Below are 576,716 nucleotides of genomic sequence, written 5' to 3' on the forward strand. Positions count from 1 at the left end.
AAAGGAGGACTTTTGGCACCTTAGAGACTAACCAATTTATTTGAGCATAAGCTTTCGTGAGCTACAGCTCACTTCATCGGATGCATTCAGTGGAAAATACAGTGAGGAGATTTATATACACACAGAACATGAAAAAATGGGTGTTACCATACACAATGTAAGGAGAGTGATCACTTAAGATGAGCTATTACCAGCTATTAACAGTGTGTATGATAACACCCATTTTTTCATGTTCTGTGTGTATATAAATCTCCTCACTGTATTTTCCACTGAATGCATCCGATGAAGTGAGCTGTAGCTCACGAAAGCTTATGCTCAAATAAATTTGGTTAGGCTCTAAGGTGCCAAAAGTAAATAGGATTTCTCTTTTGGATCTACCTTAACTAAGGCTGAGCAAACTCTTCTGAAAAAATTAAAACCTGTGTGAAGCATTCAGACTTGTATAACTTTTGAACATCCTGGGTTCAAGTTTTGGCAGACTGACATAAGAACATCTTATCACAATGTGTTTAGCAGAGCTAGTTCAACAGTTTAAAAATCCAAGAATCTGATCTGTGAATATCTTTGCAAAAAGAAAGGGTCAGATTTGGTCATTATGACTTGTCGCATCATGTTCATTATTTTTGAATATTTAAACAACTTCTGAGTATTAGTGAAAAAATTAATGAATCCTGAAAGTTTTGAGTCTTCATACGAACTGTTCTACATCTGAAAATTCAGATTAGAAGTGTTGTTCATTACTCTCCAGTTTAAAATATTTCCTCCTCCATTTGGAGAGTAGCAATAGTAACCTACTCTAAAGTGAAAAGGAGTACTTGTGGCACCTTAGAGACTAACCAATTTATTTAAGCATAAGCTCTTTCGTGAGCTACAGCTCACTTCATCGGATGCATCCGATGAAGTGAGCTGTAGCTCACGAAAGCTTATGCTCAAATAAATTGGTTAGTCTCTAAGGTGCCACAAGTCCTCCTTTTCTTTTTGCGAATACAGACTAACACGGCTGCTACTCTGAAACCTACTCTAAAGTGACTTTCACCCAACACAGATAGAATCATAGGACGAAGGGACCTTGAGAGGTCATCTAGTCCAGTCCCCTGCACTCAAGGAAAGACTAAGTATTATTTAGACCAGTGGTTCTCAGTGTGTGGGCTGCATGCAGCCCAATTAACACACAGCTGCAGCCCAGCTGTGTGCTAAAGGCCGCAGGGCCTGCGTGGCTGGGGTCCAGGCTGCCCTGCTTAATTAGACTGGGACTCTGAAGACTCTGGTTCAATTCCTGACTCTATTACAGTCTTTGTAGTATGACTTTGGGCAAGTCACTTAATCTGTGCCTCTCTCTGTGCTCCATCTATACAATGGAGATAATACTTTGCTGCTTCACAGATGTGTTGTCCGGACAAATTTATGAATGGTTGACATGCTTAGATCCTTCAGTGGGAGTTATGATCTATCCAACTTGGTTCTTATATGTTTCAACATCACCAGTTAAGAGCCTGGTGGGTGAGATTCTGTGCAGTGCCTCCAAGAGGTGTAGCACAGAACTCTCAGCCACAAGGGGTGGCAGGGGCCAGGGCTATGGTGGCTTAAAGCCATGTTTGCTTCCTCCAAAACCTGGCCTGCTTTTTGGGATGCAGTAGTGGCCAGAATCTCTCTGCTGTACTGCAGCATCATTCCTGAAACATCTCATTCATCCTCAGCCCTACCCTGGCATGCCTCTTACTCCAGGGCTTGAGACAGTGATATTCAGATAGTAGCCTTCTAGCTGTCACCTGCAGTACCTGTGTTGTCTTAAATCTCTTTTAGGGCCCCTGTATGCCACTTTTACCCAGTGTAAAAGGTAGGTTTAAGGATTTCACTCATGTTCCCAGAGAGTGAGCTGAAGTGGAAAGCCCCTTGCCATTGGCTGAGTGCAGCTACGTAGAGCCTCATTCACTAGTGTCTCATCTCTGAACTCAGGCTCATGAAAGGCTGTTGAAATCATAGCATGTGCAATGGGATTTTGCTCCATGGGGACTTGATGTTCAAGCAGTTACTTCTGCTACAAAGTCCTGTGAAGCTTGAACTCAAACACCAAGCCACAATCTGTTTGGATTTACATATAACTAATCTAAACCATCTAGACTTCTTGGTTGTTTTTTAAAAGATGTCATGACTTTTGACAGATTCTTGAATGTGGACATTTCAGAAGACAGTGAGTAGGAAATATTTGGAATGACACTTGTGGAACTTGGATGTGGTTCATGTGTCTGGTATGTTTTGTTTATATTAGTGTTTTGACTTCCAGGACCCGCTAGGGGGATGGTGGCTGCCTAGCTTTACAAGCTCCCTTCCCTATCAAATCTACAGCCATCAGCAATTGCATCGCTTTTTTATTTAATCTAATGCTCAGACATTATTCTACAATTCTTTTCTCCTAATTTGATGCCATTATGGATGTTCCTTCATCACCAGATTTCCCACAAACTCCTAAGAAAGAGATGCTGTCACAAAGCTCTCTGAGAATTTGCCCCTCTGAGACTAGAGTGAAATTATGGCTTAAAAAAAAAGTCTGCTCTCTGGAGTTTTATCTTGAGGAAAAATATCTGAAGATCCAACAAATTACTAGCATGCATCAAGACTAGAGGAAGCTGAGAATAGAATCTTCTTGCTAGAAGTCACAGTGAACACCTCAGAGTATCGGAGGTGTTCACTGTTCCTTCCTCGCTCCTTTCAAAGTTAAAAAGGAAGCCAAGATGTTTAGTTTTATGACCGCAGAGGAAGCTGAAAGGTATCTGATCCCACTACATCAATAGACCCCTGCAGAAGATGCAGATGGGATGCATTAAAACAACTTTACCAGGTCAGGGCTGGAATTCAGCTCTCCATTTAGCAACAATGGTCCAGGGCCAACCCACTATTTTGTCTCCTCTCTTCCGCTTGGTTTCCTTTCTTTGAACTTCCCCAACAGAGGGAGCCAGCTGAGGAGCAAAGGGGCGGGGAAGAGGATCTCCTCTTTTATTTGAGGTATGGCCCTCCATCTGGAAGCAGGAAATAGTTATGAGCTCCTGCAGGTGTGTTAGCAGGTTGGAGTGTTGCAAGCAAAGTAGCTGTTCCAATACTGTATCTGCTACCTTACCTCACCTCCCCATGATTCCAGCGCACAGAAAGCATCTATCCTACTCCCGTCCCCTCTTTCTCTCCCTCCCACCCCTGAATCTTCCTCCTCCCTACTCACCCTTGATGACTTTACTTCATTTCATCCCTACCTAATTTCCTAGAATTTGGGTTAACAGTATTCCTGGAAATAGTCAACTCATTTGCCCTAAATGCACACTTACAAGAGATACCAGATCTAACCGGAAATCTTCATTACGTTGTTTAATGATGAATCTGTTCAATTCCTCAACCATAAAGAAATCTGATTTCCTAAAATCCTGTCCAAGAATAAATATTATCGCTGGTTATACTTCACCAAATGACTGAGAATGTTTTACTATGAGACTCGCTTGTTTTTTCAATAATATTAGTTCAGGTTCTCTCCTTTTTTTTAGTTTTTATTTTTGTTAAAGGAGTTAAAATAACTGTTGTGTTGGTTTTACATTGCTGATGTTACTATTGGGCAATGGCGTTCACACTATAATCCAGCATGAGCAAGGCTTCAGGGGGAGGGTAACATTTAGGCATAGCTGTTCTCCAAATAATCCAATTAGGTTCGAATAAGATTATTTAAACAACTTTCTCCTATATCCACCATATACTTGTTCTTAAGTTTTGACCTCAATTTTCTCTGGCCCCTCCCCTTTTTTTGTGAATGGTGCAGAAACCCTCCATTGATATTGTACTATTTTTTCCTTATAAAGTTAAAGGGAATTCAGTGATAGGCCAAATGGATATTTGGGGTGGGGCGGAGGTGGAATGGGAGTGAGTGATGAGGCTACCCCCTTGTATATCTCCTGGACTTTGGTTCTATTTCAGTTTGGATAAGAGTTGTGTGCCTTTGAACGGTCGTTTTTGATCTCTTGATTTCCTTCCCTGTCTTTCTGGCTGTCTTCTATATTCTATCTATCTTTTCCCCTCACGGTCTGCTTTACCCTCTCACCTTTCCCCTCCCCTTCATGTCCCCCAGGCAGTGAGAAGGAACCCAGTAATATCTTTTCAGTGGTCCATCTAGCCCAGCATCCTGTCCTCTGATAGTGGCCAATGCCCGATGCCCCAAAAGCAATGAACAGAACAGGGCAATCATCAGTGATCCATCCTGTGTCATCCAGTCACAGCATCTGGCAGTCAGAGGCTCAACCCCAAAGCAATGGGTTGCATCCTGACCACCGTGGTTAATTGCCAATGATGAACCTATCCTCCATGAACTTATCTAATTCTTTTTTGAACTTAATTACAGTTTTGGCCTTCACAACATCCCCTGGCAAGGAGTTCCACAGGTAGAATATGCATTCTGTAAAGAAGTATTTCTTTTGTTCGTTTTCTGCTGCCTGTTAATTTCATTGGGTAATCCCTGGTTTTTGTGTTTATGTAAAGGGGTAAATAACACTTCTTATGCTTTCTCTACACAGTTCATCATTTTATAGACCTCTATCATATCCCTCCTTAGTCATCTCTTTTCCAAGATAAGTCCCAGTCTCTTTAATCTCTCCTCCTATGGAAGCTGTTCCATACTCTTAGTCATTTTTCTTGGCCTTTTCTGAACCATTTCCGTTTGTAATATATCCGTTTTGAGATTGGGTGATCAGAACTGCATGCAGTACTCAAGGTGTTGGCATACCGTGGATTTAGAGAGTGGCATTGTAATATTTACTGTCTTATTATCTATCCCTTTCCTAATGGCTCCTAACATTGTTAGCTTTTTTGACTGCTGCTGCAAAATGAGTGGATGTTTTCAGAGAACTATCCACAATGACTCCAAGATCTCTTTCTTGTGTGGTAACAGCTAATTTAGACACCTGAGTTTGTATGTATAGTTGGGATTATGTTTTCCAGTGTGCATTACTTTGCATTTATCAAAATGTGAATTTCATCTGCCATTTTGTTGCCTAGTCACCCAGTTTGATGGGATTCTGTGATGTACCGGGACACAATCCAGACTACTGAGGGGGCTGTCATCCCAGCCCTGCAACCTTGGATGCCTTACAATGCCTAGCTGAGTGGCTCCTTTTAGGGAAAAAGGGTTTCCCTCCCATCTAGGGTTGGGAGGGTAGCCTTCCCTGGACTTCTGCATTAGCCAAACAAACACAGAGTCAGGACTCTTAGATAAAATGAGGCACTTTAATGCTAGAAGGTACGACAGCTGAAGGGCTCACCAATTCCTACACAGAGGAATATGGCGAAGCCCAGAACAAAGAACAAGGTAGAGCTTTTATAGCTTGGTTCAACATACTTTGCGATATCTCTTCCAGTTCAAACCGGTCAACCCCTGTTGGTCTGAGTCCTGAGGTATGAACATGGAGGCCCATCTGTATAAGGAATTCTTTCCCCAAACAGGGAGTACAGGTTATACATAGTTCAAATTCTTTCTACTCATAAACATAGGGGAAGGACAGATAAGCATAGAAAAAAGACAGAAGCCTAGCCTGCCATGATTATAGGGTTGTTTTCTGGTTCTTTTCTTTATCACTCCCACGTGGGATACTCTCAAACAGCCTTCCAGCATGCAAGCCACAGCCTGAGTGTCTGTGTGTAACTGCAACCAACCTGGGTTTTATTGAAGGATGACCCCAACACACCTCCAGTCCCAGATCTTTCCCCAGAAATGTATGTACTCCGGAAGGGTACAGTATATTAAGTCTGTTGTTCCTTTAAGGGAATAATATTCTGGTTTATCACCCTAAATAATTGCCCAGAGACTTCGATTTAGACCTGCTGGATTCGATTAAACAGTAAAACAAGTTTATTAACTACAAAGGGAGATTTTTAAGTGAGTACAAGTAACGAGGCATAAAAGTCAGTGGTTACAAAAAAAAAGATAAAATACTTACTAGCATTTACTTAAACTATCTTAGTTGCAAAGCAGACTTTCCTTTCCAGACTTTCCAGTATCTTCTCTTTGCATCCAGACAAAGGAAAAGATCAGCCAACAGTTCAAGCCAGATGGTAGAGCTGGGTAAAATCTTGGGTTTTTTGGTTTTTTTTTATTTTTGTTTTTTAACTTATGCATTTTTAATGTCTGTCTGTAACGTATCCAGGAATCACTAGGATCTATAGTGCAAAACTTTATCAAGTTTTTGTGTCTTTTGCGTCAAAACTATTTATTCACATGAGGAATCCTTATATGGAAGGAGTCCCTCTGAAGTCAGTCAGGCTATTTACACATTTTGAGATTCCTTATGTGAATAATGCAGGGTCTACTGTACCAAATTAGCAGATAGACTAACTGAGATATAGCTTAGGGGACTCCAGACTCTAATGATGGTGTGATTTCTCATCATACTTTGAATGATGACATTTGGAGGTCCCTTAATCTCATTGTCTCATGGTCCTGTACACACTTAATATTGTGTGCCTCCCCCCTTCACCCTCCAAGGAGATACAGCACTGAAACCAATTGCAGGCTATTGTGAGAAGTTATGGAAATAACTGAAGAAGTCTAATTTACTAATCAATTACTATCACATGCTAATGTTTAACAGCCTAGTGGCAGCGGTTGCTCCAGTTCTGCTCCCTTACTACAAATCACTGAGATTCACAAATATGAAACACATGTTTTCTGTCTGACCGTTGTCTTTTATGGGATAGCGGGGATTGCAAACGCAGATGCTCCGGTTCATCTGATTTTTGGCAGATTGGGCTATGTATGGCCGCTTTGCTCTCTGAGCAGACATTACTGTTAACATAGCTTCACTGACTGGAGAACAGATATGGCCACAGGTAATAAGCTTGGCCGAGCATTTTAAAACATCTTTGCTCTCTGTAGGCCCCGTTCACCTAGGTCTGGACTTTGACCTTAGACATCTCCATGAGGAACAAGTGGCGCAGAGGCATCGTTCTGGTGCACAGCTCCTACCCTGCTTGCCTCTGCCCTGAGAGGGAAGTAAGTAACTTCTTGCTGGGATGTACCAACAGCAAATTACGACCCTCCCCTCCAATCCCCTCGTGCCATGTCTCTGTGTCATGGGTATGTTGGGTAGTCAAGTCTTGGCTCTGCTCGTTCCTAGCTCACCTGCTCCAGCAGGCACTCAGGAGTCTGTTTTCCTCTGTTCGCCTAGACTGAAGGTTTGGCCCATGAAGGGAGTGAGTGAGTGTGTGTGTGTGTGTGTGTGTGTAAATGTAATCAAGGTCCTAATATTTAACACTAACACTTGTTCTGGAGTTGCAGTCGTGACTCTGTATTTAAAGACCCAGCTCTGCTCCTAGTACAGTCAAAAGGAATTTTCCTCTATAGGTACTAAGTATTATCCACTGCTGTAAGCTTGGCTGTCTAGTTGTAACTCATTTTCTCTTTATGTAACCCAGTTCCCTCCCTCTTTCTTTAATTTCTGCCTGAAGTGTTTCCTGCTGGAGAGGAACTCTTTGTAACTGTGATATTGCAGTCACTCTGACAAAGGGATCTGGACATACGAATTTGAAAAATGCTTGTCTTCTCTCTTTGAAGTTTTTTTAAAAGTTTCTTCTAGGAATGTCCTTTCTGTGTCATAGCTTGGTCTAGAAACTCCAAATGTGATTTAGCCATCTGTCCAAATGAGTGGATTTGGGGGCTATTGAGAGGTTAAGTGGAATTATAGACTAGAAAGATTTTAACCTCAGAATTGTCTGAGGTGTTAAAATACAGAACTCCTTGCTTAAAGTTGTCCCAGTTAACGTTGTTTTTTTACGTTGCTGATCAATTAAGGAACATGCTCGTTTAAAGTTGAGCAATGCTCCACTCTTACGTTGTTTGGCTGCCTGCTTTCTCCACAGCAGGCAGCCTCCCTACGCTCCCCCCATCCCCCCTTCTCCCTCCTGCCCTTGGCAATCAGCTGGCTTGCCGGGTTGAGGGGATAGGAGCAAGGACTCAGCATGCAGGCTCCCCCTCCTTCCCCTGCCTCTTAGGAGGCAGGAGGGAGTGGGTAGGAGCAAGGAAGCAGCCTGTGAAGTAAAGGGGGATGAAGTGAGGGGAGGGGAAGAAGAGGCAGGTCAAGGGTGGGGGATTGGGGGAAGGGGTGGAGTGAGCGGGCTGAGGGTTGAGCTCCCCACCCCTGGTGCTTGCAGAGTAGGGGAAGCTGCCACTGCTGCTGCACAACATGCTTCTCCTGGCCTACAGCACCTTCAGCCTCCTTGCCTGCCTCATTATCTCCAGTGACTTAATAGGATTTAAAGATGCTGTCCCCACTATGAAGAAAAATATCCTTGGCTTGGCCAAGAAAGCAGGTTTTGATGAGGTTGAAGAAGCCAACGTTACACAACTTCTGCAATCACACGGAGAAGAGCTAACCAATGAAGATCTGATGCAACTGTAGGTGACGAGAGCAATGGAAGAAGGGGACCAAGAAGTAGAAGAAGAACCAACCCATCGAAATTTGACTGCCAAACGTCTTTCTGAAGCTTTCCAAATAATTGAAGCTGGCTTGCAAATCTTGAGTGATGACGATCCTGACAGGGAACGCAGCTCCAAAGTGATTAGGGGAGTTGGTCATCTAATGACTTGCTATAAAGAAATTTACCAAGTTAAAAAAAAAAGGAAGCAAAACAACAATCTCTAGATATATTTTTTTTCGAGTTCAGAAAGTTCAGCAAGAGAAGCAGCCAGACAATCCACCCTCTTTCACTCTCTGACTCCACAATGTCAACCAAGCTTCATACTCAGCAATGACTGTAGTATTAAATTGCTTGTTTAAAATTGTTTAAAACTTATACCTGTATTAAATATGTGTATAATGCCTTTTGTCTGGCAAAAAAAAATTTCCCTGGAACCTAACCTCCCCTATTTACATTAATTCTTATCGGGAAATTGGATTCGCTTAACATCGTTTCACTTAAAGTTGCATTTTTCAGGAACATAACTACAACGTTAAGTGAGGAGTTCCTGTACAGAGTTTTAAAATATTCAGTAGGTCCTTACTGAACTTATATGTTCCATGTGCCTAGCCTGTGCACTTACTGACATCCAGCGCTGAAGTGGATACGTTGAAAAATTTGGGGCCTGATCTTGATCTTGCTGAGGCCAAAAGCAAAAGGGCCACTGATTTCAGCAGGCACAGGATTGAACCCTTTGTGATTCGGTATAGTTCAGTACTGCAGCTTTAAAAGGGGGGGGAGCAGGAACACAGTAGACCTGCTTCTGTTGCTCTATAGTTCCTTGCTGCTGGCACTCCTGGGGAGCACAGCAGGTCTCCCCTCTACCCTGAGCCAGCCTGGCTTTGTTCCACTTCACTGCATTTGGAGTAAATGTGTTTTGGTAACTGCTGTGCACCTTGTATATCTAGTTTGCCTGGCTGCCATGTTTGTAGTAGTTAATGTTGCATTTGTATTTCTGTCTGCACCGTATCTTCTATTAGGACTTGTATTTCCCGCACACACCCCCAACCACATATTCTGCATCTGATCTCTGCCACAGGATGGCTGTTTCATAGGGCATCAATGTTTATGAAATCTTTAATCTCAGTGGCTTGGTTTCCTTGGAACAACAATGAATTGCACTGAGGTTTCTTGTAATACACATATGGTCACCTCTTGGAACAGCCTGTTGTCATAGCAAAAAGTCCTAGTCCATTTGTTTTTGCTGGTCTATTTTATATTCAATGGCTTTGAAACAAGGCAGTAGCCCACTTCTTTACAGTCTTCCCCCTCACTGCAACCTCTTGTGGTATGTGAAACGGATCCTGACGGCTAGAGTTCTTCTAAATTGACTCACCCATTAAGTAGTATGTCCTGAGACGAGGTTGGTTTGGTTTTTAAATAATTTGTTTCAAACATTTAAAAGTTTACTTGCATGTGAAATGTTACTCCAATTGCATAGAGTTAAGTATTTGCTTAAGTGTTTCTAGGTTTAGAGGCTAGGACTACACAGGAAAATTGTGTAATTGCCTCTACATAAAGTGTGTCAAGTGTATAAAGGAAACAAACCGGAACAATAGAAATTTTTTTTTCTGCAGGCTTCTCTCGTATTTAGTACTCTCAGGATGCTTGTTGTAAGACAGAACTGTTGCTTTTAATTTAAGGGTGTGTCTTTTAAACTAAGCTGAAATTTTCTTGGAATCAGGTGTTCAGCCCCCAAAACCCATGTTAAGTGTTTGAACTGTATTAGTTTAGGGAACATGCCTTAATGTCAGGTATAATACAGGCACTTATTGTAAATGTAGCTATTTTAACACCCTAGCTGCTATCCCTTGCCATAGTCTTTGTGGCAACAGAATGTGAAAATATCCTTTAATAAATTCAGCATCTTGAATCTCTGTAAGGTGTGAGAGACTTGGATCCTACTAACAATACACATACTCCTGCCTTTAAAGATAAAGGAGAATTAACTTTTGCCATAGGGCCTATGACTCATGATGGCCATTGGAGAGCAGCTGTACGCATATGCTAACCAACTTATTACATCATATATAAAGCTTCCCTACTACCTATAGAACATGGTTAGCGAACTTTATTCTCCAGAGCAGTTGGTTTCCATCACTGCAACCTCGCATTAAAATAGCTTTTATCTTCTGCATAAGGTCAACATAAAAACTGTTGGTAGTTACTCATGAAGACACCTAGCACACTAAACAGAGTGGAAGCTCGCATTGCTTCAACCTGATGCTCCTGTATGAACTGGCCTTATATGACAAACTCCTGTATTTCAACAGCAATTTTAACTTGGAAGGTAAAGAACCACCTTGTACTGCATTATGCTCTTTCAGGATGAATTTCCAGTTCTGTATTAAAGTAATAAAACTGAGTTTCAACTACAAGGGAAGAAATATTGACAGGGGTTGGAATTGAAAAGTAAAAGCCTCTAGAGCAGCATTTTTCAGTGGCGTCCAGCAGCAGTGATCTGCTGATGTGCAGGGAATTTCTAGAGAGACCTGAAATTAACTGCTTTCTGTGTTTTATCACACACCGTTAGCAGGTCAGCATTTAATGACCTGCACTCACGCAGCACAGCTCAGACAGACAACTTTATATTTTTCTTTGAGTTACAAGTTCAACAATTCTTCCACTTCTAGACCTTGCAAAGGTTGGCTTTGTAGATCTGCTCTGACATGGCAATGTTATTTTGAAGATAAAGAGCAGAATTTCTTATTTTTCTTAGTCAATTCTTCCTTGCAGCTGCAATGGTGCATGGTTTCCAGACCCTGAAATGCTGGCTGCCCTGTCACCCTAGCACATTCAGACTCAAAGATTTCCCCACTGTAATTTCTTCAGTGCTTTGTAACTCCCCAATAAAAGGTAGACCAGGTATGGCTGAAATGCAGGCAAGTGCCTCCAAGGACGAGGAACAGAATGTGGCACAGGCTGGGAGGAGGCTTGGTGCTTGCAGCGTCCTAATTCCTGGGGTAATTTTGGCCCTATGCATCTGTGCTGCATCCCTACCATTCTCCTGCTCCATCCAGGACTTCCGTGCATTTCTGCTTAGAGAGCCACAGCAAAGTTTGGCTAAACAGAGTGTAGGGAAAGAGAGTCTCTTGCATGGGCTCTCCACTTCCCAGCCTCCTAAAGGCAGAGTTCTTGCTCCTTACGCTGTACTTTGGACCTTGCATGTGCACAGAGAGGAATGGAGGATTTGACCCATAATCAGATGCATCTGTGGAGATTCTGCTGCTCTTGGAAAAACCAGCAAATGCCTGACTGTACCAGCTCCCAGTCACCACCACCGCTGGCCTTAACTGAATGCCTACTGTGCCAGGCAACAATGTGCTAGCGCTGACCTTGGATGCTGCCCTACCTGATTCCCATAAGCAGTGCTTGAACTTCCTCTAGCATCACAAGTCACTGATGCTAGTGCTACGTCATGGCTATTTTCTGAAGGTCTAACTTTATGGACAGCTGTATGGACACCCACAAACCAGCTCACATGGTTTGGTAGAGGGGGAAAAGAGACATGGATCAGTAGCAGCAAGGTACAAACCGTTCTCACAACCCCTAATCCAAGAAGATGGGACATAATATCAGGTAGAAAAGGGCAAGATGGGCTCTCGAGCCACCTCTGGAGTCTCTCCCAACCAGCTCACAGCACCACCCTTGGTGCTGTGCAGTTTGAAACAGACAAACTATGACCACCAGAAAGAGCTGGGAACCCCACATCTGTAAAATTCCTAAGCACTCGGCAAGTAATATTCTTGGCAAAGGGTGGCGCATCCTGAGTTGTTGGGTGTTTTTAATGAGGGGCAGAAACTTAAAAAAAAAAAAAAAAAAAAAAGATTCAGAAAAGAGCAAACGCTGCCGGCACACAGAAACAATGAAAGTATTCAAGCATATTATTAGTACAACAATTCTACAGCCCAATCTAAGTCCAAATCAAAGTAGCTTCCCCTTCTTTCCCCCTCCCCCAGTCTTTCTCCCCCCCCCCCACCCAAAACTAGCAAGGAGGCCTCTTTGACAAAAGGACAGTATCTTCCTGGGTCTGTACAGGGCCTAGCACAATGGATTCCCAGTCCTCACTGGGGGCCTTTTGGGTAGTACCAGAATACAAAAAAGTCGTGATTGGAATGCATCCAAAGGTATAAGGATCTCTCCCTCTTTCCTCCAGTCATCAGGGAATTGGGCTTGTGTTTTTGTTGTTTATGGCAAGAGAGGAGGAGATGTTGTGGGAAGTCTGACAAGTGGATTTTCTTTGGGAACCAATTGGGGAGCTGTGTGGGCCAGCCAAGTCTGTGACCTCATTGAGATTTTGTTTGAGCTCAAGAATCTGTCCACATAAATTTCTTTGCAAGACCAGGGCTGAAGACAGAAGGGAGATTCACAGATTCCAAGGTTAGAAGGGACCATTCATCTAGCTTGACATCCTGTATAACACAGGCCATTGAACTTTCCTAAAATAATTCTTAGACCGTATCTTTTAGAAAAAACATCTAGGCGTAGTTTAAGATGAGAGACCAGACAGATTGACCCACAGACAACTAGCCATTATAGGAATATGCAGTTGAGAATCTATCTTGATGAGGAAAACCAATATGTGCATTAATCATAAGAGAGATCTTACAAATCAGTGTTAAAAGTATCTCAATAAAACTGCGAATATTAATCCCCCGGCTATGCATTGGGGCTTCCCTGGATGACCTGGTGTATAGTTCACTAAGTGGCAGCTAAGTCTCTTCATAAAATATTAGTTTGTTTAGTCCCGTATATGTGACTTGTTCATATTTGGCAGTTTCCAATAAATTACTACTCCAGTGATTTATATCAGGAAGAGTTAAGTTTTTTTCCAAGCCATTACAATTAGCCTTTTATCCAGAAGGGTGGCTCTTAGGAGCCATAGCTTTTTGCACTGACTTAATAATAAGTCAAACAGTATTACTGAATAGGGCGAGTCCAAATCCCCTGCTGAGAGCCTGACTCAACCTTAATGCTGAAGAAGAGAACTGACTAAAAGGGCTGAACTCTGGACAATTCCATACTCAATTGTGGCAGCCACACACCTCAGCTCACACACATCAGGACAGCCAAGGTCGGACACAATATCAAAAGTGGAAGTCCAGGAAATCCATAAACAACCTTAATTCTAGCTCCCGATCAATATACTCTCAGCCTTTGCACCCAACCACAACCCCATGGTGCCTTTTCCACATTTCTGATATGGACCACACAACCTCATTTCTCAGATTGGAAAGGTAGGTATACAAGTTGCTTAAAACTCATATACAGTTCACTGATTCAAATACAACTTCAGCCATTCACCAGTTGGCAGCATAAGGCACCAACATCTCATCTCTTTTCCTCCCCATACATCCCAGAAACAACACTTAGATCCTCTACTGAACTATGAACCAGGCAGCTGAACTAAATCACCTATTACAACACCCCAAATAGACAGTGGCGGTGGTTGCCATCTGCATTGCCGCAGTGCCTAGGGTACCTAGCCTCATTGTGCCAGGCACGGTACAAACACAGAACAGAGTGATGGTCTGAACCCATAAGAGCTTATGACTTAGGTAAAAGACAAGAGGCCACAGGTGGGTACAACGAGGGTGACTAGGTGTCTGGTTTTTGATCAGAACACCCGGTCGAAAAGAGACCCTGGTGGCTCCGGTCAGCACTGCTGACTGTCCAGTTGGTGGTGCCATGCCGTGGGCCTGGCAGGCTCCCTGCTAGCCTCTCCACCACGCAGTTCCCAGGAAGCAACTGGCATGTCCGGCTCCTAGGCTTAGGAGCGGCGGCCAGGGGGGTCTGCATGCTGCCTCGCCTGCAGGTGCGGCTCCCGTTGGCTGGGGAAGAGCAAGGGACAAAGTAGCGCACCTAGTAGGTGGCTGTTGAGGGTTCCTGGCATGTGCCTCTCCCGCTGCTGCCGCCCACTCCTCCCGTGGCTGGGCTCAAGCCGTGGCGCATGCCCTGCAGCAAACCACAGTCTGTCACCCCATCTCCGGCACCCAGGAGTTCAAGGTATGTATCCCCGTCTCCAAGTGCTGGGAATAGGGCTGCACTTCTATCCCCTCACTGCATCCCTCCCTGTACCAACCCCCCCGCACTCCCATCCCCTCGTCGTTACATCCCTCCCCAGGTCATACAACAATGAGATGATTTTAAGTGTAATAATCTGTGGTCGCAGAACACTAATTACCTGGTCCTTCTCGAGAGAGGTTGTTTTTTAAGACACCACATCAGAGATGGATTTTAAGGTGATATCTGAAGGAGGAAAATGCAGACTTTTATGGGGAGCTACGTCCATGCATGGGGTGGGAGGAGGGAGAAAATGTTATGATGTGTTTCCAACATTTTGACCAATGAAGGCTGACCTCATTGCTGGAATGGAGGGCAGGGGTCATGGCTCGGTACCACCTAAAAGATAAGTAAGATGAGGCTAAGGACCTTCATGGTCTAAAAGCGAAAACAGGTAGTTTTGTTTTTGGCGTTGTGGAAAATCGTGATCCTGTGGCTGGATACAAAGAAGTGGGGTGACATGGTATAAACAACAAGCCAGGCAAATGATTTTTGCAACAGCTTTTTGAACAGAATGGGAGGACAGGACTCGGTAGTTGAGATGCAAGGGAATAAGGACTTGGATGAGTTTTAGATGTGTGGACGGAGGAAAGGCCAGATCTTGTATAGGAAGAAGTGGCAAGATTTAAACAGAGCCTGGGTGTGTGGTCATAGGGAGAAGGCTGAGTCTAAGATAATGCTCTGGTTCTGTGCCTGAGTGACTGTGGTGTCTACAGTGACTGAGAGATGGGAGAAATCAAGAGCTCAGTCTTGGCCAGGCTTAGTTTGGCTTGACAACTGAGCATCCACAAAGAAGTGTCAGAAAGAGAGGCTGAGATTCTAGTTTGGATTGAAAGAGGCAGATCCAGAGTGGAGAAAAGATTTGTGAGCCATCAGTGTGAAAATGTTGGCTAAAACTTTGTATGATCTCAGTCAAATGCAGAGACAATGTAGAGGAGGGGGCCAGGGATGATGCACCATCTCAATAGAAAGCTGGGTGGGGATGAACAGAATCCTCTGAAGGAGCAATTAGAGAGGTAGGAGGAGACCCAGCAGAAGACAGTCACAAAAGGCAAGGGAGAACAAGATTTCAAGAAGAGCTTGGCTGCCTTTGAAATAGCCAACCAGCAGGTTGAGATGAAGGAGGATGGTTCTGAGATTTAGCCAGGAAGAGACTTTTTGAGCAATTTCAGTAGAGCAGGGTTTTCAAACTTCATTGCACCGTGACCCACTAGGTGACCCCAGGAGAGGGCCGGAGCAATAAGGTGTTGCAGTTAACTTTTAACTTGAAGTTTAGCTTTGAAATTCCTGGCTTTCAACTTGCATGTGCTTGCGCTCTCTCTCTCTCTCTCTCTCTCTCTCTCTCTCACACGATGTTAATTCTTGCTCAGGTCATAGTTAATGGTGTTAAGTACTCTAGGCATCTTAAGGAAGGTTTTTTTGTTTGTTTGTACACAGAAATAATGAAGGACATATGGACCAAATTTTTAAGATCAGTTATGACCCTGTTGTGCCACTTAGGCAATCCAAAGGAGTTGTAATCCAGCCACAAATTCCCCTGGCAGAGAGGAACTGTTGGTGAGTCTGCACACCACTGATGGCCACGTGTAGGGTATATGTAGCTACACGTTGCAGTAAAAGGCTCTGGCAGTGGGGAGACAACAGGACGCTACGGTGCTGAGAATAGACAGGGGAGGCACTGCTTGGGCATGTAGAGAGCTGTGTAGGCTATGTACTGTAAGGAGTCAGCTGTATCTTTACTGGCCTAAACAGTGCGTACACTACTATTTATACCCTTGCTGGGGTGGAGGTGGGGAGGGGCATGCTGTGTGTACTCTACATGTCACCATAAGGAGTGTGCTGATGTACCCTGTGGCGCTGCTCCCCCTCACTGCTTCCAGGGTGGAGAGTGGGCACGATGCAGCTTGGCTCCACAACACTGGTCCACCATTGACATAGAATCTAACCTGTGGCATAATTTACAGCAATCTGGTGGAGCTCTTCATTGCACTCCGAAACTTCACTTAGCCACTTACAATAGCCAGAAGGAAATTCCACCCCTCACCCCCAACATATAGCGGGGCTGGTCAGAGGCATTTTGGAAGAGTTTGTCTTTTTCTGAAACCTTGCAGGTTGGTTACTATCCCTCAATCTCTTTTCCCTTAACCTGTCCTATGCCACCCTGCCCTAGGGGCTCCACTACCCAACTGTACACAGTAAGTTGGAGGTTCCCCATTCCTCTTCGTCACGCATCAGACTTCCTGGAGCCCTCCACCATGGATTCGTATGCTCAGATACCGTAGTGATGGGCATGGTAGAATGCTAACTAGATAGAACACCCCCCCACTCCCCCCGTGGTAGCCACATATTGCAGCTTCTCAGCCCCCTTCTCTATGCTCTTGGATGCCACCTGGTAGCCCTGTCCCCCATCTTAGGTTGTGTGGAGGGGACTGTAGCAAGCCTTCCCTCTCCTCCCCCTCTAGCTAGGCTGTGGAATCCATTCATGGTTCTGTCGCCCTTATTTCTGACTTGTGATGTCATTTTAATACTTGCTAAAAAGTCTGATCCTAGCAATGCACCCAGTCCTTCCCTTTCCTCCCCAATCCTTGTCCTGTGTGCATCTTTACCTGTGTGACTAAGAGAGAAAGGGCTGGCTGGTGTGTGCATTTGAACTAACAATAATCACCCCTGCCCGTTTTTCATTACAGAATGCTCCCAGCCAACAGCATGAGGTCCATGTGGGTGATTTAGTCCATTGGTTTTGGCTCTAGCTAGTGCTAATGGTCTGTGTTCACGTAAGCTGCTCACTGATCTGGTTTATTTTACTTGCTCTGAGTATGCCGTCTGTAAATAAATTAAGTACATGCCAATGATGAATACAAAGAGACTGGGTCACAGGAACACAATATCAGCACTGGGAATATTAATTTCCATACGCAGGTTACTGGGCCAGAAGTGTGGGTGTCTCTCCTTCGAATCCATGGAAAAACTCTTGGCAAAAAAAAGAGAGATTTGGTCTCATTTCTCTGAATAGCACTGTTTCTGCTAATCTCCTAGAAATCCCAGTAGTGAATTCAAGATCAGCTGGATGATATTTATGTAATCTCCAGCCTCCAATTAAACACACAAACAAAAAAACAAAAACTCCAGCAACCTCCCTGCCAGTCTTTTTATTGAATGAGGATTTTATACGTAGAAGCCAACAAACTTGCTGCTACTGTGAGCAAGTTCTTTCATTAACTGATCATTTTCTTTCCTTCCCTTTGTCCCATTGTCTAAATGTGCTAGAGAGAAGAGGGTCCTTCCCTCTCTGAAAAGTATCCTAAATTATAGACTTGATTTCTCCATTAAGACTATGCCTTCCTACTCTTTGAATTGAGTGAGATCAGCATATTCTTCCCTGGAGTCACAAATCTTCTGTTAGCAGAGTAATAAAGGGTGTTTTGTGTGAGTACCAGGGAGACTACACTGGTCCCCCAATGAGAGCTGCACAGATAGTTAAAAAGGATTCTATTCACAGTGGTTGCTTTGCTCATAATATAGCAAAGTTGAGGTCAAATGTCTGGTATGTTACTGTAGGAACTGGAGCAAAGGGTACTCGCTGTGTATGACTCACATAATTGCAGACTTCGTGTTTTCTTTAATTTTTCACCCTGCTTAATGGAATCAGCTGCTTGCGTGGGGCAATTTCTTTATGACTGTAGACCAAAGCTGTGAGGATAGTCCAACCTTCTATGACTCTGATTTGAACACTGCTGAAAAGCACAGGATTATATCCTTAGCACCTGATTAGGTGCTGAATGGTTGTATGGAGAGGTCTATGAGATAATGTGGTTAGCTTTAGCCAGTCTCTACTTTTCACTTGTTTTTAACTTTCATCCTGCCGTTGGTTAGAAGAGGATTTCTATGGCATTTCCCTTAGCAACTCTACACTTCACTGCTTGTTTCTCAAAGTGTTTTCTTTGGGATGAAACAAAAGCATTCTGCAAGCCACTGGCAGTCCCTGGAGAATAATTTGAGAACCACTGCCTTAAATTCCAGCAACAGATTTTGTTTAATAGTATTTTTAACAGGTACAGCTAACACGGAAGGCACTAAGAAAGGGTGTTGGAGTCTGAAAGCTTAATCAGTTGAGAAGCTGATTCATTTGCAATTAAGTTGGCTGGACAACAGTAGTCACTTTGGCCACTATAAAGCAAAGTGCCTGTTTTCAGGTGATTGTACATTTAATATTGTAACATTACACCTAGAGTGATTTGATTAAATGCTTTATCTAAACTAAGGGTCTGATCCTGGACCCTGTGCATACTGCTTCAGCCTGAACCAGCCAGTGAAAGATTAATGGTATAGAGCTAAAGCAGCAGCCCCTCGCTACCGTCCCCCATTATGGCTTGCAAATTGCAGAGTCTGATTTTTAGACTCCTAAGCTCAGAGGCTCATGGGAGTTTTGCCTGAGCAAGGCACGAGGGTTAGAGAGTTTGAAAAAAGAATGGCTATGAGTTCAAAAAGCCAGCGTGATACCACACCACAGTGCCTGACGTATCCCAGTAGTGGATCTTGTCTGCAGTAGTGTGGAAACTGCTGATTGATGCTGGCTGCTGAGTGCCAACCACTGTACTGTATTGACTTCTTAGTGTGGTCAATGTGCCACTGGCTTCTTGCTGGCCTGGCTGATCCTCAGGAAGGGGAGAGGACTGTGGGGGAGTTGGGTTATCAACCTCTGGAGCCCCAGAAGGGGTGGTAGGCTCCTGCAGAAAAGCTCCCTATCCCCAAGGGTCTCTGTGGAGATTGAGTCCTGTGTCTCCCAGTGCCTTGGGTTTGAAGTAGCCCACGCAGTGACTCCAATATGAGGGAGAGATGAGTCTATATAACAGGTACTAGTAGGCTCCTGAGTCTGGCTGGACTCCTTTGCTGGCTGATAGGCTTCCACCCAGCCCCTCAAACAAAGCCAGCCTGGCTCCTTTTAGAACAGAGAAGTGGTGAGATTCCAGCTATTTTGGTTCAGATGCTAGACCTAAATTCAGATCCAGCTGGCTGTAAGAATTCAGATGATAAATTAAATCGTGAATTATAACCTTGATGGCATCTGAATCATCCCTCTTCTATTTTGTATGTACAAGGGACCTGAGTTATTGCTCAGTTATTCCCATGGTTGCTTTGGGAATCCATGATTCTGAATTTTCTGGCCTTTTATGAACTAATTTCTCAATCTTATTGATGATCATTAAATTCAATGTGTTAAACATCTGTGAGTAAATTCCTTTTAACAATTTATACAATGTAGAAGTACATGACACTTTATAAACTATAAAAAGGACCAGATCTCTTCCTCCCCCAACCACATGAATGAGAATGAGAAATTCCTTGACAAGTCTTGAGTACAAATAGGATTTAAATACACTATCAAAAATGAATGGCAATGGAATGCCAGGAATTATTTCCATCTTCACATTCTGGTGGCATGTTATATTTAACTTCCAGGTGGGAAGCGAATGGACATCATATTCTTGTTCTGCAAACTGTCCCTCGTGTCTTCTGCCAACCTGGAAGGCTTCAGGACCTATCTGCAAGGGTTGTGCTCCCTGTCATTTGTGAATGTCTTTTAAAGAAAAACTGGAAGCTGTAGCAAAACTAACTAGCCTTAGACAGTTGGTTGCATTCATCTTTGGCAGAATTTTAGAAAACCTGAGCCAACCCTCCAGTTTGACTGACTCTTTATGGATAAATTTCTGTGAAATGCAGCTGAATCATATACTGAATGAATTCCAAGGGTCCTCAATCTGGCTTGATATGTTTCATAATTAATGAATAGGAAAATCAACAACAATGGTGAGCATTAATAGTGAGAAGCATCATATAATATACCATGATTTGACACACTTTTCTGCTGTTCGTGGATACAAATTCCCCCATAAAACTTGTACTGATTTTCTTTGTGTTGTTAATCTCTTCTGTCTATTCACCCATTTACCATTTTTTCTATTTTGCCTATTGCCATAGTATCTAAGTAACGACCTCTGCATGACTTTAGAGTAGTAAAACCATATGTTGCTGTGTTTACCTGTGTTGCCTAGACAATGAAAATACTAACCGAGAACTCACCAAACATCCACAACTGAGAGTAGTGAGAGAAGGCCATGTGAAGAAGGAAAGGTTGAGGGGTAGTTTGCTGTGTTTGTAGGGGATAGTTTGGTAAGGAGATGCTGGAAGACTGATATCCCTAGAGGGCAGAGTTAAGGTTGTGGTGTGTGGCCTATGTGGTGTGTGTACAATAGTTGTGGTGATGGTAAGATGTGTGCCCGTGGGTGAAGTAGTAGAGGGTACATACTATTAAATGACTATCACCATTGGGGAAACCTCATCTAATCTGCAACAAATAATGGAATTTTGCTTTTCTGGTGAGAATTTTTTTGAGAATTACTAGTGAATCAAAAAGGCAAATAGTGCTGCCTTACACACTTCTGGTGAGAATTTTTTTGAGAATTACTAGTGAATCAAAAAGGCAAATAGTGCTGCCTTACACACAGTTGCCCACAGGCAGAAACATGTTCTTTCAGAGCTGATATTGGACTTGCTTATTCAGAAACATTGAGCAGCTGAGTTGTTTGGTGACATGTCACATTTAGAGTACATGACGATATACAAATAACTGATAGAAGCAGGAAACACTGGGAAAGTAAATGGGATTCTTTCCTCCCATAAGAATGAGCAAAGGGAGTGTTTCTCCCACCTCCCTAAGGTGGATAATAATTTTGGTTTTACACATCAGGAATCAACATTAGATATACAGTTGTTTCTTGCCTTGTTTTTAATATCTAAATGTTATCTCCAGTGTTAATTTATTTTTCTTATAAAGCTAGTGTTCTTAAGAAGAAGATACTTTCTTAAGTAATATTTCCCCTTTCTGCTGAACTTCACTGATTTTTTTTTTTTTAATCAATTTATTTCTCCTTTCAAGTATTATGTTGGGCTGTGATCTCAAAGCATAGAACTCTACTTCATCCTCCAACTGAGCTATACTGAAAAATAAGAATATTAAATATGCTTTATGATGTCCTGAAAATATGAAGTATCACGATAAATCCATCACCTTTGGGTTAGGTGATTTTATGTATATATGTAAAATCTCTTAAAATATCTCCTTGTGCACTAATGGAATCGTAGCTGGGCTGACATGGGTCATGCTTAAAGTGATGATACAGGCTATTAAGCAGTCCATTGCAGTGTGTTTCATGCTGCAGGTATTCATAGCCTGAGATGAAAGGAAGAGATATGGAGCCTGCCTAGGCAAAACTTCTTTGAGTTCTGCAGTTGTTGTAAATATTAAAGTGCCAGCACTTTCCCCCCGACTTTGCAAAAAGGCAATCAAGTATGTGGTGTTGTGCTATGAAGAAATAAGAATGCTCCAGCATGGATACCTCATTCAGCATTAAAATGGCCGGTGCTTGCGTTCTGTGGGGTGAGTTCACAGCGAAGATGGCCTCTTCGCCACCTAGCATCACCCTCCTCAGAGGCGGGGGTGAATGCTAATGTGCGCCTGCCCCAGGAACGAGAGGGTGTTGGAACCTCATTTTGCTTCTGAACTTCAGGGGCAGAAATTAGTCTTTCCTGGTTTTTAGTCAGGTTGGATGCTAATGCTGGTGGGTTCAGGTGGAACTAGCGGTCCAGATGGTCACTGCCAACGCCTTTTAGAGGCAATGGGAGTGCCAGCTGGGGTTGCTGTAAAAGGTGGCTCTGGATAGAAGCAGGCTGCCTCTGTCCACCACCAAGTGCACCTTGTGTGCTCTTTAGGGTCACTGACCCTGTCCCACACCTGCTGCCGCTTGGAGACCGGTCAGCTGGGCTACATGTACAATCTTCCCCTCGCCCTCCTTTAGGCTGCGTGGTACTATTCAATAGCTGAGTTAGCTGGCATTTGTCCACAACCAACTTGGCCTCCCTCCCTTCCTTTCTTCCCTCTCCCTTCCATTGTTTTTGACTTAGATTCCTACCAAAGAAGGTTTGTCTTTTCCTTCCTTGTGGCTTTGGGTTGTTGAGGGGCCTGCCAGAAAGTAGCATTTCATGTTAGTGGGAACAGTTAGTTACTGCTGTGGCATTCTCGCTGCGCTTTGTCAGGTTCCCTGTCATGCCTTCCCCTTGGGGACTCCACCGCTCCCAACATGCTGTGGTTCTTGCAGCCTGGATAGGTAAGCTGTATTCATGGCACCAGCAGGTTGCTGAAAAGCCAGTTCACTCCCATAAACCTCCTCAAGTCCCCCTTCCAACTCACGTTCATGTTTCCAGTAGCCCTAGGCCTGCCCATTATCCTAAATTCTGCACCTCTGCGGTGAGTCCCTAGGGTTCTGACCCCCAAAAGGCTATGACTGAATCCATTAAGTGGAAAACCACCATTCCCCTCTCTCCCATGACCTGCCAGCATGGCCACATAGGTGCACACCTCCTTCTTCCCAGGCCAATGGGGCAAGAAAACAGAAACTCCAGAAACACCCTGGCCCAGGAAGGAACCTTTCTCTGAAAGCCCTGGCTGCATCATGAGCTAGGATCAGAGCAGCCAAGCTGGAAGCTGAGCAGGGGAGCAAGCTGCAGTAGGAGCTAGAGAACCATTGGCAGAGCAGACTGCAACTGGCTTCAGGTTCAGGTCACTGCAAGACTTGGAGAAGCAGCATGGAATGAGACTGGGGTGAGAACTGCAACCAGATTTAGTCCATGCTGAGCAGAGCATGGACTAAAGAGAACTCCAAGGGCACAAGGATTAGCCCAGACTCTTAAAGTGACATATTGCAGCCAAAGTGCCTTAGACCCTGTGCATTAATCTGGGAAATAGTGCGCTCTGACCCAAGAGAACAGGCTACTGTCCTAGTAATAGACAACTGTATGCGGCCAGGGACTGTGGGTGGGCTGCTTATAGCCTAGCTACCACTGTGGGCTGGAGAAGCTGCTCTAGAGAGTTGTGCAGGAGGTGCTGTCACACCACTGGTGAACCAATGTCCCTCAAATGGCCGGGGGAGGGAGTAGACGCACCACAGACGGTCCTAGCCAGAAAAGCCTTTATTAGAGGCCTGGCCAGAGAGGGCACCCTAGACACTAGATGTAGGGAAATCCAACCTTTTAATTGGACCATTGTGTGCAACCCTAACTGGTTAAGCCAGCGTATCTAGGGGATTTACAACCTTTCCTTTCTGCCAGCCCTAGTAAAATATCCCTTCACTTTAGCCACATAGCTGAATGGTTCCTTGGACCTGTCCAGGGCTTAGCAGCTGAAGTTCCTTCAGTGCTTGCCTCCAAGTCATGGCTCATCTGCTGCACTACTGTACCTTAAAAGGTTTGGTGTACCACAGACCTGAGCAGCCATAATAATTACACTGGTCCCATCACTGCCTGGAGTTGGTCAGGCCATCAAGTCCTTTCGTGTTTGACACAGCCCGTTCCAGCAGTGATTGTGCCCATAGGAGGGGAGGCGTGACTTCGGGTGTTTGCTGCAATTCAAACTCCCTCTTTCTTGCTTTATTTTGATTTCTAATGGATGCCAAATCCATACGCAAAACTTGGTGGGGGGGAGCGGGGGAGAAGCATGTTGAATGGTGGACAGTGCAATATCCTGAAAGTTTTCATGCTCTGCACTGAAGTTCTTGAGGTTTGTGAGCAGGAAGCAGATGTTTCAGTGACCCTAGAGTTGGTCAGCGTTCACTTACAGCTTGTCTAGCTGAACATAATGGTGCATTGGCGATCTGGGATGTGCATCTGCAGGGCATGAGCTTGTCTCACACGGACTGTCTCACATGGACCTGCTCCTGTGCACTAAAAGTTCCCAAGGGCATTTTGCTCTAACCCCATGTCAAAGCAGAGTAGATGAAAATGCCCCAGAGAACTTCTAGTGCACGGGAGCAGGGTCCACACATGGGACCCAGCACTGTGCTGTAGATTTACACGTCCCACACTAACTGTTCATCTAGACAAGGTGATAGTGTCTGGATTCACTGCATCTATTTCTGCACCCAGCTGACTTTTGGGGGAAAAAAAATGTACTGTACTGTGTGATAGTCATTTTTCCCCTCCCCAAAAGTCCCCCTGACTTCTGATGCAGCGGTGCAGTGTGTTTTCTCAGTAGAAATGGCTTTGAATTGCTATTCTGGCTCTGAACTTTGGATCTAGGGCCAAACTTCATGAACTGATATTGTTCCATTGCTGGCAGCCATCTGAATGCCATTTCTTCTTCCTTCTGTAAGCCCACGACAAGTCAGGCAGACTGATGGGGTCAGTGTTCTCCTCTAGTCATTTGGAACCAGACCAATAACACCAGTTTTCAGTTGGGAATAGTAGAAGTAGATACATAAAACCACAGGAATGACTATGGAGCTTGTCTAAAACAAACAGGAGAAATATGGCTTTCAAGTACTAAGAATGGGGTTTTTAATCAACATTATCTAATTGCAAGTCCAGCAGAGAACAACAAAGAAAATGTCTGGACTAACAAGGACGACAAAAACAGTCTGAAATGAATTTCACCTCCCAAGGAACAACCAATGGCTTTGTCATTCCATTTTGGGTGCCTGCAGTGGCAGCCTATTTGCTCTGGTACAGTTGCCAAAAACAATTACTGTGGTCTCTTTGATGCCTGTAAATTGAGTGTCTCCATGTTAAGACTGGAGCGCAGTTGCATCCTGGCTAGTTAAAACAATTTCTGTGACATTCATCCACCTTCTCAGCTAGAGCAAGATCTGTGACTACATTAGGGTTGGGTGGCTTGTGGAGATGGTGCAGTTTGAGAACTCTGTCGTAGGCTTACAGCAGCTTCTGAGAATACGATCGCTCCAAAACTCTCAGGGCAGTGGAAGGGATTTGGTAGTGTGAGGCAGTTGTAAAGGTAGTTTTTGCTATCTCAATGGTGCAGCCTCTGCTGCAAGGGGAAGAGAGAGCCCTACTGGTACAAATGTCATAGTTGTTGGCCAGCATGAGGAGGAGAAAGTGGGGTTGCATAATGCTTTGTTACATACTGCATAGGAGGATTTTGTCTTGTTAGTACATGTGTGAAGGGGGTTTAAACAATGTGTTTTCTTTAATATTTCCTCCTCCGTTGCACTGAGGTACAGAGATATTTATAAACCTTGCATTTTTCTGCGAGTTTGCATAAGACCATTGACTCTCCTACAGTTTTTGCCAGTGCCATATTTATTCCATAATATGAAGGAGCAAAAAACCAGTTTCCTGTGTACGAGATGATATGTCTCTGAAAATGTTGGTATTGTGTATTATGGATTAAGAATGAAAGCAGTGGTGGGCTCTGAATACATAACTAACCTTTTAAAACAAACAAACAAAATCTTTGAAATCCTGTAGGTACAGTGGTCACTATTAAGCATTTGCCCTCACTGACCACACTGTGATAGTTGGGCAATCGTCTTTCTTCTGTGCTTAGAATAAGAATGAACTCGAGCTATTCTAACATCTTTTGGCAGAAGCTGAATTCTTAATGGTGACCACTGTTCTTCCTGGGTCATTGACGATATCCGCTTGCATCACTGTCACATCACAAATTCAATGGATTGTACAGGTTACAGTGAGATTTTAGGTAGCGTATGCTGGGGATATCCTCAGTAAATCAGAAAATACCACAAAGTTTCCATTTAAAAAAAAAAAAATTCTAACTGCCAGGTTAGAGGAGATGTTTTAGCAATGAAGTCTGGGCCTCACCTTTAATTTTTTGCTTTGCAGTTCACCTTTAACTTCTACTGCTACCCTAAAACCAAAAGTCCACCAGCAGCCAGCTGGCTCATGAAGGGGCTGTGTTAGGCTTTGGTGCTGGGTCACTAATCAGTGTCCCTTCCAAGGCCATCTTTTACTGAAAGGCATTCTTTTCAAAAGAATGTAAATGGAAAGGAGTCAGCTGTGATGAGCAATTAATGTCTCACAGGAGGTCTCCTTTGTGTCTGAAAAGAAGAAGAATGATCTCCAAGGTCACCTTTGTCCTGATCTTACTCTGAGCACTTCATGCTAAAGCCTGCTCAGGTTTCAAGCTGAATATGCTGGTTTTTCAATAGCCGTGGCGGAGAGATGTTGCTGCAAATACACTGCGTTGGCCTGCAACATATTTAGAAACAAAGTCATCTGAAAAGGGTCATTAATAATTTACTGAGTTACATCACTCTTGTAGCCACAAAGCAGCATAATTTATTGTCTAATATAACAAGTGTGCTTTCCCCAAATGTATTGTTACAAGAGTTTGAAGAGCGTATCACTGTGAACACGCCGCATGTGTTCTGGCAGCTTCCTCGATCAGATTGTCTGTTCCCCTCTGAATATGAGGTAGTTGTCTGAAAAATAAATGAGCCACCAGAAGTATGAAGGTGGATAAAACCCCTGTGTGTTGTAATGAATTCGTGTACTGCAAATGAGACAATTATTACAGAAAACTCAGTTCTAGGCCTCGGACATAGACTACTCATGCCTCCCCGGGGTGGGGGTACACAATCTCTAAAGGGGAGGACACATGACCGCCCCATGTGTCTTCTCTGCCCAACGACACCCCACCCCTGCACCCAGCCCAGGGCTATTGCATTCTCCCTGCCCCATGTTACCTGGGAGCAGTGGGGAGGAGGCTCTTTCTCCCACTGTGCCTCTTCCCCCCGTGCCCCCCCCCCCCCCCCGGGGCATGTTCAGCCACTCTCCCTGGCAGCTGTGCTCGGCAGGGAGCCACTTCTCATGTGGCTGAAGCTGGCCACTTCAGAGCAGCCAGCAAGAAAAGAAGCAGGTCCTTCCCCTTCTGGTCCCTGCCCGGCCCGGCTCGCAGGGAGAGGGGGTAGGTGGAGTGGAAGAAGGGAACCCCTCCCCTCCTCCCTCAGCAGGCCAATCGGGGGGGGGGCACTTGACCCCACATGCCCCCCCATGCATTGCCTCTGCTAGACCCATAATTCTCTTTCAAAACAACCTCCACCTCTTGAGCCAAATCCTCTTATGCAGAATTCATACAAAGTTTTACATGCAAATGTAGCTGGAGTACACTGTACTCTGCTGAGCCCCAGCTTGTGTAATGGCCCCTAACGGGCTTTTACAAACCTGCATAATTTAGTGTAGCCTAGAGGCATCTCTAAACTACACCAAGTGGAGACAGCCAAGAATCAGCCATCTGAGGATGAGCCCATAGTGCAGAAGATAGATGGAGGAAGGCAAGATGCAGTGGGAGACCTAGAGTTATGAAGTTGGTTTAGATAACTTTTTATTTCTCACAGTTTGGTAATATTCAGATTTGTGGGTCCTTTCAGAAGGCTTTGACTGGAGAGGATGGTGGTGGATTGCGAGGACATTCCCAATACATAGAAGGTTGCAAGGAGGATGGCACCAAGACTGGAGCAGGAGAAAGAAATGAGAGGCAATTCATAAAGAATGTTGGTGATTTAGTTGTAGCCTGGAACATGAGTGTTTTTATACATGGCCGCTGCAATCCTCTAATGATTAGCTTTAAAATCCCCTTATTTTTATTTTTTGCAGGTGCTTTGCACACAGCTGTCCACCCTGTGAATTCAGCTGTTAAAACTTGTAGTAATATCCGCACAGGATAAAGATGTCTACAAAGCTATGCAAGAAGAAGAGAAATATTTGCAGTTCGTCTGGGAAATAAATGCATTTGGTTGACTAGCTGAATCCAATTCCATGCAGTTTGTTCATGCTGGTCAGTAACCTCCCAAACCATTAATTTCAAATTACCTCTCACACTGTTAAAAATATTATTTTCAAGCATAGCAGAAACCTCCTTAGAACGTCAATGTTTTTATCCAACTCATTTCCTGACTTGCTGTTCTCCCTTCACCTTAGTTCCTGTCCTCCTACAAGTCACTTAACATCCCCCTCCATATAATAACGTTCATCTAACCTCACAGCCACGCTGTTGGGTATCTTAATGGTTTTTAGATGAAAGGCACTTGCGAGATGATGAAATGTCTCACTCCTTAACCACGAAAGGACTAAATAAAAATTCTCTTAATTGAAATGGAAAAAGAATATGATGTAAAGAATCCCTGTCTGATTAGCCCTGATTTTAAGGAGTTCTAAACAACCTCCAGCACAAACACTGCTGGAGTGAAACTGTTTGTTTTTTTTCCTGTTCCCGGAGCGGGTGGAAAAATCCGATTTTATTTCCAAGAAAACTCTTGAACAAAACAGTTTTGTTCCAACTTTTTCACAGAAAACTTCACATTTTGATGAAAAATCTGAAATTTTAATTTCAAATTGAAATTATTTCATTTTGGCTTTTGAAAACAGAATTGTGTGTGTGTTTTGCCTTTCTCTGTTCTCTTCCCTCTCTACCCCCCTGAAAAACGGGGGGCAAAGTGAGTAGAAACGGGAGAGACCTTTCCTCACACATTGTCCCCATTTTGTAGTCTATCCTTTCCCCCTTTTCCTCCTTTTTCCAGTGGAAAAAGAAATGAGGAAGGCAAAGCAAAATGTAAGAGAGGGTAAAAAAAAAATCTGAAAAAATGCACATTTTTTGGACTTCAGAAACCCAACTGGCAACAAAAATGTCTGTTTGAAATGTCCGTATTTTCATCAAAAATTAAAATTTTGGATGAAAGTGACCTGATTTCATGAAACACTGACAAAACTACATCTTTTTTACTTAACCGAAAAGGTCAGTTGAAACATTGCCACCAGCTCTGCCTGTTACCTCCAGGAATACCCGAGTTCCACCAACCAGCGCTGTCACAATAATCCAAACAGGGCCCGAGCCAAATTCAAATCATGCTCCAAAACTGTATAAGAAGGGGCCTTTTCATATAGCCTGTTTTTCTGGCAGTCCAAAACATCTATCCAAATCCACATCCCCCTCTCACCTTCTCCATCAGAAAATCTCTCTCTCTTTTTCACTCTCCCAATCTCTTGGTGATTCTGTCCCTTCTTCCTTCAAGTCTCTGGTAGCTCGAGGCGACTCTTCTCCCTAAACGCCTGCTGAGTGGGCCCCTCGGGGTATGTCTACTTGGCATGGGCCAGCTACAGGTGTCTAATTGCAAGCTGAATTGGACTTGCAGGCCTCAGAGGCTGTTTAATTGTGGTCTAGATATTTGAGCTCTGGGACCCTCCCATCTCATGGGTTCCTAGAGCCCAGGCTCCAGCCCGAGCCTGGATGTCTGCACTGCAGTTAAACAGCCCCTTGGCCTGAGCCCTGCAACCCAAGTCAGTTGGCACATGCTAGCCATGGGTTTTCAATTGCAGTGTAGATGTATCCCCCTCTTGGGCCCCTGCCTAATTCCTAGTGCCTTTACCCTTCTCAGTTGCCCCTGCGCTCTAAGATGTTAGTTTTTACTTAAAAGGGAAAAAAGATAGAAAAGCAGTAAATAAGAGATGAGCAAAAATCCGCTAACATCCCTTAGAATGCCAGCGTAACCTACACACCTCCTGGGTGTGGTGTTCTATCCTATCTAGTGGCACGGAGACCACTTAGCTAAGGCTGTAGAGTAAACTAATTTTTTACCTCTTGCAAAGAGCCAGTTAGCTTTTTAAGCTCATGCGGTAGAGGTTCATGCACTAAGCTCCAGAGCTGCTGAGTGGGGGTCTGTCGGTGTTACACTGGCACACAGATTCCCCCTTTTTACATGAAAACATGTCCCTTGAATTTTTGCTTTGTCACCTCTGTTGATTAGATTAGTCACTTCAGGGCAGCGACTAGATCTTTGTATGGTTTTTGTACAGCACCTAGCACATGCATGAGGCCCTTATGCCAAATGGAGTCTTTGGGATAATACAAATAATAATTAAGCAACAATCCCTTTAGTAAAGCCTCATTCTTAAATTAGAACTCTCTGGAACCTGATTGCTACAGTAGGGTTTCTTGTTTACTCACCTGTATTTCACCAAGCCCATGTGTCTTAGGAAAGTAGAAACTTGGACCTTAAGTATAAAAAGCCTGATCAACTTTATCCATTAAAGGGAGATAAAAACTGCTAGGAAAACAGCTGAAGTATGCACCAATCTGACTGTTCCCCACCCCATCAAGCTTACTGCAGCCACCAGGTCCCGGCAGATAGGCAGCTCCACGCACTGCCCTCATGCCCACAGGCACCGTCCCCGCAGCTCCTATTGGTCGTGGTTCCTGGCCAATGAGAGTTGTGGAGCCGGCACTGGTGCAGGGGCAGCGTGAGAAGCCTCCCTGGCCGCCCATGTGCCTAGGGGCTGCAAGGAGCTTGCAGCTGCTTCCGGGAGCCACATGGAGCTAGGGCAATCAGGGAGCCTGCCTCAGCCCCGGGCCCTTGCTGCTCCACCCACCGGACTTTTAATGGCCTCGTCAGCACCAGGGTCCCTTTTCGAGCCGGCGTTCCAGTCAAAAACCGGATGCCTGGCAACCCTACTGTTAGTGCAGGGAGGCATCCCTGCTAGCACTGCTGATTTCACAAAGAAAAAGAGTTTTCAAGTTTGCCCTAAACGAACGTGTGGTAACTAGGTTCTACTTCACTTCAGGTACTTGAACTGCTCTGATAAAGCTGTTAGAAGGAATACGAGCTACTGCAGTTATTCGCTGGGAGAAGAAAAAAGCCACTGGCAAACAGGCAATACACCAAGCATACGAGAGAGGGGTCACGTCTTATGTTTTATACTAAGACAGAAAAAGCAAGAAAAATGAACAACGCTGCAGCTGTTTTTGTTGTTTTAACATGCTGAATGCTGACGAATAGCCAGTTTAGGGCTAATTTCTAGACATGCTTTGATTTAAAGTGTTTTCTTCTAAGTGTGCTGATTTAAATGTTGTCCTCAGAAGGTTAATGCATCCGTCCCAGCCTGGATCCTGACCATGGGGTTTTGTTTAAATCATACTGACAAAACAAGGCAGTTTTAAACTTGAAATTAAAACGGAGTAAAACTGAATTCAACTAAACTCATTTGCGCCCCTCCCCCCACCAGATAGCAGTAGAAATGAGACTAGTCTCAGCAGGTGATGCCCCCTTTCATATGTTCCAGTGGTCTGTATCATTACTAAGGCACTTAACGGGCCTCAGCTGACATCAGGGCCCATTGTGCCAGTACCGTACAAAGCTCAAGTAAGAGTGTAACAGGGTGGCTTGCCCTGGGAGCTGGAGGTTGAGCCAGCTTGATTGAGGGGAATCAGGCAAATTCCCCATAAAGAGCAGAAGGTGGCTGCAGTACTGGAAACGAGAGCCAGGATTAAGTGGTGGTAAAGCCCAGTTGGGAAAAGGGCTGGAGAGAGCCAGGCAGAAAGCAGAGAGAAAGGAAATTACTCCAAGCAGGGTCCTGGGAGAGACAGAGGGACCTAGACGAAGCACCCATGGAACACTACTGCCCCAGCTAAAAGGAGCAGCCCAGGGCCCTGAGCCCGAACCAAGAGTAGCAGGTGGCACTGGGCTCCCCTAATGGTCCCAAGGAAAGGCGTGCACAAGCCCAACATAAGGGCTGTAGGCTGAGCTGAAGCCAGGCTGAGAAAGAGCCGCAGAAAGGGGAATGACCGTTGGCGGGGCGCACCAGCCCAGAGAGCTCCTTCGCCACACTTGGCCACGAGGAGTTGCCGAGTGGTAAGTGGACTATAAAGAGACAATGCCCCTCATAGTTTACTGTCTAAACAACTGTGTACCCATTCCCTCTTAGTCTGCACAGGTGCCTTTTAGACTAGTATAGAGTGCCAAAAATTTAAAATGACTGAAATTGTGTGGGAACTTGGCAGCATGTCTCTTAACCATCTTTTCCCCACTAACCTTCCAAAATATGGCTGTTTGCAATAATAGGAAATCCATATTGAATTTATGGTCAGATCCTTGTACTGTTCAAAGTCAGTGGTTAAAGGTTCCATTGACTTGAAGGGTATGTCTACCCTGCAGCCTATAAGCACTGAAGTTTATAAGATGCAACGTTTAACAGTTTCTCTTATTTTTACCTAGCATCCACCTGCTTGAGATTTGAATTTCTTGCCTTGACCAAGAAAGCTCAGCACTTCAAGTTAGGGCTCCGTTTCCCCAAACTGTTGGCAGGCATGAGCTCTTTCACAAAACCATGCTATTGCCTAAGGCCTTTGTAGCTTGCGCTGGAGGCAGATGCACGGACATGGCTGAACTACGGAGTGCATGACAGGTCAGGTAGAAAGATTGTTTAGTCAATTAATGAAAAGGAAGGAGCCGTTTTGCAAGTCTAAAAGGCTGTCAAGTTCATTCTGCGACCAAGTTTTTCACCAGTAAATAAGAGCCTATTAAGGAGGGAGGAGAGACAACAGTGGTCAAAGTAGGCTGGTTGGCTGGTACATTTTGGAAGCGTTACACACCAGCCACATTTAACTCCCAGTACCTTATTCTTCAGTTTAGAAAAGGGGAACACACAGTATTGCCTCTGTTAGGTCAGCCAGTCCCGCTACTGGTTCTACAGTAACCCCTGCGTAGAGTCACATGATGGCCATGGTGTGAGGAAGAACTAGACTTTGAAGAGTAAATCACTCCACAGAGGAACGTTCAGCACAACCAGAAATCTTGCCAGCCTATAGAACAACTGCCACCTTTTCTTTACGGTGTATGAAGAAATCAAATAGCCTTCCAGTCACCAGTTGATTTTATTGTTACAATATAACAAAGCAGTTTATTTTCTTGTGCACTTCACAGTGTCCAAAATGTGCTGCTAGGGTATAGAATGGAACTGACATCACTTTCATGGAAGTACGGAATAAGACGGTAAGTGTGTTGTAATTTCAACTGTGCTGTTTTTATAAAGCCCTGCACTAAGATGTACCAATAAAGCTACAATTGTCCCTTTAGCTGAAAGTTACCTTGTATTTTTTGCCCTCTGGTAACTGACTACATCATTTATATAACAAATAGCAGCAGCTAACTGAAAGAATGTGATTGATTTGTCACTGACCTTAACTCCACTGTGAACAGCTTAACTAGATAAAGACGTTTCCCATTTAGTGTAAAGAGGAAGAAGAAAAAATACTTCTAAAATGACTTTGCATCATGTGCTTTATTTTAAGTCATTACTGAATCAAAACTACACAGTATAACCTTTTAACATACCCTACCCACTCAATTATTTTGTTTTTCAGAAATTGCATTTTTTTAAACATGGAATTAATCCTACATTGCAATCATAAATTTTCATGCTACAATGTTCTCTAATGAACCGTTTGTGTCACCAACCATAGTAATTTAAGAAAAGGCCATTTTTCAAGCTCATATGTTCTTCTATATTTGGGAACTTAAAAAACCCGTCTCGGATGTAAAAATGTAAATTGGAATATGTAAACATTTTTGTATACCTGAAACACTGGAAGGAGAATATCAGATAACAAAACCATTGCCTTAAATCATCAAAATGGGGGGGAGGGAGGGGAAGCATGTAATGGGAAGCACAGAGTAGCACACACTATTCAGTCTTCAAAGAGATATAAGAAGTGAAACAGCTCCTTAGTCGTTCAGTTGGCTTTTCTCTGTCTAAAGGAAAGCAGTAATTGTGGGAAGATGGCCCAGCAGAACACCCCAATATTTCACCATAATTCTTTAAGGTTTAAGGGCTAAAACCAAGTTTTTTTTCCTGAGAAAAGTCATTGATGTTTCCTGGAAATGTCTCCTGGGACTGTACAAATAAAATAAGGTAATTAAAGAGATTGTCACTTGTTTTCTTTTTGCTTACAGAGGGTTGTCCACAGAGTCTTCAGTACATCAAAACCTCTGCTTTTCTAAAAATGGATATGGCTAGCATTTCTTCAGCTCCCACTATAGCCTTTTGGCATGGTTGTCCTGAAGGCTAGTCAGATTCCCATTACTATATCTTCAAAGTCAGTGACGTACAACAGCATATTGCACAAACTGTATCGCTCCAGAAAAGGTCCAGTGAAGTCATCTGAGGGATCGTTTCTTTCTTTCCTTTTTCTTTAAGGGTAGAAATTTAATGTCTGGAAGATTAACTTACCCAGACAAGGATACAGAACATTTGGTTGATTAAATTACAAAGCAAGGTCCCCTGATTTTAGAGGAGTGGGCATTTTAAAAAAAAATCAAACCAATCTTCTTCACCATTAATCCTTAATTTGAAGGCAGCATGGACTCCTAAGGAAATAGCTTCCTAGACTCAATCAGTGAAAAATCATTGCTACCTAACTATAAAAGGCTTAGCTCTTATGAGAATATTGTGCTTTTTTAAAATTCAGATGAAGTCCTTTTGATTTGCAGTGTGACTCCAAAGGGATCAATTAGTTTTTTCCCTAGTCCATTTGATCATAGTCTCTGGTGAGCGGTACAGGAATATTAATTTGGCGTACAGGTCTTCCTCTAGTTCCAGTTCTCCAGTCTCTCTTACTAAGAAAATATCAGTACACAACTTCAAGATACGGTCCACGTTTGGTAGTTCTTCAAACATGATGGAGTGAGAGATCCCGCTGAAGAACTCACGGACAAACTTCCCTATCACCAGGACAACTGAGGCATACAGTCCCATGATACTGTAAAACAAGAGTTCAAAGAGGTTTTTCTAATCTGGTTATAAATTCAAATACAGGCAAATGCTGATAAAACTAAGGTGGTGATGGGTTTATGAAAGATGACCATTTCTACTGATTCAACTGTGTTACACATTAGGAATAATGTGTAATCTTCAAAACCTAAACATTTCTCATAAAATCATTTCTAAAAATCTTTTTAAAAATTGTATACTATTAAAATCATAAAGGGACAAAAACCCCACCCCATGTGGAAAACATGCTGAGGAGAGGAATCTTCTTGGGGATCTCCTACTGCAGGTTCCCCCAAATCATTCCTGTAGAGAGAGCCTCCAGCAGGTTTATCTTTCTGCTAAGGTTTCTTTACCAGAACTTGCAGATCCCTGAGATATGCTGGAGGCTAGGATTAACCATAATGCTCTACAAGGTCTGGGGCCTGTGAAGCTGGGCTGCTAATGCTTCCTCCATTGGCCGCTCCCTTTAAAACCCCATGAAGGAATATTCCACAAAGTGGGAGGGCATACGCAGAAAAGCCTCAGACAGTGTTAATTTCTCTGCAGGGTTATGGGAGAAGACAATGTATGTCCTCTCTTTGGCCTTGTCCCCCTCTCCCTCCCAGCTGTGGTTTCCTGAGCACGAAGAGGGTTCTTTGGCAGGGTAAGCGGCAGGATGGTGAAACAACCATCATGGTCCATCTCCCACTCCACATGGATCTTGTGTAGGGGGAGCAAATCCCCGATCCTGAGAATGGAAAAACACCAGGGGGCAGAACTCGGTCTCTATTTATAATTGAGAATGACAAACCTATTTAAAAAAATTGTTTAAAATCAGTTTGTTTATCCAGCTGCTAGGGTTTCTAGTGAAGGGTTCTTATTCCACCTAAGATAAGGAATACTGTGTCTCTGATACCATGATGTTATAGCTATGAAGGCCATTAGAGATTCTAAAAAAAGACCTTAATCGCCACAAAATCATGAAATTTACTCCCTTCTTAATGCACTTTTTTTTTTGGTGGGGCTAGGGCCAGTCCTGCACCTCTATGATTTATTTTAGGTATTTGTGATGCTGTCATCTGTTACATAAAACCCTGGTCAACAGGAGATACATTTCTCAGTTCACCTTAAATTATTTCTGATAGACAGTACTGTGGTTTTAAGTACAAGATTCTCTCTTACCCATAGCCCGCCAGGAATCCAAGGCTAGGAGGGCTAACTTTGTCACTGAATACAAAGAGTTCAAGACTTTCTTCCTGTCTGTATCTTTTTCCAAGCTGATTGAGAACCCACCATTCACGAACCCCATCTTTAGACTCATTTTTGACAAGAGAAACAGTGATGTTTTCCATCCTCCCCTCTATTGAAAGAGAAAACATTAACACAAAAACAAGCATGTTGTCAATAAGTCAAATTTGTTAGGATCAGATGCTTATTAATATGACACAGTGATGGTGCAACCTAAAAATAAGTCAATTAAAACAATCTTAGAACCCATTTTAAAATAGTTTATAGAACAGTACTACAATGGTTCTCTAGCCTTTTAAAGTTTGTGTTTTCCCTCCCAAAAATCCCTTTTGAATGGTCTTTTTAAAATTTTTCTCACATAACCAGATTTAAAACTTCATAGAAACCAATAGAAACCAATATGGCCAACATTTTCAAACTTGAGTGCAAATGTTGGCCACTATCCAAATTTAGGGACCTAAATAAATGAGGCCTGATTTTTCAGACATGCTGGGCACTCACAACTCCAAATGAAATTACTTCTGAAAACTAGTTGTGTCTAGGCCCTGCAAGGACTCATTCAAGAGCTTAACATTAACGCTGTTGACTTCAGTGGGACTACAAAGTGTGTAAAGTTAATTGTGTCTCCTCAAGATCCGATGCCCTAGATTGACAGTTCTCTATGGTAGACTTTGGGAACATGGGCGGCAGGTTTGTATAATTTTTGGTGGTGCCCAGAAAGGATCCAAGTCCCACCCACACCTGCCTTGTAAGCCGATATATATTTTAAAATAATGTAAAAATGGACTGGAAACAGTAAGCGTTTAACAGTTTCTCTATATTGCACAATATCACTATTGTAAGAAAAAATTATTTAACTAAGAATATCAACTTTATTAATACGCTTGAATACGGAAATAACCAAGCACGCTTGGATTAATAACCCTCAAAAGCAAATACTTTCCAAAATTAAAACAAATGTAGCCCCTTCTTTTGTGATGTTCTTCAGGAGGCAGCGAACACTTTTTGTCATTGTTCAGTTCTTGAAATGAAGTCATCCAGGAGACTTGCAATGTCCAATTCAGAGGTAGAGTTCTTACGAATGTGCAGAAATGCCAAGTAATTTAGATGTTCTTGGCCCATTGTCGTTCGCAAATAATTTTTTCAGTCTGCGCAGGCAACTGAATGATCACTCAGTAGTGCAGGTTGTAGTCGGACTTGTGTAGAATAATTTCAGGAGAATTGTAACTTCTGACAACATGTCACTCAAGCCTTCATTTTGTTTCAGATATAGCTTCACTTCGCTCACCGAATTAAGCTGACAATTTCTCAATCTGCAAATATCACTCAACATTTCTAAATGAAGAGATAGCCTCTCCGTGTTAATGTCACCATGGAAAGCTTCACTTACTGGGGCAATGTCCTGTTTCGAGCAATTTGCATCAGTTATATGCTTCTCCAATTTTACTGCAAATGTGAAGCTTTCTGTTGAAAACCTCTGTTCAATGGCAACTTTGCAAGCATCAATGATCCCAACATATATTTTATGAAAATATCCTTTGGGGTCACTGAAGGTGTGAGGAAGGCTTCCAGGGTTGAGCCATCTCAGTGGCTTCCGTTTTCTCGGGAGTGTAGGATCATCTAAATAAAAATTTCTTGCCTTCTCTACTGTTGTTTCCCAGAAGTGATTGTATGACGAGTCAGTGTGCATCCCACTCAATACCTCTTGCAACAAGCCAACTTTCTTCATAACGCTTGCCAATGACATGTTTGGGCTTTGAATTTTTGCATTAGCTTCTTCTACAGGACCCATGGCTTTCTCAAGAATCGTTAGTATAAAGTACGCTGAAAAAGATTGAAGTTCTTTGAGAGCTTCGAGAATCCACTACATTTTGAGCCAAATTCATCTGAAGAGTAACTAAATTCATCTGGGCAGTTCATCATAGCCTCTTAATCATGGAACAGTGATTTAATGCTACTGATCCTTAGTGTCCATCTTGTTGGGCACAGTAGTCGTAAAGAAGGCGCCCTTTCACTCTCTGAATGCTGCCATACCCTTTGGTGACTCCCTGAAGGCACTGATGAGATCTTTCACCATTGAAAACATATAATGAAATTCTGGAATATTATGCAGGGCAGCCTGCGTGGCAAGGATAAGGGAACATGCAGCACAGTGCACAAATTCTGCTCTCAGCTCTTGATCCTTCACTCTGGCTTGGACCCCAGTAAATTTGCTGGACACATTACTGGCTCCACTGTAACACTGCCCTCGGCAATCAGAAAAGTGGAAATCACACCTGAGAAGTGTATCTTATACAATTTGGAAAAGAGACGCAGCATCCATTGTGTCAGTTTGGTAAAACCCAATAAACTCCTCATAAATCTCCCAGTCTTCACTAGAAAAGAACCCTAAAGAAAAACTTACTTGTTCTTTTCTTGACAAATCAGTAGTCTCAGCCATTACAATGGCATAAAACTTTGAAGCCTTGATCTTTTGCACAATTTGTCTGAGCGCCATCATTTCGATTTCATTAATAACCTCATGTGACAATCAGTTGTATTTTGTGTGACTAAGCCACTGTCTCAGTTCCTCTGACTCTGTACTGCATAGCAACAAGAGCTGCATCCAATCTGAATCACTCTCATTATGTCCACGTAATGCTATGCCTTTGTGAGCTACGTACTGAACACAGTTAAAAAGCTTGTGCAGCGCATGGGATTCTTTTCTGTAACTGGCCGACACTAGTGCAGAAGCATTTACCTGTGGTTGCAGAGCAGCCTACTTCAGTATCGCTTCCTTGCGACAAGAGGATTTTTCGTGTGATGTAAAACCACGCACTGTGTGTCTCCAGTCTTGAAATCCAGATGAAATAAACATTGGTTCGACCTTGGTAGAAAATATTAAGATCTTCTTTGCAGACTGAGCAAAACGTTCTGTCTAATTTGCTATTGTACTCCAACCATGTAAATCTTGATTGCCAAGATTGCTGAAAAGTCCTTTTCTTATCTTGTGGATGTGCCATATATTTCTTTTGTATAACTTCAGTTTGAAAGCTGGGTGTTGAACTCAGGCAGTCACTTGATGAATTACCCTTTTCTTCTTTTTTTCTCTGGGTAACTTTATTAAGAATTTATCCATTGTTGATTATTACTGGTCCTACAAATCAAGAATTTGTTGCTGGGATAAAATGAAGCTGCAACGCGTCGGCGCCACAAGATTACAAGGGCCAATTAAAAGTGGAAAGTCAGAAGCAGCATTCACCTGCTTCAATACATTATATTTTGTTGTATGCGTATACAACCAATTATATACTTAAAGGGTGTAAAATAATCAAGCATGGTGCTAAACACGACCATACTCTCATGTAGCCCCAGGGCTAGGCCCAGAGAGGACTCCCCGCAACCCTCTCCCCGCTGGCAGCAGCAAGCTCTGGGGGAGGTGGCTCCCACTTCTCCCCAGCAGCCCACTCACCCTTCACCACTGTCACTGAATGTGCTCCTAGGGCCCCCCCTTGCCTCCCCTGTGCTGGGTGCCGGGAGGGGGCTGCCATCACATGGGACCGCCTCCCCTGTTGGTGCCCCTCACCGTAGCCTCACTGGGGGCTGCCTCTTGCCCAGCATGGGGCAGGAGCAGTGACTGCAGGCGGGGGTGGGGGGGTGGGTGGATCAGGGTGGTGCAACACTCACCCAAGCCCCAGCTGCTCAGGTCCAGGAAGCCTCCTCACCTCCCCTGTGGTGGGTGCCGGGGGTGGGGGCTGGCCTCCACTGCTGCAGCCTGCTGCCCCTCACCGTAGTCTCCCGGGGGATGGGGCTGCCCCTTGCCCAGCGTGGGGCGGGAGTGGTGGCTGCAGGCAGGGGTGTGGAGGGCATGGATCATACGGTCGGAAACTCACCCAAGCCCCAGCAGCTGCTCAGGTGAGGTCCAGACTCCGTCCCCCGGAAGCACCCTCAGCATTGCCTCCCGGGGGGTGCCGGGGGAGGGGAGGGCTGCCAGTCATGTGCTCGCCTCCTTCCCTCCTCCCGCCGCAGGTGCAGCAGCCACCTCAGCCTGCCGCCGGCGCCGCTCTTATGCAGTAGGCAGCAGCGGCCACCGGCGGTGGCGAGGGAGTGCAGTGCAGAGCGGCAGGGCAGCCGCCCACTTGAGGCAGGGACGCTCCGGGGGAGGCGTGCGGGGGTGGCAGGCAGGGCGGAGGGAGAGACCTGGCTCCGAACATTGGTGGAGCCAGGCCCCTGAGCCCTGAATATTCCTGGAGCCCAGGCACCACAGGCCCATACAACTCGCCACCTCTGTTTGGGAAAGGAAGGGAGAAGACCCATTAAGAGGAATGTGTCAGAGCTCTTGTGTCAGGTTGGCTTTGTTTCCATGGAGTGTTTGGATTCATATGAGAATTTCCCATTGGGTGGGCTACTCCCCACTTCCTATTCTGCAGAGGGTTGGACTCCTTCCCCCTATACTATCTGTGAAGAGGAATACAGAGCCTGGGGCTCCTCTCCAGTACCCTGGCTGCCTCCTGCTGGTAGATGTGCTCCTCACAGACCATTGGTTACCATCTTCCTTCCTTCCTCCAGCCTGACTGGGGACATGGAGAGGGACAGAGCTGGTAGCTGAGTTGCAGCCAAGTCTCCCCTCAGGTACTCCGCAGTCATGACCCCCTCATTACCATCAGCTCCTCAAAAAACAAGGGAAATTCTGACAATGTCAGTCAGTACAGAGTTCAAGCTGAGCAGCAATGCCTCATGCCCTTCCAGAATGTTGAGTGCACCAGTACTTAAACCTCTGAAAAACAGGAAATACAGAGTTAAGGTACACACCAGCGCCGCTTTGCAACTTTCGCTCTGCCCTCTGGCACTGGCAAAAGCCACTGCAGTTATACTGTAAGTGTGTTTTAGGAAGGCCTGCCCTATAATAAGCAGACATGAAGAATGACTTGGTAAATGTGTCATTGCATGTGTATTGTGTCCCACAGAATTGTATTCTCTTATTCGCCTGCATGCACTCGATCTGACCTTCGCTGTGTTAGGGACACTGTACTGACTGGTGCAAGGATTACTTGCAGCACATTGCCACAACTCACACTGTGACATGAGAGGAGCAAATGCACCCAAAAGGATCACAATCCCCTTGTTTCTGGGGTGAGTTATGTTGGTTGCAGAAGTAGAGGAGCAGAATAGTATATTCTTGCCCTGGGGATTTATAGTAGTTGGGTAGCATATGTGACAAGGCACTACAGAGGTAAGTGTAGGTGGTCGACCAGAGAAATCCTTAGTACAAAGGCCAAGAGATTGTAAGGGGTTATAACAGCCGGTTTCTCTGAGGTAGTCAGTGCATGTAGGAGTGGTTGAGTACAGGCTAAGTGTAGTCAGCTGGTGTTCTCTAAGCCTGCCATGGTCTGATGGTTTCTTCTGCTGTGCCCACATGCTGTGTCTCCACAGCATTCCATATTATCTGGAAGGATAGAGTGCTACAACATCTGTCAGGAGTGTATGGGGGCATCACTCAAAGAGGGCAGAGTTAAGGTTACAGGCTGGGGCTAGTGTGCACCTTAACTGTATAATTCCTGGTTTTCAGCGGTTTCTGTACAGGTGCACTTGTCACTCCAGAAGAGCATGAGGGTTCGGGTTAACCTTAACAAAGTTTTAACTGCATTAACAAAGTTTTTGGGCAGTTAATTCTTACTTGTTGGTACAAGGCCTAACACTATGGGGCCCTGATCCTTGGTTGGATCTACCATAATGCCTAATTATTATAATAATAATAAATGAAAGCCCATGAGGATGCCTAACTATGCAATTTGATGACTGACTTCAGGTATCGAAGTTTTAAAATGTTGCTATTAAATTCTCCGTGCCTCCACTTTCCCATCTCAAAAAATGGGGGTAAACAATGTTCACACACCTTTGGCAAAGTGCTTTCAGCCCCTCAGCTAAAACATTCTATATAAAGGGCTAAGTATTTAAACATAGCTTTGAGGGTTTTTCTTGTGTGAAAGGTGCTGGGTCGATAGCTCTAGAGCCCGATATCCTCCTTTTACCCACACAATAGCTACAACAGAGCAGAGCAGCAGCCCAACCTTCCTTGACACAGTCCCATTATTACCTAAACAGCCTTGTGTGTTGCACAATGAAAAAAAATATACACAGAGATAACCACAGCCTGGAGTACATACCTTTCCATAGTTGCTTTATGGGTTTTGCCAGAGAATCACTAGGTGCCTTGATGTAGTATGGAAACATCATTTCTAACGTCCTGCAAGAAAAATGTGACAGCAAATGATTCCATATTTTTGTATCTTTATAAATTCCCTTAGACGTCCCTCTTGGGGCAGCTGTAGAATATGATTCCAGTTTGAAGAAGGCGAGTACTTTGCTGTAATTTTTGGACTGGATTCTGAGCTCACATCAGCTTTGAACCAGTGTCACTCCATTGACTTTGATGGACTTACCAGTGATGTTCTGCCAATATTTTAACAAAAGCGTTCCATTCAAAATTTCCCCACTCACCGGTCATCAACCATGAATGCTGGGTATGTGTGTGCACAGGGAGCAATGAGGGCCTGGGGAACGCATTCCTTTGTTTTCCCACTTAAACAAAAATATTGTATCACACTATCAAAAAGGAGAGAGGCAACACACCACCACTTGCTAAATAAATGAAGTACATCTGATGGAAATGTTTATAATCTCAGAATAGTACAGTGTTCAGCTAGTGCTAAGCTTGGGGAAGACCATGTGGGAGTGGGTGTAGCTTTTATAAAATTACTGCCTTCTGAGAATGGGGCTTACAAATACATCATTTACTTCTTGAATCAAACAGATCCACACCCTCCAGGAAATGCCTTTATTTAAAAAGTATGAGAAATAAAATATTTAAAAGACACGCAAAGACATACAATATAGACCTATATGCAGCCATATATCTGTGCAATAGACCTACATATATTCTGAACAAAAAGAGCTCTCAACCATCCATGTAGCAGTATCTGTTGCTTTGCACTGACTCACCAGACATTTTAGGCTTCAGAGTGACGTTCCTGGAATCTTAGGGTAGGTCTATGTTAAAAACACTGAAGTGATACCGAGTGATCACTTTGTGAAAAGTATTCACCCACAGGTGACAGGGTGTTTTTGCCTTTTATTATTTTTCTGTGAGAGTTCATTTGAGACCATAGCAATTACCTGGTTTCACCCACATATTTGCTTTTGGGGCATTTAGTGATCACTCTATATCTGACCTATCAGTCCTCATCCTCAAAGGAAACCTGTACAACACTTTCAAAAGACAAGCCTGGGAATTTAAATTCATAACTTTGCTAGATGCTAAAAATCATAACACATTAACAACTCCCCCCCCCGCCCCCGGCTGCTTTCTCTCTCTCTCTCTGTCTCCTCACCCCGCTTTCCCTTCCTCCCTATGACTGCAGGGATGTTAAAGGGCCACTTCACCTCGAATGGTCCTTTGAAAGGTGTGTTAGCTACTTATGCTAAACAATCTGTTCCACCTTGTGTTTAGCTGTGACACTCTGATTAAGGCCTTGTCTATACTGCCACTTTACAGTGCTGCAACTTTCTCGCTCAGGGGTGTGAAAAAACACACCCCCCCTTAGCACTGCGAGTTTCAGCGCTGTGACGTGCCAGCGTAGACAGTACCCCAGCACCGGGAGCCATTCTCCCAGCGCTGGGAGCTACTCCCCTCGTGGGGGTGGTTTTTTTACAGCACTGGGAGAGCTCTCCACCAGTGCTGGTGCCGCAACGACATAGCCACGTTAAAGCACTGCTGCGGCATGCTAGTGAAGACATACCCTGAGTTTCCCAGACCAGAAGAAGGGCTCTGTGTGGCTGGAAAGCTTGTCTCGCTCACCAACAGAAGCTGGCCCAATAAAAGATATCACCTCACCCACCTTGTTTCTCTAATATCTTGGGACTGACACAGCTACAACACCGCTGCATATTACCTTTGAAGTAACATTTATTAGTATAGGGCTAGAATGGCCTTGGCCTTTGTGTAGGTGCTAGGAATTTTCACCCCTTTATAGTCTGTGCAAAAGCCAGGGGCTCTGCCAATCCTTGTTGCCAGGAAAGTGGAGTTGGCGAGGAGGACACAGTATGCTGCACCATCCATACATGCTCCCCGTCTCCCGGTGTGCTAGAGAACACAATTCCTCTCACAGCTGCCCCACTGATGGTGCAAGGTGTGGCCCTCACTCAGAGCTTTGAGTAATGTATTCACTTGGGTGGTGACTGTCCATTTTGCTGTACATTCAGTGAAGTATGTTTCAGTTTTATGGTATATGCTATGCTATGAGATTACATTATAGGTAACAACTGTGTACCTGTTAGTTATCTGCTTTAAGAGAAACATCTGTATGAACAAGTCAAGAACATAACTTACACCTTCTTTACCGTGTGATCCCCAGACATCATTGTAGCGATATTTTCTCTAGTTTTGTTCAGTAGGTTACAGGAAAGCTTATCCGATGCTATTTCTGCTTTTGCACCAAGAGAGAGGTTTCTATAACAATAAATGAAAATGAAAACAGAGAGTGAAGCTCAGTACCACACAATGCCCAGTTCTCTGAGCTGTGCTTAGCTGATGTGGGGTTGCTAGTCTATCTGCATGGTGCTGATGGCCCTTCCCCATATCCTGTCAAGCATCAGGCTACCAAGACAGTACGCGGAACCCGCAGCTGACGTTTAGTGGCCTAAATCCCCCTGCTATTATTGATCATGGCTTTATATGGTTCAGAGGCAATTTTTGATAGTACAATGTAACTGTGTCAAAGTCAAAATAGAAGCCGTACACAGAAACCTGCCTGACGGCTTGCTTTTGAACACAGAGGCCAGATGTTGGCCTTGGCAGATGGCACATGACACCTCGTTGCCTGAATAACCACAACTCCAACTACCAATGTTCTCCGAGTGATTCTAAAGACTTTCATTATCATCAGTGGGCTCATGTACAAATGAAATAAGAACATGGTATTCATCCCCTCATTCAAACACCACTTATAAATCAGGGTGTCTAGGCTGAGGGCTCCTGGGGCCCTTGAGACAAGACGAAAATGTGTATTTGATTATGAACAGAAAACATGTTTCCCCTGATGATTTTTAAATGGAAGTGCCTGAATCAGCCCTGTGCACCCTGGGGAGATGGATGGGGGCACTGCTTTCCCAGCTCCCTCCCACTACTTCCTTTGCAACCCCCTAGGGCACTGATGGGGTGAGCCAATAAGGTTCTGTTCAGCAGCTGCCCTGCTGATTGCATCACAGGACAGAGAGGAGGGTAGTTCTGGCTGCTCCTTTGCCTGCTTCCTTGCTAGGCTGTGGGAGCTCCAGGGAGAGTAGCAGAGAAGCTTAACTGGCTCTACATGAGCCTAGGGCAGCATCTAGCAAAGGCAGGCCACCCCCTCCATCTCTCCCACCCTGCCTCCCCCGTCCTCCCAGGTCCTCCCAGTCACTTAGGAGAGCTTAGGAGGGGGGGAAAGGAGAAGCTGAAAATCAACAGCCAATTACAACACAGTTCCCTGATTCTCTGTCCCAGCCCAAATTAGAGCAGCCCAGTGACTGTTCTAACCTCCATCAGCTGGTAACAGTCCTCGTTAGACCACATGGCAGCTGTAGGAAGCTGGAATGCAGTGAAAAAGTGCCACAGCCGCTCCTTTCCCTCCACATCCCACATGCCCTTTGTGACAGGGGCTGCAGGGAGCGAGTAGGAGCTGGCTGTGTCAGCTCTCTGCCTGCTGGAGGCTCCTTGACGCTGGGAGCATCCCCAACAGTGGACTTGCATGTGTCTTCTGCTCCCCTATGTTGCCAGAGGAGCAGAATATACCAGAGAATCTCTCACAGAGAACTAAGCGCGGTCCCCTGACATTTTTAAAATCGGATGATTGGCCTTCAGGCTGAACAAGCTTGGCCTCCACTGCTGTAAATGTTAACCATGTAATATTCAATCATACTTACTATATAGTCCACTGCTTCCCAAAGATAAACGATCCAATTCATTACTGTTTTTAATTAAACTAACATAACTGATAGATTAGTTGAGGAGTATTAAAAATGGACTGTAGCTCTGAATAAGGAAGCTATATTTCCACTGGATAACAGACTATCTTTTCACAGTAATAAAAAACGGTCTAATTAATTATTTTTTAATCTTAAATAAAGTATCTTTTTATTATGGGCCCAATATTTGTTTTTGATTTATGTACACAACTCCTAGTAATGTAGCTGTGAACAGACAGCTGTTATGATAGGAGCCCAGGTGTCCATCTACATGATTCTTTTATCAGGGTTAGATATTACAATTCCCAGAAGCTGGAAATGGACAACAGGGGCTGGATCACTGGATGATTGCCTGTTCTGTTCATTCCCTCTGGGGCACCTGGCATTGGCCACTGTAGGAAGACAGGATACTGGGCTAGATGGACCATAGGTCTGACCCAGTATGGCTGCTCTTATGTTCTTATTAATGTGCAATCTGTGCACACCACAGCATGGCTCTTACAGGAGTGTAGCAAAGCTTGAAGGGAAGACTGTACACCAGGGGGCAAATGAGCCCTAGAGTAAACGGGCGCATGCCCCAATGAAGGGAATGGGCATTGTCTCTACTTAGTTCAGGGTGGCTCTAGATCAAGGGCGGGGAATCTTTTTTCTATCTGGGCCACTGACCCACAGAAAAAAACAGTCGTGGGCCACACACACACACACACACAGTCGTGAGCCCCGCGTGGGGGTGTGGAGGATCAGGGTTTCCCCTAGGCTCTGGGGTGGGGCCAGAAATGAGGGGTTCAGGGAGTGGGAGGGGGCTCCGGGCTGGGGGTTGCGGTGTGGGAGGAGGTGAGGGGTCCGGCTGGGGGTGGGGATGAGGAGTTTGGAGTGTAAGAGGGGGCTCTGGGCTGGGGCCAAGCGGTTTGGAGTTTGGGAGGGGGTTCCGACCTGGGGCAGGGGGTTCTTGGTGCAGGCTCCGGCTAGGCAGTGCTTACCTCAGGCGGCTCCCGGTCGGTGGCACAGTGGGGCTAAGGCAGAGCCGGGCCTCAGTGCTGCTCCCAGAAGTGGCTGCCATGTCCGGCCCCTAGGTGGAGGGGCTGGAGGTTCTGTGCAGGGGCTGGGGGCAGTGCACAGAACTTCCCTGATTGCCCCTGCTCCTAGGGGCCACAGGGACATGCCAGTCGCTTCCGGGAGCTGCACGGAGCTGACCAGACTTTTAAAGGCCTGGCAACACTAGCTTCCCCCTACAGCGGGGCAAGCCAGTGCTAGTGACTCCAGCACTACAAGGGGGCACCAAGGCTTGGGGCTTTCGGCCCACGGCCTGGAGACTTGCTGCGGGCTGGATCTAGCCCTCAGGCCGTACTCCCCACCTCCCTCTAGATGTTCAGGTAGTTAACTGCTTTTCATCTTGTGTCTTGCTATTTAATTCCTTACAGCATAAAGGGTATGGCCAATAGCGCTTGAGGCTGTAAAGCCGGAGCAAGAGGACAGATTGTTTCTCTTTTGTACCTTAATTTCATTTCCCCATTAAATTATCTGCTTATACCAAATGATTTTCCAAAGGCCTCGTCCTTCAAAGTGTTTAATTTACATAACTATTGATGAGCATGTTGTCTGAAGCAGATTTCCTATTAGTCTGGTCATTGGTTTTTAAACCCTAAGGTTGGGATTTTCATATTTTTCTCTTAACCCACTTTGGGGCCCTCCAAATAAATGGTTGTTTTTGAAGATTGAGGTTAGGATTTCAGTTTCTGGGTGCCCAACCTGAGGCCGCTGAAAATGACTGGATTTTCAGAGGGCAGAAGCTCTGCATGGTCTGAAAATCAGGCATCTCCAAAGTGCAGCAGGTTGGGCACTCAAACCCTGAGGAAGCCACGACCTCGAGTCACTGTTGACAATCTTGGCCTACGCTGCGTCCACCTTGTTTTAAAAGTGTCTTTTGGTCACCAAAGCTACAGTATCAGCAGAGTCACAAATGAAGTTGTTAGGGTTTTTTTTTACTTTTTATACTACCCTTAGCTGTATTTTTATGGCAGACGTGCTCTTTAGCATACTGCATGTTCGAATAAGGTCTGCAGTAGGCTTGGTAACAATCTTTCACTGGTAGAAAAGCTCAAGCATCATAGTCCTATTCTAGAACTTGCTTTTCCCCTATAAAGAAAAGGAGGACTTGTGGCACCTTAGAGACTAACAAGGTGCCACAAGTCCTCCTTTTCTTTTTGCGAATACAGACTAACACGGCTGCTACTCTGAAATCTTTTCCCCTATGTTCTTCCATGCTGAATCTCAGATCATTTTACTCCTGCTTTCATAGTTTCCACCTTGGAGGTGCTAATGCCTGGCAAAGGGCATTCTTGCTCAGTAGTTCTAAGGCAAGCTCCCCTTTAAAATTCATGAATGTTATTTTTTGTTGCTAGGAGGGCTCATTGTTGAGCGACAAAGATCATTCCCTTCCCCATCTCCTCCCCAGCCACCCACTCTCAGCCTTCCTGACCTAGTGAATGAGAGAATTGGATGGGAAAATAAACACATCACACATACAGGGGCAATGCAAAACACTTCCATTAAACTAGCAGCCCTAGCCCAATAATCAATCTGTCAATATCATCATACTATTTACCTTTGAATACTCCATGAAAGAACTAGAGTGAACTCAGCAGAAAAATCCCGGAGACCTTGAATCATTTTCTTTCTACTGGGAGGGCTGATAGTCCACAATGAATTTGAATTCCCTTCTAGTTCTGCTACAGTTATATCTTCTTTTCCATAGCCTTCTAGAAACTGCAAAGCACCCTGTACATGCAAAAAGAGAAAGGAAAGTTTAACATACATGAAACACACAACTATTCTTACAGGTCAGCCAGAACTATAGGTGTACTACTAATTATGAGTCTAGTGATTTGCACTGATGGTTTTCCTCAGGCACCAGGTAAGGCATAAGAGGAGAGAGGTTTACCCAAAATACAGCCCAGACTAGAAGTCAATGATGTGAAAAAAAATTGCATTGCTAGTGAAACTGATTTAAAAAACAAAAAAAACCCACCTAACCTGGTAAAAAAAACATTTGCAAAAATGGGCCTGAATAAAATTAAGCATGTGGATTCTATGCTTTCGTTTCTGAGGTCCTCAATACACATTTAAGCTAGTGGAGCTAATGAGTTATCCAGAACAAATTTTAATTTGAGATAATATATGTTCTAGTCCCCACTTGTTTTGTGTGGCACCTCAAACTTACTTGAAGCAAGTTCACAAGGGTGCCACACAGCACAAGTGGCTACCATTATATGTAATTCGTCTGACAAATTCTATGTGACGTAGATTACCAGACATCGCACTGGACCACGTGGTAACTTGAGGCTTTCTCAAAGTGCAAGGTAGAATTCAGGAGGCGCAAGATACCACACAACATGGCTGGGGGTATCTTCTTTTGGCTTTGGCCTTGTTTCCCCTTCTACTCTGGGTGAGGTGAGTCAGGGAGAGTCCAAATTAATGAATTTTACATTTCTATCCCCAAACCCCGTCTGCTTATATAAGTAACACTTTTAGCAAAGTGAAAATGGGGAATTCTGCATAGAAGAATGGGGCCTGCAGACTCTTGTTACCAAAGGAGAAGGTGAGTATGGGACAAATATTTGTTCCAACTGCTGGCAAATAACATGGCATAAGATGCATCGTGCTTGTTTTAGGGTAAGGCATGTTGATGGTGTTTATACTTTTAGATAATGATATGATGCAAAGCGTGTTTGACATCTTTTAAATAGAGTCTACTGAAAAACTGGCTACCACGTGCATTTAAGGTCTGATTTTGAATGCTTTTCTCTTACCAAGGAAACCTAAAGTAGCTTTGCAGACACTATTAAGTGAAATGATTACTGACAAACACTCAGGGTTTGTCTTAGGGAGGGTCCTAGAGCCTGGGCTGGAGCCACAGCCCAAATGTATACACTGCAATCGTATAGCCTCAGGAGCCAAAGTCACCTGACCAGGGCCAGCTGTGGGTATTTTATTGTAGTGTAAACATATCCTTAAAGATCTCACCCTTGGAAGCTCTTATTCATGTAAGTAGTCCTTATTTCAGACAAATTCAATGGAACTAATCATCTTAATAAGGCCAGCACTATTGATCCCTTATTGTCACCCAAAGGAAATTAAACAGAATGATTTGGCCGATCAGAATACACTGGACATATACACACAAATTCTTAAAATGATGAAACACTCCACATTTTACTTACAGTATTACCCGAATATTCTCTTTGAAATGAATTGAACTCAGTTTGATTCAAATCCTTGAGCTGGTTCTGCTGAGCACTCATTGTAAAAATAGGCTGGAAAATAAAAGAACACATCCTTGTCAAATGTATTTCATTTTGTTTCTACATTAAAAATAAAACATTCTGTGAATTTCAGTCTAAGATTATGTCAGTCCTTGGTGCCATAGGGAGAGATTCTGAGGGATGGAGAAAAAGGTCACACATGAGATCCAAAAACTTCCAGAACTGAAGCTCTGAATTTCTTGTCAAATTTTCTTAAATGGTCCAATTTTGGGGAAAACAAACTACCCCTAAATCAAAACATTTCACCAAGTTTTGTTCCAAAATGATCCTAATGTTAAGGAATCCCATCCAGAAATGTGTGGAAATTCCATCATTTGAAATTTCTTTCAGGAAAACATCTATTTGCATTGGTCGGAGCAAACATGAATGAGAGAACAAATGGAGACTATTCTGTATATGCTATCGCACTTCTGAAAGCTGTCATTTTAGATTTACTCCTTCAGAGAAGTGAATTCCTGTGGCTGTTTGTGAATGTCCCAAGTTAATATTCACTTTGGAAATCTTTTGTGTTCATTTTTGTAAATGCTCTACAGCATATTTTAATCTGGAAATAACATTTTTTTAAAATTTCACAAAGGGCCATGAGACTCGCTCCTAAGAAAGGCAAAGTGAAAATGGCCTCTCTGATCATTCCTCTCCCCCATAACCCCTTTCCTGGGAAATGCATGTAAAATTTTAGTGCTTAAGGTACTTAGGAGTCTATGTCCCATTTTCAAAGGTGATTCAGACCCAGATTTTTAAAGATATTTAGGCATTGATTTGCTTAGCATTGCAATACCTCACTGATTTAGTAGCCGGGGGAAAAAGGGGGACAGGTTTGAAAAGGTATTTAGGCACCTAACTCCCACTGATTTCAATGGGAATTAGGTGCCTTAATTTCTTTAAAAATCTGTCTCCAAATCTCATTTTCAAAAGTGACCAAGGCACTCAGGTTTCTAAGTCCCAGTGACTTTCAGTGAGATAAATGAAGGCATCCCTACAAACTACATTGCTTGCTGGGCTCTTTCAAAATCTGATTGGACCCCGAAATTGGCCAGCTAGTACAAAAGTGGGCCCCAGTGAAAGAGATGAGATAAATATGGAATGATCACCCAAATATCTGACTCAGGTTTGTTTACATTCTTTTCATTTTCCAGATTGCACCAACACTTGACAGAGACTTAGGGCTTGGCTACACTTGCGAGTTAGAGTGCATTAAAGCAGTCCCGGGCGCCCTAGCTCACTACCCGTCCACACTGGCAAGGCACGTAGAGCGCTCTGACTCCACGGCTAGAGCGCTCCTGGTACCCCACCTCGGCGAGTAGATTAATGCTTGTTGCGCCTTGGCTGAAATGCCTGGGCATCAGTGTTAATGAAGTGTTGCATTACTGTGCTCTGATCAGCCTCTGGAAACATCCCATAATCCCCTTAAGTCAAGTGGCCACTTTTCTCATTGTTTTGAACTTGCTGTAGGAATGCAGATAAGCCCTTTGGAAGCTCCGTTTCTGACAGCCGGCTGCTTATCTGCTCCGAGACAAAGCAACCATTACTGTGGAATGCTGTGTGTGAGAGAGAGAGGCGGGGCGGAGGGGGAGTCTGCTGCTGCCGCTGTCTGAACTTACAAGACAGCATGCTGACAGGCTCTCAGCCCCCCCCCCCCACAACCCACTCTCTCTCCCCCCCACAACCCACACAACACACTCCCTGTCACACTCCACCCCACCCCCCAACATTTGAAAAACACGTTGCAGCCACTTGCATGCTGGGATAGCTACCATAATGCATGCTCTCTGTGGCCGTTTCAAGAGCTGCTAATGGGGTCACTCCAGTGTGCTTGTAGCTGTCAGTGTGGACAGACTGCAGCACTTTCCCTACTGCACTCTACGACAGCTGGTTTAACTCAAAGCACTCTACATCTGCAAGTGTAGCCATGCCCTAAATGTTAGACCATGTCTACACTAGCCAGCTTACAGATGGCTCATGCAGCCACTCTATGTCAACAGGAGAGCTCACCTAGTCTGACCTCCTGCATAACTCAGTTGGAACCCTTTCACCTGTAAAGGGTTAAGAAGCTAAGATAACCTCGCTGGCACCTGACCAAAATGATCAATGAGGAGACAAGATACTTTCAAAGCTGGAGTGGGGGGAAACAAAGGGTCCTCTCTGTCTGTGTGATGCTTTTGCTGGGACCAGAGCAGGAATGCAGGTCAGAACTCCTGTAAAAAGTCAGTAAGCAATCTAGTTAGATATGCGTTAAATTCTATTCTGGCTGATAAAATAAGTTGTGCTGAATGGAATGTATATTCCTGTTTTTGTGTCTTTTTGTAACTTAAGGTTTAGCCTAGAGGGATTCTCTATGTTTTGAATCTGATTACCCTGATTACAGAGGTGATTTTTTAACTTTTTCTTTAATTAGAAGAATTCTTTTAAGAACCTGATTGCTTTTTCATTGTTCTTAAGATCCAAGGGTTTGGGTCTGTGTTCACCTACGCAAATTGGTGAGGATTTTTATTAAGCCTTCCCCAGGAAAGGGGGTGTAGGGCTTGGGGGGATTTTGGGGAAAGACGTTTCCAAGTGGGCTCTTTCCCGGTTATATTTTGTTAGATGCTTGGTGGTGGCAGCAATAAAGTCCAGGGACAAAAGGTAAAATAGTTTGTACCTTGGAGAAGTTTTAACCTAAGCTGGTAAAAATAAGCTTAGGGGGTTTTTCATGCAGGTCCCCACATCTGTACCCTAGAGTTCAGAGTGGGGAAGGAACCTTGACAGCTCAATGTAAAGAACAGCACAAAGACATATAGGGCAATAATTGACTTTTCTTCTGTCATTTACCTGATAACCTCCGAGGGTTATTGTGATTGATACATCAAGAGGCCTGTTGGTGACGCCTGCAACAGATTTGACTAAAGACATGAAGAGCAGAGGGAACCAGACAATACAAATCAGCAAGACAACAATCATGCCACCCATTCCATACTTCACAACTTTCTTTTTCTTCTGGCCTCTTGGCTGTGGGTATCTCTGCAACAAAAAACAGTCACATGGTAAAGCAAACCATGTGTTCAGCAGTGGGACAGTTTTAATATGAACCCATGTATGAATAAATAATAACCTCTTTCATGGCTCACGACAAAACCTAGTTCAGGACAAGTTTCATGAACATTTTGAGTCAAAATTGGGCTGGGATTTGACTGAAACTTGGTTGAGTTTCAGGCAAACATGGAGGTAAGTTTCAAGTGAACCGGGGTCATTTTAGGGCTTGGGGTGAAAACCTTGCAAAACTCTGTGGGGTTCAGCATGTTCCCAATCCCAAATGAGATAACAATGGAGAGGTTCATTTGAACTTTCTTCTCAAACAGAAGGCATGAAACCGTATGAACCAAAACTAAAAAAAACCTGAAGGTCTGCTCAATTCTTTGCCAATTGAAGCCATCAACTTTCACCAAGCTGTGCTTCAAACACTGTTTTATCTCAGATCCCTTTTAGACAGAATTGAAACTTTTAGATCCTGAAAACATTGTAATTTTTCTTGCAGAGAAAGGTTGTATTTATTTTTCAGCAATAGACATATAAATGTCAGTCTTACACTGCACTAACTCCCCATACACTTCAGATATATTCAAAACTGTCCTCCTTGTTCTTAAACTCTCCGTGGGCTTGCCCCAGAGTGCTTCTCAGCCCACATCCCTTGTCTCTGATCCCCAATCCTGCTCCTTAATTTTGCCTAGCACCAGGATCTTTGCTCTCCCTTTCCACAATATGTCCACTATTGGAGTGAGAGCCTTCTCTTCTGCAGCTCCTGGGGTCTAGAACAACCTTCTTGCATCTCTTCTTCTCTTTTCCCATCACATCAGAAAACAAATCTTCCCTCCCCTGCCCCCCCCCCTGGCTATGATTCCTCTCCCCCTCTGTTACTGACCTCATGACTGAATGCTTTAATGGATTCACCAGCACGTACAATGTCTTTGCATCACTGTGATTTATTCTGCCTGCTCTCTTATAGGATTTAACTCTGTACAGAGACTAGGTGGGTGAGGTAATAGCTTTTATTGGACCAACTTCTGTTGGTGAGAGGGACAAGCTTTCGCACAGAGCTCTTCTTCATGTCTGGGAAAGGCAGAGTGTCCCAGCTAAATAGAAGGTGGAACAGATTTTTTAGCATAACTAGTTAACACATAGTCTAACCATTCAAGGTGAAGTTGCCAGTTAACACCTCTGCAGTCACAGGACAAAAAAGAGGGGCTAGTGGGTTACAGATTGTCCTGGGACCAACACAGCAAACATTAACTCTGTACAGCATTTTGAAATAAAATGTGTATGAAAGATGGCATATACAAAATAAAGTTGCATTGCACGCATACACTTGCCAGAAATCTGGCTTTCAGGAAATTGTTCTTGCTTTACAACATGAATCCATAAAGCCCTAAGAGAATATTACATTTGTAATACAACTCTATATTTAAAACAAATCAGTTACATTTTAAAAGTATTGTGTCAAACCATTTGTCTCACACTACAAGACACTGTTTTCATTAATATCATATTGAGCTCTCAAGGGACATATCATTTATCTGTAGAAGGTTATTTCAGGCACCTTTAATGCTATTACAAAGCAGCTCAGAGAGTTAGTAATAGCCAAGTTACTCAGGAATACCACTCAGAGACGTACCTTGAACTACTCTCAGTTATCATCAGTTATTTTGTTTTTAACATACAGATTTTTGAGATATGCAAAATCCATCAGCAAGTGTGGCAATGTGTGTCATTGGCACACACATCATGACTTAGACTTGGAAACTTATATATTCTAGAATTATTCCATAGCACAGTATAGAATGTTCCTATTATAGAAAAAAAAACACATAGAGCACGTAGATTACTCCCTGTATCTTTCCCTATTAATTTCTGAAATGTGTGATGTGATGCAATTCAATTCATGACAGGAATGTAAACAACTAAATGCCAGGTATGTGTGGATATCCGGTTAATTTACTTCTAACTAAGTGACACACCTTGAAATCAAGTAGGTAGGATTAAGAGGTAGGATTATAATAAAACTAGAAATATGTCAGTAAACACTCAAATATAAGGCCATTTTATTATTTTCTGAATGGTTGGGTTATTTCCTATTCCTAAAACAACACTTAATTTCTTTTTAAAATTGGCAAAACAACCAAGCATCTGGATGCTGTTTTTTACAAAGGTAACACTGAATCCAGGATCCCCGATTTTTATTCGAACTGAATCTTAACTCATTTAAACTGTCTGAGTCTAATGTTTTAAAAATTGACAAAAGAAAGACAAAGAAAGGCTACATCAAAGAGGTGGAAACAAATAAAAAGGTAAAAATAGGGGAATAGTGCAGAAAGGAGAACGAAGGACAAACTAGGAACAGGAAGGAAGCAGGAGAGGAATTCTTTGGACCTCCATTGTGGTCTAGGCGGAGGTGGGGGCTATGTATTCTCATCTGCACTCACCTCTGTTACAAGCTGCCAAGGTTGTTCTACTCCTGGCTACTCAACAAGGCCTTGTCCACACTAGAAAGTTAGGTCAACGTAAGGCACCTTGCGTGGATGTATTTGTGCACTTGTCTACACTCAAATTTGTCTCCCGCACACATAAGCATGCTGTTAAGGGATGCAATAAAACCACCTGCCGAAATAGCATTGAACCATGGTTGACCTACAGAAGTCAACACAGTGGGAGTGTAGACACTGTGACCTATTTGTCTCACACTGCAGAACCATTTGTCTCACACTACAGGACATTGTTATACCCTAACAGTCCTCCAGCAACTGTGCCAAAATGCCCCACAGTGACTGCTCTGGCCACAATTGTGAACTCCACTGCTCAGGGATCAGAGACCAGAACCCCTTTAAAACATCTTGCATATTTTTCAGACGCCTGTCCCTGATTGTCCAGGTTGACAAGCACACACAGCATCTCTCCCTTGTGGTGTGCAACTGCCCAACCGACCATGCCAGCTCCACACACTAGATGTGCTCCTGCCTAGAGCAGAGAAAAGATACTGGGTCTCCTGGGCCTGTGAGGAGAAGAGGCTGTGTTGGCACCGCCAGGGACCAGTCATAGCAATGTGGACATCTGTGAAAAGACTGCACAGGGGATGCAGACAAAGGGGTATGACAGGAATCAGCCTCTGTGCTGCATGGAAGCAAAGGAACTGAAGCAGGCGTAGCAGAGGCCAACAACTGATCTGGGACTGAGCTGCAGACCTGCTGCTTTTCTACCAAGCTGCATGCCGTACTTGGTGGAGACTCCACCAGCACCCTGCAAACCACTAGGGATACCCCCAAGGCGCTAGAGACCCCTGCTGTGAGCATCCAGGAGGAGGAAGGAGTGGAGGAGGAGGAGGAGGAGACCTGCTTTGAGGTGGGGTGGGGGTTTGTTTATGTACATAGGGCTGTCCCTTGTATCATCTTGAGAGATCTTGAATAAACTTTCACGGAGATACTCTGCAATCTTCTCTTGAAGGTTTCTAGGAATGGCAGCCTAATTTCTACCATGACACTCTGGGATGAGTACGCAATGGCACCAGCTGAAAACAGACCAGCAGCATATGGACCTGGGCAACTTCAGGATGCCAGCAGCAGCTGTACTCTGTGCCTTTGTTACCCTCAGGAGTAAGTTATCAGAAAAAAATCACCACCGCCTTGGAAAATAATGCCAATATACAGTGCCATTGCCTTATAGTCATACCCATGGAAACAGGCACTGAAATGTTATTGTTTCATGCAAGCAAAAATCTTAATGCCTTCCTCCTTTCCCCCCACACTTGCCCTTGGTGGGCCATGCTCACCATGGCTGAGGATGGAGAGTGGCTCTGTGCAGAAGCACTCCAAAAATGAATTGCCAATAAATATGCCTGGTTAAAAAGTTTTAAGGGAATAAGGGAAGGGAGTTTTGAAACTTAACTTTCACTTTCCATTGTGGCTGTAAATCCAATTATACATGCATCTATTTTATCTGCAGCTGCTGCTCTTGTGGCCTGAAGGGGTGCCACCCACAGAACACCTGACCATGAGGAGGAGAAAGAATAGGAGGAGGGAGGATATGTTCAACGAGACCCTGCAAGCCAGTGCTGCATTGGACTGCAAACAAAGGGCCTGGTGGATCAACATGGCAGACCGCCTGGAATGGCACAGAGAGGACAGCAGAAAATGGAGAAAAACCCAGGAATCTCAGCAGCAGCAGAAGAAGGAGATGCACCTGGACATTGTGGGGCTTCTCAGGCTGAGATACTGCAGACCCTAGTTGACCTACATGTCCAATAATCACAGACTCGCCACCCTTTGCAGTCCCTAGACAACTCCATGGCTGCAACTCCCTACACCCCTATCATAAATATAAAGGGAAGGGTAAAGACCTTTAAAATCTCTCCTGGCCAGAGGAAAAACCCTTTCACCTGTAAAGGGTTAAGAAGCTAGGATAACCTTGCTGGCACCTGACCAAAATGACCAATGAGGAGACAAGATACTTTCAAAGCTGGAGCGGGGGAGAAACAAAGGTTGTCTCTGTTCTCTCTGTTGTTTTTGCCCAGACCAGAGCAGGAATGCAGGTTAGAACTCCTGTAAAGGGCTAATAAGCAATCTAGTTAGATATGCATTAGATTCTGTTTTGTTTAAATGGCTGATAAAATAAGTTGTGCTGAATGGAACGTATATTCCTGTTTTTGTGTCTTTTTGTAACTTAAGGTTTTGTCTAGAGGGATTCTCTTATGTTTTGAATCTGATTACCCTGTAAGGTATTTACCATCCTGATTTTACAGAGGTGACTCTTTTACTTTTTCTTCAATTAAAATTCTTCTTTTAAGAACCTGATTGCTTTTTCATTGTTCTTAAGATCCAAGGGTTTGGGTCTGTGTTCACTTATGCAAATTGGTGAGGATTTTTATCAAGCCCTCCCCAGGAAAGGGGGTGTAGGGTTTGGGGAGGATTTTGGGGGGAAAGACGTTTCTAAGTGGGCTCTTTCCCTGTTATATATTTGTTAGACGCTTGGTGGTGGCAGCAATAAAGTCCAGGGACAAAAGGTAAAATAGTTTGTACCTTTGGGAAGTTTTAACCTAAGCTGGTAAAAATAAGCTTAAGGGGTTTTCATGCAGGTCCCCACATCTGTACCCTAGAGTTCAGAGTGGGGAAGGAACCTTGACAACCCCACAACATTCTGCATGGCACCAGAGGCCGCATCCCTACGCCTACCACTCCATGGTTACGGACAGTAAGGACAACCACAGCTTCACATATGCTTACCTGTGAGAGGCACAGTTGGTGTATGGATAGCCAGAATGGACTTCACTTGTGGACTAAAGTGGACAGAAATGTTTGCTGCCTTCCTAAATTTAAATTTCTGTTCTGTTATTTTATGTTAGAAGTTTGTATTGTATTGTACTTTTTTATTTGCAAGTTTTTCCCCACCGCTTTTGTTGGTCAGTAAAATTCTGTTTCTTGAAAATAAACCTTTATTAGTTCAATATACATAGTGCAGTGAGTATAGCAGCACTCCAAGCACCCAGTACCATAGGACTCAGAGATTCAACAAAACACCCAGTTGTATGTGTAAATGTGCAGCAAGCACCACCCAATTCATAGCTTCAGTGAAAAACAGTAACAATTATAAATGCACATCAAAGTCAGAATAATTCATACAGTCATTAAGAGAACAAAGTGTTACATATACTAATGTACACCAACCACTACACACAATTCCTAACAGCTCACAAACGTTCAGGGCCAGAATGAAGTGGTTTTCAACATGTGGTCTGAGGATGCGGACTTCTGGGGGTCCGCAGACTATGTCTAAGATTTCCAAAGGAGTCTGCACCTGCATTTGAAACTTTTTAAGGGCCAGCAAATGAAAGAAGATTGAAGACCACTGGCATGGCACATTAATGTAGCTGACTGTTAAACTGCTCTTTCAAAGTCTCTTGCAACCACATAGTTCCACATTGGGCTCTCCTAATAGCCCTGTGTCAGCCACTTTACCTCAGCCCTCTACCCCATGGCAAATTTTCATTCTTTGCCTCACAGATATTATGCAGGACACAGAAGGCAGTTATAACCATTGGGGTATTTTTCTTGCTGATATCCAATCTTGTGAGTAAACACCGCCAGCATCCCTTCAGTCTATCAAAAGCATATTCGACAGTCGTTCTGGACTTGCCGACCTGGTAGTTGAATCTTTTCTTGGTGCTGTCAAGGTGGCTAGTGTACATCTTCATGAGCCAGGAAAGCAAGGCATAGACTGGGTCCCCCAGGATCAACAATTGGCATTTCAATATCGCCCAGGGTACTCTGCTGATCAAAAAAGAATGTCCCTGCTTGCAGCTTTCTGAACAGCCCTGTGTTCTTAAAGATGTGAGCATCATGCACCTTCCTTGACCAGCCCATATTGATATCGGTGAAGCATCACTGGTGATCCAGCAACGCTTGCATAACCACAGAAAACCAGAAAAGCAGCCCTTTCTGTTGATGTTCTGTGTGTCAATGTGGGCTGATGCAAAAACAGGGATATGTGTGCTGTCTATCGCCCAACTGCAGTTTGGGAACCTCTGTGCTGCAGATCCATCCACTATGTTCTGCACATTGCCAGGAGTCACACTCCTGAGTGGAGGAGATGACTAGGCTGTACACACTTGCACGACAAAAAACTCCACTGTGGATTTCCCACTGACCCATACCAATCTGGGGTTGAAGAGCAAGTGGCCATCACACTCTGGAAGCTTGCAACTCTCAGTGCACCTTTTATTCTGGTGTCTCTGCGTTGGAGGGCCAGGATGAGCTCAGCACACAGACTCAGGAATTTGGCCTTTCTTATCCAAAAGTTCTGCGGTCACGGATTGTCAACCCAAGCCTGCATGATGATGCAGTCCTATGGGTCAGTGCTTGTTTCTCAAGCTCAGAAGCAGTGCTCCACCACCTGCAACTGCATGAATACCACCAGCAACCTTGAATTTTTTTTTGCTATCTCCCTTAGCAAACTGTCCTCAAAAATATTTATGTCCCCAACTGTTGAAGTTCTTCCTGTGACTCTGATAATAATTGACAATCATGTATCCTGTATTTGCAACATTCATGAGAATAGCACAGAGCTATTTGGGCTCCATGCTTCTGTCAGAGATGGCAGACACCAAACAGTGCCATGCAGGTTTGTAGGATTTTAAAAGAGGGAGCAAAAATTATGGGATATGAATGGCACTAAGGGACAAAGAAAGTTGCATGCTGGGAACTTGACCCCTAGCTCCTAGAGATCCCTGGGCAAATTATTTCTATCCCACAATACATTGTGAAAACTTCCCAGAAGGCATTGCACCAGACACTGGTACATAGCACACTGAGATACTTACCTGTGGTGCACCACTGTTTGAACTGACACAAATATCCCCGGTGAGTATGCACAGTGCTAATGCAAGCAGCCAAGTATGCATGTGTTTGAATGATACACTAACTGCGGTGGCTGTATTCCAACATAATTTGTAGTGTAGAGAGGGCCCCAGTTGTTTGGCTATTCCTCCACCAACTCTGGACAACCTGAGTTCATTTGCTTACCTTGTCTTATTCTTAAATCCACCCCCGAAATCTAGGTCTACAACTGAGTATCTATGTTGGCAGACACAAATTACCATGATTTTACATAGAACTTGTATGAATGAAAGGAAAATTAGTTAGGCACAAACGAGAAGTTAGATGCCGGAAAGCCATTCAAATTTTCATCTGCAGCAATTGCACACAGACACAGGCACATAATTGGATGAACATTTTTGCACATGAACCTTAGGCCTCTCTGATAGAAATCTGGCCTTCTGATATATTTTTTTAAATTTAGGAACTCATGAATTGGCAGCTTTTCTTCATTATTGCCACAATTAACTTTGGGTGTAAAAAAAGGTTTAAATCAGTTGCATAGCTTTCTTACCTTTTCAGACTCTCGCCAACATTTCAAGATAAATATATGAGCATAAATATCCTCAACGCAGATCCAGCTGGAAAGGCTCAGAGTGGTATCAGTCCAAACCCAGTCCATTACTGCTCTCAACTCCGTCAAAAATGGAACCAGACGGAATCTAAAAGGAGAGACAGTATAGTAGATGAACTATCTTACTGGGCGGTAGTGAGGTATAGCATTGTATCTAATTAAGGAACACAGATAATTTTTAGTGAGTCCTATCATTACACCATGTGTGGGAAAATTACACAAATGTTAAATATCAAAAAGCTTAATGGAGGGGTTCAGAATTGAAAATAGAAAACATGAATGTGAAAACAATTGCACTTAGTCATTTTCTGGGGTTGCTTGGGTATTACTGATGTTCACCATATTTTAATAACCCCGTAGAAAAGTCAAACATGCACTTATGTCACTTGTAATCAATAATCATGGGTGTGATGACAGCATCACAGGTGCAACTTTATGGGATAGATTCTCTCTTGGGCCAAAGCCCCTTCTTCCCTTCTGCCATAGCTCCTAAACTGGGAGGGGAAGGCAGAGACGGATATAAGAACCGATTGCATTTCACTTGGAAGGGAATTTTCTGCTGGTCATTTGCTTTGTGGTGCTTTTGCACTACCAGATTGGTGCAAGGGCTAAAACTGTGTAGAGAAGTCTGGCCTAATGACTTTACTGTAGGATCAACAGGAGAAGCTGGGCTGTGAGTACGCAAAGTAGCTTTTGCGCAACTTGAATAGTTTCTGAGGTTCAGATATTGTTTGGTTACCTTTTGCAAATATTTTAATTAAACTGACTTATTTAATATTTATCCACCTTTCCACTTTCTTCTTCCTAGTGCCAATCAAACCAGAAACACTGTTATAGTGTGAGGAAAGCTATTTCTGTGATTTTTCTAGCTGGACTGTAACCAGTACATACTAAAAATCTTGGAATAAAGCCTGGATTATTAGAACAAAGGGATTGTGATAAATTTGATTATGGTATGAACTGTTAGCTGGCAAGCACAGAACCCCAAAACTTTTCAGACTCACAGTCAGTAGTAATTAGCAGTAATGGTAAACAAAATATGAGAGACAACTATAATGTGAATGATTTAGGCAAGTTTAAATTTGAATTGCTCCAACATGAAAGTCCCTCTTTAATATGCTGAAGAGTGTGTATGTAGTCTTAAAATGTTATGATTCATCTCACCACACTTTTGACATTTAAAAAAATTATCACTTGTTTGACAGGGAAATCACGCGTGGCTCATGTTATAGCTATTTCATAGTATATATGTGATGGCAATATTTATGCACTGCGTTTAGAGTATCGTACTTTTATTTTCTTACCTGCATTCTGCCCACTGAGCCATCTCTCCAAGGGTAACTACTAATATTCCATATCCCTGAGCAACTTGAGAGACACTATTTTTTTTAAAAAAAGATCCTTTCTACTACAACAAATATTTCCTTAACCCTCCCATGTGTTATTTCCCACTCAAGACTCTTGGTGTTGGGTGCGACTCCAGTGACAGGTTTAAAGTCAAATATCTTGTTACTTTGCAGAGTTAGAAAGAGCATTTTAAACTTGGAAAAGTGGAGGGTCCAAACTTTCCAATAGGACACACAGCACTTGTTTCTGGACCTGGAAGATCCAGGGACATAGGACACTACAGTGATTTTTATGTAAACTATGTAAGGTAATTGTTAGAATTCTAAAAATGGATTAATTACATTTTTTCTCTCCCTTAGAGGTCTGTATAATTGGGCTCATGACAAGGAAGGCTTATAGATTTAAAGAACAGATAACATTTCTAAAATAGCTTTTGTCTTTAATTATGTGCAGCATATACTGTGGTGGTATGATATGATATGATATGCAATAAAGGTTTTATTAGCACTCATTTGCAATGACCTGCAGAACTAAGTCATGAATAATGAGGCCTTCTGAGTGACAATTAAACCTTCATACTACATATATACAAGGGTGGCTGAGAGAGCGTGGGATACACTTACCCTTGAAATAAGAAGAGGTTTACATAGTTGTAACTTTTGGTGAGGAAGTTGCCAAGAACACGGGTTGGGTAACCACAACGTATCTGATATGCTGATAACCCAAAATAAACACATTTCACAAAATACCAGAGCTGGGCAACTGTGTTTTGGCTAAATTTCCTGCAATTAAAAGGAGAGATAAAAAATTGATGAGTTTTATATCTATGTTCTACAGAATTAATCCAATATGCTCTGCACATCTCTCAGCTCCTCATTTATGAAAACCTGCAATCAATCCTTGGTTTCAGGTCCCCCTGTGGCTGTCACCCAGCTCTAGAGAAAAACTACAACTGAAAGTGTAGATATTTAATAACAAAAATCTATAGAATTGGGCTAAATCCTGACTCATGTTTGCAGGGCTGTAAGCAACACAGTAGCACTGTACAACTGTTTCACCTGCTGTTCATTGCGCTGAATCTCCCAGTGGCAGACTCACTGTGCTCATGGAGAGGCCCCACATCCATTCCTTGAGCAGCTTGACATGAAGCTGCAGCAGGATGGATGGGGTACACATGCAAATGTATTACTCACCCTTCGACAAGCAACACTGTGGATTTCTGGTCTTGCCTCTCTCCCAAAAGAGCCTGCAAGTATTACTGTACCTCTAGTGATGATAAGGGTCAGAGATGGGGGACCAGGGTCCCTGGAATGTGTGAGAAAGTCACTGATGGTTGGGATGCATCTCCGTTTCTCAATGACCAGGGATGCTGATTTAGACCACGTAAACTGGGAAGGAGCTATTTATGTGGGCATCTCAGAAGTGGAGTGGTCCCTAGCATGATTACAGCTCAGCAGCATGCTGTGAACTCCTCACCAAGGACAGTGTTTGGGGAGCAAGATATGAGCCAATGTTTTCAATGAGTTGTTTTGGAAAACTATTCTAGATAAGGAACTTTCATGGGTTTATAGAAATCAGTTTGATTTAAATTGACCCTGACAGGTTTCAAATGCAAATCCAAGATTAAGATTAGGAGATACATATTTCTTAAAGGCAGGGTAAAGATCAAGAGGGATTTTGTTGCCTTTTCTTTTAAACAATAAATTAAACTGACAATCCCAAACTTCATTTTTCTCTCCCTTTTCAATGCTCAGTAACTTTTGAGGTAGGAGGTCATTGGGAGAACAGCAGTTTTATTCAAGCATAGCTGTAATTACTATTGCACTTGGAAAAATATAATAAATACATTCAACGACTATTTTTAAGTGCAAAGGAGAGTCTTTTTGTCTTTTCTAATTAGTTTGTATTCTTCACATGCAATAAACCATTTTTCCCCCTCAGTAAACTATTCTATCACTATTTGCAAGGTACAATGCAATTCTCTTGGAATTTTAAGTTTGCACTTTTTCATTAGTTGCTGGGACAAATTATGACCTAATACTCAATAGCTGTATGATAGCTATAAAAAGGCGGTGTATTTAATGTTGAGGGGGGTGGAAAATAGAGCTATTACAGGAAACAGGAGGTTGTTAGGAAGCATTCATTAAAGCAGGGATGGCCCAAGAGTTTGCATTATGTCAGTTCTGACTACCTTAAACTCAACTTTGAATGTAGTACTTTGTGTCCAGATCTTCATGATACATTAACTACAAAATTATCGCCCTAAAGGCGGTTCTAATTCAGTATGGTTTTATATAGTTCAGTCTTTCCCCATTCAAGCAGTTCCATATTTGCAGCACTAATTATTCTGAAAAGGTACTTAAACAATCCATTGGTAATGAGATCAAGAAGAAACCTGTTTGTGATTCAGTCTTTAGCTGTAATTCACTCAAATTAAATTAGGAATAAACTTGAAAAATGATGTTATTCAACTCTTATGCTTTATTTTTAATGGATTTACCTTTCAGTTACTCCAGGCAAGATAAAGAACATCCAAAAGTGTATCCCAAAAACAAGAATGACCTGGAAGATGACTTTTCCCATGACAGTCTTTCTGAGGTACAGTGCTCGGTCTACCACCATGGTCCCAAACTGAATGAGCACCATCACCAAGAATGCCTCTGGTACCTGGTCCTCTGATAATGAAGAGGTGATATCTGCTGCCGCAGAATGTTTCTGGGAAGGAAAACATCACTATAACTTTGGGATAACAAATTCTACATGGTATTTCACAATTGGGCGAAGAGTCTGAAAGAGGATTTACAGAACAAGCCTCTCATAACATACCCCAAAAGCCCAAAACCCAAACACAATGATGATGAAGTCCACAGTATCTGCGAGGAACATCAGCACATAAACATCAGTCACAGCACTGTATTCCGGGTGAATGAGATTGTAGAAAAACTGTCTGATGGGCACATATATTTGAAGAGTCCTGAAACAACATACACCACAATCTGATTTAAGACAAGTTCCTTGAACTCAAGTTCCTAAGCTTACAAAAGGAAGGGACTGATATTATTAATTTGCTTAATCATACACTTCACTTTTGGGGTTCACGGTGTTTTACAGAAGCCAATTATTACCTGTTGTGTTGGCCATTTTTGTAATGTTCTGCAAACACCTGCCCACTAGGAAATTCACTTAGTCCACCAACTCATTCACAAAGGACAACAATTAGCCTTCAAATGGACTTTGACAGCCACTGTTGTTTTGTTTATATGTGAATTGGTGACCAAGAGTGAAAGATTCTGTATTCTATCACCAATCTACTGAATCATCCAGTCCCCTGATAAATTTATACATTTATAACTTATTTTTACTAAGAGTAGCATATTTTTAGTTACTTAAAAAGTTATTTCACTGTAATTTCCCCTATCCACCTCTCCAATCCCCTAGAGAAAATTTGCTCACTTTTTAATCGTAAATGCCTTTGCTTTGATCATTTGTTCTCGAAACTTTTCCATAAGAAGCTCTTTTCTAGATTTTTGCTTGATGCTTAATACACTGCTTCCTTTCTGACTGCTGTTTCGTGTACTGGTGCTCCCTGGAAGTGAGGATGGGAGGAAGAAAACAAGAAAGAAGGCATCCAATTAAAATCAAAGTTTAGATAAAAATACAGAAGGAATAAAATCACAGAGTATAACCCGTGTAAATAAGTCACACATTTAAGAAGTTTTTAAATGAAGCCAGGCACCTTTTTTTAATATAGACATATATAGTAAAGTCTGGACTGTTTGACACAGACTTGACAACTGGCTGAATCAAACCTTGACTTAATATGGCTATAAAGAGTTGGTACCAAAACTGATGTGACTGGCCTGCTTCAGTTGCCAGGGTGTGTGTATATATAGAGAGATTGATAGATTTGTCATATTGATTTGGATATCTATAATCTAATATCTATCTATCTATCTATATCTCTTTCCAAACTATATATATATATATATATGGTGTGTGTATATATAGAGAGATTGATAGATTTGTCATATTGATTTGGATATCTATAATCTAATATCTATCTATCTATCTACCTATCTATCTATATCTCTCTCTCCAAACTATAGTAAAGTCTTCCTCTTCAGGAGATAGGGAAGGTGATCTGTCACAATATCACAAAATCAATACTTTCCTCACTGCAGGTACCATATGACCTCAGATGGTAACAAAAAGAAGTTCACTATGAACTCCTGCTAACTAGAGATGGTGCTGAGCCATAAAGTTTGGATCTGGACCTTCCCAAAGATTTGGAATGTTCAGTGCCAGCAAATTATAGAGAAAGCACTGGCTGTAGTGCTTGGATCTGGATCTGAACTTCATCAAAGTTGAGGGTGTTCACTTCTGGGTGTTGGGTTGGGCCCATCTCTATAAGTATCCGGGATTTTGATTCGCATATTTCCCGGTCTCAAAAAGCAGCCGTTGTGTTAAATATTTTCTGAGCTCTCCACAGACATACATCAAAGGTCTCAACAGAATCATCTAATCAGAACTGAGCTACTGGTTTTCAAGGCCCAGTAGCGCTGTGACACATACCTCTCTTTGACCTGTGTGAGGACAAACTGGATCTGTGTGAAAGTTGTGACCCGCTGCTGGAACTTTTCCTCCTGACGGCAGTCTGCTGTTCTGGGAAGTGGACATGTATGGATTCTACAGAAGCCGCAAGGTTCACTGACTTTAAAGAGTCAGCAGAATCTCTCCTGCCTGCTGTCAGTGAGAGCTCATCGCCATATTCCTCTTTACTACTGCAGCTTTCACCTTCATCATCTTCATCCCATAACCCATGGCACTAGTGGAGAAAGGAGGAAAAGCGTGTCGCTCTTGTACTTCAGTTAGGGTGATATTTATTGTGCTGCAAAACAGACTATATAATTACGAGCATCTTCTGTCTCTCTATTCTGATATTTATAAGGCTCAGATCCCTTTTTTAATTTGAAGTCATCAAAGTTTGTTTGACTAAAGGGATATAATAAATATCTGAAAGTTACACAGCAATCAGTATGTGTTCTGGGACGCTAACAAGGCAAAGGAAGTGCCTACTTAATGTCCATTTTAGAATAAATCTAGTTAGAGATATTATTATATTTGTGTTGTAGTAGGTGCCAGTTTTAAATTCTGCAACAATATTATGTGTAGGGCAGTACTTTCCTTAGGTTTTTGGGGAAAAATTATGAATGAGCCACAGCCATAAAATCAGGGATTTCATCAAAATATACCCCTTCCATGATTTTTTCCTTGGTTCATTTCAACCGTACACCTCAATTCTCCCCTCCGCTTTCATCCCATTTCCAGAAAGAAAAAAAAGAAAAAGATCAATTGTCCATCCACACAAATGTCATTAAAGTATTTCAGTATGAAAGAAAACAATACTGCCTAAGCAGCCCCAAAAGACATGTGTTGAAGGCAAATCTCAGGTGTCATATCTATTGTTCACATATAAGAGTTTTAGTTGCTTGGTGTTGGACAATTAAGATTTGACTGTATTGATAATTCGAAAAATTCTTAAGGACGAATAAATGTTTCACTCATTGATATGGACACACCAAACATAAGAAATGGCCACTTTGCCTACCTTTGGGGACACACTATCTGCAAAGTCAGCAATGAGATCAGTATTTTTTTGTTGAGATGTCTTCAGGCTTTTAATGAGTTTCAAACATTTCCTTAGAAAATGGAGTCAACACAATTTAAATGGCAAAAACATTTTAAAATAAAGACAGGTTTCAGAGTAGCAGCCGTGTTAGTCTGTATCCGCAAAAAGAAAAGGAGTACTTGTGACACCTTAGAGACTAACAAATTTATTTGAGCATAAGCTTTCTTGAGCTACAGCTCACTTCATCGGATGCGCATGCGATGAAATGAGCTGTAGCTCACGAAAGCTTATGCTCAAATAAATTTGTTAGTCTCTAAGGTGCCACAAGTACTCCTTTTCATTTTAAAATAAAGTAACTTAATTAAAAAAGTTAAAGTAATGTTAACTCAACACCTGTAAATAAACCTGTAAAAACGCTGATTAACAAGGGACAGAGAGGGGGAATGGCCCTGCACAGTGGGACCAGAAGGTTTCCACTCTATTCCTTGTTCTGCCACAGCCAAATTGTATGATACTAGGCAAGCCACACAATCTCTCTGTTCTTTAGTTTCCCCGTCTGTACAATGGGCATAGTAATATTTTACCTCACAGGGGTACTGCGAAGACAAATTCATTGTGCTGAGTCGTAATAGGAATGACTATAAAAATTAAATAAAATAAAGACATGGCTTTTATCTCAGTTTACCTTTAAAATGGATCGATGGAAGAACAAAGCAAGGAGCTGAACAAGGTCATAGTGCACATAACCCTCTTTCTTTTCAATACCAATAATATTGGGCGGATGGTAAGGTTTATCTTTGGTGTAATCCACATGTTTATTCCAGGGAAAGAAGCCAAACTGGAAGAAGTACTTGATAACAATGGTCACCTGTACGGAAACATAATGTATCAAGAACAATTATCCAAACACCATTCAACTGACAGACAAGTAACCTCATGTCAGCAACATGAAATACCATGTGACTATTTCATGGTTTTTTTTAAATTAGATTAATTAGTGCATTTATTGTTCTGTGAAACTAATTATGTTTTCATACATTCCAATTAGAGGGGTCGCCATGAAAAGATCAGTGTTTACCAACAGGTGCTACCCAGTGGCATTTGAGATACTGCAGTTATTTTCCTATAAATACAAGAAATAGTAACTGCAGTATCTTGGATACCACTAGATGGTAGCTATTAGTAGATGTTGTCTTTTTAAAACTAGAAGGAGGTCAGCCAAGTGCAACACAGAAAAGTCAAACAATCACCTCTCACACCAATGCCCAAGGATGTTATTTTTAGTATATATTTGTATTATAATGCCCAAAGGAGAGATGTACAAGCACAGAAAAGAGACAATTCCTGCCCTGAGCGGCTTATTATTCACTTTTATTCGCAAAAAAGCATGTTATCTGTTCCCAATGTGTTTGACAAATAAGGATGTAGGAGTAATGGCATACCTCAGTGTAGACAATGGCTGTCATCCAGAAGCGTTTGCTCGGCCTGGGGACAGACAGCATGGCCCAAAGGAATATAAGGATGGGAAGCACAAGGGTAATCATGGAGGCAGAGATCATGTGATTAAGGATAATCACAAAATAACACACCATTTCTGACCGGGCCACCAGTGTATTATACAGGGCATAAACGAGAAGCAATAGTCGAGGCTGACCACTGTAGAATTTCTCTGATTCCTCCAGCTCTTCATCACGAAACATCCTGTGAGAAGAAGAGTTCTATGAATGACATCAATATGAAATTCACGAGAGCTGATTTTTATTATTACTGTTTTCTCCTTTATAATGGTTCCAGATTCTGTTGGAAAATCTGTAAACATGAACAGAATTTGGTATTCTAAACAAATATATGTAACATAGCCTGATGCTAAATACATTCATGTAACATTAAACTCCAGCGACAATTTACAGTAAACCATTTGGAAGTGCTAGTTTGGTATTTAATACATGAAAACAATCAGCTTGCCGATAAACACCTAATCACTGCACCTCATCTGCAAATCATGTTCTGGCAGTGAGACATTGGATCCAGTTCTGATCTACTTATACCAGGAATCAGGAATAACTCCATTAAAAGTCAGTACAGTTACACTGGTGTGAAATTAGTGTAAGTGAGATCAGAGTGAATGCCATTTTTATTTTAGCCACCAGATGTGCCTTGTCTCCTTTGTCTGTTAGGGTAAACCCGACTGCTAATAAAAAAAACAAGCTGATGTTAAAAACATAATAAAATTGTGACAAGTGTAAAATTATTACATGAACTCACATAGATTTAAATCTCTCTGCTTTTCATGAGTGTCATTTATTTATTATTATTTGTACTACAGTGGCGCCTAGGAGCTCTAGTCATGGGCCAGAACCTCGCTGTACTAGGCACTGCACAATCATAGCATAAAAGAAGAGCTTTTTTGTCTTGTCAACACTTTGAATGTTCCAGCCTTTGGAAAGATTTGGTTGAATACTTGAAAAACAAAGGAACATGGAAGCATAGACGAAAAAGCACTTGATTTGCTCAGGGAGTGTGGTGCCTTTTGGTCTAGTTCTAACTGAGCTGATGGGATCATTTCTGGGATTTGAGATTCTGCCTGGCCCTTATGCAAGTGCACTGTGGTAAAGGAAGGAATAAGGAGACTTTTCACATCTTATGTGGCCTGCATAAGGGCTGGGCAGAATTTCAGTGTCTGCAGGCAGGGGAGAACAGGGAAAGCTCCCTCCTTACTGTCCTTGGGAAGAATGATGTCACAAAGGAAGATGAGAAAGAAGAGCTATTGGCTCCAACTCCCAAGCACTGGTCAGGATAACTTGTTGGCTGCATGGTGGGGAGGGGAGTATGCTGCAGCCCATGAAGGAGTGCAGCATTGCCATTGGATTTCAACTGCAGAAATCCAATGGCAATGGGGGCTATTAACTAAGTGTGTGTTGGGGGAGAAGCATAGATTTTTTTCCATGTAATTTTAGAAGGAAGGACCTTTCCCAAATAAAATTAAAACAATTAGAGAGAAACAGCCCCACCCCAACAATTAAAACCAATTTTTGAGAGAAAAATCCTCACTAATATCAGCAGTAGTTAGACAGAAAACACCTCCTGAAACAGGAATTAAAGTATTTAGGAAAACTTCAAAGACTAAGTTTTTTCTTCTCTAAAGTTTCTTACTTGTTCAGAAGCAGCTCACTGGCAGTCAGGTCGTGTGTCAGTGGAGGGAGGATAGTATCATTTAGCTTGTCAATTTGACTGTCATCTGGGCTCACCATCATGAGATTCTTGCCAGCAGAGTCATCTTGGGAACTGAAGGAAAGATGATCAAAGCTGACAGCTTTGCTGTATGAAGGTGGGATTTCGGCATTGCCATCCGCAGCAGAGTATGATGGCATGTCAGTATCAGGAGTGTACGCAGCTCCTTCTGAATCCAAGCCATAATCATCCACCTCATCTTCTCGTCTTGATGTAGAACCTGCCCCTTCTTCTTCATGCTCCCCTTCTACTTCTTCAATGGTTTCTGTTGTGCCCTGACGAGAATACAGCATGGTGACCTGGGTAGGTTCACTGTCAGGAGGAAGAAAAAGGATTTCTCTCTTAACACAATTACTCGGAAAACTTTGCTAACTCTGTTTTGACATGGAAATATTGGCAAGCCCTCACTCTGCTCCCAAACTTTGAAAATGCACTGCAGTTGGTAGAAGATGCTGTCACCTCTTCCTTACACATAAAAAACACTGATCCATTTGCACGAGGAGTGATTGCATGTTGAGCTTGCAGTGATTCAATACAGTTCCAAACCAAGACAGGACAAATTAATGCTGACAAAGAGGGAAGTTGCACACAATTTTCTTAGAACAAACAAATTCTAAACACAATTAGAGCATATTTCTACATTTGTTTCAAGTGAGCTGGATGATGCTACAGTATAATATAGGAATGCATATATTTAATTGTAAATGTAACATTTCTAACAATCATAGCTTTATCATTTCAAAACTGCAGCTTGCAGGCAAAATTCAATTGGACACACAGAATCCATCCCCTCACGTTTCATGCTATATCTATATAAAAGGATAGGCCAACTGCAAACATGGAGTAATGCCATCCAGAGTAAATAACTGTTTGAGTAGCAGGGTATTATGGTATCTTACCTTCAGTTCACTCTACATTTTTCTTCTTCACTTCTTTGGCTTACCTGCCTCTTTCCTCTTCTTTGTGTACTTCCTCTCTTTTCACATTGTTCTTACTCACTTTTATCTGCTCACCTACCTCTCTGCTTCTCCACCTTGCTTGACAAAGCTCTACTCCGCTTTATGTGTTTTTCATCTCTCCTGACACCATTCTGTGTTTGCTCCTCTCTGCACCAGCTTCTCAGCTGGTGTAAATTGGTGCAGCTCATTGACTTAACTGAGAATCTGGCTATCCCCCTTCAGCTACTTTCCTGTCCTTGCTTTGCTTCTTGCCTTCTTTTGGCTATGCCCCACTCTTCCCCTATTCCTAGGTTCTTCTCTTTCTTCGCTCCCATATGCCCCTCTCCTGTTTGCCCCCATCCCAGCTCCAACAGTCAGATAATAAAAAGGAACAACATGGATTTTACATGCATCACATCCTTTTACAGCTCGCCAAAGAGACAAAGGATTGAAATACTGGCTGGTAATGGCAGAGCTCCCTTTGACTTCACTAGGATTTTACCCAATATATATATAATAAACTTGCTATTGTAAAAGCCAGTTGACAATACTATCTCCTGCCAAAATTCAAAATAGATTTCTATACCCTTTTCCTTTGAAACCACTTTCAAACTGTAGCTATGTTAGGTCACCTTTTAACTTCTAGTGAGAGTTTTCAGAAGTAAACTGATGGTAGCTGTTGCTTGAATGTACATTTTGATGATTCTTAATAGTAAATAGTTCCTTTGAAGAATGTAAAATGCTGAATTTCAAAATAAATCAACACCCAGAAGTTGCTAAAATAGTGTGCAATATGGAAATAGAATGACATAATATGCCATACAATTTTATTTTTGAAATGAAATTTGAAACGTTGCTTTTATATCTTGAAGCCATATAAAATTTAGGCAATTTTAGTCTTGAGTTGCAAAACTGAGTGAACAGTTCTGGAACAGTTCTCTAATATGTTTTTTCTTTCACTGTTTGTTTATATTGCTCGCTATCTTTTCTTAATAATTTCCCGTCTTAATTCCAAAACTTCAGAGTCTGTAAATCAGTGGAAGAGAATTTAAAACATATTTAATAATTCTTTCCTATGAAGAGAGTAACTAAAAATTAAAGGAGCGTGGCCAAAATTTGCAGACCTGGATGCCTAAAATTAGATTCCTAAATCCGTATTTAGGTACTGGATTATTTGAAGAGCTGACGTCCCATAAATTCCACTGAAGTCAATGGCAGCTGCTGGGGGTTCAGCACCTTTGAAAATCAGCCCCTTTTTTATTCAGGTTCCTATATACGGATGCAGGAGTCAACATTCAAAGGTCAAAATTACAGATCAAGTTATAATGAATAAAAGAATAGGGGACTTTTTTTTTTAAAAGCAAAATAACAAATACGTAACTGGTTTATGATACTGTCTTGTACATCACAGTCTTGTCACAATATACAAGGGAATGAAGCTTCCAATAAGCATGCAAATTGTTTTAAACACACACATCTTCACACGTATACAATGTCACATGTAGAATGGCCAGGGTAAATGAGTGAACAAAGCATGCATGAGTTAAGCACCTTGACACTATACTGCCACTGTCAGCTGATGAGGAGGACATATCCATGCTGTACATTTTACGAAGCCTAGGTCGAGCGCGCTCACTTGTTTTAGGAACAGTGTCTGGTCCATCTAAATCATCAAGGGTTGACTGCCTTGAGAACAGCATGGTTGCTTCAGTGTAGCAGCTAGCAGCGCAAACAGTTATAAACACAATGTTAAATACCAATGACATTACTTTATACACAGTTCAGTAAATGAATGTGCTCGCCATGCAGCAAAACACAGACACAAAGACAAAAAGTTCAGAGAGAAGATAAGGACCTGATTAGAGTCACCATAAATCCAAATTCTTATGTACAGCCAGTTTGTGGCTATAAAAATATAGAAGTCATAACTACTAATCATAAAATATAACCGCTATGCATATAGATATTGGAATCAATATAGTCTCAAAGTTCCCATACTGCCTAGAGATAACTTTGTACAAGTGAGAGTTTTTACTTTTGTTTGCTTTGAATACAAATTCCCAAAATTCAATTAAAACATTTTGGAAGCTGATCTTCTCTGTACAATATCTATTTTATTAAAAATAGATTCGGTGGAATTCTTTTATATGGGTGCAGGCCAATTTCCTAAAAGAGCTTTCAAAATTAAAAAAACCCTTATGTTCTACTAATAGAAAAAACAGAGCCGAATCAGTACTTACTTGATGAATGCCATGTATAATTACCATTGCTTTGGATTTTGTATCTAATATTATATTGTATAATATTGACATTGATAATTAATCATTTTAAGAAGATTTTATTTATTTTGAGTCATTTAAAAATATTTTCCCCATTATTTCAAAATTTGTAAAGCACACACAATATCAAAGAAAGGACATTTTCAGTTAAACCCTTATCTCCTTTCACTTGTCACTACAAGTGGGACAACAGAGGCATATATTATACATTCAGATGCTATTGGATAAAATGAGAAGTGGATGAGTAATGAAAAAGACAACACTAATGTAAATAGAAACATTAGCAATGGGAAGGAAGCAAATACATTAATGACATATGGTAGGTAAACACAATGTATTTTGCTGTAATTGTGAATGAAGTACACAGATGTGCATGAACTGAGTTGAGGGAACTGTTTGGAGTTTTAATCCATGCAGTCACCTCTCTGGGTCTCTAAGATTCATAAGTGAGAAAAGAAAGCACTAAACAATGAGGGGAGATCCACACTTAGGATCTGATCCTGCACCACTGAAATCAGTGGGACTTTTCCCACTGACTTCAGTGGGTGTAGGATTGAGCACCTGGAAGGTCCACACTATACATGGATCTATAGGGCACTCTAGTTCTAACTCTTTAAATGAGGTTTTTGGTATTGAATTATAGGGAGCTAACAGCAGATTGTGTAATTTTTTTATGATATTTAGTGTCCTTTTAAAACCCAAACTCCATCTCATCATCTATGTTGGGAGCTGGGTTTCTTTTCTGAAAGCACCGAGGGACAGATTTCCAAAGGTATTTAGGCATCTAAAGAGGCAATACGCACCTTGTGGGATTTTCAAAAGCACATAAAGCAGATTAGGCATCTAACAACCATTGAAATCAAGTACTTTTGAAAATGTGGCCCATTGCCCTTTTTCACTTTGGTGTTTAGTTAATCCACAATATAGTTATTACCTTGTAAAATTACAAGTTCCTCTCTAAATATATATATGTGTGTGTGTAGACGTGTTGTCTTGTAAATAACAGTGGGGAGATACAGGGAAGGGAAACGAAGTAACTCTGGCGCCTGGGGCCACAAGCAGAAGGTGACTCTTATATCATAAGAAGCGCCTCCACTGGTACATTTTCATTGAAAAAATGTATTCCAGTTTCCCTCAACTGCTCCCCACCTGGAGGACTTGATCTGGCACCTGTTGAAGTCAATGGCAAAACAATTACTGATTTAATTAGGGGCAAGATTAGAGTTAGTCTTTGCAATGATTTTGATTACAGCTCAGTGGCCAGAAGGAAAATCTGCATGTTCTGAGTAGCTGATGAGAATCCTCCAAGGTTTGGAAAGCGGCACAAGATTATACTGATAGCACAGTAAATGTGCTTCCGAATGCGTAGGAACCTGCAACACCAATAAGCTGTTAAGGAGGATATGATCTATACTGTGATGTACAACTGGCAAAGTTTGTGTTGACTCAGTCACTAACCAGCACAAACATTTATCCAGGCATATTCTTCCAGGTCACTTTTCAAATTGGCATCTCTAGAGACTTTGACAAGCCCTAGCTTCTTTAAAAAAACATTCAAAGAATAGGTATTTTAAATTGAAACGTGCATTAAAATCCCAAGTCAAAGTATTTGTAAATAAAGTTAATCAGCTATCCATTACAAATGGGTATATATTTAGCATAGATGTTTTTATTCTGAATGATAGGATGGGTAAGAAATTTCCCATTCTGCTAGCTGCATTTCCAACAATTCTACCTTCCCTGGATGACTTATTAGCCAAATTTTTATATCTACAGTTTGTGACCCAGTTAACCCTGTACATAGGCCACTGGTTGGCATTGAAGTTATTGTTACTAATCACATCCTAAGAGTTTTCACACAGCTTTGGAATAAATTGCCTGGTGGCAAACTGGAGAAGGTGGTGCGGCCAGCACAGGCTGCGTTACAATACTGAGCTGCCTACAGAACTGCAGAGCGGAAGGAAACAGAATTGTGGGAGACTCTGGGCTGAAGAAAAGCTTTGGTGAGAGCTTCTGAGCATCACACAGTTCCTACTAAAGTCAAAAGAGTTCAGTAGGTGCTAGGATTTGATCCTTGCTCTGACATCTAAAAACATGCAAGGTGAAATCCTGACTCTGCAGAAGTCAATCAGAGCTTTGCATTTGACTTTAATGGAGCTAGGGTTTTACTCTCTATTTCAGGGGTGGCCAAACTTACTGGCCCTCTGAGCTGCATCAGAAGTTTGAGAGCTGGGGCATACCTACCGCTCTCATCCCCGCTCCTGTTGAAGCCCTGAGACCCTGCTCCCCACTGAGCAGAAGCCCCTACCCCACCACCCCGCTTCAAGGCAGAGGTCCCGAGTTCCCCACTCCCCAAGTCTGGTAGGTGGACAATGGGTGTGTGTGTGTGTGGAGGGCTCTGCAAGCAGCACTTTAATGGTAAAAGAGCCGCATGTGGCTCGCGAGCCGCAGTTTGGCCATCCCTGCTCTATTCCTTTGTAAGCTTAGGCCACATTCCACAAAAGACAACTAATTGGACTTTATCAGCTCCCAGCCATTTTACCAAAATTGATAAGATATTTAGCTAATAAGTTAACTGGAAATAAAGGGCAATGAGCTCATTATAATGCTGGCTTGAAATATTTTCTGGCAGGGCATAGGAAACAACTAGTTATAACAGGGCAAAATTGTCTTCTCATCTCTTCTGTGCCAAACTCCACTGCCTACAATCACCACCCTCCCTCCCTAATTAGGTCACAAATATGCCGAGTGTTTAGCTATATCTGCTGTGGGCATTACGCTAGTCTCCCTGCGAAGGGGGGCTGGGAAGGAATTTTTCCCTTACCACCATATTGGCCGGGTGCAGTGAGGTTTTTTTCGCCTTCTTGCAGCAGGTTCAGGTAGGCTCTATTCATGCACAACATGACGGGCGGTAGGCCATATGTCACAACTCTTTATTTAACTGTATAGCGGATGTTCAGTGCAGGTACTCCATAAATGAAAGCACAAAAGAAGGGAAAAATGGCGTGGAAAAGGAATTAAGGAGAGGTGCTTGGTAATTAAGCAAGTCGGGGGCCAGTTGGGGACTCCTATGATTGGTACAGCAGGGAGTCACCCCCCCCTCCCCATGATCATAGTTCACCTTAACTCCTCCTGCGAGGGGGGTGGTAGGAAAGGTCCCTGTAAATTTTTTATCCGCCGGGGTAGTCCCAGACATCTATTTAATAATAAAGTTGCAGCCTGATTAAACCCATATCTAATGTCTCCTGTCATTCTTTCAGCCTAGCCAGATAATGTCCTCACTTTGCATTTAGGACATCCAGTGCCATCAAAAGTGCCTAAAGCATCAAATATACAATAGGGATCCACAAGGGACAGATCCACTGTTGATTAGAGAGAAGAATTTTCCCCTTAAAAATAAAAAAAAATGAATATGATAATTTTACTGACAGGACCTTTATAGAAGCCAGACAGATGTTTTGGCATGTGATATTTTACAGTATAACTGCCTAGTTTGCTTTTTCAGAAAATAGTCAAGCAGAGTCCTACAGAATTCATGGACATTTGCTTGAGTATAAACTGAGTTAAGATTTAATTATTTTAATTCAGAAATAAGCATCCAGTTTTTTCCCATCACTAAGCACCTTATGAGACCAACCACGTATATGCTAAATAAAATCCATAAACGTGGTTCACTGACTACCTAGAGTAGAGTCAGTTTGTGCTGGGACAAACTAAAGACCAAAACAACAACTTAATTATAGAGGAAACTGTCCCTCAGAGCATCCAGATACTGCTTAATCTTCAAGTGATGAAACAGGGATTAATCTCAGTCACTCTGAGGCTTGGAAATGAATTGGTATATAATGGTTAAAAAATTATTATTTGAATCACATTCCCCGGAAGTGAAAAGTACCAGTAGGAAAGACAATTTATAGGCTAATAGGGAAATAATATGAGTATAACAGTAGATTTCATAAAAATAATAGAACTGTGTATGAGAGCATGTTAAGTATAAAGCCCAAACTGACTCTTGATGATGTCAATTCGTGTTTTGCCATTAACTTCAACTGGAACAGAACTGGACTTACAATTAAGAAACACTGGCACATTTTAAAAAGTAATCTTGTTGTTGACAGGGCAAGCTCTATATTTAGCAAAGGAAAAAAATTAGCAAAGGAACTGGTGCAAAATTGATGAGCTTTTGGGTGAGGTTTTTGAGATGATAAAGTTCTCTCACTGTTGTTTGGGCAATGCAAAATGTCACTCACGTTGTATTGCTAAAACAGCTCATGAGACCTCTTCATAATCCCAGAAAGAGACAGGCAAGGATGCTTTTATAAACAGACAGAAGATCTATCATTAGATCTAAGTGACTGGTTATTGCTTCCTCCATTTAGAGGTCATTAGTGATGCAGCAGATGCACATACTCCACAAACACTACTGATACACAAACACGTAAATATCTATTTCCAGGAAAAGAGTTTGAGATTAGAAAATCAATTGTGACAATACTTCTGTTGTTCATTTATTAATGTGCCCTTGTGACATCTTATTTTGGGGAAACAAAGTTTTTTTCAAAGATTATATTAGTGGGTATACAACAACTGTTAAAATAGGCATTGTTATTTATCCTCTTGTCCAGTTTTGGTTCAGCATCACCATCAAAGTCTAAAGGTTTGAAAGAAGCAAGTGAGGTGTCACTCAAAAGCAGGGGGTGAGAGGAGGGGAAGAGGGAGGCAAAGAGGTTATTCCAAAAAGAATTGATTGAATTTCAACGGTGGATACAATTTTACTACAGAGACTGAATTCAAATATTGAATTTACAAGAATTATATAATTTTTTTGTAATTATGTTTGGCAACTGACTTCCTTTTATAAAACAAAATTACCCTCCCCAACATATGGCTTTCATTGTTGTCAGCACGCCAGCTAACACTGCCATATTGCTACTACACACTGCTAAACAGCTGATTTCAATTTCTGACTGTACACCAGTACAGTATATATTGGGTAATGTGACTGAAACATTATTTAATGAAAATGGTTTTGTACCTACAAGTATTGTCTCTTTAAATGATCAGATGAATCCCAAGAGCCAAATTCTACCTCTCAGATAGCCATGTGAGACTCAAAGTAAAGTCAATGGGTCTTGCATTCAGGTGAGAGCAGAATTTGGCTGAATGACATTTTTCCTATACAATCTGACTCCAGTGAATTTTCAGACAACTCATGCAGGTGCTATTTCTCCTGGTAGTTAGCCATGAGGAAATGTGTGCTAGCTTTATTACTGCATGAAATAAAGAATTTTGACAGTTAAACTTCAGTAAACTATTGAATGTCTTATGAGTGCCAGCATTGACCGTGGGGTTTTTTTTACAGCCTGTGGAAATGCTGCGTAATTTTGTGGGTATTTTGTTTATGCACATTGCTTACACATTTTTATTTCAGATAGGTGTTCAGAGACTCAGTTACATTTACTTTTGAATAAACTCCGAAAGGAAGACAAGCCCTGTACTATTTTTAGCCTGTTAACCTCTTACCATATGTCATTAGTAAAAGCTGAGCAGAGTTACTGTACATACAAGCAACTGAGTTTGCAGGGGAGTATCAAGTGTGAGCAGGTACTGCCACGCTTCAGAGAAGAAGAAACTGCAGAAAGCAACTATCAGATTATCAGAGGTCTCCCTGACACTGTAGAACAGCTTCTGCAGGCTCTCACAGGTCAAAAACGCATTGGACACAGAGAAAACAAAGGATGTTCTTGTAACACATGGAAGTGGATGAGTGAGAGTCTGTGCATGTGCGAAACAGCAAGGATGTGCTAAGCCTTTGGCACTGAACTCTGCAGCATCTCTCTCAGGGAAGTGTGGAAAAGGAAGGTGGATTTACTCCTGCGGGGATTCTGCATGACTGTGTGCCCACAGAAAATGCCGTTCCCGTCCCCACCCCCGCCAGTAGAATCCCTGTGCTTCCCTGTGGAAAATGGCAGGGAAGCAATGGGAAGCCAAGGGGATGGGGGGAAGAGGCAACCATTGGCGCAGTTTTTTTGGGGGTGGGGATTTCCCCCTCCAAACAGAGGTGAGGCATGGGAGAGCACATGGGGTTACGTGCCACTGCCCCCACCCCCCGCCCATTTCTGCAAGCGCAGAGCTTCCCAGCTGAAGGAGGCTGAATCTGGGCTCTGCTGACTCTGCAGCTGAATACCACCTCCTGGATCCAAGTGCCAGTCGTGCTCCTCCTGTGTGTGCTGGGAGCCTTCCTGTTTTTTGTGCAACAGTGAGTGCCTGTGGTGGGGCTGCATAATGGGAGGTGGGGGAAATGAGGGAAGGGGGGATGAGCAGGTGGGGAAAGAAGAAGGGTGGAATGGGGCTGGGAGAGGGAATGTGGGAGTGAGGGGAGGGGGATGAGGAATGGGGAAGTCAGGGAGGTGGATAAGACGAAGAACAAAAGGGAATAGGGGAATCATGGGGGGAAGCAGGCATCCCTCGGCAGCAGCTAGAGCTCCCCCATTAAGCAAGCCCATCGAACTCTCACCCTGACAAGCCCTACCGCCCATACACCTGGATCGCTATGATGAGCCCCCCACACCCAACCCCCACCCCACTGATCCCCAACCAGCTGCACCTGGACCTCCGCCCCATGAAGCCCCACTCCCCCAGCACCCAGAGCCCTCCCACTGAGTCCCCCCCACCCAGAGCCCACCGATGAGCCCCATTTCACCACACCCAAACCCCCCTGCTGAGCCCCAACCACCTTCACCCTGCAGAATCCCATTGCCCCTGCACCCAGAATCCCACAACAAGCCCCAGTGCATCCAGATCTCCCACTGAGCTGCTCGCACCCAGACCGCCTCACACAGAAATCTCTCACCCCACACCAAGTCCCTCCACACTTGGATCCTACTGGGATGAACCTGCCCACCCACATCTGGTGCACCTGGCGCAGAGGGGCAGAGCCCCAGGGTGTTTCTGAGGCAGACTCAGCCCTTGCACTGTGTCAGGGTCAGGTGCAGCCTCACTGCCAAGTCCCTGTACAAGGGGAGGTGTGGGCTTCAGTGTGATCTTCCACCTCAGTGCAGCCAGTGGCCTGTGATCCTCACTGCCATGCTGGAGCCACATTTAATTATTGACAAATAACATTTGCAGAATTTTGCAGAATTTTAAAATATTGTGCACATATTTTTTAATTTTTTGGTGCAGAATTTAACATTTTTGGGTGCAGAATTCCCTCAGGAGTAGGAGTTGGTCAGGTAAATGGTGGGGGCACAGACATGAGCCCATAAACTGCACTTATCTAGTGGACCATTCCAAGATGAATGGAAAAACGCAGCAGGGAGGCACTTCCAGGCCTCTGTGCCCTGCCTTTGTCTTGTGAGGGAAAATTATATTCCCTCAAACCCACGTAGTTTCCCAGTACAAAGTCCTTTTACTCAGGCTATGTGCAGGAGACCAGAATTTAACTGTCCAGAACAAAACATTTGTAATAAGGATGGAATTCCTTCATTCAGCATCTATTCTCACAATCAAAGTGAAATATCACGAGACTGTCTTCAGTGTATTAATCTCTATAAGACAGTTCAAAAACCCTCTAGAAGCTTGTCATTTGGTACTGACATGCAGAGGAAAATTAGTTCAGCCAGATGTTCCTCCCAGAGCTTGGTGACCGTGTCGCCTCTCTAAAATATCCATGCAGCCCCTCAGGAAAAGGATTGAGGTCAAGGGTAAGAGGGAGCTGCACTAAGGAGTATGGCCCTAACCCCCTTCAAAACTGCAGACAAATGGAGAGATAATGGCGCTTGAGGTAGCACTAACATGAGCGGCGTTCAGTGACTCACTCCCCTCTGCAGAGTCACAGACCATAATTGAGAGCACTGAGCCAATGACAGCATGGCAATTGCTCCTACTGTAGAGTGTAGACAGGAATCATCCATGCAGCTGCCCATGAGGTTAGGGACCAGGATCCCTTCAGATTCCTGGCTTTGTCTTCCTTTTGGGGCTCTGCTCCATGCTCCCTGCCTACTTTGAGCTCCAACCAGGTCTGGTGGACTAGTGGTGGGTTGGGGTGGGAGGTTGGTTGGTGAGTTGGGAGAATAAGAATTAATTCACTCCCTTTGTGCACTTTTGCACAGAGGGAAACACATGGGTCTGTCAATTTGATCATCTTTTATCTACTGTACAGTGACTGATAAATCTGATAAATCAAAGGGTTCTTCAGCCTCAGATGTGAAGTCCAACATTATGAAATAATTTCCTAAAATAATTTCTATCACATGATTTTTCTATCTGTACAAAAAACAAGCATTTTGTTTTTACAGTAAAATACCTGGAAATACTGTCATGAGAAGCAGCTGAATCTAAACTATCCATCCTCTCAGATGCCTGTAAACTAGAATCTTGACCAGGATTTTCATCAATTGTGTCCAGTCCTGATTCCTTAGAAAGCTTCATCATATGGTTCTGGTAATACATATGGATGCTCTCACGAGTTGGAACATTCCCCTGAGAAAGAGAGAAGAGCTATAGTAAGGCATTTGTGTTGTGTGAGATTTTGGTTTCTTCAGTCATTTGGCTGCATGAAATGAGTCTTTGCAAAGAACAAACTGGCAAAAGCCCAAATTTCCTCAAGCCCATTTCAGACAAAGTCAGATTATGATCTCACTTACAAAGGCATAAATATGGGGTAACTCCATTGGAGTTACTCCAGATTTACACAGTTGTAATTGAGATAAAAATTTGTTCATAAAACTGTCCATGTAGAAAGAGGCTTCACTATCTATTCGCTCAATGACTTCCTGGTCAAATTTGTCAACAAAAGGATGGTTTCATTCACTGTAAGCATAACCCCGTGCACAGGAGCCAAGCAGAGTTCCTTCTGTCTATCACAACTTTATTGATGTTTCCTAAGGCCAAACAGTATCCAACTCACTCCACCAATAGCTGTATTGACTTTGGAGCACGTATTGAGTAAGAAGTTTGCTATTTTGCAAAGTCATTTTTCTGAGTTTTATTGAGACTTCATGCACAGATTTCCTTAGTTCAGTAAAGTGATCAATTATAAACTACATGAAAATATGTTGGTCTGTCCCTTTGTTAGTATTGTTACTTCTTCAAATTTCAGTTCTCTCCCTCTAAATTAAATTTGATTCAAAACTTTCTAATTTGAAATTTTGACAAAAAAGAAATACATTTTAACCAAAAGTTTTGGGGAAATTTTTTTTTAATACTATTTACCCACTGCTTCTGCAGTGAAATTATAATCAAGTGTCTGTGACATTATAACCCTTTACCTTTTAAATATTTATAAGGGCACACATACAGCATTATAGCTTTTTTTGTAGGACCATAATAAAGAAGAATGACTGTGAAAGCAAAAGCACTCTATGTTTTAAATGTACATACAGGAGTGACTATATTAATTTATATGATAAGCCACACATGCCCAGTGTGAACTGCATTTCTAGGAGTCTGAGCAGATCCAGACTGAGTCGAATTCTTGAGCATTTATGTTGTGCCTTCCTCTCTCCTGATGTGATTTCTGAACGTCTACTATAAATCCCTCTCTTCAATGGGAGTTTCAGAATTAAATCCCCGAGAACATTTGTTTTTCCAATCAGCCGCTTTGGGCTCAGAGACAGAGTGCTGAAACTATTTTTATAGTGGGGCTGCTGAGACCCATTGAATCACACTGTAAACCATGTATATGATGGAAACCACTTCAAGGGAAGGGATGCTACAGCACCCTTAGTTCCAGCACATATTCTCAGAGTCACAGTTCTCAAGATTTATCTGTTTTTGTTTTTTTGAAATAGAACACAACGAGGATTACAGAATTCATACTATTTCTAAAATCTGTGTAAGTGAGACTTTTACAAATATCCATCTCTACTACACTGCCTCAAATTAAGTTGAAACGATAAACCTCTCATTTATCACTGCAATGCAAATGGTACGAGCAAAAGTAAAGCACAACGTATGTTACCTTTTTAATTTCCCTGGTCAGCATACATCTCTCGATTCTCAGCACAGTAGAGATATCAATGTGCTCTCTTGAAATGGAATTGAGCCAAGCTGTAAAACTATCTAGCGTTGCCAGGAAAAGGACCCAGGTGAACTTCAAAATATTAAATATTCTTTTGATGATATTATCTGAGAGGGGGGAAGAGTGACAGAGTTAATGAACGTAAGCTTATTTTATTCACATTATGATCCTGTTCTGACATTTCACAACAGCTTGTTCAATTTTTACTTTATTGAATATAATAATCCAGGCTGCAAGACCTTTCTATATCAGCAGCAGGAATGTTTGGAAATGGCTGAAAGCCATGTGGTTTGTTGGGGCTATTTTCCTACCTTTCTATGGCCATGACTAAATGTGAACACGCAGGAAACTTAAAGTGAATCAACTAAAGGTGTGAAGTCAATGTGCATAAGTTAATACATATTAATACCCCCACCTACCTCCCCAACGTGGCTGCTCTCATTCAGGAGTAAAATGGCCTTAATTTGCTGTAACTTATTCCTGGGGGTTTAACTTTGACTTCACACCTTTAGTCAATTTGCCTGAAGTTTCCTGAGTGTTCCTGTGTAGACATGGCCTGTCTGTCTGACTAGTGTTTGTAATCTTGGAATGCGTTTTTCCCCTCTAAAAGATTGATCCTGATAGTCACATAAGTAATTGTCACCAGCTTCAGAGGAACTCCTCAACTGTGGAAGCGTTTTACAGGGTAAAGCCCTAAGGGCTAAGCATCTCCTGAGAGGTGCAGACACCCTCAGTTCCATCAGCTTAATGGAAGTTGTGGGCGCTCAGCACCTTGTAGAACTGGGCACTTTATTCATCCATCCGGCACATTCATTTTCTTCTGTCCAGTGGAATTTCTCCTAGCCAGTTCTCCATTCATGCCTGGACCTTGTTAGCCTGAGCTGGTATCTTTGACCTGCCTACAGTTATTACTCTTGTATCTGGGCTACACTGCCTCATCTTATGAGCCCTCTCTTTCTCATATATTCTTGCAACGTGTAATCAGTTGACTTCTACTCTCAAGTCGCTTCACTAGCTGAGATCAATTCAATTCAGCAGACTTCGATTGAGGAGTACTTTCTGACTTGAATAGGGCTGTTGGCACTATCAGTGGTACTTCTCATATGGGTAGGTGCTCCTCTGGATATTTAGGGGTTTATAGAATACCCCATAAATAGGGGTTTATGCCACTATTTGCAACCCATCTCCATCCCTCCTGCTCATAGTTTGACAGTGCTTTATGTGCTGCTCTTTCCAAAGCAAAATCTAGCCCTATGTTGTGGTTTCCAAATCTGAAAGAACCAGATATATGTATCTAATGCTGACCAAGTGGAAGAATCTGCAATATGCAGCTAGAAGTTTACAGTATGTGTTACGGAACAGACCTATGTCAGCATTATAGCTCTGCTGTTGAGAAGCTTTTTAACAGTGTCAGTACCCACTGTCACCAGACTATGTTGCTCAGCACTTTGGGGTGTGAGTAGTTTGTGTTTTGAAAGGCATGCAAAAGTTGTACACTAACAAAGTAATATGCAATAGATATCTAGAAATGTTAAAAACAGATGAAATTTCTAATTCAGGGAGCCACCCCACTGCCAAATGATTCCATTGACCCTCCCTCCGTCTTCTCACTTTTTTTGCATTATCATTATCCAATTGCTGTTTTCACTTCCAGTGCTTTTCTGTAATATATGGGTTTGGAGGGATTTTATTATTTACTTACCGAAGCATTATTCCTACATACTTTTAGGTACTCATCTCTGGGCTAACCAAAATCTTGTCACTATAAGTTAAAGGTAAAGTTTAATTTTTGTTTCTGATGAGCACTGCAATTTGCCTAAACTTCAGACATAGACACCGACTCTGTGGGTGCTCCAGGGTTGGAAAAAAAATAGTGGGTGCTCAGCACCCACTGGCAGTCCCCCCAGTCAGCTCCTCCCCCTTCCCCCCAGACCTCCCCCGCCCACCAGAGATCAGCTGTTGAGCAGCATGCAGGAGTGCTGGGGGGGAGGAGCAAAGGTAGGGTGTGCTCAGGGGAGGGTGTGGAACTTGGCGGGGCAGGGGTGGGAAGAGGCGGGGTTGGGGTGGAGGTTTGGGGGAAGGGGTGGAGTGGATGGCAGGGCCTGGGGTGGAGCGGGGGTCGAGCACCCCCCGGCAACTCATAAAGATGGCGCCTAAGACTTCACATGTACTCATGCACAATTTAAAAGAAAATGTGATTCTCTATCTCTCACATACACACAGAGCATAAATGCAGACAGTATAAAATGTGTTGAAACACGCCCTCACAATTGTTGGGGTACCATTTGCACAATTGAGATTAATTGCGTGGCAGTCTCTGCTCACTTACAAACAAGAAGTCTATTTTACTATTCAGCTATTATAGGTATCCTATAGTCTCACTGAGATGCTTTGCCAATGACTTCCAATTTAATCTAGAAGGTCATTTTTCTCTCAGGGTTGGAGGCAATTTAGTATACATTTTTAATGAGTTTGTGGCTGTTCTGTTCTCTGTCACTTTTTAAAAAACAATCTTTTGGGGATCAATCACATGTAAACATCTTTAGAAAGGGAAAGATATTTATTTTCTTGAGAGACTGTAATACTTAAAGGGTCAAATACCGAGAGAGAATGAACACCTGCTGCCCCCATTGACTTCAATGGGAGAAGCAGGTGCCTAGCAATTTGGTTCAAAGCTGTTAACTAGAATAACCCTTTCTAATAATTTTTCCTTCCAGTTTTGGTAACACCTTCTTCAATGAATTTTATCTAGGGGATGTGTGAAACAGTTAAAAGCAAATATGAAAGATGCTACATGCTTGCTCCAATCAAACCCAATGATAATCCAATTAGCATCATATTTCCCTTTCCTCAACCCTCATCAGACCATCCACATTCACTGAAATTCATCTCAGTATGTTAGTTGACCAAGCTACGCCATGAGATAGTAAAAGCTGGAAGAAAGTAAGAACCTGTTCTTCTTTTGAGAAGTGCTGATCTTGTGGGAAAGGGACAAGGTATCTCATGCTTCTGACCTTTGCTGCCTTGTGGTTCACTCTGCGGCACAAGTTTTGCCGGAGAGTAGAGTGCCCTTTCCATTATAAATACAGGAGATAAATAGCTCTAGAAGAGAAGATCACACTGCAGCAGGTGAGAACTGGTCAAGGCTAGACTGAAGGAGAAGTCACCTTCTTCTATTCACACCACCTGAAGCCAAGGAGCCAGTCCTGAGGATCTGACCCATATAGTTAGTTTTAGGATGTGGCATAGCTGTACTAATTTCCTAAGCCAGAGAAGCCCCTTACCAGCTTATCGTTATTGGCCAAGTTGTTGACTGCCTCTTGTGAGGTGCTGAGCACTCTCAAGTTCCATTGGGAATTAGAATCAACGGGATTTAAGGGCATTTATTACCCTGCAGGAGACATTCAACATTTTGCAGTATTGGTCTCTAACTGAGCCAGAACAGGGTGCTCAGCAGTGCACAACACATAATAAATATAAGGTCCTGGCTCTACTGGCCTTAAAATTTGAATGTCAGATCCTGCACAATAAAAGTCAACAGAAGTTTTGGCACTGACTTGAACGGAAGCAGGACTGGATCCTAAGACAGGCATAATACAGTACACAAATGTATAACACAGATACATCCACCGGCCAGAAGACTATGCAAATGTTGATGTCTGTTTGTGTACATAGGTTGCGGAAGAGCTTGAGAGTATTTGCTTCTATTGTGAAAGACCTTTTGCTTGGGATTTTTAAAACTACTGGATAAAACATCTGAAAGTGAGAACACTTCTGTACTGTCAGGGAAGTGGACTGGATGATTTAGTAGTCATTATCTCTTCCTCTGTGATTCCATGAATGAACATATCTGTATTTGGTTAGACTAGAGTCAGTTGTGATTCTGACTAAAGAGATGAAAGCTGGAGAGAATCACGTTGCTTGTATGTTGCCCTTGGGTGACTCACACATTGACCAACGCCATTTATCCCTGCAATCACAATTACAATGCAATACTAGTGCAGCCTTTCTTCTGCCTGCATACCTGGCCCATCTGATTTCTTTTTGACAGGTTCATCGTCTCTCTCTTCATGTTCTACACCTGCAGCACCTGCCAAATTAAAATATAAGCAATGAGTAAAGCCTTTCCCCCAGAGGTTAACATGTAAATCCCACTACAATTGAAGTGAGATTTCATGCTTATTAAAAAGTACTTGGATCCATCCTGTCTTAGCAGAACAGGTTTCTCCAGATCTCACACGATCCAAGTGAGGGGAAACATTCTAACAACGCAGTTGGAGCTGGTCCATGAAAGATACTGGTTTATTTTTTGTAAGGACATTTTGTTTATCAATTACCTTAAAAGCCAGATCCTTAGATGGTGTAAATCACTGCAGTCACGTAGATTTCAACCAAGTTATGCCTGTTTACAGCTGCTGAAGATCTAGCCTTAAAAGTTTGCTTGTTAATCCTCTAGAAACTTTAATATGCTAGAATACTTTTTTTAACCTACTTTTGCCTTTAACTCATTGAACTCTAATACTGTCATGCTGATCGAGAATAAATGAATTGACAACAGCATGAAGATGGACCCGATTAGCTGAAACAAAGCAGAAGGGTTGTTTTGAATCCATCATGTGCTGTTTTATTTACGTATAAGTGGAACAGTCAGTATAGTGCAGATATTTGTCATTAAAAAAATCACAGACATGACTAAGTGGGTCAAAGAAGTGATCCAATAGTATCTGATCCCTGAACATAGCTGTTGTAGCTTCAGTGACAGAAGATAATTCAATAAATACCAGAGGAAGATACCAGATAGAGGGACTTCTAATGTAACTGCTTCAGGATGAATGTTTTTTTCTAACATACATTGGCAAGAATACTTCTGGTGAGTATTTCTGTTTTTTTAAATGTAGCAAAAACTCAAGAGTTGCCAATCACTTACAAACTGTTTATGTACTCTGAAATGTTTAGTTTTGAGACGCTAAGAAAAGAATGTTAAATTTGAATGTATTTTCTTTGCTGCCTGCCAAATGCATTGTGAATTTAACTGCTGCTGGAAAATGTGTGAATCTACCATAATGAAGTATTCGACATGAAAACTGAAAAATAATTCTTGATTTTTCATGCCTATATGCCAACTCAAGAACTTCTTTTCAGACAATGTGAAACTGGCCATTAAAATTGGTAAATACAGCAAAAATACTGTGTGACTATTCATTTGAATTTTTATATAGATTCATTTGAACTGTTTTAGCTCTTCTATTGTGTTTGCTTTACATATATACATATATTGTAAGGAACAAGTTTACCGGCAAGAACGTTGACAGAAACAATTTTTAAGGGAATATTAGCTAATGTTTGCATAATACAAATTTTGAATTGCAAATTCAAGTCGTTGCAATGGAAAAGTTATGCTCATCAATTTTGGTCTTCGGTGATAAGTGAATCCATTCTACATAAGCTCTTCTTTTAATACATATATTTTTCCGGGGGCATTCCTCGCTTACAAAATAACCTCCCAACTAGTCTCTAGCTTCCTAGATTATGCAGCTTCACACAAAAAGAGGCTTTTTCAAGAAAAAAGGATTCGGAGCATAGCTATCTGTGGTGAGTCAAAGCAATGTAGGGCTAGAAGGGACCTCTAGGGGTCATCAAGCACAGCCCCCTGCACTGAAGCAGGCCCAAGTCAATTCAGACCATCCCTGACAGGTGTTTGTCCAACTGGTTCTTAAAAACCTCCAATGACAGGGATTACACAGCCTCCCTTGGAAGCCTATTCCGGGGCTTAACCACACTTATAGTTAGAAAGATTTTTCAAATATCTAACCTAAATCTCTCTTTCTTCCGATTAAACCCATTATTTCTTGTCCTTCCTTCAGTGGACACAGAGAACAATTGATCCCCATCCTCTTTATAACAGACCTTTACATATTTGAAGACTTATCAGGTCTCCCCTCAAGCTTTTTTTTTTTCCCCCAAGCCGAAACATGGCCAATTTTTTTAAGGTCAGGTTTTTTAAACATTTTATCAGTTTTGTGGCTCTTCTCTCCAATTTGTCCACATCTTTTCTAAAGTGTGGCACCCAGAATTGGACACGCTATTCCAACAGAGGCCAAACCAGTGCTAAGTAGAGCAGGACAATTATCTCCCACATCTTACATAGGACATTTCTATTAAAACACCCCAGAACTATCCTAGCCTTTTTTGCAATTGCATCGCATTGTTTACTCATATTTAATTTGTGACCCACTATAATACCAGATCGTTTTTTAGCAGTAATACCACCTAGCCAGTTATTCCCTGTTTTGTAGTTGTGCACTTGATTCTTCCTTCGAAAGTGAAGTACTTTGCACTTAACTTTATTGGATTTCATCTTGTTTATTTCAGACCGACTCTCCAATTTGTCACGGCCATTTTGAATTCTAATACTGTCCTCCACAGTGCTTGCAACCTCTCCCAGCTTGGTGTCCTCTGCTAATTTTATTAAGCCTACTCTCAACTCCATTAATTAACCCAAGTCATTGATGAAAATATTGAATATTACTGAACCCAGGACTGACCCTGCTGGGATCTCACTCGATATAACCTCCCAGTTTGACAGTGAACCACTGATAACTACTCTTTGAGTATGGCTTTTCAACCAATTGTGTGCACCCACCTTAAAGTAATTTCATCTAGACCACATTTCCCTAGTTTGCCTATGAGAATGTCATGTGGGATTGTAACAAAAGCATTACTAAAATCAAGATATATCACATTTACTGCTTCCCAGCTATCCACTAGGCCAGTAACCCTGTCCAAGAAGAAAATTAGGTTGGCCTTACATGATTTGTTTTTGACAAATCCATGCTGGCTATTCCTTAAAATTTTATAATCTTCTAGGTGCTTATAAATTGCTTGTTTAATAATTTGTTCCGGTATCTTTCCAGGTATCAAAGTTAGGCTGGCCAATCTATAATTCCCTGGGTCCTCTTTGTTCCCCCTTTTAAAGATACGCACTATGTTTGTCCTTCTCCAGTCCTCTGGGACCTCACCCATCCTCCATGAGTGCTCAAAGATAATTGTTTCAGCTAGCTCTTTAAGTACATTAGGATGAATTTCATCAGGTCCTGCTGATTGGAATACATCTAAGATATATAAATATTCTTTAACTTGTTCTTTCCCTATTTAGGCTTGTGTTCCTTCCTCCTTGCTGTTACATGTTAAGTGACTGGTCACAATTCATCTTTTTAGTGAAGACTGAAGCAAAACAGGTCAGCACAGTATACAGAACATTATACAGTGTCTTCCAGGTAAAGACACAAGGCAAACTCAGTTCAGCACAAAGCACTCCTCCTATTCCCCTGGCAGAATTGAGAGCATTCTGTGATGGTATGGTTGCCTGCCACACCAGGGATTGAAAGAAGAATACGTTTTTGCTTCTTTGTTTGTTTAAAGGGGACTTCTGAAGACCATCCAAAAGCATACACACCATCCCCAGATCCTTTTCGCCTTCGCTTGTCTTCCTTCCCAAACTTTTTCTTCTCTTTGCGCCTCTGTCGAAGTGCAGTTTTAGGATCAGTAATCCAGGCCTGATACACAAACTGGAGGAAATAATTCATTTATTTCAAGGTTCTTCATGTTTTGAAACTAAACAGTAAAATAAACTACACACAGGAATACATATTTAGGGTAAACACAGGGGTAAGCAAACATTTTGAATCTCAATCCAAACACCTTCCCTGCAGATCTGCTGAATTTTCTTGAACTATTTTTGTCAACATGAAACCAAATGTGAAAATGTTTGTGGGTGAACCAAGTTTCATAAGAACCCACAAAAATTAATGTTCTGGGAATTAAATTTGGGGATTAACACAGTGTTGTACATAGGGCTCAATTCCCCCAAATCTTTCTAATTTATATTTCTACTTTATCAGCATTACAAGTAAGGTGCAATGAAATGGAAACTTTAACAGCAGGTGTTATAACCAATAATCTAAAACATCAAAAATTGCTATTAATATTTCAATGCTAGTATTTGTGTCAGCAAACTTCATACACTTTATGTGATTTTCTTTCTATCTGAGGATTACAGACAGAGGTCTAGTAGTCTGTGAACAGTCTACAACTAATAGCCAGGAAACTCCTGAGTTTTCATCCTCATTTTGACAATAAACTTCCTCTGTTGCTTTGGGTAAGTCACTTAACCTTTCTGCCTCAGTTTCTCTATCTGGAAAATGGAGATGATAATACTTACCTGCATCCATGGGATTTCATGGGGATGAATGAGCTAACAGGCCAAATCCTGCTCATCATACTCATATTAATCTGATTTCCGTGAGTGAGTAAGCAGGAGTTTGTCCAATGTTTATTAAATGCTGTAGCAGTGCTAAGTATTATTACCCTGTAGTAGTAGTTTGAATAGCTTTGCTGAGGGTGTGGGGGAAGGTTACTGAAAAAAGCAATTATATTTTATTTTTTTTCCAGCACAGTATAACATGAAACAAGAACTAAAGGCATTAAATACTATTTCCTAGCAATTTGAGACAAAAGATGTGTTTTTGTTTTTCTATGATTTTCATTCAAAAATGAAAATCATTTGCAACTGGCATTCTTCATTTCTAGTCAACAGAAGTTGTTAAGCAAGAAGCACATGATTTCATGCATGAGGGGAAAATAAAGCAAACCAATACAAGCATGCACACAACAACATGAGCACACCTGTGTCTCAGGGAAGCTGGAATTGTCCATTACAGGAAATAACATTGTAAATGTTCCTTTTGTTTATTTGTTTTTGCTATTTTATGAACAGAAATCACTCTGAGGTCTTCCAAACACAATCTTAAGAACTTTCACAAAATTGGCTTTTCGCTGAATTTACAGAAAAAGAAATCTTCTGACTGGTTCTGATTTGTGAATGTGCACTCAATAATTGCGAGGGGAAAATGATCTGGTACAGAAGGGAAGCTGGTCTCCTTCCTAGTCTCTCAAGGTCACCTATTTTCTTTTTCCTAGGCTGCTTTGTCCAATGCAAATGCCATGTGAAAAATGTCTTGGCATAGGAGGCATGGAATCCTCTTTGCTTTTTAAAGAGTGTTTGTTAATGGAGAGTGATCTAGAGGTATGTTTATCCAATTTTAATAATGACTTGACCTAACATACCACATTGGACACTATAGGTGAGGCACTGTCAAAGGCTACTACTGAACAGCTTGCAATCATACTGTAAACAGAGGAGAACATATTGATGATGGAACAGACTGAGATAATGGGGGAAAGGAAGACTGAAGGAAAGAAATGAAATTAATAAACTGACTATAACTCTAGTTACGTTAAACGACAGGGTATTTCAACTTCTGCCAGGGAAAACATATATCTTGCTTTAGAATTTCAGTAGTGGACAACACTTGACAAGCAAGAACTAATAGGCTTATGGTTTTGTGTGGTTAATCAATAATGCATTTAGTGCTTACTCTAAAGTAGTATCATGTTGTGTATATGGAGTGCATTACCATGAGCACTATAAAAGGCTGGAATGTGCTAAATTTATTTGAGGAAGACAAAAGAAAATGCTAAGGATGCACAGATCAGATTTATGATGACCTAGACCAGGAAAATAAAGTGCTAGGACAATGAGTTTGGGCCAGAATGTGTATTTTGTTAGTTTACTTTTAAGATCTTACTACACTGTCTAAAGATGCATGCAACTTGATGTGACCCTCTTACAATACCTTAGGCAGTAATATCAAAAGAAAACAAAAATTTGGATCTGCATTTTCTCTGAGGTCATAGTTAAAATAAGACAGACAACTTATTGTAGTTTGTGCACTTCAAATAGTTCAACTGATGACATTTAATATGTAAAAAGCTTTGGACTCTCACAGCTCCTCAGACAGCTCATACAAGAGGGAAAATGCAGGCAAGGGCAGTTGGGTACATTATACAGAATATTACGTAATGAGGGCACATATTGCACACTAGTGAAATGGCAAATACCTTTGCTGCTCTGATTAAATACTGGAGAATAGTTTTGGGCAGTTTAATGACAGACTTTGGCAAGGCTAAAATGGCTGAAGCAAATTTCCCAATAGCTCTCTACAAAGAAGGACAAAGGAAGAGCAATTAGTAGAAAAAAAGGAAAAGGATTAATAAAAAGTTACCTTTTGTATGATAGTAATTATATACTTGTTATTAAAGGGTTTACATTACTTGAAAACAATGTGATAAAAAGACATGTGCTATTTGCTGTAAACTTTCAGCTAGATAATTATTGAGCTTTTTGTATTATCCTAATAAATAAAATGCTTATATAAAACATTATCTTTAAATCCATAAATGTAAACCCTAGTGAATGGTCAAGCTGATAAGGATATCATTATAAGCCCATGACAGATGACTGTTAGAGGCAATTTACGGTAAAGGCAAATATAGCAGTTAAAAGTAAATATTTAGTAGGGTCTATAACAAACAGCAAGTTAAAGGTTAGTATTGTGCTAATAATGCTACACACATACACAGTGATGGAAGTTGTATGGAACGTGGAAAGCTGACCAAGCAGTTGACAAGCTACTCACAAGCTAACATACTATTCTGCCTCCTCAACTCCACTCTCTGGCAAAAATGCACAGTATTAAGAGCCTTATTCCACCCTCAGTTCTCATGTGCACAACTGGAGATGTGTGCATGGATCAAGAGCCTTATATGGTCACAGCTCCTAGGTACAGGTAGGATCCTCTAGTCTTAGAAATCAATGATTTCAGTCTCGAACGGTAATGTTTTAACAATATGAAAAACAAAGGACAATGTCAAGTATTTGAGAAATCAAATGTGGGTTTTGTTTAAAAGCTAAAACATCTGGCACCACCTAATATTAGCAACTATGGTCAACTTTAATGTATGAGAGTATGTTATGAGATGCTTATATCTTAACTCAAGCTCTCTCAGTAAGAACTTCAACTGACAAGCACATTATGTAAAATACCTGGAATGCGGATCTTCGCCGAGGTTCTTCATCATCTTTTTTTTCATCCTCCTCCTCTTCTTCGCTATCCGTCTCAAATAAATAATAATCTCCACTTCTGACCACTAAATGAAACAAAATATTTGCTTATTTCTTGTAAAAAAGGAGCTCTAGGCTGAGCTGAGCCAAAGATGTATAAATAACCAGCCACTCATTAATGGACTCCAAAGCAGGAGAAATGGAGATGAAACAAGAGATGAACAGGACTCAGTGTCAGACAGATTATTTGGTGTTAGAGTATGTGGTTCTTTGGCCATGACAGAGATAAGAATAAGCTAAGAAAACATCACCACAAAGAGGAACAGGGCTGGCAAAATGTAAAGAAAAAGCTTGAAGTAGACCAAGTTATTACATTAAAATATTTGACAGGAACTTGATACATAATTAAACCTAAATGTATCCAGGATTGAAGGTTGCTTTCATTTTGTTAGAGAGTAAAATAATCTCAGAAGGTAAATTAACGATTTTACGTAAATTGTACAACTGGACAAAGAGTACAGAACTGCTTTTTTAAATGCTGAGGTATCCTTTAAACTACATAATGGGACGTATGAGTTATTTTCTTCAAACTTTTAAGCTTTGATGAGGTAATGGAAAACCTTGGCTTGTTTAAAATGAATCACTTTAATATTATTAAACATGATCACAAATGAGGTTTTTGCCCATGGATTCAGAAAGGATCTGAAACCTCCATACATTAAAGATGCAGAATGAATGAACTGGGCCTTATATCCTTGAACAGAAGCATTATTTTGGTATGTAATAAGGTAACAGGCCTAACATGAATGAACAAGGAAAACAAAAGAAATGAAAAATAAGATGACGCGCAAGAGAAAAAACAAAGTCACGGTATTACGTTTGGCAGTGAAGAATGGTAAAGTAAAACCTGCATGTAAACGGAAAGATTTTAAAACAATAGTTACTTAGACTAAATATCACATAGTCACCCAAGACATATGGAACAATATATATTTATATAAAAAGTGTACATTTTACCCTCATTATAAACCTCTAGAAAAATCAAAATAGCTTCAACCCTTCTCAATCATATGTGGCAGTCTACATGTCTCTTTTGTGCTCAGATGGACACTAATAAATCATATTAAATCTTAAACCTGAGATGAAAGTTGCCAGTTCTCTATCCAAACACAGACATGGTACAAGTTGCCATTAAAAACAGAGGCAGTCATGTCTGCTCAGGTGGACCTCTGGGGCTGTGCAGATCTCCATTAACATCAATGGGACTCTGTGGGCTTAAGAGCCCACCTGAATGGATCCGATTGCAGAATTGGGGTCACAAATATTGAATAACAGAAAAATGTTGAAACAAGTAAAAATATTTCACACAGGCCTCTAAGAATGTCCCCAGAAGAGATGTTAAAAATGAAAGCTTTCAGAGACATTCATGATTTAAGGCCCCTAACCTGGAGCTGTTTTTCAGGAAAAATTCCAGTTGCTGATAACAGAAGTTGTCCCCACAGACAGGTCAGCAGGATGAGATCTACAGTCTGTGTGATACTTAGGGGTTAATATATTGTAGAGTATTACTGTCATACATTACGGTATGTACATGAGTGTTTGTACATTACAGGCACCCTTAAGCCTGGAGCCTCATTGTGCTGCAGTAATGTACAAACACTCATGTAAATTCTCTCTCTCAGCTGTGCACTCAAGTATTTCTGAAGAGACAGTAATATAACAAAACACGCCTCTAACAGCTAATAAGGAATGTTTTAATTGAAAAAGAAAGTATGACTGAACAACAACAACACGCTCTGGCAGATACACCTCAGGATGGAACAGAGAGTACATTAACCACCTATGGGCATTATTAAAACATTTAATAAGTAAAATAATTAATTAATGGCCAGATTTGTGTTCACTCACAGATCCCCTCCCCCCTTCCCATTGAGGAAGGGGATTTTGTGGCAACATTCCTCTTTTTTCCATGTGTCATGGAGAACTCTGCACAGATGTGGGGATTTGCAAGGGAGGAAGGGCAGGTCAAGGGAGGGGTAGGGCTTGAGGAGTGGGAACTGTAATATTTTCTCCTCCCCACTCATATCCCATAGTGGGAATCCCCATTTGGGAGCTATCGGAACAGCTGGGAGCTCTGTTTACATCACTCCATTAGAGCAGAACTGTTAAGGGTGGGGATACACAGCCAACAGAGAAGCAAAGAACCTCTATGCAGATGGCTCTGCCACCTGCTGATCCTTTTAGGGCTCAGGGGCCTGTTCCACAGGGACTGAAGGAGCACTGCTTCCCTCATTGGAACAATTTGGGAGACATCTCAATGAGGAAAATCTCACAGATGTTTCCCATCCCATTGTCATCATTATGATCAGAAGGTATCCGAGTACATAACTGTATAAACGGAATGAAAAGGAAACATGGTCCAATTAGCGAACACCAGAACTGGCATAAAACACTGAACTCCGGTAGTGCAGGCTCCTCAACAGAAGTAAACACACCTACAGCCACAAGCCAAAACACTAAAAAGGAAATGTCTTTAGCCTTTTACGGAAAGTGGTTATAGAAATACTATAAAGGATTTACAAATGGTGGTCCTTCCATGGAGAAGACCTTCCTTTCAGTCGGTATTCATGTCCAAATTGTGGGCCTGATCTTGCAAACACTTACTACAGTAAGTACTATTATGCTTCTACTCTGTGTAGTCCCCTTTATTTGAATGGACATGGTAGTGAGTCTGCATGGCAGGGCAGGCAATGTCTGTAGGCTCAGGCTACATGATGCTTTCCACAGGTTTTATTGCGATAAATAATTTAAATAAGGCTCACTGTTTAAACACCAAAATGCATGTTGTTCCCTAAGAAAATGATATAATGAGGGTGAAATGAACCAGAAATTGCTGAAATCAAGGCCTTGTTTGGGCAGTTCTTCTGTTTACTACAAAACCAGTGTGAGGATTAAGACAGACCATATCCAATTCCTTCCAAAAATACTGTAGTTTAAAATTGTAAGAAAACAGTTGCTAATTGTAGCTTGTGTTTATTTTGCTATTGTTGTTTTAAATGAAACTGAAATGACAAGAAGTAAGTTTTTGAAAAAGGATAGGTCTCTCTAAAGTAATATTATGCTCTTTACAAACAGAAAGACATAGGCACAGTTTACTTGTGACTTGACAGAAACAGGCATGTAATATACTATAAAATACTGTTGGCAAGAACACACATACACAAAAATACAGACATGGACACAAAGAGCATAAAAATATGTCTGGAAGGGAAAAATAAGCAACTCTAGAGGCGCAAGATCATTCATAAATGTTTCAGTTTAACTTTGCACTCTGATCAGTACCATTCACTTGTTAAATAGCCAATACTGACTATCGTGCAATAGATGACTTCTGTGAGCTAAGATCTAGTAACTGGACATATGAGTTTAGGCACTTAAGTGCCATACTCTTCTCTCTTCTGATTTATAAAGGGTGTAAATTAGGGTAGAACCATCCATGTATTATCAGGCTAACTGTACTGAGTTTTAGGGCTGTAAAGGAATTAAAAATATTATAAGGAGTCTGATGGCACCTCAAAGACTAACAGATTTATTTGGGCATAAGCTTTCGTGGGTAAAGAACCCACTTCTTCAGATGCAAGTTTTTTCCCAGAAAAACCTTTTATTTCCTGTCCCCCATTTAGTAAAAACAAGCACCACCGACTGAATATCAGCTGCACAGTGTAGGGGCAAATTTTGTTGCAACTGCAATGAAGTAATAAGGACAATTTTTTTGGCGGGGAGGGATCTATGGAAAGATTTGACTTGAGGAAGAAGTTGAAGATCAGAACTGTTCGCCAGTATTAATAGTATAAACTTTTTGCTGGAATGGCTCTCTCAAGTCTCACCAATAACGTCAGAGATTTTGGAAGAAGACCTTCACTGGCACCATCTGTTCCTATCTCAGAAGCATGAATACAGTTCTATACCTCACATTTAAATGCTTTGTATTTATAAAGGTGGGATTTTCTAGAGCTGTTAGCCTAACTCTACCCTCACTGAAGCCAACAGTAAATCTCCAATTGACTTAAGTGGAAACAGAGTTAGGCAAACTCTCAACACTTTTGAAAACATCACACCAATCAAGGTTCTCATGGTTACTGAGGGACCCATCCTACAGTTCTTATTCAGGTTAAGTTCTCATTGATATAACTGATTAATGCGATTTTTAAAGAAGAATATTTTCCATGCACATGGCTTGAGTCCATTCTCACTGAAGGCCATGGTGATCTGTGCATGAGATGACAACTGGTGAACCATCTAACTTTGAAAAATAAAACTAATAAGGACTAAGCTCCGGCCCCAAATGCATACAACTAATCAGTATTGGGGCAAAGCTTCTACTCTCAAATTTAAAACCATTTTATCATCTTTTTGGAGGCTTCCCCTTCTATGTGTGTGAGATAGATTATTTTGGTTCATGTTTTTCTTTGACTGGATATAACTGCAAATGGTCAGAAATACCAAAATCCGCATTACAGAAAATTGCTTATTTGTCCCCTGGAGGTTTAAAGTTGAAATCACTGGTTTATACAATCAAGCACTCTATCAAGTCACAATCATAAAACCATGCATAAAAACAAACAAGTTGTGGGAATGCTTTCATTCTGGTCAAGGATATAAGGGGTAAATCCATGTATTTGTAAGATGATTGAGAAAACCTACTGGAAGCATGATCAACCCAAGGCCGCCACCACAGCTTTTTTTTGCCCTTGGTTTTCTCTTTGTCTGCTTCTCCTAAAATAAAATATGGCCAAATATTAATTTTACAAAATGAAAAACACATTTTTACACTTTGTTTAATCACTTATTTTTTGTAATAGATCTAAACTGCATAAGCACATCAGATTTCAGCTCTATTCAATATACTCAGTATGAATGATATTTATGTTTTAAGAGGTAGCCCAGAATGCTAATGATCTATCTTACACAATAAATAAAAAACAATAGTATTCCACTCCAAGTACAACAAAAAAGTTCACAGTTTATATATATATATATACACACACACACATATATAAATAAAATAAATTATCACCATGCAGACGTGCATTACACACTGATGGATTTCATTGATTTTCCATAAAACTAATGGAAAATAAACAAAAAAAGGTTTATATAGATGTCCAGTGACATTTCATTTATTAAAATGTTATTGTCTAATAGGCATAAAACTTGCTTGTAAATGCTATAAACATGATTTGGAAACAGTTTCTATTAATCATCGATGAAGTTAAGTTCTGAAAAAATAATCCATTATTTGTTAACACTCTGAAAAATAAAATTCATTCATAAAAAACAAAGCTGTAAAAGTACATTTCAAATGCCAATAACTTTTTGATCCAAAATTCAACCCCAGTTAGGTATGATTGGAAACAATGGCACTTCATGATATTTTAATCTATACTGTTTCAAACAATAAAAGATGTTTGTGTATTTCAATGGTTTCAAAAAACTCATAGCAGCCAAGAAAAGGTTGCTGGAAAAATTGTAAATCTTTCTCTTTCTGAAACACTACAATTTTTTATAAATACAGCTGTTGCTCAAGTAAATGTCTGTTATTCAGTTCCTTGCTAAAAGACACAAATTTAACCAAAGGTATGTCTGTTTATCTCAAAGCAAATCATTTTCTTAAAATGGAAGTACAAAAGCCAGATATTTATCTGGATGAATCAAGGTTTAAAATGGTATTCCACTAATAATGCCCATCACATCAGTATTTCTCACACACACAGACTTAAGCCTACTGAGTTTCTATCACTGAGCTCCAACTTCTGATATGTTTATGGCATGGAAACATGCTAGAGGTACCTTCATCATCTTCTTCAGAAGCCTTTTGAATTTCTTGCCCTTCTGTTGATTCTTGGGTCATGCTCAGCATTCTCTCTTTACCCTTTTTGTATTTTTGTTGCCTAGCTTTGATGCGGTCCATCCTAGCAAATGAGATATCATATTCAATCCTTCACCCCTTTGGACCCACAAAGAAACATGACTTTTAAACATATACTACTTATGAGCATACATGTGCACGCGCACACACACACACAGAGGAAATTCTGGATGGGATTTTAAATGATTCTGCCATTTGCAAATAAGCCCTGGTCTACACTGGGGAGGAGGGGGTGGGAGGGGGTCGACGTAAGGTACGCAACTTCAGCTCGAGAATAGCGTAACTGAAGTTGACCTACCTACATCGACTTACTGTGGTGTCTTCAGGGTGACGAGTTGACTGCCGCCGCTCCCCTGTCGACTCTGCTTGCGCCTCTCGCGGCGCTGGAGTTGATGGGAGAGTACTCGGGGACCAATTTATCGCGTCTACACTAGATGCGATAAATCGACCCCCGATATATCGATTGCTACCCACCGATCCATCCTACACAGACATACATTAATCTCCCATTTAAAAAGTAGTTAGGGAGCCCTGAAGATGAGCTCTACATGGCCCTGTGAAATAGACCAGAGTTGAATCTGAGGCCCAGTGTCTCACTCCAGAGGATGGCAGGGCGTGAGAGTGCTGTGCAGACAGAGCACTCAGCCTGGAGACTGAGAGCACCAGTGATTTAAAAGGGCCTGGGGCTCTGGACACCGCTGCTGCGGTAGCAACGGTGGTGCCCGGAACCCCGGGCCCTTTAAATCGCTACTGGCGCCCTGGGCTGCATAGGCCAGGCAGCCTGGAAGGGCTGGCTGGGGGATGCTGACCCCCCCAGCCCCACCCCTTTTGCCCGAGGCCCCACCCCTTTTGGGGGCTAGAGCCGTCCCCATCCCGTTAAGTGTCCGGAGTTACTTTCACCCCTGTTTATAGTATAAAAATTCAGGCTCAGTCCTGCACTGGGGGCATTGGGGGCTATAGTACTGTAGAAGGAGCTCTGGGGGGAAAGCTGTCTCATGCAGAACTTCTCCTGAAGACTCCCACAACTCAGCAGGAGTTACATGTGCATGGTATTACACCCCTTCAAGGGGTGCAGCGTACTTCCTCCTATGCACTCGTGGCTATGACCCTAGCTCCTTTGGGAGTGCAGGGACTTCAGTTTTGTTCAAATGTAGCATGGGGTGCAGGGACTGGGGGTTGGGCATTTCTCATGCCCTCCCTCCTCTGAGCCTGAGAAGCCATCTCCACAATCTGGTGCTCAGTAAGAGACTGATCCAAAGGCCACTGAAGCCAGTGGAAGTTTTTTGATTCACTTCAATAGGGTTTTGGATCAGACCCTTAAGTACCCAAATTTTGCAATAACTTTTTGAATTTTTTGAACAACTTGTTTAGAATCATCAGGGTCAAAAATTCTAGTGACTAAAAAGTGTCAACATAATTTTCAGTTGATGGATCTGACCATTCGTTAGAAACAAATTATATTCTAGGTCTCTAACTACATTATAGTACATATTCAGTTATATATTTGTACTATAGTCCAATGGGTGATCAGATTTCTCTTTTTCCTTGTGTTCAACTACTGCTGGAATTTCTCTAAGTCAGTCAAACTGGTACAGTTGTTTTTGATTTCCTGCTGTGTAGGCAGTTCTCTACATTCTATTGATGTTTATTATTGAATAAAATCAAACAAAGTACGCTTTGGCTTTGTTTTTGTTGAAGTCAGATTTACTGCAAACCCAAAACAATGATTTTTGAATACAGTACATTGGATTTTTGTTTGTTTGTTTTTTTAAGTAACATATCACCTTGACCTCAAACATATCTATGCAGAATTAAAACAAGGATGACTTCCAGTACAGGCATATTGTCTTTTTTTACAGTTAGGATGAAATTCACCCTAATGCATAGCAGCACCCTCCACAGCACTTATACACCAAGGAAAAGATTTACATGAGGAGAATGGCCACAGAGGAAAGCTTTGTAATGACCTCAGTTGGGCAGGTGTGGACTTGACTGTTGGTAGTGGGTCAGGGGAAGGGTAACTGGATGTTTTGGCATGTGAGTAGCAGATAGATAGGACTTTTAGCACTTAGGGTGGCACGGAAGGCAGATTGGGAAATGAGACAAGAACATTAGCAATATGTGATAGAAGCTGAGTGGCTGGGTTGGCTTTACACAGGAAAGGGTTCTCCAGACCAGTCAGAGCAAAAGAAAATATTTTCAGTCAAGATAAAATAGATTCTCATCCTGGGCAAAAGCAGCACAAACTAAACAAAAGAACTTACCCACAACAAAGGTCACTATGAATAAAGACACAAGAGGTGAAATCCTGATCATACTGAAGTCAGTGGGGGTTTTGCCATTCGCTAGCCAGCTCAGAACCACAGCTTTGCTGACTAACCCCACTGCTACTGAAGTTTTTGTTTTTTATCCTGTTTCCTGTGTCTCAAGGTCCCACTTGGTAACCTGTGACTCCAGCAGGATTTGGCTAATCTGGCTCTCCAAGTTATTAGTTTTCTCAAATGGAAAAACAAAACAAATTATATTGACCGATGTAGTCCCCTAAAGAGACAGACCATGCTGCCACATTGCTAAAATGATAAGCAACGAAATAGTTAACAATGTTGGAATTTAAGTTATCATCCTTATATTTCAAAGGTAAAAAACCCCACCTTGAAACTAGTGGGGAGGTTCACACCTTCTGTTTTTATTTACAGTAAAGGACTATTTATAGTATATTTTCAGGCTTTCTACAGACTAAGGAAGTCAATATTGCATTGGTTTACATGTTGTTCACATTTTAAAGGTTAATTGTACAACCATTAGTTATAGAAAGACAATTTTATTTTTAAATGAAAATTTAGATCCTTTGGCTTAATTGTATAGCAAAGGGTGGATTCTGCAGCCACAGAACAGTGGAATAAGTGAAGGCTCTCAATTGACAGAATATAATTTCTATACTCAAGAAATTATATATAAAAAACAAACAAACCAGCATATAAGCACTGGTTTGGTTGTGTGCAATAATATGCAGAGAAGTAGGAAAGGATGCTTTAGAAGACGAGAGAATGCAAAAGAAATATCCCTTCCAGCTCCCAGAAAAGGGTTAATATGCTGTAAAGTAGGAGTAACCAGTGAAATAAATATAATAAGTAACAATCCATACTGTCTCTTCAATTGATCCATTGATTTTTTCTCTTCTTCGATTCTTGCCTTTACTGCCTTGACAATTGTGGCCTGGAAAAGTTCAGCACCTCTACAGAAGAAACAGGGGGGAAATGTAACACTATTATGATTCCACATTCCCTTTATAGCAAGTAAAACACAGGGAGAAGCTTACTTTATAAACTACTTAAATAGTCTGAGACAAAACACTACCATCAGAAGGACAGTACAGAAATGATGAGCAATCACAGCATAATAATTCATTTGTTTTCAGGCAACCATTACCAGATTTTGGGCCAAATCCTGCAGTCACTACTCAACCATTTAGTTACAGCAGTCGTTATCCAGTGCTTGGGTTCACTGGCCTCAAGGACTCAAAGTCAAAGCTTGAGTGAGAACTCCTTGCACAACTGCAGAATTTGATTCTTTACTTGTAAACAATGGCATACATTAAACCCTCTTGTCAAGCACGGGCAGCTCTGCCTTTGAGTGGGTGGAGTTCTGCCTGCCTAGGCCTCAGTGAGCACAGCACGTGCTTCGTGCTCACAAAACAAAATGCAAATGCGTATGACTCCTCAAATGAGTACGTGTCCCACTTCCAATCTGGAGGCATACTTGAACCTCAGTTAGTTAGTTAGGGGGTAACAAAATGGTTAGAGTTAATTTACAATCCGTCAGTGTGTATTAGTTTAAACTATTTCTTGATGCATATCACCAGTACTTTGCACTTGCCTATGCTGAATTTTATCTGCCACTGTGTTGCCAGTTGCTTAGCTTTGCTAAGTCCTTTCAAAGTTTGTTGTTCTTAGCCTACTTCCATGTTGACAACTGACTATTCCTACCCTTTGTTTTCTGTTTCTCAAGCAGTTTTTGATCCATGACAAAACATTTCACTCCATGACTACTTAGTTTCATCAACAGTCTCTCTCATGAGGGACTTTATCAAGGGTATTTTGAAAGTCAAAATAAATTGTGTTTATTGTACCTCCTTTTGTTGTTGTTGTTGACTCCCTCAGAAAATTTTAGTGCACTAGTGGCCTTTATAAAAGCCATGCTTGTTTGTCAACATCGCAGTGTGCAGACATCTAGAGGTTTCATAAATCCATTCTAATTATTTTTTTAACCAGTTTATCTGGTACTGAAATGAGCCTCACTTATGTGCAATTCCCAGGATAACCATATGCACTTTTTAAATCATAGGTACAATACTGGCATACCATGTCAGTTCTGTAGCACAGAAGATTATTTTAATAGGAAGTGCATATTGTTTGTAGCAACTCAACCACTTCATTCTTAAATGTCTAGACTCTTGGATGAATACCATCTGGCTTTAGAGACGTATTGCAATTGTCCTAAAGACAATCTAATCTTCTCTGGGTCAGGACTGTATGTTTCATAATGTTAACTGTGAACTAAAGATGGGCTCCGGTCATAAAGTTTGGATCCAAATCTAAACTCCCCCAAAGTTCAAGAATGTTTAGATCTCAGATTTTAGTGAGGCAAGGGCCCACCTATGATGTTCAGCTCTATCTAGCAATGTATATGACCCTCATCAATGTAATATCTCAGTGCCTTACAATTATTCATAGATTTTATCCCAGTGACATCCCTGTGACATAGGGAAGTATTATCTTCATGTTTACAGCTGAGGAATTAAAGCATTAGGTAGATTAAGTTTCCAACTTGGGGGGATGTTACTATCCAAGATTTTGGTTTGAGCTAGCTTTACTCTAAACATACAATGGTAATGGATGCATGATTATATCCTGAATTGGCTAGGTTGTATGAGAAAGAGAAAGGGAAAGGGTCACAGAGACAGCTACATAATGAAGCACAAGCAGCCTTGGGCACATTCAGTAAAATTCATCCAAGTGCAGAAATCAGAGAGTTCTATGGTATCTGATTCAGAGGCCTTTTGCTGGCCTTTCTTGCCGAGGTAGCCAATATAAGCAGCCAGACAGAATTCCCTTTTAAAGGAAGAAATGTGTTTGCAATTTTGATTTGGTATTGATTGTGGAGTAGTCAAACTTATGTCAAAGTGGCTGGAGCTTGGGTTAGTCAGACGCTTTATTGGCAATACTCAATATACATACTAATAAAAACAAACCTAATAATGAAGGATTTGTGTTTAATCAGTTTCCGTTACTACACTGAATGCTACCTTGATGCCAGGATCTGTGAAGCTTTTATATCAGCAACCACATGTAGGAAGTAGTAGCTCATGAAGACTCTTCTTTGCAGCAGCAGGAAAGCAAAGCATATACTGTCCCAAATAATTCCTGCCTCACCGCTAGGCAATTTACAGTCTCCAGTTTCTTTAGCTTATAAAAACAAACAGAAATCACCAACGTAAGGATTATCATCTTCTTAAATATGTAAGCACATCTCCATTCTGCCCAATGGAAATAAGCCAGAGTTCTGAAAAGCCTTTTTGGGCCTGTAAATCATTTTTCTTAAGATAACTGAAACGTACAATTCCATCCGATGTATGCTGTATTTTATTTTTTTATATAGGGAGTTACTTTTTGGATGTCACAGAACTAAACCTGGGCTTTGTGGACCCAGAGTGTAAACTCCACCTGCAAAGTTAGCTGTGCTTGGGGAAGCTAGGCAGTACTCTGGAGTTAGAGGATGGGGCGTGCAGCCTGTGCATAAGAGCTCTAAAATCAGAGAAGCCAGCCTAGTAGGTTTTGAAGTCCATACTCCAAGTTGGAGTTTCAAAGCTTGCTGCATGAACCATCTTGATTTTTGCAAGCCCCAGAGAGGTTTCTGTTGCCACTCAAAACTTTTGCATAATCAGGGCTGCATTGTATGTAATTTTGTTTGGTGAACTGGCTTTGTATATCCTTTCCCTATTTAGATCAGAAAAAACAAACAAACAAAAAATTTGAAAAAGGAAACAACAACTTTGCAGCAGAATTCCTAGGCAGGACACAGGTTCAGCCATTAAAATTTCACAGAATTCTATGTTCTACAGTTTTACAGTAGAAACCATAAAAAAAATCTACATTTGCAAACCACTAGGCACAGATATTATGGTTAAATCTGTGATAAGTTAAGATGTCAGTATTTGTTATCTTTTGCCAAATACTGATTTTTAAAAATGGTTATAACTGTATAAACAGCAGATAGTACTCAGTTTTATGCACTATTTTAAGTATTTGATCATGTTAGTCTATTTATGTCCTAGACCATACCTAATTTAGTTTGCATTATATAATATTGTTCTCAAGATATCAAATCAGTCAAGGGAAAATACATTTGTCTGAAATTTTGAAAGGTGCCAACGTAGTTAACCTTTATTTATAGAAAAGCATTGAAAAAAATCTAACTGCACTTACGTTGATGGTATCCTTTAACTGTACAAGCCAGGCTAAATGCTTGAATCAACCAGCAACTGTTTCGAATTAATGACTCAATGTAGCCACATGCTCCTATCTGAAAAGCAAATGAAGAGGCTGATACATAAAGTTCAGAAACAAGTGATAAGAATCTTAGCACATCTGTTTATGTCACTGTCACAGTTCCAGGGTGGCTGCATCTGTATGTCCCCCTCTGTGTTCCACTCCACACACTAAACATACCAGGAGTCACCAATCAGTCTTAGGGGGCCCTAGCGGACCAAAGTCTTTTTAGCCTTTCCAACAGGGTTGGGGCTCCCCTGGGACAGAAGGCCTCATCTGTTTGCTGGATCAGAAAGAAGGTACTTTAAAAGCCCTTTCTTTGTCTGTTGGTTTCTGGAAACCCAGCTTGAACCTGTATATGCAAACCACTCCAGGCCGGTGGTACTTCTGTAAAGTTACTTAGACTCACTGATTCATCTTTATCACCTTCCATTGTGTTTAGTGCTTGGAGGAGATGTGGTAACCCTCCTTCGTGGAACGAAACACAATCATACATAACACGCTGATTTATATATATTTAAAATGAAAAATGCCTGTTTTTCTCAGTCCAGCAGTAAAAATGTTCAAAGGTAAGCTACAACTGCCAAAAATACATTTAAAGTTATCTTTTATAACATTTTAAATTATTGGCTTTTCTCAGCTTATCGGAGGCATCATAGGAGTGTTCTCTAACTAATTGTTTAACATTCATAAAAAGAACCCTAATAGTTAAATAAAGCCTTTAAGAGTTAAATACTGACATTTTCAATTGAAACTTAGATCAGAATTAAAGGAAACTAGAAGCTGGTTTGCCATCTCTTGCATCAGGCCCCCTATTCTCAGTGTCAGAAACTACAAAACTTCTTAGCATGATGACTGTCCAGTGGCTCCAAAATGTCAATTATAATTAAACACCATAATGACACAAACACTCTATTCATTGTAGACCTTACAGACTTGTAGTCCTTACAGAGTTCTTACTCACACAAAGCTTCTACAGACTTCAAAAGAGAGCTTTCCCAAGTAAAGAATTCAGGATTTGGCTCCTTGAGAATTGCTTCTTACCTTGTGAACTTTCAGACAGTTGGACTGAGCAAAATAGGTACACATTTTCTTATAATATAGAAACCCACAGTAATTTTGGATACTGTATTTACAGTTTCTGAATGAAACATGGAAGACTCTTGCATGCATTAGTACAATTTTGTGATGCTGAAAGGAAGGTTTTAGGACTGCTTAATGACTGCACACTTTTGCAGCTAACCCACAACAGCATTCAGCACTGAAACTATAGATGCAGCCACTTACCGACAGTATGTTTTTCATTGTAATCACAAAGACATTGTATGCAATCAGCCAGTCCCAATAACGTAGAATGCTTCGGATAGGTTTCAATAATAGATCACCACCAAAGAGCAGGAAATAGAAACAGGCCACCAAGTAACCCATACAAAATATGCTGATCCTTGTAGTTCCCGTGATGAAGATGATAGTAAGCACAAACCAGAAGAGGTAACTAAATATTATCACTTTATACATATCTAAGTAGGATCTGTAACAAGAAGACAGAAACAAGGAAAAAAATTACTAAACTTTTTCTGATCATTTTCCTACACATTTTTGCCCACTACTGACTTAACCCTACAAAGTGCAGAGCACTCTGATCTTGACTCAGCAAAGCTCTTACACACCTGCTTAACTTCAACTCTAAAGCCAATGTAACTTCTCCCATCATGTGCTTGATTCAAGCTTAAGTGCTTTGATGAACAGTGGCAGAGTGCTCAGCACCTTACAGGATCAAGTCCTTTATCATAAAAGGATGGAAAATACATTCTTCACAAACTTCATGATGCCGTGATTTATGTGGCAATGTTATATGCATGTAAAAGACTGTTTGAGCTCATTGCTGAAGAAGTCTGGGTAACTGTTCAGCAAATCTATTTCTAAAACCCACCTGCATGACCTCATTGCAAACAATTCTATACTTATTGATGACTTCTAGAGAATTCAGTCTGGTGAGAGGCCCCATTTCCAAAGACAGCTGCTAAAAATATCTTTCTTCAATGCAGATCAACTGTAAGAGGTTTGGGGAGGTGTTTTCTGCAGAATGCCAGTGTGTTATAATTTACTGAAACCTTCGCTAAGAGGCCTCAGACAGGACAATCTGAAATCCATCTTGATTGGGAGAAAGGAGGAACAATGCAGTATTTTCAGATTCTTCAAAAATCTTGACTTAATATTCACTTACAAGGAGAACAGAGACTACCATTAGAAAATGTGCAAAAGGCTGTAGGGAGCAGTAGGTATAACTAACCATTTCCAAACCAATCAATTCTTAGTTTCCCTTACTGGAATATTTTGCTTCCAGATGTTCAGGATCAGCTCACACAAGCTGTGAAACCTGCTGTTCCAGGAAACCATGCAGGGAGAGCATGACATGAACATTCACACCTTCTGTGCCAAACTACCTAAGGAGTAAATGAGCCAACTGTACTGTCGACTGCCATGTGAAGAAACCCCTGCTTGACATTCTCATGCCTCACCAGACCTTTCTGGAGCTGTCTTGCTGGTCTATATTTATATATTCTCCCTGCTTAAGTTGCACTCAGGGAGATACTTAATGATAGGTGACAAAAAGGGTCCTTTTGGTTTACTTCTTGTAAGCAATAAGACTATTGGGACTAAATAGGACTAAACTGCAGTCAAAATTCTATAGATGTTGTTGGGTTTTGTGCGATAAAACACCAAGGAACAAACTGTTTATAAGTTTTGCAGGAGAATAAGTAAACGGGGGGCCCCAATTGAACAGGTCTTCAGGGGCCCCTGGATGTGACTGAAATGGCACTGTCTGTGCTTCTGCTGAAAAAGATGTACTGTTGTGTTGCTGTTCCTTTACATAATAATTATTGATGTGTGGGATGTCTGGGAAGAGATCTGCTTCCTGACACTACTTTTATCATCCAATATTTGAGAAGCCTTGTCCCATTGTGCTTACATATTCTGCATCAGCATTTTTGAGAAAAGCTAAAGAGGAAAAAAAACTGAAGCTGAAAAGAAATCTCTCAAAAAAGATCTAATCAAAAGCATTTTTCTACATTTTTTACCGACTTGGGCTATCAGCCTCAAGGGTTCTGTCTGGATGCAAACATCTCCAAAGTTCAAGTATATCTGGGGTTTTCACTCAATCAGAGGCTTGCAACAAAGTTCAGTTCTGGAGCAAAACATCCACACAGAGTTTGGGAGGTATTTGGATTAGGAGGCTGGTTTTAGAACAATCTCTTTTTAAAATTTAAATTATGCATGGATTAAATAAACTACATAACACTACAAAGCACATATTACACACTCATGCATTTTTTTTCTCATTTTTGAACATGTAAAAAATTCAGTGCACCTTAATATTCTTACCTTAATATTCTTACTCCAAAGGAGGAGAAAAACAAGAGCTGGGCTGGGGGTGCAGGCTCTGGGGTGCGGCCAGGGTTGAGGGGTTTGGGGTGCAGGAAGGGGCTCCAGGTTTGGGGGGGCTCAGGGCTGGGGCAGGGGATCGGGGCACAGGGTTGGGGCGTGGGCTTACCTCGGGCGGCACCAGGTCAGCGGTGCAGCGGGGGTGCTACAAGAGGCTTCCCGCCTGTCCTGGCACTGCGGACCGCACTGTGTCCGAGAAGCAGCCAGCAGAAAGTCCAGCTCTGCGCGACTCTCACCTGCAGGCACCACCCCCCCACCCAGCACCCATTGGCCAGGAACCAGCCAATGGGATTGTGGAGCCAGTGCTCGGGGCAGGGGCAGTGCGCGGAGCCCTGGGGCCCCCCTGCCTAGGAGCCAGACCTGTTGCTGGCCACTTCTGGGGGGCGCAGCGCGGTGTCAGAACAGGTAGGGAGTAGCCTGCCTTAGCTGGGCAGCACTGCCGCTGGGACTTTTAACTGTCTGGTTGGTGGTGCTGACCAGAGCCGCTGCGACCCAGTGCCTTGCATTCCACGACCCAGTACTGGGTCGCCATCCGCAGTTTGAAAACCACTGTTTTACACCACAGGGGATTGTTATTTATGCCTCTTAATGTTTAACAAGAGGTTCCAATATTGTCAAATCTGCTGTGAGGCGAAAAACAATGAGCTGCAAAGAAACTGATCTACGTTAAAATCTGCTCCAGATAATAGTCTGAATGACTATGTGATGTTGCGGCTTAGCTGCTGGCATCCTGGTGCCAAGACTTCTCAGCATGACGACACCGGTCAGCATCAATATTATAGCATCATCCCCTTTGAAACAAGGATGCTACTGCCCAATTAGTACTTTGGAGCTTCAAGCAAGATTACCAGCTCTGTTGATAACTCACACAAAGGTTATGAGTCTATTATAGGAGTGGGTGGGAGAGTTTCTGTGTGGCCTGTGAAGTGCAGGGGGTCAGACTAGATGATCACAATCGTACTTTCTGGCCTCAGAGTCTATGATACACCAGCCAGACTCTTCTGCACCCACTAAGGACGGCCAAGATGTTGGTGTCCTGTAGCAGTAACTGATGTCTCTATGCTTCTTCAGGCTAATGGAATCGTCTCTCTCTCTTGCCCCCCTTCCCACATCACTCTCCTGCTTCCCTCTCCATCTTCTCAGCTCTCCCCTCCCCATCTCTCTTGCTGCCTCTCACTCAGGTCACCCCCCTCCCCCCCATCTCTGTATGTTTCCTGACCAGTCTCTTGTTCCATAGGCACCCTGTATATTTACCTACGCCCCAAGACTTTCACGTCAGAGTCTCCTACCCCTCATATCGTCCCTCTCTGGCACCCCGATGTTTCCTTGCATCCCTGTCAATCTCCTTTTCTGCCCTCCATATGGCTCTATCCCCCAGTCTTCTTCCTGAACCCCACATTCTCCTCCTTTTCCCTGCTGAACCCTGCAGTCCCCTTCACTCTGCTGAACGCTGATTTGTTGATTTTCCCTTTGCTTTAGCTATATTAGCACTTTCAAAAATAAGCTTTATTTTTATTGGATTATCCATGTTTTCTTCCAGGATGTGCAAGAAAATTAATTGGACCTAGTTCATAAGATCTCTTCAGGGCCTTTCCTACAGTTAATGGTATTTTTTCTTCTCCTGTTTTTCAAGTTCATCTCCTCTATCAGTAAGTTCCTTTTTTCTTGTCTCCACTTGCTTTAGACTATAAATCCAAAGTTGCACTGGTTGTTAAAACCCTTTTTATTAGCAACAAAATGTTTATTTCATGCAAGTCTGAGCTGAAGTCTGTAATGATGATTTGCAGATCCTCTGTCATTAATCTAAGTCAGAATATGTGTGGTTCCAAAGAATGCATTACATCTGCTTATGAGAGTGGTCTGCTGCTTCACCTGCTGTTGTCTCCTTGGTTGCAGGCGTTACAGGGGCCAGCTCTGTGTTAGATGCTGGGATTAGGTCCTGGTGTTAGGGGCTAAAATATTTTGATATCTCCGTATTTTTTCTGTCCATTTCTAGGTTCTTGCACAGGAGTTCTTCTAAATTGGGATTTTCCCACATCACAAGCAGTGGGAACAGAGATCCGCCTGTAAAGCCATCTTGGCTTTGCCTCTAGAAAGTCCCTACTTTTTATTCTTTGGCTTTGTTTTGTTTTTTAAAATTTCTTCACTTGTGGTTTCCTGCAGGCTTAGTTGTGCATCCCCTGAGAAATCTGGGGGTGGAGTGAAATTTGGACTTTCAGAAAATCTCTTCCTTCAGGTTCATTTGTCACTGTTGATCTCAAGTGTTTTTCCAGAAACAGGAAAGTTAAGTGATCGGTTTGGTTACAAGTTCTTTTTTCCGATTGTTCCTACTGTAATAAAAGGCCTTTTAGCAATGCCTACTGAAACAGTTACTGTCAAGTGTCTCCTCAGGGGAGAAAAATCAGAAGAAAATCTTCAGATTGTTATGTAAGATTTTTGCTATGTGACACTTTATGGACAGCAATGAGAGATGTTTGACTAAAACCTCATATACAATGCTTTGGAAATGTGAAATGCCCCAAGAGAGAGGACATGGGCCAAATTCAGCCCTGGTGTTAAGCAGGTGCTAGTCCCTAGTTTACATAGGCACTCAAGTCAATATAGTTTTAATTTAGATTGTAAAACCTAATTCAGAGTGCAAGCTCCTTGGGGCAGGGACTGTCTCTGCAATTTGTTCTATAAGGCAACTAACACATTTCTGGGTTCAAGAAAATAAACACATACTGATACATTGGGCATAATCTGATCCCACACTTACAAAATAAGGGAATTAAGGGAAAATTACTCAACAGCAATTCTCTTTTCCCTAGTCCTCTCTTCTTCCTTTCTAAACAGCAAATCCAAAACAAGGAAGCCTGTGGCTTTACCAACCAGAAGTAAGAAGACAAAAGATTAGTCAAATCCAAGACTTCCAGAACAAAGACATATATAATAAGATCAAAGAAAAACTACTCCAAGCAGCACTTCTTGAGGGGAGCAGGAGAGATGTAGCACAGGAAAAGAGGACTACAACAAACAGAATTACTGGTGAGTAATCTTCCCTTGATGTATGTCCTCCTTCTCCTAGTCTACCCAGCAACAATTACAATTAGCAAATATCACAAGCTAGGCCTTTGGAGGGAGGGGAGGAGGGCTAGGAGCTTATTATATATAACTACTCTCGGAGAATCTAATGCAAAGTAACATTAATAAACAAGTACAGATCAATTTGGTAGTTCAAGAGGAAGTTATGAGGAAATGAACAGGTGGCCACCTTATAAATTTCAGAAGCAGATGCTTCGGCACTCTGAATCAATGAAATTGGCTACTGCAGAATGGAATTTAATAATTTTGCATGAAGCCATTTGGTTAATGGAATACAGTCTTGAGCAAATCAGTCGTAGTCAGAGAAGTGATTGTAAAAATGGCATCTTGTCATGACACTGAACTCTTGATGGATTTCTGTTTAGAAAGACAGAAACTGTTAACTTTTACAAAACTCTGAGTAAGAGATCAGTACAATTCCAGAACTTGCTTTGCACACAGAAAGACACTTTCTCTGATACAGCAAAGGAGGACTGGGACACAGCACAGGTAAACAAAAGGCTAATTAACATAAAACTGCCCGAGTTTTGAACTGGACTCAGTGAGCATATGAAAATTCAAGCACAGGTCCATTACAGAACATGGGAACGGGAATGCACATTCAACTTCTTTTGGAACTTGAAAGCGGGGAAAGTATTTCAAATCTAGGGATTAGGGACAGAAGTTGACTGCCCCTGAGCATGACCCAGTCACTAAACTCCTTGGAAAAACCTTTAGCAGTCTATCTGCCTTGCTCAATCTCCACACGGTCAGTGTAAGCATTCCGGGCTGAAGAACAGGATCAAACCTTCAATGCAGTCGTATAGGGCGTTTCTAGGAATGCACTGCAATCACAGATTTAGGTTCTAAAACCAAGGATGGTTGGACTGCAGGGGCCAACACTCTTTCATGAATGTTCTTTTCTCCAGAATCAGAGGTAGGATCCCATGAAAATGTATCATGTCCCCAGAGTCTTAGACTCAAATGATCATGAGCAGGAAGGAGATAGTTTTGCTGATAGGGTGGAGCTCAGCTATTCAAATAGGTGTCCCAGATTATAGTAAATGTCCTGAAACACATGGAGGTCCAAGCTCCACTTGGTAGGGACCATTACTATTCTTGTTATTAATAGATAGCTCATGCTTAACCAATCCACCATGATGCTCTCCTTCCTTTAGAGATTCACTTGCTCAGAAAGAGGGAAGAAGAGAATCTATCTAGGAAGTCAGCCAGGATGCTTTAGAAAAGATTTGAAAACTTCCAGTTAGCATGGCAGGTGTAATGTAGCTATAAGGAATATGACTCTGTTCTGCTTCACAATAAACGGTCAGCTAAATTACAATTAAGAATCTTTATTACTAGTGATGACACATCAGTGAGGAAGGACACAGCTTGATCTTTAGATCTCAGAGTGAATTTGCAATACTGACAGCTAGAAAAATCATCTCTCTGACTTGTGAGCTGAGCATATTTTACATGGAAGTCTTATAGGGAGAAAAACTGGCATGATATTATGTCATTTTTACAGTCACTTCTTTGACTATGACTGATTTAAGTAAATCTAATTTGTTTAGTTTTAGGGCTTGTTCTAATTTCTCAGTGATACTAGAAAAAAGGATCTCCTCATTCTGCTCATCAGCATGCGCGTCTTCCTGTAGTCAGTGGGAACTGCTACATTCAAAACTTCTGAAGACCAGGCACTAGCTCACTTTAGATTAAAGGAAGATACGCCCCTCGTTCTTGCAAACAACGATGAGACATAGCCAATAGATATGGGTCAAGGTTACCTGAACGCCTCTCAAAATGCTTGGCTCTGTTATCTTAAAAAGAGGAACTTTTATCAAATACAAGAGTTTTCTCAGTCCAACTAAAATGCTGTTACTCCAGTCTATGAACAATGAACAATTCAAAACTCAGAATCTCTAAATATGGCTAAACCAGTTGATATTTTAGTCTCAGAGTCTCCATGTAGTGTATACCCTGGTAAAATTTAGTAACCAGCGTGAAAGTCATGAGATTGCTGTTGCTTATTTGGTCCCTGAGTTTTCTAACAAGTTTCCTTTTCTTCCTCCTTTTTCTGCCTTATTTTTCATTTTATTTTCTACACAACATGAGTCTCAACACAACAGATCTACACAACCTACATGCATCAAATATAAAAGGCACATACATTTCCATGCTTAACCAGAACAAATATAGTCACAAACTTGTGTGTTCACCCTAACACAATTAAACAGATTGTTTCTCTGGATTTTCTGTTTTTCATATCCAATACTTTCCAGCGACAACATTGCCACCCCATAAATGTGAGCAGCAAACCTTTTCTGAAAAGGCTGTATACTGTTAATTACCTATATAAGACTCTATTTTCTCATCACATCCCAAATACCGCCTTTGAATATACATAGAGCGATCTAGGACTTCAAGGAATTTTACATATGACTCAAAAGGGAGAATTTGGTCCTAAAGTTTATGGAAAGGCAGCAGTCCAGTTAAGGTTGAGGTTTATTTCCCAATAAAAGTCTGATTTTGTCTCCTATCCAAAAATCTTCAGAGTACATTCTTTGTGCTGCAGGTTCTTCATATTTTGCCAGCAGACAATTTCTCCCATATTTCTGGGATTCAAACAAGTTATTCTCGATTTAGATAAAAATAAGTCAATCATTACTTTTTGAAAATCTGCTAAAACCAGCTTTTCCGAAAAAAGCTAAAATGAAATTTATTTGAAAGAGCTTGACGAGTTGCAGTGCAAAGGACTGATTTTATGATGGGAAAAGGTGCAGTTGGGCAGTTATTCCCTGGAGTGATAGGCATGTCCACCAGACTCCTGTGGACATTAAAAAAAAATGCCAAGCAAAGTGAGTCTTTAGCCCTTTTATTTCTGAAGAGAACTTTTAAATGTAGACTCATTGACACTAGTCACAGTGATTTTCCTGATTTAGGTCAGAAAACATGTTCGCACTGTCCCCTGGCATTCTCACCAATGATGCTCTTGCCCAGAACCCCTAACTCAATGACAGCTTGGAATCATCTTCATCTCCGGTGCACTCTCCTCAAATATGAGCTCAGAGCTAACGTGGATGTGGCAGCTGTGGCAACAAGTAGAATTTAATACTCTTCCTTTAGTATTGGAGCCAACGCCACTCCCTTCCCTTCATTCCTCCCAATTAAGCCCCACTGTGGCAGACATTTTCTGTAGGTATTTCTGGTTACTGATAAGACTCCAGGAAATCATCTCCACTTGATGCAATATCTAGTAGGGAGATGGTGGCACCAGGCCTCACCCTGCTATCAACAGTTGCCTGTTCTCAATGGCAGCAGAGTGCATCAAGGGCTATAATCTCCAAATAACCATGTCAGCTGAATGCATTTCAGTGAGTTCACCTTCAAAGCTATTCATGGCTTTGGCCACAGGATCCAGTAGAAACAATAGGATCCATTTAAAGATTTTATGAAGGGACTGCAATTACAATGAGTGTCTGGTGAAATAATAACTGTTTATCAATTAAAAACAGCTTTCCACTCTGCTCCCTCTCAGCCATCTGAGCATAACATGCTTTCTGAGTCACAACAAACATCTAGAGGGCAAAACATAGACGCTAATGAAGTTTCCCCCATAGTTATTCTTGTAAATATTGCACCAAACCTTCAGAAATGCATCAGGCTAGATGGCCAGCTGTGCTGAGCTTACACACGCAGCAGCTGAGGAGCAGGGAGAAGATGGCTCCAGGATTATGAGCTGCTCTAATTTTCGACAGCTGAAGTCGTTACATAATAGCTGCTCCATTTGCCAAAGATTGGCTGGTGCAGTGTGTTTCTGGCTCCACCCCTTTTTTTTACCCCACACCACCAAAACAGACCTCCAAAGTCCATGGGTGGGAAGGGGGTGTCATGCAGCGGAAATCCTCAGCTGTCCATATGAGACAGCTTTATGTCCCCTTTGCCCTTATTTGGGTTGAGTGAAGAATCTTCTTCTTTTCCAGAGATTTTTGTTTGTTTAAATAGTGTATGACTTTCTTCAATTTTGAGCAAAGCAGCAAGACGTAATTAACTGATAAATACATTTGTGATATTAAAGAGATACATAGACAGGGCCAGACTAACTCGGTCTCGCACAAGTGCATGGGGCAGAGAAGACAAGGAATAGATCAGGTGTACCACCAGGTACTCACCAGGAAACCTACGGAAGGATTTTGCTCCTTCAGGCACAATCCCTCCTTGAACTCCACCTGCAATGCTGTTGATCTGTACCTTCCGCATGGCACCATCGAGGCCACCATCAGTGGGCTAGCTACACTGAGATATTCAGAAACATGCTCACCTGTGTTGGAAAGAGCCTTCTAGGTAGTACCATATACCCTTTCCAGCTATTTCTTATGGAAGATAAATAACTTACTGCTGCACAAGTTGCATGTTGTAAAATGGGAAAATTTAAGACAGATCTCAATAGAGTTGGAAGCCAAAATTCAAACACTCTTCTATTACAGATACCTTCAAAACAGAGAACTTTAAAAAGAAGATACATTGTTATTTCAAAATATTCCAGACCCGACATTACCGGCAGTGAATGAAGTCGGGAACAGGGTTGTGCTGGCTAAATGACGCTGCATCAAGGTTCATGCAAATTTCCACATTGTCCCCAGCCATGATTCGCACAGCAGCCTTATTTTCATCCTCAAACATTTGTCTTTGTAAGGATGCACAGAGCAGCAACATGAAATCGTCTGGAAAAATGAAGATATCACCGTGAGAACTTCAGCCATTATCTCAGATCTATGGTGTGGAATGCTGAATGCTATTGGTGAAATGTTATCATCTAATCACAGCACAGTAGTTCTTACTGGGAGATTGCATTATCTATGATGCACTGTAATACAAGTTTGACATTTGTTACTACATTTCATTTTCACCTGATTATTCCACTTGCATGATTTTTTCTGAGAAGGAGATTAAAGGGAGGAAACAGAATTCATCACTTTTTATTCAGCTTTATTAAAGAAAAATGAGAATGTACCAGTTGCATAAATTACTGAACATTTGAATGCACTGATTTGATAAAAACACAATTACTGTTCAATGTACTGTGTTGGTATAATGCCTAGCACAATGGGGTCCTGCTCCATGAATAAGGCCTCTAGGATCTACGTAATAAATATAATAATAATGCCCTGTATTGTTGCTTCTTCGAAACAAATAAAAGCTTTGTATTATACTTTTGCATGATTTGAAACCAAAGAAAAGTAAACAACTTTCATAGCCTGTGCTAAAATACTTACAGACAAGAAAAATAGGATTTGGTCTTTCAATGAAGTCTGGAAAGTATAACCACTTTATGATGTTGGAGTTGAAGTTGGCATTAAGGCTTCTCCATGGATAGTCTACAATAAAAGGAAGCATGCAAAAATGTAATCAATAGTTTATAACAATTACTTCATTTTCTTTAAAGTATCTGTCAGTTTTCCAGCAGTTTCCTGTAAGAGCAAATGGCCATAAAAGGTAAGTGACCCTACCTTTACAAGGAGCAGGTGGAATGCCAATACAAATGAAATACTGGAATATAATGGTGCATGCCAGAAAACAGCAGTACTTTGGCCAGATCTCTGCAATAGCTTTTCTTCTACGTCGATATAATACAGCAATTAACCAGAAGGCATGAATCATGGCAAAGAAATCCATTCGTTGACCAATTACATTAACTGACAGTAGGAAACAGGTCTGTGGAAGAAGTAAAGAAAAATATGCAGCATTTAGAACCCCTGAGATGGTCAGGGCAGATATAATAAATTAGCTTTTCAATCTGATTCTTGGAAACTTGATGTAGCTGAGTGTAGCTCTTCACATACTAAGCCTCTGACATGGTTAATAGTCCTCCACCACCCCACACTTTGTGTAATTTTCTATCATCACTGACTATCTCAATACAACTGTAAAGCAAGTTTCCATTTCATGCTACTAAAAAGATAGAAAATGGCCAGAACGTAGTCATGATAAAGCCTAGATTGGAAATGCTTAATTGTTGCCAAGCAATGCATGTTACATAGACATATATTTTGATACTACTTACAGATGTTAAAAGAATGAACTCATAAAGAAAAATAATAACTGGAGGGCATCCTCAGGTGGGAACCACATAAAAAGAATAAGCTTTGTGACAATGTAACTTTTGTTTACTATAGACAAACAGCTCAATTGTTCTGAAGTGGTTCGCCATTATTTTTGAAGCTCTTTTTCCCAGGGTAGTTTCTACTCTCTGGTTGCACTTAAAACAGTGCCTTTAGGTGATGCTATGATGCAACACTTTGTTTTAGAACTCAGTGAATAATTCATAGTGAATCATTTAGTCAATGAATTTCATCATTTCTCTCTCCAGGAACTGCTCTCAAACAGTGATGGTCTCAATTTTTGTGGCTAACTAATTTTGGTGAATTGCTCCCAAGGGTTGCTTGTTAACCATTCATTACATTGACTATTTGGAATTTGAGAGAGATGTTGGTTAGTTCTGATTGGACTCATAGGCACACAGTAACTTATAATTGGGTTTCCACTGCAAATACTTATGCACATGAGCTGAAAACTTGCTTTCTGCAGGTATTCTCTAAAGTTTGCTTAAAACTTGCCTTTTACACAAACATTCTTGCCACTACACTAATTTTCTTCATTTGAATATTAACGAAAATTGAACACAAAAGGGTGTGAACATAGCGGAAGCAAATTCACTGTTCTATTCAAGCAAATATTTATACGTGTTTTATGAGGTATTTACTCAGCATTACTTTATTTTCAAGATGGATTAAATTTTGCTTTGTCTGTATGAGTTGGTGCCAGACTGGCAGGGAAGGGAAGGCAGAGGGAAGGTGAGAGCTAGACAGAGATGCAGGCTAAACAAGAGATACAGAAGGAGGAAGGAGAGCTGTCTAACCTCAGATCTGCCCTACCCCTTTACCCGTGCTGCGGCTGGCAAAGCAGAGCAACTTTATCCATGGAATACAGCATTGGCCTGGGACTCAGGAGCTCAGGTTCTACTTCCAGATCTGCCACTGACCTGCCACGTGACCTTGGGAAAATCACTTCCCCTGTATCTTTCCCTGCCCATGCTTTGTCTATCTTGTCTATTTAAGTAGTAAGCTCTTGAAGCCAAGAAGCACAGTGGGGAACCAAGCTTCTTGGATCTACCAAAATATAAATAATACTAAAATAAAGAGTGACTTCTTTCTTTTCCCAGATCCTGCAACAGTCCAGAGTGCAGCAGGTGCAAGAACAGCTAACATGTACTTAGCCATAGACAGTAGCCTGCCAGCTGCCGCTTTTCTCCTCTGCTCCCATGGTACTCAACTCAGTTGTGGGTGACATCAGTGGATGCCCCTTGCCAATCCCTCCCTGAATAGCACACAGCCTTCCCTTTTGGTGAATTAGAAACAGAGCACAGGAATGAGAAACAAGTATATTGAAAAGAAAAGAGAAAAACAAGAGAAAAAGCATGGGGAGGGGAAGATGGAGAGGGGGAAGAGATGGTGGTAACTGTGCCTAGACAACTCTGGCCCTAGTGAGAGTAGCAGATGAGGAAGCAGCAGGTTGTCAGTACATCTCTAACTGGGACCAACAAAACAAAACAACACATGGTTGGGAATCATTGTCTTAACCACATGAATATGTTATTTACCTCCAACCCAAACTTGTAGAAGAAGTAGTTTATGAAATACTTGGCACAGTTTACGAGTCCATCATCCAAATGTAATCTTGTAATGTCATGGAAAATGGTTTTAGTCACAGGTGCAGTAAGATTATTTCGACATCTGTAGTACTCCTGATGCCGGTAAATTGTAACTTCAAAGGCCAGAATAGCCAGCATCAGTAAGTTATTCTACAAAAGAGCAATAAAAAGAAGATAAAATCAAAACTGAAATATGAGGAGTTGGAAATATTTTCTGAGAAGCATAATCAATGAATATTCTAGTGGATGTTATTGTTTAATATTGCTGCAATACCAAAATGTTCTGGGATTCAATTTCAAAATGGGAAGTTTACTTGAGCCATAAAATGCATCAAGGGTTTACCAATTCCACAATTTCTGTTCCTCCCTCTGGAGGGGGTAGAGAGACCTACTGTTCCTCACTGCAGGTGTCTTGACAACTGAGACTCTGAATTCATACTCGAATACCTGCAAGGCCACTGACTTCTGTTCTCACCAACAAAACAATGGAAGTGCTTGATAGAGTTCTTTTGGTGTTGTTTTCATAACCCTAATTTATGTGGGCTGTTCACTTTGCCTGTGTTGGTGCAAGAGGGAACAGCAGCACTATTAAGTACTGCCAGACAGTATCTTTTATGTGATAAAAGACCAGAAACTGTGCATCTGTCCCAAATTTTGGCCTTGTCTTGCTGAAATCACATGAAGATAAGAAGCAGAGAACCTGAAATGGGCTGGGTCAGCACTGAGAAAGTTACCCTCTGCAGAAGGGTGTAGTTCTAATTTCAACTAATCTGATGACTGTGTTCAGAACGAACATAAATCTGCAGGCCAATGAAGGTACCATACAGGTAGGTGAAGTAAGTCACTGATTGTTTTTTTTAATTCAGGAGGAGTCACAAGTGATCATTAAACCTGTGATATAATCTAAATGTGCAGTGACTCAACCATGATTTTTTCAGCCATTTTCCATGCAGAACTTCTTATCCTAAATCGTTAACTAAAGGACTTCAGACACTCTCTAATCCTAAGGGAGTCATGCAGGATAGCCTTCGGGTGCTGACATAGAGTAAAACTAAGAAATGTTTAATCCAAATGAAAGTAACAAAACACACCCTGCCTGCATTAAACAGAACAAAAACTAGAATAAAGACAGGATTATTGCTGTTTCCCCTCTCCCTACCCCCACCTCCCAAAAAACCCACAACATTTTTCCCAAGTTGTTTCTAAGGGATAAAAGTTTTAAAAAAATAATTGCAGGTGAAATGTGCTGGCAGCCAGAGACAATTATCCAGATCGAACATTTATCCTAGATTTTATAATATCTGAAGTGGATGTATGTTGTTACTTCTTACAAATCTTGTAAGTCAAATTTCTTGACATTCTTTTAGTCCATAGTAGCGCAAGAGAGCTATGGTTCCCTGTGCACTTTATCTGAATTATTGCATGGAATTTCCTTGAGTTAGGGGCTTAGGAATCATGCATAGCAGGGCACTTGTCCCCTAACCGTACATCACATTTTTTTTCTCCATTGCCCACAGCTCACAATTCATGGAATAATGTATTGTGTGTGTGTGTGTGTGTGCGCGCGCGGGGGGGGCACATGATCCATTTCAAGGGTATTGAAAAGTTCATCGGGAGTAAGAGGCAGTCAGTCTAAACACAGAAAAATGTAGAGCAGTTACCCTTAAGTATACAAGCAGGGGATAAGACTTCCTTAATCCAACCCACTCTGTAGGATCAATGGGTGCGCTGTAGAGAAGCGACGTCTTCAGTTCTTCACTGCCTATGTCAGTTTCATTTTCTGTAGGCTAAAACACAAACAACGATAAGTTCTTTCGTTAGAATCTCCTTGGAGCCACTGGGGGCAGGAATCATGATGGCTCAGCGGAAACACATCAGCTGAACCGCAGCTTTGAACACTTCACATGCTTCCTTTGGCTCTGTCCTTTCACTGAAGTACCTAGCAATTAAACTCTTAATATGCACTACTACTCACCATTGTACAGTTACTGGAAAAGGTGCTAGGGTCAATAGATGTGAGCTGATATAACATTTTGCAGACGATAATCACACATGTCCAAACAGTGCAGACACTTGATGCCAATGGGCGGAATTGAGCATATGGCAAAGCAAGAGCCCAGGCAATCAAAAACACAAAGTTAAACAGAGACACCTGAAAACACAAAACAGAAATTACACAGAGCAGCCAGATGACCAGGCACCTTAACGTGACCTTTTACACCTACAATACCTCACACACAACAGTCACTGAAAAATCCTTCAAAACAAAGGGCCGAAAACAAGATCTAAGAAAAGTAATGAAATAAACATTTAAAACAGCTCTCGATGTGATGCTAGACATGGATGTCACTGAAACTCAACAGCAGTTAGTGGCCGGTGGAAAACATAGTAATCAATTAGGTTGGAAACAATTCTAACTTCAAAATACTATTAGCACCACTAACCCACACAGTGGCATGCTCACTCTACAAGTATGGTTTTAAATAAAAAGGGCCAAACCTGTGGCCCTGATTTTTTTGCAGCAACAAGGTGTACACAGTGGACTGTTGGGGGTGGTAGAAAGGCTGATTTTCGTGGTAGGGGACTCTCACAAATTATTTTCTAGGCACATCAGAGTTCTCCCTCTCATCTGAAGGGGCTGCTGGTGGGATGGAGAAAGACAGAGCGACTATGACTTTGGCTCCCAAAAAATTAAACAAAAACCGTAGTATCTTCATTGGTGGAGAGGACTGCAGGTTTGCTGTGTGAGAGGGGTCCCCATTCCCAACTGATGACTTTAATTTAAGATGGGACTTCAGGGTTTGATTAGGCACCAACATCTGGAGAGCCCAGCTGGACCATGGAACCGCAGTTAAGACTGCACCTAAGAAGTAGGTTGGAACGAGGTTTGGCCCAAGTGTTTGCTGTGGAGCCAAGAAGCATCAATAGAAGGATGAAATTTTGTCAGCACAGGTTTTACTTGCCTCTTTCACTGTGACCCAGATGATGTATGAAGAAACAATTTTGATAATATGCAGTTCCAAAAGCCACCACACAAAAACTTGCAGTTTATGAAAATATTCCAGAAATTTCAAGAATAGCACTGTGAGGCGGTCGATCACCAGATGCCACTTATTCTTTAAATCTGCAAAGACAAACCCAATGGAGTCACTGAAAAACTCTCTTTACCTTTGTTACTTCCCTCTTCAGTAGAAAATAGTAAGACAGGATTTTTTCCGCTCAGCCCCAAAACAAGAGACATTAAGGTGAGTAAAATCAGCTCTGACTTTCAATGGTGGATTAAGACAAAATGGGGCCCACCACAACAACAAATCAAAGGCTACCCACTACAAAAGTACTTGTGGCACTGACTGTGCATCCAATGGCCCCTGCAGACCCAGGGCCTGGATCTGTGAATCCGTGAATCCATGTATCCCTGCCTTAATCCATCAATTGATCTTGTAGAACTAAAACAGTTTAGTTTGATTCTATTTAGTGGATATGGTCCTGTTTTGTTCAGAAAAGTGTAAACATGAAAATAATTCACAGAGGATATTTCTTCCTAGCAAATCTTTATGTCAGCTTTGAGCAGAATCACATTCCAACCCTGAAAATGGTATTGCTGAGAGTGACAATGTGGAAATGGAAAAGACTGCCTGACGCTAGCATATGGCCGAACACTGCTTTCTAAAAGCTGAATATGCCACTGAGATGATTAAAAACATGTTCACAAGTCTCTCAGATGTTTACACAGTCCTCTGGGAAGAGCAATATACTGTAATAGAGTCTGCAAACCCTCCTGCAGAGTTTTGCTTGAAATACAACTTTTTAGTTACCTTCATTGTACACTTAGCATTAGTACTGCTCTGTTTCATACACATAACACACTACATCGTAGAATACCATATTTTGCTAACCAATAAATGAAGGACTTGATGAAAAAACACAGAGGTAGCATCACAGATGTACTTTGTTCATTTATTTTGACAAATGTAATTTGCAGGGAGGAGCCAGTCACAGACGTAAGCCAGCAGGAGCAGTTTAAGCAGGTAGTGTGGCACTCAGGAAAAGGAAGGCAAAAGATGGGGCCAGCCAGAGACAAGCCCCCAGTGCTCCCGAGGCCCAGCATTATGTGGGAGTGACCCCCACTTGGACACTGTTACGTTCCATATCCTTGGTGCAGAAAGGAAAAAACTGAAGGGAGGAGCCAGACAGAGATGGAAGGTGGCAGAAGCAGCTATAGAAGCAGTTTAAACAGGGCCTGTCAGACAGCAATAATGTCACGACAAGGTTGTCCACAGTTTTCACTCTGAATATTCTCTGCCCTGTACTGATTGGCTGTTTGCTCCAACCCCTTCCTGTCTCCTCCCTTAGTCTCTTCACTTCGACTTCACTCCACCTGCCCTTCAGGCTCCTCTCCCCTTCCTTACTTCTTCATTGCTCTGTTCCCCTTACAGTTTCCCCTCCCTTCAATGTCCCCTCTCCTTTCCTTTATTTTTCCAGGTAGCAAATACTCTCCTAACTTAACCTCACATAAAGGAGTTTAATTCCAAAACAACAACACAACAAAAAAAATGGGGAAAAAAAAATCATGGCACTAACATGGCCAGCCATCACTCTGTTCTCTCTGCCTGTGTGTTCTATCCCTTTCCCTGGACTTTTGACTGTCTTGTCTATTTAGTCTGTACAATCTTTGGGACAAGGATTCTCTCTTATTCTATGTTTGCACATGCCTTGCGAGTTGGCCTCTAGGCACTAGCGTAATTCATAGATTCCAACACCAGAAGGGACCACTGTGATCATCTTGTCAGACCACCTGTATAACAAAAGCCATAGAACTTCCCAAAATAATTCTAAGAGCAGATCTTTTAGCAAAACATCCAATCTCGATTTAAAAATGATCAGTGATGAAGAATCCACCACAACCCTTGGTAAATTGTTCCAGTGGTTAAGTGCCCTCACCATTAAAAAATTATACCTTATTTCCAGTCTGAAATTTGTTTAGCTACAACTTCCAGCCATTCGATCCCATTATATCTTTCTCCTCTAGGCTGAAGAGCCCATTATTAAACATTTGTTCCTTCATGTAGATTACAGACTGTAATCAAATCACCCTTTACCCTCCTGTTTGTTAAGCTAAATAGACTGAGTTATTTGAGTCTATCACTGTAAGGCATGTTTCCTAATCTTTTAACCAATCTTGTGACTCTTCTCTTCTCCAGTTTATCAACATCCTTCTTGAACTGTGAGCAGTAGAACTGGACACAGCATTGCAGCAGCAGTCACATCAGTGCCAAAAACAGAGGTAAAATAACCCCTCTATTCTTACTTGAGTTCCACTGTTTATGCAACCAAGGATCACATTAATTCTTTTGGCCACACCATTACACTGGGAGCTCCTGTTTACCTGAATATCCTCTATGACCCACAAGTCTTTTTCAGAGCCACTGCTTCCCAGGATAGAGAATCCCCCATCCTGTAAGTATGGTCAACATTCTTTGTTCCTAGGTGTATACATTTAGCTGAATTAAAACTCATATTGTTTGCTTGCACCCAGTTTACCAGTGATCTGTATCTGAATCGGAGATCTGTCTTCATTAATACTACTCCCCCAATTTTGGTGTCATCTGAAAACTTTATCAGTAATAATTTTATGTTTTCTTCCAAGTCACTGTGAAAAATAATAACTACCATAGGGCCAAGGACCAATTGGTGTGGAACTCCACTGAAAACATACCTGCTTGATGAAAATTTATAATTGCATTTGGAGACCTATCAGTTAGCCAGTTTTTAATCTATTTAATGTGTGTATTGTTAATATTATATCGTTCCAGTTTTTTAAATCAAAATATCATGTGGTACCAAGTCAAAAGCCGTACAGAAGTCTAAGTATATTTTATCAACATTATTACCTTTATCAATCAAATTTGTAATCTCATCAAAAAAGATATCAAGTTAATTTGACAGGATCTATTTTCCATAAACCCATGTGGATTTGCATTAGTTGCATTACCCTTCTTTATTTCTTTATTAACTCAGTCCCATATTAGCTGCTCCATTATCTTTCTAGGGATCGAAGTCAGGCTGACAGGCATATAATTACCTGGATCATCCCATTTACCCCTTTTTAAAAATTAGCACAACATTAGCATTCTTCCAGTCTTCTGGAACTTATTGAAAATCAGCATTAAATATCCAGTTAGCTCTTCAGCCAGCTCTTTGAAAATTCTTGGATGCAAGTTATCTGGTAATATTAGTAATAATTTAGTTTTAACTAATTGTAATAATTCATTATAAGGTACCTATATATGTAGTACATATGTATTATATAAACAATATAGTCTTACGACCTGATCCTGCAAGCTGATACATGGATGTGGACTCATATGCCTGTGTCACTGAAGTCAATGGATTCCATCTTGGAAAAGGGTCTGCTAGCCAGATCACTTTGCAGGATCAAGCATCAGTAATCTGAGACTTCACTAGCTCACAATGCTATTTGATGAGAAGTAGAGTGAGACCACTTTTTAAAATGAGAATTAAGTCTGAAGATTGGGTTAGTAAAATGAAGACGAATGAGAACCTAACATACAGTAAGAATGGTTGCACAGTTAGTACTGGAGATGAAAAATTAGATGTGGTTGCCTAAATTGGCCGAAGATGCAGAGGCATTTCAGGGCCCCTTAGACAATGATGTCAAGTTTTCTGATAATTATTTTTATTTAAAAAGAAAAAGAACTGTCTACTGAGTGCATATTTTGTATGAAATTCTGCCTTTTTGGGTTTCTGGCCACATAATTCCCAATTATTCATTTTGTTTTCTTCTTTTTTCTTTAAAAAAATCTCCTTTGCAAGTATGTTTCTGTATGCATGTGTATGAATTAAGATAGTCTTTAATGACATGATCACGTATTATTTCTCAAAGAATAAAATGTTATATTGTGCAATTTTTTTTTACCATACTGGAAAACAACACTTTGAAGGTGCCAGGTGAATGAAGCAGGGCATGCAAATTATGGTCATGAGTTCTATCTGGCATACAGAGAATAACATATGGCACAAGATGCTACACATTTAAAAAAATTAAATGGAATATTGTATTATTTGAGAAATAGCATTTAATCATGCAACAAAGACTGTATGCATTACCCTGCTAAAATAATGCTGGCAACTCCAGACACTTGAGTGCTTAACAGTGCAACTTTATGATATAGCTTTTTGGTTTTCACTCTCTCTCTCTCTCTCTCTCTCTCTCTCTCACACACACACACACACACACACACACACACACACACACACACACACACACACACTATATGTGTATTTAATTTAAAAGTACCTCACATCCAGTCACAGATATTTTCTGTGCTCCTGCCAAGATCCATTCAGCGCAGCACAGAGCGGAGGCCTCCAGGGAGTCAGTTACTGCTCCCTGATTCTTGGCTCTGCCCCAGTGTAGGTTAACTTTCAACAGCTGGCCAGTGTTCCCAAGGGAACTTCCACCAGCTAGGGATAAGCCAGAGTGCAGCATATTCCAATCACGCTCTTGCCTGCACAGAAAGAGCACAGGAGCTGGGTATGCCAGGGCTATACCCACTGTGGAGTCCTCTATGCAGATGGAATCCCCCAGCCAGGGAAGTACGAGTGGTTTCTGATCCCCTGGTGCAGGCTTCTTATAGCATATAAACTGGCATTTTTCTTTGAGCAGGCCTCATTTCAAGTCTCTATTTCTGTTCCAGAGCTCTACATATAATGGTAACAGTAGTTGCCCAAATTAATGTAAGGCAATTTCCAGACAATCTGATTTTCCTCTGTTCTAAACACTCTTCCCTCAGTTTCCTGTCTCTGACGTGTTATTTCTCTTGCTAATCTAAGTCATGCAGGGTTCATGTTCATAACTGTATTACAGAAATTATTTATGTCTTAGCCAAGGATATCCAGGATAACAGTGTTAACCTCACCCACCACCACACTTCGGCATTTTTATATTCATTTAGAATCAGTGAGATATTCCTCATTCAAAATTGAAAAATGTGACACTAATGCTTTTCGTGAACAATGAAGCAGAGAACTTACTGAAATGAATAACCTTAAAAACATACAATACAAAAGAAAAAAAAGCATTATTTCTTTCGGAATTCACATGGAAGGAGCTTTCCATGAGCTTCAGGAACCTCCTCATCCATCATTGGCTTTGTAAAGAGTTTTCCTCTAGTAGAAGTTGGAGGGTTTTTTCATTTTGTAAGCATACTGTAGGTAACAGTAGCTGTTCTCATCTTAAGAGACTGAAGCATATTGAATAATTAACAAGGACCCATCTGCTCAATCCATACTATTTTGGCAAAGACTCTAGTCAAAATTAAAAGGAAAACATAATGTTATCTAAAGTAAGATGAGCTCGTCAAAGATGAACCTACAACTGAAGTTAAATAAAGTTAGCAAAGGGCAACATTACAGCCTCAAAGCCTACCGGAAGTTTCTTCTACATCAGATTCATCATCCTCTTCCTCATCTTCCTCCTCCTTCTCTTTTTCATCCCCACCTTTCTCTCCCTCCCCATCTCTCTCTTCCATTCTTTCATCACCATCCTCTTCCAGATTTTTATCCTCTTCCTTTGCATTGCCGGCAGTTAAATTCAGCATGGTTAGGTCAGGCAGACTTCCATCTTGGTGCACCAGTCTGTTGGTAAATAATGAGTTATCAGCACACTGAGCCATATTGGTATCAAGAACGATTTTTTTCAAGCAGTATAATTTAAAAAAATAAACAATTCATGTATAAATGCCATTGAACTGGAAATGTTAATGATTCTGGTACTTTCTGCAAACAAACACTGTAAACTGAGTCAGAATGTATTAGTAATTATTTCTCACTCGGATGCTAGTGATTAGTTAGTAATGAGTGGTTTTGACACCTAAACTTGACATTTTCCCCAATGGAGAAAATGGTCAGAGTTTAAGGTGTAGAAGCATGAAATGACACTGTGAGAGAGTGAGCATTTCATTACTTCATGGGGGACTTACTCATTGTGGTGGTTTGGTATTTTTTTCTTGAGGCTGCTCAAAGTAATTGAAACAGAAAGAAAAAGGGAAATGAGAACAGAGGAGTTATAAAAGAAGATCAGAGATAATAAATACATCATGCTACATAACAACTACTAAAGCATTCTCCCACTCCATCCACAGCAGCCTTCTGACGTCAAGAGCATGCATCATGGCATTAACTGGGCACTTCTAGTAGAATGACAAAATCAGAGCAAAATGGAAAGTGCCATATAATTATGCTAAAACTAATTGCTAAAAAGTGCACGTATTCTCCCATGCTTTTAGTAATGCAACTGAATTGTCACAGGTAAGCTATACAATTCATATTTTGAATACATTTTCAACTTTTTGACATGGAAAGATGTAACTGGGTAGCAAAGAAACATGTTAGTTTCAAAGGTGCTTTTTTTCCAACTGCAGATTCATAAACAGTATAGCAAAAATTCCAAGGTCACTCCTTCAATAGATCTGATATCATGTAATTTTGGGAAGGCCTACACATTCTCTCTCTTTTCTAAAACTTGCAGAGGTCATACCTCAAATCCTGAGCCATGTCTGAATGAACCACCTAGCAAAGTCAAGAATAAGCTGAAATACACAGCATGCAAATTATGTATTTTAAAGTAGAAATGATAGTAATGGTAGAATTATTGTGACATTTAAACTCTTCCTCTTCTATCATCTTTATTAATTTTGTCTTCTCTTTGTAAAAAAGCCATCACTCATTTTCTACGATATAAAAAGTTTTAGCCTAATATGAAACTCGCCAATTCATTTTGCTTTTCACATGTATTTAAATAATATATAAATTGGAGACTGACTGCAACCAAAACCTTAAATCCTAACACCTCTGAACTTTGTGGACAGTCAGATCTGGGTCTGGATTGGCACTGCACTGCTAGCCCACATCTCACTAATGGATCATGTGGCTCAGACTCCTCTCTAACATAGACTCTTCTGACATTAACATATTACTCCCCTCCTTTCTTACTGCCAGATCCTGCACATACCTCTAAGGATAGTGACACACCTGCACACACCTCTATCATGAATAGCTCCTTTTGAATGAGACTATTCCTGTAGCACTCTGTTTGGCAGTAAGGGTATGCAAGATCAGGTCCCTAACCATTTAGCTACAGTAATAAATATAGTATAATCAGGAATGTTATAAAACATCTACTGTATTTTTTTTATTCAGGGAACTAATTTTAATAGGCTAAAGTATTGTTTCATTTTTATTTACAGGATGAAGTACTAGCATATTATTCAATTTTATTAATTGTAGACAACAATCCCTGAAACTTTTAACTAGCATATTAGAAAATTGAAAATCTAGAAATACCTATTTACTCTGTACAATGTATTTCAAAACTTTGTTTACAAAACATGAACAGCACAGCATGAGCTGCCAATGCAACAGTTAAACAAGCAAAAGCATCTTTCAAATAACTGGGACTTGCAATTTCTTCAAATATTTCTTCAAATAAAATTTCTTCAAATTGCAAGTTCAAGTGGCTTAAATAAGGGAAAGGTTACAGAAAATTGGCTAATTGATCCTCAAGCAGCAAATTAATTGCATGCTAATTATTGAAAGACAGAAAAGGTACAGTGCATAATATTGCTTTAATACAATAGTCTGTCCCAAACATATATAATCTTACAAAGTATACCTATGAAAATGATTACTAAGAAAAACACCACGGAATATGACTGGAATCTTATGCCCATTAATCTCATTTGACTAAATCCTTAGCTTTCAGTAGACACCTCCCCAAGATATTTTATTTCAGCAATAAGCAAGAATATAAATGGATATTAAGGGTGCTTGCTCCCAGCTGCAGCATAGATATACCCACAGAGGCCCCAATTCAGCAAGGTATTTCAGCATGGCTAAATTTTAGGTACCTGAATAGTTCCACAGACTACTGAGATCAATGGCACTACTCAGGTGCCTAAAGTTAGGTTGTGTGCTCAAATACGCTGCTGAATGAGGGCCACATTTAACTACGTTTAATATATTTACTAGAGCTGAGTGAATAATTAATAGTGAATAACGTGTTTGCCACATTTATGCCTCTTAGGCTCTTTGTGAATTTTCTGCCAGCAATTTATGGGTTTTTTTTTAAATTCACTTGTTCAGAATATTTGCCAAATAATTTGTTAATAATGCTTGATCTGTACAATATTCCTGAGCCAACCATTGAGAGTACTCAATATCCAAGAGTCAAGCTGTTAGTTTTGAATGGACGCACAGCTCACATGGCATTGTTTCTGTTCTCTGACTGGATGGGTGTTACTAGCGTGGATGCTCAAGTTTACAAGTTCAGCATTTATTTTCTGTGGATAATGCCTAATACTTACTTAAAATTTGCTATTTCTGTGACCATTCCTGCCAGCAAACTCATTCACTACAGCTGGGATTTTTAAAGGCACCTAAGGGGTTCAGCTGCCCAAGACCCATTCTCCTTGAGAACTGCAGACTGAAATATTGACTGCAAGTGCACACAAAAGGGACATAAGCACAGGATAAGAACATTAGTTTTTCATTTAAGCAAATATTCACAGAAAACTTGTTGAGGTATTTGCCCAGTTTTTGTGCTTATGTTCAGGAGTAACAAAAAACCGACCCCATTCTTATTCTTACCCTAATTTTAAAAAAAATCCTTGAAAAATTGAAAGGAATCTTGCTTATGGAAATATTTTAAAAAGCTAATTTTATGATGGCATGATGATAATATCAGTTTTGTGGTTTAGATTCTGTAGCACTCAACTCAGTACATCGCTTAACTGGTTTTAATATACTGAAATGTACAGGTGTTCTATTTTTGTCTATACTTCTATTACTTTGTATACAAGAAAGCTGACCCAAAGGCACAGACTTTCATTTTTCTTCAGAAAAATACTTCTTGTGCATATTTCTTTAACTCTTAAGTGCACTATCTAAAGTACATCTGAGGTAAGTAGGCGTGTGGATATGGATATCTGTAAAGAGTAGCTATACCAACCTCCTGAACTAATTCTGTTAACTACAGCCAATTAGAAATAGTATTGGCTATGCCTTTATTGAGCTTGAATGAAGTTTAAGAGAAGAATCTGAGTTGGGGAGAGAATTCACAGCCTCTAAATCCATGTGGCAGATGTGTTAACCACTATAAACCATCCGGTGGGTTTAGAAGTCTAAACATTGTCTTTGCTTATTTCACAGTACTGCACAGCATCAGTGATCTTTGTTTCTAGGAACTGAAGAAATAGCAAACAAATTAAAGTACATTTTTTTAAGAAAAGGAAACATTGAAGTGTACCCACCTATTTATTATTAGATAAACACGACCATTAACTTTAGCATGGCTACGAGGAAGAGATGAAAGCACAAGAATGCATGCGATGGCAAAGGAGAAATGAGTTAGAGAGAGAAAAAAGGAAACTGTTAAACAGGAATGAATGTACTTTGTTACCTGTTACAGAGGCAAGTATTGTCACAATGAGACACTAAGTCTAAACACTTATTACTAATCTTGCAGTGAAAAAGGCCTATATGTACAATAGCACTACTAGATGGCAAGCAACTTCCGCTAGAAGGACTGTGGATAAATCTCAGGGACCACAAAAATGTCAGAACAGGTTTTATTCTTTAGCTTGATCTCATATTTGTCACATACAATATGTATTGCTTCTTTCAATGGACATAAGTCTATTTAAGGTATTTATATGATCCCCTTAACTGTAGTATCTAAGCAACTTTCAGTCTTTAATGTACTTATCTCCACAATAACCCTATGGGTTAGGAAAGTACCATTCTCTCCATTTTATAAATAAGAAATGTTGGCATAGAGAGATTAAGTAGCTTGCCCGAGGTCACAAAGATAGTCTTTGACAAAGCAGGGAATTTGGGAACCTGGATCCCAAATAAGCGCCGTAACCACCGGATCACTCTTCCTCTCACTTGAATATACTATTCAACAGCCCAATTGTGCCACCTTGAGACATATCCATGAGTTAATTCCATTGTGCCAGGTTCTACCACCCTTCCTTCCGGTAGAAACTTCCTCAGACATTCATTGTGCCATCTTTAATCATGTTTGAGTAGTACCTTACTCCACAAAATAGTCCCGGTGATTTCAATGAATCTTAGTTTCAGACTAAGGCCTCAGTTCAGGAAAGCATTCTTGTTCAGGACAGAATTTAATAGTGGGTTTAACTTTAAATGTGTTCCTAAATCCCATTGACTACCATGGGAATTAAAGCACGTGTGTAAGTGTTTTCATGAATTGGGGCTTAATATCTAATTAACAGTTTCTCTATGAAAATGACTAAATCTCCAGTGTTGTCCACATACTGAAAATAAAGGTTTGTCTTCCTGTAGAAATCAGTTGATACAACACAGATAAAATTAACAGAAGTAGAAAAAAACATAAATAGCTGGCACACTAAAAGTGGTGCTAAGTCACCAGATCTTTTAAAATGAAATGAATGAATAACTGCATGTTGCTTTGATGGCTTTATAAAAGCTAGACCTTGCTTTGTACATAACTACTTTTAATAGATTTTCTGTATCACATAACCTCTTAATTTTCTGCACAACCAGGTTTTTACTGCTGACAGCACTGCCACGCCAGTATCGGTAGCTGTGCCAAATCAAGATGCATCTTATTCTGCTTCATGTACCATGAAAAGAATTGATAGCTAAATTCTGGTTCCAGAAGCCTTTCAAGTGGTGTCAGTGCCAGGTGTCAGTTGACAACACACTGTGTCAAGGAGGAGGAAAACAGCTCGATTTTCAAATGTCAGGTTGTGTTTGTGTTAATTACTATAGTAAAAAGGAGAAAATTTATTTTGATTTGCAAATAGGAAAGGCTTGCTGTGAAAGTCACTGATGAAGAACAAATATGATATATGTGACAACTATGGGTTTCAAAATACTGTAAAAAAAGTAAATGTTGTCACTTTTAGAAAACAGTTTTAAAAATCTCTAACTCCTAGTATAACAGTTGCTCACCATCCAGTCCGCAGCTAGCTGTATGACATAAAAACTGTGTTGCATTAGCATGGAATGAAAGATAATGTAATAATAGATATTCTTTCTTTACCATTTTAATAAAACAAAGTCCTAAAATGCTGACTGCAACTAATAAATCAACTTCTACTATCAGAGTCGTTAGACCCGGGGGGCCTAGAGCATAAGGATATTTTCATTGGCTTAAAATGAAAATCCACACACAGTCACCTTCCTGTTTACTTTTTTTCTAATATTGGTATTTTCTAACTTTGATTGTTCTGTTTTCAACAAGACACTTAGTGTCCATTGTACCACTGGCTCCTCACTTTGGGCAATTACATCAGTTTTCTTCATGTCAGCATTTGAAGATGGACAGTATTTTATATCCTCTGTCCCTACGTATGGGTAATGACAACAATAGCAGAGGATGCAAAGACAGCTGTTTTGCAGGGAGAAGATGTTGCAGCATGAATGCATCTGAAGGACTGGAACTGTGTCAGGCAGTTCTCTCATATTGTGCCTTTGGAACGCACATTGGAAGCTGCTGCTTTGTTACTGAACACTGTGCAAAGTGCTCGATCTACAGTAAAATGTGTGCAGTTACCATATCATAGAATCATAGAATATCAGAGTTGGAAGGGACCTCAGGAGGTCATCTAGTCCAACCCCCTGCTCAAAGCAGGACCAATCCCCAATTAAATCATCCCAGCCAGGGCTTTGTCAAGCCTGACCTTAAAAACTTATAAGGAAGGAGATTCTACCACCTCCCTAGGTAACACATTCCAGTGTTTGCTATGCTATAGTATGCTATACTATGCCTCCCAAATGGCAATCCCTCAGCCCAAGTTACACCACTGCTCAAATGCAATCATCAAACTGGGCCCAGATTCAGGTGCACAGTTGTATGGTAAGGAAAAGTTCTTTTAATTGAGTATCATGCACCTTTTGCTGCACAAAGAATTTGCAGCACAAAAGAATGTTCACACACAGATTCTCTCAAGAGAGCCTTGCATTTACCATGTGATTTACTACTTTGCTAACATAAAAAAAAAATGAAAAAGAGAAATATGTTTGGAAAAGCAAATAAAGAAAAGATTGTTAGGAATTTATCAACAATTTTTTACAGTCCATTTAAAATATATACTCAAGAATTCTGCACATGCATGTTCAAAAAATAGAGCTTATACTAAATACAATGCTGAATAAGAACACAAACATACCAGATTCTACTGCATATGTATTGTGACAAAGTTCCTGCTCTACCTTGGTGGGTCTTGCGCTTACTGGCGGATTTGCTCACCTTGGAGCTTCACGGCAGCCCTCAGCTTGGCCATTTTTCTGAACCCATAGTCCAGGTCGACTCCTCCTGTGTCTGACCAGGAATTGGGAGGATTTGGGGGGAACCCGGGCCCGCCCTCTACTCCGGGTTCCAGCCCAGGGCCCTGTGGAATGCAGCTGTCTAGAGTGCCTCCTGGAACAGCTGTGCGACAGCTACAACTCCCTGGGCTACTTCCCCGTGGCCTCCTCCCAACACCTTCTTTATCCTCACCATAGGACCTTCCTCCTGGTGTCTGGTAATGCTTGTACACCTCAGTCCTCCAACAGTCCGCGTTCTCACTCTCAGCTCCTAGTGCCTCTTGCTCCCAGCTCCTCACACGCACACCACAAACTGAAGTGAGCTGATTAGCCTGCCTTAATTGATTCTAGCAGCTTCTTGATTGGCTGCAGGTGTTCTAATCAGCCTGTCTTAATTGTCTCCAGAAGGTTCCTGATTGTTCTGGAACCTCCCCTGTTACCTTACCCAGGGAAAAGGGACCTACTTAGCCTGGGGCTAATATATCTGCCTTCTATTGCTCTCGTATAGCCATCTGGCCCGACCCTGTCACAGTATGCTGTACAGTTAGGTATAAACATATGTATACCAGATATCTGATCATGATTACCAGAGACATTCCTTTATTTCCTAAATTTCAAGCCATTAAACAAATTGGGCCAAATTCTCAGCTGGTGTAAATTGGTATTGCCCCATAGTTCATTTATGGCGCAGTGCAGTCTTCCCAAATTCATGACCATAAAAATGTCATTGTGTCACACATCACTACATGTTATATTTAGAATGCAAACGTTTTACTTCAAATTAACAATCTAAAGCACTTTGCTACTTCACAAAAACAACAGTCAAATCCATTTCTAAAAGAAACCCATTTTTATCTCCTATTCTTTTGTAAACATGATGGAAGCACAAATTAGCTTTTGTGCAGAAAATCTGTAAGTGTATAACAGTGAATACCTGAAGGTGGAAGGGCTGCGAGAATCACAATACTCTGTTAGACATTTTGATGAGTTTGCTTAATAGTCTAGCGAGGTGGCACAGTATAAAGGCCACGATTTTCAAAAGTGCCTAGTGGTTTAATTTGTGAGAGCTCAGTATGAGACACCTTAATAAAGGGGCCTGATTTTCACAGGGCAGCTGCGCAGCACTTTCCAAAATGCAGACCTCTTGAACTTGTCTCAATGTGGGCACTCAAATATTGGGTACTCAAAATCAACAGTCACTTTGAAAATCTTCCCTATTCTTGTCAGGGTTCTTAAAAAGCACATGTGGCACTTAGGCACCTAATGCCCATTGAAAGTCAACGGGTGTTAGGTGACATAAGTGTCTTTTGTACTCTGAAAATCTACCCCAAAGTCTAAACCTAAATATGTGTGTGCATGCATATGTGTGTGTGGGGGGGGGGGGGTGAGGGAGGCGGGGTGGGGAGGGGGCGCTAATCAGTGGGTTATAAAAAGGCAAATAACATTTCCTGCAAAGTAAATTGTTAGAGAACAGTAGAAAAGAGTACTATATTATGGACAACTGGTAGCTTTGTTTACTTTGCTTGTTTACCTGTAAATAGTGCTGTCCTGTTTGCTGGTTACAGCTTTTAAGTCAGTGAGCTGGAGGAAATGGTCATGGAAGTAATGAAGGTGTAATATACACACCAATAAGAAAGAGGTTGGAATAAAGATACGTGTGAACAGCTCAGCCACAGAAAACTGTTTTAAACCGAGATCCTCTAGTCTGAAAAATAAAACAAGTCACTAAGTCACCTGTTCAAAATGAATTTTGCAATATTTCTCCCATATCACATTAGGTGAATAGTCACAAAATGGCACAGTAAGTAAGATTGTACTTGCTATGTATCTTTTATCTTTTCATTTTTCCGAACAAAAGGTAAGAACAATGCAAATGTACAGTACCTTACCTTGCCACTTAACCCTTTAAAGATATGAGTCACACTAAATGAGCACTATTAAATAAATTACCACAGCCACAAAATTTGTAGATTTAATTTCTTTCCTATATCAAATGTTTTCAGTGTAGTATTTCAGAGCCAGCTTTTCCAGCTCCAAGCCAACAACTACATTGTTACAATATTGTTGGCAATAGAAAGCAGTAAAAGAAGTTTGTTCTGCTTCTACAAAACAGTTTACTGGGATCCTATATAAGATGGCAGATTTGGCATATATCTGCTGTTTCAGAAGATTTTGTTTTGTGTTTTCTGTTTTTATTTTTCATTTTTTGTTTGTTTTTGTTACAGCCTTTAAGTCTATTTTTTAAGGAAGGGTTATGCCTTTAGGAGAATGATTAGGGAAAAGCAAAAAATGTTTCGCAGGACACCTCCACTTGTCCACTGTGTAGTCAGAATTAGGGTGGTCAGAAATTAGGGCTGGTGGTCAGAAAGAGGTGGTCATCTAGGGCAACCAAACAGCAGGGACAGCAAAATGTTCAGTGACATTTTTGTGGGGGTGACAGCAGAGTTGTAGGGGCACATATTTGCTTGTGTGCATGGGGCAGCAGAACCCCCCAAAGCCAGTCATGGTTGGAGAAGGTTTCCTGACATTTTTTCCATAATAATAAGGAAGTGGAGGAAGGAGATCAAAGAGTGCAAAACATCACCATTTCTCTCATGTCAAAATTAATGTGAGTCCAGGTTTGCAAATTGTTTACAAATATTGGTGAAAATCTCAGCTTTTTTACTATGAAAATCTGCAAAGCAAAATAGGGAGTTTCACACAGATCTACATAAAGTCTTTGTAACAGTATGAAAAAAAATCACTGCCCATCTGCTTGTGTACAATAAGTCCAAGTAAAATGAAAATACTCACTTTTTTTCATCTAGCCCCGTCATGTTCATCCACAAGCCAGGAAATGATTCAAATTGATATGTATAGATGAAGATAAGCACCAGCATAGTGTAAACAACCACTGACATCCAAAAATATTTTAGGATTCGCCTCCACCATTCATAGTGCACCTGGGAACCAGCCATTGAAGATGGTAAGGCAAACAGATCCAAAGCGGAAGAAACCAGCAAACTATACTGTTGTGCAGGCAGATGCCTATAAAAATATAACCCTCCCCTCTAAACTAACACCATTTTTTATTCTTGACATGGAGGCTTAACTCTCATTGTTACTTATCAGAGACATGTCCAGGTAGCAAAGGGAGAACCAGTCTTTGTAGTATCATAGTATTGTTTATTTTGTAGTCTACAGCTAAGCAATGGAAAAGTGGCCGTCATCAGCAATCAAACATGAAGTCATGCAGTTCTAATGTAAAGATCAATAGTATTCCTAAATTCAGCTAGGGATGGTTAAACTGACCTCGATAAAACACCATGGTGAATCTTAGTCCAAAATTCTAAACAAACCCCAACTTGATCCATTTTTAAGTTAACTTTTTTCATTTTCCCCCTCATGTTTATGTAAGCTCTATTCTTCCAAGTTCCAGCCAGGATTGGAAGGAAAAAAAGTCAGAAATCTCATGAAACAACCTGTTCTCATAAGTTACCCAGATCAATTCTTCAGGCCCAAAAGGTTTTGAGTGGTTGATTATTAGTATTTTTTACTAATTTAGTTCTAGGGTGCCCATCACCATAAAGTCTGGGTTCTCGTTCAGCTAAGCATTCATATGTTTGGGTGCTTATCCAAACTACAACTTTTAAAACTTTGCTTCTCTCTCCCATCAGCCAATCTATTGAGGTTTCAGAGAATCAAAACTCTTCAAATGGTCTAAGCTGTTGAGAACTAGTGAAAGAAAGAATACACAGTGGATTAAATTATTAAATGTTGTTCTCAGTTCCACTGGTGCTGAGTCAAGAGGACGCACCAGTGCAAACAAAGGAAGAATTTTGCTTAGTATTGCTCTCATTTACCTGGTACAGGGCCACGCAAAAGAGGAAGAGCATCATATAGATGATTTTGTACATGACAATTCTGCCCTCAAAGCTGACGAAGAAGAACATTCCTCCGCAGACATAAATCCAGTACTTAATGAACATAGCCATCACCAAGTTTCCCAGGACTTTCATAATGTCCTGTTCATCCTCATCTTCTTCATCTGCTTCCTCTGTCACTTCCCCTTCTTGCAATTCCTCTTCTGCAAAGACACAAATCAAGTTGCATCACCCCCAACCTATTTTTACAGGATCTTTCCTTTATAGGATCTTTCCTTGTAATTGTAAATGAGGTAAAGCATAAAAGCTTTATGCAGGACATGGAAGCTTAGATTACATTTAGATACATGTCTGAATTGACTTTATAACCTCTGCTTCTGATTGAGGGAGAAGGCTCCAGAGAATTTTGGTCATGCATTTCCTTCTAAAATATGTTATTTTCCTCCTCTACAAGTTGACAGTAGTGTCTCCATGACCACACTCCTAAGCCCAGGTGCCTAGTTGGTAAATGTACTCACTCTTACGCCCCTTTCAAAAATCTGAGGGCCAGAGTCTCTGGTCCACTAAGGTCACTTTGTGCTGGGTAAGCAGCACAAAGTGTCTTTAAAACAGCTGGAGATAGCCAGTAGAGTATTCCCTCAAATTCCTGCAAGTAGAATATTCCCTCTATGTCACCTTGTAAGCCACTAGCGTCCACTGCCACCATAAGGGGAAAAGACTTTTCAGGGCATTCTGGAAGGTGGGTTGGGACAGGAGAAGGCATGCTGTGGCAGAGCTCCATGATCCTTCACTGGGCATAAGGTCTGTAGCTTAATTTGCTTGGACTTCCACTGGGGCCAAAAGGTGAGGAAGCCACACCAATTCCCTGTGATTACCGCTCCCCACTTTGCCCAAGCTGCACTCAGACATAGTGGAGAACTGTGATAAATGAGAGTGGGGATAGCTCCCTTTTGTGGACACCCAGCCAGCCAGTTGGCTTTGGAATCCCTCTTGGTAGTTGCTCTCTACTTGCTTTACCTGTAAAGGGTTAACAAGCCCCTAGGTAAAAGGAAAGGACTGGGCACCTGACCAAAAGAGCCAATGGGAAGCCTAGAACTTTTTAAAATTGGGAAAAAACTTCCCTTTGTCTGTGTGTTGTGGTTCTTCGGGAAAGAGGGGAACAGGGAGCAGTTATGCTGTGAGAAGCTGAAAGCCAGGTATGAAAAACCATCAGATCATACCTAGAGATTGCTTACCTGAAACCCCAGATATGTAAATAAATTAGGGAGTGTCTAGGAAGACGCGGTTAGGTTTATTTCTGTTTATTTCTTATTGGCTTGAGGACTCCTCTGTGCTAACCCTAATGCTTTCTGTTTTGCTTGTAACCTTTAAAATGGATCTCAAGAAGGTTATTTTTGATGTTTAAATTTTGTAAGTGGGTTTTTTAAATCTGGCAAAAGCCTAAATTCCAGATGTATTTTCTTTCATTTTGTATTTAATAAAATTTACCTTTTTTAAGAACAGGATTGGATTTTTGGTGTCCTAAGAGGTTTGTGCATGTTGCTTAATTAGCTGGTGGCAACAGCTGATTTCCTTTGTTTTTCTTCCTCAGCTCTTCCCCGAAGGGTGGGGAGATGGGGGGATGAAAGGACTTGAGGATACCCCAAAGGAAGGAATTCCCAAGTGTGCCTTTCTGGTTTCAAAGGGGTTTTTTGCATTTGGGTGGTGGCAGCATCTACCATCCAAGGTCAGAGAGAAGCTGTGACCTTGGGAGTTTAATATCAGCCTGGAGTGGCCAGTATTAATTTTTAAAATCCTTGTGGGCCCCCACCTTCTGCACTCAAAGTGCCAGAGTGGGGAATCAGCCTTGACAAGAACCATGGCCTGAAGGCTATGTATTGGATCATAGTCAAAGCAAATATATACTGTAATGCCTATATTTTCAGGCAAAAAACATTGTTAAACTGGAAAAAAAACGTATCACTGACATCCAGAGACATAAATTCCAAAGGGAATACTGTGGTTTTGGCCAAACCCACAAACATAAGACAGCTTTGAAATTCAAAGCAGAGGTTCCTGTTTAAAACCAACCAACCAACAAAACTTAAAAAAAACATATAGATGTGTCATACCAGGTGGGAGTTAAATGCTGCATTTCAAAAGAATGACTATCCCTCCCTCTTGCTCTACTGTGACCAAACCATGAAAAAAAGGGCAAGTTACTGCTGTCCCATTAATGGGAGCAGTAAGGAGAAATCCCTGTTCCTAGTCTTGCTATGCTGGGTGTGAAGTGGGGGCCATCAAAAGGCATCTGCACATGTAAATAATGCCAAGGCCTGGCAATTTCAGGGAGTGACTCGTGGCTCTGATCATCACAGCCCAGGCCTGATTCTGATCTGATTTAAATCAGTTTAAAACAAGAATAACTACACCTCACTGAAACCTATAGGCCAAATTCTGCTCTTGGTTACACAGGTGCAGCTCCCATTGAAATCACCAATGGACATTATCCATGTAGGCCCTTCTCCTTTTATGGTTAAATTTTGTGTACAGTGATCTTTTTTAGGGTGTGGAGGGGGTGCAAGTGTGGTGCATCTATAGAAAGTTTTTCTTGTATTTTCCATTCAAGTTATTTATTTCATCGTATCATTTACTGTCGTTCAACTGTAAAGAGAGTTTATATATTTTGTTTGATATTATCAAGTTCAAAGCTATTTTATTATGTCCCCTGAGAAATTTGTAGTGCATGGATTTAGCAACATATTGTTTTGCCCTTAGTCAATAGCAGATGCAACTTTCCAATTACTTTAGCAATAAGAAAAGAAGTAACCATAACCTCCTACATTCATTGAAGCAGTCAAACTTGATATTCTTTTACCTTTTTCTTCATTTTCTTCATCTTCAACTTTGACCTCATCTAAAGTAGTTTCTTTTAGCTGAAGCACTTTCTGCTCTGTGAGGTGTTGCCTAAGCAGTAGCCAGAAAGTAATCGTGAAAAGGATCTGCAAGCAAAAATCAAAACAAAAACAAGAGAGACAGACTAATTGTACATCCTAGATCCTGCTAATGTTAACAGATATTTTGAAATGTTTTTCATGCCTTTGTTTTCCACTATCCAGCAAAATTGGCAACAATATCATCATTGCCAAAGAACACATTTCTGGAAGCTAGGTCATTTATGCAACCTATTCCATTAAAAGCAAGTTTATTTTACTTGCAGTTGTCATCCAGTTTGGGTAGGAAACTGACTTTTCATTCTGTGGCTTTTGTTAATAAGTTTCTCTTTTGATTCCTTGCGCTAGGAGAGGATAGTCTATTATTCCATAACCAGGTACATAAATAAATATTTTAAACAAAGAGTGTGTACTTTTTTGTTTTCTATACTGCCAACTTCAGCAAGTGTCAGTACTGAAAGCCAGCCAGAACACAGAAAACAGTATGGCACCTGTTTATCATGGGCTTGAGCCTATATCCACTGAAGTCAATGCTCCCATGGATTTCAGTGGTTCAGGATCAAGCCTCATTTCATTACTTTATATAGAAAACAAGAATAAAATTTTAAATGAGACATACAAACAATCAAATATTTGGTATACTCTACTGTGGGGCTGCTGCTGCTGCTAACGAGGCTGACGATGTAATATAAAAAGCAGGGCTGTCAATTAATCACAGTTAACTCACCCGATTAAGTCAAAAAAATTAATTGTGATTAATCGCATGGTTAAACAATAGAATACCAATTGAAATGCATTAAATATTTTGGAGGTTTTCTACATTTTCAAATATATTGATTTAAATTACAACACAGAATACAAAGTGTACAGAGCTCACTTTATATTTTTTATTACAAATATTTGCACTGTAAAAATGATAAAAGAAATAGTATTTTTTAATTCACCTCATGTAAGTACCATAGTGCAATCTCTTTATTGTGAAAGTGCAACTTACAAATGTAGATTTTTTTGTTACATAACTGCACTCAAAAACAAAACAATGTAAAACTTTAGAGTCTACAAGTCCACTCAGTCCTACTTCTTGTGCAGCCAATTGCTAAGAGAAACAAGTTTGTTTACATTTACAGGAGATAATGCTGCTCGCTTCTTATTTACAATGTCACCTGAAAGAGAGAAAAGATGTTCACATGGCACTTTTGTAGCCGGCATGCAAGGTATTTTCGTGCCAGATATGCTAAACATTCGTATGCCCCTTCATGCTTTGGCCACCATTCCAGAGGACATGCTTCCATGCTGTTGACACTCATTAAAAATATAATGCGTTAATTAAATTTGTGACTGAACTCCTTGGGGGAGAATTGTATGTCTCCTCCTCTGTGTTTTACCTGCATTCTGCCATATATTTCATGTTACAGCAGTCTCAGATGATGACCCAGCATGTTGTTCACTTTCACTGCAGATTTGACAAAACACATAGAAGGTACCAATGTAAGAGTTCTAAAGATAGCTATAGCACTCGACCCATGATTTAAGAATCTGAAGTGCTTTCCAAAATCTGAGAGGGATGGGGTGTGGAGCATGCTTTCAGAAGTTTTAAAAGAGCAACACTTAGACGCAGAAACTACAGAACCCAAACCACCAAAAAAGAAAATGGACCTTCTGCTGGTGACATCTGACTCAGATGATGAAAATGAACATGTGTTGGTCTACACTGCTTTGGATCATTATCATCGGCATGGATGTATATCCTTTGGAATGGTGGTTTAAGCATGAAGGGACATATGAATATTTAGCGCATCTGGCAAGTACATATCTTGCGAAGCCGGCTACAACAGTGCCATGCGAATGCCTATTCTTACTTTCAGGTGACACTGTAAACAAGAAGCGGGCAGCATTATCTCCTTCAAATGTAAACAAACTTGTTTGTCTGAGCAATTGATTGAACAAGAAGTAGGACTGAGTGGACTTGTAAGCTCTAAAGTTTTACATTGTTTTGTTTTTGAATGCAATTATTTTTTGTACATAACTATAAATTTATAAGTTCTACTTTCATTATAAAGAGATTGCACACAGTACTTGTTTTAAGTGAATTGAAAAATACTATTTCTTTTATTTTTAAAGTGAAAATATTTATAATAAAAAATATAAATTGAGCACTGTACACTTTGTATTCTGTGTTGTGATTGAAATCAATATGTTTGAAAATGTGGAAAACATCAAAAATATTTATATAAACGGTATTCTATTATTGTTTAACAGCGCGATTAATTGTGTGATTAATCACAATTAATTTTTTTAATTGCTTGACAGCCCTAATAAAAAGTGATTCTGCTTTTTCATGTAAACTGAAAGCAACTGATAAAACAATGACTTCTTGTTATGTTTTTCAGCCACTGATAATGGTTATAAACACTGACAAAAATGACAATGTTCCTTTTTAAGAGATTTTTAATGATATTTCCTTCCTGTTTGTGCATTCGGATGTAATTTACATTGTGATCACAGTGTTTGTTCTCACTTGCTTCCACGCGACACATACCAGTAGTGTGAGAAGTGGTGCAGGAAGCACGTATGTTCCAAAAATACTGAATGGCCAGAAGTTGAGTGAGTGATCCTGCATCATTTCATCACCATTATATTATAATAAAACAACTGATTTCAGCTCAAATTGATGAATTCACCATAAAAATGAACCTGATTTACACTGTAAGCTCTTTGAGGAAGGGACATGTATATGTAAAATGCCTACCTCCACAGGCCCCAATCCCTGAAGGGGATGTCTAAACACTATCACAAGAGAAATAATAACGCCAGTTTTTAAAGGAGTGAAAAGGCACCAGATTAGCTAAAAATAAATACTGAAAATAAATATCAAAACTGCTAAACATACAAACATAACGGATAAGTGAAGCCCTTTCATGAATGGCAAATGCACAGAGATTGGGTCAACACTTTTAAGCTATTGATTGCGGGGGTGGAATCTCCCTCCATTGCTGCTAGATGTAATTCAGGGTTACACAGCAGAAAACAAATCCTTGGGGTAAGTGGATGACTTAGGGAACTGATAATGGGGTACATAGACCATCATTTCAAAGCAACTAGTATGAATCCAGCCCAGATTGGCAGTGACACAAAATTCTTTTCTCCAGGTGGCTGTTCGTGGTGTCTGTAAATCGAGTTGGCAGCCTCATTCCAGTTTGCAGAATACATACATCACAAAAACCATTACAACTGACACTAAATGGTATCTCAAGAGAGGTGGGTAATGGAAACAGAACTACTCTCTCCCTTCTGGAGATGGATGCTTCACATCAATGTTAAAGTATATTGGCAGATCAGCATGGAGGAAACCTACTCTGCCACTACCACCACCTCTTTGTTCTGTGGGGTAATAGAGGGCTTCATTCTCCGGTCATATTAACACAGCACCTTTCACACACATGAAGGGCCTTTTATGGCTGTTAAGCTAAGCCCATGAGAATGGGTAGCAACAAGAGGTTCCACATCATCAGAAGTGACTTTCAAAAGCATTGTGCTGACTCAGACACAATGGGGGCAGATTCTCACTGGGGATAAATTTTCATAGGTCCACTGAAATTAATGATAAATTTACACCAGCTGAAGATCTGCCCTAATCCTCCAGGAGTGCTGGGCAAATTCACAGAGAAGTGGCCACTGCTATGCAACCTTGAGCATCAGATAACATGCATTTACCTCTACACTGACTGAGCTCTATTTTGCTCAGCTGCTGTCCTCTTTGGAGTCACTGCCAGCATCAGACTAGCTTTTGGAGCTGTGGAATATAGAGGTGTTTTCATACTGCCTCTGACAGCCAGCCTCTGTGTAATGCAGCTCTATTTACCTTTCAAGCCAGTACACACTCTTCAAAGCCCATACAAATATATGCAGGGAAAATTATGGTACATTCACTTCTCTTTTATTCCACTGAATCTTTATTTAAATCCACAGGGTGCATTTTATCCAGTCTAACAAATCCAACAGATGTCCTTCAGTTAGTTTTATAGGTGTAACTAAAATCATCCCATATACAAAATAATTTCACTTTCCTGACAGCAGTTAGTTTTAAATATGACATTCCACGATGCAATTCATCTTTGAAATTATTGAAAAGGGGCTGGCAATATATCAAGGCAGCTAAATCTCTTAAGAGAGATTTACAAAGTCAATGAAGAGAAATTGCAGAACTTACCTCTTGACTATTTAATCACTCTTATCAAGCACTACCTTCCATAGGAAAAATAATAGAATGCTCACTAGCATTCAAATACATTATAAATCCAGTCATGGCTTGGCAAGGGGCACTGCCAAGCAGGAAATACAGGTGCAGAACCTCTTCAAATGGAAATCAAGTGTATCATGATGGAAGTGGTTCACTCAGTTATAAGGGAATTGGGCGAACTATCCACATTCTGTGAGAAGCTCCTCTTGAGTGCTCTATGAAGAAGCTTCTATTGTTTGCTCACTTTCCTCCCTCAAAGATAATCTGCCAAATGTAGTGGTTTCAAGACAGGGCAAATATCTGGGTGAAAAAAAGCCTCATTAATTGAGACCAAGAAATGCTTTCATTTGTGATCTAAGGTGATTCCAATTCATGTTTCTTCAACTGAATGACTAAAGAATTAATTCTGATAAGTACTTGCGCATGTGCCTAATTTTACGTGAGAGAGTCGTTCCATTAACTTCAATAGACTATTCATGTGCTTAAAGTTTGGCACATGCTCAAAAAGCTTGCTGACCTGGGCACTTCTATTCTTAGAGACAAATTTGGTGTGTTTTTATACAGTCAAATGAACTCAGCTACTCTTCACAAATTAAAAAATATTTGACATTACAGGTTCAATTATCTTTTTCCACTGCTCTTATAGTGAGGCTCTTATACTTAAACTGGCATGACATCTCAGGTGTTCATTAATATACCAAAAATGGTACCTACGAATATTCTGGTGAATAAAAGCCAGTGATTCCACTCACTAAAACGTACAATCCTTTTTATTCACTTGTTCAGAAGCATTCAGATGATTTTTTTATTCATAAGAATGTTTACGGACAGCAAATGTTCATAGTGTCATGAATAATAGCACAGAGAAATATTCCTGAAAGTATCTGGACCAGAAGTGTTCTCACAATATATTTTTATTCTTCACACAGTACATTTATCTAATATTTCTAAGTGTTTGTGGATAACTTGCAAAGCAAAAAAGAGCTACACATGAGATTTTCAAAATGCTGGCCTAAACTCTGCTCCCATTGAAGTCAACAGATTTTACCATATACTTACAAGTGTCTGGATTTGCAATTTTTAATTCCACCAGACTCCACATGCAATATGTGTTCATAACAAAAGTGTTCATGAATAGCTGAGACAGAATGTCATGGGCTGTGAGAGGTGGGGTGATAAAGTGTTGCCACACACAAATTCTGCCAACAAAATAACTAAAAATGAAAGGGAGAAAGGAGGGAACAACCATTGTACTGAGGTATGCTACATTAGTCTTCATTCAGAAAAAAGAGAAGGGAATGGAAATCTTTTATTCAAGTACAACTACAGCACTGAGTTTTCACCTGTACTGACTGATGCTAATGACAAAGCAGAAATGCACTTATAAAAATGTATATAATTTGTGTATGTATAGTGTTTATGTATAGGTTGTGTGTGTGTGTGTGTGTGTGTGTACGTACAAACAGGTTTCATCAAACAAAAGCTGCCTCATAATTCTATTTAATTTATCTCGTATTTAACAAATCCAAGTACATATTTTTTCTCTTCCCTTTCCTTCTGTTTTTACGGGCCAAATACTAATGCTATTTTCTCCCTGGTGAGAACTATTTTATAAAATTATCTAAATTTGACACATTCATTATAGTATTTAATTTACTGGCAAGAAGGAATTTTGTGCTATTGTATTTTTTAACCACTCATCCTGTACTGTAAGTCCCATGCTGAACAGCATTATTCATTGTATTAAACACCAAAGGACCTGAAATTTTTACTGATGGCTAGTGTATATTGTTTAGTTCTTTAAACTACAGATGTCTGTAAGCAAACTACACTTACCTTTGATGCTAATTCCCCAGGATCCTTCTTTTCTAAAAATCCTGAAACTTTAGGAAGCTCATCATTATTTAGGTCAATACTCCATATATATTGTAATGTTAACAGCAAATTTCCATAAACAACCATGAAAGGTGAACTGATCATAGCATATTTCCTTCGGTCACGAATCATCCAAAGTGTGCAGGACCAGATCAATAACACAAAAGTCAACCAACTGTGATAAGTGATACTCCAAGCCTTGGGAGGGAGGGGATGGGAGAGAGAGAGAAAAATGTTCATATATTCACTTAGTTACAGCATTACTGCATACAGTCAGTAAAACTTTATAGCACTGCCCAACTTGACACACATTGTCTAGGATATGTTTTCATATTTCATTATTTGTATGTAGATTTAGCCATGTGACTCCCATTTATGTTAATATGAATTGGGCCACTGACAGCTACAGTAGATCCTCTGGACTACATACTGTAAACAGATTCCTAGGAAATTCACAGTTTAGATAAAAAAAATTTTGTCTGGTACCTTTGTGTCTTGGTACTTCAGTAGAAGTGTTAGTTTAGGTCTCCCAGAATTCAGCAGTGACTATAAAGCATGCTTTAGATTTCACTCTCTGTTGTACTCTAGATATTAGAGATTAGAGATGGAGTAGACTTAGACTGACCTAGCCTAACCCAACCCAGCGTAGCATTCTTTCTTACAGTATATTCAAATGCTCTGCTCATTTTACAGGTATCAAACAACTCGTTACTTAAAACTGTTCTGGACAAAACACTGTATTATAGCACGGGTGGAAGTGTCTTTTTATTAAATGCTGTTATAGATTTTGGACTAGATTCTGGTATTGGCAATGCACCAGTATAAATCTAGAGTAATTTAGCTGAAGTCAATGGAATCTTAATTTCTTTTTTTTGTTTAGACAGAAAAGCATGAAATATGAAGAATATTTTAATCAAGGCTGGATTAGTCCTGAATTGATACAGTGTCCATTATAGCCTCTGAGAATCGTGCATATGCTATTCTTCCATTAAGATACACAACTGTAACACAGACAATGGTCACATTTGGGTATGGTATAAGTGGAACAGCAGCTGAATTTGGTTCACAACACTTAGAACAAAGGTCCTTCGGAGCTGATATTATCTCAATTTAAGACTAGAAGAAAGCTCAGAACAATACAGCTCCATCACTGATACTGACAGATTTGAATGCTGAATGGAATTTAAAGTAATTAAAGCACATGTGCAGCAGTCACTTCAAAAAAATAAATATACGACAGCAAGAAAGTAACTACTTATTAACATCTCAAAAAGCACCATATTCAATCCAGATTCTGCACAAAGAATCTGCTATGTTTTGTTAATCTCCAGAGACTTTTCATGCTAAGGGACAGCAAACAAAAGTCCAAAAACCAAACCAAAAAATCTGTTTTCTTTTGCTGTATGCAAACAAAAAGTGGCCAAACTATTTTTTAAAAAAAATTAAAGCAAGATTGGGCCAAGACACTTTATGGTAAATAGCATCCCAGTTGAAACCTTTTCAAAATAGAAAAGCCAGACCTTGGAAGTGCTGACAGAGAACTATCTATCACGCTGTGAACTTGCTACAGTATAATCCGAGGCTAATTTGCACAAAATGACCCTATGTTTTAAGGGATAGGCAGTGTAATTTCAAAAAGAAGAAAATTAATGACAAAAAAAATTGTTGGCACAAAATTGTATTTTCCTAGATGTCTTCCCTGTGTAGATGAAAGAAATCAAGGTTTATTTTCATACAGAGTTTGAACAAGATGCATCGATTCAATTTGAAGTAGAAACGGCAAGTTTAGATTTACTGTATGACTATGAAGTGCTTTATTTTTGCAGACAATTTCTGATTTGAGTAAATGCATTAAAACCCACTAAAAAAATGCTTCTGAATTATCAGAAAAATTAGCATGTTGAGCATTTTCTGATCTGCCGCAAGTAACAAAATACTATGTAGTTTAAAGCTAGAATTTTAAGCCCTGATTCTGTAACGGAATCCCTGCGAGCAGAAACCTGTGCCCTACCCCATAAGGAGTTGGTGGTAGGATCAAGGCATAATTTGAGGGGTAATGTTTTAATAAACCACATGCACCCAACGGATTCAATCTCAGGTCCAGATTTTACAACATTAAAGTAAACGCCAATGAAAAATCAACATGACAAATCACCCTTCACCGAGACATTTGGAAGATAAATATATTTATGCTGTCAATAAGGTGGCAGAAGCTCATTTCCAGAGTTAGATGACATCTATAATTAGATTACGTATAGTACTCCAACTCAATTATTTTTGTCTTTCATACGTACCATCATTGCAATCAGAGCACAAATGTAACTTTGTTTCATGATAAAATGGAAGACAGAGACCATGGCATGTATTTTAACACTTTCTTTTTTCTCCTGAATATCTTCCTCCTCTTCTTCTTCCTCATCTTCCTCTTCTTTCTTTTCTAAGTAGAAAAAGATTCTTACAGTGCAATTCAAATAAGTCTAATGGCAGCGCATGCACACACAGTTCAAAACCCTACAGTCTTTGCACAAACTGAGTCAATTTTGGCCATCACGACATCCTCTAGCAATGAATTCCACAGGTTAATTGGGCATTGTGTGAAAAAGTATTTTCTTTTGTTTGTATTAAATCCGCTGCCTATTAATTTGAGTGACCCCTGGTTTTGGCATTGTAGGAAAAGGTAAACAACGCATCTCTATTCACTTTTTCCACACCATTCATGATTTTATAGACCTCTATCATACCTTCCTTTAATCATCTCTCTTCTAAGATGAACATCCCTATTCTTTTTAGTCTCTTCTTGTATGGAAGCCATTCCAGACCCTGGTTCATCTTTGTCTCCCTTCTCTGAACCTTTTCCATTCCCACTATATCCCTTTTCAGATGGGGTCTCTAAAACTGGACACAATATTCAAGGTGTGGGTTTATCATGGATTTATATAGTGGCATTATGATATTTTCTGTCTTATTTTCTATCCCTTTCCTAATAGTTCCTAACATCCTGTTAGTATTTTTTACCTCAGCTGGGCCTTCAACTGAAGTTTTCCAAGAACTATCTATGATGACTCCAAGGTCTTTTTCTTGAGTCATAACCGTTAGTTTAGAACCCAACATTCTACATGTGGATTTGGGATTATTTTTTCCAATGCACATTATTTTGCCCTTATCAACACTGAATTTCATCTGCCAGTTGGTTGGCCAGTCACCCAGTTTTGTGAGCCCCCCTGCAACTCTTTGCACTCAGCTTTGGACTTAACTATCTTGAATAATTTTGTGTCATCTACAAACTGTGCCACTTCCTGGTTCACTCTTTTTCCAGATCATTCATGGGTATGTTGAATAGGACTGGCCCCAGTACAATTCCCTTGGGGACCCCACTGTTTACCTCTCTCCATTTTGAAAACTGACCATTTATTCTTATCCTTTGTTTCATATCTTTTAACTAATTACTGATCCCTGAGAGGACCTTCCATATTATGCCATGCCAACTAAGTTTCCTTAAGAGCCTTTGGTGAGGGACCTTGTCAAATGCTTTCTGAAAATCCAAGTACTGTATTGACTGGATCACCTGTATCCACATGCTTGCTGACACTCTCAAAGAATTCAAATTGATTGGTGAGGCATGACTTCCCTTTACAAAAGCCATGTTGCCTCTCCCCCCAAAAATTGTGTTCATCCACGTTTCTGATAATCTTGATCTTTACCAATTTGCCCAGTACTGATGTTAGGCTTATTAGCCTGTAATTGCCAGAATAATCTTCTAGAACCCTTTTAAAAATGAGTTTCATATTAGCTACTTGCCAGCCATCTGGTACTGATGCTTGTTTCAGCAATAGGTTATATATTACAGTTAGAAGTTCTGCAATTTCATATCTGAGTTCCTTCAGAACTCTTGGGTGAATACCATGTAGTTCTGGAGACTTATTGCTGTTTAATTTATCAATTTGTTCTAACAGTTTCTTAACTCTTATGCCAAGCTGCTTAACAAAAAATGCACAAGGCAAAGAATCTAACTATAGAGTAAATAATAAAGTACCAAACATGCAGGTTTATTCCCAAATAATTCATGTTACTACCTGACATGTCATCTGATGGCTCCCATTTGTACTGTGGGGTTGAGTACATATCAGCTTTGGCAGGGCCATTCTCCAAGTGAAGTGTGGGGTGTATGGTGTGATAATCTACAGGAGTCCCATTCACTGTTACGAGCAGGACCTGCCAAACGAGGATTGGAGAAAAGCATTCCTTTTAGAAAAGCTTCTGTGTGAGTGAAACTGCTACTTACTAACTTTCACTAGGTATTGTTTTTAAAATATGAAATAAACTTAATGAAATCATTTCAGCAGGTTTCTCTATATACTGAACAATCACACATTACACATGATGTCAACACAACTGTCCTAAGAATAATTTTAGCAGACCAATTTATGCTAAAAAGAATTATTACACTGATTTCGTTATATTTTCTTTAACAAAACAGTAATAATAATGATGGTGGTGCTTTGCACTTCTACAGTAACTCCCATCAAAGAATCTCAAAGCTCTTTATAAACATTACTTAATCCTCAAACCATCACTGTGAGGTAGGCATTACACCTATTTTAAAGACACACCAGTGGAGGCATGGAAAGGTTGTGCCTTCTGTTAGGTGTCATAGGCAATCTCTGGCCAAGCTATGAAAGAACCCTGATCTTCTGACTAGTTCTATGCCATAGCCATGAGTCCTATCCTTCTCTTTGAAGCAGTCTTGTGGCTGGATATTTTTCAAGGTTAATTTTCTGTCTAATGGTTTCCAGTACCGATGAAGATGATGGGTACAAATGATTTGCATTTTTAAAATCAGTAGGGTGATCTGCATTTGTTACAATTAGTAAAATTAGTTGTGTTTGTTACAGTTGTTTATTACTCAATGTTTATGCCACTGTTTGAACTTTCCTTTCTGCAACGTGTTGTTGACCATTGTCCTTGTTTGGCAAGGGTTTCTAGCAGTTGACCAATGCAGATGGGCCAGTTTTACAGACCCAATCTCATTGCAAAATATATCATGTAATTTCCTGATGCAGTAGATGTCACAAGGCCAGGGGGCCATATTCAGGTTTAGTTACAGCTGTTTCCTGGCTGCATGGAGGAGGAGACCTGCAACTCCATTTGTTAGAGTATGGGACTGAAATAGAGCATTTCCCTCTTCAGAATCTATTAGGATTTCCTACCTTTGGGCTAATCAGTTTGTTGCCTGTTCAAATAAAGTTTCATACTTTCCACCATTTTAATATTCAACTCAGGTATGTGGTCATTTTTGCTGGACCTCAACAATTCAACATGAACACTTTAAAAACACATCACAAAGAAGGAATTAAACCAAATTTTAGGGTAGCTTACGTTAGAAAAGCAGAGTTGCATGTTTTCTTTAAAATACAAGGAACTAAGGAAGATCTTTTGCCAGTTAATACAACCTCAAATATTCTAATGTCATGACTGATACTTAGTAAGTTTAAATAATCAAGATTTTGGATAATCAAAGGAGTTCTCAATGTAATTAACAGACAATGGGAAGATGATCCTGTTTTAGACAACAGGGAGGTTTGGATAATCAAGGTTGTAATATAACGGCTAGGCTAATAAAAAGATCAGAACATTTTAAAATTTCATGTAAACTTGTCTCTGTAAGGCATATGGCATAATCCATATTTACACCATAGATACGAATACAAATAAATTGCAAAGACTGATAGTATACTAACATCAGCTGGCTTGTATTCATCTTGAGTCATTGACAGAAGCTGTAAAAAGCAATGCAAGGACAGATTATTAATGAAGAAGCATAGCTCAAGCAGTAATAAGTTTAATAGATGCATGCATATTTGCTAACCCTCTCAACAGATCTGAATTAAGAAATTCAGTAAGAATTTTTAAAGAGTCAGCAGAATTGTATATTATGCCCAATAAAACAGCATTCATTTTAGCATAATTATTGGCATAACTTTATTTTTAAGTGTCTTAATTCCAAATCACAACTGAAAATGTTATATTGAAATTATATGTGATGGCCATGGGAATTCATCAATATGTTATTACAGTTAGTATCAAATGACTTTCCAATGAGACATTTAAAATTAAGGGTTTTTTAAACGATCATTAGAATTTCTATAAGTATAAAATCACTTTCAACAGAATTATTACACTAGCATACAAATGTTATACCTACATTTCAAAGTATTAATAATATCATTTAAATTACTGGAAGAGCACTACATTTTTGTCAACGGCATCTAATTACTGCCCTCCATCATTCAGCAAAAATTATTGATATAATATGAAGCAGTAGATGAAGAGATACAGAGATCATCAAAACACACTTTAGTAATTTCTATTTGTTGAAAATTTGATAGATAATAATTACATAGGGCTAGAGGCTGCAATCTTTTCTCAGGCAAAGCTCATGCTTGAAATCAATGGGAATTTTGCCTGAGAAAAGACTGTAAGATGTGACTCATAGAAGAAGAAAATATTGTAACTACAGTATTTTAAAATTTGTTAATAATACACAAACTCATCTTCCTGCATCATATTGGCTTTACCAAGATTACATTTGGCTTATAGAAGATGTATCTTTTGGACAAGAAGACACATTTCTCTACAAGTAATCAGCACCACATGTAGTGAAACCCAGAGTACAGTGGAAGGTTTTTGTTTGGTTGGTTCTTTTTTTAAAAGAAAGCAAGCGTTGGGACCCATTTTTTCAGTTTTTATTTATGAAAGTGGCCCTCTTGAGTTAGGCTGATAGGGTTGGGCCCTTGCTCTGTGACATGAAAGCAGTGTGTGAAGCACAATAACCCCACCACATTAATCAACTTTTACTGTCTTAGACTTTTAAGTCTACATGAAACTTTGTAGAGAACCATGACCTTACAATAGGACAGAGCAAAGTCTACAACTGTATTATAGGAGTATATATATTTTATAGTTTTTATAATAAACAATTATGACTGGGGCAGCCTCTTTCTGTACTCCAAACCATTAGTGCTTCTCTTGGGTAACAGATCCTTCAACAAATGCAATGCTATCTACTCTAGTTCCTTCTATTCTTATGTGTGTGAATGTCCCTATCACCTGTTGTCCACATATTACACTGACTCAGCTCCACTTCTGATGAAACCCTCATCCATGCCTTCAGCTCCTCTCACCTAGACTACTACACCTCCTTTCAATGGCCTCCCCAAGCCCCAGCTTTCTAGAATCCAGCGAGTGAAGAATACTACCCCTCTTCAAAAATATGCAAACATTTTCAAACAACTCCACTTGGTCGGTTTCATTTCAGGATCTGGTTCAAAACTATCTTTCTTGTTTATAAAATCGTCCATGGAATTGTTCCTATCTAGAAGACTTTGTCCTCCTGTTCTCCCCTCTTTATTCCTTCCCCTCATTGAACACATGCTTCATCTTGCTCTCAACATCTCAGGACTGTCAACTTAAGAGTCTTTTTCTCTGCGGCTCCTGCACTCTAGAACTGAACTCCTGTATCTCTCCACTTCATTTGTTATTTAAATGTTCTTTCCTGCTGCCGTCATTTCACTTTGTAAATGTACACTACCACAACTCTGTAAAGCATTCTGGAATACAAATTGTCTGAAATTTGTGATACCATATATATCATTTCACATCTTTTAACTGCCTTTGTTGGCTTGTGTTATCACCGTTCCAGATCAAACGGTATGAAGTTGGAGATACTTCCAACGTATGTCTTCGCTGGCTTTTCTAATACCAGCTGAGCATATAGAAGTACTAAAGTTACTACTGCAATTGTTGGAGACGGGAATATAGCAATCTGTCTGTTGTTATAGTTCAGTGTCCAGTTCACTCAGAGCAGTTTTTCTGATTACACTACTACTACTACTACTGTTATTGTTACTTCCATCACAGGACTCGTGGGGATTGGATTTGCTAATTTAAGGCTCACCCTAATACTTTTGGAGTCAAAATCTGGGGGCAGCTGGCCATATGAGAATTCCCCTAGCGGGCAAGGAGAAGAGGACTCTTTGGTGCCGTGAAGCTGGTGGAGTTGGCTCCTACACCAACTACCCTGCCCACCCTAGCATAGGGGTGTACAGGGAAGAAAAGGAACATGTTGGTGGCAGGCTGGGTTGTGTTGCGGGAGGGCGACGGCAGCTTTGCCTCACTAATCAGGGATCCTAGTCAGCTGTCATTAGATAGATCAGCCTTTATTGCAGGTATCTGGCTCCCTGACAGCCCTCCCTGCTCTCCTGTCCATAGAGCCGTCCAGCAAAGGAGAGACTCTAATCCTGGATCTTTTTGTTTTGGAAGCTGGAAACACAGGAAACATTCTGCTTTCACTTCCTTGCACCGTCCCTTGTTTTTCTTCTTCTAAGTTTTACAAAATAATAACATTCCTTTCCCTAACTCAAAATCTTGGTGTCATGCCAATTACATACTCACACATTTTTACTTTGAACTTACACCACTATGTCCCCACATAGTAATACATTACTTACAAAGCTACCACAATAAAATGAACTACATGTTTGAAACATTTTGATGTAGGGAAACCTTCCCCCAGGTCTTACTTTTCTCTCATCAGTTGTGTAGTGGCTTGCATACCACAAACTTCGTCTCCTTGAGGATGGGTTGCAGTCTATTTCTTTGTCTTCTTCGCTGATACCAGATTTCTCTTCATCATCCATTTCCTAAACAATGGGAATGGCCAGGATAGTTGTAATTCTTAAACCGTGATTTTCTAAGAGTAACACTATGGTACCTAGATGCTGTTCTTCCTCTAAATTATATGCCTTGAAATATCATCTAGTGTTTAATGTACTGTATCTATGATGGATGCTTTTTATTAGTATGACATTTTCAGAAAATGATGACAGAGCTATTCTATAATTACTAAACCCATCAATATCAAGATGTTTCCTGATTCCTATAGGATACCATAAGTAACCAGACTTCCACATCCTGCTTTATAGTATAAACCAAACCATAAAGTATAATACAGATATGTAATCATTTTAAAGCTAGATTTACTGAAATTAAAACTCTCTGCTGCTTGCCTATTTGAATGTGGAAACAGCATTGTCTTGCTATACTGAGCAGTAAATTAAAAGAAAAAAATATTTTCTGGGCATAAGCAATACATATTCAAAGACTACAGAATAACACACTAATCCTGTTCCTGATATATGGTAACACAGTAAATGGATCAGAACAGTGAACTGATTCAGAACATCTAGAAACCACACCTTGGACAACTATGGAATCACATCCCCAATGGGAAGTTTCTTCCAATCCCCTACCTCTTAGTGGTTAGGTTTTAATCTCACCATGAATAGCAAAATTAAGGATTTTTAGGATAGAGTGTACATGCTGTAAAGTGGGTTATCCTGTCAGGAAAAGCACTCTATTAATAAGCATTTGAGTCTGACAAACAGGAAGCATTACAGTCTGATTCTGCATTGCTGGTGCACTAACATTATAGTTACCCTAAATCATACTTCATCTCTGTGTAATTTCTATCAGCCCTGGCTAAATAGCAGGCAGTTTGGAGAGTTGATTACACATAAGTATTAAGCCAAATTCTGATGTCATTTATACTGCTGTAAGGCCCCAATTCAGAAAACCAATCCCTATTTAACAAAGCAGTTAAGCACATGCTTAACTTCAAACACACGCTAAGGTCCCATTGGCCTTAATGGAACTTAAACATATGTTTAAGTGCTTTACTAAATTGCAACCAAAATCCAGAGTATCTATTGACTTCTGTGGTGTTGCTCAGGATTTATACTGATGTAAATTAGAACAGATTTTGATCTAGTCAAGTAATTTTCATATTTTTTTCACTTTCAATGGTCTGGCTCAACAGGATGAAAAATGATGATTTAGTTGGGGATTGGTCCTGCTTTGAGTGGGGGTTGGACTAGATAACCTCCTGAAGTCCCTTCCAACCTCGATATTCTATGATTCTATAATTTTTTTCTTCCCATTTTATTCTTTCTATTTAGTAGATATATTTTATTTCTTTGTTTCAAATGAAGCCTGAATTAAATTGGCTTTTGATTTACTCCCTTTCTTTTTTTTTTAAAAAAAAAGAGAACAGTATCATAACCAATATCCACTCGGCTCTGGGAACAATGTTTGTCAGTTTATTTGAGCTCCATCTGCTGACTCTATTGAAACAGCATAGCACAAAATTTTACTTTTGTCGTCTTCCTCAGGCCAAGATTTTCAAAACCAAGATTCTAAAGTGGAGCTTTAATAGGGGTTGTGAGATTCTCAGCCCTTCTATATCAGCCCACTTATTCTGAAGTCTAACCCATGAAATAGAGCTGAGATTACAAATCTGCCCATGGGAGTAAGGTGCCCAAATAATCTAGGTGGATTTGAAAAACCCACTCTGCAAGCCTCATATTAAGCTCCTCTTTTTAAAAAGCTCAGCCTAAATAAGCAGTAGTTATTAATTTATTTTTACTTTTCAAAAGCATAGCAGCACATTTCACACATGTATGTATATTTATATTTAGAATCTGGAGGATATTCCAAACCAAATTTTAACAAATGTAAAATAAACTAATTATAAGGCCTACATTTGCCATACCACTTTCATGTATTGAAAGTTTTCAGATAAAAGTGGCCCACAACGAAACATTTACCAGCAACATTTTGTTTGGCATTGATTTGACCACACAAACACTAAGTGTACTGAGGTATTGAGATAATGATTTTAAGTTATATGAACTTCAGGTGGCGATGGGTGTGGGTGGGAAATGGTGTCTTGTTTAATCTATTTCAAGGATGAGGAAAAAGAGGTCAAGAAGAGCATTATCTAGCAGACAATCTCATAATTCTAGGCTGCCTTTGACTTGTCCAACACTTCCAGTTCTCCCACCATACAAGCAACTACGATGGTTGAGTGCACAGCTCCAGGAGAGTTTAAGAGTAGCACTAACAATGTTTTCCCAACCCCCACCATCCACACCAGACTAACTCAAACAGCATTGTAGAGGTCTGGTTCTCTTCTCACATGAGCTTCACAGTGAAGTTTTTCCTGATTAACATCAAAGTGAGCGAGTGAAGAATCAGGCCCTAGATTTATATTTTAAATATTATCCAGTGAATAAACTGATTCCTGATATAACTTCACTGAAGTCACAAGAGATAAATTGGCTCTTCTTGTTTTATTAAATTATTGCAGGACTCAAGGGCCCAAACATGAGGTCCTTACTCAAGAAAACTTCCAAACAACTTTAATGGGAATTTTTTTGAGTAAGGAATGAGAGTTCAATTCATCTCTGCGTAGAAGTAGCACAATCATGCACCATTTAAAATCCCACTTATGCTCCTTTTTGAGTACTTTTTCTCACCCTGAAAACTCAGGACCCAAATGTGGGCATAATTCCTTGAGCATTTTTCTTGAGCTGCATTAATCAGAACAGAGAAATAGCATCTGCTCTCAGATTGACCCATTCAGCAAATTTATCATCTTTGCCTTCTGAACTTGGTTAATAATGTAGAGGAGGTACCATAAGTTAAAGATGAGATTCTCACTACTATGCTGCTTTGACATTGTTTCAGATTGTAAAAACAGAAGACATAGGCAGCTACAATAAAAGACAAGGACCAAATTCAGATCTCCATTAAAGTAGCATAAATCCAAAGTAACTCTATTGACTGCAATGGAATTACAGTGGATTTAGACTGGTGTAACTGAGAATAGAATTTGGTCTAAAATCTTCTAAGACAAAACAAGTAAAAAGAAAAATCAATCCCTGATCCATGGCACAATCAAAGGTGAAAACCATCCATGGCAAAACAGTCTATAAAGCCACTAAGATTTAGAAACCAGAACATATCGTTTTATAGACAGATGTTGTAATGGTGTATCTTCTTCATCAAAAAAGAAGTCATAGTACAAAGACAGCATTTATCTTACCATGTTTTCATATTTTGATATTTTCCCTTTATAAGAGTTAACTTTTTAAGACAGCCAACCAGCTTCCTATCCTCCTAAAAATGTCTGACTCTTAACAAAGAGTGAGGTAATAAAGGTGAGTGAGGTAATAAATGAAGACATTAATATTCCACAAGGATGCAACTGAAATGTAGACTCTTCACAGCTTTAGTGCTGCATACCTGTACTACCGTGTGCAGCATTACCAAACCAAGCTTCAAAAATTGTGAGTCAGGCCTCCACAAATCATACCATTTTTATAAATAATGAAATTTGGGCTCATTTTATTTTCCGTTTGTTTTCTGAGTCTTCAGGGTGCCTTTGTAGTCATGTTCCACACTTTTCTCCACAACCATAAGATCTAAGAACTTTACTTTTTAAAAAAATGGAAGCTGAGATGTTCACATAATCACATGAATCCTGGACTTGGGGCTTTAAGAAAAACACCAAATGTTGCTAAACTCATGATAAAATTGCAAGATTAGGCAAAACTATGTATGTCTTACAGTATCCTGCACCAGCTTGCAGCTGATATTTTGGTTTTTGGGCAACGAACCCTTGAGGCTGCTTTTAAATTTTCATTCTTTATTGCCTTTGGTATGAGGAAATTTTCAAGGCTATGTAAAGACCATGAAACACAGAGTAACTCCTGTGTGCTGCACTTACTGCTCATTTTGCTGTGACTTTATGGTGCTTTGCATTATGAAAAAAAACCCAACAACCCTACCTACTGTAGACAATATTCTCACAGACTTTCACAATTCAAAAGTAAGCTAAGGACTGATCTACACTAATGCTGTGAGACGATCTAAGTTATGCTAATTCAGTTACGCAAATTATGTAACTGAAGTCGACATAACTTAGGTCGACTTACATCGGTGTCTACACTGTGACATGAGACGATTTCCCATCGACATAACTTCCGGCTCTCAGGGAGGTGGAGTATGCAAATTGATATGAGAGCACTCTCCCATCAATTTAGTGTGTCTTTACCAGACCCAATAAACCAACACCACTGCATTGATCACAGCTGTGCCGATTTAGCAGATAGTGTAGATATGACCCAAGTCTTTGATCCTGTAGCCCTTAATCACATAAGTAGTCTCATTGACTTTAGGAGGACTACCCATGTAAGAGCTGGAGGGACTTATCAGAAAGAGTGTATTTAAGACAGCAGCTTGCCTCACATAAAAATTTTGTTCTACTGTTTGCAAATGCCAGTAACAATCTGAGAATCTTACAATCACTAGTGAGCATTAGAAAAATTCTACTCTGGCGGCTTTATTCTCTTCATAAAGTGGGAAGAAAAAATAAAGTGGGAAGAGCCTTACAATGGGCTCTTGTAGCCAAAGACGAATAAGAGTTGCCAGGGTGTAGTACATCACCAGCAGTAATATGGGATTGGCATGGTGATACCAGACGAGGTCTTGGTTTGCTATGATCTTCCAGGTGCTTGAGCAGTTGGTTTTAATTACTGAAGTGACACCAAATAACCTGTTCAAAAAGAGTAAGAAAAAAATTTAGAGAACAAATATTGAATTTTAAAATGTTTTAAAAGTGAAATTAACAGATACATGATTATCTTTCTTAATTTTGTTTAATTTTTTCTACTTGTGAAAAATTGACTTTAATACAGTTTGATCTGATTAAAATTTTATTTGCTTAAAGAGTCTTAACTGAAATGCAGGTCAAAGTCAACATTTTCATTTCCCAACATTTAGTAAGTACAAAACAGGGAGGGTTATTTAAATATCAAGACAGAAAATAAGGACATTATGTCTTTGCACCTCTCTGTTCCAATGAAAAAACTACCAGGGACCTGACCCTTGTAGACTCAGGCCTGAAGAAAACGAAAAAGAAAACTTCATGGCAAATCCACATGTTACATCATGGCAGCACTCTGCCACTCCCCTGGGTCCAATCTTTAACATTTAGTAAGTTATGATTCATAACAAATTAGTAAATAGTCCCACATCATCATTCTAGTCACTTTGTCCAGGACAGAGTTGTAGAGTAACTCTTCTCAGTAATATCTACTGAGGCTCCAGAACTTGTAACAGCTAGGAATTTTAATGCACTGTCCTAAAAACCTAGGCCTCAATCTCCCAATACTTATATACATGGGTAATTTTACACAAATGAATAGTCCATCTGAATTCAAAACTGATGGAAAGTGAAGCCACTCAAGAAACACATTTTAGAGGGAGCACAAGAAAAGTTATTTGTGAAATTACTTATGAAAAATAACATAGGTGAAGTTTTCCACAAAGAAAACATGAAGCATCTCAGAGAAGGATTTTTAAAGTATTATTTTGCTTTGGCCTGGACCTCACAAAAATTTCTGTCAGGTAAGAATGGCTATTTGCAGATTGAAAATTATTTCAAACAAGAAAACTGCTGTATTTTCTACAATTAAAATTTAAAGCAAGATGCTAGAAATTTCACACCAAAACTGGTGAAAACTCCATAATTAATCTAGTCTCTACAGTTTAAAATATTTTTGCAGAGTTCTAAAGCAGAGTTATTAAAGTCTTCACCATGGTTTATCACTATTTAATTAAAGATTAACTAAAGATGGCAGAGCTATGATTTCTTTGGAAGACTTAAGCAGTGATCTCTGTTCACTTAAGTACACTGTATTTTTTAATGTCTAATTAGGCAATAAGGCATGCCAGATAATGACTTTCTGCAGGATTATTGCATACCTCACCTTCTGACTTCAACCAACACAATAATTCCACAGAAATGTACTGCCTGATGTGTGTCTTTTTGAGGTTATGAAAGGAAGAGAATTAAAAAGGCGAGAGTTCATACCTTTTCATTTACTAGGGATTAGCAATATGGGTGTAACAGCAATCAATCTCTAGTAAGAAATCTCTAAGTCTGGTGTTCTAACATATTCTATTAAACAATTTCCTTAGTGGTCATTTCTCATTCTGATAGCTAACATGAGCCAGTGGCTATAAACTTTAAGACATTTTACAGTTTTTGGGTGGATACCACTGCTTGGAAAAGTAAAAGAGAATTCTGCATACAAAATAAAATGCTGTAACTAGAGAAGAGCCTGAGCAGCCAGGTTTGGATATGGACCAGAATCAAACTTCCTCTGAGTTCAAGCACATTTGGACCTGGTGATTTGGTTCAGGTCTATTTAACTGCAAAATATGCTAAACTGTGTTATGTTAATATTTCTACTATCATAGTGGAACATCCTCTGTCGCCTTCTGCCCAGTCTCTCAACCAACTTGCATTTCTTCTCTCTTACTGATCAGATACATCCAGCTCCCACCATTCTATATTTCTCCTTTATTTTATGCTACACTCTTCTCTCTATTATTTTAACATTTTATTTATAAGTACAGCATTGAATCACACCAACTCTGTTTCACAACTGTATCATTGTTTCAGGTCATGATCCAACTCTCACTGAAGTCAATAGAAACCTTTAGTGTATACTAAAATCAGGAAAAGAAAAGATCTGTTACTTTAGGTCATCTACTTTATCTCTCTGCCAGTGTAGAAATGATTCCTACAACATATATTCTACTGCTTTGTACAAAATCTACAGTAATTTTAAAGTTTCTAGATTTTAAATCTTCATTTAACATCCCTCGGAAGACTACTACACATTCTACATAGTTTTACTGTTCAGAAGATTTTCTTGACATTCAGCCTAAATATTCTTTGTTTTATTTTCATCCCCTCACTCCTAATTATTCCCACTTTGTACCACAGTAATTAATTCAAGTCCCTTCTAGCTGTTTATTCCCATCAAATACTTGTAGATCATTACAGTGTGCTCCACTTAGATGTCACATAGCTATGCAATACCTATTTAGCTCTTTTAACCTTCTCATAACTCAGTACCTCTAGATCCATCATTCTTTATCTTCTCTGAAGTCACCTCAATGTTTCAGCACTCTTCCAGTATGAAGGTACTCAACACAATATTCACTGTGTGCCTGATCCAAAGTATACGCAAGTCAAATGGAAATATTTTCATTCATTTAATGGGCTTTGTACCAAGTCACAAATTGCCTCTCATGCAGCATTTGTGCCTGGCCATTAACTTCAGTTCAAATTGTGGGTGCACATCATCACTCAAGATCAGACCCTAAAACCTTTTCGTTATTCAAAGCTTTTAAATACATAACAAATATTCTGGGATGACTTCCACAATATGAAGTTGCATGAGAAGTGATATATGACATACCATGCTTCGTTCTAGATATTTTGATGTCAGAAACATGTCACAAAATCAGCCCAACTGAGGATCAGCTATATTTTGAGCTTGGTTCTGACCTTAGTAGATGTATTTTCCAACATATATAGCATATATGATAAGTAAAGGGAAAAGAGGAAATAAAATGCAAAACTTGACATGCATGTAGCTTGTTCAGTCTGGACACTGAAAAAACATCTGGAGAAACCCATCTATTACTGTATACTCTTTGCTTAAAAATCATTTTTAGCTTCTTGAGAAACAAATGATTTTCCAGGTACAACACAGTGAGCCATTCCGTTTGTGCATAGAGGCAGAAGTTATGTTTTTCAAAGTACAATTTAGTATTCCAAAAACATATTTTATAGAAATCAGTGAATTCACAGAAAGGCAATGATCCAAGAAGTGTTTTAAATTATGAAGGCCAGGAGGAACTTTATTACTCTGCTGAGGAACATTAGGAAACAGCTCACTTAAAAATAGCTTTTAAAACAAAGGTAACAGGTGGTTGTCCCATTGCTGCTTTTCCAGCCCATTTTCCCAGCAAAAGCTTCCTACTGAATCTGTGAATTATCCATTTGGTGGATGTACTCTGAACTTCCAAGACTCTATTTGACAAATTTGCAAGCTGTAACTATGATAAATATTTAATAATAATTTAGCATCAAAATCACATTGACTTAGAGTGGAAATGTTGCTTTTAATTGAAAACCATGAAAAACTTACTTTCTCATGATATCCCGAATTATGGAGTTGAAGTGTCACACAGCTATTAGCTGCACTCAGCTCACAGCTAATGCTTGTCCAATTTACAGCAGTTTATTGGTACTTTAAGATGTTATTAGAATCAGTGCTATGTTATGGTTTTAAGTATCCACTGATTAATGGTTAAGCAAACTTAAATGGAAATTAAACATACATTATCCACAAGACTGCTGAACAAATTAATTATGATCAGCTAAAGCAATATATGCTACATACAGTTGTCATGCACTGGGACATTTTTCGTTTCAGAAACAGATTCACAGGCCCAGATTCTGGTCATGTTGACGTTATTAGCCGTTTATCCATTGACTTCAAGGAGACCAGGACTTGCTCCATCAGTTTTTAAGACAGAAGGGCAATTATGATAATCTAATCTGACTCACTGTGTAAACCTAGTAATTCTTGCATCAAATCATAAATTGTGGTTGTATATTTTAGAAAGACATATAGTCTTGAGTTACAGATTCCAAGTGATGGGAAATCTATCACATCACTTGGTTGGCTAATTACCTTTATTGTTAAAATTTTGCACTTCATTTCCAGTTTGTATTTGTCTAGCTGCAACTTTCAGTAACTGGATCTTGTTATACCTTTCTTGGTTAAAGAGTTTGCTACTATAAGATACCTTTTCCTTGTGTTGGTAATAATAAATGTAATCAAGTCATTTAAATCTTCTCTTTGACAAACTAAATAGATTGAACTCCTTGAGTCTCTCATTTTAAGTACTATTTTCTAGACCTCGAATTATTCTTGCAGCTCTACTCTGAACACTTCAACAACCTTTTTTCAAGTACAGACACCAGAACTGAATTCCAGTAATAGTCTCAGCAATGCCATATGCAGAGGAAATTCCACCTCCCTACTCCTACTCAATATTCCCGTTTCTACATCCAAGGATTACTGTAGCCTTTCACCCACAGCATCACAATAGAATATTATGTTCATTTGGTTGTCTACTATAATAACCAAGTTATTTTCAGAAGCACTGTTTTCCAGGATACAGTCCTCTATCTTGTAAGTATACCCTAGATTGTTCCTATATACATAACCTCAGATTTTGCTGTATCAAAACAAATATTGTTTGCTCCCAGTTTACCAAGCTATGTATGTAGGTTTGGAAGGATTAGATTTTTATCAATGTTGATAAGCGTCAATTTCTCTGTACACGCACACAAAATATTTCCATCGAGAATAGTGGAAATTTACAGCTATGAAAGTAAGAAAAATCCTTCTTGAGTAATGATTAGTGCTAGATTTAAGGATATTTACTTTGTATATTTTGACATGTGATGTTGACAATTTGTTTCAACAGCTATGAAGATTTAACTTTTTGAATCTCAACATCTTTTCTCAGAAATAATTATTACCTGACCCCTCACAATTTCCCCCGTGAAAATTTAAATTGATAAAACTTCATACTTCACTGAACAGTGATATGAGTACCAACTGTTGTATTACATCCTTACCACTACACAAGATAAGGACTGCAAAAGGAAACTAGTTCCACTTAATACTTCCATGTCATAAATAAAAAAATATATTGGCTAAAGAAGCCAGTGTATATCATTATCAAACATTAAATGAATGCATTGTTGTTACAGTATAAGATCTGTCATTGCAAGTTTTTCATATATTACAAGGCAAAACAAAAATCCTTCTTTGGCAGTGAAGCTTTTCTTTATTAATGAAACATTATTGTTTTTTTAAAATGTAGTTAAAATGTGTATGTACCATACTTCTAATTTCAGATTTTACACTTTAGAAATAACTGAGTATGTGACTTCATTACTGAAGTTCTCACTTAATCTGACTCCTATTTCTGGTGTTTAAGGTCAGGGAACAATAGGATATGAAAATGCTGGTTTTGACCACTTAATGCCAGAAACAACGACCTTACATTAAAGGGTTAGGAACAGTCATTAAGTAATTAAGACAACTAAAAGCCACATGTTTGCTGCAGAAAGCCTGCAAGTGAAAAACTAACAAGGTCATAGGGATTTAGATCCTGATTCACTAGATGGAAGTAAAGCACACAGCAGTTTTTCTCATGAGCACACACTAACGTGCAGCAATGTGCACACCACACTTTATTCAGGTAATTACGCATAAAAAATTCATTCAGTGCTTTGGATCAAAGAGGACATCAAGTGATTCATAATGGCAGGAAAATGTCTCTTATCATGTACTATTGATTATGCTTCTTCTGAAGGGGCTTAGAGTGCAACTAATTCTCAGGCTGGCTAGAGTTCTCGTGAGCCTCTCAATGGCCTAATCACAAATACTCATAAGCTCAACACACTGTTTTGTTTTTGGTTCTCATGTATTCTTGCTGGACCTCAAAGTCTGGTGATTGAGAAATGACGGTTTTTGTCCCATTCTAATTGCATCTGTTGGCAGATTTATAAAAGCTAAACCTGTTTCCAGTATTGTCAAAATTCTCTCTGAACACCTGCCATAGATCATTCAGGTCAGACACACAACCTCAAGCAAACAACATGTGTACATATATGTTAACATATAACATAGTCTTTTAGTGTTCTACCCCACTCAGAGATGATAAAGTGAAGAGACGGAATACGTTACATCCTAACAGCTATTGAAATGCTGGAGAGGTTTTGTTTTGGTAAATGGAGAAAGAAAGAAAAGGATCTAAATGGTTCTCTGAACACAGCTGAGACTTACTTTTTTTCAAGCTGTCAGGGCCAAAAAAAACAGAGATTAAAACCAACCAGCCATTTCCCACCCACCCCAACCCCCAAAAATCTGTACAGCTATTGCATGCAATGTTACCTCATCTGGCAGAAGCCAGAAGCCACTGCTTCCGTAGGATGTAAAGACAAAAGGAAGTATAAATTCCCAGAACAAATATGATTGTGTTATCTTTTGAGCTGGGGAAATGATAATAAAAAGCATCACCATTATAATTTATAAGGAAAGAAACAATATTTGTAGAGGGAGCAGAAGCTCTTGGGCCCTCACTACAGGGGGATTTGTGTAACCAGTGTAACATAAGTAACAATGCTGTCTAATTTTAGAGACAATAATGCAAAATGCTTTCACATGGTGCTGGCTCTCCTTGTTTCCAGTTGCTACACTGCAGTCAAATAAATTAAAATACCCTATTAAATGTTTTTCTAACATTACTTTTTTTATACACCACCTTCTCAGATATTCTGTACACTGTGGGGCCATATCCCCATGCTCTGCTATGTGGCTGCAACTCCTATTAATTTTAGTGGACAGTTACTCCATTAGAACTAAGAGTACGTGGAAATAATGGGCCCATCCCTGCAATTGGTTCTTCAACGGGTTACACATGGATCCAGAGGTCTCCCTGCAAGGATGACGTCTTTTTCCTTTCTTTCTCATGTAACTGGTACCGCTATCTGGTAATGTATGTTACAAAGTATGATCAATGCAGCATCATAGCATAATAGTGTAAAATGAAAATGTAATTAGGGATTGGAAAACTCAAATTGCAGCTTTGCAGAACATTTATAAATTTATTGAATAAAGACATTTTCCCATCAAAAGCCTTCATATCACACAAAAGGATTTTTTTAAATAAAGATTTCTCTCGCATCTTTAGACCTTACTTTATGCTAAAATATTCCTGTTACTTGCTAATACAAATGTTAACACTTAAATCATGCAACAATATTAATGCTAGGTCCGTATTATAAAAGCAATTTGATCTGAATGGAGAAAATCCCTGATTATTCACACTCGACCTGCTCTCCTCTAGCATAAAAGTTTTACCATAGATGTACAAAAAGTGAAAAATGAGTATGGCTAAGTCTATTACAATGTCAAATGCTGACGCAAAATGGGAGCTGATCAGAGAAAAGGACAGAGAAAAGATCAAATTTTTATAGTGCTGAAGCAAAGGTTTATAGCAAATTCCTGTCAGATCAGCATTTCCTCTTTATTTACTTTTTATTATTACAGAAACCTTTTGCAGTGCCTGATGCTTATAAAATCACTATTTAAAATAACAGCAAGATTAACAGAAGCTTTTTTATTTAAAGTAGTGTAATGCAAATTAAAAGAAAGCCCTAGTCCGCCAGACTAAGATACAGTACAAGAACATAATGCAACCTTCCTCCTTGCTCAATATTTAGTATAAATTGAGGGGATTTTTTCCACTTTGTTTCAGCCCAAAATATAGTTATTCTAACGAAAGGGAGGTTAGCAAAACCTGAAATAAATAGAAATGAACAGATTTCTTTTTAATTTCTTTGGAAACACAAACATAGTCCAAAGGTGAATGTTTTTAGAAATGTTGGTAAAATTTACATGAGCTGATTTTAAAATCAGCTGAACATGAAAAAAATTATTTTTCATGCTTTACAAAAATTGTTCAGCTGCTTTTCTTCCTCGAGTCCTTTAAAATGGTGGCATCTTTTTTAAACCGCAGACTTGACTTTGTTTTAGCCCTCAGTGATGAATATGAGCTTTGTCAAATCAGAAATTGGCTGGAATAAAAAATGCATCTGGAAATAAAGCAATTGCATAGTAAAGAACAAATACCATTATTACATATCCTTTTCCTCAACAATGCCAGTAGCCCTTACTCACACAAGCTGTCCCACTAATTTCAGAGAGACTAACAGGAATGACTAAAGGCTACTCACATGAGTAATGGTTTGTAAAATCAGATCTTTAAAAAGTGCTCCAAGTTCTGTTATCCAGATAAACACACACACAAACATATTACACTCGAATCTCACATCACACTGTAAAATAAACACATACTCTTGAAAAGAACCCAGCAGGTCTGACAGCCCCTCCAGACTTTATCTCTACCCCAGAAGTTTATTATAAATTGTACATACGCTGTAGGATGTAGCACACTTTGGGGCACAAGCCTCCAAAGTACACTAAATTTTAACTGACCCTACATTTTAAAAGAAACACTGGAGGATGGGGACTAAGGAATAGGAAAAGGTGGCCAGAGTATGTTGAGGGTCCAGAAGGATTAGGGTTAAGATGATCAAGTCAGCCATTACTAGTCGAAAAATTGGCATTTCTTTTGCCAACCCAAATTTCCTTGAAGATTCCACAAACACTTGTCTTCGCCAAGGGCTTGATCCTGTAAGTCTCCTCTTCACACAGCTCAATGGGAGTCCCAAGTACAGAGGGCTTGCAGAATCTGACAGGGTTGAAGCTTTTAAATTAGGCTGGTTTTGAGTGATGCAAAAATGTTCAAAACATCTGTGGTAACCAAGTTTATAACATGTGAAAAAAACCCTTTTATTCATACTTGGATAATTCAAAATTGGCTTAATGGAATTTTTGCCATGCTTACAACAATTCATTGTTTGCTCATAATTCTTCTCAACCCAATTTTAGCTTAAGGAGATTTTTTTTTTAAACTGTCTGACTTAGAATGAAAGTGCCTTCCCTCAGCCATAACTACAGTGTTGCTATCACAACACTACAATACACACAGTGAGCATGATGCTTGATGGTTAAGCAGATCATTGTAACTTTTGTTTGAATGTCATCATGTTTCTATAGCTCTTTAGCAGATGTCTGTTTGTACTTTTTTCTACCAAGACCTGGTTTCCATAGCTCCGATTGGATCAAAGTTTTGCTGGCAACGACAAAACCAGGACTAGTATATTCCACACCCTCTTCTTTTAGCCAATGATTTTTCCTTTAAAGGAAAACTAATCTCAAATGCAGAGCTGTTACATGTGAAACCTCATGAAAAAATACAGAATTTAAACCTTGTGGGCAAATATCATCCATGTAATGTAAGTAAAGAGAGAAATGATGAGCCATTAATCCAGGGATAAATGCATAGAAGAAAGGGTTACACCCTGAGGATTGAGATTTATATAAAGTTAGCAAAAACTTTATTTAACTAAAACTTGGCTCTTAATTAAAAAACATCTTATAAGCAGCCATAAAAAATTCACTTTTCTCTCAAGTGTATTAACAACTTTAAAACAGGATGTTAAATATTATTTGCTACATAACCTATTTTTGTAAAAGCAACCTAATAATGGAATTTTTTCTGAGGCTATGTGACTGGAAGCTGTTAGGCTTTGGACATCCATTAAAAACAACTGGACCTCAGACATTCAAATACTTAATGTGTGTGAAATAAAGCAGCTGTCTTCTGGAGACTTAAGTCTGGATATAAAGATTTGGGAGTTACAGCCTGTTTCATACAACATTAGGACTTTGGAGTTACTCTCTGCAGTGGTAGAAATACAAATGTCTTTACTTTACAGGGAATAATATCCCAGGGGTTTTACTAATGCTCTGGATACAATCAAAGCTCTTTGGAGCTCAGACAGAGGCTCCTTTCTGAATCATGGTATGAAAAAGATATATTCATCTGCCAAATCAGTCCATTTCCCCAGGTTTACATTTTGTTTTGTCATCCATATTGCATCTCTGTTATAGCCTGAATGCTCTGATGGACATTAATATAATGCTTGTTTTACAGTAGATCAGTGAACTATATCAAAAGTTGTACAAGCTGTAGCCCTGAGGGCAGGCCTGGATTAACCAATTTGCACTCTGTCCACCTGCGTAGGGACCACACCAGGTTTGGCCCTAGAGTTGCCACTTGCTGGGGTTTTTTTAATTGTCCTGGACATTTTTGATTCTGCATTGCCAGTTGCAATGTGCCCGGATTTTTTCACTGGTTACTTAAAGTTACTTGTAATTTCATAGAAATCATATGATCATAGAATCGTAGGACTGGAAGGGACCTCAAGAGATCATCTAGTCCAGTCCCCTGCACTCATGGCAGGATTAAATATTATCTAGACCACCCTGACAGGTGTTTGTCTAACCTGCTCTTAAAAATCCCCAAAGATGGAGATTCCATAACTTCCCTAGACAATTTATTCCAGTGCTTAACCACCATGATAGTCAGGAATTTTTTCCTAATGTCCAACTTAAACTGCCCTTGCTGCAGTTTAAGCCCATTGCTTTTGTCCTATTCTCAGAGGTTAAGAAGAACAATTTTTATCCCTCCTCCTTGTAACAACCTTTCATGTACTTGAAAACTGTTATCATGTCCCCTCTCAGTCTTCTCTTCTACAGACTAAACAAACCCATTTTTTTTCCAATCTTTCCTCATAGGTCATGTTTTCTAGACCTTTAATCATTTTTGTTGCTCTTCTCTGGACTTTCTGCATTTTGTCCACATCTTTCCTGAAATATGGCATCCACAACTGGACACAATGCTCCAGTTTGAGGCCTAATCAGCATGGAGTACAGCAGAAGAATTACTTCTTGTGTCTTGCTTACAACACTCCTGCTAATACATCCCAGAATGATGTTTGCCCCTTCACCTTTTTTTTTTTTGGGGGGGGGAGGGGAGTGTTACCCTGTTGACTATATTTAACTTGTGATCCACTATGACCCCCAGGTCCCCTTCTGCAGTACTTCTTCCTAAGCAGTCATTTCCCATTTTGTATGTGTGCAACTTATTGTTTCTTCCTAAGAGGAGTACTTTGCATTTGTCGTAAGAACAGCCATACTGTGTCACACCAATGATCCATCCAGCCCAGTATCCTGTCTTCTGACAGCGTTCAATGCCAGGTACTTCAGAGGGAATGAACAGAACAGGCAATCATGAATGATCCATCCCCTGTCACCCATTCCCAGCTTCTGGCAAACAGGCTAGGGACACTCCAGAGCATAGTTTTGCATCCCTGCCTATCCTGGCTAATAGCCATTGATGTACCTATCCTCCATGAACTTATCTAGTTCTTTTTGAACTCCCCAAGAACTAGATAAGTTCATGGAGAATAGGATATATAAGTCCTTATTGGATTGGATTGTTTACTTCTGACCATTTCTTCAGTTTGTCCAGATCATTTTGAATTGTAATCCTATCCTCCAAAGCACTTGCAACCCCTCCCAGCTTGGCATCGTCCGTAAACTTTATAAGTGTACTCTCTATGCCATTATCTAAATCATTGATGAAGGGATTGAACAGAACTGGACCCAGAACTGATTTGCCATGTTGTAGTAGTGATGTGCATCCCAGGATCTGAGAGAGACAAGGTAAGTGAAATAATATCTTTTATTGGGGGACTAATGTCTGTTGGTGGAAGGGACAAGCTTTCGAGCTCCACAGAGCTCTTCATCAGGTCCACAGAACTCTTTGCATAGGAGCACCACAACTGTTTCCACTAGGGCATTCCACTAGGGCATTCAGGTCACCTGGCCACTGGGAGCACTGCCAGCCCAGTACCCAGCTCTCACTCCATGTGCACGGTGGCAGCGGAGACTCCTGCTCCTCTCAGCACAGGAAAGCAGCATGGACCTGAGAGATAAGGTGCAGAGACCAGGGTGAGAGAAGCATGGGCTCCTGGGAAGGGATGGTAGAGGGAGACCAGGATGAGGGAAGCTGAGGCTCCTGGGATGGGGTGGGTGTAGGGGTTATTGGACAGGGGAGTCAGGTTGGTGGTTGTGGGCGACACCTGAGGGAGAAAGAGGCATCTCAGGCTGATGGAGGCAGGGGGATGCCTAAGAGGGGAAATGGAGGGTCAGGCTGGTTGGGGGAGCAGTGGCCATTTTTTCTAATCCACAGAGATGGCAACCTCAGTTGGTACCCAACCAAGTTTGTCCCAGTAGTCCCCAATCGTGCTAGGGGCAGGCCAAACTTCAGTGAGTGGCACTGCAAGCTGGCGCACAGGGTTACAGTGCCACTCCGGTTTAGTGCCCTAGGCAGATGCACAAGCAGGTTTGGAGCTCTAGGCAGCTGGGCCTCTTCTTTTCTGTCTAGTTTAAGGAAGGGTGGAGAACCCCCAATTTCCATAGCACACAAGGCCCCAAAATTCTTTAATTCAGTCCTGCCTTAGGGCTCTTTATGGTGATTGTGTTAAGAAGAATATCTGATTATTACATGAAACTGTGTTCCCAATAGCTTTTCTTTCACCCTGTGAAGGAAGGAGGAGGGGAAAGAGAAGGGCAGCCTCTGAACTGCTACTCCATTAAGAGGAGGAGAGAAGGTAGAAAGAGACCAGAAGCCCGTTGCCACACAATCTTCACAAAGTGGTGAGGAGTGTGGAAGTAGCAAGCAGCACAGCAGCTAGTGCAGGAAGAGAGGGGGCACCCTGGAGAGAAACCAGCAGAGCCAAGATCCCACACAAAGAGGTAGGGGCACCTGATTCCAGTTGATTTGAGGAGAGTTGTCAGGCTCAGCAGTTATCTTTCATTGGTTATAGAAAGGGAAAAGGAACACACATGTCCCCTCCCCGCCTAGTCACTACCTTCCTAAAGACCTGGGTACTCAAGACAAATGTACCTGCCTTTGGAGAGACCAAGCAGCACGGCTCTTTTCAATGCATGGGTTATTTCTCAATTCCTTCCCCACAGAGGCCAGGGTAAGAGATGGCCCCCTTGATTCATTTCCTCTTCCCCTCCATTGAGAGGGTTTAGAGGGAACAGTTTGTGTTGGCAGTGGGGGACCTTTGCTCTGAGAAGAGTAGAAGCAAAGACAGAAATAGAGGAGCACACAACAAAGATCCTCTTTGAGTACTCCCTGCAGCTCAGTAGGTGAGTGGCTTCCCTCCCAATACGCTGATGGGGACAGGATTTACACATCTGCACCAGAGACAGGGAATGCTGAGGTAAGAACTGGCCTGGCATGAGGAGCCTACAAGCTGCTTCCTTTCATTTGGCTCACACTCTGATTTCGCTACCATAAAGAGTCAGGAGGAAGTCTAGCTGGGGTTCCATCTAATTCTACCTGGAGTTTCACTTACAGCTCCATCTCCTCTCACCCCCAACATTGTTTGTGGCTTTAAAACAACAAGCTGGCCTACATATGCAATAGTCACAACAACCTGTCACTGAATACCAACTGCAATTCAGTCACTAAATCAGGACTAATATTGCTATTCTTCAAAAAGTGCTGTGCCAATTTAGTCTGGGCTCTCTTTGGAGGTCTCCCAATCAAACACTGACCAAGTGTGACACCACTTGGTGATCACAGCCCAAAATGGTATAGCTTCAAAAGAAAAATAAAGGTGGAAAAATGGAAGAAGACAAGCAAAACCAGTGAACCTCATTTCCTGTTCTCATTATTGGGTCACATGCCATATTGCTTTGCTGAGGCACTTGGAAGAGATTTCTGAAATGCATGGGAAGTGATACATCAACACTGATGCTGCTGGAACCTTGTGCAGAACCTCCAGGATGGGAGACAAAAAAAAGAAATGTCAAGAGTCAGAAGGAAGGAAACATACTGGACACGTTAGGTGGCCATTCTCTCTCACTCCCTCATACACACGTTTAGTCAGAAGGACCAGAGGAGGAGAAGAAAAACAATTAATGTTAAATAGCACCGTCTAGGGGAAAAACTAGTATCAAGGAAATACAAGTGAGTTTTTATTTTTTATACACAGATGGTCAAATGCAATAAGCAAGTAGGCCCAGGTCTCTAGGAACAGTGTGGAAGGGATATAGGGGGAAAAACGGAGGGAATGTTCAGAAACAATGCATAGTGTACAAAAGGATTCTCCTTGCCAAAGGGTGAATTTGGATACCCCTACACTCAGCAGGAAGCATGGTTTAATGTTGTCTTGCTGTGCCAATTAGTAACTGAGGTTACTAGCTCTTTGAAATGAGTTGGCAGAGTGACTGGAAGGATAGCAGCCAACAATTCCACTTCAGAAGTTTCACATACATAGAGGGGTGGATACTACAAAAGGGCAGATCGAGCTGATCTTCCCAAGCAACCAGGTAACTCAGGCTATCGATCTCCCTCTTGCCTTCAGTTCAGATGCTGGTGGAATTAAAAACTTACTTGTGTGGTTAGCCTACCAAGTGTATTTTATGTCAGTGTCTTCAATAGAAATCACGTGGCAAAGGGAACACGTGCAAAAATAATGTTAGTGGACACAAGCATTTAGTAAAACAGAATTATCTGAATAAAATATTACTGATTCAGGCACAATAACTAAGCATGTGATTCTCTGTTAGGACAATAAGTTTTTAATGGTCCATGGAGATATGCAGAGCAAAGGCTAAATTAAGTTTTGACAAGAGCAGTATTTGCCTTGACAAAGTATGGCACATATTGATTTCAAACTTCAGATGGAGAAAGCTTACAGCAGGCTCTACTAAACTAAGTTCAGCAGCTTGAGCCAGGAATGCTAATCCAAGCTTTGAGAGACAGTATGTGTCTTGGGCAAGTGATTTAATCTTCCTGTGTTAGTTTTCGATCTGTTAAATGGGGATAATAATATTTATCAACCTACCTGTGAGAGGCTCCAAAACTGTGCATGGAGATGTAGATCTATTCTGTTGACTCATCTGGCAGCCAGACCAGGAGGATTTCATTAGATTCTACTCAGATGGATCAAAGATAGTGAGTTGTTGAGGCAAAAGAGTGACTAAGATCTTGCAGGGAAAACCCTAGTAAGTCAACTCAGGAGAAAACTCAAGCTCAGGTTTATGTTTGTTGATCTTAAATTAAGAATAAAGGAAAACACCGGGAAAGTGACTGTGGATGCAGGGATGGTGGACATGAAGGCCCAGTCAATACAAGAAAAAATACACAGTTCAGCTAGTTACATGACTGCAAACCTGTAATATGTATATGCACTTAAATGGAAGTAAACACTGACTAAATAGGTTTAATTTGTGTCAGCAGCTTACCAACATAAGCTGAACTGATATAAGCAAGGGTTAAACTGGTTTAATTACATCAAAATTAGGGCTTTCCACTTGTTTATTTAGACTGACTTTTAAATCACACTTCTCTAGTACCGAAGTACTTATGGTACCTTAGAGACGAACAAATTTATTTGAGCATAAGCTTTCGTGAGCTACAGCCCACTTCATTGGATGCATGCAGTGGAAAATACAGTGGGGAGATTTTATATATGCAGAGAACATGACACACTTCTCTAGTACACACTTCTCAAGTCTCTGCTGTGTTAAGACTGGGACCAGGCTCTGTCTCTTCCCACTACCTCATAAGACAGTGGGATGATTCATAAGTGAATATTTGTATGATGATTTGAAAATATAAAGAGCTACATAAGAGTTAAATATTATTATCATCATTGGTAGGCATGCCAGAATATGAAAAAAGAAGGTTGGCAAGTAGATATTATGAAAAACTAAGGAGAGGTGTGTCCAGCCAAAAGCAAATTGCTATTTATAATTCTTTTCTCTTAATACCATAACGTGGTAGAGATCAGAAGCTGGTAGGACTATGTGATTTTATACAAATGTATGTGTGTTTTCTGGGCATGGCAATGGGCCCTTATTTAGGAATCATGGCATACAGCTGTGCATTCAGTTGATGTTTTCTAGGTCAGAGGACATGATGTGGCATCTTCTGTCACCAGCACTTAACACCAGCTTCTGACCTTGTGGATGGAGGAACACTTAGGAGGAGCGAATGGGAAGAGGCAAAATTCACAAAGCTTACCATCCCATTTGAGGCCTACCCTTTTCAAAATGTTACAAAACAAAGGGCAACTAGCTTTTGATACCAAACTGAGGGCCCAGTCCCGTGAAATGATGAGTGCCTTTAATTCCCATTAAAATCAGTCCATCATGCAGGACCAGGGCCATTACTTTCACTTAGATTTTATGCTTGTTATTAATGCTATATTTAAAATATTCACAAACTGGCTGATCGTCCAGATTTATCACATACTTTAAAGGCTAATATCACCCATTTGGACCCAGGCATATTAAAAGCTATGATTAACTATTTTTCTCTATTAATTATACGACGTTGGCATCATTTTAAGGATTCTTCCCCTTCCAGATAGACTCATAGAAATGTAGGGCTGGAAAAGCCCTCTATTGCAGCCCCTTGAGCTGAGACCATCCCTGACACTTGTTTGTCTAATTTGTTCTTAAAAACCGACAAAGGCAACCTCCCTTGGAAGCCTATTCCAGAACTTAACTATTCTTAGATAGAAACTTTTTCCTAATATCTAATCTAAATCTTCCTTGCTTCAGATTAAGTTGTTTACTTCTTGGCCTACTTTCAATGGACCAGAACAACTGATCACAGTCCTTAACATATTTGAAGACCGTTATCAGGGCCCCCCCAGCTCAGTCTTTTTTTCCCTCAAGACTAAAAATGTCCTGTTATTTAACTTCTTTTCATTCTAAACTGTTTATCATTTTTGTTGCTGTCCTCTGGATTCTCTCCAGTTTGTCTATATATCTCATAAAGTATGGTGCCCTGAACTGGACAAAATACTCCAGCTGAGGCCTCACAGGTGCTGAGTAGAATGGGACAATTACCTCCCATTTCTTACTTATGATACACCTGTTAACACACCTCAGAATGATACAAGACTTTTTTTTTTGCAACTGCATCACATTGTTGACTAATATTTGTGTTGACTATAACTCCCAGATCCTTTTCTTCAGTACTACTGCTTAGCTAGGTGTGCATTTGATTTTTAGTTATGCATTTGTTTTTTTTATTCTTGAGTGTAGTATTTTATACTTGTCTTTACTGAATTTCATCTTGTTGATTTCAGACCAATTGTCCAAGTTGTCAAGGTGATTTTGAATTCTAATCCCATACTCTAAAGTACTTGCAACCCCTTCTACCTTGGTGTCATCTGCAAATTTTAGAAGCATACTTTCCACTCTGTTATCCAAGTCAGTAATGCAAATATTGAATAGTAATGGACACAGGACAAACCCCATTGTCACCCCACTAGATATGTCCCCCCAGTCTGCCAGCGAACCTACTTTTTGAGTACAGTCTTTCAACCAGTTTTGTACCCACCCTATAGTAATTTCATCTAGACCATATTTCCCTAGTTTGCTTGGTATATTGTTCCAGCTGGAATGCACTGTTCATTGGCAAGCTTTACAATAAGAGCATTAAAGAGTTCTGCATCAGGGTACCTTTGCCCAAACAAATTTGTGTAGTTATGTATGTTAACTTAAATTTAATTAATTAAATGGACAGATTTTCAAAGTTATCTTCATGCATACAAAGTTCACGTGTAACATATGAGTGCACATACTCAAACCTGAATGAGCATATCAGGTCTTTGTATATGCACATGGGACCTGATCCATCTCCATTTGGCTGCAATTGGAGTTTTTCACATTAACTTTACTGGGGAGTGGATTGGGTCCATGGTGAATTAGGTGCCTACTGGACACGTGAACATGAAAATATCTGCTGTGAGTGTGCACATACCTGATTTGCTCAAGCACATTTGACATTTGCTGACAAAAGTTAATTATAGTTAATTAAAACTTTGAAAATCTGCCCCCAAAGTCTTAACAATAAACCCAAAGAAAGATATGTCTTCCAATACTGGTAATATGTACCAATTTGGCAGCAGAAGGAGGTGGAATTTAGCCAATGTTACGTCATGCAATGGAGACTGATTTTATGTTAGCAATTCAAGCCTGGTTTCTGGATACAGCTTATACATTGTTCTGATAGGCAAGACATTTTCCTCTCATATTAATGAGACCCACCTGTACAGAAAGCCAACCAACAACCAGGTATGCCAAAGAAAACCTCACCAATTGCATATCACTCACCACTGTAGCAAAACACATCTTGGAAACTGGTGTTTACCATGTGAAGAAGGCAGTTGTTTTCAAAAGGTCTTAGCACATCCATTTATTTACATCCGTTTCAAGTTAAGGGGAAGATACACAGCCAAATTCATCCCTGGTACAACTCCAAAAACATGAACAAAGTTGTGTCTGCTTTTGCCAGGACTGAATTTGTCATATATAGTTCATCAGCTACAATGAAGGAGCAACTCTGGTTGTTGGGTCAAGTTAATGGAGATACACCACATATGACTTCTACATAAAGACAAACAGAGAGGGGAAGTGGGGTATTCAAAAGGAGATTATCACTAACAAGCTGCCTAAGACAGGGTCCCATTGCCTTCCTCAGAAAATGAGTAACTTACTGATAGTCTTGGAGCAAAAATATTATTGATCTTCAAGGAGTGCACCATTACTAAACTCTTAGTTGTATGAATGAACCTCAGAGTATTCCTCTTGGATCATCATGCCAACATTTGGATGAATCTGATTGCCTTTATTGCAGAGATTAAGCTGGAAATCTCACAAGAACAAGCTTGTGAAGTTTCTGATACTTTCTTGCTACAGCCAGTTGGGAACTCCTCCAAAAGGTCTCTTTCTATATTTTCATACTTCAACTTTTGGAATCTATCAAAATCAGAATGTTAAAAGGCATATGAAAAATAAAAGAAAAACAAAACAACAAAAGTCAACCCAACTTTTTCAGTCTTGAAAAGATTCTGTTTGCGGTGAAAGCCTGAGTTGGACCCATCATACGTGTCTCTTATGTGGCAATAAAATTGTGTTTGACAATGTCTGGGTGCAATAACTAAGACCCTGATGTTCCCCTTCTGCGGAAATACCCAGGGGAGAAGAAACAAATAACCGGAAAAATGAGGTTTTGGGGGAACCCATTTTTGGCAGATTGCTGAGACAGGAACGATGACCTCATAAAATGGTCAGGAGAGGTTCTGCGTAAAGCAAAGGATCTGTGAAAAATGCAGACCAAGGATAGCAGGTAGACTCACCACAAGGCTTCCACAGTTCTCACCCTGACAACATCACCACCTCTTCTGCCCCACTACCATTAACTCTCACTGCTGTGTCTGCACATTTAATCCCCTCTATGGGTGGTTTTCATTGCCAGGAGGATATTGGCATTATTATATACTCCACTGTAGCCTGTTATGGTTTGTACTAGTGGTCAATCAGTTCAGCTATGATCACATCACTAAGAGTGGTGTGACATCAGTTTGTGGAGTATTAAGTGTTCTCTACAAAGTCATGGAAGCTTAGTGTTCAGTCGGGCCCTGTAGCTCTGACTTTTTTCTGTCTGGAGTTCATTTTCATAAAGAAACACTATCAAGGACTTTTTGACACAAAATTAAGGATATTTTAAAAAGAGTTAGGGGTGGCTTATTAAACCATCTAAGATTAGTAACGATCCACAATTTTTATTTAATTAAATTATTCACCTGTAATATTAAAGCCCCCCAAACACAATACGATGAGAACACATGCAGAGGGAAATGAATTATAAACAATGGGTCCATGTCACCTCAGTGTAATTTGCTGGATATCTCATGGGGATTAGCCCCAAGTGAGAGCAGCTTTAATCTCAGTCAGAAATTCTTTAGCAGCGCTCATGGCAAGGCTGTTTACGGGATATTAATACTATCATAGTGGCTACCTGGACTGGCTGCAGGTCCCCGGGGAAGAGGAGATTCTAGCCACCTTGTGTCTCTGCCTGTTGGCAGACACCCGTGCTGACCCCACATAACTTTGACCCAGAAAGTGAAATTAACCAGTTTAATCTTCACTGTTCATGAGGAGAGAAGGGCACAAAGTAAACCAACAGCACAGAGAAATGTCAATTAGATGAAGGAAAATGAAAGAATGTTTTAAAAGCCATGATATCTGTAGTACCCAGTTAAGGATGTATGTATTATATTACAAATAATGGCTAATATTTTTCAAATGAAGGGGCCTAAAGTTAGGAACCAAAATTTCAATCAAAGTTGCTAGGTGCTCAGCACCTCTGAAAATCAGGCTACTTATATAGGTACCTAAATATGGAGTTAGGTTCCTAACTTTACTGTTTGAAAATATTGATCACAATTATAATGTTGTATCTTTAAACATACTTGGCCAAGATCTTTCTGTGGGGGATGCTTACACAGAGGGGTCTGACTGTGTCTGGTTCTCTTCTTGTCTCTCCAAAAGCCGGGGAGGTCAGACCTCTTGTGGCGCTGTGGTCCACTGACAGCCCTCTGGAGAGGTCAGAGAATTTTGTGTGTGTGTGTGTGTGTGTGTGTTGGGGAAGAGTAAGTCAGAGGGATGGAAGTGGTATGCTGTGGAACTGCTCATAAACTACAAGATTGAATGCTTAACTTTCCTTACAGGCAGGAAAATCCCCGGCAGAAATTCAAAGTGATTTTTAAAAAACAAAGATATTAATAGTTTACATTTTTAAAACCCAATTTGAGTTTACAGTGTTGTGATATCTAAGAACAGGGAGAAATCCTGGCTCCATTGAAGTCAATGGCAAAAATTCCATAATGTTTAGGGGGTTCGTTGTACCTTAAGTGACAGCTTGGTGTTGGAGGAGGCCTGAAGCACACCATCCATGACCCAGAAGTAGCAGCACTGAGCACAACCGTCCCTGACTCAGGGAACACAGGTGGAGCACTGTGCACCAACCTTTGTAATGTAACACTCATGTAGACAGGGCTAACTCCACTTTGGGAAGGGTAGCACACAGCAGACCCTAGCCTGGTGAAGTCACTAGATTCAGGGGAGTGCAAAGACAAGATTGAGTCCAATGACAAAGACTCAACAGTGGCCGTTCCATGCACAGTACATATGGTATTACAGTTTTTGCATTACAGCATACACAGTTCAGTTAGTTTTTACTTATGAAGCTCCTGTGAACATGGGTGGTATTTTTACTTTTTATTTTGGGCAGTTGGCCAAGAAACAAAGCACATTTATTTTCATCACTGTATTCCTGATCTGTCGTGGGATGACTCAATATCTGATAACTTTTCAGAGAAGCAGTCTGAAGACTTTCTAAGCAATAGAACCATGGGGTCTTCTTTGTAACTCTCTCAATCACACTGTCTCTTAAGAGAAACATAGTGTTGTCTTGTAGCTAAGGAAATAGCCAAGGTAACTTTTTTCCATCATCTGTATATCTCGTTAGTCCTAGTTTATAAAAATAACACAGTCTTTCTGACTCTTTTAATTTAACTCCTTGTCAATTTAACAGAATATCGTATTTCTATTAAGTGACTAATTACTACATACATTTTGGACATAGCAGTGAGGCAAGGGGAGTCACATTACACAGCACCTGCTGTGCAGATTTTAGTAGGACTGTCTGCAATTTCACTGGCTATATAGGGATTAACAAAGTAAGTGAAAACCAAAGTGTTAGGATTATTGACATAGTGGGAACAGTCAGACATGGCTATTGGGATATGGCCTAAATTGAGACAGTTTTTAAGTTTTCCTTGTTTGAGTTAATAAAATGTTTAAATGGGTGGAGTTATTTTTTTAAAAGTGGGCACAGTATTGAATTCCAGTATTTATCCTTAAAGTTCTGAGGGCAGTGACTTGTCCTCAGTCTTCATCCTCCCATCTCCTTCCTCACTGGGAGACTTCCTCGTTCCAATCCTCTCTGAAATGCTCCAGGTCATAGACATCATCTTCAACTAATAGGACCAAATGGGACTTCATGCCACTCCTAGCTTGGCAGTATGGGTCAATGCAAAGAGACAGGAAACACACCCATTCTTCAAATAGGGTTGCCAAGCCTCCAGGATTGTCCTGGAGTCTCAAGGAATTAAAGATTAATCTTTAATTAAAGATAATGACATGTGATGAAACCTCCAGGAATTCATCCAACCAAAGTTGGCAATCCTATTTTCGAAGCACCCCCAGTCCCAGTAAATAAGAAATTAGGCCCAGGAATGAAACACGGATCACAAGACCAACATCTTATCCCATGAGCTTTGTTTTACAATGAAGGCTTTGGTCATCAGTAGAATAAATCTAGACTCTAATCATTCAAGATAAAAAATGCTTTGTATCTTGACATAAAGAAAGAGGAGCCCCAGAGAACATTCTGAATTTCACTCTATATTTTTCAGTAGTTAGTATCCTGTGCATAGATAGAGCAGATAAAGCAAATATATATGAATAACAGTTTACAGAAATAATCAGTAATTAATGATACAGTAATCTATTGTCTCAATAAGAACTACTGCTCTTTGCAGAAGACTGTATGATATAAAAATAATCATTTGCAGATAGATGGGTTTCCTTAAACATATCTTTATAACTGGATATTTTATAAATTGAAGATGGTGGTTCTGCAATGCATCAAGTTCAAACTTCTTTCTGTCATCCTTGACATCTTTCACAACTCTGTTCCTCCCTGCTTTTCCACTCATTTCTTACGTTGCCCTCCCAACCCTGGCTCCTACAATGGTGCTATTTGTCAGCCTCTTCCACAGCCATTCTTGCTTTCTTCCACCTCTAGATTTACACATGGAATAGTCTTCTGAACTAGTCCATAAGGCCATTATTTCATCCTGCTCCATAATCCTCTTTTAGACCTACTTCTATCATGAAGATTACAATAACTACTAACTAACAATGTGTAAGTTGTTTAGCAGAGGTAAAAAAACTAACACTGCGTTAAAAAGACCTGAGGCCAGATTCTCAGCTACAGCCAATAGCCATTTGGCACAGCAGGACAAGGACATCTGTCAGGCGGCAGGTTCTGGATATTTGATTCTCTGTCCAGTTCCATCTCAGCCCTAACCCTGGGCAGAATAATTTGCCTAATGAGCTGCTCTATGCTATACCGTCTGACAGAAGTCCCCAAGGGACCATCCCTCACTAGGGATAGCTGGAGTACAGTGCACTTCAGCCATACTCCTCACTGCCTTCTACCCTGGAGGCTGCAGGGAGGTAGCATGGAAATCAGCTATGCCAGTATTACATATTGAGGAATTCCCAAACTCCAGGGGAATCCTCAGCTGGCAAGATGGAAGCAGTTTCTGCTTCCTTTGTATAGCATGAGTGGTGTAATGTGATTAGAGCAGGTCTAAGAATCTGGTCCTGTATTTTCTCTCTCCCCCACAACACTTTGTATGGGGCTTGTCCTGTTAGACTGTGAACTGCCTGGGACACTTGGAAAGTGTCTAGTACATAGTGGGCTCCACCACAGTCCAAATATTACTAAGTATAATATCACAATAAAAGATGCAAGGGCCCTGTGTTTGGACAACCCTCAGTAGAGATGGGATATTCACAGAGACCGTCCAAACCATTTAGAAAATATATGATTCATCATGCCACCCAGCAGTAAAGAAATGACTCCTAATGAGGGACTTTGTTGCATATAATAAGGCTCATCATGTCCTTGCTTGTTTGGTGGATGAAAACCTGGGACAAAACACTTCCAAAGAAAGGTGTTATCCAGAACAGCACATGCCTTGGGCTACCTCATAGTTTAGATTTAATACAGGCAAGAGATTAGTATAATGGCAAGGACAGGTATTGCCTTTTACCAACAAGAGCTTGAACTTGCCTTTCCAAGCTGCTAACAGAACCAGCCACACCTGTAGCAAAAAAGACCTAAAACTTTAAGGGAGTTACGTAGGTATTATTTCTAAATATTACTACGAGTGTTCTGAGTTGTGGGATGTTTCATTATTAATATGCATCTCCCTTGGGAAATTAGTGTGACGACAATGACAATTAGCTACCTCTGTTGCTCTTTTAGGTGTAAATCTTCCCCTTAAATCAAGTTAAAGTAGGCTCCCTGGCAAAATAATCAGTGCAATTCTGCTGTGAAAAGAGAGGTACTGCGACAGGAGGACCATCCCTTGTGTGGTCTGGAATACCACTCTATAGGTGCTTAGTTTGCTTTAATTGGCAGAGGATGATAGGTAAGGGGCAAGGGCAGCAGATAAGATCCATGTAGCATGAATCCACTCAGTTCCTCCACCACAGAGGGCACTCAGACATCATGTGATATCAATGCCTAGAATGATTAGAAAGGGGACACAAGGAGCAGAGAGTCTACTCCATCCACATAGTGGCTCCATATAGAACATACAAATGGATTTCTGATCTTCCTTCTGATTGGACATCCTTATCAATACTTGTCATCAGTATTGGGCCTCCAAGGAAGGCCCAGGTCCAGTGCGTTTGTGGTTTGAGAAGAATGTTCCACTTGTCTCTAAGACTTACTCTTGCGGGGGGGGGGAAAGAGAGGAAGAAACCCAGAGAATTAATTTGCAAGAAAGAATATTCTAATATACTGCTGCAATGCAATTTGTGTCTGTGACTAATCTGAGTTACCAATTTCACTGTTTTTCCTAGACATTTTTTTTATTCACCATGTATACACATTTTATTCCCCTTGTATATCAGAGAAGGGATTAGGCTGCAAACTTTGAATCCAGATCCCAGCTCTTGGGGATGTTCAAATGAAGGGCTCTGAGTTGTGCCCAGGGAAAGGGAAAAACTTCCTCTATTTTGTAAATATGCAAATAATTCAGCCATTATGACTCTACCAGTATTTTGCATGATCAGAGTGGAAGACAACCTAGACTGGTCATGTGATGCAGTGCTTAGATTCTATTGTGATGGCTGCTATAAAAAGTAAACCCCATAAAAGATAAACAGACGTTATTCAGAAAGCAATTTCCCTTATGCTTAGAACAAAGTCTCAGATTTGACCTATATGTTTAGGATCTAATACAGCAACTTGCTGGGCATCCTCAATTCTCATTCACTTCAACTGGACTTGAGGTGCTTTCTACCTTTCAGACGATTGAAACCACAAGATGAGGCCCTCAATATCACCGGAAGTTAGTGATCGCCATACAGACCATATAAAGACAACAAATCTACAGTTTTTGTCTTAGATTTGTCTAGATTTTTATTAATTTATAAGGGTAAACTCACTCATTCTCTAGACAAACTCATTCATTTTTAAACTGTAAGTTATAAACCCTAAATCTGGCATTGATTGGCAGGGAAGCACACTAACTATTTAGTTACATACCTAAAGGATAAATCATTCGGTGAATATACTATGTTACTAACAATTTTGTGAAGGAATAGGGTAAATGACTTGAGATAAGCCTTATGTTATTGGATTGATCCCATTTCTTCATCTTGGCAAGCCCTCTGCTACCCAACATTCTAGATACTATATAAATAAACCACACCTGAAAAAACTGCAGGAAACACTTTGTGCAAGTGCCAACATATTGTTGCATATTTTTTCAGGATGCCACACTTTGTATATAGTTTCTAAGATCATTTTGTTTACTAGTCAATGTAAAGAATATATATTGTGACAAAGTTCCTCCTTTGCCTTTGTGGGTCCTGCGCTTATTGGAGGATTTGCTTGCCTCAGAGATTCACGGCATGCCTCAGTTTGGCCACTTTTGCTAGGGGCTCAAACCTGCCGTCCACTCAGTTAACCCCGTCACTGGCCAGCATGGGGGAAACAGAGAACAATCCCCGCAGTCTTTGTATCCCACCTAGTGGGTCGGGGACAGGCCAGATCCCTTTCCAATTTAGACCTTCCCTTCTAGTGTTTCTCACAGACCAGGTCAACTCCTCCTGTGTCCGATCAGGAGTTGGGGGGGATGGGGGGAACCCGGGCCCACCCTCTACACCAGGTTCCAGCCCAGGGCCCTGTGGATAGCAGCTGTCTACAATGTTCCCTGTATCAGCTGTGTGACAGCTACAACTCCCTGGGCTACTTCCCCATGACCTTCCCCCAGCACCTTCTTTATCTTTGCTGCAGGATCTTCCTCCTGAAGCCTGATCACGGCTTGAACTCTTCAGTCCTCCAGAAGCATGCCTTCTCACTCCCTGCTCCTTGTGCACTCCCCTACTAACTGATGGGAGGTCCTTTTTAAACCAGGCGTCCAGATTAGCCTGCCTGCCATAACTGATTCTAGAAAGTTTTTAATTGACTCTAGGTGTCTTGATTAGCTTGCTCGTCTTAATTGGTTCTAGCAGGTTCCTGATTGCTCTAGGGCAGCCCCTGCTCTGGTCGCTCAGGGAACAGAAAACTGTTTATCCAGTGGCCAGTATATTTGCCTTCTACCAGACTCCTGTACCCAAACTGGTCTGGTTCTGTCACAATATGTATATGGCAGAAATATGATATGTTCAGAATTAATGTTCAGAAATGGTATTTTTTTTGAGTTGGTGCAGTTTTTCCCTTTCAGTAAATCACCAACTTACCAATGATATGGCAGTTAGTTCATTTAGAAGGAATCTGTATTTAAGAATTGGAAGAATATCTGTTTAAAAAGAAGGTAACAGAACCAATGCGGTCTAGCTGGCAAGAGCTCAATTAATATTTGTTCGGGACTTTGAAACTTTACAGCACTAAGTCCTAACTAAAGAGTTGATTCATCCTCACTGGCAAAGGTCTCACAAACTGCACCCTCCTGCACCAGCAAGGGACCCTGTTCCCTGGGAAGAGAGGCACTGCTTGTGCCTCCTCCCTCCCGCAGGGACTGGTCTAGGGAAAGATATCTTTGAACTGAAGATGCAGCTCCACAGGAGCCCTGCCACTGCAGAATGTCAAGGGCATATAATGAGTGCCCTGGCTCTACCTCCTCACTACCAGCTTTTCAGTCTACTTATCAGGCTTCAACATGCAGAACCGTTTTGTGCACACTGAGTTTTATGAAATGTTGCATGAAAATTACATCTGCATGTAGCAGAGGCATAAATATAAGCAGGCTCTGTGGCATGATTGCTGCTTTAAAGAAGTTCCATATATTTATCCTAGATAAAGCAGTATGGTAAAGACACAGTGCTATATTTTTCCATATCCTTTTTACGTTTTAATTTATTTATTGCTGCAGCTCCCCAGGAGGATTCAGATCAAAACATTCAAGTTCACCAACGTACACCATCCTGTTTTTATTTTTGGTTATGCCTCTTCTCATACAAGCGGTCAATGGATGCTTTTATTTTTATCACTAGTGCTGGATTTTGAAGTGGGGGTTTCTTAAAGGTACAGCATAGGGGGAAAACATTAGTGGATGAATACAGTTAACATCAGAACTTCCCTACTTGTCCGGATGTAGTTTAACTTAATCTAATCTGACAGAAAGTGGCATGCTGGCAAACTGATGTGTTTCGCTATCCAAAGCAGACACATTATTTTGACCGGAAACAACTCATACATTTCTTGTGGACCCAGGAATGTCAATGTTAACAGCTTTTAAAAGTCCAGCCTTCTACTCCTTTGAGAGAAATATTATCCCTCATTAGCTCAACAGGATTTATTTTAACGTCAGCCCTTGCATCTGCACAAAGTGGAAAGAAGGGAGGAATCTAACCTGGGAACAGAGTTTTTAAATTTTACAAAGAAATAAAAGCCCTATTTCAGGTGGATCCTCTCTATTTTGTGGATGGGTGAAAGTCACTTTCTCCTTGTAACAAAGCCGAGCCCCGCCCCCCAAGCATTAGCACATACTTACTGAACTGATTTCCCTAGCAATGATTTTAGCACAAAGAGGTGAAGTGATTTTCACATAAATTAACAAAGCTGAGAATTGTTACCCCTTTCTCTTGTAAGTGACTATTAAAAATATATTTTGGATAGGAAAGAGAAAAGGAAAAGCAAAATACATAACAAATAAAAGAATAACTGTAAAATATATTAAGAATATGATTCTTATCTCAATGTACTTGGGATTTACGTGTGTGAGCCAGACGCTCGTATTAATGTGTCAAACTTATGCCTCAAACTGAAAATATTGTGAATAAAATTGCAATATACCAAATTTCTTGTAGTATGGGAAATGCTAAAATATTTTTCTGTGCCACCCAAAATACATCTGTATCTCATTTTCTTCTATTCCTCTATCCACAGCCTAAGCACCACCCATGCAACTCTTTTTAATACCATATTTGTGGCCTTCTCTCAGTCTCAGATTTGTATATCCCTTAATGGCCAACAAATACCACTACTGCTCTTTCTTCAGCTCTCTCCTAAAATTATTACTTCCACAAAGCCCATCAATATCAATTCATCAGATCAAGATGTGTGATTACAAAAAGATACATGTACTGCTTAGAGATTAGACTATCTACTGCTCACTTGTCTTCTGTTATATTATGCATCTGAACACTATTGTCTGTGTAATTTAGAATATAAGATCCTTAAGTCACATCATATATTATTTATAAGAACAGTTAAGTTTCTAAAGCCCAAGAGTCTACTTTTCTGCCCCTACTGTCAAGTTACTTTGCATATTTACTAGGATGTTTTACTCATGCATATCATTTTTATTCTAAAACTTTGATTAAGAGGTGGCTAATTAAACTTGGTACTTTAAATCTGTAAAGAGTTTAGGATAGTGAGAAATGTAAATAGACAATAAACAAAACATGCCCCAAATCACATAATACATTATACGAATTTTTCAGCTTTTTGAGGTCTTGTATCTTTAGGAATCTCATTGGAGTCCTCTTTAAGTGAAATTCCCAACTGCACTATTTATGAAGAAATTTAAAGCAAAAATTAAGACCTAAACTACATTAACTGCAAACTTTTAGCTGTTTCCATGTGTGGATTTGAAATAAGTGAAAAGAAGAGTAGTCTTTATAAATGTTCAAATTAAAGAGAGCGCTTTAATGCTTTAAGTAAAAATACTATGCAGCACACTACAAAGTAGATTAGAGAAGCTTTTCTACCTTGATAAGAATTTATTGGCATATAATATAGGGCCATATCCTAGTACACAGGTAGTTAATGGGATGTTTGCAATTTTCTCCCAACATATTAAAAAAGAAGCAAAAGGAAGTTCTATGGCCTGTGTTATACAGAAGGTCAGACTTGATCCCAGTGGTCTCTTCTAACCTTGGAATCTATAAACCTATGAAAAAGAAGGGTTTTAGACTGCTTAAGAATCTGTTTTAAAAATACTTTTCTCTTTTTTCTCCCTCTAGGTTATGAGAATTCATACGATTGCCTAAGCTGGCCTCTAGGTGAAAGAACTTACACCTAGGAATCTTTTCTGATATACATGTGAAGATTTATGTTCCCTGCACCATATGGCTACTTAGATCATCCTCCTAAAGTCAGCAATCCCAACATTACAAAATGTAGTTGTGGAATAAATAAAATGTCAAAAAATATAAGTGCCAGAAACTGAACGTAACGTGCCAATGTACTTAACGTACCAACTGTTATACGAAAACAGTTACATATACAGTTGTGAGACTCTATTTTTCACTCGTTTTAACGAATTGCTTTGAGACAAAAAATGATTAATAGTGGCTCATCAAGTGTTCTTTCATTTTCAATTTAAAATAGCTTAAAGTAACATGAAACTTACTACAGACAACATGAACATTAAAGAGTTAAATTTAATTTAATTCAATTAAATATAGCGGCCCCAAGCATTATTTATCATAAAGGCAATCTGAGGTCACAACCCAGTGGAACACATACTAACCAATAAAATACTTCCATGACTTCATATACTTTCGATTTTTTTTAAAAAGATTTCTTCTTGTATGTTTTACATCCAATAGATATTTATTACAGAGGTGCTGTGTGGAAACTTCAGACACCAGCATGTTACATTTTGATCCAAGCATCCAGGCTACCTGTATGAGCACAGAATTGGTGTGTGGTGTATTAGCACTGGATATACCTCTATATTTTTGAAGGTCAGGAAGGGTTCATGCTATTTGTCTAATATTATGCAAAGTAGGCATGATCCTCAACCTCCTGGCAAGTTGTCAAAGTAGCCTTCAGTTCAAAGTAAGTGCACTGACAATGACAATAATGTACGCACACTCTCTACCAATCAAGAGATGGTAATGTTGTATTTTATATCTTCTTGTCGCCACTGCCACAAACGTGTGTGTATGTTCTGGGTGATGTACTGCCATTCCCTTAGTCCGTGGGTCATCATATCTTCTGGATTTCTCTGTCTTCTTATCTTTTTAGCCAGAGAACCTCTCTCTTTCCCACTGAGGATTACTCCTGCCTAAAAAGGCTCATTGTTGTCATCTCTCACACAGAGAAGCCTCTAGGGCCAATCCAGTTTACTTCATGCTTTGACTCTCAAAGGCTGAACATGGATTTTCCTAGCATTACACATATTTTCCTAGAATTATGTTAAATTATTTGTAATGTGGAAGAGCAATTCCAACAACATCTATCATCAGAAAAGTGCACCACTTGTCTATAATTAAAAAATGCAGACAGGTCTCTTACCTTGCATAGTAGTCCTTTGGGGGAACAACTTCCTGAAAGAATTGTAACTGGTACAGATAAAGTCCAATCAAGTGCCCCGCACTGTATATAGCCATTAATACACACAGACAGCTGAATATCAGCGGATCAAATGCTAGGCAACAGGACCACCATGTGCACAGCCCCAAAAATACAAAGAAATACACAGCTGACGTCAAAGATGGCAACATCATACCTGCAAAAACAAATATTGAGGATACTTTGAGAATATTAGTGTTAAAAACATTTATTAATCCTAAAACATTATGTAGTTTATCAAAACAATTTCAAAATCACATTTCTGTTTTGATAGTTTTTACTTATTATAGGTAACAGCTAAGACTGCTATTAACTGAAAAATGCCATAAAACATGTATTTTTTTTTCATTTTGCTTATTCTATGAAAAAACAACACTTGGTATGTAGCTAAATTTAGAAGGATTAGATTTATATTAGTAAATGTTGATTTCATACCGATGAAAAAATATTTCCATTAGTACTAATAGAAATTTACAGATAAGCAGAGTAAGAAAAATGCTGCTTGATAACTTATTAGAGTTTGATGTATTTTGACCTGTGATGTTGACAATTTGTGTTTAATGGTTATAAAGCTTTAACTTTTTGAATCTCAACATCTACTGTAATTAAAGAATTATAAAATCAAATTCTGCCATGCCTATATATAGTCAGTTTCAATATTTCCTCTGAGTACTTCGTGTCCCTAGTTTGTGCAGCTCTTTCCCACAGTAAAAGGGGAGAGAAAAACAAGAATTTGTGATCGTAAACCCCCAAATCAGCAGGGAGACGCAGAGGTAGGTACTGTACCTAAAAATACTTTTAACTTTTTTAAAAAAATTGTTAGATTTCAAGTTAACATTTCTGTAAAATAATCAGTAGGATAATAAAATACTATGATTAATTAATATGGTGTGAAAGTTTCCCATGTAATCATTGAATTTCTAATCACTAGAAATTTGTCCCCCAGTCAGTGAGATACTGTGTATACTGGAAATAAAAGAGCATCTACAATATATCCAGTACATGCGGTCTATGTAAGTGCCAAATATGGATGAAAAGTAATCCAATTTATATCTCATAAAAATTTGTAATACTTAGTGTATACCAAGGGCTCTCTTGTATCCTACGTAGATTTTCTTTTACACACTTAAACAACATTTCATTTGTGAAGTTGCTATTTTCACTCTTCACAGCTGGAGCACATCTCATGAAACGCCTACTGTACCCTGCAAAAGGGGTATTTGAGGAGGTGGGGGTGGGGAGATGCTCATATCTAAGATGCAGGAAACTGGAGGAAGTGACATAAGAAACTTTCATCCTACATAATGTGCCAAAGGCATCACCAAAGCAACTCCACTGAAGTCAATGGAATCACACTAGGGATGAATCTGGCCCATTTTGCTTCAAAAATCTTGACAATTGCATACTTGAATGGAAGGTGGGTACAACCCAAGAGATCTGGGGCTCATTCATCTGAGTCTGGGTAGTCATCCTGCAGCAGAGTGGCCTGCTGTGCCTCAGAAAGATCCAGGTCTTGGTGCACTGGTTCTCAAACTTTTATACTGGTGACCTCTTTCACATAGAAAGCCTCTGAGTGTGACCCCTCCTTATAAATTAAAAATACTTTTTACATATTTAACACCATTATAAATGCTGAAGGCAAAGTGGGGTTTGGGGTGGAGGCTGAAAGCTTGCGACCCCCCATGCAAGAACCTTGTGACCCCCTGAAGGGTCCCAATCCCCAGTTTGAGAACCCCTGCCTTGGTGGATGCAGCTTTAAACTGTGTTTGGAGCTCTACCATCAGACAGAAGCCACCTGATGGATGGGATGAATCAATGCATTCACCGGCCAGCGTGCTCTCCTGGCCAGCTCCACTCACTCTTGGGTGATGATGTCTCCCTTTCAGCTCCCAAGCTGAGTAGGGTTGTGAACTCTTTACACTGATGAAAATCCCCACTTCCTGTTGTGCTTCAGCTGACCAGGGTCTTTCATCCTGGGTTATGTTAGCAGAAGCTAGCATAAACCTGGGGTGCCTGCAGCCCTTCACTGCTGAGGTGTAGGACACACAGTATTGTACATACTAAGTTAGCTTTATATATCTGTGCTAAAAGAACCTTCCACTAACAGTAAATTGGTCTGTGTTGTATTAGCATAATCACAGGCTTGTACGCGGTACTTTAGGCCAAGCTATTGTCTCTCCTCCAGTATATAATCTGTGAGTATGTACCATTTTCATGATTCATATATTTAAAGGTCAGAAGGTTCCCTTATGATCATCTAGTCTGACCTCATGCAAAACAGAGGCCACAGAAACTCATCCAATCTGCATCAAGCCTATAACACTGTTCTTTCTTTTAAATAGATATCCAGTCTTGATTTAAAGTCTTCAGTGATGGAGAATCTACCACATTCATAGGTAAATTTTGAGAGTAGCAGCCGTGTTAGTCTATATCCGCAAAAAGAAAAGGAGGACTTGTGGCACCTTAGAGACTAACAAATTTATTTGAGCATAAGCTTTCGTGAGCTACAGCTCACTTCCAATTGCTCATTACTCTTGCTGTTAAAAAATTTCACTTTTTTCTAGCCTGACGTTGTCTAGTTTTAGTTTGCAATCATTATGCCTTTTTCTGCTAGATTAAAAAAATGTCTACTATCAGAAAAAAACTTTTCCCTTGGCAGGTACTTTCAGACTGTGATCAATTCACCTTTTAACCTCCCTCCCCCAACTAAACAGATTGAGCTTATTAAATCTCGCACTATAAGACATCTTTTCCAGACCTCAAATCATTCTTATAGCTCTTTTCTGAGTCCTCTTTGATTTTTCAACATCCTTTTTGAAGTGCAGACACAAGAACAGGAAACAGTGCTACACCGATGTTCTCACTAATTCCAAATACCGAAGGAATATCACCTCTGAACTCCTCCTTTATATTCTTTGCTTATATATCCCTAGAATGCATTTGCCCTCTTAGCTAAAGCATCGCATTGGAAACTCACGTTCATTTGGTTATCTACCATGAATCTGAAGTCCTTTTCCATGTCATTGCATTCCAAGATATAGTCTCCCATCTTTTAGGTGTGACCTACATTCTATGTTCCTAGATTTGGCTCCATTAAAATGCATGTTATCCAAATGAGCCCACTTTACCAAGTGATCCAGATTGGTCTGCGTAACTAACCTGTCCCCATCACTATTTACCACTTCCCCACTGTTTTTGACAATCTGCTCAAATTTCACCAGAAATTTTATACTTTATTCTGTTTTATTCTTTGATAAAGACATTGAATAGCATTGGGAGTACAGACTCTTGCAGGACCCCACTAGAAACATCGCTCTAGGATGATGTTTCCTCATTTACAATTACTTTTCCTGATCCATCAGTTAATCAGTTTTTAATCCATTTAATATGGATTACACTAATTTTATATAGTTCTATTTATTAATCAGAATGTCATGCAGGAGTATGTTGAATGCCCTACAGAAGTCTATTATGTCACCAGTGTTACCTTTATCAACCAATTTTGTAATTTCATAAAAAAAATCAAATTTGAACATTTTTTATTACAGAATGTATAACAAACCAGTAAATAAAGAATAGCAATGTTTTGTTTGTGTATGTTTAATATTGTGTGATGTGCAGATGTGTGACATGTGAGACGTGTGTGAGTGTGAGCGAGTCAGTGTGAGTGTGCGTTAGTAGAAGGAGCCAGCACCTAGTCTATTAATGCACATTCCACTTCTTACCTACAACATGCAGCCTTTCACAGTTTGGCCATAATAATAGCTTTAAAATTAATATATGCAATGAGTGGACCGCTTAGTACTAGCACCAAAATAAAATAAATAAATAAATGAAATTAAGCAACTCAGTGTAGTTCCATGCCTGCCAAAAAGCTAATTTAAATAAAAATCAGCAGAAATTAATTTTCCTTCCAAATTTCCATTTTTATTCCCCAGTGTGCCAAAGTGCTGAAAATTCATTTGTACAATGCATAATCTCAGGGACTCTTGATGAATTTATCAAAAGCACCAACCTGTTGAACCAAGTAAAATTGTAACAACAACTTTTCCAGCGGTGGTTATAATGTTTCCAATAAACTCTTTCAGTTTGGAAGCCAGTGAGGCAATTCTGCGCAGTAGTTTTAATTTTGTGGTTTCTTCAAATTCCTCTTCGCTATTTTCTCCACCATCCAAATCCTCACATATCAATGCATCATCTGGCTCTAACTTTTCTCTTCCAGCCTTAGAAAGAGAGAGAAAACAATGTGAGATGAAACAAGGGACCTGTGTCATATAGGTTATTTGTCAAGTCTTTTTTATAGTGACTGACTCTATAATCACAAAAGAATCCAAATAAAGAGTTGTGAAAGGTATATTAGAAGTCCATTTGGATATCTAAGGCTACCACCTTAGACTTGTCTGAAGAAGAAAGAGATGAAAAATATTTGAGAGTGAGATTTTCCCTGGCAAATGCAATCCAGCTGGTTCCTCTGGCAGCTAGCAGGTAATTCCAGTTCTACATGTCTCTATTCAAAATTATGACCACTCAACATTCTGCCAGGTTTGTTGATTAGATTTTGGTCCAGGTCCAGACCAAAGGTGACTCCCTACCAGATGATGTTCCTCAGGGTAACCTCCTTCTTGGGATCATTACCATTCCCTATTGCAGGTTCTTTCCTCCCCCCTTCTTACGAACCCAGATGGAAGGGGGTTATCAATTGGATGGAAGGGTGTGTTAGCTGCCTTTTCCTTGATCTTTCCATGGATTAGTTAGCAAGAGGCACTGGCACAACGAACAGCCATGACAACTATCAGTAGCATGCCTGGACTCAGAAATCAAAAAATCTAGGCCTTCTTCCAAACCTAGATTTGCTTCATTATACCAAATAGTGCTACTATCAAGGCTAGTTTTCATAGAGAAAGAGAAAGAGAATTCTATATATGTAATTCTAGTATGGATGTGGCTATAAATGTGACTCTCTAAAAGAGATTAATACCAGTGTGCTATTAGTATAAATGCAAAAAGAGATCACGGATAGAAACATTACAATAAACAAGCTTTCTTGTTTCTTCAATATATCCACTGATTGCACTATGTTACTCAAACCTGACTGAGTCAAATTCACCAAAAGAGTGTCCCAGTTGGTCCCCACATCCCCATTCTATTTTGTTTCTGTAACGTTACACTATCAATTTATCCAGTACAAATGGGTTTACTGAGGAGGCCCACCATGTGGGACTGGTATTCAGGTAACAATTCCCACCGACAGGGAAGAGAAAGAGATGGAGAGAATCCCAGCAACAGGGAACGAGAGAAGAAAGCGAAGTGTGCATGTGTTTGGGACAGGGGAATAGAATGAAAGAGCTGTGAGGAAGGTGATAGCTCAGGATGGATGGATGGATGAAAAGACTGGGAGGGAAAGAGATGTACCACTCAAACTCAAAGAAAGATGGAAGCCTGGAAGGATGAGAGAGAGGGAGAGAATGTGAGAAAGAAAGATGGTGAAGAAACAAATAATACAAGGGACAGAAAGACAAATTTGAAAAATGTTAAGTAGCAATTAAACAATGAAAATGGGAGGGAAAGGGGAATTAAATAACGAAAAAAAGAGAAAGAAGAAGAAGAAGAAAACCAGAAAAGACACACCCAATAGGTAAGTAATTTGTTAGGACTTGATGGTGCCCTGGTCCAGGGAAAGATATTAAACTTTCTGAAGAACACAAAGATACGCATCATTGAGTGAAGGGAGTCTTAATCACCCTAGCTAGCCTGATACAGGACGCGGGGGCATCTGCATCACCAGGAGGCCAGCCATGAATACAATTGAAGGAAAATATATTATTCCAGACACAACATAAAGGACATTTAAAAAAAATCTAACAATAAATGGGCCAGATCTTCACCTTGTGTAACTTGGCATAGTTCCATTTGTTTCACTGGAGTGACTCAAAATTAAACCAGCTGAGCATCTGACCCAATTACTTTCTTTTTGATAGCTATGGGCACGTGTGAGTATTATATCTGTAATGACTTTTCAAGAGAACAACGTATTTATTGCAGCCATTGGAAATGACAAATTAGACAGCATTGATTGGGAGGCTTCCAGTGGCAATTGCAGAACTGTTATCCTTCTGAGTATTTAACTGTACAGAATACTTCATTACAATTTTGTTAGGTGGATTCCCCGAGGAAAAGAAACTCCCTCTTGTTCCATTTCACCTTTAAACTTTGTGCCAACTTTCTCTTCCCATTAATATTGTCTGTGACTGCCCAGAAAAAGCTTGTTCCATCTAGAGTTTCTATTTTGCAGACAATGAAATATGTATTAAATGCCGTAGAGCTGGTCTGGGAAATCCTCCTCTCTCTCAGACACATCCGGCTGTTTCACTAATTACGTCCATTATAAGTGGAGTGCGCTGGCGTCACAACCACTTTGTCATCTTCACAGTTCATTTTCATGGCTTTCAACAAACAAGGTTAATAGCTCTAGAAGCAAGACAATCATTAGGAGGTTGCAATGTGCACACCCAGTAAACACTTCCGGAAGGGGGGAGGGGGGCTAGCATGGAGAGGAATTACTATTGTCTGCTGCCCTTGCTAGAGCTCATGTCTAGAGAGCTCTCTAGTTGATGCTACTTTACTTAAATAATTAACCACAAAACAATGCTGCAGTTCAGCTAAATGCTGCATAATATTCTTCCTATCACTCTATCAATGGGAAAAACACAGGAAAAAGAGTGCAATGACACCTTCCTATGTACTACAATTACTAGAAGAACTCCTTATTTAGCCCCGTTGGGTCCAGTCCTGTGTTTCCAAGCCAACTGTAGCTCTAACTACGTTTCTTGTTTAACATGATCATTAAACAGCTAACTCTTATGTGCATGCAAAAAGCAAATGAAATCAGTGGAAGTTCTGGATATTCAGGGATGTGGGATTGAGCTTTTAGTGTGCACGGACCTATATAAAGGAAGACATCTTCAGCTCTTCCATTTATTTATTTGTATCTATGGAGATACTGTTTACAACAAAAATAAAAAGATAATTTCAAAGTAACTGCTATTATAAAGGAGACTGGCAGATGTTCGATATAAATGACAATGTGGATTAAAACAATGAGCTCAAATGGAAACTTTGAAAACAGATTTTGTTTGTATATATACAAATTATGCTTTCTACTAGAGATTGGCATGTCCAGTAATTGGAGCACAGACCTTTGGGCTAAGAACTCCCAATGTCTAATCCCAGCCTGGAGAGTGACTCCCTTGGTGGACTTAATTTATGTTTTTAAAGAATGTTCTTAATTTATCTTCCTTAGTTACCCCATCTGTAAATGTTGATAGTATTTAGCTACCACACACAGGAGTTTATTAAGGACATATTTGCTAGTTCTCAGGCTAGATTTTCCAAGAAGTTGCAAGCTGAATCATAACATCCCCTGGCCATGCTGGCAAAATCGGTACCTGAGCAGAGCAGCACTCTTCTAGGAGACCAGAATGACAGCCACTTTCTTCTGCTAGGCAGAATTTGGCATAGATGGATCTGCATAGATGAATGTGCGTAAAATGCCTTGAATATAAAAATCATTACAGAAATGTAATTGCTAGGAGTCTATATTAAATAGGAAGATGTTATACACAAGCTAATTTCATTGAAAGCTGAAAAGAGAGCTCTTTTAAAACAATAATGATGACTTAATATCTGAGTCAGCGCTTCACATATGTGCAAGAACAGGAAATATAAACTGAAGACAGAGAAAAAACACAAAACCAACCCCCCCCCAGCCCCCCCCCTCAAACCCTTACCCTGAAGGGAACAGAAAAATGAATTTAAAAACTGGTCTTGGGGGGATAAAATGAAAATTTAAATAGTATTAAACAAACGGCAGGAAATACACAAGATGGAAAAAAGGGAAAAGAAGGGAGGTAAAAAGAAATAAAAGGAAAAAAACGAGGGTGACAAGTAAGGAAAAGAAGGGAAGTTGCTTTGTTGCACAAATGGTGGAGCAGAAACCCTTTTTCTCTCTTCCAACCCATCTCAGCTGCTAAACTCATCCTATGCATATCTTCTTAACTCCTTCCAAAAATAGCCTTTTGGTTTCCCTACAACACAATAGGGATCCTGGTTTTTCCACTTTGAGAGTCTGGTCACCCTAGTTTAGCTCCCCATAGTTCTAGTCAATCTGATGCACATTCTGTCTTACTCCCCTTTAGTCTGGGTGTTGGGGTGTTTGTCAGGGTGGAGGGGGGAGAACCACTAGGAAGAAGAGTCTTTCTGGACTTACCAGTCCCTGCTTACCAGTCTCAATTAACATCTAACAGATTGTTTATAATGACAACTCTGAAGCTTCTATTGTTGCTTTCTCAAATAAAAATGGAAGTAATCACTGAGGTTGGGATAGGTTGGGCACAACGTGAATGGACTAAGGATTTTGACTTTCACCTGGTGATAACCTGTCTGTTGTTCTAACAGTTTTTGATGCATATGCTGGACATGCTCATCATAAAACAGCATTATTCAAGGCAGACTGTTTTGCAAAGCCTTCACCCCACATGGGTCAGCCTGAGACTACAAACCAATGCTGCATAGAACATAGTTAGAAAAATACTTTTACTTCCATAATAAATTACTTATTATGCAACTACAGAATCCCTGTGGCTGCCGATTAAATCACATAAACCCCTCCATTCAACTAGTATATAACATTTTTGAAGTCATAAAAATGTGTTTCCGTGGCCTTTTCTATGTAGAATGGGGCCCCATGACTTTTTTGTAAACAGACTAAATGTAGTTTAAGTTTTTCAACTTTGTGCAAGTCCCAGGAGTGTTCACTGTACAACACTTTTTAAAACTGCCAAACAGAGATAAAGCACAGGCAGAGAAACAGTCTTGACTCTGTGGCAGCTACTATCATGATTAGGGCCAGAATATCCATTAGCTACTTTGGGGGACTGCTTTAATAAAATCTAGCTTTTACATGTTTCATCTGGTACAGTATAAACACTAATGCACTGAGATATCCTAGGCCCCATAAATGTATTTACTAACAGGCAGCCTTAGTCTCAATTTAAATTCTTTCTTGCACCAGAAAACCTTTTCGTATTGTACCTACAACTAAGGATACTACATCTGTAAATAAACAGAATAGTCATTCACTGACTTTTGGACACTAGAAAGGAATCTAAACCTTTAAAAACCTCATGGTTGTTATCATTTCAATTTTTACTAACCAGAGATGTTATAGAAGACATAGGTGGATCTCAAAAGGTTCTGTGGCTGAGAATGGGAAAAAAAACCCTCCAAAGTTTGCCAATATATTACATTATTTGACTTTTTGAATCTGTTTAATGGCACTGGAAAGCTCCCAAGAATAGTCTCTCATGAGAGTTCAGGTGCTTCCTCCTTCAAGTTAGATCATAAAGGCTGCACAAATAGCCTCTTCTGCAGTATTTTGACATTTCCTCCCAGGAACCAGGAAACACAAAGGAGTGAGAAAATGAGAAATCAGTTTGGGAAAAAAAAGTTATCTGAACTTATCCAAACCTCAAAATTTGTTTTGAGTTTTGAGCAACTATGTCAGAACCAATTTTTATTCTAAATGCAATACCAAAGACTACACATCAATGTATGTGTATCAAGCGGTGTATGATGCTTATAGACAAACAGGAATGTAATGGCAGGACATACTATTATAAACTTGATGTTTGGATGAATGTATTCATGTTTCAGAATGTTTTGATTATATGCAGTACAGAAGTGCAAAACATAATGAGAGATACAGTGTGTACTAAGATGACAGGAATTTCTGAGTTCTAATTCTGGTCCTGACGCTGTCCTGACGAGTGACCTGAGGCAAGTTGCATGAAGTGTGATTATACTCTGAAAAATTTCTATGTAAAAATGGTTCCTTCTTATTCAACAGATCCCTGTGAGTCAGAGAGTTTACTGGCTGAAATAAATTCTCACAACTTTGAAGTCCTGTCAGTTTTCTACAGCATGCTCAGCTAAGAGAGAGCAAACTGGATTCTATTCCTTTTTGTTCATCATCAACAGAATTCTTAACTAAATTCCAATCAGTTACACCTGTGCAAACTCATAGAAGATAATGGGTTTCCCCAGGTGTCTCAGAGAGCAAAACACAGAGTCAGTGGGGGTTGCATAAATGTGGTGGAAGGCACTATTTGACCTGTAGAACATTTATTGCCAATGATGATTCCTGACAAATTTGGGGTTTTTTTAAACCAACTTAACTCTGAGATCTCTGGTTCCATTTGCAGAAAAGGTATATGAGCATATTTTATCTGAAAATAAAAGAGCAACACATGGAGAGCCTCACAATGCCATTTTCATAGTGACATTTTTCAGACTACAACTGCACTGTCATCTCTTGTGTCTATTTCTCTACCTGTAAAATAGGGAAAATATTTATCTTCTGTACTTACCTCACAGGGGTGTTGTGAGGATTACTTAAAAATAGCCCTATACAATTGTTAGGTATAATTGATATAGATCATTGTGGGTACTGTAACTAGTAACTGGATTACTTCAAAAAGTTTCTGTTTAAATAATGCTTATATCTGAACTGTTTGGCCTGGAAACTGGGATGGAAATCTTATACCACTAGGTTTGCATACAAGATCTCTGCTTCCAATACCTTGGTTTCAGCTGGAGTATGAGAATAGCTTATGGTATTTTGATTCAATTTTCTCTTTTTTTACCCAAACCTCTTTGTTCATTTCTCGATGTAACTTGTGATAACATTTTGCAGGTCACATTTTTAAGCTCATTTGTAATAAGTCTAAAGGTCTACAATGCGCAAAGCAAATTTTTTTTTAAGAAGCTATCTACCATTTACTTTAAAAATGGGGGAACTGGAAGGAAGAGGGATTTCAATGTATATGCAGAATTTTTCAAATGAGGATATGACCCAAAAATATCCAAAGAAAAAATAAGCAAGACAATGCAATATTCTGCTGACAAACTTTCTTCTGATGATGTAAGCTGGAGGAGCTATTGAAGTGTCACAGACACTTATGGCCCCTAAGCACCTCTGAATGACTTTAGTGGGCAACAGACCAGGCCTTTACTTAATCAGAAAGTGACTGGGGTTCCTGTTTAAAAAATGTAGTAAGAGGGCTGCAGATTATGACTGGAAGAACAGCCCTCCCAGATTCCACTCTTGATGCTAGCAACTCTAATGTTTGCTCATTCCAGAACCCAAATCAATGCATGATGACAGTAGGATGCAGTACCCCTATTGATGCTGAATTAATTATGGCATTTATCAGTTTTACACCCCTCTTCAACACAAACGGAGACACTCTGTGAAAGGTAAACACAAACCAAACAAATCATAAGAATATCCTTCTTGTTAATCAATATGAATATTTTTCTTAATATTGTGGTTTATGTGCGGGATTTTTGTAGTGAGCTTTCCAAGTATTTTTAATTCTCCTGCTGTTCTATTTGGTGATTTTTGACAGTAACATCAGATGGTATTTTATATCCAGTATTTAGCCACCTATATTGAAATATAATTGAATAACTGCTCAGAAGAAACTGTGGCTTGCTCTCTCTTCCAAAATGAGGTAGGGAAGACAGAGAATGGCATTTCCCACTGGACACAACTGCCTATTGAACTGGCCTGCCACAGAGCATATCAAAGGACAGAGCTGCTGGCAGGCTCCTTGTTGCACAATGTCTTCCTTAAAGCTCCCTTGGAGGGAGGCCCAAGCACAACGACCCCAGAACAGACCTACATCTAACAGACACAATCTAATCCTCAATATTTACAAGGAAATTAGTGATGAAATCTTGGCCCTATTGAAATTAACTGAAAAACCACCACTGAATTTAAATGGTCCAGGATTTCACTCTAGGAGGGAAAAAGTAAAACCATTTGCTGACGGCACGCCCTGCAAACCCCTACTCGGGGTAATGAATCATTTCTCATACAAATAATGCCATTGAGATATATGGGGCTACTCATGTGGAAGAGAGTTTGCAAGACTGGACTTGCAATTTTAAAGAGGATTCTATTGAATTTGTACATTTCTTTATATCAAAATACTCCTTGTTGACACTGTAGAGTGGTAAACATTTTACCTGCAATAAGTTATGTGATGCATTGAATACTGATCTCAGAGTAGTGATAAAATGTAGATTGATTAGCTCTCGCAAAGGGTTTACGATTCTACTATATAGCCTGAAAATCAGTTATAACAGGAATAAGACAACCGTGCTGATGAAAACAAGTTTAAAACATTATGGTAATACACAAAAATATAAATGTGAGACAAGATTCATTCATTCATAAGCAATTATCATCATCTTTCAAATACTCAACTCCTTTCTTCCAAAAAGGTCCTCGACACTTTAAGAACATAAATATAGCACCTCAGAAATGCACCCATTTTTTGGAAGGAGAGTAACAATTGATCAGCACACAGTATACTACATACACTGGGAAAATTGAATTTTTAATTTGTTTATAACACAATTCAACTGGTCTCTGTGGACAGGATCAGCTCATACTCATACCCTGTTTTAAAACGGAGTCCTAACACTGATAATGAAGAAGAGATTTTAAAAGTTAAACTGTGCTAGAAACCCTCTTTACAATACTGGAAATACTGTTCCTCAGTTTGATTTAAACCACAATATAGACAAAACTTTAAGCCACAGACTAGTGTGCAAACTCCTATGTAAGTTAAAAGCCTCATGAGATCACTGCAGTTCATTCAGAACAGAAAGAACTGAGTCAACCCTGCTAGGATCTGAACTTGTGATTCTAGGAAGCATTATTCTGCTCTCATTTACACTAGTGTAAATCCTGGGTAACTTCACTGAAGTCAATGGAGTTACACCACTGTGAAAGGAGAATATGAACCGGTGATTATAGTAATGTTTAACACATGAGAAATTACTGAAAACTAGGGGAACCTGAAGGCTGTGACAGAAAGATAATGGTTTTGGTCTAACTCTGTAGGCAAAGCCAATCAACAGCCTCCTATGGGGAGAACTCTTAACTTAGAAAGCTATGCTCTCCAGAGTGTATGCAAAAATGAGTTGTGCATTATTGGTTGAAATCTATATAGGATCAAAGGAATTTTTGAAATACACAAGAAATTGGAAAAGAAAATTGGTGTTCTAGAGTGGGGGATGGGGGAAGGCACATAATTAAATATTGCACACAATAGCTATTGCACAGGGAATGGACAGAGATTTCACTTCCCAAGATACACCTAAGCAAATTTCATATGAATCCAACACAGGATTACATGGCTAATATGGTAATAAAAATCTTACATCTTGAATTCAAAGACTGTGAGGACTATAAGCCAAAGCAAAAGAGGAGGAAATCACATATATGGAATTAGGCAGGTTGACCTGAGAGGCTGAAACACCATTTGTTAATGAGAGAGAAACTGGCAGACTTAACTGCCTGCGGGCTAAGACTTCACTTGCAATACCTAAAAAGGTCAGCATTTTAGTCTCTTTATTTTCTGGTAAACAGTGGCATGTTTCAAGTTTCCCTGCTGCACATTTATTAATGTTCTGAGGTGGTGGGGGTGAAGGTGTGGGTGAGCAGTGAGGTAGCAAAATTTGAAGACAAAATTATTTAGGTTATTCATGACAACAGAGGACTGAGGAACTTCCTACACAGCTAATCAAGCAAGGTGAATGGACAACATAGTGACAAAATTCAACGTTGACAAATGCAAGAACCACAAGTTCTAATGCACATTGGAGGGAAATTTTTAAACTACTCATTCACCCTACAGAGTTCTAAATGAATTGTATCAGCTCTAGAAAGGGACCTGGATATTACAGTACACGTGTTAATGAAAACTTCATTGTGCAGCTGCAGTTAAGAAAGGTAAAACTATGTTAGGATACCTAAGGAATAGGATGGTGAATAATGCCTTTATATAAATCAGTGTGGCCTCAACTGTATTATTGTGTGCAGTACTGGTCACCCCAACTCAAAAGGATATTACAGAGCTAGAGGGGATTCAGAGATATGCAACAACAATGATCAAGGGCCTAGAAAGGGAAGAGAGGGATTGTTTATCTTAGGAGACAAAGAAGCGGGGACTTGATAAAATAATATAAAAGAATTATTAGTTGAGGGATGGTAAATTGAAAACTTCTATGCTTCCTGTCTCATATCACAAGAATAAAGGAACAGTCAATGAAATTAAAAAATTTAAAAAAGGAAATACTTTTAAGCACGATTAAACTGTGGAACTTATTGCCATAAGAAGTCACTGAGGGTAAGAATTTAAAATTTTAAAAGGGATTGGATAATTATACTGATATCAAGAATATACAGTTGTCAGAATTAATTATAAAATTTGGACGGGATATTAAAGCTCATGCTTCAGGACTTCAGCCAGTCTCTAACTATTAGAAATCAGAATATGACTTAATATGGGGGCAGGTTATTCCATATCTGCATGTCCTTACACATTCCTCTAAAACATCTAGTCCGGGCCACTGTCAGAGACAAGATACTGGAATAGAAGGACCTTGGGTCTGATCCTGTATGGCAACCCCTATGTTCCAATGTAGTTTTAAAGGTTTTGGATGCCTTAGGTGAGGCATGGGACAGTTTTAGACCTCAGTATATTTCATACCATTTGCCTTGGATTACCATTCATAGAGGGACCAACGAAAACTGATTCTCCATTGTGCTAGGTGCTGGACAGACACATGGTAAAACACAGTCCTTGCCTTAAATAGCTTACAATTCAAGTGTATGAGACAGGCAAAGGGTGGGAGAAAGGAAGCTTTATTATCCTCATTTTACTGATGGAGAACTGAGGTATAGAGAAGTTACGAGACTGACCTGAGGCCACAAAAGAGATTTGTGGCATACCCGGGAATTGACCCAGATCTCCTGAATCCATTACAGTGCCATGAACACAAGACTATCCTTCCTTGCTGACTTTCATTTTCTAAACTCTTCTTTATGTAAGAACCTTTTCATCAAACATTTTTGAGATTCCAAATTGAGAGTCAGGGACAGTCTGAGCCTAAACCTGGCTCAGATACTTTGACCTAAAGCACAGACCAGGGGTTTTTAGGATTTTAAGTATCATGGACAAGAATAAAGTTTGAGGGGGAAGGTGATAAGTACAGTGAGAGCAAAACTAAAAATGTACATTCCAATTAAGATCACCCCATCTGGTAAAGTTTAAGTTATGCAGTCTTCCAGGGATTTTTTTAGTCACTTACAATACTAGACAATCCATAGATTCAGCGATTATAATGCCAGAAGGCACCAAAGTGTTCATCTAGTCTGACCTCCTGTATAAACACAGGTCTTATTTGAATTAATTCTTGTTTGAACTAGAGCATATCCTTTAGAAAAGCATCCAATCTTTATTTTAAAATTGCCAGTGATGGAGAATCCACCACAACCCTTGGTAAATTGTTCCAACGATTAATTACCCTCACTGTTAAAAAACTGCTTTTTATTTCCAGTCAGAATTTGTCTAGCTTCTACTTCCAGGCACTGGACCTTTTTATACCTTTGTTTTCTAGGCTAAAGAGCCCATTATCAAATTTTTGTTTCCCATGTCGGTACTTACAGACTGTAATCAAGTCACCCCTTAACCTTCTCTTTATTAAGCCAAATAGATTGAATACTGCACTCAAATTGCCCTGTTCTGTTCATTCCTTCTGAAGCATCTGGCACTGGCCACTATTAGAAGACAAGATACTGGGCTAGCTGGCCCATTGGTCTGACCCAGTATGGCCATTCTTATGTTGACCTACTTGAGTCTATCACTATAAGGTATGTTTTCCAATTCTTTAATCATTTTTGTGGCTCTTCTCTGAACCCTCTCCAATTTATCAACATCCTTCTTGAACTGTGGGCACTAGAACTGGACACAGTAGTTCAATAGCGGTCACACCAGTGCCACATACAGCAGTATTATAACCTCCCTACTCCTACTCAAGAGTCCTCTGTTTATACATCCAAAGATTGCATTAGTCCTTTTGATTGGGGTGGTGCACTGGGAGCCCATGTTCAGCTGATTATCAACCATGACCTCCAAGTCTTTTTTCAGAGTCACCTTTTCCCAGGGCTGTAAGTATGGCCTTTATTCTTTGTTCTTAGATGTAAGACTTTATATTTGACTGCATTAAGACATATATCGTTTGTTTCCACCCAGTTTACCAGTCAGTGACCGGTCCTCTTCATTATTACCGCTCCCCAAATCTTTGTGTCATCTGCATACTTTATCAGCAACCATTTTATGTTTTCTTCCAGATGTTGACAAAAATATTAAATATAAGGCCATGAACTGATCCCTGTGGGATCCTCTAGAAACACATGTACTTAATGATGATTCCCCATTTACAATTACATTTTGAAACCTGTCAGTTAGCTAGCTTTTAGTCCTTTACTGTGTACCATGTTAATTTTGTATTGTTCTAGATTTTGTAATCAAAATGCCATATGATACTAAGCCAAATGATTTACAGAAGTCTATGTATCAACACTATTACAGTTATCAGCCAAACTCGTCATCTCATCCAAAACAGGTATCAAGTTAGTTTGACAGGATCTATTTTCCACAAACCTAAGCTGACTGGCATAGTCATCCACAGTCTCAAGAAAAACAACTTTTTTTTTCTAATACCTATTAAACTGTATATACTGTCTCTGCACGTTGGCACATAAAATCACCATCTGCTTCAGTGACTGTTTACTTTCAGACACAGCTGGGAAGTTAACTTTTCTCTTTTCTTTTCTCTCCCTGCCCCCCTCATCTTTTATACTTTTTGACTGGCATTGTGCTTCTCTGAGTTTGCAGTCTGGGCCCTTCTCCAGCTAAATTCACCTGCTTTAGATTTTCTGAGTCCTAATAAAAAAGGCCTGCAGACACATTTGCTCCAAGTGTGCAACCATTTAGGGGTGGTAATGAGTTGGACTGCAGCCTGGTATCTGGCAAACCTTTCTACTTCATGACTCACTGCTCATTAAAACCACACTCTATGCTTATTACTGGGACAGCTTTACTTACAAATAATTGTGTGCCTCCCATCCCCTTTCCAGCGCTTCACAATACTGTACATTTTTTTTGTTCTGGTGCAGGTCTGTTTTTCTGAAAGTTGGATGCACTATTATGAATCAGGATTTCCATATTTTCATTGATCCTTACTATCCTTAATCCCTTACAGTTGGATATCAATACCCTTTCATGCACTGAATTATATCTTACTTTGTGAGCAGTCTCGCTGATTTTATTTTACAGATTTACTGCCCGTGGAATAAAACACTACTCAGCATGAGGAAGGGTATCAGAATTTGGTGCTTAACCACCCTAAGAATCTCTCATGTGATGTGTTTAACTTAATTCAGGAGTGACGGTGTGAAGTGTGACCTTAACATCTGATAATGAAAATATCTTGATTTTATCAAATATTTTTATATTTACATTTTATTTCAGAGGGTAGATGTGTTATCTTTGTTTTTTACACTGCTTACCATCATGTAACTCTATGCCCTAAAAACAGAGAGAGCACTGAGAGTACATGGGAACTGTTCTATGTATATGACTACCTGCCCTAAATAGGCAAAGCTGCAGGGCATACTATTTGCTTCTGAGTGCAGTTCAAGGTGTTGAGTTTTTGATTTATAAAGCCCTCTATGGCTTGGAACCTAGTAATCTAAAAGGCTTCCGATCTCCAAAGGCACTTTGTAGCTGGGGTCATCAACCCATGCACCCTTAATGTTATGTCTGGAGACGGGTGGCAGGGATTCCTGTTAGAAGTTCCTCAGCTATGGAATTTGCTTCACTTGCTGGTACAATAAACCCCCAGACTGTTCACTTTGTGGCACTGTGCTGGACTTACCACTTTTTCAGATGCTTTTATTTGCAGGGTGAGATGCAACAATTTAAACCAATTAAAGACCCAGTCCAGTGTGCTTCCTAAAACATGGTAATCTGCAAGCCAGTGCAGTGTTGAAGAACTGGTGTATTTATTTATTTAGGTTTCCTGGTTCAACACACTCATCCAAAGCATAAATCCAAAATATCAATTAAAATTAATACAAATGGGGCCAATGTGCAAAAAATTATGAATCCTTCAAAATCCCCACAAACGCCGACACTCAGTGATACATTCCATAAATGCATCAGCCTCGCTGCAGCCAGCACAGCAACGTGCAGACTCCCAATATTTGTATTTCTTTGTCAATTTGTTTCTCTAGCTTTAGGGGAATTTTCTACTTTAATCTTTCTGCCACCGTCTGCTCCCATGATGTCACTATATACCCAGAGTAGGCAAAGGCAACAAAATTATTCACAAATTTAACAATCTCTTTCCAAAAAGCACGGTGCATGAGGTATCTTCCCTTTCAGATGCTGCTGGTCATGGACTTTGGGAAATACAGACAAAAGTTGCAATCTCAAGCAATTTTGCAAAATACCTAGTAGTGACTCTGAAAAAAAACACCCAGTTCTGATTACCCTCAAACTTTGGAAAAGAAACAGATCCAAATGTCTGGCTGGTTTGTCACCATAATGGGCTAAATCAAAACCCTGGATCTGAAGACCCTGAACATTTGAATAATTCAGACCGTAATGCAACGTTTGAATCTTTGGTCAATCAATAATTATTCAATTTTTAATTTTCCATTTTGCTTCCTTAAGACAATGATTTTGGTATGTTTTTCCTCTTAAGATTCATTCGTTTTTGTTTTATGAAACCAAGGTCACTTTTAAATACACTTGTGAGATATTTTCCAAATTTAGCTCAGACAAGGTCCTCAAAACACAGTATTAACTAAAAAGAAAAGGAGTACTTGTGGCACCTTAGAGACTAACCAATTTATCTGAGCATGAGCTTTCGTGAGCTACAGCTCACTTCATCGGGTAGCTCACGAAAGCTCATGCTCAAATAAATTGGTTAGTCTCTAAGGTGCCACAAGTACTCCTTTTCTTTTTGTGAATACAGACTAACACGGCTGTTACTCTGAAACCAGTATTAACTAAAAGTCACACTGACCAATACTGTCTAGTTATTTCCTTATATTTCCCTGTCTGTCTGTCTCCATATGTTGTGTCTTACTCTTATCTTATATTTACATTATAAACTCTTTGGAATGGGGACTGTCTTTTTGTTCTGTGTATTGGCAGAATGGGAATTGTTCTATCTAAATGACTATGTACTCTCAGTGCTCTCTCTGTTTTCAGGGCATGGAATTGATGTAAGCAGCATAAAAAACAAAGATAACACATGTACCTTCTGAAATAAAAATTATATATAAAAAGATTTCATAAAATTAAGATTTTTTCATAATCAGATATTGTTAAGGTCACATTTCACTCCATCACTCCTGAATTAAGTTAAACACACCACATGAGAGATTCTTGGTGGTTAAGCACCAAATTCTGATACCCTTCCTCATGCTGAATAGGGTTTTATTCCACGCCGGGCAGTAAAATAAAATCAGCAAGATTGCTCACAGAGTAAGATACAATTCAGTGCGTGAAAGGGTATTGATCTCCAACCCCATGAGATTAAGGATAGTAAGCACAATGGGATTCATGACTATGGCTCCTAGGTACTATTGTACTATAATACAAATACATAATAAATAATAAAATGATAATAATAATAATAAACATTATACAGGTATAAATGTGCATCTAATACCATTTCTTCATTTTCAAATTGTGTGTTGTACTGTGCTGCATCCTCTGTCACTGGCTTCAGCACAAGGTTTCTGCAGACAAGCCATATGGTCAAGCTAGCAATGAACATCCCGATATCTGGTACAAACACTCTGATCACGTTGCCAGCATCGGCTCCCTTCACACTGTATAGATTGAAAAAACAAAGGAAACATTTGTTACTTCTAATTCTGCATTGGCTTGAAATATTAAGTTAACTGGACACCATTCTTTTAAAAGTGTTGGAGAGTACACCTCCCAGAGTGAAACAGTAAGTAATTTGTACAGAATGACTTGGTGCCATGTAATTACAGTATAAGTGATTCATTCCTAGTAGTGTCTTCTTGTGCAAATATTCCAGCACATTGTTTGGCTGATCAAAAGTCATTTTGTAGATCCTAAAGTTATTTAGTGGAGAGAGTAAACTGCCCTAGAATCAACATTAAAATCCGATGGCTCTCAAGAAGTCTCAGTCCAGTTCCAAGAGGACAGATGTGTACAAACACAGACCCAACCATCACCCTGGGTGGTATTCATAGCAGGGAGAAAAACTACTGCATGGTTATGGAGGTAGAATTACATTCCCACCCACTCTTATCCCTTAATCACAACTGAGACATAGGTGGGTAGTACTGAAAAGCCTGCAGCCCAGTGATATACCACTACTATGAAAATTGAATTTCAGTCTTTCTATATTTTGACATCTTTCAGGAGTGCTATATTTACTTTAAAGATATGAAAAATAAAATAATATATTTTACTATAATATTTAACAAAATGTTTTCTTTAACCAGATCCTTTAAATACCACTTAATCTTTTTTTGGCCTCTATTGTGAAACTTTAATGAGCTATAAAATTGTATAACTACTGGAGACCCTATGACGCATACAGTATTCAGGAATATATACAAGCTGTATGTCATTTTCCTTCTACTACTGTTCACAAAAGCAAGTTTAATCCTTAAGAACTAACTAGAGAGAAAGTGCCATGTCTTTCCTTAGGACTCCCACTTCCTGTTCCTAAATATCTGGATAGCTCAGTGAATTTAATGGAAAGTACACAATATGCTGTACTGTGCAGATTTAAACTGTTTTGTCTGGGGACTATTACCTCTATGGGTTTGGATGCTGCATCTGAATTTGATTAATTTTGTTAACAGAATTTAGACTTGTAGTTAGTTGACACAATGACTGGTCTATTTAAGCTGCTACATTGACTTCCTACACTTTTTAACTACTATTAACAGGATACAAGCTTAATTATTTCAAAGACAGTTTTGCGATTGACTTTTTAAAAGAATACACGTCTAGAACTATTTTCAGGTTTAATGACTGCAATGGATTGTGGGAACACACAGGTTACAGATGAGTAGGCTAGATTACCAGCTCAGTGCCTGAACTGTATGAGTGAAAAGAAACAACAACCTGAAGTATTTTTTAGGGTCTATTAAAAATTATCTCTGTCTTTCTGTGTTTATATCCTAGCAGCAGTGAAATTTACAGAAGAAGTCCTTGCTAAGGTGCAACTGGTAATTGAGTATCATTCCAGTATTTCTGGACTCACCAAAATACTTCTAGCATCACTGCTACGAATCAATGCTGTGTGTAGTAAAAGACGTACATAATTGCCTATAGGACTCTTGCCCATTAGTGCGCACACACAGGGTCACATCCTACAGTTTTTAACTCAGGCAAAAACTCAAATTGGACCTGATTTTTCACTGCCTTACACTTTCTTGTTTGTGCAAATCAGGTACAAAGTGCTAAGAATTAAGAATGTTAGCTTTTAACACCCACTTTTCACAGGTGTGATGTGAATGACTACACATGGTGCAACATGCTGCTTGAGCTAGTGTACTAAAATAGCAGTGTGGATGTTGTGCCACATGAGTGCTAGCAAGAGTCCATCTATACCGGCTGAGAGTCAGACCTCCCAGCGGCAGGGTAGTCATCCCCTTAAGTCCTTTCTTTACCTCTGGATTCAAATAGACTTGAACCCAACTGATTATGTACCTTCCAGAAGAAAGTTAATGAAGACTTATTTGCAAAAGAAAAAGAAAAGAAAATAGAACCTTTGTATATTATTTCAATCTTCCTGACTTGTGCATCTCTCAAGTATTACACTCCTGCAGTATTAAACTGGAGTGATTATGCATTAAATCATCAGACACACAAACTGGGTGAGATAATATCTCTTATTGGACCAGCTTCTGTTGGTGAAAGAGACAAGCTTTCAAGTTTCACAAAGAAGAAAGGTTGTCTCTTTCACCAACAGAAGTTGGTCACCCACTTTGTCTTTCTCATACCCTGGGACCAACATGGCTACAACAACACTGCAAACATGCATTCCATGGCAACTGAGTATCTTGAAACTGTTTTGGCCAATGCTTTCAAGTGGTACTATAGCAGAGAAAAGGCTGAAGTGTCCAAGAAAGGCTTCCAAGACAGTCAACAGATTACATTAGCCTCTTTATTAGTAGAGCACTGGCATATTTCCTGTGCTTCTGTTTCAATGCTATAGAACTGAATGGTATATCACGATGTAAGACAGTATGTTTAGCACCGCAGGAAGTGAAGGCTTTGTAGATGTTCAGAAGTAAATTTCTCAATAGGATAGTACTTGTTGTAATAGATAGAGATTAACTGGACACACATAACATCAGATTAGCAAGATTCACTGTGAAAATGGATCTGATCTGTTCCTGTGAAATAATTGTGTGAATGGACCATTTCAATGCACAGTTAGTGAGAGTTTTCTAGAAATAAAGCCACTACAAAATGTGTCTTATTGAGGTTTAAAATTCAGTTCCATAGGATCCAATCAGCTACACTAGGATAACTTTAAAAGGTGATTTTAACACACCAGTAGTTCTCAGGAGTATACACCGCTATGGATACAGGTCCTATCTCCTCTGCAAATCACATCCCAGAAAAACAAACATGAAAGTCTGTTGTGTCAAAGTTTTGTGTGCTGTTGCTCCCAGTTCCTTTTACTAACAAAATCAAGTGCCTGTAGGATTTTACAAAATGCATAATGAAATGTGATATTATGAGAAATGGGATTTAAAACAGGAGTTAAGGCTAAGGGGCCAAACCCCGTACTGTAATACTTGGGGCTACCTGCACAACAAAAAGAATGGAAAGGATTTATAGATTGACTGCAGTTTTTCTACACTCGCTAAGGACTCCATTCACACATTGCCATATTTTGCTAACAGTCTATGCATTGTGTTCTTCATTCCCAAAATAGCCTTGAAGAAGTTTAAAACCAGAATGGACACGAAAGCATATAGAGCATATGTCCTTAAGAATCAACTTTCCCCCTTCCAAGAATCATATTGGACAATGAATTGGCAAAGACCTTGATCCCTAGTTAGCATGGCACCATTCATTTGGCTAAACTCAAGAGAGTTTGCCTTAAAGGCTAATTTTTCTATTAACACACACTATTGTCAGGAGTTTATAACAAAGCCATAAACATGTTCTGGCATGAAATCTGAGATAATCAACATCATCTTGAATGATTTTTTTTCAATATTTAAAGAAAAATGGGCTAGACCACTTAAAAGGTTGCTCTGTAGGAGGGCCAAAAAATAAATTAGGGATTTGAAACATTAGTTGACCATATAGAATTGACTGCACATTTTTGAAGACAAGAATAACTATGTTAGGGTTGCCATAGCTGCTTTTTTATTCTGGGGTATAAAAAAAAGACATGCTATGACTTTCACATCCATATGAGAAGCTTATGTCACTATTACATCAACATGATTCCAAAACAGAGTTTTCCTCATCTGTCCATCTGAATCCACCTGGTGTATCCAGTGTTATACTTAGATTATAAACTCTTTGTGCAGCAATCATCTTTTTGTTCTGCATTTGTACAGCGTCTAGCAAAACGTGTTCCTGGTTTACTGGGGCTCCTAGGTGTTACTATAAAACAAATAAGAAAAATAATATCCAAATCACATTTTCTATTTTAGGTGTCCTGCAATATAACTAATAACCGTTGGTTCTAGGGTGCAATCCTACAGACCTCCTATCGACTTTGTGGGAGCAGGGAAGAACCCTTAAGCCAAAATCCAGACCCAAACACACAGTGAAAAAAGTCAGGAAGACACTGGGAAGACGCATGAATGAGAAATCCTTTCCCAAGCTGAGGTGCAATGCAGAGATGCAGTACCCCTGTAGCTGGGGAGTGGAGGAGCCATGCATGCCTTTGTCCCTGGCCCCATGCAGTGAAACTACACCAATTCCTATGCACTGAGGCGCTGGGCAGCTGTCGATGTGAGAGGGCTGCATTTGCCCCTTAAGGTATAAAAGTGAGAATTTGGCCATTAAACTGCAGCCATACTTTGAAAAGTGCTGTTTTTAGAATGACACCAGGAGCTTCTATATCTATTGTCTCTAACGGCTTGCCCAAAAATAGCTGTGTAGAAATTGCTTTGACAGTGCAATCTGGGCTGGAGCTCAGGCTCTAAAGCCCTCCTCCTCCCACCAGGCTGACAGCCCAAGCCAGAACGTCTATACTACCATTTTTAGCATGCCAGCACAAGCCCCACTAGTGTGGGCCCAGGATAGGAGGCTCATTCCCAGATGCTGTGTAAATATATCTTAAATGAGATAAAATATGCTCAGTTTAAAATAAACAGATTGTGTATGTGTCTTTGAAAGGGTGAGTGGTTAATTTGAAACTATAACATATGGATTTCAAATTTTTTAAATTTTAAACTTCAAAAGATAATTTTTAAGACAGGTGATTTTGAAAAATGTTATGTGAAAAAAGGAAACGGCTGTTTGCTAAAGCCGTTTGTAACATGCAGCATAAACAGATTAAATTATTAGATCGATTTAACAGGATTCCAGTGTGTGGAATTAAATTGGTGGGTCTGGGCATTAGCTCACTGCTGGCAATGTGTATGTAAGCTTAGATGTACTCCCTATCATTTAAACACAAATTAAATACCCATAAGAAACTAAATCAACATAGTTTCTATTTGTTATATTCACATTATGATTTACAAATCAGTGGCAATAAAATTACAGGTTTAACTTTCCAGGACAGTTCTTTCTCTCGGATTAGAATGAATTATTTCTTGCTTGAAATGAACAAAGCATGATACACAGATACTTTCCACTGTAAGACCCAGAATTGGGGGGCTTATAACTTTGCCATACTTTAGCCATTTGAAGGTGAAATTTTCCATGCTGGGTGTCTGCCTTAGACTATTTATTTATTTATTGACGTTCTAGCAAAAATTGTTCAGCCATTTCTGAGAATGAGGCTAAGGAAAAAAATCGTGTTTTGCCCTTGTTAAAAAATTCCAAAGACCTTTTATTTGAAAAGCTCTAGAGCCCCCATGATGTGGAGCAGGCACTTAGCATTTGGCAGCATGGTGGCTTGTATGTCAGGAATGTGCGTTTTGCCACCCCCAATTAAATCTGCCCAAATTTAGCCAAGTTATTGCAGTTTGCACATACTCAGTAGAGACTTCTTAGAGGTTAGCAGCAAAATTTCCTTAATGTTTCATGAGCATTGGGCATGCTTTATCCCAGGGCTGAGCAGGACTTTCCCTGTAACTGCAGGTATGGGTTGCTGCAGAGAGAGCAGATGGTTTCTCCTGACCATTCAATGACACCTCTGTGCTGATCCCAGGCAGGGTGAAGGCGGAAGCTGTCTGATTTGAATGCAGAGAGAATAAGAGCCATACCTGTGGGGAGAGGGGTGGATGCTGGGACAGGATGCTGGCAGTAGGGTGACTGGATACCAAGTGTGAAAAATCGGGATGGGGGGGGGGTCATAGTTGCCTATATAAGCAAAAGCCCCAAATATCAGGACGGTCCCTATAAAATCAGGACATTTGGTCACCCTAGCTGGCAGGGAAGGGGAGAGGGAAACTAGGACTGGCTGGGCAAGGAGACTCGCACTGGCTAGGATCAGAAGCAGGGGATGGGGAAAAACATAGGCGCTGACTCCGTGGGTGCTCCAGGACTGGAGCACCCATGGGAAAAAAATGGCAGCCCCACATCAGTTCTCCCTTTTCCCCCCAGCAACTCCTGCCTGCCAGCGGGCCCCACTAATCAGCACCTCCCCACTTCCTCCCCATGCCTCCCGCCAGCCGCGATCAGCTGTTTCACGACGTGCAGGAGGCTCTGCAGGGGAGGAGCGAGGATGCAGTAGGCTCAGGGGAGGGGGTATAATGGGGTGGGAAGAAGTGGGATGGGGTGGAGCGGGGTGGGATGGGGTGGAGCGGGGCGGGAAGAGGCAGGTCGAGGGTGGAGCCTTGGGGGAAGGAGTGGGGGCAGGGCCAGGTGCAGAGCCGGGAGTCAAGCACTGTCCCCGGCACATTGGTAAGTCGGTGCCTGTGAAGAAAAGGCAGGACAGGGACACATTAGATGGTATGGGAAATGGGCAGAAGAATCTGTGCCCCCCAGAGAACACTTCCCTCCAGAGCCTGGAATGGAGGATTCCTGTGTCTCACTATTCCTCATGCTGTCAGCAAACATTTGTGAAACCCACTGGCAAAGCAAACGCTCTAGTGCTGGTCCACATAGAAATGACAACCTATTACTGCTACCAGTTACTCTGTAAGTTTAAGTGGCAGAGGTCTGTGTGGTAGATTTCAAGGCTTCAGCTATGAGAGTATCAATATGATGCTAAATAATGCAATTTGTATTTGTTGTTGTTTTTTTTGCTTTGTTAAAAACCTAAGAAATTTCATAGAGAAATATGATAAAAGAACTTTATTAAGGTTGCAAAGTCAAGCACTCAGAAGTTAGGAAATGCCAGAATTAAGGCTGCTTTTGCATATGTATTGCAATAAAATCTTTAATTATATGATCACCAACTATTTTTTCAGTGCAGAGAGTGGATCTGCTCTGGAGATGAATCAGGGTTGTGTAGTGAAAGAGGCTCTTTGGAGGACCCCTGATTCATTTGATGCAGAAGTTGGAAGGTGTGTAATGAATGAAGCAGCGGCTTGCAGGAAGAGAGAGGATGATCTTATGATTAAATCAGTTGAATGTTGCCCTGGTGAAGTGGATTCTATTCTTGCTTTTGCACAGAATTCCTTTGTGATTATGGGCAAGGCACTTTAAGCCAAACTTTCCACTGGTGGTCACTAATTGCCAGTTCTTTATTTTCTGAGTGCCTGACTTGATATCCTGAGCTCCGATTTGCAGAAGTGCTGAGCACTCACAGCTGCAAACTGAAGTCAATGAGAGCTGTGCTTTAAATATACAAAGCGCTATATGAAAAACCTGGTCCTAAACATCTCAAATTGGGCATCTAAAATTAGTGGATGATATTTTTTACCTTAATCTCTCTATGCCTCACTTCTCCATCACCTAATAATATCCCCCTCACCTCACAGGGGTGTTGTGAAAATAACTTCATTAATGTTTGGGAGGCCCTCAGATACTACAGTGAGGAGTGTCATAGAAAAGCCCATGAGGAAATTATTAATTCTGTCTACAGAGCTGACTTTGAATAATGTACAATAAATAAGATTTGGGGCCAACACTGAATTATAGCTCTGAATGAGGCAAGGGTTCTGTGTGGGGGGGGGGGGGGGAGAGTCTGTGATCATGTAATTAAAGTCTGTATCATAAACCATACACACAATGATCAAATTAAGTTTGCACATGCACCTTAATTCTGCTATTTCCTAACTTTTGTGTGCTTGATGTTGCAACCTTAACAATGTTCTTTTAACACAGAGTGTGTGTATTGGGGGGGGAGTGTTTTTATTAGGATTTTTTATATATATATATAAAATAAATGGAAGGTAGGCAGGATTAATTTTATAGCTGATAATTTTAAATGGAATTATTTCTAATCTTTTCAGTTTCTCAAGATCCAATTTTCTTTTCCTGATCAACCGTTTTATAAATATTAGACTAGGCTGAACGTTTTCCTTTGAAAGTTCCCGCCCCCTGCCCCATTAAAATTTGCATTTGTAACTAACTAGTTTGTGGAAAGTTTTTGCTTTCCTTTTTTTTTTTTTTTTTTTTTTTATCATAAAATTGAAGACATTTAGTTGTCAGCAGTTTTGGCAAAAAAAAAGTTCCTTTTGTTAAAATTTTCCTGAAATATTTTCTGACCAATACTTACAAATATGACATTTAATCATTTGTATTCCTGAAGAGCTGAACACATCACCTTCCACTAAGGTAACAGACTACTTTAGTGTAAATGCACCTGATATAAGTAAATTTGCTATCCATACTTATAAGGCACTGTCTCTGGGCAGCTGCCCTTTATGGGGAGTTAGAGCCCAGTCTGCCTGTGACTGACTACCTTATAAAGACTTCAAATAAAGATTACATAAGCTTAGTTAGAGGAGAGACAGGAAGCTCCTGTGGAGAAGAGATCCCAAGAGAGGTCTGAGTCAGAGGCCTGAGCAGGAAGCCAAGAGTATGAGCTCTCTGGGGAACCCACCAGAATGAGGAGCCTGGAAGATGTGCTCCTAGAGATGGGACTGCAGTCAACAGGCATCCAAGAGGGTCTAGTATCAGCCAAGGGTCTCCCTGATGCTGGCTGGAGGCCTCGCCTGCCTAGTCCCTGGAAGAGAGTCACAGTGGATAAACCTCCGAGATCGCTCACTCCAGAGAAGGATTTTACTCTGGTAGGTTCAAGATGCCTAACACCAGGGACAAATACTGGAACAGAGAATGCATGAGGAACAGCTTGGAAAGATGAGCGCACAAGACTCAAGTGGGGGACAGATGGGCTAAGAACAACCTGATCACCCAGCCAAGATGTTGGGATGAAAGTGTTGTTGATTTCTACATTGACTATTCTGTTAATAAATGAGGCCTTCCAAAAAGGGGTGCTCTTTATCATGAACAGGCCTGTCTGGACATGTTGATAACGCTGGGTGAGGGAAAAATCAAGTAAGGGTTCACCCACAACACCATGCCTGCCTGCAAGCATAGGTCACTGGGGCAGCCTGGAATGATGACGTGCATCTGTTGATGAAACAGAACCACAAAAATGTGCAATGGAAACCTGTCTTTGGACATCCAGATCAGTGGAAAATCAGAAGATTTTTATGTATCAAAATAAAATACAGCAACAAATATACATTTTAAAGTACAGTGTTATTTCTTGATTCATGATATTTAAAAAGTGCTCCTGAAACACATTAGAGATAAACAAACCTTGGATACACAATACAGAAACTACTGCCTGGAAATATACGATGGAAGTGTGTAAATCTACAAAAATACTGAGAATGTATACAACAAATAGTAGATAATAATACCACCTAGCTCTTATATGGTGCTTTTTTTCTTTCTTTTTTTTTTTTCAAAGGACAGGATGAAACTTATCCATCAGATCCAAGAATACTCTTGAATATTTTTCCTGAAAATGATTCTAAGGTACTTCCCACAGACCATTTCTGCCTGTTCTTTTTTTTTATGCAATTTTATATAACATGGCTGTGGCAACAGAAAAGTTCCCAGTAGCACCCAAATGGATTTCTGAGGACTCACCATGTGCTAGCAACGAAGAACTGGTTTATTCAATGAGAAACAAGATTTGAACAATAAAAAAAAAATGGGGCCAGATGTTGACACCTGCTGCAGGCTGCTTTGCACTTATCACCAGTATCAGACAACAATAAAGTCGATTTAACCAGCTGTGCAAGGATTCCCCTGATGGTCTATGACCAGTATAGCTAGCTGTGCACTCTCTCGGATAACCCCAACACAGGGGGCGTGTTGGGGATGCTATGAGGGATGTGGCTTGCGTGCTCTTCTGATCTGATAATCCTCACTGTCAGAATGGCCTTTTGGAGACTACTGCAGATGGGCACAAATTAAGGAAAGCCTAAAGCCTCTTTAACTTGAATAGAGTGTCAAACGGCCTCATGATTAGGGGAGCATAAAGTCAATGTACAGCCCCCATTGCTTTCCTTTGAGTTAGGAGCAGATCTTGTCTTGATTTGAGGATCTAATCTGGACCTACAGCCAGAATCCCACCAATCACTGCATGCCCAAGGCCTATAGTCATGTTGGCATTGGCTAGCATGATGTGCTGGATATGGTCACCACAGCAAACCCTCCCATCTTCCTCACTGTGTATAAGGCAGTGAGCAGTGGTAGGTCTGCCTGTAATCCATTCCCTACACACACGCACACCCACATAATGAAAATGTACGATGTTACAAAAGTAAAAGGCAAGATTACTGTCAGACTCTCAACCCACAGTATTATGCGCTATCACACAAACCCTGCATTCCTTTAACGTGAACATCCTTTCAGTGTACTAAAACCACAATACCTGTTTTTACAAAAATAGCTGAAGTTGCAATTTGGGAGAATTTTGGTTACTTAAAGAAAAACAGTGGGAGAAAAAGGGAAGTAAAAATGCACAGAAAACTACTTATAAAAACATTTGGCACATGCTGGACTAGCCAACCCACAAGTTAAAAGAGTTCCTGAAGTATCTGTAAAATCTTAATAATGACTTACAAACGATGTCTGCATGGATTGTAAAACCAAAAGTACACTTCACTTTCTCAGGACAACTATCTTGCAAGGAAGAACATTTTCTGTATTGCGAAGTGTTTAACCACATATTAACCCAACGTTTGCTTTCCAAACATTATTATACAGAGACAACCTCTATTGAAAACTAAATGCACATGTCAGGTTTTTGGTGCCTCATTACAGACATCAAACATCCAACACTGAGAAATTTATGGGTCTGTGCTTCATATGAAAAGCTGGTTTATGTCAGTTTTTTTAAACACCCCCACTCTTTCTTAAGATTTATTGATCTTCTGATAAAAGGTACAAATTCTGAGGTGTCCAGGGCAGTGCACAAAATTGGTAAAATTTAATGGGGAATTAGTGGACATCATGCAGAGCATCCTTGTGTGCTACAATTTGAATCCTGGAAGTACCACATAATGCCACCTCTACTTGTGTTCTACAGCTCCAAATATGCAGGGCAAATAGATGATATAAGCCAAAGAGGAAGCGGGTACATTCTTACCCTGGTCTTGTGCCTGCCAGTCCTGAGAAAGCTGTTGAAATAGCCCGCCAATTTGAGGTGCAGTTTATTCAGATCAAAGTGATAATAAGTTCCTGGGTGGAGGCAGAGCTGAAGTAAACAGGGGATAGCTGAGGACAGCTCAATTATAGGTGCATTTGGACTAGAATCTTCTAAGTGGATTTTGGTAGCGGGTATCTTCTGTTTCTCACTTATACACCTGCTCTCCACATAAGTATGAATTTCACCAAAATATTAATTAGCTTGTATCAAAAATGGTCATAATTAAGGTTTGGTTCATCCCCCAATATAAAATCCTGCATAGTCTCATCACATTAATTCTTGTATCTATGTGGTGACTGACAGCCAGCCTAAATACATTTATATGTTACAACACATTCCTGATGACCTGGATCAAACAGTGCCCAAAAACTTAAAATATGATGATTTATTCTGTGATGAGTTCAGCAAGTATTTCAAAATGTTCCCTCTCTCTGCAACTTTCATCAATTGAAGTTCAACGTGTCATCATATAAGATCTACCTTTTATTTTGTCCTCTTGTCAGAGTAGTCCATGAACTGTAATAATACTAAGGATACGTAATATTGCTATGTAACAAAAGCATCTCTAAATTTTCCCAACAGTTTAGGATCAGAAGGGATTAATATTTACAACTCAACATACATTTCTGCTAACGTACAGTATATTATATGGTAAACTTTTGTATGCAGCCAGATCACCCACTACTCAGAAGAAATCCATGTAGGGACCAGTAAACACAGAGTTTCAGCCTGGAGTGTCCATCATATAATTCCAAAGTATGCGGGAATTTCCTCCCTCACAAAATAGGTGCGTGCAATCCACTAATCCATAGATGTCACAAGTACCATAACATGAGACAAAGATAGGAACATTCACTTAGATGCCCAGTTGCCCCAAATTGAGACCTAATTCCCTCATATTCTTCACTCATGACATGACTCCCACTATTCTCAGCTTCCCCAGAAAACCAGAGGGTTGGTTCACTTTGCAGAGTGGGACAGCATGGAAGATAATGCTGATAATGGAATAACTTCTTTGTTGTTATCTGCCATGAAGCGTATATGTTTGTATGTGGGCAACATAAGATGTAAAACATAAAAAAACCCAGCTAAATGGTCTTGAGCCAATCAATGGCCTCTGAATCAGCAGTGTTCAGCTCAAACAGTCCTCCTGGGAGCCCAACACAAAAACAACAGCCATCCAATACAGCTGCACAGTAGGCTGTCCTGGACGCTGCAGACATAGCTGGTCTTGGTGCAGCGAACTGCACCATACCTGAACCTGTTAGGCTGGCTCCAAAGGCAACATTGGAGCCCAAAGCCAGGTAGCCATTCATCCAGCCTGATGATGATGTAGGATTCCTGGTACTTCTGTCCACCACTGTGAGCTGATGATGTTATCACCTGGATGGAAAGTGTGTAACACTGTCCAGATACGATTTCTGCTAGGCAGTTATTGGACAGGTGCATCCCATATATTCCTGAATGGTAGTATTTTCTGTACCTTTGCTTCAGTTTGTAGGCTTAATTTTGATACTAGATGTTAGATGGAAGAATATTGGTTATCCAAGTTTTGTTGGCTTCAGTGTGACTGTGATAATGCTAATAGTATGAGTAAACTGTATGTCTAACAGTCTAGTGTGGGCAGAATTTAACCCAACTGGGGTGTAGTACTTGCAAACTGAGTAGCAGAAAGCAAGCCCCAAACAACACAGTGTCTGTGCACTGGCTCCCCAGGTGGACCCTACCAGTTTGTTCAGGAGCTTGTTTCTTTTGAGCTATTTTAATGAGATATTTGCATGAAAGTGTGCAATCTAGGATGACCCCTAGATACAGTTTGACATTGGCTTTGAATCGCATGTCAACCACTGACCATTCAAAAAACTCAAGTTGTTAAGCTCAAGTTGGCTCTGAGCCCGGTGTAAGTGGAAGCACTTTGACAGTCTTTAACATACTTGGTTTCAGTCTCCAATTCTTGCCATAGTCACCTACATAAGGCAGCCATATCACTGTTCAGGTTCTCTTTAATCTTTTGGAAGTCCTGGTCCCTTGAATCCAAGCAGTTATCAGTGTACATGAATCATGTTTGGTAGGCCATTGGTGGATATATTAAATAAAGTTGGTGCCTTGAGGGAGTCCGTTCCTCTAGAACCTCCAGGTGCTGGTGCTGTGTCCCATAGCCACCTGAAAAAAATCTACCTTGGAACATCAACTCAGTTGCCATGACAACCCTTGACATATCAGACAGCAGACAAAGTGTGCCAAATGGTGTCATAGGCTACTGTAAGGTCAAAAACAGGGAGCTCATTTTCTTCTCTTGAAATCCATTCTTAATGTGCTTAGTAAGCACTAACACTTGGTCACAGGTGCTCCAATTTGTTTGGAAACCCATCTTATCGTTTCTCAAAAGTTGTTCTGTTATGGGTGTAATACTCTGTAGGTTCATTTGCTCCAGGAGTTTGTAGCTATAATTTAGGACTTGTTGGGTGATAGCTGGCTACTGAAAAGTGACCTTTATCTTGCTTTAGTAAAACTATCACCTTAAGAATATCTTGAATATCATATTCTCCTATATGACACAGTAGATTAAAAAAACCAACCCACCATTGGCTTTTTCTTGCTAATATGCTGTAATCTTTCTGGTCATACATTGTCAAAGCTGCAGGCTTTCCCTGGTTTCACTGATTGATTGAGTTCAGTGCCTTTTCTACTTCTTTCCTGGAGAATGGTTGGAAGAAGTTTTTGTCTAGGAGGAATCCATAACAAAAACACATGGACACTTTGGAGTACAGACTCCACAGATTTGGGGCTCTGTGAAAAGTGAGCGTCATGCAGCAGCCCAATCTCTCCCACCTTCCACACAACTCAGCTGATTTCCTTGAGGTTTTGGCTATAAGAAACACCATGATTGCAGTACAGTACATCTTGTTCCAGTGTATGGCACTAAGCTAAAAAGTGACACTGATAGAAAATGAGAGTGAAAGTAGATGTGTTTGCAGCCTGAAATGCCACATTTTTTTAAAAAAAATCAGAGTTAATTTGTGTCCAACATTTATTTGCCAGAAAACATTTGTGTTACCCATGTACCCAGAGCTATTTCATTTAGTAACTACATAAATGCACAAATGTAAACCAGCGGCAGGTAGGCATTCATGGAATAACACGTGAAAGTTGGTCTGAAGAGGCTTGGTTGCAAACAGAAATGACTTTGAGGAGTAACATTCTGCAACATGGCTGTTTCCTCAGGTGAGGTAGCATAAGGAAAGATCTGCAGCATGTTGCCAATGTAAAGAAGAGCTTTGTGTGGCTCAGAAGCTTCTCTCTTGCACTAACAGAAGTCGGTCCAAGAAAAGATATCACCTCGCCCAAATTGTGTCTCTAACATGGAAGACTAGCATCTTGGCAGAGCACTCAGGAAGACATTTTTCAGCTTCAAATGGAAGGAAAATGATTTGCAGGAACACCTTCCACTTTTACCTGTGACATGAACTCTTTGGTATTAGCTCCCCAGCAGTCTTTTCAGAACCCTCATGCACATCATGTAACAGTTAGTACTCCACTGGCCATGAGCATCATTATCCTTTCTGTGCCAGTTTCTATCTGAAGTTCTCCTATGATTTATTCATAAAAAAACAAAATAAAACACAAAGCCAAACTGTTACACATGTATCCTCTGACGTTTTTGGACACTAACGGCAATGCTGATTGCTCTCCAGATTAAAACAAAGACTGGCTCACATTCTACAGCTGGTAAGTTTATGACTGTAACTCTCCCAGCTACCGTGGTCTACAGGAGGCGAGGCTATGCCAAGAAAAACACTGACAACAGTTTAACAATTCAGTGCTCAGACAAAACTGGCAATAAATACCATGTATCAGATGTTCATTTCCGTATGAATCCGTGCATTAAAATGGCATGAGAAAAGTTAACTGAAATTAATTTAAATGAAAAGAAAATAAGAAGCACATGGGGTGGCAGGAACAGAGCAACTTATAAATCTTGTACTAATATTGGACCAAATGGTCTATTATTAGGTGGAGAGTGGCAATGTTTTCTGATACAACCAATTTCTATTATATAGGAATTGACACATCAGAGGATATGAATGGTCCTGCTAGTCCACTTCATGCTCTCCAACACTGGCCAACACCAGATATTTCAGAGGTACAAAAAACCCCAAATGGACAATTACGGAATAACCTGTGGAAGTTTCTTTCTAATTCCAGTCATTTAGTAAACAAGAGAGCTTTTATCCTTAATATAATTTTATGCTATCTAATGTACAGTGGCTATTTTTATAAAGGGCAAAAACTCTTTACAACTTCATGGTGCTGTGCGTGTGCCTTTGCTGAGTAACCATGTGGTGTTACTGATGTCACTCACCATTATTCCCCTGCCTCACTGCCTTGTCAGACCTTTTCCTGATGTTGGATCTCTTATACGTTTGTGAGAACCTCAAGGCAGGGATCATGTCTTTTCTGGTTTTGAAGGTGCTCAGCACACCTTTGTGTGTCGCTAGAAATTAAAACAAATAATAATCCTCCAAATTTGAGAGTAGCTAAACTCTTGGTCTCAGTAGCCTGGGGGATATGCATTAATTATGTATTGTGTTAAAAAAAGTTTTTTTTTCAGCTCTAAATTTGTTCTCTTCATTTCGTTGGGGTTTTTTTGTTCTGTTATTATATTCTGAGGCAGGATAAACAGGAGCTCCTGATATACCTTGTCTAAACCAGTGGTTCTCAAACAGGGATACACGTACCCCTGGGGTACACAGAGGTCTTCCAGGGGGTACATCAACTCATCTAGATATTCGCCTAGTTTTATAACAGGCTACATAAGAAGCACTAATGAAGTCACTACAAACTAAAATTTCATACAGACAATGATGTTTGTACTGCTCTATATACTACATACTGAAATATAAGTACAATATTTATATTCCAATTTGTTTATAATTATATGGTAAAAGTGAGAAAGTAAACAATTTTTCAGTAACAGTGGGCTGTGACATTTTGTATTTTTATGTTTGATTTTGTAAGCAAGTTGTTTTTAAGTGAGGTGTAACTTCGGGGTACGTGAGACAAATCAGACTCCTGAAGGAGGTACAGTAGTCTGGAAAGATTGAGAGCCTCTGCTCTAACCTATTCACTCTTTTATATACATCTATCATATAAGCTCTCATTTGTCTCCTTTCAAAAGCTGAATATGCCCAGAGTCAGATGTCAGCATAGGTGAAATTATTTTGTGCCACTCAAGTGGCACAGAGAGACTTAAAACTGCCACTTAGGGGAAGCTGGGGAAAAAACCCTTGTTGGCACAAAGCCAGCATAGCAAGCGAAGGAGCACATCAGAGATGGACAGGAGGCTACAGGAGACATGCCTGGAGTGCATCGTACTCTGGAGATCCTGGTCTAGTGGAATGCTCTTTCTTGTGCAATCCCATTTCTCCCCCTAACATGTTCCCCAGAGCTCCATATTCTCTCTGGTATAATTCATTTTAATAAACTTTATATCTCGACAAGGTGTACAAATAGTGCCTATGTTAGCAAACAATGTATTTGGTTTCAGTGTCCTCTCTCCCCATTAGTTACAGTTATTCTTCCCTCTCTTTGCAGTGTGTATGAATCTCCTGGTTTCAATATTTGTTGCTGTACGTGCTGTGGGCCTGTCTGAATTTGTATTTTGCTTTGTGAAGTTCAGTTGTTAACTGACATACACTGTTACAGCTGCTGTGGAGAAAGGCTAACGACACATGCTGGACCCCAATCAGATCTGCTGGGGAAATTACAGTGAGCTGCAGAGGGATAGCAAATCTAAAGCTCTAGCATGGAGGAAAAAAGCATGGGTCTGTGCCCTACAGAGATGGCAACTAGGAAGCCTAAAACCTAAGTAGGGTGTTTTTGAAGAACCATGGGATGGGGTGTGTGTGTGTCAAAGGTGTAGTTAACCCTGAAACTATGACAATCTGTACTTTTCTAGAACAAGATTGTGTGGTCAATATTAAGGTTATGACAACTAATGTCTTTTTTTTTTTTTTTTGCTTGGGATTGCTTGTATTATGGGTCTCAGAGTCAATGTAATTTAGGACTGGGAGTAAAGCTCTACAGAAGTTGAACGTGCTTTTCCCCCTCAGTTTTGGTCTTCCAATGCTTTGTGACAGAAGAAATGCACATTGCTTTGATTGAGACAGAAGTACAAACTCCATGGGGGGGGGGGGGTGAAGGGGTAGTAGAAGGGGGTATATTTATAAATGGAAGAAATCTTCCTATTTATGTTCTTGGATTTTAAATATAAAACCAAATGATTACTCATTTGGCAAGAGAGATTATACCTCATCATCTTCTGAATTTGCCATCTATTCAGATTAACCTGGTTTAGTCATATGGGATAACGATATGGTTATCCATTTCTCTAAGGCTGTGGCTACACTAGAGAATTTACAGTGGCACAGCTGTAAGCTCTCTAGTGTAGCCACTCTAAGCTGACGGGAGAGACAGCTCTCCTGTTGACTTAATAAATCCACCCCCCACAAGCAGCAATGGCAGAGGCAGCTCTCCCGCCAACATGGCACTGTCCACACCTACGCTTAGGTTGGTGTAATTTAGGTCACTATAGGGTTGCCAACTTTCTAATTGCACAAACCAGAACACCCTTGTCCTGCCTCTGCTCACTCCACCCCCCCCACGTCACTCACTCCCCTCCCACCCTCACTCACTTTCACCGGGCTGGGGCAGGAGGTTTGGGTGCGGGGGGGGGGTGTGCGGGTGAGTGCTCCGTCTGGGGATGCAGGCTCTGGGTTGGGGCTGGGGGTGCAGAAGGGGACTCCAAGCTGGGGCCGAGGGGTTCAGAGTGAGGGAGGGGGCTCAGGGTTGGGGTGTGTGAAGGGATGCGGGCTTTGGAAGGGAGTTTGGGTGTGGGAGGGCGCTTATCTTGGGAGGCTTCCAGAAGCAACCTAAATCTCTGAGTTTAATTTTCAGGATGGCCTATCAGAAGAAGTGTGTACTTTTAAAGTACTGGACCCACAAGTAACAGGCATTTGTTACCTACCCATTTGCAAAGTCAAACTTATTTCACAGTTCACACATGCTACTTATGTTTAGCATTGGTTATAAAGGACAACAAATCTGCTTTGCAAGGACATTTTCTGCATAGCACACATTTGTGTAACATGCACCCCACCCCTGTTCTTACCAAAGGCACATGAATGAAGTACTGCAGGACACTGGGCTGAATTTTTTTTCAATGGGTATATCTGACGGCGTAGGTCTAGCCTTACATCTAATGTGCATTGCAATAAAGTTTTCATTGTCAGAAAAGCAAGTTGAGGACAGTTTCTCAAAACTCACATGCAGTGACACATACAGTACAGTGACATGCCAAGATTTTTGTTCTTAGACATCTTGCAGCTTTCCTGGCAACGTTTTTCTTTATGTCATCTGAAATGGTACTTCATGGATTTGGGCTAAGTCAGAGTTTCTAAAAAGCTGCTAACTCTGTTTCACTTGGCACCTCATCTGCTGAGTTCATTTGAACTGCTAATGGCAAAAATATTTTAACTGGCTCACGTCAGATAAATACAATAATTCTGTGAATTATATAGGTTGTGTATTCATTGAACAGCAACAGTCTTTAAATGTCCAAACTGGATTTTAAAAATCCTGCAGTAAAGCCCTGTTTCTAAACTAATCTTGAAAATTGGGCTATTCTTTTTCTTGTCCATATGCTGATGAAAGAATATCTCAGGCTAAGATGATTCCCTTCTACTATCATCAGGTTTAAAACTCTATTTAAGTGCCAGATTCTTTTTTCTCCTAAAATCAATTATGTGCCAGGTGCTCTATAGAAAGCCATTATGACAAGGCCTCTGTCATGAATAGACTACAGACTAAGGCTATATCCTGGCTGCTCCTTAAGCAGGTACACAGGGGGATGGGAATGGAGTAAGGAGCATCTCTGACCTCTTGTGCATCCTATGTAAGGGCCAGTCAGAATTGCTTCCTCTACCCTTGGAGGATTACCCCAGGGTTGCCACAGAAATGTACCGTGCCCCAGAGAGGAGGGCAGGGTCAGGGAATAATGAAGGCAAGGCTTTGCCCCTCTGTTTCCTGACAAATGGAGTTGGCTGGCTACTCAGGCAGCAGTACATGCAGTACCCCTTAAAGAGCAGTTTGTATGCTGCTAATTGTGGAGCACCTCACCATCCTCAACACAGATCTATGTCTAAGTGCCATAATCTAGCCCTGCAGAGACAGCATACCAACAAGGGAAGGAGAAACAACATACAGTGAAAGGAAAAGTAATTGAGAGATGATCAGGAACTTGCATCTAGTAATAGTTCCACAAATTTAGTATGGATTTTTTGGTTAAAGTTTATTGTTGAAGACTTTGTTTCCTTTTTTGCCTGCATGAATTTAATTTACTTTCTTGATGTAAACATTACTTCCTGAAGAAAAGACATCTCTGATTGCATCTGGAATTTTGCTACTAAATCACTCCACCAGTTTACATGACCCTTCTAAATTATCCCACCATTTGCCCAGCATCTTTAAGAGTAATTATAGGTCTTGTCTACACAAAGAATTATGAAATAGCTCTTTTGTTAAACTGAGGTTGTGTGTGAATAAGGCCTTAGTGTATTTGACTTGGTTTCTTTTGCTGTTCCAGTCATTGAAAAGCTCCAGAGCTTTCAATAAAAGGCATGTTTGATGAGACTGAATGTATTTAACTATGACTTGAACATACTGTAGTTGCTGTATAGACGGTAGCATGCTGAAGATACTATAGATACATTGTTAACCAGTTTTCCAAATAAATTATTATTAGTTGTAAAACAATCACTCTACACTAATTTGAAAGAATCCCTTTACAGATAACATTAATGTAGCAAATGTACTGTATCTCTTTTCAATCTTGGTAGGTCTTATTGCGTGTCACTGTTTTAATTGTTTACCATTCTCATGCATACACTTGGCTTTTTCATTAATGTGATTCATTTTTTTAAATGGGAAACAGTTACAACTAATTTGAGTATTCTCTTAGAAATGTACCTGCCAGGGTGATGAATCTTCTTCTTGTTTGCTGTAGCTGTCATATCACAACAGAAAAAGGGATACAATTTGCAGGATACATGCCATCTCCAGGATAAAGGCTAGTAGGGACCAGGAAAGTTTCTCCTAGGAAGAGACCCTGCACATTGCATACCAGTAGTATACCACAGATGTGTTTGTAAAGAGATGTCAGATAGATTAAAAGAGTAGAACACTGACATTTAAAAATAATAATACACATACATATACCACACAGGCAAATTAATCAAAATAAAAAGCCAAAAACAGCTATAAATTAGTCAAACAATTTTTCTTACAGGATGAGATAGAAGGAAGAGATGCTCAGATGCTATAGTGACAGGAGCCAGATAGTCATATGGTATATAGAGAAAAAGGTAGAAGAAAAGTGCTGCTATTTGCATTACTGTGGGAGAAATTAAAAATCATACCTCCACTTCCACTTCTACTATTTGGTTGCAGGCCACATACAGAATGAGAAACCTGACACCTGCCTAAATCAGTCTCCAGCTGGTGTTCAACAAAATGTAACACTGCAAGCAATTTATTATTTATTTGTATTACAGTAGCATCTGGAAGCCTTAACCAAGGTTGGCACCCCATTGTCCTAGCCCCATACACTCATGTAAATTAGAGATGGTCACCATTTCTAAATAGACAAAACAAGACAAAGGTAGGAGTGGAACCTGTGTCACTGAGAGGTGAAGTGAATTATCCATGGTCACCTGTACTAATTAAAACTACCTGTACTAATTAAAATCACAAAATCTCCGGATCCTTTACACTTTGCTTGATCTGATCACATTTCAGAAATGTGATCTTTCCTTTTCCTTTGTACACATTTTTATGTTGTTCTTTAACTTTCACATCAGTCACGCTTAATGTTTAAGAAGGCCAATATGGCATGAAACATTCAAGAGTCTAGATGTTGCCTATAATTCTCTGAATACTGTAAAGATATTAATCTCCTTTACATCAAACAGGGCCAGAGAGGCATGAAGGGTGTCTAAAAGCCACAATCACACATGGAGGAGAAACATGGTTGACTTCTGAGGACTCTTTCACAAGGCCTTCATAGGGGATGTGTCAATGGTGGGACTAGGGATGGTAGCGGTGTGCCAGGGAGGGGCCACAGCATGAACAGGGACACAGATTCCCTGTGAGACTGTTTTAACTTAGAGCTGTACACCTGGAGCAAAGCGCCCCAGAAGAAGCATAGGAATTGCAATGGTGTTAAGGTGGTTTAAAACCCTAAAGCCTTCTTACTCAGTTGCAAGTCCTGCACTGCACCTCTTAGAGAGGATGTACTTAAGAACCTTATGTGTTGTTTTCACTGAACATCATGGCATACCTAAACATAAAATTTGCCATATCAGATTGACCTTTGGTATCTTGTCTCCAGCAGAGCCTAGTATCTGATGCAGAGACAGAGAAACAGAAAATGAACAAAACAAAATGGGCAAAGTTTTCAGACTTGAGTGTTGAAGATTAAGTATCTGAAGGCTAGTACTAAATAAGTGACCTGGTTTTCAGTGGTGCTGAATACTCTCAGTTCCACTGAAGTCAAATAGATCTGAGGTGCTTAAATATAAATTTAAGTACTGCTGTACAAGGGGAAAAATTATTTCTACCCGCTGCAAAAGAAATTTAAATACCTTTATCGTTAGCACACGTAACTACAAATCTTTTGTTATTAAAGATGTACCTAAGCTGCAAAAATTACAATTTGAATTTTGATAAACATTTCCTCAACATTCATAGTTTAGCATCTGGGGTTTCAGTCTAAGTCCATCTAGTCCAGTCTAGATATCATTGGTTATGAAATATTCAACTTTTTAAAAGCCAGACATATGATTTGACTAAATGGAACATAACCTTATTGAGCAGTTTGAATATGGCTATTACATACACCCTCTCTCTGCTGTTACAGAAAAAGTAAAAAGAAAACATTCCCACTGGCTGAAAAATAACAATGGCAGACTTGTTTGAAAGACTTCTCCATGTGTGCTTGGCTTTTATTCATGAACAGCAGACCCAACAGGTATAAAAGCAAAAACCAAAGTCTTGTAGAATGTCACCTTATCGAGAGAGAGAAAAAAACTAACAATATTCTACAGCTGTTAACTACAGAATCTGTTTTATATGTCCCTTCTCCCCAGTGATTTTCCCTATTCAAGAAATTTATGGTGTAGATACAATTAAAAATGCAAAATGCAGTGAAACTGTTGTTTTATTAGCACATGGTATATTAAGACTCATGGAATTAATGCAGGGTTACTGGGAGTCATTCACCAAAACAATGGTTTCTGTTGTCACATTTGGTTAGCAGGTATTTGACTACTGAACATTGCTAGGGGAAATGGATTTATTTATTCCTTTTGTTTAGAAAAGCAAAGCTGATCCAACCAGTCTCCAGCCTCTTAGGAGACTTTATTGGAACATACAGTTGATCCAACCAGTCTGGATATTTTATTGGAACATAAAGAATACAAGTGCAATTTTCAAAAGCTTCTAAGTGACATAGACACTTAGAAACTTCAGGCTTAAGACACTTTTGAAAATTGGATTAAGATGATTTAGAAAAATGTACCCTTCTACTACAGGGAGAGTGGGTGTCTTCACTTATAACACATTTTGATTTTTCATGGACCGACAATCAAAGGCCTCAGGATGCCAACAAAAAAAATCCCTTACAGTTAGTACTAATCAACACCCATATTGGTAGTCTCAGAAGATTAGTAAAGGAGGACATGACCATGACCTACCTTCTCAGAACAGAGGAGCATTTGTGGGAGAGTTTTGGCAAGTTTACATTGCCATGGCTGGTGCTGAACTGGTTCTGTAGCTAAATAGTGGAATTTATAGTGGAACTCCCAGCTGTCAGTATGGGTCTGTCAGAGCCTAACAATTATTTTTACAGAAAAAATTAAGGTGTCTATTGGCAAAGTGCATGGTGATCGATAACACTGTTATGTAACTACTTTACGTGGTAAGATTAATGAGTTATTTTGGAAATTTGAAACAGCCAATAGACTCGACTATTTAAACACCAATCGTTGTTACTTGTGAAAGACCTGTTTTTCAGGATGCTTGCAAGCCAAATTTTTGATGGGTTAACAGCAGAGTAAATGGGAAATATGACTTTCCTTCCACCTGTGAGTAAGTGGGTCCTTGACTTTTAGCATATCCATACTCAGTATTAAATCTTACTGATCCAACAACTGTTTTATTTGTATAACAAACAGTATGATTTCCTTCCAGACTATTTGTCATGCTGCCCACTTAGCTTTTTCAATCTCTAAATTATATATGGTTCATTTATTTATACCACTAACAACCAATACAGGGGTTGATGATCCTGCAACATTTACTCATATGAGTCCAATTCCTGAAGTCAGCAGAACTACTCACATGATTAAGGATTGCAGAATCAGCTCCCTAGGAAGTTCGTGTTGATGCTTTCAGTGCTGTATAAAAAGAAGGTGCCAATGTAACTGAAATCAACACAAGGGAAGCAAGTTTATTGGAATATTGCAGTTATGTATCCTGGAGGATATCTATGATCTTTGTAATTACTTTAACTAGAGACTAATTACATGAGCATTAAGACTCTTGCTTAAATGGAAACTGGGGATTCTGAACAATTTTTTCAGATATAGATTAGAAGCAAGTCAGGATGTTTCAATGAAGGATTACATCTTTCAAAAAAAATATTTCATAGGTGAAATCATGGCTCTCCTAGAAGGGAGTGTTTAAGAAAAGCTAGTAACCTACTAATATCCTTTCCTAGTTAAGAGTGTTACTCATGTGGTAAACTTTTCCACTAAAAGGGAAATAATCCTTTTAAAAATATCATGTCATTGTAAATTGTTCTACATTTCAAAATGCAGAGTAAAATGTCAGAGTTATAGAAATTTTAAAACTAAGATACTGTAAAAAAAGAAAAGGTGTTCTATTCTGCTTAAAGTTAACAGAGTAAATAATCATGGAAGAAATATAAAGGGGTTTTTTTCTCCTGCAAAAGTGAAAAAGCATAGGATTTGTCAAGAAAAATGTAAGTTCAGATGCAAACTAGCTCAAATATATAAAGAAAAAAAGAACAAAAACACGTATGAGAAGGCATGGTGGTTGTCACATCTACATCACTGAAGAAATGGAACATATTTTTATTCTATTTTGATGCTGTAAGTGAATTTACTACTCATGCCAGGCATCAGAGTTGTAGCCCCTAGAGAATGAAGTCCTCTTTACACTCATAACAGATCTACCACAGGCAGTGGCAGCACAAGCTTCCCTATATTGCCTAATCAATGCAGATCAACTGTCTCCTTCAGGGCGGCAGCTGTATTAGTCTGTATCAGCAAAAACAATGAGGAGTCCTTGTGGCATCTTAGAGACTAACAAATTTATCTGGGCATAAGCTTTCGTGGGCTAAAACTCACTTCATAAGATGCATGGAGTGAAAAATACAGTAAGCAGTATATATATTACAGCACATGAAAAGATGGGAGTTGCCTTACCCAGTTGGGGGACGAGGGGGTCAATTGGCTATCCAGGCCAATTCAATCAAGGTGGAAGTGGCCTATTCTCAACAGTTGACAAGAACGGGTGAATATCAACAAAGGGGAAACTACTTTTTGTAGTGCTAATGAGGCCAGTTCAATCAAGGTGGACGTTGCCCATTCCCAACAGTTGACAAGAAGGTATGAGTATCAACAGAGGGAAAATTACTTTTTGTAGTGACCCGGCCACTCCCATCTTTATGCAGGCCTAATTTGATGGTGTCCAGTTTCCAAATTAATTCCAGTTCTGCAGTTTCTCGTTGAAGTCTGTTTTTGAAGGTTTTTTTGTTGAAGAATTGCCACTTTTAAGTCTGTTATTGAGTGTCTAGGGAGACTGAAGTGCTCACCTACTGGTTTTTGAATGTTACAATTCTTGATGTCTGATTTGTGTCCATTTATTCTTTTGCGTAGAGACTGTCCGGTTTGGCCTATGGTTGTTGTTGTCTCCTTCCTCTCTCTTCTCCAGGAGAGAGTCATTTCACAACAACTAAACAAGCTCCATTACCAATATCACAAGACCCTTCAGCACCCCATGGAATGCAAACGTTTAATCAGATACTGCAGCAGTAAAAGCAGTTATCAGTGGAGACCGTATTTCAGTTTATTCTGGCTAGCTAGAGCCCCTAATTTTTTTTCCAACTAAAGATGAAGGAGAAAGAAATGCTGCAGAATTATGCTCTATTATACCATATTAAACGTAGGATTTTGTTTATTACCAGGTAGGCTAACCTCATTTTAGCCAGAGTATCTTGTCTGTCTGAACGCTGGGAGTCAATCTGCTTTCATGCACACTGGTGTAAAACTAGAGTAATTCTACTGAAGTCCAGAATCAAACTAATGTAAAATTTTGACTCATTCAGTATTTAATGCTTACCAACAGACTCTAGATGACCTAAAATATCAAAAGTAAACATAACTTGTTCAGATCTCTTTAAACACTCTTTTTGTTTTTGTTTTCATAGATTCATAGATATTTAGGTCAGAAGGGACAAGTATGATAATCTAGTCTGACCTCCTGCACAACGCAGGCCACAGAATTTCACCCACCACTTTATTTATTATAAATTTATTTTTAATCTGGATTTTCTCCATTATTCAGACATCTGGATAGAAGTTTTATTTAATGCAAAAGAAGCAAAGAAAAGTTTATTTAAAATAAAAGATTTTAAGCATGTAGTACATATTGAACCAGACTAAAAAAACCCGTATTTCTCCTTCTATTTTCTGCCCTATAAACAAAATCAACAGAAGCACTTTAAACCACATGAGTTCTACAGACATGGCTATAATGAAATTACAAGACAAGGGCAGGTTTGGAAATTAAATTAAAGCAATCACACAACTCAGAAAAGAAAGGGCTCATATCTGTGCTCTGTGCTATACAACACCCTGAAGTAAATGCACACAACAAGGTAGCTACATCCCAACTTGTACCTTGTTCCTTAATTACTGTCTACTCCTAGGAAATAGGACAACTACAGTTATTTAGTTTAAATGATATAAACACGTTCTTGTCATGTGGTTTTCTACTTTAAATCCTGTATCTACCAACTAGATAACAGCCAGACAATACAATGAATGGACTGGAATGGAATCTGGGAAACAATTTTATCATAAGCAGTAAATTATAAGAAACAAAACTTTATTGATTTCATTCTCAAACTCTGAAGGGAGGAAGGAGAATACGCTCAATTTCTTTTCAGCTCTGTGGCCTCATGCTATACATATGCATTACATTCAGCAGCTGAAATACCTAAATAATACGCGTAATTGTAACCACTGTAGAATAAATTCACATTCATTAATATTCATAAGTTCCTAAAGAGAAACATAGAAGTCACCGATTAGACAATAATATGACGAGGAATCTCAGGGAGCCCCCATAAATCAACCTGTGTCATACTCAAGGATCAACTGACAGAATTAACAGAAAAACTAAAGAAAGAGTTGAGTCATCTAGTGTTCATGATGCAAATAAGTAAAGGACATGCCTTTTGGGGTGAGAAATGTTTTCTAAGCTAGCTTGACTTTCTGACCCCCATAAATCACATTTGGAATCTTGTGGCTAATGTAAAAGTAAATTACACTCTTGGCCAAATAATGGCTGGCCATGAATGGTTGTGTTAGGGAAGAAGGAAAGTCAGAGAAGCCGTGATGGGGATTCCACCCCACACATGACTTGAAGGGGTCAAGGTAGCGAGGTAGGCCAAATAACTCCCAGGTTGCACCTGGAGGAGGAGCCAGGGAGCAGGGATTGATTAAATGAGGCTCAGCTGGACAGGAACAGGGGGGCCTGTATAAAGCCCAGGAGCCGACAGCAGAATGGGGCTGCAGAGAAGTAGTCTGCAATCACTCCCTGGGAGAAGGAAGTGGGGCTAAAAAGAGTAAAAAAATGTCCCTGGGAGGAGGGAGTTTGGGCTGGCAAACCCAGGGAAGGGGGAGAGCCAGAAAGGTAGGAAAGGCTCAAGGGAAAGCAGCAAGGGACAGAGTAGGGCAGACTTCAGCTGCTGATGAAAGGGCCGGAGCTGGAACCCAGAGTAGCGGGCAAGCTTGGGTTCCCCTACGAGCCACTGGGGAAGTGGCATGGACCAGATGGCAGAGAGAGGACTGCCTGGGACTGTTCACATTGGAAGTCTCTGATATCCTAGAAGCAGGGGACTACAGTGGCCTGGCTGGAATGCCAAGCCACGAAGAAGCAGCTGCAGCTCTTGAAGTGAGGGGCTGTAGGGAGAGAGAGAGAGCACAATGGGTCGATGGTGAGACACCTTCAACTTGCTGGCCCCTCCACCAAAAGCTGAAATATCTTTGTGAAGCTGATACTGGAAGACAGCCTGACAGCCAATGATTTACAATCCTGGTTAATGATTGTCACGCTATCTGTTATGGCTTATAGCTGAGAGTGCCAGTCTTAGGCCAGACTGTCAGAGAACAGGGCAGACACCCCAAACTGGTGCTATATTTTTAAATTAGATTTCACCAAGCTTGTAACAAATGTGCACTCCTGGACTACTACGTTAGTCTGACCACTGAGCCATGGACAGTCCCCTTCAGCTCTCCAACCCCTCATTACCATCCAGACAAACTGGACTTTATCATGAAAGGTTATAAAAACCAAAATTCACACATTAGATTCTTCCAACCCCAACCTTCCAACCCCACTCACTCGAGGTCAGTGGATGCTCCAGATCTCATGCCAAAAACAATGCTGACAGCCATTTTCTTTAATAAACTAAACTAAAGATTTATTAGCTAAGAAAAAGAAATGAGAGCTGTTTAGAAGTTAAAGCAGGTAAGATACGTTATAGGTGAGTCAGAATTTGTAAGTTTGTAAATTGATAGCAGAGATGTAATGTCTGCTAGTTTCCATAAGTCACCAGGGTTACTCAAAATGGCTTTGTGGAACCTCTGTCCATTTGTTCAGAATTCTCCATGTCAGAATTCATCAGTGCAGAGATGCAGAATCATGTCCAGGATTCCTCCTTATAGCTGAAAACAGCCAGGCAAGAGTTTTCAGCACAGCATGGGCTCTCAGAGACCCATGCTTTGAAATTACCATGTTTCTTTATTTACAGTTCTGAGGCTTTCATCTCATTTAATGGGCAATTTAGAGATAATGTATATGGTTTCAGCCACCCAGACAATCTTTCATTAGTTTACAGGAACAGAGAGATAGCCAGAAACAATCCTTCATTAGTTTTTGTGCAGTTTTACATATTAAATAAATTCTCATCCTAATGCTAGCACACCTTTTGATCTAGAGCTAACTAAGTAGAATGTAAATCAACAAATTTCAGATGAGCGAAGACAACATTAGCATTTCACTAGTTTTCAAGCATTTAGGGCAAATGTAATTGTAAGGCATGTGCCATGTACAGGTAATGTGATAAATCCCTCTTTCTTCTAGTCTAACAGGTGAATGGGCCTGTGCCTTTGATTTGAGCTGGCTCCTAGGTAGGGAGCATCACAATGATAAAATGCAACAAACAAATGTATGGAGATGAGAGGACAAGGTAACAGCAGCATGAGCATTTTTTACATAGACTATGTCCCCAGTATAACTCACTACCCGCCTAACTGTTGCACAGATTGAAGCATAGCTTATTTAGACACCATCCCCATGCCTCTAGGGGAAACCTATCCAGACGCACCAACTCTCCACCTCCTAAAGCATACCAACCCTATTCACCTCACAGCCATGAGAAAACCCCACTCCACAGTAAGAGTCAACTGTATACAAAAAGTCAGTGTGTTCTACACACAAGGGGCTAAATTCACCCCTATGCAAAGGGGCAGCACAGGGCCTAAGCATCCCCTAAGTGCCACTTAAGCACTCAGAATTTCCCCCAAGGGACGTAGCAGAGCCAACATTTTCTCACTTGGTTTACAGTACTGTCAACAAATACATTATTCTGTTCTTTTTAGGTGAATGCAGGATTGGTAATAACAGAATAAGCAGTAACACTGAGGTGCAAATATGACAGAAGGACATGCTTTAATTATGATTTCCAAACACACATTTGATTTAGAATTAACACAAAATGTTGCATGTCCATATGCTAGTAATAGCTGATTTTGTAAACATTAACTTGTGAATAATAGCCTTGTCCACAATGTGTGTACATTACACAGCTATTGACAGACTAATATGTTTTTAATAAGAAACCGCTATTCAAACCAAAAGGTCTTTTCTCGGTGTTACTGAAATATCAATTTATTATGAAAAGTGTATTCATCAAGTTGCCAGTCATAATAATCACACATCTTTTATTCTTCAACAATGTGTTTTTTTTAAATCAGTTGGTATTTATGTAACATATAATATCCATGATTAAATTGATCTTAAACCAGTTTTGTGGAATCTTAATGTAAAGCATTACACATGAGAGAGAAACCATGGGAACAAGGGAAAAGGAGGAGAGAAGCCATATTGTTAGTTGCAGTGGGAGTTGACTTATTCATTGGAAATGGGAGAGGGTTCAGAAAAGAGTTACAAGAATGATTCGAGGTCTGGATTGCCTCCTTTATAGTGAAAGACTTAAAGAGGCTCATTGTCCGGCCATGAGGAAAGAAAGACAGGAGGCTACGGATGGGATTTAATTAGGCCACAGCTTTACTCACTTAAAATATCAGAGTATCTGGCAATAAGTTGTACAGTGCAGGTCATCATTAAGGCTACATTTTAGTCATGGGTATTTTTAGTAAAAGTCATAGACAGGTCACAGGCAGTAAACAAAAGTTCACGGCCCATGACCTATCCATGACTTATACTATATACCTCTGACTAAAACTTGGTGGGGGAGGGGGCCAGAGTGGGGAGGCAGAGGTGCTCTGGGGGGGTGGGATGGTCCAGGGGACGCTGTGAGTGCATGGTGGGGAGCAACCCTGGACCCCCACTGGTGCTTGGGGGAGGTGAGAGCGGGTGGCGGTCCACGGCCCGGGACCCCTGCTGGCACTGGAAGGGTTGGGGCTTGCAGGCTCCCTACCCAGCTCCTCATGGCTCCCTGGAAGCGAAGACATGTCCCTCCCTCAACTCCTAGCTCCATGCGCTGCCCCTGCCTCAAGTGCTGGCTCTGCAGCTCCCATTGGCTGGGAACATGTCGCCACTTCTGGGAAGCCCCCCAAGGTAAGTGCTGCCCAGAGCCCTTAACCCCTCCCGCGCACCAACCTCCAGCCCTGAGCCCCCTCCCACACCCAAACTGCTGCTGCTGGGGAAAAGGGGCGTAGTGGCCCTGACTGCTCCAGCAGTGGCAGGTGCTGCTGGCCCAAGGGCTGCCCGAGCTGCTTAGGTGGCCTCCGGGCCCGTTGCACCAGCCTCTGCAGCAGTCACGGAAAGTCACAGAATCCGTGACTTCCATGACCTCTGTGACAAACTCACAGCCTTAGTGATCATTAATCATTTCCCTCTGTTTGAGGATGGCATCAGCTCTCCCCCTTTCCAGCCTGGTCCCAGCCACCTCGTTGCTGGAATGCCACCACACCTCTCTCATATGAAGGTTAAAGGGGCTTTAAAAGGAGGGGGATTGGGTCCCCAATGTACCACGTTAGCAGCCCTGAACGCCCTTCCCTAGCTCCCTTAAGGGATGCTTTCCTCTAAACCAGCGTTTCCCAAACTGTGTTCCGCGGAACACTGGTGTTCCACACGATGTGAATAGGTGTTCTGTGAAAGAATCTAGAATTTAATTTTGACTCTTGCACTTGAGTTTTCTACTATTTTATACACGCTTTCCAGTTAGAAATTGTTAGTTCAAGTTACTTTAAATTTATATTTTTGCTTTGTTCTATAAAATAAAATATATTTGAGCATAAATAATGCAATTTTTTATTTGAAAACCAAAGGACTACAAAATAATATTATAAGTGTTCCATAATAGGCTAAAAAGTGTTCCGTGGCCAAAAAAGTTTGGGAAACGCTGCTCTAAACCCCCTTCCAGTCGATTTTTTCTGATGCCATATTGCTTCTCTAATGAGTACCTGCACTGGACATCTGCCACAAGGAGGTACCAGCAATTACCTTGGCTGCCTCCCCCCACACATCCATCATGTTCCTAGGTACTTACTAATTCCTTCCTTAATATGGGACTGTGATAAATGAAGGGGATGGGGGTAGCTCCCTTTTATGGACACCCAGCCAGCCAGTTAGCTATAAAATCCCTCTTGATAGCTGTTCTCTACTTGCTTTACCTGTAAAGGGTTAAAAAGTCTGACTGCATGCATAGGTAAAAGGAAGTGAGTGGGCACCTGGCCAAAAGAGCCAATGGGAAGGCTAGAAACTTTTTAAAATTGAAACAAGATTCTCCTTTTGTCTGTCTGTGGTTGTTCTCCCACGGAGGAGAGACAGAGCAGCAATGCTCTAAGAAGCTTTAAGCCAGGTATGAAAAATCATTAAATCATACCTAGAAACTACTCATTTGAAACCCCAGATATGTAAGTAGATCAGGAAATGTCTAGGAAGATGCAATTAGGTTTATCTCTTTTATTTCTTTATGGCTTGTAGACTTCTCTGTGCTAACCCCCAAATGCTTTTATTTTGCTTTGCTTGTAACCATTAAGCTGGACCTCAAGAAAACCATTGTTAATGCTTAATTATTATATTTGCTCTTTTTAAATCTAGCAATAGCCTAAGTTCCAGATGTATTTTCTTTCTTTTTGTTTTTAATAAAATTTACCTTTTTTAAGAACAGGATTGGGGTTGTTGTGTCCTAAGAGGTTTGTGCATATGTTGTTTAATTAGGTGGTGGCAACAGCTGATTTCCTTTGTTTTCTTTCTCAGCTCTTCCCCGGAGGGCGTGGTGAAAGGGCGTGAGGGTACGCCACAGGGAGGAATTCCCAAGTGCGCTTTCCTGGGTTCAAAGGTGTTTTTTGCATTTGGGTGGTGGCAGCATCTATCCATCCAAGGTCAGAGAGAAGCTGTAACCTTGGGAGTTTAATACAAGCCTGGAGCAGCCAGTATTAATTTTTAGAATACTTGCGGGCCCCCACCTTCTGCACTCAAAGTGCCAGAGTGGGGAATCAGCCTTGACAGGGACAAAAATATATCTGCTCCCCAGTCGGAGAGGTGTATCCCTGAATAAGTCAGGTACCCAACCAGAAGACATGTGCAGATGCGTAATTCATCTTCCTTGGTCACACATGAATTTATCTACCTCACATACCCCCTGGCCTTCATGATACCTGCCATACCCTCCATTGCAACATTTCAGACCAAACAATTGTCATCCTGGGAAAAAAAATCCTACATCTGCCCCAAATCCTTCTCAACTCAAATCACCAAGTTGATCCCTTTACACTTTCCTAAATTGTTCAGACCCTGGTGAAAAATAATCACATGCAGTGCCTGCTCCCAGGCCACCAAATGGTGCACAAGGGGCATCAACTGATCCCAGAGCATGTCCCTCCTTGACCCATTCCCTTGCCCCTGTAAACCACTCCTCCACCCATGCCGACTCAGAGCTGTCCAACCCCTGAGGCCCAGCAGTGAACTGGTGGGCCAAACGGGGTGGGGTAGGGAGGAGGGAGCTCAACCCTATGTCTTCAACAGCTATGCCCTCAACTCACTAAGGGGTCCATTGGCCCTCCCCCAGCCAAGAAAAAAAATCTCTGCCAGGGGGAAAACAGCTACACTTCTTTGTGTCCTGTCACTGCCTCCAACTGCTGCTGCTTTCCATTCTTTCTCTTGTGATCCTGGAGTGATTCTGGCCTCCTCCAGTGCCTCTGGGACTCTGGCTCTACACCTCCCCATACTGCCTGAGGCGTGGGGGGTTTCCCCTCCTTCCACATGCTTGCTAACTACACTTGCATGCTGCGAGGGGGGATTCCCCTTCTCCCTCCTGATCTTACTGCACTGCTGCAGTGAGCATGTGGAGACACCTGGAGCTGTTGCTGCAATCTGCCTAGAAGTGGAGAGAGGGCGAGAGAACTTCTCCGGAACTCCCCGGGGTATAAATACCTTTCTCCCTCTCCTCTCCGGTCACCTGTAAGGACAGTGCCTCACCTCCTGGTCAGGTCATTTACTGTTCGTTCTTGCCTCATCCAAGTAAACCTTCTAAGGTTGCCAGGTGTCTGGTTTTCGACTGGAATGCCCGGTCGAAAAGGGACCCTGGCCGCTCCAGTCAGGACTGCCAACAGGCCCTTAAAAGTCCAGTCGGCAGTGCTGCAAGTCTAAGGCAGGTTAGTCCTTACCTGCCCTGGCACTGTGTGCGCCCCGGAAGTGGCCAGCAGGTCCAGCTCCTAGGTGGGGAGCCATGGGGCTCCATGCGCTACCCCTGCCCTGAGCACCAACTCCGCACTCCCGAGTGGCGGCGGGGAGGGTGGGGGGTGTGTGGCTGTAGGCGAGAGCAGCATGCGGAACCTCCTGGCCCCCCCCACCTAGGAGCCAGACCTGTTGGCCATTTCCAGGACGCAGCACGGTGCCAGGACAGGCAGGGAGCCTGCCTTAGCCCCACTGCCCGGGAACCACCAGAGGTAAGCCTGCGACCCAACCCCCTGCCCCAGCCCTGAGTTCCCCCCAAACCTGGAACGCCCTCCTGCACCCCAAACCCCTCATCCCTGGCCCTATCCCAGAGCCTGCACCCCCAGTCCAGAGCCCGTACTCCCTCCAGCACCCCAACCCCCTGCCTCAACCTGCAGCCCCCTCGTGCAACCGAAACCCTTCAACCCCAGCCCCACCCCAGCGTCCGCACCCCCCAGCCGGAGCCCTCACCGTCTCCCGCACCCAAACTCCTTGCTCCAGCCCAGGGAAAGTGAGTGAGGGTGGGGGAGAGCGAGCCACCAAGGGAGGGGAAAATGTAGTGAGTAGGGGTGGAGAAGGGCCTCAGGGAAGGGGCAGGGCTAAAGTGTTCGGTTTTGTGTGATTAGAAAGTTGGGAACCCTAAAACTTTCCCTTCCACCCATTGCAGATGGAGCCCTTTTAGGGATAATGACTTCTTTCCTTCTGTCCTGTGGGACAAAGGACCCACTGTACATGGTTGTCGTGAGCACAATATATTTAGTTTATCCAAAAGAAGGTTTAGAGGTGACTCGATCATGGCCTAAAAGTAACTGACAGTAGACAGCTCTTAACAGTAGATAGCTCTTCATCTTCAATTGGAAGATGGCATAGTGAGATCCAGTGGTTGGAAGGTGAAATTAGACAAATTCACAATAGATACAAGGTGCAATTTTTTAAACACGAGGGTAATCAAGCATTAGAACAATTTACGTAGGGATGTGGTGAATTCTCCATCTCCAGGAGTCTTCAAACCAAGACTCGATGTTTTTCTAAACAATATACTATAGCTGAAAGAGAAGTTATGTGTTTGATGCAGTAATTACCGGACGAGATTTTATGGGCTATGATACACAGGTAACAACACTAGATGATTATACCAATCCCTTCTGGCTGTAAAATCTAAGAATCTATAACAGTCCTTGTGAATTCATCCTTTTCTGTGTTGGCAAAGTATCTACGAACCAACAATGATTACCTTAAAATGTATTAACTATTCATAAATATTTTGCCGAACAACTTTCAGCCTATCGGTTCTTTGGAAATTATTTGTTTCAGCTATTTGATTTTCATTATTTGTGGTATTTTTCTCCTCTGTGATTGGAGGACTGAAAAATCTTTGAACAAGCAAATATTGAGCAACATACCCTCTGCTATGAATTTTTGATCAAAGTTTTGCTAAAATTCATAAGACTTTCCTGCTTTGTGGACATTTCCACAAGTATTTGGTGGTTATCTGAGACAGTACTCACAAATTATGAACAATACAACCCCTCAAACAGCAGTGGAGTAAAGTCAGCCTAATTATCCACAAGCATATATATCAGTTTGTTTGAGTTTTTTCTGATCATATAGCAAGCTTTAGTTATTAGCTCTAAAGGAATAGAAAGAGGTTACATTACACGTAAACAGATAAATTCAACATTTTAATGTATTCCTCATTATGACGGAGGTATAAAACTAAGCATTTTTTACATCTAATTTCTCCAAATGCACAGATGCTGTAGTCTGTATAGATTTCGATAAAGGTGATTGCTACTATAGTATGTTGCAATTATCTTACTTGTAATGTCTCAAAAAAACCCCAATCAATAACAATAAGAGCTTCATTTAAATCTGTCAAATCCAGATACACTCCATTTAATTGAAAGGCTCTTAACTCTAGTCATTTCCTGGATATAAAGCTACTTTACTTAAGCTCCAGCATTTTTAATTTATCTCGTGCTAAAAAGCAGTATGTTGGACTCACAAGGAGTGCTTACATAAAGGCTCAGACAACCAGATCTCTTGGTGTCTCTTTGTTTTGCAGGCTACAAATACAACAGCAATGTAAATACTCAACTGCAGAGTAAACATCATGTAACCACAAAGTAATGATGACATGCCCTGTATATTATCAGGGCCTAATTTCCTGAAATGTATGCTCAGTGTCTTCATTTCCTTCTGTCAATCAAGCTAATCTGAAATGTCGCAGTAAGAAAGGGACCTACTTTCTTCTTCCTACATACAGGTTTCCCAAACTTTAACTACTGGTCTAGCCCTCTTAAAGCCATGATTCTGAGGACTGACCTTCCCTCATACATCTTAAAACCTGCCTGCATTCTGGGATAAGCAAACTTTTATCTGTGCCAATGTCAGTGCATCTGCACAGCTCTACACCTTAGTCCACACCTTGCGAGGGATGTGCTTGCAAACAGTGAAGGCCATTCTCCCCTCCATACTCATATCACTTTCCTATTTACAATTCAGGCTATGGGTACTACAGGCAACAAAAGATTGTTTACAATGCAGTGTACTCTAGTACCTGCTTCTCCCTTTGCCTACTTTGGAAAGCACTGTTCATAGGAGAATACTGCTGTTTTAAACAATGAAAAGCTTCAAAACCAAGACATTGCTTACAAAAACAAACATTGAACCTCCAAAGTATTTTTCTGACAGATCACTTAAAATATGAGCTAGTTCACTGTAAGAACACCTGACGATGTTCATAAAATGAAGCAAGTCCTATAAAGAAGACTGTTTAAAAAATCAGAAATAAGTGAAAACACCAGGAAAAAGTATGAAGATTCTGTTGAACAAAACTTGGTTAAATGTTCAACTCATTTATGAGTTAGGGAGAAAGAGGTTGTTTTGTTCTTCTATGCCCATCTGGAACTGACAGAGAAACAATTCCTGCTAGTGGATGTGATATCAAGGACCAAATACATTGGCTTCAATTAAATTATTCAATTAACTCAGTGTAACACAGTGAAATATAGATGTTGCCCTAGGAGAACACCTAATTTCCTGGCATACATGAACATATTCAGATTCTTCACAAGACACCTTCTACAGTGAGAATTGTGTATTGTTGAACAAATCAGAGCATGTTAGCATCTTGTCTACAATAGGAATGATCAGAATGACTATTATTATTAGATTGTTGATTATGTCTTCTACAAGTCCTTTTCTCCATGACTAGACCTACTAATAAGATAGTATCATTAAAGTAATCTTTTCTAAATACTAGCATCTTCTAATGAGCACTATAAGTAAAATCTAAAATAAATAATCTATATTACTGTGCCCTTTGTATTTCTAATCCCTGACAGCTTCAAGCTGGTCATACATTTTATCTTTAGTTGAAACTACCATTTTCCCGCTTTGGCATGACTTGGGAAAACAGCAGCAGCAAGTGATAAAACTTTAAAGAAAACTGTAGCAATGAAAGAGTCAGTATTTCCCTGTTTTGCACCAGAGACTGAATATCATGTTAAATAAACTGCCTTTTAAGAAATAAAATTAGATTTAACTTGTGGGAAAAGCAGCACAACCCTACAGAAAAGATGTACCCGATGCTGTTAGTCCTAACAACTGAAAATGCATAATTTCTGTAACGGACCAATGTGTTTTATATCTTCCAGACTCACTATGCTGTAAAAACAGTCTGCCTATAAATGGACAAGATCCTGTCAGATGTCACAAATAATGAACTTCAAATCTAATTCATCATCTTGCAGTTAATTGACTGAAAGCGTGAATGATTATAAACTAGAGCCTCAGAATATAATAAAAGGGAATTATAATTATAATTTAAGTAATGTTAAAACCAGAATGATCCCCACACTACAAAAAAGGTCCAATGTACTGCATTCCAATTAAGGTTCTTGTAAGTGATTATAGAAAACTGAAGAATTAAGCCAAATGACCACATGAAAATGAGAGGACAGAGGCTTTTAAATTTTTCATGATATGAACCATCCTAGAATGAAATCCTGGATGGGTTTCAGATCAAAACAAGCCTGAGTGTTTCTGACTTTAGAGAAGCTCTAAAATAAAATTGTGCACATTTTTCTACGACCTGTCCTGCAATGGAAACAAGCTCTAAAACTCTGATCCATCCACTGGCATAATATGTGCTGAATTGTCTCTTTCTGGAGTCTAGTATAGACAGATGGGAAAAAGCTGTCTGAAGAAGATAGGAAGAGAATTCTGTGGCCTATCTTGATAATTATTTCCAGGACTCTGTGCCTCAAGGCTTTTTTTTTTTTTTTTTTACTCAGTCAGCAAGCTATTTCTCTATTCTAAGCAGTTCACCCACAGGAGGAGGATTTAGAAAGCAACCAAGGGCAGCCATTAATCTTGAATTTAAATATAGTTAGGGAAAAAAGGGGTTTTTAAAATACTGAGATCTGAGGCCTGAAGACAGAGTTCACCAAACTTCGAGACATGACAACTCTCTGAAAGAAAAATGAAACACACCATATCCAATTCTTTTCTTAATTTTTCAGAGGCATAAAATCCTCACTAAAAGTGTAAAAAGTAATTCACAGCCTTATTGAACCATTACATAGACTGTCTTCCCTTAAAGGGTTGGTTGGCCAAGTGAGACTTCTGCAGGCCAGAATGATTGTTTACCTACTAAATTATTAGTAGACCATCTCATCTCCCACATTTCCTGTTTAACTCTTGCTAAAAATATGGGACAATGCAATCAATATTTTTGGCAGGTTAAAAATGTTGGACCAAACTCATAATAGGTATAATAATATAAATGATTTATCCAAGAGATTAATTTGGCCCATTTTTTTAAATTTGGTGATGGGTGGTTTGTTTTGTTTTAATTTATTCAGTGCATTAAATTGACAATTTCTCTCCAAGGGGCTGAAAATTAAAATGCATTACTAAAATACATATGTTGCCATGAATCCTTAGTTACTTCTTCAGTGAACATTCAATCATGTTACTTCAACTGGTACCTATGGTATTTTTTAGCAATGCCATTTATATATGTTGTCAGAAGCTCAAGCAGCTCCTTTGTGGTTGAGTGCAGCTTTACATCTCAACCAGCAATAGCCTGTGAAACTAAAAAGGCAAATCAGTACCAATCAAAAAGTAACTTTTACCGCTGCAAAGATTCAAAATTATAACTTCTTCCCCTCAGTCCTTTTAACTTCTCGGAAACATAGTGTTTCAACATATACCCTGCAAATAGTTAATATTCTGAAGGCATTAAAATTAAAATTAATCCTTTCCCTGAATTGTCCCCTGCCAAAAATAGTACAAACTCCCTGTCTGTGATCCTCCGGTCTTTACAAAAGTAAGCCTACCACTGAAATCATATATAATTAAATATACCACAGAAGAAATACAACAGGCCTACACTTTGTTAAATTCATACAATGAAGTTCAAAAATTTTTTTTTTAAATAGATCAGTAAGGGTATCATCAACTCTTTGTAAACTTCAAGAAAAATAAAGCTGTAGACAAATGTGTGGACAACTTTCAGAGCCTCTATTTCCAAATAACTTCTAATGCTGAGCCTTAAGAATAAATCTGGGGAATGACTCTGGGACACTGTCCTTGAAGTCCTGAGGGTAAGTTGTTTAATGGTAGTATTGATCCACCCCTTACATTTGCTAATACTATAGTGGTTCAGAGTTCAGTCAATTTATGTGCTCAGGAGGAATTAGTGAAGTGGAATGCTTTTAGACAAGAATGACACAGAGCCGCCTTTCGTTTATTGTTATTAATGTCTGAGGATTTTAATCAAGGGAGAGGTTTAAATTTAAAGATAAATTTTATTGTAATAGAAAATCTATAAGGCACCAATTTATGCCTTGTGCAGAATAGTTGCATTCTGGTTCAATGAATTAGCCATTCACTTAAATACAGGCAAGTTGTTTAAATTAACCAACAAGGCAATAAAAGTGAGAGCAGCTAGAAAGATGATACTAGGTGGAGACAATGAAAAGGAAAGGCTTTCCTCTCCTCAACGTCACCCTGGCTTTGAAAAGGCCATCTATGTTATTAGCACCAGTCAGTCTCCGCTTAATGTTAAAAGACAACACTCCCCTTCTCTCATACATATCTAGTCCAGTTCATAGTGCCCCCATGCCTTGCCCTAGCACACTCTTGTGCAGTCTAGAAATATTTGGTTTAGACAGAAGATCAGAGCTCTATATATGGACAGGAAGCAGATTACTCTGCTTCATGTTTGTAGATGGGCATACAGGGGACTGAGTATTTCCAGCCCTGAGAACAGATTACTCTTTAGCAAGGCCTGGCCTAGTTTAGTTCCATGAGAGACATATGTTTCTGGTATGACGACCTTATGGTTATGTTTGGCTGAAAGAAGCCTTTGCACTTCAGGAATGCTGAATTCCGGATTTTCTCTGATGTTAAATAGCGCTTTGCCAATCATGTTCCTTTTCCACATTCATTCGTTTTTGTTAGTTAATATGCCATAGTTCAGAAGTCTTATGAAAAATATGGGAAAGCAGCGATACCTTCATTCAGAGGTAAGACTTCAAACCAAATACTCTATGAAGCCTACTTTAACCCTAATACATTATGTTGCTCCCAGCTGAAATGACTGTGAGCCGGATTTACAAAAGAACCTTGTGCTCCATGATGATCACAGATATAGTTAAAAACGAAAGTTGTGAACATATCAGTAACTCTGCATATCACTCCCCCTAACTTTGACATCCCAGATAATGTAGGTCAATTAACGTAAATAACTCTGCCAACCTGTGTGTGCACATCTCTTTTTTTGTTTGTATTTTAAGATGTAACATGCATAGGAGATAAATTCACTGCTTACCTTTCAAAACCGATCTGTCGTAACGTTTTCTCCCATGTAGAACCTAGAAAAAAAAACATTGAATAAAGAACCTCACATTTTTAGTTTCTCTTATTCGTCCACTTCCTCTCTCTAGCTAGATTCTGTATTTTATTTTGTTTTTTTCCACCCAGCTGAAAACATCTTTAAATGGTGTCACCTCATAGTGGAGACCTGCCAGAACAGACTACCACTGAATGATATGGACTGCTTTAAGGTGTCAACTTACATCACCCGTTCCCCATTGCAAAGCAGTTGGTCACTGTCACAGTTGTCTTTAAATTCAAATGTGGCCGACTCACTGCAATTCACACTACTGCTGAAATTGCTGAATCAGCATATTCACACACTACACTCTTGAAACTTCACCTTTTCGTTTTACTGGTAATATTCATTAAGATTCTTGCAGAAAGTTAAACAGAACCTTTGGAAATCCCACCATGTCTTTTGTTTTAAACTAAGTAACATCTAAAATCTAAATCTTCTTTATAAATCAAGGACTCAATCCTGTAAGCATTACATATAAGAGTTATCTCTAACCATGTGAACAGTCCAGCTGACTTCATAGCATTGACTCCTATTGGACTACTCATGTAAGTCGTGCAAGATTGAGACCCATGTATTTAAAGGGATGCAATCACAAAGCCAAGATTCAAAACTTGACCAATATTTTACGCTCTGCGGGAAATATAATTACAGAAACTGTAAGAGAGACAATAATTCCTGTCAATGAATGACCCAGAAATATTATTGTTTTGCTGCTACAGCGACAATAATCCAAAAGAGGGAACACAAATTAACTAAAACTCTGACACCAGACTTCTGCCAACATCATAGATGACTCCCCATCAATTATGTAAAAAGAAAAGGAGTACTTGTGGCACCTTAGAGACTAACAAGTACTCCTTTTTGCGAATACAGACTAACACGGCTGCTAGTCTGAAACCATCAATTATGTGTAGGACAACAGAAAAAATCAAAAAGAAAAAGCTTTGTTGGACGATGCTCTATAGAGAATAGAGGAGTGGGGAAAAGAAGAGATGGTCAGATTCAAAGAGCTGGATTTGGAGAATTTCAGATTCTAATCCAAATCTGAATTCTGTAGCTCAGATCCATCTCTTATGAAAAAATGGAGAACATCTTTTTCACTGGCAGATCAAAGTCCTGCCTGATGAATGTGTGTGGAGCACATGATGACATTTTATGGTCAGTGTGAAAAAATCCCAATACATATATCCTTTACAGTCGGTCCCTTCTATTCTGTTAAAGGGATTTATCCAAAACTGACAAACAAATAACTTTATGGGAGCTGTTGGGTGCTCAGCACTTTTGAAAAATCAGGTCACCTATTTAGGAGCCTAACTTTAGTGAAGTTTATGTTTTTATATATAAATGTTGGCATTGAGGCGGTTTCTATTTTATCTGCTAAACTATGAAGAGTACACAAGTAAGGAAGTGGTTAACCCCCAAAATGACCTATTTTCCCATTTAAGTTACCTATTAAGTACTACAGTGCCACTTTTGTTTTCTAAATTAAAAATTATACCCATTAAAACTAATCTAGTAAAAAATAAAGTTTGTTTTGTAAAGGCATTATGTTTTATAGGGCTCCCTTCACCCACTCCAAAATAGAGAATAATATAAATAAGGCCACTAGGGCCTGCTGAACAAATCTAAATATTTATTCTCCTGTTTTTAAAATCATCTTTGCAAAAAAATCCCAATAAAATGTACATTCCTGAAATCAATAAATGTTTGACATTTAATTTCATATTAAAAGTATTTTGGTAGAGCAGGTGGCTAAGCATACAGACTGGTGCAGAGTTTGGTCACTAACACTCTACATTAAAAGTTTCTGGAAATCCCCTTTTTTTGATCTTCATCTTCTCGGCCTGTCACTGCAGACTTGGTTTACATACATTTTTGGAAACGATTCAAATAAAATTATTTTTACAGTGCAGTAAATGCTCAGGGCATGGGACGCAGAATCTTTCTGCTCTTGGCTGACAGCTTTTATCAACTGAGGCGTATTGATAATTAGTGTGAAATGACGGATCATTTCCAGAGCTTACACAAAGCTTTTCTTCAGGTCTGGGAAACTGAGGCTGTGTCTACACTGGCAATTGAATGACAAAACTTTTGTCTTTCAGAGGTGTTACTCCCCCGCCCCCCAAAAGAAACGTTTTTCCACGACAAGCGCCAGTGTGAACAGCACGTTGTTGGCAGGAACGCTCTCCTGCCGACAACGCAAATTCCGCTTGTTGAGGGTGAATGTTTTTTTGTTGGCAGGAGAGCCGAGAAACAGTGGCTACACTGCGCAACTTTTAGTGGCACAGCTGTAGTGACACAGCCATGTGGCTAAAAGCTGTATAGTGTAGACGTGCCTTACTCAGAGTGTCACCACTAACTAGGAGATGGAACAGATCGTTTACCATAAATAGTTAACACATATTTCAGGGGACTATTCAAGGTGAATGTGTTAACTACTTTTGCTAAACAATCTGTTCCATCTCTCTAATATCCTGGGACTAACACAGCTACAACATTGCATACATTTGGTTATCTCCACTCAGTTTAAAGTGGGCTTGGGTCTACAGCACAAAAAATCATAACCACCCTCACAAGCAGTCTCAGCAGAAAGATCAAGACATGACTGAATACTGAGGATGGACTATTTAACACCTGGAGGTGGTCCTTTCAAGCCGTGATATATTTACCATTAGACTAGCAGCAACATCTAGCAGTGAAGAGAGAGGCGCACAAGATTCAATTGGAGATAAAAAAAAATCTCTACATCTTTATCTTCTAAGATAATTGTTCCATTTTCATTTCTATTTGTCTCACTAGGACATACTGGAAGATTCTGATTTCTTGGTCACTGCATTTTAACTCTTGTCTGCATGCCACATTTTGTGCTTGCATCCAAAGGACTGCACAGACACTTGAGCAAAACTGAGTGAACAATCAGATTGACTGAACGAGGTACATATGTATTATACTATGACTACACTATTGAATTTGCCCTCAAATCCAGGATTATGTACAGAACAATGCAGAATACAATCACTTTGGTTCCCTGTTTTGCTTTGTGGTGCTGCTGCTATGTATATTGGATGGGAATCTATCTGCTTTGCATGAACACTTTTTGTAAGAGAAGGGGTTAACCTTGGTGTTTTTGGTCAACATTTCAGTTCCCTCCACTCTTGTGCAGTGTGCTGTGTACTGGTTGTCTGTAACCTTTCACCCCACACAATTTAGTTATATGACACGTACACAGCCACATTGTAGAGAGAGAGGGAGACCAGGAAAGTGGGCTCCCACTGGTTTGAAATCCTCCTTTGGCTGCAGCTGCTTATTAAGTGCTCTTTGAACTACGTGCTACTCCTCTGAAACAAACCCTGCCAAGAATGAAACGACCATTTTGCATTTTTTTAAAATGTATCTCTTTAAGGAGTCCCATTTTATAATGTTTATGACCTCAAACACTTTGTTTTAAGAGTTGCCTATTTCATTCTCAGTAGTGTAAACCTCTAAGTTGCACTAATAGCCAAGAGTAAACACCCTGAGGTAGCAGCATTAACAAGCTGAAGAATAAGGCTATTAACGCAGAAAAATTACAATTTGATTTAAACTTGCCCTAAATGCTTCCAAAGCATTAAACAAAATTTAATTCACGTGACTCATATTAAAAACAACAGGGCACGTTTATGAATTAAGCTGATCCTGCTCCCATAGTTGATAGGAATTTGGCTATCATCTTCAATGGGAATTGGAGCAAGTCCTAAATCCCTGGCTTAGTTGTGGAAAGCATTCACTCCTGAAGTTTCAGAATCCACCTCACTTTTTTCTTTTACTACTTCATATCAGAACCACTAAAACTGTTGTACTTAATTTGGTACTCCTATAATTAGACTTTTGTTCCAGGTACTTGCTCCATATTGCCTGACCATAAAGAATTCCCATCTGTTCCTATGATTCTGGCTTACATGAACTACACTAGCATTAAAACTCTTCAAAAGATGAAGCATAAAGTACTTCAAGAATTACTGCTTGCATTTAACAGGAAGAATGGTGAAATGCACACAATGCTCACATATTTGCTTAGTGAGACAATATTATAGGAAAGTAAGGTGATTCAACCTACTGAAGATAAAATGAAAAACTTGCTTTTCACTTCTTTATGAACTGTGAGAGCCCAGGTTTTTTGTTTGTTTTGAGTTTTGTTGTTGTTGTTACTACTACCTGCTTACTGTGAACTGAAGAAGCTAAGGAGGAAGACAATCCACTACTAGATAATTGACTCATGCTGCCTAGGTCCTGTAGTGAAATGATAGGTATTAGATGTACATAGGTATATATTAGACAGATGTAGCATAACTATTAGCCTGGGGCCAGATTGTGTCAATACATTACAGGTCTGCAGCTCCCAGGGAGAAGTCTGGGGTCCATTGTGCAAGCCGAGAAAGGAAGCACACCTACTTCACCAGTCCTGTAGAAGGGTGTAGTATGCATGAACTACCCTACACATCTGATAGCATGTGACCTGTCATGGCCTTATCTCCTCCCCACTCCCTTGGAGGTGGGTCGTACTGTAAGAAAATGCAGGAACTGCAACTGTGCCTGGACCTGTCTGGAGGGCTTAAACAGGGAGAATGCTTCTTGCAGCCTCTCCAACGGTGACCTCATACAAGGGCCAGGCACTATTTGGCCCTAAACTAATTCACCACAGCAAACCAGAGGTTAAAATACCTTGCAGAAGATGAGAAGGAAAATACAAATTAAGACCAAATCCAAAGATATTTTGTCTCTTTTTATCTGGAGTCCTCAGTGAAGAGTCCACCAGTTTGTATGAAACCAGCCTGTATAGCTTTACCATCGTGTACAGATTTTGTATAGATGGATACACCCTATGGACATCATGTCAACTCAGAGGAAACAGAATAGTGCAGCTACTGCACTTTGAAGTCATTAAGTGACAAAAAGTGTAAGATGTCATTTTTACAGATTCTATTATTTTTTGTGTGTGTTTGTTTTGTAGAAACAGATATATTTTCTTTGGTTTCCTGATTATTCCAGTATAACATGCACTAGGCTTGTCTCCTCTTTAAAGTGGTGGGTAAGGAGAAATAGTATTAAAGAGCTGGCAATGTTTGGTATTTTGGCATACTCCTGCAAACTTCACGATGTCAGCCTGAAAGAAAAGAAATTACTAACTTATGCCCTTTATGCTTGTGAAAAACAAACAAACAAAAATTATAATTTTCCTAATGGCCAGCCTTTAAACAGAGATACACGGAACTCCTACAAAAACTAAAGCCTATTCACATACTAGGCAGATTAGCAATTTGATAGTCTCATTCCAACTACCACTGCCACTTCTCATCTGCACCACCCAAATAAGACGGCAGAGGGGACCAGGAAGTACACCCACAATAGCAGGGCTACAATGGTCCATGGAACTTAAGTATCTGTGGCCATGGGTGAAAGATCACAGTGCACTAGGGTGAGTAGATTAAAATATATCTATCCTGAAAGCTTGTTATTTAGGTAAGGACTCATCTGCTCCCATTACATTCAGTGGCAGTTTTGCCATTTTATTTTTATCTTTCCTAAAAAATTGAAACTAAGACGTAATTATGTTTTCCCAGAAATTTATCATTTGGCAAAATGGAAAGTGATTTTTTACAAAACAGACCCGTTTTTTTTAAATTACATTAAGTAGAAAGTAGCTATAGGGTTGGTTTCAGAGTAGCAGCTGTGTTAGTCTGTATCCGCAAAAAGGAAAGGAGTACTTGTGGCACCTTAGAGACTAACAAATTTATTTGAGCAGAAGCTTCCATGAGCTACAGCTCACTTATGCTCAAATAAATTTGTTAGTCTCTAAGGTGCCACAAGTACTCCTTTTCTTTTAGCTATAAGATTGACTCCCACATGAGCTTGCATGGACCCACAGGATCCATATAAAAATATAATAATCAGAATTCAAACAAAACCACAATGAATATTTTTTCGCTTCATGATCAAAATCCTGATTTTGCTGTCCCTCAGCCTGAAGAGTGATCTGTGAAGTCAAATCTGTAAGCCTTCTGGAGTTTTTCAGCCAGCTGGAAAGCATAGATCTTCTCAGACATGTATCCTTTTGCTGGCTGTGTCAAAGCAAGGCTTACCAGTAAACCTTCCTTAAAGCAACATCTGTCATAGGACAATACTTCATTTAGGAGTACGCACAACGTAGGCCAAGAGCGCCTCTCTTGAACTGTGTCTGTTGTCTGGTTTACCCCTAGCTTTATGAAACTGGGGAACAGCTCTTCCACTGAAGTACTATGGGAAGATTCTCTAGAGGCTCTGTTTACTTTCCTTTATAAATCCCATCCTTCTGATCTAAATAGTCACACTATCTGAATTTGCCAGGCATCTAATCCTGGGATAAGCCCCCCAATTCAAAAAGCAGAGAATATAGGTCTATAATCTCTTCCCCTGGCTTTCTCTATCTATGTATTATACTGTAGTCTTCACTGTGGTACCTGAGCATCTTGGTATACTCACCCTCAACCAACTTCCCATGAGAGTTCCGGCTGAATAAAGTGCACAATTCAGCCCTGGATCAGAAAATGTCATGGGAAAGCACTCTGTGTAGTTATTCCTGTTCCTTAAGTATCTATAACATTGTCGTCATGAGCTAAAAAGATTGCTTTCTCATTAAAAAGAACCGTGCCTCATTCCATATTAACTGGGCTGGGAGAGGGGGATAGATTCATTGATATTAAGGTCAGAAGGGACGATTATGATCATCTAGTCTGACCTCCTGCACAATGCAGGCCACCAAATCTCACCCACCCACTTCTGCAATAAACCTCTCACCTATGTCTGAGCTATTGAAGTCCTCAAATCATGGTTTAAAGACTTCAAAAAGACTAAATTTTTTCAAAAAGATTTTAATGAGTGGGAACATATACTTATAAATTGGGCAGGCCATATTAATGTATTGCAAATAGCAATATTACTGAAGTGTGTGTGTGTGTGTCTAATGTGACAGACTGACAATATCCTGCAACAGCCTGGACAAACCTTACTGAAATTAAATCCTACTGAATTCAGTCTTTGGAGTTCTTGGTATCAAAAATTCAAATATTTATGTACGGTTCTGGGATTGTATGGCACTTCAAAGGACTTTTTGGAACAACACGTGTAAAGTGGATTTCCTAGAAAGTACTTGGAAGGAGGGAAATGCAAATTCTTCCCTCCAGAGCCAATCTTTTGAAGCTAACCCTGGGCGCAAGCCCTGTAGTCCGCTGGTTACCTACTCCTGGAAACTCTAGATCAAAGACCCCTGAACAGTATAAAATGACTAAATGTGTTATGAGCATGGTTGTTATGAGCTGAAACTGTGATGAACTTGTGACCAACAAGGCAATCCCCATTGCGCGGGGGTTTGAAGGACTTCTCCTCCCAATATCCTTGTTAGGGGTAGGGAAACACTGATAAATTTATTCGCATGTGTGTGGGTTTGCTTTTTTTTTTTTTAATATGTTTTCTTTGTAGTGCTTTTTTTTAAACCTTAAGTATGCTGCTGCTGCAAAGATCATTTGCCTAGCCTGTCACCTTGACCATGTTCACCCTCTGTTTTTTTAATCCCTTCACAGGCTCCTCGTGGAGAGTATGATGCTTATCTTCACTTTCCAGGTGTTTCATAGTCAATCCCCACCCTACATCTCAGCTCTTATTCATTATCAGACTATGCTCACCACCTCCAATCAGCCTGTGATGCCAGCCTCCCCTGCCCACTTGTTAAGTTTTCAAACACCATTTTGCTTTCTCCCATGCTGCCCACACACTTGGAAGGTATTCTCTGTAAATAGCTACTAAGTTACCTCATTATCCTCCTTAAAACTCTCCTCTGATGCGAAGCATACAAAAACTTTGACAACAGGGTTGCCAACTTTCTAACTGCACAAAACTGAACATTCTTGCCCCAGCCCCTTCCACTGCTCCTTCTCTGAGTCCCCATCTCCCACTCATTCCTGCCCCCTCCCTCCATCGCTTGCTCTCCCACACCCTCACTCACTTTCACTGGGCTGAGGCAAAGGGTTGGGGTGTGGGAGGGGGGTGAGGGCTCTGGATGGGGGCTGGAGATGAGGAGTTTGGGGTGCAGGAGGGGGCTCCAGGCTGGGTCCAAGGGGTTTGGAGTGTGGGAGTGGGCTCAGGGCTGGGGCAGAAATTTGGGGTGTGGGAGAGGATGCAGGCTCTGGCTGGGGGTGCAGGGTCTGAGATGGGGCCGGGGATGAGGGGTTTGGAGTACAGGAGGGGGCTCTAAGCTGGGGCCAAAGGGTTTGGAGTGCAGGAGCAGGCTCAGGGCTGGGATAGGGGGTTGGGGTGTGGGAAGGGGTCTGGGCTCTTGGAGGGGGTTTAGGTGCAGGAAGGGGTTCCGACCTGGGCCAGGGGGTTCGGGTGCAGGTGGGGGGGTCTGGGAGGGAGTAAGGATGTGTGTGGTGGTTCTGACCTGGGGCAGGGGGACCAGGGTGCAGGTTCCAGCTCGGCGGTGCTTACCTCAGGCAGCTCCCAGTCAGCAGCAAAGCGGGGCTAAGGCAAGCAGGAACTTTTTTTTTCTTTTTTAAGTGAAGAGCCAAATTTGTGTTAGCTAACATGCTAGGGCCCTACCAAATTCTCAGCCATGAAAAATGCGTCACGGACTGTGAAATCTGGTCTCCTCCCATGAAATCTGGTCTACTGTGCGCTTTTATCCTGTACTATACAGATTTCACAGGGGAGAGCGGCATTTCTCAAACTGGGGATCCTGACCCAAAAGGGAGTTGCAGGGGAGTCGCAAAGTTATTTTAGGGGAGTCACGGTATTGCCACCCTGACTTCTGTGTTGCTTTCAGAGCTGGGCTGCAAGAGAGTGGCAGATGTTGGCTGGGCACCCAGGTCTGAAGGCAGCACCCCACCAGCAGCAGCGCAGAAGTAAGGGTGGCAATACCATACCATATCATACCATGCCATCTTTACTTCTGTGCTGCTGCCTTCAGATCTGGGTGGCTGGAGAGTAGTGGCTGCTGACTTATAGCCCAGCGCTGCAGGCAGCCGCACAGACGTAAGGGTGACAATACCATACCATGCCATGCCATCCTTACTTCTGCGCTGCTGCTGGCGGCTCTGCCTTCAGAGCTGGGCTCCAAAGCAGCAGCCGCCGCTCTCCAACTACCTAGCTCTGAAGGCAGTGCTGCCGACAGCAGCAGTGCAGAAGTAAGGGTAGCGGTACCGCAACCCCCCTACAATAACCTTGCAACCCCTCCCGCCTCCCACAACTCCTTTTTGGATCAGGACCCCTTCAATTACAACACTGTGAAATTTCAGATTTAAATAGCAGAAATAATTAAAGTTGTGATTTTTAAAATCCTATGACCATGAAATTGACCAAAATGGACTGTGAAGTTGGTAGGGCCCTACCTATAACCCTACTTAGTGCCTGGTATACACTTTGTCTTAGGTGGTGAAGTTGTGCAAGGTAGGGACATATTTGCACTGGTTCAAATAAGGGTGGATTTTAAATCAAATTCCTGTGTGGACACACTTAAAATTGACTTAAACCTGGCTTTTATCATGGCATGAATGGTAGTTTAGGTACAAGTAATCATGGAATCATAGAAATGTAGGACTGGAAGGGATCTTGATAGCTCATCTAGTCAGGTTCCCTGAAGTGAGGCAGACCTAAGTATTATATAGACCATCCCTGACACACGTTTGACTAACTGTTCTTAAAAACTTCCAATGATGGAGATTCCACAACCTCCCTGGGTAATTTGTTCCAGTGCTTAACTACCTTGACACTCAGGAAGTTTTTCCTAATGTCAAACCTAAATCTCCCTTTTTACATTTTAAGCCCATTACTTAATGTCCTGACCTCAGTAAACAAAGAGAACAATTTAACAATCTTTTATGTACTTGTCTTCCTTTCTCCAGAGAAAACAAATCCAATTTTTCAATCCTTCCTCATAGGCATGTTTTCTAGATCTTTAATCATTTTTGTTGCTCTCCTTTGAACTTTCTCCAATTTGCCAACATCTTTCCTGAACTGTGGTGCCTAGAACTGGACAAAATGCTCCAGTTGAGACTTTATCAGTGCTGAGTAGAATGGACGAGATACTTCTCATGTCTTGCTTGTAACACTCCTGCTAATACATCCAAAAATTATGTTCACTTTTTTTGCAACAGCGTTACATTTTTGACTCATATTTAGTTGATGATCCACTGTAACCCCCAGATCTTTTTTTGCAGTACTCCTGCCTAGGCAGTCATTTCCCATTTCATATTTGTGCAATTGATTATTCCTTCATAAGTGGAGTACTTTGCATTTCTCCTCATTGAATCTCATCCTATTTATTTCAGACCATTTCTCCAGTTTGTCAAGATCATTTTCAATTCTAATCCTGTCCTCCAAAGTGCTTGCAACCCTCCCAGCTTGGTGTCATCTGCAAACTTTATAAATGTATTCTCTATGCCATTACCTAAACAATTTATGAAGATATGGAATACAACTTGGCTCAGAACAGATCCCTATGGGACCCCAGTCAATATGCCCTTCCAACTTGATTGTGAACCACGGATAACTTTCTGAGTATATGTTCTGACTAGTTGTGCACCCATCTAATAAAAGGTTCATCTAGGCTATATTTCTCTAGTTTGTTTATAAGCAGGTCATTTGAGACAGTATCAGAAGCCTTACTAAAGTTGAGGTATACCACATCTACTGCTTCCCCCGATCCACAAAGCTTTTATCCTGCCAAAGGAGGATATCAGGTTGGTTTGACAAGATTTGTTTTTGATAAATCAATGTTGACTCTTACTTCACCTTATTTTCTTCTAGGTTCTTACAAATTAGTTGTTTATTTGCTCCATTATCTTTCAGGATACCAAAGTTAATCTGACTGGTTTAGAACTCCCTAGGTTGTCCTTTTTCCCCTTTTTCATGACCAGTACTATATTTGCCCTTTTTCAGTCCTCTCGGCTCTCTCCCGCCTCCATGAGTTCTCAAAGATGGCATGGACTGCACCCTCAGCAAGTTTGCAGATGACACTAAACTGGGAGGAGTGGTGATACACTGGAGGGTAGTGATAGGATACAGAGGGATCTAGACAAATTAGAGGATTGGACCAAAAGAAATCTGATGAGATTCAACAAGGACAAGTGCAGAGTCCTGCACTTAGTATGGAAGAATCCCATGCACTGCTACAGACTAGGGACCGAGTGGCTAGGCAGCAGTTCTGCAGAAAAGGACCTAGGGGTTACAGTGGATGATATGAGTCAACAGTATGCCCTTGTTGCCAAGAAGGCTAACAGCATTTTGGGCTGTATAAGTAGGAGCACTGCCAGCAGATCGAGGGACCTGATCGTTCCCCTCTGTCCAGTATTGGTGAGGCCTCATCTGGAGTACTGTGTCCAGTTTTGGGCCCCACACTACAAGAAGGATGTGGAAAAATTGGAAAGAGTCCAGTGGAGGGCAACAAAAATGATTAGGGGGCTGACTTATGACTCATGACTTATGAGGAGAAGCTGAGGGAACTGGGATTATTTAGTCTGCAGAAGAGAAGAATGAGGGGGGATTTGATAGGCTTTCAACTACCTGAAAGGGGGTTCCAAAGAGGATGGATCTAGACTGTTCTCAGTGGTAGCAGATGACAGAACAAGGAGTAATGGTCTCAAGTTGCAGTGGGGGGGGGGTTTAGGTTGGATATTAGGGAGAAAAAATTCACTAGAAGGGTGGTGAAGCACTGGAATGGGTTACCTAGGGAGGTGGTAGAATCTCCTTCCTTAGAAGTTTTTAAGGTTAGGCTTGACAAAGCCCTGGCTGGGATGATTTAGTTGGTGACTGGTCCTACTTTGAGCAAGGGGTTGGACTAGATGACCTCCTGAGGTCCCTTCCAACCCTGCTATTCTATGATTCTATGAAAGATAATCACTAGTGGCTCAGAGATCTCTTCAGCCAGTTCTTTAGGTATTCTAGGGTGTATTTCGTCAGGTCCCGACAACCTGCAGACATCTAACTTGTCTAAGTAGTTCTTAACTTGTCCTTTTCCTATTTCAGCCTCAGATCATACCCCATTTACACAGCTCACCCTGTTATTGTCCAATCACTGCTAACTTTTTTGGTGAAAACAAACAAAAAAGCCATTTAACACTTCAGCCATTGCTGCATTTTCTGTTCTTGTCCTTCCCTCCTCATTGAGTAATGGGCTTACTTTGTTCTTGGTCTTTCTCTTGTTTCTAATGTATTTGTAAAATGTTTTCTTTTTACCCTTTTTGTCCCTAGCTAGTTTAATCTCGTTTTTTGCCTTGGCCTTTCTAATTTTCTCCCTACATTCTTGAAACACTGGGGAAGTGCCAGAAGACCGGAAGAAAGCTAATGTTGTGCCAGTATTTTAAAAGGGTAAACACAATGACATGGGTCTGTCAGTTTGACAATGATTCCAGGCAAGATAATGGAGTGGTTAATAACAGGACTCTATTAATAAAGAATTAAAGGAACGTAATATAATTAATGCCAATCAAAATAGGTTTATGAAAATAGATCTGTCCAACTAACTTATCTTTTTTGATGAGATTACAAGTTTGATTGATAAGGGCAATAGTGTTGAGGTAATATACTTAGACTTCTGTGAGGCTTGGTACCACACAACATTTTGAGAAAAAAAAATAGAACGATATAAAATTAACATGGCACACATTAAATGAATTAAAAGGTGGCTAGGTGATTGGTCTCAAAATGTAATTGTAAATGTGGAATTGTCATTAAGGAGGTATGTTTATAGTGGGGTCCTGCAGGGATCAATTCTTGGCCCTATTTAACCGTTTTATCAATGACTTGGAAGAAAACAAAATCATTACTGATAAAGTCTGCAGATGACACTAAAATTGGGGGAAATGGTAAATAATGAAGAGGACAGGCCACTGATTCAGAGCAATATGGACTTCATGGTAAACTTGGGGCAAGCAAACAATGTGTGTTTTAATACAGTTAAATGTAAGTGCATACATCTAGGAACAAAGAAAGTAGACCACACTTACAGGATGGGGGACTCTATCCTGGGAAGCAAGGATTCTAAAAAAATGATTTGGGAGTTGTGGTGGATAATCAGCTGAACATGAGCTCCCAATGCAACACTATGGCCAAAAGGGCTAATGCAATCCTTGGATATACAAACAGGGGAATCTTGAGTAGGAATAGGAAGGTTATAATACTTCTGTATTTGGCAGTGGCGCAACCACTGCTGAAATACCATGTCCAGTTCTGGTGTCCACAAAATTCAATAAAGATGTTGAAAAGTTGGAGAGGGTTCAGAGATGAGCCACGAGAATGATTAAAGGATTAGAAAACCTGCCTTAGACTGACAGACTCAAGGAACTCAATCTATTACCTGAACAAAGAGAAGGTTAAGGGGTGACTTGATTATAGTCTGTATCTACATGGGGCATGAATATTTAATAATGGCTCATCATTCTAGTGGAGAAAAGTGTAACATGATCCAATGGCTGGAAGTTAAAGCTAGACAAATTCAGACTAGAAAAAAAGGTGTAAATTTTTAAGTCAGGGAAATTAACCATTGGAACAATTTACTAAGCATCTTGGTGGATTCTTTAACACAGACAACTTTTAAATCAAGATTGGATGATTTTCTAAAAGATATGCTCTTGGCCTGTGTAATACAGGAGGTCAGACTATATGGTCACAATAATCTCTTATGGCCTTGGAATCTATATGCATGTGCCTTAAGCCAATTTCTTATTAAATTAAGCTACATAAAGTGGCTACATTGAGGGCTCGATCCTACATAGTGAGCATCTGGACTCCCACTGAAGTCAACAGAAACTGAAGTGCTCAGCATCTTGCAGGATTGAGTCCCAAGTGCCCAAACAAGGATTTTGCATTTGTTTAACTCAATTTATGGATAGATAAGGACAACTTCTGGGTCTGATTCAAAGCCCTCCTCTTTAAATGGCAAGAGTCTCATTGAGTTCAATGGGCTTTGGATCAAGTCTTATAACACCATGGTTTAAATGAAAAAAAAAACCTCATCTGTAATGACGTTGATAAGGATAAGAAATGTATTTTCTATTATTAAAGTAATTATAGTTACATCATCATCATGGTATTATCATAGGGCAGTCTCAGTCACAGACCAGGACCCCCCTTGTACTAGGTGCTGTACAAAGAGCAAAAAGACAGTCCCTGTCCCAAAGATTATTAGCATAAACAGGTATGTTACAATAAAACATTGTTCTTTCCAGCTCTACTGTGTGTAATTTATGGAAGGGAAGGGGGACGCTGGGGACAGAATTTAGAATCTTAAAAAAGCAATCAAGATTTATACAAAGTTACGGGAGGCTGAATTTCTTCAAGTTTGATATGCAGGAAAATTTATTGGTGTATATTTTATTTGTAATATGATTCATAAGTATTTTTTATTTTAGAGTCACAGCCCTCTCCTTCTAGAAATCAGAGATTACTCGGTAATTAAATATCATAGAAAAGAGGCTAGTGGAAGGGAGAGACTTGGAAAAACAAAAGTTACAGGCAAGCATTTTCTGCATTGCTTCTTATGTGTTACATTTGTATAAAATTACAGGTAATAAAAGAGAGAGCCCTGACTCATTCAGTATTAACTGTAGGTGGCTGAATTGTAACCAGTCAGCATGACATTGTAAACTAGCTGATCAAAGAGCAGTTTTCCATAACAACAATGACTTTTTTGTTTTTACAATACAGCAAAACCAAACCTCGTAAGGCCAAATACCTCACACCTGGAGCATAGCGAACACACAGTATTCATTTTGATCCCAACCCTAGATCTATGCAGGACAGCAAAATTTCAAATCTCCCAAAACTACACAGGAGTGCAGGGCTCTTTGGGAAATTTCTGACATGAAACTTGAAATAGCCGATTAGTCGGAAGTTTTGTACTAATCTCCTAAGGAGGTTTATAGGGAAACTCAGAGGAATTTCCAGCATTTTCAGTAAATCCTTATGTATTCTGTGGCAAATCCTATCTCCATTTTTTCAGAGGCCCCCTGCCAACTGAACTGTTGCAGGTAGATAGGAAAAGGATTCCAAGGACACAGTGGCTGCAACCCTGTGTGCAGTATAGAGCACTATGGGGACACCTGCACATGATTACAAAAGGGGCAAGTCTGAGAAGGACCAGAAGATCCACAGGTATAAGGACCCTCCCCCTCCTTCCCACTACAGAAAGGGGCATTCAAACCATAGGACTGCAAAATCAGCCACAGAGCAGTACCTTGAAAAGGAAAGAGATTTTCCCCCTTAAGCTCCACACACAGCCATTCAGCACCCACAGCAGCCATTCAGACTGGCTAGTGGGCTCAAGATTTTCCAGTTCTGCTTCATATCCACTGAAAAAATGCCAAGTGAAAATAAAATGGGTCTTCTGCGAATATAGGAGGCTGGTTTTGTCTGGGTCAAAATGGCTTTGGTTTTCACAGTAAAAGCAAACGAACTTGAAGGAAAATGGCAGTGTGTTTTGTTTTTCATATATCTGAAGAAAACGTGATATTTCTCCATTTTTGTTGGCAGAGTGAAATTCTCCCCTCTCCCTGCTAATCATCTTAAAGGCAGAGGAAAAGTTTTAACTTCAGAGTGCAATTTAATTGGCCTCCCTCCAAATTTCTGTTACTACCCTCTGCATAGTTTTATAGTAACACAATATACTGTTATGAATAATAATGTTGACTTAGTTTCCTGCAGTGATGGATGTATACAGTGTGCACGGCATAAAGAATATGCATTTCAATGTTTCATTCTTTCTGACCACCTCATCAGCACAAACTTATGTGGAAATAAATTTCATCCAGAATATCAGTGTAAAAATATAAATAAGGGGAAGGTAGGAAAGGATGGCCTTCAGAGATGCAACTACATGGGATAGGGAGGATGGGAACTTAGGAGATCTGCAGGTAAGCTGAAGGGACCATTAACAGGAGAGAAAACTACAGATCCTGTGGTTGTGTCTATCACTGTGTTATAACATTTTGTTACATACAATCGTCCCTTGTGATGTTTGTATATAGACACTATTTAAAAAAAAACAAACAACCACCACCAAGATGACAGAAAGAACAATGAGTGTTGATCACTTCTTTTACTTGAACTTCCATCACACACTAGAAAATCAAGTCTTATATCTTCTAATCTGAACAGAGCAACTCTGTGACGGAGGATATGGGGACCTGCCTATAATTCAGATTTCTTCACAAAAGAAAAATTGCTTAAGGGAGATTACCAAGAGGCATGACTGAAACTAGATACAACCAGCCAAAGGTGGTCTGTGTAAGGCAGTATCAGAGCTATTAATCTACCTCAGTGGTGTTGCTTTCTCTGCTGTAGGAGATGCAAGTCCAAACCCTATTGTGTGTGTGTGTGTAGATAGCTGGAGAAAACTGATTCGGCAAGCAGGGGATGGCTGCCATACATCCAGAGAGGTTTGTGCAACATGAAAGCTGACCCAGCCACGCAGACTTCATAAGAGATGTCTGGACACAGCAAGAAGTCTCCCTGTAGACAGCAGCACAATGCTAATAGGCAGACCCGAGTGGCATGTTTTCAAGAGATGTATTTTTCTCTGTAAATAAGCTGAAAGTGCCATATCTAGTCTAGCTGATGAGATGCGTAAATCTAGATACGTTAAACAGTTTATTTTCATTCTATTTTCTCTGTTTTGGGCTAACATTACTGTTGTCTGTGTGAAATTACCCAAACATTCCCAACCCTGAAACCTCTAAGAAAAGGTATTGAAGGGTAAAGAGTTTCTGGAATCTACAACCGCCCAGTTTCAGCACAGAGGCACACAAACACAGATATCCTATCCCCGTGAAATAGTGTTGCCATTAGGCTGCTGTGGACAAACACAAGAGGAGCAGCAAAAAAAAGACCAAGGAGGAGATGAGATTTGGAAGGGCGCTGGTCACAAGATCATCATATGGAAAGTACATCACCATTTTAGGTGTGCCACATTTAGTGTTAACTAAAGGCACTCCCCAGGAGTTACTGCTTGGAGAGGAAGGGTGAGGAACTTGCATAAGTTAAGGTTGATGATAGCAGTATGACTCTAGGAGTTACCACAGGGCTCTGGGGTTTTTTGCAGGAGTGGTAGACTGATGTCATCAAGAATGGCCATTGCTTTACCTATGGATCACTCCCTCTCAACCCAGGGAGACTGATCACCGTGAGGGGCTTCTATAGGATTGGGAACGAGAGCATAATGATGTCATGGGCAATGATCCTGCAACTTATTGCATGCAAAAGGACTCCTATACCCTGACACAGTCCCAATGACTTCAATGCACAGGTACCCACCCACAAGCAACAAGTTGCAAGATCAAGGCCAGGATGAGTACTACTCATTTGGCTCTGCACCTATCTCCTCCAAAAAAATGGAATTCCAATGAATGGAGGTGTCTTTTAAGATTTCAGGGGAGAGGGGGGAAGGAATGCTTCTGAATTTGTCCCCCTCCTTCCTGTGTATACCTGTCATTTCTGGCCCAGTACTTGTAAGTATTCCCACTCTGCCTAAGGCTCATCCTGATTGAATACCTTAGCCTGAAGTCAATGAGAGTTTTGTCCAAAACAAGGCCTGGATAAAGATTGCAGGATTGCACCCAGTGTATTAGCAGATCATTTACCAGTGCTTAACTACTTTTAATTAGAGAGCCACAAATAACAGCACAGTCAACAAACTGATGAAAACAGTAGATCTGCCTAATTATCATCACTTTTAAAAGTGCCTGGAATTCCAACTGTGTGTGATTCAAGTAGTCTATTTGTTCTATAGTTATATGTTTAATCAAAGGAGTTATATTTCTCTTGCTTTAGTAACTTATAAAATGAAATATAAACTTTTGGCCATCTTGAGAATGTGTCTAAATCTATCCTCCTCACCCTGTTCTGATTGTGGTCATTTATATTCCCCAGAATGTGTTTCAGCGCAAATGCTTCTTCAGAATATTAAAACCTTTTCAAGTATTTTAACCAGAAATTAAAATATGATTATGAAAGGTAATAAGTTCCTGCATAATTGGGATTTGTGTGTTATACAGTTTACAGGTAATTTCCAAGTGCAACTCACAAATTTGTTTTTAATCTGGGTAGATTCCTCAATCTTATAGCATTTGATTGCCCACAGAAGAAATTATATCAGACATGCTGCATGAGGGGACAAACAACACATTGTCTTTCCTTTGTATTTATTTTTTCCAGAGATTCAGGGCCAACAGTAGCATCGCTTCAAAAAATGGTGCTATCTGGCTTACTTTCCAACTGCAAGTGTACCTGAAGAACTGGAAGGCCCCACAATGGGATTAATACAAAGAATGATGATTCAGGGGTGCAATCAGTATCATTTGAGAGTATAATTTATAAAGCGTTTTCTGAATATGTTCAAAGATACACCTAGAGCATTCTTAGTTTACTCAAAATGAGACACCCCAGATGGGAAAAAGGAAGAGGACAAGGAACCTTGAATTTCAATAAAAAGAAATTTCATATACTTTATGTCCTGTCCCAAACTTTTCTTTATGCTGATGCATTTTTATAATATTACAAATACTGCATACACAAATCAGAATGTCTTGGCAATGTTTTCTGAAATGTAGATAGACTGTCATAATTTCTTTCCCAGACCAGCTGGAATGCATTAAACACATTTTATGTGGTAAGACATATGGACTATTCACAGCACTATGGGACCCTATACCACTATATGCTGGAAGTGGAGGGACATGCATTCAATGGAGAGACAGACTGAAGTATTTAAAAGAAGATAAATCTCTAAGAAAGAACATGTCGTACGTGAAAATTTCAGCCTACCTTGGAATGATCTCTAAAGGCCAAATTCTGCTTTCGTTTATACTGATGTAAATCTAGTTATAATGTAATTCAGTGGAATTGCTCCAGATTTAAACCACTAAGAATGAGAGAAGAATTTGTCTCAAAAGCTAAAACTTTCACATCGCCCTTTCTTTTCTATTGTTATGGGGATGAAAAGTTTAGTGCTGAAATAATTCATAATTCTCCATATGTCACTAAACGATGGTTATGTCTCATTTTCTCACTGTGAAGTGTGTGAAACAAGAGCATGAGACAAACAGACTCAGATACCGCTCTTTTTATGAAGTCTGTAGACATGAAGTACTAAAACTGCAGCAGAGTTCCCAGGGTTATTTCACTCTGACTGTTTCCTATCATCCAGGACTAGAAATGCCAATGTCAGAGTGGATTTACTGAAGTCTGTACAAGTTTAGTTTTAGTCCCCAAGGTGATATGCTTGTGGAGGAAGAGGCCTAATAGTGAAGTATAACTGACCATGCCTGTGGAAGTACCATATGAAGATGTCTCTCTCTTGTGGCAGTACTTCAATCAGGTATGGAAGGAAGCATTTAATTCATCCCATTGCTAGACTGTTTCATAGGTCTTCTGGAGGCCAATGTCAACAGTATTGTTTTGTACTGGATATGGGTCTGGAAGCAAAACCTTGGCTCCTAACACACCAGAGATTTGGGTTCAGAGCTGACTTTCACAGCTAAAGCCCAGCTCTGTTTTGAACATGCTTGATTTGTGGCTGTGTTCAGAGTTATTACTACTTTATGAGGCGGCCTTTCAGCCTCCACTTGGAACACATACATGCTTGTGCCTGCACTTTATAGCTCAACAGCCATATGCTAACACTTGTACACATATAGGTGTTACAGTAAAGGGCACATGCTAGAGTTAATATTCTTAGCTGTCTGTACCTGCAAAGTGCAGGCATAAAAATGTGTGTGTGCAATTTTTTGCACACACACATTCAGGGTAGCTAGAAAACTGAATGAAACTTTGTGTGGGATAAGTAAAGCAGTGGCTTTTACCTTGATAGTGGTGGTGGTACTGAGCAAGAGTGTAGGTAGAAGGTGGTCTCTGAATTTATTTTCCTGAACTAAATTGAGGTGAGAGAGGACCTGAGCCAAAGCCTATTAAAGTCAATGGAAAGACTCCCATTGGCTTCAGGTCAGGCCCAGGTAGTGAGTTCACTAGGGTGGCTAAGAAAGTCAATGTTTTTAATCTACAAAATGATATTTTAAATATAACGTTGCCTACTGTAACATGACAAAGTTACCATGGAAACTGAAAAATACTGTGGATAAATATTCTAGGTTTTTTTAAAAATAAAAGTGGAGGTCAAAAGTTTTAACAGCCTAGGAATGAATTAGCATATGTTTTACACACATATTTCTCCCTTTTAAACAGTGCCAAGATATTGATAAAGATTTTGTATCTGCTTTTCAGGGAGAAATTATCCTAATATATTAAAGAATTGTGAACTCAGAAATAAATATCCACTCCAAAATCTTTTAAAATGAACTCCGTACTAAGAAAAAAGGTATGTAAAATTGCTGATGTAGGTATGGTACCATACCCATTTATAATGGGCTCAATAGTGACTTCCCCATGAATCCCATTCAAGGAGCAGTGCATTGTTGCATGAGGAGACTGAAGCAGATTGTAACTCAATGCGTCACAATCTGGGACCCAGTTCCCTCCCCCTGTTTCATGGAAAGGGGACATACCCTCCATCTACCCTATATCTGGCAGACTATGTCCCCTGGTGTATTGGTGCAGTTGTGTTGGCAAGAGCATTGGGAGGGGAAGTGGAGCCATTCCTCACCCCTTTCTGAACACAGTTAGGGCAGAGGGTAAAAGTAGCAGTTCCATGAAGGCTACACTGTTGTTCCCCTTCTTCTTTGAAGCTACCCACAGTATGGCTAGCCAGGTCAGAAGAGAATGGGGGTACTTTATGCCTCTGACCTTCCCTGTACAGTTGTACAATCTGGTCCTGTGTGAAATACAAAATTCCAAAACATACACCAAATTATAATTTAAAACATAGAAATTGGCTATCGTCTATTGCTATTAATCTCTGCCTTTTGTTTGTCTGGATTTAAAAAAAAAAGGCAAGTCACCATCATCCTTGCTTAATGGTTTCATATGGATATATTCATGTGAAAAAAATATTTTTAGTTTCTATCTCAGTGCAGAGCTACAAAGATTTACAGTACTTCACTAGGGTTTTTGGCTGACTGCAGTCTCCCATCTCTTGTCAGGAATGTGTCTATGCATCAGTCTTTATATAAACACTCTGTGTGTTAACCACTGCTGTAGCATAAATCAAATCCATAGAAAATGCTCTCATTGACATAGTTAACTTGAGCATCTACACTGTTGGCATAGAGAATTATACGACCAAAAATGGATAAAAAAAGATTGTAAGAAAATTGAAACATAGGAATGGGGGTACTCAAGTAAGTTCTGGAACTCATGAACTCTTCAGATCTATTCAGAAAGTAGTAGATATAACATGGGTCATCTACACTTCTAATAACTTCTGAAAAAATGTTATTGTTTGCATAGTAAGTTCTATCATAGCTAATAAGAATCAACCTCAAAAGGTTGAACAGATGGCTCAGAAATTTGTTAGAGATATAAAGCTTTTCATCTGTAGGGCTCTAGCTCACACTGAGCTCTGAAAAGCAGTGACCAGAAGTAACTGCCATGTGACAGCTATTTGGTGGCATATGTCAAATGAAGTTTTTTTCAGTGCAGTTTCTACTAACCAAGAGTTCACATCATAAAAGTTACCTGACACCCATCTCAGCAGTCGGAAGAAAACCAAGCATCTAAATATTCAAAAAGGATTAGTGATTTTGGTGCCTCATTGTTCGGGTGTCACTTTAGAAAGTTTAGTCCAAGGGCGTTCTCACATGTCAGTGTGATTCTTCCAAGCTGAAGCACATTGTTAATGAAGTGACAAAGACTCCACTGCTACCTCTTCTTTATTTAAAGAAAAAATATTCAGTATTAGCCCCCAACAGCACTATCATTATTTTAAGCTATAATATAATGGACAATACTCCACTCCTGCAGTGCTCCTGAACAAGTCTTGATTTCTACATTTCAAAATACAAGCAGGAGAAGGGGATCCACTGAGGGTAACTATCAGGTTGCCAAACCTAATAATCAAGAATGTTCTACTCTATAGAAAAATGAAATATTTTCATTTATTTTATGTATAAGGAAAAGTCACTCCTCTAGGTGATTCATTACTCATTCCACAATTATTTTTTCATGTGGCATTAATAACATGTTATTTGAGGTTGCCCAGAAAATTCTGGCTTTAAGTAATTAACTGCTTGAGTCAAAAATATGTATTGAATTAAGCAATAATTCAAGAGATGTATTTTAGACTTCAAGCAAATTTTTTTTTACTACTGCCTCATAATAAAGTAATTGTCGAATTAGTAATACATTTACTACTCCTGTAAGTAATTATATAACTTAAACAAATGAATGGCCCATTTTAGAATGTAAGTGATGAAGGTGTAGGGTGGGATTCTAATTATCAACTGGATATGAGTCACACAAAAACAGTGTGGAAATTGTGTCCAACTTATAACCTCCATGTGACTCATTAGTATGGCTTTTCCATCTTATAGCTCCAATCCTTCAAGTACAACCCCTGGGTGGGCTCTGTGCAGGTGCTGGAGTTGGGCCACTTGCTACAACTTCCAGGACCAGGGTCTAATCCATTGAACAAGGATAACTTCAATGGGGATACACTGAGTAGAAGTCAGTGCTGAATTTAGCCCAATATGTTAAACCTCTGACCTGAAGAAGTAATTTCACCCTTTCTACAGCACAGCAAATAAATACATTTAATCATAAATAATAATTACACAGAATGATATTTTGCACTTATATAGAGAGATGGAACAAAGACACATATCAGGATCTGAATTCAACTTCCTCCAAAATTCAGGGTTTTTGTTCAGTCCATTTAACGAGAAGGGGTAGTGTTATGTTTGGATCAAGCTCTGAACATTTTAGGAGTTGTTTGACTACAAGTTTTTGGTTTGGATCCATCTCCACTTATAAAGGGCCAGACTATACAAGGTGCTGGACATGGCTAACTTCCAGGATTAGCTCAGGGTGTTCAGCACCTGTCTGGAGAAGACTCACAGGAAGAGAGAAGAGATTTCATGAATTCTTGTTCCAGAAACACAATTGTCTACAATAGCCAATATCCTTCAAGGAAGACATCCTTTTTATATATTTGTTTGCATTCTCTTGAGAAGACATAAAACCATTGTAAAATAAACTAAAATAAGGGGGGAAACAGTTACATTATGTATTATTGGAAATATAACATATTATTAAACCCTGCAACAAAATGATGGAAACGACTCTTGTCTGTGTCTACCTGCTTCACTTCCCTCACCCCTTGCCTGCCTATTTACTACAATTTCTTCATGCTTTCAAGATCAAAGGATCAAATAAGAGGTGCTAATGTGCTCACTTATATTTAGAATGATTACCCATTATGAGAGGTACCAAGACTCCTGAAATTACCATTATCCCAAACCTAGTAACACACTGTGAATTGCCTATTAAGAAACTCTGACATTACTGACAGGTTTCAGAGTTGCAGCCGTATTAGTCTGTATCCGCAAAAAGAAAAGGAGGACTTGTGGCACCTTAGAGACTAACAAATTTATTTGAGCATAAGCTCTTAAGTTTTTTTGTTGAAGAATTGCCACTTTTAGGTCTATAATCGAGGGACCAAAGAGATTGAAGTGCTCTCCGATTGGTTTTTGAATGTTATAATTCTTGACATCTGATTTGTGTCCATTTATTCTTTTACTTAGAGACCGCCCAGTTTGGCCAATGTGCGTGGCAGAGGGGCATTGCTGGCACATGATGGCATATATCACATTGGTAGATGTGCAGGTGAACGAGCCTCTGATAGTGTGTTAGATGTTATTAGGCCCTATGATGGTGTCCCCTGAATAGATATGTGGACACAGTTGGCAACGGGCTTTGTTGCAAAGATAGGTTCCTGGGTTAGTGGTTCTGTTGTGTGGTGTGTGGTTGTTGGTGAGTATTTGGTTCAGGTTTGGGGGCTGTCTGTAGGCAAGGACTGGCCTGTCTCCCAAGATCTGTGAGAGTGATGGGTCGTCCTTCAGGATAGGTTGTAGATCCTTGATGATGCGTTGGAGAGGTTTTAGTTGGGGGCTGAAGGTGATGGCAGTGGCGTTCTGTTATTTTCTTTGTCCTGTAGTAGGTACCTTCTGGCTCTGTCAATCTGTTTCTTCACTTCAGCAGGTGGGTATTGTAGTTGTAAGAATGCTTGATAGAGATCTTGTAGGTGTTTGTCTCTATCTGAGGGGTTGGAGCAAATACGGTTGTATCGTAGAGCTTGGCTGTAGAGAATGGATCGTGTTGTGTGGTCTGGATGAAAGCTGGAGGCATGTAGGTAGGCATAGCGGTCAGCAGGTTTCCGGTATAGGGTGGTGTTTATATGACCATCGCTTATTAGCACCGTAGTGCTAATAAGACGTCAAGAATTACAACATTCAAAAACCAGTCGGAGAACACTTCAATCTCTTTGGTCACTCCATTACAGACCTAAAAGTGGCAATTCTTCAACAAAAAAACTTCAAAAACAGACTCCAACGAGAGACTGCTGAATTGGAATTAATTTGCAAACTGAATACAATTAACTTAGGCTTGAATAAAGACTGGGAGTGGATGGGTCATTACACAAAGTAAAACTATTTCACCATGTTATGCAGGTATGGGGTGACAAGCAGTGGCTAAAGAACTTTCGGATGCACACAGCACATTCCTGGTATTGCGTGCAGAGCTCACCCCAGCCCTCTGGCACAGTGACATCAAAATGAGAGCTGCTCTGATGGTGGAGAAGCAAGTGACGATCACTGTGTGGAAGCTGGCAATGCCACATTACTACTGATCAATCGGCAATCAATTTGGAGTTGGGAAATCTACCGTGAAGGTTGCTGTGATGTAAGTGTGCGGGGCCATTAATCACATACTGCTACAAACTGTGATTCTGGGCAATGTGCAGGACACACTGGAGTGTTAGGGTTCCCGAACTGCAGTGGGGGGATAGACGGCATTCATATCCCTATTTTGGCACCAGACCCCATTCCACAGAGCACATCAACAGAAAGTGCTTCTTTTCTATTGCAAGCGCTGGTGGATCATGGGGGACATTTAACCAGTATCAATGCAGGCTGGTCAGGGAAGGGGCATGCATCTTTAAGAACACAGGCATGTTCAGAAAGCTGCAAGCAGGAACTTTCTTTCCAGACCAGAGAATCACCATAGAGGATGTTGAAATGCCAGTAGTGATCCTGGGAGACCCAGCCTACCCTTACTCCCATGGCTCATGAAGCTGTACACTGGGCCACTTGACAGCAGAAAGCAGTGCTTCAACCACAGGGTCAGTAAGTGCAGAATGACAGTTGAACATGTCTTTGGCTGTTTGAAAGGCTGCTGGTGCTATCTACTCACAAAAGTAGACATCAGTGAAAAAAAAATCCCAATGGTTATAGCTGCCTACTGTGTGCTTCATAATATCTATGAAGCAAAAGGGGGAGAAGTTTCCACTAGGGTGGAAGGTGGAGGTGGAACGGCTGTCTGCCAGTTTGGAGCAGCCATATACCAGGGCTATAAGATGAGCTCAAGGGGAACTATATGGCTCAGGGAGGCTTTGAAAGACCATTTTAATAATGAGCCACAGTAATGTGTGTTACTGTTGTGGGGTGTGCCTGCCAATTTTTTGCGCCCCAGTATAAGCCTTGTAATGAGTGCTCTGTGTGGGGTAAATTTACATTGTAAATGCACTATTGCTATTATCTGCGAATGATGTCAGCCCCAGCCACCATATGTTATGAACTAATAGAGATGAATAGTTTCCATAAATAGACTTTTATTCCATGCAAACCAACATATTTATAACTGAATGAAATTTTATATATACGGGGAAAGAATTTTTGAAGAGGAAAGAACAGTCATTTTCATTTCACAAACACGTACACCAACCGTGTCTTTCACAGGTCAGTGTATGTGCAGCTGTGATTGTCTGTACACTCCTCCAGGATGGAGTGGTAGGTGTAGTTCAGTGACCCCAGATGCCATGTAGAATGGGGTGGGGGATGGTTAGGGAGGTCCCAGAAGGCAGTTCTCTGCGGGCTACAGAGGGAGGCAAGCACAGATCTGTTGAGCTTGAAGGTCAACAATACTCTACAGCTTGTCTGTTTGCCGCCTCAGAAGCGCTATCATCTCCTGCTGCACATCACTCTCCTTTTCCCACACTTTTCTCCTGTTTGCACTGTCCCTGTCCATTCTGTCCACGAGTGTGATTCTCCAAGCCCTCTGCTCTGTATCTGCAACACCAGAGGCTTGCAGGATCTCTTGGAACTTGTTCTCCCATGTCCTCTTCCTTCACCTCCTCATGAGGCTGAGCCACTCTGCTGGTGTGGATGAAGAGACCCTCAAGGTCACATTTCCAGCTGCACAAAAATACAATGCACAGAGGTACTATTGTGAGTGTATTCACTCCCGTTGATCCACACAAGTTACAAGCACTACATTCTCCATTTAGCTGGGGATTCACAGAGCACGGCAGCAGTCCCAGCCATGGTGAGTACGGCCTGGAGGGGAGGGCGCAAGCTGGCACAATAAGCGGGGGGCAGCTCACAGGCATGAGTATATGTGGACAGGGCAACTGAACTGAATACTGGCATCATTTTCCACAGGCAATGGAGACTTTAGCTGATATCTCACTCCTGAGGGTAACAGAGACTGAAAGGGAACAGCTCCTGAACGTGTCTTCCTGCAGACCGGGTCCATATACTGCTAGCCTGTGTGCTGCAATGATGCCTACTGAAGTAATTGTTGATTGGTGTGGGAAAGTGTCCTACTGCGTCAAAAGAAATAAGGCAGCCCTCCCCAGAAACCTTCGGCAGAGGATTGCAGAATACCCCCAAAAAAGCTTCCTCAAGATCTCTATAAAGGATTCATGGGACATCCCAGTGCATGTAAACAAACCATTCTGCAGGGCCCCCCTCTGCCTAACCGTACAGGGAATTAGAAACAGATAGCAACTCTACCTCTATTGGTTATTTCACTCCCTCTTGTAGCATGATTAAAAAAGAGTAAATGAACAGATGTCTCCCTGTAATATCAAAGCAAGCTGCATACTAACCTGAAGGTTCCTTCCCCTGCATCAGGCTCAATTGTGCTGACCTGTAGGGACTGGTTCAGCTGCTCTGGAGCAAAAAAAAGAGGTCCTGGCTCACTGCACCACTGGATCCCCCGGTCACCTGCCCAATTCTCCTTCTCATCTTCATTGTCCAACACCTCGTCCACGGAGACCTGTGACTCTGACTCCTCCAAAGTATCGTTTGGGCTGGGAGTCACCACTGAGGATGGCATGCAGCTCCTTGTAAAAGCAGCATGTCTGTGGCTCTGCACCAGAGTGACTCTTAGCCTCCCTTGCCTTCTCGTACACCTGGTACACCTTGACTTTCACACGGCACTGCTGTGGGTCCCTCTTGTAGCCCTTATCCTCCATATCCCAAGTGATCTGCTAAAAGCTATTAGGGTGATCAGAGGTCCCGATTTTATAGGGACAGTCCCGATATTTGGGGCTTTGTCTTGTATAGAAGACAATTATCCCCCCACCCCCAATTTTTCATACTTGCTATCTGGTCACCCTAATAGCTATCGATGTTTCTATGGCTGGTTTGGAGCTGTGCCTGCACAGTTTCTTCTCCCCACAGACCCAGGAGATCTACGGCCTCCAGTCTGCTCCAGGCTGGAGCACGTCTGCAGCGTGGAGCTAGCATGGTCAGCTGGGCAGTTGCTATGTGAGCTCTCCACACTGAGCAAACAGGAAATAGAATTTTAAAAATTCACAGGGCTTTAAAAGCGGAGGGGAATGTCTCTGTGCACCTGGCTGCTGGGCAGCAGAGTTCAAAACGGTGACCAGTGCAGTCATGGTGAAGCATTGTGGAACACCTCCTGGAGGCCGCTAAAGTCAACATAAGTAACACTGTCTACACTGACACTGCATCACCCTAACTATGTTGACCTAAGCACTACGTCGCTCATGGAGGTGGAGTTATTATGGCGTAGCAGGCGAGTTACATCAGCGGGAGTGATATTTTAGTGTAGATGCTTACAGAGAGTGAGTAAGCTTAGTGCAAACCAGGCCTTAGACAGAGCTCTTCTTCAGGTGAAGCTCAACAGTTTGTCTCTCTCACCAACAGAAGTTGGTTCAATAAAAGACATGACCTCACCCACCTTATCTGTCTAGCCAACATGGCTACAACACCACTGCATACAACAACTGAAGATAACAATTCAGAAAAAAGTGTGGGAGGAAAAAAAAATCACAAAACCACCTCTGTTATTATTTAGCTTTCAGGGTAATCCAATTACTCCTCAGGATTGCTATTTTAAATGTAGCTCATTACTGTGTGTTGCCATTTTTAAAGTATTCTGATTGTACGGTAACTAACTAATTTAACTATTCACTTTACCAATTCTTAATATGTATCACTACTCAGCAATGAGGGATATATAATAACATGGATCTGTAAAACTCTCTACAGTGCTGGAATGCTCCCAACGGGTTTGTTTAATTTCCTTGATTGGATTTAACATCAGCAGTTGGAAATTTCAGGAGTCCCTATATTCCCTACTCATCAGTTCATAAACCTTCATAACAGGAGAGCTTGCTTTGGAATGTCTATTGTACCCTATACTCCTGGGATGACTTTTATTCACATTTTTCATAGAAAGCAAAAGCCTTATGAAATGATAGAAGCCAGCCTTTGTGAGCAGTAATAGTGAACTTCTGAAAGCTGAATACATAGATTCCTACATAAGGACTAAAACAACAAAAATGCTCCACTATGTTTCAAGGTCCATGCAGCTATCTGTGCCACAAATGCTGACGGCAGTAAAATGAGAAAATAATATCAAATTATTTTATGGTGTCAGACAAGAGGAAAAATTGAGCATGGCAGTGAGTTTTCAAGTTCAGGGTTTCAGAAAAAAAGGCTGAAGGTGAATGAAGTCACTGTTAAACAGGGAAGCAGTACATAATGCAGCTCGCTAAACAGAAGAATTACACTTAGGAAAATGGGGGAAATGAGAAATATTTTCCCCATCTTCCCTTGTTACATTTTATAACCCAAATATTGGGATTCTCTTGGCAAATATTAGTAGAACTACCATAGCCTCACATCCGTCTTATTCTTAGTGTTTTTCCCAGCTCTGCCATTAATTTGCTATATGACCTTTGGCCGTTTGTGCCTTATTTTCCTCATCTGTAAAATGGGAATATTAATGATGACCCATCTTTGTAACGCATTGAAATTTACCCATGAAGGGTGCTACATAAGAGAGAACCATTATCTTCACAGCTCTAAAAGCACAGAAATAATGTTGCATACATTTTGGAGAGTACTAAACTTTTAGTATAACAGCTACCTTTAGATAGCTCCTTCTTAGCACTCACAAAATTACCATTTAGTTACAATATAAGTACAGGCTTAATAGTAGAACAAACATTGGAAATATCATCCCCAATGCATCTCTTGTTACTTTCAGGTCAGCTCACCCATTGTTAAATGAGACAGTGTTTAACAATTAAATCATTTTTAATTACAACAGTAACCTAGCTGGTAAAAAAGATGGGAATGAAGTCAGAACACTGCCAAAAAGGGTAAGAGAGCTTAACTGAATTTCATGATTTTGCTTACACTCAGAATTTTCCAATTAACATAACCAAGACTACAGCCACTTGCTGAGAAGTCTCTCTGCAACCAAGATACGAAAAGTAAAATCCTGAGCCTACTGAAGGCAATGACAAAACTACCACATACTCCAAAGGAGCCAGGATTTCACCCCTCCTCCTTAAATGAGTCAAACCTGTAATCTCAGTGTTGGATTTAATAAAGACCCTCCCCATCATACCACTGCATCAAAATTAGATTGGATTTGACAGATTACTCAGTATTTTGATTGACATAGATAAGATACACACATATATTCTTGTACACTTAAAATAATACTGTACATTAGTGCGTTGCTAAGTATAAGAAAAATAATTAATTATTTATATACATTTAACTAAAAAAAGTTCATTTCTCAGTAGGTAATAAGGATGATGGTTTTACCTCAGTTGTACATGATATTTTCCAGGAAACTTATTACACACTTAAAAAGTTGGCTTCCAAAAGAAAAATAAGAAATAAAATTACTTCCAGTTCCTGCCAGATGTAAAAGTCTGAATCAATACTAAAGCAGGATATGAGATGAGAATGTACTTTGTTTATGCAATGGGCAAACATAATGTAGCACATCTGTCATGTTTACATTTTCATACCCCGCATAAAAATATTTCCTTCACTAAAGAAAAAGCCCACCGAACCTGTGAAATAGAAGAATCCAATTTAATATTTTTTAAAAATATGGAAATAATAGTAAAGCACTTAACTTCCCTCCTTTGTTTGAGCACAATAACATTTTTTAAAGACTAAATTTGTATCACATTGCATTGTCTATCTATTCGCAATATATGCATTGCTAATATTTATTATGTCATACCACATTTCTTCAGGGGCTTAGTTAACGGAATCAGAGGAGTTATAGTAATCATTTAGACTCAAACAGTTTTCAACAGCATCAGTAAAAGTAGGTAGAAAATCAAAAAGATTTCATAAAAAACATACTTAATAAATACATCACTACTACATCTATTAAGTCTTATCAAAACATGATTAATAACATATTTTACCATTTTGAAATCCAATAACCAGTGGCTGAACTTGATTTCCAAATGCCAGAGTCTTAAAAAATAACTGCTACTAACCACATATTTTCAAAAATGAAAGCACTGAATAATGGCGAGCAGCTGGATTTCACTCTGGCCAGTGGTTAATGACAGGGCACAGGTGAGAGAGACAAGGTGGGTGAAGTAGTATCTTTTATTGGACCAACTTCTGTTGGTGAGAGAGACAAGTTTTCCAGCCACACACAGCCCTTCTTCAGGGCACAAGTGAGGTTTTGATTTATCTTTTCAAGTTTCGGGGCTGACAGTGCTGTAAATTCACAACTAAGTTGGCTATAAATGAAGGGTCCCTGTGAACAGAGAGAGACCAATCCAGTTTAGAACTGTTTTAGAACTGATCAAATGGGAGTTGGGAAGAATACCAACTGAAATGAAATTAGGGGCATATTTATTCTGATACTCACCACTACAGGTCTAATAGTTGAAACTAATACAGTGGTTTTCAACCTCTGATACACAGATCCCTGAGTGTCCACAGACTATGTCTAAGATTTCCAAGGGGGTCCACACATCCAGCTGAAATTTTTTCGGGGTCCACAAATGAAAAAAGATCGAAAACCACTGTACTAATACAAACCCAATATTTGCAAATATGTTCCTGATATGAATGCATACATTCACTTCAAGAGGAGAGTTAGGGTGATAAGAATTGCTAGTTTCTTTTTCGAAAGGTCTTGATCCATTTTTATTCTACATTTTTCTCTGACTCCTGGAAAGTCTTCCCCATCAAGTCATTATGGTCACTAGGCTTCATATAGCCAAATTAATGTTCTTTGATTGTCTCTTTGGCACATATTAAAACAATCACTAAGGCCATTATTATGAAAAACACCTATTCAAGTGCACTTTAGGATGCATCTACGATGGGTACAAAACAGTCGTATCACATAATAAATGCAGATTTTGATTCCATCATGACATCCTTGTGTTTGTTGGCAGTGAGTAGCAAGTTCCAACACTTCCTGAAGGATATTCCTGATTTTCAAGACCTCACAGGTTGGTAGTTTATGAATAATGTAACGTTTCATGGAAAACACACATGTTGCAATGTGCAGAAACGCAAAGGACTTAAATTACACCAAGAACAGATTCAGTCATAGAACCAATGACTTATCATCATTCTAAATACACCTGTAGGGTGTGATGGCCTAGCGTTATTAATTATGCACAGCTGTAATATAACACTTGTGTGAATATAAGACCTACTGTTATATATTTTATTTTTAAGTCTGGGCTTCTTTCTATATTTATATTAAGGAGGCTAAATATGTAAAGTGACAAAATCAATTTTATATAGTTAGATGTGAACGTGTCTTGTTTTGAGCTTGGCTGTTATTATTCTGTCATTCACTGGCTCACAAGCCAGCAGGGTCTTTGCTGTGATGTTATCCAGCATAACTTCTACATCTCCGTAGCAGGCTTCATTTGGGAGACAGCAGGCCATGGATCCCCTGGTGTTCCCTGGGTTCTTCCAGTTAGAAGAAGTGGGTACATTGCCTGTGGCCCAAAAAGGAAGCTGTGGGGAGAGTCTCAGTCCCCTCTAGATGATACACCAGACCAGCATCCCCTGGACCATTTCCTTCCTCCCCTGTTCTCTCTTCATTTGGGGCATGGTCCCCATCCTCAGCTTCCATCCCAGTGGAGCATTGCTTGTCTCCCCCCGCCCCCGCAAATTCAGATAGTCAGTTGGGATTTTCCAGCACCCTTTTTCAGTATCCATTTGTTCCCCCTTGTCAGGAGAAGGAAGGGGAGAAAAAGGGTTAGGACTCTTTCCTCCTGGTCAGGTCTTATCCACAGTCCAGATCCTTTCCTTATAGGTCCGTTTATGCCAAAAGCTACAAACTGGCTTCGTTCCTGCAGACAGCCTCTCCTTTATTATGCTTGACTGTCAGATCCCCTTTATTACCCCCCTGCTTGACTGTCAGACTGCCCTTTTAAACAGGTCTTCCACTTGGAGCCTGCTCGGAAGCTGTTGAGGGGCAGGGTCTTCTTAGCCCCGTGCTGTTCCATCACTCCCTTTGCCTTAGTGTAGGCTCTGTAAATGCCATCACATTCCTCCTCCTGTATGCAGTCCTCTTCCTGAGTATAAGATTGTAGCACAATGAGACACCATCTTGCCAACGCCTGCTCATGTCATATCACTGACACCAACCATGTTCACATGGTATTTTTTATTTCTCAGGTAACCAGTGCCAGCTTTCCCATATTATACAATGTATAGGCATTCTACGTGCCTACTCTTGTTATAGACTTGGTCATCAAGATTTGATATCTTGAGATCTCAGCTTCCTTTTGGTTTTCATTGAGATCTGTCATACTTTGGTTTTGAACTCCATCTTCGTGAACAGTCCTCAAGTTTTGGATTAACTGAACTGTTTCGTTTGCAGTAAGAGCCGAGTGGGTCGCAAACCCAAGTGCAGAAACATCCTCTTTTATCTGGACTTTGGGCTGGCACTGTTGATAACAGTGGCAGAAGCCTCCACACCAAACTAAAGGTCAGATTATACTATAGGATTGTACCAAGCATGCTACTGTATGGAGCAGAGACTTGGCCTATGTTAGGAATGGTCCACAAAAAGAGTTTGGAGGCTGTCCATCACAGACAGCTGAGAAAATTATTACACATTTAATGGAAAAAACAAAACAACAAATGTGTGAATACACGATCTGACAGAGCAGGACACGTCAGAAAATAACAGCAAAGGAAGGTGGTTGTGACGTACATTGTATGGAAGATGAGAGACATGCTAAGCAAGCATTGAATTGGGTATCTCGGAGGAAAGAGAAAGCAAGGAAGAACTGGCAGAAGACAGTGACAGAGAATATTGAATGCGCTCGCATCACCTGGGAAAAAGAACCATAACTAGAGAGTGACTGTAATCAATGGAGGAACTGGACTGCCCTATGTATCCGTGGCACAGGAGGAACTGAGATCTAAGGTAAGGTAGCTGTGAATTAGGGTTCTCCCATACTGCAAACAATGTCCCAATGGTGTACAAAATAGGAAAAGGAAAGTATATTTTGAGCTAGGGTATGACAGCAGTTCAAAGTCTATAACACATTCGTCCAAGAAGTGTCACTTGTGTAATTGTTTCACATTTAGCTACTTCTTTATACTTAGCTGTTAGGGATATTTATGCTTATCTATATTTAAAGAGAAATAAGAGAGAAAAAAACTTAAGAAATGGTTCTAAGGTGATCTGGTGAGGGGGAAAAGACCACCTTTTAAAAGACTACCAAGATGCATGCATGCATGTGAGCTCTCTCTTCTCCCCCTCCTTCTTCTCCTCCATTGTGGCCTCCATGAGTGGCCTCATCCATTACAGTGATCGCAGCTTTCTGTGATTTTATACTGAACACAAACCTGTGCTATTTCAAGTACCAGGCAGACCAAGTTACCCATTGGTAGCTAAGCAAGAAAGATATTTCAATACTGATCCCTCTTTAACAAGTAGATTCAAATTTCATACAATTGGCCAAAATATAACTATCAGCAGAAATAATTACAGATAGGAAGATGTCTATTACATTGTTAAAAATCATTCAGCCCATTCAACTGTACAGATATGGTTACAAAGATTTGGCGAGATAAGGGAAATGGACAAGATTACAGGCAATATAAAAGATGAGGTTTAAAGGTGGAAATAAAGAAACAGCAAAAACTTTATAATTGGAGAGGGAATAATGATAGATGGCTACTCACCTATCTTTTGAGTATACTCATCCACAATACTCATCTCATTTGTTATCATATCCTCTGTGGTCAACATCTCCAAAATGGAGCTATTAACCAAGGACAGAACAGTCCACTGAGCAAAAGCTTCCCCTAGTCACCATGGTCAGTGGTGGCCAGGGTATGGACATGAGAAGGTGTGGGTAGGAGAAGGATAAAGACATACATGCATATACACACACACACACACACACACATTATCTGAGTGACCACCAGCCCCAAATCAATAGGCAGAGAGCTGGGACTCCATCTCAGACACACTTTTCCCCTACGTGGGAGCAGAGTTGGGCGGTAATACAGCCCTAGATATGCAGTAACCTCCATTGCTTCAACTGGAAAGGGAGGAGGAATGGGTTAGGATTCAGTAAGAATTTCATGTGGGGTAGGGGAGATTACTTACATAAACTCTGTACCTTATCATGCAGCACCAAACTGCCAAGAAGAGCGAGTCTTCTCTGCACTTGTTTATACATTAAACACTCAGGATCACTTCTTGAGAGCCAGTTTAGAGAGTCTCTTACTGCCACATAAACATGAATCAGGATTTTGCCCAATGGAATACTTCCTGAGTTAGTACTGAGTAAGTGTCGCAGAATTGGATCCCATGTTATTTTCTCCTACTGTAGTCTAACAGTCTCATGCTACCTTCAACAAATGACTCAACTAAAATAAATGTTTGTTGTGTGGTGCACTTATATTCCAGTCAGTCAAACAGCACAAGCTTGAGAATAAAACAAAACATTCATTGCCGCCACATTCTCTCAGCCATATTCCTACAACAAGTTAGATTACACAACAGCTACAATAAATCTGTTTCCCTGCACTGTATTTTATGGGAAGTTTTTTAAACAACTTTTTATTAACCTTCATATAGTCACTGAAATGTTGGCTAAGTACTCTATGAAAAATATCTAAGCAAGGAAGTTCATCAAATACACATCTACCTAAAACAAAGCCAGAATGCTGATCCTGTTCCACAGACATCTGGAAAAAGTCAAAGATGGGTTTCCACAACTATTCTGTGTCATTCTAGATAACAATAAGAACATGATATAACATTTCCGCTTCCTAGTTCTCCTCTGTTCCTGTCACTAAGGTGTTGATGAATATTTTTTTAAACTATAGCAAAGAATGAAACAGCAGCTGCAGGAACTGACAAAAATCTATTGTCTTACACTGGTAGGTGACAAATTTCATCAGAAGCTATATATTAATTCTCAATGTGTTGGTGAGTAAATACTTCACTGAAAGCAACAGTAATAAATTTAATTGAGTCACAGAAAAGTTCAGAGTACCCCTGTTCCTAACAACTGTTAGTCATTTCAGTGCGGTCTCACAGCAGTACAATGTGAGAAGTTTAATCCCTATTTAGTCTGGGATTTGCAAAAGGGCCTAAGGGAGATGGACACGCAACTCACACCAAATTTATTGATTTTTCAATGGATTTGGGCACCCAACTCTGTTAGGCTCCTTTGAAATTCCCATCCTAAATAGCTATCAGTTCTCTTTATTAAGGTGATTAAAATTACAGACACACATCATGATAGCAACTCCCATGATTCCTGCTAAGATTCATTGGCTACAGCAGCATTATCATTTTGGGCAACATTCCACTCTATTGTTCTTTTTAATATCAGAGTAACGCTACTTAATTAAATAGAGTTGATCTGAATTAAACAGAGTTGATCATACCAGTGTAACAGAGAAAAACTGGCTTTGTGCCTTTTTGGATCCCTTCTCTTTTTACGGGTATGAGTTCATCTGAGAGTCAGCCACCACTCGGTTTCCAGATGAATGCATCATCTTGGCCAATGTTTCTGTTAAGAACACTAAATGGAGCTGAAATGGCACCTGCAGCATTCTTTAAGAAGGAATCACCAAAACCTGCTCCAAACTATTTTAAAGTTGGAATGCAACTTGAAGCAGTAGACAAAAAGAACCCTTATTTAATTGGGGAGGGGCACCTCCCATAGTAAGTCATGTAGGAAGGCATGAGTTTTTGCTCCATGCTGGTGGTCTCTAAATGTCCCTAAAACTCATTCTTTTAGACTCTGATGTAGAACAATTTGCCATGGATGATGAGCTGAGGGAGCATACCCAAATGCCACAACTTCAAAAGATGAAGGGATTTTTGTTTAATTGACTGGAGCACATTGTTTATTCAAATCATGGTATTACATTAAGTCTTTTACTCCCATATAGCATATACATTCTGTTGCCTGGATTGCATTTAAAACAATTGGGTAAACAATATTTCTTTATATTGATCACTGTAGTGCAACAATTCCTATAAAAATTCAGAAAGGTAAAATACTGAAGTGCACTGGATGAGGACATTACAGAAAGTTAAGTATCTAAGGCACTCTACTGGAAATAAAGTAAAATATATATTCCCTATATGTAGGGAAATTACTGTTTAAGCAATGCTCAATTAAGATTTGAAAATATTACTTATTGTCCAACAGGAAAGGAATTTTATAATAGAAGTTCGAAATGAAAATGTTGCTTTTATGATTTAAATGATCAACAATAACATATTTCAATATTTTTATCTACATCACACTGAAATCCTGTGTTAACAACACAGTTAAGCACTTCTCTGCTGGCCCTTACTAATTCCAGCATATTTGCTGCAAGGATATGCTATGGATATGCCACAATTCTAACTGAAAACCAAAGGGATCATTCACGACACATTTTGTATGCTGGGAAGCACTGTAGATACATTTTGAGCAACATATTATACAGTTGTAAAGCAGTTAAGTGCATGATTCAATATTTTAAATGTTCAGTACCATGGAAGTCTAGTTTCTGAGCTTTTGTTGTCTTGAACAGATTTTAATTTGATAAAATTAAATGATATATAGAAGCGATAAAAATTTAATTAGTTATAGAAAGACTAAACATATAATCAGGGGATATGGGATTGGATTGCTGTTCATATGACTATATAATAATATTTTCAAAGCAGCCATATGAATCACTGATGGTGTCTCCTTATAAACTGACAAATATCCTGTCCTGTTTGATTTTGATTCTCTCCATTCACCATTTTGCCTTTCCACCTTCCTCTTTGACATTCAGTTTTATGAGTGTTTCCCCCATCACAACTGGGATATTGCTGCGTTCATTATGCTTGCTAATGCATTATTGTACTTAAGAGGGTAGAGTGGGAGGCAGACAATAGAAATTCTGTTTGACCCATGAGTACAGTCCCAATGACAAGACTGATCATCAGCCTGCAGTCCAACTGATTTGTAACAAAGTCTACTTCTACTGCAACTGCGTAAGACTGTACATGACTGCCCAAGTTTATATCACAGACTTAGAAGATGAGCTGTAAAATGATTATGGGAAATTGTTCTGTATTTCCTTGGGTGTGATACTGGAATATGTTCGGAAGTCTATCAACCTCAAGTCCAAGTTTCATGCCAAGCGGAGGGCAAAGTTTGAAGAGGATGACATCAATAATAAACAAGGGACTCTAATTCTGCTTCCCAGGCACAGAAAAATTCTATTACTCAATTGTTCATAACAACATTACTAAAAATTAATCTTCCACTTGAAAAATCATGGTCCATTCCTGAGTATCTCACCATATGAACAACATCATGTGGAGGAATAGAGTTTCCCTCTTTCTAATAAATTTGTTAGTCTCTAAGGTGCCACAAGTACTCCTATTCTTTTTGAAGAAATTCTAGGAGTGTTCAAAGAGGCATTCAAAGGAAAAGCACAGAAATTGAACAAAGATATGTTTCCAGATTGTGAAACAGAGTATGAATTTTTGAATGAGGTAAAATTGTTTGATCCCAAGAGATCACTGAAGCAACGCTAAAGTCTGAGCCAGGAAGCGGTCACTTTTCCACAAAATCTTTGTTTCAAACTACATGACCAACAATGCACCATCCATGAAAAACCTTATACTCTAGAAAAATGCCTGTGTCAAGGCTGAATCCCCACTCTGTCACTCTGAGTGCAGGAAGTGGGGACCAGTAAGGATTTAAAAAATTAATACTTGCCACTCCAGGCTTTGATTAAACTCCCAAGGTTACAGCTTCTCTCTGACCTTGGCTTGGTTAACGCTGCCACCACCCAAATGCAAAAAACCCCTTTGAACCCAGGAAGGAACACTTGGGAATTCCTCCCTGTGGGGTACCCTCAAGCCCTTTTATGCCCCCCCGCCACCCTCCGGGGAAGAGCTGAGAAAGAAAAAAAAAGGAAATTAGCTGTGGCTATCAGCTAATCAAACAACATATGCACCAACCTCTTAGGACACCAAAAATCCAATCCTGTTCTTAAAAAAGGTAAAGTTTATTAAAAACAAAAAGAAAAAAAATACATCTGGAACTTAGGCTTTTGCTAGATTTTAAAAGAGCAATTCCAAAAATTAAGCACCCAAAATAGCTTTCTTGGGGAGTTCAGCTTAAATGTTACAAGCAAACAAAAGCATCTGGGGTTAGCACAGAGGGATCCACAAGCCAAAATGAGAAATAAACCTGATAGCGTCTAACTAAACATTCCCTATGCAAATTATTTCTTCTAGGTATGGAAAATACTTTTTCATACCTGGTTCAAACCGTACATAGAATTCCTGCTTATAGCTTTGCTGCTCCGTCCCTGCAGCCCAGGGAACAACAGACAAAGGGAAAGTTTCTTTCCCAAATTTAAAAGTTCTAGCCCTCCCATTGGCTCTTTTGGTCAGGTGCCACTCCTTTTCTTTTACCTGTTGGCTTGTTAACCCTTTACAGGTAAAGCAAGCAGAGAACAGACACCAAGGGGGATTTTACAGCTAACTGGCTGGCTGCGTGTTTATAAACAGGAGCTCCCTCCGCTTCTTCATTTATCACAGCCTGTGGCAGAGTTCCAAAGATGGCTAATATGTTTACTCAAGTCACAACCTCTGCCAATGTAGACTAAAGCTTCAGCCTTATATTCTCTGATTCATATTAAGGATTTTTCAGAGGACAGCATCACTCAGGTATTTATTCTATGCTTCAGTGCAAATAAATACTACAAATTTAGTTATAGAATTTTACTTTATGATTCAATTTTAGAATGATCTCAACTGGAGATTATTAGATGATTTCATAATTATTGCTGCCCCATAAATCCATGTTCTTGGTCACAGAGATTAGAACTAAAGTACCACATAAGACATGATGCACTGTAGGTAAATTTGTCCAAGAGAATAAATTTTGATGCAACAGAAACTCAAATTATGCAGTGTAACCGCCACCTCCCCCCACAATACCTTTGCATTATAAATGCAAAGAAATTAATTACAACTTTTATGAACGTAGGTAGATGTCAATTTCCCATGAGCAATGGGCGTTTTGCTGCTCACCACATATCAGTGGTGAATATTTTGCTGTCAGCAAAAGTATGCCTCTGCACATTATAACTCATTTTTTAAAGAGTCTGTCATGAATAAAGAGTGTTTGAAATGGAGCAATACAAACTAGAATGCTAAAGGCATTAGAGAAGAATTAGATATATTTTCCAGAACTTATGATATATAATAGCTGAAAATGAATATTTAAAATACTAGTTGATGTACATGTAGTAGCTAATAAACTGGCCATTACTGGAAGACTAAAAATACAATGAATACTCACTTTCTGAGCTGTTACACAGTAAAGTCAGCAGGAAATTAAAGATAATCTATTATATATGCTTAAAAAGCAATGTTAGAACTTCTGTTTTCCCAGTCATAAATTTCCTGGCCTTTTAAAGTTGTTTATAATGGGTGAAGTAATGTTGAAGATAATTCTCCCCTAATTCAGAACACAATTAACTTCTTTTTAGAGAGCAAATTATATTTACAAATGAAGTTATCTCATCTGGCCTAACAAATACATTCCAACACCATAATATGGCTGAAGGTTTATATAGTATATGCTCTGCAAAATCAGTGGAGTTAAACTATAAACCACAGACCTTTGGAAACACTGATTATACTTTAAAAAACAACAACGAGGAGTCATTGTGGCACCTTAGAGACTAACAAATTTATTTGGGCATAAGCTTTTGTGGGCTAGAACCCATTTCATCAGATGCATGGAGTGGAAAATACAGTAGCAGGTATATATACACAGTACATGAAAAGATGGGAGATGCCTTACTCTTAACGCCCCTATTCTACTTGCGCTACACTGATGACATCTTCATCATCTGGACCCATGGGAAGGAAGCCGTTGAGGAATTCCACCAGGATTTCAACAATTTCCATCCCACCATCAACCTCAGCCTGGACCAGTCCACACAAGAGATCCACTTCTAGACACTTCAGTGCTAATAAGCGATGGTCACATAAACACCACCCTATACCGGAAACCTACTGACCACTATACTTACCTACATGCCTCCAGCTTACATTCAGACCACTCACACGATCCATTGTCTACAGCCAAGCATTTGCTCCAATCCCTCAGACAGAGACAAACACCTACAGGATCTCTATCAAGCATTCTTAAAACTACAATACCCACCCGGTGAGGTGAAGAAACAGATGGATAGAGCCAGAAGCATACCCAGAAGTCACCTACTACAAGACAGGCCCAACTAAGAAAGTAACAGAATGCCACTAGCCGTCACCTACAGCCCCATAATAAAACCTCTCCAATGCATCATCAAGGATCTACAACCTATCCCGGAGGACGATCCCTCACTCTCACAGACCTTGGGAGACAGGCCAGTCCTCGCTTACAGACAGCCCCCCAACCTGAAGCAAATACTCACCAGCAACCATACACCACACAACAAAAACACTAACCCAGGAACCAAACCCTGCAACAAACCCCAGTGCCAACTCTGTTCACATATTTATTCAAGGGAGACCATCATAGGACCTAACCACATCAGCCACACCATCAGGGGCTCATTCACCTGCATATCTACCAATGTGATATATGCCATCATGTGTCAGCAATGCCCCTCTGCCATGTACATTGGCCAAACCGAACAGTCTCTGAGCAAAAGAATAAATGGACACAAATCTAACATCAGGAATTATAACATTCAAAAACCAGTCGGAGAACACTTCAATCTCTCTGGTCTCTCAATAACAGACTTAAAAGTGGCAATTCTTCAACAAGAAAACTTCAAAATCAGACTCCCATGAGAAACTGCAGAACTGGAATTAATTTGCAAACTGGACACCATCAAATTAGGCCTGAATAAAGACTTGGAGTGGATGGGTCGTTACAAAAACTAATTTCCCCATATTAATTTCCCCCTACTGTTCCTCACACCTTCTTGTCAACTGTTTGAAATGGGCCACCCTCATTACCACTACAAAAGTGATTTTTCCTCCCTTGTTATTCTACTGTTAATTGAATTGTCTCGTTAGCACTGACCCCCTCTCCCCCACACTTAGTAAGGCAACTCCCATTTTTCATGTACTGTGTAAATATACACCTGCTACTGTATTTTCCACTCCATGCATCTGATGAAGCGGGTTCTAGCCCACGAAAGCTTTTGCCCAAATAAATTTGTTAGTCTCTAAGGTGCCACAAGGACTCCTCGTTGTTCTTGCTGATACAAACTAACATGGCTACCACTCTGAAACCTGATTATACTTAGACATGGCTGATACTTCTATTGTACAATGATACACTCTTCCATTTTCCTATATACTTGACTATATTTGCTATCACAGAACCATGCCTCACAACTATCCCTTATTTCAAAGGATGGCCATCCCTGTTAGGCCTAAGTTTGCCTCCATCCCTCAAAGACTTACTGTTTTCTTTCTTTCTTTCATAGTACTGTGTATTACTTAGATCTGAAGTATTGCACCATGAAACTGGAATTATAGAAAAGGTTATTTAAATGAAAAAGGGTCCCATATCATTTTTAAGCATCCTGCATTGCTGATATTTCTTGGATCCTTCATTTTAGGTCTTCAGGCCTCATTCAGTTCTTGCCAGGTGAAGAGATAAGAAGATATATTCAACTATGAACTCTTCACACAGAAGCCTAGTTTGAATTTGCTGTGCTAGTTTTACACACATTTCTGCAGTTTGTTCTTGCTCTCATAGGTAACACAATAAGGTTTCCATTCCCCAAAGATCTGGGCTGTTATCATGGTTACATATGGACATTCTTTGGTGACAAGCAGCAGTGCAGGAATCCCATGTTATTATTATTCATTTGTACTGTGGTAGTACTTTGGAGCCCTAGCAAGGGACCAGGACCCAACTTGATAGGCACTATATAGAACAAAGAAGTGTTTCCTGTCCGCAAGAGCTCACAATCTAATTACTGGAAGTGGCTTTGGAATTCATAGTGTAGTGGAGAGCTAAGAGTATATTCAGGTGATAACCCCATGGAATGTAAAATCCAGTTCCTACCTCTGGGGAACTGGAATTTGGTTCCAAAAGAATATTACAGATAAATTTTACAAGTTTGACAGGAAAAAGGGGATGTTTAAAAAAATGGTAACTTTCTGGTGACAATGTTTGGAATAATTTTTATACATATAACAGGCCATATTTTATCCTGAGTTTTTGTGAGACATCCTAGTAATTATCAACGGCATTTCTACATACAGAATCAGGATGGAATTTGGCCCTTATAATATGCAAGACATAGCCCACTGAGATCACAACATTTGAAAAGGTAGAGTATCTTTGCCCCAAAGTTTGATCAACTAGACAGCATCTTTTTCATCTTCTACTACAACAGTACAAGAAGATTCCTGACAGGATATATGGATTAAGATGTTTTCATTTCAATAATGAAGAGAAGATGGAGGGAAAAGAAAGAAAAACCCATGAAACTTGAGTACCAATGGTGAAAATCAAAGGCTGATACAGACAGGATGAAACATAAGGCTGAAGCTGTAGAGTCCTTCATAATGTTAAAAGAGTGTTACTTCTCTCACCTGGTAAACATACGAGTTCTGTTGTCTGACAGATGAAAAGATTTTTTCTAGAAAAGAGCCAGGCCAATATTGGGCTGTTCACACACTAATCAGCAGGCCAAGTATTTTTGTAACTGTTACCTTTGAACCTGGTGGATAAAATATTTCTGGAAAATACAGTTACGCATTAGGATCAAAAAAGCTTCATTGGCTGATGCTGTAACTTTAACCTAGATGAGTTGTCTTCTTCAGGACAGCACTATCTGGAATAATGTGAACACATCTTGACCCCCGACACTTAGGAGGAGCTCACAGATAGGGTAAGTGTTAAGGGAATGCTCGGAGGTATTTGGAAGATATGCATGTGTCTGACTATCTCATCTGCAATACGAACATGAAATGAAATCCTTTAATTCTCTATCTGTTTAGCAGAGGAAGTAAAAGTATTTTTTTATGGAGGTAATACATCAAACTAGAAACATGCTGGAGTTTAAAGACAGAGTATTAAATCAAAATCAATACAATCTAATAAGAAATCCCCAGTAGTCAAACACACAGAATCTTGTGAGAAAGACAGAACTAAGGAGTGACTCATTGCTATTGAAGTTCTGATATAGATTTTGCGCTTGAACATTCAATAAACAGAGATACTGAATTTACTCATGCTAAATGTGATTGCTTCCTAATACAAACCAAAACATCAAGTATACTTTGGTAGTACTGCAAATTTTTGTAACGCTTTTGTAGCAGTTCCCTAAGAAATTATATTTCACTTTAATTTAAGGAAAAAATGCCACAGGGGTGACAAGAATTCATTTGACAGTTACCATAACATGCTATGCGATATCTAATGAGCTTCTCCCCATCCGCAAAGCTTGTTACTCTATCAAAGAAAGCTATTAGGTTGGCACAATTTGTTCTTGACAAATCCATGCTGTTACTTATCACCTTATTAATGTCTAGGTGCTTGCAAATTGATTGCTTAATTATTTGCTCCATTATCTTTCCAGGTACTGAAGTTAAATTCCCCTGGTGGTCCATATTTCCCCTTTTTATTGATGGGCACTATATTTGCCATTTTCCAGTCCTCTGGAATCTCTCTAGTCTTCCATGACTTTTCAAAGATAATCCCTTATGGTTCAGATATCTCCTCAGTCAGCCCCGTGAGTATTCTAGGATGTATATCATCAGGTGCTGGTGACCTGAAGATATCTAATTTAAGTAATTTTTAACTTGTTCTTTCCCTGTTTTAGTCTCTGATTCTACCTCATTTTCACTGGCATTCACTATGTTAGTTGTCCAATTGCTACTAACTTTTTTGGTGAAAAACAAAGTCATTTAGCAATTCTGCCATTTCCACATTTTCTGTTATTGTTCTCCCCCCCGACCCCCACACTGAATAACAGGGCCTACCCTATCCTTGGGTTTCCTCTTGCTTCTAATATATTTGTAGAATGTTTTCTTGTACCCTTCATGTCTTTAGCTAGTTTAATCTTGTTTTGTGCCTTGGCCTTTTCTAATTTTGTCCCTACATACTTGTGTTTATATTTATCCTTTGTAATTTGACCGTTTCCACTTTTTGTAGGACTCCAGAGTTTCAGATCATTGAAGATCTTCTGGTTAAGCCAAAGTGGCCTCCTGCCGTACTTCCTATCTTATCTACGCAGTGGGACAGTTTGGTCTTGTGCCCTTAATAGTGTCTCTTCAAAAAACTGCCAACCCTCTTCAGTTGTTTTTCCCCTTAGACTTGCTTCCCATGGGATCTTACCTACCAACTCCCTGAGTTTGCTGAAGTCTGCCTTCTTGAAATCCATTATCTTTATTGTGTTGTTTTCCCTCCTGTGTTCCTTAGAATCATGTCCTCTACCATTTCATGATCACTTTCACCTAAGCTGCTTCCACTTCAAATTCTCAACCAGTTCTTCCCTATTTGTCATAATCAAATCTAGAACAGCCTCTCCACTAGTAGCTTTCTCTACCTTCTGAAATAAAACCTTGTCTCCAATACATTCCACAAACTTGTTGGATAATCTGTGTCTTGCTATATTATTTTCCCAACACATGTCTGGGTAGTTGAAGTCCCCCATCACCACCAAGTCCTGTGCTTTGTTAGTTGCTTAAAAAAAGCCCCAGCCACCCCTTCTTCTTTGTTAGGTGGTCTGTAGTAGACCCCTACCATGACATCATCCATTTTTTTTACCCCTTTTATCCTTACCCAGACACTTTCAACAAGTCTGTCTCCTATTTCCATCTCAACCTCAGTCCAAGTGCATATATTGTTAATGTATAAGGCAACTCCCTTTTTTCCCTGCCTGTCCTTCCTGAACAAGCTGCACCCTACTATGCCAATATTCCAGTCATGTGTATTATCCCACAAAGTCTCTGGGATGTCAACTATGTCATAGTTGTGTTTATTAACTAGCATTTCAAGTTCTTCCTGTTTATTCCCCATACTTCTTGCATTAGTATACAGACATCTAAGACACTGATTTGATTTCCCCCCCTGTTCTCTCTTGTCTCTCCCTTATCCCTGTTATAACAGTCTATGCTCCCCCCAGATTCTGACCTTTTCCCCAGGTCTCCAAGTTTTTGACTTACCTTCTCTTAAACAAACTAGGGAAATACAATCTAGATAGAGCTATGATAAGGTGGATGCATAACTGGCTGGAAAACCATTCCCAGAGAGTAGTTATCAGTGGTTTGCAGTCAAGCTGGAAGGGCATATTGAGTGGGGTCTCGCAGGGATCATTTCTGGGTCTGGGTCTGGTTCTGTTAAACATCTTCATCAATTATTTACATAATGGCATAGAGAGTACACTATAAAGTTTGTGGACAATAACAAGCTGGGAGGGGTTACAAGTGCTTTGGAGGATACGATTATAATTCAAAATGATCTGGACAAATTGGAGAAATGGTCTGAAGTAAATAGGATGAAATTCAATAAGGACACATGCAGAGTACTCCACTTAGGAAGGAACAATCAGTTGTACACATACAAAATGGGAAATGACTGTCTAGGAAGGAGTACTGCGGAAAGGGATCTGGGGTTCATAATGGATCACAAGCTAAATATGAGTCAACAGCGTAACGCTGTTGCAAAAAAAGCAAACATCATTCTGGGATGTATTAGCAGGAGTGTTGTGAGCAAGACAAGAGAAGTAATTCTTCCACTCTACTCCACGCTGATTAGGTCTCAACTGGAGAATTGTGTCCAGTTCTGGGCACCGCATTTCAGGAAAGATGTGGACAAACTGGAGAAAGTCCAGAGAAGAGCAACAAAAATGATTAAAGGTCTAGAAAACATGAGCTATCAGGGAAGATTAAAAAAAGGTGGGTTTGTTTAGTCTGGAGAAGAGAAGATAGAAGGGACATGATAACAGTTTTCAAATACATAAAAGGTTGTTACAAGGAGGAGGGAGCAAAATTGTTGTTCTCAACCTCTGAAGGTAGGACAAGAAGCAATGGACTTAAATTGCAAGGGAGGTTTAGGTTGGACATTAGGAAAAACTTCCTAACTGTCAGGGTGGTTAATTACTGGAATAAATTGCCTAGGCAGGTTGTGGAATCTCCATCATTGGAGATTTTTAAGAGCAGGTTAAACAAACCCCTGTCAGTGATGGTCTAGATAATACTTAGTCCTGCCATGAGTGCAGGGGACTAGACTAGATGATCTCTCATGGTCCCTTCCAGTCCTATGATTCTATGTTTTCCATGTAGGGAAACTGAGGAATGGTGATAGAGACTTGCCCAGGGTTACAGAGGAAATCTGAGACCAAGCCATGATCTGAACCTAGATCCCATGCTTTAACTATAAATCCATCCTTCCTCCTGACATCAAATCTTACTCTACACTCTGCAGATATAACATCTAAATAATACAGAATAAAACTAAACCATAACTTGTATAATCTTTAGAAATATTTTAAAAATATCTGTTACAGCTTTATCAGGTTGAGAATTTGATTTATAAGGAAAAATTTGAATAGTTGAAGTTCAGACTTTGGTATTCTAACTCACACTGAGTAGAACCGTACCTCTGTAAGTAGTACCATTGTTGTAAGTGGGATGTCTCATGACATAAGATACTATTCAGTCTGAATAAAAGTGTAAACAGGATTTACCACAGAGTACAGCCGTAGCCAGTGAGAGCAAAGGTGGCAGAATCAGGCACTAAAAAGGTATGGCATTGGTCAAAATATAGTTAAGAGGAGACAGTTGGAGTGGAAACTATCTGCAGATGTTAGAAGGGTGCAGACACCAAGACATGAATTGTTTAGGGCAGCATAAGGGAATGGGGGTAATGGCATTAATTTAAAGAAAAGAAAACTTAGAATGAGTACCAGGAAAACTCTTTTACCTGTGATATCATTTAGATCATGTTACAGCCTGCCACAGAAAGTGGTAGAAGCTCCGTCGATTAAGTCATTTAAAACTGGACTTGTGGAAGCATCACAAAAATATACTGTAGGAATGAAATCCTGCACAGCCAGTGGCATGTACTTTAGGTCCTAAGGCAGTATGTCTTTTCAATTTTTAATATTATGGATTCTATGGCCAGAAGTTGTTCAACTGATCTAATAATAATTCTATTTCAACAGTTACAAATTGACAAAAATGATCTATAAAAAAAATTGCACTACTGTGCCTATATTACCACTACATCAAAACCAGATTATATATTATTTGTAATGGCATAATTGAAACCTAGCTGATATTTATTTTAAAAGGATATTTCTGACAGAATAAAAAATATTTTAATAGGCAGCACTACAGATATTTTGGGAAGGTTTACAGACCTTACTTCTGATGTATCTATTTCCTCTCTTACCTAGATGAGCTGTATTTTTTTAAAAAAAGCAGAGGTATTAAATGTCAAACCTGCACAATGCAGCCTTTAACAAACCAGAAATCTGGTATAAAGTTAAATGTGCAATTTTTAAATAATTTTTTTTTATTTGTGCCAGGTAATAATCACTGGATTCAAAGGGGAAACAAGAGCCCTCCCATGATTCAGTATTTCTAAATGCTAATGTTGCCACAATAACATGTGTCCTAAAGACTCAAGAAGATGCTGTGGATTTTCATAGCTGTGCTGAAGGTAAAGGTGTATGAGCTTTGAATGGGAGTGAGGTAGTTAAAATAACAAAATGAAGAAACTGTATGTGCTGATATTTGGTGGTCCTGAACTGGAACACTATCTATTGGTGCAAAAACCAAGCCATCTGGAGCATTTCATTTTGATTTACAAATGTCTTGGATAGAAAGCAAAACTAAAAAAAAAAAAAAAAAAAAAAACAGTTCTGTATGTCTAGAAAATTTTTATTTTTCAGTTTGACATTTGCTACTTTGCTTCTGCAGATGCCAAAATCTATATGCTTCTAGACTTAAAAAATTAAAGAGGTGGGTTTTAGTTCACTGGTTAAACTGTTACTGTTTAACCAGTGTCACTGTTAAACTGTTATCACTTTAACTCTTTAAAAAATGACAGTTTGCACTATCCCCAGTTTTTAAAAGATTTGCAAGCGTTTCTATTACCAACCCTGAAAGTATTTTCAGGGGTTTAATAACTTAGCAGTGAGAGAAAAAAAATTCTCTGAGTTAACAACTTGACCTACATTGGCTCAGGATCAAACAGATTTACAAAATTTGAAAAAAGAAACCTGTTTACCCATCTCTCATCCCCAGTTCAAGTTGGCAGTAGCTCTGAATATTACATAAGAGGCCTGAAGAATTCTATGGAACCTTAAGACTTATTTCTGAGGTACAAACTATTGAGTTCTGGGGCCTGGTTTCCATTTTCCTACAGCATGAAAGCTATTTCATGTTATTTAAACATTTTTTGAACACCTGAATACTTAAAAATGATCAAATAAACTATACACTGAACTAATTCAATGTTATCATTCTCTTCTTTCCTCTTCTGCTGTCACTCCCTTCCTTCCCCCTGTCCTAGTGTCACTATTTCCAGCATAATGGGAAATGCTCTCCTGAAAACCCCTGGTCACCCTCTGCCTTAAATAGTTAATAAATAACATCAATTACATATATTCTCTATATTTAAATGAAGGCAACATTTGCTCTAATTTATTCAAACTCTGAGTGAAATTTACACTTCCCAGCACCTCAAAGCCGGGGTAAACAGGCTTTTTTTTGGGTTAAATTAAACTGGGGTGGAGTCATCCTACCTCTCCTCCTGAGCCAGAGTGCCTGTGTAGCTGGCCCAATAAATAATAATAATAATATTGCAATTTGCAATAATAAATGCAAATATCACCAATGGTCGGTCCTATACCTTGAAGCAATACTAAACTGCAGTCCTTATATTATGGAGAAGCCAGTCATGGATCCATAATGAAAGCTGAGTTGAGTTTTGCATCTAAAGCAAGGATCCAACCTCTTTGTTATATATGAAGAATATATTGTATCCTCCCCAAAATTACAGCACTGTAATTGTGTACACAATGATTTATCTGAGAATTTACAGGAAATCATCAGTTTATGAGCTAAAATTAATTTTAAAATTGGGTCCTTCAAGAAATTTAGCAGGGGTACCAAACCTTTTCTTGTCCTGAATGAACTCAACAACAGAATTACACAGACTCTCAAAAAGTGTCCATGTAGATCAAACTCATTGAAATCTCAGGCATACACTGCATTTGAAGAAATTTAGTTATAATTATCCTAACTTATCCTAACATTTTTGTTTCTGACTGTCATTATTACAATAAAATATTGACGGGTCAACAGCTCAGGTCACTCTCAGCTGCAGCTATTGTGGCATCAGAGGCAACAATCAACCAATGCTTTCCTTCTACAGCAAACTGAAGTAGCTAATTCTTTCTATTCAATTCTGCTACGGATCTATTGGTTGTAATGGATCAGTGGTATCAGAAAGTTGAGTGAATAAATGTGTCAAGCCTTCCTATGGGCATGTTACTTGGCCCAACTGTCACTACTTCTTAAAGGTATGCTATGCTGAAAACCTGTGTTACAAGAGAATTAAGGCTGAGAGTATGTATTAGTAATTTAAGAGTAAAAATATTATAGGTTATTATATTTATATAATATAAACTGTTATAACTAGTTACAGTTATAATTACACAAAATAATTACAAATCCCAGAAAATCAGAGTTAAACTTAAAAGAAATCCAAACATGTTAAGGCTCCTACACAATAAGCTCTCTAGTGATGAGCAAAATATTAAGGGGGGAGGAATGAATGTGTCTTTAAAAATCAGCTTGCTCTAAAATGCATTGACTATAATTGCATAGTAGCACTACAGGGCACAGTTAATATCGTTCAGGTGCTCTGTTGCCAATGTTATCATGGCTCATCAAGTTATATTTTAACATACCGCCATGCACACGGTGGTGTATCTCCCTATGCTGAATATGGGACACCTGGTAAGCAAGTTAAACCGCAATCAATCAGAACTATGCAGTACAAACATTCAAATTAACATCAGGTTGACTGAGCCCCCATTAAAAAGAAATACTGTGTAGTTGGATTCTTTTTATTTACCTTCTTATCGTTAAGGCTTTAGGGTTCACAAGGGGAGAGAAGGGACACACACCCACCCATACCCCTCTCTCGCACAGGGTGGGTGACCGATCAACCCGACCCTCCCTGCCCAACACTCTCCACCCTCCATGCCTCGCTGGGCCACCGGGATGAACCCGCCTCTCCCGGTACTTGGCGCCGCGTCTTCCCAAGGCAATGCATGTGTGTGTGGGGGGGGGGTGGTAAGCAGGGTCACATGCCCCCACCCAGATTTCTGCCAGGGTTCACACCAGAACGTGGCCAGCAGCAGCATTTCAGCACTGTGCAGGACGAAAGGGATGGGAACCGCTTCCAGCTACAGGGGAGGGTGGGAGAGAGGGAAGACCTCACCCATGTCTTTGCAGAGCTCATCCCTTCCCCCGATCCTACCCCCACCCCCTGTAGGTTAGGGGCAAGAACAGGCTGGAAATCACTCCTCCACCTCCCCGCCTTTACTCCAGAGCTTGGCTGAGGGGTGGAGAGGATGCCCCGTGCCAGTGCTTTGCGGGGTTTGGCTCCTTCTGGCCAGTGCTCTGGGCCGGAGGGTCTTGGGCTTTCCCAGGTTGCTGGCCCAGCCAGAGGCAGTGGGGGAAGGAAGGAGCCTGCTGGCCAGGTTGCTGGTGACCTGAGCACTCTGCCCAGGGGCTGATTCTCTGCACAGCACTGGGAGAGGGACATGCCCCGCCAGAGGGATATGGAGGAGCAGCGGAGCTGAGGAGGGCGAAGGGGCAAAGCAGGGAGAGGACAGCGAGAGGAGGAGCAAGTAAAGGGACAATGGATGGGCAGCAGAGGCGACACGTAACTGGATGCTGCCTGGCATCTGCCTGCACTCACTGGCCACTGCAGCTTGCAGCACGCAGCCAGCACCGGCTGGAAACAAGATGCGGGGATGGGGTTCTGCTGGCCGAGACCAGGCACGCAGCGGGGGCCGTGCTGACAGACCAATAGGGGGAGCAGCCTGGCCCCGCATGCTGCATCTTCACCCCGCCACCAGGCTTGCACACCCATCACTGGCCACTGGACCCCCCACTCACCACCAGTGGGCGGGTGGCTGGTGAGCAGGGATCCGACCAGTAGCAGGACCCCCCAGTACTGATGGGGGAGAGGCAAAAAATATGGGACAATTTGCCCATTTTTAAGAAAAAGTTGATACACCTGTAGGCAGGCTTAAATACAGGACTGTCCCTTTAAAAACAGGACATCTGGTCACTCTAGCTATGCACAATCTTGCAAAGCCATATTTGCATGAGTATTCCCTACTGTATGACTGCAATAGGGCTACCTGCTTGAGTAAGTATGAGTAAGGATCCACAATAGTGCCCCAAAATTACTACTTGGAGTCGGAATCACATCTTATTTCTCTGGTAAGTACCATGCATATTATGATGCCATTATTTAATAATAAATAATATTAAGGTTTCAGAGTAGCAGCCGTGTTAGTCTGTATCTGCAAAAAGAAAAGGAGTACTTGTGGCACCTTAGAGACTAACAAATTTATTAGAGCATGAGCTTTCGTGAGCTACAGCTCACTTCATTGGATGCATAGAATGGAACAAATAGTAAGAAGATATATATATACACATACAGAGAAGGTGGAAGTTGCCATACAAACTGTAAGAGGCTAATTAATTAAGATGCGCTATTATCAGCAGGAGAAAAAAATTTTTGTAGCGATAATCAAGATGGCCCATTTAGACAGTTGACAAGAAGGTGTGAGGATACTTAGCACAGGGAAATAGATTCAATATGTGTAATGACCCAGCCACTACCAATGTGATATATGCCATCATGTGCCAGCAATGCCCCTCTCCCATGTACATTGGCCAAACTGGACAGTCTCTAAGCAGAAGAATAAATGGACACAAATCTGACATCAGAAATCATAACATTCAAAAACCAGTAGGAGAACACTTCAACCACTCTGGCCACGCAGTAAAAGATTTAAGGGTGGCAATTTTGCAACAGAAAAACTTCAAAAACAGACTCCAAGGAGAAACTGCCGACCTTGAATTACTATGCAAAATAGATACTATTAACTTGGGTTTGAATAGAGACTGGGAGTGGCTGGGTCATTACACACATTGAATCTATTTCCCTATGTTAAGTATCCTCACACCTTCTTGTCAACTGTCTAAATGGGCCATCTTGATTATCACTACAAAAGTTTTTTCTCCTGCTGATAATAGCTCATCTTAATTAATTAGCCTCTTACAGTTTGTATGGCAACTTCCAACTTATCTGTATGTGTGTGTATATATAGCTATATATATATCTTATTATATGTTTCATTTATGCATCCGATGAAGTGGGCTATAGCCCACGAAAGCTTATGCTCTAATAAATTTGTTGGTCTCTAAATAATATTAAGTATTTCTTTTATTATCTATGTCCATCTCCTCAACACTATTAGCCTTGACACTCTTGTTTATCCCTTTCAGCCACAACCATCTTTGCGCTTTCTACCATACCCCTTTCTAAATGAAATATCCTGCCTGAACTAGTCCATAAAACCAATACCAGGTCCTCCTACTAATCTCTAACCAATACTTACTTATACTATGACATATGCAAGAAACTAGTCATCTAATAAGGCATTAGGTTGAAGGCCACTTGGGCATACTTGATACTAATTATAGGAGGGAAAAGATTTTACATTTTCTCTTTCTCCTCCCACCCTCTTTGTTGCTTGCCCATGAAGATTATAAAGATTGTGGGGGCAGGAATTATTTATCTACATATATGGAAAGTCCCTAGAGCATTGTGAATGCTACCATAATAAAATTATAATAGCCATAATAATGATCAAATAGAAATAGCAAAGGAACTTATCTAATGCACTGGATCAATTATATGCATTTTATATTTTGAAAATGCAAAAATTTCTTTTGAGAACATTAAAGATCTGACAAAAGCCCAATAAGTCAGCATTAAAACTGTCATTTGATGTGCACAATTGTATCTTTTCTTTAAAAAATAGTATGACTTAAGGATGAAGTGTTAGCATTAATTCTGAGTTTCCTGGGGCTTTTGTTGTTTTAAGTCAGACCCTCAGCTTTACCGGTGTCTTGTATTTAATTGTAGTACTACTGTTTATTCAAGTGATAGTAGCACATTCTGTGATAAATAAAATGGGCATTTATCAAAGGTAACTTGCCAGTTATAAATGTCAAACATAAGCATTGTAAGACAAATATAAATTGTCTATCTGGAGCTTACATTTATCTTATTTCAAGTCTTTGGATAATCAACATTTGTGCAACAGTGTTCACATTTGAATTATTGAAGAATATTTTTGGAAAGAGGAAGATACAATAGGTTACCTGATTTAATTAATATTAGCGTAAAAAGAAAATATTAAAAATGCTATTTCCTATATAATATTGGAGAAGAAGAAGAAAGTAGTGTGTTTAGGGTTGTAAACTTTGAATCCAAGGTTTGGATTCAAGGTTTAAAGTTACTTAAATTAGCAAGTACAACAAAATTTCAGAGGAGGCATAATATGATAGCGGTAGTCAGTCTAGATGGATTTGCATTAATATACAACAGTTTAATTTTAATGTAATGAGATATGCATTAACTACATAAAAGAGAGGCCATTCCAGGCTGTGAATAACCTTGACCAACTCTCAAAAATAAAATTCACATATAGCACAATACATAATAGATCCATTGAGAACACTACCCTGACAGCAATATAAGTATTACAAACATTTAATAATAAAACCTCCCACCTCCCTTTGGTCCATAAGGAAGAGACAGGCCTTGCAGCATGCCAAAGGTTAACAAAGTTGGGCAGAGCCTTAATGGTAAAAAAAGTCCAGCCATCAGCACTCCTCCCTTTTATACCAGCAAAGCATTCTTGCATCCTTCAAGTTAATGCACCAAAGATAGAAAGGATACTCACAGTTAAAACCGGGTTCAATATTGTTTCCAGCTTCAAGGCTGTTTATTGTGATTTGGAAGATGATGTGCAGCAGCAGGAATGATAGACTGATGAAACACAAGGATTTTAATAACCTTCCTGTATGTCCTAGAAGACACAATATTGAGATGTACATAGTTGGGAGAAGTTCCAAAGAGTCAAAATAGTGTTTAAAATTATCCAAGCATAGAAATTTTGTAAAAATCTGGTAAATGGAAAAGGTTTCTAAAGCAAACCAGTTATCCACTAGTTATGAATGTTACCTTGAGGGTTTCTGTCACTCATATCACAGTATACAGCACAATTATAACAAATGTTTAAATATGGCACTTCAGTTATAAAAACCCTTGATTATAACTCATACAATATTTTCCTCAAATGTTTTTTAGAAATTATCTAGAATCTCCAGATATCAGTCTTAATGAAGAAAATTTTAAAATATTTCTATCACCTAATCATCTGACATATACACTGTAAATAAGCAAATGTTGATTAACATTCCGAAAGGCAAAGAGAAAGAGCTACCAACCTGTTACTCCTTTAATTACATACAACATGGCCAGAAAGGTTAGCAACTTAAAACTGCTGTGATGGTCAGAAGGAGCATAGACACTCTTTTAAAATGAACGCTTTCCTTTGTACAAACTGGGGTTGACAGACAGGCTAGCTGATCAGTCTCCTTTGGTAGCTTTTTGGAAATAATTTTCAACAGACTAGGAGACGATTTTCCCATAGGCACTTAGTTGTTGATTCTCTATGACTTGCTGGAGATCCACGTCAGACAACAAATAAAAAACGTTTGGAAGAGATTTTGAAAATGTCCTCATACGTCCCCAGCAGTGTCCTGCCTTTCCCATCAAAAGTGAGAATTGAAAGAAAAGAGTGAATTCAGAAGAGAAGAGATGGGAATTTTGTAAATCACTGATATTTCTTCAGAAAACAACATTCTTTTTAAAATCTAAAATGTATTGCTACTAAAAAATGGGCAAGAACTATCCATTTGTCTGCCTTAACTATAATGAAAAAAAATAAATAAAAAGTTGCATCTCCATGGTACCTTCCACCCAACCTTCCATAAATTTACTTTCAGATCAAATCTATGAAGTTGGTAAGTATTATTAGCCAAATTTTACACATCAAAAAACAGAGATCTTGGCCAAAGTGATATAGAAAGCCTGTGGCAGAACTGATGGGGACAAAGGCTCCTCCAATTCCCCATAACTCCCAAATTTGTGATTAAATGACTTTCTCCCTCAAGTATCCAATGGCTCATGGAAGGGAGTTGCTTCAACAACCACGGAGACAGGAGCAGACCAAAAATAGGGGTTGTGGTGCACTATAGGTCTCTTTCAGAGAATCCCTCTTGAAATTTGATAGGAACCATGTAACTATTTACATTATAGACAAAGATACAAAGGCACTGGGATTCAGATATATAAGGCAGCACTGGGATTCAGGAGACCTGGATTCCATTCCCAGCTCTGCTCCTGACTCGTTGTGTTACCTTCAGCAAGGCACTTCACATCTCTGTACCTCTCTTTTCACCCTTTGTCCAACTTATCCATTTCAACTGTAAGCTCTGCAGGGCATAGAATGTCTCTTATTACATACACAACTCCTACTATAACTGCACTCTGATTTCAGTTGGGGCCTTTAGGCATTCTCATACTAGTACAGCTAGAACTACTAAATATAGAGAGGCCAAGTTTATAGTGGTTAGTTATATTCAGATACTACTCTCTAATATGGATACTACCGGAACAGATGCTTTAGATATGCAGTTTGATTACACAGCTGACAAAACGCCATGAATTTATTTTTGTTGATACAAATGTGGAAGGTTAATGACGCTCTATAACTTGATAATTCTATCATGGCCACACTTTTCCATTTCACTCTTGTCTCAGAATAAGGAACCATTTAAAGGCATGTCATAATGCTATCAATTTAAAATCTCTTTCAGACCCAATCACGCTATTCATTATATTCCTGACAGACCGTTTAGTAGATTACCATGAAACTCTCATTTCTGATATACTTCAAGTGCTCTTATAATATGACCCCATATTAATACAGGGACATCACCATTACTTAAAATGATGTTTCTTTTCATAAATACCATCAGCAATATTGTAATTTGTATTCACTGATAATGTGCATCCAAGAAATCAAGTACTACTTGCAGGAATGCTCAAATAAAGCAAATTTTAAAGTTTGCACACAGAGTTACTTGATGATAGTGAACTGAGTTCACAGGCACAACTATCCACAATTGAAATGGTACATTTTTATGGGATTAAACTTGACACAGCAGGGGATCATGGCTTCTAATTGCCCTCACCAAACTCTGGCACAAAGACAATTAAACAAGCATCTGACCACTACTTTTGCCCCACATGTGCACATCCAGCTATTTTCTGCCAATGTGTGTTATGATGACAGAAAATTACAGACTAGTCAGAGTAGCAGCCGTGTTAGTCTGTATCCGTAAAAAGAAAAGGAGTACTTGTGGCACCTTAGAGACTAACAAATTTATTAGAGCATAAGCTTTCATTAGCTCACGAAAGCTTATGCTCTAATAAATTTGTTAGTCTCTAAGGCACCACAAGTATCCCTTTTCTTTTTACAGATTAGTCAATACAACGTACTTGGGAAATAATCCAAACTCCACTAAAGTCCATAGACTTCAATGAGCTTTGGATCAGGCTCTTGATCTACTTTTATAGAGGAGGGAACACCTTAACAGGATGGAGGGAAGGGTTCCTAAAACTCCTTACCACAGCAGTAGCCCAGAAGTAGTTAAATAATCTAGACCAGGACCAGACTACACTATTCACAGCTAGGACTACATGCCCACACACAAGTACTTTGCGTTAGAACTGGGCAAAAAATTTCAAATAGTTTATTTGCCAAGAAATGTAGTTTTGGTGACCCAAAACTATTGCATATTTGACATGAATTTCCCAAATAGCTTCAGCTAGAAATGTGTTGTTTTGGACATCAGGCGCTAGTTGCAAAACAGCATTAGTGTCATCTCCCTAACAATGCTGAGCACCACTTGGGATGTGGGAGATCCAGGTTCAATTCCCTGTTGATGTAGAGGCGGGATTTGAACTTAGGTCCCCCACACTGCAGGAGAGTGCCTATGCCACTGGGCTATGAGGTGTCTGGGAACAGGTCTCCCAAACTCTGCTGTTGAAGTTGTTCCACTTTATATAAAATAGTTGCATAGTCATTGATGTGGACACTGTGGCAAAATGAGGAGAGAGACATGCATGTAATTAAGTGGCAGGCTCCATGGCTGCAACTTTTATTAAATTTTCACACAGGAGAGGAGCACTACCCGCCCATCACCCATACTCTGCTATGCCAGGCATTTAACTAGTTCCAGTGTGGGCGCCTTACTATATAACCCATAACTGGTGCCAGGGTTACAGGACTCCTTACCATACAATCCATAATGCAGGGTAGGCTACTCTTCAACCTACCCTCCAGGACTCAGGCCAATTCTCTCGATTTTAGTGTGAGTCTCGTGATATTTGGTGTTTTTCTTACATCACCAGTTCCTGGATTCATGTCACTTCATGAGAACTGAAAATTTCATTAAAAATAAAATAAGTTTCTGACCCTTGTGCTTGCACAGAAATGCTTGAAAACATGAACCCTATCACCTCAAAAACCAGGAGACAAATAAAAAGAACACAGTAAGTTTATGTGCTGAAATCTCATGATTTAAAGTCAGTCTTCTGATGTTTGAATGTTTAGTCTGAGACCACAAACAGCAGAATTCTTTAATCATATGGTTATTGCATGGTGTCATTACAGAGCAGAGTTAAGGGCTTTGAGGGCCCTAACTGGAGGAATCCTATACCTTACAATTGGATTTCTTTTACCTTAACTCTGATTTTCCTGGGTTTATACCCCTTGGTTTCAGGATAACTACAACATCTCTGTATTGCATTTTACCCTAAATTACTGATATGCACTTTTAACTTTAGCTCCTATGTTAACAGCTTTTGTGTGGGAATCCTCAGACATTTATGTTTACCAAAGAGTATTTTAGCTGGTTACAGCAGAAATAACGTGAAAATACAAGCCACTATTTATGCAATTTTTGCTAATATGTGGAATATTAATATTAATATAAATATTTCATGTATAATTATCTCCTGAAATGGTTTCTAGTTAATGGCTTATACATGTCCTATGAAGTATGGGTGGAATTTTCTAAAGTGCTTGGTGCTGGCTCACCACTTCTCCCATAGAAGTCAAAAGGCATTTGGCCATTGACCTCAAATGAGAGCAAAATGAGGCCGAAGATGAATGATTTTGAAAATCCCATCCTATATTTTCATACCTAATGCACACAGATTGGGGGAGGGGGAGACACCTTTCCAGGAGGCAAAATATTTTTAGGCTACCTTCTCAATTGGATTTTTCAGATGTGAGACTTCAGTTACAAGTGAGACTCTTAGTGCCTCAATATCACATTTAACGTTATAATGAGAGCAAAATAAAGACGAAAGGTCTACCACCACAATGTTTAAATCTGGACTTTACCTCCCCCCAAAGTTTCAGCAGTGCTAAAAACTGGAAGTTTGGTTCTGGCCAATTGCAAGTATAAAGAAAAAAATGTTACTGAATTTTGCATGAAAATCTGTCATTTTCATGACAAGTATTAAAATTAGATACATATACATATGTACACAAAAGGTTAAATATGGAATATAAACTTTGACCCACCTACCTACTTTATCCACCTTCTGCTTGACAGGAAAGCCATCTATTTTAGTAGGTATAGTTAATAATACTATTGGCTACAAAGTTCCTGTCAATTCTTTTCTTGAATTCACCAATATTTTCTGCTCTTATGATCCTCTAGTCTATATTCCGATGATCCTGGGAGAAGCAGGCGCTAATCAGATATCAGTTCCAAACAAAGACTAAGAGATCAATTTTTCAAGGTGCTGAACATTCTAGCCCAATCCAATAAAGCACTTATGCATGTACCTAACTTTAAGTACAAAAGTAGTCCCACTGAATGGGACTACAGTCAAGCACATTTAATTTTTTTTGCTGTATTGTGCCAGAGTGTACTTTGTAGGATCAAATGCTAAGGAGTTTAAGACACCCAATTACTCCTGAAAGCCAGTGGGACTTAGGATCCTAGGTCCCTTAGGATCCCTTGAAAACCCCAGCATTATACATTACAGTTTTCTAAGTTGTCATGTAGTCTTTGTAAGAGCTGATGTAAAGAGCTGCAGAGTGGAAGCCACTTTCACTGCCCAACAACACATTTTATTGATCTTACAAAACCTAGTAACTATGCTACATATTCTTGAGTGCCATCTACTTACCTATTAAGTGTTTACATATACACAGATATGGGAACTCTCTTGTAATAAGGTTAAACATTAAACATCTCCTGCATTCCACCCCAGAGATAACTCCTAAGTAAAGTGACAACTGTATGTACAGGATAGTTTTAAACAGCTCACTGGGAACATTTAGGTACAAAGGGACCCTTGAATTGTTTGATATTTGTGTCTATCTGTATATTTTCCTTGCTCTGCAGGATTGTTTAACCAGGTTGTAATTTGCACAGTGTTTGATATGTTTTGAATAATCAGAGATACAAAGATTGTGTTAATAGCACTGATACAGGGTTGTTCATCTCTAAAGTGGTGGATTACAACAAGGCAAAGGCTATGAATAAAGAAAAGGGGAATGCAATAGTTTGAAAGGATTTTATTTAGAATAAAATTTGATAGTGATGTGCTTTCTATACTGTATATTTATACAATGGCAAATCATTAATCCACAGATTACAAAAATTAGACATTGGCACAAAACCTGAAAAAAAGATTACTTCCATTCAGTGAGCATTAAATATGCTTCCTAAGTAGGACCCATGCAAATAAAATGCTTAAGTCATCCTGCAGTTGCCATGTTTTCTTTTTTTGTTTTTGTTTCCCCCCACCAAAGAAAAATTTACTTTCTTCCTTTCTTGCAAATAGTATAGTTTTTTCTGCTACATTGTAAGCATTCCATTACCCTGCAGCCTGTCTAAATTTAGATAAAGATTAATACTATATATAAAATCTATTTTAATACATTTTAAGAATTCTTTGCACTTCAACACTACTTTCTACCCAAGGAATTTGCTTCTAGTACAGCCAAGGTAGATGACAGCTCTAAGCATCACAAAAACACTAACTGGCTAACTTGCTGGGAGTCTCAGCAAGAGGCAAGAAATGAAAGAATTAATGAACGCCCCTGTCCATGCCATACTTGCATGGGACCAAGCCCCACAAAATGTACATCTACATCCAATAGCTCCAGAGCTCCAAGTTGTGTCGTAGAGGGAGGGATCCAAGGTGTGAAGGTCAAATCTACATCCTAACTTCCCCAATACCACAAGAATTTTCAGATCCAGTGCTTCCACTCCAAATTTCCCCCAAGTTTGTCGGATTTTGATCTGATTTTTTAGGTTCATTTCCATCTCTAGTGTGAGTTAAGAGCCCAATCAAGAACTCTGATTATTACTGTGCCCTAGTATAAAAGAAAAATGTTAACAGAAGGAATGTTAAAACTATATATAAATCCCATTTTGATCAAATTTTAAGCAAAATATTATATTATAATAAAATGCTGTCTATCCCGATTAGCATCCTTTCATAGAATCATAGACTTTAAGGTCAGAGGGGACCATTATGACCTTTAACATTACAAATTCTTGTATTTTTTGTGAGAGCTCATATGTCATTAAAAACATGTTTATCAACAAATTTTTAACTTTACCTTCTGTAAACAAATTAACTATTGTTTATTTCTATGTAAAACACAGATGCTTATCTGCCTTTATTTCTTTTCTCTCTCTCTCTCATTTTAATTAGGATACTATTGAATTTCAGCACACATAAAAATGAATAAAAATGTTAACAGGTATGTCTGATTATGTTTACAGGAATGTAAAATGGACTTGGGTAAACCTGACAGTCAAAAGAGTTGTGTAATTTAAAGTAACCTGATTTAGAAATGAAAACAGAAAAAGACCTACATAGAAAAATAAATGCCTACTTACTCTAGCTTCTTGCAAGACTTCCTGTTTTTTCTAGAAATTTTCATGCCCAGAATACTATTAGAACTGAGCTACATCCTCTGCATCAATAGACAATGCCATCCTTCAGCCAGTTATAATCTTTGACTAGCAAGTTTACAGAGGCAAGTTACCCATTTTGTTAAAATATTTTTCCAGAGAAGTCTTAGAACTTAATCACTCATTATTTTTCCAGAGGATCATTGCAGACTTTTGTAGTGTTAAACAGCTACTTCAGTTTTACAGGAAATAAAAACTATTTTATACACTAGTATATACAAATATTGCAAAATTTTATGCCAAGATATTTAGTTATAAGAGTTTGAATTTTCTGGTGTACAGACCCTAGATGAAATGGGTAGAGTGACTGTGGTTCTTCAAATTGTCTTGTCCACATGTATTCCAATGACGTTCACATGAACCCTGTGCCCTCCAGTTCATATTATTTTGGCCAACAGTGTCCACTGGGAGCTGGGACTGCAATTTGAGTGTCCTTATACATCCAAAGGGCATAAAGGGCAGGGTGACTCCAACTGTTCCTCACTTCCTTCGCCAATTTAGAATGCAGGTATTATAGAACTCCACAGTAGCGTGGAAGGGCAGGTAGCATATATGAATAATGTCTCAAAGAACCACTGTAACTGTAAGGTAGATGACAGTTGCTTGCCCATATATATAGAGAGAGAGAGAAAGAGAGAGAGAGAGAGAACTGATGTGGGCTCACAAATAATAAAAAAATTCAATGGAGGTGGGAACCAGGAGTCTAACTAATGATTACTGAAAGACATCCCTGCCAAAAAAAACAGACTGGGATATTTTGTGATTAAGCAGATTGGTCCTCATACTGGCAACAAGAGGGTTAATGAGAGAACCTGTGAACCCAAACTGGCCCTATCACACTACACCTGCAACAGATGTCAGTCGTGGAAACTGGAGTTAAAAGGAGGAGACCTGGGCCAGTTTTGGATTGCCCAGGAAGGAGAGCTGAGCTCTGTTTCTCCTGATGTGAGAGAGGGTTGCAGCCCAGAGACGGGGATAGCTTGCTGTTGGATTAACTTCCTGCTAGATGGGACAACCACTGGGAGGCTGGCCTGACTGAGTACAGACTGCTTGGAGACAAGCCCTGAATAGAAATGCAGGTTCTCACTGAAGGTTTTGAGTTGTGGGGTTTTGTTCCTGATTTCTTTGAGATCTTAATATCCTGGATGCAGTAGGACTGAATTGTGCCTTGGCCAGAGGCAAGCACCAGTATCTAAAACACTAGTATCTCTGACCTCAGAAGAGGCAACGACCTGCCAGCTGAGATCTGTGGTCTGATGGGCCACAAGGGGTATTGCAGAAGCAAATCTGGTCATGTGCTTTCATGATGGAGTGGACCTGTGTGTTGAACTCCAAGTAGCTGCCCAACATATTTCGACCATGGGCACACTTCTCAAAAAAGATTCGGAGGCTGGCTGCCTGAACCCTGGTGGAGTAAGCTGTGAATCTTTCCAGAGAGCCTACATTAGCTAATTCATACCATAGTCCACTGGCTCTCAACCTTTCCAGACTATTGGACCATTTTCAGAAATCTAATTTGTCTTGTGTACCCCAAGTTTCACCTCACTTAAAAACTACTTGCTTACAAAAATCAGACATAAAAATACAAAAGCGTCACAGCCCACTATTACTGAAAAGATTGCTGACTTACTCATTTTTATCATATCAAATAAACAATTTGAAATATAAATATTGTACTTACTTTTCAGTGTATAGTACATAGAGCAGCATAAACAAATCACTGTCTGTAAGAAATTTTAGTTTGTACTGACTTCACTAATCTTTTTAGGTCATCCTCCACTACATGGGCAATCATCCCAGGTTAGCTAGATTCTTGTTTGACCTTATTAGAGTCTTCTCCCCAGTCAAATAACTTATGCCCTTAGGCAAACAGCTAGATGAGTTGATGTACTCCCTGGAAGACCTTTACGTACCCCCAGGGGTACACATACCCTAGCTGAGAACCACTGCCATAGTCCAATGCAACTATAAATCCAATTAGAAAGCCTTTAGGTTCAAATGTGTTGACCTCTCAACCTTTCTGCATAAGATACAAATAACTTATCAGATATTCTGAACTATGTAGTCCTGTCTAGATAGAATGCCAGAACCCTGTACATGTACGGTGTAGCTTAGCTTCCCCTTTATTAGGGTGTGGCTCAGGGAAGAAAATAGGGATGTCACCCATCTGAGTAAGATGGAAATCAAAAACTGTTTTGGGCAGAAAACTTGGAATGAGGTCTGAAAGTTACCCTGTCTTTTTAGGATATAAGGCTGTCCTGCCACAAGGGCCTAAATCTTTCCCACCTGTCTAGCAGATAGTATTGCTACCAAAACTGCTGTTTTACTGGACACGTGAAAACAGGATCATGTAGCTAGAGACTCCAAGAGTGGTCCCATTGATACCATTAGAACAATGTTTAGACTCCAAGAGGGCATAAGTCATTTGACTGGGAGGTAGACTCTAATAAGGCCAAACAGGAACCTAGCTAACCTGGAATGATTGCCCCTGCATTGGAGGATGATTAACTGAAATGGCTGCTAAGTGGACTCATCAGATATGTCTGTGCTGCAAAGTAAGACCTGCAACAGTAAGTCTCAGAACCCAGGTCAACTGACTTGGCTCACGCTATGGCTCACGTAATGCAGATGTTCAAGCAAAGGCTGGAACTAAGGTTCTAAAACCAATGTGGGTGTGTGTGTGGGGGGGTAGGTCTCAGAGCCTGAGCTGCAACCCGAGCCTGAATGTCTGTACTGCTATTTGTAGCCCCATAGCATGAGCCCTGTTAAACCAAGTCAGTTGGCCAGTGCTCTGAGACTTGCTGCTACAGGCCTTTTTTTTTGGGGTGGGGGGGGTTAAGCATTGACATACTCTTAGACAAATCAGGCCAAATCACGTGTCTTTAACGATAACTGGTTATCGAGTACATCTGGGATCCGTGAACTATGTCTCGGTGCAGATTGACTTGGATAGTAAACCTTTTCCATTTAGCCGTGTATATAGCTCTGGTAGTGTACTTTCTGCTATTAATACGGATAACTTCTCTCTAGCACTGACAGCGATACAGCATCCATGCCGTAGGGTGCAGGGAAGTTGGATCTGGATAGAGAATTTGGCCTTCTTTCTGTGATTCAGATACAGCTGAAGAAGCAGCTGGATTGGGGCTGAACTAAGAGGTTCATCAGATCTGAAATGCAAAACCGCCTTCGCCAGGCTAGCAACAGCCCTATCATCTTTGCTGAGTTCTGAGTGTTCTGATGAGAGTAATTAGGATTAGAGTAATTGGAGAATAAGCATACATGAGACCTGGAGACCAGTAATGCATCTGTTAGAGAACCTGGATGTTGACCTCCTCTGGACAAGAAGTTTTGACATTTCTTCTTGTTCAACGTTGCAAAGAAATCTATAGAGTATTGACCGCAACTGGCGAATATTCCTTGAATGATGTCATGCTTTATTGACTATAATATATTCATATGCAGTTAGATACCTGGTCCACTGTCCCCTTAAGAGAGGCACAGGCAATGACTCCTATATGCTGGCTTTCTCTGTGTCTTTGTGCTGAGCTAGGGTGCTCAGAGCCAAGTATGTACTTGAAAATCTTGTAAATAAAACCTGTTTAGTTTACCCTATCCTGGGTAGATCTCCATTCCTGTGACCACTATAAATGAAGACAATGCACAGTGACCTACTCCCAGGGGAATTCTGCACCAAAAATTTAAAAATTCTGCACACAATATTTTAAAATTCTGCAAGTTTTATTGGTCAATAAATAAATGCAGAGGCTCCAGCATGGCAGTGGGGAGCACAGGCCACGGGCTGCACAAAGGTGGGAGCTCACCCTGCAGCCCCCCTACCCCAGGACACAGACTCAGTGGTGCGGTTGCACCTGACCCTGACACGGCACAAGGCCTGCCCCAGAAACACCCGGGACCCTGCCTCTCTGCTCCAGGCACACCAGGTGTAGGGCAGGCAGGCTCAAAGTATGCAGGGGTCAATGAGGGTATCCAGGTGTGGGGTGAGAGGATTCTGTGTGGGACAATCTGGGTGCAGGCAGCTCAGTCGGGGGCGGCGGGGGGGAGTCTAGGTATGTGGGGATCTGGATGCTCAGAAGCTCCTTGGTGGGGGCTCCAAGTGCAGCAGCAATGGGACTCTGCAGGGGTTTCCAGGTGAAGGTGGCTGGGGCTCAGCGGAGGGGTCAGGGTTCTGGGAGAGTGGGGCTTGGTGGGTGGAGGTCTGGATGCAGCTAGTTGGGAGTAAGCAGCCCAGGGGTCTGGATGTGGGAGCTCAGGGGGGTGCAGCGGGGTGACGCTCATCAGTGTGGGGGGTTGAGTGCAGGGAGCTCAATGGGAGGTGATCTGGGTGCAGGGGTGCAGGTCCGGAGGCAGGGGGTCTGGGTGCAGTGGGCTCCAGATCATAGAACCATAGACTATCAGGGTTGGAAGGGACCTCAGGAGGTCATCTAGTCCAACCCCCTGCTCAAAGCAGGACCAATCCCAATTTTTGCCCAGATCCCTAAATGGCCCCCTTAAGGATTGAACTCAAAACCCTAGGTTTAGCAGGCCAATGCTCAAACCACTGAGCTATCCCTCCCCCACAATGCAGGGGTTGAGGTTCAATGGGGTGGGGTTCGGGTATGGAGGCCTGGGGGGCGTTTCTGGGTGTTCGGAGTGAGGCTTGAAGGGGGTGTCTGGGTATGGGAGGCCCAGATACATGGGGTTGGGTGGATGGGGGAGCAGCTTCCTGTACAGTGACCCCTCCCCCAGCAGCTGAGGAGCAATGGGGGCGGGAAGCAAAGGAGGATGCTGAGCTTCCTGCAGCTGGGTGAGGTTTCTGGGTGTGGGTCTGACACAGCCCCAGCCACTCCTTGCAGGGGAAGAGGAAGTCCCGTCCTCTCCTGCCTCCAGTCCAGCCGGGACTAGCTGCTGATCCTGACTCACGCTGAGAGAAAAAGAGAAAATCAGTGACCTACTGAAACAATTGATGAGTGGAAGCCTACAACTTATAATAAAATAATGTGATTTTACAGATGGGGATGACATGTGGAAGGATACAAACTCAATAGTAATAAAAGAAAAATTACAAACAAAGGACAGTTTAAATTAGGAAAAAAACCATTAAAGTAGCTAAAAGGACAAGAGACACGTAAAGAGCAAATGGAAGTCCTCACTAATACCACTCACGATATGTAAGTGATAAAACAGGGAGGTGCGACCAGCAATCAGACATCCACACATACTAAGCGTGGACAAATGGGTCCTGGGTGCAACAGCAGAGCACCACCCTCATGCAGTGTTACAAGAGAAGCATGTGGCAAAGGCAGAGACACAGTAGGTTTGCAACAGATGTGGACTGCATCATTCAAAGCAAGAGGAAAACTTAGCACTAGGGAAGATATGCATGAAGTGCCACAAAGCAAACCATTTTCCACAGATTTGTCACAAAGGCAAAACAGAAAAGTGCAGTGCCTACAGTGTATGCAATTTGATAATATCTCCAAGGAGAGGAGTTTCACAAAGACACAGTGTTATCTTTGGTTACAGTACAGAATAAGAGAGCTCTCCTGTTGATATAATAAAACCACCTCAACAAGCAGTAGTAGTTATGTCAGGGGGAGAAGCTGTCCCACCGACATAGAGCTGTGCACACTACCACTTATGCAGTAAAACTTATGTTGCTCAAGGGTGTGTTTTTTCACACCCCTGAGCAAGATACATTTTGCTGACATAAGTGATAGTGTAGATGTGGCCTAAGATATGTTGACCACTGGTGATTTCTTCAGCAGGCAATTTTCAAGCTATCAGCCAGTACATACTGTAGATGTGGTAGCTTGTGAGGTACCAGATCTTGTGACTGATACAGAAGTTCCACTAACACACAGCTTCCTGACAAAGAGGGGTGAATCTCACTCCTCCCTGTTTGTTTATATGAAACCTTGCTGTGGCATTGTCTGTCAATATCTAGACAATAGATAGAAGTAGGAGTGCTGCACAAGTGTGACAACTTGCTTTGAACTCCAGACTGTTTATGTGCAATCAGGCCTCTTGAGGAGTCCAGAGACCTTGACTCTCAGTAGTTCCTATGAACCCCCTATCCCATACTGGAGGCATCACTGTCAGAGAGTCTTGCATGGTAATGTTGGAGAGAAGGGCATGCCTCTGAAAACTCCCTCAGGATCCTTCCACCAATTTAAAGGTTTTTGAGAGACCTACACTTTGTCTAGGTGATAACTGACTGGCTGATATATTGATTTTAAATCGCCCTTGCATGCAATGGTGCAGTGTGACACGCCAAGTTACATAGGTGCAGGAAACCATGTGTTCTAGAAGCCTGAAGCAAGTTCTCACTGAGCTTGAGGATGTGCCTGCAGCTGATTGATTTAGATCAACTATGTTGTTGAAGCTCTCCTGGGGAACGTAGGCCTTTGTTAATGTTGCATCCAATACTGCTTCTGTATGGGGAGACTTTGGCAAACCAGTAAAGTGCCTGAAACCACTGTGGCTTATTGCTAAAAGCAGCCAAGTTAGCTTAACCAAGGCGGGGGGGGGGGGGGGAGGGTTGGGTGCCACAGAAAGGGCAGCTTGACCCCGCATCCTTCCTGATAAGAATTGTGTTGAAGTTGCTGATACATGCATCCATGCATCTAAGCCCTGGTCTATGCTAGGAGTTGAGGTCGAATTTACCAGTGTTAAATCGATTTAACCCTGCACCCGTCCACACGATAAAGCCCTTTTTTCGACTTAAAGGGCTCTTAAAATCGATTTCCTTACTCCACCCCCAACAAGGGGATTAGCGCTGAAATCGGCCTTGCTGGGTCGAATTTGGGGTACTGTGGACACGGTATTGGCCTCCGGGAGCTATCCCAGAGTACTCCATTGTGACCGCTCTGGACAGCATTCTCAACTCAGATGCACTGGCCAGGTAGACAGGAAAAGGCCAGCGAACTTCTGAATTTCAATTTCCTGTTTGGCCAGCGTGGCAAGGCAGGTGACCATGCAGAGCTCATCAGCACAGGTGACTATGATGGAGTCCCAGAATCGCAAAAGAGCTCCAGCATGGACTGAACGAGAGGTACGGGATCTGATTGTTCTATGGGGAGAGGAATCCGTGCATCAGAACTCCGTTCCAGTTTTTGAAATGCCAAAACATTTGTCAAAATCTTCCAGGGCATGAAGGACAGAGGCCATAACAGGGACCCGAAGCAGTGCCGCGTGAAACTTAAGGAGCTGAAGCAAGCCCACCAGAAAACCAGAGAGGCGAACGGCCGCTCCGGGTCAGAGCCCAAAACATGCCGCTTCTATGATGAGCTGCATGCTATTTTAGGGGGTTCAGCCACCACTACCCCAGCCGTGTTGTTTGACTCATTCAATGGAGATGGAGGCAACACGGAAGCAGGTTTTGGGGACGAGGAAGATGATGATGTTGAGGTTGTAGATAGCTCACAGCAAGCAAGCGGAGAAACCGGTTTTCCCGACAGCCAGGAACTGTTTCTCACCCTGGACCTGGAGCCAGTACCCCCCGAGCCCACCCAAGGCTGCCTCCGGGACCCGCCAGGCGGAGAAGGGACCTCTGGTGAGTGTACCTTTTAAAATACTATACATGGTTTAAAAGCAAGCATGTTTAATGATTAATTTGCCCTGGCATTTGTGGCTCTCCTGCATGTACTCCCAAAGCCTTTGCAAAAGGTTTCTGGGGAGGGCAGCCTTATTCCATCCACCATGGTAGGACACTTTACCACTCCAGGCCAGTAGCAAGTACTCGGGAATCATTGTAGAACAAAGCATTGCAGTGTATGTTTGCTGGCATTCAAACAACATCCGTTCTTTATCTCTCTGTGTTATCCTCAGGAGAGTGATAGCATTCATGGTCACCTGGTTGAAATAGGGTGCTTTTCTTAAGGGGACATTCAGAGGTGCCCGTTCCTGCTGGGCTGTTTGCCTGTGGCTGAACAGAAATGTTCCCGGCTGTAGCCACGGGGAGGGATGAGGGGTGAGGGGCTAGCCACGTGGTGGGGGGACGCAAAATGCAACCTTGGAACGAAAGCACATGTGCTGTGGATGTAATGTTAACAGCAAGGTTTACCGTGAAAGAGTGTACCCATTGTTCTATAAAATGTGACTTTTTAAATACCACTGTCCCTTTTTTTTTTCTCCACCAGCTGCATGTGTTTCAAGGATCACAGGATCTTCTCCTTCCCAGAGGCTAGTGAAGATTAGAAGGCAAAAAAAACGCACTTGTGATGAAATGTTCTCTGAGCTCATGCTGTCCTCCCACACTGACAGAGCACAGACGAATGCGTGGAGGCAGACCATGTCAGAGTGCAGGAAAGCACAAAATGACCGGGAGGAGAGGTGGTGGGCTGAGGAGAGTAAGTGGCGGGCTGAAGAAAGGGCTGAAGCTGAAAGGTGGCGGCAGCGTGATGAGAGGAGGCAGGATTCAATGCTGAGGCTGCTGGAGGATCAAACTAATGCACTCCAGCGTATGGCTGAGCTGCAGGAAAGGCAGCAGGAGCACAGACTGCCACTACAGCCCCTGTGTAACCAACCGCCCTCCTCCCCAAGTTCCATAGCCTCCTCACCCAGACGCCCAAGAACGCGGTGGGGGGGCCTCCGGCCACCCAGCCACTCCACCCCAGAGGATTGCCCAAGCAACAAAAGGCTGGCATTCAATACATTTTAAAGTTTTAAACTTTTAAAGTGCTGTGTGGCCTTGTCCTTCCCTCCTCCACCATCCCTCCCGGTGCTTCTCTCCTCCACCACCCCTCCCAGGCTACCTTGGCAGTTATCCCCCTATTTGAGTGATGAATTAATAAAGAATGCATGAATGTGAAGCAACAATGACTTTATTGCCTCTGCAAGTGGTGATCGAAGGGAGGACGGGAGGATGGTTAGCTTACAGGGAAGTAGAGTGAACCAAGGGGCGGGCGGTTTCATCAAGGAGAAACAAAACTTTCACACTGTAGCCTAGCCAGTCATGAAACTGGTCTTCAAAGCTTCTCTAATGCGCACTGCGCCCTCCTGTGCTCTTCTAACCACCCTGGTGTCTGGCTGCGCATAACCAGCAGCCAGGCGATTTGCCTCAACCTCCCACTGGGAATCGTCCCAGACCTGCAAGACTATGCGGTCCCACCAGTCTGTGCTTGTTTCCCGGGCCCAGAATCGGCGTTCCATGGCATGAACCTGCCCCACTAGCACCATGATGCCTGCATTGCCAGGGCCCATGCTTTGAGAGAAGTCTGTGTCCATGTCCTCATCACTCTCGTCACCACGCTGACGTCGCCTACTTGCCCGGTTTCGCTTTGCCAGGTTCTGGTGCTGCATATACTGCTGGATAATCTGTGTGGTGTTTAATGTGCTCCTAATTGCCAAAGTGATCTGAGCGGGCTCCATGCTTGACGTGGTGTGGCGTCTGCACAGAAAAAAGGCACGGAACGACTGTCTGCCGTTGCCCTGACGGAGGGAGGGGCGACTGACGACATGGCTTACAGGGTTGGCTTACAGGGAATTAAAATCAACAAAGGGGGTGGCTTTGCGAGAAACTGAATGGCCCCCTCAAGGATAGAACTCAAAACCTCAAGAATAGAACTCAAAACCGGGTTTAGCAGGCCGTTGATTTCACAAAGGGAAGGAGGTAGGGAGGAGAAAATGAATACAAAACAAATCTGGTCTATTTCTTGTTTTGAGCCACTTCATCTATCTCTATACATCTTGCTGGCAGAAGACGGTGCAGTATGACTACTGGCCATCGTCTTCTGCTAGCTGCAGATTAGAAGACTCAATCACCATGAGACGAAACTTAAAAGGGAAATGACCTGGCTGAGTCACTCCCATCTTTGCCCAGGCACCCGGTTAAAAGAGCACCCAGGACTACGTCGACGATGGCTACCAGTCATACTGCACTGTCTGCTGCCAAAAGGCAATAAACTGCTGCTGTGCAGCAATGCAGTACCACGTCTGCCAGCACCCAGGAGACATACGGTGATGGTTAGCTTAGCGGGTTCCATGCTTGCCATGGTACGGCGTCTGCACAGGTAACTCAAGAAAAAAGGCGCAAAACGATTGTCTGCCCTTGCTTTCACGGAGGGAGGGAGGGGCCTGACGATATGTACCCAGAACCATCCGCGACAATGTTTTAGCCCCATCGGGCCCTGGGATTTCTACCCAGAATTCAAATGGGCGGCGGAGACTGCGGGAACTGTGGGATAGCTACCCACAGTGCAACGCTCCGGAAGTCGACGGTTGCCTCGGTACTGTGGACACACTCCGCCGACTACATGCACTTAGAGCATTTGTGTGGGGACACACACAATCGACTGTATAAAAACGCTTTCTACAAAACCAACTTCTATAAATTCGACCTAATTTCGTAGTGTAGACATACCTTTAGAAGAGTAGGATGTGCCCCAGGAATGTCTACTGGGGCCTCAAGACTGCAAACTCTGGAAAAACCCACACCTAGTTAATCAATAATCAGAAGGAGCCTCTTGCTTGCCCATTGGAACTGCTTGCTTAACAAGTTTTCTTTAAGGGACATGTCATTCTATTAATAATGTATAAATAAGGGGGGAAAGTTTGAGGTGGGGGGACTCTTCAGGACTGGACTCTCCCTCTGGATGCATCTTGTGTTCCCCACTAGCAGACAGGCTGCCGCTGTGTCACTCGAGAGCCACATTCAGCTTTGGTAATTATCAAGGGTTGGGGGTGTTTTACTAACCTGTTGCAGACATATGTATAAGTGCTTTAGATTAAGTAAAGTTTAGCTTTAAGTGAAAGCACTCTTGTGTTGTCCTGTTTGTGCCAGCCATCTATCGGTTGGACGGCCGAGTCTCCCCTGATTTATTTCCTGACACCACCTCACACAGAGTAAAAGTTACCAAGAGCTTTGCGTTAAAAGAACCCTGGGTAACACTTCTATTAAGTGTATTTTTGTTTTGTTTTACATTGTTTGGCTGCCTGCTTTGTCCACAGCTGGCAGCCCCCCAACATTGTCCCCCTCCTGCCCGCCGGCAGCCCCACGGATCAGCACCTTCCCCCTCCTCCCTCTGCCTCCTGCCTGCAGCAATCAGCTGGCTTGTGGCATTTAGGAGGCAGGAGGGAAAGGGGAGGAGCAAGGACTCGGCGCACAGTCTCCCCCTCCCTCCCCTGCCTCCTGAACACTGCAAACCAGCTGATTGCCCTGAGGAGGAGGCGGGGGGTGGGGGGGGAAGGAAGGGGAGCCTGCACAACAAGTCCTCTCTCCCCACTCCCTCCTGCCTCCTAAACGCCGCAAGCCAGCTGATTGCCCTGGGCAGGAGGGAGGGGGGAGAAGCGAGGACTTGGCATGCCTCCCCCTTCCCTCTCCTGCCTCCTGCCTGTGGCAATCAGCTGGCTTGCCGCATTCAGAAGAGAGGGGAGGGAGGGGGGAGGAGTGAGGACGGAGCTGCAAAGTAAAAGGGGAGGAGGTGTGGGGGAGAGAAGAGGCGGGTCAGGGTGGGGACTTGGGGGAAGGGGTGGAGTTGGCGGGCTGAAGGTTGATGACGATCCTGACAGGGAACGCAGCTTCAAAATGATTAGGGGAGTTGGTCATCTAATGACTTGCTATAAAGAAATTTACCAAGAAAAAAAAGGAAAGCAAAACAACAATCTCTAGATGTGTTTTTTCAAGTTCAGAAACTTCAGCAGGAGAAGCAGCCGGAGAATCCACCCTCTTCCACTCTCTGACTCCACCACCTCAACCAAGCTTCATACTCAGCAATGATGATTGTAGTATTAAATTGCTTGTTTAAAATTGTTTAAAATGTTTATAATGTCTTTTGTCTGGCAAAAAAAAAATTCCCTGGAACCTAACCCCCTCATTTACATTAATTTTTATGGGGAAAATTGGATTTGCTTAACATCATTTCACTTAAAGTCGCATTTTTTAGGAACATAACTACAACGTTAAGTGAGGAGTTACTGTACAACAATTTCACCAAGAAACTCTAGTACCTCCCTGTTTTGGAGCATGGGCTTGAGATTTGGCAGGGATGGGGTCTTAGTATGAAGGATATGTCTTTTGCCATTCCCATGAAAACACACCAAAATTTGGACAAGTTATAAGCCCTTGAAAAATCTCTGTTTGCACTCTTTGATTAGATGTTTGTTCAGATTAGATGTTTGCAAAAGAGGGGTGTGAATAAAAGTTGCACAGGTAACATTAATTCTGGCATTTGCTAACTTTTGAATGCTTGGCTTTACAACTGATGACCTATGCAATCTACGGCCAGACTACATCTCCCATGATACACCAGCAATCATGTGTCTTTAATGATGCACCCCTTGGCTTGGTCAAGGGGAGACCACTGTGCATTACAGGTAATTAAAAATTACTGTAGGGTGGTAAACATAAACATAGTTATCGTGACATGGGTTTGGGATGGCTGTATTACTTACAAGTGGCAAAGCCATGAATGGGTTCTGCAGGGCATTCCAAGTGAGTGAAACTAAAATATTTACACTACACCTCAACATATGTTATGCACATGCCACATATGCAGCAAAAATAACCATTTTAGTAGTGTTTTAAAGTAGTTTTAGCCCTTCACGGGATGCTTGCTTTTGCTGCATAACCATTGGTTTTTTTCTACATCATACTTTCCCTTCCCTCAATTCCATATCTTTACCCTGAAAAATAAAGTTCTGTTAAGTGACAGAGCTGGTCAAGAACTTTCTAGTGATTTTTGATTTAAAAAAAAATGTAGTTCACACAAAAATCAGAGTATTTCCACAGAAAATTTTGATTTTGAAGAATTTTTTTTTTAAATTTTCCATCAGGAAACTCCAAAGAAAATATTTAGTTTGGGAGTGGTTCAACCTGTACTGAAATATTTTGGTTTGTTGAACTGAACTGTTTCATTTCAAGTCGGTAAAGCATTAAACTGCATCTGCCTATGGTACCTCATGCACTCATCCTTTCCAGACAAGTGCAATGAATTTTTGGAAAACAGTTAATAAATTTTATTTTAAAAAGCATTAAAATCCCATCCAGTGTGAGGTATTCGCATTTTATTTCTGGCCCTTTCTGGTCACATGTGAATACATTTCTGCATAAGCACTTCACATTAGCAGTCCCTAATAATTTTATAATGAAATTGTTGAGGAGACACCATAAACATATGATTCCCCACATTTAAGTTGTTATAGCGAAGGCTGAAATGGATCAAAGTACATTATAATAATTACAGTACAGTCAATCTTTTATGTATGACTGATTAAAATCTGGCATAGATTTAGACTGCCTTGTACCTGAAAGAACCTCTCTCTGAATTTAATTTACATCTTCTTTTGCAACCCTCAATATTACTGTGATTACCTAGTGAATTTTGGAGAGGGTATGGACAATCAAGAAATTTGTTATATGTTCTAAATGAAGCAGTGATCCCCTTTAAAATATGCAATCGTGACCTCAGCTGTAATGAGAGCAGGGTAAAGACTAAAAACATTTGAGACTATTTGCTCAGATAAATGTTATTAATTATTATTTGTATTACCAGAGCATCTAGTAGCCCAAGTCATGGACCAGGCCCCCAAGAATTCAGTTCAGCCATGTTCACGCTTCTTGTATTGACCTTTTGTGAATATTCAAGTGAGCAAGTTTACTTGTGCAAAAGCTCTTAGGTACAAGTGTTAGTGGAGATAAGTTTTCAACTCACATGCATGAGTATTTGCAGCAGGAGTGGTATATTTTGGAAATTATTAGACAGCAAACGTAATAGGTTCCTTAAGCCCTCAGAAGAGCTCTGATGAAGGCAATTAACCAGACCACATCTTTTGTAACTAGATCTATCTACACATGTAACTACTTTGTGTGCACCTGGGGAAAATATATATATATATATATATATATGTAAACTCTTTTCCAAGCTAATAAGACTTACAGTAGCTTAATTCTTCTATAAATGATGTCTGAGGAAAGGCCTGCTAGGCCAAGAAAGGAAAATATTTAGTATTTTCTAAAATTCTCTCCTCATGTTTACCCATTACCTTTCCCTAATCTTCTCTGTGTCCCTTAGAGATTCAGAGCCATTTCAAGTTTTGTTCCTGTTTATGAGTTACACTGGTCCAGTAAGGGAACAGAAATGATACTGTGTGACATATGACCAATTGTAACACAGGTCAGATTTAAACGAATTACCAATCTTAAACAGCCTTCTGCTCTTTGAAGTTTGTGAATTCCCAGAGACACCAACATGAGCTATATACACACCCCTCCAAGGTCAGGATTTATACAATAACCTCTGTTTAGCAGGATTCATCCATAACATCTCCCATGCACGCAGCAGAAATGTTCATGAAACTCCAGGAATCCACAAAGGAAACACGGATGAGTTTCACAAATGACCCACATGGATGCTACCACAAGTGTTTAAATTCCTTAGAAGGTCTAAAACATCTGTTGCTTCCCCTTTCTCTGTGCCTGATTTACCAGGGCCACCCATGGCTCTCTGTACTAATCAGCTAACAGCTTGTCATCGTCATGAAGGTTAAAACGTATCCAGCTAAAGACAGATTTAGTGGAGCCTCCTGACTGCTAGACAGGTAACTGTTCACAACCAGTGGACAAAGCAGGAAATGTTTTATTGAGATTGTACGTTTGGTAATAATGGCAGAGCTGTTTGCTTAAGCACAGATCTGATTACTACTCTTGATGCAGCATTTGGCTATTAAACTGAGGGATAATTTTTTAATCATCCTGGTATCTTAAAGAACATGCAAATTTCTCAGCAAAAGAGGGACTGTAATGTAATCTCTAAGTGCCTCTGTACCTCTTGACTGAATGTCTGTAGACACCAGGAATTTGCTCAGTGAAGTGCAACTGCTGCTATTATTGCTGGTCAAGTTCCATATATGACTGCAGAGATTTGATGGATTTAAAAAGGATTCCAACTCTATAGCCCATGAAGGCATAAGAGAGCAGACTATCTAGCTCAGCTCTGCAGCAATGATGCAAACAGACCACCAGATGTATGAGGAGAGCATACAAAGTCTAAGTGGGAGTATGTGACACTATTACAGATTTTACGATGTTTACTGTTTGAACTGTCAGCAGGAACTGAAAAGGTCAAAGGAAGACAGCATGTCCACTGCAGAATTACATTTCAGGCTTGCACGCACACGCACTCCTAAGCACAGAACAAAGAAACTAGAAGAGGCAAGCAAGCAAAACCAGCTGAGAACTCTGAACTACATTATAGCAGGTGAATTAAGTACTGGGAACAAAAAAACCTGATAGATCTGAAATTTTATCAAAAATATAGAGAAAAGGGTAAAAGTACATGTCTGGACTAAACAATAGAAATGAAAGGATATATTAAAGAGATCCTTTTTATACCTGGAAATTACAGGTTAACAAATGAAGGAGGAGGGACACATTCTGGAATTTGAAATATTCTTAAAAGATATAAAACCCAGATCAGGGTATTGCCTAATATTCAAAATTACTTGGACAGATGACTGACAAATCTCACTAATGTAGGGGAGGTTACGACTCATACAACTAACTGTCACTTCCTTGATCATGAGAAGTGAATGAAGCATAATATCAACCAGTTTTCTACATATCATAAACACTTACTGATAATATACACTGTACTCAAATTTTTCAACAGAAAACTTCCCATACTTTCAGAGTCTGTAAATCTGAATGTTGTAAATGGAAAATAAAAGGCAATGGTTAGGAAGTCAGAAACTCTGCAGTGAAACACCAGGAATTATTAATCTAAGCTTTAATAGATACAATTTTTTTAAAAAAAGTATCTCAGATGGTGTAAATCAGCACAGTGCCGCTGAAGAAAATGGAACTATGGCAATTTACAGCAGCTGGAGATCTGACCTTCTCTGTTCAATTTAACAACATAAATAAGTATTAGGCAAATATTTCCCAAATTTACTGCTGAACTTCCTACATGGGAGTCAGACTGCATTTCTCATCTCTTAGTCACCGATCTAAATGAAGTGACTGCTTAGCACATTCTGATGATAACATGAAGGCCATCTTTTGCAGAAGGATGTCTTATGCAAACATCCAAGGTGCCTGTTAACTGGCATCGAAGCTTCACAGGAGGGGCAAGTTTTGAACCCTAGGGATTTAGCTTCTGCCACGTTGCAAGCATCCCTATATGGCTGGGGTTAGGGTCCTAGTCTCAAACTGAAATGTAACTAAAAAAAGCATCGACATATTTACTTTATTTATAGCCAGTAGGCAATAACTATCTACCTAACTATGTGACTACTAACTAACAATAGCGCAGTGCACAGATAGAAGGCAACGGATACTGCAGGGGCTGTCTTATTCCTATGGGCAGTAGAAAGGAACCAAGGCACTCACTCCATCCTTTATGCCCTTGCATGGGGAGGCACGGCCCCAATTGATACTGCTTGCCAAAAAAATCGAGCTTTGTGGCATCTGGGGTGTATGTGCACCAAGAGTGGAATCCATGTGGGCAATCACTTAAAGAAGAACCTCCTTTCCCCAAGAAGGAAATGCCACACTGGACTACACCAGTGATCCATCTACTCTAGTATTGTGTTTTCAACAGCTGCATAATCAATCAGAGAAAGATGCAAAGATTCCTGTAACGGACAATTATAGCCTATATGGGGAGATTCTTAGTCCTGTGCAGTTAAGAACAGATTTTGAAGTTAGCTCAGCTCCCATTTAGATATCAAAGTAAGTGGGGCTGCTGGGTACTGAACACTTGAAAATCTGGCCACTAGTGGTTGTCTTATGACCTGGAGCATGAGAAAAATAATGATGTGGGCAATACACTTTCACACTATAGGTCTTTTCATTATCCATATAATCCTGTGGCAGTGGGTTCCACAGGGTAATTCTTCATTGTGTAAAAAAGTGGTTCCTTTCATCAGTTTTAAATTTAGCACTTGTTCCATTGGATGTGCATTCTTGTTCTATTGTTTTTTTTTAAATGGTTATTAGGACTGTCCCATTTACCTCTTCCATAGCATTCATTATATTATATTATAAACCACTATCATGTCCCCTCTGATAGATTTCCTCTCTGAATTACACAGTGTTAACATTTTCTCTGGTAGAGGGCAGAATTTAGGCTTCAAGCTCCTGAATTTAGCTCAGGTAGTGAATGCACAAAGTGGGCCCCCAATGTTAGCTGGGGCTTTTGGATGTTAGAGTAATTCAGAATATTATTAATAATGCATTGCATTGTAATATCATGACACCATGGGTTGCTTTGTCCTGTAGGCAAAAACCCTGAAGGTGAAAACCAATTTAATGATACGCAAGTGTGCTGTAGCTTTAAGACTCTATTCTAGTGTCAATGTTACTGCACAATGAGACTTCAGAACTAATAGTTTTGCTAATGGTCTCATGATAGATCTACATTGAGCTGTCTAATAAAGATAGACAACTTGAACATATGCAGTTATATTTTTAACACATAACAGACATTTAAAAAACATGGAGTCTATGTGTTTGGAAAGAAACCTTCAAAAAATATTCAGAAAAATTCCACCAAGGACCAACTCTTGCAATGGAATCAATAGGGACGTTGGACTACAGTAATTACCCCAAGTAGGAGAGATACTTCAATGTCTAAAAAATCTAAAACCAACCAAAACCGGATGCCCTTTTAAAAAGCTCAGACCAAAGTTGATTTCAATGAACGATAAGCACCTAACCTGCTTAGGTGCTTTTAGAAATCCCTCTAGACATCCACCTGCATCTTTACGCACAGACATACCTTTATAAATCTGGCCCACAGGGATTTAATATGTTAATTCCTTTGCTATAAAACTTACTACAGACACCACAGAAATGCAAATAAGAATTTTAAAGCACTTACACCTAGATTAATGAGTACCTGGTTTATTTATTCATAATAATCTTTCTCTCTGGAATATAGACTTATATTCTTATCAGTTGTTATACATCATTTCTTGTAATGGTTATAAGTAGTAGAAAATGACTCATGCATCCGGAAAGGAAGAGTGGCACTACAAATAGGCATCCTCATTCCTTCCCCAACCCCAACAGAGTATTTTTTTAAATGCTATATTTCTTGGTGCCTTGTTTTGCAAATTTGATAAGGTATTATTTAATTACTGTTTTAGTGTTTATTTATATTTTGGTGGCATTTAGAGGTTGCCAATTGAGATCAGGGCATCATTTTGTAAGGCACTCTACAGTTCCACAGTAAGTAAGCCCCTGCCCCATAGAGATTGAAATCTACAAAATAGATGAAGGAAGGATTATCATCCCTAGAGATGGAGAACTGAGGCACAAAGAGCTTATCAGATTTATTCCATGTCACACTGGGAGTCTGAAGCAGAGTTAGGAACTTGAACACTTATCTCCCAAGTCCCAATCCAATGCCTTAACCACAAGATCAACCTTCTTCATGTCCCAATTTTTGTTTTGAGTCTAGCTACTGCTTCCATGCACATATAAAATGTAATAAAGAATTCTTGGATTATATGCTAAAAACATTTTAAAAGTTATTCTCCTGGTTTTGTTCAACTTAGAGAAGTTTGTGTTTTTGTTTGGGATTCTTACTCTGAAGGAATAGATGGAAGATGGATAAAGAAGAGGCAGCAAAGGATCATCACCATCTTCTTTGACCAAAGAAACTGCTATGTGAGACACTGTAGGCATCAGAGGCAGACATTGCCATAAAAATTACTGATGCATCACCATCTATCCACATGTATCCTCACTGGAGTATGGCCTTATGTAGAAACAGCATCAATGACCATGTCTCCTATAACCAGTTGTTACACTGCTGTCAGTATTCTGCTTGGCTCCTGTGCAACACGCAGGTCCCCAGACCCAAAACTATTTGATTACTGAGTTCATATGGGGAAAGGACGGGATTGTTAAACTAAAAACCAAGCACCAGACAAAACAAGAATACCACTTCTTTAAAGCAAAAAGATAAAATGAAAGCTTGGAAACTGACATGTAGCATGATTTGTACTCTCACTGCTTGGCTCAATACAAACTAAAAATTGCACTGGCATGAAGACCTTCACAACCAGAAATTATTCCTCCATCCAGTGTTGAACACATTGGCAAAGTGATATGGAGAAGCTTACCACTCCTCTATCTACTCTAAATACAGGACTTCAAATTTGAGAGCTAAAAATCTGGCATTTTTCCTAAGTAGTAAATCCATGCCAAACAGCAACGCAAAGCCAACAAAAGAATGATTGAGGAATAAGGTGAGAGCTGAGAAAGAAGAACTAATTGTGACCGTTCTATTATAGACTAGTAAAGAACAGATTTCAGATGCTGTGTAGCTTGAATGTGTGATATCAAACATAACTGGAACTACAGTGCCTATCTTTAAAATACCGTTACGTTGTAAGATAAAATGTTAATTTTCGGAAGATTGTACACCACAAAAATTAGTTTTTACAAAACATCAACATTTTAAAAGTATGGAAATTAAAAGTTTAGGAAAGGTGAATAAATATTCTAAAACACTCATGGTTCAGACTGTCTAAAGCTGTCTAAAGGCTAAATATAAAGCTGTAAAATAGAGTAAATATGGCAATTTTCAGGCTAGAGCAAGTTGGCTAACCAAAGTTATATTTGGCTACAAGTACGACTTATAATGGATCCTGGCTGCAACCTTAACTATAGAGATAGTATAATTTCCCCTGAATAAAAATATTGTTTTAAATCTGAGTCTTTTGAAAACCTACCTTCTTTGTAATTGTTTGGCATTTCAGCACAAACCTAATGACATTCTGGCACAAGGCACAAGATTTGCAAATGATATAAATTCATCTTACAAATTAAAGTAATATAGAAATAATATTTACCTGAGATCTGCTAGTACTGAATTTAAATAGTACAATGGTTTTGTATGTAAAATACCGTCCTCAAAAAAATCACTCTTTTTGCCTGACTCAAAGTGTGTTGTGTTAGTAATTTGTTTCTGCAATCCAGACAAGTAAGGGGTTGCGTCACCACCTGCCTTGCAACCTTGGGTGCCTCACAGTGCTCTCCTTCTGCAGCTCCCAACCTGCGCCCCCTCACAAACAGCCAAACAGCACACAGGTCACACCCTGAGTGTCCGCGAATAGCTGCAGCCTGCAGCAACACTCCAGTCAACACTCTGGCTTCCACCACCCTTGGTTACTACTTGCAAGGTGACCCCATCACACTCCCAGTCCAGGATTTTCCCCCAAAACACATGTTCTGCACTGTCCAGCCCTCTCTTGGGCAGTTCAGATATCAGAGGTCCATTGCCCCTGCAAGCAGGGTGAATAAAAATCAATTATTTAAAAAAAATCAAAATAAATCAGATTTTTTTTATCTAAATCGGATTTTTTTGATAAAATGCTTTTTGAGGAAAAAACCTATCTAAAGATAGTTTTAATTAAGATACATTATAGCCCAAAGATATCTCACCATGGAACAGGGATTATAAATTCTAATTCTATAGTATGAGACAATATATTCATGTAATGTTTAAGAAAAGTTTTGTAAATGAGTTCCAATAGTTCATGGATTAGGGACCCAATATTATGGGGTCCCAGGGACTTCTGTATAGATTATTTAGGTTAATCTTTATATCTACCCAATGGGACTCAGTGCTCAGTCTAGAATATACCACCAGAGATGCTTAGTTTTGCAGTTCTCAAACTGTGGATTTGTGTCTCCAGAGATAACATGTTTGTTAACAGCAAAAATGTTTTTAAATAAATCAATCAATAAATAAATCAAGAGAGAGGTGAGGAATAGTTAAATAAAACAACTGAAATGTCTGTCTGGTGATGTTCTCCTCCTAATACAGCATGGCAAAAAAATCCGTAATATTTGGAGGATTAGTTTAAATAAATAAACTCGTTTAATTTTTTTTTTAACTAGAAAAAGTTTTTAAGTGAATACAAGTATAAGGCACTAAAGTCAGAAATGGTTACAAGAGAAAAAACGCTTTCTAGTAACTAAAACTTAACAAGATAGACTTGGTTCAAGGTAAAATCCCGACCACAGCTTCCCAGCAACATTGCTGACCAAATTCTCAAGTCAGAATCTGCCCACAAAGTCCAAAGGTCTGGTTCCTTTGTCATCTTAAGTGAGAGAGAAAGAGAGAGCGCAAATGCATGCGCAGGCAAGCCTGGGGTGTTTTGCCCCTTCACTTTTAAAGTCCAATCCCTCTTTTATAGTCCAGTACCCCTCAAAGAAAGTTATTCAATCAGTAAAGAAGGTGACATGGAGTCTAGAGGTGAAAGTGCCATCATTCTCTCTCTCTCCCCCTGCCACTGTGCATGCTGAAATGCAGATTTGCCTTGCACACAGATTATTACAGTAGGGTGTGACTACAAGGACGCATTCGGTCAGAGTCTCTCATTCTCTCTCCCCATACCTCTGTCCTTCCGGGATGCAGTGGATGTGGTATGGTTAGGCCACAACTTTATTAACTTAAAAGAGATGGAAGTACCCAGCAAAAAACTCTACAGTGCGGGTCATCGTCATTTCCTTGATCATTTCCATATAATCCCAGACCTCATCCAAGCCATCCCATTGCTGAGACACTGCAGCCATCCCCTCATGTGAGAGTGAAGGAGGCTAGATGTCCACAACCCCTCCCTTCTTCAGCTCCCTTAAAGAATGCTTGCCTTCAAATTCTTTTCCAATCCAATTTATCAGATAAATGTATCCCTTCCGTAACAAGTAGCTGCCAGGCCAATCTGGGTGAAAGAGGGCTTCTCCAGGCTGCACAGGGGTATGAACACCCCTCATACTTTACTTACACACATACACTCTCTCTCTCTCTCTCTCTGCTGGTCATCAGGAAAGGCAATGCCCCTTGCTTCCCACTCCATCTTGCCCAGCTGCTTCCTACTCCTCCACACTCTGTCTTGTAAACTTTCCCCCTCTACTCAGGTTATAGAGAAAGCCCTCAAGGACCAACTGCACAGATCTGAGATGGGCACCTAGTCTGTAGCCAGAAGCTAAAAGCATATGATGCTAAAGTCATGAATCCTCAAATTGGTGGAGGGTTCTATTATTTATTACATTATTATGATTACCAAGCAATTGTGCAATTTTTCCAACAGTATTTAATTTGATTTTATACAACCAGCAATAAATTCATCCACTCCAATGCACTGTCACTCTTTAACACGTAAATAAAAACAAAGTTGTTTGTCTTCAAGGATTCTTCTTCATTTCATAAGGCAAATAAAACTACTTAATTACTACATCTTGCAGAGTTAAAAGGTCTCCTTCCCTGACACTGAATTTATACGGATCATATTCTAGACACACATCAAATGTTGATGACACCCTGACACCCAGTTTTACAACACCCTAAGGTTGCCATAATTTATTTTCTGTTCACAATCACTGTGAACAGTTGTAATGCAGCATAAATACTATCTTTTAGCAGATAACGGCAAAAATTGCTCTCTGCAAGATACAGCTTGATTTTGATATTCTCATCCTACATGTGCAGAACTCCCATTTTTATCAGTGGTCAGACCAAGCATAAACTGAACAGAATATTGGAGCTGCAGACTGATCTGAGAGACCATTTCTTCCTTAACATGGTCCCTTCTTTCAGATTATATCTGTAATTCCCTTTCTTTAGTTTCTTCATAAACACAAAGCAGCCTTCTCAGAAGTAATATTCTCACAAGACAGCTTCACTCAAAAGCAAGATTCTCTACTGCTAGTATTAGAATTTTCACATTCAGTGCAATAATCTTTTCATTGTGCTTCAGTATAAACACAGAATTTTCCCTATATCCCAGAGTTCATTAGGAGCCAAATTCTGAATTCCTTACTCAGGCAAATCTCCCATTGGGCCAAATCATGAGATCTGCTGATAAAATTTGCCATCAGCTCACTGACTTTGGTTTCATGACCTCCAGGAATAAGGCATGTGAAGCTAATAAAAGGAAACAAGATGTACAGATATAAAAGAACTAACAACAGAAACGTATTAGTATGTTTCAAAGTTACTATACAGACATTAAGTGCCTTCTCGATTATAAACAGGATAATGCGATGTGGTGTGTTATGTGAAAGAACAATAATTTAGTTTGGAGAAGCTTGCCAGACAGAAAATTCATTTATAATATTAATAATTTATGAGCCAGGAGAATGCTTTTCATGGGAAAGAGAGGAAGCAAGTTTACCATAGCACAAGGAGACATTAAAGGTAGGCACATCTCCATATTCAATGTGGGTTGAATCCTGGCCTTTCCTTCCTCACACACACACACTTGGATTCCTGGCCTAGTAGATGGAGGAGGGGAAAGCAGTGTGTGAGATATATCTTGATTTTAGCCAGGCTTTTGATACAGTCCCACATGACACTTTCATAAGAAAACTAGGGAAACGTGGTCTAGATAAAATCTCTATAAAGTGAGAGCATAAGTGGTTAAAAGACCATACTCAAAGAGTAGTTATCAAGGTTTTTTCTCAAACCAAGATGATATAGCTAGTGGGAGATATGTCCTTAGTCCAATACTTTTCAACATTTTCATTAATGACTTGGATAATGCAGCGAAGAGTTTGCTGATAAAATTTGCAGATGACTCCAAGCTGGGAGGAGTTGCAAGCATTTTGGAGGACAGGATTAGAATTCAAAATGACCTTGATAAATTGGAGTATGTGTCTAAAATCAACAAGATGAAATTCAATAAAGATATGTACAAAGTACTTCACTTAGGAAGGAAAAAATCAGATGCACTTCTACAAAATGGGGATTAACTGGCTAGACAGTAGTACTCCTGAAAAGGAACTGGGGCTTATAGTGAATCCACGCATTTAATATGAGCCACCAATGTGATGCAGTAGAGAAAAGGTTAATATCATTCAGGGATATACTAACAGAGTGTCATTTGTAAGACATGGGAGGTAATTGTCTCGTTCTACTCAGCATGGGTAAGGCCTCATCTGTGTCCAATTCTAGGCACCACACTTGAAGAAAGATGTGGACGAACTGGAGAAAGTCTAGAGAAGAGCAACAAAAATTAAGCATTAATTTTAGAATTAAAAATTTCTAAAAAAGTTTAGAAAACCTGACCTATGAGTAAAGGTTTAAAAAAAACTGGGTTTATTTAGTCTTGAGAAAAGATGACTGAGGGGGGGACCTGATAATCTTTAAATATGTTAATGGCTGTTATAAAGAGAATGGTGATCAATTCTTCTCCATACCTCCTGAAAGCAAGACAAGAAATAATAGGTTTAATCTGCATCAAGGAAAATTCAAATTAGTCCTTAGGAAAATTTCTCTCTCTCTGAGGATAGCTAAGCTCTGGCATATGCTTCCAAGAGAAGTTGTGGAATCCCCACCATTGCAGGTTTTTTCCAACAGGTTAGACAAACATGTCAGGCATGGTCTAAGCATACTTAGTCCTGTCTCAGCACAGCGGGCTGGATGAGATGACCTCTCGAGATCCTTTCCGGCCCTACATAGGGTTGCCAATTTTCTAATTGCACAAAAACAAACACACTTGCCCTGTCCCTTCTCTGAGGCCCTGCCCTCCCGCTCACTCCATCCTCCTGCCCTCTGTCGCTCGCTCTCCCCAACCCTCACTCACTTTCTGGCACAGGGGTTGGGGGAGAGCAGGAGCGACAGAGGGCAGGAGATGGTGAGGGCTTCGGCTGGGGATGCAGGCTCCAGAGTGGGGACAGAAAGGAGAGGTTCACAGTGCGGGAGGGGGCTCCAGTCTGGGATGCGGGAGGGCTACAGCTGGGGGTGCTGGCTCTGGGGTTGATCCAGGGATGAGGGGTTTGGAGTGCAGGAGGGGGCTCCAGGCTGGGGCCGAGGGGTTCAGAGTGCAGGAGGGGGCTCAAGGCTGGGGTGCAGGAGGGGGTGTGGGCTCTGGGGTGGTGCCAGGGATGAGGGGTTTGGAGTGCAGGAGGGGGCTCCAGGCTGGGGGGAGGCTGAGGTGCAGAACAGGGTATGGGCTCCAGGAGCGAATTTGGGTATGGGAGGGGGTTCAGGGCTGGGGCAGGTGGTTGGGGTGCAGGCTCTGGAAGAGAATTAGGGTGCGAGAAGGGTTGGGCTCCGGCCGAGTGCCACTTATATCAGGCGACTCCCGGAAGCAGCCGGCATGTCCAGCTCCTAGGCAGAGGTGCCAGGGGCTCTGCGCTCGCAGGCGCCACTCCCACAGCTCCCATTGGCTGTGGTTCCAGCACTCAGGGTGGGGGCAACACAAGGAGCCCCCGGGGCTGCCCCAGCGCCTCGGAGCTGAACATGCCGGCTGCTTCTGGGAGCTGCACAGAGCCAGGGCAGACAGGGATCCTGCCTTAGCCCCACTGCGCTGCTGACTGGACTTTTAGCGGCCTGGTCAGCAGTGCTGACCAGAGCCGCCAGAGTCCCTTTTTGACTGGGCAAATTCAACTATATAGGAGAGGTGGGGAATCTGAACAGGAGCTCTATGCTCCCTACGCACCCTGGGGAACACCTCAGTAGGCGCTCCTTGCAAGTATTTGGGGCGGGGAACAGGATCCACAGTTGTGGAAGAGCCAAGGAAGTGGTAGGGTCATTAGAAATGTAGGGGAAAAGACAGGTTTTGTAGCATCCCTGTAAGTCAAAACCTGTTTTTATAATACGTAAACTAGGTTTTAGAGTTGAGTCTTTCCAAATCTCTCTCAATAAACAGGTATAAAGATAAACTTGTAATTTCCATTGACCTAAATGAGTCGTTCATACAGCTGTTACAGTATTTCCCAGACACACCCATGACCAACTAGGTGGCAGATTCCAAACCCCTTACTTCACATAAAATAGGACCTTACTCCAGGAGTTCTCAACGAGGGGTCCTAGGTCCCCCGGGGGGCCGGAAGCAGGTTTCAGAGGGTCTGTCAAGCAGAGCCAGAATTAGACTCACTGGGGTCCAAGGCAGAAAACCAAAGCCCTGCCACCAAGGGCTGAAGCCAAAGCTGAAGCCTGAACAACTGGTGTGGGGCTGTGGGCAACTGCCCTGCTTGCTAACCCCTAATGCCGACCTTGGCTTTTATATGCAGGAAAATAGTTGTTGTGGCATAGAGGGGCCGTGGAGTTTTTAATAGTATGTTGGAGGGGCCTCAACAAGAAAAAGGTTGAGAACCCCTGCCTTACTCTACCAATAGTCTCTCTACGAGCTAGGGTGGAGTAAGCTTGCGTTCAATGTAAGTGACAATGACAGAATCTGCACAGAGTTGGACTGCATAATATCCTAGACTGGTGTCCCTGCACCTTAAAATAGAGGGCTGCAAGTGCCCTGGAAACTTTCCAGGAGGCTGAGGGACACATCTAATCTTCACATAGGTTTACACAAATTTCTTATCAGAAATGAATGCACCTTATCATCATTTTCATACATTTTTCTCCCATGATAGCAGAACTTCTGTTTGTTGCCTGAATTTACCATACCTTAAAAACTTGTGCAATTACAGGGAGGAGGTAGATGAAAGCTTCATTTGGTGTCTGACACTCTGGACTGCATTTGAGTCTTAGGCTGCACTCCTATTCCAGGCAAATTTGTATGAACGAGCACCAGAATAAACATTGGGCCCCAATTCATCCCTTAGGAGTTCACAGGCAATGCAAGGTTTACCCTGTTGGGTCTCATGATCATATTCCAAAGCTCCCCTTCACCAGCAGGATTCCCACAGAAAGATCACAGCTGGGCCACTGCCACCCTGCCCTATGGTTCAACCCTACTCAGATGACAACTGCTGCCATGGGTGTATACATGGGGATTCAATTACAAACAAACCCCTGTATCCCTTAGAGTTGACCTGGCCCTTTGACCCAATTTCACTATCAGGAAGCATTTTAATGATCTTGATAGGATTAGCAGGATATTTTATGCTTTGAATTATTTTCTGTAACATATCTAGATGACCCGTGTAAATAACTTCACTATATCACTAAATATTCTCTATATACAGTGTAAGTAGAATAACACCCTCCTCTCACAGATAAATAATTTCCCAAGCGCATGCAAAATTAGTACAAACATCACGAACATTCTTCAAAAATCAAATTGCTGTTAACATCCTTTTTGGCTTCCTTGAACAGTCCACTATTGATTCTTAGGACAAATGAAGGATCTACCCACAACATATCTGATGGGTAATACGTGCACACACTTTTTTCATAAGCAACCGCATACATTTTTAAAAAGCAACAGGAGTGTTCTCTTCAAATACAAAGCAATTAGATATTAATCTTCATAATGTTGCATTTTAGAATGAAAGAACTCTTACTGAGCTCCAACACTCCTCAGATATGAAACATACGTATACACGTGTAGATAACATATTTAAAATATCATATATATCATTTACACTAAGGCCCCCTTATATGTCCCTTATATAATTTATTTTATATTTTAAATATATAAATATAAAATACACACACACACACAAAATATATTCTAATAGTTTGCATGGGATCTTCCATCAGAAAAATCTCAAAGCAATTTATAAACATGAATGAATTAAGCCTGGTTGATATTAATATGCCAGGTTTTGATGTGTTCAAAACTGATGTACCAGTTTCTCCAGTACTATCACTTGCTGTGTTGTATTATACTGTCACAGAATCATAGAATATCAGGGTTGGAAGGGACCTCAGGAGATCATCTAGTCCAACCCCCTGCTCAAAGCAGGACCAGTCCCCAGTTTTTGCCCCAGATCCCTAAATGGCCCCCTCAAGGATTGAACTCACAACCCTGGGTTTAGCAGGCCAATGCTCAAACCACTGAGTTATCCCTTCCCCCTTCTGTCATTACAACAAGAGAAGTTTCCTTTTCTGACAAGTGGAAATTAAGCATCCATCTGCCACTAGGAATAGATTTGAAGTTATCTCACAAGATTGGATGCCTTTCTGGAAGATATGCTTCAGTCAAATACAAGTTATTGGGATCCATACTGGGATAACTGGATGAAGTTTAATAGCCAGTGATATAAACAGGAGATAATTCCAAATGATCTAATGGTCACTTCGGGTCACAAACTCTATGAATCTAGTATTTTCATTTACACTCAGGACCCGTTATGTCATTCTCGGAACGTAAAGGGGACTTACAGTGGGCTATCGTTATACTTACTTTAAGACCCTTTTATGTTGCCAGAATGAAATAAAGGGGCCTTAGTGTGAATGAGACTCAGGCCCATTACATTTTATATGAATACTTTTCTATTGGTAATTCCAGAGCCATACCTATCGATAGATTTCAGTGTGCCTGTCATAATGGAATCTAATTGCCCAAATCATTACATGTATTTATATTATAATAGCCTCAGCAAGTACCCAGCTGATAATCTGAATTCTTTCACGAATATAAAACTCTCAATAATAATATGTATGGCTATCTATCCCACTCTAAAAAATTTCTTGCCAAACTGTATTAAACGACTCTTCAGATTATATCCCAAATTCTACAGGTTGCTTCTTCCTCAAATACCCAAGAAAATACCCCAAAGGTCACTAGATAGAGCACATCCTGTGACTCGGCTACTTCATTGCCTAACCTCACCCAACTACTCTTTTCATAATCAACACATTGTCTCCAGCATACATAGGCCATTTGTGTTTTGCAGATTCAGAAAAGATTAAAAACTTACCATATAAAAGAGTAGAGGTTAAAAGTGGATTTTGCTAAACAGTAATTTTTTTCTGCTGGAATGAAAATAGTGGCTTGCACCGGAGAATCAAGTATTTGGGGCAAATTAGATTCTCTTTATGGGCTCTAAAGCATATTTGCATTGTGCTCATGACATCTCTTTCGTATGTCAACTGCTTAATTTGATGGGAGAAGCAAGCTCAGTTGTAAAACTTTGATCCAGATTTTGTAAATATAAGCAGAATTTTGTACCTCTTGAAGATTTAAGTACCATATTCCACCCTCCAAATGTATTCAAAGTTCTCACTGATGCAGATGAGAGTTTCATCAATGGAGGGGAGATACCTAAACTAAATTCCTTTTTACTACATTAACTATTGCTCCTAGTAATTATTTTGATCAAAAATAAGGGTAAGAACTTACTTCCCAAAAGTTATTTCCTATTGATGTATTCACTCCCAGTTTATGCTGATCATTTGGGTCATTCAGTTATAAGGATGAGATCACACATTTCTGATATTTCCAAGGAAAGAATTGCACACCTTTCTGAGCACCAGATGGCTGAAGGTATAGAGTGCTACAGCTTGTTACAGAGTGTCAGTTGAAGCCAATTATAATTCATCTGACCTGCCTCAGCAAAGTATCTAGGTAAACTTGCTCTGTCCTTACAAGAGGGAGGTTTTGCTTCTAGGCACGTCATTTTCTAAATTGTGTGTTTTATAGATTGGGATATAGTGATAATTTGGCTAGAATGGCCAAACCAAGGAGTTTACAGAAAGAACAATGTAACTAGACCCTCCTGATGATGTCCTTAGCCAGTGAGTGATTTTTCTCAAGTCAGAAACACCCTAAATAAAGGGAAATAGCACAAGGTGGACCTTAGCTGCAATCTTATGCAAGGGCATATTCGCTTCAAGCTCCCTCACCACCTGCCTATTCCCCCTACTGGTCAGGTGGTATGAAGTTGCAGGGCCCCTGTATGTGGCTGGTCAGGTGGTATGAAGTTGCAGGGGCCCTGTATGTGCAGGACCCTAGGAGACCCATAGATCATACAGGTCTTAGGAATATGATGAAAATGTTCCACATTTCACTCCAATACTGAGGTACTAGTGGAGAAATGAAGTACCATCTCTACTTCATTTAAGAGTGAGTGAAAATTCAATTGTTACTACTGCAAAAGAAAAAAAAACTGATACTGTAATAATTTCTAGTCCTTAGTGCTATGCTGAGCACCATGACCACTTAGAACTTCATGTAGTATGTACACAATGATAGATTCCACAGATCAAGCAAAAGAAAAAAAAATCTAGGAAGTAGAACCCAATTTTAGGAATCTCACTAAGTCAACCTGAGACTCAAAATTTATCTTCAAAATGTGCAGATAAGTTGCTACTCAGGTGTACCTCATTCTTTCTTTTGAACAAGTAAAATCTCATTGCTCTGCAGAGACAAGGGAGATCCCAGACAATGAATATATGCAAACTGCACAATAACTTTAAATTACTAAAATCACACATTTTAATTGTAGCGTGCTGACCTCCAACCACAGACTAAAAATGAACTCTTCTTTTGACCTATTAACCAATTTCTAGATATATTTTCATTGCTTCTAAGTTTTGGCTTTTACACAGCAAGAGAACACTGTCCACTCTGAAAATGTTACCCACACAATAAGGTAAAGGGTTCATTTTCTTAATTAGTAATGATGAACAAAGGGGGCCGTGTTCACAACCAGGGTCTTCTCTGCATGGCAAAGTTGTACTATTTTAACATAAATCAGTTTTAAATTGAGTTAGTTGCACCAGTGCAAAACTTTGTTTGGACACTTATTTTGGTTAAAGAATGGCTGATTGCAGTTTATCTTAAATTGATTCCCAATCAATTCCCAATCAATTTAAGCTGAACCAAAATAAACCACTCAAACTGAAGTAAGAGATTGTTCACACAGGTGTTCGCACCAGTTTGAACCAGAAACAAGACCTTTGGTTCGGATCTGTTTTGGAGCCATACTACAGATACAGGTTTGAACACCTAGGGATTCAAATTAGCAAATTCATATTTGAGGTATGGTTTTGACTCCTCTAATTTTAATATAGTACGGCTTTAGTCTATATTAAACAATATTTAACTGAGCTACATTATTTATTCAATACAACAGGGGTAAGGGTGTTATACGTTCAAAAATAACCAGTAAACTAATATAATTTAAAAATACCAATACATGGGTTTGCCAAAGGTAGATCATCCCAGACTAATCTGATTTCTTTGTTTGAGAAAATAACTGATATTACTAGATATGGGAAATGAAGTAGATCTAATATACTCAGACTTCAGTAAAGCATTCAACACAGTACTACACAGGTAAATTATTAGTTAAATTAGAGAAAATGGGGACCAGTACAGGCATTGTAAGTTGATTAAAGAGCTGGCTAAAGGGGAGAAGGCAACAGATTGTGCTGAAAAATTCACTGTTGGATTGGAGGAAGGTTACTAGTGGAATTCCTCAAAAATCATCTTGGGACCAATATTATTCAATATTTTAATTAATTTCCTTGGCACAAAAAGTAGGAGTGCGCTAATGAAATTTGCTGATGATACCAAGTTGGGAGGCATCACCAATACACAGGAGGATCAGAATATTATACAGGAAGATCTGATGATCTGGAAGACTGGAGTGACAGAAATGGGATAAAATTCAATAGTACAAAGTGCAAAGCCATACACTTAGGGTCTAATCATAAGAATTTCTGCTACAAGCTGTGGGCTCATTAGTGGGAAATGACGGAAGAGGAGAGAGCCTTGGGTGTGTGGATCAATCACAAGAGGACTGTGAGCCACCAATGTGATACACCTGCACAAAAGGCAAATGCAATCTTAGGATCTATCGGAGGAGGCATTTCCAGTAGAGATAGAGAGGTATTAATGCCACTGTACAAGGCATTCCTATAAACATATCAAGAGTGTAAATACAAGGGAGAATGAAGAGCTATTTAAGCTAAATGACAGTGTTGGCACAAAAACAAATGGATATAAACTGGACATGAACAAATTCAGGCTGGAAATTAGAAGGAAGTTTCCAACCATCAGATAAGTGATATTCTAGAACAGGCTCCTAATAGGAGTTGTGCAGGCAAACAACTTAGGTTTAAGATAGAGACAGACAAATTTATGAGTGCAACTGTCTGAAGGAGGTGATTGGGGGTGGTGGTGAGAGAGAGGCAGGGCTCAGCAGCCCTGGATTCTCACTTCCAGTTTATGTCTTACATTCCTAAAAGGTCACGCTTCAGGGCTTCAGTTGGTCACCTGCCAGGATCAGGCAGGGACCCACTCCCAATTTATCCTGAAAGGTTGTTTTGTGGGTGGGGTAAGGGGAGGGAGAGAGAGGGGGTTGTCTCCTTCTTCTGAAGCATCAAAATGCTAGAGAGGGGACACTGGACACAGTGGGCTGGTACTCTGAGGGGGTACTGAACATTCTCCCTCATCTGCTTAGCTGGCTGGTTCTTGCTCACATGCTCAGTACCTAACTGATCACCATATGTGGGGTTGGGAAGGAATTTTTCCCCAGATCAGATTGGCAGTGACCTCAGGGGTTTTTCTCCTCCTTCTGCAGCATGTGGGTACAGGTCACTTGCCAGGATTATTGGGTATATTTCAGTTAATCATTTCCCTGCCATTGCAGGGGCCTCAGACACTGCTCCTCAGTTCCTCCTATTCTCTGCCTGTGGCACATGATAGTTTAGTCTTCTGAGGGCTGTAATACTGTAGTTTAATTTTGGCTGTTGGGCTTAGTGTGCAGACGCTGGGAGATACTGGTGGCATGAGATTGCCAGAGGTCAGACTAGAGGACCTGAAGGCCTAAAACTCTGACTCCATGACACTATTATAGCATCTCAGCCTAGTATCTCAATGCACTTTTATAAAGAACCACAAAAGTCCTGTAAAATAGGCAAGGAATATAAAGAGATAAATTTGCCTAACACTGAAATGCAGCTGTCTCTGGGAAGGAACATGACCACTGTTTAACAGTCCAAAGCAACACTACACAGCACTTTAAGATAGGACTTGAATAGCATAAACCACCAGAAACTACACAACGGGACTTTACAGTGGGTAGGCCAAATGCAAACACTACAAGAGTGCTCTATAAATAAGATGTGCATGCAGATGTAAATAATTAATAGATAAGGTGCCAACAGATGGCACTCAAGAATATATAGCATGGTTCTTGGGGTTTGTGGGATTAATGAAACCTGTTGTTGTACACTGATGTCTTCCCTTCTGTAGATCTTTAGAAGGAGCTCTTAACAGTAATTACCCAACTTGGTGTTTAGCTAACCAATGTTAAATAGAACAGAATAGCCTTGTTCTTGATAAAAGTTGGCAGAAGGTTTTTATGTGCTAAAGGTGAGGATTTTGGTTTTACATTTTATCCAAAGTGCAAATCTTCTAGTGCCCTCAAATACCATGCTATGGTACTGAGTCAAGCACTGATTCATAGGGAAGTGCTACCTAGACAAAGTGTTTGCTTTTAAGATGAACCAACCTCCTACTCCCCCTCCTCCACTCTACTTCCATCCTACACACAAAAGGATTTCTATCACACCAGATTTTGAAGTCAGCTTGGAACGGTATAACCTTTCTGGGTGACATTTCCTTAGGGCTAAAATAGGGGCATGGTACCTAACTGACCCACTCTTGCCCTGACCTACCCACTGCCCACCTCCTCCCCCAACATGGATCCTGGAGCCACACCACAGGGCCAAGCAAATGGCTATGGAACACTACTGCAAGGCAACCAGTCTCCCCTTCCATATGCAGAGGAGGAGATCTGGAATGTACAAGCAGACCCTTTGATTTTAAAATGAAGAAATTATCTTTAACTATTTTTTGCTGCAATTCCAGGGAGGGAAATTTGGGGGTTTCAAAATTGCTCTGCCAGAATTAATTCAGCCAAAGCACTTTTTTTTCTGTTCTTTGCCAGCTGAGTATATAGAATTTGGCTCTAAAAGATAGACCAGGACCTGTAAAACTATGCATATGAAATGCCCATTAGATGTCAGCAATATGTGCTGTACTCACTTTTTTTTTTTTTAAACTGTATGTGTTCAAATCACCAAGTCAGGACTTGGAGTAAACTCCCCAAAGCCAAGCCAGATAGCAATTCCAATTGTTATGGTTTCTGTATCTGTTCCTATCCTAGTGACATCAGGATACAGTGTGCGTGCCCACAACTAAAATCTAGTTAGTACCTTGTGTGCATATATTTACTTTTACATAGTTCCAAGTACCCAAGTACTCAGGGCTGCTGAGCCCTGCCTCTCCCTCACCCAAGTACCAAGTACCGAAGTTAACAGGATCCAGTTTACCATTCTTCTTATTCGTGCTATAATGTACTACATACCTGAGCATCCTTAAGATATGTGTACAACCTGGGTGTTGCAAACAGTTACCAGGGGGTTGTTGTCTTTCCACATTGTTAAATGGGAGGAGTGTCCTGCTATGGAAAAGGAAAACCTCTGCTTTACACCAACATTCATTCATGATCAATGCAGGTGATTTGAGGCATTAACGCTTTTGGTTTCCTGAACAAATACTAATGTTAGTTTTATTTTCTAAATTAGTGACTATTCAAATCCTGGACAGAAGGATGGTGAAGTAAATGGGAGCCTTGCATGCACACCCAAGGGAAAATATCAGCTCTGTATCTCCAGAGTTGGTAGAGAAAAAGAAAGCAATGAACACAACAACAACTTGAAAAAGAGGATACAAAAAGCCTTCTATGATGGTTTAACAGATTCAGACTTGTTCCAGACATGAGGATATAGAGCAGTGATACTCAATAGGTGACCCATAGGCCACATGTGGCCCGCTAAATCTTCCTGTGTGGAAATGTTTGTAATTAAATTCACAAACAGTCATGTGCTGCCTATCATTTGCCTATGACTTTCCTTGTAACTTAACTTACTGGCAGTGCTTAATTTGTAATAAAAGAGGTGCCAGGTCGGAGAGCGGCAGCAGCTGGCTGGGCGCTAGGGTTGTCAGGTGTCCGGTTTTCAACAGGAACACCTAGGCAAAAAGGCACCCTGGAAGCTCTGGTCAGCATAGTTGACCAGGCCACTAAAAGCCCAGTTGGCCACAGCGCAAGCAGTGTTGGGGATCTGTTTGAAAAAGTGTCTGCCTTTCAGAGGAATCTTGATGTTGCATTTTCCTACATTGAGTGCTGTTGCTACAGATGAAACCTTAACGAAAATGATGCAAGAATTCCTAAACAATCTGATCAAAAATTTTAAAATGTGATTTGAGAATTTTAAAATTCCAAAGGACTTGCTTTTATTTGTTTATTGTTGTCTCTGCCATTTGTTATCTCTGCCAATGGACCTTGCCCTTCTAAAGCAAATAACATTCTTGATTCAACTGATGAAGGTGCCTTTCAATCAGAAATTGTAAGGCTCAAGAGCTCAGATGTCTTGCACGCAAAATTCAGAGAAGTGGGACTTTGTGATTTCTGGACTCGATATGCTGACCAGTTTCAGAATAGCCAGAATCTAGCCATCTATCTTTTAATGATGTTTCGACCAACATACCTCTGCAAATCTGAGTTTTCTACCATGAACATTATAAAAAACCAACATCGCAACTGCCTGACAGATGAGCATCTTCACCAGTGTATGTTCCTTGCCCTCACTGCCTACAAACCACCCTTCACAAAGCTTGCTGGAGATCGTGGATGTCACCTCTCCCATTACAGTTTGCCACAGTTTGCTAATGTTGATTTCTAAACTTTATTAAAAGATAGAAACACCAATATTTATGCTGCAATCAAAGTCTTTATTTATTGGCAACTGAAGAGTTTTTAAATTTTTATTTGGTCAGCCTTCTGCATAAATGGCCTGCCTCTTGTCATACAATTCTCAAATCAGCCCACGGGTAGAAGTAACCGAGTATCACTGGTGTAGAGTCTGCCCACCAGTAGTCTTGGACAAAATAGTCACAGAAATATTTTAATTAAATTTTATCTTTTTCTTGAAACACGCATAGTCTGATCATTTTTGCAGAAGAAGAATATAGAAGACTTAGTTTAAAAGTATATTCATTTTGTTTTTAATTAAAAAAAAGTTATTTTATATTGCACTGTCCAGTGGTAAATTGCAAAGCATTTTGAAAAGGAAGGTGCATATAATTACCCCAATTTTTCACATCGGAATCTCAGGTCAAAGTGACTTGCTCAAGATCACACAAAGTCAGATACAGAGCCAACATTTCCTGGCCCCCAATTCAGTGCCATATCCACTGAACCATGCAGTACCCATATGGATACAATTAAGGTACTGTGCCAGTCGATGGCACTTAAGAATGTGTACTATTGTTCCTAGGTTTTCTAGGACCAATAAAAGTTATTGTGCATTACAAACGGTTTCCTGAGTACAGCTCTTTACATAGTGCTTTTAACAAACATGGAAGCTTTAATGCATATTAGGCTGCATTTAGAGTGCATCAAGCCCCATAACTCTTTTAACAGATGACTAGAGGCGACTTCAAATGAAATAATGCCATTCCTACCATTGTCTGTTCATTCACCTCAGTGCCTGGAAGATGTGAGTGGATGACATACTTTCTCCTAAGAAATAACACCCTTTTCCCATTTCAAAGGAGAATACGTACAGGTCATACAATATGCAGAGTCCACTGCTGTACAGAAAAGAGGTACTTGACCAACCAGCTCTGATTTTGATTAGATAGGGCCTGATTCTGATGCAATACCTGCACTCACATCCTACTCCCATTGTCAGTAACAGCGTTGTCCAAGGAAAAATGTGTTATGGAACAAAGCACTGGAGCTTCAAAGTTGCCCCTACCTAACTGGCATAAAGTTTTCTACAAATAAGAATTGTTAAATGAAGTAAAGTAAAGGCCATATATCTATAAAGAGAGAGAGAGTGTGTGCAAGTTAAATTGTGCAAGCAGGAGCAAGAAGCACAGAGAGGCATGTGCGACTACAAACAGAAGTATTTGTTTAACTTGCTTTCACTGGCTTTTTACTATCTCAAGCTCAGTGCTCCTTTGAGATTCTAATTTCACAATTAAGAGTATCTCAATCATACACACCATCCATCCTATTCTACATCATAAGATTTGTCAAATGACCCTCTCTCTCTCTCTTCCTTTCATTAGTTTTATTATTTCAAAAATGTGGGGCCTGAGCCTATGGAAAGGAAACTAATTTTCCTGAGTTCAAAAGGAATCTGCTAGCTCTCCAGTAAACTCAACACTTTTAACGTAGATTGGAACCAAATGCTTACAGGCCACTGAGCCTAACTTCAGTGCCAGGCACACTGGTAGAAGCTATGGTAAAGAACAGAATTATCAGTCAGATAGATAAACATGATTTGTCAGGGAAAAGTTAACACAGCTTTTGTAAATGGAAGCTATGCCTCACCAATCTATAAGAACTCTTTGACAGAGAAGCATGCAGATAAGAGTTATCCAGTCAATATAATGTACTTGGATTTTCAGAAAGCTTTTGAAAAGGTCTGTCACCAAAGGTTCTTAAGAAAGTAAGTAGTCATGTGATAAGAGGGAAGGTCCTCTCATGGATCAGTAACTGGTTAAAAGATAGGAAACAAAGGGTAGGAATAAATGGTCAGTTTTCACAATGGAGAGAGGTAATCAGCAGGGTTCCCAAGAATCTGTACTGGTACCTGTGCTGTTCAACATATAGAACAATGGTCTGGAAAAGGGAGTGAACAGTGAAGCAGCAAAGTTTGCAGATAATATAAAAGTATTCACAGTAGTTAAGTCCAAAGTTGACTGCAAAGGAGTTACAAAGGGATCTCACAAAACTCTGTGACAGGGCAACAAAATGGCATATAAAATTAAACAATAAGTGCAAAGTAATGCACACTAGAAAAAACAATCCCAACTACACATATATAATGGTGGGTTTTAAATTAGCTGTCACTATTCAAGAAAGATCTTGGAGTCATCATGGATCATTCTCGGAGAACTTCAGCTCAATTTGCAGCTATGGTCAAAAAGTCTAACGTTAGGAACTATTAGGAAAGGGATAGATAAGAGGCAAAATATCGTTACCCCTATACCTTGAATATTGTGTCCAGTTCTGGTCACTCCATCTCAAAAAGGATACATTAGAATCAGAAAAATTACACAGAAGGTCAAGGGTATGGAACAGCTTCCATATGGGGAAACGACTAAAAAGATGAGGGGTGACCAGCTTAGAAAAGAGACAACTGAAGGGAGATATTATAGAAGTCTATAAAATCATGAATGGTGTGGAAAAAGTGAATAGATAAATGTTATTTATCCTGTGCCGCAATACAAAAATCAGGGGTCACCCAATGAAATTAATAGGCAGCAGGTTTAATACAAACAAGAGGAAGTACTTTTTCACAGAATACACTTGGAACTCATTGCCATGTTTTGTTGTGATGGCCAAAAGTATAACTGGGTTCAAAAAAGAACTAGATAAGTTTATGGAGGATAGGCCCATCAGTGGCTATCAGACAAGATGGTTAGGGATGTAACCCCATACTCAAACCTCTGATTGCCAGAAGCTGGGAGGGGAAGAAAGAGATGGATCACTCCAACTTCCCTTTTCCATACACTCCTCCTGAAGCTCTGAACTGGCCACTGTTGGAGACATGATACTGGGCTAGATGGATCACTGGTCTGATCTGGTATGGCCATTCTTATGTTCTTAAGAAGATACATATGTAATTATATTCTTTGGGAGCATTTAGTCAACTACAATTTTGAGGTTTTTGCTACCCATTATAAAACTTCAAAATTGTTCTAAATATGAAAAAACACTGACTGACTTATTTGTGGTTAGAACAAGACTAATGTTAAAGTTAATATCAGATCGGACAAGTCTACAGTTTTTCCCTGAAGACTATAGGTTTTTGGCCCTTTCAACAGATCTGGAGAGAAACTAGAGCAATCCACTGATTTTCCTGACCCAGGCCCAATGCAAAGGAAGTAATGAAATCAGAGCGATATTAAGAATTAGCCCAGATATTAAAATGTTTCAAAGTCATCCTAGGTCTCCCTGACTTCTCTTAATTTAGATTATCCTAATTCAGATATCCCAGGCTCTTTCTAAAGATAAAAGGACCAGATCGCCTGCTGGTGTAAACCAGCACAGATCCATTGAATTCTGGCAAATATCTCTAAGCAAACACCTCTCTCTCTTCTTTTACAAAATAAAGCCCATATTTCTCAGGTATCTCATTTCTTCCCTATTTAAGATTAATAATTACTGTGGGCTTAACCCTATACTTACTGAATTCAAAGGGAAGGCCTCCATTTACTTTAATAGTTCAGCATCAGATCCTGTGAAAATCTGTGGGGGCTACCTTGACATTTTTCTAATTGTTACCTAAGGTCAGAAAGCAAATACTTTTGAAAGAAATGGGGAAGCGGAAAGAGATGATGTAGTTTTCTGAATCCCTAACCATCTAGTGTAAAACTAAAATGTCAGCACCACTTCTAAGGACATTAGTGCATGATTATTTTAAATAGCACAACTTTCTGTATTTCCTTGCGACTTTTTGGGTTAAGTGAATGATAACTAAACCAGAAGTAGCACTAATAGACACTCTTCCTCCTCCTCCTCCTCCTCTTTATGACTTGTCACCATGAAAAAAGAATACAAACTATACTGGATATATTAGAATAGGAAATAGGACATGGATTTTTATTTCTTAGATTGCTGTCTGGAAAACATCATAGATTGTCAAAAAATGCACACAATTATCTCCCCCCACCTAAGAGCTTGCTATAGCATACATTTAAAATGGGAAGGTATGTACTTGTGATGGTTTCTGCCAGAATTATGCATATGTTTGAGTATTTTTTCAAATTTGCAATCTACTGTTTATGTCAGAGGATGTTGGCAGGTATGTAATATAATGTTGATCTACTGGCCAAATTTGTTTTATGCTACAATTTTTATTTTATTTTGACCACAGCGCTGCCAGTTGCTTGTCGGATGCAGTCCATAATAAATATCTGACTCATAAATAAGTATAATTTACTGGAATCAGACCCCTAGAGTTATACACTGCAAAAAAAAAAAAAACCCACCAGCCAGCCAAACACCAAATGCCCATAATGAAATGTGTTCATTGCTTTTATAGCTGAGGGAAATTTTTACAATCAAAAGAATTCAGTGTCTACAGAAAAGCCTCTTTAAGTAAAAGATTTAAATTACAGCTGGGCAAGTAAATTACAGAGATGATCCCCACTGCCTTCCACCACAGTCAGGAGGCAGCTATAATTCAGCTGGCTGCCCTGTGGAACACAGGAGGTGGGGATTCAGGTGGACTGACTAGGGCTGAGTGCAGTACTAGCAGCACCAGACGGGCCACAGCCCTATTGCCATAAGTTAGGTCACATGGCTAGAGTGGTAGGTAGGAGAGTAAGTGGGGCGGGGGCGGACAGAGTATAACAGGACCTACTTCCCCACTGCAGCTCTGGAGGCCCTTGCTTCCTAGACAGCTGTGCCCCTTTGAGGCATAATATTAGAGTAGCATGAAGTGCACTGCAGATAAACTTCAGAAAACAAGTTTCATTTCTTTTTTCACCCACTGAATCTTATTGCCCTTCTTGTACAACAACACTTGAAAGAGCTAAATAGATTTCACTACAGAAATGATTTTCTGACAAGTTGCTAGCACAGTCCTCTTCAAAAATATTTTTGAAGTGAATATGGCTGGTTAGAAGTCACGAAGGAAATTTGGGGTTTTGTTTTTTTCAGTGCTCCCTTCAGTTTACCTTGAAAACAGAGTCAAATTATTTCCATTTATTTCAAAGGGCAGTTTATATTAAAAATGAGTATAGCATCTCCTAAAGAGACTAAAAAAAAAAAAAGAAAAAAAAAGAGCATCTCAGGAACCAAGACAAACATGCAGGCCTTTGTGTGCTACCAGCAAAAACACTGACTCCAAATATCAATGGACTACAACCATCACTAACTTTTCCTACTGATCTAACTATTTTCACCAGACTACAATTTTAGTGCTGATAAAATTTCTGTATAGACTAACAGACTCTCAACTGACTGGTAAACAAGTGTACTGTTTACAAGATCTGTTTCTCAGCATTGATCTTTGAATGTACACAATGTACATAATAGCTACACAAGCCAGGGATCTTGGACTAGACAGAGAGGACTTGTGCGATCAGAGTTCAGCTACTCTTTATGCTCTTCTGACATGTGGCCAAGGCCTTGTGATTCTAAATAAAAAGAGCTTGTGCTAATGGGATAACTTTAATGAAAATTCATGCTGCTGGAAGAAGTCTGAGGAAGAGAAAGAGCTAATCCAGGCTAACAAATTTGGACATGGCTCAGTGAGTTATGTGCCAAAAAACTATTATATCAAGCAATATATTGAACCCTCCTGTTACACAGATTCCACACTCCTCACCATCCCTCTTCCATTTAGGCCCTGTTTCAGTAGTCCATCCCTGTTCAGCAAAGCACTTAAGCAAATTGGCATCTTCATTTCCACCAGCAAGGATTTCCTAAAAAGCAGGCTCTCCATTTATTTATTTATTTTACTACTGAGGCTATGGCTATACTACAGATAAGTCGACATAAGTTATGTCACTAAGGGATGCGTATAAGTCACCCCCTTGAATGACGTAACTAGGGTTGCCAACTGTCTAATAAAAAACCGAAGACCCTAGCCCCGTCCCTTCTCTGAGGCCCCACCTCTCCCCTCCTCGCACTACATTCCCCTTCCCTCCCTCACTTTCATTAGGCTGGGGCAGGGGGTTGGGGTGCAGGAGGGGGTGAGGGCTCAGGGTTGTGGTGCGGGCTCTGGGGTGGGGCCAGAAATGAGGGGTTCAGGGTGCAGGAGGTGGCTGCAGGTTGAGGCAGGGGGTTGGGGCATGGAGGGGTGAGGGCTCCATCTGGGGGTGTGGGCATTGGGGTGAGGGTTGCAGGAGGGTGGGGCCGAGGAATTTGGAATGTGGGAGGGGGCTGCAGGTTGAGGCAAGAGGTTGGGGTGTGGGAGGGGGTATGGGCTCTGGGGTGCAGGAGGGGGCTCCAGGCACGGGCTGAGGGATTTGGAGTGCAGGAATGGAGCTGCGGTTTGAGGCAGGGGGTTGGGGTGCAGGCTCTAGGCTGGCATGCAGGAGGGGGCTCCGGGTTTGGTGGGGCTCAGGGCTGGGGCATGGGCTTACGTCAGGCGCATGGCGCAGCAGGGCTAAGGCAGGCTCCCTGCCTGTCCTAGCTCCGTGCTGCACCTGAAAGCAGACAGCAGGTCCGGCTCCGAGGTGGGGGCGGGGGGCAGAAGGCTCCACGCGCTGCTCTCACCCACAGACGCTGCCCCTCACCAGCTCCCACTGGTCGCAGTTCCCATCCAATAGGAGTACTGGTGCTCGGGGCGGGGGCAGCCCCTGGGGGCACTATGCCTAGGAGCCAGAGGGAGGACATGCCGCTGCTTCTGAGAGCAGCGCGGAGCCATGGCAGGTAGGGAGCCTGCCTTAGCCCCACTGTGCTGCTGGCCAGACTTTTAATGGCCCGATCAGTGGTGCTGACTGGAGCCACGAGGGGCCCTTTTCAACTGGACATTCCAGTCAAAAAACGGACATCTGGAAACCCTAGACATAATTTACGCCAATGTAAGTACCAGTATGGACAGCTCTTTGTCGGCGGGAAAGCTTGTCCTGCTGACATAGCTATCGCTGCTCACGGGGGCTGGAGTAATTAAGCTGAGGGGAGAGCTTAGAGTGGCTCCATTAGAGAGCTTACAGCAAGGCAGCTGCACCACTGTAAGCTCTTTAGTGGATCCATAGCCAGTAGTGTAATCAAGGATAAACTTGGGTTTGTGTTTACCCACGTCTCATTTGGGGATTATGGAGTTTAGTTTAAGAGGTTTCCCACTTCATTATTTTTCACCACTGCACCGCTGTACCTGACCCTTCAAGATTCTCAATATATGACCTCATCAGCAGTCCTGCTGTGAAGCCAGGGCAAGGCCAAAATATGTGGGATTCTCTGAGCATGCAGAATGACTGCCCTGCACCTTTAAGCGGCGGGGATGGGGTGTATTTGGCTTGCTAGACAAATGAAGGGAATAATGCTTTATGGCTGGGAGGAGGCGGGGATGAAAACTGCTGCAAAAGGGTCAATATGGTCGCTGACTCATCCCCTAGGACAATACAGGGTTTAAAAGGGGCAGCTCTGCACCTGAAGTCTCCCTTTTATATGGAGCAGGCTGAAGCAGGACCCATCCTCCCTCCCCTTTAGGTGGTAAAATTCCAGATTTGGTCCAGTCCTGCTGTGGGCATTACGCTAGCCGCCTCTTTTTTAGGGGGGCTGGGAAGGATTTTTTCCCTTACCACTATATTGGTTTGGGTGCAGATGGGGTTTTTTCGCCTTACCCACAGCAGGTTCAGATGGGCTCTGTTCATGCATGACATGAAGGGCGGTAGGCCATATGTCACAACTCATTATTTAAGTGTAGGGAGGATGTCCAGTGCAGATACTCCATAGGAAAGGTATACAGTGACCAAATAAATGGCTTGGAAAAGGACTTAAAAAGAGGTGTTCATTAAAGGAACAAATGGGGGGTGGTTGGGGAGTCCTGTGATTTGGCAGGGAGCCAACTCCCCAGTCTTATAGCCCGCCTTAACCCTCCTACGATGGTAAGGGCCCAGCAATGGATTTGCTGGAGGGACCTGGATGGAAAAAGAGGGGGAGCTGGTAAAAGCCTCCCGGATAATTACGGAATAAACATGGGGTTACCTGCACTGTACACTTTTATCTGCCAGGGTGTCCTAGACATGTAATAATAAAGTTGCAGCCTGATTAAACCCATGTCAAATGGCTCCTGTCCTTCTTTCAGTATAGCGAGACAATGGAGTAGTTCTCTACATATCTATTATTTTGAGGGATGTCATTCACTTTAGTCCCAAAGTTACTTAAATGTCACATAAAGTTGGTGTTCCCTCATTTTTACAGTTAAAGATCATTCAGACAAAAAATAAAGAATTTTGAAACTAAAGTTAGATAAAGTGATCTTTACACCACAGCAAGTGGAATGGGCCTACAATAAAAAGAAACTGATTTGATGTACTAGAGTACTGGAAATGTGTTGATATGTGGCTTACACCTTCAATACAATAATTGCTGCTGGTGCAACCAGCCTTATAGCACAAACTATCTTTGTGTGTCATCTTTAAATATCGATTTGGGCTAACATTAACTTACCTTTTAAATTATATATTTTATCATCAATTTTGGTCAATAAGCTGTTCCTGGCAGGAAGCGTGTCTGTATGTCTGCACAACACCATGCACATTGTTGGAGCTACTGTAACATAAATAACAGCTTGTAGCTTTATTCCAATCTAAAATGTTTATGCCTATACAACGAAACAACGAGAGCCTGAATGGAACAATAATTTCTCATTATTTGTGTATTATACTAATCCCTACAGTTGTCTGAAGTATGCAATATGTCATGGATAGGAACGTTTGAAAGAGCTACAGTAAAACACATGATAGGCCAATAGTTATGCTGTTTTTTGCTGTGAGTAGATATTACTACAGATAGAGAAATACCTAACAGAGCCCCTAAGGGGAATGGTGGTCTAGTACAGTAGGTACAGAGTTTTAAAGCAAAGGGAATGAGAGTCAGGAAACCTGGGTTCTCTTCCTGGCTCAGTTAATGCCTTGCTGTGTGCTTTTGGGCAAGTCACATAACCTCTCAGTGCCTCTGTTCAATAACTCTCAAAATTAATAATAATAATTTTCTACCTTGCAAGACTGTTGTGAAGCTTATTTAATTATTAGAAAACCATTTTAAAAGTCTTGGATACAAAGTCTTGTGGGGGGAATGGAGTTGTCTGTATATAAATGCAAGGTATTATTGTCCTGTATAATCTAGGTAATGGGGAAAATTCTGACAAATTGAGATTAGAATGGCATCCGTCTGCATTTCCAGACGTTTGTCTGTTTAACAATGTTTACATACAACATATAATATTGTATGTTGTCTAAAAAAAAAACAACACTTGGTTTATTAAAGTGAATTCAATCTTAAAAGCAAATGCCTCCATTCCCAACCTAATGACTTAATGCTCAGACTTCTGCTATCATTTTCTATTATTATGAAGAAACTATAGAAACAACAACAACATAACAATGGATTAATTGCTATCAGCAAAAAGCAAACATTCTTTAAGATCTATAGCATAGCACTTTTGGTGAATAACAAAACCAATACTTAAGTTTATTCCAGGCATTTCTATAAGAAGTTTTTGTTTTGTGTTATAATCTTCAATAATTTTAGACATAAAATCTAATATGGTCAGCTGTGTATTTACAGTTCTGATAGTCATTACAGTTCAACATGATGGCGTAATGCACATGCTCTCGTGACATTAATGGACTTACTCATTCAATCCATTTTTAAATTTTAATTGTTTAAAAACCATGATTTTTAAAAAGAGGTCCCTATAAGATGAGGATCCACTGAGCTCTGCCTGTGGGCATTTTAAAAAAAATTAACAACATATGTAAATGCATTTCACTGTGCATAAAAAATAATTCCCAAATCTAGAAGTTTTGCCATTTCTTGTCAATTTTCCAGAGATGCCACTGAAAAAATTTTGATTGACTCTTTTCTACTTTGGTTTTGTGAGGAAGGCTATTATGTTTGAGCAAAATAGATATTTATGGATGATTATTTAAGTTCATGAGTGCTGCTCACCTTCTGAAAACCATTTCTTCATTAACTCATATCTCAAAAGAGACCCATATAATAAAAACTCTTCAGACCAGATTCTCTGCTGGAGCAACTACATCGTCAGCAGAGAATTTGTCACTTCACACACTCTGCATTTCATCTGAGCCAATCAGCACCATAACCTCTTGGGATCAGAATTTATCCTAACAATCAGAAAGCCATGCAGAGATTCTTCCGGTCTAAGTGTCACCTTTTGCCTTGCTTTGAAATCCCCTTCATACCTGTAACCTTTTAGAGCTCAGCAATTCCAAAAAGGGCACTTGTACTATTTTTCTGCCTTTCTTATTGACTGAGACACAAGCAAGATGAAAAACGTGAAGTCCTGGAAAATAGCTGCAAGGGCAGTGAGAAAGGAAAGACACAACAGCACCCCCTGGCAGAAGTAGCTCTCAGTCTGTGTAAGAACTTTCTGCTTCCAATAATCAACAGAAAAAGGGAAAAGCCCATTTTATGAAGCTTTAATAGCCGATGAGTTTTTAAAGATCAGTTTATTTTTTTAAAACTGATTTCCCACCTCATCCCAACACAAATATGCAGTAAACCTGTAAAACAGACCCAAACAGTCACCAAAAGCTATAGGACACACTTCTCAAACAAAACAGCTTTAGTCTTAGCAATAACAAAAACAAACATCTTTGACTTTGTGCAACATTCTTCTACAAAAATCAGCTCCAGCCATTTGCCAGCAATAACCTATATACTGATTTAGAATTAAACGAAACTTGGAGGATTGAGCTGGAAGACAAACCATCAACCAATCATTAATTGGATTTTATGATGTGACTCACAATTTAGCAATTTCCCAGAATTTAATCACAAATGCACCCAGAAGATCAATTAAAGAACAGGCTCAGAATTTGCTAGAGCCCTGTGTGAAACAGGGGAAGATGACGACCTCAGCAGCTTTACCACAGAATTTTATGAATGAACAAAGAAAGGTTTTAAAAGGCAAGATTAATTTTATCTTGTGTTTCCTCACAGCCCCTTTCATTGTTTTTTTCTGAGTAGCCAGGGTTGTTTTTTGGGTTGTTGTTTTTTAAATGAATGGCTGTGCCCAAAGGATTGCATGTTGTCAGCTACCGCTTGTTTTACAACAATATCTATACATGGCTGTGGTCACTCTAGGTTTGAACTGAACTTTGTTACTTTTAAGCCACATCATTTTTATGATGCCTATTTCTGAAAAAAAAATTATGCAGTTAAGCAACTTCCTTTATATTCCTGTATGGCATCAGAGGCATTATTAGAATGTGTCCTGCAATGAAAAGTACAGAATTTCCCATTTCTCACAAAAGTCCTAACTAAAGTCACAATAAGCAGTTTTTTAAAAATGCAGACAATATGGCATTTTGGACCACAATATCATAAGACTTCCCCCATGACTCTCTATTTCTCTTCCCACTCAGATAGTACGGGCCTCCTCTCTGTCCCGTCACACAATCATGTCACAGCTTTTCCAATCTGGAACAGTCTTCCTGCAGCCCACTTGTGTCACTGATTGTCTTAATAAACCAATGGGGCAGGGTGGACATTATGCAAACTTTTTTCAAATCTTGAAGTGATTTCGTTCAAGTTTTGGGCAAAGGTCCAAGTGAATTCTCATTTTACCAAATGATTTTGCCTACTGCTAATTCTGGCACGCCATGCACACATAATTGTTTATACAATGCAATCCATATGTGCATCACACAAGCATGCTTAGAAGCTTATTTCCTTCCTTTCTCCTGCAAAACTCTCATTGTGCTTCTCCGCAAAAGGCTCTTGGGAATGGGATTTAACACATTTCCTTGGGTCAGGCTAAATGAAGTGAGAATAGATTGATCTGGTCCTGACATCAGAGCTTTGAAAGATATTTTAAGCATTTTAAGATTGGTTTCAAGTCTTAAAGTTTTATTAACACACACCATTAAAATGCATTCCCTTGTAGGTTTTCCTTCCCATATTATGTAGCATCAGCCAACTCAATTACAAAGCAGTAAAAAATGTCATCTTATAGACATACACCTACAGAATAGACAACTGGAATCTCAAAAGTCATGTTTTTATATTTAAAGCAAATGTTTCTTTATCTCTTCAAATAAAAAATTAAGTTAGTTCACCCGGCTATTTGATGGTGGTATAACAGAATTAATATGTTTGGCATGGACATTTGAATGAATATTTGGCAACAAAGGACACATTCCACCCACACAGCTATTCCTTTTGGAAAAAATACAAGCCAAAATTTTCAAACTTGGGTGCCTAAAGTTAAATACCTAAATAAGTGGCCTGATTTTCAGAGCTGTCAAGACCCTGCAGCTCCCATTGAAATTTTAGTCATAAGAAGACTTAACATTCATTATGGATCCTACACACATTATTTTTCTACTACTTGATCTTCACCAATAATGGGAATACTTTTAAATAATCTTGAGTTTGGTTCATTTTATTAGGGATCAAATCCTACAATGCTTACTACAATAGGAGTTTTGCCAGATTAAGGTCTACAGATCTGATCCTATGAGAATCAACTGCTCGTCAGGGTAAGGTATCCAAAAGACATAATGAAAATTACACACCTATCACTCTTCAACATTTGCCCCTGAACTGTCCCCTATGTCACATGGCTGTTTGCAGGTAACTATGAAACACTTTGAGGCATGTTTTTTTTTTTTCAATTAACATTTCTGCTTTTATGGAATATTTTTTCAGGGAACTGTTTATTTCCCCCAAACTTCCCTAGCATTGTTGGGACAGATCTAGAAAATCTTTGTACACAAGTTAATCCCACCAAAGTAGTGGAATTACTCACATGAGAACTATTCATGAACAAAAATGTGTTGGTTTATTATGCCATTACACAAAGAGATGCGTATTTATTATTGAGGGCACCCATCTCTAATGAGAAAAGCAGCCTAGTTCAAACTCTTCTTTCTTCCCATTGTCCCACTCCAGCATTGTCACAGAATCACAGAAATGGAAGAACCTGGAGAGTTCATCAAGTCCAGTCCTGTGTGCTGAGGCAGGACCAAGTAAACCTAGACCATCCCTGTTCTTAAAATCCTCCAGTGGTGGGGATGCCACAACCTCCCTTGGAAGCTTAATCTAGAATTTAACTACTCTTATAGTTAGAATTTTCCTAATATATAACCTAAAACTCCCTTGCTGAAGATGAAAGCCACTTAATCTTGTATTTGTTTCATGTACAGTGCACATGGAAAACAATTGATCGGTCCTCTTTATCACAGACCTTCACATATTTGAATACTTATCAAATCCCCCCATAGTCTTCTTTTCTCAAAACTAAACATGACTAAGGTTTTTGGGTTTTTTTAACCTTTCCTCATAAATTACATTTTCAAAACCTTTTATAATTTTTGTTACTCTTCTCTGACTCTCCCCAATTTATCCACATCCTTCCTAGCATGTGGTGCCCAGAACTGGACAAAGTACTCCAGCTGAGGCCTCACCAATGCAGAGTAGAATGGGACAATTATTTCCCATGCCTTATATACGATACTCCTGTTAATACATCCCAGAATTATATTAGCCTTATTTGCAACTGCATCACATTGTTGACTCATTCAATTTGTGATCCACTGTAACTCCCAGATCATTTTCAGCAGTACTGCCACCTAGCCAGTTATTCCCCATTTTGTAGTTGAGCATTTGACTTTTTTCCTCCCTAAAGTGTAGCACTTGTATTTACTGAATTTCATCTTGTTGATTTCAGATGAATTCTACAAGTTGTCAAGGTTGTTTTGAATTCTAATCCAGTCCTCCAAAGTGCTAACAACTTCTCCCAGTTGCTTTGCTTCTCCCAGCATTTTGTCATCCACAAATTGTATAAACATATTCTCCACTCCATTATCCAAGTCATTAATGAAAATATTAACTAGCATTGGACCCAGGACAGACCAATCTGGCACCCCACTAGATATGTCCTCCCACTTGGGCAATGAACCATAGATAACTACTCTGAGTGTGGTCTGTCAACCATTTATGCACCCACTTTATAGTAATCTCATCTAGACCCCTTTTCTTGAGTTTCTTTATGAGAATGTCATGTGGGACTATATCAAAAACCTTACTAAAATCAAGATACATCACATTTACTGATTCCCCCATCCACTAGGCCAGTAACACCGTCAAAGAAGGAAACGAGGTTAGTTTGGCATGATTCATTCTTGACAAATCCATCCTGGCTATTATTTATTACCCTATTATCCCCTAAGTGCTTACAAATTGCTTGTTTAATAATTTTTTCCAGTAATCTTCCAGGTATCTAAGTTAGGCTGTAATTCCCCAGCTCCCCTTTGTTCCCATTTTTAAAGATAGGTACTATGTTTGCCCTTTTCCCCTCCTCCGGGACCTCACCCAACCTCAAAAATAATTGCTTCAGATAGTTCCTTAAGTACCCTAGGATGAATATCAGCAGGCCCTGCTAACTTGAATACATCTAACTTCTCTAAATATTCTTTAACCTGTTCTTTTCCTATTTTGGCTTACGTTCCTTCCTCCTTGTTGTTAATATTAACTGTGTTAAGTATCTGGTCACCATTAACCCTTTTAGTGAAGAGTGAAGCAAAACCGGCATTAAACATTTCAGTGCGCTTGATGTCATCAGTTATTACCTCTCCTTTCCCACTAAGTAGAAGACCCACACTTTCCTTCATCTTTCTCTTGCTCCTCATGTATTTCAAGAACCTCTTCTCATTGCTTTTTAATGTTCCTTGCGAGATGTAACTCAGTTTGTGCCTTAGCCCTGGTTTACACTACGAGTTTAGGTCGAATTTAGCAGCGTTAGATCTATTTAACCCTGCACCCGGCCACACGATGAAGCCATTTACTTCGACTTAAAGGGCTCTTAAAATCGATTTCTGTACTCCTCCCCCGACAACGGGATTAGCACTTACCTTGGGGTAGTGTGGTCGCATTTTGACAGTATTGGCCTCCAGGAACTATCCCAGAGTGCTCCACTGTGACCGCTCTGGACAGCGCTCTCAACTCAGATGCACTGGCCAGGTAGACAGGAAAAGGCCCACAAACTTTTGAATCTCATTTCCTGTTTGGCCAGCGTGGCAAGCTGCAGGTGAGTGCAGATCTCATCTTTTAGCCTTTCTGATTTTGTCCCTACATATTTGTGGTATTCTTTTGTACTCCTTCTTCACAATCTGTCCACGTTTCCACTTTTTCTAGTTTTTTTTTTTTTTTTGATTTTCAGGTTACTAAAGAACTCTGACGTGGCCATATTGGCCTCTTGCTATTCTTCCTATCTTTCCTTTGCACTGGGATAACGTTAAAGGCACTTATTCAAACTGTGCCCTTAAGAAACTGCCAGCTCTCCTGAATTCTTTTTTCCCTTAGATTTTCATCCCATGGGACCTTACATAGCAGTTCTCTGAGTTAAAGTATGCTTTTTTGAAGTTTGTTGTCCTTATTCTATTGCTCTGACTCCTTCCTTTCCTTAGAAACATGAATCTTGTGATCACTTTTACCCTTCTGCCTTCACATTTGCAACCAATTCCTCCCTGTAGTCAGAATCAAGTCTAAAATAGCTGTTCCTCTGGTTACTTCCTTCACTTTCTGAAACAAAAATCTGTCCCCAATACATTCCAAGAACTTACTGGAAATTTTGTGTTTTGCTGTATTACTTTTCCAACAGATTTCCCACATTACTACCAGGTCTTCTGTTTTGGATACTTCAGTCATTTGTTCTAAAAATGCCTTATCCTCTTTCTCTTGCTGATTTGGTGTTGCCAGGAGACCTTCTACCAGGACGTCCCTGCTACTTCTTCCCCTTTTACCTTTACACAGACACTTTCAACTGGTCTTCCTCTCACCTCTTTCTGGACCTCAGAACAAGTGTTATATTCTTGTCATATACACGCTTATGCAACACCTCCTCCTTTTTCCCCCCTGCCTGTCCTTCCTGAACAAGCTATCGCCTTCTATACCAATATTCCAGACGTCAGATTTATCCCACCAGCTCTGTGATGCCAATTAAGTGATAATTTATCTTATGTACTAACATTTCCAGTTCTTCCTGTTTATTTCTCATACTCCTTGCATTATGGGAATTAACTTTACATGAAATAGCAGCATAAAAATTCTTGGAACTCAGACACGAGTAATTAAAGAAATACTCGAAAAAGCTCTGTTCTCTAACTTAGCAGCAGCAATTGCATGGACCCTTAAAAGCCTTTGCAATGGCTACATGATAAATATTTGATGGACAACATCTGGCTTAATGACAGAATCAGTTACTGCTATTCAAATGTAAAGACAAGTGAATCAGCACCTTATTATTATTTTCAGCTCAGATAACACACAAACAAAACAGACCAGCCTGCTGAGCACTATTTATTTTACTAACTAGTACAACCCATGTTAACGGTCATAACAGGATATAAGCACGCTAGTTAAAAAAGCATTATGAATAATTTAATCCAAATCTATCAATATTTTGCTCTGACTGCTTGTAAATGAATAGTTTTCTAACTCTAAATTCAATGTCTGTGATTTGAACAATGTGCTACACATGTAGATCCAGATAATGGCAAAAGGAAATATCAGTAGGAGTGGTGGGAACTTAATTTTCTTCTCTACCTCTCCCCGCTGTCTCTATTTTCTGGATTCTAAATGCTCTCAGCGATCTGAAAAACTGTCAAGACATTTTCATTAAAATTAGAAAGCCCTAATGTCATGTGTCATTTAGCAGTGCAGGACTGAGGCAGCAAAAGAAAGCAGCAGAAGGTCAGAAACCACATGGAAGGACAATTAACATAAATGTTCCTCAACACTCTCTTATTATAGGGCTGCCAGTGACAGGTCCTTGTCACCACCTGGAATTCACAATTTTTTTTTTCTTCTTTAACTAGGGTACTGAAGGAACTCTTACAGAAATCAAACAAATCTGGGACAAAAGTTGTGTGACAACAGAGGGGAAAGCAAAGCTGGACCAGCCAAAGGGAAGATGTAGTATGCCAACAGCCCATGCTCTCCTGGGAGGAACTGTGTGTTCAGTTATTCCAGGGTCTACCCCTCGGCTATGAAGAGCTGAACCACCCCACGCAATACTTCCTACATGGGCTTTATTTTAATTTTTTAAAATATGTACTAGAAATGGGACCAAGGTGCAAAATCTGGGCCTGCATCTGAACTTCGTCAAATATCAGGATGTCTGAATTCAGGATTTCAGTCCATTACAGAGACTGGGCCAGCCACAAAGTTCAGGTTAGGGTCAGATCTGTGGTTTGGTCCAAGCCTGTCTTTATAACACACACTTATGCAATATTACATTCTACTGCCAGTTTCTGATCAGCTGTATCACTACATTCTACTCCTTTCTACTAAATGGTGAGAAGTACATTGACAAATGAAACAGAAAACAGCCAGCCATTCCAGAGTGTCTACTTTGGGGAATACATAGGCACTACTGCTAACCACCCCAGTCTCACCTGATTGCATGTTAAACAAGATATATACTGTCTGAAGCAAAACTGGGGAAGGGTTAAGAATGGGAAAAAGTCCTTCAAGCAAGAGAAATAGACCACAAATAAATATAGTTTATTTACTGGCACCACAGCAGACAAATTTCTAGTACAAGTCAGGCAGTTTTCTAACAGAGAAGAGATTTATGATGAACAGCCCAGGCTGCAACCAAAGCAATAACAAATGATGCCATTGTCACAGCCTGGCCCGCTGGCTAGTTCATTCTGCAGCTCATTTTTAAGAGCTCCTTCAGGCATCCTCTTGTTGCCTGGAATACTGTACATAGTGGATTCAGGGCAGTCCTTGAAGTACTGTAGTATGATTGTATGATCTTGGGCGGGGCAGTGTCTACAGGAGAGTAACTGAAAACAGTTGCAACTGCTTTTTGAAACACTGGCACATGCTGCTTTTATAGGAATTCCTCTCATCTTTAGGTTGATCACTATAATAAAAACACATACCTAATGGTTTACTGGATTTTCTTCCCTCTGCCTTTATGATGACATAATCAAACATGATTCTTTAAAATATAATGGTATTCAAAAAGGGGGCTAATGAAAGTGTTTTAATAAAAAACAGATGCAGGTAGCTTTATATGTCTGCTATTATTTTATATTCAATACTTAAACATACAGTTACATGGTACCACCCTCCCCATCTAGTCAAATCTACAGTTCTTTTTTCTTCTTCTCACTAGGGAGCAAATCCTCAATCCTTCCCCACCAGTTCAAGTAAATGAGCTGTGAGCAGCAGGTCTCCATTGTTATCAAGCAAAAGGAAACCTTCAACACTGCCACAGTGTCCTCTGAACACTACAAAGTTATAAGCTCTCACAGCCATTAGGCCCCTCCTACAGAAAGTGGGAACTGACCGGTGGACATATGTAATTATAAATCCATAAGCCTTTCGTCCAAATCCTGCTATGTACTGCTCTGCTCACTGCAAATGACTTGGGTGCAATACCCTCTCCCCTTCACACACAGAACTACAATGGCCATACTGCATTCAGGGTCCTCCAATTCCACAGAGGAAGGTGGAGCAGGATTCCCCCTTATGTCGTTATTATAGCCCAAAATCTAGAATACATATTTAAAATACAGCTGTCGGGGATGGGGAGGGGGTACCATGGGGACCAGCAGTACTTCTTCTACAGTAGTAAAGATAATACAATCAATTTACTGTAATAAGACAATTCCCATCTTAAAAAGTGTTCTGATTTTATTTATACCTTAGGGTCCAAATTGTGTTATTAGTTCCACGAATTTAAGACCTGAGTAACATCACTAGGGCTTTGTCTAAACTAAAAAATTAGGTCAAAATAGCTATGTTTGTCAGCGTTGTGAAAAAACCACTCCCCTGGACAGTGTTATGATGACCTAACCCCAGTGTAGACACAGCTATGTAGAAGGAAGAATGCTTCCATCAACATATCTAACTTCATTTGGGGGAGGTGATGATCCTACACCAATGGAAAACCCCTTACATCAGTGTAGCTGGCATCTAAACTAAGGAATTATGGTGGCATAGCTATTTCGACATAGCTATGCCGATATAATCTCCATAGTGAAAAGAAAAGGAGTACTAATGGCACCTTAGAGACTAATCAATTTATTTGAGCATAAGCTTTCGTGAGCTACAGCTCACTTCATCGGATGCATTCAGTGGCCCACTGTGGCAAATGGAGGGGTAAAATTACACACATTTCCTCTACTAGAATTGTTTAAACAATCAACCTCTAAGAAGTATATTTGATGACAAAATTTCCTTTAAATTATTCTGGATTAAGTTTTCCAAATGTGGTTTCCATTTGTTCATACCCCCTTTTTTTTTTTTGGCATGCTATTTGCCATTTGTTATGCAAATGAAAGAATTTGGATGCATAAATCAAGATCTAGTACAAGTATGGAAGACTTAGGCTTAGATTTCAAGGCCGAAGGGTCACAGTTCAATTTCTTGATGTTAGTACATTTCAGTTATTCTTAAAATTAAAAATGTTTCTATAGGCTTAGAGGAAATGGATTTTTTTTTATTTGCTTATATATGGAAGGAATAAATACAGATTTCCTAGTAAGGAAATTTATCATCTTATATGACAGGGATAAATCATGCAGGCAAATTGTGCATCCAAGTCATGAAATGGGCTACAAATGCAATAAAAAATAAGGTATTCAAAAGTTTAACAAATGTGTGGGAGGGCACCAAAGACACTATTCGCCTGGGACGCCATTTGGTCTCCGGCCTGAATCAGAAGGTCTTCATAGTGCAGTATGGACACGCTAGCACAGCTGAAAGATCCAGGTCCAGCAATTCTAAGGCCAGATTCACAATGCAGTTTGGAAGCTCAAACATGGGCTTGGAAACACCAAAACTCCTGGGTCCTAGAAACCTAGGTTCACAATACAGTGTAGCCATATCCACAGGTGCACCAGGCTGAGGCTGATTTGCCCAGAGGTGCTCTAACTGCTTCCTGACAGGGGTGGGGATCTGCTCCACCACAATCTCATGTTCTTAAATGTAGACAAATTTACAAAACTGCTCATTACAATGAGATTCAGCAACTATTTTATTACTTAACTCTAGACGCACATACACCCTAAAATCATTTTCTATTCCTCTGTTTATGAATATTTGAGGGATAAAAGAATAAGGAGACTTTCACTACCAAGTCCTTGCCATAATGGGAATGGCCAAAGCTCATTAACATGACAGTAGTTTGGTGGCCTGTATGTGAAATAAACTGGTGTCTTAGCCCAAGTCCTGGTAGCCCAACAGCCCAGCAGTGCTTCTAACACCTGTATTCATGCCCTAATTTCACACCATCACAACTAACTCCAGGCCTTCTTCAATGCTGCCCCTATCTATAGAGCTCTTATCCAACTCCAGGCTGCAAAGACACTACTCTTCTTTTCATTCAGATCACTCCTGAAGATATACAAAAAAAAGCACCAATGATTTAATAATATAAGCTAAAGTAAAAACCCTAGTTATTTCCTCTTTTTGGCTTCCCACTTCACCCTGTTTACCATGCCTATTTTGCTTTGGTTGTAAAGTTAGGACCAGGTGCTGTCTGGATTCTGTGTCTTATTCAGCTCCAAAAACACATCTGGCACTTAAACGATGATGATGAAGATGAAAACTGGTGTCCATAGCATAAAATCAGCCCTCTACCTGGAATCTCTGTTGACTGTCTCTTTAGAGAGGCCATGGGTAAACGGGCACAGAATCAGAGATCTATCTTCTCACATTAGAGCATGCCACTTTGCAAAGCTTGAGACACACCAAAGGGTACAGTTGCTGTGGTATAAAATGCTCCAGCAATGAATGGAGGATTTCCATTTTCTGGGCAGTCAGTATGATGCTTTTCATAAGTAATAAATTCACTTAACATTAATTTTAAGAAGGTTATTTTCCCCACCAAATGGTCTGATATGAACGCAGGGAGAACGGTATAGGATATTAGTAACTGACAGAACAGTTCTCCACTTATGAAAAGCAAGCGGATTTCCAATGTTGGGCTAGATCTTAAAGACCTGCTTCATTTTTACTAAAATTTCCCTGAATAAGGAATGAATAAGTACTCCTGGATCTGGCCTGTTAGTTATAATGAACTCCATTGTTCACCCCCTGGGAATATGCATGATGCTAAAAATGAAGAAACCTAGCTGAGATGCAGTATTTTGAGCCAAAGGATGTTTATGTAGCAGACTGGCATGGCTCCATAAACAGACATATACCCAATCCAGTAAAAATCACATTTTTAATTGCTCAAAAGCATTTTCTGAACTATAAATAAATCTCTCTGATGCCTCAAGCATATACAAAGACATTCAGTAGTTCTGGGGACATCAAACAGCTCTCCCTCTCTAGTCAGCAACCCACTTATTCCTCAGTGTACTTTATAATTGACACCTAAAAGCCAATGGGCAATAAACCTCCAAAAAATGGAAGCAATTATCTCTGTGGTTACAGTTACAGTATGGATGGAACCTTTCTAAAACACATATTAACACACAGTATTGCCAAGCCAAAAATTTCAAAAGTCGTGAGTCATTCCCCCTCCAAAAAACATGAGATTTTTTTAAATCATACATATGAACATAAGAATGGCCCTGCTGGGTCAGACCAAAGGTCCATCTAGCCCACTATCCTGTCTTCTAACAGTGGCCAATGCCATGTGCCCCAGAGGGAATGAACAGAACAGGTGATCATCAAGTGATCCATCCTCTGTCGCTCATTCCCAGCTTCTGGCAAACAGAGGTTGCCCATCCTAGCTAATAGCCATCGATGGACCTATCTTCCATGAATTTATCTAGTTCTTTTTTGAACCCTGTTATAGTCTTGGCCTTCACAACATCCTCTGGCAAGGAGTTCCACAGGTTGACTGTGAGTTGTGTGAAGAAATACTTCCTTTTTTTAAAAAAACCTATTGCCTATTGATTTCATTTGGTGACCCCTAGTTCTTGTGTTATGAGAAGTAGTAAACAACACTTCCTAATCTACTTTCTCTACACCAGTCATGATTTTATAGACCTCAATGATATCTCCTCTTAGCTGTCTCTTTTCCAAGCTGAAAAGTCCCAGTTTTATTAACCTCTCCTCATACGAAAGCCATTCCATGCCCCTCATCATTTTTGTTGCCCTTTTCTGAAACTTTTCCAATTCCAATATATCTTTTTTGAGATGGGACGACCACATCTGCACACAGTATTCAAGATGTGGGCATACCATGGATTTATAGAGAGGCAACATGATATTTTCTGTCTTATTATCTATCCCTTTCTTAATTATTCCCAGCATTCTGTTCGCTTTTTTGACTGCCGCTGCACATTGAGCGGATGTTTTCTGAGAACTATCCACAATGACTCCAAGATCTCTTTCTCAGCTAATTTAGACCCCATCATTTTATATGTATAGTTGGGATTATGCTTTCCAATGTATATTACTTTGCATTTATCAACATGAAATTTCATCTGCCATTTTGTTGCCCACTCACCCAGTTTTGAGAGATCCTTTTGTAGCTCTTCGCAGTCTGCCTGAGTCTTAACTATCTTGAGTAATTTTGTATCATCTGCAAATTTTGCCACCTCACTGTTTACCCCTTTTTCTAGATCATTTATGAATAGGTTCAATAGGACTGGTCTCAGAACAGACCCCAGGGGCACCACTAGTTACCTCTCTCCATTCTGAGAATTGACCATTTATACCTACTTTTTGTTTCCTATCTTTTAACCAGTTATCAATCCATCAGAGCACCTTCCCTCTTATCCCATGGCAGCTTACTTTGCGTAAGAGCTTTGTCAAAGGCTTTCTGAAAATCTTAGTACACTATATCCACTGGATCCCCTTGGTCCACATGCTTGTTGACCTCCTCAAAGAATTCTAGTAGATTGGTGAGGCATGATTTCCCTTTACTAAAACCGTGTTGACTCTTTCTCAACAACTTATGCTCATCTATACGTCTGACAATATTGTTCTTTATTATAGTTTCAACCAGTTTGCCTGGTACTGAAGTCAGGTTTACCGGCCTGTAATTGCCAGGATCACCTCTGGAGCCCTTTTTAAAAATTGGCATCACATTAGCTATCCTCCAGTCATCTGGTACAGAAGCTGATTTAAATGATAGGTTACAAACTACATTTAGTAGTTCTACAGTTTCACACTTGAGTTCCTTCAGAACTCTTGGGTGAATACCATCTGGTCCTGGTGACTTATTGCTGTTTAATTTATCAATTTGTTCCCAAAACCTCCTTTAATGATACCTCAACCTGGGACAGTTCCTCAGATCTTTCACCTAAAAAGAATGGCTCAGGTTTGGAAATCTCCCTCACATCCTCAGCCATGAAGACCAATGCAAAGAATTCATTCAGTTTCTCCGCAATGGCCTTATTGTCCTTGAATGCTCCTTTAGCACCTTGATCGTCCAGTGGCCCCTCTGGTTGCTTAGCAGGCTTCCTGCTTCTGATGTACTTAAAAAAAATTGCTATTACTTTGAGTCTTTGGCTAACTGTTCCTCAAATTCTTTTTTGGCCTTCCTAATTGTATTTTTACACTTTATTTGCCAGTGTTTATGCTCCTTTCTATTTTCCTCACTAGGATTTAACTTCCACTTTTTAAAGGATGCCTTTTTGCCTCTCATTGCTTCTTTTACTTTGTTGTTTAGCCACAGTTGCTCTTTTTTGGTTCTCTTACTATGTTTTTTAATTTGGGGTATACATTTAAGTTGAGCCTCGATTACAGTGTCTTTAAAAAGTTTCCACGCAGCTTGCAGAGATTTCACTTTTGGCACTGTACCCTTTAATTTCTGTCTAACTAACCTATATAATAAATAATCATATTTTTGTTCTGATATTTTAACTCCCACTCTTCCTCTTCAATGTATATGACAATTACAGCACTGCCAACTTTCACAAATTCACAGTGAATAAGACCATTCTGGCCCCAGCTATATGAACACTCACTTGAGAATCCAACTACAAGCAGGGCCTGTGGTGGAGGCACCATACAAACACATAGTAAAAAAAAAAGCCTCTGCCTGAAAAGCTTATAGTCTTGTGCAAAACATAGCGGGGTGTTTGAATGGGGATTCAAACTCATCTCACATAGGAGTTACTAAATGTCTATTAGATGGGAGAAACTTTTAATTCCTGCTGAATTGGGAAGGATACAAACTGATGACTCGCAGGTGAAAGGCTGTATGCAGCATTAGCCACATCCTGAGGTATCAAGGCCCCAAAAGTGAACCCACAACTGTGACAGGGTCAGGCCAGATGGCTATAGGAGAGTAACAGAAGGCAGATATACTAGCCCCAGGCTAAGTAGGTCCCTTTTCCCGGGGTAAGGTAACAGGGAAGGTTCCAGAACAATCAGGAACCTTCTGGAGACAATTAAGACAGGCTAATTAGAACACCTGCAGCCAATCAAGAAGCTGCTAGAATCAATTAAGGCAGGCTAAGCAACTCACTTCAGTTTGTGGTGTGCGTGTGAGGAGCTGGGAGCAAGAGGCACTACGAGCTGAGAGTGAGAACGCGGACTGTTGGAGGACTGAGGTGTACAAGCATTATCAGACACCAGGAGGAAGGTCCTATGGTGAGGATAAAGAAGGTGTAGGGAGGAGGCCATGGGGAAGTACCCCAGGGAGTTGTAGCTGTCGCACAGCTGTTCCAGGAGGCACTCTAGACAGCTGCATTCCCCAGGGCCCTGGGCTGGAACCCGGAGTAGAGGGCGGGCCCGGGTTCCCCCAAATCCTCCCAACTCCTGGTCAGACACAGGAGGAGTCGACCTGGACTGTGAATTCAGAAAAACGGCCAAGCTGAGGGCTGCCGTGAAGCTCCAAGGCGAGCATATCTGCCAATAAGCACAAGACCCACCAAGGTAGAGCAGGAACTTTGTCACACAACCTTCAGATCCATACAAAAGACCTCTTCCATTTCAGCTCTATAAGTAGTTGTTGCAGGGAAGCATGTTATCTCCTCCTAGCTGGATCAGACCATACAGGGAGACACAAAACACAAATTGTGTTTGGGTTAAACAGTATTTGAGAGACAGCAGTGGAATGCAGGGCATTAGGATTCTTGATATCTACCTCTGTCTCTGAAAAGATGTCATGGACTAATGGTTACCAGTGGCAAGGCCAAATGTAACACCAGCCCTGTTTGGGTTGCCTGTGGTGGCTGAACCCAGGACCGCTGAATACAAAAGCATGAGCTCCTACCACTTCAGCTAAAGAATCAGCTCTCTTAGCATAGAAACAGTAGCAGATCTGTAAACCTCTAAATGTGGTTGAATTTATTACCTCTATATCAAGTTCAATGGGATTACTCACAGAGCATAACAGCTACGTACATAATTCTTTGCAGGGTAAAGGTCTAAATTACTGTTTTATGAACTCATTATTTAGCAAGTTGATTCAACAAGCCCAAGATGCCTGTAAGCACTAATATTTCCTACAAACCTTATGTTCTATATCAATTTCTGTAAACTGCATTGGTAAAAGACACGATGGGGGACGGGAAGGGCTGATGGAAGCTTCCCAGGTATATACTGAAATGATTATGGAATTACCTGCACTATACACTTTTATCTATCAGATACTCCCAGACATCTAAGAATAAATCTGCAGCCTAATTAAACCACATCCAGTGTCTCCTCTCCTTCCAGCACAACTGGGCAAAAAATATTCTTGAATATTTGCAGGTTTGTGCATGGTTTAAATATATTCATATTTTAAATGGATAATTCTTATTACATTAGCTCCTCAGCCAAACAACATATAAGAATACCTAGCAGATATTTATTTTGAGCCAGATTCTGCCAGTCTTCTCTCACACTGAGTAGTATCTTATTCCAAAGTACTTCTATCCATGTTGTTACTCAGCATAAGTAACGATAGCTGAATCTGATCCACTGCTTTACTAAAGTGATGTATATTACTTTAAAAACAAACACTATCTGGTTAAGAAGGCTTCTTATTCACAGCTACCATAATATAAATTAGCAACTGGAGTAAGGAACAGCTGGTAAATCTAACAGAATGCAATCTCACTTCTATTAAGGAAAATCAGTTATTCAGTACTGATAAATGAGTAATTTCTCCTGTCCAAGCCAATTAAAATATAAGACATAACTTTACTTACTCTACTCTTTCATGACAGAAATAACACTATCATTAAAACTGTTTTAAACACATTACTCCATTGATTCCCAATCAGGGCAATAGAATTATAGTTTGCAACTGGTCTATTAAGCAGTTACTACTTATTCTTTGCCTTAAGAGAGCTACTATAGGTAATAAACCAGAAACTAGTCAGCCACTGTTTATACAAGGAGGACCACTACCTAAAAAGCTATATGGTTTTAGAATTACTGTAAAATTATGGTTGCAACAAGAGCAGTTCCTAATGCTGCGCTTGATAACTTAGCCTAAGCAGTTTTAAACCACCTCTATAATCAAATGAAATAACCTGTTATCTGCACCAATATGTCCTCTTTATAATTTTTAGATAGAGAATACTACACTTTGTGTTTATATTAATGTCATAGTCATAGCCAATAGTAATTGATTTCAAGACCTATAAACATTAGAGGTAGAGTTGAACAAATAATTACCCAAGATGAATAAACAATGAACCCAATGAATTTTAAATGCATAAGTTATTTGTGAATATGTTTCCATTATGAATGGTTGAATAATATTTCAGCAATTAAAATGTTCAGCTAATTTTTTCAGTCAATTGAATATCTTAATTTTTTAGCTTTAATTAGAGAAAATATGTCATTTTAGAGATGGATGAGATCTCAGATCAACGGGAAAGAACATAACTCATGGAGAAAGGAGAATTAAAACACGAGGTAAGAATTAATATTATTGAGTTATTTTAGTGATCACATTTTTCTAGAAGATAAACATTACAGAATAAAGAGAAAGAGGTTAAAAGGGATTTCATGTACAATATAGTTCAATACAATATTTCACTCCCCATTGTTTATAATAATGCACTCTTTCAAAACTTTTAAAAGAAAATTTCCCCTATACTGATTTTGTCCATGCCAACCTATGAATCTGTAGTCATTTTGTAAGTGCCTCCTTGGAAGTTGGAAGAGAGAAGACCAACAAAGGAAAAGAACTAGGGGGAAGGAGGAGGAAATAGTAGAAGAGCCAAGGGAAAGAGAAAGATGGATGGGAAGACCCAGAGGGATGGGAATGGTGATTGAAGAGTGTAAGTGGTAGGTGGATGAGCGGAATGGGTCAGAAAGAGGGGAAATGAGGAAAAATGGACAGAAAGAAAAACACAAAAGTAACAATGAGATGGAGGAAAAAAGGCAAGAACAGAAAGTGAAAAACAAACAAACAAACAAAAAAACATACAATGAAAGAGAGTAGACTTTAGTGAAAAATTAATTGGTGGGAACACATTAAAAATAGGTAACAAGATCCAGGTATTGTATAGACTAAAAAGTGAAGTACAGCAAGAGAAAAAGGAAAGAAGGAAAGGAAAACATGGAGACATAGCGAGATGTTTATTTTTTCTATTTTGTAGAAAGTTTGCTTTATTTCACATTTTAACTCTATGATTTAATGGTGGTTTGGCTGTTTCCAGTTAAAATAGCTATAAATTTTCCCGTTTTATATTCTGTGGACACACACATACATACAACAGAGAAAGAAATACATACACACATATACAATTTAAAAGTCAACAAGCTAAGGTATTTAACCCTCCACAATCCACACATTTAAAGTTAACAGCAATCTTCCCCAGACAGTCTGTTCTAATATGTTAAGTTTGGATTTTAAATTATTTCACTCTTAACACAAAATGCACCAAGACATCACACTGTAGCTACCTTATGAGCTGTACAGTGCACCATGACTTAAAATTACTATGAGACCATCTGAAATTTTTTGAAAGCACTCCCCACTGAAATTGGATTGTTTTAAAGTGTATCCATCAAACCACTTCGGAATTTGTTTTAAATCCAATAAATTAAAAAACAAAACTAAAATGAGAGGATGAGGATGACAGTCAAAAAATATCACACTTGGCTGTTAGAAAATAACTATATTTAAGTTGTCAATCATTCTTGCTGGCACGAAAAGGGCAGAAAAAGCAAAACACATAAAATCAACATGGTAACCGGATATTGGCTAGGAAGCTGCACCCGTATTCCCCTTCTAGGCTTGCTGCTTCCGTCTCGTGTGTCACCTTCAGTGCTTTTAAGAGAAACTTTAATCCACATCTGGGCATTTACTAATGTTTCATTTTCTCACTGTCCTTCTAACTTTCCACAGTAAAAATGACTGACAGTTTTACTTAGATTGGGATTTCCTAACATTTTGAGGATTTGCTTTTTAATTTTATTTTTCAACTCTGTTTTTGCTGGCTGCACTGGGCACTTATGCATCCAAGCAGAAACTAATCCCGTTGCATTAATGCCACTCAGGTTTTGTGGGGATTGACTGGTTAAAACTACAGGAGCTTTGGGAAGGGGAAAATTAAGAGGACCCATAGTGGAAATATATGAATTAGTGAATGTTATAGAGAGGGAAAGATGAATGCTCCATTTTATTCCATAATACATGAGGACGATGGTTTTAGATTAAAAGCAAAGGAATGATTGTTTGGGGATTAAGTTACTGAACTGGGATTTGGGATTCCTAAATTCAGTACCTGGCTCTGCCACATACTCCATAGATGTATTACCTTGGCCAAGCCACTTGGGTGGAATTCTCTATAGCACTCAGCATTGACCTAACTCTGCTCCCACTTAAATCAACAGAAAACTCTACACTTTTGAAAATTCCACCTTATTCTTGCCGTGCCTCAATTCTCCATCAGTAAAATGGGTTAAATAATACTTCTCTTCTGCCATTCTTTGAATAGCTTGTCTATTTTGACTGTAAACTTTGTCCCTCGTTATCTATGTGTACGGCGCTTAGCACAGTGGGGCCCCATTCTTTGTTGGATTCTTCAGGTGCTACTGTAATCAAAATAATAAATTAAAAGGCAACACATTTCCTGTAAAATGGATTGACTAAATGCATTTTCGAACCTACATGTAACTAACATGTGGGAATAAATGTGGCATCATATCATTTTGGAAATTACTCTGAGGGTTTCAAAAAAGCATCAGCATTTACACTCACTGTGTTTTATCCTTGTCAAAGTCATAATTAATGAATTAATAGTTAAGGTGATGGCATATTTTCCATAGTGCAAGACTAGCTTTGACTCCTTTCTCCTCCAATGGAACTTGATGGGGAAAAAAACCTCTTTTCCCCATAAAATATTGTATATGTAGGTGCTCAAACACTACAGTACTGTAATAGAGGCCATATAAATAAGTAAGTAAATAAGATGAGAGATATTTTCAGTTTAATTGCTTTTTTTTTCACCCTATCTTCAAACTAGTTTTGTGCATTATCTCTTAGTGAGGTCTGTAACAGAACACAGTACTCTAACTTGGTAAAAACAACCATTTCTAGTTAGATGATTTCTCTGTGTGTTATAAAATGAACAACAATATTACAACTTCCTGAAAGATTCTATTTCTCGTCTCTTCTCTCCAGTAACGAGAAAAAAGGAGAATACCCTGGAGATGGGAGGCTGCACTTAGACAAACTTAAAGATTCCTCAAGGAATGTTTTCAGTGAATTCAAGAAACAAAAATGTTCGATGCCACTGACCGGGGGCAGGAGGAGAGGGTAAATGGTGTATCTGCCAATTGAATCTGCATATGGAAGACACTGAAATGGTTTCTGTTTTTAAGAAGGAATATTGTTATTTATCATTAAAACACTTGTAAGTAGGTTACTTGCTGGTTAATGTACACTGGTGTATGACTTATTACTCAACCAAGTCACTATAATCTAAAAAGGTAAGAAGCCGATGTCTTTCAAATTGGCAGTTGAGTAGGATGACTCTCCTTTCCTCTCATGTTCTCTCTTATCTAGTATTCAGAAGGCCGGACATAAAACAGGAGAACACTGGATCAGATGCAAACAGTTTTCCAGAAACACAGATTTTTATATATAGTATACGCCATGACTCTAGATTCTAAATCTATCTATATGAATACTAGAAGCTAGAGTCATGTTGAAAACAAAACTGCCAGACAAAAGCTATCCTGGGAGAAGGTCAAGACTACTGATGCTCAGGAAGGAAGAGGAGCCACACTGACCCCATTCTGAAACATACCAGATGGAGGTTGCCAGGAGAGTATAAACTGAACCAGACTGGCGGCCAAGAGTTACTGCTGAAAATGGAAAGAGGTAGCTCCAGATGCAACCTGGGAGACCCCTTTGGGGTGACTGATGTGGTAATAGAAGCCCTGTATTCAGAGATGTTATGGGGTCTTTATATGGACGTGATGCTACTGATTCAGGTAAGAGCTCCGTAGGAGCCTAGTAATTTGAGCTGTTTTTATGTTTGAAGTCTAGATTTCCTAGTTTGTTTCATTAGGGATATTTATTGAATAAAATGGTGTGATTTTCCATTAACCATCACAGTGGTGCAGCGTGTTGTTTGAGAGAGCTGCTGTAGGGGAAGTGTGCTACATGCACATGGTACCCACAGCATTCAAAACAAAGCCAATAATTTAGGTAACATTTTCAACTTACAGCGTCAGCCTCAATAGGGCCCCATATAATATCTCCTTTTCCTTCTCTCCCATATGGAAGAAGCTTACTTTTATTCTTCACCCCACCACTCACTTGAGTAAAAATAAAATGTTTCTTGAAGAGAGATACTATTGTAAATAATAGTCTGAAGGTGAACTGGGGGTACAATAACTGCTTTAATACAAGAGTTTGAGTCAAGCCACATGACGGAGAGTTCTGAACTGCAGGGACCAGTTCAGAGACCTACTCACTAAAGCAGCTCCCGCAAGCTACTGGGTGACAATACATATCACTGATAAAACACAAAAAGGAAATATTAGCTTACCACAGCAAATTTTCATTTACTGTTCAATGATCCTGAAGTTACAATACTGTTGCCCAGAAACTTCTGAGAACTAACTTTTACAGATTAACCCATTTGTTGTTGCAATATACCCCACAGGAAGAACAAATATCCTATTTCTGAAATGGCTTTTGTTTTTCATCTCTGGAATCCTATTTTCACATTTTAATATTGAAGTGCCGCTATTACGTGACATGTGGGTGATTTTATCCATGGTGCATTTAGTTATTCTACAGCTGTAAAACTGAAAACAAAAAAACAAAAATCAAAAACTTTTCAAGATCATGGTAATGGGGAGATCAGTGGGGTGCCAATGTCTGTATAGGTGGCTAAAATATACATTGTAAAAAGAATACTCCATAGTTGAATTTAATCAGATCAGTTACTAGGGAGTACTCACTCCAAATCCAGATTCAGTGAGTTTACATGACATATTACAAAACCAGCTCACTTACCGGAGGAAAAGTTCAAACCAATGAAAGTATATTGAAGAAATACCTGTAAGACTCCATCTTATACCACCTACAAGATTTCTGTACATATTACATGTTATGTATCTTTAAAAAACCATCAGGGAAACTCTTACCTTGCATTGTTGTTTTTGTAGGTTCTGAAAACAGAGGAATGAGCAAGAGGTAGACGAGGTACACAAAAGAGAGCCCATTGTAACGGAACGCACATGCTGCAATGGAAAAAAGAGAGAGTATGTTTGTTAATCTGGCCAATCTATCTGGGAATACTTAAATTTAAAGACAAACTGCATTCACCATGAGTTGCATATTTGACTAATGCTTATAGCTACTACACAACTTCTTCACATAAAAAGATAATTGTATCACTCTCTGTATTTGTTCTACAGAATCACTAAAGGTTCTATTTAAGGAAGAAATATAGTGATTCAAAACATGCATGCAGTACTATACATTTCCTTTTAGAGGAAGGGTGGTCGTATAGTTGAGGCAGAAGATGGAGTCAGGAGACCTGGTTTCATTTCCCAGATGCACCACAGACTTCCTGTTTGACCTTGGATGAGTCTCACTTGTTATTTGTGTGTCTCACTTTCCTCATCTATAAAATTGGGATAATGCTATCTACCTCTCAGGAGTACAGCAATACTTAAATCATGAATAGCTGAGATCCTCAGGTAGAAGGCACTAAATCCATAAATTATTATTACTACTACTAAGTAATGAGGAAGATATGCTAAATTCATAAAGTTATTCAATGTATCCAGGGAAATTAAAATCTTTTTATCCATTTTCCTCCTCTTCTTTTTGGTTATGCAGAATAGAATGTAACACTCTTTATTATAATTATTTAATTTTATTTTTAACCACACAAAATTCTGGAACCAAAACTTAACATTTAGTTTTTATCCTTTAAAAAGCACTCTGCTCATTCCAGAATTCTTTTTATGACCAAAGGCAAACACCAGATGGTAAAACTGAACAAAAGATCCTGTAGTGAGAAAAAAAACTGTGAAACCACCATGTAAGATCTTCATGCCAGTGATATTTTAAAATCTCATGCTGATAGTGTAAATACAAGGTGTTTTGCAAAGGAGGCAGTTTGTTAACTTCTTTCAGTGTTTCTTTTTCTTTTTTCGTATGTTCAGCATTACCGTACTTTCACTGAATTGGATACTTTCAGGAGACATTTGTTCAAGAAGCAATATCATTAAAGACTGTGTTTGCAACTTCAGAGTTGTACATGCAGACTATGCTGCAAGTCAAGTATATGGACTTCTTTATTAAAAACTCAGCATGATGTAATCCAACTGCATGGCAGATGTTAAAACATTATGAGACCTACCACATTCAGTTTTTCCTGTGAGATAAGCCAGATACCAGGAGTAAGGAGAAAAAACAACAACATTCCTATTTATTCATACCACTATCATGGAATGTAAGTAAAATCATCAAATCAATTCCCTCAACTAATTCCAAGATGACCAACTTTTGGAGGAAAGGTATTGGCTTACTCTGTCCATTCTGTTGCAAATTTGGTTCCTAAATAAAGTTAGATTTACTAAGCCAACTTCATCCCTGGTGCATCATCACAATCTTGACTAAGGCTATACCAAGAATGAATTTGGCCTATACTCTGCATGTAATCAACATACTTAGATCTAGCCTGTTCTGATGATCATAACTTCTGCCCCACCCTACTTATAAATGGTACAATAAACAAAAGTTGTGTTATTAAATAACCAAAGTTATACAGCAGTTGTAATTTAAGATTGCAAAACTGACTAGTGTTTTGTACAACATCAATTTGTAAGGGATTGTACTATTAATTTCTAAACTGACAGAGATTAGTCTGATGTAAAAACTATATGGGTCTTCTGTATTCTACAGCTGCAGAGTGTAGCTGTGAAGCATCTGTGGCCTTCAGGAGTAGCCTCAACTAGGAATGCTAGCAAGGAACTCCCAAGTTCTGTTTCCAGACTACATCAATTCTGTCCATTACTGTCAACATCTCAATAAGGCCTAAATTTTCAAAAAGAATCCATTAATTTTAGGTGCCCAACTTGAGATTTCTAAGGCCTGATTTTCAGAGTTGATTATTACCCACAACTCCAGCTTTAATCAATGGGAGCCAAAAGGCAGTGTACCATTCCTCTGAAAATCAGGATCCAATTGTCTTAAATTTAGAACAATTTAGGTGTTGCATATCTGCAAAATGGTGTAATGCTTAGAACACAGGTCTGTTGTAAGAGCTGATGTTTGTAAAGTGCTATGATGGTGGAAAGTCAAATAAGCTCTTAGGTATATTCAACTGGAATGAGGAGTTAAAGCTTCCTGTTGATCTGTAAAAACTGGGCCAAAATTTTCAAGAAAAGTCTTTTTTCATTAAAATTCTTATAAAAAAATAATTAAATGTTTTAAATATTTTAACCAATTAAGTAGCCTGCAGGCGCTACCACAAAAATAAATAATAAAAACTAATAATTATAAAGAAATAGATTTGCCAATTTTTTCTAGCATTTAATATTTTAGTGGCTTAATTATGTTTTGCTGTACCGCACTGTGTTCTTCCATCTTGACAGTTATCCCACAACGGACTTTCTGAACAATTTTAAAATTTCTTCATCAGCTAAATAAGAAAATCTGGAGGCCAAACAGAATTTAAATGCTAATGGATTTATACCTCCTTGGTCTTTTGAAATAATACTATCACCTAAGTGAGAAAATATTCTATTTCTAATCGGATTGTCTAAAACTCTGAAAAACTTTGCAACCTGGGGTCCTCCTAACCACTAAAATACTTTGAATTGCAAGTTTACTTTGGCATTGCAGATGTCTACTGCATCCCTGTTTGTAAGCGATAACTGTGGCAAAAACCAAAGATGGTAGCAAAAAAAAAATGGTGAAGGACATAGGCAGCATAAGACGAAATTAGCCATCCGCTCAAATTGTTTTCATATTTACCTTACATTAACAGCAGTGGCTTTTTAGGAATGGAATTAATTTACTGCCTGCTATTGCTTCCTTCTTTCAAGAACGACATAAAAATAGATTTTTTGTAAGCTTTTACTGTAGGCTTGAGTAGATTATATATTATTCTTGGCAAAATCCTCTCTGGACTGATGTGTGTGCATTAGCATGAAGAGGAATTGATCCAGCCAACGATAATGAAGTCATATTTCTTCTATCTTCAGCAGGATCTTGCATAGCACTTGCATCTTGTTTAACAACTTTACAGTTGAAAATTTATTAAGAAGGCTCAGCAAAGGTATGCTTCAAGGAAGATTGTTACCTATAGACTTAATTTTGGTTCAATTTTCATGCTATTTCGACAGCAACAAAAAATATTGGATAAAAATCTTCATTTGAAGAAGTGCTGCTGGCAAAATGTTTAACACACTGCAAAACAATGTTGTTGGCTGAAAGAAAGATCTGATGCAGTTCACACCTTAAAATATTCAGTCACTCCTAAGGAATCTACTTTTTTTTCTTTTCTTTAAAAGCGAATTGAACATTAACCTGGGCTTTCCACAAGAACTCAAAAGAGTGATATTGCCCAACTTTCACCCAAAGCCAGAGATATTGGGCACCTATCTCCTGTGGTCCCCTGTGAAAATCCCAGTCTATAGCTATATTCTTTTCATCGTTATCCCCAAAAGAAAGTTACCAAAAAAATAACCACCTGCTCTGAGAAACAAACTCCCTAGAAAACATGGAACTCAAAAGTTCTACCCATTTTACATTTGCAGTTCTTTAAAATACAGTCTTGTGTAAATAAGCTAGAGTTGGAGGGAAAATACTGAAATATGTGACACTTAATGGAGAACACGTAACTTGTAGAGTACATCTTCTAACTATATTGGAAGACACTTGGATGAGTTACTACAGCACTGTGAAGTTATTTTATAGTAAAAAGATCATTCACATCTAATTGTGCAAGAAAAGCAAGATAGGATCCATTCTTGCAGGCTCAAGGCAAATTATCAACCATACCTCCTTCACCTAACCACAAGGCAGAACACTTGATATTTGGCTGGTTTCTACCATGCAGAACACATGAAGATGATGACTATAGGTTTGTAAGGTGCCTAGCACAATGGGACCCTGGACCATGACTAGGGCTCCTAGGTAGTTTTGTAATAGAAATAATAAATAATGTATCTCCATTTTCAAATCAGGGTGCTGCATATGACAATGTAATAATGGTGCCCTCATAAGAAATCATTACACAGGACAATAGGGAGGTAACATGGTGTACATACATTAGTGCAAATGATTAACAAGTTCAAGGCAAACAAAGTGAAAGATCATCGTGTATATTACACAAACTATTTTTTAAAGGAATGTTATTCAGGTTTCAAAGTCTAACACTTAGCAGTTAGGAATGCCAGAATTAAGGCTGCCTTAATTTGTTCCCTAAGTATATGAATTATGATACAATCTATAATTATGAGGGCTGTCAAGTGATTAAAAAGGTTAATTGTGATTAATCGCACTGTTAATAATAGAATAGCATTTATTTACATATTTTGGATGTTTTCTACATTTTCAAATATATTGATTTCAATTACAACACAGAATACAAAGTGTACAGGGCTCACTTTATATTTACTTTTGATCAAAAATATTAGCGCTGTAAAAAACAAAACAAATTGTATTTTTCAATTCACTTAATACAAGTACTGTAGTGCAATCTCTTTATCATGAAAGTTGAACTTATAGATATAGAATTATGTACAAAAACCCTGCATTCAAAAATTAAACAAGTAAAACTTTAGAGCCTACAAGTCCAATCAGTCCTACTTCTTGTTCAGCCAATCACTCAGACAAACAAGTTTGTTTATATTTGCTGCCTGCTTCTGGTTTACAATGACACCTAAAAGTGAGAACAGTGCATGCAAATGCCTGATACACTAAAGATTCATATGTCCCTTCATGCTTCAACCACCATTCCAGCGGACATGCGTCCACGCAGATGACAAGTTCTGCTCGATAACGATCCAAAGCAGTGCAGACCGACGCATATTCATTTTCATCATCTGAGTCAGATGCCACCAGCAGAAGGTTGATTTTCTCTTTTGGTGGTTTGGGTCCTGTAGTTTCTGCATGGGAGTGTTGCTCTTTTAAGACTTCTGAAAGCATGCGCCACACCGCATCCCTCTCAGATTTTGGAAGGCACTTCAGATTCTTAAATCTTGGGTCAAGTGCTGTAGCTATCTTTAGAGATTTCACACTGGTATCTTCTTTGTATTTTGTCAAATTTGCAGAGAAAGTGTTCTTAAAATGAACGACAACATGTGCTGGGTCATCATCTGAGACAGCTATAACATGAAATATACGGCAGAATGTGAACAAATCAGAGCAGGAGACATAATTCTTCCCCAAGGAGTTCAGTCACAAATTTAATTAACACATTTGACCTTTGTAACGAGTGTCATCAACATGGAAGCATGTCCTTTGGAACGATGGCTGAAGCATGAAGAGGCATATGAATCTTTAGCACATCTGGCACATAAATATCTTGTGACACCAGCTACAACAGTACCATGCAAATGCCTGTTCTCACTTTCAGGTGACATTGTAATTAAGAAGTGGGCAGCAAATGTAAACAAACCTGTTTGTCTGAGCGATTGGCTGAACAAGAAGTAGGACTGATTGGACCTGTAGGCTCTAAAGTTTTACATTGTTTTGGTTTTGAGTGCAGTTATGTAACCAAAAGAACTACGTTTGTAAGTTGCACTTTCACGATAAAGAGATTGCACTACAGTGCTTGAATGAGGTGAATTGAAAAATACTATTTCTTTTCTTTATCATTTTTACAGTGCAAATATTTGTAATAAAAAATATAAAGTGAGAATGGTACACTTTGTATTCTGTGTTGTAACTGAAAATCGATATATTTGAAAATGTAGAAAGACACCCAAAAATATTTAATAAATTTCAGTTGGTATTCTATTGTATAACAGTGCAATTAATCGCTATTAATTTTTTTTAGTTAATCGTGTGAGTTAACTGCGATTAATCGACAGCCCTAATAATTACATGATCACATCCTATTTTTCCCCACAGGATCCCTGCCTCATTCAGTGCACACAAGGAGGATGCTCAGCTAATGAGCAGCTATTCAATATTTCATTTTTTCCCTGTTGTTCAAGGTGTGGTCCCTTGCCTTATTTACTGCACACGAACAAACCATGCTCTGAAGACAATTATTGATTTCCTTTTCTATGGCATTCATCACTCTAGCGTCTGAGTGCTTCACAAACATTCATTTAGGTTTACAATACTCTGTGCGGTGGGGGAGTGGTCTTATGCCCTTTTAACAGATGGGGAACTGAGATAAAGATTAAGGTCAGATATCTCACTAATTTTGGATTCCAATCTGAGATAACTAGTACCTGATTTTTCCAGAGTACTTAGTACTTAATATATTAAAGCACATTGACTTCAGTCACAGCTGTGAGCACTCAGCACTTCTGCAAAACAGGCCCCAGGATCTCACATTAGGCACCCAGAAAATGAGAAACACATAATTAGAGACCATTTGGTTTAAGTGTCTTGCCTAGCATCACATAGGAATTCAGTGGCAGGAGCACGAATAGAATCCAATAGAATCTAAGCAAAGAGGTGAAAAATAACTAAAATATTAAGTTGTGTCCAAAAATGCATGATTACATGGATGAGAACAGCATTTTTATCATCCAGCTGCAAAATTCTTTGAAGCAGTGTGATTATTTAACATTTCAAGGTTTCTAAATTAGCACTTAGAGAGGATGTGTTCTGTTCTAGCATATCAATCCTTAAAGGACAAAAAACATAGCTAAGAAACTACTGAATTTTCCAGAACCACACACCATTGGCCTAATTCAGCTCCTGTTGAAGTCAATGGGAGTTACACTGTAAGATTTTCAAAAACACACAATACTTGCGGAAGATTAAAGAAATCAGCTTAGTTGGACTGAATGAAAAATCCACTGGTGGTAGGCTAGTGTAAAATGTTGCCCAGATTTTACAATATTGTAGCTAGTATCTTTGCATGCCAATCCACGGTGCAAGTGCTGGAAGATCATTTTCACAGTTGTGGTGCCATTAAAGAATAGATGCAGAAGCATGAAACCAAAGAATTTCCATCTATACAGCACAATGGAAATCCTACCAAACATGAACAACTGAACCAAAACTTTCCTAGAACAGAAATTTCAGGTTTAAGTTGATTTTACTGAAATCTACTGCATTTGTGAACAAGTGACAATGGGAACAGTGATAATGGCACCACTCACATGCTTAAAATTAAGTACAGACTTAAAGGCTTTGCTGAATCAAGGCCTTGTTGTACAAGAACTAATGCCCCAATTTTGCAATGTGATACATGGAGACAGACCCTGTGCCCATATGGAGCCCCACTGAATTAAGTGAGGATCCATACAAGAAAAACAACTTGTAGGACACTGGACTAAGATTGCTCTGCTGATTGCAGAAAGGACTATTGGAGCCTGGTCCCAGGCAGAGCCAGACAGACAACCTACTTCATAGTTTTTATTAATACTGCAAATACAGCACAGTGTTTAATTATGACAAAGTGTTAATAAGGTGGTAATGATTCAGCTATGGAAGTTATGAGCAGCATTTCAAGCCATGGTCCAAGTGTGCTATGTGTGGGATACAAGAGCTCAATAAACCAATAGCAGTTTAAACACAAAATGGGAGAGGTTGTGTTCAGCAGCTGCAGAAAGAGAGACTAATATGTCCTCAAATCATTTTGCTGGGTTTTTTTTAACACCAACTATCCAAGCAGACAATGTGCATTTCCCAGAGCAATAGGATTTGAAGACCGCATGCCTGACTGAAGTAAGTATATTTTGCTGTGATTAAACTTGGATGAAATTTTTTTGATTACATTTTTTCCATTAAAAAAAATGCATATTTGGGTCAATCAAAACATTTTGTGAATTAATTCAGGTCAAACTCACCAAATTGCTTTGGCTAGAAATAAAAAATAACAATAATAATAAAAAAATCAGAAAAAAAGTCAAAACATTTTGTTTCAATATTTTCAAAATGAAATGTTTTGATTTTCCATTTTGAAATGACTGCTTTCAATGTTGCTTCAATTTTGTTTTTAATGGGGTTAAAATCCTCAAAAATTAAACAAAATATTTCATTTCAGTTTGAATATAATGTTTCATTTATTTTTTCACCAAAAAATTCAAACACATTTCATTTCAGGTCGACCTGAAACAAACATTTGAGGTTTTTTTCACTTTTTGGTTCAGACACCAAACCAAAAACTCAGTTATTCCACAGCTCTTGCAGAGATGTATTAATGTTTTTACTATATATTTTTCTAGTAACATTCTTGTTTAACACTAAACACCAAGAGTGAATGAGAATAAAAATGCAGTCTTTTCCTCCATTTATGTGTGCACTTTTATTTATTGTCCCTTTTAAAAATACCTATCGCATTAGATAAATTTTGTCTTCTGAAACTGGTCTGTAGCTCCCACCGCCTTTCATGACAGCTGCAGGTATGGAATGGAAAGGAAAGTTGGCCACAAACTGCAGATCTATGCAGTTTGTTCCTCAATTTGATGAGCCTTACATTGATTATAAAATAATAAAACTGAAAATAAAACATAGGGTTTGTCTACATTACAGAAACTATGCGAGCCTAACTCCATAGTGGAGATTCAGCCTACACCAGCATAAAGGGTTTTTCCATCAGTGGAGGAACACCAGCTCCCCACACAATGGTAGCTACATTGACAGATGCACTCTTCTGTCAGCATAGCTGCATATGCACTGGGGGTTAGGTTGGCATAGATGTGTCGGTCAGGGGTGTGAAAGATCAGGTCTTCCTCATCACCACCTGGATAATACAATCCACTATTAAGTAGTTGAAAAACAAAATTATTCAAATAAAAGCGTTGCTTATAAACTAAATTAGTCTTCAACACTTTGGGCCAAACTCCGCTTAGTTAAACCACACAGGTTCAATTTCTGCTCAGTTACACCAGTGCAACCCTAGAAAAGTCAGTGGAGCTGCCTAGGTAGCAGAGCAGAAATGGCCCTGTGAGAATAAACAAATGGTCAATATTAGAGCAAAGTTCCTTTCGGCATGAACTTCTCTTTTCATTACCAGTTTCTGCCATTATTAAATATCAAACACCAGATATCCAGAAAGTAAAGTTTTAGGATTTATTTAAAAAGAAAAGGAGGACTTGTGGCACCTTAGAGACTAACAAATTTATTTGAGCATAAACTTTCGTGAGCTACAGCTCACTTCATCGGAAGTTTATGCTCAAATAAATTTGTTAGTGATTTATTTAAATCGCTATCCCTCTATACTATTTTACAACTCCCCCCCACACCATGTTCTTATCCTTTTGTTTTTGTCAAAGAAACTCTACTACTTCTCCCCTGAGCTGCCTACAGCAAAGGTAAGAATCATTATAATTACATGCCATATAATGGATGGAAAATGTGCTATAAATACATTATGTTCCAAACTGCCTTCTTGAAAAAAAGTGGGACGATTTACACTTTTGAAACCATACTGAGAACTTCAAGAACTAAATTCCAAATCAGAACTACATTCCTTACCAATCATCCTAACTATATAATGCCCAGATACGTTTTAGTCTTATGTTAATATTTGGTCTCCCTCTCTTTCTGAATTCCTGCTATGCCGAGCCCGATTTTGCTCTCACATCAGTGTAAATTAGGAGTAATTCCATTTAAATCAATGGTCAGGGTAGATGAGTGTGGAATCAGACTTTATTGTACAAAATAACATGAAACAGGTTTCTTACAGTTAGCTCAAATAACTGTTTAGTGTAATAAGTATGCAGTAGCCTCAGACAGAAAACTTTACACTTTTGGAAAGCCAGTGAATGCTTTGATAGATATATGATTAACCTGGATAAAATCTGTAGGTTTGGTTTATGGATGTATTTAGAGTCACGTTTTCCCCTTGGTTAATGCTCATCAGCAAAGATGACTGCTGGACAGTGACTCTTTCATCGTCTCAGAGCAGCAATTTCACTAAGCTCACTCATTTAAAAATCGTCTGGAACCGGTTAGACTTTGGGCAGATTGTCTGGGAATTGAGTGTAAAGAGTATTGCTCCCTTCTTTCTTCAAATTTAGAAGTGCACCGCAGCTATTCTCCTCACAGGTCTTTCAAATAAAAATGAGAACATGAAAAGTCAGACAGGGAGAACAGCACCAGGAATCTCTTTTTCAAACTTAGAACAATGGAGGTGTCACGATTTGCTACTTTTCATATCAACAGCACTTTTCACTTCAAAAGCTAACTTAAGTTTTTACAACTTTGTGATTTTAGTGCTTGTGAAAGGTGTTTGCTTGACAGCCTTGGAGACTAAATTTTGATTTAATCTACAGAGAAGGGATAACAGGTTGTGGCAATGCAAACTTCTCTACAATGTCCCAACATGCCCCACCAGGTCAAGTTTGAGGGATAAGGCAATGCTTGACTTTCCTTGCCCTTTGTCTCACAATGGAGTCTCTTAGCTAGGAAATTTCATACATCGTTTCAAGTTTTGGTACTGCAACTGAGCTGCTAACTTCAGAGTGCCCTGTCTTGGCATGACGTGGCCCTGCAGCATCTCTGCTTCAGTTTCTTCCACCAAGGTGAGTCCCTTTGGCCTTCTCCAGATGGGTAGGTACCAGTGATGTGGCCAAGTTACTAAACAAATTAAACTTCTTTGAGGATAATAAAAGGCCATCTAAAAGACCAAAAAAACATCAGGTTCTTCTGTCCCTCTTGGGCTACTCTTCGGCCTACCTTTTGGGCTCAGTTGATGGCAACTTCCAGGCTAATTTTAACTCTTTCCCTACTCAGTTATAGAGCGCTGACTCACAGGTTGCTTTCCCTGGAGTCCCTCTTGCAATCTACCACTCATTGAAGTTCCCAGCTCTTCAGCCCTACTTTTAAGCTTTGCTGATTTGTTTTTAGCTAAGCACTGCCTTCCAGGACTTTCCCCCTGAAGGCCTTTTTTTCCTCAGCAGGCTCCCACTGCCTTTCCTTCCTGGGGCCTACCTACCTACTATGTCAGGGTCTCCCACAGGAAACTAACCTGCTTCCTGCAGTTCCTCTCTCTGAGTTCTCTCAGCTCTTTTTCAGAGGCCCAGGTGCTCATCAGGCTAACACCTGAACCCACTTGTCCCACCTCCTCAGGCTGGAAGGAAGCTAATTATGGCACAGGCAATACAAACCAATAAATTACATTTTGGAGCCTCAGCTAGAGATTTATGTGAATTGTTCGGAGAACTCTGCTGGCTCACTTCCCTACAACGGGCCCAGTACCCTCTACTCCACTTTTGCAGGAAATCCAACATCAGTAACTCTGTTGGCATGACAAGGTATACAAGTGTTTTGAGAGATAAATGCAATACAATCAAGAATACTTAGGATACGTTTCACAGTAGTAATGGACCATTTAGCATTATCGTTCATTTCAAATTCAATGGCAGGTTGCCACACACTGTGAGACTATTTTTGCTGTCTCCTTTATTTGTCCCAGAGTTTTGCTGTCTTTCTTCTCAACTTTTTATTGGAGATCTCTGACCATGCCAATAAGTTTGAGGCACTAGATACCTTTTGCCCCTTTACGTTTTGAGTGAAGGAGTAGAAAAATATCATTCAAATTCAATCTCTCCTCCTCACAGTGGTTACAGAAGGTTTTTTCCTGATTAATCACTGTATCTTTTGTCTCCAGGCTTCTTTCCTTCCAGTTTATAATCACAGATCCTGTAGTTGGTGAAGGTCTAAGAGTTTGTCTACATATTCAAGTTAATTTGGAATAAGATAGGGTGTGAATTTAATGTGAATTAACTATTCCTGATGAGAGTGTCTGCACATGAAGCTTATTTCACAATAATATGGTACTCCACATGTGCAGTCAGACAGGATTAGCTATTCCAGAATAACTCCCCATGTAGACAAGCACTGTCTGAGGCTGCAGTTCTAGTGCAGACAAATGAAGCTAAAGAAGTCAGCCTGTTCCTTGAACCACTTACTGGGGATATGAGAGGATGACAACCTAACTCTCCGCCTGTCTCTAGGCATTGAGGGGACCAGTTGTATGAATGCAAGTGTCCAAACAAACCTAAAACTATGTGAACCATTGCAATTTTAACATGCTGGGTTTGGTTCATGAAACTCATGTGAACTAAAATCAGAAGGTTCTACACAGAGCTACTGCTAATCAGGGTGCCAACTGGTGACAGATGTGGTGGTGACTTTGTGATGTGGACACCTTCACCAGGAAATGAGCTAAGACTATCAACTCATCACATTTAGCCCCTAAGCACTCATCAGATGGCTGTAACTTTTAGCCACTTATGCACCGGATCAGATTCTTACTACCAGCCTAGATGTGAAATATTCCATGTCCATTACTAATCCACTCAGCCATCCAAATACTCCATGGCAAATCATGTTTTCAATATATCAGTTGTCAAATGTCAATTTATATAAGATTTGGAAAGGAACAGCCACTTGTTTGTGATGGTGTCATTAGGGTAAGGAAGTATTCCTAAAAACTCTGAGTCAGATGAAGGATGTGGCAAAAGCTAACCCAGAAAAAATATTTATGATTAAGTATGACTATGGATACCAGTCAAGTGCTAACATGAAGAAATAAAAATATCATTATAACGGTTATAAATATTAATATGAATAGCATGTTTAATCTTCTACCATTATTTCAGTTATAGAAAAGAAACACAAAAGGCCAATTTCACCTCTGGACACATCGGGGATAAAATGGGCCCAGAATGTGCAGAATTGCAAGTGATTAGTGAAATGGCAATCTAAACAACATTACAAAGACATAATATTAGAAAAAGGGAAACTGACGAAATCGAAGAATCACAGTGATTGTCAAGGAATCTCTCTTCATCTGAAGGAGATGCTAGTCTTTTATTCTTATGGTCCAGTATTATCCAAACTCTGAGATGATCTTTCTTGTACAAAAAGTAATAAATAATTCACTTTATATGAAGTGGTAAAAAGAAAGAGAAATGGTAATTATTTATTCCTACTTAAAATATAGTGAATTATTAATTCATTACTGGAGAACTGTTTCTCTTTTGCTGTGGCACTGCCTGTCCAAATTGGGACTTTTACTCCTTAAAGTAATGGATAAAAGGCACGTAAATCTGTTACATTCTTCTTATGAAGGATGCCAGTAAAACACATCATCAAGTATCCTACAACACTGTATTTACAATATACACCAGTAGCTTTTGATAGGTGAGGCAGCCAACAAAAGAAAAAGAGAAAGGTTTCTATAGCTCCACCCCAGACACCAAAGTAGTGAAGGTGTCACAGATCTAATTGTTGGACACTCATCCAACAGCTGTGAGGGGATCCAAACACTGATTCCTATGTGCCCTATGTAGTATTTTACTGATGAGCAGAACAGTTTCAAGATAAACCTTTTATTGTGAACAGAATTACATACAGAGATGAGGTAACAAACTTTCTACGGCTCTGTATAGCTGCAACCTGCCACTACCCTGTCCTGAGCTTCTGTTTCAGGCCTCAGCAAGAAGACAGGGAACCCAAAGACTGCATGAAGCGGGGGAAGGATGTGGCATCTGTACGTTTCCTGGAGGACTTACTCTACAGCACACCCTTTGCCTAACTCTTCCTTGTCTCTGACTTTTGGGTTCCAGACAGACGCACTCCTGATGCAGACCTTATATCTGACAACCCTCTTAGTAATGGAGACCCCTTTGATCAATTGCATAGGGCCTGAAACTAGTGCCCTCTCTCCCCAGCAGCACTGCATGTTCCCCAGAATCCCTCCAAAGGTATGAACCTTCTGATTTACATTTTGAGGGGCATGCAACAGTGAAAGCCAGACACCCAGACAGACTTTGCATAGGATTCTAACACAACAATACTCTTTACATAATAGCACAAGAAATACACAGCTCTAGTCAAAATAATAAACACACCAGTACGCATTTCTCTGCCTCAGGTTTCTCACCACTCTGGAAAATTCTTTATGCATAGGCCAGAGTCATCTAAGAAGTCCAGATCCAGAGTCAGCAATTTCCTGGGAAAAACTAGTTTAGGACGGGCATTAGTAAATACTGGTTCAAACTGGGATATTAGTAAAAAAATAAAATTACTATTAGAATATACACTATGAAAATTACTGAAAAATATTTAGCAATTTGATAATAGTTTTCAGTATATAATAGTTATATAATATTGAAAACGGAAGTGTCATGACATATATAAACTTCCTTGAGAAAATACCAAACCAAATTATATATTTCTGATATTCAGTATTGTATTACATACTACGCCTACTGCAATTTTAATTTTTTTTTGTACAATCCTAGATTAAATTTCTGAATCTACTGCCTTCATAGAATCATAGAATCATAGAATCTCAGGGTTGGAAGGGACCTCAGGAGGTCATCTAGTCCAACGCCCTGCTCAAAGCAGGACCAATCCCCAACTAAATCATCCCAGCCACGGCTTTGTCAAGCCTGACCTTAAAAACTTCTAAGGAAGGAGATTCCACCACCTCCCTAGGTAATGCATTCCAGTGTTTTACCACCCTCCTAGTGAAAAAGTTTTTCCTAATATCCAACCTAAACCTCCCCTACTGCAACTTGAGACCATTACTCCTTGTTCTGTCATCTGCTACCACTGAGAACAGTCTAGATCCATCCTCTTTGGAACCCCCTTTCAGGTAGTTGAACGCAGCTATCAAATCCCCCCTCATTCTTCTCTTCTGCAGACTAAACAATCCCAGTTCCCTCAGCCTCTCCTCATAAGTCATGTGTTCCCCTCATCATTTTTGTTGCCCTCCGCTGGACTCTTTCCAATTTTTCCACATCCTTCTTGTAGTGTGGGACACACTACAAACTGGACACAGTACTCCAGATGAGGCCTCACCAATGTCGAATAGAGGGGAACAATCACGTCCCTCGATCTGCTGGCAATGCCCCTACTTATACATCCCAAAATGCCACTGGCCTTCTTGGCAACAAGGGCACACTGTTGACTCATATCCAGCTTCTCATCCACTGTAACCCCTAGGTCCTTTTCTGCAGAACTGCTGCCGAGCCATTCGGTCCCTAGTCTGTAGCGGTGCATGGGATTCTTCTGTCCTAAGTGCAGGACTCTGCACTTGTCCTTGTTGAACCTCATCAGATTGCTTTTGGCCCAGTCCTCTAATTTGTCTAGGTCCCTCTGTATCCTATACCCTCCAGCGTATCTACCTCTCCTCCCAGTTTAGTGTCATCTGCAAACTTGCTGAGGGTGCAATCCACACCAGCCTCCAGATCATTTATGAAGATATTGAACAAAACCGGCTCCAGGACCGACCCTTGGGGCACTCCACTTGATACCGGCTGCCAACTAGACATGGAGCCATTGATCACTACCCGTTGAGCACGACAATCTAGCCAACTTTCTATCCACCTTATAGTCCATTCAGCCAGCCCATACTTCTTTAACTTGCTGGCAAGAATACTGTGGGAGACCGTGTCAACAGCTTTGCTAAAGTCAAGGAACAACACGTCCACTGCTTTCCCTTCATCCACAGAACCAGTTATCTCGTCATAGAAGGCAATTAGATTAGTCAGGCATGACTTGCCCTTGGTGAATCCATGCTGACTGTTCCTGTTCACTTTCCTCTCCTCTAAGTGCTTCAGAATTGATTCCTTGAGGACCTGCTCCATGATTTTTCCAGGGACTGAGGTGAGGCTGGCTGGCCTGTAGTTCCCAGGATCCCCCTTCTTCCCTTTTTTAAAGATGGGCACTACATTAGCCTTTTTCCAGTCGTCCGGGACTTCCCCCGATCGCCATGAGTTTTCAAAGATAATGGCCAATGGCTCTGCAAGAACATCTGCAATCACACTTGTTATGTAACCACAAGTTGAATATATAGCTAAAACTAAGGAATGTGGTGTGTGCATTAATTAAACAGCTTTTAAAATAGAAAATGCCTTGAACTGAGACTAATCTGTTTTTCCCAGGGCAGTACACACCATTTAACCTGGTAAAAAACACCTCTGGTGAATACCTTCTCATTCCTGGCAGGATCCTTCCTCTCTCCTCTGCCCTCCTGCACAGGACTTTTCATCCAATCTCAGTCTCTTCTTCTCCCCTCCCTCCCTCTCTCTCTCTCACACACACACAAAATGGCTGCTGAGAGCCTCTCTTTTTTTGTAGACTCTAGCCCCCTTTCTTAGGTGACCTCCTTAAGACTTGAGCAAAAACGCCCACCAGTTGCTGAATTTACATGGTCCTTTATATAAACAGATCAAGACACCACAAAATTCTCTTCCTCAAAGAGATTCCAATCTATGCCTTGTGCTTGCTTTAAATTGCCAAGTATTTTGTACTTTTTGGATGCTTTCTTCCACATACTGATTCTCCATTCTACAGCATCCTTAGAACCTGAATTATGGAAACTCCCCAGGACCTTTGATAAGTTACCAGACAAGTTCTAACAGCAAGACTGGACATCCAAAATGATTTAATATGTCCTTTATGTTTAGAAAACAAACCATTGTATTCTTGTCCAAAAGTATTTGAATGTGGGAATTTAAAGGGAAGTCTAATTTGGAAAAAACTTCCCACGCAGTTAATAATTCTAATCTGTTTATATCTAGGCTCAATAAAAAAATCTGATTACGTTTTACTTTGGAGCTAAGCCATTATTGTGAAAATACTCAATGAGTCTCTGAAGCATCAAACCTATATGGAATGGAAAGGAGTTAAATTAGACTAAAGGAAATTAGAGTTCTTGATTCTCAGTTTATATATGAAGTTCCACATCTGATGCAGTTATCTAAAGGTGACAAAGATTCTTTGCTTTTCATAGAAAAAAAAGACAATGAACTTTTTTCATTAGACGAGCGTTGAGTATGTGAAGGCTGGTAAAAGAAAAGTTAACGGAAAATAACCAAAATACAGTTGTAAGGTCACATTGTGAAAATTCCTTCTTCAAACAAAATAATGCATCTGTGCAATTAAAACCAACCATCTCTCTGTAATTGAAAACTCTCACTTTTGGAGAAATGAGACTACTGAAAATCTCAGATGATCTGTTCCTTGAGAAGGAGCCAAAGTATATATCCTGAAGGATTAAAATTAAGTGAAGGGTGCATTAAACTTGACTTGGAGATTTAAAAAAAAAAAAAACACCAAACTGTTTTCCAAACAAAAAGTATTCTTTCCTTAGTGATCTCAGTAGGGAAGCCACTGATCCCTCACTGACACTGTAAAAGTTCTATATAGTGAGGAGATCCAACAGTAAAGATGTACAAACCCCTCTTACTTTACTCTTCTGAGTACTTCCAGTTGGCTAAATTCTCACCCCTAGTGTCAGTCAGCCTACTTTTATTAATGTCAATGGAACTGCAATAATTTATGCCAGCTGAGGACCTACTCCATCGACTCCAAAGTCTTCAGCAATAAAGTGGCCAGAATTTAACCCAGGATGAAATCTGCAGCTACCAGAAAGGAGCAGTTAGTGTAAATGTACTTGTGGTCTCTCTTTGCACAAGGGAAGTTCCCTCCCTTAGCCACTCGAGGGTTCTGTAGTAGTCAGTCAACCTGGGATAAAAAAAGATGCTCCTGAAAGATAACTGGCCTTAGGCTTTATCACATACAGTAGAATGGCAGCAGTGGTGGGGGGATGGAAGTGAGATAAAGAAAAACAAGGCTCCTCCAGGAACGCAAGAGATAAGCCTCATACAACCCCTATCTCACTGATTTCTCTCCTCTTCACTGCTACAGCCCTATGGTTACATTACTGTAACTAACTTAGCATGTGCCCTCCCACCCAGATCTTCAACCTGGGTGGGGCGGGGGAGGGAGGGAGAATGAAGAGGAGATTTCACATGTAAAACATAAATTAATTCTTAACTCCAGAAGGTGCTCACATATGATGATGGAAGATATGGTAGAAGAGCCTGAACAGAATGGAATGTAGAAATGCAGACTCACTGTCCTCTGCACAAAGAAATCAATTATATTCTTCATGCAGAAAGCTATACGCTATTTGCCTCCGGAGGGCCATCCTTACAGAAATTTGAGAGATTTTGCAAGTTTACCTAAGACAATAATTTTATCATCCAATGAAGTGAGCTGTAGCTCACGAAAGCTTATGCTCTAATAAATTTGTTAGTCTCTAAGGTGCTACAGGTACTCCTTTTCTTTTTACGAATACAGACTAACATGGCTGCTACTCTGAAATAGGGAAGCTATTAACTGAGGGATACCCTTGTGTTGACTCCACTTACGGCTTGTCTACACTACCAAGTTTTGTTGACAAAACTTATGTCGACACCCAAAAGCCGACAAAAGAAAAATTGCCAAAGGGTGCTCACACTTGCTCCCTCTGTCAACAGATCATGTCCACATTGGGGACACCATCATCGACAGGGTGAGCCATGCACCGTGGGTATGTATCCCACAGTGCAATGTTGTGGGAAGGAAGAGCTGATCGCTGCGCATCTTGGGATTCTCTCCGAACTCTCCCACAGACCCCGCAGCTGCCGAGAGCAGCATCCTGAGCAGCTCTGTGAGCTCTCCCTGTTGAGGAACGCAAAGCAGCACAGCCGTCTGTCCCCCTTCCCCTGCAGCAGCCGTCTTCCTGCTGCTGTGTTCCTAGCGCAGGGCAGAACAGGAGCATTCCAATGATTTGCTCTTTGTTAGCTCCCCAAAGGGAGCAGCAGACAGATACTTCCCCAGAGCTTTGAAAGGGGAGGGGCGCATGCCTGCAGGGCAGCAGAGATCACTGAGCAGAGCAATCAGGGCAGGCGTTGTGAGATACTGGCGGAAGCCAGTTCTGTGGACAAAACAATCAGCAGTGTCTACACTGGCTCTTTGTCGACAATAAAGGGAGGGGAAAAGACAAAAGTCTCTCATAGGGGTGAAAGATTTTTGTCACCAAAACTGGGCGTTTTTCACAAGAAAAAAGTCCCATTGTAGTGTGTACGCTCCTGCTGTTTTGTTGCCAAAAGGCAGTTTTTGGCGACAAAACTTGCCAGTGTAGACAAGCCCTTAGTCTGTCAAAGTTTATTCTTTCTAGCCTGAGCCTCAGAGGAAAGGGAAAACTAAGCTATTAGAGGATCCTGGGCCCTGGGGAAAAAAAGGAGTGGTGGTAGGAGGTGTTAACAGCTGCCTACGGATGAGATGCTGACCAAGACACACCAAAAAGAGACACACAGAAACTGCAGTATTCCAGCTGTTTTTCCCAGCCAGAGTTGGAGGTAGATCAACTAATGGAATATACAAAAGCTTACAAGAAAAGATTAAGGCTTAGGCAAGGGGAAATAGGCACATAGTCCTTTATTGTTTTTTACCCTTTGCTCTGTATGCTATGTACCTTTTGGTGAATACATAATGCTTTGTTTTGAAGAAGCTAGTTCTGGGTCACTTTAAATCAGATTGACTATCACAGGTCCCAGGAGGAAAAGGGATTACCTGTGCCCAACACAACTGGACTAGTTGTGTTAACATTAGTAACAGGGGGTTACACATCAGAGACTCGCTTCCCAAGTGGAAGGACCATGTTATACCCAGAGGGGTGAAGATAGCAAAACCTGACTCCAAAGTGGTGCACTCAAGGTGGACTCAAAAGGTCTAAAAGCACAGCTTACCCCATACCAACCATAACATAAATATATGTATTAAAATTGAAAAATATTCACAGGCATGTGTTTACTAAAACTAGGTTTTTGTGGAATTTGCTTAATAGGATACAATAAACCTAACACTGGTGCCCAAAAAGTCTTACCTCATTTTACCCAAAACCTGTAATGTTTTTAAACTAAGTGTTTATTTCTGCATTTGTGATTAAAATCCCCTGCTCCTTCTGCACCAGAAACAAATATTGCATGGTCTCACTCGCTAGCGAAAGGTCGTCTCTTCCTTTCTGGATGGTCATAAATGTTAGACTAATAGGTTCATTATATAATCTGAGTCTTAGTTAATAAGTTTGGCAAACAAACATTTAGGTTAAAAACAGGGTTTTTGCAATAGCAGTACTAAAGGGATTCTTAAACCCTTCACAACAATCAGAGGTTCATTTCTTCTCTCTTTGAACCAGTTCTTCTAAGGAGAGGTATTGGTCTTGTTCCTTATCTTATTGAAGACCCTACACCAGAGTAACTCTTGGCAATTCCAGAAAAAGTCACACAGATGGACATGTAAATTTCCATTTGAAAGAGTCTGTATCCTGGAAGCAATATACAAAGAGCTGTAACAAGCTACACACCACTCCTACTGGCTAGGACATACAAAGGCTCTCTCTCGTCTTGTCTGGACTGGGAGGAAATAATAGGAACCATGAGGAAGTCAAAGTTGCAGGGTAATAGTCTGATTTCACATTTCTTGTTCAATCAACACTGGTACTGACTTCCTCTGGAGCTTTGAGTGCTCAAGTAATGCTCTTCGAAGTTTAGCTACTAGATGGCGGAGATCACTAAATTTCCTCTAGAACTGTGAGACTAATAGACAAAACATGTCTCTAATTTACAAACCATTTTAATCTGATCAGCTACACTGACTCAAAATCATTGGTCAAACCACAGTATTTCTAAAATATCAGAAACAGACTAGAAGCTTTAGGAATATTTCTACAGCACAGTGAATGACACAGTCAAGTAAATTAGGCCAGAAATATGACCTGCCTTAAAATGTTTATATTGTGGTTGGGACTGTTTTATTTAAGAAGTAAATCACAGCATAACTGACTATTTTTAAATCTACCAATATTTAGTTGCATGGCAAAACAATAGTGCATATACCGCTCTCTTGTGCTGCCTACCAGCAAACAGTTAATATACAAAATCTGATTCCTAAAGCAATAATAAACAAGCGCATAGACTAGAAAATAATCAAAAGGAGCCAAGAGGGTTTCAGTTTCAATCAAGAAACATGAACAAAAAAACAAATCCATTAAAAAAGAAACTTTGCATGCCCAGAACAGAGTTTAACTGGTGCTTGTTAAGAACACTCATGTCAGAACTCCTTCACATCTGAGCTGCATCCTGCATTGTACATATCAACAAGGCTTCCTTTGTTCATATTTCCATAGAATAGAGATAATGAATTAGCTTTTATACATGTCATATATAGTTACAGTTGTGACTACAGAGCCACACATTTACAATATGTACATTATATAAAAACACTCTACATATTTTTATATATAAATATATATTTGTGAGATAATATACATATGGACAGACAGGGGAGACAATTCTGTATAACTTCAATTTGTATATGTTTTTCAGCTTGGCACACCCTGCCTACCAAATTCCCCAGTTCATTTTCTTAGTTAACGCTAACCCTTTAAAGGGCAAAAGTCATTTCTTAGCCTTTAGCTGAGAAAGATTCTAAGAACCCCTTTAAAAGTTAAAATGCCGACTGAAATAAGTATGAATGGCTTGATTTTTATATGGAGTTTGGGGCTGAGGAGAGGGGAGCACATCCTGTTTTGTGGTCACGTAAAGCTGGCAATCCTGATCTGAACCCCCTTTTGTATGACCCTTGCATAAAAAATCTGGCATTTAGAAGAAAGCTCCCATTCTCCTCCAACAGCCCTGAAGCCTTCTGCAAAGAAAGAGAGAAAAGTGGGTCCTCCACTCATTCATTCAGTGGTCCACATGGTTTCCAAAAATAACACCCTGCCCAAGGTTTCAGTTTATTTGCAGGCAGCAGAATCAGAAGACTCCAAATTAGATTCAGATGCTGTAAGTGAGGAAGACTCACCTTCCTCCAAATTCAACATCTAAGAGCTGTTCATGTTTTTATGCTTATTAAAAATATTTTATAAGCAAGGAACTAAACAAATGAGTTCTAAATCAGTCCTTCTTTCAAGAGCAAGAGGCTCTGGATTCAGAAAGGAATCCTAACCTCAGTCAAGCTTAGAATCTGTAATTCTACAATATCCAACTTCCTGCTATTCTGTTTATCAAACTTCCTGGATTTCATAAATCACATAAGACAACACACTAGAGCAGGGGTGGGCAAACTACGGCTCATGGGCCCAATACAGCCCTCGAGCTCCCACTGGGGAGCAGGGTCTGGGGCTTGCCACGTTCTGGTACTCCAGCGGGGAGCAGGGTCGGGGGCCACTCTGCATGGTTCCCGGAAGCAGCGGCATGTCCCCCCTCCAGCCCCTACATGTAGGGGCAGCCAGGGGGCTATACTCCGCACGCTGCCCCCGCCCCAAGCGCCGCCCCCACAGCTCCTATTGGCTGGGAACTGCAGTCGATGGGAGCTGCAGGGGTGGCACCTGCAGATGGGGCAGCGTGCAGCAGAGCCGCCTGGCCATGCCTCCACATAGGAGCCAGAGGTGGGACATGCCGCTGCTTCCAGGAGCCGCTTGAGGTAAGTGCCGCCCAGAACCTGCACTCCTGAGCCACCCCCAACACCCCAACCCCCTGTCCCAGCCCTGATCCCCCTCCCACCCGCCAAAACCCTCGACCCCAGCCCAGAGCACCCTTCTACACCCCAAACCCCACACCTCCCGCTGGAGCCCTCACTCCCTCCTGTACCCTGAACGCCTCATTTCTGGTCCCACCCCAGAGCCTGCATGCCCCAGCCAGAGCCCACACCCCCACCCCAATTTTGTGCGCATTCATGGCCCGCCATACACTTTCTATACCCAGATGTGGCTGTCAGACCAAAAAGTTTGCCCATGCCTGCACTAGAGTCTAGTGACTCCAAAAAGCAGCGGTGGCCAACCTGTGGCTCCGGAGCCACATGCAGCTCTTCAGGAGTTAATATGCGGCTCCTTGTACAGGCACCGACTCTGGGGCTTGAGCTACAGGCACCAACTTTCCAATGTGCCCGGGGGGGTGTTCATTGCTCAACCACAGACTCTGCCACAGGCCCTGCCCCCACTTCACCCCTTCGCACCCCCTCCTCTGAGCCTGCCATGCCCTCGATCCTCCCCTCCCACACCTCCCCAAGACTCCTGCATGCCATGAAACAGCTGATGGGGAGGTGCAGGGAGGGAGGGGGAGGCCCAGATCGGCAGGGCTGCCAGTGTGCAGGAGGTGCTGGGAGCAGGGCGGGGAGGAGGCAGATGGGGGCTGCTGACATATTATTGTGGCTCTTTGGCAATGTACATTGGCAAATTCTGGCTCCTTCTGAGGCTCAGGTTGGCCACTCCTGCCATAAAGTGTTAAAAGGTAGAATATCCCAGAGCACTAGAAGAAAAAAAAATGCTAAATATCTTAAACAATTCCAGACTCACTATATCAGTGATCGAGAGAGCTGTTCCTGCCACTCCCTGACTTTCAGCTGCATCTTAAATTTGATAATCAGTAGTAGTTTTAGAGTGGTGCAAAAGGATATGTCGGCTACCTTTGTGTTTTCTATACTAGACCAGTCTCAATGCTGCCAGTGTATTAAAGTCAGAGTAGTATTCGACAAGGCAGGCACACAGAGTGCCTGCAACGTGGGAGCATTTTCACCTCAGAAAAAGGATGCTTTGTGGTTCAGATGTCTGCCATTTTCCAGAGCAAGTATGTCCAGAGCACACAAAAATACAATTGCAGTAGATTAGCAAAAATTTGGATGCTTCCATTAGAACAACTTATGTACAGGAAATTTGGAAAATTGTATTTCAAATAAAAAAATACTCAGCCAAATCCTAATGCCCTTAACTCAAGCAAATATCCATTGACTCAAATAAGAACTGAAGGCCAAATTAATGTATACCAGCATAAATCTGAAATAACTTAACTAAAGTCAATCAAATTTATCTAAATTTACAGCTCTGTATGAAAGATAAATTTGTTTCTCAGTAAAGCTGGAATAGGGACCTATTTCAAAAGACATTTTAGCGACAAATGCTGGACCAATTGAGACTGTAATGTAATGGCAACAGAACAGGCAAATATATCACATGTCAGATAGCACTCCTTTGTTGTTCTTGAACCAATCTGCGTTTTGTCCACCCCTACCATGGTTCCAGTTAGGACTACCACTGAAAAAAGCAAAGCTTATACTTTAAAATACTGCAAAGATGAAGGCAAGTTGTTAAGGAGATACTGAAAATACTACTCTTGATCTAACATAATTCGGGCCAAAACCTGCTCACCATAATCACTCAAACTTACCTCTGTTCATAGGATGATCACAGAAAATAGCTACTATGGCTCTATTTTTACTCTCTTGGACATGGATGTTCAGTGCACAGTGCACTTCATTCACAGCTAAAAATCTGGGCTCCGTCCTGCTCTCAGACTTGGGCACATGCTGCACGTTGCCACATACACTATCTTGCAAACTCAGCCACTGCATAAATATGCACTGGAAAAATAGCTAAATGAGTCCATGTAGCTGAAGGAAGATTAGACCCAGAGTTCATACTACTGATGGATCTCCTGGGACTTTTGTATAAGCATGTGCTTAGTTTATACAGAAGAATTAAAAAGAAGGTTAAAATAGGCAGAAATCAATTCTGCACTTAAAGTTCCAGGAATAATTTAAGGAAGGTTATGAAAAAAATAGTCATTCCACGCTATAGAACATTCCTTGAATAAAGGGTCAAAATAATGCATTCACATGTACACTCTGTGGTAAACAACAGGCTAAATTGTATCTTGTATACTGCATGAATAGGTTACAAATACTCCAAAAACATTCTTAAATATATCATACAAATAGAAACCAACTTTAATCAACAATAAAGAATGCTTGAACTTGTAGCACATTTCAAGCTTATGTTATTCCCTAAGTGACAAAATGTCAGTCTTTTCAGAGCACCAGGTGGATAGAAATTGTGCAGTGTAGCAGTTCAGGAATGTTGACTGACTTCATCTTCCCCAAAGCAAGGAAGCAGTATTTCTTTTCTTCTTTTCCCTTTTGTGTGTATGTGCTAATGTGGTAATAATTTTACAAAATGATGACGACCCTTAAAGCTAACTTCTGCACATTTTTAGCAGAAACTAATCAATCATTGCTTACCTCTTTTCTGCACTAGATAGTCACTATTTTCCTAGTATCACAATTATTGAACCCTCTTTGATTTGGCCTCTGGGAAAAATGGCACTCTCTAAACACATTTTTTCTTCACAATATGAAATGCGCACCATTGAATCATAATGCAAGAACATGCATGTTCAGAATTATTCTGTAAAATAATAATATTATGTTGTGGATTTTAAAGTCCATGTATTCTTCATTACTAGAGGATATACAATACATGTGACATAGTAAGAACAACATACATTTTTTCATCGTATTAGTCAGATTCAGGTCATTTCTGTTTGCACAGACATTCCTTTAAATAAAGTTTAATAATCCAAATGTAGGTGGCTCTTGAGCAACTGCATCAGGAATGCAGAATTCAGTTGTAGGCATTAAGTTGTCAGAAAGCAAATGAAAAAAAGTGGAGATAGTTCAGAGGAGAGATACAAAAATTGGCATGGGTGGACGATTTCTGTGGCAAGATCTGTAGAGTTTGGCTAAGCAACCACTAAGGTAAAGATGAAAAGAGTGCCTGTTAAGATATCCGAAGAACATAAACACCAAGGAGGGAAAGGAATTTAGTGCAATACATGGGGGCACAACCAAGAGGAATTGAGTGAAATTAAGAAAGGGAAAATAGACTGATCATCAGGAAAAGCTTCCGGAAAGTGAGACATATTACTTGTGGAAGCCCCATCCCTTGAGGACCTTAAAATTAGACTGGACGAAAACCTAATGTAGAGAACAATTTTGCATTGGCAGGAAGGTGGCTTGGATGACCTAAAACTCTTTTCTATCTCTGACTTCTAGTTCTACGATAATCTCCAAAAACCACAGCTATGAAATCTTACAGTGATTTATAGTGATGCATGTCAGAATGTTATATAATGATGAATGGGATAATCCCTACAGCTAATAGAAGTCTCAGCTGCAGAACAACAAACAGCTACAAGTCATACATTTTATATGATCCGTTTGTATTTGGCTTGGTTTGTCATGTGTCCCATAAAAGAAAGAAAAAGATGCCCCAGTTGAATTTAAGCATTTTTAAAGAGTTTTACAAACAAGCTTAATAGTCTCCATCATTACTCCACAATGAATGAGCTCTCCCCTGCCATCTGTTGATGAACTAGGGGGAAAGACGTCAGGAGCAGACTATATTTGTATAGACACACCTACTTTGCTTAGATAATCAGCAGAAAAACCTGTTTTGCCAAAGTGATCATCTTTGGCTGTTTGGGGTTAAAATTCACTTTAGGCATGGATGCAGGGGTAATGAAATGTTGTTATCCTTATTCTATGACTGAAGTGCAGAACTGTAGTTAATATGCCTTAATGGGGCAGGAGGTCACCCTACCTGTAACATCACTCTCTAAGCAGTGATGCCAAATCGAAGTGAAAGTGAAAGAGAGGTGGGTGGGGACAGGCGTTGTCAAGGCTGATTCCCTCCTCTGGCACTTTGAGTGTAGAAGATGGGAGCCCACAAGGACTCTAAAAATTAATACTTGCCACTCCAGGCTTGTATTAAACTCCCAAGTTTACAGCTTTTCTCTGACTTTGGATTAGTAGATACTGCCACCACCCAAGTGCAAAACCCACCAGGAAGGCACACTTGGGAATTCCTTCCTGGGGGGTACCCTTCAAGCTCTTTCACCCCTCCCCTCCGGGAAGAGCTGAGAAAGGGGGGGGGGAGGAAATCACCTGTTGCCACCAGCTAATTAAACAACATGTGCACAAACCTCTTAAGACACAAAAATCCAATTCTGTTCTTAAAAAAGGTAAATTTTATTAATAAAAAAGAAGAAAATACATCTGGGAATTTAGGCTTTTGCTAGATTAAAAAAAACTACAAGGATTAAGCATCAAGAATAGCTCTCTAGGTCCATCTTAGAGGTTACAAGCAAAACAAAAGCACCTGGGGTTAGCACAGATGAATCCACAAGCCATAAAGAAATAAAGGGATAAACCTAATAGCGTCTTTATAGACATTTTCTGATCTACTTACATATCTGGGGTTTTAGATGAGTAGTTTCTAGGTATGATACTGATGATTTTTCATACCTGGCCCAAGCTTCTCACAGCATAACTGCTCCCTGTCTGCCTCTCCAAGAGAGCAACAACCGACAGACAAAAGGGGAGTCTTGTTTCAATTTTAAAAAGTTCTAGCCTTCCCATTGGCTCTTTTGGCCAGGTGCCCACTCAATTCCTTTTACCTATGCATAGCAGGGAAACTTTTTAACGCTTTACAGGTAGAGGAATTAGAGAACAGCTACTAAGAGGGATTTTATAGCTACTGAATGGCTGGGTGTCTAAAAGAGAGCTACTCCTCCCCCCCCCCCCCTTATCACAGGCATTCTGGACGCTTAAAGAGTTTTGGACATAATTTGGCAATCCCCCTTCAGTGTTTAAAGACAGAACTGATCAGACTCGATTTAGAGTCCTCGTTTCTGGTTAGCGATCACTAAAGCTGAAATAACTGGTAAGCTGGTTTAGGGGGCAGAACCTTAGACCTTGTGTGGGGGACAGTGCAGCAGTGAAAGACAAAACAGTGCTGCAGCAGTGAGGTTCTCCACTAGCTGGTGAAATCACTAAAAACTGAGCTAAGTAGTGGAACCTCAGAGCATGCATCGCAGCTGGAGCAGTGGCAACAACAGCAGTAGTGAGCAATGACAACAGCAGAGGCATTGCTTGATCCCCCTTTGGGGGGCGGGAGATGAACCCACATTAACGTACCCCTGAATTCTGGGTCTTCGCTGACTTCAGACAACAAACTGCGAATGGGGTGCAGTGGAAGGAAAGGAGAGGAGGTTATTAAAGAGACATTCATCCTTCGGGACTTTCAAATCACAAGGTGAGAAACTGAGACAAAGGACGGTTTCCAAAGATAATGTGGAGTGGGTATTTACTTATTGTTTGCATATTTTCAAATTGTGGTTGCAGTGTTTTCCTACATTAATGCTGATTCCCTCTGCCTTTTGATAAAAAAAATTATTTTGTTATACACAGACTCTCTGTTTGTGAGGGGGGAAGTATTGCCTCCCAAAGGCTCCCTGGGGTGCTGTTAGTTTTACCAGGTTTCTGGGTGGGGGCTTGAGTCGGTTCTGTTTTGTAATGCTAAGAAGAACCCCTACATATTGAACTCAACCCTTGTTGTTGCTGACTTCACTTGGCAGAAGGGTGACATATATAATACAGCCTTATTATTCCTAAAGTAACACTTACTGGTGAATACAAGAAAAAAAAATCCAGTCTCCTGAATGGCTGCAAACAGACATAAAATGAATCAGTGAATGCCAATAGTCCAAGGCTTTGTCCACACCAGAACTTTTGTCAGTAAAAACTTTTGGTTTTTTCACACCCCCGACCACCACCCCACCCCACCCCCGACCAACATAAATTTCCACCGACAAATGTGCTGGTGTGGACAGCGCGATGTCGGCAGGAGAGGCTCTCCTAACATAGCTAACATAGCTACCGCCACTCGTTGGGAGTAGTATAATTAGGACGGCTGGAGAGCTCTCTCCCGTTGGCATAGAGCAGGTGCACGGGAGATCTTACAGTGGCGCAGCTGTAGCAGTATAGCTCTGCCGCCGTAAGGTCTGTAGTACAGACAGTCTTAGTCTTCAGAGGTCAATAATACTGTGATCTGGAGCAATGTTAACCCATATAGACTGCATATACAAAAAAGGCACAACTATCTTCCTCGTTCCTAAAAAGGAGGAATAATAATTCTCCCCATCCACTTTATTTTTTTAAATTAAAATACAAGTAACTTCATCTGTCCTTTAAAAGATGTTTTTTTAAAAGGGAGGAAATAATCCTTCTGCCTTTTTTTTGCATTTAGAATTCTAATTAGAAATTAGAGATAATTCTTGAAAATATGCATACAGATCTCAACTCTTCAAAGTTTGGGAATGATTGGCATCAGAGTTTCAGTTCAACCCATTATAAATACACAGCCAATTACAAAATCACACGTTCTAATTCCAAAATCCACCTACCCCTGGAAGTCAGGGAGTTCAGATGCAGACTTTTGATTTGGGCTTATATTTAATTAGAATGATTGTTGCAACAAGCAATATGTATTTTTGACTTGGTCCAGTGAATATCAAAGCATTGGCTAGCAAGTTAAATATTGACCAAAGTGTTTCTCTCTCTAGTCAATACATTCAGATATTAAACTCAACAAGAGTCAGTATCCGCTTACAATAATTAATATATCCTCTTCAGCAAATGTGATGTTAGAAACTATTGATTGAAGGATAAAGGTGGTATACTACAGACAGTCCTTTGATTATAAACATGTTGCCAAAACATGTTTTCTTTATGTCAGTTAGTAATCTGCTACCTCATTTTCTGCATTCTCTCAGATGTCAATCTTTATTAAACTTTCCCCATTAATTTAAAAAAAAAAAAAAAAACAATTCTGAGCCTCCCTTTTGAGCCAAATTCATCTTGACGGTCCACAAAGCGGTGACTGCTTCTGTGAAGTGTGAATCTGGCAACCCCTCTCCCTTTCCATTCATGAGTTCCACACTAGTGTTTTGCTCAGTTTTTGCTCTACATTAGAGCTGGTCAAAAACCAAACATTTTTAGCAAAAATACATTTTTTGGTGAAATTTCAGAAAGCTTCAAACAACTCTACTCTACCCACCAAACATTTATAGAGTACACTTGAACAAGGTCTCCAACCCCACAGCCACACACACAAAACATTCTTTTTGCCCTGAATCCTTTCTTATTCATTTTCTCTACCCTTGCAATCTCATAGTTAACAACTCACTTTCTTCTGACAAATACAGCAGACACCGTTCTCATTTGTATATAATTGACACTAGAGTCATATCAATGCTGGAGATTGTTGTTTGACTATAAAAGCATAGTCTTCCAGAAAGCAGTTACTGATGCACCTCCAATCACATTGTCAATTGTCATTGCCACTTATTAATTTTAAGATAACAGTTCTGTATTGAATCTAAATTAATACGAACCCTAGTTTCTTTCTCCGCTAGTATGAAGCTTTTCTTAAATAATTAAATACACTGGGACTTTCTTGACCTATATTTGGGGAAACAAAGTTAAATCAGTATTTCAGGAATTTGTATTGCTAATGGAGAAATATAAAGACATACAAATTATTCTCCATAGCAGTAAGAGTTTGGACACATCTTGGAAGCCTTCAGAAATGCACATTTTCTGATACAGCCCAGTCAGGGGACAATTCAGCCTGAGTTTACAATACACTTTCGACTTTCATTATACACATTAAGAACACACTTTTAGTCAATCACTCAATACATAAAATTTAATATTTTAATAGCAACACAAGAGATCTGCCTTTACAAATTATTAATGGTATTCCCTAAATGAAATAATGTTTCAGTTGACTTCATTTTATATTATCACTTACATGCATTGCATTCATAACTATAACTTTGAAGTTAGCTTGAGGCAAGATAATTTGAACAAAGCAGTATCTATTAAATACACTGGCCTCACTTTGCCATCCTACTATTCAAAAGTACAAACAAGGAACCATTTTAAGTATGATAGATTTTCTGTATTAATATACATTATGACCATTATTACTCAACTCAGAAGTTGAATCCACTCTAAGCTGCATACACATTACAATGAAATCATCAACACTAATCATGTGTTCCATTTTTCAAAATGTTATTATTTTGGTTAGGTTCAAAGACGTTTTGTTTATGACTTTCTGCATTTGTTCACTTTAAGATGTTCAGAAATGCAATACACTTTTCTTGAAAAGTTCCAGAAATCCAAAGATTTAAGTGTCAGTACCTTACTAGACGTGTTCTAGACCTGGAATACTAACAGGAAAAAAATGCATGTCTAGGATGTTACTAAAATGAAACACTCTACTGATCATGTACTTATTTACAAGATTCCCAATTTGATTCAAATATTTTAAAGTCTGAGGCATAAGCTAGGCAGGAAATACCAAGAATTTCAACCACCATGCTCATGTAAGCTAATGTGAAACAGAGTTCATAAGAATAAGTAGAACAGAACAGTGCCCATATAAATCCAATACCATCAAAAATTCAAAAACAATTTTTAATTTTTTAAATGTCATTTATGATAACTAATGATAGAAACAATGTCCTTTAAGGAAAAGAGATTAACAAACAAATTTTGCACACTCCCAGTAACTATCAAAATGTGGAAGGCTGGGTTGCTTCTTTGCCAGTTTCATAACCAGATCTTTTTGTGGGGTGGGAATTCCTCTCCCTCCTTATATGCTAAATTTTGCTAATTTTGCCACAAGATATTGCAAAAAAATTAATTTAAGATGTGGATAATGACACTCAAAGGTCAACTTCAGACTGGCCTCAAGAGATCCGAGATCTTCATGCTAGATATTAATCCCAATATCCCCCAAAGTGCAAAATTTCTATTTACATCTATGGGAGATCTATTTACATTTACATCTCAAATGAGCTTTGTGCTGCCATATGGTAGACCCAGATCCAAGACCCACAAGAGGTTTTGAGGACAAACTATTCTCATATTTGTAGTTTCAAAAAAGGGAGTGGATCTCACTCAAAAGTGCCCTCTACTGGTCTGCTTGGAATGCCATTAAGGCGTGGGGGCTCCATCTTCTCAGGCAAGGAGTCTGGATGCTACAATGTAATTACAAAGTGTAAATGATCATGAATTAAAAAGGGAGAGAGAGACCTGGAAAGAGGAGGTACTTTGAATGGAGAAAGCCTCCACAGGACTCCATTGAGCTGGATGCTTTACTGTTTAACACGAGAGAGAATAGCTTTTAAAGAAAACCCAGAGCAAATGAAAAATCTTGATACGTGGCTGAGGAAGGGGAGAGCCTAAAAATTATACATGTTATCCCTTAGGTTATAGCCTTGTAAGATGCACTTTTCTTCACCCTGCCTATCCCACAAGAAGGATGAGCTCATTACCAAGATTTCAATTCAGGAATTTGGACAGAATGAGGCTCTTAACATTTTAGCTCATCCATTCTTTCCAGCCCTTTCATGCACACCCACTACCTAAGCGTCTTCACTTCTGCCAATTCTCCCATTACGACTGCACCAGCTCTATGAAGCACAAATATTCATTATGGGCTAGGCTGCGGGATTTAAAACACTCACAGCCCTGAGTGCAGAGATGAAAGGATTTGTGCCTCTATACTGAAAATCAGAAGGTGCAGCTCCTGTTGGCTGCCCAAGTACAATTCCTACCCAGTAACTGGGCACCTACTTGAGCTGCTAGACTGTTATTTTTAGTGGACTGGCTCCATCAAAGTTAGTTCAGGTATGCCTACACATGCTGCAGTCCCACCTTCCAACTCTGTGGCCCGTAAGGGTGGTGGTACAGTTGCTGACCCACAATGATGTGATTAGCCACACCCCCAGAATTTGCCACACTCCCAGCAAGCTGGCAATGCTGCTTAAAATCATCTGCTTGGTAGTGCAGTAAAATCAATGCCTGCTTTGGATACAGAGAATATCAGCACTAGGAAATTCCCAGCCTCCAATGGCTCAAGGAGAAAGAGCCCAACCAAATCAAACCAACAAACCTACCAAAGAACAAAGAATATTCCAAGCTGAATTTTTAACCCTGAAAAAAGAAGAGCGCCAGAAACTCCACAAAAGTCCTCTAAGGGTGTCTACACTGTGATAAAAAAAAAACCCACAGCACTAAGGCTCAGAGCTTGGGTCAACTGACTCACGTTCAAGGAGCTAAAAAAGCTGTGGGGCTTAAATAAACAACAACAATAAAAAATGGTAGACGTTTGGGCTGGAACCCAGGCTCTGAGACCCTCCATCCTCATGGGATCACAGAGACCATGCTCCAGCCCAAGCCTGAACATCTACACTGCAATTTTATAGCCCCAAAGCAGCTAACCCAGGCCAGCTGCAGCTGCGCCACGAGTCTGCTATTGCAATGTAGGCACACCTTGTGGGACTTCACTATTGCTAACAATTTTACATGGAAGGTCCCCAGAAGTAGCAGTGATAGGCAAAGTATAAAACCCTGAAATAGAGTCCCCAGGTGTCTCTGGACCCCAGGCCTCCTGCATCACGTCATGCTGCAACAACAATCATGCCATCTTATCTCAATATAAATTAGACAAAGCAAGGGAAAAACAACACAGCTCTTTTGTCTGTGCTAAACTGAGACAACCTCAAGGAAACAGAGTATCCTTGATTCATTTTTGTCAAGAAAATAGACTGGCTATGCAAGTGTATCTTTTGAGCCTAAAGTTTTCTGACACATTTTTGACTAGTGTGTGCTGCTGTAAAAGGGACAGTATAAAATGTAATGCTTTATATTTTTTATTAAAGCTTGCAAGAAACTTAAGATGGATAATGTCCTGAAAGATATTTGCTCTAATCTAGTAAATGTAATTCATAATTTTCTCCAGAAAGGTCACCTGAGAGAAGATCTGTATTTTACAAATTAGACTGGTAGTAAATGCTAAAATAAACAGGAAATTCATGTTTGACTTGAACTCAGACTAACAAATTACTTTCTACTCATATAGGCATAAGTGAGCAGAACAGAGTGAATACTATGCATGAAGCAATTTTCTGGCAGGTATTGAGTTTTTTTTCTTTAAAGAAAAAATAATTGAAAAGATCTATCATGCCTTATGTTCTTATGCCTGAAGAATTCAGCTCTTTATATCGGCTAGGTATTAAAAAAACAACAGTGATAGGTGAAGTGAGTTACATAGTGATGCATGTACTGAATTACTGTGGTAGGACATGCTTTTCTGAAGTACAATTTTCTGGAAATGTCACTAGAAGACATAGCAGTACCCACAGAGTTATGAGTTTCAGATATTTTCAAACCAGTTGGGCCCATCTACTCTTAATTTTAAGTGTAAAGCTATTTTTATTAGTCCAAGGCATTCCATAGATATAATTACACACACACACACGTCCAAGCCTATGTTAAACAACATCAAGGTTGCAATTTGTCAAGCTAACAAGCTTGCTGAAACCAACCTTCTCCCTTGAAAAGTTTTGGTTTTGATGAATCAGCATTTTGGTCGTAAAAATATTTTGTTGAAAAATTCCCAGCCAGCTCTAGGTAACTCCACAATACTCTAGATTTAAGGACAAGGAACCCTATTATCCAGCTACTACATACATACAATGGCTACTTGCTTCAGTGGGAGTTGCTCGTATGCAGTGGCAGGAAAACTAGGTCTCTATAGCATGGCTTTTACAAATCTGACTGGCCATTGTATCCTCTAATCCAAAACCCTATTGATCCAGATGTATCTGTCATGCTGTCTGGAGTGGTTCACAACCATGAGTGTCAGCCTCAGGGCAGACTGAAAAAAAGCAGGGAACAGACACCCAAAACTGGTTGTACGTTTTATAATTAGATTTCACCAACCTGGTAATGAGTGTGAACTCCTAAAGCACTATCACAGTCTTACCATAGAGTCACAGACAGTCCCTTTGGGCATTCCAGTCTATCTTGCCACCCAGGCAAATTGGACTTCGTGATAGTTGGTTCCTAGTCACCAAAGATCACAAAAGATTCAGGTTGCGTCCAGTCCAAAAAGACTAATCACTTCATTCAGTACCTTAGATCTCAAACCAAAGAATACTTGTAGCCAATCCTATAGTAAACTAACTAAGGATTTTCTTAACTAGGGGGGAAAATGAAAGTCATTTACAGGTTAAAGCAGGTAAACATATATACACAAATGAGTTCTAGTCTATGGTTCGAAAAGCTGACAGAATTGCAGTAATCTGTCAGCACTGAATGTCTTTTAGGGCCAACCCAGGTTGACCCTGTGGATCTCTGCTTCTTTCATAGCTCCAGCCCTATCAGAGTCCAAACAGCAAACGAGATGAAAAAATTTGTCGTGAGTTATTTTTTACTTCTTTCTTCCAGAATTCATGCGGATGGGACAAGCCCTTTTGCGTGTCGCCTCTTCAGGGGTGTGAAGGGCCAATTAAAGGTTTTGGATTGTGATGTTCCTCAATGGCCCATTTAGTTTTGATAGCTCTTCTTGATGAGCAGGAAACCATCCCTCCCGACAGGTTCACAGTTCCAGAGCAAACATTCTTTACAGTTATAAAGTAAAAAAAATACTTTATAGCATGTGATAAAGATATAAGTGAAATTAATGCATGGAGGAGCTTACAAGCATTTCATAAAGTCTAAACCCATTGTTATAAGTGCAACACCCATCTGAACCATACCAACACAGGTGAAACAGACTGGTTTCCAGCAATGAATCTGTCAGTGCTCGACTGAGACCTAAAGCCTTGGCAAGAGCTGGCAGCTGGTTTGCCAGTGTTACAGCATCTACAGACCTTCAGATCTGTATTTGGAATGCATGGAAATGAATGAAGATTCTGGACCACTGTAGATATGAGCAAGCATAGATCCATGATCAAATGAATTATGTGAGTCAAAAAAGGTTGCAAAGTCATGCCACAAAAGCTAGGAAATGGTTGCCTGCCAGTCTCTAATCATGTGATCCATTCTATTTTTTCCCCCACAGGAAATTCATTTAGTGCACGGGATGGACAGTGCTCACTTAAACAGCTATTCAATATTTTGTTTTCCCCTCATTGTTTAACATGTGGTCCCAGGACTTGTTTATTTCACACTAGTCAAACCCTGTTCTGAAGACAGAATTACTAATTTTCTCATGGGCCTTTTCTATGGCTGCTATCACTATAGTATCCTGGTACTTCACAACACCCCAGTAAGCTGAGGGGGGTGGTATCCACATTTTACATATGAGAGTGGAGGTAGAGAGGTTAAGGTTAAAGTTGCCACTCATTTTTGGTGCCCATTTTGAGACACCTAGGGTCTGATTTTTCAGAGTACTTAGCATCATATAGCACTTTGTACATTCAAGCATAGATCCCACTGACTTCAGCTGCAGCTGTGACCATTCAGCATTTCAACAGATTAGACCCCAGGGTCTCAGATTGACTGCCCAGAAATGAGGAACGTACAGTTAACAACCACCTCTGAATAGTCTGATTTAAGCAACTTGCCTGGCATTAAACAGAACGTCTGTGGCAGAGACAAGGTTAGAATCCAGTTCTCCGGGGTAGTATTCAACTACTTTAACCACAAGACCATTTTTTCTCTTCCTGGAATCCACTGCACCATTCACAATATACCTTCCAACTTCTGCAGCAAGTGAAGCAGGGATCCTACAAACATTACACAACCTGCGTTATACAACCCTGATTTGTCCCCAGAGCAGCTCCGTCATGTGAACTGAAAAAGTAGTATCTGATCATGTAATTAAAAGACTGTATATTAATGCATACACACAAAGAGGCTGAACAAAAGTTGCACAGACAACCTGAATTCTGGCATTCCCTAACTTTTAAGTGCTTGACTTTGTAACTTTAATAATATTCTTTTAACTTCCCCTCCCCCGCCAGGTTTTTAAAAAAGTAAACTGAATATACACAAATTCTATCACGTGGGCTCACATTACCCCACATGGTTCATCAGCAGAGTTGAAACCTTTAACAACTGCACAGACCTCTGCAATGGGGTTTCACAGATAGTTGCTGATAGCAGAGGAATGGTGAAATTCAGGAACATTGGATTCCATCCCAGCCTCGGGAGGGGAGTGTGCTCCAGTGAGCACAGACCCTTCTGCTCATTCCCCCAGCCCCAAGTTTGACCCCTTCTGCTCCATCTTCTCTAACCTGCCCCTGTGCCAGGCCTCTCTCCCCCACTCCTGGCTTCTTATCCCAGTCCCATTCTCCTTCCCTAACCAGTCCCAGTCTCCACTTCCTATGCTTCTCATCCCAGTCCTAGTCTCCCCCTCCAGGCTCACTCCGAGTCCTAATCTCCCCAAACCCCTAGTCTTTCTCATTTCCCACACCTAGTCCTAGTCTACTTGACCAGGCAGTTCCAGTTCCCTCTTCCCAGGCTCCCCATCCAATCTCAGTCTCTCCCGCTGCCTTCTTGTTCAATCAGTTCTAGTTCTCCCCCCACACCCAGCCTCTTGTCAGATCTATCTCCCTTCATCACCACACACTGGTTCTTAGTCCTCGTCTTTGCACAGCTAGTTCCAATCTCCCCCTACCTCCTCAACTGATGTCAGTTTTCCCCCCCACCCACAGCCAACTGGCACCCAGTCCCCCCACATTTCCTTCACTGGCTCCCAGTCTCCTTGCCCAGCCTTTGCCCCCAACTCCCAGTCCTGCTCTCCTTGCCCAACCAGTCCCAGCCTCCCCCATCAGATCTCTATTCCAGATTCCTCTCACACATCCCCAGTGCCCAGTCCCAGCCTCCTGGCCCAGCCAGTCTCAGTTTCTTTTTCTGACCCCACCAGTGCTAGTCTCACCTTCTCCCAATCTATTCTATTTCCTCCACCCTGATCAGGCTTTTGTCCCCTCATGCATATGAATCTGTTTCCTCCTCCACACTGCCTGAGTGCCAACAAGAGTAGTTGGATCATTAAGAGAACAGAAGACACAGGGTCCCTCCTGTCAGTTCTGGTGCCAGGCCCCAACCCCAGGCCATAGCAGCTGGGAGCAGCCATTACAGGGAAAATCCAGCTTTGGCCCTTTAGCCATGGGCTACAACATGCTCAGTAGATCTGTAGGCATGACCCATGGGCAGTCTGGTCAGCACTAGGAGCTGTGAGCATGCTCCGTGAGAATGGAATCTTTGGCGATTTTAGCTGTTAAGCTCTAGCAAATTTCTACTGAGCATGTGTGAACTGTGATTTTTCATAGGCCAAACTCAGAACTTGGCCAAATTTGGGCAGATTTTGGATGGCAAGAGGCACATAAAGACACAAAGATCACGCACCTGCTAAATTAGAAGTCCCTGCTTCAAAGCATGCAGGTACTATTACATTTTAAAAACAGGTCCCCAGATTTTTTTTTAACATAAACATGGACAAAACAATATATTTTCCCCTCACCTAATTCTTGGCAAGGCTGAATCATTTTGGCTGAAATTAAAAAAAAAACAAAAAACAAAAAACCACAAAACAAAAACAAAACAGACTCTTTCCAGCATGGAAAACAAGATCTTATAACAAGAAGTGTCAGGCATCATTAATAATAGGCAGTGCCACCAGCCTCACCTATAATCCAGAATCCTAAAACAAACCCACACATAGGGTATTAGCTTAAAAATAACCATTAAAGTCACTGAGATACAAGTACGTTCAAATCCTTGTGCACTGGTTTCAAAAGTGTAGGGTCTGCTCAAGCAGAAGGGTTACCTATAATCTCTTGAGCACTGACACCAACAGAGGTTACTCTGTGGTCACAGACAGATGTATCCCCTCTCTAAAAGTTGCAGAATGTTGAAATAGGCCTAGATTCTGCAAACACTGATGGGACTACTCACAACCATGAAGTTAAGCACATGCATTAAAGTGTTTATAGGACTGGGGTCTCTTAGTCATTCTGCACTGCCTTTTTCCCATGGACGGAGCTATTCATAGGCGAGAAGGGACCATTGTCATCATTTAGTCTGACCTTCTGTGTAACATGTCACAGGCCAGAGAACTTCCCCAAAATAATTCCTAGAGCATATTTTTAGAAAAACATCCAATCTTGATTTAAAGATCGTCAGTGATAGAGACTCCGTTACAACCCTTGGTAAATTGTTCCAATGGCTAATTACTTTCACCCTTAAAATGTTATGCCCTATTTCCAGTCTGAATTCGTCTCTCTTCAACTTTCAGCCATTGGATTGAGCTATACACCTTCTCTGCAAGATCAAAGAGCCTATTATTAAATATTTTCCCCCCTGTGGATACTTATAGACTAATCAAGTCACCCCTTAACCTTCTCTTTGTTAAGTTAAATAGATTGAGTTCCTGGAGTCTATCACTAGAAGGTGTGTTTCTAATCCTTTAATCATTCTCGTGGCTCTTCTCATAACCATCTCCAATTTATCAACATCCTTCTTGAATTACAGGCACCAGAACTGGACAGAGTATTCCAGCAACAGTCACATTAGTGCCAAATATAGAAGTAAAATAACCTCTCTACTCCTGCTCAAGATTCCCGTTTATGCATCCCAGGATCACATTAGCTCTTTTTGCCATAACATCACATCATGGGAGCTCATGTTTAATGGATTACCGACCACAACCCCCAAATCTTTTTCAGAGTCACTGCTTTCCAGGACAGAATCCCCCGTCCTGTAAGTATGGCCTATATTCTTTGTTCCTAGAGGTATGCATTTACATTTAGCCATATTAAGATGCATATTGTTTGCTTGCACTCAGTTTACCAAGCAATCCAGATCTCTCTGAATCAGTGATCTGTCCTCTATTATCTACCACTCCCCCAATTTTTGTGTCATCGACAGGCTCCTCTCTAAGATAAGACTCATAGAGGCGTCTAGCTGCTGGAGAGAGACAATAACTAGTATGTATTAGTCTGGCCAATAAGTAAACAAAGAGATGACATCACAAAAAATCCTAGACTTGTCTATCTCCATCTGCTGGCAGGCAGGAGCCATCTAGCAGAAACTGTCATTTCCACAATCACTATTGCTCAAGCAACCACATCCGCTTGGAATCCAAATGTTCATACTCAGACAAAGATACTTTTATGACCCATCAAACCACGCTTTCATCAGCTCCAGTGTCAATAGCATGACCTGACTAAGCAGTTAGAGATTTTTACCAGCATGTTTTTTCCCCACTGGAACCTTAGGGTGCCAACTAAGTGAAGAAGATGGAAACTCATTAACAATCCTCTTGAATGTCTGAGATGAGAAATAAAAAACACAAGTTTCTTTGTATTCTTCTATTACACAAATTAAACTTGGACTTAGACTCTGAAAAAGGCCCACTGTGAACATTTGTTCTCATACCACATGCATATCTTGGTATTTATGTTGTATTTCTAGGGTCAGTTTTACTTGTGTCTGCATGCATCATGTCTGAAAACAGATGCAAAACAGTAATAAATACGACATGTGACAAAACAGTTTGAAAATCCTAGTTGTTGAGTTTTGCATATGAATCACAAAGCACTCATGCCTCAAGTTAAACCCATAAATGCAGGAAATGTTATCCAAATGTCATACAAGCAGGGGATCACCGTAGGTGGTTCTTCAGAATCTAATCCAGCTACAAATATCTGTGGATATCTGAGAGATGCAAGACTCCAAACGTTGTATGTCTTTCCTCCATGACAGCCTGATTTATTCTGAAGAAAGATCAGGCACTCAGACACATATTGGCACCCATCACCATAAAGAACCTAGACAGATGTTACAAGAACCTACACAGAGGTTACTATAACAAAAGTCAATACCATTATTCACAGGGGCGGGGGGAGGAGGAGGAGGAACCAAAACAGGGGTGGCCAACCTGTGGCTCCGGAGCCACATGTGGCTCTTCAGAAGTTAATATGCGGCTCCTTGTATAGGCACCGACTCCAGGGTTGGAGCTGCAGGTGCCAACTTTCCCATGTGTCGGGGGTTGCTCACTGCTCGGCCCCTGGCTCTGCCACAGGCCCTGCTCCCACTCCACACCTTCCCACTTCCTCCGTTCAGCCTGCCATGCCCTTGCTGCTCCCCATCCCGAGTCTCCTGCATGCCACAAAACAGCTGATCGGCAAGTGTGGGGAGAGAGGGGGAGGCGCTGATCGGCGGGGCTGCTGGTGGGCGGGAGGCGCTGGGAGCCGGGGCATGCTGTTGATGTATTACTGTGGCTCTTTGGCAATGTACATGGGTAAATTCTGGCTCCTTCTCGGGCTCAGGTTGGCCACCCCTGAACCAACAAACCATACCGTGCTGTTCTTTTCTAGTGTTCCTCAGCACAGAACTCTTCAGTCATTTGAACTCACCATTCAGAGCCATGCTGGAAAGAGAAGTTCTGTTATATGGCAAAGCAGATTAAGTCCTTAAGCCATGCTTGTTCCTTTTCTTGCTCTATCATCTGACAGTCGGCCAGGGATGCCATTTGTGCTAGCAGTTGATCTGTTTTTCAATAAATGCTAGAGCATGTAGAGGCTAATAAATGGTAAAATGAACAGACCCATCAACAAGGAAAGAGTACTATGGTAAAATTCAGCTATGGCCCCTTTAAGGTTCTTGTCTAGGTGATTAAACATCTAGTCAAGAAAGCATCCCTATCATTTCTCTCAGGGAGCCCCAAAATCCTTCCCCATTGCCTGATTTTCCAGAGGTGGTCTGGCCAAAGATGCCTGTTTGGCAATTGTTTGTCTTCCTGTATTGCAAGGAGGACTGTGGCTGCACTAGAGAGATCCACCTTTTTCACTATTGCTTGAGCTCGAAGAGTAGTATCCTGGCCTATGACCCAGCCAGTCCATCCCTGGGATTTCTAGAAGACTGGCAGAGTCAAGGTCAATCCTCTGAAGAAGAAAGAAACCCAAATGACAAATTTGTTCCATGCCCTCTGAAAGGATAAATTTAATCCCCTAAAATCATATGTAGTTTCTGCAGCTGTGGCACTCAGGAGATCTGTGGAGCTCTCATGGCCAGCAGCATAGCAATTAAGTTTTGGCTGCTTCTTGTTGCTGGAGAAGATGTTAAATGCTCATTACTAAAATTCAGTGTTGTGTAAAAACCATTATCTTTAGTTATATCAATCTGCTCAAAACACTGTATTTGAAAACTTGTATGTTAAAAAATTTCAAACCTTTTATATATGAAAAAAATAAATATATCAGTATTATGCATTAGTGCTTCTAACTACGAGATATCTGTTCAGAATGGTAGTTTAATGGAGACAAGATACAAAACTGATAATAAATTAATCCCCTTGGGCCAAATAGGAAAGAATGATAGATGTGAGATAAAAACCTTGATTGATTAAACAGATCCTTAACTTTTTGTTTAACCTAAGTTAAACATTTTAATAATATACTGACTTACAAACAATATATATTAATAGTATGACCTAACATAATAATAAAATTAGCCTCATACTAATGTTAGAAAATATAACTAATTAATTTAGAAATACTCTTTAAAACCCATATAATCACAAACACTGACATTTCAAAGACATTTCTTGTGCTACTGCATAAGAGCTATTAATATCTGGATTCTACCTGTCCCTTATTAGGCACTCACAGTTTTGATCTGGGTTTTTTTTGCTGTTGGTGGTAGGGTTTTTTGAAAGAATTATTTAAATGAAATCAGATCTATAGCACAAGTGAATTTGTTTGATAATGTTTTTTTACTCTCATGAGACAGTTATCTGAATTATTTGTATACAGACAGATATTTTAAAAAAGACTTGAGTGCTACCTATTTTAAATAACTTTGTCCCACTGTTACTTAAATCAAATATTATCTGTTTTCCACATTTAAGCCCTAGCTTGTTAAGTTATGTTAGTTATCTTAAGGAACATTTTTCATATTATAATCAAACACAAAGCTGATTTAACCCAATTAATCACTCTGACACTGATATTTCTCAGCATTTTATAGTCTATTTTGTCAATCCAAACAACATTCTGTCTAAATTAATCCAATTTAATCACAAGGAATCAATTAGTCAAACCAAAGTGCAACAAAGTACAGAACACTTCTTTAGACTAAACTAATTAAACCTGAACTTTCAATTGATTCTCACACACTTATCAACTTGCGAAAGTTCCACGCAACGAATAATTGTAGGAGGCAACCAAGATTAGAACACAATTTTGCTTTGCAATGCACAAGTGCACTTGGGCCTGCAGAGGGTGCAGGAAGCCTCTTCCTCTTTTAACTAGTGCAGGAGACATAGTACTTTCCTGAGTGAGGTAGGGGGCCTGCTCAACTTTTCCAGGGTGGACCACATAGCATGCTCAGCCATTTTGGGAGTGAAGACAAGCCTCTACCAACCTTGCAAAATTAAGTGTTGCACAAAAGAAAGTACTAGTGGGCAGGCAGAAGAGGGAGGAGTCCATGGTGCAGCTTTCTTTGCTTATATGGTGATACAATTACCACCATATATTAAGAACATTTTATTCTATATATGTGCAGTACTGTAAGAAAGTTGAAATCAGGGCCCTTGTTGTTGTTCTGTAATGTACTGAGCACACAATTTGAATCTCAAAAAGTAGAGCCTCCTTGCAATTGACATAACATCTACAGATGTATAAGTGTCATTACTTAGACTTAGAATACATGCAAGTTTTTTAAATGTAAATGCCTGCCCTTATCCATGAGGGTGTTCTGTGACATATGCCGTGTAGAATGAAAAAAGGGCTATGGCATCGTAAGTAACTCAACTAATCAGCTGATCTTAACTTATTTGAATATATGATGCTATAGGTTAAAAGAATAGGAAAAAATAAAGGAAAATTCCATGGCTTGATGTGCGAGACCACTACAAAGAGGATGATCCAGAGGAGTTCTTTGAACCGAGGATGGGGTAGGGAAGGAAGAAACAAGAGAAGCAGAAAAAAGAGCTAGATTATGGTAGACCCTGAAAGTGAGAACTAAGAGTGCGAATTTGATTTGGGATGAATAGGGAACTAGTGTATCACGATATAATAGAAGGTCCTCATTGTGTATTTGTGTAGAGGGAGAGAAAAACACAAATGTATGCATATGCAGGATCACAATAACTATGGCATATTCACTTACTGCGTGTCATGTACAGAGCAGCCTTTTATTTTAAAAATAGCGTTCTATATGGTGCAAATCCTAACAAAACACACAGTAAGCACAGGATCATTCAGAAATATTGTCACCACACTTCTATATGAAATAAATAGTATATTATACTAGTTTATTTGTTATTGTTAGTTGGAAAGATTTCACGTAAGACTTTCCCAGGATATAGTCTTTGAATAATTAAGTACAAATAAAAATACATAAAAAGTAAAGAAATAGTTATCCAGAAAAGGCACATTCCTTACTCACTCTTTGAAAGAAAATGTCATAAAAGCTCATTACTTCTGTCTCTACGTGGTGGTGGGGGGAGGGGTTAAAAATACTACCAATATATCATATGGTCTAAGGATTACTGTCATAGTCTCTCAGTGAGCTATGTAAACATGTGAGAGCATGTTAGGAAAAGTTATTTTATTATCTGCACCTGCAAATTCCAGCAAAGTTATATGCTGAAAGTGAACAGATGATAATTTAGTTTTATAACTAAAAAACCCCCAACTATTCAAGCAATGTATTCATTTACTCAAACTTCTCCAAAGTAAACCACTGTAAAAATTCAGGGAAATTATCTCTAAAGCTGAATGACATTCAGGAACTACTCCTCACAATTTTATTTTATTTTAAACAGTACAAATATCAAGACTAAAATATGGCATGTAGGCTTTATTTTTGTTTAATTATCAGGTTGGATAAAACACCCAAATTCTAAGGTACATATTTTCAAGTGTTCTTCAAATCTGTGTTACCAAAAGTTACATTCTAAAGTTTGTGTATGAATATTTATGCACCCACATTTTTGCATATCCCAAAACTCAAAATTAGCATCAAACTGCATGTGTGAAGGCAAATCAGATAGTTATGCGATCTAATTATTAGACTACACAAATTTTCATAAGCAACTGTAATTTACATTTATTAAAGTAAAAATAATAAAATTTAAAGTGTTTAATTGTATTATTTCTATTATGATACCATCTCTAATTACATGATCACATACTATTCTTACCATACAACCCCTGCCTCATTTAATACATAGGATGGATGGTGTTCTGGGGATGAACATAACTGTATCACAATACGTACACAGAAAGGGTTCAACCAAGGTTCCACAGGCAACCTTAATTTTGGCATTTCCTAACTGTGGAGAGCTTGATTATACAACCTTAACAGTTCTTTTAACATAGGGAATTATTTTGGATGTAATTATATATATATTGCATGGCCTTAAAACATGACACTATACCGTTAACAGTAATCTGTATATCAGTGGGATAACAAAATAAAAATGTGTGGACAAAAAACCAATACCAGTGAGTGAAAAAGAAAAAGCCTTATTCATAGATTTCGAGGCCAGAAAGGACGACTACAACCCTTGGCAAACTGTTCCAATGGTTAATTTCCTACATTGTTAAAAATGTATGCCTTATTTCCAACCTGAATTTGTCAATCCTCAACTTCCAGCTATTGGATCATGTTAGACCTTTCCCTGCTAGATTGAAGAGCCTATTATCAAACATTTGTTCCCATGTAAGTACTTATAAGTCTAATCAATCCTTCCCTTAACCATCTCAATGTGAAACTCAAGGAGCTCAATTTATCTAGTTTATCACTAGAAGGCATGTTTTCTAATTCTTTATTCTTTCTTTTGGCTCTTCTCTGAATCCCCTCTAATTTATCAATATCCTTATAGAACTGTGAATGCAAGACTAGATACAGTATTCCAGCAGCAGTTGCACCAGTGCCAAATCCAGGGGTAAAATAATTTACGTCCCGATCCTACACCTGAAGAAGCATGGATGCTCACTGACTTCAACGGGGCTCTGCACAGGTGCAGTAGACCAGCCACACACTATTAACTGCAGGATCTGAACCGTAACGTAAGTGACATTACCAGTGAGTTGTATTTCATGAATGTCATTGTGACGGTGTCCCCCATAAGGCTTTATGGAAATATGCTTTATATTATATATATAAAATTAAAATGACATAACTGGAATATGTTTTACGCTACATATGCCATGTAACATGTCTATGTAAAGATTATGATCTATTGAATCAATTAATCCTATTTGTATGCATGCATCAGTTTTGTATTAGAAGTTATGAATATTGGCTGTATACTGGCTTCATTTCTAAATAGCTTTAGTAGAGCATTTGGTCAGCTTCTTGAGAAAGGAATGTGCAAATTAGGTGCCCAATCAAGAAACACTTAAAGGACAATGACTCTTGTAAGGCTCCAATCCACATAAGAAGTCTACCTGAGGATGTTTAAGGAAGCATGTGAACCATGGCTGCTACTGGTAAGAAACTCAGTCATGCATGGACATGTGACTTGCCCACGTGACTCCAAAACTCCATTTTGTAGTTGGATTCTACACAGGGGGAGGAGGGTATCGACCCACTGGAGAAAGTCTATTTAAACCCCTGGGAGACCCTCCATTTGGTCTTCAGTTGGCTAAGGAGACAGCGATTCCACCCGCAAGGATACCTGAAAGAAACTGGAACAAAGGACAGTAACTACAGCGGGTGTAAGAGATTGCTGGACCCAGACTAGAAGGAGTCTAGTCTGTAAAAGGAAGCTTACTGCAATTCCTCTAAGCTTGAGGTTTTTATCTGTATTCAGAATTCTTACTGTATTAGACATAGACTTGCATGTTCTATTTTATTTTGCTTGTAATTCACTTTCTTCTGTCTGTTACTACTTGGAATCACTTAAATCCTAGTGGCACCTTAGAGACTAACAAATGTATTTGAGCATAACCTTTCGTGAGCTACAGCTCACTTCATTGGATGCATGCAGTAGAAAATACAGGGGGGAGATTTTATATACACAGAGAACATGAAACAATGGATGTTACCATACACACTGTAACAACAGTGATCAGGTAAGGTGAGCTATTGCCAGCAGGAGAGAAAAAAAATCTTTTGTAGTGATAATCAAGGTGGGCCATTTCCAGCAGTTGACAAGAATGTGTGAGGAACAGTGGGGGGTGGGGAGGAAAATAAACATGGGGAAATAGTTTTACTTTGTGTAATGACACCTGCATGGCCCCACAGTATGCCAACATTTTTAGGGCTGACTTATAACAATGCTTCCTCAGCTCCACCTCTTCCCAACCCCGCTCCACCTCCTTCCCAAGGCCCCCACCCACTCACTGAACTCTGTCTCCTCCAAGTCCCTCCCACAGTCACCAATCAGCTGTTTGGGGGCACCACCAATCAGCAATAGCTGATAGGTGTTGAGCACCCTCTAGTTTTTTTGGGGGGGAGGGAGGTGCTCCAGCCCCAGAGCACCCATGGAGTTGGAGCCTATGATCAGAACATATGAAATTGTAATAAAAAATAGGGCCATGTCAACAATCAATCATCTGCTGGACCAGGATAGCCTGACCACTACAGAAAAATTGGGACAAGGAGAAAAAATTGATCCAGAGAATATGTAGTAATAGTTATACTAGAGTGTATCAGAATTTAGTTTATCATCAATCCACCCAAAAGACATCCCTATGTCTTTTAGTCCCAGTTCCCCATAGTTTTCTTCTATGACAAGTCTACAGCTCTCCCCAAACCCTTTTGTTTCTTCTTCTGCCCCTCCCTGGGCACTCCTAGATACTGCTTCAGCCTCCCAGTCTTCAAGAGAACTACCTCATCCTTCTTTCTCTACGTTGGAATGATCTTGCAATAAACTGCTCCAAGGCCAACTCCTGAAGCATCAACTTGAGGCTAGGAGGACGATAAAGGCACTATGCTTAGTCCCGGAAGATTGAGGTGGGGGAAGCAAATATTTTAAGTTGCTCTCTACACAACCCTTCCACTTGACTTGGAAGGAACACAGGTGAGTTCCATAGAGATATCCATCCAAGAGGAAGTTTAACACTACCTAAAGTGAGGGTGAAATTAAAGGAGAAAAATACACCACATCACCCCAAACCAGAAATAAGTTACAATAAATTAAAAACTATTGTTAATTGATAATGTAGCTAAGAGAAAACAGAAATCACTCATTTCATCTCCAAGCAACTTTCAGCAGAACAAGGTACTTTCCTTTGCTTTGCACATGCCACCTGTCAGCACCTCCTACACCTTAATCTGGTAGGTAAACTCCTAGCACATCAGCAAGTACAGCTGCTGGTGTCACCTTTGTTTTTTTTGCCACTTTGGGAAATGATGACATTATGTCAGCCAAACAATGCAGCGGGTTAGTAATGACAGTGAGTAAATAGCCTGCATAACGTACAACCACACATCTGACAACGCTACTGATGATAGTTACTGTTCTTCAGCGGATACGCAGCAATATATTTTATTACTATTTTATTGCCAGCATGATAATTAAGCACAGTAAAAAGCTTCTCTGGCCAAAAACAAGGGACAGGATGAATTAGCCATAGCTTACCAAATGAGTAGGGGATTTTAAAAAAAAGTCAGAGTATTAGGGAGAATTAGCAATTCTTACTTAGGCTGGGAAGGAAAAAACCCAACTTCTTATGCTACTAAATATTTTGCAAAGGATTATCTCATTTCAAATATAATGTTTGGTTGTTTAATGATATCAGCTGAAAATGTTTCCCCCTAACACCCTAGGCTAATGATAAAGAGGATGTTCATTTTAGGTAATCTGTACAGGTATCCTGCATTTGGATGTTCCTCTACTAAATATACACAGTGAAGTCCCCACTGGTCATGTTGCAAATACACATAGCCCCAAGCTGACTCCTAGTTCCAGGACTATCACTCCCGAAAACTTAACCAGCAGAAACTGAAAGCGGTGTCAAAGGAGGCCATTTTGTTGTAGGGAATAGAGTGTTTTAGTTTGCTAAACTGGGAGCTTGCTAGTTGTGATGTGGAGGATTTGAGGTTGCACAGCATGAGAAGTAAAGGAAAGCAGAAAGAACCTTAGTAGTGATAGCCATGCAGAGGAGTTCACAGTAGAAAGCAAGGTACGTTCATGGCTGGATCCAAAGTCAAAGTCAGTGAGTCTTTCCGCTGACTTCAAAGGGCTTTGGATCGGGCCCTCACTACAATAATCTAACATTCTGCCTTAAATCTAAAACACTGTGAAAAACAAAAACAAACAAAAGCATAAAACCAGCAGCATCCATAACCTAATTACTAAAGAAACATCAGACTTTGCTCATATCACTGGGTATGTCTACACTGCAGCTGGCAGAGAGCTTCCCAGCCCCCACAGACAAACTCGTGCTAGTGGGGCTCGTGCTAGTGAGCTAAAAATAGCTGTGTGAATATTGCGACACCATCAGAGGCTCAAGCTAGCCACCCACACTCAGATCTAGGGAGCAGGGTGGGCTTGAGCTCAGGTGGCTTGCCCAAGCCTCCACCAGTGCTATAATGTCCACACAGCTATTTTGAGGGCGATGGCACAAGCCCTGCTAGTGCAAGTCTGTTATGCATGCTGCAAGGCTCAGCAAACTACAAACCTCCCAACTGCCGTGGAGACATATCCACTGAGACCTGAGGGGACAACCCAGCTAACCATGTGTTTTCACTGAGCTCATTGAATAAGTGGTTGCTGCAATACGAGCCTCAAGTGGAACAAGGAAGTAGAGCAAAAATGTTTGCTTCTGACCTTACATGCAGGAAGTGACCCATTAGAGACAGTAGTGAGCCTTAGGATATAGCTAACATGGGAATCATAATGATCTACATACCACCCCACCTTCCTCTTCACAGGCTCCCTCCATAAAATCAGCTGAGAGGCAGAGTCAGGTTTTGTACGGGAGTCACTAAGTCTATTGAAATCTGGGAAACTTCAGTGCACAACGAGAGGACATACTAGTTAACTGAACTGTGACCTCTCAATCTTGATATTAATCCAAGTGTTTACTGGAGATGGGTTACTACGCAAGTGATTCAGTGAGCATCCCCTTAACCTGATCCGATCATTTCCTCCAGACCAAGTCCAAGGCCTTTCTATCCTTCTGTTAAAAGTAAAGAATCTGCAATGTTGACTCACCCTCAGATCTCGATCAGGGTATGTATTGCGTGGGGAGACATCACAGCAATCTGCCATCCACAACCATTAATGCCCTGGCGTTTAGCCACCCACAACCTTTTGCATTGCCCCCCACATCTTCATGATATACAGATCATTTTCAAGAGTTGAAAACATGGAGAGGACAACAGAGTGCCATTGGTGGAAGACCAGCAACAATTTCTATAGGCTCCATCATGAAACAAGTTGCAATCCTGTGCTGGGTTTGTAGTAGAGGCCAAGAGATCTTTCCCTTCCTTTCTGGCTCAGATCACTGAAAAAAGTAGAGGCTGATCAGCTTCAGTAATATCTGAAATCTATTAGTTTTTCAGATCTCAATCCTTAAGGCTTCAGAACAAGATTTCACATACAGTGTATTTTCACTTGTCAGTACAGTGCGACAACAGTTCTTCTCTCGCACTGAGAGCTCTCAGGTGTGGAATTCGTTCAGTACTGTGACCCCTTCTGTTCAACATATATGTGAAGGCACCACAAGAGACTAAGGTATTATAGGCTACAGTGTCATCAATATAATGATGATACTCAGACCAACATAAAACAAATATATTATTCAATACATGTGGCCAGCTAAATGAGAGAAAGATGCATTCTTTTGTTCTTTCAGTAAGACGTATTATAGGTCTGATGTTTTAGCATCCAAACAACACATAGTTTCTTGCTCTAATTGTACAAAGTTATCACAAGGTCAGTTTACAATACTCTCGTTTGCAGCAGTTCCTGGCACTTCATGCATTTTTCATAGCTATTTGTTAATATATACTGTGCTCCTTGGAGAGCTTGCAAAAAATGATGCACTTAGTTGTAAACAGCATTTTGCAACATGAGTTTAAGCACAAAACAAGCAGTAACAATACACGCCACCTTCTGAAAACTTTACAAATCTACAGTTTCCTCATGGTACAAAAACCATAATCACTTTAATAGCCTTTCCAACATGTAAAGTTAACGTGACCGAAAGATGTGAAGACAACCTTTATCTCCTGATCACTTTGTGAGCTGAAAATAGGAGCCAACATTTTTAGCAAGCCTCCTTACTCATGCACATACATATCTTTGCATTCTTTCCACATCTATAAGAATGTGTCAACACCAGGCTTCTGCAAGCAAAATTAGTTGATGCACAAACAACTGCTGATCCGCAAGTGTAGTTTGCCATTTGGTCCTCAAATACCTGTTTTGCATTTACAAAAGGTGAAACTTTGCATGAACAAACAAATATGTCCACAAATATTTAGGCTGCAATTAAGTCTGCCTCACGCTTTGAGCTTCCTCATATCCTCCTCTCTAGCTCTTGTTCAAGAAGCTTAAGAAGCCTGCCTGTATGCTCTTTCAAAACGAAACTGAAGACTTGCTTCTTTGGTAGTTCAAGTTTTTCTTCCTAAGTTCCTAAAACATATTTCATACTTAACTCCAGTTTCACAAAGCTTTCTTCCTGGGAATTTTCTTAATAAATAGACAATTTCAGACGTAGTTACATTTTTTAATAAATATTTGAAATTACTGTTAGGAAATCCTCATAATAAAATTGATGGAAACAAAAAGTGAAGTGCAGGACAGAAGAACTAAAAAAAAAATGCAACTGTTCTTTTACAAGCAGAAAAGCAAGAGTGTCAATGCATTCATTTTCAAATTAACAAAAGTTACCGTAAAAATCATATGTAAACATTAGGTTGTAAAAAGAATCTCTCTGGGGCACCTCGCTAGCTGGGCTGGGACCCCCTCGCCACCCAATTCCCACCGCAGGGTTGGCCTAGTGCAGGCAGTAGCCTCTTAGTTTTAGTAGTGGCCTGCCCTTGTGGACCTACTTCCTTTACTTCTGGGTGAGGGAAAAGCAAAAGTTCAGGTCAACACAAGCCAAGCCACTCCTGAAGTCAATAACAAGGGGGAAAAGTCTGAGGCACCACCTTACTTCAGGGCTGCCTTGGTAGCAGTTTTGTTGGAGTCCCTATGGCTGCATTGCCAAGTCAGTCCCTCCCTATCAGGCTACCTCTGGGGTTTGCTGGACTCCTCACAGAGCTGGGAAGTTTCTGGCATAAAGGTTCCCCCTACTAGACTCTCCCTTCTCAGGGTTTCCCCCCTTTGTGTACTGCTGCTTCCTCCTTTTAAAGCCCTCTTCCCTACTATACATGATTGACAGGGACGGGGGGTGGGGGGGGGCTACTTTCACACAGTCTTCCAAACCCCTTCCATGTCAGTGTGGGGTTTATAGACCTTATCATGTAGGTGAGTAACAATTTTCTGTATATCTATTTATCCTCTGACAATATGAAACACGGTATAATCACAATTCTGCGTATTCCTCCGGTCAGGATAAAGTTACAGACAGAAGCATTTAATTAGTTTAAAATATGTTCTGGAAGAAGAAAATGAAAGAGCTCATTGACATACTAGCACTATAAGGTCATAACCCTATGAGGAATTAGATGACTAACAGAATATATTACTAAGAAAAATAAAATGTCCCGAAAAGTACAGAAAGACAATTTATGAAGATGTCTCTATTTAGCTCATGGCATTTTGTTCTTTTTAAAAGCAATTATAAGACATGAGAAAGAGTATGTATCTCATAGCAAATATAAAATATTACTCAGATTCATAAAGCAACAGTGATATCAAACAGAGTCTCTCCCAAACAAGGGCAGTGGTGGATGTTTATATGTAAAATTCAAAGTTACCCTCAGAGTACTAATAGATGGTAACTTCTCTGTGTTTATGCCAGCAGCTGGACAGAGGCAACCAAGACCCTAGAATCAGTAAAAATTGCCCTCTGTCCTACCCTTCAATGGCCCATCCCCTCAAGTACCACCACATTCAGCCGCTCCTCAAAAACTGTGGTAGTGGGACCAGCATCCTTCCACACAGACCTCAGTCCTTTGAAATGGAGGGGAGAGGGTGATGTATGATGCACCACTACACCTGCCAATAGCCCCAATATAGCAGGAACAACCTTGGGTTTTCAGAATAATCAGTCTTGGGGAACTGAGGTCCCAGCCAACATCCTGAGACCAGGTGACAGCAAGTTGTTTTAGCTGCTCCTCTCCCAACAACTCACTGCACTGCTTCCCCTACCATTGAATGGTTCTCTCTCAAAGCAGATGACAGTTCCTCCCACTTGCAACCGCATTCTGAGCAATTCACAGCAGGCAGTGAAGGAGTCTGCTGCTAACAAAGGGAGGCAGGCAGCAAGAAATGGGACCTCTGAGCTCCCTCGATGCCTGCATGGGACAGAGAGGTGTCAGTCCCTGAAGGGCAAAACTGAGAAAGCAGCCATGTGGTTGAGAGGAGCAGGAGTAGGGGTAGGAGAAGCAGCCATGCTAGGAGGTAGTAGATTCTTCCACTTTTGGGTCCATACTGACCATTCTCAGTATTGTAGCATGACACATGCTTCCTTTTTAATGGAAACAACCATCCTTTGATTAAATATGCTCATCTCTGGTTGGTCAATGCCCACAACAGGCCTTATCTAAGAATCAATCCATATACAGCAGGTGAGGATATTAACAATGAGTAAATATTCTACAGCCTCAGCAGCCACCAGATTAAACAATTAAATCTACATCAGCCATTTGCTGAAATAGAAATAAAGTCACAGAAACAGATAACTGTCACAAGAGCAATATGCCCAGCTTTGAAAATAAATATTTTAGGTTTACCTCTATATTTTCACAACCAACCATCTCTGCACCAATGATTCCCAAATCTGCTTGTCCACCCGTTCCTCCCAGAATTCTCTCCATCTACCCCACCTCACATCCCTAGCTGCCTCTCTGGAATCCCTTCCTGGTTGCCCAGCCGTCATCTCAAGCTAAATCCCTCCAAAATTCATCTTTTATCATGATCTCTTTTCTCTCCTTAGCTGACAACTTCATTATCTTTCCCATCACTCAGGCTTATAATTTGGTGCAGTCTACGATCCTCTCTCTCCTCCTCTCTTCTACCATTCCAGTCTCTCACTGAAGTCTTCTCACTTCTTCCTCCAACATCTCCAGAATCCATACATTCTGCAGAGCCCCTACTGCTAAAGTCATTGCAGCTGTCAGGGTCATCTCTTGCCTCTATTACTGTTCTCCCACCTGGCCTAGCTGCCAATCTCCCATTCACCCTCCAGTTTTACCCAAAACACTGCTAAACTTATCTAACTATCCCAACCTCTCCAAACACATCTCTCTTCTCTATGAATCCCTCCACTGATTTCCTATCTCTTACCAGATCAAATTCAAGCTCTTCATCCTCCTCTTCAAGGACCTCGTCTCTCCCTACATCCCTGCTCCCACTCCCTGCCTTCCTACTTTTTCTCTCCATTTATCTCCTTTTCCCTTTCTCCGCTTCCAGTCTTCCACCACGCTACCTCCTACACCCAGAAGAGTAGCTCTCTCTCTATCTCCCTCAATTCCTTCCTTTAAACCATCTCTATAAAATGGGGTTATGGTACTGGCTGAAACCTGTGCTCTCACCACAACAGTGAGGAAATTTACAACATTATGCAAACATTCTGAAATAATGTCTGAGGTCCAGATGGAGGTGAGGGGCAAACCAGTTAAAATTCTCTGAGTAAAGATAAAAGGAGGGGGGGAACTGGACATCCTGTAGGGCTCTATTATTAGGCCACCAAATCAGCAGAAGGAAGTGGAGGAGGCATTTCTAGAACAAGTAACAGAAATATTCAAGACAAAAGACCTAGTAGTAGTAATGGGGGACTTTAATGACCCAAATGTGTTTAAAAAAAAAATACAGCAAAACACAAATCTCCAGCATGTTCTTGGGATGTATTAGGCAGCAGTTCTCAAACTGTGGATCAGACTTGTTTGGGCCTGGGCCACAGCTAAAACCTGAGCCCCACCACCTGGGACTGAAGCCAAAGCCAAAGCCCAAGGGTGGTGGGGCTCAGGTTACAGGCCACCTGCCTGGGGCTGAAGTCCTTGGGCTTCAGCTTTGGCCCCCCTGCCTGTGACGGTGGGGCTCAGGCTTTGGCCCCGGGGCATCTAGGCTCAGACTTCGGTCCCTCCTCTTGGGGTTGTGTAATAATTTTTGTTATCAGAAGGGAGTTGCAGTGCAATGAATTTTGAGAACTCCTGTATTAGGGACAACTTTTTTCAGAAGGTGGAAGAAATAACCCGGAGGGTGGCCATTTTAGACTTGATTCTAACAGTGAGGAATTAGTTGCAAATCTAAAAGTTGACAGCAATTTGGGTGAAAGGACTCTAAGGAAAGGCAGGAGTGAGAGCAGCAGATTAAGGACAATGTACTTCAAAAAAAGCAAACTTTAAACTCAGAACTGCTAAGTAAGGTCCCATGGGAAGAAAAATCTAAGGGAAAAGGGAATTTATCAGAGCTAGCAGTTTCTCCAAAAGACAATATTATTAAAGGCACAACAGCAAACTATCCCAGTGCAAAGGAATGATAGGAAGAATAGAAAGAGGCAGTATGGCTCCATCAGGAGTTCTGTAATGACCTGACAATCAAAAAGGAACCCTATGGAAAGTGGATACAGGATGCATTGCTAAGGAGTAAAAAAGGGATTTGGACAAAAACTGATCTGGAAGAGTAGGTCTCTAGATGGGAAAGGGGATATAGAGCTTCACTCTGTGTAGCTCAAATAAAATTTTCATAGATTACTGTATAGATTGCATTTGACTCCAGTTGAGAGCCATGTTTTTGCTATTAGGAAGGCACTATGTTGGAGTAGTTGCGGGGAAAAGGGAACATACTTGTACACGCGGTGGTTGTGCCCATGAATTAGATTATTTTGGGAGGAAATTATTAAAAAGAGATAAATCTTATGACAAAATGGCAGTCTCCTAGAGATTTCTTGATCTACTCTTTAAACAGAATGACAAATTAATTTATTTTATTGTTAGTAGTGAGACTTTGTGCTGCACGTTACTGGAAAAATATGATCTCTCCTCTTAGGGAATTGTGGTATAGCAAAATATGGACTGTTCCTGTAACAGAAAAACTTTCACACCAAGTACATACACAAGAGAATAGATCATAGGCGCCGACTTCCCTTCTGCCCGGTGGGTGCTTGACCCTCCCCCGCCGACCCCGCCTCTTCCCGCCCGTGCAGCACCTTTGCCCCGCCCCATCCCACTCCTTCCCCAAAGTCCACACCCCCTTCCTGCCCCCATTCCACCCTCTTACCCCCAAGTCCCCTCCCCTGCCCTGCCTCTTCTCCACTTCCTCCCCCGTGCACACAGCGTCCTGCTTCTCCCCCTCCCTCCCAAAAAGTCCTAAACACCGCCAAACAGCTGTTAGGCAGAGGGCGGGGTGAGAAGCACTGGGAGAGAGGGGGAGGAGTGGGGATGCGGCACGCTCCGGCAGGGGGAGAGAATAAGGAGGTGAGGAGGGGAGAGCTTGGCTGCCGGTGGGTGTGGAGCACCGCTAATTTCTCCCCGTGGGTGCTCCAGCCCCAGAGCACCCATGGAGTCGGCACCTATGGAATAGATATTTAATTATATGGTCACCCTTTTTATCATAGAGTAAGAGATCAGCAACCCAGAATTATTAGTCAGGTTCTTTTAATATTAAGCTGATCCTGAATAAGCACTAAGTAAAGTACAATGTAGCATGTTAATGTTTTATTGTAACTTTGCCTTAATTTAAAAAAAAACAGGGCATGTTTAGTATTGAGAAAGGATGGCTGGGGTTGGGAGACTAATAACAGTCTACAAATATGTTAAAGGTTATTATAAAGAGGACCATGATCAACTGTTCACCATGTCCACTGAAGGCAAGACAAGAAGTAAATCAACTTAATCTGCATCAAGGGAGACTTAGATTAGATATTAGGAAAACCTTTCTAACTCTAAGGAAAGTTAAGTAATGGACTAGGCTTCTAAGGGAGGCTGTGGAATCCCCATCATTGTATGTTTTTAAGAGTAGGTCAGACAAACACCTGTGCCAAGGATGGTCTAGGTATACTTGGTCCTGCCTCAGTGCAAGGGACTGGGCTAGATGATCTCTCAAGGTCCCTTCTACCCCTACATTTCTATGAGTCAGTGATAAAGAAATCTCAGCTCTTGAAATTAACTGGGAAAGTTTAATGCTCTTGCCTTTAAATTCTGCTTTTCTGAGACCTGGTTTAGCAGACTAGCCTCTACATAAACACAACTGGGTTCTAGAGAAGAGAAAGAGGAGAAGCCATTGCTAATTTTACTACATTACAAACTCAGACCCTTTGAAGTTGGACCAGAACAATTCGTGTCTTCCTACATCCATCCTGACCATTTCCAGTTCTCTCTGCAGAAGTGAACTAGCATAAGCAGTAAAATTTTGCACTCATCCAATAAATTATCTGATTTACCTTTATATGTACATTGGTGATAAAAGTGATTCAATGCATAATAGTCATCTAATTGCTAGATGTCTTTACTGTATTTGCCAATATGCACTCTGCCCACTGTACAGGCACCGCAGAAGACAGGCTACATGGCCACCTGTGTTAAAGGCACTGTTCCAGATTACTCAGTTTTCCCTGAGGTGGTTGATTAACCTAAGCTCTCTCACTGCTGGCAAAAAGATGAAATAAATATTACAAGATAATGAGAAGATTCAACAAGTGCCTGGTATTACCAGCAAGTCTATACGCGTTTATTCAATCTCCCTGGAAATATCTTTGTGCAACTGAACAAATTCAACAGATACTTTAATGTGGATTGAAGAAGTCAGCATACCTTCAGCTAAAGGAGTTTACTTTTACACTCCCCTGGTACTCTAAATACACACACACACACAAACACACACACCCCCCTCCTGTGGAGCTTCACCTATACAACTACCTTACCCTCCTCCAACCACCATTCCTACCAAACCATACCAACTGATGAAGATGAGGCAGGTGACTGGTGGCTATTATTTGCGAGGCAAGATTTTCTGATTATACAATTATCACAACTTCTCCTTTCCCCTCCGATCTTTGTTTCATCCACCTGTTGTCTTGTCATAAATCAAGACTGGAAGCTCTTTGGGGCAAGGAGTGTCTTTTTACATCATGCATGTATAGTCTCTAGCACAATGGGGTCCTGATCTCCAAATGGCTCTCCTCAGTGCTATCAGAATACAAATTAGAGCTGGTGGGGCACAGAGGAAAGGGGTTCTTGAGTACTTTTTTAAAAAGCCTTTTAAAATCCAATTTCCAAAATCAAAAATTTTGACTAACTCTGCAAAGAATTATAATAACGTTGTTCAGTTCCACAAGCAGTAATAATTTTGATGATTCTGTGACAGCATGTCCAGTAAACAGTTACTAAAGGACTCTGACGTGCTAAAGGACAGCTGCAGCAATGTATTTCAGTGGACAAAAGGGTGCTATTCTCATCATGCAATATGCATCATATAAAAATGGGACATGTAAGCACTAGTACATTGTTACATAATTCCACTAGGTGTCTTTTAAAGTATTCCAGTTTTTGGTGCATTCGGATAGCTTGCTGTACACAAAGGTGAGTGGCAGAATCATGTAAATTATAACATTTTCTGCATTTGGGGTCCGGCATAGTTTCTTGTAGTCTGTGATAGAAAAGGAAGCTTCCATTCTCAAGCAGTGAAATTCTTCTCCTCATAACTTAACTTTCTCTTTTTAACCATAGGTTTGAAATCCACATTCAGATAATGTGTTGTCTACTAGCAGAATTAACCTATTTGTATGATTTGGTTTTAGAGTAGGACACTGGGAGTTAAATTTAAACTCTATTCCCAGTTCTGTCATGGATTTGTTGTATGATTCACCTCCCATTTGATAGGGTTTCCTAATTTGGGAAATAGGGATATTACATAATTGTCAAGTTTTGTGCACTGCCAGGTATGACACTCATTTCCCCTCCAGGGTCTACACTTCTCCTCTGCACCCCCTTATCAATTGCTGCCTGTGTGCGGGAGACAGGAACTTATACCCCAACACACCTAAAACACAGGGGAGGCTGACAGTACTAGGGTACTGTACGGAATTGAGGGCCACCAGGGAGAGGTTGCTGATGGAAGAGATTCTGGAATGAGGAGTCTTATGGCACCCTAGTGAGCATTGGGGCAGCCTCTCCATTTTACACCTTACCCCATCCAGTGGTCCTGCAACAATTTTTATAGTGGGGGTGCTGAAGGGAGAAACCATGTATTACTACTTCAAGCAGCACCCCCAGCACCCCTAGTTCCAGCACTTCTGACCCCATCACTGTTCAGCCACTGCTCCCCATTTTGTTCTCTCCAAGTTATGTTATTTGAGTCAAGCGCTATTCTACCTCCTTTCCTCATCTCCTCCCATGTATGCTTTGATATCTGCCAAACAGAATTTGGAAGAAAGTAAACATGCCAATTCGAAGTCAGAGAACTGTAGGAATCTGGAGCAGGCCGTGTGACCACTAGTATGGTTACCTTCTGTATGCGCTATACTTCCAGGCCCTGAATTCACTGGCTGGCTCCAGCAGTGCTTGGCACCATGTAGACCACTAATGGTTGCCGTGGTGATTTTTTAGGGTTATGTCCTTATAAACGAAATGATGTTCCTACATCTCACACCACAGGTCAGAACAGTGATCTCCTCCTTAAAATTCTTCTCATTGATTTATTTCAGCCCGCTACAGTCAACTAGCTTTTTCATAGCAATTTTGACTCCATATGTTTCATCATAATATGCATGCACATGGACGGAGCTTAATCAACCCAGTGAATACTTAAAGACCCTTTCAATGCTAAGTGCCCAAACCTTCATCTTCTTAACCTTCTTCTTAAAAGGGTGACAAAAGCTTAGATGCTCCTAAAATCGCTGACCCCTACAAATTTGTGTCATTGATATTATAGTTAATATAGTACTATGTATTAAATTGTGTATGTTAGCTAACTAAGTCTGGAAACAATCACGTTTATTAGTACTTTGTTTATATGCAACGTTTGGACCATTGGCTTTTTTTCTGGGCCCAATTCTAATGTCAGATATACAGACGTAAACCCAAAGTAATGACACTGAAGTTACTGGAATTATACTACCATAATGCTGTTGTACATGAGATCAACATCCAGCCCTTTAAGTCTACAGTCTCCAAAAAATATGTACCAGAGAGTCTGTGAAAGGTGTAAATTACAAGTCTATCCTTTGCTATGAACATAAGCACAGAAAGGGGAAAATGGGTTATGGATTGGCGATAGGATTGTACACAGCACCATTTTTTCCTGCATATTAATATCCAAGTCTACTGGCAATATCTTCTCATTCTTTTTTGATTAATCACTATGTTAAATATTATTCTCTTACTGGCATTCAAGACTACATTCCCAATATCTGCTTATCTTCTACTGTCTATGCATCCATCTGTAGACATCAGCTGTCACCTTACACTAACTGTAGAGTTCATCACAGCAAAGTCAACAATAGTATCAGATATCAGAGTTTCCCCTTATGCTTAGAATAGGAAATAACTGTAGTATCTCAGGTAAGTAAATATTGACTAATAAACGGTGATCATTCTATTTAGCATAACAGGGATCTTTTTAGAATGGTTATGGTCAATCTGAAGTTTGTTGAGTCTCTAGTCCCTGTGAAAAATGTCTTCATTACAACTGCCTATTGGTTTTAACATATTAGATAATTCAGCATATCTGTTGTCTGTCTACAGTCTGATTGCTAACCGTTAACACATTATAACACAATTAGCATTGGAGTAGAGAGAAAGCCTATAAGTGTGGATGATTTTTTGCATTTGCTGCTTCTTTATATAGTATGTATCTGCTCCCAGAGAGCAACCCCACATTTCTGTTCACATTATACACTAGCTTTCAAAACAAAACAAAAAACCAGGAGCATATGGGGATGTTTAAAAGCTTTTCCATTTTAGAACCATTTTTGGAGCATATTTTCTTCCCTGGGATCATGATTTTTATTTCACAGGGCATGAGTAGGTCTCATTTAAATTGATGGGAATTACTCATATCCTCTGAGTATGACAGTGGGAGAATTCTGGCATCACATGATGAAATGTAACCTCACATAACCCACTGCAAGCTGCATCTAGAATGGCAGTATGGATGGAATTCTGTGCTTATCTAAATCAGAGTATAAGCTGTGATAGTAATAAACTATTAGCTTAAAGCACAGAAAGATTCCTCCATGACCAAAGATATTGAAGTTGCTCATAGAAATATGGAGCTTTACTGTATAACGTACCACATTCATCATCCATGTAACTCCATCTACTTACATGGATTTACATTTAAAATTGGCTCTATACACACTGACAGGGGCCAGACAACTTACTGAAAACCTTCTGAAGAGACACATAAGTGGAACAAACAAACAGCAAGAAAAAAATATTAAAAAACTTTACCATTAAAGCAGCATCGGTTATTAAAGCAGTTTCTTTTTAAATTTAAATAATTTAATTTTGTTAAGATGAAAGAATTTAAACCCCTTATGTGCCATGTATTTCACAGAATGAAAAAACCTAGCATTCTGAAGCGTACTCCCATTTGGAACTGACAGAGCTCAAACTTGGACAACTGCCTATGGGACCATTACTTTAAAAAAATGCCATCTACAACACACTGCATCTGTTTTAAAGAATCTGCCAACCTAAAAGGTAATGTTTTGAAATAAATTAAACTGTTCTTTGTGTGTCAATCTTAGCCACCAACAACAACATGTCAACCACGAATCCATATAAACTCAAGTCAATGCTCTTTGCTACCAATATGTCAAATTCCTTGAGGAAATTTCTGAATATCAGTCTTTCTCAACGAAGAGGATAGTTGCATTCAAAGATGTTCATAAGATCATAACATTGACTTTGATTCACTTTAATTGCTTTGACCAATACTAAGTTACAATTGGTAATTATGTGGCAGGTTACTAGGTACTATATTTTTAGCATGTAGGTAATGTTATCCATGTTATTTTTCTCCTTCCCACTGAGATTTCACTTGTCCCTATTATACAGTTGGAGAGTAGGCATAGATTTGGAAAGCCAACAGGAGACTCATAAATAGAGCTGTCTGAATAACTGATTTTTCAGTTTGCTGGCTACTCTGAAAAAAAAAATCCAGATTGAGTCAAACCAAAACTGAAGGTATTTATTTTTGAATTTCCAACAAATCTAAAAAGCTAGAAAGCTTTCATTTGGGGTTGAACAAAATATTTTAGTCAACCTAGAAGGAAGTGTTTCAGGGCATTTAAAATCTTTTTAAAATAAAATAAAAGCAAAGGAAAAGAAGAGCTAGATTCACCAAATTGTGGAGGCGGCAATTCACTAAATGTTTCTCCTGACCTGAAGCCATATTTTTTGGCAAAACATTTTTTAGCTATCATACTTCACCCAGCACTACTCGTAAGGCCTGATGTTCAGAAGGCTGAGCTCCTAAAATTCCAGCAAAAGTCAAAGATAACAGTGTGCTCAGCACCTCTGAAAAATCAGGCCCCTATTGTTCATCCCCTTTCTATTGTTCAATCCTGTGCTAAAGACAAACACACCAATTGCCCCCAGAGCCTTTCTAAAAACCTGTTGCTTTCACCTCATTTTATACCTCATTATAAATCAGAACTATCAATATAGATAAAATACAGTTTTGAAACACCCTTATATGAACTATTTCAGTAGTTTTAAACATTATTTCTAGCCAGCTTTGAATTAGGTAAGAAAATGGTCTCTCAATAATAAATTGATCAGTCTGATTTGTGTGACAGTTGTCCAATGTATTTTTTTTTTTTAAATAAGAGTCAGGAGAGTCACCTGGGCTGCTTAAAGTACATTACATTATTGTTTTCCGTATGTAAATTATCTGTTCCCTCGGGGCAGGCAAATGTAGATAAAGGAAAAACAGAAAACATTCATATGTATGACTACTGGTACCAAATCTCTTTCTTATATGAAAGCCACTTTTGCTACAAGTTGCTGATCAGTTATAATTGTCATACTCTCAAAATGTAATTTTCAATGATTTGGAAAAACAGTCTTCTGATGTTCAAAAAGTGACCTTTTGATTTCAGTATATATTGTTTGCTACACACTGCAATTGATTAAAGTAGCTCAATTTTGTCTTCTTCAATAGCAAATTTTTGGAACTGTTAGTTCTCATTGGACTCAAAATACAAACACATTAGGGCCTCTGAACAATTGGTATCAATTGCTTCTGAAATACAAGCTTTTTAAAAGTCTGGATATTTGTAGCTGCAACCTTAGATTAAAATAACCATTCTGACCAGCTGTTTTGCAAGCATTTCATCAGGATAATTAACAGTAAAATATTCATTGTATTTTGTGAGGAAAGAATGCAATGAGGTGACATCAAAAGTAATCTTTTCAGTTCTGTGGTTTTTAAAAAAAGGTATTTAGAAAGATGCCATTCACAATGATTTGCAATGTAGAAAGCCTTACTGTCTAATTAAGGTAATTCTATTATATGATCATGATTACTATGAAATAATGCCCAGAATTTACGGGCTAGTTAGCCCTTTCAGAACACTGCCATAGGATATTTCCTGAAATTGAAAAGTAATGGCTTAGACCTCAACTTCCCCCATAAATTAATTATTCCATTACAAGTCAGTGATAGATGACTGTGCCAATGTAACAGAACATCATCCATTAATAATCAACACATCCAACTGAGAAACATTATTTTAACCTTTTCAAAGCCTTTGGCTATATACCATTAAGTGCTAAAAAAACGGACACAGCAGAGCCCTACGGATATGTAATGTGGCTGTATGTCATGGGGGGGGGAGAAAACGTGAATGGAAAACTGGATCCTCTGAAATGTGTGGTACCAATAAGGTTAGGGAAAGATTAAAAAATAATTTCTCACAGTAAGATTTCTAAGAACAACTGCTATACAACTTGGCGCAAATATAAGAAGCCATGACTAGGATGTTTTGACGTGCATATTTAGTCAACTTCTTCCACACTATGGGACAACTTAAAAAATAACATTTACTGAATAGATTTAGAGTTCTTAGAATATTTTTTTATTAGAGAAGGCCCTGAACAAAAACCCCAGGCCCAAATGCCATTGAACTTTAGACAAGTTTTGATCTTCTAAGTCTGGATCTTAACATCACTACTCAGGTATGACCCTATTAGTAAACGTTTACATGAAGGCTCTCTAGACTTCAGGCATCAATTGCTTGTCTTTTCTTGAATACTTTTGATTTGGAGTTATAACTTTTTAAAATAAAAACCAAGCTAATAATTTTAAGTGATCCTAATACCTTCAGCTTCTCACACTTGGAGTATTTTACACAAATTTATGTCAAAGTCTACTCTGTGGTATTCAACATTAGTTGCATATGTTTAAAAGAACACATGAATTGCCAGGATTCAGTCACATTAATGGTCCATCTATTCCAGAATCTTACTTAAGGCATTGGCTAATACCAACTACTTCAGAAGAAGGTACAATAATCCCAAAGTGAGCAATTATGGAATAACTTGCCCACAGGGAAATATTTCTCTAACCCCTTCAGTCGGAGGTTGACTTATGCCCTGAAGAATGAGGGTTTAAATCTATTCCAAACATATTATGAAGGGTTTTAAGAGATAAAGAGAATTTGAAGAGTTATCCATATCAACATCTAAATCTTTGTGAACCCTCTTATGCTCGTAGTCTCAATACTATCTGGCGGCAATAAGTTCCACATGCTAATTATTCAAACATGGTCTTTTGATAAAGAGTTTTTTCTTTGCTTTTCTTATTTTAAAGTTTCCATTTTTATACATATAAAGTATAGTTGTTGGAATTATCCTGCTTCTATGTAGTTACTTTATTTTTAACGGACCCTGCTAATGGCAACATGGCTTCCTCAGGAGCTGCACTGCCAAGATAAGGATGCTAATGCTGTTTTTCAAAAATACAGGACAGACTTCAGAAGTCTTGACTTGAGCCTCTGGGGGTGAGTTCCTTCTCCCCCATCCTTCCTAGGGGTTCTCTCTCTCCATCTCTGGCGCTGCAGAGAACCCAGCGCCTCAGCCACTGGGTCGGGCAGCTGCTGCAGCCCCTGTTCAGATTCAGTGCAAGCACTGGGAGCTGTCAGAGTCTGCAGTTGATGATCTGGGCCTGCTGTAGTCCCATGCACTACTGGGATGGGGCTGAAATAAGGGATGTGGACTGGAGGAAGACAGCAAGTGGAAGAGACTTGCTCAAACTAGCTGGGGCACCTTTTCAGGCTCCAGTGGGAGGAGCAGTTTTCAGAAGGGGTTCACGGACAGAAGGGATGCTAGGCCAAATTTCAGTGGCATTGCAACCCCATGAACTGTGTCGCAACACCACTCAAATTTAGCCCAGCTGTCCCTCCATTAGCAGCACTACTCAAATTTGGCCTGGCTGCCCTGTGTCTGGCATGACTCTGGGTTGCCAGGCCAAATTTGCGTGGCATTGAGATCCCATGTACCAGGTCAAGCTTCCAACAAGTGGCACTTTGCGAAGCGAAGTGCTGGAGCAACTCTGCATCTTGGATTGCAGGTGCTGGAACAACACTCCAGACTGCTCCAGCAGCACTAGTCGAAATACAGAACCAAAAGCTTCCTGTAATGATTTAGGGACAGGCAATTTTTATTTAAATAAGGGAACATCCATTATAATATGGGACTGTTAGCAACCTTATGTTGCAAGTCATTGCAGACAGTGGAAGCACCAGGCTATCCATGCTTTGACAGTTCTAGAGATTCTTGTCCAACGTTGATCCTCATGATCCATGGGTTTGGGCAGGGGAGTGCAGGAGGGGGTTCTACCACGTGCTCACTTCATCACTATCCAGTACAACCCCCCTCCCCTTTGAGTAGCCAATTTATAGGAAACACAGGAACCTCAGGGAACTATTCTGTCCCTCTGACACAGCTTTCTTCGTGGGAGGGAGGAATCTAGGCCATCACCACTACATCTGTCATCACATAAATCCTTGAAATTGGCACTGTAAGGCTCTCTCTTACTTCAGACTCTCTAGTTTACCATAAAAAGTGGTAAATGATAGTGTTGCTCATTGGGGGTTGGCTGACCAAGGCTGATGTTGGTTTCATTTGTACAAAGTTATTGTATCTCAAAGCAATTTTTGTTTAATTTTCAATCATATAGCGAATTGTAAGCATTTAACAAAAAACATACATTTGCCTTTGATCCTCTAAGAAGAGGTCTTTGAGCAACTAAGGTACTGTACTTGCATAGGACAATGAAAAATTATGAGTAATTAACTGAATTTAATGTTAAATGTGAAGTTTGCATTGGCACCAGTTGAGTCAAGTGAATGGCTGACAGGTTAAACACTGTAAATGTGTAATTTAAGATACAGTACAGCATTAAACTTCTGTATTATCTGCAAATCTTACTTTATTTTTGGCCACATGTCTTAGTCTATTATATTTCAGTTTGGAAAGATAGCACATTTAGCACTTTATTTGATAGTCTTCATTCTAGGGTTTGGCTGATTGGTTGTTTTGGATTTTTGTCTTGGTGTTAAAGTTATATTTTGACCAGATTCATGAGCAAGATGGATAACTAATTGGCTTTATACAGTACTCCTCCTATGTCCTTATTTACAGTGTTTCTACTGCTCCTCCATAAATTAATAAAAACTAAACAACTGATTGTATAGACCCAGGAATCCTGACCTGAATGTATTTTGACTCTGTGAAATCAAAGAAATATTACCTGTCAAAATCAGTTGAAATAAGGGGTAAACCAATCAGGAGTAATAGATGACCATAAGCAGGGAAGCCCCAACATGAAGCGACTGGAAGTGGAGCCCAGAAAGAATCTCCAAAGTGGGGGCATATGGAAATCAGCAGGGAAGCGGTGACCAGGAGAAGCTCCCAAATGGGCACAGGCAGGACAACTTGAAGCTGTGGGGTGGAGGTGGGGGTTGGGGAGACACTGACCAATGCTGCCAAACAGACCCCCAAAAAACATCATATATCCCCTTGCTCATCACCATTTCCTCTCTCATGTCTACCAAATATCTCAATGATAAGGAAGAGGTTCTGCCATTGTCAAGCAGACGTAAAGTCCTGTCAGAACCTGGGAAGCAAGCCGGCTTTGGGTCTTAGAAGTGCAACCCAGGCTCCCCTTTCTCATACTCATGCCTCATACTGTGTGGTGCAGAAGAGGAAGGAAAAGCTAGCATTGAAAGAACTCCAATCCCTCCTGCAACCACAGGCCATGTAACTAGGACAAGATAAGGAGAGCAATTAAATCACGGAGTATAATTTTCCAAGAGAATGGCGGAGGCCTTATTTTTGGGGACATTTAAAAGTAAGTCCCCAGGGAGACTGGCTTAGATGACCCGATAATTATTTCCTATCGCTAACCTGTAGGATTCTATAATTATGGAAATATGAAGTAAACAGCAAGATTTGAGATAACGCTGTGGTTGCTATGTAAGTGTAGCACTAGTCTAGTGAGAGGGAAGGAACCTCATACAATCCAAAAGTCATCACATAGAGCGTGCAACCGAGGTGACTCACTATTCATACAGTGCTATAAATATGCACATCACTTGCCAAAGAAAGATGAAGTCTCTGGTCAACCTAAATTAAGGAAAAAGAATAAATGAAGAGGTGATGGACACAAGAAGGGTTAAGACAATAAGGTTTGTGTGGTAGATTAGATGAGTAATGTTCACATATTAATTTAAAACACTGAACTTCCCTTAGTAGAATGGATGACTAGGATTTAAAAAGACTCCTTGAAGAAATGTGTTTGGAGAAGGAATTTGAAGGAATTGCATTTAGGAGGCTCCAAGCACATGGCGACACAAAAGCTGGCCTAGGATGCAGGAGGTAGTCAGACGAGCAAGTAGGCCAGGGATTGGCGGCCAGCACATCCCTCGGCCCGCGCCGCTTCCCACAGCCCCCATTGACCTGGAGCGGCGAACTGCAGCCAGTGGGAGCCGCAATCGGCTGAACCTGTGGATGCAGCAGGTAAGCAAACTGACCCGGCCCGCCAGGGGGCTTACCCTGGCAGGCCGGGTGCCAAAGATTGCCGATCCCTGAAGTAGGCTAAGCAAGGTGGATCTGGGGTGAGTGAAAGGAGACAACAGATAAGTTCTGGAGGGCTCTGAAGACAAAGATAGGAGCTTGAATTTGTTACGGGAGGCAACCAAGGGATTTAGAAAGGAGCTGAACACGGCTGGCAAAGCAGATAATTTTCACAGGTGAGATTCGGAGAGGTTGAAGAAGGAAGAGGTGAAGATCAAGGAGGTCAGAAAAAGTATGAGATCAAAGAATGGACATGGATTTTGGCAGTGTGAAAGGGGTGGAAAGAGTGAATTTTGGAGATTAATGTTTTTCAATTAATCAGAGATCTACACAAAGTCAGAGGCAGATATGATTTAACATTAACATTGATGTTTAACTCTTTAACTCTATAATTAGAGTTAGCAATTTCCTCCTCCCCCGACAGTAACTTTAAAAACACTGCAATTTTCTATTTAAAAAAAAAAAGGTAATGCCATTTCATCCAAACTTTTTAAAAAGGTATTTCATTGATTTCCCTTCAGTTTAGAGAAGACTATGGAAATGTTATTTATTATTTACACAGCACAATACAGTAAATATGCATGGCTAGCATTTAACTAACAAATAAGAAACATGTGCCCTGCCCCAAAGACCTTTGTCTTCTAAGTTAAGCAGTAGTTTGACAAGTGTTAAACTTTGGGAGAAGAGGGAAAGGAGGAGGAGAATAGCAATAAGATCATGCAGCTCCTTTGGTTGGTAATGCACATGCCATGGAGGGTGCAACAATTTTTCAGGTGTTCATGTGTACACAACTGGGATTCAAAGTATCACATGAATATCTCTGGCTAATACTATAGGTACAAATATACTTTTATAAATCCAAACTTAGAACAGTGGTTAGACCAGAACTACAGAATTTCTTCAAAGTAAATATTCTGTATGTGTCATGCAGATGCTTAGACCCGAGCTACTAGAATTCTATGCTTCAGCTAAAAACGTATTCCAAAAGATGCACTGCAATACACACATCTCAGAAAAGAGATGTGGTATCTGGGAAAGTGGATGGAATAGGTTTAAAGCTGTGTCACATGTTGTGTGACAAAATTCCTGCTCTACCTTGGTGGGTTTTGCGCTTATTGGCGGATTTGCTCGCCTTGGAGCTTCACGGCAGCCCTCAGCTTGGCCGTTTTTCTGAATTCACAGTCCAGGTCGACTCCTCCTGTGTCTGACCAGGAGTTGGGAGGATTTGGGGGAACCCAGGCCCGCCCTCTACTCCGGGTTTCAGCCCAGGGCCCTGTGGAATGCAGCTGTCTTGAGTGCCTCCTGGAACAGCTGTGCGACAGCAACAACTCCCTGGGCTACTTCCCCATGGCCTCCTCCCAACACCTTCTTTATCCTTACCATAGGACCTTCCTCCGATGTCTGGTAATGCTTGTACACCTCAGTCCTCCAACAGTCCGCGTTCTCACTCTCAGCTCGTAGTGCCTCTTGCTCCCAGCTCCTCACACGCACACCACAAACTGAAATGAGCTCCTTTTTAAAACCCATGTGCCCTGAGTAGCCTGCCTTAATTGATTCTAGCAGCTTCTTGATTGGCTGCAGGGTGTTCTAATCAGCCTGTCTTAATTGTCTTCAGAAGGTTCCTGATTGTTCTGGAACCTTCCCTGTTATCTTACCCCGGGAAAAGGGACCTACTTAGCCTGGGGCTAATATATCTACCTGCTATTACTCTCCTATAGCCATCTGGCCCAACCCTGTCACAGTTGCTATCTGAAAAAACTACAAATCAGTGTGGAACATGTAATTATGCTCAACTATAAGTGCTGAGTGAACAGTAGGCAAGTCCTTAAACCATTAAAATATAATGACAAAATTGCACATCAAATACATTGCACCCACATATATTGATCAGAAACATCTCCCAAAGAAGTGGTCTAACAAAAGGACAACTTGAGCTGAGCTGATGTAAACCCATAATCCATCACAATTACCCTCTACAACTCATTAAGCCAATGTATATTGAGTTTTTAGAAGCTGCGCTCAATTTCTGTGACAATCTTGTGATACAAAATAGCAATCCCCTCACTTGCCATTGGGTTACAGGCCATCCTATTCTCAGTGTATAGCAAGCTTTACCACTAACAGAGTGCATAAAGGCCATACACGTGGAAAAGGAGAACGACAACATGTTGTTAAATGTGGGAACCATAATTAAACATGTGTTTTGCATGGTGCCAGTGCTAGCCCGCTGGGGGCCCCCCAAAGCAGAAATACCCCCCCACACACACACACACACCCCACATAATAAAAAGCAAACAGGTGGCGCCCTTGAGCTGTTTGGGGCCCAAAGCAATTGCTTAGTCTGCTTATACCTAGTGCTGGCTCTGCATAGTGCATTAATTTATATCAAAAGGGTTACTGAGTTCGCAAATACATGAGTTAAAATGAAATCCAAGTAAGCTGCTGAGGACATTTGCTGGAGATACACAGGAACAGACTATGTAATCATTGTTGTAGTCTGCACTTCCATTTCATTAATCAATCTGGAAATAAAGCTGGTTCTGAACTACCAGGAAAGTATACTGGTTCTTTAACCGTTTTCACTGCTGTTCATCTCACTCTTTGCAATCTCTTCTGCATTTAACAAAAGCTAAACAGGACTTTAAACATATCCAAATGTGTACTCTGAAATTCTTTAATATACAACAGCTATTGAAAGGAGTTAGTCTGCGGAAGTTGATCTAAGTATACACTTACCCAACGTCTTCTTAATATGTGGGTGAGGTACACACTTGGAGCTGGGGTAACAGCAATAGGCTTGGCGAGGGTGGAGATAGCACCATTGGGAAAACGGCTTAGCATCTTTTGACTACACCCAGGAAGAGATGCACAAACCAAGGTGTATATTTAGACCAAATCCATAGTAGTTTCCTCTTTAAAAACTACATATTTCAATGTATAATCTCATGCAACACTTTTGAAGTGAGGGCCAGGATCTGACCCACAATTTTAAAAAATAGTTATTACTCTGTCAGGCTAGATGTAACACAGGTCTTGCAAAGAGCAGAAATAATTTGTAATGTCTGCAATCTTGTGTTTTATAATAATTAAAAGAAAAAGAGCGATCTCTCTCTCTCTCTCTCACACACACACCTTTTATTTTCATTTTATTTGCAACAGAACTTCCAAACTGAAGCTATCTGAATGAATTAAAAGATGAAATGCCATACTGTGCTTCTCTCTAATCTCTTGAAATGAACACTGCATGTATACTACAAGGGTCTGGTTAAAAAGCAAATTAAAAGTGTAACATCTCATCCCTTGCTCCTCAGACAAGCAGATCGAAAATTTATAGCTATTAATTTCTACTGTCAATCTTAATGGTTGCTTTTGATCCCTGCAAATGTTATTTCAACATTTTAGAGTAAAGCAAACATTACATTTTTGTTGATCTAAATGATTATATATTACTTCTCATCCAACAGATTATTTACTGAGGCTACAAATTTGAAATCGATTAAGAAGTACTCCCTTTTTAATACAAAGTAGAGTTAAACTGTGGAATTCACTGCCACAGGATATTATTAAGGCATATATCTTAGCACAAAATCAAAAAAGGATTTAATACTCAAAATAAAATAGTAACCGTAATGCAACATTAAGGTTATGGTTTTTGCACTACTCAAGAAAGAAAACAAACAGGCAAAATTCTCAAAAAAAAAAAAAGGCCAATTAATTCAGCCACACTGCACATCCTAAATGTGTTTAACAATAATGTATTAAGAGACATTTAATAAAATCAAAAATAGAAACTACTACATCTGTGCAAGATGGCAGCTTAACATAATTCAGCTTTTTCATTTTCTGATTTTTGAATGCTCAAAATCGTAACCTGATTCATATGAAAGAAAGACCAATCCTCAGCACCTCGTGCCCTTAGCACCAGAATGAGGCAAGTTCAACGCTGACTCAGAAATCAGAGTGATACTTTCTGTGTTACCAGCACTACTGCCAGCAGCACCTGGGCTCTCTCCAAGTACTGCCCAGGTTTGACCCTGCTTAGCTTTTGAGATCTGAAAAGATCATAGCTAGGCTTGGAAGGATTAGATTTTTAATCAGTAAATGCCAATTTCATCATACATACAAACCAACAAAAAATAGTTCCATCAATAATAACCAAAACTTACAAACCCGCAAAGTAAGAAAAATGCTGCCTCAGAACTCATTTTGATTTAAGGATGTTTACTTTGTGTATATTGCCATGTGATATTGACAATTTGTGTTTTAACCGTTATAGCTTTAACTTTTTGAATCTAAATATTTACTGTAATTAAATAATTATTGTCTGACACCCCCAATTTGAGCCCCCCATATTTTCCCACAACTGTGAAAATGTAAATAGATAAAAATTGGGGGGAAAAAGCTTAAAAATAAACATTGATGATATCCATTGAAATTGTAAAAATAAATAAAAATTGAATCCTGCCAAGCATAATCATAGCATGAAGTATTATGAATATTGGAAAAGTCAGTGCTATAGAAAACTGGATAATTTGGCAACAGAGGATAAGTTGGGTGTGGGTTATGTTATAAATATTGACACGTCTGCTGTAGCACCAAAGGAGAAACACATTTTAGTGTTTAGTGGTTTAGCAAATCATATTTACAGAAATGCCTAAAATCATGGGCTTAATCACATAAACCACATACCATAGATAACCTTTTCCTTTAGTTAAGGCTTTTTAATGTCATCCTTCGTTGTACAAATATGATTATCCACAGAACAAGCACAACAAACAACTAAGTATGGTACTTAAACATCTAAAGGGGCAATTAGGTGCCTAAGTCCCCCTTGTGAATTTAGCTCTAAGTCCAACATTTAGGTGGCATTGGCATTCACTCCCCTAGGCACCTACATTTCTGTTGATGGGCATGTGCAAAGCTGCCTAAGTCCTGACAGTACCAAGCTGCTCAGTGGTTAAACCCCAGCAGGACTCACAAGCTAGCCATTCCCTTCGTCTTTCTCTACAGCGAGGCCCAACCCTATAGGAGCTGTCAGAGTACACCTACCCTGCACAGAAGACAGAGTGGTGGTACCCATGCCCTTATGCCCAGTGGCCTGGTGTTTAGGACACATACCCAGGACAGGGGAATCTGGAGTTCAAATCCCTCCACTACCCAATTCAGAGCAGAAACTTGAATGCAGCTCCCCCACCTACCACTGGGCTATAAGAAATTCTTGGGTGGGTCTCTCTCTCAATCTGTCCTGTTGAACCTGCTCTGCTTGGTATGAAATCCTTAAAAAGTCACTGAGCCAGACAGCAAGAGAGAGAGAATGGCTATTGACCAGTGACTAGGACTTTCATCTGGGAGGTGGGACTCCTGAGTTCAAATCTCTGCTCTGAATCAGGCAGAGGAGGGATATCTTTTTTTATCCCAGTCTCCTATATCCGGTGAGTGCTTTAAGCACTGGGCATGTGGGGGCACCAACAACAACTTTCCCTAATTTTTTCTTCAGAGGAGACTGACGTGACTTCGACATGTAACTCCACAAGAAGGGATTTACAACTATGACCCAGGCAGAGAGAGGTGCCCCCCTCTGGCCCAAAGTTATGCACATAAGTCCCTGTAAAGAACAGGACTTAGACCACACCTCTCTCCTCGGCATTCCCTATTAGCTAGCATAGGCAGCTCCCCACTTACCATGCTGGCTTCTGTGCATCCACTCCTCCTGGGTTCTATTGGGAGCCTAGACACCAGTCCTCCTGTGTTGTTTTGGGAGACTAGGTGCCTAACTCAGGATTGTGAATTCCCTAGGCAGCAGGGCACCTAGAAGTTAGTACCCCTTACAGACCTGCCAACGGTCCTAGGTTTCATGGTCCTGTCCTAATGCCCAGAGTCCTCCGTCCTAGTTGAAGTGAACATTTTCCACGTTTGGGGCCACCCAGAGCGGGGGCAGAAGGAGCAGTTTGCCCCTAGGCCCCACATTTAAGCGTGCCCCCAAAGTAAGTGGCATTTGGCTCTGCAACCTCATACACTAGGTTGCAACCCCTCAGGTTTGACCTGTCCACCACTCCGTCTCCATCTACAGAGGGGCGGACAGGCCAAACCTGAGTGGCACAGCATCCTGCTTTACCCATGTGAAATGTTGGGAGCTTTGCCCCTATGAATCTAGCCTGAAGTACTAGTCTAGACTACTGCATGGTATGCCAGAGGTTACTGCCTTCTCAGTGAAAGGTTGAGAGCCAGGCATTTCAGCCTCATAAAGACCTGTTGTTACCATGAAGGAAGGCAGAGGAGAAATTGGAGCTCAAACATACACAACTTTATGCCTGAAAAATGTTTTAATATCCAACATTTGTCATAAGGAAGGAGGGTATTCTTTGAAATCTCCCTCAGATAAGATCCAAATAACTGATATTCTCTACTGATAGTCTTTTTTAGCACTGCCAACACTTCTGGGGTATTTGCCTGCTTTTGCCAGCATCTGCTATTCATCTGCTCCAACAAATGACCCAGCCTGGCTGCCCTATGAAATGATGATTTTAGTGCTGTAGTAGTTCAGAGACTGTTGAACTATATCCACCAGCTGTTAACTTACAATTTTTTTTGTGGGACTCAGATATTTGGAATTATAGCAGACATTTTCAATAGTATATAGAAATGGACCCCAGCACAAGGGGTCTAACTACAGCTGTATTAATAGTACTATTATCTTCATCCACCCACCACAAGAAAACAGTGTCTTATCGGTTTCCAAAATATGTGAAGCTCTGCCTTGTCATGCTGTGCATTGCTTGCTCTGATACACAGATAATCAGAATATAGTCTATATTTTCTGCTTGTAATTTAAATGCAGAGAATGAGAGTCCTGTGCATGACCTGATCATAACTAAAAGTGAAGTCTCTAAAGAACTACAGCCCACAATCTATTGTGGGAGTTTGGGTTCTAAATGGATCTGACCAATGTATTTATGCCTGAGAGCTCAAGTATTAATAAACAAATGGATTTTTATAGTTCCATTCAATTCAGAAGGTCACTAGGCAGGTTGTCCTCATCCCCATTTTTATTTGCATTGGCATACACTGTGCAAAATAACAAGCCAAATTCAATCTTCGACAAATGTGAACAGAGAAAAGAGAACAACAGAACTGCCTTGTACCCAGATCATCATTAACTGTTTTTAGCTTTCCCACTGATTTCATTCCCAGTTTAATCTCATTCATTGAGCAATTCAACTTGCTTGGAAATTCCAGGTTTTTCATAAATCTTGTCAAGTGATTGACAGGATCTACTTGGCCTATTTTAATCTTCTAAATGAGATGGAAGTTGGGTAGAATTTATTAAATATTTAGGGATTAATAACTGTGGTGTGTGTGCAGCAATGTAACTGTAAGGGAGAGGTAATGATTCTATCATGTGTGTGTGCTGCACCTTTAATTGAAAGGGCATGCTGGGAGGCAATGTTGTGAGCAAATTCAAGATGGCTGTTATATCACGACCACCACACTATACTCTCTTCCATGGATATTTTGTTAGTTTTTCTTATGTTTGGCTTTTCATTCCTCTAAAATAAAAGTAATGCAGATTTAAAACAATTTTGCTCTTTCCACAGCGTTGAAGAAATATTGCCCCGGCAAGGCTACAGAAATATATATTTATTTTCATTGCTAGCTTAACCCAAGGCTTGAACCTGCTCTCGTTAAAATCAATGACAAAACTCCCACTGATTTAACTGAAGCAGGATTAGCCCCATCGGTGTTGAAGCTTAAAACAAAAACAAACCAAACATACATTTTAGGGTCTCACATGCAGTTTGGCTGAAGTGGCTTCTCAGTGTCATATCTTTCTTATGCTACTTAAGTTCCTCAATATTTTTTGTTGATCTGATTAATACATTTTTATGGGTGTGCTGGGAAAAACCCAAAAGTAAGTTTTAAAGTGTTACAAGAAGACTATGTTAAAGAAGGGGTTACGTGGAAGGTGTGTGTATACTGTCAAGCTGAGTTTTTACGTTGGCATCCATCACCAGACTATGTGAGCACCTCCCAACAATAAAAAGAATGACAATTATGTCTCTCTCTTCCCTGCCCTTGAAGTCTTTAAACCACGATTTGAGGACTTCAATAGCTCAGACATAGGTGAGAGGTTTTTCGCAGGAGTGGGTGGGTGAAATTTTGTGGCCTGCATTGTGCAGGAGGTCAGACTAGTTGATCATAATGGTCCCTTCTGACCTTAGTATCTATGAATCTATGAATCTTCCCTGCCCTTCCTTGGTACATCAAAGATGATTTTATTGCTATTATATGTCACTGTAATGGCAATAAAATGAATAGTTCTTTTCTTAATATCTGGATTTTTCTTTACCAAGGTGACTATGGAATAACCAGCAGTGCTATCATTTTCACAATTTAAAGTTCACTGTAACTTTGAAATATTTTGTTGTTATCTTCACAGCATGTCATCACTGACACCATCTTAATATCATAACTTAAAGGGGAAACTCCCAAAGTTAAGAGTTTTGGTTTGGATAAACAACCAGTAATGCCTAACTGAAAAAATCTGACCCTCTTGGGTCTACAAGACCTGACAGAATGATTTACAGACATTCTTGCTTTTGGTCACACCAATAATATCACAAAAACTGACATTCTAGCAGCTTTTCAGAGACTTACACTTTTCATCCTGACCAGAACCCAAAAGTGTAGAATTATAATTTATCCAAAATGATTCAGCCACATCTAACGTATTATTTTAGCAAGAGAGTGAGCGCACGTGTGTGAGCGAGCAAGGGCACACACCTAATCCCACAGAGTTAGCTACAACCAAAGAAAGCTGATTCTCTAGGTAGGTTCCTTCAGCATCCCACTGGAAACCAGATTATTTTATTTTCTACAAAACTAATTAAGTGTGCGCAAAGTAAAGCAATTGGAAGCAGAAATAGAGAAAACTGTGGTTTACATCACTTTCAATTTTGTGGTTTTTAGACTGAGATGTTTTAGACAAATTAATTAGCACAAGGTTAATTTCATAATTAGCCTCTTAAAAATTCTGAGGTCTTACTGCAGAGAGAGAAGGAGAGAGAGAGAAACAACATTCTGTATATGACAAATTAACTTGCAATATAAAATAACCATTTTATGCTGATTCCAAGATAGTTGGCAGAATTAAACAATTATGCATTTTTAGTGCCGATGCCATGGGTTCTCATTTTCCTTTTCCTGATTATTTTAAACACTAGTAACATTATACAATAAAATATGATATGAACAGTCTCTTACTATAGAATATTGCACTTAACGGTGAGGAAAGTTTGAAATCTTTGGGGTTACGATGAGTTGCCTTGTATCCAAATCTGCCACACTATACAGAAGTGTTGCAACACTTCACAGGCCAAAGGAATATTATGGCAAATTAGTAGTGACACACAGATATGGTTGCATCAGAGGTTTCACAGTCTAAAAATCTTTCATTTTCATCTTTGAGATTCTTGTCTTTAATGAGAATTTTGTATCTAAGACAAACAAATGAAATAAATACTACTATATACAAATCACCAACTCTTTAGAAAACAAACAAACACAACAACAAGAAAAACACAAGTTATTCTTTTCCCCTGAAAATATTTGGACTTATGTGCACGGTGCAACACACTGGTTTTGGCATTGCTGTCCTTGCCCCCAAAATATTAATTACAGTAATACATAATACTATTTAATACATGGGAGACACTCAAACATTGCAGCAGTGTATATACGTTTTAAAAAAAGTAATACTAATTTTTCAACTTACTATGCAAATGTTTTAAATATATAACCACTAACAATTTGGTGCACCAAATGTTATGTTATTTCCTCAATCTATTTAGATTATATTTTTGACAGCAATACATGTAATCAGATAAGCAAGTTTCACACTACTCTATTACGAAAAATCAATAAATCCAGCTTATCTAACTATGCAACAGTTAAATATTGATTAAGAGAACAAACTATTTTCCTCCTTTTTGTATAACTGTACAAGTACTGCTTAGATTGGGCTAGGAGGCACAATGAGTCACAGCACACTCGCCCTTCATCTCCAGATGTGTGGGTTAAAAAGTTTGTTTTAAGGCACACAAGTGAGCATCGCTTTGGCATTAGAATTCTAGTGAGGATTGTCCAGAAGCCACTATAAGCTTCCTCATGGTTGGGGACAGATGGTGGCCTTTGCTAATGAACAAGTGAGGACTAGAATAGCAGAAGTGTGGTGAAATGAAGTTGAGCTGTATTGGCAGCGTCTCACCCTTATGAGAACTGCATTCACATTTTATAACCATTAAAACATGCACATAACATAATAGATTAGTTAACACACCAAGCTAATATCCTATTTAATGTACTTCCTCATCTCCAACTGAGCAAGATCACTGGATCCAAAAACTGGGATCTAAAAAACTTTCCACTACCTGAAATCCAAAAATCATGCCTTACATTTTTATTTGGACATTTTTCCCTTGCAGCTGAATGAGATACATAACTATTAGAACTTCTCATGACAATGTCAATTCACATCTGTTGAGATACTGCTACAATAGTAAGGCACGTTTTCATTACAAGTTACCAAAAATTATGATGGCAAAATGATTCTGAGACAAATCTATTCAGAACACATGATGCAAAGAGGGTAGCAAAACCAGACCATCCCAATGTCATCATTTCAATGCTAGGGTTAATGTTACCGTGTCGGAATGGCTGCTCTGTGCATATATGAAGTTTCCATTATTATATCAGTTTATTCCTCTCCCCCAAACTTGCAGCATAACTTTTCTGCTAGTTCTTCTTTTGCACTCCAAGGATCACTGGTATATACCACACATAAGTGCGGCCACCGTTCTGTCTTCACGATATTCTCCAAAGACTGTCATATCACTCTGATGTATGTGTACATACACATTTCTAACATTATCTACAGCGAATATATAGAAGTAAGGGAAATGTGTTCACACTTCACTGAGGTCTTTGAGGTCTTTAGTAGACATGAAGATCTCAAAGACAGAGTTGGCCCTTGAGCAGCTGAGGCCCTCTGTGAACACTGAAACAGAAGATTACATGGCTGATTCTCCAGTGCCTTGTGCCATATGTGGACATGTATAATATGCAAAGGGAAGTTAATGTCAAAACCAGTTTGAACAACAAGGAGTCCTTGTGGCACTTGAGAAACTAACATATAGTCTCTAAGATGCCACAAGGACGCCTCCTTGTTTTTGTGATACAGACAAACGCGGCTACCACTCTGAAACCTAAAACCAGTTTGACTACATCTTACACCCGCTTTTCACAGGCATGAAGGACAGCACTAGGTGAGAGGCAGTGGAGACCCAGGCCCTGTGGGGCGGGGGGGTTAGCACCAAGGGAATTGGAGGCCTAGGGCTCCCCTCACTCATAGATCAGATGAAGCACAATTGTGGTGAATTAGCTGATACTGTGGTGAGGAGCAGAAATAGTGCACTTTGTGGGAGAATTTGAAACCTTCACCATTAGTCAGAGGAGGGCATGGTAGGGGGATCCCTTCTTCTTCTGAGGAGGAGTGCTTTGCTTCAGGTGCATTTAAGACCACATTTCCTAGATATAAAATAAAATAATAAAACCAGCTCCCAACAGCAGGTAGCTCTGTGCGACCCCCCTCCCCCCGTTGACAAAAGGTGGGGAAAGCTGCCTGAATGTTTGGTGGAGGAGGCTTCGGGAGGATCAGGCGCTGGAACCCATCCACTAACCTTGAGAATCTCATCTCGCTCTTTGAACAGTTGCTGGCCCAATACTTGGGACCGGCTCCGCTGAGCAACCAGAACAATTAGCGGGAAAGTCTGAGGAGTTCAACATTACCGGGATTCACGAAGTCTGGGGGGGCGGTGGCAGGGACCCTGGGGCTGCACCTGCTCGGCTCAGCCTCCTGCATGGTCCCTTACCGCCCGGCCCAAACTCTCTGCTCCCTGTAGGAGCACGGGCCCCTCCCACGTGCGGGACCCATCACTGACTGCAACAGGAAACGAAAAGGGGGGAGGAGGGGGCCGTCGTGCTGGCTGGGCAAAGCTGCTGCCCTACGGCAAGTTTCTCTGCAACGCCGGGCCGATGGGGGTGGAACAAGGGGCTGACTCTGAGCAGAGCCATTGCTACCCAGCTGAGAGGGGTGTTAATTGCAATGCCGGGGGACTCGTTACACCGTTAACCTCGGAGGGTTATAACCTCCTGGGAGGCACCGAGAGATCAGCCCCGTAGTCCCGAGGGAGACTGAGCTGGAGAAGGGGAGGGGGCGTTGGCAGCTGCGGGCACTGGGGAACCCCCTCCCCCGCCACTGGGACCCAAAGCGGGAGCTTGTCGAGATCCAACTGAGTCCCGCGCAAACGCTGCCGCCGCGCGCGCTCCTGGGGCAGCAGCGAACCCCCGGGAGCCTCCCTCGCCCGCGCAGCTCGCGCCTGCTGCAGGCAGGGAAGCTGCGCGGAGCTTTCTTCTGCGCCGCTAAAGCGGGCGGCAGCTGCCTACAAGCGCGCCTCTTCTCCACCGGGTCATGGGGAGCTCTCTCGCTCACCTCCTGCCCTGGATCGTCCAGGGCGTGGTTGTACTTGGACAGGGTCAGAGGCTGTAAACGGGAGGTGCCCTGTAGGGGTGCTGGAGGTTTGCCTGGGGTGGGGTAATTGTCTCTTTCTAACGGTCCGTCTCCTGTCCCTCCGCCCCCCTTTGAAAACATAGTCGATGCGCTTCGGAAAGCAGAAAGCGGTCTGACTGCTGCGGCATCTCGCCGCGCTATGAATTTGCAACGATTTACCCCCCCATCCTCAGTTATGCGGAGGTGTTTTAACAGATCCCGTGCGGCAATCCGGAGTTACAGTCCTCCGCAAAACTTCTCCGTTTCCCCGCACCTGAATCCTAAGTACTTTGGAGCAGGACATTAAAGTCCTCCTCCTAGTGCCCTAGTCCGATGTGCCCATGCCTTATGATCGCACAGCTGGCAAAAAAGTAAAACAAGCGACTGCCTGTCAGATCCACAGTGAACTTTAGAGAACAAGCTGTTCACGTCCTGCTGTTGGACTTAATTCTTCAAAACGCGGCGGGCTGCCTAAACTGGATGTGTAACTGCAGAGCTCCGGGCTGTGCAGAATGTCACATTACCTTTGAAACGTGGTCTACTCATACCTCAAATGGATTTACCCCAGCCAATACACATATCTATTTGCTGTGGGCAAAATACAGTAAAAATATTAAAGAGACCATTGATAATACTGAAGTGCATTTTTGGTATGAATACCACAAAAATCCTGGTGACGTTTCAGTCCCACTATATTTTTGTAGTTTAAATAAAATTTGTCGCATACATTTAGGCAATTGATGGTAAATTAATTGATCAAGGCTAAATCAAAACACCATTTCCGAGATTTGTCTCATTCATTAACTTGTGCTTGGTTTATCATCTTAAATCTCTTTCTTTTTTGGTAGATTGAGGTTAGCTTTTTCAGTTCTATCTAAAACGTAATCGTGAGTTTATTCAAAGTTTTATTTGCAGATTAAGAGGAGGACACTAACCCATCCACCAATAGCTGTTCATTACAGTTCTAAATCCCAAAATAATTCATTTTTAGGTAGCTGCCTGTTAGTAAAATGATTTAATAATTAAACTTTCTCAGAACCTATTAAACAAATTAGTCATCTACCTCTATCTCAAACATCAATTCCTGTTATTTTAAATCTAAAAATAATTTACTTTTTCAAAGGATACTGAATTCAACAAAAAGGAAAATATAAAATGCCTAGAATGAGAAAATACCTTATTAATATTTTTGCACCGTCTGTTGGGATGGGGAAGGAAAGTACAGATTTGTATACACTAGAATTTTCGAGTAAAATGATACAAGGTTATGTAAAGATCTGTGCAAATCGCGGAGTACTGTACAGTATTTCACTTGACCAGTTCAGTGCCAGTGATACAGCCACGATTATTATCCTCGCATATTGCATGAAATCAAATACACGTGGGGTATCTTGAATTAGTTGTAAACTGCCTCTAGCCTGTCCCGTAGAAAAATGTAAATTAGGTGTCAATGAACTGCAGACATGAAAGTTTGTGGGGAAAAAGTAATTCCAGAATCAACAACATTCAGAAAAACGCAGAGGGGATTTCTGAAGCCCATGCACAGAGCATCTTAAGAAAAAAAAAGGAGGTAATACACCGATGGCTGCATTTCTAGAACAACGACTGCCAAAGAAACACGATTTCATTTTAAAGGTAAGGCGTTCAGAAAAGTAAAGCAGTTTTACAATGATATGGATACCCTTGGAGTAGCTGCGGATAAGAACAATAATTTAAAATTAACGCCCTCTCCTCCCGCCACACACACTCAAAGCAAAATTCACGTACCAGCTACTAGACATATTGGAAGTAGCAATCTGAAGATCAATCCACACACCACTTCTGTTGCCATTGCTTGGAGATCTGACTAGTTCGAGTCTTGATTCAAGAAATGAGAACAATATTTGCTTGCTGTTACGACAGGTACCACTTCATAACTTTTAGGTCCACCCTTGCACAGCGCTAATGCAGTTTAGCATGATCTTTCACCGGATTTTCTCGACTTGCTGCAGATTTCTCACAAGTCCCTTAACACCTTTGGAAGAGCCCATTAAATACCGAAGCAGCTGGATTTCTGGTGACTTCAGTTGCAAGACGCACGGTTTCTTAGAGAAGCCTTTTTTTCTTCTTCTTACTGGAGAACCATTTTGTTGTGCTCCACATCAAGAAAGGAGAACCAGCATTTTAAAATTAAATCGCACTCGATCGGTTCTGTTATATACCAAAGGCTTTGCTCTCGCTCGCTCGCTCTCTGTTTATATATCCGAGGAGCGATGTGAGTCACGATTCACAGATTCCCAGACACACTAAGGACTCCAGCCACTTTCTTCCAGCTTCTGGCCCGTAGGACCCAGCTTGTGGTAGACTGAGCAAAATCATCCCAAGCTGCTAGGTTGCTGGCATTTTGCATCCTTCTAAAATGACTGGCATGCTCCCCTCCGCTGGTGCATGGCCAGAGCGCTGTAGGTAGGCAGAGGGGGAAGTAGACCGCCTCTCCCGCTCCTGCCGCGCCTGCTGTCTGCCTTGCTGCCCCTCACCGAGGCTCACACACAGCTGCAGCTGTGCTCTTTGCCCACACTTCTCCACCTCAATGAAAACTTTGCGAGGCCCCGCCCCTGCGGGGGGACAGGCCGGCGGAGCAAACAGGCGGCGGAGCAGGAGAGGTTTGCTCCAATAGGAACAGGCGTGTGGGGCAGGTCTCGCTCCGACACAGAGCCCGAGTTAGAGGCATAGCAAAGGCAGCTCGCTGCGGGCGGGCCAGCTGCAAGCCGGGGATCCAGAGCCTGGTTACTCTGCGCCGCCGATCTCCTCTCTCCACCTCCTTCCTGCTCACGTCACCTGTGCTCGCTTCTCCTTCAGTGCTATTTTGAAGACACCTTAGATATGTGACTCCCGGCGTGATTAATCATGCAAGTCCCAGCCACACACCCACCACAGGAGGCTCTAGCGGGAAGGTCTGCCCTGCATTTAAGATCCCTTGAGGGAGCTGCTGCAATATGTACCGTATTCGCTCCAAGAGGCATTTTAAAAATTAATGACAGGTTTGTCACAGGCAACAGTGGTTTAGTTTATTTATTCCGGGTACTTCCGTGCATTTTTTACTGGAGCAAAAGCTGTATAGACTGCCTCAGGAGTTATTCTTCAGTTAGGAAGGCAAGATGTTCTCAAGGAATAAATATAAATTTAAAAGTTTACTAATGTAAAGGGACACTGGGATACACACAAATATACGTAAGTGCTGGAACTAGGGGTGCAGGGGGTGCTACAGCACCCCCTAGCTTGGAGTGGTTTCCATTATACACAGGGTTTTACAGTTGGGTTCAATGGCTCTCAGCACCGCCACTATATAAATTGTTCCAGCGCCCCTGCAAATATATGAGATTTCTTTACCTATAATTAACACCGTCCCATCACCTTTGGTTGAAAAACAAATAATTTTTAAAAATCCAATGTTCTTTTCACTGGGCTGCTTGTTTACAGTTTGTATTTCTCTGAAACTGGGCACTCAAGCGTAACTTTCACATGTGGGCTCCCCAGCACTAAGACAATGCTTTCAGAGGAATGGCCATTCAAACAAACAAAAAACCTATTTCCATTGGAATTTATTTTAAATTTGTGGAAAAATTTTTACTGACCAGAAATTTGTAAAAAGCTTACTTTTACTAATCTTAATTTGGGGAAAATTTTGATCACATTGCGTCTCTCTGTGTTGTGTAACTCACAATGGCTTCAATTTTTTTACAGTAGTAATTCTGTATATTAAAATGTAAGGAAGGAGGGAAGGAACTCAAATATGAAATTGCAGAACTACTAACTGTGGTATGTAACCTATCACTTAAATCAGGCTCTGTACCAGATGTCTGGAGGATAGCTAATGTAACACTGATTTTTAAAAAAAAAAAAAGGGCACCAGAGGCGATCCTGGCAATTTCAGGCCAATAAGCCTAACTTCATTACTAGGCAAAGTGGTTGAAAGTATAATAAAGAACTGAAATATCAGATAGATAGATTTGATAGATGAACACAATATGTTAGGGAAGAGTTAACATGGCCTTTGCAAAGAGAAATCATGCCTCACACTTTACAGAATTCTTTGAGAGTGCCAGCAAACATGTGGACAAGGGTGATCCAGTGGGGATAGTGTACTTGGACTTTCAGAAAGCCTTTGACAAGATCTCTCACCAACGGCTCTTAAGCCAAGTAAGCAGTCATGGAATAAGAGAGAAGGCCCTCTCCTGGATCAGTAACTGGTTAAAAGATAGGAAACCACAAGTAGGAATAAATGGCCAGTTTTCAGAATGGAGAGAGGTAAATAGTGGGGTCCCCAAAGGATCTGTACTGGGACTAGTGCTGTTCAATATATTCATAAATGATCTGGGAAAAGGGGTAAACAGTGAGGTGGCAAAGTTTGCAGATGATATAAAATTACTCAAAATAGGTAAGGCTGAAGCTGACTGCAAAGAGTTGCAAAGGGATCTCACAAAACTGGATGATTGGACAACAAAATGGCAGATGCAATTCAGTGTTAATACATGCAAACTATTACACTCTGGAAAACATAACCCCAACTATACATACAAAATTGTGGGGTCTAAATTAGCTGTTACCACTCAAGAAAGAAATGTTGGAGTCCTCATTGATAGCTCTCTGAGAACATCTGCTCAATGTGCAACACCAGTCAAAAAAGCTAACAAAATGTTAGGAACCATTAGGAAAGGGATATATAAGATGACAGAAAATGTTATAATGCCACTATATAAATCCATAGTACACCCATACCTTGAATATCATGTGCAATTCTGGTTGCCCCATTTTCAAAAATATATATTAGAATAGGAAAAAATATAGTGAAGGGTAACAAAAGTGATTAGGCATATGAAACAGCTTCCATAGGGGAGAGATTAAATAACTAGGACTGTTCATCTTCAAAAATAGATGACTGGGGGGAATATGACAGCTCTATAAAATCATGAATGGTGTAGAGAAAGTGAAAAAGGGAAATGTTACTTACCCTTTTGCATAACACTATAACTAGGGGTCCCCCAATGAAATTAATAGGCAATGGGTTTAAAACAAACATAAGGAAGTACTTCTTCATACAACCTGTGGAACTCATTGCTAAGAGATGTCGTGAAGGCCAAAAACACAATTGTGTTAAAAAAAATAATGATATAATTCAGTGAGTACAGGCTCATCAATGGCTATTAGTCAAGGATGCAGCCCCATGCACTGGGTGTCCCTAAACCTTTGACTGCCAGAAGTTGGGACTGGATGACAGTGGATGGATCATTTGAAACTGCCCTGTTCATTCTCCACTATTGGAAGACAGGATACTGAACTAGATGGACCATTGGTCTGACCTACTATGGCCATTCTTATGTTCTTAAGTTATAAATTATAATTTAAAAATACAAACAGAGGTCCATAGTCTCAGTAAAGCAAGAATTTGCCAAGAAGAATGTGGAAGCAGTGATCGTATACTCTAAAATTCCATTCCATATACTTTCCTTTACCAGGAACTATATATATATATAATTATACTATATATATATATATCTGCGTGTGTACACACACACACACACACTTGCATTTTACAGAGTTGCCAACTTTTGCAATTTCATCATGAGTCGGACAATATTTGGTGCTGTTCTTGAAGCCCTAGCTCCTGGACTCTTATGATTCCATGGAATCTCATTTTTCACTTAAAAACACGTCTAGCTTTCATGGCTTCAGTGTAAAGCTTGCAAAAGTGACCCAGTTGTAGCCCAACTGTATTCAATACCATAAGGAAAATAAAAAGAATCCCTTTAAAAAAAACCCTCATGATTTTAAGCCAATCTCATAATTTTGGGGGCCTCACTCATGATTTCTGAGCAATAGATATGTGTATGTGTGTGTGTATATATAGCTGGCCCACATGTGGTGTATTCTGAAAGCAAAGAACTGTATGGTAAGTTCATTCAGAGTCTGGACATAAAGAAAAGTTACTTCTTAAGGATCTTCTTCGTTACTGCACATTTATATGTTTTTTAATCTTATGGACTGTTTCTCCACTATAAGGCATGATACTGTGATATTTATGTAAAGAAACTCCTAGTAAAGTCAGCAGGAGTTTTGCCCATGTTAGCACTGGGCCTTAAATTTGCTCTTTATTCAACATCGCTTAGTCATGTTTGTCTTGTTTGACTAATCTCCTGTAGAGAAAAAGCTTTGTTCAGCTGCTGACCTTTTTACTGTTCCCCTTCATGTCAGACATCCATAATGATATTGTTTAAACATCTCAAACAATACATGGAAGAAAACGTAGCTTGTGATTAGTATATAATCTTTTTCTTTCTTTTGTCCTACATAGGAAATAAAATGAAGTAAAAATGAAGTAACTGTAAAAGTATTCCCCATATAGGATTTTAAATATGCATATTTTTTTCTAAATATGCAATTGCACAGTGATCCACAGTTGATGAAATGCTCTCTCTCAATCTGCCATGTTATGCCTAGATATTACAGAATATGTAGTATGGCACACATGTTCATTCTTTATTTAGGGGGTTCCTACAATATCTAACCATGACAACACAGATTACAAATGGAGGGTTGTTTCTCTCCACTGGCACACAAAGGTGCAAATTGCACTACTTGTGCCCATGAGAAGAGCATCAGCCCCCCAGAGGATGGCTGTGGCATGCTCCTGAGGGTTCCATCAAGGGACAACAGCTTTATTGTGTAAGCATGGCCCAAGAGAACCGCTGCCAATAAATGATGTTTAGGGGATGCACTCAATCAGTCCTTATTCTGAGCCATGCTCACACCTTCCTTCTCAGTCAGCACCACCCATTTTCTAGGCTGGGTCAATGATTGCCATACCTCTGGCACAACTGGTTGGCAGGTCCTTTGTGGCCTCCCCTCCAAGTTGCCTTTTCCCCATTGGGGACCAAATTTCTCCAGTGGAAGTGAATCTAGCCTGGAAGTTTGATTCTGAATTTTCTGCCTTCTATCACTTCAAAGCAAACATCGTTACAAAATCCAATTAGTGACCTTTTTCATTAGCAGACTAGTTAAACAACACCTACAAATCAGCTAACTAAGGACCCAGTCCAGTCCCCACCAAAGTCTACCTCACAACTCCTATCGGCTTTCAGTGCCGCAAGATCAGGCCCAAAGTCACTATTTTTAACAAGCAATTCTCCTTTTGCATTGGATGCTGCAAAACAAAACTAGCTGTTCATAAACTAATAAATAAGTTTTGTTTATGCCCCTATGGCATCATATTGCACACATATTGGCTGCGTTAGATTTCAGAGATTGTTTATTTGCTTAATCAGTTGATTGGGATCACTTAAGTTAGTACAATTCCTTTATTATTTTTACAGTATGGTTAGTTTTTACATTGTTTGTATCCTGGAGAGTTATTTGCCTATATTTTGGAAATAATGAACTCATTGTTGCTTCAATTACTGTATGTACTCATAATTCACAGGGTATGAAACCAGAAATTATAATACATGCAGTGAATAGCTTATTAGCTCACGTAAGACAGCTAACCTAAAGCAGAATGCATGCAGCTGCAGTGCCACCTTTTGGTTAAAATGTCTTTTATAGAAGTGTAACATTTCTCTTGCCAGCTGCCAGAAACGAGCAATGGCAGAAATGAGCTGCTAGGTTTGAACCTTATTGCTTTGCAGAGTAGATGCGGCACCCTCTCTTCCCCCTCAATCTTCAGAGTCCACCAAAAGTATCCCACAATCCCATGGGTGAACTTCCTTTGTCCTCTCTACTCCAAGAAACTCCAGTTGGTTCTCTTACTATGTTTTTTAATTTGGGGTATACATTTAAGTTGAGCTTCTATTATGGTGTCTTTAAAAAGTTTCCACGCAGCTTGCAGAGATTTCACTTTTGGCACTGTACCCTTTAATTTCTGTTTAACTAACCTCCTCATTTTTGTGTAGTTCCCCATTCTGAAATTAAACGCTACGGTGTTGGGCCGCTGTGGTGTTTTTCCTGCCACAGGGATATTAAATTTAATTACATTATGGTCACTATTACCAAGTGGTCCAGCTATATTCACCTCTTGGAACAGATCCTGTGCTCCACTTAGGACTAAATCAAGAATTGCCTCTCCTCTGATGGGTTCCAGGACCACCTGCTCCAAGAAGCAGTCATTTAAGGTGTCAAGAAACTTTATCTCTGTGTCCCATCCTGAGGTGACATCAGTGGTGTAGCCAGGTGGAAAAAACAGGGGGGAGCAGAGATTAAAAAAAAGGCGCCACCTGCTAGTATTCACCCGGCGGCGCTCCGGGTCTTCAGCAGCACTTCGGCGTCGGGTCCTTCACCCGCTCCGGTCTTCGGCACTGAAGGGCCCCTCCTGCCACCACTGCACTGCAGCCGAAGACCAGAGCGAGTGAAGGACCCGATGCTGAAGTGCTGCTGAAGACCCGGAGCGCTGCCTGACCCGCCGCCGAAGACCCGGAGCACCGCCGGGTCAGTAAAAATGTAAAAGGCACCAAAGAATTAAAAAGGCGCCACTTCTGCTCTGTGGGGGAGCGGCCGCTGCCCCGCGCCCCCCCCCCCCCCCCCCCCAGCGATGCTACTGGGTGACAGGTACCCAGTCAATATGGGGATAATTGAAATCCCCCCTTATTATTATTGAGTTTTTTATTTTAATAGCCTCTCTAATCTCCCTGAGCATTTCACAGTCTCTATCACCATCCTGGTCAGGTGGTCGGTAATATATCCCTACTGCTATATTCTTATTATTTGAGCATGGAATTTCTATCCATAGAGATTCTATGGTACAGTTTGATTCATTTACGATTTTTACTTTCATCATTTGGCGGGAACAGCATCCCAGATTTAGCCCAGTATCCTGTCTTCCAACAGTGGCCAATGCCAGGTGCCCCAAAGGGGATAAACAGAAGAGGTAATCATCAAGTGATCGAGGCATTATGAATTACTTTCAATTTAATTGTTAGTTTTGAAGATGCTACAAACTACAGTTTGTGCTCCCCTGTCAGTGCTGCAACACCAGCATTAAATATCATTCCCAATACCATACTAAATAATCAATTATGTAGGTACACAACAAAGCTTTGGCAACTTCAGACACAAAATGCATGGAATTTGGTACTGTTGTTTAACAAGATAACCATGTTAGATTAAGCTTCATAGAAACCACGGGGTGAAAAAACAGTGTGCCAAATGGAAAAGGACAAACCAGACAGAGAAAATCCGTACTTAGAAACATTAAAACTTGCATTACTTTATATTGTCCAATTAACTCTTAAAACATATCCACAGTATATTGGTATGAACCCCAGACTCTAAAGCATGCACTACTAGAAAAAAAACAGAAACAGCAATAAGCTCATATCCCAAGAAGAGAGTCTCCTCTAACAGGAAAGGAGAAAGACCAGAAGACTCCATGATGAATTCCACTAGGGGACCTCACCATGCAAATCTAATTCAACTGGGAAGCTCTTAGGTACTGTATGACAGGCATTACAAAAGACTAATAGGTAGATATGGGAGGTTGAGCAGAATGTAAGTTACTCTATTAACAATTCCAGTACACCCCACCAGACCCCGCCAGAAAATCTCCCTGAAATTCCCAGCGAGAAGAAAGAACACCCAGTTTCAAGTTATCATCCAGCCAGAATTTGATCTGTTTTCTCAGAGCTTAAAAAGGAAGACTATCATTTTAGTTTAAACTAATATTTCCTGAAGAAAACATTCAGAGAGGTTTTATAAAACCTGAGGTAACATGAAGAGAAATATTTTGGCACAGTCTAATTTAAACCTTCCCCCACAGTACTGTGGACCCAAACATGACAGCATTGAGCTAGAAACAGGAACATCAGAAAATAAGATGGTCTCTAGATATTATTACTATAAAAGTGAAACCAACCAGTCGTTTCATTTTTCAAACTGAGCAAAATGAAACAGTACACATACCGTGAATATTTAATAAATATATAATTAATTGAAGTAATTGAAGGTATTAAATATGTAGTTTATGTAAATATGTAATTGTAATTTAACAATTATTTCAAGTGTCTTTTTAAAAGATCAGATTTTTAAATATAATTGGAACAATGATAGAAATAAGAGTCCAAATATTCAGTTACTGTTGCTAAGTAATTTATTGGTTTGACACCAGCTAATTAGAAAAGAATGTCAGCACAATGAAACAAAGTGGTTCCAAGATAATTCTGGATCCATTGTCACAAACACTGAGCAGAAATTCAGCTATGCAATTGGCCTAGGACGGTTGGAATTAGGCACATTCTCCACCCAGTTTAGTGGCCTGAGCATCTGTTTGGTGATCTGATTTAACCTTCCTCCAGTAGTGAAGGGCCCGACCGCCACATCACAAAAAGCATCTCATGGTCATTTACACTAATTTGCACCTTTGTTGGCAGCCTCAGCATAAAGCAGAACACCAAGAAGTCAGGCTGGACACATCCAAAAAACTGAACAAAAAGAGAACTCTCCAAAGATTAATGTAACCGTAAGATAATACATTTGTTACCCAAATGAAAAGCAGACATCGGTGCACACACGCACACATTTCAGCCAAAAGTCTTTTCTCCAACTGAGTCTAAGCAATCAAGGAAATTCCTTACTCTTCTCAGTTACCAGTTCAAATCCAGCCTAGCTCAGTGACTGAAATTCATTATTATCTGAAAAAAGAAAAGGAGTACTTGTGGCACCGTAGAGACTAACCAATTTATTTGAGCATAAGCTTTCGTGAGCTACAGCTCACTTCATCGGATGCATACTGTGGAAAGTATAGAAGATCTTTTTATACACACAAAGCATGAAAAAATGGGTGTTTACCACTACAAAAGGTTTTTTCTCCCCCCACCCCACTCTCCTGCTGGTAATAGCTTATCTAAAGTGATCACTCTCCTTACAATGTGTATGATAATCAAGGTGGGCCATTTCCAGCACAAATCCAGGGTTTAACAAGAACGACGGGGGGGGGGGGGGGGGGGGGGGGGGTAGGAAAAAACAAGGTGAAATAGGTTACCTTGCATAATGACTTAGCCACTCCCAGTCTCTATTCAAGCCTAAGTTAATTGTATCCAATTTGCAAATTAATTCCAATTCAGCGGTCTCTCGCTGGAGTCTGGTTTTGAAGTTTTTTTGTTGTAATATTGCGACCTTTAGGTCTGTAATCGAGTGACCAGAGAGATTGAAGTGTTCTCCGACTGGTTTATGAATGTTATAATTCTTGACATCTGATTTGTGTCCATTTATTCTTTTACGTAGAGACTGTCCAGTTTGGCCAATGTACATGGCAGAGGGGCATTGCTGGCACATGATGGCGTATATCACATTGGTGGATGTGCAGGTGAACGAGCCTCTGATAGCGTGGCTGATGTTATTAGGCCCTGTGATGGTGTCCCCTGAATAGATATGTGAGCACAGTTGGCAACGGGCTTTGTTGCAAGGATAGGTTCCTGGGTTAGTGGTTCTGTTGTGTGGTATGTGGTTGCTGGTGAGTATTTGCTTCAGGTTGGGGGGCTGTCTGTAGGCAAGGACTGGCCTGTCTCCCAAGATATGTGAGAGTGTTGGGTCATCCTTCAGGATAGGTTGGGAGACAGGCTTGAATAGAGACTGGGAGTGGCTAAGTCATTATGCAAGGTAACCTATTTCCCCTTGTTTTTTCCTACCCCCCCCCACCCAGACGTTCTTGTTAAACCCTGGATTTGTGCTGGAAATGGCCCAACTTGATTATCATACACATTGTAAGGAGAGTGATCACTTTAGATAAGCTATTACCAGCAGGAGAGTGGGGTGGGGGGAGAGAAAACCTTTTGTAGTGGTAAACACCCATTTTTTCATGCTTTGTGTGTGTATAAAAAGATCTTCTATACATTCCACAGTATGAATCCGATGAAGTGAGCTGTAGCTCACGAAAGCTTATGCTCAAATAAATTGGTTAGTCTCTAAGGTGCCACAAGTACTCCTTTTCTTTTTGCGAATACAGACTAACACGGCTGTTACTCTGAAACCTGTCATTATTATCTGACAATTGCTCATTTGCCTATGTCAAATGAACTGATGCTCTTAGTGCAGTTGTAAGTGGACTGTGTCCACATCACAAAGACTAGCCCAGTTGACCAGGCATGGTGCAGACCCAAACCTTTTTGAAAGGGATTTAAACTATTGCCAATCTTTCTCTATGTGGGTTTCATCTCCTGCCCTCCTACTTTGTCTTTTTGCATGGCCCAATAGACATTTTTCACAGGGATTTTAGGAAGGGGATCCCCTTCTTCCTTCCACTCAGGCAGGTGTTGGAATAGTAGTTCCATCTCCCATCTGCACTGTCATTACTTTCTTCCCAGCCCCAGCCATTCTCTATGCTTCCCTTTGTAGTGCCAGAGCCTCAGGCACAGCGTAGGGAAGCAGCCAGGAGATTCAGCTTCAAAAAGGGAGAAGCAGTAGCAACAACTAATGGCTGCTGTTGAGAAGCCAGGAAAGCAGCCCTTAAAGGCTGGAGGGCTGCAGAGAGGAGATTGTTTTGCACTTTTCTCCAGGTTAGGGTGGAGAATTTGTACAGTTCGTCCCCTCTCTTGCAGACGGTACAGGGAACTCAGTTGGAGGGCAGCACCAGACACAGAGACTAAGGGAGATTTAGGACAGGGTTACTTACTATAATAGTATACTTATTAAGAACATAATGAAGAGTATTCATGATATATTCATAATAAGTATACTTAATACATAATAAGTATACATAATAACTATACTTAATGTTATGTATTAAGTATAAAGTGTATAATTATAGAGTATTAATAATAATAATATAGAGCGCTAGAATAGTATGCTTTTAAAAAAGGCAGGAAGTGGGGTGCCTGACCAGGCAACACATCCCACAACAATGGACAAACACAACAACTCTGTATCTATTACAATGAAATGCAGTGATATCAGGTAACAGTGTTGGAAATTAACACCCCTTTTAGATGGATGGGGCAATTCACACAGAATGTCTGCAAATTCTGGAAAATCACACCTATATCAGTTGGCTTTCAGAAGATTATTTCTGCAAACACATAGGGTCAAATTATAATTTGTTTTAAAATACTGCAGCAACCAAGGGAAGTAGGACAAATTTGGGAAGGGCTTTAAGTAGAACTCTTTCCAAAGACCCACAGTAGTGTGGGCCATGCAATTGGTAGTAACGGGTACTCTTGATGGCAAAATAAAGTGGACAGAGAATGTATAGGAATGGCTACTGAATTATCCTCATCTCCGGAGGTAGCCTTCCTGGTCAAGACTGAGCATATTATCAGGGTAATGTACCTATAAGGCCACTGCTTGTGTTGTACATATTCTGTGGCATAAGAGGATAATTTTGCCTTTCACAAGCATTAAATTCACTTTTAAGAAAAATAACTGGAATGGAAAAATAAATCACTTGCAGTACATGACTGGAGTACATCAGTGTCTTTTATACTGAATTTATAGCATAAATGCAGTAAAGAAGACTGTGAAGTAATACTTGTAGAATATTGTCAGCTCATTATAGCAAAAAGCCTAAAATCTACTTCTAGATTTTGTACAGTTTCCTAGATTGCAAAAAAGGCTTTTCTAGCTCAATCTAGAATCTAACACTACTGGTTTAGCCATTTTTGCAGTATGCTTTTCTTTACCTTTCAATGAAAAATAGGTTCTCAGCAGGGCCGAATTAGCCTTTAGTGGGCCCAGTGCCAAACATATTTGTGGGCCCCCATGAAGGCAATCGAGCACAGAGCGGGGAGGTCAGTCCCCAGAGCAAGGGGCCAGCCAGAGGCTATGGGGTATGGCATGGCATGGCATGGCATGGCAGGGGAAACCCCGCTCCACCCAGTGTGAGGGCACTATTTACAAACCGGCAGTTGCCAGACGCACAGTGGCCTGCCCGACCCTGTGCTGCCAGCAGGCCCCTTCCCCTCAGAGGCAGGCCCATGCCACACCACACACACACCCCGCCCAGTACCCCCCGACTCCCTATGGCTAGAGGCCCCCCAGACCCACCCACAAATGCCCAGCACCCTGCACACCACCGCCCCTGCCTACAACCCCACCACAACTGCCAAGCACCCGCCTCAGAACCCCCACTCCTTAGTGCCCCAGCACACAGATCCTCCCCACCCCTTCACAGCCCAGCACCCTCCATACGCCCCACAGACCCACTCCCCCAAGCTCTGCCTGCCGGCCGCACTCACCAGCCCTGCTGGGAGGCGACAGTGTCTGCCAGGCTGAGCTGGCAGCGCAGCCAGGGCTGGTCCCAGGGCCGGGAATTGCTCTGGCCCCTCGGGAGTGGCGCGATCAGCCAGGCCAGGACCTGCCCCAGCCAGGGTCCCTCAAGACGCACTTGCCTGGAGGGGCCCAGGCAAGCCCTCCACACTGTTCTCCCCCAACACACACACCTGGCTGAGACTGGCCAGGCTTCTGCACCAGTCCCAGGCGGCTCAGCTCTGAGGAGACAGGTGGGGCCCCACAGGTGGTGGGAAGCAGAGACTGCCCAGAGCCAGAGGTGCCCTGGGGTCCAGCCAGGGGACTGAGAGGAGCAGGGGGTGGGGTCAGGCAGTGGGGAGGAGCCCTGGACCAGCTGGCGGGCATGCGGAGAGGAGCAAGTGGTGGGAGGGGGAGTCAGCGCAGTCTTGGGGCGCAGTGCAAGCAGAGCAGGCCAGTCTCTTCTTCTGAGCATGGGCCCGGCTCCATGGAGCCACTGGAGCCATTGTAAACCCGGCACTGGGTCTCGGTTCCAGACTTTTCTTCATCCTCTCAAGTTCTTAAAATCATGAGATCTGGCAACAATGGAAAACTCTATCTAACCAAATATAAAATTCAATCCTATAACATTATTGAGATATGTGGTGTTTCTGTTAAAACCCCAGCTCCTGGAGTCAAGTGATTTTGTGACAATCTTCTCTTTCTTTTTCTAAAATAAAAGTTTCTAGCCCTCGTGGTTAAGATAAAAGTTTTAAAATGTTACTTCAGTGTGCTCTAAGGTCTCAGAAACCAGAAAATAAAAAGAACCCCAAAATTATATTTTTAAAAGTCTCATGATTTGGGGGGCCAGGCTCATTATTTTTCAAACACTTTCAGTTGTCAATAGTGAGAGAAAAACAAAAGGCATTAACAGACTTGTGTGTCTAGTGTCATTCTCTATCATCTTCATTATATTTCTACCCATCTGTGAATCCAGTTCTAAACTAATCTGATTAAAAAATATCCTTCTCCATGGACTTTGATCTTCCTTAACATCCACCTACTGCCTCTTCCCACTGACTTCACTATTGCAGTCCTGACCTCCTCATTACTGTCCAGCAGCTGGGTCACCGTTTTGCTGCTGCTGTAGTTCTGTGGTAGTCTCTGCTTTCCTCATTTGAAATAAAAGGATATGCCTGAAGGTGAGATTTTGGGCCTGATTTACAAAGTCCACTGAAGTAATGAGAAGACTTCTGTGAACCTCAGACCCTAAACTAAATCACACCTTCTAACTTTACCTTTATCTTCTATTAACTTGGAGCTCTTTTCTCTCTCTATAGTGCTTTGTGTTCTGTGAAGGGAAACTTTCCCTGGGACCATTTTTTTTTAACCTTAATAAATCAGTTTCTAGATGTGTGACACACAAAATTCTACATAAAGATTTGCATATCTTTAACTTAGATTGCTGATAAACAAGGAAATTCAGTAACATTACCCAAACTCCTACATTTAAAAAAAAATCACATTTCTGGACACAAATATTCTAAACTCTCTAAAAAACATTCAGTTCTGATAATAATTGAACACACTGTTTCTTCTACTAAATATTAATGGTAGTGCATATTCAAACAGTTTCTAAGATTCCATTTGATAGACATGGTACTATTGTTCCAAAAAGAAGAACTATTTGAACTGGAAAAATGATCATGTGAAACGGCAAGGTCAAATTGGCTTTATTGCATTTGGGGGACAACAAACTATCATGTAAAAAACAAAACAGGGTTAGTTCTTGGGCAAACTATTTTGTAAAGTTCCTTATTAACAAGAACAGGCAAGAGCAAAGCATGGCCAGGTAATTACAAGGTCAACAAAACTGGGTTTGAATCTGTACTTTTGTGGAGAGGAAGGATTAATGGCTACATGGTGTTCCAGCTGTGCAGCAGAGTTCCACCACATTCTATTCTGCATTCATTATTAAAGGACATGTCACTTAGGGTCAGTTCCTGTGATATGCTGGGTGCTATTTGCAAGGCACGGAACACTATCAGTTCCTCAAGTCAGTGCTTCAGGTTCTCGCCTAGCTTAAGTGGATGCAGTTCCAGAGTACAATGGACTGGGCTTAACACAAGGGCTGGGCTTGCTCTAAAGGAGCTGGAAGTGCTCAGCAAGATCAGCCTCTTAAGCACTGTTGTCAACAGGAGAGGTTTGACAACTGGGATTGTGCAGATCTTCATCTGACGTACCATCCCAGTAGTCAATCCATGGTTGGTTTTTCACTGCAGGAAGGTTGCCAGGATCCAGGCAATGCGTGTACAAATCAAAAAGTGCTGAGACACACGCAACACAGCAAGCAGCAGCCCCAAACAACCACTGCATAAAATACCACAAACCCATGGATCTTGGCAACCTGCCAGCAATGCCTCAACGATTCCATTTTGTGGATGTTACTTACTCACAAAAAGTGATGTAAAATGTTATCAGTGGGGTCTAAGACTCTGCTTCTCTCCATCCACCTCCCCACTTGGATTCTCTAGTGCTGTTGTCAGCACTACACTGTCCTGATGCAACTCCCATTCACTTAGATGATTGTTGGATCAGGCACAGGGTTCACAAGGACAGAAACAGTGGCTAGTCCCTGCATGGGAACTCTTTGGATCCTCCCTTCTCCTTGCTCACCTAAGCAGGACTAGCCACAATCTCATCCTGTGTATGCTGTATATACAAATCAGTTAATCCACCACTGAAGTGCAACAGAACAAATCAGCTCTTTAAGAGCACATAGCAATACATACTATTTTAGGATACAAAGTTAAGGAGTGTACTGCATTTATATGAAATAGACTTCAAGGAGAATTTTATTAGGTAGAATAGAATTACACAAACTAGAATTTGACCAGGACAACAGGGCTAATGTTCTTATTCTTGCAACAATCATTATGGAATCTTTAACGATCATAAATAGTGCCTCACTTTTAAATCTCATCATGTCATTCATACTGAATTCCTCTAAATTATCAGAAAAATCCTGAGTAATAACAAAGACCAATGTAGCATTTTATTTTATTTAAAAATAATTTCACATGATTTCTGATCTATGCTTTTCTTTACAGTTATAAAACACAAATGAAGAAAATACATTTGGAAAAGGCTTGCTTGGAGATGAGAAGTAGTTAGAAAGACAAAACAAAAATAAATGGTAAAAACCCTATAAAATCTAAAATACAATTGGCATTAGCTTCGTTATTTAGTATGTTTAGTTGCATCCATAAAGAGAGACGATTGCATGTAAGTTACAAACAATAAACATACACGCAGGGCTAAATGGTGCCACATAGGTGCTGCCATGAATTGAGGGCAGGGCAGAGCCATCTCGTTCCAGTGGAAGCTCAAGAAGATGCAATCCACCTCAGCTCCCTGCTGCACAGGGTGAGTGTTACAGTGAGGCAGGAACTGTTTTTTTTCTCATCCCACAAAAATCTGAAATTCCATAAGATTTTTCCCATTCCGCATTGGGGTGAAACTGAGACCTTTCAAAAGTTTTCATGGAAAGTGAGAGATGCACCCACCCTACAATACCCAAAAGCTCCGTGGTTAGAGCACTCACCTGGGAGCATGGGAGAACCAGATTCCACTCCAAATCCCTGCTCTGAATCAGGCAGAGCAGATACTGAAATCCGATCTCCTATATCGCCAGACTATTGGTGATTCGGGGCGGGGGGGGGGGGGGTTGCTCTGAGTCTCTTCTGTTGGAGTTGTTCCACTTTGTATAAATAATTAAATATCTTTAGGCCAGACACATTGATTCTATAGCCTGGTGGTTAAGACACTCACCAGGGATGTGGGAGAGACTGGACTTTCAACCCAGATTTCCGACATCCCAGATGAGTGTCCTAGCACCAGACTGTAGAATCAGTTTTCTCTCTCTCAATATTTAATTATTTATACAAAGTGGAACCTCTCCAGCACAGAGATTGATAGAAAGAGAAGCCAACTAGAGCACAGTGGTTAGGACACTAACGTGGAATATGGGGAAGCAGGTTGTACCTGGAACTGAGAAATCTTCCCAACAAAAAGTTTAGTTGAAACCGATATGGTCCCACAAATAGATTCAATTTTGACATACGGATTTTTTTTTTAAAAGGTCAGAAAATCCCTGACCAGCTCGAGTGAGGGCATCCTTGATGCACCATGTCCAGTCCACTGGATGACAGAAGGAGAAAAGCCCTACTTCCTTCCTAGTCCCTTGAGATGGCAGCACCTCCACACACTCTTAGGGGTACACAAATAGGGAGCAGTCCCTGCTCTCAGGGAAATTCCATCCACCAGCCTCAACTAGTGGGGGAACTTGATGGGGCCAGTAGTGAAAGGGGACAGCCCCAGCAGTGCTCACTGAGGGATACCAAGTAGTTCCTCCTGCCTTTAGAATCTGAACCCACTTGCTAGTTGGGGGAAGGGTGCTGATTGGCCAGCCCTGGCCCAGTTTCCATGATTTAACCTGGAGTGGGGGCTATGTGGAGCCTCCTTCAGCTCCATTTCAGCAGCTCCACGCCACCCACCCACCCTAACTAGGAATGGGAATCTGGCCTGATAGATGTGGGTCTAGCAAATCACCTGTTTTGCGGGGAGGGTGTCAGGAAGGAATTTTTTCTACCATGAGCCAATTCTACCTTCCTTGTAGCACCTTCCAACCACAGTTAGGTACTAAGCACATTCCTACCTAATGGAGGTATTTGATTGAGTTGTTAATTAGTCACAACTTGCAGCCAGTTTCCAATGCAGTTAAAAAGGATAAAAATCAATGGTTCCCAGAGGTAAGAGACCTTGGAGTTTGGTGATGGGCCTTGGGCTCATGCCACCTTGTGGACCCTTGCAGGCCAAGGTCCCCACCATTCTGCACTCCTGCGGCAGTAAGCCAAGGAGAGCCTACCCCAAGTTACAGGTTATATGGTAGGAGCCCTGTAACCCCTGCACAGGAACCAGATAGCGCCCCTCCCCATGTTTAAGCTGAATAAAAGTTGCGGTCTGCTGCTAAGAATCCATCCATGTATCTCTCCTCATTTTGCTGCTGTGTCCACATCAAGGCACTTCAATCACGGTTAGCTTTTGTACATGGCCATTCAAGGCTGTAGATGAGGAGAAGGGAATCTCCTTTGTTCTCTCATCTCCTTGCATGTCCATACAAAGGCAGGGGCAATTTGGCCCACAGTTTCTATGTTGTTCATAATGAGAATATGTAGGTTAATCGTGCAGAACAGGCATAGGATTTGTCTAAGATTTAAGCTTTTCATCTGACTATATCATAAAAAAAGAAACAAATTGTGTGTGTGTCTCTATAAATGCAAACAAATATACACCAGGTAATGACATTTATGCCAGTTGTATTTAAATTGAGGTTTCCCTTCTCTCTCTCCTCTCCCTTTTTGTCTTACTATTTCCTCTCTGCAAACAAAGCTTTTTTCAAAGATCAAATTCAAACTAGATAATTGCAGAATAAGCTATAAAATTGCTTTAGAGGCAGCTTTTAATAATCATAGAATCATAGAACTGCAAGGGACCTCAAGAGGTCACCTAGTCCCGTCCCCTGCACTCAAGGCAGGACTAAGTATTATCTAGACCATTCCTGACAGGTGTTTCTCCAACCTGCTCTTAAAAATCCCCAAGGATGAAGATTCCACAACCTCCCTAGGCAATTTATTCCAGAGCTTAATCACTCTGATAGTTAGGAAGTTTTTCCTAATGTCCAAACTAAACTGCCCTTGCTGCAATTTAAGTCCATTGCTTCTTATCCTATCCTCAGAAGTTAAGAACAATTTTTCTCCCTCCTCCGTGTACTTGAAAACTGTCATGTCCCCTCTCAGTCTTCTCTTCTCCAGACTAAACAAACCCAGTTTTTTCAATCTTCCCTCATAGGTCATGTTTTCTAGACCTTTAATCATTTTTGTTGCTCTTCTCTGGACTTTTTCCAATTTTTCCACATCTTTCCTGAAATGTGGCTCCCAGAACTGGACACTATACTCCAGTTGAGGCCTAATCAGCGCGGAGTAGAGTGGAAGAATTACTTCTCATGTCTAAACATCTAATAATATACAAGTTATGTCTGATTGAACAGTTTTATAACCACAATTACAGGGTATCCATCCTAGGCTTAATTCAAATCTCTTACTTAAATACTTTTAAAGCATTTTTAAAAACTGCAAAAGAATTCCTTTTGATGTTTACTTCATGTTTCTGCCATGCATGTGCTATTATACGCAGTGAAACACAGGCTTTCAAATAGAAGTAACAGTAGTAGAACTTGTAAATCCTAATGTACATGTAGTAAATGTGAACGTTCCACAGTCATATGCAGCATTCCCAGGGCTTGAGTCCATTCTTCAGAAATCTAACAGGAGGAACTATTTTCTAAGGGAAAATCCATGGTCATAGCTCAGGTGTTCCTGAAGATAGCAGAGGCGCCAGATATAGTTGAAGTCCCTTTGTGTGCTTATGGAGGCCCTGCATTAGCCTTCTATTTGGGCACATCCTATGGGATGGTGTGGTGTGTGCTCTCCCAAGCACACAGGAAAACTGCAAGGAGGATTGAGTTTCCTGAATAGAGCTGGGTAAAAAATTGTTTTGCCAAAAAAATGCATAGTCAGGGCAACTGAAACATTTAGTGAATTTGTGCAGAATTCAACAAATGGTTTAGGTAAAAAAAAAAAATCCAAAAAATTTTAAACAAAATGTTTCAAATTTTACTTCAATTGTAATTTTTTTTTACATTAAAAAGGTAAAAAACGCAAATGAAATGAAACATTGTTTCACCAGGAACAAAAAAATTTCAGCTTTTTCAGTTCACTGAAAAATTGAAAAAAATGTTTTTGGTTGACCCAAAACATTTTTTTAACAATTTGACAAACCAAACAAACAAAACAAAACAGGCAATTATTCACACAGCTCTATTCTTAAGGCACAGTTGAGTAATAGCTCTATTCTTGGGGCACAATTCTAGCTCCTCTTGAAGTGATGCAACTCTACAGGCCATCCCTACTTACGGCTGAAGCCAAATTCCACAACTAGACCCAGCTGGTAGACTGATGGCAGCCTTTGGGACAAATGGAGATTTGATTAGGTTTACGGCAATACTAAACTTCAGGCAAACAGCTTGGTACAGCTGTGCCAACTAGAGATTAGTCTTTTAATATGGCACGAAAGCTGATATTATAAGGTTGCAGATCATGTTATCAGCCACACTCATATCATAGGTGAAAAATTCCACGTTATAGTAGAAGAGTTACATTTATATACTTGCAACAATTTCCTACACGGAGAACAGCTAGTAAAGATCAGAGGTAGGACAAGAACAATTTAGTCTTCACATAACCAGTAACTGTAAGATGGAAAATGGTTTCCCTCTCTGGGAGGATTGTTCCTGATATTTTTAAGAACCTGTCATTTCCTTAAATGAATGTTTATGGCAGTTGGCTTTCAACTTCTTGGTATTTCTCTCTGAGTTATTATTCAATGCAGTTGCTCTGTGTTCACTTTTCCTTCTGAAGAACTGACTTCAAGCAGAGCTGTTCCATGCCTCTTAGTGGCATATTAACTCCTACTGGGTTGTGTCAGAATCATTTCAACCTATTTGCATGCATGCCGACAACAAGGTCAAGCTTTTTGGGACCTATCCTATGGAAGATGTAATCTGAATGCCAAAAGAAAGGAGAGACTCCACTAAAATGCTTCTCCCACGCACACACACCACCTTCTTCTTCTACTCTCTCCCACAAGCACCATACACTGAAACAGCTCTGAAGATTTTTATTTTAAAAATGAGCCCAGTCTGTGTAGTGGTGTTAGCTATCTTTTAGTTTTGCAACGTAATGCCGATTAGAGCTTCCTTAGCCTGAGCACATCCTTATTATCCTCCTGGCAACACAGCTAGATGGTATTTTACCTGCTCGCACTTAATAATAAATAAGTTGGTCTCTTCAGCTGAGGGTGTTGGTAGCATCTGAGTCTATTCTTGTGAAACTTCCAGCCCACCTCTTCTCTTCTGGATAAAGCTGCTGCTCTGTTGGTAGCTAGAAAGGGGCAACAACTGCAAAATATGGATATGGATCAAGATCTGTCTCAAGTTCAGAGGCATTTTGATCCACTGTTAAAGAAGGCAAACTCCAAAAGGCTGTGTGTTTGGGTTCAGTTTGGATACATGCCCAAAGCTCCAAGCTACGTAAACAACTTGTGTCTGTAAAATTGAGTTGAAAGTCTCAAAAGAAAAGACTCTCTCATGAGATTTCCAGTATTAACTGCTCCAGTTTGAGCCAGACCTATAGTGACTTCTCCTGTGATCATACAGCTCTTCTAGTTCCAGCCCAGTCCAGGTCTGAAGCTTGAGAGGGAACAAATGGAGGAAAATTAAAATTAATGAGAAGACATATAGTTAACTATACATTTCAGAACCTTCACAAACATGGTTCTAAAAACCAAGCGAAGCTTTGAGAGGTGATTTTTTTTCTTCCTGACTCAGTTTGCCTATTTCTCATTAGTCAAGTTCTCCACATATTCAGATGGCTACAAATGCAGGAAAGCCAGGCATTATTTCTGCATTCCCTGGAAAAGCTGTTAAGTTCACTTATGGTGTCAAAACACATGTAACTTGATAATACAGTCATCCACTGGTAAATCCCATGACAGATAATATCCCTGGGGAAATGGACAAAGACCCTGGTTCTGCACTTCCCCAAGATATTAAAAGCTCACCAGTGACCCACTGGGGCTGAGATACCAAGTGCAGGCATGATTAACAGTGCTAACAGTGTCTTGCTAGAGTGTGGGTTTCTGTAGAACAGAGGTACAATATTGCATAAGTTACTGTTAGGAAATGCAAAGACAGCAAGCAATGCTCTCCAGCATTCCCTCTGCCCTCTCTCACAGACACTTCCTTTGTCTGTACAAGCAGGGTCATTAACACAATATTGCTTTACATTCCAGTTCTCCTCCCTTTGGGCTTCCTATAATTCTCGTCACAGAGAAGAAGGTAAATAAAACATTTTAATTACATAGTTTGACAGAATTCTTCAAGACTCACCCAATTTATTAGGTTTTTAGTAAAACAGATTCACTTAAGAAAAAGTAAAGGAAAGTTTTTCATACTTTCACTTATTCTACACTGTGTATCTCAATGCAAAAAAATAATAATAATGAATTAACATGGCCCTTCCTCTGTAGAAATCAAGAAACAAGTCCATGCAAATAAGTCATATTTTACACTGAACTTTAATTCTCTTCATGTAGCATAGTAGACATTTCCATGAGTCCTGGAAATGTTACTAAGTGTACCAAAAAGAAAGAGAATTTAGCATTTTCTTCAGAGTCAACAACAGACTGGTTCTTTGCTGTGTATGCTTCAATACATGGCTCATTTTTAAGAGGACTTTTATATTTTTATACTTTCTCCAGAACTATAATAGAGTTTAAACAGTCAAGAATCCATACACCATCAACCTCTGGTTGCAAAGAGAAAGTATATCTGGTTATATTAGCCACCAATGGCGTTTCTTTAACTTTTTCAGTTCAGTTGAAATGGCACTAGTATGCACACTATCGTACCTGCTCAATTATGGCTTTGTGAAAACAGTTGTTCTTGCCTAGAGGCATTCTAAATGCAGCACATGAAGTCAACTAAAATAAGTAAGGACAGAGTGAGTCTGTGTGCTAAATAAGAAATTTGTCCAATATTTGTTAACCTAATGGATTTTATGTGTGGATGATTAAAAGGTAATTTTTATATATATATGCATGCATAAACAGACACATTCATCCGTCCCTAGCACCTCTCACTCACACCCACTATTGCGTGGAGCCACCCTTTCCCACCGCACCCACCCACACTCACGCAATAATTTGAAACCTCACCCAAACTCACTGAGACTGGAACGCCAGCTTCTTTTCCCCCCACCCCTCAATCCAGAAAACTCATACAAACTCCACTATGGGTTCACGTTCTTAGGTACCTTCCCACAAAATAAAGTAAAGGAGAGAGAGGGAATCATCAAATGGAGATACCTGGAGGGTGTCTTTTCCTCACTATTGCATACCCGCGAGAGGAATTTAGCCACCGGGGGCGGGACACTGTCTTGCATGTGCCATAAGCCACCTTGTGAAATGAGAAATATAATGTATTTTTCACCTTTGTGAAAGAATCATGTTGCACAAGTATTAGACATTTCAATGAAAAAAACATAACCCCTATGTAAGAGTCTCCCAGAATGTAGTAGAAAGTGATAATCCTGCTATGGCATTTTAAAATCAGCCCATAGAATTATTTATTAATAACTATTTAATAGAGAATTGCTATAGTTCTATAGCAAGGTTCCATTTACCTATAGAAAGGATTTAATTGCCTATTAAATACTAAGGGACTTGAGTGTATGCTTACCTAAGAATTTCCTTTCTGTGAGTAGTAAGGTGCACAGATCATTATAATGGGTATGGCCTGATCTGTTCTGCTTTGATCTGCCATGTTTGCATTCCTCAAATGTGAACAAGGGACCCAGGCATGAAAGTGAGTAGGGAAAACAGTGACGATTTTATTTCCCCTTTGGAAGTTTGTCACTCTGGCCCTGCTTCAGAGGAGGTAGCAACACAGACCTCAGAGAATGCTCCAGAAATATTTCAAGTGGCCAGTGATTCCCAGTGCTCAAGGAGGCTTGGTTTATTTTTCTCCCAGCCCCCTTCTGGGTCTTGCAAGGAAAATACGGGCCTGGGATCCATACGCGCCTCATGGGTTTGTTTTTCCCTTAGCGGCCCTTGGGATAATAGGAGAGATCACCTGGGAGGCCTGTTATAGAGGGTGAACTGGGCCTATCAGCCCCTAACTGAGCTCTCTGGCTTTCTGTGCTGTGTCCGGTGCCCTCAATCTGCAATGCATGGAAAGACAGGGGGTGAGGGCGGGAGAGGAAGTGGTTGAGCTCCGCAGTCAGACCAATATTACTTCACCCTTGTCTCTCTAATATCCAGGGACCAACACAGGCTACAATTACACTGCATTGACTCGAGTTGTTTGTCAGAAACTGAAACAAAAGAGTGACATTCCCCCGCAAAAAGAGCTCTGCAGCCAGAAGGCCTGACTGAGTCATAAGCTGCTGAAGAGGTAGCTAAAACTGGATGGAACTTCAAGAGGTGGTGTATTTCTCTGCTGCCAGTGACTTGTCTGGTTCTGCCCCCAGACTGCAAGCAGTCTGAAGTACCCATTGTAACAGATGTGAGGATTTTAGCATGATCAAGAGGAACCTTATTGGTTCCACCCTTAGAACTTTTCCAAAAAGGAATTAGAAAATCAGGGCTAACTCAGGACCTATTCTCAGTACTCATAAACCTGCACATGGATAAAGAAAGGGGAACTAAAGATTCGATTACTTCCATGAGACCTTTTCTTCAGTAAGAACTAGTAAGGACTTTAGATCTGTCTCATGTACTGCAAACATTAGCAGCAGATACAGGACAGACCTACTCCTCTCCTCCAGCTCTCCTTGTAATGACCCTAGTCCACTGCCCTGTTGGGGCTTCTGGAAAGTACAAACAGAGGCTCTGATTGTGCTTCCAAGATCTGCCTGCAGATGTCCCTGTGACCCTGACAGCATCCCAATGCCAGAGGGGAAGGGGCTGCCTGGTATCTGGTAGTGAGTTTCAGCTAACCAAACCAGTTCAGTGTACCCCAACTCACTACTGTCATAATCTGTGTCATGTAAGGTAAAACTGGTAACACCGATTAATATTGCATAATGTACATACAGTAAACCCACAAAATGGGACTAAAATGTGTTCAAACAGATAAATCTGGGATTGGTAAACAGGTTTTTCCCATAGAAAGGGAAGTCCAGTGCCTCCAGGTGCAATCATAGTTAGTTGGTTATTCATTTGTATATCTGAGATTGTAGGAAGAAATCAATTTGCATTGTAGCAATCACCAACAGGGGAGGAACCAGCATGGAGCCTTATCATCCAGACCTCATGGCTCCTTTTCTCAGCATGAACTAAAACTTCATCTGGGGGAACCTTTCAGAAGAATACTTTTCAAATGTTCACTGGACTATGAAAGAGTCAGGCAAAGAACCCTGGGTTATCCGTCACTTTAGAAGACAAAGGAACCAAGTGATTTATCCCTGTTATGGATCCTGGCCAGTAAAAGCTGGAAAGGAGCCTATGGGTCAGAGAAACCATCTTAAATAAAGACTATCTTGCTAGATTAAAATTTTAGTCTTTTAAACGTGGTTTCACTTTTATTTACTTGTGTCCGTTTCTACCTTCATCCCTCTTACATGGTATTACTTAACCTATGTCCTTTTGTGACTAAACTTGTTTTATTTTTACTGTAGATTAAGTCAGTGCTGTATTTGAAGGGAAGGATATGTTTACCCCCCTTAAATTAAGCGGTAATGTACTGACTGTTTTAAAGGGCAGCAAATTTAATGTCTTCTGTGAATGTGCAGTGATACGGGCTGTGCACTGCAGAGGAACATCTCTGAGGCGCTTGGGAGTTGGAATTCACTTATTGTTAACTGCTAGGTAAGTTTGGGCTGGAGAGTTTTGAGGATTTTGCTGGTGAGGAAAACAGACTAGTGTGGCAAGGATCTTATACACACACAGTCTAAGCGCAATCAAAGCTAACTCTTGCTGAGGCAGAGAGGTAATACCACGGCGCTCAGCTGTGGGTATCCCCAGCAGCGTGTTGAAGTCCCTCACCCAAACAGAATGAGTCAATTGCTTCCATGGCAGAAGAATCCTCTTCCCACAGACCCCATAGAGAGTGCACTGAGGCTCTGTCTGGGGCCAGGGGTGATTCAGGATAGAAGTGGAGGGGGCCAGGGATACTCACATCATCTCATCACAGACTCAGGAACATTTCCCCAGGAATGAGGAGCCTGCTCCACAGTGGGGATTTGCTTTAAGAGGACTCCCAAGGGAGCTCAGGATAGGGGAGTCACTGGCAATAGAGCCACTGATGTAGAGCAGAGCCTCAGATGCTGCAAAGGCGAATAGCCTCCATGGGTATGGCCCTAAGCTTCCCACTGATGCCACATGATCCACCCACAATGGTGAAGTTCTGTAGGTTTGGGAGTCCAGTCCCATGGATGGGAAGCAAACCCTAATCCACTGATGGAATGACATGGGAAAAATCTCTGCAAGGAGAACCTCAATGAGAATTCCTCCTCTTTAGCCCTCTCCAGGGCCCAGACACAGATTATATACACAGATAAACATACCAAAAAAATGCTACTTGCCTCTTGTGGTGAGTGTTAACTAGATCCAGTGGTTGTGGACCCCAAAAAAATTTGAATGTGCAGACCCCTTTGGAAATTTTAGACAGTCTGCGGTTCCTCCAGTGGGCCGTATGCCACAGGTTGAAAACCACTGTTCTATGGTAACGACAGCCTTTTGCAGACCACTTAGACATAGTCTGGGGACCCCCAGTTGTCCATGGACCACACGTTGAGAACCTCTGAACTAGATTCCTGCTGTTGCAACCTAAAAAACACATGAAGGTTTTGGCTTTATGCTTCTTGGCAGGGGAGGAGGGGAATGGAGTTGGATATAAAGATCCTGGAAGCCAGAAGACATAAGGAAGGCTCTGTCTGAGGCACAGTATGCATGCTCACCTTTTCTTATTTACAGACCAGACTTAGCAGAGCTCACTATTTGATCATGAATATATTTTCTTTGTAGGTCTTCAGTTTAAATGCAATCAGGCTCAGTAATTTAATACTCACAAGTGAAGTAAGTTGCACGCATTCCTTTCTTGAGTTCACTTTAAAAATTTAGGATCTGATTTTTCACTTCTCCCACAGGATAGAAGTAACTCCCATTAGCTTGAATTGGAGTTATTTGGATTCTTGGAGGAGTGAGTAAAACAGATTAATCAGGCTCCCATTGTCTACATTACTTGAAATTACTTAATCCTGGAGTGCTAGAAGTATTTCCTCTAACGCTTCTGCACTGTAAAACCATGGCTGTTTCCCAGAGTAAGAGCTCTTGCACATCTAATTTAACTTAAAAAGTCTGAATCCTCCTCATCTCAAAGAAAGTTAACTAATACTGTGGATAATCATGCTTGCTTCAAACAAACCATCTCTGTAATTGACTATTGTGGAGAAAAAAACACCCATGGAAACATAAGGATGTTCCCTACCCTGATTTTTGCATTCTCAAATATTTTGACTGTGGTCGCAAGCAAACCCAATATCTCACAGGTATTAAAAACCCACCAAGAAAGAGGAATGCGAAGTTCATCACTTGATGTATTTTATCCATATCATTACACAAGTAATATTTATAATCCTGTTATTTGTGGCCATTAACATTTGAATCCTTGTGATCATGTTCTGGTACCTTGTGTTACTATTAAAACCTTCCTTATGTCATATCCCATAAAGCAGTCACCATGAATTTGTCATGTCCAAAAAACAGACTCATAAAGTGTACCTCATAAAGTGTACCTGTACAGCCTCTGCGCCATATCAGGGCCTTATACCATGATAGGATCATCCAACTCAATTCACATAATTCCTATCACATGGAAGGGCTTGATCCTACCAAAACTACTGGCTTTAGTGTTTACTATTATGCATAGTATTTGTGAAGTAAATGAGATTACTTACAGTGGTACGCGTTATGCCTAGTAATATGTGTTTGGAGGTTTGGATCCTAAAGCCATAAATAGTTAAAAATCGTCATCTGGAAAGGACTCTAATTTGAAATGCCCTGACCCTACCTTTTCTTTTGAACATGCCATTTTTAATTGGAACGAACAAAAACTCCTTCAAACATTTTTATGTTATAATGCAGTCTATTGGCTGTACATTGCAGTTATGTTCTCCTTTTTACAGTTTAATGAAGTACTTATGGAAACGTTAAAACAGCCACACAATACTCATGTTTGTCAAGCCATTACAGTTTTTAGTACCATGCACCCTTTAGGAACTGATTTAATTGCCTAGTGTAAATCATACCGTGTGCTACTGTAGAAAACTTATTTTGTTATTACACAGAGAGCTGTTTGTAGCCATAGACCCATCTGGGGGATAATAGGGTAACAGAATTATATACAGAGAAAGTCCCTTTTTGAAGATTTTCATTTGAGGAAGCTTTTTAAGGACAAATGAGTAAATGTGCAGTAACAAAGACTGAATGCAAACTGATTCACTCAACTTACAGGAAAGTCTAAAGAATGCCATGTAGGTAAACAAATATAATAAAGCAACCAGAAGAAAGCAGAGAGAAAAGAATGAAGAGGAGAAATAAATGAAACAAGAAGAGATTGAAAGAAAGAGGCCAGGAAAAGGAAAAGTAGGTAAGTAGAGTTATTACAGATATATTGGCACAGCTGCTGTCTTTGGAAGATGAGATTTATGGGCTAAAATAGGATAGCTGAAGAATCTCTCAGATGAAAAAATAATCTGGAGATTCTTCCTCAAGAAACAACCTGTACAGCAAGCATGGAGGATATCTCCTGCTCCTATCCACTTAATGAGGGAGCATTAGGGTCTTTACAATACCATATGAAAATTCTGAAGATTTACATCTGACTTCAACAGCATTGCTGCCATCAGACAATGAGTAAGAAATAGATTCAGGATGCTCATTATGCTAATTTTGGTCATTCCTGACCCCCCATTTTTAGCATTATCTTACAGTATAGTAACTAAAGTGCTTGGGCCAAATCCTGAAAAGAATTAAACTTCTGGGGGAACATAAGCCACAGAAAGATCTGCAAACTGACCAAACACCCAACTGACCCGATCTGGAGAAGGTTGGTTTGGTGCATAAGTAGTTGTTGGGGGTAGAGGGGGGAGGGGTAAAGGTATCTATAGCCACAACTGCTGTAAGTGTGGAGCTGCTTGCAAAGGAGAATGAGCTCCCCATTCCACAAGCCACCCTCTGTATCCTCAGCCCTCTCCCTGCCCCCACTCTGCTGGGCAACAGGGATTGCTCCAATCCTGGCGCTGAAGCAGGCTCTCTTACCTTTTTAAATGCTTAAACTATTCAATGTGGATAAACTATAGAAGACCTAAAGGAAATAAAGTTTTCAATATGAATAAAAGTCTCCTCCGCTCCCACATCCATGGACTACTACCTCCCTATTGTGTCCAGAAATAATTAGTCAATCTCTGGATTTACCAAGTGTGTAGGAGAGAAGCCTCACTTTGGAAGGCCTCTAAGAACTATGGAAGCAGGATTCCCCTCCTATGCATTTTATATGCCAACTCAATGTAAACAGTTTTTGGCACTCAGTTCAAACTAAACAAAACCTGTAAAAAAACAGAAGTATAGTTTAACCGTAGCTCAGCTGACACTCAAAAAAATTATGCTTTCTTTACAAAAATCTGACATCTTCAAAAATACCCCAAAATGTTAAGTCTGGAAATGAACAGTTAAAGTATTCAGCCAAGGTTTAATCACCATATAATTGGCACATTTCATACCACTAATCACAGTCATTCCAATTCTCTGTTTCTGCTCCACCAATATGAATAAAACCATAAGGAACCCAGGATCCCCAAAGGTGGCACAAACTCATCTTTTCTCCTTTTCGCATGATCAGCCAAACCTGTCCCCGCCCCCCCCAAAAACTTTTTCTCCCCTCTGACCCCAAAACAGACCCAGTAAGTAATGAGTTTGGCAAAAGATAATAGCCCTTTCATTCAAATATGGGTCCTGATACTGTAACATTTACAGGAATACTCTAAATCAAGTCAATAGTATACAGTTCCCATGAATCCGAACTATTTGTATGAGTAAGTAGTAAAGCACTCAGAAACCACAGATATGGGTGCAGTATAAGAACTTAAATCAATATTAGGGTGACAGAAATGGACACATTATCTCTGATTTAATTATAACTGCAGGACTTTAAAGCTCTGGTGAAGGGTTCAAAACCTCTATATGCAAACATGAGAATAATCATTCTGTTTTTCACCCAATATAATTTATAAAGAAAGTTTAAAAATCATTTTAACAATTAATTGATCCACTTTTCCATCCTTTTACATCAGTAATTATTGCCCTCAGCATTGTGAAGACCTTTAATTTTCATTATCCATCTGGAATGTCTACTGTGCTTTCATCAATCTTTGAAAGGCTGGGTCATCATTTTAAAAACCACACTGAAAAGGAAGAGTTTACCACAAAATGCAAACTTGCTTTTAAAGTTCACAGTGTAGTTATAGAGGTCATTGTGATACTTAGTGTAAATTGAATCATGCAAAAGTCAATACATAAAATATGTTGTCTTTGTTCAATAAGTAGGTTTTATGATGTGCCAGTTTGTTTACCATGGAACTCTGCAAAGTCAGCAAAGTAAAAGAATTTAGAATTTATAGGGACTTTAATTCAGTATAGCAAATACCCAGAATGTGACAGCCTAATACCTCTATTATCTAAGGAATATTTTGTTTATTTGGCAGAAATTATATGGAGATGTATCATAAAAATTATCTTCAGCAACCAGTTTATTCCCACGTTAAAATAAATCCATTCACTACTACTACTGTGCTACAGAATGCATCATTAAAATGTTGAAAGTTCTTCTTTGATGCCAGGGCAATATGCAGTATTGATATTGCTTTATAGTCAATTTCTGTCTAGACAAAGGCAATTAGAAGGAAAAGGGTACTGGGCTCTATACAGGAAACAAACAAAATCCAAAAGGACTGTATTTGAATTTGGCACATTTCAAATTTATAAGTAATTTTTTTCCTATTTTATGTGGGCCTAAAATACTAGTTGTTTTTCCTCTAACTAATGCATTGTGGACAAGGAACAGTGTATGTGACCTTTTATTCAAAAGCCATTCAAATGGTGTTGTTTTTTTTGTTTAAACTGCATAACCTAGTTCAAGTGTAGTTGTAGCCATGGTCCCAGGATATTAGAGAGACAAAGTAGGTGAGGTAATATCGTTTATTGGACCAATTTGTGGTGGTGAGAGACAAACTGAAGAAGAGCTGTGTGTGGCTCAAAAGCTTCATCTCTCACCAACAGAAATTGGTCCAATAGAAGATATTACCTCACCCACCTTGTCTAACCTAATTCCAGTTTATTCTGTATTAGATCCAAATTAACTACCTTTCCTAACTACAAATGTTCACATATCCTGAGTTATCAATTTCAATAAATGCAAGAGAACAGAGCATGAGCCTAAAGGCAAATTTTTCAAAAGTGCCTGAATAATTTAGAGTCTAAGTCACTTAAGCACTTTTAAAAAATTTGTCCTAACTTTTTGGCTCCCCAGAATTTGGCATCAGGTATCACTTGATTCATCGAAAGGAAAGGCCAAGTCCTGCTTGTTCTGAGGCAATATTGTCTTAAGTCATCATGGGAACTGTACAATTACCTTCCATGCTTGAAAGGGGAAAATTTAATCCAGACAGATATTTAACACACAGAGAACCCGATGCATTATCTCCTCTGGGTCTGGGGAGTGATTAGAAGGGAGATAGAAGAGGCAGGGAGGATAGCCTTTTAGTCCCATGATCCCTTTTAATTGGTGATTGAAAAAAATATGATTTAAAAAAATCTACATGTGCAAGATTTTCAGAAGTGACAGTGATTTTGGGTGACTTAATTTTTGAGTATCAGACTTGAAACACAATACAGCCATTTGATTTTCAGGAGGTAAGTGCTCATTACTTTCTAAAAGTCCGGCCTCTACTTTCTAAAAATCACCCAAAATTGAGGCATCCAGCACGTCTTTTGAAAATCTTGGCCAAAGTCTCTATTTAAATAGTATAAGGAGTGCTATTATTACTCCTGAAAGGCACTTGGTGCCTGAAAGAAAGAAAGAAAGAAAGAAAGAAAGAAAGAAAGAAAGAAAGAAAGAAAGAAAGAAAGAAAGCTGGCCCAGTGAGCCAGTTCTAATTGCCCCATCTAACTGAAATGGGGCACCATCCTTCCCACACATATTCACACAATTCATTTGCCAGTCAACTGAAATATCTTGTGCTTACCAGACTTAGATTATATGATAAATGTTTCAGAGAAAGCTAATTGCCTTCCTTTAATAACTCAAAGTTCTCTTCAGTTATATCAGTGCATCAGGATCCTACAGATGCAGCAGAAAGAAATATGGCCCATTTAATGGGGAAGTTTGCACTACCAAAGCATGTGCTATATACAGCTGCGTAAACATTTTTATCCAAAACTTTTTTCAACTGAAAAAAAAAATGCAGATTTTGATCAAACATTTTGAAAAATTGTATCAGTTTTAAGGAATTGTTTTGCTTGAAACAAACAAATTGGCAGGGCTGAAACTGTTTGACTCAACATTATCAGAACGAACTACTTTGATTTTTCAGGCTAGATTCAAAAAGCTGAGGAGGACCTGGTGCTTCCTTTCACTCAACACACCAGTGGTTAGGGGCACTCATCTGGGAAACTCAGATTCAAATCTCTGCTCTGGAGCAGTACCCTAACACCCCGTATTCTGGGCTGGGTTCTGCTGAAGCTGTTCTATGGCACACAAACAAATATTCACTGAAACAAGGACTGGAACTACCCCCATCCCTCTCCCGCAAGTAAGCACCCTAATCACTGGACCATTGCAGAGAAGAGGGAGTGGCCCCGCCACTGGTGTTTTATGACTCTAGCCCTTTATTTCTTTTGCTTTTTTTAAAAAAAAGATTTAAAATGCCCAGAAAGACCGTGTTTAATTTCAGGTCAAACAAAGCATTTTGTGTGCCCCAAAACAAGATTTTTCTGACTTTTTTTGATTTGCCAAGAGATCTGGAGAACTTTGGTTTCAGTTCAACCCAAACTGAGGTTTCTTTTCCCCTCCTGATTTTTCAGAATTGAGAGCAAACTGAAAAATCCGTTATTCACACAGCTTCAGTTCTGGACCTACGCTGCTCATAGAATCATAGAATCATAGAATATCAGGGTTGGAAGGGACCCCAGAAGGTCATCTAGTCCAACCCCCTGCTCGAAGCAGGACCAAGTCCCAGTTAAATCATCCCAGCCAGGGCTTTGTCAAGCCTGACCTTAAAAACCTCTAAGGCAGGAGATTCTACCACCTCCCTAGGTAACGCATTCCAGTGTTTCACCACCCTCTTAGTGAAAAAGTTTTTCCTAATATCCAATCTAAACCTCCCCCATTGCAACTTGAGACCATTACTCCTCGTTCTGTCATCTGCTACCATTGAGAACAGTCTAGAGTCATCCTCTTTGGAACCTCCTTTCAGGTAGTTGAAAGCAGCTATCAAATCCCCCCTCATTCTTCTCTTCTGCAGACTAAACAATCCCAGCTCCCTCAGCCTCTCCTCATAAGTCATGTGCTCTAGACCCCTAATCATTTTTGTTGCCCTTCGCTGGACTCTCTCCAATTTATCCACATCCTTCTTGTAGTGTGGGGCCCAAAACTGGACACAGTACTCCAGATGAGGCCTCACCAGTGTCGAATAGAGGGGAACGATCACGTCCCTCGATCTGCTCGCTATGCCCCTACTTATACATCCCAAAATGCCATTGGCCTTCTTGGCAACAAGGGCACACTGCTGACTCATATCCAGCTTCTCGTCCACTGTCACCCCTAGGTCCTTTTCCGCAGAACTGCTGCCTAGCCATTCGGTCCCTAGTCTGTAGCGGTGCATTGGATTCTTCCATCCTAAGTGCAGGACCCTGCACTTATCCTTATTGAACCTCATCAGATTTCTTTTGGCCCAAACCTCCAATTTGTCTAGGTCCTTCTGTATCCTATCCCTCCCCTCCAGTGTATCTACCACTCCTCCCAGTTTAGTATCATCCGCAAATTTGCTGAGAGTGCAATCCACACCATCCTCCAGATCATTTATGAAGATATTGAACAAAACCGGCCCCAGGACCGACCCCTGGGGCACTCCACTTGACACCGGCTGCCAACTAGACATGGAGCCATTGATCACTACCCGTTGAGCCCGACAATCTAGCCAGCTTTCTACCCACCTTATAGTGCATTCATCCAGCCCATACTTCCTTAACTTGCTGACAAGAATACTGTGGGAGACCGTGTCAAAAGCTTTGCTAAAGTCAAGAAACAATACATCCACTGCTTTCCCTTCATCCACAGAACCAGTAATCTCATCATAAAAGGCGATTAGATTAGTCAGGCATGACCTTCCCTTGGTGAATCCATGCTGACTGTTCCTGATCACTTTCCTCTCATGTAAGTGCTTCAGGATTGATTCTTTGAGGACCTGCTCCATGATTTTTCCAGGGACTGAGGTGAGGCTGACTGGCCTGTAGTTCCCAGGATCCTCCTTCTTCCCTTTTTTAAAGATTGGCACTACATTAGCCTTTTTCCAGTCATCCGGGACTTCCCCCGTTCGCCACGAGTTTTCAAAGATAATGGCCAAGGGCTCTGCAATCACAGCCGCCAATTCCTTCAGCACTCTCGGATGCAACTCGTCCGGCCCCATGGACTTGTGCACATCCAGCTTTTCTAAATAGTCCCTAACCACCTCTATCTCCACAGAGGGCTGGCCATCTCTTCCCCATTTTGTGATGCCCAGCGCAGCAGTCTGGGAGCTGACCTTGTTAGTGAAAACAGAGGCAAAAAAAGCATTGAGTACATTAGCTTTTTCCACATCCTCTGTCACTAGGTTGCCTCCCTCATTCAGTAAGGGGCCCACACTTTCCTTGGCTTTCTTCTTGTTGCCAACATACCTGAAGAAACCCTTCTTGTTACTCTTGACATCTCTTGCTAGCTGCAGCTCCAGGTGCGATTTGGCCCTCCTGATATCTTTCCTACATGCCCGAGCAATATTTTTATACTCTTCCCTGGTCATATGTCCAACCTTCCACTTCTTGTAAGCTTCTTTTTTATGTTTAAGATCCGCTAGGATTTCACCATTAAGCCAAGCCGGTCGCCTGCCATATTTACTATTCTTTCGACTCATCGGGATGGTTTGTCCCTGTAACCTCAACAGGGATTCCTTGAAATACAGCCAGCTCTCCTGTACTCCCTTCCCCTTCATGTTAGTCCCCCAGGGGATCCTGGCCATCTGTTCCCTGAGGGAGTCGAAGTCTGCTTTCCTGAAGTCCAGGGTCCATATCCTGCTGCTTACCTTTCTTCCCTGCGTCAGGATCCTGAACTCAACCAACTCATGGTCACTGCCTCCCAGATTCCCATCCACTTTTGCTTCCCCCACTAATTCTACCCGGTTTGTGAGCAGCAGGTCAAGAAAAGCGCCCCCCCCTAGTTGGCTCCCCTAGCACTTGCACCAGGAAATTGTCCCCTACGCTTTCCAAAAACTTCCTGGATTGTCTATGCACCGCTGTATTGCTCTCCCAGCAGATATCAGGGAAATTAAAGTCACCCATGAGAATCAGGGCATGCGATCTAGTAGCTTCCGTGAGTTGCTCAGCTTCAGCCTCTAGGGCTGCCACTCATGCAAACCATACTCACTTGAGAGAAACTGGCACAAGCCTAGGCCCTGTGCCATGCCTCAGTTTCCCCTTCTGGCTACACAAATCAGTCCTGACTCAGATGTTACCTACAATAACTCCTTATCTGGTGGGGGAATGGGGAGACAGGAACTTTATTCATGAGTAAGCAATCAGTTAACAGAGAAATAGGCCCACGATTCAGTTTCCTGTCAGAGTTTTATTCTTCTCTTGTTGGGAAGTCAGCAGCAGTCCCTCGTGACTCCCAGTCTTAGCTGTCCACCCACATTCATGCTGGGCTTCAGTCTCTTGTTCCACTATTCCTCCCTGGAGAGCTAACCTCTTAGTTATATTGCTCCCTGTCCAGGGTGTATGTGTCTCTCTTTCTCTTTGACAGCACACTCTTCATCTTCCTCTTCCCTTCCCACGAGCCTGGCTCAGGCTGTAGGTCTCTCTGATCTACAGGCAGACCAGCTCCCTTCCTGGAATTTACTGACATGTACTCCCCACTATCTCCCTTCCCCAGGGACTCTGACACTTTTCTTGGCAATCCTACTGTGAACTCTTAGCCCTCACGCAGTTCTTGTCTTCACAGAGTCATCGTCTACCTCCTGCAAGCTCCTCCAGCCTTCAGCAACCACAGGGCTTCTCCCTCCCCATAGCAACTTCCTCTTTATACTGTTCTAGCAGTCTCCTTCTGCCTCAGCTGCTCTATTTCTAATGTATTAAAGGGGCACCACCTGGAAGCACCTCACTGCTCCCAGGTATTCCCCATAGGGATATCACGGGCCATTTAGGCCCTGATCCTTCCTGTAGGGCCACTGGCCCCAGGACAGAAACACAAATCAAACCAAAGTACAGGCTTAATGAAAACGTAAGTTCTAAATTTGTCTGATTTGGTACGGTGAAGTTTTCAACATAAATAAAAAACTGTAGGCAGCCAGGGAAGCACACAGTGTCACAGCTCTTTACAACAGCACTTGTGGTTAATGCAGAAGGTTAAAAGCATTATTCCTGTGGTTTAAGAAAATGAATCTTAAAGTAGCCGTTTAACTGAAACATAATTATATACTAATGTAAAGAACACCAGACTGTTAAAATAATTCCACATTACACTGTGGTTTGACAGCTTTATCTCCTGCTTTTATGTGTCTGCAACAAAGCCAAATTTTGAAAGTGTGTGGCAACAAAGATATGCTTTCATTCATTTACAGTGTGTTCTATATCTGGGCCTGAACATTATAGGCCTGCTTCTGCTTGGAAAGTCTCCCACTGGCTTCATAAGACCAGGATTGGGCCCCATATAGAAGTAAGACTTTCAGACAGGATGTACAATTGCAACAGACTTCTATGATGTTTTTAATAAGGGAATGCTTATATTTCTTTATGGTAAATCTGACTCATAGTTCTGAGTGTGTAGCAATGAGAGTGTGTAGCAATTTTTACCAATTTATAGATCCCAAAGCACAAGAAACTGAGGGCTTCTAGAATGATATCTATAATTTATGCCTTACAGTACAAGTATTATCTTCCTTTTCACTAGTACAACTTTTGATCACGCTATTCCACAATAACGGACTGCCATGTTTTATATCTTTTGAGTCTTAAAACTCCTCACTGCACCAGGAGGTGATACTCCTGCCCAATCCACCAAACCATACTGACTTTAACTGCATGCTTACCTTCTGTCCATTGGCCCCAGCAAAGGCATACGCCAAATAGTCCCAATGCAGTGACTCAAATGATCGTGTTTCACTGATAATAGCCCATTCCCATGTCTTGGGGTGGATGGCAATCATGATCATACTTGGGACCTTGTAGACACAGACATGAAAGACATTCCTTTATTCTCTTGTGAACCAATAAAAATGCAATGGAATGAGGAGCAGCATTCCTGTATTTATAAAACTCCCCATGTTGTTATATTAACAGTTGTCCATTGTGCCATACAGTACAAGTATTGTCTTCCTTTTCACTAGTACAGATTTTGATCATGATATTCCACAGTAAAGGAGATGATTAACACATTGTTATCTGCCATCAGATGATTCACAAGTACAGGTGACATCAGCAAGCTTTTGTTGAAAAGTACACACAAAACCCAGATCTTGAAAAGGAGTGCAGAATAATTTTTTTAAAATAACTTTCCTTGAGATAGTTACTCATGGGGGGAAAGCATGATGGATGTTCAACTGCAATAAGCCAGAACTTTGAAAAGTTGTGTCTTCTCAACAAACCCCAATTGGATTTCTTTCTGGAAAACATCTTATAGTTAGCTGCTGGCATAAAAAGGGTGCAGATGCATTTTTATAAAACCTTTACACTAGTCAGATACTTTACATTATACTGTATTGAACAACTGAGACCCTGACTTTGTGTGGGCATGGGAGTAGAATCTGGATGGGGAAATGCACATAGGTAGCATTGATTGTATAAAGTGATTGTTCTTGCAGACAGATCTGCGGCTAGTTGTATTATTTTATGCACAAGGACACAGCTATGCGCCGATGACTAAGTGCTTCTATTTAAGAGAGGGAGATAAGGAAATTCCCAGATTAAAAACTTTGAGATGAATTTAGGGGTGAATGTAAATATTATGGTTTTAATCATGGTTGACTTCTGTTTTGCACTTAGAGCAGAGGATTCAGCATGTTTGCACAAAAAAATATAATGACCAAAAATGAAAAGAGCCACAAAATGGATTCAAGGGCTGGATAAAATGCCTTACAGTGAGAGACTTAAAGAGCTCATTCTGTTCAGAGTTTCAAAAAGACTGAGATGTGACCTGATTACAGTGTATAAATACCTACTAGGTATTTAAAAGGCTCTTCAGCCTAGCAAAGACACAAGAGCCAATGGCTGGAAGTTAAAGCCAGACAAATTCAAATTAGAAATAATGAACATTTTTTTAACAATGAGGGTGATTAGACTTTGGAGCAAACTCCCACGGGAAGTGATGGATTCTCCATCTCTTGATGTCTTCAGATCATGACTAGGTGATTTTTCTGGACGATATGCTTTGGCCAAACACAAATGATTGGGCTTGTTACAGGGTTAACTCAATGAAGTTTTCCTGTCAGTGTTACACAGATAATTGGACTACAATATCTAATGGTCCCTTTTGACCCTAAAATCTTTTTTTATACACATAAGTTGGCTGCACATCTTTACCATATTCCATTGCCTGAACCATTTAAAACTGTCCTGGATAAAGTTCTAAAAATATATCAAATGGATCAGGAGTGTGGCAGTGAATGAATGATATGGCCTAATAAATCCTAGGTATAATGTAAATGAATCTATCTAAATAAGCATTTGTTTCAGTTACAATATCTTACATATTCCACCTTTTACAAATATAGCAGTAGACTACAACGTTTGTAGTAAAATATTTGCCCTTGACAGGCTCTATTACCCAGCTTTTATATCACTGTTATAAAATTACAGAAATGAAATGAATCAATACATGTCCTTACTTCAGCTAAATCATTCCACTGCGTTTCACATATGTATAGATGATACCCAGAAATAAAATGCACTATACTATCACTATAGCATATACAAAGAACCAAGCATTTGGACTTTTCTGAGAATTCGATTGTATCATTGTGAGAACTGTACAGATTACAGAGACCAAGGACACCATGCTCACGGCAAATGTAAGACTGTTTTTATTTCATGTTTACACAGACCCCTACCTCCTTGCTATATGCCCTCAAGTGCCCACCCCGAATAGTGACTCTAAACATTCACAGCTAGCGCCATAAGAACTAAAAGCCAATGCTGCTTAAATGTCACAGTCTCTTAATGTGTGGTACTTAGGAATCAGACACACAATGGGGGGTCTGGTCTTCTCTAAGGTGGGGGAGGGATTGTCTCTCAACTTCCCCATCCCAAGAATTGAGAAAACAGATTGCAATGTATCAAAGGGGTAATTCTGGCCCCATTGAAATCAATGGAAAACTCCCATTGACTTCAATAGGGCCAGGATTTCACCCCAAATGTCTATTATACACTTGCAAAGTTGATAGAAGAGCTGGTCAGGAACTTTTTGATGAAATTTTTTTTTCCCGTTAGAACATGCAGATTTGTCAGAACCGAACATTTTTGCAGAAGTGTATCAGTTTCAAAAACTTTAGTTGGAAAAGGTTTGTCAGTTCCAGGATGGAATTGAGGGACGGCAGGGATGGACACACACACACAAACACACATGCAACCCCACCACCGCCACCACAAATAGCCAATAGCCTGGCAATGTGGTTCAATTCTCTAGCACTCCCCTGGTCTGCGGGACTCACATCCCCGGGGAGGGCCCTGTCGATTGTGCTAGTGGCTACGCATCAGAAATGAAACAAATGTCACAGGTTTTCACAAAAAGGAATTCGTGTTTTCCAGGCAGACCTAGCTGCCAGTGCTTATGAACTCCGCTAGCTGTTAACATATCACTTCCTCATTTTGCCAAGCTGCTTTCATGTACGCAATCTGTGTCTGAGATACTTAATCCTAGCAAGTACTTGATGATGTTACAAGATGCAAACAGAGATACCACTAATAGCTACTTAAATGAAAGGGATATTTTTTTTTCTTGATGAACAGCAAGTATTTTCTTCAGCAACAGCATTTTCAGGCTGCTAGAGTCTATATAGAGAAAGAGAAGGGAAATAGATGCAGACAAAGTGAGATGGTGCAGTGATGATTGTTGATAAACTAAACAGGAATCAGTTTTCAGAGTAGCAGCCGTGTTAGTCTGTATCCGCAAAAAGAAAAGGAGGACTTGTGGCACCTTAGAGACTAACAAATTTATCTGAGCATAAGCCTTCATGAGCTACAGCTCACTTCATCGGATGAATTCAGTGGAAAAATACAGGGGGGAGATTTATATACACAGAGAACATGAAACAATGGGTGTTACCATACACACTGTAACAAGAGTGATCAGGTAAGGTGAGCTATTACCAGCAGGAGAGCAAAGGGGAAAAAATCTTTTGTAGTGATAATCAAGGTGGGCCATTTCCAGCAGTTGACAAGAACGTCTGAGGAACAGTGGGGGGGGGGGGGGAAATAAACATGGGGAAATAGTTTTACTTTGTGTAATGACACATCCACTCCCAGTCTTTATTCAAGCCTAAGTTAATTGTATCCAGTTTGCAAATTAATTCCAATTCAGCAGTATCTCGTTGGAGTCTGATTTTGAAGTTTTTTTGTTGAAGAATTGCCACTTTTAGGTCTGTATTCGAGTGACCAAAGAGATTGAAGTGTTCTCTGACTGGTTTTTGAATGTTATAATTCTTGATGTCTGATTTGTCCGTTTATTCTTTTACGTAGAGACTGTCCAGTTTGACCAATGTACGTGGCAGAGGGGCATTGCTGGTACATGATGGCATATATCACATGGTAGATGTGCAGGTGAACGAGCCTCTGATAGTGTGGCAACAAAGAAAATAACAGAACACCACTAGCCATCACCTTCACCCCCCCAAGTAAAACCTCTCCAATGCATCATCAAGGATCTACAACCTATCCTGAAGGACAACCCATCACTCTCACAGATCTTGGGAGACAGGCCAGTCCTTGCTTACAGACAGCCCTGCAACCTGAAACAAATACTCACCAGCAACCACACACCATACAACAAAACCACTAACCCAGCAACCTATCCTTGCAACAAAGCCCGTTGCCAACTGTGTCCACATATCTATTCAGGGGACACCATCATAGGGCCTAATCACATCAGCCACACAAAAGCTTATGCTCAGATAAATTTGTTAGCCTCTAAGGTGCCACAAGTCCTCCTTTTCTTTTAAACAGTAATAAGTCACCAGGACCAGATGATATTCACCCAAGAGTTCTGAAGGAACTCAAATGTGAAATTGCAGGACTACTAAGTGTAGTCTGTAACCTATCATTTAAAGCAGCTTCTGTTCCAAATGTCTGGAGGATAGCTAATGTGGTGCCAATTTTTAAAAAGGGCTCTAGAGGTGATCCCAGCAATTGTAGGCTGGTAAACTTCACTTCAGTACCAGGCAAACTGGTTGAAACATTAGTAAAGAACAAAATTGTCATACACACAGATTAACATGACTCTTCCCCAACAAATTAACATAATTTTTTAAAAGAGAAATCATGTCTCACCAATCTACTTTGAGGGGGTCAACAATCATGTGGACAAGGGGGATCCAGTGGATATAGTGTACTTAGATTTTTCAGAAAGCCTTTGACAAGGTCCCTCACCAAAGGCTCTTAAGCAAAATAATCTGTCATGGGATAAAAGAGAAGGTCCTCTCATGGTCTGTAACTGATTAAAAGACAGGTAACAAAGGGTAGGAATAAAATATCAGTTTTCAGAATGGAGAGAGGTTAAGAGTGGTGTGCCCCAGTGGTCTATACTGAGACCAGCCCTATTCAACATATTCATAAATGATCTGGAAAAAGGGGTAAACAGTGAGGTGGCAAAATTTGCAGATGATACAAAACTACTCAAGATAGTTAGGTACCAGGCAGACTGTGAAGAGCTACAAAAGGATCTCTCAGAACTGCGTGACTGGGCAATAAAATAGCCGATGAAATTTAGTGTTGATAAATGCAAAGTAATGCACATTGGAAAACATAATCCCAACTATAAATATACAATGATGGGGTCTAAATTAGCTGTTATCACTCAAGAAAGATCTTGGAGTCATTGTGGATAGTTCTCTGAAAACAACCACTCAATGTGCAGTGGCAGTCAAAAAAGCAAACAGAATGTTGGGAATAATTAAGAAAGGGATAGGTAATAAGACAGAAAATATCATATTGCCTCTATATAAATCCATGGTATGCCCACATCTTGAATACTGCGTGCAAATGTGGTCGCACATCTCAAAAAAGATATATTGGAACTGGAAAAGGTTCAGAAAAGGACAACAAAAATGATTGGGGTATGGAATGGCTGCCATATGAGGAGAGATTAATAAGACTGGGACTTTTCAGCTTGGAGAAGAGATGACTATGGGGGGATATGATAGAGCTCTATAAAATTATGACTGGTGTGGAGAAAGTAAATAAGGAAGTGTTATTTACTCCTTTGTATAACACAAGAACTTGGGGCCACCAAATGAAATTAATAGGCAGCAGGTTTAAAATAAACAAAAGGAAGTATTTTTTCACACAATGCACAGTCAACCTGTGGAACTCCTTGCCAGAGGATGTTGTGAAGGCCAAGACTATAACAGGGTTCAAAAAAGAACTAGATAAATTCATGGAGGATAGGTCCATCAATGGCTATTAGCGAGGAGGGGTAGGGATGGTGTCCCTAACCTCTGTTTGCCAGAAGCTGGGAATGGGTGACAGGGGATGGATCACTTGATGATTACCTGTTCTGTTCATTCCCTCTGGGGCAGCTGGCATTGGCCACTGTCAGAAGACAGGATACTGGGCTAGATGGACCTTTGGTCTGACCCAGTATGGCCACTCGTATGTTCTTATGCTGGTCTGTGGATCTCTTTTCAGTCTAGTCTGATCCGTTGTATGTTGCAAAAGTCAAAGTAAAAGCTTCTGGGGCACAGCTGTAAGACGGTAAAAAAAAAACCAGGAAGACCTATGTTTAATAGCGAGGAGGGGGCAATAATTGATACCCTATTTCCTATAATAAAAACACTTCGGGAGTGGGTAGTTGTGTCATTTCCTGATTGTTCTGAAGGTGAAGCTGTTCACATCAATAAGTCTGTCCCTGATGTAATGATTTCATTTTACTTTGTTTCCTTTTCTGGCAATCATGTTAAAACACATATTTACACATTATTCGTTTCAAAGATCTCAGGCTCAGGCAAACCTAAACTACATCTTCAGAAAAAACGGTCAACAAACTGATTATACAGCAGTTGCCAAAATTCTCATGCCTATTGCTGAATAATTTTTTCCTTTCCGATTGGACACTGTCCCACAGATTTGAAAATTTACAAGGCAAGAATGAATAATAACCTTGTGATTATGCATTGTGTCTGTTTCCATTGTAAGTACAATAGTATGAAAAAAATTCTTTGCATAAAATCAGTTCCATCTTTTTTAAAACCAATGTAACACAGTAATTTTAGTTAGGTCTGCATCTACTGTATTTTGCCATTAATATATAAGGCAATTCATTTAATGGAGGGGAGATCTAGGATTTTTCAATAATTGGGCAAGTGAAGGAATAACACGAATGGCTGGGAATTTTGCAGTCAGAATCTGCTTAGATTCCCTTGTCCAGTTATGCCAATAAATGCATGTTAGTGCAGCCAGTCCTGAGTATCTCCTGAGCATAAATAACTACATGTATGCCAGACTTTCTGACAGTTCTGTGATGTGGTCAAAAGTGCAAGAAATTGCCGGACTTCTTAGGTTATGCCAGAGGTCAAATTTTCAACCTACCTTTGGAGCTAAATGGCAGGTTTATTAACTTGCAGTCCCACTTTCCACCATGTAATTCAAAAAGTGAACTGTCTAGATCACGACAATCAAGAGAAATGGCCTACTCAGTCAGGGCTAAATTCACCTTGATTTGGAGAAAAAAACAAGTAGGGGGCAAGAAATTCTAGGAGTGTCAGCTTACACTTCCCCCAGCAGGGAAGAGAATAATTCTACCCACCCACACCCATGGGCTTCAGAACAAACCAGGGACCAGCCGAGGGATGTGCACAGGAATAAAATTTTGGTGAGGCACTTTCTCCTCCCCGCTCACTCCCCCTGTAGTCAAAGGACCTCGCCTTCTCTACCCCGGTGCTGGAGGACCTGGTCCTCCCCACCATGGCTCTGAGGCCAGTGGAGCAAGTTCCACTCCTTCCTCTTCTACCCCCCCCCCTCCCCGACCACAGGGCCTAGAGTGACCAGATAGCAAGAATAAAAAATCAGGACAGAGGGTGGGGGGTAATAGGTGCCTTTATAAGAAAAAGCCCCCAAAATCGGGACTGTCCCTATAAAGTCAGGACATCTAGTCACCCTACCAGGGCTGGAGGAGCTGTCATCTCCTACCCCGGCCCAGGGCCAGAGGAGTTCCCTCTCCCTGCCCCAGCCCCGAAGAAGTTCTGTGCCCCCACTGATCAGGGGACCCATGTGCCTGCTTTCCCCACCCCCCTTGCACATGTCCTTCCAGCGCCTAAACCATTAGCTGTCATGAGGGCCAAAGAGATTACATAATACACGAGGCTCAGCACCTCCATAAGCTCCCAAGACCGACCCGTCTGAAGGCAACAAGTCTGCTAGAGCCATGGTGCTATTGATGACCTCCCCTCATTGCTGTACAGCTGTAGGTGAGGAGGAGCCGCACCATAAGTTAATGGTGCTGAGAGCAGCATTCACTCACACTATGGGGCTTATTCCAGGGAGAATTTCTGGTCTTGCTCAGAAACACCTGCGAAGAGCTCCAGTTAGGAGAGTGGGTGGGTCTGAGTTTGGGTGGCAAACCCGAGCCTCTGCCAGTGCAGCAACATCAACATGGGCATTTTTTAGAATGCTAGCTCAAGCCTGCTAGTACGAGTCCAAATACCCAGGCTGGGAGACCCCCTCCCCGAGCCCAACTTCTCACCCCTTCTGCACCCAAACTTCCTCCCAGAGCCTGCACTACAATCCCCTACCCCAGACCTCCTCCCCCACCCAAACTCTCTCCCAGAGCCTTAGGCAGGTGGGGAGTGGAGTTTTGCGGGGTGGGTTCTGGGCGGAATGAGTGACATTATTGGCCCACTGGGAGGACTTGAGGACTTGCACCGGCCCTAAGATAAATTTGAGTTTGAGACCCCTGCTTTAGAAGTAATTTTCAATAAAATTAACAGAGAGTGTAATCCATTCAGTGATACAAGAGATACAGTTCTGAGACTTTCACAGCCTTTACAATGAGATGTTCATAGGAATTGATATGCTCCTCTGGAAAGACAACAAAATTTCATCCTCAAACTTACAACTTTTATTAGGGATAATATGTGAGACAAAGGGACTTTAGAAACATGTACACTATAGCCAGAAAACAATGCTTTGGCTACACATCTGAGAGGGGTCAAAAATGTTAAATAATTCCACCAAAAGTCTACATTAATTTAGTGCCTGAATTTAGGTCCAAATCCGCTTTGAAGAGAGATGAAAACAAAGAACATCAATGTTTTGCTAATTGCACTCCCTTTTTGGTGAAAACACAGCTGTTTTTAGAAGGTTGGTGATCAGAAATGCAGACAGCATGTATTTTCAAATCAGATAGAAAGGGACCACACATACATGGTTTTAACTCTTCACTCAAGTGCATTACTACCAACCCCACCCCACCCCCATCCACAAAAGCAAACAAATAAAATTTAGTGTAGCCTTGAGGGCAAAATTTAGCCCTTAGAAGTGCCATTATAAAAAATCGTTTTGTTTTTGTATTACTGTCCCTGGGTATACCACGCCATTGGGCACTTATAGCTGCTCCCAAGGTGCCTAACAAGCAAAAATTACTCTCTGCTTCGTCACTGCTGTCTCAGAGTTGGCAAGAGAATGCTGTGCTGCCACGTGGAGTTGGAATGGTTTAACAGTAAGCTGTTGTTCAAACCATAATACTTCATTATTGCCAGACCTCTGGGTTTTTCCCCCCCAACTATGCCTACATTTTGTAACACAATGGTGTTTTTTTCCACAGAATTTATGGAAGTATGAATCACAGACATTAGAAATAACCTATTATCAGGATTGTTCCAAGCATGCTAATTAAAGACCATCACCTTCCTTTCATTGTCAAATTTAACAGAGGAGGGCAGAACTAATGGGGTGGTGATAGGGTGGAAGTGGAGATTGCTGATCCAGTGGCATGCGCCCACCATCCTTCAGCCCTGCAGAAGTCTCTCTTCAGGCTGTTTGTGCCAGTCCTCTCCCTTCCCCTCCCTCACAATCTCTTCTCCCCTGCCCTAACCCCTCACCCCACTTACCTTCCCTTTTCTTTCCATTTAGCTTATCCCCTTCTCAGTAAATCTTCTCTCCTTTTCCCTTCTCTGCCCCCACCCCTCTGAAATGATGACACTAACAAGCCCTTTGCTGCCATCACATTATTCGTTTTGCTTCTCTGTTACACCCCTTCCCACACCCTGTGTCTGTCTTCTCTATTGAAATTGTAAGCTCTTTGAGACAGGGACCATCTACTCTTCTGTGTTTGTACAGTGCCTAGTACAGTGGGGCCCTACTCTTGGTTGGTCCTTAGGTACTACCAAAATAGCCTATATTATTATTATTATCAATCACGTCTATGTCTACACTGCAGGCTCTGGGCTGGGGCAGGGGTCCAGTCTCTGGGCTGGGGCAGGGATGCAGGAGGAGGGGGTGGGGTTGCAGGCTCTGGGAGAGAGTTTGGGGGCTGGGGTGTGTGGGGAGGGGGTGCAGGCTCTGGGAGGGAGTTTGGGGGCAGGAGGGGTATGTGGGGAGGGGTTGCAGGTTCTGGGAGGGAGTTTGGGGGCTGGGGTGTGTGGGAAGGGGGTGTAGGCTCTGGGAGGGAGTTAGCGGGTGGGAGGGGGTGTGGGAAGGGGCTGGGGTGCAGGCTCTGGGAGGGAGGTCGGGGGGGGGGGGGGCGGCACATACCTGGGGCTCCAAGGCAGGGAGGGCCAGAGGGCACAGCTTCCCATTGGCTGCAGGGGTGCTTGGGGCAGAGGCAGTGTGCAGAGGCCCTGCCCCGCCCCAGGGCCGCAAGGGAGGAGCCAGCAGACATGTGGAGCAAGCAGGCTGATGCCGCTCAGCTCTGCTGCACTGCCAGGCCCTGGGACATTTTAAATCACCTTGCGCGGGGGAGCACCCGGGGGCTGCAGGTGAGGCCGAGGGAGAGACCCGGCCCCAAAACTGCTGGAGCGCCGCGGGCCGCATTGGGGAGGTTCACAGGTCACAGATGGCCCGCGGGCAGTGAGTTTGAGACCTCTGTTCTAGAGAATGATGTACATATTTCAGACATACTAAAGGGTTCATGTTTATTTTTCATTAAAAATAAGGATGAGGATATTAGAAATTTGAACATACGTAATATTAGATAGCTTGCATTTCTAAAAGTGTTAACTAGTACATATCTGATGTGTATGTTTCCAAGTACTCATCCAAAAGGGGAAAGAGGGATCCTCAGTATTAGAGCTGAGCCACTAACTCCTCATGAATCAGGTATGCTTCAAATTATCTGACATTACTTAATCATTTCTAAATCAGTTTTTGTTGGCTATTGACAGGCCAATGATGTATGCAATAGAGATGACCATTTTACTGACTCACCAGCATTATCCTAGAGAATAATTAATGTATCACTGAAACTTCAGGATGATGGAAGTTCATCCCAAAGCACATTAATAAAGGGAAGATTCTGGACACTAATCCCAAGTATTTACATCATTTCAGGCCAAGAAGGACTGCACAAATTTCCTTCAGGTATGGATTTGGAAAATGTATTCACGCTCAGACTCCTCAAGCGTACTTGTTTCAAGTGTCAGTTTTCCTGCTTTTGAAGGGCCAGAAAATGGCATGCTTTTCAGACCCAAAGCAGAACAGTTCATTTTTGCCCATTCAAAATTACCTTTCATCCTAGTGAAAATATGCAAAAATAAAAAGGCCACACTTTTTACTTTTTGAAAATCTATTTAAAAAAAGAAAACGGGTGTGTCATTTTTTCCAGCCATTATATGTTTTTGTATTTCTCTAAAAAGAGCTACTCCTTTCAAAAATATATACAAAAAAGGTAATGTTCATTCCTATTATAATCTAATAACTAATCAAAAAACAGTATGCTTAACAATCCTAACATGTTTGTGAACGTGTAGCAAAATTCATATCAAGTCCTCAGTTCACGGCCTGAAATCTCCAACTCTAGTATAACTCTAATCTAGATCTAGATCCAGATCTGAGCATTGCCTCTTCAGGCCATCTTCAGATCCTGCATTGCTAGACAACCCATTTGCTCACTTTTCAGTTGTCAGTTGTTATTAGTGCAACATGCTGAGCTCTTCCTCGTTCAAGCCTCAAAACAAATCCAGGTTTTATTACAAAACTTAGGGAGTGCTGTCTCACAAAATATGTGGTGCACAGCATGCCAACAAAATCTCGCTTTTCTTTGCGCTCTAATTTTCTTCTTTAAACCCCCCCCCAAGAGTACATTAATATCTTAAACAGTAGTATGACAAAATAAAATTCCTATGGCAAGGTTACTAGATGCCAAAGCTATCGTTTCTAGTGTTCACATAATGGTACATAAAATCTGTTGTTGAAACTAACAAGGTATGTAATCAGATAATTTCACAAATACTCCAAATTCCTATCCTTCCATACTATATAACAATTTATATGCTAGGTTGTCTCTTTGACAAACATATTAATTAGGCACCATGAAATGTTATTGTGGGTGAGAACAACACTGTCTATTAGTATTATTCATGTAGTACATTGGCCTATCTTCCAGTTTGTTATATAGTCAAAGTACAAGGATCATCAGCATGGAAAGGACAGGAAAGTCCCTCGTGGGCCTGAGCTATAAAGTTCAGATCTGTATCTGATTCCATCAAAGTTCAGGGTTTGTTCAGATCTGATGTCCACAAACTATTCTGTAATTCTGGAATGGAGTCAATTATTTTACAACATCCATGGGCATATTGAAAGTACTGGTGCAAACTTTACTATATAACATATTACTTATTTTCAAATTTGTATAAAATAATATTTTAATGTTTACATGTATGCGCACGCACACACACACACACACACACACACAGATGAAGTCTTACTCAATAGCCATTTACTCTGAGAACAAAGCACCATACCCAGCAGGCCTGTCTCCAAGATGCTGATAACTTTAGTCTCCTAAAAACCTGCATCTGATATACATGAAAAGATTTTCGGTGAAACTACACTTTTGGAGATAGTTCTTATGGCATGTGATTGTCTACATTTGTGCAGAGAAGCTAATACAAAGGTTGGAGAGGGTGACATACTGAAGTAGAACTGCAATAAAAATGAATAAGCTATGAAATATTTCCACAAAGCAGAAAAGGAAGTTTATCAAAATTAGAGGCCAATTTAAAAATGGAGTTCTGCTCTGAAAAGGGATTCCATGTTTATTTTGCCTCCATGACTCCAGATCAAATGTGTTCAATTTAGAACTAAAATGATGGGTTTGTGTTTGTTTTTTCCTGAGAGCTCTGAATACTCTTCCTGAAATCTGAGCATCAAACAGGTTCTTATGTTTTCATAGATATTCATCAGAAATAAAGGTTGCCTTCAATGGGTTTCCTTCGGTGTACCTAATTGGCCCACCTATTAGAATTTAGTAAGCAATTTTGTGGATGATGGACAAAAAGGATAGAACCCAACTCTTTTCCTCTTAGTTTTTTTTGGCTCCACAGGGTTAACAGGAATAAAAAGCAGTTTATAATAAGAACCTTATTTTTGTCACTAACAGACAGATTTTTCTGAATACACTGTAAGAACAGATCTGGTGAGTAAGAAGGTGCCATTTTTATACAGTTACTTTTCCAAATATAATTTCACTTTAAAGCATATTCCAAGTGCTTTGAATGCTATCCAAATATACCTACTATTTGAGTCTCCTACAAAAGCAATTTAGTTTTCAGGATATCAAACACAGACTTATCCAAAATGTGTTATGACCCTAAATTCATCTAAAACAGAATGGTTGTAGTCAGTATTGGCTCTGCTAATTCCTGTTAACCCTGTCCCAAGTTAAAAAAAAACAAAAACAGGAGTATTAGTGAGGTCTATGAATGTAAATATGATGTTGAATTGAAAAAAAATTCTTCATGATAGTTGGACTGGTCAAAAAGATTCAATCAAAATATTATCCCCCAGTGGAAAATTGAGTTTTTGACTAAGTAAAATTTTCACAAAATGTCTGCTTTCCTCAATTTTTTTTTATTGTTTTCTTAAATATCTGAAAAAAATTTCATCCAAAGACCACAAGTATATTTCATATGAAAGCCTCATATTTTCAATTGCCAAAAACGTAAACATTTTTGTTTTCTGTGGTTTCCATTTTTTGATGAAAAGTCAAAATTTTATGTTTTTTTTTTCATTTCGGTTGAAATTTTCCATGGAACATTTCCCCCTTTCTTATATTTGGATTAGCTCTATCTCAAAGTAAAAAAAATTCCATTTATTTCCATTGGATTGGTCTTATAATAAGTGCCTATGATACAAAGTTTCACCTTGAGATAAAAAGGTTTCACCTTGCACTCTCTCGTTATGCAAGCATAGAACTTAGACAAAAACATCTCTGTCCTTCTCTCTATGAATGACTAATATAAAATAATGATAAAGGTACGTTTGCTGCTTTTCCAGAATAGCTATGACATGGAGCCAAATTAAACATGACATGGCAACCAACTAAAATGCTACAACAGCTAAGAATTTCAAAAATCTCCAGACCTAAGTAAAAATAGTGGTAGGCACTAAGGAAGAAATAACATATTTAGAAAAGATGCGACCATCTTCCTCATGTTTTTTAAGCTCACATAATTAGACATAGACTGTTCAACAAAGAACTTAAGTGAGCAACATTTTCATCTCCTACACTTAGGTTAGTAAAGCCACAAAAAATCTTATGACAGGTTTCAGAGTAGCAGCTGTGTTAGTTTGTATTCGCAAAAAAAAAAAAGGAGTACTTGTGGCACCTTAGAGACTAACAAATTTATTTGAGCATAACCTTTCGTGAGCTACAGCTCACTTCATCGGATGCACTTATGTGTTCTATTATATCAATTTGAATCTATCCCTATCAATATGACTTTTGGATAGCTGATTATTATTTGCCATTAAAGGTAAAAAGGAACCATAGTTGAATAAAGAGATTGTGAATAATTCATATATCCAAAAAGTACATGCTGTTAACCCAAGACTAGAGACAAAAACTGGAGTAGACCCATTCAGGTCTCACTGAAGAGACTAACCCCAGTGAAATTTATTGACAATTTTTTTCCACTCAGATTACAAGTGGACATTTAAAATGTTGTCACAATAACCAGATTCTTTTTTAGTAGTATAGAGTTACTCAATTCACTCCTGTGGGAATTCTGCACCACTGCACATGTGCAGAATTCATGTCCCCCACAGAATTTTTTTCCTCATAGGAAATACATTCTGCTCGAGGGGCGCTGCAGTTATACCTTTCACCCACAGGTGCTGCTGTGGTGCCAGAACAGAGGACAGCCACTCCCAAGTGGGAGCAGCCCAGGTATGGATAGGGAGGAGATGAGGCTGCATTCCCCACAGCACCTTGCTCATGTGGCGAGGAGGCATGGGATTCGGGGGAGTCACAGACTGGGATTCAGAAGGGCTAGTGGGGGACAGACTGGGGTAGGGGCTGAATGAGAGCTGGGGTATAGGTCCACATGGGGACAGGGGAGAGGAGATTCAGGGACACATGGGAATGGGGGAAGGGGTGGATGAGTGAGGATGCAGAGACACATGGGGATGGGGGAGGGAGGTGCAGGGCCACACAGGGAGGGGAGTAGGGACACTTCTGGGGGGAGGAGGAGAGATGGCTGAGTGAGAGTGCAGGGACACATGTGGATGGGGTGGCTGAGTGGGGGTGCAGAGACACATGGGGATGTGGAGGTGCAGGGTCACATGAAGAAAGGGGCAGATATACCCGACCCAAGGAGAGAGACTAGGGTTCAGCCAGGGTCTGAATAGGCAAATTGGTTGAAACTATAGTAAAGAATAGAATTATCAGAGACATAGATGAACACAATTTGTTGGGAAAGAGTCAACATAGTTTTTGTTGATAAATGCAAAGTAATGTGCAGTAGAAAACATAATCCCAACCATTATATATAAAACAATGGGGGCTAAATTAGCTGTTACCACTCAAGAAAGATCTTGGAGTCACTGTGGATGGTTCTCTGAAAACATCCACTCAATGTGCGGCAGCAGTCAAAAAAGCGAACAGAATGTTGGGAATAATTAAGAAAGGGATAGATAATAAGACAGAAAATATCATATTGCCCCTATATAAATCCATGGTATGCCCACATCTTGAATACTGCGTGCAGATGTGGTTGCCTCATCTCAAAAAAAGATATATTGGAATTGGAAAAGTTTCAGAAAAGGGCAACAAAATGATTAGGGTATGGAATGGCTTCTGTATGAGGAGAGATTAATAAGACTAGGACTTTTCAACTTGGAAAAGAGACGACTAAGGGGGGATATGATAGAGCTCTATAAAATCACGACTGGTATGGAGAAAAATAAATAAGGAAGTGTTATTTACTCCTTCTCATAACACAAGAACTAGGTGTCACTCAATGAAATTAATCAAAAAACAAACAGAAGGAAGTATTTCTTCACACAATGCACAGTGAACCTGTGGAACTCTTTGCCAGATGGTGGTGTGAAGGCCAAGACTATAACAGTGTTCAAATAAGAACTAGATAAATTCATGGAGGATAGGTCCGTCAATGGATATTAGCCAGGATGGCAGGGATGGTGTCCCTAGCCTCTGTTCGCCAGAATCTGGGAGTGGGCAACAGGATGGATCACTCGATGATTACTTGTTCTGTTCACTCCCTCTGGAGCACCTGGCATTGGCCACTGTTGGAAAACAGGATACTGGGTTAGATGGACCATTGGCCTGACGCAGTATGGCCGTTAGTGTGTTCTTATGAGTATCAATTACTCAATTCATATAGCATAAAATAGCTTCTCTAATTCCTGATCTTAAATGTATGCATGGAGAGCTCAAACCTTTCCACCCCTTCTGATGCAAGGCAGTTTCATAATAAAAATTCCTATTTGTTTTATGAGCCAGACCAGCTGGTGGACCATTATGAATGAGAAATCTGATAAAACTATAAATGAGCAATTCATATTTAGCTGGAGCCACTAATGGAATCCTAGATATGTTTATTTATTTATTTACCACAGATTGAATGTGCTCTTGAAGTGTTTTTGGCATACAGAGTTAGACCATTTGTATAGAGGTATATTTGTGAGGCTGTATGGACATTTGTTAGAAATAATTATAGATTTATTTCCTGTTAGCTAACTTGTTGTTGTTGTTTCTTTGTTTGTTTGTTTATTGTTGATACAGTACACATTATATATAAACAGCAGGAGACAGGATTACCAAAGGTTCTTACCTTTTTGAACTGTGTTAATTTTCGGTAGAAAAATCAATAAATATGTTAAAACAATTCATTACTGCAATGGATGCCCCTTAGTACTTTCATGACCCAGCTAATTAGAATTTCATTAATTACATTGCTTGGAGATGAATACTTTTGTCTAATATAATCTGAGCTCACATGTGTTAACACAATTTAGGGGGTGATGTACGCAGGATTTCAGATTTTGCTGAAAATCTCATAGTGGATATCTGAGATGGCCCATCATAGTTTATGGGGTGAAATGGATATTATTTAGATATCTCTTAAATAATACTGAAACGTTAGGATCCATTCTCATGGTCTCACAGCATGATTCCTAGTGACAACACATGGTGTTAAGCCTTCTATCTTTATCTGCTTAAATACGCAGCGAAAATTGTAAATTACAAAAAATTTTGAGCAAGATCTGCTGTTGGTATAAATTGGCATAACTCCATTGACTTCAGTGAAGCCACACTATTTTACACTGAAACACTAACTCAAAACACACACAACATTGGTATCATGGAACCTACAGCTGCCAGAACAAAAAGTTCTAGAACACCATGCTCCTCCTTAACATTTCTCTGACTAAGGGTGGTAGGATTCTAGGGAATAGTCAGGGTATAGGGCTTTAGCCACTTTACAGATCTTTTTCCCATAGGTAAGCTAGATCAGTAGGTTTGCAAATAGTACATCTTGTAATGTGCCTCTTTGGACATAATGGCACAAGAGTTACTAGAGAGGCTTTACGTTTACACAGGCTAATCTTTCTTGGTCGACAAACAGTTATATAACTGTGCAAGTACTTAATCATGAGCAAATTCAAGGCTCTTTGAACTGGTGTAATTAAATCAGTCATTGAGTAGTGAACAGATTGTCTAAAGAAATCATCAACTAATCAGAAATTAGTAGATTCATAAAGCTACAGAATGCTTTTAACAAATTACATGTACAGAAATCAAAATCCAATTGGATGAAGTATATAACAGACCCTTTTTCTAAGAGAATCAGAATTCAGGGTGTAAAATAGTATGACGACACAGAGGGGAACAATTTTTCTGCTGTACCAACATCCTGCAGTTAAAATGTTCACATCTACACTGACCCAATACTGCTCCTATCCTTTCCACTGCCTCAGCCTTAGTGTGGCCTTTGTAAACCCCATCATAGTGGGCCTTTAGTAGACTCTTTTTTTAGGGCCCAATGCTGCAAACACTTATGTACATAAGTCCCATTAACCGTAATGGAACTATCCACATAGAATAAAGATGAATACAAGTTTTCAGGATCAAGCCCTTCAATACCATTTAGAATTAAGCCCTAGAAAATAGCAGCGACACAAATATGCATAAATAAAGACATAATAAGTAGCTTCTAATTTTGAATGCTCAAAATTCCAGTCCTCACCCAAAGCCCATTGAAGAAAATAAAAAGATTCCTGTGTTAATAAAATAAAGCCAATATGATGAAGTTATTTACATGTTGCTACGTGCTTGTTAGAGAAGACAAGTTTGAAGAAGAGCATCTGCACTTGGAGTTGAAGATGGTGAATGGAAGAGAAGTTTCCCTACATCCCGGTGCACCAGGACATCCGGTTTCTTCACAGTAAGATATGCACAGTAATTTTAATGGAAAACAGATTTTTTGTTTCATCTCAAAACTGTTATCAAAGTGTTTGAAGTCAAACCACAGCTGTCCAAGAAAAGGAAAGTGGGAATGTATAGCACACACAAGTGGAATTTTTCTTCTCTTTGGGGCCTGCTGTTCCATTTTGACTCTTTTAAACCCTCTGCGTTATTTGGTGCTGGATTAATCTCAAAAGCTTCAGTTTGAATATGAACCCAGAAGTTCAGATAAAGTTTATTCAAACTACTGTATCAGAGCCCATTGCTGTATCCAAACCTATGCATCTCCCTCCTCAGGATCTCAAATAAACTCTATCTCCCTCCATCCTTCTTGGACCAAGAAGTTCAGCAAGTGTTGCAGCCACTTTGCTGGCCCCTGGATTAAACGCTGGTAAAATTCCCACACCCAAGAGTGCTTTGTGTGAGAGAACATGCAAAACTTAAAGAGGTGCCTGGCATCAAGCAGAAAGGCTGCCAGAGTTGCTGGGTCCCATACGTTCCTATGAAAGAACTAAATCCTGAAAAGGTGCTGAGCACCCTCAACTCCTATTGAAATTGACAGTCAATGTTCAGTGGTGATGGTAGTTACAAGGATAAGAACACAGTACAAGAAGCAGGCAGACATCAGAAGGAAGGAGAGAGGGAATCTGATGAGAGGTCAGTGGAATGGGGCATCTCTAAAAACTTTTTTTTTTTAAAGTGTGGATTTGGTTTGGGAAATTAGCAATAAAAAGGGGTGGGGATTGAGGTATTTTTTATTTTATACAAACCCTTCTGTAATTAATGCACAGAACAGGAATTTCACGCCACCCACAAGAAGATCACTGTAGTGTTTACTGCAAATTAGCGCTGGTCAAAAATCAGAATTTCCATCGCATTGGAAATTAAAACCTTTCAAAACTTTTTTTCACCATAGTTGGGGATAAAAAAGTCAAAAGAATTCTTTTGTGGAATGAAAAGTTTGGAAAAAAATTGAATAAGAAATAGAGATTTTTCATTTTAACTTTTTTGATTGAAACGAAACATTTCAATATTCCTGGACTGAAATATTTCACTGTAGTTTGTTGAACCAATTTCAAACATTTATTTTTGGCTCAGTTAGATACTGAATGGCCTGAACAGCCATAATGCCTCATGGACGTTTGGGCTCAGGTGCCTCATGCCCTCATTCTTCCCCATAATCTAGGATCCCAGGATGGACTACATCTCTCAGGCTGGACTGCAGTCACTGGGACTCCCACAATGCACCACAGGAGTTCACCAACAGGTGCATCATGAAAGACATCGTCCAGCTGGAGAGCCCAACCTATAGGGAAGAATGGGGACCTAAAGAATCTGAACCATAGCTCTTAGGACATACCTTGGGAGCTCAGGCAGACACAGATTAATGTTGAATTTACCCAAAATGAAACATTTTGATTCAGTTTGATGAACCAAAAGGTTTTGAGTCTGGCTTACTCAACTGAACATGAAATATTTTGTTTAGATTTTCCTGATGGAAAAAACTATTTTTTTTCCTAAATGGAAATTTTTCCCTGGAAAATTTTAATGTTGTGGAAACTGCATTTTCAAACAAACATTTTGCAACCAGTTCTACTGTAAATATCTGTTTGGAAGAAAACTCATTTGGAATCAACAGCCAAATATTACCTCCACCATCTTGTTCTCATGTCATTCTGTACTCAGGTTGGAAATTTAACAGTACCAAAGACATTCTTGTACAAGAGGTTCGCCTACAGTGCCAAGAACTGCTTAAGTGACGCTGAGGCAGATTGTTTTCCTTTTCATTCTCAGGGGAAACTGGGAAAGGGATGTATGTAAGCAGGGGAATAGTCCCGCTATTGTGGGGAACTTTCCTGGCTTCTGCACTACCCTGGTGAAGTGGGCTAGTGAAAGGATCTGAGTCCTCGCTCCCACTTCCTTTACCCAGTGGCCTCCCTGCCCTTGAGGACTCCCCTTCCACTCTCCTGTCTGGCAGAATCCTCGTAACCCCAACAAGGCTGGGCCCAGGATTCCTGGGGGGCTCAACCCCTAACCCTGCTGTGGTCACCTAGGAGAGGGGCTAGAGTGTCCCCACTCCGGGGTACTCTCTGCACTGGGCACTTCTCTGACCCACTGACCATTACATACAATTTAAAGCAAATGCAAGTTATTTAATCAACAATTAATTTTAAAAAGAATAAGGAAAAATGGGAACGGTTAAAGGAACACATCAACCCGCTCTGCTGAACATCACGAACAGTGTCTCTGGAATGTCAGGGCAGTTCACAGTCTGCTCCTTGTATGTCCCAGGCCTTCTTCTCAGGCCCTGGCTGTGCTGCAGGGATGCTGGGGGTTGGACACTTGCTCTGGTGGTGGCCACCCGCTCTCAGGCTGTAAGTGGTAAGACCCTTCTTCCCAGTGTCGCCCCCGCCCTGTCGGGGTTATGATCCAAGCCTGGGCTGCAGAGCCTCTTGGCTGAGGCACCTCCCTGTGCTGGGCTTGCTGCCCAGGGTCCCCCTCGGTCTCCCCAGCGGCTCACCGCACCCAGCTCCGGACTGCTCCAGCCCCAGCTCCACCACTCTGTCTCTGCACTGCTGCTGCTGCTCTGCCTCCAGCTCCCTGGGCTGCTTCTTTGGCCCCTCTGGCTCTGGTTGCTGCAATTCTGCTCCCAGGACAGGTCTGCTCTGCGGGCTGCTTCTGTGACTCTGCTCCCAGCACTGACCTGCTTCATGGGCTGCTTTTCTGGCCCCTCTGGCTCTAGTTGCTGCAGCTCTGCTCCCAGGGCAAGTCTGCTCTCTCTGGGCTGTGCCCCTAGCTTTGGGGCTGCAGCTCTGCTCCCAGGACAGGGTCTGCTCTCTCTGAGCTGCTTTTCTCGTCCCTCTGGATCTGGCACAACTCTGCTCCCCAGCTTAGCTTGGGCCCCTGGTTTCTCCTTCACCTCGGCCCCACTCTGTCTGACCCAGGCAAATGCAGCTCACATGGAGGACGGGACCCCCCTGGACTCCTGACTCCCTGATTAGCCTGTCCACCCTGTCATTCAGGCTGATCTGGAGCATTGGCCTCTCCCCATTGCTCCTAGGGACTAGCAGTCACAGGGTCCTGATTCCCCATCTACCCTTCCCCCTTTTAGTACTCAGAGTTAGCAACTAAAACACCCCCACTGAATGTTAGTAAGGGGGCAACAGTCACCTTAGATGTAGAAAGTAAATCTCTCTAAAGACCACCACTTCTAAACATATCTTTCCTGGCCTAGCAACTCTTTATGTCTAACTTTCAGACAGACACCACTATGCCAGATGCTAAACTCACACCCCCAAATGATGTAAATTGTCCTGGTTTTCTGCATCATTTCTCTCAAAACTTTTTTTATTTTTTAAAATCAAGACATGGATACTGTGTCTGCTTTATTTTTTGAGAGAGCTAATTTATTTACATGTGACATTTTAATAAAGAAAACCCTACTAGAGCTGGAAAACATACCTCAAATAATTTCATCTGAGACCTGGCAACTGAATTATTTGAAAGCTAATTTATTTCAGTGGGTCAACTAGCAAACAAGAAGAGTACTCACATAAGGGTTTTCAGGATCAGGCCCAAGTTTTCTTGCCCAGAAAAAGTAAGCTTCAGATGGTTAGAGGCTATCCTGTTGTTGCTGTACTGTTAGCAGCTATCTCTGCTTTTGACAGTATATATTAAACTATCACATTATTAGCAATAGTATAGTAATAGTGTACTGGGGTAGTGTCCCAAGGTCTATATTTAAAATGGATTCCTAAGGCATCAGAGATAGCTGCTTGGCTGCAAAGTATTTTCTCACCTGTCGTATTCGGGATTTTTTTCACAGCACGTATAGCATACTGTCTCCTGCTACATCTCTGAAAAACTAAAATATGAAGAGGTAGAAGATCTTTGGACTCCTTACGGATTTACTTTGTTTAGGAAGCTTCTCCTTGTGTTGCTCATATCTTCATCTCCTGAAGTCTGTGAAAAGTTCTGGCTGTGAAAGAAATGGACTTACTTTTGAATTCTCACTTATTTTGTTTTTTTCCGATAAGGGTACAGAAAACAAAACTTTGTCTCATTGCAATATTGTAAGTTTTGTCCTTCTGGAAAATGCAGCTTTTACTTTGTTGAATCCCAAAATTTGTAACAAATGCAAAACATATCAACAAAAACAATATAGAACTACAGCCCTTCAAAATGGCTTTAGATGTCCTAACATTTACTATATTTTTTAAAGACAAGTAAATTTAGTGCACAAAGCAACAATGTTCCACCAAAGAAATGTCGTGATCCTGCACCAAGCTTCTGGAAACCAAAAGTTCTCTATTCCTTCCACAGAGGAAAAAAATCAGATGAAAATGCCATAGCCCAAAACATTTCAGAGTAAAATAAAGTTGGCTATAGAACACAATGTTATGTTTTACATTGACAATGAAAGGAGATTCAAAGTTGACAGTACAGGAGATTAAATCATACCAGATATACATCAGGATGACTGATCTACACGATGGGAGGAGGAGTAGGAAGAATTTATGGAGTGTGGATAGTCCATAAACTGAATCTACATAGTAATCTGGAGAAACGCACTATAGTAGCAGAGAAAAAGAAATTTTCCAGAGAGGCAAGAATAAAGAGAATGACACTCAGGGTATCCCTTCCCTGCAGCTGGGAGCATGCTTGAGTGCTAAAAATAGCAGTGTGGCCACTGCAGCACAGGTGATGGCTTGGGCTAGCCACCTGAGTACATCCCCTTGGGCTGGAATTCAGGTGGTTAACCCAACCTGCTACAGCCACACTGGTACTTTGGAGCAGAGCCAGCACACGTCTCCCCTCTTTGCCCCCCACCCCCCACCTCCCACTCCGGTCCCATGCTGGGAAGCCTGCTCCTGGCTGCAGCATAGATATACACTAAGGCCCATACATTATCATTGAGCCACATTCATCACTCCCTTATAGCAGAGGTCTTTGAGCATGAGATGACTTATAAAAGCATATTTATATAGAAATATTGGTGCATATACAATATCATTTTCATCAATAGATGCTGCATGCATAGATTGGTTACAGTATATGACTGGCAGAATCAAATCTAATGCTTTGCTAAGAAACCAAACAAGGGAGTTAATCTTTGGATAAATTTAGTACTCAAGGTCTAGTGTATTAAGGTTCCCACTAAAACTGATTGTACAGTATGTTTCTAATATTAGTACTTGTCGTGCAATAATCAGTGAAGAGAGAGAAATGGACGTTTCTGAGAACTGTTGTCTTAAACCAATACAGATAGTGTACTGCACTGGTGAAAAGGGGAGAATTAATTAAAGAACAAAAGAGAAGGAAAAAAACTTAATGGTGAAAAAATGAGGATTCTGATGAACAGAAAAAGAATAGCTGGAGTTGCATTCACCACAGTTCAGGATTACCTCATTCTCCAGAATTCTGACTAACTTGTGTGGATAAGATGTGCAAAAAAAAAAAAAAAAGACATACATACCTACAAGGCCTGATTCTCTTATCACTCACAACAATGTAAATCAGGAGTAGATCTGCTGAAGTTAATGGAGTTATATCAATGTATAATTGGAGTAAAAATATCAGGTTTCTACTGCACTACAGTATTGCACCACCTCTATTATTGTACTAAGGTAACAATATGGCTGAAACTAGATGGAAGTGATCTTCAACCCGAAAGTCACTGGTAGCGCTTAGCGTGAGCCTAATCTAACCACTGATGCCAATCGGAATCTTTCTATTGACTTCAGTGGGCTTTGGGTAAAGCCCTATATGAACAACCTACTGAATGGGTATGAGCGTACACTGATTATGTCATGCTTATTTGGCATATACACTCTAGCTGGAGAGATATTAATGCTCATTTAGGTCATGCATACAAATAGTTAAAAGAATAAGTTAGAAAAACAGCCAAGTTGAACTTCCTTCAAGTTCCTTCCTTCTTAATTCTCTAAATAAGGAGGCCTGTGTAGTTGGGGCACTGGGGGTGTAATTCTGTCCCCACTGAAGTCAACGGAAATTTTGCCATTGACTCAGTGGAGCCAGCATTACATTCTGGATTCACCATAAGTAGTGGCAGGTGATTCAGTGATCGATACCTGTGAACATCACTCTGAGATGCTGTTCAGAGCGACGTTTCTTCTTACTGTTCACGTTTTCATGAAACCGGAAGCACTCTGTAAAGGATCTACATGAAAGGTCACGCTCTCTGGAAACAAAAACCATGAATTGCTGGCTACAATTGTTCCTGTTTTCAGTAATTTTAAGAGGAAATAGAGTTGCACATGTATGTGTAGGAGAACTCCTATGGCACATTCAGATATTCCATACTGTGTAACAATTCAATTCAAAGCTAGAAAATTAACACATTTGAAACTTGTTAATGTGTACACTTTATAATCTGTATAAACACTGGACACCTTGCCCCATCTTTCAATAAAGATTTAATAGGAGAGTGTCTGGTGAGTTGACATATTGCTAATATTTCATTTTATTTACAAAATATACCACAGAACATTTATTTGTACATGAAGTATCATAAATAATTAAAACTGAACTGCATGGTCAAAATAAATGAACAAGATACAAGTAGTGATCCATTATCTTTGCTTTTATACTGTGTTTATTCACTTGCTTTCTAATTCAGAAAAGTCAGTAATTCAAAATGGATCTTATTAGTGCATCGTTAGTGAGGTTCTTCTGTACACATATTTTATAAATTAAACAGCCCATTAGAGATATAAATCTAGAAACAGAGGTCACATTCTGACAAATTCTCTCTTGTCTTTCAAACAAAAATAAATCTTTTCCGGACTGGGAACCCTGAAATCCTTGGCTCAAGGAAAATCCTCATTAATGTTAATGGAGGCAAACAGAGGACTGAAGCCAATGGGAGTGAGGTATGAATAAGGACTTTGTAGAAATGAAGACCAGATTCTTTCTAGGCCTTATGTGAATGTTAGGGGAGGGAAGGTTTCCCCCCTTGTGTGGCCTATGTAAGGGCAAACTACAAATTACAGTCCCTTCACTTTGAGGAGCACATTGTTAAGAGTACATTGTCTATGTAAATAACTGCACACAAAAAGCCATATACAGTGCACAACAACAATTATTATTGGTCCCACCAAAGCCAGGAACAGTGCAGCATATTCTTAAACACCATCTACGTGCACATTATTTATTAAATTATTTTTGTATGTACACACATCCCATTTATATGGCATTCTTGTAACACATCTTAACAACTCACTCCTTATGTTCCTGGGGTCACACAACACCCCAAAGGAGGAGGACACAGAGCTATGGTTATGTGTCGCTACAAATACCAGCCGTAAAATGAATAAATTACACTCCCATGAAATGGTCTAGCAGCAGATATGTTACCTCTTTTAATGGGTCAGTCCAAAAGCCAGCTAGCCTCGTGGTCAGGCCATGGCTCTAGCCCTTTTCAGTCTCTCCATTCTGGAAGGGGGCCCTCCCAAGTGGCATACTGCAAGCCTCATCCACCACTCCCTCTCCCCCCTCCGCCTCCAGGTATTTCTTCTTCTGCCCTGAAGTCTCTGTTGTGAGCGAGGGGAAGGGGACAAGGTAAGGGAGGACCTGGGCCCTCCCACTTCACTGGGTTCAGACCCAGGGCCTAAAAGGGTCCAGACCATCCATTGGTCCACCCCAAGTTACATGCCCCCCTCCCCCGGATCGCTTCCTACCAGGCTGGAGCACCTTCCTTTGGGGCATGGTAACTGTCTTAATAATAGTAGTTTAGTCTGCCCAGAGGGTAACATCTCACCAAGGGTGATGTCGTGGTGGGAGTCTGCTATAGACCACTGGACCAGGGGGATGAGGTGAACGAGGCTTTCTTCCGGTAACTCGCAGAAGCTACTAGATCGCACGCCCTGGTTCTCATGGGAGACTTCAATCACCCTGATATCTGCTGGGAGAGCAATACAGTGGTGCACAGACAATCCAGGAAGCTTTTGGAAAATGTAGGGGACAATTTCCTGGTGCAAGTGCTGGAGGAACCAACTAGGGGCAGAGCTCTTCTTGACCTGCTGCTCACAAACCAGGAAGAATTAGTAGGGAAAGCAAAAGTGGATGGGAACCTGGGAGGCAGTGACCATGAGATGGTTGAGTTCAGGATCCTGACACAAGGAGGAAAGGAAAGCAGCAGAATACGGACCCTGGACTTCAGAAAAGCAGACTTTGACTCCTCAGGGAACTGATGGGCAAGATCCCCTGGGAGAATAACATGAGGGGGAAAGGAGTCCAGGAGAGCTGGCTTTATTTTAAAGAATCCTTATTGAGGTTACAGGGACAAACCATCCCGATGTGTAGAAAGAATAGTAAATATGGCAGGCGACCAGCTTGGCTTAACAGTGAAATCCTTGCTGATCTTAAACACAAAAAAGAAACTTACAAGAAGTGGAAGAGTGGACAAATGACCAGTATAAAAATGAGTATAAAATATTGCTCGGGCATGCAGGAGTGAAATCAGGAAGGCCAAATCACATCTGGAGTTGCAGCTAGCAAGAGTTGTTAAGAGTAACAAGAAGGGTTTCTTCAGGTTTGTTGGCAACAAGAAGAAAGTCAAGGAAAGTGTGGGCCCCTTACTGAATGAGGGAGGCAACCTAGTGACAGAGGATGTGGAAAAAGCTAACGTACTCAATACTTTTTTTGCCTCTGTCTTCACGAACAAGGTCAGCTCCCAGACTACTGCACTGGGCAGCACAGCATGGGGAGGAGGTGACCAGCCCTCTGTGGAGAAAGAAGTGGTTTGGGACTATTTAGAAAAGCTGGACATGCACAAGTCCATGGGGCCGGATGCGTTGCATCCGAGAGTGCTAAAGGAGTTGGCGGATGTGATTGCAGAGCCATTGGCCATTATCTTTGAAAACTCATGGCGATCGGGGGAAGTCCCGGACGACTGGAAAAAGGCTAATGTAGTGCCCATCTTTAAAAAAGGGAAGAAGGAGGATCCTGGGAACTACAGACCAGTCAGCCTCACCTCAGTCCCCGGAAAAATCATGGAGCAGGTCCTTAAGGAATCAATTCTGAAGCACTTAGATGAGAGGAAAGTGACCAGGAACAGTCAGCATGGATTCACCAAGGGCAAGTCATGCCTGACTAATCTAATTGCCTTCTATGACGAGATAACTGGTTCTGTGGATGAAGGGAAAGCAGTGGACATGTTGTTCCTTGACTTTAGCAAAGTTTTTCACAGTGTCTCCCACAGTATTCTTGCCAGCAAGTTAAAGAAGTATGGGCTGGATGAATGCACTATAAGGTGGATAGAAAGCTGGCTAGATTGTCGGGCTCAATGGGTAGTGATCAATGGCTCCATGTCTAGTTGGCAGCCAGTATCAAGCAGAGTGCCCCAAGGGTCGGTCCTGGGACCGGTTTTGTTCAATATCTTCATAAATGATCTGGAGGATGGTGTGGATTGCACCCTCAGCAAATTTGCAGACGACACTAAACTGGGAGGAGAGGTAGATACGCTGGAGAGTAGGGATAGGATACAGAGGGACCTAGACAAATTGGAGGATTGGACCAAAAGAAATCTGATGAGGTTCAACAAGGACAAGGGCAGAGTCCTGCACTTAGGATGGAAGAAACCAATGCTCCGCTACAGACTAGGGACCGAACGGCTAGGCAGCAGTTCTGCAGAAAAGGACCTAGGGGTTACAGTGGGCGAGAAGCTAGATATGAGTCAACAGTGTGCCCTTGTTGCCAAGAAGGCCAATGGCATTTTGGGATGTATAAGTAGGGGCATTGCCAGCAGATCGAGGTACGTGATCATTCCCCTCTATTCGACATTGGTGAGGCCTCGTCTGGAGTACTGTGTCCAGTTTTGGGCCCCACAGATCAAGAAGGTTGTGAAAAAATTGGAGAGAGTCCAGCGGAGGGCAACAAAAATGAATAGGGGACTGGAACACATGACTTATGAGGAGAGGCTGAGGGAACTGGGATTGTTTAGTCTACAGAAGAGAAGAATGAGGGGGGATTTGATAGCTGCTTTCAACTACCTGAAAGGGGGTTCCAAAGAGGATGGATCTAGACTATTCTCAGTGGTAGCGGATGACAGGACAAGGAGTAATGGTCTCAAGTTGCAGTGGGGGAGATTTAGGTTGGATATTAGGAAAAACTTTTTCACTAGGAGGGTGGTGAAACACTGGAATACGTTACCTAGGGAGGTGGTGGAATCTCCTTCCTTAGAAGTTTTTAAGGTCAGGCTTGACAAAGCCCTGGCTGGGATGATTTAATTGGAGATTGGTCCTACTTTGAGCAGGGGGTTGGACTAGATGACCTCCTGCGGTCCCTTCCAACCCTGATATTCTATGATTCTATGATTCTCACTCTTCGGTGCCAAAAGTAGGGAGGTGATTCCACATCACTGCTTCCAGAGTGGTCTTACCAGTGCCGTAGTCACTCTTCCCTCAGCTCCAGGCAGCATCCTCACTTTCTGGTGCAACCTGTAGCTCCTTCCACCCTTCCCCAGGGCTGCCAATGCCCTTTTAAACTGTCCCTCCACTTGTTGCATGCCCCTCAATTGCTGAGGGGCAGAGCCTCCCTAGTCCAGTATTGCTCCATGCCTGGCTCTGGTTTAGTGTGGGATTTGTAAACCACATCACACCTCTGTTTACCAGATAAATCCAGCAGGCATTACACACACACACACACACAGCCAGCCAGATTCTCAGCTAGTGTAAATTAGTGTAGCTCCATAGACAGATTTACACCAGCTGAAGATCTGGCCTATTAATTTTAGTAGCACATTTAATTTTGGGATATATTTTACTTGTGCATTTCTGGTTAAACTATGTTATGATTTAGTTGCTTATGCTAAATAGTTGATATGTTGCCTGTAGTAAACACTCAGTATGAATAAAAACTTGTAAAATATGTGTGACAGGGTCGGGCCAGATGGCTATAGGAGAGTAATAGAAGGCAGATATATTAGCCCCAGGCTAAGTAGGTCCCTTTTCCCGGGGTAGGGTAACAGGGAAGGTTCCAGAACAATCAGGAACCTTCTGGAGACAATTAAGACAGGCTGATTAGAACACCTGCAGCCACTCAAGAAGCTGCTAGAATCAATTAAGGCAGGCTAATCAGGGCACCTGGGTTTTAAAAAGGAGCTCACTTCAGTTTCTGGTGTGCATGTGAGGAGCTGGGAGCAAGAGGCACTGGGAGCTGAGAGTGAGAATGCGGACTGTTGGAGGACTGAGGTGTACAAGCATTACCAGACACCAGGAGGAAGGTCCTATGGTGAGGATAAAGAAGGTGTTGGGAGGAGGCCACGGGGAAGTAGTCCAGGGAGTTGTAGCTGTCGCACAGCTGTTCCAGGAGGCACTCTAGACAGCTGCATTCCACAGGGCCCTGGGCTGGAACCAGAGTAGAGGGTGGGCCCGGGTTCCCCCAAATCTTCCCAACTCCTGGTCAGACACAGGAGGAGTCGACCTGGACTGTGGGTTCAGAAAAACGGCCAAGCTGAGGGCTGCTGTGAAGTTCCAAGGCGAGCAAATCCGCCAATAAGTGCAAGACCCACCAAGGTAGAGCAGGAACTTTGTCACATATGATATATTATATTAACTGCAGAGTGGAATGCCATTATAAAAAGATCCATCAAGAGACACAACCCCAGACTCTGGGTGTCCCTAAACCTCTGACTACTAAAAGCTGAGACTGGAAGTGGGTGGATCATTTGAAATTGCCCTGGTTCTGTTCATTCCCTCTGAAGCATCTGGCACTGGCCACTGTTGGAAGACAAGATACTGGTCTAGATGGACCATACTGGTCTGACCCAATATGGTTGTTCTTATGTTCTTTAAAAAAACAAAAAACAAAAAAAAACCATAAGAAGGTCACCTATTCATGTTTTGGTTTAATTTTCAAATAAAAGATACAAATTACACAAGCTTTGAGTAAGAGCTTAAAATATTATTTGCCTATTATCAATTACTAATTTTTGCTAGTGTGGGACTACAATAAAATCAGAAATCATAATCCTTCTAGATTCTCTCGGCTGCAATATGGATGCCATTTTTTACTTGGATCTCTCCATAGTTTTCAAATCTTCACATCTTTCACTTGGGACTTTTCTCTCTGTCCCGATTGCCAGATTTCTTGTCCTTATCATTTAACAGCTCAACTACACCAGTTTCTTCCTCTCCAGCCTTCACTGCTGCAGCCTTGCCTATTCAGATCCCTTCAAAATGCTGATACCAAAATAATCTTCCTAGATCATCACTTTGATCATGACAACTCCTCTTAGCTTTCCACTACATCAGGTAGAAACTTTTTGTCCGTAGCTTTGAGGCTCGTCATGGTTTAGCCATATCCTCCCTATGAAATTTATTATCTTTAGCGTTAATCAAGCAATGCTAAAACATTTTCAGGAGGTTTTTTTTTTTTAGTTTGATACGAAACCAAAACTAAAAATTTAAAAAACAAACAAACAATTTTTAGTTAAAGTTTTGGTATTCAGCAAAAATTGTCAGTTTTTGAAAACGCAATTTTTAAAGGAAGTTTTTGGTTTAAAATAATAATAATTTAGCAGAAGACTCAGTCACTTTCTTGTAACATTGAACAAAGAACTTTATTAGAATTAGGAAACCAGTATTATCCATAATGATGGTCTATCGTGCTCTGCTTCATTAAAGGGCTACTAGCGTCTTCCCTATTACTTGACTATTTCAGATTTAAAGAAAGAAAAAAAAAAAGACACACATGTCCTCAAAACTCTGATTCAGGCCATAGTTCTCCAAAGTATTCATCCAGAGCATTCCCCCCTAACGTCAGTGGGATGCAGTGAGTGTATAAGGACTATGGCTCTAATTTGGTGAACTCAGACAGGACTGGATAGAATAGTTTGTCTCTTATCTGAGCTATTTGCATAGCACAACTAAAATCAAAAGCCGATGATGGGATTGGGATTCAGTACCATGAGAAAACAGAGTTGGTGCTGAATTTTCTTTGCAAATCAGAGTAAAGTAATATATTTAGTTTTATTGTACTAGCAGTAAGACAAAAAGTTGTTATTCATCCAATTTTGTATACAAGCTGAAATCAATTTTAAAAGTAAGGGTAACCGAGACACCATGTTTATTGGAGTCATATTTCTGAGAATTGTCTGAAGAGAAATTAAAGTTTGAATCAAAGCTTTTTATAAATCATACACATAAAACTACTACTTAATGTTTCTTGTGGAAATTAACACAAGCTGGGATATTAGAGAGACAAGGTGGGCAAGTTACTATCTTCGATTGGACCAACTTCTGTTGGTGAGAGAGAGAAAGTTTTGAACCACATGAAGCTCTTCTTGAGATCTGGGCTCAATATGGCTCAAAAACTTGTCTCTCTCACCTACAGAAGTTGGTCCAATCAAAGATAGTACCTCATCCACCTCATCTCTCTAATATCATGGGACCAACATGGCTTCAACTTTACATACTTTAGTAACTGCTGTTTAACATCTTCCTGAGATACTAGTGGAATGGAAAACGTGTTATCATATGATATGACTACATTCTCTGATTTTTCCCAAATACAGAACAGAAATATTTATTAAACACTTCTGCTTTCTCTGTATTATTGATAATTCTACCATTTCCATCTAGTAATGCACCAATACCATTGTTAGAATTCTTTTTGTTTCTAATATACTTTAAAACCTCCAACTTATCGCCCTTAACTCTGCCAGCCATAGATTTCAACTTTTGCTTCCCTTACCAATTTTCTACAAATCCTACCTTCCGATCTGTATTCCTTACCGTGAACTCCGCCTTTCTCCCATTTGCTATAATTTTTATCATGTGATATATATTCTTACCCCCAGTCTCAAATAAATACCAGATGGAATAACTGGGAAGACAGTGATGAATTAAGAATGCTGTTTCCATTTCAATCCTGAAGTTTCTGGCTTCCATCACTTTAAAAAGAAATGCAGGTGTAACACCAACAGACCCCAGTCATCAGCAGGTGAGATTGAACTTAGGACCTCGGGAGCTTAGTGCATGATCCTCTATTGAATGAGCTAAAAGCCATATATATGGTTGTTAGTGAAGGCTGTAGAGCAGACTCATTTTATTTCTCTCCCTCTAAGTGGTCTCGGGGTCACTAGAGGGCACAGAACACCACGCCCAGGGGGTGTATGGGTTACACGGGCTCTGTGGTCCCTTTAGAATCAGGGATTCTAAGGTTCATTTAAAATCCAGCCAAATGAATTCTTACTAATGTACAATAATATTTATTAAAGCAAGAGAATAAAGCAAATTAGACTGATACAAGAATCAACATTTCAACCCTTCGGTCTTCCTTGAGATCTCTGTTTCTAACTCTCTTAGACTGCCATTGAAAATTCCACCCTTAAAAATAATTATCAAAGTAAGCTTAAGACCTGATTTTCACAAGTGCTGAGCACCCACATCTCTCTTTCACTGCAATTTGCTTTATTAACATTGTTCTCAACAATAAAAATTACAATCTTAAAGAAAATTTCAAACATGTTCAGGTATTTTGTTAAACTGGATAGCTTTTAAAGTGCAGTTCTAATCTGAAAAATGACCATGAAAAAGTGGCACCGCCTTACTTATCACATCTGCTCCATTATGTGTTCAATCATATCTGTTCACTATAGTAACAAAATTTATTGCAGAGCCAACACAACTAAGGATAGGTCTTCACAGCAGTTATCTACACTGGAGTTAACCCCTCTCAAGTTAGCTTAGCTTGAGTGAGAGCACCCACATTGTGAAATAACATTTGAGCTGCAGAGTGCTTTGTTTCAGCATCTGAGGAAGTTGTGTTAACTCAGGCTTTAGCCTATTCCCTTCTGGTTCTGTATGCTCCAGTTAAAACACCACCACACCTGAGTTAAGCACTATGTGTGGATGGGACTCAAGGTAGGGGCAACTCAAGTTATGACTTGAGTAACTCTGCAGTAAAGACAAGCCCTAAGAATTGGATCCTATTCCTTCTTGGGCAACACCAACAGATTTCCAATCAGGTACACTGTGCTACTCCACTGAAGGCAACAGTGTGTGTTTCTTTGCCATGATATCAGCATGAAATAAACTCAGTTTACAAGTAAAAAGATGTTTGTTTTCTGCCCACTGCAAACTCAATCTGGGCTGAGAGTCAAGGATGCTTCTTTTCTTCTTGTGAATTTAAAAAAAAAATTAATTTAAAAATAAAAAGAGTTTGACAAGCCCAGTTAGGTAACATTTACACCTGTGAAACCCCATGGAAAACAACGTTCCATGGTTTCTGTTCCTGCTTTTCCTCTACTTTGCATTATAGCACTGTGACACTCTCAAAGGGCCATGCACTGAGTTGAGACATAATTTAGCATTGATTGTCTATAGCTCTTTACATCTTCAAAGTGCATTATAAACATGAACCTATACAAGATGGGCACCCAAAAGCATGGATGCTTAGGACTGAGGGTCAGAGGGCTCTTCTATTTCTAGCTCTGCCACAAACTTACTGCTATGACTCGGGAGAATCACTTCTAACCTGCTCCTATTGAAGTCAGTGGCAGCAGGTTTAAGCCCCTTCTGAAAATAGTAGATCACTATTCCTTCATAGGTTGTAGTGAGGCTTAATAAATTAATATTTGTAAAGCACGTTGAAAGTTCCAATGAAGTATGCCTTAGAAGTACAAAGCAATATTATTTCCTTATAAAACTCCATAATTACATATTATTCATAATACAATTATTAAAAACTTCGCTGCAAGGGTGACAGGAAATATTCTTCAGCCCATTCAGTCTTGTTAATCCTTTACTTCATTAGGTCCATCTGCTCCTGGTAAAATGGACAGGGCAGAACTATAATATTTTATTACTTACTTTACAGGATAAGGTGTGTTTCACCTCCAGCTGAACTTGTTAGATGCCTGTAATCTTACATCTCCCAACATAATTTGCATTCTTCTTTCAACTGTATTTTTCTCACATTCCTCACTGAGCCTTTTTAGAGACGGTAATTTAGAAAAAAAAAATCTCATCTCTGGAATTCACTTATGGACTTACAAAATTGTACTTAGAACTTGTCAAATATATATAGCAAAAAATACTAAAATCTATTACATATACAAATATTTGTACAGTACATTTTGTATTTGCAGTTATAGATACCACAATCTATAGAATATTATTCACATACATTATAGACCCAGACTGATAGGGTTCATTCTGTGGGTGTAATTTTCCACTTCATGCCCTCAAAATACCACTCCTAGTAGCCAATTTCTATTGCTGTGTTCATTCTCCAGGTTGGTAGGTGGTTAAGCACTAAGCAATAGTCTATTATATTAATACTAATTATATTAATGTTGCTCTGTACCCACCAGATGCTCCAAAATAGATTAATAGATTCATAGATATTAAGGTAAAAAATGATTGAACATCTAAGAACCCACAACAAACTCCCAGTAAATCATCCTGTGATGATTTGTACCAATCCCTCAGTGGACCTATGGGGCCTGACCAATCACTATAGGCCCAGAAGACCACACCCCATCACCCCTGCTATGCATGCTCCAGGTGGAAGGGACAGATAAAAGGAAGCAGCTCAGCTCGGTCTGGGCTGGCTGAGGAGGAAGAAGGATATGTGTGTTGCAGTGATATATATAGAGTCCTGCAGAGACACCTGCAACTCTCCAACTGGTGAGAACCGTGGACCCAGACTATGCTGCGGACGACCAGCCAACCGCGGAGACTGACTCGGATGCTGTGCTGCTGCCAGTCAAGGAGATGCCGAAGCCAACCCTTGCGGTAGGAAGTAACCCAGGGAATGTATTAGAAGCCGATGCTTAAACCCTTAACTGGGAATTTCCTGCCTTCATAGGGCCCTGGGTTGGAACTCAGTGGAATAGGGAGGGTCATGGGTCCCCTACTCTGCACTTGCCACTGGGTGTGGCTGCTGGGGGCTGATTGTTTGCTCTGCCCTGCCCAGAGGGTCAGAGCCCCAACTTTTGTTTGCCTGCCCCAGACAGGAGGCTCAGAGTCCATAGGCTGCTCCACCCAGGGGCTGCAGAATGATTGTTCACTCAGCCCTGCCAGGGGTCCTGAATTCTCCTTTTCACAATTGCCTGATCTCACAAGGAGTCCTGACGATTGTGTGACAGGGTGTACCAACCCCACACTGGGCCAACCAGGGCAGCCCCGCTCAACACACAGGAGACCCCCACGACACATCCCAAGAAGGAGAATAGAATCAAATTAGCTGAGAGCGAAGGACCAACATTATTTCATAACATGATTTTCCAATGCATGTGAAAATGCTTTGCACTGTTATCAAGTCACCATTTCTACAACATGTAAAGAGTCAGTAACACTTGGCTGTAGTAAGTGGTGGGTAAAATACTGTATGGTTAATACTAGAATTGTCACTTGCCTTTTCTGCAGAGCAGGCTGCCAAGCCAATACATTGTAGTGGAGATGTCAGTCATCTGCTGCAGCATGGGAACTCATTTAAACAAACTTACAACTAGCGCCTACTCATTTCTCTGTAGTATAGATACCCATTATCAGCCTCTCTTATCCTTCCAATTGTCACAAACATTTCTTTAAACAGAATTTGTTTTTTTTAAAAACAGTGATGATAATCAGTATCCATTCCATTCTCAGAATTCAGCCACAAAAATGGGACAAACTTTCATTTACTCATTTCTTATTATGCAGGCTATTGGGGCTTTTCCTTGAGCTGACACACTTATTTAATATGAAGATTTCTCTTTTTGAGAGATACCAGGTCTAATCTAGAACTGAGACTCCCACCCTTCGGTGACACAAACACTGGCAGTAACCCTGCATCAGCTATTTTCCTGAAGTTTTTTGAGGCAGGCATAAAATATATATTTTAAATTATATATTGCCCAATTTGGACAGAATTCAACTGCACTATAAAAACATGTTAGTGAACAGTTGAGTGGAGGATTCAGGGCTTAATATTGCCAGATGAATCAAAATCCAATATCATCTAGGGCAGCAATCACAAGAATCACTTTCCTTGTAAAACTCAGATGAATCGCCACAATACTGACCTCATTTACACTATATGTCACACTTTTCAGACATTAGGATTAACAAGTGAATGAAGAACCATCAGATTTCTGAATGTTGACAAGAAGTCAATGCCTCAATTGCAAAGTACTTGATTCGGCTTCATGTTTGCAACACTGGAACAACTCATGGAAAGAAGCTGGTACGTCTCCATTTTTGAGTGTTTTGTTCCCCAACACACACACACACACACGGATTCCTCCTGGCATCTGTCTGCAAGTGGCTCTTTGCCTATCACCCTTTAATATAGCCATGACCCATAAAACCTCACCTGGTTTAAAACTAGGTTCTGTTGCACAAACACAGACAGATGGCCCATCTTTGCCAGAAACTGGCTGATTCTGAAGGGAAAACAAAAAATGGAGTAGTATAGTCAGATGGTTATAACAGTTCCTTAATGGCAAGTAGGTAGATGACCAATCCTATTAATCCTTACAAAATGACAATAGATTTTGTAAAAGTCCATAGATTTTATAAAAATGCCCTCGTACATTTATAGTCAGTAGCCCACAAAAAATACGAATAATTTCACACAGCTCAAAAATAAACTTGCTCGGGGGGAGCCACCTCCTCAGACAGCAGTAGGGGAAAAATAGTTCAATATTTAAAGAAGAAAACATTTCTCTGAAAATGGTGGAGGAACTGGCAGGCTCGCTCTTCTCTCTGACTTCAGGCAGTCTGAGCTCTAAACCTCTTCTGGGAGGGAGTAACATGGAGCCAACAGACAGAGGCCCAGATTTTTAAAGTACTTAGGTGTTATTCTGCTCAGCACTGCAGGACCTAAGTGACTTAGATGGCTAAGTCCCATTCAATTGTCTTTTCAATGGATTCCATCACATGATGTATACAGGAGTGAGGAAGCTAATGTCCTGGTCAAAACTGGAAGATTGGAAACTCAGGTTGGAATGACAACAGTTGAGGATATTGATGCCTAATCAAGGGAAATGTTAGATGAAATAAATGATGAAAAGATGCAAAATTCCCTGACTGGCATCAAAGCATCTCAGAAAATAACACCCACCATTGAGAGACTGGGGACAGGGTACGCTGCAAGAATGAAGCCAATAGAGATGGGACCAATATATATCCAGTCTGCAAGATGTGTCAGGAGCAGGCCTTAACACCAGTACACACTTCTGAATGTAATATTGTAAGGAAAGTTAAGCTTTTCCCATTGGACACCAAGGTTAAGCCCTTCCAGAGGATCCTGTATGCGTTTCCAAATTCATTCTCAAACTTCATGGCCTGATATGATTATTGCGGGACAAGACAAAACCAAAACAACAGTCCCACTTTCAAAAGTGATTTAGGTACTTAGGAGTCAATAGGAATTCGTGCCTAAGGGTACAGCTACACTTCAGGATAGCAGTGTAATTTCCAGCTCAAGTAGACATACCTGTGGGTAGCTCTGATTGAAGAGTATTCAGTGTGGTGCTAGAAGCTAGCCGCCCAAATCCAAACTTAACAACTGGGACGGGATCATATCTGGGGAGTCTAGTCTCTACTGCTGCCTCAGATACACTTCTATTTTCAATCACACTAGGTTGATGAGACCTAGAGTGGGGATGTTTCCTCAAGATAGAAAATAGTCCTCGCTTTGAGCAGAGGTGTATCACAAGTCACTTTTGAAAATGGGACTTAGCCATTTAAATCATTTAGGCTTTAGGAAGCTGAGCAGAGCAATACCTAAATACCTTTAAAAAATCTGGGACAGACACCTTTGACGAGCCACAAACACATTCCCTATTCACCACCATTCATAACACCCACCGTACAAATCCACCTCTCGAACGGTCAGGGCCGGCTCTACAGTTCTTGCCGCCCCAAGCAGTGAAAAAAAAAACTGCCGCCGTGGACGGCAAGAGGGAGAAGCTGCCGCCAAATTGCCACCGCGGACGGCGGGACTGAGGAGCTGCCGCCGAATTGCCGCCAGTGCTTGGGACGCAGGTGCCTGGAGCCGGCCCTACAAATGGTTTCCCTTCCATCTTATTATTAATATGAAATTACTTATATATAATCAAGAAGGTACAAAATGGCTTTGCAGACTTAGTCACTGCCTTAAAAAGCTTGCAGTCTACACTGACAATATACAAACAAGGAGTGGGAAGGGAGCCAGTTAAAAGCATTGTGACTGTGCAGAGAGAAATGTGGTACATGTCATGTTAGTCCCACAATTTTTATTGAATAGGGATTATGAACATTCCCCTGGGAGAAAAGCTACAGTTTCATCTACTGTAGGGAAGATTAGCAAACCTTTCCCTTAAAAGCCTCTCATCACACTCACTCTCAACCAAAAAACCCAGTGTAAAAGAAGGGCAGGGGGAGAGAAGCAGACGGGGCAGCACTTTTCAAGTGCTCAGTTCAGATAAATATACATCCCCAGGTCAAAATGGGACAATCTGCCCAACTCCATCACAATGACTCCACTACATCATCATCATAATTAGACCCAAGGCAATAAATTCTCTGCATAACTGTGTATTTATGATCAGAGGAAACGTATAAGGGTTATTGAAGTCCCGTAACATTGTGCTAAGTTCCTACATAACCAACTACATACCACAACAGATGAGGCCACATCTCAGTCATTTTGTGTAAAGAGCAGTGGCACTTGAACCCAGGCCTGCAGGCCTACCAGCTAACCAACACTGCCACCCAGCAGCAACTGTAACCTCACTACCCCTGTGACCACAGTCTGTGGAGACAGCATGCAATGGGAGTGATCTGACTGATAGTTATCATAGCGATCCCTGATTGGCACATTGATCCTTTATAAACCCATGAAATATACCACAATGTGGATACTTAGCTATTTGCCATGACCACTCTGCTTCCAAACTCTTAGTATTGATCTCAGCTCTGACTTGGATTCTGACTCCTGATTGACCCTCAGAACCAGAACACTTGGTATACCAGATACATAGTATTGACCCTCAGCCTGATTCTATCTCCAGCTCTGCCCTCTGGCTTCAGTTCCTAGGTCCCACTAGTCCTGCCTACCTTTGCCCAGTATCTTGACGCTTCCTATGCCGGGCCAGCCCGCTTTTGCTGTCAAATACAAAGGTGTGTGAATGGTACGAAGGCCTGGGAGGGATAGTATAGATCTATATAGTATATTTTTTTCAGACCAGTAAGTCATACAGTACCAGATCATCTGGGCTCTCTGGAGGATTATTTGGGGTCCAGATCTGATGTACATGCTCTTGTACAGGTGGAAGTCCTGGTGAACAACAGTACTAGTGTTGGCAGGAGACACTGAGGAATGATGTTAAAGCCTTACCTACCAGTGGTACATCTGAAGCCCACATTACTTGGGGGTTCATGAGACTTAAGATAGGGTATGAAGATAACAGCATATAGGTGTGACTAAGAGCCTTTGCTGGATGAGCATGCATTGATTAGTCTAAAACATACTAATGCAAAGCAGTGGTTAACCTCTGCTACCACAACATCCACACATGCATGAATGTACATCTAATCCTATCTATATCATATCACTAATCCTTTGGAAGCTCTGAGGTATGACACACTGTTCAGATGTCATGACCTAGGCCCCTCTATAAGGGGGTCAGGTATCAAATACGTAGCACACAGTAAAGGTGTCCAAAATTTGCAGGATTCTTTGAAGATAATGGGCTGGAAATTGAAGCGTCAGAAGTGTTAGGTCCTCACACATTTTAGAGAACTGTCTCTGCTTTCTCATCTGATTGGGAGTTTACATAGTAGACATTGGTAGGCATCCCAACACATCTTCTCTCACACAGCCTCTAGCGCACCAGTATTGTGATAAGGTTTGCACACGGACACAGCTCCTAACATTCCTCTTTTATGAGATATGCAGAATAAAACCTCTGATACTTAAGATCCAGAAGCTTTAAATCAGAACTGTGGACAGTCCAAAGAAACCCAGACAAGGGATAGTGTAAGTGAATAGAATGCATCCAGGGCAAAGGGCAGTCAGGTGATAGGCTGGATCTGTAATGAAAGGTTTTGTGGTAAAGCAGAAGGAATCATTGTTGAGATCTAAAATATGAGAGAGAAGGTTTTGGGAAAGGTTAAACTCAGTGAGAGTTTGAACTTCTGCATCTGTATTAAATGGAACCTGGAGAGCACCACTAATAACCAAATACAGAGGCAGCAAAGGCAGAAACCAGCATGTGGCTTTCATGACAGCCAGCTGCAAACATTTACATAAGCAGCACATGAAGCTAAGAGAGCAAATAAGCAGCCTTGTTAGAGTTTATTCTCTTATTACCCTTTAAGGATAAAGAAAAAATTCTTCTGAAACCCTTGAATGCCTCAGGACATACAGTACAGTATATGTCAAATGCAGGATCACTGATAAGGATTCATGAATGCCTGTTGTATGTCTGGATGATGTATCTCTAACAGGAGGGAGAGGGAGAGAAAGAGAAACTTTCCCACCTTTATACCAGGATAATACACAGTAAACAGAACCATGTGGGAAGTTTAAGGATTTTTGTAGCTCTGATACAAAATCGATTTTGGAAACAAATGAACATCAAGCAGGAAAACACAATATAGTGCAAACTACAAAAGTTTCAAGAACATATTTTCAAAAGTCTACATCAGCTTCAGGTGTAGTGAAAAGGGTTCATCAAAGGTAACACATTGATTGCATTGTTGCATCACACCAGTTAACTATTTAATTAATAATAGAAATACTTTGCATTCAAATATATACAATCATCCATTAGATAATCTCAGAGAACTCCTTTAGCCCAATGGATAATTCTAACCATTTGAAGTTTTTGTTGACTTTAATAGGACTCATTAGACTTATACATTGCTAAGGCTGAGAAGTATGGTATGCAGATGGCAAAACTTCAAAAATGGGGCAGTGCTGCTAAGAATGCAACCACTTACAGTGAGAAATTCATAATTTCCAGTGATGGTGGAGGAGGGGGAATGAATTTAGCACATATAGAACACGAGGTGAACTTTAAAGCACCATTAATATGCCTCTTCTGCCACAGGAGGGGTTTTGTTTGTGTGGCAGGTATGTCACAATGTGGGCCAATCCTCCACTGTTTGGTAAATAATAAATTAAAACCCAATACATTTTGCTTTTCTGGGTGTCAAAACAGAAGTTGGTTAATTAATAAGACAAATAGGTAGTCATTTGTCCTACCCATGAGTTCTCACTTTTCTGCTAGTGAATTAAAGAACCATTCTGGGATACGAAAATACAGTTGGATCCCAGGAAAATATGTCTTCAAAATTAGGCACAAAAATTGACCTTGTAGCTTACGATGACTGATGTATGTCATGGCAACAGGCAGACAAGTACCACATTGTCTACAGAGGAAAACTTAGGGATCTGATGTACTGCGGACATGACCCATAGTATGCTATACCATTATAATGATAAAAACTTGTACTAGTAGTATCATTATGACAAATGCTCTCACATCTTTTACAGAGGAGTTTGACTTTACCTAAGGACAAATCATACCCATTTTTGAGTCATTTCCTGTCTTAAAATGTTGTGTTGGGATAGCTGCTCTCTTAGTGACAAACAAGGAATTGAACTAGCGACCTCCAAAGCTAAAAGCATGAGCACCTACAGCTTGAGCTGAAAAAACACCTCTTTATAGGTTGGGTGTTATAACTCATATCCTCTGTGGATCAGCATAGAGGGAGACCTGTAGTACATTCTCACTGGTAGGCTCCTGTGGGCTCAAAACAGTGCCCATATTTCACCAGCTGTGATGGACAAAATATTTAGGAATAATCCTTCTGTCCTTAGCCAGGCAGAATTCCTACTTACTTTCAGGGGAGTTCTGTGTGAATAAGGACGGAAGGATCATCATCTATATTTTACCTAGGGGTGGGGGAGGAGAGAAGGAGCTATTTAACAGTTAATACAAAATGTATTCTATTTTATTTTAAACCCTTCATTAAAGTTACTATCAAGCCCCAAGATAAAGCTATCAAGAGAAACCAAATACAAAAGGTGCAAATTGTGAAGAAGATTTTGTTTCTTTCCCTTGCCTTTATATAATAAAAGAATCCTGGGACATTAATATCTCAGAAGAGGGTTGGGAGGGGTGAGGGGAATTATAGATTTGCTTTTTGTTTGGTTGGGTTTTTGTCATTCTGGGTTTCCTTTGGATCTAGATGAAACCAGCAGTATTGTCAGTGAACACCAATTTGGAGTTTCTAATGCAGCACCATTAGGCATGCAGCATTACTGTGTCCCAATGAAAGGAACGGGGAGCTAATCAACATTTGTATGTTGGTTTTGTTTGATCTGTTGTAATTATTGTTTGACATCTTTGCCCACGCATGGTATGTGGACCTGGAGACCTCTTATTTCCTCTTAGTCAGTTAAGGTGGCAAATTGTTTTTAAAAATGGGTTTTTTTTTGTTCTTTACCAACACACCTTCCTCTTCCTGCCCTCAGCCCCCATCCCCACAAAAATGAAGTTACCATGGTGGGAAAACCCAGCATGGAAAATGGAGAAAGCCATTTAGCTGAAACAGGGGAGAAGGCATTGGAGCCAAGGAACTTTAAAGTTGGTGTCTATGAAAGCCTAGGTTAGGAGCCAGTTTTGGTTCCATTTAGATCTCTAGGATTCCAGCATGAGCTCTCTAAAACTGCAATTCTGGGTCTCTAGAAGCAGTGATAATATTACAAGAATTATGTTACCTAAACTTTGCAGAGTCAAATTAAATTTACTTTTTAATGTGATATTTTTAATAAAAACCTTTTGATAGGAGGTATGTAGATTCCAACTTTACAGATGTAGAAACTGAGGCACAAAAAGGTTAAATGAATGGTCCAGAGTCACATATAGCAGCATCAGGATTTCTTTTTCTTGGATGGTTTAAGCCACACACATTAATGGTGCCTGTTTCAATGCTTGGTCTCAGAATTTAAATTTTCATAGGGTGCATCATTATTACCTTTTGTGGAGGAATAAGGATAGTTTCTGCATAAATGGTGCATGGGAATGCCCTAAGATAATAGTATTTTGGTGGAAAATAATTGTCAAGATAACTAAACTTTGCCTATCCACAGTGGTTCCAATACATTTCTGTCTGAAGTATCTTATTGACACAAAGAGGGCCTATTGATAACAAAATTACTACTAGCAGCCACAGGGGCAATAGTTTGTTTTTGTGGAAAAGGACAGATTCCCCCAATATTAGTGACATGAAAAAAATAGCCTTGGAAATCTTTTCCGGGGAAAAACGACACACAGCCTTATATCAGGATCAAGTAGATTTTTAAAATATTATGGTTACCATTTTTTTAATTTGAACAACATACACAAATACAAATAGTCCTTTTAAAGGTAAAATAAGATTTCTTAATACTTGTATGGAAAGTTTACATTAATAATGATAAATTAAACAGTTTTTAAAAAAAATCTGAGTCCCTGTGCCTTAATCTTAATTCTCCTGTGCCTTAATCTTCCTCCCTCCCTTATTTATTATGATGCATGTTTATTTTGTATTTTTCTATAGACACATGGGCACATTGTAATTGATATATATTCTTTAGTAATGCTGAATAAAGGAACAGTTCCTCCTTTGACTTTATACACATTTTATTTGGTGAAAATATGGACAAATCCTTTGTTTGGATTAAAGTATGGGTAGTAAATTCTCCCTGCCTCCCTTCCAAAAGTGAACACTCCCACTGATTTCAACCAGCTGTGGGGCAGAACACTATGCAGAGAATGCACAGCATGAGCTCTGAGCAAAATGCTTTTTAGAGTGCTTCAGAATCTTTATGACATTAACTCTCTTTAATAAGCATTTTTAATGTAAACGAGAAAAGGGACAGCATAGCTAGATACCACACTCCTTAGAAAGTATTGCCATGCAAGAGTGGACTATGAAGTACATATATTTTCTGCAGTAGATAGGGGATGAAATTTCTCCATTGATTTATTGGACACAGTGCAATACACTTTTTGTCTATACCTTGTTCCTCCTGGTCATAAAACTATGCTAGCAAAAGCAGTGTTTAAACATAGTGGTGGCTAGCACAGTTTCTCCAGCCATTGTGGACAAACATGCTTCTCTGTGCTATATCTTAGGAAATCCCTAGAGTACAGCTTACTTAACTATTTTTGAGAGAAAGGCGGCAGCGGGGGGACCCTTGTTCATATTAGGGAAGGAAACCATGCAAAAACCTGTTAAGCCACAACCCTTAAGAGAAATCAGAAGAGGTTAGAACAGATCCTGGCCCTACATGTTGTTAACTGGAAATGGAATGGTGAGTGAAGCATTAAAAACAGAAAAGGAGTACTTGTGGCACCTTGGAGACAAACAAATTTATTTGAGCATAAGCTTTCATGAGCTACAGCTCACTTCATCGGATGCATGCAGTGGAAAATACAGTGGGGAGATTTATATACACAGAGAACATGAAACAATGGGTGTTACCATACACACTGTAACGAGAGTGATCAGGTAAGGTGAGCAATTATCAACAGGAGAGCGGGGGGTAGTGATAATCAAGGTGGGCCATTTCCAACAGTTGACAAAAACGTCTGAGGAACAGCTGGGGGGGGGGGGGGCGGAGGGAATAAACATGGGGATTGAAGTGTTCTCCAACTGATTTTTGAACGTTATAATTCTTGACGTCTAATTTGTGTCCATTTATTCTTTTATGTAGAGACTGTCCAGTTTGGCCAATGTACATGGGAGAGGGGCATTGCTGGCACATGGTGGCATATATCACATTGGTAGATGTGCAGGTGAATGAGCCTCTGATAGTGTGGCTGATGTGATTAGGCCCTATGATGGTGTCCCCTGAATAGATATGTGGACACAATTGGCAACGGGCTTTGTTGCAAGGATAGGTTCCTGGGTTAGTGGTTCTGTTGTGTGGTGTGTGGTTGCTGGTGAGTATTTGCTTCAGGTTGGGGGGCTGTCTGTAAGCAAGGACTGGCCTGTCTCCCAAGATCTGTGAGAGTGATGGGTTGTCCTTCAGGATATGTTGTAGATCCTTGATGATGCGTTGGAGAGGTTTTAGTTGGGGGCAGAAGGTGATGTCTAGTGGCGTTCTGTTATTTTCTTTGTTGGGCCTGTCCTGTAGTAGGTAACTTCTGGGTACTCTTCTGGCTCTGTCAATCTGTTTCTTCACTTCAGCAGGTGGGTATTGTAGTTGTAAGAATGCTTGATAGAGATCTTGTAGGTGTTTGTCTCTGTCCGAGGGGTTGGAGCAAATGCGGTTGTATCGTAGAGCTTGGCTGTAGACAATGGATCGTGTGGTGTGGTCTGGATGAAAGCTGGAGGCATGTAGGTAGGCATAGCGGTCAGTAGGTTTCTGGTATAGGGTGGTGTTTATGTGACCATCGCTTATTAGCACCATAGTGCTAATAGGACATCAAGAATTATAACATTCAAAAACCAGTCGGAGAACACTTCAATCTCTTTGGTCACTCGATTACAGACCTAAAAGTGGCAATTCTTCAACAAAAAAAACTTCAAAAACAGACTCCAACGAGAGACTGCTGAATTGGAATTAATTTGCAAACTGAATACAATTAACTTAGGCTTGAATAAAGACTGGGAGTGGATGGGTCATTACACAAAGTAAAACTATTTCCCCATGTTTATTCCCTCCCCCTCTCCCCCACTGTTCCTCAAATGTTCTTGTCAACTGCTGGAAATGGCCTACCTTGATTATCACTACAAAAGGTCCCCCCCGCACTCTCCTGCTGATAATAGGTCACCTTACCTGATCACTGTCATTACAGTGTGTATGGTAACACCCATTGTTTCATGTTCTCTGTGTATATAAATCTCCCCACTGTATTTTCCACTTTATGCATCCGATGAAGTGAGCTGTACTTCACGAAAGCTTATGCTCAAATAAATTGGTTAGTCTCTAAGGTGCCACAAGTCCTCCTTTTCTTTTTGCGGATACAGACTAACACGGCTGCTACTCTGAAACCTGTCATTAAAAATAGACTAACTTCTGTTGAAAATGCATTTGAACAGATTGCACTGTTGACTTCAGTTGCATTCCTGGATTTTACCTAAATCGTAATGTCGAGCACTATCTAATCACTTTTAGTGTAACAGAAACATTTAATATTGGCCCCAGAGAACTCACTCTGAAGTAGAGCTGGAATACCAGAGAAATTATATGTATTTACAACAGCAACAATACCACCAAATGAGTTAATTATCAGATTAAAAAAAGAAATCAATTAGAGATATAAACACTCAAGCTTCAGGGCATAAGCCAACTATTAATTGATGAGATTAGGAAGAAAATGTCCCCTATGGGCAGGTTGTTCATAATTCTCCATTATGGTGTTTGTGGTACTATTGGCCATTGACAGAGTCAGGCTGCTAGACTAGATGGACTGCTGCTGATCCAGTAAGCCAATTCCTGTGTTCCTTCAAATAGCACTACAATCAATTCAAAAGGAGTTAATTAGATTATAGATCTGCTTTACATACTCAGTTGATATTTCAGACTACAATGATATAGGGCCTGATCCGCACCACTGGACTCAAAGGGATTTTTGCTGTTGTCTTAAATTGGAAATGTTTCAGCCCAAGAGAGCCTTTCATCCAGAAGGACTCCAAAAGGTTTCAACAAGCCTTATAAATGGATTTATTACTCTTATTTTAGAATTGTGTCACCCATCCCTGAAATGCAGCCACTTCCGGGGTGAAACTCAGCAACTCTTTAGTATAGGAAGTAAAGGGTAAATTATCCTGTTGGAACTACAGGTGGTATTTTAGGTAGGCAAAATCTAATTACCCAAACTAGAATATGGCCAGCAAAGCAGAATAATGTGCTTACTCTTGTGAAGAGTGCCATGGGATTTTCTTTTAATAACTAAAATTGTTCAGGACCTCAATTTTACATCTCATCTGAAAGACTGAGAATTGCTCATTTGTGTGAAATCAGTTATAATGGATATAATGAAAATGTACACAGGTCTTGTATAACTGGTTTTAACTGCTAGAATCTTAAAATTTAGATTTAGACAGCATTAGGCCACAAAGGCACCTTTGTATGGTGTTGAAAAAAATTGGCAGAGAGTGGAAACAAGTGGCAATAAAAATTAAAGTGTTGAGACTGTCTTTTTTTTAAAAGATTTCACACACTTCATAAATAAAATGCTGTATGTTTAGAATATTAATAAAACTGTCCTGGTTCTACCCCTCCAGTTTCAGTACCCATCTAGCTCTTTAAAGCACTAACCCCTAAACAGAGGAAACATACAGAAAGCACAATAACTAACTGCCCTTATAAATATCCTGAAGACAATAAAATAGTCCAACTTTACAGAAATTCAAACCATGTTGGTCCAATTTCAAAATAGGGCTAATTCATCTTTTTTTAAAGACAGCAAAATGACAGTCATATTATAATTCTGTATAATTTCTGCACTGTACTATAAAGCACCAAAGCAGAGGTAAGCCTGTGGTATTCTGCACTGTGAGCCAAAATCTGTGAATTTGTTAAGTTTGACAGTGGACTCTTTAAAACCAATGGGTCGGTTTTCCAAAATGGTTAGCAGTGACCACTGTCAATAGCTGGTTTCAGAGTAGCAGCCGTGTTAGTCTGTATTCGCAAAAAGAAAAGGAGTACTTGTGGCACTTTAGAGACTAACAAATTTATTTGAGCATAAGCTTTCATGAGCTACAGCTACACATGTATCCGATGAAGCATCTGTAGCTCACGAAAGCTTATGCTCAAATAAATTTGTTAGTCTCTAAGGTGCCACAAGTACTCCTTTTCTTTTTGTCAATAGCTGACATTTCTTGGTCTTTAGCTTTACAGGATCCCTAATTAAGCAATCTTTGCATTGTTGTGATGTGATTGAGATAATTGATTTCAAATGTATCTCCAGCAGAAGGCAACAAAGTGAACCATTGTGTTCAGTTAGCAATTCCTACTGTGAAAAAAAATGCATAAGTAGTAAATAGTTGCATGCTGAATCTGAATAATTTTCCTGTACAGTTTTATGACTTAGTGATTTATAGGGAGAAGGTCATTATAGGGAGAAGAAAGGGAGAACCTATGTTAAAGTATTTATAGCAAACACATTAGCAATAAAAGTCAACTATCAATATTGATTTTTCAGTTCGACAGTGCCCAGAAGCATGCTAGGATCGTCACAACACAGATAAGAAGACACGATCCCTAGTCCAAATGGCTCAGAAGCTAGTTCCAGATGCGACATAGCATTTATCCAAATCTTTTCCCACTCCTCACCCCCTTGCTTCCATTCAGACGGTAGTGGTTCAGGGGAAAAAAAGCTGGTTTTGCAAAACCAAAAATTTGACAGACAAGGTTTTCCAAGGTGTTCCCTGGTTTGTTCATTATAGAAATGAGACAAAACAGAACTATTTAGTCAATCCACGTAAATTTTGGTGGTCCAAATAAAATGGAACCAAATCAGAATGATTCCTGGTTTAGGTACTTTGCCCTGTCTCTAGCAATGGCAGAATAACATTCCTCACATAACTGATTATTTTTCAAAATCAGGAATGGAATGTTACTGCTGAATCAACTATATTGCATGGAACAGAGCATGTGTACTGTGGCTATTGCCTATTATTGCCACATCTTGAGGGGTCAACACATACACAGCTATAGATTTTGTCACAGTTTATTTCAAATTTCAATGGTTCTGCCTTTAAGCCACTGCCTTAGCCGGATATCTTAGAGTGGCTTTCTGTTAGAGAATATGATGTGACAGGAAGGATGGTCACAAAATTAAATAGTAGCCTGCAGCTCAGGAGACCTGGGTTCAATACCTGTTTCTTTCAAAGATTTGCTGCGAGACCTTGGGCAAGCTATTTAATCATTCTGTGCCTCAGTTCTCCATTTGTGAGATAGGAATAGTGAACTTTCCTTTATTTGTCTGGCATATTTAGACTAAATTCTTCATGGCAGGAACAATCTCTAACTATGTGTTTGTATGTTGCCTAGCATGAGGGAGCCTGGATCTCAGATAGGGCTGCTCTGCGCTACTGTAATACAATAATAATCACAACTCTGGCTACTTATTTGGGGCCAGAGTCTGCGACCTTTACTCACACTGAGTAGAACCTTGCTGGCCAAGTAATCCCATTAATTAATCTCAAAGAGTAGATACTAGTCAGTGAAAAGGTGACAATATCTGGACCTTGGGTAGAACCTTAAGTTAATAAAGATCTCCTCTTGCTTTACTTCCTCTTGAGCTCTGGATAGCTGGTACAGTTCATTGCCTTAAATCTACAGATTCAGAGTAGATCTAAGGATCTTGTTTCAAGCTCTTGTTTTGTTAAGCAAACTACACTGATTTCACTGTCAACATAAAGTAACCATCCTCGTCCTCAATCTTTCTGCCCCTTTTGATACTTTTGGTCATAGCCAACTTTTCAACTGAATTAGGACTTCAGGATTGGGTCAATGTATGTAGACAGGCAGGTATCACCTGGAATATAGACAGTTCTGATTTTATAACATTTTTGAAATTCCATTTGGTTGTTGTGGAATTAAGTAGTATGTGAAATAGAACATGGAGTTAAACTAAAAGACAAAACTCTGAAGTTTCAAGTCTGAGGAGATTAAATTTTAGTTTAATTGGGTTTTGTAGTAGTCTAAATACTCTACTGAAGGATGATCCCTCACTCTCACAGATCTTGGGAGACAGGCCAGTCCTCGCTTACAGACAGCCCCCCAACCTGAAGCAAATACTCACCAGCAACCACACACCACACAACAAAAACACTAACCCAGGAACCTATCCTTGCAACTAAACCAGTTGCCAACTGTGCCCAAATATCTATTCAGGGGACACCACCATAGGGCCTAATCACATCAGCCACACCATCAGAGGCTCATTCACCTGCACATCTACCAATGTGATATATGCCATCATGTGCCAGCAATGCCCCTCTGCCATGTACATTGGCCAAACCGGACAATCTCTACACAAAAGAATAAATGGACACAAATCAGACATCAAGAATTATAACATTCAAAAACCAGTCGGAGAACACTTCAACCTCCCTGGTCACTCAATTTCAGACCTAAAAGGTGCAATTCTCCAACAAAAAAAACTTCAAAAACAGACTCCAACAAGAAACAGCAGAACTGGAATTAATTTGCAAACTGGACACCATTAAATTAGGCTTGAATAAAGACTGGGAGTGGATGGGTCATTACACAAAGTAAAAGCTATTTCCCCATGCTAATTTTTCCCCTACTGTTACTCACACCTTATTGTCAACTGTTTGAAATGGGCCATCCTGATTATCTCTATAAAAGTTTTTTTTCTCCTGCTGATAATAGCCCACCTTAATTGATTAGTCTCGTTACAGTTGGTATGGCAACACCCATTTTTTCATGTTCTCTGTGTATATCTATCTATCTTCCTACTGTATTTTCCACTGCATGCATCCAATGAAGTGGGTTTTAGCCCACAAAAGCTTATGCCCAAATAAATTTGTTAGTCTCTAAGGTGCCACAAGAACTCCTCATTTTTTTCCTACTGACCAAGTAATTTACCTCAGCAAAATGAACCAGAATAATTCTGGAATGGATGAATAAAGAAGTTTATAATGAAAACTGCCATTTATGGAGTGCATGGCAATTGCTCTCAGTAAGCTGATCTAAGGATAAAGAACTAATAAAAAGACATAGACCAAAAGTTTAGAATTATGTAGAAACCTTCAAACACGTGTATTTAGAGACATACATAAGTAGGTGAGAGTATATTTCTGCTATAAACCTACCCACACTGTATGCATATTGCTATTTTAATACAATTCCTGGAAAGCCTCTTCAAAAACGTAACAGTAGTATTTTGGATGGGTGTTGAGAATGGTTAATGCAATGAAGTTATCAGAGATTGTCCAAAACCACAAAGCTGAGATTTAGATCTGAACCTTCCCAAAAGTTCAGAGGTGTTCACATGCAGAGTATTATTGTTTTGGCCTTCTCTGTGGAAATAATTCCTGCAAGGTTCCAGATGAACAGCATAGAAAGCTAAAATACATGCTCACACTACAGGACAAAAACAGCTATAGAGAGAGCAAAGGCAGTGATGCTACCCTGGCAATGCGATTCAAATCTCTTACGAAAGGAACATCTATAACCCAGAAGTTACCTACTACAGGACAGGCCCAACAAAGAAAATAACAGAACGCCACTAGCTGTCACCTTCAGCCCCCAACTAAAATCTCTCCAGGGCATCATCAAAGATCTACAGCCTATCCTGAAAGACGATCCCTTATTTTCACAGATCTTGGGAGACAGACCAGTCCTCACTTACAGACAGCCCCCCAACCTGAAGCAAATACTCACCAGCAACCACACACCACACAACAAAAACACTAACCCAGGAAGCTAGCCTTGCAACAAAGCCCGATGTTAACTCTGTCCACATATCTATTCAAGTGACACCATCGTAGGACATAATCACATCAGCCATGCCATCAGGGGCTCGTTCACCTGCACATCTACCAATGTGATATATGCCATCATGTGCCAGCAATGCCCCTCTGCCATGTACACTGGCCAAACCGGACAGTCTCTATGCAAAAGAATAAATGGACACAAATCTGACATCAGGAATCATAACATCCAAAAAACAGTAGGAGAACACTTCAATCTCTCTGGTCATTCAGTATCAGAGTTAAAGGTGGCAATTTTGCAACAGAAAAGCTTCAAGAACAGATTCCAGCGAGAAACTGTCGAACTAGAATTAATTTGCAAACTAGATACAATTAACTTGGGCTTGAATAGAGACTGGGAGTGGCTGGGTCATTACACAAATTAAATCTATTTCCCCATGTTAAGTATCCTCACACCTTCTTGTTAACCATCTGAAATGGACCATCTTGATCATCACTACAAAAGATTTTTTCCCCCTCCTGCTGATAATCTTAATTAATTAGCCTCTTAGAGTTGGTATGGCAACTTCCACCTTTTCATGTTCTCTGTATGTATATATATCTTCTTACTATATGTTCCATTCTATGCATCTGATGAAGTGGCCAGTAACCCACGAAAGCTTATGCTCAAATAAATTTGATAGTCTCTAAGGTGCCACAAGTACTCCTGTTCTTAATGAGATGTTAGTTCACTCTCTATGCTCCAGCAGTTCTTGGCCTTTCTGCTGAGGCTACCAACAGACATGTCAAATAGTATTAATTATAACCACTGTTTTGGTGCTGTGGACACTTCTGCTAATGACTGGTCTGAGACCACCAATTCATCATTAAACTACAATAATGTGTAGGGTGTGAATACAGAGGTGCTTAGTGTCACAGTGTTTCTTCTTCCTACTGCAGGAGAATGTCTTCCTGCATCTCCTCTCTGTAATCTTCCTCCAACCTTTCCCACAGCACTTTATAGGGAACACCTGTCCCCCCTTCAGTTGTATCTAATTAGTGAACCGTGCTGGTTGGGTTCCAAGCCTCTAACTGTTAAAGGAGCAGGCCACCTTGTTACATGTAAGCTATACTAATGTCAAATGTATATCAATTAAACACACTGAAAAGAGTGTATGCTGGTGTGGCTGTCTGCCTGAATAAGTTCATACTAACAAGAACAGTGATAAAGCCCAATGAAATATGCAGGTGAATGAGTATGGTTAAAAAAAATGGCTTTTTTTTCTTTTTAAAAGGAAAAAGAACAGATGGGTACAAAGTCAGCAAATGAAGTATAGGGGAAAGATATTTTACAATACACTAAAACTAGTACCTCAGAGCATTATTATACTGACTGTCAATGTCAATGACCCATGTTTATAAATGAGTATTGCCAGCAACTCAGTGAAATAAGTAATTCAAAATGATATTTTGAATTAATTTTATTGATTCTTGGAGGTACTCTAGACAAAGCTACAATACATAGATCGCTATAGAGAAACAGCATCCTATCTAAATTACATAAAGGCCTTATATTGCTCCCATTGAAGGTAACAGGAATTTTGCCATTGACTTCAAAAGGGAGCTGGTTCAATACCAGTTGAGACTATTGCTTGGAAATTTTCTATAAAATAATGTTACAGACCAAACTCAGAGGCAAGTCTCAACTGATGTATTGTATCTCTTCCTTGGCCCCCTCAGTGTGTTAGATTCCCTTAGTTTCACACCCACCTACTAAAGCAGTGGTGGGCAACCTGCGGCCTGTCAGGCTAATCTGCTGGTGAACCACCAGGCAGTTTGTTTACATTTGCATGGCCGCCCACAGCTCCCAGTGGCCACGGTTTGCCGTTCCCGGCCAATGGGAGCTGCGGGAAGCGGCGCAGGCCGCAGGTAGCCCACCACTGTACTAAAGAGTAGGTTACATTCCCTTACACACCACCTCTGAATTTGGCCCATTGAGTCCAAATGGATATAAATTTGCTGTAACTTACATTCTGAGAGGCCAAAGAGAGAGGTGTGGTATGAAAAATTTGGACTAGGAACTACACTTAGGGTCAAAACTGGCCCTTTTTGGAAACAATGAAAGCAGTTACACATGATATTTCACTATGGAGATTCACATCTTTTACAGATGACTAGTACATCGTTTGGATTTTCAGCCTGTTAAACACAAGTATTGCTACCATCAAATGTATTCACAAGTAATTAGTGGGATTCTTCTCTATTCACCATGAAAAGTATTCTTCACTAACTCCAGGCATAGTTCTTCTGACACAATACTTAGAATACTTCACTTAGTTCTAATCCTTTAATTAAGACATTGCATAGATGTACAACACACAGCAGAAGTAACCTCATTGTTTCTGGAGTTAGGAGATTATGAGTAATAAGGAGGCTAGAGAGATTTGGCCTGGAATGTATCATTTAGTGGGAAAATGAGGCCAAAAGGGAGATCACGGGGTTGCATCAGACCTGAAAATGCAGCAGTAGGCACCAACGTGCTGCTCAAGATAGTAAGCACGGTCGTTGAAAGTCATGGTGGGTTAAACTGAAGGAGGAGATCAGCATATCTGTAATTCAAGCAAAATCTATTTATGTTTTAATGGCATAAAGTGCTGATGGTAGCCATATAGAAGCACCCTGTGTAAATCAATTAAAGAGGAAGCTGGAGGCATTTTTGGAGGAGAAAGAAATCAGATGACTTGCTGGCTAGCTATACATTTTTGGATTAAGATCAGGAGATACAGGTTGACTTGTATTTCTTAGTGTTAATAAGAGCAAACCTCAATGATTCACACAGTCTGCCAGCTGTCTTTAAGTGCTCCTAATTATACAATGAAAGACATTTTGAAATGTTGAGTTTTAGAGATTTTGGTTTTAGAAGACGGTTTTATAAAATGTTTGGCTGAATACTCTGTTGTAAGTTTAAATACAATTTACAAGCATGTCTTCATGGGATCTGACAGAGCTCCTTTAATATGTCGATTCATTTTTAAAATAGAGTAAAATAAAACTTAAGAATTATAATAGATGAACCCTTATATGAGTGTGACCCACTGGCTGGTATGCTCCACTGTGGTGAGTCATAGCACAGCAAGCTCTTCTTCTTTTGTGGCCCCTTCGGACAGCCACTCTGGACCTGCAGTGGCCTGCTTCTTCCGACTCAGTTGTCCTGCCCAGTCCCACATACAGTCCCAGTCCCACTCCTTCTGGGATAAACCAATAGTCCAATAAATAATAGCCCATCAACCTCATAATGGACCCTCTATCCAAGTTCAGTCCTTATCCCTGGGATCAGGCGGGTTTCGGTAGTCCTTGCCCATTGTCGGGGTGAGGTGTGGGGGAGGGGATTCCCATTCCACCTTCCTTGATGAGCTGGTAGGAAAGCCCAGGCTCACATTTCCTACTGCTGAAGAACAGAGCCCCACCGCTTGAGATGGATCTGTGCACAGTTGGCAACATTTGGAAAAGTATTAAAAGGACAGATGGCCCCATAAGCCAGGGTTCCATACTGCTAAATCACAGCCACTAAGAAGAATCATGTACATTCTGGTGAATTTTAGTAACTATACAGCACTTCAGAACCATTCACTATCATAATACTTCTGTGTATTTAGGCACTGGATGGTTTCCAAGAAGGATAATACATATGCTCCATATGTTTTGGGAGTGTGACATTGCAAAACTATTCTGGCATATGGTAGAAAGAATTAATTTCAGCCTAAACTCTTACATAATCTGGTCCCATCTATTACCAACTGTATCCCATGTAATATGTAAAAACTACATGAACTAAAACTATGCTGAATGAATGTACTTTCTTAGAGCAGAAACATTCACTCCAGGCTCTTGAAAAACCCATTAACAGCAAGAAGCGGGCGGGGGGTGGGAGCAGAGGGTGGGCTGGGAGTAGCTGGACAAGGAGACAGACTGGAAAACAGTGTGCGGGGGAGAGAACACGCTCAGGGAGAGGGGAGAAAGCTAGAAATAGCAAAATTTGTGGGGGGCGGGGAGGGGGGTTGGTTTTGTTTTAGAAAAACTAACCTAAGCCATCGAATATCTCTTCCCTTTCATGTTTCCCTATCCCCCACACTTTTTCCTCCACTGATGCCCCAACATCTTTTTCTCACTTTCATGTTTCTTTGTCTGTCCTCCACATTCTATGCCCCTCCAAGTCTCCTTAACTCCTACTTCTCTGGCCGGTTTCCTTCTTATTCCCACACTCTTTCCCATGTCTCATCCAGTGCCTTCCCTTATTTTGAGCAAATGCTTTCTGTCTCTCTGAGGTTCATCACGAGCTCTTTCTTCCCCCAATCCTCTTATAAACCTGCACCAGAAGGGGAGTGCTTGAAGCCTCATCACTGCAACGCCAGAAGTATGGAGTGCTTTGAGCCACCATTCCCTGCCACTTCAGGGCTGCCAGCGCACTCTCTTCCTTTGGGACCTTCTGTAGCTATTTATAAATAGGCATAAGAACACATACAGTGGAGAAAATGTATTAAACAAAAGCTTTATAAATAAATAAAAAGGACTAAAATTTTGACCACTGATCCCTTGGTGCAGGGTTTTCCCTAAGAGTCAGCAGCAGAGGTGGAGTTTGCTTAGAATCACTTTGGAACATTTAGACATCCATCAAAAATGTGCAGTTAACTATAGTATAGTTCTTATAACTCAAAACTCCTTAGGTGCAGGTTTGTTTATTTTCACCTTTAAATTCACTGCCCACTGCTATTAATATCTTTAGCCTCTAGAAGTCATAAATAGGAACAGCAGTATTAATTCTTAAATTTGTTAGCTCATATGAACTGGTAGAGCTAACAGAGAAAAAAACACAGCAAAACTAAACCAGACTAATGAATGAATTCACCAATTTCAATTCTAAATGAGTTGCCTCTCTCAAATTCCCTCAATCCTTTTATACTGGACTATTATTTGTATTTTTTTAATTCTTGGCCAGGCTGGTGTCTGCCTCAGGCTGATGTTTTTGGACAACTTTTGCCTGAAAAGACTTAGTCCTCTCTCAATAAAACACCAAGCATAATCTCATATCCAATATGTGAAACCTCTGATTTTCTGCACTGGAGTGCAGTTCAGAAAAGAACACAAAATGCTTCAGCAGTGTCTGAGAGTGAGGATAGGGAAAAAATCATTGTTTTGCAATGTTTAAGAATTCTGGCAACTAACTCTTAGAGAAGCTGTACGGCCTCCATGTTTTGGAGCAGGGACTTGAAATTTGAGAGAGAGTGACCTTTGCAGTAGGGAATGTCTTTTGCTGTTCCCATGATAATTCCCCCAACACTTGTCCAAGTTATAATCCTTTGCGGGAAAAAAAATCAGTTTGTATATGCTTGGTAGAGACGACTTAGAATTTAGCAGCTAACCCATCCCCACAGACAATGGGACATGCTCCCCCTCAAGTCTAGAGGGGCTCAGAAGAACTCTTCCTATAATTGCTGCTCTGGGCCAGAGTGGGACAGGACACTGGAACTGAGAGCAGGGCGCCTGTCTCTTCTTTGTTCTCAGCAACTCCCCTGCTGGCACCCAGGCAACCTAGAGGAGGAAGGCGAGCAAACTGAACAGAGAGGAGAAAGTAAGGAGTACACTAGGACAAGGAGCCTGGTAAGAAGAAACTGTGACTGGGAGTTTGGCGGGGGGACTGGGAGCTGGCAGGAACAGAGGAGGCTGGGACTGGGTAGGCAAGGAGACTGGGACAATGAACCAGGACTAGAACAGGAAAAGGGATAGGTTGGAGGGGATGAGGCAGAAGAATTTGTGACCACTACAGCACACTCCTCTCCAGAGCCTGGAATAGAAAAATGTTACTTACCTGTATTGTAACTCTTGTTCTTTGAGATGTTGGTGCAGCCGTATGCTCTACTCAGGTGTTTGCACACACCCAGTGCACCAAAGCCAAAGAACTTTCCCTCGCAGTACCAGTAGGGGTGGAACTCACACCCTGTGGCCCTCGCCCCTCTCTGGCTATTCAAGGGCAATGTTGTCCCAACCTTCCATAGCTCCTTTTCACCGAAAGTCAAGAGTAGAGACTCTGATGCAGAGCAGATGCAGGGTGGGTTATAAAACATGTCTGCATCCACATCTCAAAGAACAATAGTTAAAGTACTGGTAAGTAACCATCTTATTCTTCAAGTGGTTGAAGACATATATTCCACTCAGGTGACTCACAAACAGTATTCGTAGGAGGTAGGGCTTGAAGTCTACTTAAAGAATGACTGCAGGTCTGCATTCCCAAATTTGCATCTGACCTAGACACAGTGGTAACCACATAGTGCTTGGTTAAGGCTATGATATAGCCACAGATATTTTTAGTAAAAGTAATGGACAGGTCACAGGCATTAAACAAAAATTCATGGCCGGTGAACTGTCCATGACTTATACTATAAATACCCCTGGCTAAATCTTAGGTGCTCTGGGGGACTCCGGGGCCCCGGGTGACGCTGCTGCTTGGGGGAGGGGGAGCTCTGCTGCTCAGGGTGGGGCAGCCGAGGGCCCTGCAGTTGCTCCAGGGGCAGGGGGCAGCCCAGACCTTGCGGCTGCTTGAGAGCAGCACCTGGGACTACTGCTACTCTGGTGTCCTCTGGGGCAAGCTGTCTGGGGCCACCTGAGCAGTGGCTGGCCCTGGGGCTGCCCCAGCTGCTTGGGTGGCCCTAGGGTCAGCCGCACTGCCACTGCAGAAGTCACGGAGGTGCTGGAAACTCACTGAATCCATGACTTCCGTGACAGATTTACCAAGCATAAGGCTGTGAGTCTACATATAGAAGACCAGGTAGTAGTCCTCCAAATGCCCAATATTGAGACATCACCGAAGAATGCTATCGACGTTGCTTGGGCCCTCATTGAAAAAGCCTGTGGAGGTATGGTCTGAGCTACTTCATACGCTGAGGTAATACAGAAAGTTAACCTCCTGGAAATCTTTTGCAGAGAGGATGCCTGACCCTTCATTCAATCCACAAAGGAGACAAACAGACGAGGCAATGCCTGAAAAGACTTAGTCCTCTCTCACTAAAACACCAAGCATAATCTCATATCCAATATGTGAAACTGCTGATTTTCTGCATTGGAGTACACTTCAGAAAATAACACTGGTGAGTAAATCATTTGGTTAAGATGAAACCACTTTAAACGAAAATTCTGGATGTGGCTGTAAGGCCAGTTTGTCTTTGATAAATTGTATGTATGGGGGCTCTGCCATCAAGGTCTTCAGCTCGCATACTGTCCTTACAGATGTCATAGCTGCACAGAAGGTGGTCTTCTGGCACAGGAGGGACATAGAACAGGTTGCCAGGGGCTTGAACGGAAGTCCCATAAGGGCAACTAAGATAGCATTAAGATCCCACAAAGGAACCAGCTCTGTCACAGGAGGGTGGAGACGAATGACTCCTCTTAGAAATCTCACTACCATGGAGTTAGAGAAAACTGACTTCCCTTAGATGGGCAGATGACATGCCAAGAGCGTTGCTAAGTGTACTCTCAATGAGCTGAGTGAGAGACCAGAAGACAGAAGGTGTAACAAGTACTCCAAAATGTCTTGAAGGCAGGCCAGCATTGGCTTAGTTCCCCAAGCTAGCAACCAAACTGAAAATTGCTTCCACTTGTACAAATAAGTCACCCTAGTAGAGGGCTTCCTACTATTAAGCAACATCTATCAAGCAGCTTCCAAACATCATTCTTCACCCTCATCTAGCATCCATGCCAAGAGAAGCAGAGTCGCAAGTGCTTGATCCAAAACTCAACTGTGGTGCTGAATCAGTAGTTTGGGATAAAATGGAAGAGAGATGGGGGGGTCAAGCTGATAGTTTGAGTGGACCAGAGAACGAACATTGTCCTATTCCACCTGGTGTGATGCGAATCAGTTTGGCAGGATCCAACTTCAGCTTGAGAATGACCCATGGGATGATGGGATTGGGGGAAAGATGTACATAAGAGCAGATTCCCAATTCAGGCTGAAGGCATTGGTTAAGGAGCCTGGACTGAGACCCACTTGAGAGCAAAATTGATGGCACTTCCAATTATCTCTCATTGCAAACAGGCTGATAATTAGAATACCTGGTCTGCAAAAATGGACCTCTGCACACTGGATTTCAGAGACCACTCGTGATTCTAAGAGAAATTCCTGCTGAGGTGATCTGCTGAGTGCTCTCTGGACTCCAGATAAGTGAGCGGCTCTGGGAAGGATACTTTCCTTGATGTAGAAATGCCAGAACTTTATTGGCTCCTGACAAAGCTGGTCAGGGTGGGCTCCTTCCTCCTTGTTCACATAATACATCACAGTGGAATTGTTGGTGAGTATATGAACCTCTGAACCCCTGATGTGATCCCAAAAGGCATGGCATGCATTGCTCAGAGCTCCAGGACATTGATTTTGAGGGAAGCTTTCTGTACCAACCAGAAGCCCAGAATTTTTAATGTCCCCAGCTGTGCTTCCCAACTTATTGAGGAGGCATCAGTGACTCTAGTCCTGGTTGGTGTAGAATGAGCAAAGGGAATGCCCTGGCATACATTGATCTGAACTGCCCAGCACCTTCGGGCCCAGAGGCACTCAGACAAGCCTGTCTAACGATTGGTAACTCAAATGATAGACCAACTTCTACCACACTTGAAAAGAATGAAGGCACAGTCTTAGATGCTGGACTACATAACAGCATGCAGCCACATGGCTGAGAAACTTTAGGCATACACAGACCATAGCTGAAGGTTGAGCCTGAAGTGTCAGACAGAGGTGACAAATTGCTTAAAACCATTCAATGCTCTTGAATTCAAAGAACCTACTAGGGCCCTGTGACAGAGTGCTAGCTCGTTCTGGTCACTTAGGTAACTGAGTAACAGAGAAGATTACAGGATTAATTGGAATCAATTAACCTTTTATGGTGGGGATTGTTGACACCTGGGGGAAATGGTTGGGCTAATGAAGTAATTAGCTCAATAAAAGTTGGAGATATGTAATTGGCAGGAAGTGAAAGGGGGAGCTCAGTGAGTGACCTGGGGGCTGGTGGAGCAAGCTGGTTGGAAGACTCCTCTTGACACATGCCTGTACTATATTCTGCAATACTTGGAATCTAAAGATTAAAGATACACGGGGGGGGGGAGGGGAGAGACTGTGTGTAGGATGTGAATAAGAGACCACCCAAATGGGTCAGGCAGTATTGCACCCCAGATAGCCGAGGGAGCCCCAGGGAGCCCTTTCGATTCCCCAGTGAACTTGATTTTTTGAGTTATTAACATCAACTTCCTTTTGTTCAGGATGAGACCCAGGTGATCAAAGAAACAGTGTGAATTGGACATAAGCAAAGCCTTGTTTCCTGGAGTTGCCTCTCAGTCACCTATCAGGTATCAGAAGATATGAATTTCTCTTTTTCTCAGGTATACTGTCACTACCCTCATGCATTTTGTAAAAATGCAAAAAGCCAAGGACAAGCCAAAGGGAAGCACAGTGTACTGATATTATGATGCATTTTTAATTACATTATTACATACTATTTTTTCCACAGGACCTCAGCCTCATTCAGTGCACAAGATGGACCTGCTTTGAATGAATTAGGATTGTGTAGTGGAAGAGGCTGTTTGTTATTAATAGAACCCCTGCTTTATTTGTTGCAGAAATTGGAAGCTGCATAGTGGAATGAGCCAAGGGAATGCAGGAAGAGAAAGGAGGATCTCATAGTTAAGGCGGTTGAGTACCTCCCTGGAAAACTGTATTTTATCTTTGCCTTTGCCACACAGTTCCTATAACCAAGATGTTCAACCCAATCTTTTTACATGTGGTCACTGATTGATTGTTCTTTGTTTTCTGGCTGCTACGCTGGAGAATCTGGGATCTGGTTAGCAGAAGTTTTGAGTACTCACAGCTGCAACGGAAGTGAATGCTTTGGACATATAAACCATGCTTTGGACATACAAAGCACTGTATAATGCTACGTACTCTGAACAAAATCAGGTGTTAGGCATCTCAAATTGGGCACCTAATATGAGTGGGCAGTCTTCTTCTTCAATCTGTCTGTGCCTCTGATCCCCACCTGTAAAGTTCGGATAATACCACTCCCTCCCCTGACAGGGTGTTGTGAAGATAAATTCATTAATGTTTGTGACGCACTCAGACACTACAGTATTGAGCATCATAGAAAAGTCCATGAGGAAATTGTTAATTTTGTATTTGGAGCAGGGTTTGAATAGTGTGCAGTAATTCAAACCTAGGCCTACTCATTAAACAATGAGGAAAAAACTAAACTATTATTGAATAGTTGCTTATTAAGTGAACATCATCCATGCTGTGCACTGAACGAGGCAAGAGTCCTGTGGAAAAAAATAGTATGTGATCATGTAATTAAAGACCATATCATAATGCTTGCACACAAGGGCGATGAATTAAGGTTGCACAGGCAACCTTAATTCTGGCATCTGCTAACTTTTGAATACTTACATTGCAACTTTAATGTTCTTTTAACATAGTTTTTTGTGTGTAACTTAACTATGTTTAGGAAGTCACTGGTGAAAAGTCATGTCATGCAGGTTAATAGATTAGAATAATAAAATGAACAGTGGAACTTATCTTGTCCTCACAGAAGTCAATGGGAGTTTTACACCTATGCTTAGCTCTCTACTTCTGCAGCCACTTGGATTCATTTCAATGACTGGTTTCAAAAACCATGATAACAACAATGGTTACAAATGTCTACTAGTTTTTGGAGTCCAAACCAACTTAAGGTTCCTGTTCAGATTTGGTAGCCCCAAATTTTGCAGCCGACCTCACAGGAGAGGTCAGCTGCACGTGAGCCAAATCCAGAAAACGGGCCTCTTTAAGATTTGGATCCAACTTGGAACACTACCGATGAAAGGGATGAAACAAAGCACATAAGATCCCACCCACCCCCCTCCAAAAAACCCAAACCAAAAACAAAAAACTAAACCACCTGTGAAGTTTGGTACACCTTCATTAGTTTCATAGTTTTTGTATAGTTTTGTGAGGGGAGGGTTGGTTGGGGTTTTTTATTGTTTAGTTTGTTATTGGATTTGACTTCCTTCCTCGGGGAAAAAAACCCCAATATTATATAACATACAGAGACCAAAACCAGCTCAAGCAAACATTCTGTTGTTAGAGATTTTGAGCCAGTCATGTCACAAATCTTTCATTCTTCTGGCTTTATTCATTATGAACAGCTTATGCCTGAATTTCATTAATATGAGCATTAAAGGTTTGGGTTTGCTAGCATCTTTGGGGCCTAACATACTATGTGCTCTAATCTCTTTGTATCCCATTTATACGCTAGTGTAATGCCATTACTGCTCTCCTGGCTTGCATCTGGGTGACATCTGAATCAGGACCTATGGATTTCAAATGGAGAAAGTTGACGGTCTGTTTTAAAGAGGAAATCATGTAATGTCTGAAGGCTGGTTTTACAGGCTGAATTGAACCTCGAAGAGAAGATCATGCCCCAGCTCTGACCTATGCCTGTTTTCCTGACTTGTGGTTCTGTGACCTCTGGAGTTGTAGACCAAAGAGAGAGAGGCTGCTGGGAAAGGAAGTGGCATAAGCGCAAGCCACTTTTCTCAACTGAGAGAGGCTTGAAGAGGCGCAACAGCAACCATCGCTGCTTGCTGGTAGGGCTTTCCACTGACTGAGGTACAAGCTGTAGTGGAGCTCCCAGCTAAGGAAGGTGCCCAAGGAGGAGATGTGCTTAAGTCGTCTGTGGAAGTGGCCACAGAGGCAAACATAGGAAGTAGCCTTAAGAAAAGAATGTCTAAGCAACCATTGGCTTCATTGTTTATAGCCTCTAGGCTGGAGCCCATGGTACAGGGAAAGGACAGTCTCCTCTACCACAATGAAGTGGTTCTTAATCCTGTATCATCAAGGTTGAACCCAAGATGAAAGAGGAGGTTTGTACAGACCCAGGAGAAATGGCTGTGGCCCAGAGAATGAGGAATTGAGCAAATGATGGTTTTGTTGGGTTGTGTTTGCTTGTGAGATTTTTATATATCCTGGAAGGGATGGATTTGTTAGGTGGTTGGAGGGCTAAACTATTCTTCCAAAAGAGGAAAGCCAATGCACAGAAGGGGAAAAACCGAAGCAGTGGAAGAGATAGGTATCATGGTTTCAGGGCAACTGCACCTATGTTCCCTCATCATGGTCCTTCAAGGGCACCCACAGTAGGGTCCTGGCTCCTCACCCATTACCTCTCGTACATGGAAATCCAAGTCTCTCTTCTTCCTGACCAGGGAATCTCTAAGGCTTCACAGTTCCCTATGATATCCCCAGCAAAGTCAGACTGCCTAAAAGGCCAGCAGCCTATGCTTTGCTTTCTCTCCAGAGACTTTGAAGAGCTGTAATTGCCAGCAGCTAAGTTACCAAATAGCTGTTTCAAAGCAAGCACATTTATTCTTAAGGTGAAAGCATTACAGTGAAAATTATTAAAAACAAAAAGAGAATCTTAAAAAAATAAACCCACACGCCTTACTGGAGATCACCGCCAACTCCAGCCTTGAGCTTTGGTGGGTATCAGTCCTTCAAAACCCACTTCTGGGTTTCCACATGGTTACAAGTTCATAACAGTGTGAGATTCAGAACCAGAACCCCATGTGGGCAGATAAACCATTTCTTTATACACTTTGGGCCTTTGATCGCTAGTCTTCAGGAAAAGTTAATCAGCAGTTAATGACTCACTCCTCAGGACATAGTTTCAAAAGACTGCTTTTGCATAACTAGAGGTGAGGAATTTGCATTAACCTCTCCCTAGGATTCCCCAGGAATTCACTTCACACATTATCCCAAAAGTCCATTCTCATCCAGCACATTGTTCACTACTATCCTTTGAATCCCCACATCTCATACTTGTCACATCTCTCCCCTCAAAAGGTTAAATACAATCCCAGCCTACAATAATCCATAAACTATTCATTTAATACAATGTACCCTGAAGATACTTAAACTTAATTCAATAAGGTATCCTAAAGATATGGCAGGACATTGCCATATCTATCACACCAAGTAACTCTCACACAGGTGGCTATAACATCCTTCCCATTATTCTTTCTGTAATGCCAACTGTCTATACTGTGGGTCAGCACTTCTGAAACTGGGGGCCGCACTGATCAACTCCTCCCTCTCCCTCCCGCATCTCCTGCATGCCAAGGAACAGCTGTTCAGCGGCACGCAGGAGGCGCTAGGAGGGATGGGGAGGAGTAGGGATGGGGCACGCTCAGGGAGGGGGTGGAGTGGGGGTGAGGCCTTGGCCTGGGGGTCTGCAAAAAATTTTAAATTAAAGCGGGGGGGCCCCTCAGGTTGCTAAAGTTTGGGAACCACTGCTATAGGCGTCTTCTTCTGTTGCTTGATTTGCTCATCATTATTTCTCTCCTCCATCTCCTGCCCTTTTACTTCATTGATTTCAATGATCATTTTCTGCAGTTCACTTTTAAGTAAAGTCCATGCATGAGTTGACATTAGAGACATTGCAGAGGCAATAGATGTTTAGAAATGCAGCCAATTCACCGACCAGTCCATGTTGTAGTGATACTAGGCCTTGTGCTAGGTCTTGTTACTATGCTCCTGCTACTAGTGTTTTGGGGTTCTACTTGTATGAATAGAGTTCACCCACCACTTACTTCACTTGCTCTACAATTTAATCTAAGCAAAAAGCATTCCGGTTATTTTTTGTTAGTTCAATGCCAGTGGGAAAAGCAGATAAATTAAGCAACTTCCAGGTGCCAAGTGATCACCACAGTTACATTTTTAAAGTTCACATTGCAACATGCTCAATTACAACAGGATGTTTCTTTTGGTAGTTTCATTTTTAACTAAAATTACTCTACTGCAGCCAACATTCCTTTTTACTCCTTTTTCAGGTGTGCTCTCTCCTCTTTGTGTATATTGGATGTTATGTCACTGTACATTTTTGCAGAGGAGGGGTTCTCATACTTTGTTCTCAGATCAGTCACAGAGCAATTAATGGTCATTGATGAGCATTCACAGAAAACTATTTCCCACGAATGTCTTTATAGGAAATACTGTACAATACTGCACAGATTGCCAAATTATAGCAATGTGTGTGTATCCCAAAATACTTTTAAAAGGCACCATGTTGCATGAGCCTTCCTGCACTTTTTAGAGCAGGAGTTGCAGCAGAGTGAGTTGTTACTAGGGATTGATTTTAGGATGATCAGATTTCCTGGTCACAGACCAAAGTCTAGCAATTAGTCAGACAGTCGCAAGCAGCACCAGCTGTAATTAATTTCCTTTTCTCATACAGAGGGAATACCAAGTACCCAGATGCTATTGCCTAGGCCTTTTCCACATAGCAACTGTCTCTTCACCTTGACCCAGGGCTGGAGTTCTCAAATCCTCTTCTTCCTCACTGAATGCCAGTGCCACCAGAACTCATTTACTTATTCTCCCTTCAGCTCCAGTGACCAGCAAGGAGCACCATTCCTTGCTCCTTTGGCAGCAGCCAGAACCTGACCTGCTCAGGCCCTGCAATTCCTTTTATACGAGACTCTGGTCTCTGATTGGCTGCTTCTGTGCAGCCTTTCTAGGCAGGCCTGGAGGACCCACCTCCTCTGCTCCTTCCTGAGGCAGGGTGTAGTAGGACTGCAGGGCCTCCAACATGGGGCCTCAAAGGGCTAGGTACATCCCATCACATTCCCTTTTACATGTTTTTTAATGTAGTAGTGTCATTATGCATAATATTTTAGCTGGCACCAATTGTGCAGTCCTACACTGGACCTGACCATTCCTCTCCAGTAGAACCAAGAGATGGGTAACTGCTGTTCTTCCCCAAAGGCCCTCAATTGTGGGGTCTTACAAGGATTAATACTGCCACCCCTTCTCTTTAATATCTATGAGACCAGTTAGAGAAATAATGAGATGTCTTGGGCTCCGCTACCAACAATACGCTGATGACATCCAAATGTATCTCATTATCCATTGACATACCCATGAGCACTGCTTAGGTGTCACATTTTCCACGAGAGATCAGCTTCTTGAGGAAAAGCAACTGGCTCAAACTTAACCTAGGACAGACTTAAGTGATGGCTGACAGTAGAGGAAATGCTTTGAAGAATTATCAAGATATTACCTCTCCCCATACAAGGTAATCTTCAGCAATGTTTAAATTGAATAAGAGTATCTTATTTCTAGTTTACAAATGATTAACTAGTGGGCATGTTAGTGTTTTATTTGTCATTATGGGAGCTTTACAACTTTCTTTGAAGCATCTAAACTTGCTTTTGCGAGACAGGATACTGAACTAGGCTAGTGACCTGATCCAGTATGACATTTCTTATGTTCCTAATGCACAGGACTGTTCATATATTCTATAGAGACAATGTGGGTAAGGTAATATCTTTTATTGGACCAACTCCTGTTGGTGAGAGAGACAAGCTTTCAAGCTACACAGAGTTTCTCTCTCACCAACAGAAGTTGGTCCAATAAAAGATATTACCTCACCCACTTTGTCTCTAAGAGGGCTCTATTCTGAAGTGTGTGCCCTCTCTAAATTAAGTACTACAAAATTCATTGTGTGACCATCATTTTCCCTCCATGTTCTGCACTAGCTCCCAATCAGCTTCTGGGTGCAACTCACAATATACTGGGTAGTAACCTCTGAAGCCCTGAATAGCCTGGGTCATGGCTCTGTTCGTGACTGTCTCTTCCAATAGGTCCGATCACATCAATTATCACTAACAGACACCTTTTCCTTCTGTCCCCACAACGGAACGCCAGAGGGTAAGCACCAGGCTGTGCTCAGTGGGGGGGCTAAAACATGCTCCCTCATGTTCCAGACTATTGAGCTGATGTACATGGCAGTGCTGGGTTTGATCTGTGACATGGATCAGCTACAGGTGTTTCTTTTATTTGTCTAATTTGTGCCCAGATGTGATGATGGCGCCCAGATTAAATATTTTTAAAAATGAATCCCTCTTCCTTTCCCCACTAAACACAACTTGAATTCACCCTGTGTGGAGAATTGCCACAGTTACCATTAGACATAGGTCCAAATCCCTTCAAACATGGGGAAACTGACTCTGAAACCAGAAGTGAACTTTGTGACTAAGGCGTCTCTTGGTTATAAGAGCACAACTAGAAAACAAATCACTGGTAGTTCTGCATTTGCAGTATCCTCTCTTCAAAGGAAGAAAAAATATTCAAACACAATGGATGAAATCCTGACCCCATGCAAGTCAATGTCAAAATTCCCATTTTCTTCAATGGGAAGAGGATTTCAACTAGGGTGACCAGATAGCAAGTGTGAAAAATCGGGACGGGGGTGGGGGGTAATTGGCACCTATATAAGAAAAAGCCCCAAATATCGGGACTGTCCCTATAAAATCGGGACATCTGGTCACCCTAATTTCAACCTATGTTTTTATATGTATAAAGAGCTAAATAACCACCATAGCAACTAAACAGTACATCAGGTAAGAGTCAATTATAAAGCATTCAATGTACAAGAGTCCCACCTCATATTCAGCTATAGTTTTGAACCACATTAACCCGCACACAAGGCCTCAAAGAAGAAATAGTTTTGCTTCAAATCTGTGTATGTCGAGAACTTTGCCCTGAACACAGCCAAAGTACTACATTTGTAACACTTCAAATTACAGATGAGCCTGAAACAGAACAAAGGATCTTAATTCCCCCCCACCCGCTGAACTGTGGGGAGTTTCAGATCAGAACTCCACAGCTTGAGATCACTCCTTTATATCTGTTAACTTATTTATTTTTATTTGTAACAAAGTTGGCTAAACTGCCTTTACACAGATTCAGTTTAAAGAGATCCAACCATATTGTTTCTGGATAGTTTTCTTCCCGTTCATGTTGAAGCTGGACCTCTGGAAAGCAGAGCCCACTCTAAAATGCAGAGTTTACATCACTGTTTATATTACCAGCACCATATACTTGGGTAGCTGGCATTGTAAAATGTGCGATTTTACATCCAAAATATTTTCCTAAATGAGCATAACTCATGGAAACACGTTTCCTATGTGAATATTCACATATCATGCATATATAGTGTTTAGCTTAATGGGCCCCTGGTCCTGGTTGAGGCCTCAGGTTGCTACCAGAGCATAAATTAATAATACTGTAATCTGTATTTACTTAGCCTGTTTTCATGAACATTGTTGACATTCACTGTGTTTGGTTTTGATAAACAATCCAATCAAATCAAAGTTATTTTTTAAAAATAAACTATTCGCTCAGCTTTCCTAAATTAAAAGATGTGTCAATTCTAAGGCCAGAAGGCACCACTGTGAGTATCTAGTCTGACCTCCTGCACAGCACAGACCATAGGGCCCAGGATTACAGAGTCTCTACTTCCCTCTTCAGTCAGCAAAGAACTGTGAAACCCATTAGCACAGTGTGCATCTCATCTCCCCTCTAGTGGGCAATCCACTCAGAGGCTGACAACCTACCATTGTTACTCATTACTCTGATAGGGTGCATCTACACTTCAAGCTAGGGGTTTGATTCCCAGCTCAGAGACACATACTCATGCCAACTCTCATCAAGCTAATGAACTAAAAATGGCGTGTAGCTGCCATGGCAGGAGCAGCAGCATAGTGCCTAGAGTCTCAGATGGGTATGTCCTTGGGGCAGCTAGCTTGTCCCACCACTCACATTGTTGCAGCTACTCTCTATCTTTCATGTGGTAGCTCAATGAGAGCTAGCAGAAATATGTCTCATCAAGCTGAGCGTCACACTCCAGCTTGAAATGTAGTCGTACCTTAAGTTCAAGTGGTAGAGATCTTGTATTATTGTGAAGGTCCAGACCCTGCTGATAACTCAAGTTGGGGGTCACCATGGCATCACATGATAGAATTTCTGTTTCTTTCCATGTATTTTTTTTTAATTAGGCTGTCACATTAAAAAAAAAAATCTACATTAAGAGAATGTTAAGTTTACAAAGTCAAACACTCAAAAGTTAGGAAATACCAGAATTAAGGTTGTCCCTTGCAACCAGAGTTCATCCACATTGTTGTCTATATGGGGATTTAGGTTGGCTTAAATAATCTGGTTGGGGTGTGGATTTTTCACACCCCTGACCAATGTAGTTACACCAACCTCATTTTCTAGTGTAGACCCGGCCTAAGGTGACTCACGCTGTCACAAAGGCCGCTGCCTCATTTGTTGCAGAAGTTAGTGCATAAGGAATGAGGCAGGAAACTGGAGGAGGAGAAAGGAAAGTCTCATTGTTAAGAAAGTTGAATCCCTCCCTGGAGAACTGGACACTTTGCCACAGACTGCCAAGCAAGTCCCTTAACCCAGACATTTCACAGGGGGTCACTAATTGTGTGTTCCCATTTTTCTGGTTTCCTAGTGTGAGACATCTGTGGCTGGATCTGCTGAACTGCTGAGCACTCACTACTGCCACTGAAATCAACAGAAGCTGTTCTTTGAATGTATAAAGTGCTGTATAATGCTAAGTACTCTGAAAAATCAGGCCCTAGGTGTCTCAAGTTGTACCCATTAATCTTGGGTGCCTTTTTTGACCTTAGTCTCTCTGTACCTCTGTCCCCCATTTGTAAAATGGAAATAATACCACCCCCTCACCTCAGAAGAGTGTTGTGATGATTAACTAACAAATGTTTGTGAAACACTCAGATACTGTAGTGACGAGTGTCATAGAAAAGCCCAATTAATAGAAAAGCCCAGGAAATTAATAATTCAGTCTTCAGAGCAGGGATTAAAAACAAGACGTAGAGCCACACACTGAACAAGAAAAAAAAAATAAAATTTGAATATGTGCTCCTTCAGTGAGCACCGTCTGTCTTGTGCAATGAATTAGGCAGGTAGTATGTACTCACGTAATTAAAGATTATCATAATACATATGCAAAAGGGGCCCAAATTAAAGTTGCACGTGCAACCTTACTTTTGGTATTTCTTAACTTCTGCATGCTTGACTTCGCAATCTTAATAATGATTTTAAATGTAGGGGGTTTTATTAATTGATATAACATTATATATAATACCATCTCCTGTTGCTCTACAGAACATCTGCTCTGAGGATTTGAAAGGGGTATGACTCTTTTGCCTATAAAGCATCATTTCATTTCCACTGATGGCAGTGTCAGCAGAGGGGCCAGTGATTAAGGACCTGATCAAAAGTAATGATGAAGTAATATAGAGTTAACTGGGCTTTGGATCAGACCTTAAGTAGGCACAGAGTCTGAACTACCTTGTAATTCTAGAGGTGCTCTCTCCAGAACAGGGCAGAGGCACATTGGCAGGGTGGTGCATGAACGTATGCACTGACATTGTTTATCAAAGAACAGGTATACACTGGGCAAAGGACCTTAATTTCTAGGATGATACTTTCTAGGACTGTCAGTATGGCATAGTTCAAAGGCATTAAATTCACATTTTTGTTTCCTAAAAAAAAAAAATTAAAAGAGAGCTGGACACTAAATTAGAAGGAAGAGCATACAGTCTCCCAGGTATGCTGCACCAAGAAGTGTATGTTAAGATTAATCTGCATTTAAAGTGGTGGATTGGGTTCAAGTTTGGGAAGGTATGAGAATGAAGAAGGAAAACAGCCAGGAAGCAGAACTGATAAAGATGGAAATTTGTTAATTAATGAAAATAAAATTACTTTCCAACTCTTAAATTTGTAACTCCAATAGTTAATTTGATTCTGACATATATTTTGGTGAGCAATGGGTCCGTCCTTAAAACAGTCTTTGATTTGTTTCCTCTCTCTTTAAACCACAGTTTCCACTGCTCACTGTCTTGGGTCCATTACGTCTATTTTCTCATCTCAGTTGACACTACTATGTTAATTATGAGCAAGTGATGGCTTTATGGTTGCTTCTCATTTCTCTGTTTGAAGAGAAGATGGCCATAAGCTTTGGACTTCTTCAGACTTGCTCTAGAAAACCGACAACATTCAACCCTACTTGATATGTAGAAATCCCTTGAGGGGTCGAGCACGTCTGAGGGTGACACTGCTTTCAAAGAGCTGTGGAAAGCTATTAACAATATGCAGCTTTTACAGATAAAATGCAATAAACCCAGCTGTGACCTGCAAGCAAGAATACCATAGTATATGCTTGTGCCTCTCGTATTACATAAGTGAAACATTATTCTTGACCTTGACTCTATTTAGCTGGTTGGAGGTTGGACCAATCTTGTGAGTGTTTGAAGACTGGCCCATTATTGTACTGAGGAGCCAAAACTGGGAGTGGAAGCATCTTATCTAAGTGTATTTCCTGGTTCATGTCCTATCTCTGAGGAGTTGCTGTCTGAATGCCTCATGACTGGATAAATTCCAGACAGCACAGCTCCTGGAGACACAATTGTTGAATTTGCTGAGCTTTGTTTAACTGTATTCTTTTCTGCTCAATTCAATGAGGAAGAACATTGGGGGCTGGTGACACATATATTTTTAAAAAATAAAGAAATGGGTAGATCTCACCTTCCTTATTTGCGGAGTCTGTTAACTTAGCTGTTTCTGTCTGTCTCTATGGTAGTCACTACTGTGCAGACAGCCATTGTCTTCTTTCACTAGCATATTATTCACAAGCACAATCGATTGTTTTAATTTTCAATGTATAAGTACATTTTTCGTTGTTTTTGTTTAATAGATGGCTTAAAATACTTGTATGCACACAATGTAACAAGCAAATTCAGCACTCCTGAACAATGGAAAGCACACTTGTATTTTTTCCACTTTCACTGATATTCATATATAATGCCAGGAAGTTGGTGGAATCATCAAAACATAAATAAGACAAGAAGGACTGAGCAAGTCCAGAAGGATTATTCTGGAGGCAGTGTTTTCCAGAAGGATATAAGATCCTGGTCACCACTAGCTGAGAAGTACGTTGTTCATGGAAAATAAAACATCTTACATTTATACAACACCCTTCACATTCGGGGCTTCCAAAGTCCTTTACAAGCTGGCATATAAGGAACACTTCATTCACAAGGGCCAGTCTAGGCAATCCTGCAAAACCTATAGCCCTGCAAGATGGTAGGAGCAGGAGAGGCCCAACCCAGGTAAAGGTAGAAATGCTAGCATATTTACCGATCTTGCTCTAGTGTCCCATTGCATGGATTACAAGCTCTTCTGTGCTGATACAGCTCTGTAGAGATAATAACTTGAGCTCCCTGCATTGGTCAGGGCAGCTGTCCCTTTTGGGTGTCCCTGGCTGTGAGAATCCACCTACCAAGTCCTTAGCATTAAATAGGAATAGTGTTCTTCCCCTAACTCCCTGCACTAGCTTCTGAAGGAGACATTGTCTCCAAAATTATGCTTCTGTTTTCACTCAGTCCCTCTAGACTTTATAGTTTGATGTTCCTATCAAGTCTATAGGCTTTAAAAACAGAATAGAAATGAACTGTGTAATAAAACCCACTGTAGACTGCTGACCTGTCCCCTAGTACATGCAGGACTCACTGTCACATCCAGAGTCCTTCAGGGCACCATTTTATTCTTCGCACATAAAACTTATCCAGATCACCACAACAAATCAGTTCCTCTGCCCACCATGGGCTGCAGCTCCCAGAGGCTTTCCCCCTGGCCCTTCTCAGTGCTGAAAGGAGGACATACCCTTCCTTTCAATCTCCCTACTGCAGGAGCCCATCTCTCTCATGCAGCTGAGATCGCTCAACCTTTTATAGACCGGACCCCTTCCCAACTGGGTCTGATAATCAAAAGGGGGAGGCCAACCAGTTACATACACCTTCCATACACCAGTCCTATAAATCTTTGCGCAAACACACATACCCCAGTGCTGTGTTATTTACAGCTGGCCCCTGCAACCCCTTTATCCTTGTTATGGCAAAGGAAGTAGGGCTTGTGGCAGGGGTAGGGTTTCACCCTGAATCTTAGAAATTGGCATGGGGATGGGGGCAACTGAATGGTTTTGCAGCAAGGGGCCCCAGAGTTCCTTGAATCAGCCCTGCCACCCACTCCTAGGATGAAACACAGCTTCAGTAAGCACAACATGTTGGTACAGGAACAAGAATATCATACCCATTTGAGACTACAGGGGCAATTTTTAAATAAGCTGAATATAATGACACAAGTTGAAATTTGGCCAAAATACTAGTGTTAACACCGGTGCTATTGCAAAAAGTGCCATGGCATCTTTAGTCATCACCAGTGATCTCTTTTATGTCTCAGCCAAAAGATGGCACCATTAGCAAGACAGTGCCCTTCTAAAAATCATACATTAGTTGAGTTTTAGCTCTCAGGGAAGAGGGCCACCTATTGAATCACCACCCACACCACTACCTGTACCTGTTCCTCAGAGACCTTGCACTTAAGCATCAATGCAATCTAATGATATTTACTTTGAGAGATCTGATGGGATTATACCAGAAGACAGCATGCCCGAAAGCCATATATATTGCATCTTCCTGAAGGACACATAATACCCGTGTGGGTCAATGATGCCTACAAATAACATGACTATGGTTAAGCAACTACTTATCACACCAATCAGTATTTGTCTCATTGCTTTCTTGTACTTCCCCTGTCTGTTTGAATAAACCTTTTTGTATCACATTTTATATTAGATTGTAAACTTTTGGGGGGACGTACCCTCATGTATTTGTGCTGCACCTAGCACAATGGGGCCCTGATGCATGCCTGGATCCTAGGCACTACTGCAATATAAATGGTTAATAATAAATAATAATAATAATAATAATAATGATTTAGGAGACTCAGAACAGTATGAAAAAATTCACTCCTTCAGCAAAAGTGTATGGAAGCCTATTCAGGGATTCAATGAATATCAAAGTATCTTGCAGTCGCATTGCAAATCTTAGAAAACAGTCTGTGCTACCACGTAAACTGCCTTTGCCTCTCTCTGGTCACACAAAACTATATCAGATCTATATAAGAACATAACATAAGAACTTCAGAACGGCCATACTGGGTCAGACCAAAGGTCCATCTAGCCCAGTATCCTGTCTTCCGACAGTGGCCAATGCCAGGTGCTTCAGAGGGTTTTGAAAGTAAACTTCAAGCCTGGCAATTTTTTAATATAAAAACTTTAGGGCCCAGTTCTGTTCCTTTTGAAGGTAAGAGTAAAATTCCCATTCTCTCCAATGAGAACAAGACTGAGCCTTTATACTGGAAAGTATTTAACCATTAAACTTTTATAAGGTTATACTGAGTAAAATGAATGGAGTTTCCTCTGAATTTGAAAAACTAAACATTTGCATGTACTTCTTTGTATGGACTGATGCCATATGATTTTCAGTTGACTTTCTTTCAGTTTCTTTCCAAAAGAAAAGAACACAAAAAAGGAAATATAAAATACATATGTACATAGTACACAGCCATCTCTCTCCTATAATCATTAATAGTCCTATTCAACATAGGGACTTTTTCTAGCTACCACAAATGGACAGGTTAAGTATTTCAGCATCAATTTCTCTCTAAACTGCATCACTTATGAGATATAGAAATTCTTTTATCTCTGCAATATTTAGACATAATGGGGAGACTGACACACAAAATGACCACCTAAGAATGACCCTACTTTTCTTAAAAACATTTACACCCTACCATCATTTTTATTTAAGA

General features: G+C 40.6%; 1 protein-coding gene and 2 long non-coding RNA genes across 3 annotated transcripts; 2 read left to right on the forward strand and 1 right to left on the reverse strand.

Moving 5' to 3' along the window:
* The first annotated feature begins 5,357 nt into the window (after positions 1–5,357).
* On the forward strand, positions 5,358–57,522 carry LOC122464501. The gene is made up of 5 exons (XR_006288591.1): positions 5,358–7,018; positions 28,009–28,189; positions 30,970–33,176; positions 56,957–57,097; positions 57,447–57,522. It is a non-coding gene; the product is annotated as an uncharacterized LOC122464501 (long non-coding RNA).
* PIEZO2 (piezo type mechanosensitive ion channel component 2) lies at positions 33,549–466,028 on the reverse strand. Its single transcript, XM_037892875.2, has 54 exons — positions 465,221–466,028; positions 383,415–383,510; positions 309,388–309,513; positions 254,567–254,609; positions 214,309–214,471; positions 198,665–198,872; positions 194,593–194,806; positions 164,128–164,290; positions 159,417–159,536; positions 156,576–156,614; positions 154,911–155,049; positions 153,132–153,274; positions 150,799–151,035; positions 144,647–144,770; positions 141,769–141,992; positions 140,720–140,868; positions 139,458–139,631; positions 131,001–131,209; positions 125,515–125,675; positions 124,527–124,703; positions 124,213–124,338; positions 122,501–122,701; positions 120,351–120,555; positions 120,117–120,218; positions 119,399–119,564; positions 109,618–109,861; positions 108,268–108,364; positions 107,088–107,247; positions 104,928–105,017; positions 101,704–101,825; positions 100,558–100,629; positions 95,836–95,939; positions 94,851–94,949; positions 92,347–92,458; positions 88,915–88,980; positions 84,831–84,997; positions 83,175–83,350; positions 74,142–74,309; positions 71,575–71,964; positions 69,864–70,122; positions 69,107–69,289; positions 67,365–67,617; positions 66,246–66,378; positions 65,619–65,766; positions 65,293–65,507; positions 63,416–63,574; positions 61,386–61,533; positions 53,289–53,477; positions 50,379–50,471; positions 48,764–48,936; positions 44,549–44,668; positions 42,327–42,406; positions 36,115–36,292; positions 33,549–34,942 (listed from the first exon to the last, which is right to left on the reverse strand). The coding sequence occupies exons 1-54, from the start codon at positions 465,282–465,284 to the stop codon at positions 34,690–34,692; spliced, it is 8,424 nt and encodes a 2,807-aa protein (XP_037748803.1). The 5' UTR covers positions 465,285–466,028; the 3' UTR covers positions 33,549–34,689.
* A 96,113-nt stretch (positions 466,029–562,141) lies between these two features.
* LOC122464254 lies at positions 562,142–565,793 on the forward strand. The gene is made up of 3 exons (XR_006288199.1): positions 562,142–562,219; positions 562,430–562,516; positions 564,454–565,793. It is a non-coding gene; the product is annotated as an uncharacterized LOC122464254 (long non-coding RNA).
* Positions 565,794–576,716: the final 10,923 nt, after the last annotated feature.

Source organism: Chelonia mydas, chromosome 2 (assembly GCF_015237465.2).
Source record: "Chelonia mydas isolate rCheMyd1 chromosome 2, rCheMyd1.pri.v2, whole genome shotgun sequence".
Lineage (NCBI taxonomy): Eukaryota > Metazoa > Chordata > Testudines > Cheloniidae > Chelonia > Chelonia mydas.

Excerpts from the sequence above, each read along its gene's own strand:
- PIEZO2 (XM_037892875.2), bottom strand. The coding sequence starts at position 465,284 with ATGGCAACAGAAGTGGTGTGTGGATTGATCTTCAGATTGCTACTTCCA. Across the intron at positions 105,018-107,087 it reads TCACAGATCCTGGCATCAAG|AGGTGCTGAACTTTTCCAGG; the intron begins GTAGCATTCAGT and ends TTTCTTCTGTAG. Across the intron at positions 71,965-74,141 it reads AGTGGCAGTATAGTGTCAAG|TGAACCTACCCAGGTCACCA; the intron begins GTGCTTAACTCA and ends TCCTCCTGACAG.